At 38.5% G+C, this 576,716-nt stretch overlaps 5 protein-coding genes and 1 pseudogene across 7 annotated transcripts; 3 read left to right on the forward strand and 3 right to left on the reverse strand.

Annotated features, from left to right (window-relative positions):
- Positions 1-31,163: 31,163 nt before the first annotated feature.
- On the reverse strand, positions 31,164-98,804 carry SH3BGRL (SH3 domain binding glutamate rich protein like). The gene is made up of 4 exons (XM_016192907.2): positions 98,612-98,804; positions 69,304-69,489; positions 40,505-40,585; positions 31,164-33,345 (listed from the first exon to the last, which is right to left on the reverse strand). Exons 1-4 carry the CDS (start codon positions 98,654-98,656, stop codon positions 33,313-33,315), a joined length of 345 nt encoding a protein of 114 aa, XP_016048393.1. The 5' UTR covers positions 98,657-98,804; the 3' UTR covers positions 31,164-33,312.
- A 17,289-nt stretch (positions 98,805-116,093) lies between these two features.
- On the forward strand, positions 116,094-125,743 carry HMGN5 (high mobility group nucleosome binding domain 5). The gene is made up of 5 exons (XM_060183320.1): positions 116,094-116,332; positions 118,259-118,288; positions 119,134-119,163; positions 119,541-119,594; positions 124,991-125,743. The coding sequence occupies exons 1-5, from the start codon at positions 116,318-116,320 to the stop codon at positions 125,651-125,653; spliced, it is 792 nt and encodes a 263-aa protein (XP_060039303.1). The 5' UTR covers positions 116,094-116,317; the 3' UTR covers positions 125,654-125,743.
- Positions 125,744-165,803: 40,060 nt separating this feature from the next.
- Positions 165,804-402,281, forward strand: BRWD3 (bromodomain and WD repeat domain containing 3). Of its 3 annotated transcripts, none has more exons than XM_007534008.3 (41): positions 165,804-166,059; positions 166,182-166,240; positions 166,432-166,461; positions 166,862-166,921; positions 190,730-190,880; positions 193,190-193,288; positions 234,439-234,599; positions 237,841-238,062; positions 251,082-251,182; positions 254,273-254,343; positions 255,142-255,242; positions 280,603-280,643; positions 286,246-286,350; positions 288,096-288,249; positions 290,571-290,705; positions 291,608-291,736; positions 304,335-304,560; positions 306,179-306,346; positions 309,687-309,870; positions 338,208-338,301; positions 340,525-340,674; positions 344,948-345,024; positions 346,195-346,363; positions 347,418-347,531; positions 351,371-351,478; positions 356,324-356,448; positions 358,422-358,504; positions 362,295-362,406; positions 363,519-363,580; positions 363,683-363,838; positions 364,868-364,988; positions 367,150-367,275; positions 367,395-367,473; positions 372,106-372,162; positions 373,089-373,229; positions 373,744-373,815; positions 390,799-390,951; positions 392,849-393,012; positions 393,298-393,395; positions 394,378-394,536; positions 396,547-402,281. In XM_007534008.3, exons 1-41 carry the CDS (start codon positions 166,029-166,031, stop codon positions 397,299-397,301), a joined length of 5,403 nt encoding a protein of 1,800 aa, XP_007534070.1. In that variant the 5' UTR covers positions 165,804-166,028; the 3' UTR covers positions 397,302-402,281. The 3 variants fall into 3 exon arrangements, with proteins under 3 accessions (XP_007534070.1, XP_060038506.1, XP_060038507.1); XM_060182523.1 differs by having other exon boundaries at positions 394,384-394,536; XM_060182524.1 differs by lacking the exons at positions 234,439-234,599; positions 237,841-238,062; positions 251,082-251,182; ... (30 more) ...; positions 394,378-394,536; positions 396,547-402,281 and adding an exon at positions 201,474-201,678.
- Positions 402,282-444,308: 42,027 nt separating this feature from the next.
- On the reverse strand, positions 444,309-451,584 carry LOC132535884 (actin-binding protein WASF1-like). Its single transcript, XM_060183412.1, has 2 exons — positions 451,531-451,584; positions 444,309-446,445 (listed from the first exon to the last, which is right to left on the reverse strand). Exons 1-2 carry the CDS (start codon positions 451,582-451,584, stop codon positions 444,331-444,333), a joined length of 2,169 nt encoding a protein of 722 aa, XP_060039395.1. The 3' UTR covers positions 444,309-444,330.
- A 30,797-nt stretch (positions 451,585-482,381) lies between these two features.
- LOC103123351 (protein farnesyltransferase/geranylgeranyltransferase type-1 subunit alpha-like) lies at positions 482,382-483,433 on the forward strand (annotated as a pseudogene).
- Positions 483,434-498,762: 15,329 nt separating this feature from the next.
- On the reverse strand, positions 498,763-500,271 carry TENT5D (terminal nucleotidyltransferase 5D). The gene has a single exon (XM_007534007.2). The coding sequence runs from the start codon at positions 500,258-500,260 to the stop codon at positions 499,091-499,093; it is 1,170 nt and encodes a 389-aa protein (XP_007534069.1). The 5' UTR covers positions 500,261-500,271; the 3' UTR covers positions 498,763-499,090.
- Positions 500,272-576,716: the final 76,445 nt, after the last annotated feature.

Raw genomic sequence — 576,716 nt, forward strand, 5'->3', positions numbered from 1 at the left:
AAACTTCCTCTCAAACCCTGCAAGGCCTGGGTTATGCAAGGACTCCAGACATGAGTGCTAGACAGCTAAAATGGAAAGATAAGGAAGGCCATTGTGGCTTGATGCAGCCGTATGTTTTGGAGCTACCCATCTCGTTATGGGGGAGGGACTTGCTTAAAGAGATGGATTTTAAATTAAGTAATGAATACTCCATGGCAGCTCAAACTCAGATGAAAAGAATGGGTTGTGTCCCTGGCTTTGGCCTGGGGAAGCACCTACAGGGACGCAAGTCCCCTGTTGCGGCTCGACCACACTCAGGAAGATCAGGTCTGGGTTTTTCCTAGGGGCCACTGTGGACACAGGTATTCCCATCTCTTGGAAAACAGAGGATCCAGTGTGGGTTCTTCAGTGGCCTCTTTCCTCTGAAAAATTAGCTGCGACCAGAGAGCTGGTTGCGGGGCAACTTGCCTTGAAACATATCAAACCTTCTGTGTCCCCCTGGAATACTCCTATATTTGTGATTAAGAAAAAGTCAGGAAAATGGAGACTGTTACATGATCTGCGGGCAATCAACCGCCAAATGCAGATCATGGGGCCAGTACAGTGGGGGCTTCCATTGCTAACGGCCCTGCCTGAGAGATGGCCAATAATAGTCATAGATATCAAGGATTGTTTTTTCTCTATCCCATTAAGTGAGAGGGACACGGAAAGATTCGCCTTTACCGTACCATCCTGCAATCATGAAGAACCTGACCAGAGATTCGAATGGGTTGTGCTGCCCCAGGGTATGGTGAATAGTCCAACCATGTGCCAGCTGTTTGTTAGTGAGACGATTGCTCCCCTCAGGAAGAAATATCCTACCTTAAAATGTATTCATTATATGGATGGTATTCTACTTGCTGAAAAAACTGAAACCTTACTTGATCAAGCGTATGAGGAATTAGTTCAGATTTTAAGAGGAAAAGGGCTGTATATTGCCCCTGAAAAGGTTCAGAGAGGTGAGGTGGTAAACTACTTAGGAGCATGCATTAAACCTATGGAGGTAGTGCCCCAGAAGCTGGAATTGAGGAAGGATGGCTTACGTACTCTGAATGACTTTCAAAAATTGTTAGGGAATATTAATTGGGTAAGGAGTTACTTAAAGCTTCCAAATCATGAGCTGAAACCCCTGTATGATGTCTTGATAGGGGATTCCTCCCTGAACTCCCCAAGAGTATTGACGCCAGAGGCTAGGCTGGTCCTAGAGAAGGTAGAAAGATCCCTTCAGGGAGCCTTCTTGAAACGTTGGGATGCCAACAAGCCCCTGACTTTATGCATTTTAGCTACCTTGTCACAGCCCACGGGTCTGCTGTGGCAAGAGGGTCCATTGCTTTGGATTCATTCAAGAATTTCTCCTGCTAAATCCATACAATATTATCCTTCAGCAGTGGCAGATCTGGCCCTGACCGGGATTCAGCAATGCATAGAGTTTTTTGGCATCTTACCAACCACATTAGTGGTCCCTTATTCTAGCTACCAGGTACAGACCCTGTGTGGAGCTTTGGATGAGTGGGCTGTCTTGAGATGCGGCTATCCCGGAGAAATTGATAATCACTATCCCAAACATCCTCTCGTGAGCTTCTTTAAGGAGCACCCCGTGATTTTCCCTAAGATTACTACAGTGAGGCCTCTGTCTTCAGCGCCTAACATTTTCACAGACAGCTCTAAGACAGGATGTGGAGCTTACGTAATAGAACACCAAGAACCAGTTAGGTGTCATTTCCAACCAGGCTCTCCTCAAATAGTGGAGTTGCAAATTGTGATTGAAGTTTTTAAGAGATGCCATTTTCCCTTTAATTTGATATCTGATTCTGCTTATGTGGTTAATGCAGTCAAGGTTCTAGAGGCCGCTGGACCTATAAAAAGATCCAGCACGGTGTGTGTGCTGTTAAAAGAACTACAAGATCTGATTTGGCACCGCACACAGCGCTTTTATATTCAACACATTCGAGCACACACTGGATTGCCTGGCCCCCTGAGCGAGGGTAATAACATTGTAGATAAATTGGCAAGACAGGATGTCCTCTTGATGGCTCCAGCAATGGAACGGGCCAGACGTTTTCATGAACTTTTTCATGTAAATGCTAAAACCCTACAGAAAAAATTTAATTTGCCCCATGCGGACGCTTGTCAGGTGGTTCTGGGTTGCCCTCAGTGTGTGACTTTCCAGCATCCACCAAGCGTTGGAATTAACCCTCGGGGCTTACGCCCTGGCGTCCTATGGCAAATGGATGTCACGCACTTTCCTGAATTTGGCACGCTTAAGTATCTACATGTCTCTGTAGACACCTGCTCTGGTGTTATCATGGCCACCCCATTGAGTGGCAAAAAGGCTCGCGATGTGATCACCCATTGCCTAGAGGCATGGGCTGCATGGGGTATGCCTCAAATTTTGAAAACAGACAATGGCCCTGCCTACACTGCTCGGTCTTTTGTCTCCTTCTGCCAGCAAATGGGAGTCCGCTTAACCCATGGCCTGCCTTATAATCCTCAGGGTCAAGGCATTGTGGAACGTACTCATCGCACCCTCAAGGAATGTCTGTTAAAACAAAAAGGGGGAATAGGCCACGGCCGCACCCCTAAGGAAAGACTATCCCTAGCCTTATTTACACTTAATTTTTTAAATTTGGATATTAATGGCCACTCTGCGGCGGAAAGACATCATATGCCCCATGGCCCACAGAGAGGCATGGTAAAATGGAAGGACATATTAACAGGCACATGGCATGGGCCTGATCCCGTGCTGACATGGGCATGAGGCTCTGTTTGTGTTTTTCCACAGGACAAACCAGATCCGGTGTGGGTACCCGAACGACTGGTGAGAAAGGTCCAAGATGCCCCACCACCAAAGAATACACCAGATGCTCCTGATGACTGCGGTGGTGATGCCGGTGATGCCGGAGCCTCGCTGGGGAATCCTGTCCGTGTTTCCAAGGCCGATGCCGATACGGCATAATGCCGGGCTCTTAGGAAACTGGTCTGGGAGTTTCGATACCCTGATGCGACAACTGCGAAGCGCCATCGTGGCAGTCAACTCAACGCGGGTGGATGCTTCCATGACGGCGGGGTTGACCTCCTGGATCAATCAAACAATGGAGAGTTTGAAAGAGTGGGAGGGCTTGGGATGCTTAACTGTGCTCTTGGTTCTCACCTCCCTGATGGGCCTGTGGTGTATTTGCAAAATTAGGATCACACAGAGGCGTGAAGTCACGCTGATTGCACAGGCCTTCACAGCAATCGAGGATATCCACTCCCCCCAGGCTTGGCTGGCTGCCTTAAGAGCCTGATATGAAATGCTCAGGGTGAGAGGCAAAGCACTGCACTTGAGGGCGTAATGCCATCTCAAGCTATCAGGGGGAAGGGATTGGATAGAGTTCTGGTGGTGGTAATTGTGTGAAGTTGTACCCTTCTTATCCTATGGTTTAGTCAATGTTTCCTTTTTAGAAATAAAAAATTTTAAAAAAGAAAAAAATTTTAAATACATCTTCAATGAAATGAATCCAATTACAAAGAAGGCTAAGGTAAGTATAAATCTATGGGATTATATCAAAGTAAAAAGTTTCTGCACAGCAAAGGAAACCACTACCCAAACCAAGACACCTCTCACAGAATGCTAGAAGATGTTTACATTCCATACATCAAACAAGAGGCTAATAACCAACATATATACAGAGCTTACCAAACTCAACAACAAGAAAGCAAATGACCCCGTGCAAAGATGGAGAGAAGATATGGACAGAATATTTACCACAGAAGAGATCCAAAAGGCCGAGAAAGACAGAAAAAATGTTCCAAGGCTTTGATTGTCAGAGAAATGCAAATAAAGACAACAATGAGATACCACTTTACTCCTTTGAGAATGTCCTACATCAGAAAAGGTAGCAGTAACAAATGCTGGCCAGGTTGTGGGGTCAAAGGAACCCTCCTGCACTGCTGGTGAGAATGTAATTTGGTCCAATGTAAAGAGAGCAGTCTGGAGAACTCTCAGAAAGCTAGGAATGAACCTACCCTATGATCCTGCAATTCCTCTTCTCAGGATATATCCTAAGGAACCCATCCCAAAAGATCTGTGTACACATATGTTCTTAGCAGCACAACTTGCAATAGCCAAAACCTGGAAGCAACCCAGATGTCCAACAACAAATGAGTGGCTGAGCAAGTTGTGATATATATATATATATACAATGACATACTACTCAGCTTTTAAAAATGATGACTTCACCGTTTCCAGCTGATCTTGGATGGAGCTTGAAAAAATCATATTAAGAAACATAAGTCAGAGTGGTCCAGGAGGTGGCGCAGTGAATAAAGCATCGGACTCTCAAGCATGAGGTCCTGAGTTCAATCCCCAGAAGCACATGTACCAGAGTGATGTCTGGCTCTTTCTCCTCCTATGTTTCTCATTAATAAATAAATAAAATATTTTTAAAAGTCAGAAACAGAAGTATGTATATGGGATGATCTCACACTCAGGCAGAAGTTGAAAAATAAGATCAGAAGAGAAAACACAAGTAAAACCTGAACTGTAATTGGCGTAATTGCACCAAAGTGAAAGACTCTGGGGTGGGGGTGGTGGGGGAGTTAATACATGTCCAAAAAAGATGACAGAGGACCTAGTGGGGGTTATATTGTTATACTGAAAACTGGGAAGTGTTATTCATGTACAAACTAATATATTTACTGTCAAATGTAAAACATTAACTCCCCAATAAAGAAATTTAAAAGACAGAGAGAAAGAAAAGAGAAAAAAAAAACAAAGAAAAGTGGGGTTGAGGCTAATCCAGTATAACACAGATGCCTCCCACAGGCAAAATCACAAAATACCTTAAGCCATTATATAACAATGACCTAACAAGCTAAAAATATAAAACAAAAACTAACAGAGACAGCCTGTAAATCAAGTCAGAATAGGGGAAGGAAAATATCATCCTACCCAAATTGTTCCTTAGTTAGCTGGATTGAAACGAGGCAGCTTTAGATGACTCCCCACTGATTTCTGACAAAAGTTTCCCCTTTGATAATTTTAACTCCACAGGTGGGCAGACCTCTTATTCTCTGCCCTATTTCCCCATACCAGACACCTCTGCTCCAATGCTGGGTGTTTGGTGATTCAGTTTTGCTTCCTTTGTCCTGTAAGCGACTTTTGGCTAGCTTATACATGAGTTATAATTTCCACTATGGTTCCCTTTTTCATCCCTCCTTTATAATTTATCTGCAATAGGCCTGAAAATCCTGTTTCCACTTAGAATTCTCAGGGTTTGAATCAGTTTTTTAGGAGAGTCTGTCTATTTGCTGCTTTGAGGTCTCCATCTTGACTCTGCCCCTTTAATGTAACATTTATGACTCAAAAAAGAACTGAGTTTTAAGTGCAGTGGTGATTGTCCTTTCATACGTTTATCAACTTTAATATAGTAATCCATACAACAAGCTCAAAAGTTTTTTTTTTCTTTCTATGTGAAGACAGCATACTTTGTTTTGCTTATCAGTCAGGTTTGCCCTCAGACCCTTCTATCTGGTGGGACAGAGGATTCACTAGCCATAGATCCAGAGGTTTATTACTGGGCATTCAATTCTATACTACTGGTCAGTGTGTCTATTTTTTTTTGTTCCAGTACCAGGCAATTTTGATAATACTGGCGAAAGTGAAGTTGATAACTTTTAGAAGAGAATCCCTTCTATTTTGAGGGGAGTGAGGAAGGATGTCTCCATACTTCCTACTTAGCTTCTTTTTCTTGAGATGTTAACCCTTGCTTGCCTCATGTTCAATTGTGATATTAGTTTATTTGATATCTTTGTTTGTTTAGTGAGCCTGTATTGCTACAAACTTCTATCATAATAACTTTAGCCATATAACTAATATATGTGGTAGGTGTCTCTTCATTGTCATTCAATAAACCCATGGGACTACATCAGATTGAAAACCTTCTACACAGCAAAAGAAACCACCACCCAATCAAAGAGACTCACTACTGAATGGGAGAAAACCTTTATGTGCCTTATATCAGACAAAAGGCTAATAACTAAAATATATACAGAGCTCACCAAACTCAGCAACTTAAAAACAAATGAGCCAATTCAAAGATGGGGAGAGGATATAAACAGAATATTCACCAAAAAACAGATCCAAAAGGCCACAGACATATAAAAAAATGTTCAACTGTAAGAGAGATGCAAACAATGAGATACTACTTCACCCCTATGAGAATTTTATACATAAGAAATGATAGTAACAATAAATACTAGAGAGATTTTGGGGGCAAAGGAACTCTCTTGAGCTGCTGATAAAAATGTAAATTAGTCTAATACCTGTGGACAGCAGTCTGGAGAACTCTCACAAGGCTAGAAGTGGACCTACCCTTTGACCCTGTGATTCCTTTTCCAAGGATATATCCTAAGAAAACAAACACACCCATCCAAAAAGATCTGTATATACAAATGTTCATATAAGCACAATTTGTAACAACCAAAACCTGGAAGCAACTTTGGAGTTCAACAATAGATGAATGGCTGAGTCAGTTGTAGTATATATACATAATGTAATACTACTCAGCTATTAGGAATAATGAACTTACACTCTTCACTTCATCTTGGAAAAAGCTTGAAGGAATCATGTTAAGTGAGATAAACCAGAAAGAGGAGGATGAATATGGGATGATCTCACTCAGACAGAAACTGAATATTAGGAACAGAAAGTAGAAATACAGTATAGAACTTAGATTGGAGTTGGTGAATTGAACCAAAATAAAGGACTCTATGGGATGGTTGGGTGGGGGAGGGGGATTTCAGGCCCTGGTGCATGATGTTGGAGGAGGACCAATCCTGGGTGTGATTGTGTTTTTCAGAAGACTGAAAAGAACTTTTGCACATGTACCAATAATTGAATTTACTATAAATCATTACCCCCAATAAAAAAACAAAAAATGAATAAAATACTTTTTAATGTGTTCCTTTTAGGTGATGTTGTGACTAGAACATTGGACTTAAGTCATGAGACTCTAGGGGATCAGGCAGTGATGCACCAAGTTAAGCTCACATACTATGAATTGCAGAGATCTGCCAAGGATCCCAGTTTGAGCTCCCCAATTCCCCACATGCAGGGGGTGAGTAGCTTCACAGGAGTGACACAGGTCTGCAGGTGTTGATCTTTCTTTCCCCCTCTCTATCTTCCCTCCCCTCCCAATTTCTCTATGTCTTATAAAAAATTACTGAAGGAGCAGTGGATTTGTAATGCCAGCACCGATTTCCAGCAGTAATCCTGGGAGAAAAAAAAAAAAGCAAACATGAGATCCTGTGATTAATACCTAGCTTTGTATAAACCAGAGTGATGAATTCTTTCTCTCTTCTGTTAGCAAGTGTTTAATTTTTTTCTTTGTAGATAATTTATGTTTTTATTTTATGATACATCACTTAGGTCTACACCATAAAAATCTGTACTTTTAACAAAACTCACATACTTTCCCCATATTTAGGAGCTACTCTCTTCCCTGATCCAGCTTTCTAGTCCGTTTTCCAACTCTAACATCATCTCCCCAAAAAATACTTTTGTTCCACCAGCGTGTTAGATGTTTGGGCTCAGGCAAAAATTACTAACATCATGGGCCCCTTGGAATATACCTAAATAGCCCTACTGTCTTTTTACAAAATGGAAACCTCAAATCTCATCCACTATATTCTTACCTTTAGATTCATTATTATTAAATAATTTGTTCAGCTTTATATTTTAATGCTTTTTCAGCCACCAGATTCCAGATGCTACCATGATGCCAGCCTGACTTCCCTAGGCAGAAAACCTCACCAATGTGTCCTAGAACCCCACCTCTCCAGAGCCCTGCCTCTGTAGGGAAAGATAGAAACAGTCTGGTAGTATGGATTGTTCTGCCAATGCCCATGTCCAGCACGGAAGTAATTAAAGAAGCCAGACCTTCCACCTTCTGCACCCCATAATGATCCTGGGTCCATGCTCCCAGAAGAATAAAGAATAAAAAAGCTTGCAAGATAGAGGATGGGATATGGAGCTCTGGTGGTGGGAATGGTATGGAATTTTACCCCTCTTATCCTATGGTCTTGTCAGTATTTCCATTTTATAAATATGTTAAGTAAAATCAGTATTTTTTACTGTTCTAAAATATATAGATTCATATTCAGTATTTTTTTTTTTGGCAGTAGGGATAAACATTGTATCAATTCCCACTACTTTGAATTTAAGCTATTCTTTGTCCTATATATTTCAAATTTCAATGTCTCCATCTTGTGGTGAAAGGTACGATATATTTCATGCGGTTCCACTTTTATTTTGGTTATTATTTTGGTGACATTTTGTTTGTTCTAAATTTTTTTAAATAAAATTCAGTATAGAGAGTCGGGTGGTAATGCAGCAGGTTAAGCGCATGTGGCGCAAAGCACAAAGACCTGAGTAAGGATCCCAGTTAGAGCTCAGGTCTCCCGCCTACAGGAGCGTCACTTCACAAGTGGTGAAGCAGGTCTGCAGGGGTCTTTCTCCCCTGCCTCTCTGTCATTCCCTCCTCTCTCCATTTCTCTCTGTCCTATCCAACAACGACAACAGTAATAACTACAACATTAAAACAAGGGCAACAAAAGGGAATAAATAAATAAATATTTAAAAAGCTCACTATAAAAAATTCAGAAGTATTTTCATATATTACCATTGTCCTCAGGATGTTCGAAGTTCAGGAGAAAAGATTCATGGACATACATGTCAGTATAATATGGTTGTCATTAAGATTATTTAATATAATTGACATTATCACATGGGTCTCTAGAAAAAGAGGTGTTTAATGTCTTTCACCTCCTAGGAAGATCAGGTACAATGCTGATCTAATTATAGATGAATTAAGATTTGCATTAGGGTACTAAACTATGTTTTAATAAGAAGAGAATTCAAAATACCAGAAATATTTTCAAAACTGAGCAATAAGGCCTCAAAACCTGAACCAGAGGCTAATGGCAGGAGTTAAAACCCAGAAGTAAGGAAATATGATGTATTAAGACATTTTCTTGGAAAAAAGTATTTGATACACACATGAAGGAAGTGATATAGAGACTTTCTAAAGATAAGTAGCTGGTGAAATGCCAATTTACAAGCAGATGGAGTGTTTAAACTTCTATTGCATGTGAGGTTTCTTTTTTAAAAAAAAACTTAGGCCCACTACTAAGAACTCTTTTTTAAAAAGTATTTTATTTATTTTATTTTTGAGAGAGATGCAGAGAGAGACACAGAAATGCCAGTGCACTGCACAACTCTAGCTTATGGTGGTGTGGGGCAGTGAACCTGAGACTTCAGAGGCTCAGGCCTGTGAATCTCTTTGCATAACCATTAAGTTATCTACCTCCACCTTGAGGTTTCTTTTTTTAAAAGCACTACAACAAATATAATATAAAGTTCAAACCAAAACATAAATAGTCAAAATTAATGAGACAATCTGATCAAAATAATAAGAAAGTCCTTGAACACTTTTTTTTAGCTTTTCGGATATTTATCTTTTATAATTGATTTAACAATGATCCACAAGACAGTAGGATAAGAGGGGCACAATCCCTACCACCAGAGTTCAGTATCCCATCCCCTCCATTGTAAGTTTTCTAATTCTTTATCTCTCTGGGGCCATGGACCCAAGATCTTTATGGGGTGCAAAAGGTGGAAGGTCTGGCTTCTGTAATTGCTTCTGTGCTGGACATGGGCATTGGCAGGTCAATCCATATTCCCAACTTGTTTGTATCTTTCCCTAGTGGGACAGGGCTCTGGAGAGGTGGGACTCCAAGACACATTGGTGAGGTTGTCTGCCTAGGGAAGTCAGACTGTTGTCATGGTAGCATCTGGAACTTGGTGTCTGAAAAAGCATTAAGATATAAAGCAGAAGATACTGTTTAATAATCAGGAACCTAAAGGTAAGAATACAGCAGATGAGACTTGGGAACTCAATTTTGGAAAAAGCTAGGAGAAATTAAATGAGATAAGTCAGAAAGAGAAAGAAAAGAATGGGATGATCCCACTCATAAACACAAGTTGAGAAAGAAGAACAGAAATTGACTAAGTTTAGGGTATTGCATCATCTTTTTTAACTTATTACTTTTGTGTTTGTTGTAAATAATATGTTGCAAAATTGTAAGATTACAACATATAGCCCACACCACACCCACAATCAAAATTCCATACCCCCAATCTCGTATTATTTGGTAATAACATTGAAATACATGGGCTGAGTCTTTGATATGTTATCTCTCTAAAAAGGTTAGACCAGGGAGAATAGAAGCAACCAGTGGCACAGCTATAGACAAATAATGTCAAAGGACATAAATTATGGTGATGTTGTGTATGATACAGCAAATCCTAACAAAGGGATTTTTCAAAGTTAACCCAATTGCCAAATAATGTGATTATAGCAATAATTATCTATTGTCTTCTTAAACCCTAAGACAGCAGGAACCTCCCGCTTCCTCTATAGAGCCTATATTTCTCCTAGTCCTATAACCTCTGGGGTGGGGCTCACTTTCCTGCATGCTTCTCTCAAGTCAGAACAAATGATATTGCATCTGCCGATCCCAACCTAATCAACGCAATGAGTACCACCTCAGTATGTTTCACTTCTGACTGTGTCCAGAGACATCAGGCATGGAATGCCAACCCATAAATCTCATTACTCCGGTGAGACCTTTCCTTTCATAGTATTCTCAAATTCCATTCCAGGAAGTTCACTTCCTAACAAAATCCCAAAACCTAGATATAGACCAGGTCCTGTGAGATAGAGCGTATGTTCACATGTATCCATAAATTAGGGCAAAATATGTACCTGAAAAAAAAAGTGCACAATAGTCTGTAGTGAGTCAGTATAAAGTGTATAATGAATAATGTCTACTTAGACTTAGATACCCTCCTCACCTACTTCCTATTACAGTTCTCTCACTCACTCCAAAGCTAACCTTAGCAAAGCAAGGACTGCAAAAGCTGAATAAGGGCAAGAGACTGGCATACTTTAATGATGACTCTTTATTCACTATCAGGCCACACCATCAGCTGGGGACCTATTCAGGGAGTCCTGAGATTCCCAAACAGACATGATAGGCCTAGACATCAAATAATTCCCCAAAATTTTAAAGTGGTCTTGAATCTGATTTGCTAAGAACTTGGTAAGAATCTTAACATCTCTCTATCTGGAATACAGGTTTATAGACTTCTTTCTTCCTTTTTATTCATATAGCATCTCTGTCTACTTTTTTGTTATGGAAATATTAACTTCATGAAAAGTGCTAGGGAGTATTCCTGCATCTTATCTCCTTGAAAAGTATAGCTAAAATTTTATACTTGAAGATTTGTGACACTCATTATTAAAAAAAAAAAACATCCATTAGCTTGACTTCTTCCTTTCCAATGTGTGTTGGGTAGTATGCCAGCTCCCCCGGCTTCTGTCTCTAATCCTGCTTAACTAAGCACCGGCATGCCTGCATGGCATTGGTTTGATCCCACTCAAAGCTGTGGTCTATTTACATAAATCACTAACTAAGCACCACCCTCCCTCTAGGGCATTGGTGGTTCTGTGGTAGAATTCTCGCTGGCTCCGCCCCCTCTCCTTGTCACACCCTGATTTTCCACCACTCTCTTTTCACTCCACCCTCTCTATGTCACATGCTGTTTCCACCCTACTTGGAGAGTATAAATACAGCTGCTCTTCTGATTAAACATACTTGGAAATTGCTTTCCGGTTCCGAGAATTCCAGAGTGTATCTCCTGCGAAGTTAGTGTGGCACGAGTTCCTGATCCCTCTCCCATGCAACAGCCTAGATCGGCTCCAGTTGAGTTCTCTCCAACCCAGAGAGCACTTGCTCAGGAAGAAGCACCCTCAGGCTATCCTGGCATTTGGCGCCTGAACAGGGATACGTAATCAGCAGATTTACAAGAAGACATCCTAGATGAGTATAGACCTTTTGGGTATCTGTAACATCATGTTAAGGCACTTTGATTTTTTTCTTTCTTATTATTTTCCTGAGACCTCTCCACCATGGAAAATCTTTTCCAAATTCTGTATTCTTTTTTCTGTATATAATTTTTATATATCTGGTACATTTTTCTTGGGGCCGCACCTTATTGATCATCATAGCAGCTCTTAAGGGATATACAGGGCAACCTCTCAAAAGGCTAAGGGACCTAGAGGCTGAGGTCTAAGAGATAAAGGAAGTGATCATAGTACTTAACCAGCACCTTAAAAACAAGAAGAAGCAAAAGCCTGTCCTGATCCTGACCCACCCTAAGCCCTCTGCATCTTGCCCTGAGGCCCCTATTTTGTCAGGCATGTGTCTGAATTCTCCTTCAGGCCCCACAGCCGCTTCTTCGGCCACTCCGTTTTGGCAGACATGTGTCCGGAACCTCCTGTAGCCTCCAAAACCACTTCTTCAGCCGCTGCTTATCCAGAAGCTTCCACTTCTGTGACTCCTCCCACCACTGCTACACACTTATCAGAGCAAGTCCACACATTTTCGGTCAATGTCGCCCCCAATAGACAAAAGTCTCAGGCCTGGTATCCATATTCTGCCACAGACCTGAAAGAACTACGCCAGGCTATCAAGGATGATGGTTTTAATGCCCCATGGACCAGGTCCATTTTACAAGACCTGCTTCAGAACCTTAATACTCCCCAAGATGGGAGGGATGTAACTCACGCTACACTCCCAGGCCCCCTCTTCCTGCAATGGGAGGCATTTTTTGGTGACAAATGTTTACAGCAATCACAGAAAAATAGTCAAAATCAGCCAGAGGGGAATTTTGATGCATTGTTTGGAACAGGCCAATAAGAAACATGGATTCCACAGGCGGAAGCCAAGTTTCCACCCGGGTATTTTGATCAGGTATGCCTCTGCACATTAAGAGCATGGGAGAGATTAACACCATCCATGGGAGTGGCCGCAGCCCCCATTCTCTCCCTTCAACAAGAACCTGATGAATCCCTGGCTAAATTCATTTCCAGGGTCCATTCGAGTTTGGAAAGGAAGATTTATAATCCTGATGCTTGTTTTCTCCTCCTGCGATCCATCGTCTGGGATGAAATGCTTCCGCATTTTCGACAGGCCTGTATCACTCTTAAAAATAAACACCCAGATACCTGGATTATAGCTACACAGGGTCTCAGATCAAGCTCTTTTCAAGCACCTATGATACAGGCCTATGCAGCTACCTTACATAAGTGAAAAGGGGCTTGCTTTCAGTGCGGTCGCCAAGGGCATTGGTGTAATCAATGTCCAGAAAATAGACCGCGACCCCACCTCCAGCCAGGGCAACCCTGCCTCCAGTCAGGGCAACCCCTCCTCCAGTCAGGGAACCAGAGACCATGAATGCTTGTCCCAGATGCCAGAAAGGGTTTCACTGGAGAGAGATTGTTGGTCAAGGTTCCATAGGAATGGCACACCTCTGTCAAATGTAAACAGGTATTTAAACTAGGTGTGGGGCTTCCCTTAGCCCCGCCCCCAAGAGGGAATGAAGCAGGTCACCCTCTTGGTGCTCCATGCCCTTCTTCCATAAACAGAAGCCCAGCTTGGGACCCAACCCGTCATTATGCCCACCACGTGAAGTAACAATAACAGAGAATAAGCAGAAGGAGGAACCTGTGGTGTGTGGGAACTTCCAGTGTAGAAATAACTGGCTGGAGCAAGAGAACAGCTTGGATTCAGAGCCTGAGATTTTGTGGACCACCCCTGTTTTAGAAAGGGGTCACCCAACTATGGCAGTAAAGATTGGTAATATTCCTTTTAAGTGTTTGATTGACACCGGAGCAGATAAGACAATTTTAAGACAAGCAGAGGTTCCCCAGAGTTGGGAACTCCTCCCAGGACCATGCTTACATGGTGTTGGAGGATTGACTCAGGCATTCCTCACATGAGATTTCCTTGTGTGGGAAGATCCAGAAGGGACTACCAGATGCTTTCGGCCTTTAATAGCTGATATAAGCACCAATTTATTGGGAAGAGACTTGCTGGAATCTTTAGATGTAATGATATCCTCAGACACCTCTGCAGGACACCACACTCACTCCTGTGAGACTGCTAGACCTAACCAGCACCCCCAATACTATCTGCCACTGTTCGTAACAGAACTCCCCGCTTTCTAATGAGCCTGTCTGGGTGGAACAGTGGCCTTTGCCTAGGGAGAAGCTAGAAATTTTAAAAGAACTCATCCAAGAGCAGTTGTCTTTGGGACACATTCGCCATTCTCAGAGTCCATAGAATACTCCGGTCTTTGTGATTAAAAAGCACTCAGGAAAATGGCGCCTCCTCCAAGATCTCCATGCAGTTAATAAAACCATGCAAAAATAAGATTTTCTAATCTTGAAAAACAAGATTAGAAAAGAAAACACAAGTCGAACCTGAAATGGAATTGGAGTATTACACCAAAGTAAAAGACTCTGGGGTGGGTGGGTGGGTTGGGAGAATACAGGTCCATGAAAAATGATGAATGAAATAGTGGGGGTTGTATTGCTAAATGGGAATCTGGGGAATGTTATGCATGTAAAAAAAAAAAAAAGTAGAAACGCAAAGCAGAAATTGACTGAGTTTGGAGTATGGCACCAAAGTAAGAAAGCAGAAGTACACTAGAGTTTGCAGTGAGTACCTCCCTAATACTTCCTCTCCACTTTTCCAAGCTTTGGGTCCATGATTGCTCAACAATTTGTTTGGCTTTGTATGTTAACTCTCTTTTCAGTCACCAGGTTCCAGGTGTCATCAGGATGCCGGCCAGACTTCCCTGGATTGAAGACACCACCAATGTGTCCTGGAGCTCAGCTTCCCCAGAGACCCATCCTACTAGGGAAAGAGAGAGGCAGACTGGGAGTATGGACCGACCAGTCAACGCCCATGTTCAGCGAGGAAGCAATTACAGAAGCCAGACCTTCTACCTTCTGCAACCCTCAATGACCCTGGGTCCATGCTCCCAGAGGGATAGAGAATGGGAAAGCTATCGGGTGAGGGGGTGGGATATGGAGATTGGGAGGTGGGAATTGTGTGGAGTTGTACCCCTCCTACCCTATGGCTTTGTTAATTAATCCTTTCTTAAATAAAAAAATTAAAAAAAAAAAAAGAAATACAGACACCAAAAAAATAAAAAATAAAAAATAAAACCATGCAGGTCTGGGGCTCCCCCCAAAGGGGTTTGCCTCTTGCTTCTGCAATTCCCACGGGAATTCTAATCATAGCTATTGATATACAGGATTGTTTTTTCTCTATTCCCTTACACCCACAAGATTGTAAACATTTTGCTTTCTCGGTTCCTTCTATTAATAATGCCAGCCCTGCCTATAGATTTGAATGGGTAGTACTGCCCCAGGGCATGACCAATAGTCCTACTATTTGTCAAGAGGCTGTTAAATCTGCTCTTTTTCCATATATTCATAAGGGCCTTAAGGTTTTTCATTGTATGGATGACGTCTTAATATGGGGAGAATTAGATACAGATCTCTCCACCCTATGTGCTTTTCTAATCCCTGCCTTAAAAAGAAGTGGACTTAATGTAGCTCCTGAGAAGATACAGCTAATTCTTCCAATATCTTTCTGAGGCTCAGAGATTTCCTTAACGCAGATTTGTCCTTTAAAACCGTGTTACTTTTCCTTCTAATCTCACTCTTGCTTCTTTACAAAGTTTTCTTGGAAATTTAAATTGGCTTAGGCAGTATCTTTATCTGCCTACTAGCTGCCTGCAACCACTGTTCAATCTGTTAAAAGGAAACAAACAGCCCTCCTCAAAGCGTATGGTAACCCCCGAAGCCTCCTTGGCACTGGAAAAAGTTAACCAGGTTCTCCAGAACATGCACCTTGTTCGGTTCTCACCCTCCTCTCCAGTAAACCTTCTAATCTTTAACTCTACTCCCTTAGTAGTAGGGGCATTGTGGCAGAAGCATGGCGTTCTCGAATGGCTTCATAAGCCAGTAGGCGGAGCTCCAAGACTCCTTACTGAGATTGATGCCTTAGTATTTATGGTTTGCCAAGGAAGAAACAGATCAGTTCAGGTCTTAGGAAGGGAACCAGATTCAATCATTCTTCCCTTTTCTCTCACAGCTACAGAATGGCTCATACGCCACCATTCTCATTTTGCCATAAGTTTAATGGGTTTTCCAGGACAAATAGATAATCATTTTCCCTCTAATAATTTGATAGCTTCTTTTCCTCTGTTGCCTCTACTAGTACCTAAACTTTTCTCTCAAGATCCCATCCCCTCTGCTCCTACAGTGTTCACTGATGGTGGAAAAAAGCGAGCTGCTGCCCGTATATATTATCCAGACCAGCAATACCCCAAACCTCTCTTTATTGAGCTTCCTGGTAATTCCCCTCAGTACAAAGAACTTGATGCTGTTTTCCTTGCATTAAAAGCTGTACCAGAATCAACGTTTTTTTCTGACAGTGTGTATACTGTTAATTTACTTCTGACAGTGTGTATACTGTTAATTTACTTCCATGGCTTTCTCGATCTTATGTGAGAATTGATGACAACCCACTTTCTCCTCTTTTATTATAAATTGCCTCTATGCTCTGTTCTCGAACCCAACCACTGTATGTTCAGCACCTACTTTCCCACAGCCTTCTTCCTGGTCCCCTGTCCGAAGGGAATGCTGCAGCGGACCACCTCACCTCCACAGGAATTCTCCTAGCCTCTGCCTCTGATCCTGCTGACTTTCATTCCCTATCCCATGTTAATCTTTTTTTTTAATATTTTATTTTATTTATTTATTCCCTTTTGTTGCCCTTGTTGTTTTTTATTGTTGTGGTTATTATTATTGTTGTTGTCGTCGTTGTTGGATAGGACAGAGAGAAACGGAGAGAGGAGGGGAAGACAGAGAGGGGGAGAGAAAGATAGACACCTGCAGACCTGCTTCACCGCCTGTGAAACGACTCCCCTGCAGGTGGGGAGCCAGGGTTCGAACCAGGATCCTTATGCTGGTCCTTGTGCTTTGTGCCACCTGCGCTTAACCCGCTGTGCTACAGCCTGACTCCCACCCATGTTAATCTTAAAGGACTTCGAGCTCGATTTCCTGATATCCCTCTGGCACAGTTAAAACGTATTCTTGCTACGTGTTCCTCCTGTGCAAGTCTAATCAAAACACCTGCTATTCAAACTCTGGGGGTTAGCCCTCGAGGTTTAAAAGCCAATGCTCTTTGGCAAATTGATGTTACCCACATACCCAACTTTGGCAAACAAAAATATGTGTTCATCTCAATTGATACCTTCTCTAAGTTTATGTGGGCTACAGCTCAGACGGGAGAAAACTCAAAAAAAGCTTATAAGCCATATGCTCTCCTGTTTTGTTGTAATGGGCTTACATCGTCAACTTAGAACTGATAATGGGAATGCTTTTACCAGAAAACAATTTAAAGATTTTTGTTCCCTCTGGAACATTACTCATACTACAGGCATTCCTTATAATCCACAGGGACAAGGCATTGTCGAGAGGTCCCATCAAACTCTTAAGGCTCAATCAAATAAAGAAAAAGGGGAAATTTACCCCCCAATATCCAGCTAGCAAAAGCCTTAACTACGTTAAATCTCTTTAATATTTACAAAAACTCGGACCAACCTCCTATTATTCTTCATTGGCAAACACCACCCACCCCCCCAGCTATTAAAGTCAAATGAAAAGACCCACTTGATAAAATTTGGAAAGGACCTGACACCTGTTGACTATGGGGAGGGGTTTCACATGCATTTTTCCACAAAATTACTCCAAACCTGTTTGGATTCCTGCCCGCCATGTCCGGCAATACCCACATGATGGTGCTGATATCCCTGAAGAACAAGAAACACTGCAAGAGGACTGGCTGCAGGATGCACCCCAGGATCCATAATGCAACATGGCAGAATCTAAAAAATCTGATTCACAGAACTCTTCCTCCCCCCCGAAATGTCTTATGCTATAACTGGCCAGTTGTGTTTTGTGAGTGAGTGAGTTAAAAAAAATTGAGTGAGTTGAGTGACCAAAATTTTTTGTACGACCCATTGTGCTCAGAGTACTCTGAAAGTTAATTGACTTAATATAAAATGGCTGGATGCAGGCATAGTTTCTGGAGATGTCCAGAAACAGTCCAAAAATTGTTTATTCCTCTTTTTGATTTCTTTTTTAAGTCTTGGTATAAATATGAAATGTTTAGTCTTAAACTGTGTGAGTAAAGATGGTTCAACTATGACAGTAGATCTAAATTCGCATTTAAAATGATATATCTTAGTTACAAGTTTTTCTCCTCCTGTGTGTTATAAACTACATGTTTAATATGCGTGTTTCAAGTTTGGTAAACATTAACATAACAGTTAAAGTGTAACTTTGAAGCTACATTCTTACCAGGAGAGGTAAAATTTATTCACTAAAGTAACTGAGTGTTTAAGGTAAAACTCTAAATATTCAATGTGACAATTCATCATCTCCTAAGTTAAAATACAAATTCTCTATACAGGAGGGCCCTCAAAAATGTCCTGTAAGCTATCTTGTGGAAATTAATCCACAACAAATTTGGCATCAATCTGACATTGTAAATGTACACAAAAAAAGTGTCACTAAAATGTGTTAACTCTCTAGTAACCTGAGTTCGCTTAAAAGTCCAATGTAAAACTAGTTAAAAATCAAAATATATAACTTAAATTTGGTTTGAAAATTTTGCTATACAGAGACTGCTACATGAGGTCACATAAGATGACCTTTACACGAAATTATAAAGATACCTAAACCAATTATAGTCATTGAGTTATCAATTATAGTAAACTTCTAATTTGTTACAAATTTTTCATAAGTAATTGACTACAGCTATGTTAAGCCTTCGCATGAAGAAGCATCTGCTGATATAGAATCCCCAGAAATCCATCTTGGACCCCTGACCTCTGACATCACCCACAATTACAGCCATCCCCCCAAAACCCATGATGTGACCTAACACAATCTGGAGAACCTGATTCACAGACTCCAAAGGACAAGACTTTCCTACTGCCTTTCTCTCACCCATCGGTGTCTGCTCTTCCTGCTTCTGCTTCGCCCATCATTTTTTGGCGGTTCCAGGTCACCCTCTACAGAGAAGAAAAGTTCCTGTGGCTGTCCTCCTCCATCAAGATAGATGTGTGGCATTGATTTCCTGGCCATTGACATTGGACTGATGCTTCTATTGGACTTGCTGGACACTCCCTTTATACTGCTGGACTTCTCGAGGAATGACTGTAGCAGTTCATAGAACTTTCCGCCAGCTGACTCGGGACTCTGCAATGCCAGATCACCCCTCTAGCCCCTCGGCTTATCAGGCCCCCACTCCTCCACCCATCAGGCAGCCCTCCTCTCTGCCTACCAGACCTCTCCTCAGTCTCACACTGTCCCTTGCTACTCTTACTTATCCCTCCATGTCTTGTGCTAGTTCTTTTTGAAGACACTTAGACGCTATCATTCTGCTTTCTTCCCAACAGGTTTCTGTTCACCCCTACACTGCTATTCCCCTGACAGAGATGAAGTCTTTTACAGACATTGACCCAGTTATATATAGCCATTAAGTAAGAGGGAGATGTTGAGGAATTGTGAGGTTGTGGTTGAGCTTGGAAGGGCTTGAGCCTGAGGGGTGTGTCAATCCTGTTAGTCTCTCTCTCTACTGAGAGGTTGAGCAAGGAGGAACAGTAGAACCCCAAAAGGTGTGCCTTTTTATCAGTCTCCCTGCCTCACAAAGTGCCCTGCACTCCTGATACTATGGCAAATAGTTAAAAAGAAAGGGGGAGATGTTGTAGTATGTCAGCTCCCTCGGCTTCTGTCTCTAATCCTGCTTAACTAAGCACCGGCATGCCTGCCTGGCATTGGTTTGATCCCATTCAAAGCTGTGGTCTATTTACATAAATCACTAACTAAGCACCACCCTCCCTCCAGGGCATTGGTGGTTCTGTGGTAGAATTCTCACTGGCTCCGCCCCCTCTCCTTGTCACATCCTGATTTTCCACCACTCTCTTTTCACTCTACCCTCTCTATGTCACATGCTGTTTCCACCCTACTTGGTGAGTATAAATACAACTGCTCTTCTGATTAAACACACTTGGAAATTGTTTTCTGGCTCCGAGAATTCCAGAGTGTATCTCCTGCGAAGTTAGTGTGGCACAAGTTCCTGATCCCTCTCCCATGCAGCAGCCTAGATCGGCTCCAGTTGAGTTCTCTCCAACCCAGAGAGCACTTGCTCGGGAAGAAACACCCTCAGGCTATCCCAGCAAATGTGGATTCCTTTGATTTTTTTTCTTGCCTTCTTGTACTGGTGAGAATGTCTAGGAATATGATGAACAACAGTGATGATAATGGACATCCTTGTTTAGCTTCAGATGTTAAGGGGTTGCTTTCAGTTTTTTATCATTAAACATTATGTAGGACATAAGTTTCTTATATGTGGACTTTTCACACACCCCTCATATTATTGGTGGTTAGTAGTTTACAGTGAATCTATTAACACATGCATATAGTTTCTCACATCACTGTGATAGGTATTTGCAAATCACTCCTACCCTTAGCTCTGGCTCTTATATTCCAATATTCACATGTTTACTAATATTATCTTTGTGTCTCAACATACTTAGGGAATATCCCATGTACACTTGAGAAAAAAGTGTATTCATTTATTTAAGAATGATATGTTCTATATAAATTGGCTAAGTTCAAATCTTTTATGACTTCATTTAAAGTCACTATTTTTATATAAAATGGGAATATTAATAAGAACATGGGCTAAGAACGGTACAATTCCACAAAGATCCCACAACCAGCACTCCATATCTCATCCTATCCCCTGAAAGATTTCATATTCTTTATCTCTCTAGGAGCAAGGCTCCAGGTTCATTATGGGGTGCAGAAGGTGGAAGGTCTGGCTTCTGTAATTGCTTTCTGCTGAAGATGGGCATTGGCAGGTTGATCCATACCCCCAGGCTGTCTCTCTCTTTCCCTAGTGGGGCAGGCCTTTGGAGAGGTGGGGTTCCAGGACACATTGGTCATTTGCCCAGAAAAGTCAGATTGGCATCATGGTAGCATCTGGAACTCTGTGGCTGAAAAGGCATTAAGATATAAAGCAGAACAAATTGTTGTATCATCAGGAACCTAAAGGCAAGAATATAGTAGATGAGATTTAGAGTCTCCATTTTGGAAAAAGCTAGTAGGTCTATTTTAGGTATATTCCAAAGGGCCCATGACTTTACTAGTTTTTGCGTGAGCCTGAGAGCTGGCATATCAGAGTTGGAAAAAGGGACTAGAAAGCAGAATCTGGGAAAAGAGTAGCTCCCAAATATGGGGAAAGTATATACATATTGTTAACTGTAAACCACATTGATTTGATCTGGGGCCCATATTTGGCACAGGAGTCTGTATAACCTCTACATCCCCATACATCTGAGCTCACATTCTGTGGTCATGGCTAGAAACATTGTAAGTGGCACTAATTTCAGGACCCATCTACCTAGAGTGGTAGAGTATTTTGGCCCAACCTCCCTTTGAAGAATGGGGCTGCCCTTAGCATTGTTGATCCACATTGAGGACAAGGTCCTAAAGGCTCCCACAAAAGGGTAAATTATGTTATTCCTGATGGCGATGGCCACTGACAGTAGAGTAGGGTCTGTTAGAGGTCTAGGCCCATCATATCTGTGTGGGAATCTCAAGATTCCCTGACTAGGGTCCAGGTCATGGGGTGGCCTGGTAGTAACCAAACGAGCCAACATTAAAGTATACCTGTCTTCTACATTTTGCACCCTATAATGATCCTGGGTCCATATTCAGAGAGCGATAAAGAACCAGAAATCTGGGAGTCAGGCGGTAGCGCAGTGGGTTAAGTGATGCGAAGCTCAAAGACTGGCTTAAGGAACCTGGTTCGAGTCCCCAGCTCCCCACCTGCAGGGGAGTCACTTCAGAGGCAGTGAAGCAGGTCTGCAGGTATCTATCTTTCTCTTCTCCTCTCTGTCTTCCCCTCCTATCTCCATTTCTCTCTTTCCTATCTAACAACAATGACATCAATAACAACAACAATAATAACTACAACAACAATAAAAAAGCAAGGACAACAAAAGGGAAAATAAATAAATAAATAAATATAATATAATATAAAGAACAGGAAAGCTTTCAAGGAAGGGTGTGGGATACAGAGTTCTAATGGTGGGAATTGTGGGGAATTGCACCTTTCTTATTCTATGGTCCTGTCAATATTTCCATTTTATAAATAAAATTTTTTTAAAAAAAATATGCCTGTCTCTTGCTCTTACCCTGCTTTTGTAGTCACATGTTGTCTGACAAGGTGAGCCTTGGAGTGACTGAAAGAAGTGAAATAGGAAGTTATGGAGCAGAGTATCTAGGACTAAGTAGAAGCTATTTGATTAGGTACTTTATGGTGTCTTCTTTAGGTCTTTCTACTTGTTCGCTGCATTTATTGAGCCATTGCAAATTGTGCACTTTCACTTTAAGGTATATATTTTCCCCTAAGTTATAGATTCATGAGGACAGATGCCCTATCTCATGCACCCTGGTATATACCTAGGTTTTGAAACTTTGTTAGGAAGTGTACCACCCAAAATGGAATTAAGGAGTCATTTAAGGTAGGAAAGGTCTCACCTGAGTAATGAAGCTATAGGGTTGGCATTTCAAACCTCGTGTCTCTGGACACAATCCGAAGTGAAACATGCCAAAGTGGTATTAGTTGTGGTACTATTAGGGTGAGATCAGCAGATACAGTATAAATTGGTATGAATGGAGAGAAGCATGCAGGAAATTGAGCTCCACCCTAGGGGTCCCAGGACTGGGAGAAATATGGGTTTTATAAAAAATGGGGAAGGTTCCTTCTGTCTTGGGGTTTAAGAAGGCAATAGTTATTGTTGTAACTAAATTATTTCGAAATTGGGTTAACTTTGAAAATCTCTGTGGGTATTGTGTGGAGTTGTACCCCTCTTATCCTATGGTTTTGTCAATTTTTCCTTTTTATAAATAAATAAATAAATAAATAAAAATCTTATTGTTAGGATTTGATGTATCATACAAGACCTCACCATAATTTATGTCCTTTAATGTTACTTACATATAGCTGTATCTTATAAAGTGACACCACCAGTTGCTTCTGTTCTCCCTGGACTAAGATTATGAGTTATTTAATATTTCAAGGAAATATATAGAGAAATAAATAGATCATTTAAGAAATAATAGTTAAAATTGGTGACCTTGGGAAGACCACTGCAGTTTCCAATGGAGGGAATTTGAACACAGAACTCTGGTGGTAGGAACAATGTGGAATTATGCCCCTGTTATTTCCCTCTCTGTCTCACCCCTCCTCTCTATTTCTGACTGTCTCTATCCAATAAATAAATAAAGATAATAAATTTTTTTAAAAGAACTTTTAAAAAGAATATTATTTTAAAAAAGACTCCTCTACCTACCCATTCCACTGTCTTCACCTCTGATAACAACTAGTTTTCAGCAAACAGGTGATCAACTTTAATTAAAAGAAATTAAAATAGGGGCCAGGCGTTGGGTGCCATATGCCAGTCCCTGTTCAGGGAGCCATTTGCCGGGCTAGCTTCGCAGGCGGGAGACAGACGACCAGGGACTCATGACTGAGCTGGGAACACAGTTCAATCATTATGAGATTAGATTGTTGAACTGCATCCCCTCTAGTCAACAAAGATTGAACTGCGTTCAGCCATGAGTCCCTGGTCATTTGTCTCCCACCCGTGAAGCTAGGCCGGCAAATGGCACCCTGAATAGGGACTGGCAGCCAGGTGGTGGTGTACCTGGTTGAGTGCACATGGTCCCCACCTACAGAGGAAAAGCTTTTCAAGTGGTAAAGTGTGATACAGGTGTCTCTCTGTTTCTTTCCTGCCCTATCTTCCTCTTATCTTTCAATTTCTAGCTGTCTATCCAATAAATAATTGAAGATAATTTAAAAAATAAAATATATTAAAACACAGAAGACTAAAAATTATGTTTTGCCTAGTCATTTCTTACCCACAACATAAGACATATTTCTTCTCTGTGGTGATATAGAAGGTGAAATTCAGACCATAATGGGGCTTTCAATATCTTTTTTGATAAAATGTAAATAAACTCCAAAGTCATTTCTATTTAAATCAAAATGTTTCTTTATTCTATTTTCCCCTCCTATGTACACTTCCACTTTTCTGGAGATTATATAATCTCCTGAAATTACCACAAGATTGATTTAATTGCTCTATACATGAGTCTCTATGAATGCATAGTTAAACCTCCTCTTTTCCATTAATTTCTCTAGTCAGTTTGTTTTCTTTTTTTTTATAAACACCATTCCCACCACCAAAATACTGTGTTTCATCCTATCCCCCCTCTCATTCTCCTCCAACCCCCCACCCCATGAAGCTGAACATCCACCCTCACCCTGAACCCAGGGTTTTTACTTTGGTGCCCTACTCCAAATTCAGTCAAATCCTGCTCTGAGTTTGTTTTCTATCTTTAAATATGTAGAATATAAAGGAAGTTTAACTTCCTCTCCAACAACATATTAGGCATAAAATATTTAATATTGGTTTACCTCATTATTGAGAACCAGCCTATATATGACATAAGATCTGAGTGATTAGCTCATGATAAAAAAGCACTTCTCTATTTGGGCCACTGATATGCAACTCTATAAATAAAGGAAGAAATAACATCCTTGGTCTCATGGTTCCTTTTGGCCTGTCTCCATTCTAGCATATAAATAGCCCCTGTTCATTTTTTTTTCAATATAGATTATTTTTTGCTTTTCTTGAACGTCATATAAATTTACTTATATGGTGTATATTCTTTTGTGTCTGGCTTCTGTCAATAAGTATAATATTTACAGAATTATCCATATTACCATGTGTAATTTGGTGAAGCAGGTTATACTTGACACATTAGAGCACAGAATAAGGTACATTTTTCCATATTATTGGGGAGTTATTGTTTACAGCACCGTTGTCTAACATGGGCACAACTTCCAAGCTCCTCATGATGGATGTCTGCAAAGCACTCTCATCCCTAATTGAGGTCCCCATCCCTTCCATCCCAAGTCCCTCTTTCCCACGCCTTCCCAGAGTTCTTTTCTTTGTTGTAGTACACCACCCCCAGCCCAGGTTTCACTCTGTGTTCCCCCCCTTTATTTGTCCATCTCCTAAGTTCCACCTAAAAACTAAGTCATTCAGTTTTCTTCTACACGCATCCTATTCAACACTGTTCCTTCAGGTTTCATGGAAGGTGAGACAAAGATAGGGAATTTGGAGTTACTGGTCTAATATCCAGGCCTTTGATCCATTTTGATCTTATTATGGTCCATGTTGTCAAATAATGGCTCAATTTCACTTTTCCATGTATGGGTATGTTGCAGCAGACTAGAATTTCCAGGTTACTGAAGACAAAAAGAGAGACCAAGAGACAGTTGGGAGAACAAGGAGTGTGATTATTCACACTAGCATCATCAAACCCAGCAATATATGAACCTGGAACAGGGATAAAAGCAGGCTTTAATCTAGTTATCGAGGAAGGGGCTGCCTGTGGGGTATGGCTGGCAGGGAAGAGCTGGTTGTGGGATAGCTTGAAAGCAGTTTTCACAGAAGTAGAAGTTAGTTGTTAGGGTATAAACTTTTTATTTTTTCCAAGTTCCTTTTGTTTTCCCTGACCTAATTTATTGAGCAGCAGCTAAGCTTGCCCTCTTTAGTCTCCTCTATGCCTGCAGTCTTAAATGTTCAGTTTGCTAGCACCATTTGTTGAGGGAATATTTTCCCCATCAAGTGGTTTTAGCTCTTTTCTCATATGTTAGGTGGTTGTATATACGTGCGCTTCAGTTTCCTTGAGAAATGTCATTGGGGTACCAAGAGAGTTGTCTAACTTACAATAATTGCAACAGTTTTTTTTTTTTAAGTTGACATGGTTCAACAACAATGGCCATGGTGCTCAGTCCATTTTGCTCTCCTCTTTCCCATGTCTTTGTTTTCTTCTGTTGTTTGTTGTTGTTTATGTTCCTGGACCTACCACTGGCTACCTTATTTAGAGCTGGGATTCCCTTCATGTAAGACTCCTTTCAGTAATTCTTGCAGGAAAGGATTCGTGGCAGTCAATTTCTTCAGTTTCTGGATGTTTGAAAAGATCTTTACTTATCTCTCATACTTGAAAGATAATTTGGCAGGCTCAAGTATTTGTGGCTGGCAGCTCTTTTAACACTTTGAATATGTCATTCTTCTCTCTTCTTGCCTTTAGGGTTTGTTTTGAGAAATCTGATGAAAGATTCTACCACTGTTAGTTTTTTCCTTTCCCTAGAAACCTACACTACCTTTTTTCATTGCCCTTGATTTTTGGATAGTTTTACTATGATGTGCCTTGTTGTGGGTCATTTTAAATTTAGATGTTTGTTCAGCTTCCTGGATGTCTATGTTTTAAACATTGCAAAGCTGTGTAAAATTTTCAGTGATTTCTTTGAATATATTCTGTGCTCCTCTCTCCCTATCTTCTTCCTCAGGTATCCCAGTAACACATTAATATTTATGATGTAGTCGTCAATTTTACAGATAATTGCTTCATTTATCATAAACATTTCTTCTCTAACAGCTTTAAACTCCAAAAAACAGTTTAATCTTATAGCCCTGATAATCTCTTTTCAAGCTCTTTTATTCTACTTACTAGACCTTTTATGCAATACTTATCTCCATCCAAAGTGTACTACACATATTTCACTCTTCAGAGTTGTGTTTTGTAATTCTTTGATGAAATGATCTCTGAGTTCTTGAAATTGTATCTATATATTGTAGTTAGACTCTTGACTTGTCTTCATAATGAGTTTTCTGAACTCAAATGCAGATATATTTTTCCAGGTTTGAATAATTGTATTTGTTCCATGTTGTGACTAAGCTGGTCTTTGCTGTTCTATCATCAGCTGGTGCTGTAACAATGTTACTGAGAACGTGTGTGTGTGTGTGTGTGTGTGTGTGTGTGTGTGTGTGTGTGTGTGTGTGTGTGTGTAGAGGTAGTCCCTTATGACCCAGGGTAGACTTGGTACTTTTGTAGACAAAATAGGGTCTTGCTACCTTGTTTTAGTCCATACTTTGACCTTTGAAAGCCTGCTTCCACACAGCCTGGCAGGCTTCACAGATTTAGTTTTAAACCAGGTTTTACCCTTATAGGATTCCTGCTTTCTTGGGGCTGAATCTATGTTCTGAGGTATAACTACCAAGAAGGTACCAGCTACTAAATGCTGGCTGAATATGAGCTCTGCTTTGTAGCTACTATGATGGCACCAGCTTCTGAATGCTGCTTCTTGGTTCAAGCTGTTTTGCCTAGAAAGTTTCTGCTGCACCCCCGTTTGCATAAGAAAATGTAGCCACCTGCGGCTCAGTGAACTTCTTCAGAAATTCCACTTGTAATGTGAGTTTTCAGGTGTCTTTTCAATTCATTTATGTGAATAGAGACACAAAGAAACTGAGAGTGAAAGTGGAAATAAAGAGGTAGAGAGGGAGATTTGCATTATTGCTTCACTGTTCAGGAATCTTTCCCTTTGTATGTTGGGGAACAAGGGTTTGAACCCAGGCCCTTGTTCATGGAGCATGTGCACTAAATCAGATGTGCTACCACCCAGAACCCTCCTTGATTTATCTAGTTTATCATAGGAGCAGTTTTTTACTGGATTCTACTCCCTGGCCCAACCCCAGAGAGGAAAGGGTACTTAATCCAGAAATGGAGACTAAAGAAGACCTTCTAGAAAAAAAGCTTTCAAGGGTGGGGATAGAATATGGAGTTCTGAGGCCAGGTGGTGGCACACCTGGTTGAGCGCACATGTTGCAATGCTCAAGGACCCAGGTTCAAGCCCCCAGTCCACCTGCAGAGGGAAAGCTTTGCAAGTGGTAAAGCAGGGTTGCAGGTGTCTTTCTGTCTCTTTCCCTCTCTCTCTCTCCCTTCCACTCAATTTCTGACAGTCTCTATCCAATAAATAAAGATAATAAAAATTAATAAAAATAGAAAAAGTAAAGATAATAAATTAAAAAAACGGATATGGAGTTCTGGTGGTGAGAAGTGTGTAATTGTACCCCTCTTATCCTATGGTCCTGTTAATATTTCCATTTTACAAATAAAATTGTAAAAAAGTAAAAGTAAAACAAAGAAATAAGTTGGAGATGCTACTATTTTTATGCTGAAGGAAAAGAAGAGCAAGTGGAGCCTTTTCTCAGTTACCAGAATTACTTACCAAAAGCTGGAACATTAGCATGCAAGTTCAGTAAGAGATAGATTTATGGAGATTGTCCCCTCATAAGACCTTGCCCTCAACTTGGATCAACAACGGTAGAGAATGTTCCATCCTCCGAGGGGAGGATAGACAGCATACTCTATGCTACACCTGAGGAAGATGGGTCGATACTGGGGATGCTAGGAATGTTCTTACTCATGACCACAGAATGTGAGCTCAGATCTACAGGGATGCAGAGCTCACATAGGCTCCTAAGCTGAATATGGGCCCCAGACCAAATCAAATCGATGTGGTTTACAGTCAACAATAGTTATACCCCTTTTCCATATTAGGGAGCTACTCTCTTCCCTGATTCAGATTTCTGGTTCTTCTTCCAGTCATGACATCATCTCCATAGAGAATAACTTGGATCCACCTGCATATCAGATTTCAGGCTCAGAGGAAAAAATAAAACTAGTATAGCCACAGGCCCTTTAGAATATAACTAAAATATGTCTACTAGCTATCTACAAAATGGAGGACCCCCTCAACTCTTCATCTGCACTATTCCAGCCTTTAGGTCCATAATTGTTCAACAATTTGGCTATGTATGTTAACTCTCTTTTCAGCCATCAGGTTCCAGATGCTAGCATGATGCCGACCAGACTTCCCTGGACAGACAACCCCACCAGTATGTCCTAGAGCTTGCTTCCCTAGAGCCCTGCCCCACTAGGGAAAGAGAGAGGCAGGCTGGGAGTATGGAGTGACCAGTCTACACCCATGTTCATCGGGGAAGCAATTACAGAAGCCAGACCTTCCACTTTCTGTATTTCACAATGACCTTGGGTCCATACTCCCAGAGGGATAAAGAATAGGAAAGCTATCAGGGAAGGGGATGGGATACAGAGATCTGGTGGTGGGAACTGTGTGGCGTTGTACCCCTCTTATCCAATGTTTTTGTCAATATTTCCTTTTTATAAATAAAAATAAATAAATAAATTAAAAGATTTATGGAAATATATTTTCAGAGATAATACCAAGAAAAAAATAAGAGAAACTTTCTGTATCCTCCTTTTTCTCTCTCTCCAAATGTCCTTCCACACTTAACACTGGATTACATTGTGAAGTCAGCTGACACAGATCCTAAGAAATACAACCTGGAGGAGTTAGTTTCTCTGCAATAATAAAACAACAAACAAAAAAAAAAAACAGGTGACTGTCAAAATATAAATCTGATAGGTAATCTTAACATGTGTATCATATCCGAGTTGCATGTGAAAGAAAGAAAAGGGGAACAAGGTAAGATATAATATTCCAAAAGACCCCAAAGAAAGAGAACAAACAAAAAGAAGTGAGACTGCTGAAACAGCTCACATGAGAAATCTTGTAATTACCAAAGGAGATAACAATATAATAACATTATTTGAAATATAGCTGTTGACACACAGAGATAATCTATCATTTCTCCATAATAGGTGTCTGGGAGACATTTGCTCCTCCAAGCAAGTGCATTGCTGCCAGGCTAGCTTCAAGGGTGGGAGACAGGCACACCACCCCATACATTAGGACTGCAATGTAATTTCATTTCATCCCTTTCCCTCTTTCCCAGAGTCCATCACTTTGGTGAAATGCACCACTTCTAGTCCAAGTTTCACTTTATGTTTTCTCTTACTGTTCTTTTCCCTTAAATTCTACTTATCAGTGAACTATTTGATATTGATCTGTCTCTTTCTGGTATCTCAGTCAACATGATACCTTCAAATTATGATAAAAGTATTGCAAAGGAAAAGACCTCATCATTGTAAACAGCTGCACAGCCCTCCATTGTGTACTGCATCTTTCTTAGCCACTTATTTTCCATTGGGCATCTGAGTTGCTTGCAAGCTGGGAGTATGGATCGGCCTGCAAACACCCATGTTAAGCATGGAAGCAATTACAGAAGCCAGACCTTCCACCTTCTGCACCTCATAATGATCCTGGGTCCATGCTCCCAGATTGATAAAGAATAGGAAAGTTTTCAAGGGAGAGGATGGGATATGGAATTCTAGTGGTGGGAACTGTGTGGAATTGTTGTACTCCTCTTATCCTATGGTCTTGTCAAAATTTCTATTTTATAAATAAAATGTTTAAAGGGCAGGGATAGACAGCATAATGGTTATGCAAACAGACTGTCATGCTTGAGGCATCAAAGCTCCAGGTTCAGTCCCCTGCACCACCATGGGCCAAAGCTGATCAGTGCTCTGGTTAAAAAAAAATTTAAAAAGGAGTCAGATGGTAGCACAGCGGGTTAAGTGCATGGTACGAAGCAAAGGACCGGCATAAGGATCCCAGTTTGAGCCCCCAGCTCCCCACCTGCAGGGGAGTAGTTTCACAGGCAGTGAAGCAGGTCTACAAATATCTATCTTTCTCTCCCCCTCTCTGTCCTCCCCTCCTCTCTCCATTTCTCTCCGTCCTGTTTAACAACGGTGACATCAGTAACAACAACAAGTACAACAACAACAACAAAAAAGGGCAACAAAAGGGAAAATAAATAAATGTAATTTTTTTAATTTTAAAAACTTTAGAAACTTTGGGATATTAAAACAGTGATGCTATGAACATAGTTGATAATAGGTCTCTTTAGATAGGTGTCTTTATTTTCCCTGTGTATATCCCTAGGTCCCCTGACCTGGTCATATGGTAGGTCTGCTTCTAGCATTAGGATGAATCTCCAAATTGTTTTACATGGAAGGTGGACAAATTTATATTCCCTCCAGCAGTGTAGGAGAGTTCCTTACCCCCAGACTCTGCAACAATTGCTGTTCCTATCTTTTCTAATGTATGCTATTTTCATATGTATAAAGTGGCATCTCATTTTTCATTTTTTACTTGCATTTGCCTAATCATCAGTGACTTTGACCATTTTTTCATATTTGTTGGCCCTTTGGATCACTACTTCAGAGAAGATTCTGCCCATGTCCTCCTCCTATTTTTCAATGGTATTGTTATAGTCTTTTTATTGTTGAGTTTAATGAGTTCTTTGTATATTTTGGCTATTAGATTCTGTCTAATGTATAACATATAAATTTTTCTCCCATTCAATGAGGACTCTGTTATAATCATGATTCTTTTTGCCATGCAGATTATTCTAAGTTTGATATAGTTCAATTAGTTTATTTGTTTTGCTTATAACTGAATTTGAACCATCAAAAGCAGATAACAACAAAAATTGCAAATTACAGCCTGATATTCTTGATTAACATAAATGCTAAGATAATGAACAAAATCTTAGCAACTAGGCTACAAACGTAAATTAAAAAGTTGTATACCATGACCAAGTAGAATTTATCCCAGGGATGCCAGGGTGATTCAATATACATAAATGAATAAATGTGATATACTACATTAAAAATGAAAATTCAAAAACCACATGATTATCTCAGTAAATGCAGAGAAATTTTTTCACAAGATCCAACATCTCTTCATGATCAAAACATTAAAAAAATGTACATGGAAAATTCCTCAAACTAGTTGAGTTTATACACATAAAAAAGTTATAGAAAACCTTCAGTCAACATCATACTCAATGGAGAGAAACTGAGAGCTTTACCTTAATAGTCAAATACAAAACAGGGCTGTCCATTGTCTCTATTATTCAACATAGTCTGAGAAGTCCTATCTATGGAAACTGCACAAGAGAAAAAGATAAAAAAGATAAAGAAAGATTGGAAGAGAAGAATTTAAACTGTCACTATTCAGATGATATGATACTATGCATAGAAAATCCAAAAGAATCTGGTAGGAAATTCTTTGGTATTATTAGGCTAAAGAGTAAGGTACAGGCCAGACTTTCCACCTTCTTCATTCCATAATGATCCTGGGTGCATACTCCCAGAGTTATAAAAAATAGAAAAGCTTCTCAAGAAGAATGACAGAGTACCTAGTGGGGGTTGTATTGTTATATGGAAAACTGGGAAATATTATCCATGTACAAACTATTGTATTTACTGTTGAATGTAAAATATTAATTCCCCAATAAAGAAATAAAAAAGAATAGAAAATCTTCTAATGGAGGAGATAAGATATGGAACTTTGGTGGTGGGAATTGTGTGGAATTGTACCCCTCTTATCCTATGGTCTTGTTATTATTTAATCAGTAAATAAATAAAAACGAAAAGAAAAAGGGACAAAGAAATGGAAATATATCTCATGCTCATGAATTCTAAGTATTAACATTATCAAAATGACTATTCTACTCAGAGTCATATACAGATTTAATGCAATCCCCATTAAGGTTCCACCAAATTTCTTTAGTAAAAGGTTTATCTGGAGACAGAAAAATACTGAGGATAGCTGGAACAATCCTGAGTGAAAAGAGCAAGAATGGAGCTATTACACTTCCTGACCTCAAAACATACTACATGGCTACTATAATAATTGCATGGTACTGGAATTAAGATAGACACACAGACTAGTTGAATAGGATTTAGAACACAGAAATTAGTTCACACCTATGAAGCCTATTTTTTGATAAGGGAGCCAAAAATAAAATAGATAAAGAAGAGTCTATTCAACAAATGATGTTGGAAAAAGTGGGTTGAAACACGTAGAAGAGTATAACTGGTCCATCACATTTCATCATGTATAAAAGTAATCTCTAAATGGATCAAAGTTTTAGATGGTAAACCAAAAAACATCATATACATTGGCAGAACTATCTCCAATATGAGTTTTGAAATACTTTCCAATCACAATAATGTCACATATTGGCTAAAATTAATGAGGCAATTCAGAAACAACAGGCATAATCTTTAGCCCTTCATAAGAAATAAAAATGCTTAATTTCCTACAGATATATTTAAGTTGTAATAATAACAAAACAGAGAATATATTTTTTTCATTATGAAAAGTAATTAAAATGCATAAAATGTCTCTGCAGGTAACAATAGTATTCCATGATATCTACTTAATTATTTTTGTTCAACTCCTCATCATAGCATACACAACTCTGTATTCACTTCAATTGCTTGCATGTGAGATTAATCTATTAACTAAACTTTAATCCTATTTACTTTGAACAAAGATGATTTTTCTATTTTATAAAAGCTGTGGATTCTCTTTTTAGGATGCTTAAGGCAGAATATTTGAGCTTCATTCTTTCTGTTTTCCCTGGGCTTCTGCTTCCTGAAATAAAAAACAAACAAAACAGTTGCATAAATATCACAAGTCGACATTTCAGTATAAATTGTTTAAACATTTTTGAAGCAAATTAATAATAGTATTCAAAGGTAGAATGGTGGCCCCAGAAAACACTATATAAAATTATTTTCATGAAATATTTATTGTATTTATTTTATATAGATAGTTTCACATGAGAGAGACACTGAAGAATTACTCTAGTATATGTAGCACCAAGGATATGATCAGGAACCTCAGGCATGTAAGTCTTGTGTTCTACCAACTTGGCTATTTCTCTAGCTGCTAGATTAAAAATTCCTAATAGAATAATTATAAAATAATACATTATTCTATCTAGAAACACATGCTACAGAGCACTGCATAATCTCACTGAATTTGAAGTACAGAGGGGGTGAATGAGCAATCAATTCCCAGGACCAAAAAACAGTGCTCAGAGACAGTAGACACAAAATTAGATTTGTAACTGAGACACACTACTTGTGGGTCTGAATTTCAGTAGGAAAAAAAACTAAAAAAGAAAAAAAAATTACCTAAAAACTCACCAATTTACAACTGTGACTTTCTGAGTCACCACTGCTGTTGAGCCACAAAGGCTGAAACAGCTGCAGGGAGACCATATATTGTCATCAAGGTCACAGAATAGGCCTAGTGACTTAGAATAATCCCCTCCCCAGCAATCAAGACATATCAACAGGGAAATCCACACCTTAGCCACAGCGCCTCCTGCTGGCATAACAAGGAAATTCACACTAAATGAGGAAACTGATAAATACAAGGAAAATAATGACAGAATCTCCAAATGACCAGATAGACACAGATCTAGAAAAAATGATGGAGACAGAGTTCAGAAAACCCATTAAATCAATTCAGTGAACAAAAGTTAAGAATTAAGAACTCAGTGATCAAAGAATTAAAATATATATATAGGGTATATGTTTCCTCTCCTCTCCTGGATCAACTAGGAATACCAAAGGAGACCACCTGGGTCTGAAACAAGACAGGACTAGAACGACCTCAGGAACCCACCAAATCACCGGTGAGCGCAAACACGTGTGGCTGGTGCACAGAGAGGAGCCTAGGGGGAGATTAAGTGGCTGGTAACAGCCCAGCAGTTTATCAGAGACACCACCTCCAGTCTGTTCCACCAACAATGGGACAGCTGAAGGGAGGAGAAGACTCCCCTGAGACTCACCAATTGCAACCCTGAGTCTCCTTTGCTACTGCCCTCAGAATCTGGAGCAGTGGCAGGGAAGGACACCAGGGGAAAGAGATCTAACCGGGAAACTCAGGAGAAGACCTATACCTCAGTGGCATAGCAGTGGGGATGTGAAAGTCTCTTGCATAACCACTGGATTATCTCTGTCACACTCTGCTTTATCTCTTGGTAGGGAGTTAGTGACTAAGCTAAGAAGCCAACTTAAAGTTTAAAAGCCCTCAGGCTCTCATAGTCTACAGGGAAGAAAAAGCACAAAAAAGGGTTTTAAGCCACTGAGCTCCAACTCAGGGATTAAAATACTATTGAAACAACTGTTAACTTCTACAACTGTGAACCCTTTAATTACCTTACTTAGACACAAGTCAATCCAGGCAATAGTGATCAGTAATTTGAAAAGCACTGAGAGACAGAACTCATAACATGATATATAAAATGGTGAAACCAACAATAAGAAATATTGGAGAAATGAACCAGGACAAGAGTCCAGCTAAAAGCCCCCCGAAAGGGTGAAGCAAAAAATAATGAGGTCAACATCCAAACACTAGCTAAGGAAATAATCATAGGAGTGAGTAGAATTTGAAAGAATTGTCATCAGAAATACGGGAACAATAAATGAGACTCTGGAAGAAAACACTAATTATCTCAAGGTTATTAGAGAGCTGAAAGCTGAAATAGCTGAGCTAAGAACACAACTAGCTGAACAAGCTAAAACAGTATCAGAACAGGGTAACAAAACTGATGAACTCCAGAAAACAGTAGAGGGGAGATAGGATAGAATCAATGAGGCTGAAGACAGAATTAGCAAGATCAAGGACAAATTAGAGACAACTAAAAAAGTAGTAAGAGATCTCAAAAAGAGACTAAGAGATACCAAAAACAACAACAGAGACCTACGAGATGACTTCAAAGGAAACAATATACACATTATTAGCTTACCAGAGGAAGAAAGAGAGGGAAAGGAAGAAAGCATTCTTCAGGCCATAATAGCTGAGAATGTCTCTAATCTAGACAACATAAAGACATAAACGTTCAAGAAGCCCAGAGGGTCCCAAACAGAATTAACCCAGACTTAAAGACACCAAGACACATTATATTTAGAATGGAAAGGAATAAGGATAAAGAAAGGATCCTGAAGGCTGTAAGAGAAAAACAAAGAGTCACCTACAGAGGAAAACCCATAAGATTAGCAGCTGACTTCTCCACAGGAACACTACAAGCGAGAAGAGAATGGCAAGATATCTATCGAGTGCTCAATGAGAAAGGCTTTCAACCAAGAACACTGTATCCTGCTAGACTGTCATTCAGACTAGATGGAGGCATAGAAACTTTCTCAGACAAGCAACAGTTGAAAGAATCAACAATCACCAAGCCTGCCCTGAAAGAAGTTCTAAAAGGTCTCCTATAAATAGTCAGACCACCATAAATATGCCATATATCAGAACACTCTAAAAGTCTACAAGAATGGCATTAAAATATCTTCAATCTTTGATATCAATAAATGTCAATGGCCTGAATTCAGCTATTAAAAGACACAGAGTAGGAAGATAGATCAGAAAATACAACCCAACAATATGCCATCTACAGGAAACCCACCTAACTCAACAAGACAAACACAGACTTAAAGTGAAAGGATGGAAAACTATCATAGAAGCCAATGGCCCACAAAAAAGGGCAAGAATAACTATTCTCATATCTGACATGATAGACTTTAAAATAGATAAGATTAAAAAAAGATAGGAATGGACACTACTTAATGCTCAGTGGATCAGTCAATCAAGAGAACTTAACAATTATTAACATCTATGCACTCAATGAGAAGCCATCTAAATACATCAAACATCTACTGAAAGAGCTACAGCAATATATTAATAGCAACACAGTCAATAGAAGGGGACTTCAACACACCACTCTCTCAACTTGACAGACCATCCAGGCAGAAAATCAATAAAGACCTAAGGGAGCTAAATGAAGAGACAGATTAACTAGAATTATTGGACATTTTCAGAGTCATTCATCCCAAGAAACTGGAATATACATTCTACTCAAGTCCACATGGGTCATTCTCAAGGATAGACCATATGTTAGGCCACAAAGATAGCATCAGCAAATTCAAGAGCACTGAAATCATCCCAAGCATCTTCTCAGACCACAGTGGAATTAAACTAACACTGAACAATCAACAAAAGACTAGTAATAGTCCCAAAATGTGGAAGCTCAACAGTACACTTCTTAACAACTTCTGGGTCAAAGAGGAAATAAAGGAAGAAATCAAAATGTTTCAAGAGTTCAATGAAAATGACACAAGCTATCGAAACATTTGGGACACAGCTAAGGCAGTACTGAGAGGGAAGTTCATAGCCATACAAGCACACATTAGAAAATAAGAAAAAGCACAAATAAACAGCCTGATTGCACATCTTAAAGACCTAAAAGAAGAAGAACAAAGGAACCCTAAAGCAACCAGAAGGACAGAAATCCCTAAAGTTAGGGCAGAAATCAATAACATTAACAATAATAAAACCATACAAAAGATCAACGAAAGTAAATGTTGGTTCTTCGAAAGAGTGAACAAAATCAACAAACCTTTAGCCAGACTCACAAAATAAAAAAGGGAAAAAACTCAAATAAATCGGATACTAAATGAAAGAGGAGATAGTGGCTGGGAGAATACAGGTCCAAAAACAATGACAAAGGACCTAGTGGGGGTTGTATTGTTATATGGAAAACTGGGAAATACTATGCATGTACAAATTATTGTATTTACTGTCAAATGTAAAATATTAATTCCCCAATAAAGAAATTTTAAAAAATAGAAAATAAGAAACAAGACAGAAAGGGAAAGCACAAAGTAAAACTTGTACTTGGTGGGGTATTGCACCAAAGGAAAAGAGTCTAGGGAAGTAAAGGAAGGGAGAGGATACAGAGGATCTTTGGGTCCTTGTGAATGATGGCAGACAAATGACCTAAATTGAGGGTGAGAGTGCTCTGAATACACCAATCATGAGAAGATGAGAAATTGTAAGAATATGTGGAAAATTGTACTATAAATGATTAGCCATACAATAAAAATAAAAAACAAAATATCTCATCCCCTACATCTCTTCCTTTTCTATTTTCTCCATAACATCTGCTTAATTTATCAATAATCCCAGTACAAACTCCAGAGAGAGTCTTTCTTTTCCAATTATTTACAAACATCTTCTCATTGTTAGGTCCTTTCACACATTATTCTTCTGTCTCCTAAACTCATTCTTTCCTTCCTACAAATTTAGGCAATATCTGTTGCTATTCTCAACTACTAAATCTCCTTATATTGTGTAAGCCTATCTCTTGTATCTTAGTTATCCAATTTTTCACAGCCCATACAACTGAGATATCTATTTTAAGACATAGATCAAATATATCTTAAAATACACAGATAATTATATTATTGCATTCCCTCAATAACAACCATGGCTTTCCAAATGACAAAGCTAAAAATATCTATCATCACATACATAATTTGACTACAACCTACCAATAAAATCCTAGCTCTTAAGGCAGCTTCTTCTATTTAATATCTATTATTCTGGAATCATTCCTCACTACACCCTACTTTCTAGATCTAAAATAATCCTAGTAAATATGAATAGATGGCCTTAGCATTTGCACATAGACAAGGTTATTATGAAGATGCTAGGATAATGAAGTCTTTAAATTGCTAATCATTCATTTATAAATGGGTCAATGCAAGTTTGTTGTCTTGGGTAGTTTGATAAAGAAGTCATTCTGGACTTCTGCAGATGTAGCCAAGGAATAACAACAACTGAGAAAGATCATGCCCAGGATAAAAAGACAAACATAATTTTAAATAGACAACACCTGGAATCTCACAACACAGCCTACAGTGTGTGAGGATCAGGTGCATACCAACACACAAGAAGAAAGTGGCAGGCAGGACTTTATAGAGCAGAGGCAGCTAGATTCCCAAGCTACAGCCACAGCTGGGGGAACCATCTTTGATTTGTACTCACCAAGTGTGAGTCAGGGCAGCAGCTCTGGGGAGTGCAAAAGACCACAGTGTTCAGAGATCACAATGCAGTCTGACAAAGGCAGGCACAGGAAGACCCTGAGCTTGGAATAACAGGTCAGAATAATAGTGAAAAAAGAAGCCATGGGAAACCATATCAACCCACCCACTGAAAGTTCACCCCAACCAAATGTAAGTTAACAAGGAAGATGCTCTTCCCCTGCCACATCACACAAAAAAGGCAATCACAGCACCACCTGCTGGTTGAACAGCAGAAACCATACCAAATAAAAACATGGAGATAAATACAAATAATTCATCTCCATAAGGGTTATGAAAACATGTCTGAACGTCATTTCAGAAAGCTAATTATGAAGACCATTCAGTACTCCAACCATAACTAATATAAACTCATACTAAATAACCTCAAGACATATTCACCAAGGAATTAAGAATTTCACAGAGAGAGCTTCAAGAAGAAATATAGGAGCTTAAAGATAGCCTTGACAGCACAAAAGCCTACTTGAAGAGGTCTTGTATCCAGAATAAACCAGCTTGATGACAGAATAGCAAAACTAGAAGACAAGCCTCCACACTCTTGGAAAGCAAAGGGGTTAAAGAAGAAAAGTTGACAAAAAAAAAAAAAAAGAATCAATCCTCTGTGAGTTAGACTCCATCAGAAGGGAGAATTTGAAAGTTTCAGGGGTCCCTGAAGATGAAGAAAGAGAAAATCAGAGAGCATGTTCAGCGTAGAAAACTTTCCACATCTAGACTATGGTAAAAAACTAGATATAGTAGAAGCAGAAAGGAAGCCAAAGTTAGGAATCCTTAACAAAAAACCCCGAGAAATACCATAGTAACATTGTCCAAAAGTAAGGACAAGGAAGAAATATTGCACGTTTTAAGGGAATGAAAGAAGCTGACATACAAAGGGAGAACCATGAGGCTATTATTAGATTTCTCAACACAAACCTGAGAAGCAAGAAGGGAATGGAATGATATTTTTACAATATTAAGTGACAATAATTATCAACCATGAATACTATATTCTACAAAATTATCCTTCAGGTATGAAGAAGAAATCAAACGTTTCCCAAACATGGAAACTGAAGGAACTCACCACCAGCCCTGTCCTGCAAGAACTACTGAAATGAGTACTACAGGAAAAGAAGTGAAGAAACTCTAACTCCAAATAAAGTAATACGCAATAGAATATAAACTGAAACTCAATCAAAAGCAACAAAAGGACAAAGTACATAGATAAGGGAAGGACAGAAAGGACAAAAGGAGTGATGTGATCAATGTAAGAAAACCAAGGCCAATCATCAAAGGAATAGCAGCATAGAAACTCTTACATCTCAATCTTTGCCGCACCTTTGCTGGTAACAGAAGAAAAATTGTTGAGTGGGATAGGGCAAGAAAAGAAGGATGAATATGGGATAACTCTGATGTAAGTGGAACTTGGGAGGAATGGGGGAACACAGGATGAAACTTGGACTGGGGGAGGGGTACTGTAACAAAGCAAGGGACTCTGGAGAGGAAAAGGGACAGGAGGTCTGGGAAAATTGGAGGTTTGAAGCTCCTGATTGTGGGGGGAAGTGTGCACCAGACACCTCTTATGGAGAACAGGGAAACCATATGCATGTGTAAACAGATGTACTATAATTCATTAACCCTAACAAATAAAACTAAAAGAAAAAAGTTATTCTACATAATTCCTATTCACACAATGTATCTGATAACGTATAGCCACCTGTCCTACTAAGTATAAACTTCATGATGAGCAGGGGTATTTCTTTTCAGATATGTAGCACTATTTCTGGATTAATCCATATACTTAACAATGGTTGGAATATCAATAACTAAATAAACTCAGCAGTGATGAAATGGTCTGTAAACTAGGAAAAAGGAAATCATACCTTTGAACCAGGAGGGGCTGTTAAGCCTAAAAAGGCATATACTGCATTATTTTCTCTGGCTTCAAAGAAGGCATCATAATCCTTGTTAAAAAAAAAAGAATGAATGAATGAATAAGTAAATGCAGTCAATCAAAGAAATATGTATTTTAATTCAAAATGTTCTGAATAGTCAAACCTTAGGATCAACAGGATAATTAAACTTTATAAAGTTAAAATTCAGGAAAGAATAGTAAAGAGGTCAGGATATAAGATCCCATTTTTTGTGAGTTAAAAGATATGTTGTTCAGGCAGGGATAGATAGCATAATGGTTATGCAAAGAGACTCTCATGCCTGGGGTTCTGAAGTCCCAGGTTTAATCCCCCACACCACCATCAGAGCTGAGCAGTGCTGTTAAAATAAATGCTGTTCTGTGGGGGCAGAAACTGCAAAATCACTTAGTCCATTTTACACAGAGTTTAAATGTGCCTTAGGACAAATTTCTTCACGGTCCAAATCAGCCAACTATTTTCCAGGAAGAAGTTATTTATTTTTTGGTATGAGACTGTTGCTTCAGTTTCACATTATTTCTCATCCATTATTTATTAAGATAAGACATGTCCTCAGAACCCCCAGTAGACCAAATATTAGTTAGATATATGTAAGGTCAAAGGGATATTGAATCTGTTGCTTCATGGAAGGGAATGAGGATTTCATAAGTTATAACAAAAAATATGATACTTCAATCTAGAGAGTGACAAAATCATTAAATGACTGAATATTTTTGGACTTCATATTTTGTCTCTTAAACCAGCAAGCCTTTCTCCAATAACAACAAACAATTGCTCAAATTTGGCTATGACATATAATCATAGAAAGCCTACTGCTGTTTTCTATACCTGGTCTTTTCTTTCCCTTTTCTTTCCTTCCTTGCTCCATCCCTCCATTCTTTTCTTCCTTTCTTCTGCCTCCTCTCTCTCTCTCTCTCTCTCTTTCTCTCTCTCTCTCTCATAGCCTCCAAGGCTACTACTGTGTGTTGGTACCTACATTACCAATCCAATACTCCTGGCAACCAGCAGCCATTTTCCCTTCTTTCTTATCCTCTTTTTATATACAGAAAGAGAGAAATCAAGGGTGGGATGTAAGGAGAGAAAAGGAGACACCTGGGGCTGGGCGGTGGCTCAGCGGGTTAAGGGCACATGGCATGAAGCACAAGGACCCGCATAAGGATCCTGGTTTAAGCCTCTGGCTCCCCACCTGCAGGGAGTCGCTTCACAAGTGGTGAAGCAGGTCTGCAGGTGTCTATCTTTCTCTCCCTCTCTCTGTCTTCCCCTAGTCTTTCAATTTCTCTCTGTCCTATCCAACAACAGTGGCAGCAATAACAACAACAATATTAATAACAGCAACGATAAACAACAAGGGCAACAAAAGGGGAAAATATCTTCAAGGATCAGTGGTTTTGTAGTGAAGGCACTGAGTTCCAGTGATAACACTGGGAGCAAAAAAAAAAGACACCTGCAGCACTGTTTCACTGCTCATGAAGATTTATCCCTTACCCCTTGCAGGTAGAGACCAAGATCTTAAGCCTGAGTCCTTGCAAATGGTAATGTGTCCCAACCCCCTTTTATTTTAAAACACTTAAGATTTTGAAAATTACATAAATTAGGGGGCCGGGTGGTGGCACACCTGAATGAGCACACATGTTATAGTGCACAAGGACCCAGGTTCAAGGCCTGGGTCCCCACCTGCAGGGGGAAAGCTTTGCGAGTGGTGAAGCAGGGCTACAGGTGTCTCTCTGTCTATTTTCCTCTCTATCTCCTCCTACCTTCTAGATTTCTGGCTGTCTCTATCCAATAAATAAAGTTAATAATTTTTAATTTTAAATATTTATTTATTTTCCCTTTTATTGCTCTTGTTTTTTATTGTTGTTGTAGTTATTACTGTTGTTGTTATTGATGTTGCCATTGTTGGATAGGACAGAAAGAAATGGAGAGAGGAGGGGAAGACAGAGAGGGAGAGAGAAAAACACCTGCAGACCTGCTTAACCGCCTGTGAAGCGACCTCCCAGCAGCTGGGGAGCCAGAGTTTCGAACGAGGATCCTTACACCGGTCCTTGCACTTCTGCGCTTAACCCGCTGCGCTACCACCCGACTCCCAATAAAATTATTTTTTAAAAAAGAAAATTACATAAATTACTTGGACTGAATTATTAAATATGTAAAGGACTCTTAATTTGTTAAAAAAAAATAATAATAATAACCCAGTTCTAGCACTAATGATTTCTGGTACTTAGAGGATCTAGAAGTAAAAAGTTTAAACACCAATAGAAAAAACATATAGAACTAAGAATAACAAAGAAGATCACCTGAGCACACAACAAGAAAAGACTAGGAATACTTTGGAAACTCATCAAGTCATGGCTGAGGGCAAGCACGTGTGGCTTGTGGAGAGAGAGGGGCCTAAGGAGAGATTCCTGGGGCTGAAAGCCCATATCTACTCAGGAGTGACTGGTAACAGTGCTGCACTTTGCCAGTTGAGACACCATCTCCGGTCTGAGTTTTATTAACAAACAAACTGCTGACAGGAGAGGATCCCCTAAGGCTCATCAAATGCAACTGTGAGTCTCCATTGCTACAGTCCTTGGAGGCTCGAGCAGCAGCGAGGAGGCCCTGTGATGACATGAGGGCAGAGACCTGACTGGACAATTCAGGAGAAGACATACACTCCCAGTGGTCTGGAAGTGGGGCTGTATAGTGGCAGCCTTTCCACATTTCTTTTTGTTAATTTAATATATTTATAAAATAAAAAATAGAAAATATTGACAAAACTAAAGAATAAGAGGGGTGAAATTCCACTAATTTCCCACCACCAGAGTTCCATATTCCATCCCCTCCACTGGAAGCTTTCCTGTTATTTATCTCTCAGAGAGCATGGACCCAGGGTCATTATGGGGTGCAGAAGGTGGAAGGTCTGGCTTCTGTAATTGCTTCTCTGCTGGACATGGGTGGTGGCAGATTGTTCCATACTCCCAGCCTGTCCCTATATTTCCCTAGTGGGATGGGGTTCTGTAGAGGTAGGGTTCCAGGGTACATTGGTGGGGTCATCTGTCCTGGGGAATCAGGTTGGCATCATGGTAGTATCTGCAACTTGGTACCTGGAACATGTATTCCTTTGATTCCTCTTTTCTTATGGGACTCGGTTCATTAGTTCTTGTAAGGTGGGGTTGACTGTGGCAAATTACTTTAGTTCTTAAATATTTTAGAAAACCTTTATTTCTCCCTCATATTTAAAGGATAATTTTGCAGGATACAATATTCGTGGCTGGAATTCCCTCTCCTTTAGAACTTGGAATATGCTATTCTACTCTCTCCTTGCCTCTAGAGTTTCTGAAGAGAAATCTGATAAAAGTCTTATAGCTCTGCCTTTTTATGTAACTTCTTTCCTTTTCCTAGCAGCCAGCAATTTTTTTCTTTGTCGTTGACTTTTGATAGTTTCACAATAGTGTGCCTTGGCGTTGGTCTTTTTGTATTTATAAATCTGGGTGATCGTTCTGCCTCTTGAATGAGAATGTTTTGAGGATTTCCTAAGTGAGGGAAGTTCTCAACTAAAATTGCTCTGAAAATGGACTCTTGAGCCTTTGGCCTTGTCCTCCTCCTCAGATTATACCTATCACTCTTATATTTGATCTTCTGATGGAGTCTGCAATTTCATATAGTGTTGTTTCAGTCTTTGTGAACCATTCCTCTCCCTTATCTTTGAACTGAAAGAGTGGGCTAGCCATATCTTCCAGATTGGAGATTATTTCTTCTGAATGTCTAAGTCTACTTCCTAAGCCTTCTACCTGGGCATAGATTTTACTCCCTGGAGTTCTGTTTGAAATTTTTCTTTCATGCTTCCTAACTGCTTATTGAATTCTGACTGAAGTTCTTCTTTCAAGATTTGAAAATTTTTAGTTAAATCTGTTATGAGTTCTCTTGTATGTTTTAATTCCATAGTAAAATGATCTTTAATTCTTGCTTAAATTCTTGGAGAGTCCTCATAATGAACTTTCTATAGTATGTCTCTGGGAGTCTCTCTAAATCTGTAATTCCTTGGATTTCCTCTGTTTCATTCTGTCTGGCTGATACAGCATGGTTGGCTGTTTAGTTCTGTTTCTCTGCGCATTTTTGTGCTGGTTATTGATGGCCAGCAGTGGTGCTATCATGATCCTTAGGTTTATCCTGTGTGCATGATCTGTGGTGGGTGGGGTGGGGTGGGTGAGTGGTTGCTTTGGGTTGTCTTGTGGTCACAAATGTCCTGTTTTATGTTGTGCCCTTGCCTTAAATCCAGAAGGCTAACCCCTCCCTGAGTCAAAGGTTAGAGGTTTTAAGCTCCTGTCTCTTTTCTTCTGGCACTTAGAACAATGTTACTTTCTTGCAGAGCTTAAAGTGAAATCACCAAAAGGGCACAGCTCTGCATCTACACTGATCAGAGCTCTGATTTGACTTTGCTATTCTTCAACCCGTGCCCCTTTTCACTCCAACCACATGTGAGCACCCACCTGAGGCTGTAGAACTTTCAGCTATAGATTATGACTTCAGCTGGGTCTCTTGCTGTACTTATTTGTTGTTTTTTCACCTTTCTACTTTGTTCTAAGCAATTCAGAGACATGGTGCCTCAGAACCCACAGAGTACAAACAGGATTTGTTTAGAAACTCACAGGATCAAGGACTTCTTCTTCTTGGCTCTGACTGCTGTCAGAGAAATTAAATTAGGCCTTGGGGCATTGGACCTTTGGAGTGTGGGAGTCTCTTTGCATAACCACTGTGCTATCTCTCCCCCAACCTGTTTTATCTCTAGGTTAGCAGTGAATAATTAAGCTTAAAAAACTACTTATAGTTAAAAAGCCTCACATACCCTACAGGGAAGATAAAGAACAAAGAGGGTTTAACAGCTGCTGTGCTTCAACTCAAGTATTGAGAAAACATTTAAAAAACTGTTAATTTCCATAACTGTGAACTCTTTAACTACTATACTTGTAGATAAAAGACATAAAGGTTCAAGAAGCTCAGAGGGTCCCAAACAGAATTAACCTTGACTTAAAGACACATCACATTTAGAATGGAAAGTAATAAGGACAGAGAAAGGATCTTGAATGCTGTAAGAGAAAAACAAAGAGTCATTTTCAGAGGAAATCCCATAAGATTAGCAGCAGATTTATCCACACAAACACTAAAGGCTAGAACAGAATGGCATGATACATATTAAGCTTTCAATGAGTCTAGCAGGATACAAAGTCTTGGTTTAAAGCCTTTCTCATTGAAATAGATGGAGGCGTAAAAACCTTCTTAGACAAGCAACAGTTGAAGGAATTGACTATCACCAAGCCTGCCCTGAAAGAAGTTCTGAAAGGTCTCCTATAAACAGTCAGACCACCATACTTATGCCATATATCAGAACACTCTAAAATTTTAGAACAAGAGCATTGAAATATCTTCATTCTATAATATAAATAAATGTCAATGACCTGAATTCATCTATTAAAAGGCACATAGTAGGAAGATGGATCAGAAAAAAACAACCAAACAATATGTTGTCTGCAGGAATCCCACCTAACTCAACAAGACAAAAAGACTCAAAGTGAAAGGATGAAGAACTATACAAGCCAATGGACCACATAATAGGCCAGAAACATGTATTCTCATTCTGCACAATAGACCTTAAAACAAATAAAATTTAAAAAGATAGGGATGGATATTACTTAATGCTCAGAGGATCAGTCAATCAAGAGGACTTAACAATTATTAACATCTATACATCCAAGGATAGGCCATCTAAATACATCAAACATCTACTGAAAGGACTACAGCAATATATTAACAGCAACACAGTAACAGTAGGGTATTTCAATAATACCCCTTGGATATTAGACCAGAAACTATCAAATACTTAGAGTAAAATATTGACAGGACTCTTCTGCATCTAAATTTTAAAGACATCTCCAATGAAACAAATCCAATTATGGGGGGGTGGCTGAAAAATAAACACAAAGCAGAACTTGGACTGGGTCTGGTATATAACACCAAAGCAAAGAACTCTGAGATGTGTGGGGAGGTGGTGGGGTTCAGGTACAAGAACATGATGGAAGAGGAAGACCTAGAGGGGGGTTGTATTGTTATGTGGAAAACTGAGAAATGTGAACAGGGACTGATGGCACAAAGGGTGGGGGTGGGTGGATGGGATGGGTCACAATCTTTTGGTGGTGGGAATGGTGTTTATGTACACTCCTATTAAATTGTAGTCATATAAATCACTATTTCATTAATATGAGAGGGGGAAAATTGATTGTATGTCTAACAAAGGGACTTATCAAAGTTAACCCAATTACCAAATAATGTGATGTTAACAATAACTATCCATTGTCTTCTTGAACCCTAAGACAGCAGGAACCTCACATCTCCACTATAGAGCCTAAACTTCCCCCCAGTCCTGGGACCCTAGGGTAAGGCCCACTTTCCCGCATGCTTCCCTCAATTCTTATCAAATAATATTGCATCCGCCGATCACAACCTAATCAACACAACGAGTGCCACATCAACATGCTTCAGCTCAGACTGTGTCCAGAGACTTCAGGTGTGGAATGACAACCCTTCAGCTTCATTACTTGGGTGAGACCTTTCCTTTCATAGTGTTCTCTAATTCCATCCCAGGTGGTTCACTTCCTAACAAAGTCCCAAAACCTAGATATATACCAGGTTCCAGGAGATAGAGCATGTTCACACATATCCATAAACTAGGGCTAAATACATACCTGAAATCAGTAGTACACTAGAGTGAGTACCCCCCCCAACACTTCATATCCACTATTCCAACCTTTGGGTCCATGATTCTTCAACAATTTGTTTGGCTTTGTATGTTAACTCTCTTTTCAGCCACCAGGTTCCAGATGCCATCAGGGTGCTGGCCAGGTTTCCCTAGACTGAAGACCCCACCAATGTGTCCTGGAGCTCCACTTCCCCAGAGACCCACACCACTAGGGAAAGAGAGAGGCAGACTGGGAGTATAGATCAACCAGTCAATGCCCATGTTCAGCGGGGAAGCAATTACAGAAGCCAGACCTTCCACCTTCTGCAACCCACAAGGACCCTGGGTCCATGCTCCCAGAGAGATAGAGAATGGGAAAGCTATTGGGGAGGGGATGGAGATTGGGTGGCGGGAATTGTGTGGAATTGTACCCCCCATCCTATGATTTTGTTAATGTCTTCTTTCTTAAATAAATTTTTTTAAAAAAGGTTATGCAAAGAGACTCTTATTCCTGAGGCTCCAAAGTCTTGGGTTCATGGTGAATTCACCTTCTTTACCCCATCTTGGATGGAACTCATGTTAAGTGAGGTAAGTCAGAAACAAAAGGATGAATATAGGATAATCTTACTCATAGACAGAAGTTGAAAAACAAGATCAGAAGGGAAAACACTAAGCAGAACTTGGACTGGAGTTGGTGTATTGCACCAAAGAAAAAGACTCTGGGGTAGGGGGAGGGTTCAGGTCCTGAAACATAATGGCAGAGGAGGACCTAGTGGGGTATTGTTATGTGAAAATGTTATGCATGTGTAGACTATTGTATTTTGCTGTTGGCCGTAAACCATTAATTCCTCAATAAAGAAATTTAAAAAAAGAAAAACATACAATTTTCTTATTTGAAAATTATTTTTTTCTTTAAGCATGTTATTGGTGATTTAATGATGGCTTACAATGTCATAAAGATTAGTTTTACTTGCACATAGGAATGAGTCACTGAATACATCTTTGATGTTAAATCCTGAAGTGTTGCACTAATATGTTTTTCTATATATCTTATAATTTAAGGTCAGATATCCAGATCTTTGATCCATTTTGAGCTATTTTTGGTATATGGTGTTAACTGGTACTGTAGTTTCAGTTTTCCACATATGACTGTAGCGTTTTCCTAGTTCTATTTATTGAAGAGGTCTTCTTATCACTATTGGAGAGTTTTGGCCCCTTTGTCATATACTAGATGCCTGGATATTGATATATGTGCAATTAATTCTGCCTTTTCTTTCCTTTTTCATTAGTCTTAGTGTCCACTTTTGTTACAATATCACACTGTTGTAATTACTATTGCTTGGGAGTATAAACAAAAGTCAGGGAGTGTGATACCTCCATTTCCCCCATTTAATTCTTAGGAATGTTTTGTCTATTTATGGATTTTTGTGATTCCACACAAATTTTTGGATAATTTCTTCAAATTGCTTGAAGAATGCCATGGAAATTTCGATAGAGATTTTACAGGTTATATTGTACATACATTGCTTTTGAAGGATGGCCATTTTGATAATATTTATTATTCCAACCTATCCAAAAGGAATGATCTTCCATTTCTTTGTGCCATCCTTTATTTCTTTTTTTTCTTAATTTCTTTATTGGGGAATTAATGTTTTATATTCAACAGTAAATACAATAGTTTGTACATGCATAACATACCCGCTTTTCCATATAATAATACAACACCCACTAGGTCCTCTGTCATCCTTTTTGGACCTGTATTCTCCTCCCCCTTTTTTTTTAGGACTAATAGTATAACAATTTATTTTTATATTTTCCATATTAATCATATTTCCCTTTTATTTTATTTGAGGAGATTACAGTATACTCTTTAACATATAGACTCTCATCTCCCCTCAACTAACATCTAGGAGACACAACAGGATCCCAATCTTCCTTTACACTGTCCCTTCCCCTTCTTCCCCACAGTCCTTTGCTTTGGTATAATATGCCACACCCAGTCTAAGTTTCACCTTATATTCTCTCCTACTGTTCTTTATTCTTAAGCTCTATCTATACACGAGATCATTCAATATTAGTCTTTCTTTTTCTACTTTGTCTCACACAACATGATGTGTTCAAGTTCTGAGCACAATATTTACAAAAAAGATGACTGTTTAATAGTTTTCTTCTTCTTTTTTTAGATTTAATAATGATAGAAAAGATTGTAGGATAAGAGGGGTACACTTTCATATAATTCCCACCACCAGAGTTCTGTATCCCATCCCCTCCATTAGAAAGTTCTCTATTCTTTATCCCTCCAGGAGTATGGATCAAAGATCCATATGGGATGTGGAAGGTGGAAGGTCTGGCTTCTATAAATACTTTCCCACTGGACATGGACATTGACAGGTTGATTCATACCCACAGACTATTTATATCTTTCCTTAGTGGACTAGGGGTCTTAGGAGTATGGGTTCAAGGTGATATTGGTGAAGTTATCTGCCCAAGAAAATCAAGATGCCATCATGGTACCATCTGCATGTTGGTGGCTAAAGATCATTGAGATGTAAAGAAGAACAAATTGCTCAATAATCAGAAAGCTAAAGGTAAGAATATAGCAGGTAAAATTGGGGTCTTCATGTTGTAAGAACCTAGGAAGTCTATTTTAGGTATATTCCAAGGGGCTCATGACTTTACTCATTTTTGCCTGAGCCTCACAGCTAACATGCAGGTGGGCAAAAAGTATTGTCTGGGAAAATGGTGTCAGAGTTGGGAATAGGACAAGAAAGCTAGATCAGTATAAAGAGTAGCTCCCAAATATGGGAAAAGTATATAGAAACACTTAAATGTTAACCCCATAAAACTGACTAGGGTCCATGTCTATTTATATTTAGCACAGTAACCTGTGTATACTCTGCATCCCTGACAGTCTAAGCTAGCATTCAATGGTCACAGCTAGGAATATTCTAGGCTGCACTCATTTCAGCACCAGACTTTCCCAAGTGGCAATCTGTTAACTCAGTCTCCCTTCTGAGAGTGGGGCAGTTTCTACCACTGTTGTTCTACACTGAGGGCAAGATCCTGTAGAGGTCCACAACAGTGTCCACTATGTTGTTCCTGATGGAGATGATGAATTTTTGTTTGTTTTATTTTGTTTTTATGTACTGTTATAGTAGATTTGCTTGTATTTTGTAAATTATTTTAGCATTTATGTTCATAAGGGATATTGGTCTGTAGCTTCTATTTTGGTTGGATCTCTGTCTGCTTTTGGTAAGAAGGTGATGTTGGCTTCATAGAAAGTGAAAGAAAGTGTCCCTATGTCTTCAGTATTTTGAAAGAGCTTATAAAGTAGGGCTGTTATATCTTCCTTGAAGGTCCTGTGGAATTAAGTTGTGACATCTGCACTCAACCAGGTGAGCCACCACCCGCAGCAGAATTCATTTGTGAAAATGTCTGGGCCTGGACTTCTGTTGTTGGGAAGGCATTTAATGACTACATCAATTTCTTTGGTTGTAAGTGGTTTATTCATGTTTCTTAGGACACCCTGGTTCAGGTTAGGAGATTGTTTGCCTCAAGGAACTTATCCATTTCTTCTAGGTTCTATAGTTTGGTGACATGTAGTTGTTCATTAAAAAAAAACTTGCATGATTTTCTCTTTCATTTGTTAACTGATTAATTAGAATCCACTCCCCCAAACAATTTTTTTTTGCCAGTCTGGTCAAGGGTTTATCAATGTTAGCCCTTTTAAACAACTAGTTCTTAGATTCATTGACCACGTATAATTTTTTTTTATTCAATATCATTTATTTCTGTTCTAAGTTTTATTGTTTCACTCATTCTATTAGCTTTGGGTTGCCTTTGTTCTTCTTTTTTCTGTTCCTTAAGAAGTTGTTAGATTTTTTTTTTACTTCAGCTTTTCCTTATTTCCTAATATGTGCCTGTATTGCTGTACATTTCCCTCATAGTACTGCTTTAGCAGTGTCCCAAATATTTTGGTAGCTCTTATCTTCATTTTCCTTTTTTTTTCCTTTAATTTCTTCTTTATTTTCCACTTTGACACAGTAGTTGTTAAGCAGTGTGTTCCTTATTTGGGGGATTTTCTCTACTTTTCTGTTTAGAGTTGAGTGTTAGTTTAGCTCTGTTGTGATCAGAGAGGATGCCTGGAATGATTTCAATAGTTTTAAATTAATAGCTGCTGTCATTCTGGCTTAATACATAGTCAATGAGTGAAAATATTCCATGTGGACTTGAGAAGAATGTGTATTCTACTTTCCTGGGGAAGAACTCTAAAGATGTCCAGTGGGTCTAATCTATCAATCTCTTCGTTCAATTTTATTTTTTATTATTAATTTTCTTTCTGATTCATCTGTCCATTTGTGAGAGTGGAGTGCTCAAATGTCTCAGTATTAGTGTATTGCTGTCAATGTACTTTCTCTGTTCTCTCAGTAGCTGTTTTACACATTTTGCTTCCCCTTCATTTAGTTCTTAGTGATTACTGTTATTTCCTTTTGTTAATTGATCCTTTGAGCATTAATATCCATTTGTGTCTTTTATTACCTTTGTTACTTTAAAATCTATAGTATCTAATGATTATGCCTGTTCCTGACCTTTACTGTGGGCCACTGCAGTGTTTGATGATTTTCTACCCTTTCACTTTGAGATTATTTCTATCCTGATGAGTCAGTTGGGTTTCCTGGAGACAAGATATAATTCAGTTGTATTTCCTGATCCATGCTCTTACTCTGTGACTTTTAATAATGGGTAAATTTAGACCACTGACATTAAATGAAATCACTGATCTAAGGTATTTCAGAGCCATTTTATGTGTATCATACTTGTTATGTGTGTGTGTGTTTTATAAGTCAAATTATTGATTTGTTCCTTTTTATTTTGAGTTATGAGTCTCTTTAGAACTGCAAATTTGGTAATGATATTTTCTTTCAGTTTTTCCTTGTCTGGAACGGTCTTTGTTGCTGTATCAACTCTGAATGAGTATCTGGCAGGATAGAAACTTCCAAGTTAAAAAGCTTTCTTATTTAGAATTTTATAAATGCCTTGCTATATATTTTTCTGATCTTTATAGTTTCTGTTGAGAAGTCTGCATGTAGTGTTATGGGGTTTTCCTCTGTATGTGACTGGTTTTTCCCTTGCTGCTTTCAGAAACCTTTCTTTATCTTTGGTCTTTTCCAGTTTAAAAAATGATGTTTCTTGGTGAACATACATCTATTTGGAATTCTCTGTGATTCTTGGGTGGATTCTCTGTGGATTCTTGGGTGCTCCCATATAGGAAGTTGGGGAAAGTGACAGGATATTATGTCATTAGTATTTGTTCTTCTCCTGTCTCTGTCTCTTCTCCTCTGGTATTACTATCAAATTATGTTCCTTTTGAGTTCATCCCATGTGTCTCTAGTACTTATTTCTTTATCTTTTGATCTATTTTCTAGATAATTTACTATTTTCTTCATGTCTCTAGCTTCATCTTCTGTTTTGCTGTTTTCTTCCTCCATAGTTCTGCTTTCTAGCTCCTCCAGTCTGTCTGCTAACTCAGCAATTGTGTTTCTGTTCTCAATAGCTTTCAGTTTAGCTACTGTTACTTGATACTATGTTCTTGCTGTTTTTAGATCAATTATTATATTTTGATACTCAGGTACTCTGATGAATATTCAGCTCTCTTAACTATTGTCTCTTTACTTCCATCCTGGTCTAATTCCTGCTCTTGTGTAGGGTTTCCTCTGTTCTCCCATATCCTTTGAATGCTTCCTCTATGTTTCCTTCAGATACAAGGCAAACCCTTGGAATGCTTCAAAGATTCCCTCAAGAATTTAAGCTTCCTGTGGCCCAGGTGGAAGCACATATAGTTAAGCACACACATTACCAAGTGCAAAAAACCAGCTCTGAGCTCCTGCTCCCCACCTACAGGGGGTCCACTTCATGAGAAGTGAAGCAGGTCTGCAGTTATCTATCTTTCCCTCTATCTCCCCATTCTCTCTCAATTTTTCCTCTGTCTTATCTAATAAAAAGTTAGGGAAAAAAGGAAAAATATGGCTACTAGGAGAACCCTTGGATAGGGCCCACTTTCCCGTATGCCTCTCCCAATCCATACCAAATAATATTGCATCTGCCAATCACAACCTAATCAACTCAACAATTGCCACCTCAACATGCTTCAGCTCAGACTGTGTCCAGAGACTTCATGTGTGGAATGACAACCCTTCAGCTTCATTACTCGGGTGAGACCTTTCCTTTTATAGTACACTCTAATTTCATCTCAAATGGTTCACTTTCTAACAAAGTTCCAAATCCTAGATATACACCAGTTTCTGTGAGAGAGAGCTTATGTTCACACGTATCCATAAACTACTGCAAAATATATACCTGAAAGCAGTAGTACACTAGAGTTTGCAGTGAGTACCTCCCTAACACTTCCTCTCCACTATTCCAAGCTTTGGGTCCATGATTGTTCAACAATTTGTTTGGCTTCGTATGTTAGCTCTCTTTTCAATCACCAGGTTCCAGATGCCATCAGGATGCTGGCCAGGCTTCCCTGGATTGAAGACCCCACCAATGTGTCCTGGAGCTCAGCTTCCCCAGAGACACACCCTACTAGGGAAAGAGAGAGGCAGACTGGGAGTATGGACCGACCAGTCAACGCCCATGTTCAGTGGGGAAGCAATTACAGAAGCCAGACCTTCTACTTTCTGCAACCCTCAGTGACCCTGGGTCCATGCTCCCAGAGGGATAGAGAATGGGAAAGCTATCAGGGGAGGGGGTGGGATATGGAGATTGGGTGGTGGGAATTGTGTGGAGTTGTACCCCTCCTACCCTATGGTTTTTTTAATTAATCCTTTCTTAAATAAAAAAAAATTTAAAAAGGAAAAATATGGCTGCTAGGAGAAGTGGATTCCCAGGCCCAGCACCAAGCCCCATTAATAACCCTGTTGGCAATAAAAAATTAAATAAATAAATAAGAATTTAAGCTTCCTCTGATTTACTTAAGCTGTTTCCTGAGCTTTTTGCCTATGTAGCCAGAGAGGAGGGATGGTAGGAAGGACTTTTTTTTTTTGTCTTCAATTCAGAAAGGCTTCTTCATTCCAGAGTACCTCCAAAAGAGGACTTGCCTGGCTGTGTTCAGAGGTGGGCTATGTAGATCACTGAAGGAGAAAGTCTAACGTTTTTGTCTTAGACTTCTGAGAGCACCAAAGCAGCTATCCCAGAGCCACTGGTGTTTTAGCACAGGGATGAGGTATCCAACACCCCCTTTTTTTGAACTTGCTCAGTTGGACTCTCTGGGGAATGAGGCCTTATCAGCTGGCTGCTTTCTATCCCTAGAGAACTCTTAAGGAAGTGAATTATAGGCAGGTCTGAAGAGAAAATTTCAGTGAACTCTTTCTGGTACACTTAGACCAGAGGATTAAACCTTCAAAGAGAACATCTTTTGATAAACCTAACCCCTGAAACAACCAGGTACCCACCCCATCAACCTAGACCTGTGCCCCCACCCACTAATTACTGCATCAGATACTTAGCAATATAGGTAAATCAGGAAGTTGTAGAAGCTTCATCAGACCAACATTCTCCCCCATGGTAATAATGGAATTGATTTAACACCTACCTACAACAAGAAGACTACACATTAGCACCACTACTACTGTCAAGTGTGGTGTATGCATGTATGTAAACTCCTATTTGGTTTTTTTTTCTCTTTTCTTTCTGCCTCCATCAATTTCTTTCTTTTGTTCTTATGTATGTGTGCTGTTTCTCCATCTTTGTGACTGTGTATATGTTCTGTTAGTTTCTATTTCACACAATAGATTTTAATATAAATACAACAGACCACTGATGGAGAGATTTGCAGGGAAAGGTACTCTGGAAAACTGTAGAGGCCTCATCTAGTAAATTATGCCCCCAATTAGAAATAAGAAAACTAGTGTCCCTTGTCTCTGCCATCACTGAATGAGTGCAAGCATGTGCACACATACTTCTTTTTTCTTTATCATTAATTATGTTGGTTGTTTCCAGTTTGTCTCTCTATCTCCCTTTGAGAGTGAGTGCCTTTTCTGTCAGTCAATATCGTCCTTCTCTGTGCTCCTTTAACTGTGATAGCTGATTTTTTAATTTGTTTTGCTTAATTCTTTCTTTTAAAGGTCTCTCTCTCTCTGTGTGTGTGTTTGTGTGTATTGCAAATTAGTTTCTTTTTGTACTTGTGTAGACTGCCAGTATCTCACTATTATTTGAACATAAGAGTATCACTGACCTCTGTAGCAGATATGAACACCCCACCATTCATCTAGTAGAGATAGGTGTGATAACCCTCCAGAGAAAAATAATCACTCACTCCTGAAACTCATCACAAGGTAGCTGGCATCACAAATCCTGAAATCAACAAATTAGAGGTAGTGTTGTTCCACTCCTGAAGAGCAACATCAGTCTTGAAAGACCACTAACCCTACAGGAACCACACAGTATACATTTCCTGACACTTCTGGAGTCTCAAGCAGTGACTCTAAAGGCTAATAGGGTCTATTACCAGAGATCTCAGCCACAACTAACATCTACACCATAAAGTGATCAAAAGTTACAGGGAAACCATATATATATATTATCATATCATCTGCAAATAGGGACATTTTGACTTCTTCCTATCTGTATCCTGTTAATTCCTTGCTCCTGCCTGATTGCTATGACAGGAATGTCCAACACTGTGCAGAATAGTAATGGTGATAGTGGGAAGCCCTGTCTAGTACCTGATCTAAAGGGAAACACTTCCAGTTTTTCACCACTGAGTACGATGTTGACTGTAGGTTTGCTATATATGGACCCTATTATCTTGAGGAATTTTCCATATATTCCCATTTTTTGTAGCATTTTGATCATAAAGGGATGTTGAATTTTGCCAAAGGCTTTCTCTGCTCTGCAACTATTGATAGAACCATGTAGTTTTTGGTCTCACATTTATTGATGTGGTGGACCATATTGATTGGTTTATGTATATTAAACCAACCTTGCATCCCTGGGCTGGTTCTCAAAGTAGACCTAGTCTCATCTTGTTGTGGGCTCAGGTGATCTTTTTTGCTATTACTAGTTGACCATGGAGAAGAGAAGAGAGCACCACAGCTGCTTCTACTTTGTATCCCCACCTCTGGATGTCAGGAACCACAATGAACTCCTGAAGCTAGACCACAACTTATGCTTCTACACACAGAATCTAAAACCTGACCCAGATATCGGTGGTAAACCCCACCTACCTGATATATTGCCGTCAGAGAAACATGTACATGGGTGTATATTGTTCTGTTATTGGAAAATTTAGACAGACATACCTATGTAAAGGGACCTTAGTGTACCCCGCCTTCATCTCAAAGAAAGAAAAACCCTATGTCTGTGGGATCCCTATAGGAATCTTCCCCAGGACTCATTTGTAGCTGCAAAGGAAGCAGACACCACACATTTGCACAGGGATAAATAAATTGGAGATAACAACTGTGAAAATCTACATAGGTAAACTCCCATAATATAAACTTCAAAACAGACCAAATACAATTGCCAATACAAAAAAAAATTAAAAAACTTCTACATAAAGGCATATTCAGCTAGGCTATTATTTGAAATAATCTAGGAGTACTCGTTAAAGATAATTTGTTTCTAAGATCTGGCCTTCAGATGATATAAAAGAGTTCTCAGCAGGTAAGAGTTACTTGAATAAAATGTCACTGTAGCTAATTTCAAATATTTCCCTGCCCTTAAAACTGTGATTTTGTTTTCTATAGGGCAGAATACTACATACTTGCCAACCACACAGAAAACAAAGAGAAATTTTTTTAAAATCCAGTACTAAAATTGTAGTACCTTGTCCATGCACAACAGATGAGGTGTGGACTTTAAAGAAAAGAATGTGACTGGGTAGTTGGGCTGTAGCACAGAGGGTTAAGTGCATGTGGCACAAAGCACAAGGACCGGCATAAGGATCCTGGTTTGAGGCCCCAGCTCCCCACCTGCAGGGGGATTGCTTCACAGACAGTAAAGAATTTCTGCAGGTGTCTATCTTTCTCTCCCCCTCTCTGTCTTCCCCTTCTCTCTCCATTTCTCTCTGTCATATCTAACAATGACAACATCAATAACAACAACAATAATAATTACAACAAAATAAAAAAGAGCAACAAAAAGTTAAATAAATAAAGAAATAAAAGAAAATTATTTTTTTAAAAAAGAAAAAAACTACAGCAATGAACCAGGACAAAAGCCCAGAAAAAATCCCAACAAGCCAGAAACAAATAAGAATGATGAAAACATCCAAACATTAATTAATTCAACAATCACAGGAGTATGGAAAGACTTTGTTGGAAATATTATCAGAAACAGGTAAACAATAGGTGATACTGTAAAAGAAAACAGTAACTAGGGGGTAATTAGAAATCTAAAAGCTGCAATAGCTGAGATAAGAGCTCAAATAGCAGAACAAATAGTACTGTAAGTGAACATGTTAATAACTGAACTAAGAAATAGAGCTGAGGTAAGGAAAAGCAGAATAACAGAAGCAGAAAACAGAACTAGCAAGATCAAAGATGAATTAGAGAAAACTAAGAAAGAAGAAAGAGAACTAAGAAAAAGAGATTGAGACACTGAAAACAACAGACTTATGGTATGATTTCAAAAGAAGCAATACATGCATTATTGGCTTACCAGAAAAATAGAAAGAGGAAGAGGAGAAAAGCATACTAGAGGAGATAATGAAAAAAAAACTCTAGAGAACAGAAAAGAAATAAATATTCAAGAAGCACAGAGAGGACAAAACAAAAGCAAACCAGACCTAAAGATATCAAGATACATAACAGAGAAAATGGAAATAAGTATTTTAACTAAAGGACTCTGTAGACTGCAAGAGAGAAGTGAAGAGTCATATACAGAGCAAAACCTATAAGATTATCAGCAGACTTCACCACACAGAATCTAAAAGACAGAAGAGAACAGCAAGGTATCTATTGAGCACTCATTGAAAAAGGCTATCAACCGAGAATATTGTAACCTGCTAGACTGTCAATCAGACTAGAAGAAAGTATAAAATATTCTCAGAAAAGCAACATCCAAACAGACTCCTTAAAGAGTGGGAGAAAATCTTCACATAGTAAACATCAGACAAAAGACTAAGACTAGTATAAAAATATATAAAGAACTCACCAAACTTAGCAACAGAAAAAATAAAATATCCCATCCAAGAATGAGAGGATATAAACAGAATATTCACCAAAGAAGAGATACAAAAAAACCAACTGACATATGAGAAAGAATGTTCTGAGTCATTGTCAAAGAAGTGCCAATAACAATGAGATATCACTTCACCCCTGTGAAAATGCCTTACATAAAAAACAACAGCAAAAAAAAAAGTGCTGGAGAGATGGTGGGGATAAAAAAAAAACTCCTACACTGTTGATGAAAATGTAAATTGGTCCAACCCCTGTAGAGAACAGTCTAGAGAACTCTCACAAGGGTAGAAATGGACCTACATTATGACCCAGAAATTTCTCTCCTGGGGATATATCCTAGGGAGTCAAACTCACCCATCCAAAAAGATATGTATACCTATGTTCATAGCAGCACAATTTGTATTATCCAAAACCTAGAGGCAACCTAGGTGTCCAACAACAGATGAGTAGCTGAGAATATATATACATATATATACACTATTCAGCTATTAATAATAATTAATTCACCTTCTTTAAGCCCTATATTGGATGAAACTTGAAGAAATAATATTAAATGAGATAAGCCAGAAAGAGAAGAATGAATAAATGAAATTGACAAAGAACAGAAATGGAAACTTAATGCAGAACTTAGACTGGTTTTGGAGTATTGCACCAAAGTAAAAGATTTGAGGGAATGGTGGATTTCCAGGCTCACAAGGAGTTGGGGGAAGGGACAACAGACTTTGGTGGTGGGAAGAGTATTAAACTATACATCTCTTATAATCATAAAAATCAATATTCAGTATATTGGGGGAGACAGATTGAATGTCTCAAGTTCTTTGCCTTGATTTTACTTCTGAGTATCTATTCATTTAATCTAAGCACTTAATGTCTCAAGTTTGTAAACCCTTTGAATAATGAAACTGGGATTAAATTGTTAAAGCATTTCTAAAATTAACTTTAAAAAAATCGTGAGTTACCTACAACTTTCGACCAGATAGTATAAGAGTCAACTGTTCTGGTCAGTATCTAAGATAGAGTTATATGGAGATAGCATTAAACGATATAAAGTACGGAGAGGTCAAATATGGTATGATAAATCCTAATCTAAAACTTGCAATGTAAATCAAATTCCAAAGTTCTTGTGATGTAATTAGCATACGTCTGATGAATTGGGCGTATTTAGCATAGGGCTGACACAATGATGGTACTTAAGCATGTGCCAGGAGTAAGAGATGCTCTGTTCCTGCATCCCACTCTCCCAGATCCCTGATTTCCTATATGCTTTCCTCGCCATGGCCACTCCTCCAGGACTTGTACACACCTGAAACTGAACTTTGGTAATTAACTGATCTCATGGGCACAGTCTATCCTTACCCCTACAGATAACTGCTTACTTTGCTGTACCTAAAATATACCATTCCGTACTGCTGTATCACCATGTAATGAAACTTTAATCAAAGTTTGTTTCCATTTCTGTTCTATGTCAACTTCATTTATTCTTTCTTCTCTTTCTGGCTTAACTCGCTTAATATTATCCCAATAAAATTCCTGTCAAAAATGCTATTGAGTAATGCTTGGAGGAAGGGTTTAAGCAAAATGATTTCTCTGAACTTCATGTTTTCCCCATGATCCCTATAGGGGAAAGAACTAAGAGGAAATATAAAGCTTGGACAGATTAGATTACTAGAGCTATCTCCACATTCAGTTAATAGCAATCAGGGAAGAGAAAGGAATAAAAGAAACACAGATGGGAAGGGAAGAAGTCAAGCTCTCACTATTTCCAGATGATATGATAGTATACATAGAAAAACCTAAAGAATCCAGCAGAAAACTACCGGAAGTTATTAGGCAGTATAGCAAGGTGTCAGGCTACAAAGTCAATGTACTAAAATTAGTGGCATTTCTTTATGCAAACACCAGTTCTGCAAAAGAGGATTTGCAGAATTAATTACAATTTACTGCTGCAGCAAAATCAATAAAAGACCTAAGAATAAAACTGACCAAGTAATTGAAAAACTTGTATACTGAATATTATGAGTTACTATTGAAGGAAACAGAAAATGATACTAAGAAATGGAAAGACATCCCATGCTCATGGATTGAAAGAATAAATATCATCAAAATGAATTTTCTCCCAAGAGCCATATACAGATTTAACGCGATACCCATCAAAGTTCCACCAAGCTTCTTTAAGAGAATGGAACAAAAATTACAATCATTCATCTAGAACCAGAAAACACCTAGAATTGCCAAAACAATTTTGAAGAAAAGAAACAGTAATGGAGGCATCACACTCCCAGATCTCAAACTGTATTATAAGGCCATCATCATCAAAACAGCCTGATACTAGAACAAAAATAGGCACATAGACCAATGGAACAGAATTGAAAGCCCAGAACTAAACCCCCACATCTATGGACATCTAATCTTTGATAAGGAGGCCCAAAGTATTAAATGGAGGAAGGAGTCTCTCTTTAATAAATGGTGCTGGGAAAACTGGATTGAAACATGCAGAAAAATGAAACTGAACCACCTTATCTCACCAGAAACAAAAATCAACTCCAAATGGATCAAGGACGTGGATGTTAGACCAGAAACTATCAAATACTTAGAGGAAAACATTGGTGTAACACTTTCCCACCTAAGCCTCAACGACATCTTTGATGAAACTAACCCATTAGCAAGGAAGGCTAAAGCAGAAACAAACCAATGGGACTACATCAAGTTGAAAAGCTTCTGCACAGACAAAGAAACTATCACACAAACAAAGAGCCCCCTCACAGAATGGGAGAAGATCTTCATATACCATACATCAGACAAGAGACTAGTCACCAAAATATACAAAGAGCTCAGCAAACTTAGCAACAAAAAAGCAAATGACCCCATCCAAAAATGGGCAGAGGATATGAACAAAACATTCACTACAGAGGAGATCCAAAAGGCTAACACATGAAAAATTGCTCCAGGTTGCTGGTTGTCAGAGAAATGCAAATCAAGACAACATTTAGATGCCACCTCACTCCTGTGAGAATGGCATACATCAAAAAGGACAGCAGCAACAAATGCTGGAGAGGCTGTGGGGACAGAGGAACCCTTCTACACTGAAGGTGGGAATATAAATTGGTCCAGCCTCTGTGGAGAGCAGTCTGGAGAACTCTCACAAGTCTAGATATGGACCTTCCATATGACCCAGTAATCCCTGTCCTGGGGATATAACCCAAGGACTCCATAACACCCAACCAAAAAGATATGTGTACACCTATGTTCATAATAGCACAATTCGTAATAGCTAAAACCTGCAAGCAACCCAGGTGCCCAACAACAGATGAGTGCCTGAGAAAGCTGCGGTGTATATACACAATGGAATACTACACAGCTATTAAGAAAAATGAACCCACCTTCTCTGACCCATCTTGGATGGAGGTAGAAGGAATTATGTTAAGTGAGCTAAGTCAGAAAGATAAAGATAAGTATGGGCTGATTCCACTCATAAACAGAAGTTGAGAAAGAATAACAGAAAAGGAAACTCAAAACAGGATTTGACTGAATTTGGAGTAGGACACTAAGTAAAAACCCTGGGTTGAGGGTGAGGGTGGATGTTCATTTTCATGGGGGGGATGGGATGGGACACAGTCTTTTGGTGGTGGGAATGGTGTTTATGTACACTCCTATTAATTTGTAGTCATATAAATCACTATTTAAGTAATATGAGGGGATAAACTGAACATCTCAAACTTTTTAAAGCACGATTGAGCTTTTTTAATACATAGGCTGAGTCTTGGATATGTAGACTCTCTTAAAAGCTTAGTCCAGGAAGAATAGAAGCAACCAGTGGTATAGCTATATATAAATAATGTCAAAGGACATAAAATATGGTGATGTTGTGTATGATACAGCAAATCCTAACAAAGGGATTTTTCAAAGTTAACCCAATTGCCAAATAATGTGATTATAGCAATAACTATCTATTGTCTTCCTGAACCCTAAGACAGCATGAACCTCCCACTTCCTCTATAAAACCTATATTTCCCCCAGTCCTGGAACCTCTGGGGTGGGGCTCACTTTCCTGCATGCTTCTCTCCAGTCATACCAAATGATATTGCATCTGCAGATCCCAACCTAATCAAAGCAACGAGTACCATCTCAGCATGCTTCACTTCAGACTATACCCATAGAGGTCACACATGGAATGTCCATCCTTCACCCTCATTACTCGGGTGAGACCTTTCCTTTCACGGTATTCTCTAATTCCATAACAGGAGGTTCACTTCCTAACAAAGTCCCATAATCTAGATATAGATCAGTTCGCATGAGATAGAGCGTATGTTCACATGTATCCATAAATTAGGGCAAAATATGTACCTGAAAGCAAAAATACACAATAGTCTGTAGTGAGTCAGTATCAAGTTCATAATGAAACAGAGTCTACTTAGACTTAGATACCCTTCTCACCTACTTCCTATTACAGTTCTCTCACTCAATCCAAAGCTAACCTCATCAAGCAAGGACTGCAAAAGCTGAATAAGGGCAAAAGACTGGCACACTTTAACGATGACTCTTTAGTCACTATCAGGCCATTCCATCAGCTGGGGCCCTAATCGGGGAGTCTTGAGATTCTCAAACAGACTTGATGGGCCTAGACCTTGAATAAATATTTCACTCCATTGTTACCGGTCATTTCTATCAGGAACAACACAATAGACCACTTTGTGGGCCCCCCATAGGACCTTGCCTTCAACTTGGATCCATAATGGTAGCAAACGTTCCATCCTCTGAAGGCAGGATGGACAACATACTCTATGCTACACCTGAGGAAGATGGGTCGATATTGGGGCAACCTGGAATGTTCCTACTCATGACCACAGAATGTGAGCTCAGATCTACAGGGATGCAGAGGTCACATAGGCTCCTAAGCTGATTGTGGGCCCCAAATCACATCAAATCAGCGGGGTTTACAGTCAACAATATTTATACCCCTTTCCTATATTAAGGAACTACTCTCTTCCCTGATTCATCTTTCTGGTCCTTCTGCCAGCAATGGCATCATCTCCCCAGACAATAACTTGGATCCACCAGCATATCAGATTTCAGGCTCAGGGGGGAAAAGGAAAAGGAAAAAAAAAAACTGGTATAGCCACAGGCCCTTTGGAATTTAACGAAAATATGCCTACTAGCTATCTGCAAAATGGATGACCCCCCAACTCTTCATCTGCACTATTCCAGTCCACTGATTTGTCAACAATTGGCTTCGTATATTAACTATCTTGTCAACAACAGGTTCCAGATGCTAGTATGATGCCGACCAGACTTCCCTGGACACACAACCCCACCAATGTGTCCTGGAGCTCTGCTTCCCCAGAGCCCTTCCCCACTAGAGAAAGAGAGACAAGCTGGGAGTATCAATCGACCTGTCAATGCCCATGTTCAGCAGGGAAGCAATTACAGAAGCCAGACCTTCAATCTTCTGCATCCCACAATGACCTTGGGTCCATACTCCCAGAGGGTTAAAGAATAGTACAACTATCAGGGGAGGGGATGGGATACAGAGTTCTGGTGGTGGGAATTGTGCAAAGCTGTATCCCTCTTATCCTATGATTTAGTCAAGGTTTCCTTATTATTTTTTTAATTTATTTTTTATTTAAGAAAGGATAAATTAACAAAACCATAGGGTAAGAGGGGTACAACTCCACACAATTCCCACCACCCAATCTCCATATCCCACCCCCTCCCCTGATAGCTTTCCCATTCTCTATCCCTCTGGAAGCATGGACCCAGGGTCATTGTGGGTTGCAGAAGGTGGAAGGTCTGGCTTCTGTAATTGCTTCCCCGCTGAACATGGACGTTGACTGGTCGGTCCACACTCCCAGTCTGCCTCTCTCTTTCCCTAGTAGGGTAGGTTTCTGGGGAAGCGGAGCTCCAGGGCACATTGGTGGGGTCTTCAGTCCAGGGAAGCCTGGCCGGCATCCTGATGGCATCTGGAACCTGGTGACTGAAAAGAGAGTTAACATACAAACCCAAACAAATTGCTGAGTAATCATGGACCCAAAGGTTGGAATAGTGGAGAGGAAGTGTTAGGGGGGTACTCACTGCAAACTCTAGTGTACTTCTACTTTCAGGTATATATTTTGCAGTAGTTTATGGTTTCCTTTTTTAAAGGTTTTTTTAAAGGTTTCCTTTTTATAAATAAAAAAAAATTTTTAAATAAAGAAATGGACCAACCTTATGACCCTGCAATTCTTCTCCTGGGAATATATCCTATGGAAGCAAACACACCCATCCAAAAAGATTTGTGTATACACATGTTCAAAGCAACACAATTTGTAATAGCCAAAACTTGAAAGCAACCCAGATGTCATTTGGACCCATGCTGAGCAAATAAACTTGTCATCTGCAAACTCCTCACAAGAACACAAGTTGACACCTAGATTGCAACACTCCAACATTGTGATTCACCAAGATCCCCACCCGGAACCATCTGAACTCTGGGCCACCTCTGTTAGTCTCTGACTGCGCTTTCAGATAGTGCTGGGCCATCTCTGGGTTAGACACTGATACCAGACCACAGGTCTTCAGGCTAACTGATACCCAGTTATTGTGACTACATTTTGGGGGGATGAAGTCAGAGCTTGCAGGGGCAACCCTAGAAACACAGAAGAGATGTCTATTTTCCTATACTCCCACACACTCTTAGAATTTTGTCCATGTTTATATTAAGAAGTAATTGTTGTCATGTAGTTAGTATACACCTGACAAATTGGACGTAATTACAATAGGGCTGACATCAGGATGAAACTTAAGCACATGCCAGACAGAAGAGTTCCTGCACTCCACTTTGATTAAAACCTTTGATTGTTTTAAATCAGCAGTGAGCCATGGTCCCACGAAGTCCTTAAATTTTTTAAATTACAATGCCAAGTAACTTGGATATAATAATAATTATTGCCATCGTAGACTCTAATACTGCAAGGAACTCTCCCCATTCTCTTCAAAGTCAGCATTTTTCCCAGTACTGGGACTCTGGTACATTGCTTGTATTTTTGATGCCTCTTCTGTTGATTCCATACCCTCTTATACTGCTTCTTCTGACTTCAACTAAATCAATGCAACCACTGCCACCATGCCACATTATGCTGCCACTGCTTCTTTGCTTCTGTGTATCCAAAGATTCCAAGCCTGCGATAGCAACCTTTCAACCCCAATAATCTTGTGAGACATTTCCTGACACATGGGACTACCCAATTCCATTTGAAATGAAACATTCTCTAACAAAGTTACAGACCCTAGATCTAGCCTAGGTTCTAGGGGACTAGGCACATGCATTTACATATCCATAAATTAAGAGCAATTATATACCTCAAAGTAAAAGTGCTTAATGGTATTCTCTGATTAGACTTAGACCTCATAAGCTAAGCAAACAAGTAGAAAGGCCAATAGAAAACACAGTAAATGCAAATAAACACCCTCCTTTCATACCCCCAACTTCACTTTCCTCACTCTATCTACTCAACTAACTACAGAAAATAAAGTAAGATATGTCTCCTAATCTCTTCTAACAGCATCAGCATTATTTCCCCCCCTTGATAATCATTATAAGAAACACTGTGTACAAATGTCCAGAAGACATACTGACAAAAATGTGTACATCAACTCAAGATAATTATTGTCCATATGACAACTTTTACTAGAATCATCAAACAGTAAATGCAATAAAACTTAAAGTTACATAAACACCACTAGAATCCTAAGCCTATTTTCTCCCTAACTTGAGGCCAGACCTCATAAACCTAATAATACTAAATTGTATACAACAAATGGCACTCAGTGCGTTAGCAACTGAGAGAAAGTCTAAGCTCATGAAATAAGAAAAAACCACAAAAGTCATATAAGGCAAGAGACTGGCTCATTTAATGATGGTCTTTTCAGTCAATACCAGACCACACAATCATCTGGGGCCCTAGTCAAAGAATACTTAGATTCTCCCCATAGACATTAGTGCCCAGACCTCTAAGAGATCCCTCTCTCCACCATCACTGCTCACTTCCATCAGGATGATCATAAGACAACTTGTATGCCTTTCAAGGACCTTAGTAGAAATGGTAAGGACTGCCCCACTATCCAAAGGGAGACTGGGTCATCCTACTCTACCACTCAAGGAAGACTGGTCCTGAAATGAGTGCAGCCTAGAATATACCCAGCTGTGGGCCAGGTGGTGGCACACCTGGTTGACTTCACAAATTACAGTGCAAGGACCCAGGTTCGAGCCCCCATCCCCACATGCAGAAGGACAGCTTCACAAGTGGTGAAGCAAGGCTGCAGAAGTCTCTGTCTCTCTCCCTGTCTCCTCATTCCTCTCAATTTCTGGCTGTCTCTATCCAATAAAAATAAAGATAATAGAAAAATTTTTTTTAAAAAAAGAATATACCCAGCTGTGATAATAGACTGTGAGCACATACTGACAGGGACTCACAAGTTACATAAGCTACTGTGCTAAATGTGATTATTCTAATCAGAGCCATATGCAAATTTAATGCAATCTCCATCAAGGCCTCACTAGTTTTTTAAGAGTATAGAAAAAAAAGCTACAAAAGTTTATCTAGAATTAGAAAATACATAGAATCATGAAAACAATAAAGGAAAAAAACATAGAAGTGGAGGCATCATGGTCTCAGATCTCAAACTATAGTATAGGCACATTGCAATCAAAACTGCTTGCTTCTAGAACCAAAATAGACACACTGACCAGTGCAATAAAGTAGAGAAGCCAAAAATGAGCCCTCATACCTATGGACATCAAATTTTTGACAAGAGGATCCAAACTATTAAATGGAGGGAAAAGAGTCTTTTCAACAAATACTGTTGGGAAAATTGGGTTAACACATGCAGACTGAAACTAAACCACTATATCTCACCACACACAAAAGTAAACTCAGAATGGATCCAGGACTTGGATGTTAGATCAAAAACTATAAAATATTTAGTGAAAAATATGTCAAAAACCCTTTTCCACCTAAATTTTACAGGTATCTTCAATGACTAAAGTCCAATTACAGGGAATACAATAATAAAAGTAAACCAATATGGCTACATCGAATTGAAATGCTTCTGCACAGTAAAGGAAACCACCACCAAAACAGACACCTTACAGAATGGGTGAAAATCTTTACAAGCCATACATCAGACAAAAGAGTAATAACCAAAATATATAAAAATCTCACAAAACTTAGCAACAGAAAGGCAAATGACACCATTCAAGTGTAGGGAGAGGATATGAACAGAATATTCACAGAAGTTATCCAAAAGACTAACAGACATATGAAGCAATACTCTGTCACTGACTGTCAGATAAATGCAAATAAGGACAACAGTGAGTTATAACTTCACTCCAACAAGAATGTTATACATCAGAAACAAAAGTAACAGCAAATGCTGGAGAGATTGTGGGGCCAAAGGAATTCTCCTACACTGCTGGTGGGAATGTAAATTGATCCAACCCCTATAGAGAGCTGTCTGGAGAACAATCACAAGGCTAGTAACGGACCTAACCTGTGACCTGGCAATTCCTCTCCTGGAGATATATTCAGAGAAAACAAATATACCCAATCGACAAGGTCTATGCATACCTATGTTCACAACACCACAATTCATAATATCTAAACTTGGAAGCAACCTGGATGTTAAGAACAAATGAGTGTCTAAGAAAGTTGTGGCATATTTACAAAATGGAATACCACTCAGTTACTGAAAATGATGAAGTCATCTTCCTTGCCTCATCTTGAATAGACTTTGGAGAAATGTTAAATGAGAAAAGCCAAAAAGAGAAGGATGGGTATTGGATGATCTCACCCCTACGTAGGTGAAACTTAAAAAACAAGAATCCCAAAGTAAAACTTGGACTGGCTGTGATCCATTGCAACAAAGAAAAGGACTCTAGAGAAGGAGTACAAGGAGGAAGTTAATCAGAGAGGTCCTGGGTTCCTGGTTCAGTATGGTTAATAGTGTTTTACAGACATTTATCACTGGAAGATGAGTAATTGTACCCATATATCAAAAACTATATGGTAACAATTAACCCCTCCACTATAATAGTAAAAGAAAAAAATACAAATAATGTACTAGTTTTTTTGTTTGTTTGCCTTTGTTTTATTTATATTTTTTACACCAGTGCATTGATAAGCTCTTGCTTATGATAGTGCAGGGGACTGAACCTGGGCCTTAGGATCTGCAGGCAGGAGAGTCTATTTGCATAACCATTATGCTATTTACCCCCGTCATATTATGTTTGTGGTACTTATAATAGCTAGAGGATACAGACTCTATTTAAATAAATACTGAATGAAGAATGATAGAAAACTACACTATGATTTCAATGGAAAACAAAGTTCATTGCACCAGCCACAAAACAAAGACTATTTTTGTTTCCTTCATTTGTTTCATGAGTTCATTTATCTAAGAAAATTTATTAAGTCTGCCAAAGTATTAGTAATTTCAAACAGATGACATCCTTTTCTTTTAAACTACAAAATAAGCCAAACAGAACACCTCTATTCAGAAATGAATGTGTATATATATATGTATATATATATATATATATATATATATATATATATACACACACACACTCTAGCTCTGGGTAGGATTAAGATAAAAATATAAAACCAGCTATTTATGTAAGGTCTACATTTATTCAAAAAAATTGATGGACAACTTATCTATTTGATTCCTAGTAGAAAGAAAAATATTACAGTCTTTCTAGAGTAGAAGCATAGTGTAAACAGAATAAATCAGTGTGGAAACAGAAAAAATCAGTGTGAACAGGAGGAAAAGGAGATCAAATATAATTCATTTCAGAAAAAATAATTAAATTGTTTACTTACCCCACGGTACTGTCTTTCATTGAAAATCTGAGGTGGCAATGGGTGTCCAGTGGCAGGGCGACTGTTCTCAGGTACATTTTCTCTCATCCACTTCCGATTCTCTTCACTAGCTGCAATATCTTTTTCTTCAAATCCTATTTTGTTAGCTTCTAAGAAACCCAGCACATCTTGCTGTTTTTTCTTAATCTAGGATGCAAAGGAAAAGGAACTGTATGCTGAACAGTTTTTGTTACTTTAAATTTTTTTCTTTATTTGTTTATGGATAGAAACAGAAATTGAGAGGTGAGGAGAAACAGAAAGGGAAAGAAAGAGAGGCACCTGCAGTACTGTTTCACTACTCGTAAAGCTCCACCCCTGCAGGTGGGGGCCAACTTGGTCCCCTTCTTCATGAATCACCTTAAAATGACACTAAGAGCAAAGGCATCAAGACATGAAAGCAGAAAAACTAGCCCTCAAAGTGGTAATAAATATGCAAAAACAGACCGCCCAAACCCCCTCTGGATTTACACAGCTCTCCACACCTTTAACACACATGTATGCATAAATAGAGGACAAAGTTTGTAATTTTACTAACTACTGGTTATGAGTTGTCTAATCTCTCATCACAGAACTCTAAGAAGTGTCATTCTCAACTTATCTCAAAAGGAAATAAAATTTCTACATGCTATTTAGATAAAGAATGTCCTTCTTTAGTGATTATTTGTAGGGCTTGAGAAAAAGCTCATCCTATAGGATTAGTGTCTTGCAGGTCCCAGGTTAGGGTGGGGTACCACACAGTGAGTGCTATGGCAAAAGTTTGCTTAAAGCTGTGGTGTCTCCCCACCCACTCCCCGTGAATGAAAAAGTGACCAAGAACAGTGAAATCATACATGTATGAGTCCCTCATTCTTCACAAAAACAAAATTCAGTTAATCCAGCAAATTTTACAATAAAATTTACAAATAGGAATTGTTTTATTTTCCAGTCCCACCTAACAAGGAGAATCTTCACAGCTGGTGAAGTAGTCAGTGTTGCAGGAGTCTGTCTCTCTCCTTTTTCTCTTTTTTATATTTTTATTATCTTTACTTATTTATTGGATAGAGACAGCCCAAAGTCAAAAGGAAGGGGGAGACAGAGAAGGAAAGAGGTAAGAGAGACATCTGCAGCACTGCTTCAACACTTACAAAGCTTTCCCCCGTGCAGGTGGGGACCAGACGCTTGAACCCTGATCCCTGAGCATTGTTACATGTGTGCTCAACCAGGTGCTCCACCACCCAGCCCATCTCTCCTTTTTCTTTATATGTAAATCATATATATGAAACTTTTATTGGTGGTATTAATGGTTTACAATAAATACAGTTATTGGAATACATATATATATATATATAATTTATGTTTTTTTGTGTGTTCTTTTTTTCAGTTAGGAGTATAGTTTCTTCTTGCTCACATCACCAAAGGCCTGTGTCCCCACCTCCACCTCCTTAAATAACCCCTATGGTTCTCACACAGTTTTAGATATGGGCTGACTTTTTTTTTTCACATCCATGTGTTCAATTCACTATGTTCACATATGAGCGAAACCATTCTGTAGTTGTCTATTAACTCCTCATTTACTTTACTAAGGATAGTCTTCTCCAGTTCCATCACTTTTATGCCAAATGACACAATATCGTTCTTTTTTATTACTAAGTAATACTCCATTGAGTATATGTCCCGTAACTTTTTATCCACTTAGGTTGCATATATCAGTCAAATCAGTGTCATTATATCTTTTGACTAGGAGTGGAATTGATGGAAATACATAAAGTATTTTACTGGTTTAGAAATATCTTTAGGGTGGAGGTATAGCATAATGGTTATGCAAAGAGACTTTCATGCCTGAGGCTCTCAAGTCCCAGGTTCAATCCCCCACACCACCATAAGCCAGAGCTGAGCAGTGCTCTAGTAAAAAAAAAAAAAGAAAGAATGAATGAAATATCTTTATATATTGAATACAGAAAGACAGAAATTGAGAGTTATGGGGAAGATAGAGGAACAGAGACAGAGAGACATTAGCAGCATTGCTCTACCACTCACAAAGCTTTCCATCTGCAAGTAGAGACTGTGGATTTGAACCTTGGTCCTTGGGCACTGTAACATATGTGATCAACCAAGTGTATCATCACGAGGCCCACGAAATCTTTCTATTTGTATTTTTTTATGTTTTTTTGGTTTTTATTATTTTATTATCTTTATTTATTGGAAAGAGACAGCCAGAAATCAAGAGGATGATAGAGAAGGAGAGAGACAAAGAGACACCTGCAGTACTACAGATCTGCTTCACCGCCTATGAAGAGACTCCCCTGCAGGTGGAGAGCTGGGGGCTCGAACAGGGATCCTTACACGAGTTCTTCCTCCTCATGCCATGTGCACTTAACCTGCTGTGCTACAGCCCAACTCCCCTAATTTAGATATTCTTTAATGTGCATGAGTGAGTCTACTTCTTAAACCTGTTACTAAGCTTGAGCTGGATTCAGAGTGTCTTTCACATGCTGCAATTCTCTTTGAAGCTATTTTTTGTGTGTGTGTTCTCTAACTGCTTAGAAGTTCTTTTATGTATTCTAATTTCTTGGAGGACTCTACTCAGAGTTCTCCTTTTGTGTTTCCTAACTCCTTAGTGACGTATCCTTTCAACTCTTCCATGTGCATCGCCACACTGTGCTTACACTCTTGGAGAAACTTCATGATTATTGATATTCTTTCTCTAATAGTACCTCTATATCCATAATTTCCTGGAGTCCTTCTATTTCATTTCAATCTTTCTGACTTGTCATATTTTGAAGTTTGCTTTTGCAATTTCTCTGCTGTTTCTGAATTTATTAAGCTGGTTATTGCTGAATCTGCAGGTGGTACAATAATTATGTTTATATATTAGGTGGTGTGGTTATGTTTCTTGTTATTTCCTTAAGTTGTTCTGTGCTCTGTGTAGTGTGGATATATGCTTCTCTATAGAATTTCAGTCTGGTGGGGTTTAAAGTCAACAATATTAATACACTTTTCCCATATTTGGGAACTACTCTTCCCTGATACAGCTTTCTAGCCCTTTTACCAGTCATGACATCATCTTCCCAGACAATAACCTGGATTCACCTGCATATCAGATGTCAGGCTCAGGCAAAAACTAATAAAGTCATGGGCCCTTTGGAGTATACCTAAAATAGACCTACTAGCTATTTCCAAAATGGAGACCCCAAATATTCATCTGCACTATTCCAGCCTTTAGATTCATGTTTAATCAACAATCTGTATGGCTTTATATGTTAGCTCTTTTTCCGACACCAGATTCCAGATGCCATCATGATGCCAACCTGACTTCCCTGGACAGATGACCCCATCAATGTGTCCTGGAGCTCTGCTTCCTCAGAGCCCTGCCCCACTAGGGAAAAAGAGAGACAAGCTAGAACTATAGATAGACCTGTCAACACTCATTTCATCAGGGAAATTATAGAAGCCAGATCTTCTACCTTCTGCACTTTATAATGACCCTGGGTCTATATACCCAGAGGGTTAAAGAATAGGAAAGCTATCGGGGAGGGGAGGGGATACAGAGCTCTGGCAGTGGGAATTATACCCCTCTTATCCTACGGTCGTGTCAGTGTTTCCATTTTATAAATAAATAACTTAAGAAATAAAAAATAATTTCAGTCTGAATTAAAACCTCAATGGTTTGCTATTTGAAGCTGTGTTCAATGAAGCAGGGTTCAATTTACCTTTCTATCTGTCTGTCTTAGTTTGGGGGCAGATCAGACTGATTTTGGTCAGATATTTCCCCTGCCACTGCTGTGTGATCTTGCCACCAGTTTGGTTTACCTATACCCTCAAGGTCATGGAGCAAAGCTCAAAGGTTCCCCTTTCTCATAGTCAGCACTATGTGCTGCTATGACCACCATTTCCCAGAGGCAAAATGGTGCCATTCATTGCTAAAGCTTTCATCTTCTATGCCCGATTTCATTACTGTGCCCCTCTCACCTCAACCACAGGTGTGAAGCTTCATTTCTCTGCAGAAGTCTCATCTCAACTGAGGTTTGCTAAATTCTGTAGTTGGTGTCTGTTTTTTGGGGGGAGAGAGTCATTGCTGTTCACTGTTACTCCATAACCACACATCTGTTAAGTCCAGGAATTCTATTTCTTATGGATTTATCCAAATATACTTTAATTACTAAATTAAAAATAGACTCATTTTTTAAAAATTTTGAGAAAATGAAACTAAAATAGTTATCAGGAGTGAGTATCTAGTGGCTAGTATGCCTTATTGAAGTTTAATTATAGCAATTGTTTTCAATTATCCATGATATAAAAAATATAAAGGCTGTCAAAAATTCATAAATGATTTGTGTATTTGAAAAGTTAAGTATTTTTAAAATATGCCTCATTAATTTTGTACATTCACAAACTTGGAATGTCAACAAATATTTTCTTTTAAAAAGCAAAGCACTAATGTGAAAACTGGCACATTAAGTTTAAAAAGCTAGAAAAAACAAAGACTGGCAAAGATATGAAGAAGAAACCATCATACACTGCTACTGTCAATATAAATTTGTGTGGGTTTAGGATAAATAGTATGGAGATCCCTCAGAAAACTAAAAGTAGAATTATGCAGGCAGGGCCATGGAGTAGAAGCAGCCATCACAAACCTCACCAACTCAAACCAATAAGTCCAACAAAAGACCACATCAAATATCTACAATCATAATTGGGACTCTAAGAAGAAATATACATAACACACTAAGAAAAAAGAAGGAGAAAGCTCAAATAAATATAATTCTAAATGATTGGGAAGATGTCACTACAGACACCAAAAAAATCCAAAATATCATGTGAAGCCCATATGAAGAATTATGTGCCTCCAAGCTACAGAAGCTGGAAAAAAAATGGAAGAATTCCTAGAAACATATACCCTTCCAATATTGAACCAGGAAGAACTACAAAACATAAACAGACCAATCACAGACAAAGAAATAGAAACAGTTATTAAAAGCCTCCCCAAGAAAAACAATCCAGGACTAGATGGCTTTACAAATGAATTCTATAAAACCTTCAGGAAACAGTTAATACCTCTATTTTGAAACTCTTCCAAAAGATAGAAGACATAAGAATACTCATTTCAACTTTCTATGAAGCCAACATTACCCTGATACCAAAAGCAGATAGGGACACAACAGAAAAAAAAAAAGCAATGAAACTACAGAACAATATCTCTGATGAGCATAGATGATAAAGATACTGAACAAAATCCTACCCAATGAAATACAGCAGTATATTAAAAAGATTGATTATCAGGGGTTGGGTGGTAGTGCAGTGGGTTAAATGCATAAGGTGCCAAGCGCAAGGACAGGAGGAAGGATATGGGTTTGAACCCCTAGCTCTGCAACGCAGGGGGTCTCTTCACAAGCAGTGAAGCAGGTCTGCAGGTGTTTGTCTTTCTCTGTCTCCCCTCCTCTCTCAATTTCTCTATGTCCTATACAACAATGACAACAATAATAATAACAATGACAACATTGAGGGTAACAAGGACAACATAAAATGGAAAAAAATTGGGGGTTGGGATATAGCATAATGGTTATGCAAAAGAGGCTTTCATGCCTGAAGCTCTCAAATCCCAGATTCAATCCCCCATACCACCATAAACCAGAGCTGAGCAGTGCTCTGGTAAAAAAAAAAAACATTGGAAAAAATGGCCTCCAGGAGTAGTGGATTCGTAGTGCAAGCACTGTTCCTTAGCAATAACTGTGGAAGCAAAAAAAAAATTATCATCATGACCAAGTGGGATTTATTCCAGTAATTTAAGACTAGTTCAATATATGTAAATCAAACAATATGATTCAATACATCAAAAAAGCAAAACCAAAAACCAAGATGCAAAGGAAGCCTTTGATAAAATACAATAGCCATTCATAATCAAAACACTACAAAAAATGGGAAATGATGGAAAATTCCTTAAGATAGTGGAGTCTTTGTACAGCAAACTTATAGCAAACATCATACTCAATGAGGAGAAGCTGAAAGCATTCCCACTCAAATCAGGTACTAGACAAGGCTGCACATTATCACCATTACTCTACAATATAGTAAAGGAAGTTCTAACCATAGCAATTAAGCAAGAGAAAGTAATCAAATCAAAACAGACTGGGAGGAAAGAAGTTAAACACTCACTATTTACAGATGATATTATACTATACACAGAAAAACAAATAATTCAGCAGAAAGCTTCTGGAAATTATTAGGCAATATATCAAGGCATAGGGCTACAAAATTAACAACAAAAATCAGTTCAATTTTATGCAAACACTAAGTCAGAAAAAGAAGATATCAAGAAATCAGTCCTCTTTATTATAGTAGCAAAATAACAAAAGATATAGGAGCAAATCTAACCAAAGACGTGAAAGACTATGAGTCACTATTCAAGGAAATAGAAAATGATAAAAAGAAGTGGAACGATATTCCATGCTCATGGATTGGAAGAATTAACATCATCAAAATAAATATAATGCACAGATCCATATACAAATTTAATGTGTTGCCCACCAAGGTCTCACCAATGGTCCTTCAGAGAATATAACAAAAATTACAAACATTTATTTGGAATCATAAAACACCTAGAATTGCCAAAGCTATCTTGAGTAAAAGAAACAGAAATGGAGGCATCACACTCCCAGATTTCAAACTATATTATAGTTTTAAAGGCCATTATACTAAAAAATGTGCAGTATTCGAACAAAACTAGATACACAGACCAATGAAACAATACAGAAATCCCAGAAATAAACCCCCATAGCTATAGACATCTAATAAAATTAAGGGGGCCCAAACTATTGAACAGAAAAAGAAGGGTCTCTTCAATAAATGGTGCCAGGAAAATTGTGTTGACATATGCAGAAGAATGAAGCTGTACCTTTATCTTTAACCAGAAACAAAATTGAACTCCAAATGGATCAAGGACCTGGATGTTAAGCCAGAAATTATCCAATATTTAGAAGAAAATATTGGTGGAAAACTTCCCCATCTAAATCTCAAGGACATTTTAAATGATACAGACCTAATTGCAAGGAGGTGTAAAACAAAAATAAACCAATGGGACTACAACAATTTGAAAATCTTCTGTACAGCAAAAGAAACCATCACCCAAATGAAGAGACTCCTCACAAAATGGGAGAACTTTACTTGGTATATATCAGACAAGAGGCTAATAACCAAAATACATAGAGAACTCACCAAACTCAGCATCAGTAAAGCAAATGACCCAATTCAAAAGTGTGGAGAGGAAATCAATGGAATATTCACTACAGAAGAGAAACAAATGGTCGACAAACGTATGAAAAATTGTTCCAGGTCACTGACTGTCAGAGAAATGCAAATAAAGACAACAAAGAGATTCCACCTTACCCCTGTGAGAATGTCATACATAAGAAATGACAACAACAACAAATGTTGAATAGGTTGTGGGGACAGAGGGCCCCTCTTGCACTGCTGGAGGGAAGGTAAATTGATCCAGTCCCTGTGGAGAGCAGTCTGGAAAATCCTCAAAAGGGTAGAAACAGACCTTCCTTATAACCCAATAATTCCTCTCCTACAGATATATCCTAAGGAGTAGAGAACACCCATCCAAAAAGTCTGTCTGTACCTATGTTCATACTAGCACAATTCGCAATAGTCAAAACCTGGAAACAGCCCAGGTGCCCAACAACAGATGAATGACTAAGAAAGTTACGGTATATATACTCAACATATACACTACTCGGCTATGAAGAATAATGAATCCACCTTCTTCAACCCACCGTGGATCTAGAAGGAATTATATTAATTGAAACAAGCCAGAAAAAGAAAGAGTAGGCGATCATCCTACTCATAAACAGAAGTTGAGAAAGAAGAACAAAAAGAGAAATGCAAAGCATTTGACTGTAATTGGAGTATTGCTCCAAATGGAAAAAAAAAACCTCTGGATGGGGAGGATAGATTTTCAGCTCCACCGTAGGGGGGTTGGAATAGGGATACGGACCCCTAGTGGCAAGCATGGTGTTAATATTTTCTCCCGCATAGTTTTATAAATCACTGTTTAATTAATATGATCTGGAAAAGTAGATATGCTTTTTAATGCATAGACTTCAGTTCTGAGTATATATTCCTTTAATTTAAGCACTTAAGGTTTCAAATTAGCAAACTGATTGAATTTTGTTCTATGAACAATGGTATGCCACACCAACTAGAAAATGTGAAAGAGTTGTATGATTTTTTAGAAATATACATTATCCCGCAGGGGTAGAAAGCATAATGGTTATTCAAAGAGACTCTCATGCCTAAGGCTCCAATTTCCCAGGTTCAATCCCCCTGCACCACCATAGAGTTGAGCAATGCTCTGGAAAAAAATACACTCTCCCAAAATTAAACCAAGAAGAAATGCAAAATATGAATAGACCAATTACAGCCAAAGAAATTGAAACACTTAACAAAAGCCTTCCCAACAAATGTCTAGGACCAGATGGTTTTGTAAATAAATTCCACAAAACCTTAAAGAAGAAATATTATTGGAGGTGGGTGATCAACAAGAAAATGGACCCTAAATGTAATCAAAGACAAGTTGAATTTAATAGATTTAGATAGTACATTCTATCCCAAAATAAATTAATACTTATTCCTCTCAAATACATATGGTACATTGGCAAGAACTGACCATGTGCTGGAATACAAAGAGAGTTTTTTGTTTGTTTGTTTTGAGGATAATAAATATTTACTTATTTGTATGGTTTCTCAGTTTTATGTACCAGATGTCTTCTATATATTCTTCTTTTTTAAATGTTTTATTTATAAAAGGAAACATTGACAAAACCATAGGATAAGAGGGGTAGAACTCCAAACAATTCCCACCACCAGATATCCATATCCACACACCCCCCCCTTTGATACCTTTCCTATTCTTTATCCCTCTGGGAGTATAGACCCATTGTGGGATGCAGAAAGTTGAAGGTCTGGCTTCTGTAACTGCTTCTCCACTGAACATGGGTGTTGACTGGTCGATCCATACTCCCAGCCTGCCTCTCTCTTTCCCTAGTAGGGTGGGGCTCTGGGGAAGCCGAGATCCAGGAGACACATTGGTGGGGTTGTCTGTCCAGGGAAGTCTGGCTGGCATCATGCTAGCATCTGGAACCAGGAGGTTGAAAAGAGAGCTAACATACAAAGCCAAAAAAACTGCTGACCAATCATGGACCTAAAGGCTGGAATAGTGCAGTTGAAGAGTTGGGAGGGTCTCCGTTTTGTAGATAGCTAGTAGTCATATTTTAGTTATATTCCAAAGGGCCTGTGGCTATACTGTTGTTTTAGTTTTTGTTTTTTCGCCTGAGCCTGAAATCTGACATGCAGGTGGATCCTAACTATTGTCTGGAGAGATGATGTCATGGCTGACAGAAGGACTAGAAAGAAGGATCAGGGAAGAGAGTAGCTCCAAAATATGGGAAAGGTGTATAAATATTATTGATTTTAAACCCCATCGACTTGATGTGATCTGGGGCCCATATTCTGTTTATGAGTGGAATCAGCCCATACTTATCTTTATCTTTCTGACTTAGCTCACTTAATATAATTCCTTCTACCTCAATCCAAGATGAGTTAGGGAAAGTGGGTCATTGTTCTTAATAACTGCATAGTATTCCATTGTGTATATATACCACAACTTTCTCAGCCACTCATCTGTTGTTGGGCACCAGGATTGCTTCCAGGTTTTAGCTATTATGAATTGTGCTGCTATAAACATAAATGTATACGTTTCTTTTTGGTTGGGTATTATGGAGTCCTTAGGGTATATCCCCAGGACAGGGATTACTGGGTCATATGGAAGGTCCATATCTAGACTTGTGAGAGTTCTCCAGACTGCTCTCCACAGAGGCTGGACCAATTTATATTCCCACCTGCAGTGTATAAGGGTTCCTCTGTCCCCACAGCCTCTCCAACATTTGTTGCTGCTATCCTTTTTGATGTATGCCATTCTCACAGGAGTGAGGTGGTATCTAAATGTTGTCTTTATTTGCATTTCTCTGACAACCAGCAACCTGGAGCAATTTTTCATGTGTTTGTTAGCCTTTTGGATCTCCTCTGAAGTGAATGTTTTGTTCATATCCTCTGCCCATTTTTGGATGGGGTCATTTGCTTTTTTGTTGCTAAATTTGCTGAGCTCTTTGTGTATTTTGGTGATTAGTCTCTTTTTTGATGTATGTCATGTGAAGATCTTCTCCCATTCTGTGAGGGGTCTCTTTGTTTGTGCGATAGTTTCTTTGGCTGTGCAGAAGCTTTTCAACTTGATGTAGTCCCATTGGTTTGTTTTTGCTTTAGTCTTCCTTGCAACTGGGTTTGTTTCATCAAAGATGTCCTTGAGGTGTAGGTGGGAAAGCGTTCCACCAATGTTTTCCTCTAGGTATTTGATAGTTTCTGGTCTAACATCCACGTCCTTGATCCATTTGGAGTTGATTTTTGTTTCTGGTGAGATAAGGTGGTTCAGTTTCATTCTTCTGCATGTTTCAATCCAGTTTTCCCAGCACCATTTATTGAAGAGAGCCTCCTTCCTCCATTTAATACTTTGGACCCCCTTATCAAAGATTAGATGTATAGGTGTGGGGGTTTCTATATATTCTTAACCCCACATAATGGGTTCCAAGCACCTGTCTCCCTATTCCATCCCCACCCCAGAGTCCTTTGCTTTAGTGTACACCCCACCTCAGCCCAAGTTTCATATCCTATTCTCTCTTTCTAACTCAGTCTCCCAGGTCCCACATACATGTAAAGTTATCCAGTCTTCATCCTTCTCTTCCAGAATAATCCCACCAAACACTTTTCCTTCTGTTTCCATAAAGGTGAAGCAAAAATTAAGATTTAAGAGTTCCTAGAGTGGGGGTAGATAGCATAATGGTTATGCAAAGATTTTCTCATGCCTGAGGATCTAAAATCCCAGGTTTATTCCCCTGCACCATTATAAGCCAAAGCTGAGACGTGCTCTGGTTAAAATTCGTAATAAGAATAAGAGTAATAGTTTCTGTTCTGATGTCTAGGTTTTTGGTAGTTGACCTTGGTTCACCAACATTGGTCACATCACTCTGTCCTTTCTGCTTTCTCTTTTCCTAAATGTTTATTCCTTTTGTTGCCATTGTTTGAATTCACATTTCTATTCTACCACAGATTACCTCCCTTGGACTTGAGTTCCTTTACTTCTTTTTCTGTAGGTCTACTTTTAATAGCTCTTGAAAGACAGAGTTGTTGGTGGTGAATTCCTTCAGTTTTTCTATGTTTAGGAAGCTTATGGTTTCTCTTTAACAGTTAAAGGATAGTTTGGTATGATATTGTACATGTAGCTGATCATTCTTATCTCTTGTCACTGTAAAAAATGCCATTGCATTCCCTCATTGCTTTTTCAGTTTGTGTTGAAAGCTCTCGTGAGAGCCTGGTGGTTCTTCCTCTATATATCAGCTTCTTCCTTTCCCTTGCAGCATGTAATATTTCTTTCTTGTCCTTACTTTTGGAAAGCATGACTATTAATATGTCTTAGTGTTAGTTGTTTGGGATTCTGTAATTATGAATTCTCTTCAGCTTCTTCTATATCTATATTTTGACCATTGTCTAGGTGTACAATGTTTTCTGCAATAGTCTATTTGAATATGCTTTCTGCTCCTTTCATCTTCTTTTCATCCTCAGACATCCCAATAACTTTCCCTTTTCTTTTCTTCTGATAGAGTGTGCTATTTCAGAGAATTTTTTCATTTTTTGTAAATTTTTCTACTTCAAGTGCTTTGCAATCTAAGAGTGGTGATTTTATCTTCCAGTCATGCTATTCTGTCCTCAAGTTGGTTTACTCTGGAGATAAATCCTTTTATATACGCTTGTTTGCTTTCAAGGTTTTCTTTCAATTCCAAGATTTCATTTTTGGATTTATATTTGTAAATTTCTTAGCACTTTGTTGAAGAGATAACTGGTTCCCTTAAATTGCATTTGTACAATAGTGTTGGAGTCTTAAATTGCCTTCATAATTAGTTTCTTAAATTCAAATTCATTCATATCTTCTAAATCCTTATGATTAACTTCTATGTTTTATTTTTCCATAGTTCCTATTGTTCAACTGGAAGGTAGGCACTTTGGTTGTATTGTTTATAGGTGATATTGGTGTGGTATAGGCACGAGGGAGATTTCTCTATTACACGGGTCTGGTTATGGCAAGCCCATGGTGGCAGAAGGGGTTTCAATATGTATCTACCTGTTTCCCATGGCTGCTTTCCCAGTTATCTGAGATAGTTGGTGTGGACATCGCTGCTAGTGGCCGAGACAAAGCTGTTTATGCCTTTTTCAGACTATTCTGGCCTCTGGCCACCCTGTTCCACAGTCTTGTGTGTCCCCATGTTACAGTCTACCTGCCATTCAGTGTTTCAAAATGACTCTGGATGCTTTTACGCAGATGTTGGTAGCTCTCAGAATTTGAGTGGCTTCTGTCCCATAATACTCTCCCCCACCACTTCCACAAGGCCATCTGCACTCACTTGATCCTCAAAATTTGCAGGTTGTGCTGTGAGGTTCTGAGTGTTCTTTTTGTAACAGTTTGTCTGTTTCTTTTTAATATTTATTTATTCCCTTTTGTTGTCCTTGCTGTTTTATTGTTGTTGTTGTTGGATAAGACAGAGAGAAATGGAGAGAGGAGAGGAAGACAGAGAGGGGGAGAGAAAGATAAACACCTGCAGACCTGCTTCTCCGCCTATGAAACAACTCCCCTGTAGGTTCGGAGCTGGGGGCTCAAACCAGGATGGTTACGCCAGTCCCTACACTTTGCACCATGTGCACTTAACCCACTGCGCTACTGCTTGACTCCCCAGTTTGCCTGTTTTTAAATAGTTGAGATCTTTCAATCATTGTTACTCCTTGGCCATTCCCCTAGAACTCTGGCAAAGACAGTCTTAACAAATATGTCAAGATTAAAAATCATAACATATGTCTTTTCAGAACATAAAAAAACATGAAAATTATCATGAAAATATGGAGACTGCCCATCATGTTCTGAGTAATGCCAGAATCACTGGAGGGGGAAAAGAAATGTATTTTAAAGCTATCTAGAAAACAAGAAAATAAAAATACAAGCTACCAGGCCCTCTGGGATACAGTGAAAGCACTACTTAGAGGGAAGTTCATAGCAATACAGGCACATATTAACAAAGAAGATCTCAAGTGAACTATCTAACATAACTACAATAGCAAATAAAAAGGAGCAACAAAGAAACTCAAAAAGAAGTTGAAAATAAGAGGATAAGTTAATAAGATAGGTAACCAAAAAACAAAACAAGAGATTAATAATACCAAGAGTTGATTTTTTTTTTTTTGAAACAGTAGAGACCATTGGCAGGACTTCCGGGAGGCATTGTTTATGGAGTACCTGTGATCAGATCTTCGCTCTCCCCGATACAACTATTGTACGCATGAGATCAAATTGGACACATAATCTACAGCTGAAAATAATCCACAGCCTCAGGTCATGCCACCCTCCAGACAACAAGTTACAGATGATACCATAACTCCACCCTGACTTCTCTGGGCAGACAACCTCACCAATGTGTCCTGTACCCTCACATCTCCAGAACTCCAGTCCACTAAGGAAAGAAAGAAACAGGCTAGGGGTATGGATTGACCTGTCAACACCCATGCTCAACAGAGAAACAGCTACAGAAGCCAGAACTCTTACCTTCTGTTCCCCATAAACAACCTTGATCCATAGTCCCAGAGGGGGAGAAATGATAGGACGAAGATAAGAGGACTTTGCACTCCAGCTCCATTAGTACCCAGAAAGAGAGAAGGAAAAGGAGAGGGACATATGGAGGTAGCTACAATGATATGAGTGGCTTAGAGGAGAAGAGAGAATTGAATCAGAAAAAGAAGGGGCAACTATGTATAAATGTGGACAGATAGTTGTAGAGAAGATGGTTGGCCCATGTCTACAACCTTAGGGGAACTGTGGTGGATTGCAGTGAGGAGAGTGAAGATTCAGAACTCTGGAGGTAGAAATAGTGTGGATTCAAACCCCTGTTGACATGTAATTCTGTGATATAAAAATAAAAAAGGACCACTGGCTAGAATCACCAAGAAGAAACAGATATAATGTGATGGGGGAAAAAATTAGTCGAAAGGTTAAATTACAATGGAGGATGCAGAGATTCCAGATGTCATGCAAGAATATTGTAAGCTTCACTTTGAAAACAAGATAGAAAACCTAGATGAAATGGGCAGATTCTTAGTCACCTAAAAAAAAAAAAATGACCCAAAAAGAAGTTAGCCAATCACTAGTGTAGAAACTGAATGTTAATTAAAAGTCTTGCCAAGAATAAAAGTCAGGTCTAAGTGGCTTTACAAATGAGTTCTATAAGACTTTGAAAAACTAACACCCCTCTACTTCAAACTTATCCAGAAAATTAAAGAGGGCCTGCTGGAGAGTTTTTATTTCTTATTGTCTGCTACTTGCTGCTGAATTCTTACATTGTTGTTTTTCTGCTGTTCCACTTCCTCTTTTTAAGAGCCATGTTCTAAAGGCAGCAGTTCAATGTTTTTCCTCTATTATAGTTCCAACTCTCTGATCTAAGGGTGACTGATGGAGGTCATGAGTTAATGAGTAACAAACCTCTAAGCAACAGCTTTAATTTGAATACTCGGACATGGAACTCTGCCCCCCCATCAGAATCTGGCAAGTCCAAAGGGGACATGAGGGTATACACAATAGTTCATATGATGCCAGAATACAATTAGAAAAATGCCTAGATAGTCAGACATTAACTGTCCTGATATATGTACCCAGACATTATCCATTTTGATGAATATATCCTGACATTAACCTTCCTGACATATGTACTCTCAAAAATATACTTCAATGTTCCTCAGTCATCTTTGCTGTACTGTATACTATGGTAAATAAATATTGTGATAGAGTTCTGGCTGTGTCACACCTGACATAGTCCCATCACAAGATGTTTCATGTGTGTCCACTTGACTCAAAAATTTTCTCTCACTGCTGCTGGTGTTTGAAGTAACTTACTCAATCCTGGTTCATGATGGAAACCTGGATCTCAGAAAGAGGGAAACACTTCCAAACACATTCCATGAAACTAATATCATTCTGATCCACAAATCAGGAAAAGACTCTAGCAAAAAAGAAAACTACAAGCCTACATCCCAGATGAGTATCTATGTAAAGCTCCTCAGTGAAATCTTGGCAAACTGAAACCAATAATTCATAAGAGGGATGCAAATTAAAACCACACTGAAATTCCATCTTGTTCCTGTGAAAATGGCTCACATCAAATAATTGGTTAATAGGAAAACATATAGATATGGAGAAAGTTGGGGGAATAATCAGCTTATTAAGCTCAGTATCGTATATGGATGTGGTACATGGCATCCCCCCCCAAAAAAAAAAATTACAGTAGTGACATAAAAGATCAGTGGTCACAGATTTTCATAAAATATATAACTATGAAAATTTGAAGTATTATAAAAATTACCAAAATTTGTCAATGAAACATGTAATGAGTTATGATCCTGGAAAACAGTGTTCACAGATTTTCTGTATTTCCACTAACTTCAATTTATAATTAAATAAGAATAATCTTTTTGATACACTAGTTCATGTTTTCTTCCAATAAAACAAGAAAAACTTCATTGTTTGTCTTTTAGAAAGGAGATAAACTTTCAGTTCTGTTTCTTTACATTTTTATTACTGCCACCCAATACTCATTTATAGTACATGTTATTATTGTAATATCTAGTACAACATCATTTATGTTATGCTGATATATACCACTATTGAGATAACTTATCATTATTCCCCATGCACATTTAGACATGTATAATAAGATAATAAGCATAATAAAGTAGTATGGGCTAAAAGAATTATCATAGTGATTTCCTTTCCTCCTCAGTAAAACATAATTTATGATTTTAGTGCTTTTCTTAGGAATACACAGGTAAAAAGAAAAATGTGACTAGTGAATAGAACACTTTGAAATAAAATTCTAAATTATATAATAGTTTTATATAGTAATGAATTGAAACAAAATATGGTAACTGAGAAGTACAATAAAACAAGGTACACTAATATGAGGTATGCCTGCAAATGTTTTATTTTCTTACAGGCATTTCATGAACATTTCATGAAAAAAATAAGTGTTTTGAAATGATGTTTATTTCCTGCTCCTTAAATTTAACTTCGCATTAAAATTCAATGCAAATGAATGAGTAAAAACGGTGATTATTACTGTAGGTAAAAGGACTTGAAGTAAGGATGAAGCAAGTAAAGAGGATCAGTTGTAAGGTGGTAGATGAAAACAGACATTCTGCTGGTAGCCATGACAATTGCATAGGCTTGTCAAATTGTGTTGTATACTTGAGTTACATAATGTTAATAAAATATCAGTAAGAATATGTTTTTAAAAGGGATAAGGTGAATAGATGTGATGAAAACCACATATTTCCAGAACAATCATGTCATAAGAATTCATTAATAAAATTTAAAATTCTTATGAGAAAAAAATGCCATGGGGCATAAGAAATGAAAAAACAAGTAAATAAATGGGATTATATGTGATTAAAGAGCTTCTCCATTAAAATAAAACTACATAATGATAACCAGGCAACCCAGTAAATGGGAGAAGATATTTGCACATGATACATCCAGTAAGCAACTGACAGAAAACACCTATTCAGAACTGGTACAGATCTACAGAATAAGTAAAAATAATCCAATAAAAAAGTGGGCCAGTCCCAGGACTGGAACTTTTAGGGTAGTGCTCACTTTCCTGCATGCTACTCTCAATTCATATCAAATGATACTACATCTGCTGAACCTAAGCAATGCAACCAGTACCACCTCGGCATGTTTCACTTCAAACTGTGTCCAGAGAGATCAGGCATGGAATGTCAACCCTCCAGATTCATTACTCTGGTGAGACCTTTCCTAGTTCATAGGACTCCTTAATTCCATTTCAGGTGGTACACTTCCTAAAAAAGCCTCAAAACCTAGATATAGACCTAGGTCCATGAGATAGGGCATATGTACACATGTACCCACAAGTTGGGGGAAAATATATACCTTAAAGCAAAAGTGCACAACAGTTTGCAGAGTCAATTAATGTAGCAAGCAAGTAGAAAGACCTAAAAAGACACTATAAAGTACCTAATAAAATAGCGTCTACATTGGAGGCTGGATGGTGGCACACATATCACTATGTGCAAGGACCCTGGTTCTGGCCTCTGCTCCCTACCTGCAGGAGGGACGCTTCACAAGTGGTGAAGCGGGTTTGCAAGTCCCTCTCGGTATCTCCCCACCTCCTCCTCTCAGAAATTTCTTTCTGTCCTATCAAACAAAATGGAAAGGGGAAAGAGAGAGAGAGAGAGAGAGAAATGGCTGCAAAAAATAGCTTCTACATAAACCTAGATACCCTCCTCACCTACTTCCTGTTTCACTTCCTTCAATCACTCCAAAACTAACCTTGTCAGACAAAGTAAGAACTACAAAAGCTGAATAGTGGCAAGAGAATGGCATACTTTAATTATGACTCTTTGGTCACTACCAGTCCACTCCATCACCTAGGGCCCTAGTCAGGGAGTCCTGGGATTCCTATACAGACATGATGGGCCTAGACCTCTAACAGATCTCTCTATCCAGTCACTGCTTACCTCCATCAGGAACAACATAATGTACCCCTTTGTGGGCCACTATAGGACGTTGCCCTCAATGTAAATCAACAACAATAGGGACTGTTCCATTGTATGGAGGGAGTTTGGGCAATATACTCTACGACTAAAAGAAAGTGGATCCTGAAATTAGTGCAGCCTGGAATGTTCCTAGGCATGACCACAGAATGTGAGCACAGACCTACAGGGACGCAAAGGTTTACATAGGCTCCCGTGCCGAATACGGGTCCAGATCAAATTGATGGGGGTTAGAGTTAATGGTATTTATATATTCTTCCACACTACGATCATCATCTCTGGCATTATGCTATTCCACTGCAGAATACTGTGCCCCAGTATGGTTCCATAGCCCCAATGTCCACTTGGTTGATTCCAAATTATATTCCTCCATGAGGATAATTTCTGGAACCATCCGTTCCACCCCGGTTCCATGGCTGCCAGTTCTTAGCAACATCACCCCGCCAGATATTCGTCGGGATGCGGCATCATCTAAGTTCATTTCCCACGTCTACGCTCGACCGGACCTGCCAATATACGCGGATATCTTCGCCAACCCTGTCCAACGCTTGACGTCTCGTCACCCAATCTGGTCCCCTACGCCTACACTGAACTTCTCTGTTCCAGTCTCTTGGAAACAGAGCTGGCAGTCAGCTGAGGTAAAGAACAAACACCTCATCACAGACCCCTGCAAGCGTCAACCCAGCTTTGACCTAGCACGTTATGATTGGGCCCTCCTCAATCGCTATCGAACAGGCCATGGCCGGTGCGCCGCTATGTTCCATCGCTGGGGAGCCAGAGACGACCCGAACTGCCCCTGCGGCTACAGACAGACTATGACCCACATAGTCAACGAAACTTTACATCAGGCTCAACCTGATGCTGTTGACTGACTACGGAAGAAGGGCAAACGCTAGAAGAAGAATATATTCTTCCCATATTTGGGAGCTACTGTCTGCCCTGATCTATCTTGTTAGTCCTATTCCCTATTCCTTCTCTTCCAGTTTATATCCCCAGATGTCCCCTCAGACAGAACCAGGAATAAAAGGGATATAAACTGGAAGAGGTCAAATTATCACTATTTGCAGATGATATGACAGTCTACATGGAAAACCCTAAAGAATACAGCATGAAGTTCCTGGAAATTATTAGGCAATACAGTAAGGTGTCAAGCTACAAAATTAACATACAGAATTCAGTGACATTCCTTTATGCAAACACTAAGTTTGAAAAGTAAGATATCCAGCAATCACTATTCACTATTGCAGCAAAAAGTAAATAAGTGAATGAATAATAAATGAATAAAATATCTAAGGATAAACCTAACAAAAGAAATGAAAGACTTATATACTGAAAGCTATGAGTCACTATCCAATGAAATTGAAAAAGGTACAAAGAAGTGGATATTCCATGTTCATGGATTGGAAGAGTTAACATCATCAACATAAATATTCTAACCAGAGCAATACAAGTTTAATGCAATCCCTATAAAGGTACCACGCAATTTGTTTATAAAATAATGGAACTAAAGTTATAAAATTATCTGAAAATGGAAGACACCTAGATTCACCAAAAACTCTTGAGAAAAAGAACAGAACTGGAGGCATCATGTTTCCAGACCCCAAACTATATTATAGGGCCACTATAATGAAAACTGCCTAGCACTGGAAAAAAAATAGACACACTAACTAGTGGTATAGAAATGAAAGCCCAGAAATAAGCCTTCCCACCTATAGTCATCTACGTTTTGACAAGAGGGCCCAAACAATTAAATGAAGAAAGGAGTTTCTTCAATAAATAGTGTTGGAAATACTGGGTTGAAATATACAGAAGAATGAAACTGAACCACTACATTTCAACACACAAAAAAATAAACTTCAAATGGATCAAGGACTTGGATGTTAGACCAGAAGTTATTCAATACTTGGAGTAGAATATTGGCAGCACTGTTTTCCACCTAAATCTTATACGCATCTTCAGTGATACAAATCCAATTGCAAGGAAGACAAAATAAAAATAAATCAATCGGGGAGTCAGGCAGTAGCACAGCAGGTAAGTGCATGGGCGCAAAGAGCAAGGACTGGCCTAAGGATCCCGGTTCCAGCCCCCAGCTCCCCACCTACAGGGGAGTCACTTCAAAGGTGGTGAAGCAGGTCTGCAGGTGTCTATCTTTCTCTCCTGCCCTCTGTCTCCCCCTCCTCTCTCCATTTCTCTCTGTCCTATCCAACAATGACGGCATCAATAACAGCAACAATAATAACTACAACAATAAAACAACAAGGGCAACAAAAAGGGAATAAATAAATAATAAATAAATAAATGGGACTATATAAAATTGATAAGCTTCTGCAAAAGAAAGTAATACCCAAACAAAAATACTCCTTACAGAATGGGAGAAGATCTTTACATGCCATGCATCAGATAGGAAGTTAATAACCAAAATATATAAAGAGCTCACCAAATTCAACAACAACAAATGGCCCCATCCAAAAATAGGGAAAGGATATGAACAGAATATTCACCAAAGAAGAGATCCAAAAGGCCAACATACATATGAAAATATGCTCCAAGTCATTGATTGTCAGAGAAATGCAAATAAAGACAACAATGAGATACCAGTTCACCCCTATAAGAATGTCATACATCAAAATGTATAACAACAACAAATGCTAGAAAGGTTGTGTTAAAAAGGAACCCTCCTGCTTTGCTCATGGGAATGTATGTTGTTCCTTCCCTTGTGGAAATCATTCTGGAGAATTCTCAGAAGGATATAAATAGACCTAGAATATGACCCAGCAATCCCTCTCCTGGGGATGTATACTAAGGAAGGAAACAAACCCAACCAAAAAATTGTGTATACCTATGTTCAAAGCAGCAAAATTTGTAATAGCCAAAACCTGGAATCAACCCATGTGTCCAACAATAGATGAGTGGCTGAGAAAGTCACAATATATTAAGCTATTAAGAATGATGAAGTTGGGAGTCAGGCAGTAGGCAGCGGGTTAAGTGCACTTGGCGCAAAGTACTAGGATTCGGATATGAGCCTCTGGCTCCTCACCTGAAGGGGAGTCAATTCACAAGTGGTGAAGCAGGTCTGCAGGTTTCTATCTTTCTCTCCCCGTCTCTGTCTTCCCCTCCTCTCTCCATTTCTACCTGTCTTATCCAACAACAACAACATCAATCATAACTACAACAATAAAACAACAAGAGCAACAAAAAGGGATAAATAATAAATAAATATTTTTTTAAAAAAGAATGATGAGGTCAGGGGGCAGAGCCAATATAGTGGCTTAAAGGCAATTTTTGGCATTCTCTCCGCAAAGCAGCTGCTTAAAACCTGGGAATTCTGAGTGAGGGAAAGATTTCCAGGCTAGTGGTGGAGGAGGTATACAGTAGGGGTCAAACTGGAACCGAGGCAGAGAATCACAAGTCACATACAAGCCGGTAATGGGCTGTAAGAAGGACAATACAGAACAGACAATGCAGAATGGAGCTTCTGGAATTTCAGTTTCTTCATCTGCACTGACTTCCCCCCGACCCCCCACCCCCCCTTCCAGAGGGGTAAGGGTAACAGCTACAAACAAGGAGGAGCTCTTGTGGAGTCAATCTCATTATCAATATTCCAATATTATCAGGGAGTCATTAGAAGGAGTTTCCCCCCCTTAACCTACATCCAACATCATACTCAACAGGCAGAAGCTGAAAGCATTCCCTCTCAGATCAGCAACTAGACAGGGCTGTCCATTATCATGATTACTCTTCAACATAGTATAGGAAGTTCTCACCGTAGCCATCAAGTAAGAGAAAGGAATCAAAGGAATAGGGATTGGAAGGGGGGAAAAGTCAAACTCTCACTATTTTCTTAATTATTATTTTTTATTTATTGCACAGAAACAGAAATTGAGAGGAAAGAGTGATAGAGAAGGAGAGAGACACCTGCAGGCCTGCTTCAACACTCAAAAATCTTTCCCCCTGCAGGTGGGGCTAGGGACTCAAACCCAGTGCACTGTAACATGTGAGCTCAATCAGGTGTGACCCATTTGGCTGACAAACTCTCATTATTTTCAGATGATACGATAGTATACATAGAAAAACCTAAAGAATCCAGCAGAAAGTTTCTGGAAATTATTAGGTGTTGGGGTCCTGAAGAGGACCCCGCTTCTCAATCTGACCAAGCTGGCTGACCCACTCTGTTGCACACCAGAGGAGGGGGCCGAAAAGGTCAAATCAAGGGCATCAAGGGTGAGTACGCACTGGGAGTCTTTTCCTGCAGATTGCAGCAAGAGATGAAGCCAAGGATCACCCCAGGACACTATTTGCCTATGAATAGTGCATTTATTGTATGGAAAACAAGGGTTTTTATAGGTTGGGGTAGGGGGAAGAACAGGGCAACTATGGCCTAGCCTTATATTGTCAGGAATGTTAAGGGAGGAGGGAGCCACTGGGGGTCTTCAGAGACAGTTGTATACACCATATATGGTCAGGAGAGCAGGAAACAAGGAAATGGTAGGGGTCTTTCCAGTATCCCTTTGAGTGAGTGGACCAACAGGTTTGAGAACAAGGAAGTGAACTGTTGTGCTAACATAGAGAGGATGTGGAGCCCATGTGGGCTGGGGAGCTAACAGGGGGACTAAACCTGGAAATCCAAGGCCCTACCCTGCTCAACCCTGAGGTGGGGGAGACTAACGAGGTGGCTGTACTTTCAGGCACCCATTTTTCCATAGGTGGTCCAGTAAAAGGCTACAAAATCAATGTACAAAAATCAGTGGCATTTCCTTATGCAAACAATAAGTCTGAAGAAGAAGATACACAAAAATCACTCCCATTGACTATCACAGCAAAATCAATAAAATAACTAGGAATAAACCTACCCAAGAAGTGGAACACTTGTATACTGAAAACTATGAGTTGTTATTCAAGGAAACAGAAAATGTTACAAAGAAATGGAAAGATATCCATGATCATGAATTGGAAGAATTAATATAATCAAAATGAATATATACACAGAGGCATATACAAATTTAATATGATACCCATCAAAGTCCCACCAAGTTTCTTTAAGAGAATAGAACAGAAATTACAATAATTTATCTGGAACCAGAACACACCTAGAATCACCAAAACAATCTTGAGGAAAAGAAACAGAAATGGAGGTATCACACTACCAGATCTCAAACTATATTATGAAGTCTTCATAATCAAAAAGCAAGGTAATGGAACAAAAATAGGTACACAGACCAGTGGGATAGTACTGAAAGCCCAGAACTAAATCCCCACACCGATAGACATCTAATCTTTGATAAAGGGGCCCAAATTATTAAAAGAAGAAAGGAGGGTCTTTTCAATAAATGGTATTGGGAAATCTGGGTTGAAACATGCAGAAGAATGAAATTGAACCACATTATCTCACTAGAAACCAAAAATCAGCTCCAAATGGATCAAGGACCTGTTAGACTAGAAACCATCAAATACTTAGAGGAAAATACTGGTGGAAGACTTTCCCATCTAAACTTCAAGGGCATCTTTCATGACACAAACCCTGTTGCAAGGAAGAGTAAATCAAAAATAAATCAATGGGATGACATCAAAGTGAAAAGCTTCTGCACAGCAAAAGAAACCATCACCCAAACAAATAGACTCCTTACAGAATGGGAGAAGATCTTCACATGCCATACATCAGAGGAGAGGCTAATAACAAAAAATAAAGAGCTCACCAAACTTAGTAACAAAAAAGCAAATAACCCAATCCAAAAATGGGGAGAGGATATGAACAGAATATTTGTCACAGAACAGATCAAACATATGGCAAATTGCAAATAAAGACAACAATGAGACACCACTTCACCCCTGTGATAATGTCATACATCAAAATCAACAACTGCAACAAATTTTAGAGAGGTTGTGGGGACAAAGGAACCCTTCTGCACTGCTGGTAGGAATGTACATTGGTCCAGCCTCTGTGGAGAGCAGTTGGAGAACCTTCACAAGGCTTCACAAGAAATGGACCTTCCTTATATCCAGTAATACCTCCCCCAGGGTTATATCCTAAGAACTCAATCACACACATCCAAAAAGATATGTGTACTCTTATGTTCATAGCAGCACAATTCACAATAGCCAAAACCTAGAAGCAAACCAGGTGTCTAACAACAGATTAATGGCTGAGAAATTTGTGTTACATATACACAATAGAATACTACTCAGCAATTAAGAATTAAGAATAATGAACTCACCTTCTCTGACCTGTCTTGGATGGAACTAGAAGGAATTATGCTAAGTGAGATAAGTCAGAAAGACAAAGACATGTATGGGATGATCCTACTCATAAGCAGAAGTTGAGAAAGAAGAAAAGAAAGGGAAATGCAAAGCAGAATTTGACTGAGTTTGGAGTACTGCACCAAAATAAAAAACCCTGGGGGCAAGGGTAGATTCCCAGCTTCATTAGAAGGAGGTGGGAATAGGGACAGAGACCTTTGCTGGTGGGAATGGTGTTAATACACACTCCTATTTATTTATGGTCTTATAATTCACTATTTAATCAATATGAGAGGAGGGAAATGGATTTAATGTCTCCAACTTTTTGTTGCATAGAACCCAGTCCTAAGTATATATTTCTTTAAGCACTTAAGGCTTCAAATTGTTAATCTGACTGAATGGGCTTAAATTCTTAATACATTTCCAATAATTACTTTTTGTGAAATAGTAAATCAATCATAATTTTAGACCAGAGAGACCAGAAGCAACTAGCTGCGTCACTATATTAGACAGAGCTATATGTAAATAGCATCAAATGACATAAATCATGTTAAGGTCTTGTACGATACAGAAAATCCTAATAATGGGATTTTCAAAGTCAACCAAATTTCCAAATAAATTGGTTATAGTAATATCTACTGCCTTCTAAAATCTTAAGACTGCAGAAACCCTCCCCATTCTTTTTTTTTTTTTTTTCTTTTCTTTATTTTATTTTTGAGAGAGAGTGAGAGAGAGAAACAGAGACAGAGAGAAACACCAGAGCACTGCTCAGCTCTGGCTTATGGTGGTGCGGGGGACTGAACCTGGGACTTAGTAGTCTCAGGCATGAGAGTCTGTTTGCATAACCATTATGCTGTCTCCCCCGCCCCCCTCCCCATTCTTTATAGAACCCATATTTCTCCCAGTCCTGGAACCTCTGGGGCATGGCTTGTTTTTCAACAGGTTTCTCGACCTATACGAATTGATACTGCATCTACTGATTTCAACCTAATCAATACAACCAGTACTACCTCTACATGTTTCACTTCAGACTGTGTCCACAGAAGACAGGCCTGTAATGTCAACCCGTCAGCTCCAGTACTCAGGTGAGACAATTCTTAGCTCACTGGACTCCTTAATTCCATTTGGAATAGTGCACTTCCTAACAAAGCCTCAACGCCTAGATATGAACAGGGCCCAAGAGACCCTATAAGATCTTGCCCTCAATGTGGATCAACAGTGGCAGGAACTGTTCCGTTCTCTGAAGAGAGGATGGACAGCATACTCTACCACTCAAGGAAGATGGGTCCTGAAATTAGTGCAGCCTAGAATGTTCCTAGACATGACCACAGAATTCGAGCTCAGACCTACAAGAATGCAGAGGTTACACAGGCTCCTGTGCTGGATATGGGTTCCTGATCAAATTAATGGGGTTTACAGTTAACAGTATTTATACACTTTCCCCATATTTGGGAGCTACTCTCTTCCCAAATCCAGCTTTCTGGTCCTTTTTCCAACTATGACACCATTTCCCCAGACAATACCTTGGGTCCACCTGCATGTTAGCTGTCAGGCTCAGGCAAAAACTAGTAAAGTCATGGGCCCCTTGGAATATACCTAAAATAGCCCTACTAGCTTTTTCCATAACAGAGACACCAAATTTTCATCTGCAATACTCCAGCCTTTAGGTTCATGATTTGTCAAAAATGTGTTCTGCTTTATACCTTTATCTTATCTTTCAGCTACCAGGTTCCAGACACTATCATGGTACCAACCTGACTTCACTGGGCAGATGACCCCACCAATGTGCCCTGGAGCCCCGCCTCCCCAGAACTGTGCCCCATCTCCTATGGAATTTTCTGTGTGCTTTATGGGTAAGTATGTAAACAGAGCACTCTTGCTTATGTAACCTCCGGCTTGTCAATCAGTCAGGTAACCTTAGACTCCTTCAAACCTTTGCTTTAAAACAAACACACTTAGTCCTATATACCATGACTCAATTCCCTTCTCAAGAGTAAGCCCTCCACCACCTCTGGGTTGGGCTTCAGAGCTTACAGTCTCCCCCTAGTCTAAATAAGGAAAGAAAGAGAGTCTCTGCTGTAGGATTAGCAAGCACTGCAAGGAACTATTAGGTGACCTAAAGAATCCAAGACTACTGGCCACGGGTGGACATAGACAACAATTTATAAAAAGAATTTTTGTACTAAACAATTGTTCTATTCATGTTCCTTTGAAGAGAAGACCTAACCATCTCTCAAAAGTAACTTTAAGAACATTATCTGTTAGTTTTCTGGATCTTTTCCACAGTGAAGTTTCTCTCCATGTTCTTGTCCCATTTTCTAATGGGGTTGTTTTTGTTGTTGCTAAATTTACTGAGTTTTTTCTGTATCTTTGTTATTAGTCCTTGGTCTGAAATATGTTGTATAAAGACTTTCTCCCCTTCTGCAGCATGTTTTGTGTGTGTGTGTGTGTGTGTGTGATAGTATGAAAAGCTCTTCAGTTTGACATAGTCACATTGGCTCCTTTTTTAAAATTTTTTTCTTTGCTACTGAAATTGAATCTTTGAAGATATTTCTTATATTATCTTTTAAATAGAGCTTTCATTTAAATGCATTTGAAAAATTTAAGTCCAGAACTTAAAGAAATTAATACAAAGAATTGTTCAGATATACAATCATCTTTTACTACATCAAAATTGTAATTTTCCTTCATGATGCAGTCAGCAGTGAAATTACAGATTTATAACACTTGACAGTTCTTGGGACAAATTCTTTGGTACACAATGTCACAGTAGCCTAATGTATGTCACCAGAGTACATGCCAATGGAGCCCAGTAGAAATTTCATCGCAGAAATATGAGTTAGCAACAGAGTCCACTCTCTCCACATTAGTACTTTTATCCTTCCAATGATGTTCATGTTACCCAGTCCAGATGCTATGTTCCTAGAAGTCCATTATATCAGTCTCTTGAAGAACTATCAGTGATCCACAAATAATTTTTTAGAGACCCTTTGGATTTTAATTCTTAAATCTATAGGTAGAAGAGATCCAATTACTTCCTGGTCCAAAGTCACTCCAAAAATTTTAAAGCATTTTTCTAGGGCAGTATTGTTGACAGTATGACATTATAATAATACTATTTGCTTCACACTTTGTAACATAACCTTGTAAGTCACAGAGCAGTTATATGATAGTTTATTAACTATGAACCATCACTGTTAAAAGCATGCTTGACAAACGAATGTTGGATTAAAAGTGTCAAAGAATGTGCAGACAAGTTGAAGAAATACAATATGTACCCTCTTTATGTTACCAAATAACTGTATCTAAAGGAAAACATTTTTTTAAAATTACTTTTATTTATTTTTCTTATTTATAAAATGGAAACACTGACAAGACCATACGCTAAGAGTGGTACACTTCCCACCACCAGAACTCTGTATCCCATCCCCTCCCTTGATATCAGTGCTCTGGCAAAAAAAAAAAAAATAACAAAGAAAAAAATAAAAAGAATAAAGAATAAGAAAAGAAGTTCATGAAATGAAGTCCAATGGAAATGCAAAAAAAAAAAGTTCTTTCTTCTTTCTTTAACATTTTATTTACTTATGGGCTAGACAGTAAGAAATTAAGCAAGGAGGAAAGATTGAGAGGGAGAAAGAGAAACACCTGCAGCATTGCTTCAATATTTGTGAAAATTGCCTCTTGCAGGTGAAGGCCTGGGGCTTGAATGTGGATCCTTGCACACCATAACATGTGAACTCAACCAGGCATATCACCACAGCCTGGTCGAGATTTTTTTTTCTTCTTTTCAACCTAAAAGCCTTCAAAAATGTAAGGTTAACAAGCTTGGAGGTGGCTGACTGAATGGAACACAAGTCTTGCTTGCACAAGGCTTAGGCTCAACCCCAGAACCACATATGCTGGAACTGCTACTCTGATATAAATAAATAAATAAATAAATAAATATCTTTTTTAAGTAAGGTTAAATATTCTATTTCAAAATGGTCTAAACACACACATAATTACCAGGTTCAAAGTTTTTATGATTTTACTTAACCTTCAATTCCACTCCAATCTCTCTTATAAGGTAAATTAATATAAAAAGTGTCTGCTCTGAAGTTCAGAAACTGCTCCATATTCCTGCATTCCTGCATGATGAACCCCAACTTCTGTTCTTAGTCTACTTGAGTTCCAAAAAAAGTGGAAACACTTTAATTTATTGTGGATGTACATGCACATTAAAATCCAATTTATTATATTGTTCTAAATTAAAAGTACATTAATCCAGGAGGGGGGAAAGTCCTACTGTTTGAAACAAGCCACTTGTTAGTTCCTTCTCTTGAGCAGTGTCAAAGCAACTAGAAATTGTTGAAAATGAATTCATTTGAAATAAAAAGTAGAAATAAGAGAAACCATGGTTTGAAAATGTGTTTTGACACTTTGTCTTCACAGTGAACCCACTGCTTTCAGACTACTTTTCCAAATAGAAGGAGATGTGGGTTGGGGGCACAGGGACTAGACAGGGAAGATACTACAGAACCAAAACTCCCACTAGTGCTGGGCAGTAGGGGCTGGGCTCAACTCTGGGTCCAAGTCATGGCAAAGCAGTCCCCCCAGGTGAGCTAACTTGCTGGACTCCTTTTGTTACTTGAAGTTAAGGTATACATGTGTGTGCATAAGCGCATGTACGCGCGCGCGCGCACACACACACACACACACACACGCACGCGCACGCACACACGCACACGCGCGCGCACACACACACACACACACACACACACACACACACACACACACACATTCTTATCACAGTTCCCAACTTCTCCCTCCTTCTGTCTAGTCCTAACAAAAGTATTGACAAGTAAAGCACCATCTACCATACACTCTCAAAATAACTATAGGGTTCTCTGTCTGAAAATAATCACAATGCTTCCATAGGTCTCCACTCAGTCATCATCAGAACATGTAGTATCTTTATCCTTTACAAATGTGCATTCTTGGCCCATGCCTCAGTACGCAGAGCATATGTTTCAAATACCCAATTCTGGAAACTTGTATGCGATTTTATTTGACTTATTCATCTAACCCTAAATATCCTATACTACCAACTCCCATCTACCAACACTTAACAGTTTTTCTTTTCCATCCAAAAACAACTGCGTACTCAGTGTCTTACAACAAACAAAGCTAAACTCGATGGGAAAAGAAAATCAATGCAACAAAGGGAAGAAAGGGAAAAGAAGGAAATGAGTGACTTCTGAAAGAGAAGCTGCTAGAGGAATTTCTACAGCTTAATGATTTATAGTCTGCAGGAAACTGGTGCATAAGAAAACAATAAACATGGCCTCCCCACGCTCCTTACCGCGGTAGAACCAGAAGATGAAGCAATATACACATGGATGACCATTTTGGGAACAGCGATTGCACTTGTGTGGGTCCTGCAAATGGCTAGTAAGCAGCTGCAGCAAGGCTGAAACCCAGACAGAAGAGGATGGGGGAGGTGTAACTGCAGACTAACCACAGCCCCGCCTCTCCTTTGGCTGCTTTTACTAGGTTGAGTGTAGCTATCCCAGCCCCCAAAACTCCGGAAGGCACAGCTCCTTCCTAAATCACTTTTTTTTTTTTTAAGAAATCTCGAGTAGCACCGCGAGATCTTTTGAAACATTTATTTTGTATTGTTCCCTTGCCACAAGCTGGAGAGGATAAAGAAGAAAAATGAGAAAGAACACTACAATTAAATCAGAATAAGAGATTATTCACTAGGAAACCAAAACTTATGGAAATAATGTCCTCCTAGGATGTATGCAAATAAGGCAGAGTTTCCTTGACAAAGTTCTATATTGAGTTCAGACAAGAATAAGAAAATTCGTGTTTTAAAAGCATCGTGCACTTTAAGCTTCCTATTATGTAGTGATTATTTTGATGTAAAATGGTGGGTAATAAGATTTAGGCATTGAAGCACTGAACAAAACCAATAAAAGCATAAGAAAATTTTCAGGTTTCCCTATGTCCAAAATGGCAAGATAAATTTTTTTTATTTTTAGTTTTCCTCTTGTTGACATGGGGATCCCAATTTGTTGAGAATTATTAAGAGGTCTAATTGGCAAGCATAAGCATGGAAGAAAAAATGGCAAAACAAAATTTAAAATATGGTGTAAGAAAATGAATGATTTATTATTATAATGTTGCCATGGTTACGGTTGGGTCTTGGCACCCGCATGACAAATCCACTGCTCCAGGGCCTGTTTTGTTGTGTGTGTGTGTGTGTGTGTGTGTGTGTGTGTGTGTGTGTGTGTGTGTGTGCTTCCAGGGTTGTTGCTGGGGCTCAGTTCCTGCACCAGGAGTCCACTGCTCCTGTAGGCTATTTTTTCCCTTTTGTTGCCTTTGTTGTTTTATTGTTGTGGTGGTTATTGTTGTTGTTGTTACTGATGTCCTTGTTGTTGGATAGGAAAGAGAGCAATCGAGAGGAGGGGAAGACAGAGAGGTGAGAAAAAGACACCTGCAGACAGACCTGCTTTACCACCTGTAAAGCGACCCCCTGCAGGTCTTTCTTGCTTGCTTGCTTGCATTCTTGCTTTCTTTCTTTCTTCATTTTTTATTTTTTTTACATTTTTCTCTCTGTATTGATATATCTTCTTTTTTTTTTCCTTTTTTTAATTTAAGAAATGATTAATTAACAAAACCATAGGGTAGGAGGGGTACAACTCTACACAATTCCCACCACCCAATCTCCATATCCCACCCCCTCCCCTGAAAGCTTTCCCATTCTCCATCCCTCTGGGAGCATGGACCCAGGGTCATTGTGGGTTGCAGAAGGTAGAAGGTCTGGCTTCTGTAATTGCTTCCCCGCTGAACATGGGCATTGACTGGTCGGTCCATACTCCCAGTCTGCCTCTCTCTTTCCCTAGTAGGGTGTGTCTCTGGGGAAGCTGAGCTCCAGGACACATTGGTGGGGTCTTCAATCCAGGGAAGCCTGGCCAGCATCCTGATGGCATCTGGAACCTGGTGACTGAAAAGAGAGTTAACATACGAAGCCAAACAAATTGTTGAGCAATCTTTCTTTCTTTAATTGTAGTGTTCTTTGAGCCAGGGGCTCAAACAACAATAATAACTACAACAATAAAACAACAAGGGCAACAAAAGGGAATAAATAAATAAATAAATATTTTTTAAAAGTATAGGAAAGCTATCAGAGGAGGAAATGGGATACGGAGTTGTGTGGAATTGTACCCCTCTTATCCTCTGATCTTGTTAGTGTTTCCATTTTATAGGTAAAAGTAAAAATAAAAAAAAAATAGAACTAGGACCCCAAAACAGGGAAAAACATAGACTAAAAAGGGAAAGCAAACTAGACAGAAAGACACTGTCCAATGTGGATAACCAAGGCCAACTTAAAAAAGATTCTTGTAGCTATTGTAAGCAAGACACAATATTCATAATAACTGCGAAACAAAATATTTCACAAATAGGAACCAAAATACAGTACACAAGATCATTATAGAAAACCATTCACATAAATCAATAAACAGAAACACACAGGGAAAGAGTCAACAAGAACATAAAACAACCTTGAAGCAAAAACCAGAATGGCTATAAGAAAGCCACATCTGGGGGCAGACAGTAGTGTGGTGGGTTAAATGCACATGGCCCAATGTGCAAAGACTGGCATAAGGATCCCAGTTGGAGCCCCCGGCCCCCCACCTACAGGGGGGTCGCTTCATGAGCAGTGAAGCAGGTCTTCAGGTGTCTACCTTTCTCTCCCCCTCTTGTCTTCCCCTCCTCTCTTGACTTCTTTCTGTCCTATTCAACTACAACAACAGCAGTGACAACAATAACAACAACAATAAGGGCAACAACAGGGGCAACAAAATTGGAAAAATGGCCTCCAGGAGCAGTGGGTTCATAGTGCAGGCACAAAGCCCCAGCAATAATGCTGGAGGAAAAGAAAGAAAGAAAGAAAGAAAGAAAGAAAGAAAGAAAGAAAGAAAGAAAGAAAGAAAGAAAGAAAGAAAGAGGGAGGGAGGAAGGAAGGAAGAAAGGAAGTCACATCTGTCAATAATCACCTTAAATGTGAATAACCTAAATTTGCCCATCAAAAAATTCAGAGTGGCAAGACCCATCCATTCTTTGTCTCCAGAAAACACACACCCAAAGAAAGACAAACCAGAAGCTCCTGGTGATAGACTAGAACAAGGCATTCTAAGCCAATAATGCAAACAAAAGGGTAGGAACAGCTATTTTAATATAAAAAATTAGACTGTCAGGCAAAGAAGGTAAAAAGATAGTTATGAATGTCACATATTGGCAGGAATATTAATCCAACAGGAAGACATACCATCATCAATATATATACCCCCAACTATGTGTGCATCCAAATATACTAAAAACTACTTACTGACCTTAAGGGAAACCTTGGCAGCAGCACAGTAGTAACTGGAGACCTCAACATACCACTCACAGAAAGAGAAAGATCATAAGGACAAAAAATATCAACAAGGAAATAGAAGCCTTAAATGAAGTCTTAGATGAGATGAGATGAATTTAAGAGGGTTTCCTTTAATTCCAGGATTTCCTTACAGAACTCTCTCTGTGAGTCTCTTAGCTCTTTGGTGAAAATATCTGTGGTTTCCTTAGTTTATCTACATAGGTTATGTCTAGTGTATTGTATTACCTTCATAATTAGTTTTCTGAATAAAAACTCAGACATATTTGCCAAGGATCTTTTTTTCTTTTAGAAAACAGATAAACTGTTTATTTTCCTTTTTAAAATTATCCTTACATTCTTATCTGTTATAAGTTATTACAGTATCTTGTATAAAAATAAGTCATGCCATCATAGTAGAAAATTTGCATTGGGGAGAAGGATCAGGTCCTGGAAGATGATGGCAGTGGAGGACCTAGAGGGGGTTGAATTGTTTAAGTAGAAAACTGAGAAATATTAGACAAGTAAAATATACTGTATTTTACTGTAGACTGTAAACCATTAATCCCTTCAATAAATAAAGAAAGAAAAAACTTGCAAGGAATAGAATATTATAGTAAAGCAAGAAAATATTTTAGAGATTCTTTAACTCAAACATTTCCCCATATTTTGTTCAAGATAACAAATTAATAAATCATCTATATTGTTTTCTGTTCTCTATAGCAATACTTGCATATCTGTCTTGATTGCTTTTATGACTGTTAAAGTATGAAAAGTCAATCTCATGTGTTTAAAATTCCTTTCAAAAATTATCTTAATGGTAAAAAAGTAAAGGCAAAATACAAGGTGAAGCTTTGACTAAGCACAGTCTGTGACAGCTAAGCCAAGGACACAGGGTAAGAGCGTTGATAGGGCATTGGTAACTGTGGTACTATGTGAAAGCTTGGTAGAGCTTAGTGGAGCTCTCCCATACTTGGATGGAGGTCTGGAAAGACACTCCACTTGTTAGCCTCTCTCCTTATAGAGATGAGCCAAGAGGGAAAAGTCTCCCAGACTCAGTTTCTCCTTGTTAGTATCTCAAGCTCACAGAAATCCTACAAGCCTCTCACACTTAGTTTCCCCTGCTAGCAGGCCAAATGGTTGCCTGATTTAGGGTTACTCAAAGTTCACACATCCACTTCACCTTTTGATCTTATAGGAGAACACACTCTACTATACACCCTGGCAGTGAGACCCCAAATTCTATTTCCTGTTCTCTTTGATATCTGTGAGTTATATCAATTTTTGTTTTTCTTCTTCTCTACCTCACATTACTGGTTTAACCCCTATGCTTCTCTCAAATACCTTTGGATAATTAACTTGCCTGCATCATGGAAACTAATTGTCTTGACCTTTGTGTATCTCATCAATTCTTGTCATACCAGCCTCATACCATAGGGGCAAGCTGACCTTTAAGAAAGCTGTAATTTCTGACATATGTGAAAAATGTTCTGTGTTTAACTCAGTATAAATATCTGTACAATTTTCCCAATAAACAAATGTTCCTACCAGAATATTCCCCAGTGCATCTTTCTGAGTCACGTGGCCTCTAGAGCTGGTAAGGGAAAGTTGGAGGCTTGCCCCCCAGTTGGAGCCACTCTGTGTGAGCCCCAGCAGGTGACCCAGTGCATGATGATAAAAGAAGGCCTTAGTTGGTAGTGGGAGTGGTGTGCAAATATCTCATGGAAAGATCAGAAATTGTACCTATGTAACAACTGATTTGTAAGTCATTAACTTCCTGATGAAATAATTGAAGAAAAACAGAAAGAAAATTCAGAGGAAAGAGAATTTAAGACTCAATCTCATTGAAAATTAAACCCAAAATGATAAAATAGCTTGGGGGTGAATCACACAAAGGATGTGAAGGATATTTACAGCCAGAACTATAGGGCATTCTTAAAATAGAGAATTACACAGAGAAATGGAAGAACATTTCTTATTCCTGGATTGGAATAATAAACATTATTAAATGGCTACAGTTTCATTGCAGTACTTAACAAGATCCCATGACATTTTTCAAGGAAATTGAACAACTTGTCCAATAATTTGTATGGAACTACAAAAAATTCCTACAAATGTCCAAAGTGATTCTGAGAAAATTGCAAAGCAATATTAATTAAAGTAGCATGATACCAGAATAAAAATGGACATGGATTAATGGAACAGTACCAAGAAGTCAGAAATGAACCCACACATGCATAGTCACCTATTATAAGAAAAATGGTCAGGATGTTCAGGAATTTCAAACTTTTCAGCAGGAAATCTGAAAGCCAGTAGGGAGTAAGATGACATATTCAAAGTGTTAACTGACAATAACTGTCAAGCAAACATACTTTACCCTGTAAGATTATACAAATATGAAGAAGCAATTAAATACCATACCAGATATACAACATCTAGGGCAGTATGTCATTACAGACCTGCCATGCATGAGTTACTGAAAGTATTTAAACAGCAAAAGAAACAAGTAACATACATTTAACTATAACAAAGGTGATACATGATTTTTTTAAAAAAAAACAGCAACTGACTTAGGGCACCAAAGTAAAAACCCTGTGGTGAGGGGGAGGGTGGACATTCAGCTTCCCATGGCAGTGGGGGGTGGGGGGGTGGGATGGGACACAGTCTTGGTGGTGGGAATGGTGTTTATGTACACTCCTATTAAAGTGTAGTCATATAAACCACTATTTAATTAATATGAGAGGGGAAAAATTGATCATATGTCTCTAACTTTTTAAAACACAGACTGAATCTTTTTAATACATAGGCTGAGTCGTTGATATGTTGACTTTCTCAAAAGTCTAGACCAGGTAGAACAGAAGGAACCGCTGGCACAGCTATATACAAGATGCTGGGTATTATGCAACAAACCCTAAGAAGGGGACTTTTCAAAATTAACCCAATTACCAAATAATGTGATGATAACAATAACTATCCATTGTCTTCTTGAAACCTAAGACAGCAGGAACCTCACATTTCCACTATAGAGCCTATATTTCTCCCAGTCCTGGAACCTTAGGGTGGGGTCCACTTTCCTGCATGCTACTCTCAATTCATATCAAATAATATTGCATCACTGATCCCAACCTAATCAACGCAACGAGTGCCACCCCAGCATGCTTCACTTCAGACTGTGACCAGAGACTTCAGGTGTGGAATGACAACCTTTCAGTTTCATCACTCTGGTGAGGCCTTTCCTTTCATAGTTTCATCACTCTGGTGAGGCCTTTCCTTTCCTTTCCTCTAATTCCATTCCAGGTGGTCCACTCCCCAATGAAGTTCCCAAACCTAGATATAGACCAGGTCCACTGAGATAGAGCATAGGTTCACACGTGTCCATAAACCAGGGAAAAATATATACCTGAAAGTACACAAGAGTCTGCAGTGAGTAGCCCCCAACACTTCATCTGCACTATTCCAGTCTTTAGGTCCATGATTGTTCCACAATTTGTTTGGCTTCGTATGTTAACTCTCTTTTCAGCCACCAAGTTCCAGATGCCAGCATGATACCGACCACACTTCCCTGGACTGACAACCCCACCAATGTGTCCTGGAGCTCCACTTCCCCAGAGACCCACCCTACTAGGGTAAGAGAGAGGCAGACCGGGAGTATGGATTGACCAGTCAACACCCATGTTCAGCGGGGAAGCAATTACAGAAGCCAGACCTTCCACCTTCTGCAACTCACAATGACCCTGGGTCCATATTCCCAAAGGGATAGAGAATGGGAAAGCTATCAGGGGAGGGCACGTGATATGGAGATTGGATGGTGGGAATTGTGTGGAGTTGTACCCTTCCTATCCTACAGTTTTGTTAATGTCTCCTTTTTTAAATAAAAAAAAAGAAAAAGAAAACAGACTGAGAAACACAGGTAATAATAATATGAGACCCCTTAGAATATACCTAAAATAGACTTCCTAGCTTTTTCCAATGTTAATATCAAGTTATAGTTGGTTTTATTGTTTTATATCTTAACTCCTTTTCAGCCACCAGCTTGCAGACAGTATCATGATGCCAGGCTGACTTTGCTGGGCAGATGACCCCACTAATGTTTCCTGGAGCCCCGCTTCCCCAGTGCCCCACCCCACTAGGGAAACAGAGAGAGAGGCTGGGAGTATGGATAGACCAGTCAGCGCCCAGGTTCAGTGGGGAAGCAATTACATAAGCCAGACCTTTCACCTTCTGCACCCCATAATGATCCTGGGTCCATATTCCCAGAGGGATAAAGAATAGGAAAGCTTTTGGGGGGGATGTGAATACTGAGTTCTGGTGATGGAATTCTGTCACTGGTGAACTTTTATGGAATACTGTTTGAAATTCAATCTTGGACTCAACTTGGTATTTAGAACAAGCTAGCAGGGCTGCATGCTACAGAGGCATCTTGCAGAAGTTCCACTGTCTCATAATTTTTTGCTATTTTATTTTATTAGTGATTTAATAATGATACACAAGAATGTGTGATAAGAGGGGTAGAATTCCATACAATTCCCATCACCAGAGTTCCATATATCCTCCCTGTCACTGGAAGGTCCCCTATTCTTTATCTCTCTGGGAGTATGGACCAAACATTTTTGTGGGGTGCAGAAGGTGAGAGGTCTGGGTCTGTAATTACTTCTCTGCTGGACATGGGCAATGACCAGTTTCTCTCTTCCCCTAGTGGAGCAGGCTCTGGGGAGGTGGGGTTCCAGGACACATTGGTGAGGTCATCTGCCCAGGAAAGTCAGGTTGGCATCATGGTACCATCTACAACTTGGTGGCTGAAAAAAAAAAACATTAAGATATAAAGCAGGACAATCTCCCCACTGAAAGCCACTGCAGTTCTCCTAAGGTTACACATACGGGCCAGTCATCATCTCTACACCTATCTGTCTACATTTATACATAATTGCCTCCTTTTTCTTCCAGGTTCAGTCCATTCTTCCCCTCCAACCAACTCATGACACCATTACTATATCCAAATGCTACCCCTCCCCTTTTCCTCCTGTTTCCCCAGATGCTGATGGAGCTGGAGTTCAGAGCCCTCTTTTCCTCTTCCTCCTGTTGCCGGGCTAGCTTCGCTGGAGAGAGAGACCATGGCAGCATGGTAATACAATTCTTTATTGATGCGGAAGCCCCAGAGTCAGGTGTGAATATAGCGGGTTTAGGCCATGTGGAGCTAGCAAAATGGCCACCTCCTGCTATGCATGCCAGCCCTTCTCCAGGTCTTCTCCAGGTCAGGACAGAAAGAGAAAGAGTGAAACCAGGAACAGCAGTAGGATAAAAACCAGAAGTGTTGGGAGTCGGGCAGTAGTGCAGCAGGTTAAGCACACATGGCACAAAGTGCAAGGACCAGCATAAGGATCCCAGTTCGAGCCCCCGGCTCCCCACCTTCAGGGGAATCACTTCACAAGCGGTGAAGGGGATCTGAAGGTGTCTATCTTTCTCTTCCTCTTCTCTGTCTTCCCCTCCTCTCTCGATTTCTCTCTGTCCTATCCAACAATGATGACAACAACAGCAACAATAACTACAACAATAAAAAAAAAACAAGGGCAACAAAAAGGAAAATAAATATTAAAAAAAAACAGAAGTGGCAAGTTGGAAATTGAAATGGCTAGGAAAGGGGGTGGAGAGAGGCAAAAGGCATGCTTGAAGGTGGAAGCGTCCTTAGCAACTGTTGCGATGGTTTTAACTGAATTAGCAGTACCCTTAGGGGATAACATGGTGGGGATCTTTCAGGCAAAACAATGATTATTTAAAAACACCATAGTGTCAGCAATGGAGCATGGAGCAGAGCAGGTGGGCGCTGGCTTTAAGGCCTGACATCCTATCACATCTTCCCCACTGGGGGTATGTATGGATCAAGATTATTTTGGGGGTGCAGAATGTAGGAGTTCTGGTTTCTTCGTTTTTTATTTTATTGTTTTTATTTATTTATTTTCCCTTTTGTTGCCCTTGTTGCTTTTTATTGTTTGTTGTAGTTATTGTTCTTATTGTTAGGACAGAGAGAAATGGAGAGAGGAGGGGAAGACAGAGATGGGGAGAGAAATATAGACACCTGCATACCTGCTTCACTGCCTGTGAAGTGACTTCCCTCTAGGTGGGGAGCTGGGGGCTTGAACTGGGATCCTTACACCGGTCCTTGAGCTCCACGCCATGTGCACTTAACCAGCTGTGCTACCGCCAGAGTTCTGGATTCTGTAAATGCTTTTCCACTGGGCATGTGTGCTGGCAGGTTAATCCATACCCCCAGCCTGTTTCTATGTTTCCCTATTTGATTAGAGCTCTGTAGAGAGGTCAGGTTCCGGGACACACTGATGAAGTTGTCTGCCCAAAGAAGTCAGGGTGGAATCAAGGTAGCACCTCCAACTTGGTGTCTGGAAGGTGGCAGGACATAAAGTGAGACAAAATCATTAATGAACAGGAACCAAAATGTAGGAACATAGCAGATGAGATTAGGGATGTTAGAGTCGAAGAAAGTTAGGAAGTCCATTTTATTCATATTTCTAGGGACCCACAACTATGATAGTTTTTCTTGAGATTGATAGAATGAAGTTGGATAAAAATATTGTCTGACCTATAATGATCTTGGGTCCATACTCCTAGAGGTATAAAGAATAGGAAAGCTTCCAATGGAGGGGATGGGATGCTGAACTCTGGTGATGGTAGTTATGTGGAATTGTACCCCTCTTATCAATGGACTTGTTTGTTGTAATGTAATTGGCATATGCCTGATGAATTGTATATAATTAGCATAGGGCTGACTTAAACACAGGCCAAGTATAAGTTGGCTTTGTTCTGGCACTCAGCTCTCCTGAATCCCTATATGGTTACCCCACCACAGCTGCTCCTCCTGGGATTTGTACACACATCAATCTGAACTTTGATAATTCACCTTTTTCATGAGTCTGGCCTATTCTTAGCTCTGCTTATAATTTCTTATTTTGTTATACCTGAAATATACCATCTTGTACTGCTGTAATAAACCTTTGATTGTCTTAAACCCACGCCAAGCCAAACCCCTCTAAATTCCTCTTATACTGTCATGTAATAAGCTTGATTGCTCTAAACCCAAGCCTAGCTGCCACGATCCCACCAAAGTCCTTCTATGTTTTAAATACACTTGTCGATCATAATTAAAGCAATAAAAAATAATGTCTGAGAAAATGGTGTCAGAGTAAAGGGCTAGAGAGTTGGATTGGACAGTGAGTAGCTCCCATTCTTGAAAAAATTATGTGGTGGTCCAGGAGGTGGCGCAGTGGATAAAGCATTGGACTCTCAAGCATGAGGTCTTGAGCTCTATCCCCAGGCACACATATACCAGAGTGATGTCTAGTTCTTTTCTCTCTCCTCCTATATTTTCATTAGTAAATAAATAAAATCTTTTAAAAAATTATGTGGATACAATTAACCGTTTACCTACATCCACCTGACCGAGGGCCCATACATATATTTATATTTAGCAATAGAGCCTGTGTAACCTCTAATTTCCTATTGGTCTGAGCTCACAGCTCATGATCACAGCTGGGAACATTGCAGGCTTCACTCACTTCAGGATCAGTCTTCCTTGAGTGGCAGGGCAGGATACTATAGCCTCCCTTCAGAAATTGGGGTAGTACTTATCATCACTGCTTTATCCTGAGGGCAAGGTGCTGGGAAGGCCCACAAGAGGGCTTCTCATGATGTTCCTGATGAAAGTGACCAGTGGTGATGGAGAGAGGGGTCCGTAGAGGTCTAGGCCCATCATATTTGTGTGGGAATCCAAGGATTTCCTAAGTCCCCCAGATGATGAGGCGATATGATATTGACCAAAAGAACCATTATTAAGTGAGTCAGTCTCTTGCCCTTATCCAAGTTTTGTAGTCCTCTTTCTTATCTAATGACCTTGGACTTTTTTCTAGTTGTTTGAGCATTGAATGTCATTTGTTGAACCCAACTAGAATTATTTGGGGTGGGGGATATCTGTCTTCATTAGGCCTTTCCACTAGATTGCCAAGCTAATTTAGTCTAAGTTTAGTCAATTAGAGAATTTATGATGCCTTCTGTACACACTTCAACAAGGATTCCATTTTATTAGGTCTAAGAATAATCACTGAAGTTTATTGAGTACTATTACTTTGGATTATATAATCTTCCCTTGATTATAGATATATGTACACCTGTACACAGTACCTTAAACCCTAGCCTATATCTAGTATCTATAGTTTTGTTAATTGATGTGCTATCTAACGTGGATGTAGGTAGTCCTATATGTTAGGAAAGATGTCACTAGGTTTGAAGAGTTGTGAAGTTGACATCTCAGGCTTGGTACCTCTGGTTACAACCCACAGTAAGAATTTAGTAGAGGCATAATATGGGATGGCAGTGCTAGTAGTGATCTGGTTGCAGTCAACAGAGGTAGTATAGCAGTAAGGAATCAGAGAGAAGATATATCAAGAAGTATGGGCAAAATCCTAGAAATTCCAGAATGAGGAGAAACGAGGATATTAAAGAGAATGCAAAAGGTTTCTTTTAGTCTTAGAAAAAGTTTAGAATGGCAATAATTAATTATTATTATAACTGGGTTAGTCGGGGTTTGTTTTCTATGATAATCCAATGGTTAGCATCTATTGTAATATACTTGACCTAATTATGCTTTGTGCTATTTTAATAGTATCTGGACATCTTCATGTTCTAGATACTGATGAGGCCAAATGGTCTTGATCTGTTTGGCATAAAGTTGTAATTGACTTAGATGTTTAAAAAACTTACATGCAGTTATATTTTAGAGCTATTTGAACAATTTAAATCTATTGTCAGATTTTGATCATATTACAGATCTAAGGTATTAAATACTTAGGTTAAAGAAAATATTTTCACTTAGAGCTAGGGTCTAGATAGTTTGAGAACTTGAAGTATTAAATTTATTTCCCCCGATATGTCACATTAATAGTGATTTATGAGGATATAAATCAATAGGATTATAATTTTTCAACTTTCCTGCCACTATCTAGTCATATCTTCTGCCCACTTTTTTAGTGGGTTGTTATTTTTCTTTTTCTTGAGATGTCTGAGTTATTTATAAATATTTAGTATCAGCTGCTTCTCTAAAGTATGATGTGCGAATATGTTCTTCTAGTTGCTGTGCTTCCTCTTTATCCTTATGGACTTTTCTTTTGAAGTATAGAAACTTTTTAATTTGATATAGTTCTATATGTTCTATCTTTTTTTTTGCTTCCCTTGTCCAGGGGGTGAAGTCTCCAAATACATTTTTATTGTTAATGTCATGAAATGTTTCACTGATTCTTTCTTCTCTATGTATTCTATACTTTCAAGTCTAATATCCAGATCTTTGATCAAGTTTGAATTAATTTTGGTGTATGGTCTAGTTTCATTTTTCTACGTGTGTGGCTATCCAACTCTGCCAATAACACTTGTTAAATATACCTTCTTTTCTCCATTGGGCAGATTGTCCCCTTTGTTATATATGAGGTGCCTATACATGTGTGGATTAAGTTCTGGACTTTCTGTCCTATTCCACTGGTCCATATGACCATTCTTGTTCCAATACCACACTGTTTTAACTACTACTGCTTTGTAATATAAGTGAGGAATGACTTATCAAAATTAGCAAAATAGGTCTTTTTTATTTGTTTGTTTTGCCTCCAGGGTTATTTCTGCAGCTCAGTGCCTGCACTATGAATCCACTGCTCCTGGAGGCCATTTTTTTTCCATTTTGTTGCACTTGTTGTTACCCTTGTTGTTGTTATTAATGTTATTATTGCCATTGCTGCTGTTGTTAGATAGGACAGAGAGAACGAGAGGAGGGAGATAGAAATTGAAGGGGAAGAGAAAGATAAACACCTGCAGACCTGCTTCACTGCCTATGAGGAGACCCCACTGCAGGTGGGGAGCCGCAGGCTCAAACCAGGATCTTTGCGCAGTCCTTGCACTTTGCGCCATGTGCACTTAATCCACTGAGCTACCACCCGGCCCCCAGAAAATAGTTTTTTTTAAGTAACTAAGTTATACAGGAATGTGACATGGTGAAAAATATTTGTACAAAGAGATGTAATTAAATATAACTTTAAATAAATATGAAGTTATGGGATTGTGTGGTTCTGGAGAAAATAGAAAATATCAAAGCTTGCTTGTGTCATTTCAGTGTTGCTATCTAAATCCTATAGTGCAACAGGAAAGTACCGTCTTTTAGGTCTGAAATTATTGGAAAAGGCTTTATCAAAGAGGTGAAATGTGACTTGAATCTGAACCATTTAACTGACAATTGATAGGTAGGGACAGAAGGAAACAAAGGCTACAGTTTGAGGTAACAAAATAGCAAAGGAGAAACATAGCCTTTGTACAAAAAACTACTTTGGTTATTAGTTAAATAAACAGGAGTGAGAATAAGAATATAGAGTATCATTTCACATTCAGAAATTTTTCATATGCATAGAAGACTACTTTTTCAATATAGTAAGACTTAAGTTACAGTTGCAAACAGGTTAGACTACAAGGAGAAAAACTGATACAAAACAAAACAAAAAGAAAAAAATTGATTACAAAGAGTAATCTTGAAATTCTCTGAATCATACCTTTTTACTTGGCCAGAAAATTCTTAACTCCTAAAGCTTCTCCTGATAATTTATTTCAATTTATGTGTACAAGTATTTTAATACCAGAACAAGTACAATTGTTTTCTGCATCTGAACTTGATATACCTCTACAGGACCTTGCCCTCAATGTAGAACAACAATGGTAGGGACTGCCCCACTTTCCGAAGGGAGACTGGGTCAACATATTCTGCCATTCAAGGAAGATGGGTACTGAAGTGAGTACATCCTAGCATATTCCTAGCTGTGACCATGGAATGTGAGCTCAGTCTGAAAGGGATACAGAGGTTAACAGGCTCCTATGCTAAATATTAATAGACATGGATCCCAGATCAGATCATTGGGTCTATAGCTAATAATAATTATATACTTTTACCATATTTGGGAGCTCCTCTCTGCCCAGATCCAGCTTTCTAGTCCTATTTCCAGCTATGATATCATCTCCTCAGACAATGCCTTTAGGTCACCTACATGTTAGCTGTTGGGCTCAGGCCAAAATTAGTAAGTCATGGGCCCCTTGGAGTATACCTAAACTAGACCTACTAGCTTTTACCAAACTAGAAAGCCCAAATCTCATCTGCTATATTCTTAACCTCAGGTTCCTAATTATTAAACAGTTTTTCTGCTTTATATCTTAATGCTTTTTCAGCCAGGAAGTTGCAGATGCTACCATGATTTCAACCTGACTACCCTGGGCCTATAACCTCATCAATGTAACCTATGTAACCCTACCTCTCCAGGGCCCTGCCCCCACTAGGGAAAGATAGAAACTGCTGGGAGTATGGAGTGACCTGCCAATGCCCATGTCCAGCAGAGAAGCAATTACTGAAGCCAAACCTTCTGCACCCCATAATGATCCCAGGTCCATACTTCCAGACTCATAAAGAATAGGGAACCTTCCAGTGGAGGTAACAAGATACAGAACTCTGATGGTAGAAATTGTATGGACTTGTACTCCTCTTATGCTACAATCTTGTCAATCATTATTAAATCAATAAAAATGTATATCCCAATAATTCACAGGTAAGTCAAATATCATCCCTGAAAAATAAGCCTTTTTTTGTTTTTTATTTATGAAAAGGAAACATTGACAAAACCATAGGATAAGAGGGATACAACTTCACACAGTTCCCACCACCAGACCTCCATATCCCATCCCCTACCCTGATAGCTTTCCTATTCTTTAACCCTCTGGGAGTATGGACCCAAGATCACTGTGGGATGCAGAAGGTTGAAGGTCTGAATTCTGTAATTGCTTCCCTGCTGAACATGGGCATTGACAGGTCAGTCCATACTCCCAGCCTGTCTCTCTCTTTCCCTAGTGGGGAAGGGCTCTGGGGAAGTGGAGCTCCAAGGCACATCGGTGGGGTTGTCTGTCCACAGAAGTATGATCTCATCCTGCTAGCATCTGGAATTTCTTGGCTGAAAAGAGAGTTAACATACAAAGCCAAACAAATTGTTGAACAATCATGGACCTAAAGGTTGAAATAGTGCAGATGGAGTGTTAGAGGGTCCTCCATTTTTTAGAGAGCTAGTAGGCATATTTTAGTTATATTTCAAAGGGCCTGTAACTATACTAGTGTTTTGGGTTTTTTTGTTTGTTTGTTTTGTTTTTTGCCTGAGCCTGAAATCTGATATGCAGGTGGATCCAAGTTATTGTCTGGGGAGATGATGTTATGGCTGGGAAAAGGACTAGAAATCTGGATCAGGGAAGAGAGTAGCTCCCTAATATGGGCAAGGGCTATAAATATAGTTGAATGTAAACCCCATCAATTTAATGTGATTTGGGCCCCATAATTAGCTTAGGAGCCTGTGTGACCTCTCCATCCCTGTAGATATGAGCTCACATTCTGTGGTCATGAGTAGGAACATTCCATGCTGCCCCAGTATTGACCCATCTTCCTCAGATGTAGCATAGAGTATGCTGTCCATTCTCCCTTTGGAGGATGGAACATTCTCTACCATTGTTGATCCAAGTTGAAGGCAAGGTCCTCAAGGGGCCCACAAGGGGGTCTATTTTGTTGTTCCTAATAGAAATGACCGGTAACAATGAAGAGAGGGATTTATTCGAGTTCTAGGCCCAGCAAGTCTGGAAATCTCAGGACTCTCTGATTAGAGCCCCAGCTGGTGGAATGGCCTGGTAGTGACTAAAGAGTCATCATGAAAGTACACCAGTCTCTTGCCCTTATTCTTTATGTAAAAAAATAATAATTATAGAGTTATGAAGATATGGTGACAATAACAAAAAGGAAAAATTAAATATATCTAAGTTTATTCAACAAAGATTTTACCATAATGCTAAAAAAAAGTTTTCTAGGGCATTAGAAATGAAACCAATAACTGTATGCAATGAAAACTACAGGTATTTCTGTTTTACTGCTTGAATCAGAATGTAATATGAGACTGGAGGAGGGAAACTAAACTGAAAATAGTTGTATACTACTTGGTCAACTTAATTCTACACTGAAGGTGTTAACAAAGAATGGGCAAAAAGATAAATGAAGGAGTATTAGTTTTAGTGATAGTTCAGTTTGAAAGGGTGGTTTAGTATTATACAGCAACTATTAATATATACTTTTTAAACTGATAAATCTCATTTCAATTCACATGATAGAAATGGAATTATCCCTTTAAGTAACTATTCAAAAGTTTAATATCCCCTTTAGATTTACCTTCACCAATCAGTATGTGGACTTTTACATCTCATTATCTGTTACATTAATTGAAAAACCAAAATCAAGGTAGGTGTGTATGTGTGTGTATCATCAAATACTTTATTTACTACCTAACACCTCCACTTCAACACTTTAGTAGGCATATAGGTGCCTCTTAGAGTAGACAGCCACAAATGTGGCTAGAACTAGGATGAGGCTGGGGAGAAATAATCTCATTAGGCACAAAACATACAAGGACATTTCAAATTTCAGTACTGAAGAGAAATATTCAATGAACTATTTAAAAATTCCCTAATTAGTTTAAAAGGCTCATAATGAACAAAAAACATACTTCTAAATAAAAAAAAAGACCCTTCCCAACATTTGTATGACTTCCTTGAATTGGCTCATCTTAATTACCTGAGTTTTTGCAATGTATTTAAATTTTTTGCCAGAGATGAGTGTCTCTATACTATCACCCTAAATTCAGGTATTAGATCGTAACCAAATACTTCCATATATGGCACCTTCTGAGTTAATTTGTTAATTGACACTTCGGATTTAAAATCCACTGTAACAGCACCTTTACTAGTATAAAAGTCTTTGAATTCTCCGTGGACTCTCACCAGTTGAGATAATGGTGTTTAATAGAAGCCCCACTCCTCCTGTAGCTCGCAGTTTCGTTGTTATTCTCTACCTGTGGCATTCTCCTCTTACCAGGGCCACAACTGTCTTTGGAGGGAATATCCAATCCAAGACAATTCTGTATTCTTTTCTACTTTCTAAATGAAAGCCCCTTAGTTCATATCCATATTCTTGCCAGAAGTGTCTGGATCCTAGACTTAGCCCTGCCTCAAAAGCTCTTTCCTCCCTGGGAAGAAGTACTAAAAATGATTTACAGACTGTGAAGAAAGCAACTACAGTGACTTTATGTCAGCTTAATATAAAAGGAAAAATTAAATAATCAATAAAATTCTGGCTTTTCTGTCAGTCTTATGACGGAGCACTTTACTTCTCATGTAACAGTTGATTACTCCACCCCATCAGTGGTCAGAGCAGGCAGTTTAAGAGTGTTGAGGGCAAACAGTGGGCCACGCCCCCTGGTTCGAAATTCTTTCCTCATTGGCTTGCCATCTTGTCACTCAAATCTGGCTCCCACTCAAACTAACCATTCACGTAGTTTGGTTGAGTCTTGGTGTATTTAATGTTGCCAATAACGAGGTGTTTTGTTTTGTTTTCTTTGGTTTTGTTTTGTTTTTGGAAGGCAGTACAGGTTGTGCTGCAATTAGTTCATTGAAAAATCATAGCCCGTTGTGTGGTCGGGCCGAGACAGTTTTTGTTTTTCTTCTGTCTCTCTCTGCTGTTAACATCTCAGAGCTGCAACAATGCCTAAAAGAAAGGTAAGCGGAATAGGAAGGTATAAGGGGAGATTATCGATTGAAATACATAATCCCTAATCGGCAAATTTATGTTTTCCTTTTCTTTCTTTTCCATTTCTCCTTTCTGTTTTCCTCCCCCCCCCCCTTTTAATCATTTGACTTCTAGTTAGATTTTTGTGATGTACTGAATGCAGTGGGAGGGAAGGGCAAAGAACCTTAGGTGTAAGGTTTTAGGACGGTTTTGAGTGCAACTAGTAGTTCACTTTTGGTTTATTTAAGGGTGCGAATCGCTTGAGAGGTGTCTCCATGCTGAATTACAAACAGCCATAGCTCTATGCTGTCGCTTCCTACCCAACCCCCTTCTCTCGTTTACCCTATTGGAGAAAACTTCTCTCAATCACACTTCTAGACACCAGTTTCTTCCTCAGCCTCCAGCTCTTCTCCGGGAACCACGAATATCTGTGAAACAAAAACTAAGGGTTTCCCTGTATTTATTTGTCTTTGTTCTTCCCATTTCTCTCCCTCTCTCTCTCTCTCTCTCTCTCTCTCTCTCTCTCTCTCTCCCTCCCTCCCTCCCTCCCTCCCTCCCTCTCCCCCTCTGCCTCTCTCTCTCTCTCTCTCTCTCTCTCTCTCTCTCTCTCTCTCTCTCTCTCTCTCTCGTCTCCCTCTCTCCCTCTCCCTCCCTCTCCCCCCTTTTCTCTCTTTCTCCTATTCCCTCCTCCACTTCTTGCCTTGCCAGACGGCTATGTAATGCTAATGGGATGCCATTAGGCGGCGCAGATTTCAAAATCATAGACAAGGGGACGATTCACCACTGTGATTAGCAAATATAAGGCTGAGCTATCTGAGGCTCTTCATGCTTTGTTTATTTTTTTTCCTAAACATGGCAAGATTATAAAAGTCAAATGAAACTGAAGTAGGGATATCACGGAATTGCTCATTTTAGACATACAGAATTGACCTGAGTTATTCAAATACTGCAGGTCTTTTGGAAATCCTTCCCTCAAAAGTCGTGACTCCTCTCTTAGACTGAATCTATATTCACACTTAGTGTCTTGGTGTATTTTTTTTTTCAGTTTGGGTACGGGTAAAGGTAACCCCTTGTGAATGACATTGCATGCTGTTTCATCGCTTGATAAAATGTAAAGTGCTGTGCTAATGTAAGGCCTACGACTGTTTTGATATAATTCTTTTTAACGATCTGTCTAACCTATTTCTAAACAAAAATTCCACTGTGCTCAGGAGCTGTATGAATCCTATAGTGGCTTCATATTTACTACTCTGAAAGGCCACTCATCTAAGGAAAAACAATGATTTCTAATTGCCATTCCCCTTCCTGAGATTCCGCCTCCAGGTTTTTTTATGAGGTTGTACACAGTTTTGCCATTTTACAGAGCTGACAGCAACCTTATAGGAGGTAGTGGCGGGAAGTTTTAAAATCCGCAGCTGAGTCCTCAATTTAAAGCATTGATTTTGTAACAAAGATATTCTTTCAAAGCATTGTGGGAATTGTAGTTTCTGTATGCAGGGCTTGAGAGAGAACCTTTAACAGTCATAAGAGAAAGTTGACTAAGTACTATTACATATCAAACATAAGGCAAAACAAGGAAATTACATGAATTACCTTCATCATCTCACAAGCACACCCCACTTTCCTTTTCTTTCTTTTCTCCTTTTTTTTCCATTTAACATCGATTTTTAAAACTGAAAAAGAGTTGTTTTTAGGAAGTGCAGTTTGCCCACAAGGATGAGGTCTTGTGTAAATGTATGTCTCAGAGAATGCACTTGTATGTTATTAAACAGCAGTATGTACACAGCATATTACAAAGAATTTCGGAAAGAAAAAATCCTTAATGGTTATATTACAACTGTAAGCCATAGGCAGTGTTCTCTGGTCTGTGTTTATATTGATGGAATTTTCCCCATGTGATTTTCTGTTCTATATAGGCTGCAGATCAAGGTGATATGAAGCAGGAGGTGAGTTTTTTTCATCTCAGAACTCCACTTCTTTTATAATCTTGAACCACAACACAAAAACCAAAAAATAGACACTATTTGCCTTATATGGGCAACAACATAGTATGCTAATGACCTCTCAAAAATATAGGAAGTATTAAAATTTCAAACTTGTTGCAATTTGGGAGCATATTTTGCTTAGAATCTGTAGTGAGAGTCTTCCTTTAATGTATTACAATTATTTTGTCAGCGCTAAAAAAACTATATTTTCATTTCTTTTTTTAATTTGTTTTATTTATTTATTTTACCTTTTGTTGCCCTTGTTGTTTTTATTGTTGTTGTAGTTATTATTGTTGTTATTGATATTGTCGTTGTTAGATAGGGCAGAGAGAAATGGATAGAGGTGAAGACAGAGAGGGGGAGAGAAAGATAGACACCTGCAGACCTGCTTCACCATCTGTGAAGCGATTCCCCTGCAGTTGGGGAGCCAGGACCTCGAACCCGGATCCTTAGGCTGGTCCTTGGGCTTCGTGCCACGTGCGCTTAACCTGCTGCTCTACCGTCCTACTCCCCTATATTTTCATTTCTAAATATGTTATTTTTTTCTAGTCATTGCATTAATCTGATTTAGCAATTGAAGTCTGGAATTCAGAAGTTAGAAATTTGAAATGTTCCCTTTAGTTGTATAAAGGATTCAGAGGAGGGGAAGAAAATATAAGATTATATTTCCATTACATATTTTGATCAATTTCACAATTGTTTGTTTTGTAGCAATATTTATATAGTGTAAAGCAAATATTTTAGCACAGTATAATTTTAGTTTTGTGTATGTATTATATTCTCAACTGATTTTTTTTCATTTGTAGCCAAAGAGAAGATCAGCCAGACTATCTGCTGTAAGCAATCTTTTTCTTTATTCTTTATTTAAATAAAGATCACTGCTTATCTCTGCCTTGTGGTGGTGCCTAGGATTGAATCTGTTGGAGCCTCAGGCTTGAGTCATTTTGTATGAACATTAGTTGATCTCCCTGCCCACTATAAGTAATCTTTTAAATAAAATCTGCCCTTTTATTTTAAAATAATTTTAAAATTCAAAGAATCCTGGACCATATCATATGTAATACAAGGCTTGTTTTTGAAATTTTGTTTTTGAAATGTATTTCCTGGTGCTTAGCTTCAACAACACGTTTCTTTAAATTAAGAGGTTAGATTTCTGTTAGTGTTCTTTCATGAGTTGTGATTCCACACCTCCCACTTCTGCTTTTTTATATAGATGCCTGTGCCCATTACACCAGAATCGAAGCCCAAAAGAACATTAACTCCAAAGGTAAAGTATTCTGTATACTGTGTCTCAGTATTTTCATTAAAAACAAAGCAACATTTTAGTTTTTATTTTTATTTATTTATTGGATAAAAACAGCCAGAAATAGAGTGGGAAGGGGGATATAGAAAGGTAGTCAGACAGAGAGACAGCTGCAATACTACTTCACCACTTACAAAATTTACCCCTCCTGGTAGGGACTGATGCTCAAACGCGGGTCCTTGAGCATTGTAACATGTGCACTCAGTCACTGGGCCCTCAATGGTAGAATGTCTATCAGAAATTTTTAAGGAATCTTCACATTGCTTTCCTTAATGACTACATCGATTTGCATTCCCACGAAAGTGTATAAAAATATTATTCTCTCAGGGTAGATAGCATAATGGTTATGCAAAAGGGCTCTCATGCCTGAAGCTCTGAAGTCCCAGGTTCAGTAATATGCACCACCGTAAGTCAGAGCTGAGCAGTGCTCTGGAAAGAAATTTTTTTAAAAAATTTTTTCTTCTCTCTACAACTTCTCCAACACTTGTTCCTTATTTTCTGGATAATAATCATTCTCACAAATATAAAATGATTTATCTTTGTTCTGATTTGCATTTACCTAATAATAGAATTTTTAATGTATACATCAGTTATATGTTTGTCTCCTATGGAAAAAAATCTGTTCCTATCCTTTGCTAATTTTTTATTGACTTAATGATGATCAACAAGACCTTTGAATAATAGGCATACAATTCCACACAATTCCCACCACTAGAGTTCTGTATCCCAACCCTCCATGGGAAGCTTTTCTATTTTTTATCCCTCAGGGAGCATGGACCTAGAATAATTATGGGGTGCAGAAGGTGGAAGGTCTGGCTTCTGTAATTGCTTCTCTGCTGGACATGGGCCTTGGCAGTTCAGTCCATACTCCCAGCCAGTTTCTATCTTTTCCTAGTGAGGCAGTGCTCTGGAGAGGTGGGGTTCCAGGACATATTAGTGAGGTTGTCTGCTCAGGGAAGTCAGGTTGGAATCATGGTAGCATCTGCAACTTGGTGGCTGAAAAAGTATTGAGATATAAAGCTGAACAAATTGTTTAATAATCAAGAACCTAAAGGTAAGAATATAGCTGATATGATTTCGGGCCTCCATTTTGGGAAAAGGTAGTAGGTCTATTTTAGGTATTATCCAAGGGACCATGACCTTACTGATTTTTGCCTGAGCCTAATAGCTAACATAAAGGTAGGCTAAAGGTATTGTCTGGGGAGATGGTATCCTAGCTGGAAACAGGACTAAAAAGCTGGCTCTGGGCAGAGAGGAGCTCCCAAATGTGGGAAAAGTATGTAAATATTGCTAGCTGTAAACCCCATCAATTTAATCTGAGGCTCATATTCAGCATAGCTGTATCTTATATAGTGACACAACCAGTTGCTACTGGACTCCCTGGTCTAATACTATAGGTGATTTAATGTTTCAAAGAAATAGCCATTATTAAAAATGTACTAACATTTTAAGCCCACTGTTAAAATTCAATCAGGTTATTGATTTGAAAACTTGAGTGCTTAGACTGAAAGAATATATACTCAGAACTGGGAGTCTATGTATCAAAAAATTTGAGACATTCAATCTGTTTTTCCCCTCTCATATTGATTAAATAGTTATTTATAATACTATATCTTAATAGGATTGTGTATAAGCATCATTCCCACCACCAAAGGTCTGTGTCCCTATCCTCAAACCCCTATAGTGAAACTATCCTCAAACTTCACTATAGTGAAGCTGAAATTCTCCCTTCACCCTCCACCCAGAGTTTTCTACTTTGGTGCAATACTCCAAACTCAGTCAAATTCTTCTTTGTGTTTCCCTTTCTGTTTGTCTTTCTCACCCTCTGTTTATGAGTGGGATCATCCCATACTAATCTTTTTCTTTCTGACTTACTTCACTTAACATAAGTCCTTCTAGCTTCATCCAGGATGGGTCGGAAAAGATAGGTTCATTATTCCTAATAGCTGAGTAGTATTCATATGTATATGTATATGTATATGTATATGTATATGTATATGTATATGTATATGTATATGTATATGTATATGTATATATATCACAATTTTCTCATTCATCTGTTCTTGGCACATGGGTTGCTTCCAGGTTTTGGATATTACAAATTATGCTGCTATGAGCATAAGTGTACACATCTTTTTGCTTGGGTGTTACGGAGTCCTTAGGATATATCCCTAGGAGAACAATTGCTGGGTCATATGGAAGGTCAATTTCTAGCCTTGTGAGGGTTCTCCAGGCTGCTCTACACAGAGGGTGGACCAATGTACATTCCCACCAGCAGTGCAGGAGGGTTCCATTGTCCTCACAATCTCTCCAGCATTTGTTTCTGCTGTCATTTTTGTTGTATAACATTGTCGAAGGGGTGAGGTGGTATCTCCTTGTTGTCGTTATTTGCCTTTACTTTAAAAGTTGAAAAGAATTAAATATGTAGTAGTTCTCTAGTGTCTTAATCTGATTGGGATGCCTTAACAGAGAAATACAGACTGAGTAGTTTATATGCAACAGAAATTTATTTCTCATAGTTATGGTGTTAGTATTTTTTGGTGTCTGGTAATAGACGACCTGTTTCCTGATTAATAGACAGTAGTACTATAGTTCTCTTTTCTATCTGGATTTTTTAAAAGATACTAAACCTACTTTTTAGTGTTTTACCTTCATGATCTAATCATGTACTAAAGGTCTAAATCCATATACTATCAATAGATTAAGTTTCATCATATAAATTTGCAGGAGATACATACAGCCTCCATTACATAGTGTAATGGTATCTAAGGGGAAAGGAAAGAAAATAAATTCAAAATATGAGAATATACAAACATATGTAGTTAGAGTAGTGAATTGACATTACTATTTATAAAATAATTCAGTAATCATAGAATTGTAGTAATATGTCTTATCCAGTACTGGTTAATTTTTATTCCTTTTGTCAGCTCATATAAAGATGCAAATCTGTTTCTGACATCATTTTTTTATGCAGTTTGCATAACAAATCACTATATAAATATTTCCGTTAGGTCTTTCTTTGCATATTTAATGTGTACCACCTTTTTAGGTTTAAAAAAATTTTTTTTTAATTTTTTAAATTTTATTTATTTTCCCTTCTGTTGCCCTTGTTGTCTTTTTACAGTTGTTGTAGTTATTATTGTTGTTGCTGATGATGTCATCGTTGTTGGATAGGACAGAGAGAAATGGAGAGAGGAGGGGAGACCGAGAGGGGGAGAGAAAGATAGACACCTGCAGACCCGCTTCACCACCTGTGAAGCGACGCCCCTGCAGGTGGCGAGCTGGGGGCTTGAACCGGGATCCTTACTCAGGTCCTAGCGCTTTGCGCCACGTGCGGCTTAACCCACTGCTCTACCACCCGACTCCCCCTTTCTAGGTTTTGTAGAAACACATTAAAATGGGATATAATGCAAAGTTTATAAAGCAAATGTGTACATACATATGAAAATTATTATGTGAATCTATGATATTGGATTAAAAGACTTTTCAAATAACTTCCTAAAACATGTATATCATAAGATTTTACATATTTATGAATTGCACAGTGATTGCCAAAGTTAATTATCTTTCATCTCACAGACATATTTTTTGCAGTTAAAACTTTTAGCATCTTGCTTTTCCTCTTTCAAATAAATAATATAATATTATTAGCTATAGTTATCATATTACACATTAAATCCCAGAAATGTATCTATATTACAATTGACTTTGTACTTTTTGATCACTTTCATCCATCTACCTCCACCTGTGGTATCTATTTATTTGTCCTCTGTTTTTTTAATTTTTTTTATATTCCACAAAATGATAATATACAGCATTTGCCTTTGTCCAACTTATTTCATTTAGTATAATGCCTTTAAGTTTCATTCATATTGCTGAAAATGTCAGAAATCACATATTATTAAATTAAATAGTATCCCATTGTATATGTATTTGTGTGTGTATATCTCACATTTTCTTCATTCATCCATCAATATACACTTAGTATTTTTTTCCTTATCTTGACTATTGTGAATAATACTGCAACGAACATACAGGTATCTCTTTAAGATAATGATGGGAATTCTTTTAAGTAAAAATATTCAGGTAACATACATTTATGACATTATATAAGTTTCAGGTGTATAACTATTTTTTCCTTTGTGCACTAAACTACATTGTGATTACCACCTAAAATCTAGTTTCTATACAATTGTTCCATTTTACACAGTTCTACCTCAGCCCCATTCTCCTCTGGAAACCACCAATCTATTCTTCGTAATTAACTTTAATTCTGGTTTGCCTTTTTTTTTTTTTTGCTTTGTTTGAATTCTATATTAAGAGCTGAGGAAATTGCATAATGGTTATGTAAAAGAGTTTCATGACTGAGGCTCCGAGGTCCCAGGTTCAATCCTTAGCACCAACAAAAGTCAGAGCTAAGCAGTGCTCTGGTTAAAAAAATCTATATATTAGTGAAATGATATGGTAGTTATTATAAAAATGAATGAAATCTTGTTATTCGTGATATCATTGATGAAGCTTGTTATTATAGTGAGACAAGTCAAACAATTTTACAAAGAAATTTTTCAGCATGATGGAAACAAAATATAGTATTTTTTTTACTTATTTTTTGGTAATCCCTAGAGTTTCACTGGTCCAGGTGTACTTTTTTCATATAGAAATAAAGAGAAAGAGAAAAACATCACAGTACCCAAGTTCCCTGAGTGCAGCAGGGTGTGGAGCTGAAATCTGAGTTGTACCCATGACAAAACAGACAATATCCAAGTGGCCTACCTTGCTGGTGCTAACGTCTATTATATCATCAAGTAATGCATTTCGTTTTATAAATGCATGATAGTCATTGACATTTTATGAAGAAAATAAGCTATCATCTTTTCTACATTTTGTTTTCTTATTTTTGGGCAGTCTTTCCCAAATTAATTGTTCCAACTGTGTGTGCTTGTGTGGAGATAGTTTAATTAACCCAATTAATCTGATTCTTAAATTATTTCCTCAAGCAGCTGGGCAGTGGTGCACCTGGTTGAATTCACACATTATAATGCATAAGAACCAAGGTACAAACTCCCAGTGCCCACCTTCAGGTGGCAAGTTTCACTAGCAGTGAAGCAGTACTGCAGGTATCTCTCTTCCTGTTTCCCTATATTCCTTCCCCTTCTCAATTTATTTCTGTTCTGTTAAATGAATAAATAATAGCATTCTTCATTAGATATTATATACTTATAAAACCTTTTACACAAGGAAGTTACTTTGTTCCAAATGAAGTCTTATGCTTTCAATAAAATAAATAAAATTATGTTTAAATATTTATGGGAAACAGTTCTAAACTTACAAATTTAATCTTTTTTTTCCCCTCTGTATAGGCACCAGATCCTGAAAAAGAAATGAAAGAAAAAAAAGAAGAAAAAACCAAAGATGCCAAAGAAGAGGGAAAACAAAATAAAGAACCAGTGGCAGATGAAGGGAAAAAAGATAAGAAAGAAGATGGAAATCAAAGTAAGGGAGAAGAAAAAGGAGAAGCTGGAAAGGAAGACAAAGCTGGAAAAGGGAAAGAAGACATAAATGAATATGATGATAGAACAGAGAAAGAAGATGAAGAAAAGGGAGGGGACAAAAGAGAAAGAGGTGATAGAAATGGCAAAAGAGAATATGACAAAAAGGAAGATAAAAAAGAGAGTAATGAAGACAGAGGATACAAAGACGGAAAAGAGAGAGGAGATGATAAAAAGCAGGGAGAAGCCATGAAAGAGGAAGGAGATGAGAAAAAGAATGAAGATGGAAAAGGCGACGAAGAGAGAAAAGAAGATGAAGGTGTGAATGAGAAAGAAGACAGAGAAAAATTAGGAGATGATGGAAAAGAGGACAAAAGTGAAAAAGAGGGAGAAGATGGAAAGAAACATGGACAAGGAGATCAGAAAGATGGAGGAAATGGAAAGAAATATGAGAGTGAAGCTGGAAAACAAGATGAAAAGGAAGAGTTCAAAAAAGAAGATGAAATAAAAGAAACATCTCAGAGTATTGTTTAAATCTGCCCATATCAGTTAATAATTTGGTAATATGTATCTCCATATTATAATGTTAATAGAGATGAATATTTTTATCAAATATTTTATAAACACAGCATGTCTTTAACATCGATTTAATTTTGGAATAGCATCATACTTATTAGCAACAAAGTTCCTAACATGAATCTTTTATGTGGAAGTTTTGTGATTAGAATTATGGAATATATAGAAAAACTTACTTTCAATTTTGTCAATGAATTCTTTTTTGTGTGATTATATGTTAAACATTTGAATTTTCATTTTAATTCTATATGTGATAATTTCAGAGTGTAGTAGTCCCAAGAATATTCCTCCAGCATTCTATGGTTCTCTATGTTGCTTTTATAAAGAAAGTGAACTATTTTCATGTAATGGTAAAAGTTATAATAATTTTCCCAAAATGGAACTTTATTATTCGCTTGGAAAAAACTGCAATTCCATTTTTAGAAGACATACAAATGTTTAATTCAGGAGGGCATTTTTGATTATATGTGAATCCATGAAATTTTACTGGATTTATCTTAATAAAAAGCTCTTCAAAGATGTCTATAGTGTGTTATATCTCAAGAAAAACCAGCTAGTAATTTATTACATTCAATTTTCTTTCAACTATGATGCCATACTAACATTTAAATTTTTTGCACTGAGATAAATTTAACATAAAATTCACCATCTTAACCATTTCAAATGTACAATTCTGGACTCATATTTATGTTGTAGGGCAACTACCATGACTAATTCTAGAACATTTTTATCATCCAAATAAAAAAGCAATACTAGCTTGATTGATATTTATTTTATTTCATTAGCCATTTAATAATGGCTGACAAGATTCTAGGATAAGAGAGGTACAATTCTATATAATTCCCACCAGCAAAATTCCATATACCCTCCCCTCCACTGGAAGGTTCCCTAATCTTTATCCCTCTGGGAGTATGGACCAAAAACATTTATGGGGTGCAGAAGGTGGAAAGTCTGTCTTCTATAATTACTTCCTCTGGACATGGGCATTGACAGGTTGATACATACTCCTAGCCTATTTCTGTCTTTCCCTAGTCGGGTAGAGCTCAGGAGAGGTGAGGTTCCAGGACACACTGGTGAGGTCATCTGTGAAGTCAAGTTGGCTTCATGGTAGCATCTGCAGCTTGGTGGCAAAGTATTAGAGCTGAAGGGTTGACATCTCAGGCCTGGCATCTCTGGATATCCAAAATAGCCCAAAGAAGGTGGATGCATTATTCCTAATAGTGGAGTAGTAGTCCATTGTGCATATATACCACAATTTGCTCAGCCACTTATCTGATATTGGAAACCAGGGTTGTCTCCAGGTTTTGGCTATTACGAATTATTCTGCGATGAACATAGGTATAAACAGATCTTTTTGGATGGGTGCCTTTGGCTCCTTAAGATATATCCCTAGGAGAATAATTACTTGGCCATATTGAAGGTCCATGTCTAGCCTTTTGAGTGATCTTCAGACTGCTCTCCACAGGGGTTGGACCAATTTACATTCCCACCAAAGTGAAACATATCGAGATGGCACTGGTTGCTTTAACTTAGTTTGAGATCAGCAGAGGCAGTATCAAATGATATGGATAAAGAGAAGCATGATGACAAACAAGCAAAGCGCCAGAGCTTTCAGACTGAGAGAAATATGGGTTTATAGAGAATGAGGAAGGTTCTTTGCTGCCTTAGAGTTTAAGAAGAAAATATATAATTATTGTTATAACCAAGTTATTTGGGAATTTGATTTACTTTGAAAAATCCCATGTTTAGTATTTACTGTACTATATGAGACCATACCATGATTTATGTCATTTAATGCTATTTACAAATCACTATATTTTATATACTGAGAAGACCAGTTGCTTCTGTTCTCCTTGGTCTAAGATTATAGGTGATTTGATATTTCAAAATAAAGTTATTATTAGAAATGCATTAGCAATTTAAGCCCAATGTTAGAATTCAAATTCACTAATTTGAAACCTTATACACTCAGAACTGAACTCTATGCATTAAAAAGTTCAAGACAATCTATTTTACCCTTCTCATAGTAATTAAATAATTATTTATAAGACTATAGGTTAATAGGAGTATATATTAACATCATTCCCAGCACCAAAGTTCTGTGTCCCTACTCCCACACCACTGGAGTGGAGCTGAAAATCTACCCTTCCCCACCCCACCAGAGTTTTTTAATTTGGTGCAATACTCCAGTCTCGGTCAAATTCTGCTTTGTGCTTCCCTTTTTATTCTTCTTTCTCAACTGTTCATGAGTGGTATTATTCCATACTAATCTTTCTTTTTCTGCCTTATTTCACTTAACATAATTCCTTCTAGCTCCATCCAAGATAGCCTGAAGAAGGTGGATGCATTATTCCTAATAGTGGAGTAGTAGTCCATTGTGCATATATACTACAACTTGCTCAACCACTCATCTGATGTTGGAAACCGGATTGTTTCCAGGTTTTGGCTATTACGAATTATTCTGCGATGAACATAGGTATAAACAGATCTTTTTGGATAGGTGCCTTTGACTCCTTAAGATATATCTCTAAGAGAATAATTACTGGGTCATATTGAAGGTCCATTTCTAGCCTTGTGAGGGTTCTCCAGACTGCTCTACACAGGGTTGGACCAATTTACATTCCCACCAGCAGTGCAGGAGGGTTCCTTTGTCTTCACAGTCTCTCCAGCACTTGTTGCTGTTGTCATTTTTGATATATGACATTGTCCCAGGGGTGAGACGGTTATCTCCTTGTTGTGTTTATTTGTATTTCTCTGACAATCAGTAACCTGGAGCAATTTTTCATATGTTTGTGGGCCTTTTGACTCTCTTCTGTAGTGAATATTCTCTTCATAGCCTCTGTCCATTTTTGTATGGGGTCATTTGCTTTTTTTGTTGCTAAGTTTGGTGAGTTCTTTACATATCTTGGTTATTAGCCTCTTGTCTGCCGTATGGTATATAAAGATATCCTCCCATTCTGTGAGGGGTCTCTTTGTTTGGATGATGGTTTCTTTTGCTGTGCAGAAACTTTTCAATTTGATGTAGCCCCATTGATTTTTTTAATTTAGTCTTCCTTTCAGCTGGGTTTGTGTCATCAAAGATGTCCTTGAAGTTTTGATGGGAAAGTGTTCTGCCAATATTTTCCTCTAAATATTTGATAGTTTTTGGTCTAACATCCAGGTTCTTGATCCACTTGGAGTTGACATTTGTTTCTAGTGAGATATAGTGGTTCAGTTTCATTCTTCTGCACATTTCTATCCAATTTTCCGAACACCATTCTTCATTTAATAGTTTAGGTCCCCTTATTAAAAATTAGATGTCCATAGATGTGGTGGTTTACTCCTGGGCTTTCAATTCTGTTCGACTGATGCGTGTATCTATTTTTCTTCTAATACCAGGCAGTTTTAATTAGAGTGGCCTTTTAATATACTCTGATATCTTGGAGTGTGATGCTTCCATTTTTGTTTCCTTTTCTCAAGATTGTTTTGGAGATTCTAGGTGTTTTCTGGTTCCATATAAATGATTGTAATTTTTTTCTATTCTCTTAAAGAAACTTAGTGGAATTTTTAGGGATATTGCATTAAATTTGTGTAGAATATTCATTTTTATTATATTAATTCTTCCAGTCCAAGAGCATGAGATCTCTTTCCATTTCTTTGTACAATTTTTATATCCTTGAATAGAGAATCATAGTTTTCTGTATACACATTTTTTATTTTTATCTCTTTATTGGAGGATTAATGGCTTAAAGTTGACAGTGATGTGGTGAATCACATTGATTGATTTACGTATATTGAACCAGCTTTGCATCACTGGGATAAATCCCACTTCATCATGATGAACAATCTTTTTAATATATTGCTGTATCCAGTAGACGGGGACTTTTTTCAGTATTTTAGCATCTATGTTCCTCAGGGATATTATATTGGTCTGTAGTTTTCCTTTTTTTTTTGTTGTTGTTGTTGTTGTGGCCCTATCTGCTTTTGGTATCAGGGCAACGTTTGTTTCATCAAAGTTGGGAGACTCTCTCTGTCTTGAATATTTTGGAAGAGTTTTTAAAGTAGAGGTATCAGCTGTTTCTGAATGTTTTATAGAGTTTATTTGTAAAGCCATCTGGTCTTGGACTTTTATTGTTGGGAAGGTTCTTAATAACTAGTTTGATTTCTTTGTCTGTGGTTGGCCCATTTAAGTTTTTTAGTTCTTCCTGGTTCAGTTTTGGAAGGTTATATGTTTCTAGGAATTCCTCCATTTCTTACAGGTTCTCTAGCTTAGTGACATATAATTGTTCATAGAAGTTTCACATGGTATTTTGGATTTCTGTGGTGTCTGTTGTGATATATCCCCTATCATTTGTAATTTTATTTATTTAAGTCTTCTCCCCCCCCACCTTTTGTGAGTCTGGCTAAGGGTTTGTTGATTTTATTTACTTTTTCAAAGAGCCAACATTTGGCTTCATTGATCTTTTGTATGGTTCTCTTATTTTCAGTGTTATTTATTTCTTTTCTGTTAAGTGTTAATTAAATTGCACTGTGGTCTGAGAAAATGCTTAGGATGATTACAATGCTCTTGAGTTTGTTGACACTATCTTTGTGGCCTAACATATGATCTATCCTTGAGAATGACCCATGTGGACTTGAATAGAATGTGTATTCCAGTGTTTTGGGGTGAATGACTCTGAAAATGTCCAACACCTCTAGTTTATTTATCTTTTCATTTAGCTCCTTCATTTCTTTTTTTTTTGTATTTGTTTTATTTAAGAAAGGAGACATTAACAAAACCATAAAATAAGAGGGGTACAGTTCTGCATAATTTCCATAACCCAATCTCCATATCCCATCCCCTCCCCTGATAGCTTTCCCATTCTCTATGTCTCTGGGAATATGGATCCAGGGTCATTGTGGGTTTCAGAGGGTGGAAGGTCTGGCTTCTGTAATTGCTTCCCCGCTGAACATGGGCATTGACTGGTCAATCAATACTCCCAGTCTGCATCTGTCTTTCCCTAGTAGGGTGGGTCTCTGGGGAAGCAGAGCTCCAGGACACATTGGTGGGGTCGTCAGTCCAGGGAAGTCTGGTCAGCATCTTGCTGGCATCAGGAACCTGGTGGCTAAAAAGAGAGTTAACATACAAAGCCAAACAAATTGTTGAACAGTCATGGACCTAAAGACTGGAATAGTGCAGATGAAGTGTTGGGGGGAATTCCCTGCATGCTCTTGTGTACTTTTGCTTTCAGGTATATATTTTTCCCTAGTTTATGGGCACGTGTGAACCTATGCTCTATCTCAGGGGACCTGGTCTATATCTAGGTTTGGGGACTTCATTGGGGAGTGGACCACCTGGAATTGAATTAGAGAATACTATGAAAGGAAAGGCCTCACCCGAGTGATGAAGCTTAAGGGTTGTCATTCCACACCTGAAGTCTCTGGTCACAGTCTGAAGTGAAGCATGTTGGGGTGCCACTTGTTGCATTGATTAGGTTGCTATCCACAGATGCAATATTATTTTATATGAATTGAGAGCAGCATGCAGAAAAGAGGGCCTCACCCCAAGGTTCCAGGAATGGGGGAAATATAGGCGCTACAGTGTAAATGTGAGGTTCCTGTTGTCTTAGGGTTCAAGAAGACAATGGATAGTTATTGTTATCATCACATTATTTGGTGATTGGGTTAACTTTAGAAAGTCCCTTTGTTAGGGTTTGGGGTATAATACCTGGCATCTTGTATAGCAGATGAGTGGCTGAGAAAGCTGTAGTACATATACACAATGGAATACTATACAGCTATGATCATAGCAGCACAATTCATAATAGCTAAAACCTGGAAGGAAGCCAGATGTCCAACACAGATGAGTGGCTGAGAAAGCTGTGGTACATATACACAATGGAATACTATGCAGCTATTAAGAACAATGATCCCACCTTATCTGACACATCTTGGACAGAGGTAGAAGGAATTATGTTAAGTAAGCTGAGTCAGAAAGATAAAGATGAGTATGGGATGTCCCCACTCATCAACAGAAGTGGAGAAAGAAGAACAGAAAGGGAAACTAATAGCAGGATCTGATTAAATCAAGAGCAGGGCACCAATGTAAAAACCCTATGGTAAAGGGGACGGTGGCCACTGGGCTTCCCAGCGCGGTGGGGAGGTGAGGGGCATGGGTGGGTGGTGGGGATGGGACACAGTCTTTTGGTGGTGGGAATGGTGTTTATGTACATTCCTATTAAAGTGTAAACATATAAACTACTATTTAATTAATATGAGAGGGGGAAATTGATATGTCAAGAACTTCTTAAAACACGGACTGAGTCTTTTTAATACATAGGCTGTCTTTGATATGTTGACTCTCTCAAAAGCCTAGACCAGGGAGAACAGAAGCAACAGGTAGCACAGCTCCTTCATTTCTTAACTGCTCATCTGCTTAGATGATCTGTCAAGTTGACAGAGTGGGGTGTTAAGATCCCATACTATTTCTCTGTTGCTGTTAGTATATTATTGTAGCTTTTTCAGTAGTTGTTTGATGTATTTAGATAACCTTTCATTGGATGCATAGATATTAATAATTGTTAAGTCCTCTTGATTGGCTGATTATCTGAGCATTAAGTAATATCCATCCTTATCTTTTTTTTAATTTTATGTGTTTTAAGATCTATTGTTTTGGATATGAGAATAGCTGTTTCTGCCCTTGTTTGTGGTCCAGTGGCTTATATGATTGTTTTCCATCCTTTCACTTTGAGTCTGTGTTTGTCTTATTGAGTTAGGAAGGATTCCTGCAGACAAAATATGGTTGGGTTGTATTTTATGATCTATCTTCCTGCTCTTTGCCTTTTAATAGGTGAATTCAGGCCATTGACCTTTATTGATATTATAAAATAAAGCTATTTTAATGCCAATACCCTAAATTTTGGAGTGTTCTGATAAATGGTATGTTTATGGTAATGTGGTCGTTTATAAGAGACCTTTCAGAACTTCTTGCCAGGCAGGCTTGGAGATGGCTAATTCCTTCAACTGTTGCTTGTCAGACAAGGTTTTTATACCTCCATCTATTTTGAATGACAGTCTAATAGGATACAGTGGTCTTAGTTGAAAGTCTTTCTCATTGAGCACTCAATATATATTTTGCCTTTCTCTTCTGGCCTTTAGGGTTTGTGTGGAGAAATCTGCTGCTAATCTTTTTTTTTAAATATTTGTTTATTTTATTCCCTTTTGTTGCCCTTGTTTTATTGTTGTAGTTGTTATTTATGTTATTGTTGTTAGATAGGGCAGAAAGAAATGGAGAGAAGAGGGGAAGACAGAGGGGGGAGAGAAAGAGAGACACTTGCAGACCTGATTCACTACTTGTGAAGTGACCCCCCCTACAGGTGGGGAGTCGGGGGCTCGAACCAGGATCCTTATGCTGATCCTTGCATTTTGTGCCACCTGTGCTTAACCTGCTGCACTACCATCCGACTCCCTACTGCTAATCTTATGGGTTTTCCTCTGTAAGTGACTCTTTGTTTTTCCCTTGCAGCAATCAGGATCTTTTCTTTATCCTTGTTCCTTTCCATTCTAAATATGATGTGTCTTTATGCCTGGGATAATTCTGATTGGAACCCTCTGAGCTTCTTGAACCTTCTTGTCTTTTATGTTGTCTAAAGTAGGGAAGTTTTCAGCTATTATGTTGTCAGCATGCTTTCTTCCCCTCCCTCTGTTTCTTCTTCTGGTAAGCCAATAATGAGTATATTTACTTATTTTGAAGTCATCCCATATGTCTCTGTTGGTCTCAGTATTTCTCAGTCTCTTTTTGAGATATCTTACTTCTTTCTTAGTTTTCTCTAATTCATCCTTGATCTTGCTAATTTTGTTTTCTGCCTCATTCTGTTCTCTCTCTCTCCTTTGTTGGGAACATGTGTGAGCCTGATAGAGCTTAGGGAGAACCACCCCCATCTTTGGATGGAGGTCTGAGAAGATAACCTCTTGGTAAGTCTCTCTCAACCGAGGTGAGCATAACGGGGGAAACTCAGACTTGGTTCTTTCCTTCTTGACTCTCAGGCCCACAGATACCCCAGTACTTCCCTCCATTAACTGCAGGCCACATGGCCACAGATTCACTCATTCAAAGTCACCTTCTGATCACAGAAGAACACACCTTATCACACACTTCATCACACACCTCAGACCCCAGACAAGAGAAATTCCAAACTATATGGGCTTTTGATATCCATCTTCTCTCTGTCTCACCCTATGGGTTTAACCCCTATGCTTCTCTCAAATACCTCTGGATAATTAAGTTGCTTGTGTTATGGAAAATAACTGTCTTGTATCTCATCAATTCCTGTCATACCAACCCCCTACCTTAGGGGCATGCTGACTGTTAAGAAACCTGTAATTTCTGTCATTTTGCAACAATAATTACCTCCATTGCTTTTCTATTTAACTCATGTCAATTTTGCTAATAAATGGACTCTAGGATTCTGTGACTCAAGGACTCAGATTCTAGATTCATGCTAAGAGTCCCCTGGTGTCTTTTACTTCGTGTCACCCCTGTCATGAGCGAGAAAGAACCAGCCCATTACCTTTCCCCTGGAGGACACCCTGCCGGAGAAGGAGAGAGACACCCCAAAACTCATTTGTTGTTTTCTGTAGCTAAGCTATTTTGTTACCTTGTTCTGATAGTGTGTTAGCTTGTTCAGCTAGTTGTGCCCTTAGCTCAGCTATTTCCACTTTCAGCTCTCTAATTACCTCAAGATAGTATTTTCTTTCAGAGTCTCATTTGTTGTTTCCCCATTTCTGATGCTATTACTTTAAAACTCTTTCCTCACTCCTATGACTATTGCCTCAATCAAAGTTTGGATGTTCTCCTATTCATATGTGCTTCTACCTTTGGTGAGCTTTTATCTGGGCTTTTGTACTGCTTCATATCTCCAATGTTTGTTATTGGTTTAACCATTGTATATGGTATGACGTGAGGTCCCTCTCTCAGTACTTCTCAATATACTAATCGCACTTTCTGGATTGACTTGTGTATATGTAAGGAAGTAAGAGGTCACAGTTTTGGGAATTAAAAGTTGTTTCAATGGTATTTCAATTCCTAAAGTGAAGCACAGTGGCTGGTAATCCCTCTTATGTTCTTCCCTGCAGGCTATGGGAGCCTGGGGGCTTTTTAACTCTAAGTAGATTCTTACACTCACTCCTAACCAAGAGATCAAAGAGGGTGGAAGAGAGATAGCAAAATGGTTATGCAAAGAGACTCACACACCTTGAGGATCCAAAGCCCTGGGCCCAATTCCATGCTCTGTCAGTAGTCAGAGCTGATTGGGCAGCAATCCTTGGCCCTATGATTTTCTAAACAAATTCCCTTTGTACTCCGTGAGTTCTGAGGCAGCTATTCACTGTGTCTTACAATTTATCAGGAGAAAAATTTAGAAAGACTCCCACCATAAAGCCTCACCTCCAGACCACCAGGAGTTTAGATATTCTCCTGAGTTTCCCAGTCAGTTCTCTGTCCCCTTATGTCAGTACAGGGCCACGCTGCTGCTGTTCCAACCTCCAAGGGACAGTAGCAATGGTGACTCACAGTTGCAATTGATGAGACTTAGGGCTCCACTGCTCCGTTCAGTGGTCTTTTTGTTGATAAAACTCAGACTGGATGTGGAACCTCATATGGCAAACTGCCAGACTGTTACCAGCCACTTGGGAGTAGATATGGGCTTTTAGCTTTAGGAATCTCACCATAAGCTCCTCTCTGTCCACAAGCTACACGTATTTGCACTCACCCATGACTTAGCGGGTTCCCAAAATAATTCTAGTCTAGTCTTTATGCATTCTCAGATGATCCTCTTTGTTATTCCTAGTTTATCCAGAAAGCAAAACACAGCTGCTGCAACTCTCGTTATTTATTTCTGCCCTAGTTTTAGTGATTTCAGTCCTTCTGGTTGCTTTAGTTACTCTTCCTCTAAGTCTTTGGAGGATTCCTTTGTTCCTCTTCCTCTAAGTCTTTAAGGTCTGATCAGGCCGTTTACTTGAGCCATTTCTTGTTCTCTAATGTGTGCTTGTATGGCTATACATTTCCCTCTGAGAACTGCTTTAGCTGTGTCCCAAATATTTTGATAGCTCTTATCTTTATTTTCATTTGATTCTAGGAACATTTAATATCTTCCTTGAGTTCCTCTTTGACCCAATGGTTATTAAGCAGTTTGTTATTGAGTTTCCATATTTTGGGACTTTTAGTATAAGTTTTCTGTTTGTTGTTAAGTGTCAGTTTAATTCCACTGTGGTTTGAGAAGATGCTTAGGATGATTCTCTTGAATTTGTTGATACTATTTGTGGCCTAACATATGATCTATCCTTGAAAATGTTCCATATGGCTGTGCAAAGAAAGTGTATTACAGTTTCTTGGGGTGTAGAACTCTGAAAATGTCCAGAAGATCTAGTCTATCTAACTCTTCTATCTCGTGTTTCTTTATTGATTCTCTGCCTAGATGATCTGTCTAAGTGTGAGAGTGGGGTGTTAAAAGTCTCCTACTATTACTGTGCTCTGCTATTTATGTGGTTTTTTAGCTCTTTCAGTAAGTGCTTGACATATTTAAATGGGTCCTCATTAGGTGCATGTATATTAATAACTATTAAGTCCTCCTGGTTGACTGGTCCTCTGATCACTATGTAATATCCATACCTATTTTTATTGCTTTATTTATTTTAAATTTTATTTTGTCAAAAATGAGAATAGCTGTTCCAGCCCCTTTTTGTGGTCCATTAACTTATATGATAATTTTCCTTCTTTTCTATTTGAGTCTTTCTTTGTCTTGATGATTTAGGTGGGATTTCTGTAGACAGCATATGATTGGGTTCTTTTTCTTATCCATCTACCTACCCTGTGACTTTGGATAGGTGAATTTAGGCTACTGACATTTATTGATATACTGATATTATGGATTTAATGTATTGCAATGTTCTTTATTATGGACTCTGATATATATATATAGGCTTTTTTATTATTTTTTATTATTATGATGATGATGTTGAAGATTATATGAGTCCTTTTAGAACCTCTTTCAGAGCAGGCTTTGTGATAGGTGCCTACTTTAACGGTTGCTTCTCTGAGGTTTTTATCCCACGGTCTAGTCTGAATAACAGTGTAGCAAGATATACTGTTCTTGGTTGAAAGCCTTTCTCATTGAGTGCTTGATATATATATGTTGCCATTCTCTTCTGGCTTTTAATATTTGTGTGGAGAAATGTGCTAATAGTCATATGGGTTTACCTCTGTATGTAACTTTTTGTTTTTCTCTTGCAATCCATGATATTTTCTTTATCCTTTCATCTTTATCCTTTATCTTTTATTTACCCTTACTTTTTTCCACTGTACCTATGATGTGTCTTGTTGTCTTCAATTCTTGTTGATTCTATTTGGTCCTCTTGAATCTAAGTGTCCTTTCTGTTGTTTAGGTTAGAGAAGTTTTCTTCTGTTACTTCCTCTAGGAAGCTTTCTTCCCCTTCCTCTCATTCTTCTTCTGGCAGGACAATAATGAGTATGTTCCTTCTTCTGAGGTTGTCCCATATGTCTCTGTTGTTGTTTTCAGTGTCTCTCAATCTCTTTTTTAGCTCTTTCACTTTTTTCTAAGTTTTCTCTAATTCATCCCCAGTTTTGCTAATTCTGTTTTCTGCTTCTATTATAATGCTCTCCCTCCCTTATCTTCCTTCTTTAGTTCAGCTATTTTTTTACCTTGTTCAGTTAAAGTATTAGTTTGTTCTGCTAGCTGCCCATTTAGCTCAGCTATTTCAGCTTTCAGTTCTCTAATTACCTTGAGTTAGCTCATGTTATATTTCAGGGTCTCTTTGGTTATTTTTCTATTTCTGACAGACAGTATTTCCTCAAAAGTTTGTATCCTACAAGTAATGCCTCAATTAATATTTGGATACTTTCCTCATTCTTTGTTGGTTTTGTCATGCTTGGTATCTTTTCTGGGCTCCTGTCCTGGTTTATTGCTGTAGTAGATTTTTTGATCTAACACTTTTTTTGGTGTCTTTGTACATTGTGTCCTGGATAATACTGCTCAGTTATTGTGTGGTGTAACCTCTACTCTGTTACTTCCCAGACAACTGAATTGTATCACCTTGTGGTCTGATTCAGGAGTTTAGGGCACTCTTTTTCTAATGTATATAATGATCACTGCCTTAGGAAAATGTGATGAAACATCTCTTGTGTTCAAATTGATCTGGGAGAGATATGATTGAAATGCCAAAAAGGAAAAAAGAAAAGAAAAACATCAAGCCAAACTCCTCTCACAAACAAAATCATAGAGAAATGCCAGAAATTAAAACAACTAAAACAAAAACAAAGATTAGTCAAACTAGAGAGAAGGAAAATGAAAGAGGGGGGGAAGAAAAGGAAAAATTGGAGACAAAAAGAGGGGAAAAACAAGTAAAACCACAGGAAGCACAACTCCTCCCACAAAAGATATCACAAAGAATTTCCAGCCACAGCAAGCTCAAGAGCAAATAGCAAAGATTAATCACACCAGGGAGAAGGGACAAAAACAGAAACAAAAACAAATAAACAGAAAAACAAGACCTAACACTAAGCAGTTTGCAAATCGGGCCAAGCTAAAGAGCCCCACCCCCCAAACTTAAACTGAGGCTTGTGGGTTGTGACTGTCTCTAGTAAGGTGGTTAAAAATCACTGGAATCCAAACTCCTTTCACAGAAGAAACCACAAAGAAATTCCAGCCAATCCAACAATAACAACAAAAGCAATACCAGAGAGAAATAAAAACAAATAAACAAACAGAAAATACAAGACCTAACACCAAGAAGCTTGCTATTCAAACTAAGATGAAGACTCCAACCACCCAAAATCCATACAGAAGCCTGAAACTATCTCCTCCAAGGTGGGTCCAGATGGCTTCCCATTTGAGCTCCACCAAAATGTTCAGTCTTAGAACCTTGCTTGATGAGTTCAGCCCTACAGGGGGGACTCCCAGACTCTGGCTGCTTTTCTACCCTAGCAAGCCACCTCTGGCCTGGGGCGTGGGCCATGGTGGGTGCAGATAGAAAACTTACCACCCATTCCACTTGTCCTTCTCAGCAACTTCTTGCCAATTTATAGTTGAGCTACAGTATTGCACTGTGACTCCTCTTTGTCCCCTCCTTCACATTTTCTCTCCTGGTGGCCTAGAAATTCTGCTTCCACCCAGAATTCCCCTGTCCAAATTGGCTTTTTCATTGAAAGTCAGCCAGGTGCTGATTTCAAGTCACTGTCTTGACTCTGTCCCAACCTTGACTGGTATGTTGTAGCCTCTCCATTCCACTCAGTTTCAAGCCCCACAGTCCCTTGCAGATACTAATCCATTTTCCATCTTTTTGTTCACCTACTTTAGGTATTTCAAATAAATGATATTATACAATATGTGACCTTCTTTGACTTTTTTCATTCATCAAATATTTATTTCCAATTCCTAATTATAAGCACTTTATGTGCTTATACAAAGATAAACGATTAAGGTAATGAATTTTGCATGGAAGATAATGTGCTTTTGACATAGCAATCAGAATTTCCTCTTTCTCATAAGTGTTGAGAATGATATATTGTGTGTTTATTTAATAATTTCTATTCTAACTTCTAAATCTTTAATCTATTTGGTATTACCTTTTGTATAAAATGAAATTTGGTAGTGCAGTTTCATTCTTCTCCATATTTCAACCCAATTTCCTCAACACTACTTTTTTAGTATGTTTTCCTTTTTTCATTTCCAATGTCGTGTGGTAGAGGCAAAGAAGATCACTTGAGACCAGGTTCTGAATTTTGAGAATCTTTATTTACACAGGCAGGGACTGCCTGTCCTGCCTGGTGACTGTCTCCCAGCATGGTGCTGTTCAGAGAGCAGTAATGGCTCATCTCACACAGCCAGTTTTAAAGGCAAAAACCACAACTGTAGCAAGCAAGCTGATTAAAAAGGCTAATACAGGCAGTTAATTTTAGAACTATCATTGGGAAACCATCAAGTACCCTCACCCTTCACACCCTCTTTCTTAAGGGCATTTTGGGAATACATTATTTACTTCAGTTTATTTCTTTTTTAAAAAATATTTATTTTATTTATTTATTCCCTTTTGTTGCCTTTGTTGTTTTATTGTTGTAGTTATTATTGTTGTCTTTGTTGTTGAATAAGACAGAGAAATGGAGAGAGGAGGGGGAAGACAGAGAGGGGGAGAGAAAGATAGACACCTACAGACCTGCTTCACCGCTTGTGAAGCGACTCCCCTGCAGGTGCGGAGCCGGGGGCTCTAACCGGGATCCTTACGCCAGTCCTTGTGCTTTGCGCCACCTGCACTTAACCTGCTGCGCTACAGCCCGACTCCCTTCAGTTTATTTCCTTTAATTTATTTATTATATAGGGACATACAAATTGAGAGTGGAGGGAGAGAGACACCTGCAGCCCTGCTTCACTGCTTGTGAAGCTTTCCTCCTGCAGTTGGGGATCAGGGGTTTGAACGCTGGTCCTTGCGCACTGCAATGTTTGTGCTTATCCAGGTGCACCACCGCCTGGCTCCAGTAGTCTAAGCTTTATCCTTTGTTTTTCCTTTCTTTGTTTCTTAAATTGTATGTATAAATGAAATAATCTAGTATTTGTTATTCTCCTTCTGGCTTGTCTCACTTATACCTTCAAGTCCCATCCAAGATGTAACAAAGAATAGTTTTTATCATTTCTTAATACTGAGTAGGAAAAAAAAAACTGAGTAGGATTCCATTATGCATATATACCATCAATTCTTAACCATTCATGTATGGTTGGACATTTAGATAGTTACCAAAGTTTGAACTGTTACAAATAATGCTGCCATAGTGTACATATGTCTCTTTGGATAGGCATTTTTGTATACTTTGGGCAAATCTCTAGGAGAAGAATTGCTGGATTATATGATAGTTCCATTTCTTTATTTCTTTTATTTCTTTATTTATCGTGAGGGTTATTGCTGGGAATCAGTAACAGTATGGCAAATTCATTGCTCCAGATGTTCACTTTTTCCTCTTTTTATTTTCCTTCTCCTCCTCCTCCTCCTCTTCCTCCTCCTCCTCCTTCTTCTTCTTCTCTTCCTCCTCCTCCTCCTTCTTCTTTTTCTTCTACTTCTTCTTCTCCTTCTCCTTCTCCTTCTTCTTCTTCCTACTCCTCCTCTTCCTCCTCCTCCTCTTCTTCTTCCTCTTCTTCTTCTCCTCCTTCTACTTCTTCTCCTCCTTCTCCTTCTTCTTCTCTTCCCCCCACCTCCCTCTTCTCCTTCTCCTTCTTTTTCTTCTTCTTCTTTGTATAGAGACAAATAAAATGAAAGGAAAGGGGAAGACAGAAAAAATGAGCCACGTGAAGCAGTGCTTCACCACTCATGAAGCATCAGCCTTGCAGGTGCGATCTGAAGGTTTGAACCCGGGTGTCTCCAAATAGTAATGTGTGCACTCTACTGGATGTGCCATGAACCAGCCCTGGTAAGACCATTTATAATGTTCTAAAGAATATCCAGACTGATTTTAAATGGGAGCTGAACAAAAATATGTTACCACCAACAGTGTAGAAAGGTTTCTTTCTCCTTACATCTACCCTAGCCCTTATTTATTTCCTTTTTCATATATGAAATTTTGCTCCCATTCAGTAAGGTGTCTTTTTGTTACAGTGATGGCTCATTTTGTGATGAGAGACCTTTTCAATTTTATATAGTTCCATTTATTAATTTATTTTATTTAGTTCTTATATATTTATCCTACTTGTTTCATGAGAGAAATGATAAACCAAAACACCATTCTGGCACATGTGATGCTGAGGCTAAAACTTAGGACCTCATGCTTTAACTGCATAATTCTGACGTTGTGCCACCTCCCAAGTCACCCACTGTTTTGTTTGTTTGTTTTGTTTTGTTTTGATTTTCTTGCTCTTTGATTTGAGTCTCCAGTCACATCTTCCAAGCAAGCATGGAGTATTCTGCCAATGCTAAGTATTTTGTTGTTTCTGGTCAAACTTAAAAGTCTCTGATCCAAAAAAAAGTCTCTGATCCATTTGGTATTAACTTTTGTGCATGACAACATGTGGTAGTTCTGTTAATTATTCTTCATATTTCAACTCAATTTTCCAAGAACTATTTACTGAAAATGTTATTTATCTATTTATTTATTTTTAATATTTTTAAATTAATTAATTATTTATTTATTTTCCCTTTCGTTGCCCTTGTTGTTTTTTATTGTTGTAGTTATTACTGCTGTTGTTGTCGTCATCGTTGTTGGATAGGACAGAGATAAATGGAGAGAGGAGGGGAAGGCAGAGAGGGGGAGAGAAAGATAGAGCCTGCATACCTGCCTCACCACTTGTGATGCGACTCCCCTGCAGGTGGGGAGCCAGGGGCTTGAACCGGGATTCTTACGCAGGTCCTTGCGCTTTGCGCCATGTGCATTTAACCCACTGTGCTAATGCCAGACTCCTGAAAATGTTATCTTTTTACTTAAGGTTATACATTACCTTGTCATAAATTGTCCATATGTGTGGGATCTTCTCTCTAGAATCTCAATTCTATTTCATATATTTGTCTATCTTTGTTCCTGTACTACACAGGTTTTTTTAAACAGAGGTCTACTCAGTTCTGGTTTATGATGGTGACATGGAGTGTAGCCTCAGGCATAGAAAATCTTTTGCAAAACCACTATGTTATCTCCTTGTGCTTAGGCAACAGTGTGGAAAGTGGGGCAGGAACAGCTACCCAGAAATCAAATTAGATTTTCAGGTGAAAACATGATAAGAGACAAATGGATACTACATAGTGGGCAGATGATCAATTAAATAGGAAGATTTAACCATTGTCAATATATAAGCTTCCAATATGAAAACACTCAAATACACAAGTATTCTATGACCTTAAGGGAGACCATATAGTAATATAATAATAGTAAAAGAACTTAACACACAATTCACAGCAAAAGATAGACAATCAGGACAAAAAAAATCAACAAGGAAATAGAGACCTTAAATGAAGCCATAAATGAGATGAACTTACCAGATGTATTCAGAACCTTTCGTGCCAAAAGAAAAGAACACATTCTTTTCAGGTGTACCTCGAACATTCTTAATGTTTGACTATGTGTGGGGACAAAAAGATGGCCTTAATAAATATGTGAACATTGAGATCATAAAAAGTGTTTTTCTGACCATGAATCTGTGAGCTTAGAAATCAACCACACACAAAAAAAGAAATACCCCCAAACATAAGAGATTGAACAAAATATTTCTGAAAAACACTTGGGTCACTGAAGAAATAAAAATAAAACTTAAAAACTTCCTGGGAATCAATGAGAATGAAGAGACCAGCTAGCAGACCTTATGGATTCAACAAAAGCAGTCCTAAATTAAAATAATAAATAGGACCCACATTAGCAAAAAGTGAAGATTTCAAGCAAGCTAACAACACAACTGAGCCAATTTGAAAAGGAGTAGCAATGAGACACAAAAGCTGGGGCCTGGCAGTGGCACACCTAGTTAAGTGCATATAGTACCATGCACAAGGTTATGTGCAACAACCTGGATTCAAGCCCCACTCCCAGATGCAGCAGGGACGCTTTGTGAAGGTGAAGCAGGTCTGCAGGTGTCTTTCTCTCTCCCTCTCTAATTCTCACTCCTCTCTCAATTTACCTCTGTCCAATAAAATAAAATAAAATGGGAAAAATCCAGGAGCTGTGGATCTGTAGTGTAGGTGTGAGTCCCAGTGATAACCCTGGCTGCAAAAGAAGAAAAAAGAAAGAAAGAAAGAAAGAAAGAAAGAAAGAAAGAAAGAAAGAAAGAAAGAAAGAAAGACAAAACCCAATAGGAGAATTCAAATAGTCAAAATCAGAGCATAAACTTCCAAAGAACAGATATACATGACTCACAGACATATGAGGAAATGCTCCACTTAACTTTTCATTATAGAAATGCAAATTAAGTGGTCTGGGAGGTGGCGCAGTGGATAAAGCATCAGACTCTCAAGCATGAGGTCCTGAGTTCAATCCCCAGCAGCACATGTACTAGAGTGATGTCTGGTTCTTTCTCTCTCTCCTCTTATCTTTCTCATGAATAAATAAATGAAATCTTTAAAAAAAAGAAATGCAAATTAAAACTACATTGGGATCCCATCTCACACCTGTGAGAATGGCCTACATCAACAAAATAGTTAACAACATGTGTTGGCAAGATTCTGGAGATAAAAGGACTCTTCTGCACTACTGGTGGGAATGTAAACTGGTGCAACCCCTTTGGAAGACAACATGGAGTGTCAGTAAACAAATAAAAATGAGATTGCCATATGACCCACCAATATCACACCTGGGCATTTACCCAAAGGATACATAACTACTTATCCAAAGGGACATATGTACCCCCATATTCGTAGCAGCATTACTTATAGTGGCCAAAGAGTGAAAGCTATCGCCCCAAAGTAAAAGACTCTGGGGTGGGTGGGTGGAGAGAATACAGGTCCAAGAAGGGTGACAGAGGACCTGGTGGGGGTTGTATTGTTATATGGGAAACTGGGGAATGTTATGCATGTACAAACTATTGTATTTACTGTTGAATGTAAAACATTAATTCCCCAACAAAGAAATTTTAAAAAATGGAAAAGAATAAAAAAAAAAAAAAGAGTGAAAGCAGCATAGGTGCCTATCTACAGATAATTGGCTAAAGATTCTATGGAGCATATATTCCACTGAATATTACACAGCAATTAAAAAAGATGATACTGTGTCCTTTGGGACTAACTGGATGGAGTTCAAAGTAATTATACCCTCCCACCTCCCAAATATAACCACTACAGTTCTTATATGCCTTAGAAACAGTTTGCTTGTTTCTGTTTTTTTTTTTTCCAAGTTCATGTGTATCAGTTCTCTGGAGTGCACATATAAGTGAACCACCTGGTGGTTGTCTTTTATGTCTTTACTTACTTTGCTAAGCATAATTACTTCTAGTTTCATCTATTTTGTCCCAAAGGACACAATATCATCATTTAATCTGAGGAAATTCCCAAGTAATACTTCCTCAAGTATGAATTATGTTCCTTTCTCTCATTCTTCTCCTTCTTGAACCCCTATGGTGCAAATGTTGTTTCTCTTGTTGCTGTCCCATAACTCTCTTATGTTGTTTTTATTTCTCTTTGCACCTTTTTTTTTCTGGCTACATTTTTTGGGGGGTGAGGGGGAAGGGATTCCTCTTCTTTAGTTTACTGGTCTCCAATTTAACTGTCATAATCTCTCTTCCTGAAGACATTTTCCTCTGCATCATTTTTTTTTTTAGCTTGGCCACTGTTATGGATTTCCTGTAATTTTCCCAATAATTTCTCTGAATTTGTTGCAATCCCCCTTTATAAATCTTTCTAATTCAGTGTGCATGCTAAGGACAATTGCTTTGAAGTCTATCGGAAAGATTATACAGGTATACTAAATGATTCAAGTTGCTGTCTTAGTCCATCAACACAGGTGGTTTCTTCTGGCCTCTAACAACTGCTTGCACTTGCCGCATGCTTTACAGCTTTTGTTTCCCTTTTTATCACAGGCTCACAGCCCTGGGGGGGGGGGGGGGGTCGTCACTGCCAGATGGGCAAGCACAGGTGGCAGGGGCAGAAAGGAGGCTGCTGTCAGAGTAAGGCTGACAGAAATTGACAATGGGGACAAAATGGGCAGCAGTGGCAGGGACCAACAAGTGATCCAGGTGGAAGGTGATGCTGAGAATCCAGTATGCGAGTAGCTGCTGCCTGGAATCTGGCTGGGTGTTATGTAACTGACCTGGGTATTGCTCTTTACCTTTGCTGTGAATTTCTCTGTCCTTGTCACCTGGTTTCTGGGCTTTTTCTTTTGTTTTTAGGTTACGTGAGCTCCAAGCTCATTTCTATTTTAGTTCCTTATGTATTTTGGATTTAAGAGTTTTTATTCTGATGGTGGTGGCAAAAAGCAAGCAAAACCAAACAAACAAAAACAAAATCCTACTAGCCCACCACTATCTTAACCAAAGACCATTATTTCTTCTTTAATTGACAATATATTTTGTCATATATGAGAATAGCAGCTTCTTCCCTTTTCTCTGTATTAGTAGCTTAGAATACCTTGATATAACCTGAGGTTATTCCTAACTTTATATTGCATATGAGTTTCTCATACATATAGTTATATATATATACATATATGTAATTTATCAGACACATTGTGCATTTTGATTATAAGTATTAAAACATTCTTTTTTTATTTGTAAAATTCATTTACTTTGATTTTTTTCTTTTTCTTTGTTGATAGAGACAGGGAGAAATTGAGAGGAAAGTGGAAAATAGAGATGGGAAGAGAAAGAAAGACACTTGCAGCACTGTTTCGCCATTCATGAAGATTCCCCTCTGCAGGAGGGAACCAGAGGCCTGAACTGGAGTTCTTGTGCATACCAATGCATATGCTCAACCAGTTGTGCCAAAACCCAGTCCTTTGAATACTAATTTTAACCCACTTACATTTAGGATCATTATTGATGTGTAATATTAATAATCAAAATTAATGGTAAAATTATAATCAGTAATCAAAGTTATTGATCATACTAAAATTCCTTGGCCCATCTGGCTATGACTGCCCCCACCCCCACAACTCTTCTGTGAACCTGGAAGAGAAAAGGAAACAAAACCATGCAGCAAGTGCAAACAGTTATAAGTGGCCAGAGGAAACCAGCTGTGTTGATGGACTAAGCATAGCAACTTGAAGAAAAACTCAAATTTAATGTATGTAGTCTTCATGACAGACTTTAAAGCATGTATCCTAAGCACACTTACTAGATTGAGAAGATATTTGGAAGTGGTTCCTTACTACCACTTTATTTATTTATTGCCTTTCTTTTCTCTTATTTTTATTTTTTATTGGGGGGTAAATGGTTTACATTCAATAATAAAATACAGCAACAGAAATAAAATATGGCAGTTTGTACATGTGTAACATTTCTCAGTTTTCCACATAAAAACTCAACCCCCTCGAGGCCCTCTGACATCATGTTCCAGGACCTGAACTCTCCTCCATCTACTCTATTTTTTTTTTCCTTTTTAAGTGTTCTTGTTTCTTCTTGTTTCTTTTCTCATGTTTCTATCTACATTTCCATTTGGATGATTTTCCACGGTGGTTCTCCCATTTCTTCATTTAAAAAAAATTTTATGCATATCTGTTTCCCATTCAGTTTTGTAGTTACCATGAGGATTGTATTCAATACACTGTAATCTAGAATCATTATTATATGGCATGTCCATGATGAATAACTTGGTTAGCTTTTGTATGTCTATGAAGGCCCTTATTTCAGTTCTTTTTAAGTAATTATTGTGTATGGTAGCATTTTCCGGAATGGCAATTCTTCTCTTTTAGTGCTTTGAATATGTTACTATAATCTTTCCTAGAGTGGAGTTTCTCTGCTAAACAATTTCATTAGAGCCTTATATGTCATTTTTCCCTTATTTTTTTAACTATCTGTAATTTTCCCTCAGCTTTTGATAATTTTCCTCCTTTTGTTTTATTTATTTATTTATTATTTAAGAAATGAGACATTAACAAAACCATAGAATAAGAGGGATACAATTCCGCAAAATTCCCATAACCCGTGAAGCTTTCCCCCATAGGTGGGGACTGGGGGCTAGAAATCAGGTCACTGCACACTGTAATATATGCACTTAACCAGGTGCACCACTACCCATCCCTATTCAAAGTAAATGAATGATAAATTTTGAATTTATCCTTAGGTAATATCCCAGTTTTGTTGTACATCTATAGATTTTTAGTGTGGACTTGTTCTCTAGTGGTTTTTGTGTTTTTACATGAATTTCTTATTGCTTTTCTGTGTTCTTCATGTCTATGATAGTGTATTTTGTTTACTTTTAGTTGAAGCTGTTGCTATATTGATGCAGTTGTCCTTTGTTTATGATGTGAGGTATGTAGGGGGAGGAAAGTGGATAAATTATTAACACTGATATATCCTGAAATTGTCTAATGAGGTTTGACATGTGCATATCCTAGCAGAAGGACTCTAAGCTACAGCATGTATTTTCCAGTCCTTGATCTGTTAATGCAGTCCAATTTTTTTCTCTGTATGTTCAACAAGACAAAAATCTAAATTTGATGACCTGTATGCAGTTTCACTTCTGACTGACACTATTACCATCTCAAAATTTCTCTTGAGGAGATAGAACTTGGCCAGACTATTTTTACTGGACTTAGATGCCATTTTCTGATTATTTCATTTTCTGTCAATGAGCAGTTCAGCACTGTAGACTTGCAAGGGAATTTTCTTTTATTTTTCTTCTTCTTTAAAAATTTATTTATAAAAAGGAAATGTTGTTTTCTCCGGGCTATGTTGTTTTCGCCGTGCTGGCTTCATGGGCGGGTAACAGATGACCAGGGACTCATGGCTGGGTTGTACGCAGTATCTCTTTATTCATGCAGGACGAAGCACAATTTAAGCGGAGCTAAGCTGAACTCAAGTACTGTAAAACTCACAATGCTGTCTTTATATATACTTGCCAAGTAGGGTGGAAACAGGATGTTACATAGAGAGGGTGGAGAGAAAAGTAACTGGTGAAAATCAGAGTGTGACAAGGAGGGAGCAGAGCAGGCGAGAATCCTATCACTGAACCACCAATGCCCTGGAGGGAGGGTGGTACTTGTTAACAGTGGTTATGTAAATAGAATGAAGTGGTTATGTAAATAGAATAGTGTTAAGCAGGGGGGATTTAAACCAAATGAAACAGAAGGGGTCTCATGCATACCAACAAGGAAACGCTGACAAAACCATAGGATAAGAGGGGTACAACTCCAAACAATTCCCACCATCAGAACCCCATACCTTTGATAGCTTTCCTATTCCTCAACCCTTTGGGAGTATGTACCCAAGTTCACTGTGGGATGCAGAAGGTTGAAGGTCTGGCTTCTGTAATTGCTTCCCTGCTGAACATGAGCGCTCACAGGTCGATCTGTACTTCCAGCCTGCCTCTCTCCTTCCCTAGTGGGGTGGGGCTCTGGGGAAGCGGAGCTCCAGGACATATTGGTGGGGTTGTCTGTCCAGGTAAATATGGTTGGCATCATGGTAGCATCTGGAACCTGGTGGCTGAAAAGAGAGTTAACATACAAAGCCAAACAAATTGTTGATTAATCATGAACCTAAAGGCTGGAAAAGTGCAGATGAAGAGTTGGGGAGGGGGTCTCTGTTTTGTAGATAGCTAGTAGGCATATTTTAGTTATATTCCAAAGGGCCTGTGCCTATACTATTTTTTTCTGATGTTAGGGCTTGAGAATTGTAGGTCTATTCTGACCCCAAGTTATTGGACACTGCTACCAACAAGGGCAGCTAGCAAATACCAACACCACCATGGTTCCACCTATTATCATTCCTTCTCAAACAGGATATTTTTTATTTTATTTTGCTGACTAACTTCCCTAGCTAGAAACTTCATCAAAATAATTAACAGAGGTAATGGATAAGTAATGTTTGTTCATCTTGATATTCAATTTAGTTTATATTAGATCAGTTTTCTATTGTTACACTGTTAGTTGCTTGGGTATTTTATTGACGGTCTTTTGAAGCTAAACATATACCTTTAGGATTTTTTTTATCATGAAACGATGTCAAATTTTGCCAAAATTATTTTTCTGTGACTAATAGAATGATTCTGTATTTTTTGTTTTGTGTAATATTATGTAGTGCATCAATTGGTATGCATATATTAAATATATCTTGCATTCTTGCAATAAATTTCACTTAGTAAAAGTTAAAAATCCTTTTCATGGGAGTCGGTAGTGCAGCAAGTTAATCGCATGTGGTGCAAAGCGCAAAGACCAGCATACGGATCCCTGTTCAAGCCCTGGCTCCCCACCCGCAGGGGAATCTCTTCACAGGTGGTGAAGCACGTCTGCATGTGTCTATCTTTCTCTCCCCCTCTCTGTCTTCCCCTCCTCTCTCCATTTCTCTCTGTCCTATCCAACAACGACGATATCAATAACAACAATAGTAACTACAACCATAAGACAAGGGCAACAAAAGGGAATAAATAAATAAATACTTTTAAATAATTTTCTTATGTTTATATTTAGACTATCAGTATTTGTTGAGATTTTTTGCACCAAAGGTTTATAACCAGGTTTCTCCAAAGAAAATAACCTATGATTAATATATATATATATATCTTTGTTTCCACTCACAGAGTTATATTATTGACAGTGAGAAGAATCAGTACCACATCCCATGATATGAAAGTTGATATCCAAATAAAGCCAGTGTTGTAATTAAGAGTCTAAATGCCAAAAAAAAAAAAAGCACGAGTAGATAGCATAATGGTTATGCAAACAGACTCTCATGCCAGAGACTTCAAAGTCCCACATTCAATCCCCATGCACCACCATAAGCCAGAGCTGAGCAGTGATCTGGTAAAGTAAAAAGAAAAAAAAAAAAAAAGAAAAAAGAAGATGGACCGACCTTACTTAACACTGAGGAAGAAAAAAGGGACTAATTCCTCCTTCCTCTTCTTTTGGTTTTGCCCAGACCTTCTGGGGATTAGATGATGCCCATCCACACTGAGTATGGCATTCTACTTTGCTAAGCTCTCCAGTTTAAGTGTTATACTTATCCAAAAACACTTTAATAGATTCATTCAAAAACACTGTTTAAGCTGGAAACTTCTTGACACATTCTACCAGACATATATAATTAACCATTTTAGGTTCATGCTTTGTCAATTTGGAACCCACAAATTGCATAAAATATATTTAATCACCAAATAAAATCAATAATGAGGTCATAATTCTTCCTAAAATGATGCATTTGACCTTCATACAACTCAAAACAGACAGGGATTTTAAAATCCCTGCTTTAAAAGAGGAGTTAGTCTCTAAACTAAGCTTCTTTTCTTGATATTACCTAACCAAACTCTTATGCTGTAATATTGACAATGTTTAAATACTGTGATATAAAACCACCCTACTTTAAATACATAAACATAAACACATTGCAAATGGAGGAAAGAATAATTGTGACCATTAGTTATTCTCACTTTTTGTCATTACTCGGTGTTCATAGGATTTACTTTTTTCTCTTTGTCGTGCCTCTTTTTTTATTAGTGATTTAATAATGACTGACAAGATTGTGGGATAAGATGGGTACAATTCCATACAATTTCCACCACCAGAGTTCCATATCCCATCCCCTCCATTACAGTTTACTTACTCTTTATCACTCTGGGAGTATCGACCCAGGATCATTATGGGGTGCAGAAGGTGGTAGGTCTGGCTTCTGTAATTGCTTCTCCACTGGGCATGGGTGTTGACAGGTCGATCCATACCCATACTTGTTTCTATCTTTCCTTAGTACGGTAGGGTTCTGGGGAAGTGGGGTTCAAGGACACAATGATGAGGTCGTCTGTCCAGGAAAGTCAGATTGGCATCCTGGTGGCAACTGCAGCTTGGTGGATGAAAAGCATTAAGATATAAAGCAGAAAAAAATTGTTGAACAATCAGGAACCTAAAGGTAAGAATATAGCAGATGAGATTTGGGGTCATGATGTTGGTAGGAACTAGGAAGTCTATTTTAGGTATATTCTAAGGGGCCCATGCCTTTACTAATTTTAGCTTGAGCCCCACAGTTAACAAGCAGAAGGGCTAAATGTATTGTCTGGAAGATCATGTCAGAGTTGAGTATAGGTCTAGGAAGCTAGATCAAGGCAGAGAGTAGCTCCCAAATATGGGGAAAGTATATAAATACTATTAACTTTAAACCCTATTGATCTGACGTGGGGTCCATGTCCATTTATATTTAGTATAGGAACCTGTATTTATTTATTTATTTATTTATTTATTTATTTATTTTTACCAGAACACTGCTCAACTCTGGCATATGGTGGCCCTGGATAACTGAAGCTGGGACCTCAGGTCCTCAGGCATGAAGATCTTTTTGCATAGCTATTATGCTACCTCTCTAGAACCATAGGCAGAACAGAAATGGAGGCATCATACTCCAACATCTAAAACTATATTATAAGGCCACTATAATAAAAACAGCCTGGTAATGGAACAAAAATAGATACACAGAACAGTGGAACATAACTAAAAGCCCAGAAATAACCCCTAACACCTATGAACATCTAATTTTTGATAAGGGGACCAAACTATTAAATGGAGGAAGGTGGTTCTCTTCAGTCAATGGTCATAAAACTGAGTTGAAATATTCATAAGAGTGAAAATGAACCACTTTATCTCACCAGAAAAAAAAGTCAACTCCAAATGGATCAAGGACCTGGATGTTAGACCAGTAACTATCAAGTACTTAGAGGAAAATACTGAAAGGAAGACTAAATAAAAAAATAAATCAACAGGGCTACATCAAATTGGAAAGCTTCTGCACAGCAAAAGAAACCATCACCCAAACAAAGAGGTTCTTCACAGAATGGGAGAAGATCTTTACATTCCATATACCAGACAAGAGGATAATAACTAAAATATATGAAGAACTCACCGAACTCAGCATCAAAAAAGCAAATGACCCCATATAAAAATGGACAGAGGATATGAACAGAATATTCACCACAGAAGAGATATAAAAGGCCAACAGATATACGAAAAATTGCTTTAGGTCACTACAGAATAGGAGCTCAGATCTACAGGGATACAGAAATTACATAGGCTCCTGTGCTGAATATGAGCCCCAGATCAAATTGATAGGTTTACAGTTAACAATATTTATATATTTTTTCCATATTTGGGAGCTACTGTCTTCCCGGAACCAGCTTTCTAGTCTTATTCGCAACACTGACACCATCACCCAGACAATATCTTTAGCCCACCTGTATGAGCTAAGGGCTCAGGTAAAAGTAAAGTCATGGGCTCCTTGGAATATACCTAAAATAGACCTACTAGCCTTTTCCAAAATAGAGACCCCCAAATCACATCTGCTATATTCATACCTTTAGGTTCTGGATTATTAAACAATTTGTTCTGCTTTATATCTTAATGCTTTTTCAGACACCAAGTTGCAGATTCTACCATGATGCCAACCTGACTTCCCTGGACAGATGACCCCACCAATGTACCCTGCAACACCACCTCTCCAGAGTCTTGCCCCACTAGGGAAAAATAGAAATAGGCTGTGGGTATAGATCAATCTGCCAATACCCATGTTCAGCAGAGAAGCAATTACAGAAGCCAGATCTTCCATCTTCTGCACCTCTTAATGATTCTGGGTCCATGCTCCCAGAGGGATAAAGAATAGAAAAGCTTCCAGCGGAGGGGATGGGATATGGAACTTTGGTGGTGGGAACGGTGTGGAATTTCATCCCTCTTATCCAAAGATAAAAATTGTTGATCAGGGGAGTCGGGCAGTAGAGCAGCGGGTTAAGTGCATGTGGCGCAAAGCGCAAGGACCTGCATAAGAATCCCGGTTCAAGCCCCTGGCTCCCCACCTGCAGGGAGTCACTTCACAGGCGGTGAAGCAGGTCTGTAGATGTCTATCTTTCTCTCCCCCTCTCTGTATTCCCCTCCTCTCTCCATTTCTCTCTGCCCTATCCAACAATGATGACATCAATAATTAACTACAACAATAAAAAAAACAAGGGCATCAAAAGGGAATAAATAATTTAAAAAGTTTAATAAAAAAAGAACATTAAAAAACTGTTGATCAGGAGTCGGTTGGTAGCACTGTGGGTTAAGTGGACATGGTGGAAAGCTCAAGGACCAGAGAAAGGATCCCGGTTTAAGCCCCAGGCTCCCCACCTGCAGGGGAGTCGCTTCACAGGCGGTGAAGCAGGTCTGCAGGTGTCTCTCCCCCTCTGTCTTCCCCTCCTCTCTCCATTTCTCTCTGTCCTATCCAACAACGACAACATCAATAACAAGAATAATAACTACAACACTAAAACAACAAGGGGAACAAAAGGGAAAATAAATATTTTTAAAAATTGTTGATCATTATTAAATCAATTTAAAAATAAATAAATAAATAAAGAGGACTTTTCTGGAGTGCAATTAATTGGTCATTTAAAACAATGAAGGTTTATTACAGTGGTACAGCAGTTCGGAATGGTATAGTTTAGGTACAGCAAGATAGGCAACTATTGGCAGAGATATAAGTTACTAATTATGACTATAGAGGAGAGACATAGAAGTTTGTGAGCTACCTCAGTTACAAGAGTTCAGTTCCCAGGAGAAGCAGCTATGCGGGTACCAGGAGCAAACAGGAAAAACAGGAGCTGGGAGAGCAGAGTCCAGGAACAGAATGCCTCTTCCACCTGGCACTCTTAAATTCTGTCCTGATGTCAGCCCTATGCTAATTACATCCACTTCATCAGGCACATGCTAATTACATTACAACAGTTATTATTATTATTTTTTTATTTTATTTTTTCCTCCTCCAGGGTTATTGCTGGGCTCGGTGCCTGCACCATGAATCCACCGCTCCTGGAGGCCATTTTTCCCCCCTTTTGTTGCCCTTGTTGTAGCTTCGTTGTGGTTATTATTATTGTCCTTGTTGACGCAATTCGTTGTTGGATAGGACAGAGAGAAATGGAGAGAGGAGGGGAAAACAGAGAAGGGGAGAGAAAGATAGACACCTGCAGACCTGCTTCACCGCCTGTGAAGCAACTCCCCTGCAGGTGGGGAGCAGGGGGCTCGAATGGGGATCCTTACGTCAGTCCCTGTGCTTTGCGCCACATGCGCTTAACCCACTGCGCCACTGCCCGACCCCCTATTTATTTATTTTTTTAATATCTTTGTTTATTGGATAGAGACATCCAGAATTCAAGTGGGGAGGAGGAGATAGGGAGGGAGCGATAGAGAGGGAGAGATAGGGAGGGAGAGAGACAGTGAGAAACCTGAAGCACTGCTTCACCACTCACTAAACTTTACCCTCTTAGGTGGAGACCAGGGGCTCTAGCCTGGCTCCTTGCACATTGTAAAATGTGCACACTCAACTAATGTGCCACCCGCCCCCCAGCCTCACAAGCGATTATTCTTGCAAGAACCAAATGCTGCTTCTTCCAATGCAAATTAAGCTGAGATCATTCCAGTAAAAGGTCTTACATCCATGGGCTGTGAATTGGTCTTTGTTACTGAAATAATGGGAAACTAGAGGTGATCATAACTAGATTGTCCTTAGTAAGTGAAATATCGATGTTATTAATCCTACATATAATCTCCATTTCTACCAACATAACCATTCTGTTCATGAATCCATTGGGTGTTGACATAAGGAACTGGTAAAAGAGGTTGAATGGTATGCATAGAATGTATCATCGTATCTACTTGATAATACACATCCTGCTCTGCTGAGGTGACTCTTTGTGACCTCATTCACATCAAACACAAATATTTTCACTTTTATGCCAATTCAGAAATGTTTACCCACATACCTGCTTTCCAAATGCTTTTGGTAACTATATTTGCAGTCACATTCTTCCTAAGTGTCAAATTGTTGGCTATAGTACATCCTTTGTTACATAAGAATGCATCTGGCCATTACTTCTCTAAGCAAAGTGAACAAACAGGTACATGGTTTGAACTTCTGTCTGCTGGATGAAATCAATTTTTCTAATATTTATTTATTTATTTTCCCTTTTGTTGCCCTTGTTGTTTTTTTTATTGTTGTTGTTATTGATGTCGTCATTGTTATATAAGGCAGAGAGAAATGGAGAGAGGAGGGGAAGACAGAGGGGGGAGAGAAAGATAGACACCTGCAGACCTGCTTCGCTGCTTGTGAAGCAACTCCCCTTGCAGGTGGGGAACCTGGGGCTCAAACTGGGATCCTTACGCCGGTTCTTGTGCTTCGGGCCATGTGCACTTAATCCACTGTGCTACTGCCTGACTCCCCAGATGAAATAAATTTTACCAACCTTTAGAGACATTTCAGTGAGGGTATGTAGTGTTGAAATTGCTTACCTTTAGTTGATGCTCTATGTTGTGCAGAATAATCTGTAAATCAGGTCTCAATCTTCTATTTTCTCTTTTTTTAATTTATTTTTTATTTAAGAAAGGATAAATTAACAAATCCATAGGGTAGGAGAGGTATAACTCCATACAACTCCCACTAACCAATCTCCATATCCCACCCTCCTCCCTGTTAGCTTTCCCATTCTCTATCCCTCTGGGAGCATGGACCCAGGGTCGTTGTGTGTTGCAGAAGGTGGAAGGTCTGGCTTCTGAAATCTTCTATTTTCTCTTGACAGGGTATTGCTCCAAAACCTTAAAGGCTTGCTTTATTATTCACCTGTAAACATCACCCAAAGACTCCAAATAATAATCCTGTCTGCCACTGACATTTTGAACACCATTGAAAGTGCTGGATCATGTAGTTGAGCAGCAAGATAGTTTGCATAGCATCCTGACCCTGTTGTAGATCCTTCCTTTGTTCTAGGCCTCACTCAAAGCTAGAAGTTTTTTTTTTTTAAATGTCATTGAATAAATGGATAAGAGAAGCATAAACAAATGAAGAATAATATATTGCCTCCAATAGCCAAAGGTATTTCACCATAGGGCCTTTAGTCCCCCAATGTCCCCCGAAAAATTCTCCTTTTCCCTTGTGAGTCCCCAAAACTTTTTTTCTTTTTTAAAAATTGTATTATTTTTATTTATTTATTGGATAAAGATAGCCACAAATCAAGAATGATGAGGGTGATAGAGAGGGAGAAAGACAGAAAGATACTTGCAATACTATTTCACCACTCACAAAATTTGCCCCCTCATGTTGGGCCTAAGGACTCTAACCTGGGTCCTTGAGCATTGTAACATGTGCACTCAAACAGGTGTACCAACATCTGGCCCTGAGTCCCCAAATCTTCTGTAATATACTAGTACACTGAGGATTCCCTCTTATTGCTCTTTGTTTGTTTGTTTGTTTGTTTGTTTTTACCAGAACACTGTTCAGTTCTGGTTTATGATGGTGTGGGGGGACTGAACCTGGGATGTTGGAGCCTCAGGCATGAGAGTCTCTTTGCATAACCATTATGCTATCTACACTCCGCCCTCTTTGTTTTATTTCTTACAGTCCACTGTGAGTGAGATTACTAGTATTAGTAATTCCCTTATTAATCTCATTTCAACATGATTTCCTTTAGTTCCATCTACATAGTAAAGGAGAATATGTCATTGTTTCTTACAACTGTGTAATTTGCTATTGTTTATGCATACCACAACTTCTTTAAACATTCCATCTGTTGTTAGATACTTAAGTCAGTTCCAAATGTTGGTTCTTACAAGTAGAACTGCTATGAACATAGGTGTGCATGGATTTTTAAATATTTATTTATTCCTTTTTGTTGCCTTTCTTGTTTTATTGTTGTAGTTACTGTTGTTATTGATGTCGTTCTTTAATAGGACAGAGAGAAAAGGAGAGAGGAGGGGAAGACAGAGAGGGGGAGAGAAAGATAGAAACTTGCAGACCAGAGAGTCGGGCGGCAGCACAGCGGGTTAAGCACATGTGGCGCGAAGAGCAGGGACCTGCATAAGGATCCGGGTTAGAGCCCCTGGCTCCCCACCTGCAGGGGAGTCGCTTCACGGGCGGTGAAGCAGGTCTACAGGTGTCTGTCTTTCTCTTCCCCTCTCTGTCTTCCCCTCCTCTCTCCATTTCTCTCTGTCCTATCTAACAACGACAACAATAACTACAACAATAAAAACAAGGGAAACAAAAGGGAAAATAAATAAAACCAAAAAAGAAAAAGAAACCTGTAGACCTGTTTCACTGCTTGTGAAGCAACTCCCCTACAGGTGGGGAGCCAGGGACTCGAACCGGGATTCTTACGCCGGTCCTTGAGCTTTGTGCCACCTGCGCTTAATCCACTGCACTACTGCCCTGCATAAATCTTTTTGAAAAGACTTGTGTGTGTGTGTGTGTATGTGTGTGTGTGTGTGTGTGTGTGTGTATAGATTCCTAGGACAGAAGTTACTGGATTATATGGTAGGTTGAGTTTACTTTCACATAAAAAATTACTAATTTCTTTTTAATATTTTATTTATTTAATGTGTAGAAATAGAAAAATTGAGACGGATAGAGTAGATGGAGAGGGAAAGAGAAAGATCTGCACTACTGCTTCACCCTCTTGTGGGACTGAGGAACTGAATCTGGGTCTTCATACATTATAGCATGTGTGTTCTACTGGGTGTACTACTACTGGCCCTAGTATGCTTATTTCTAATGTTTTAGTGAATTTTGAAATTGTTTCCCTAAGTTATTGTACTGAATTTCATTCCAAACAATAGTGTTGAAGATTATTTTCTCTATATATTTTCACCATAACCTATTCTTACTGTTCTTTTCTTTTCTTTTCTTTTCTTTTCTTTTCTTGATAAAGGCCATATCACAGGAGTGAGATAGTATCACAATATTGTCTATATTTGTATCTCTAATCATCACAGATTTAGATTTTTTTCATAGCTTTGTTCGCCATCTGAATATCTTTTTTGTAGAAGTCTCTGTTCAGTTTTTCCCCATTTTTAATGGGGTTGTCGTGTGTGTGTGTGTGTGTGTGTGTGTGTGTGTGTGTGTGTGTTTTATGATTTTATAAAAATAATGTGTCAACACTTTGAGTTAACTTTTGTACATGGTAGCAGGTAAGGGTCCTCTTTCATTCTTCTTCATGTAGTTACCTGATTTCTCAACACTATTAACATTCTTTCTAATAAATTATGGTTTGGGATTCTTTGTAAAAAATTAGCTGTCCTACTAAAGAAAGATAGGAACACACTGGGGGTATGGGTCGACATTCCAATGCCCATGTCCAGCAGAGAAGCAATTGCAGGGGCCAGACTTTCCACCTTCTGTACCCTATATAGAATTTTGGACCATATTCCCAGAGGAGTAAATGTTAGGGGAAAATGACCAGTTCCAGTAGGACCCAAAGAAAGAAGAGGGGGGGGAAAGACACTCAGAAGTATATGTGACTTAGAAAGAGAAGACAGGACCACAGATAAAGTGGGCAAATGTACATAACTATATATAGTTATAGAAATAAAAATCTTCCAAGCTTGGGATCCATGATTGCTCAACAAATTGTTTGGCTTCATATGTTAACTCTCTTTTCAATCACCAGGTTCCAGATGCCACCAGGATGCTGGCTAGGCTTCCCTGGATTGAAGACCCCACCAATGTGTCCTGGAGCTCAGCTTCCCCAGAGTCACACCCTACTAGGGAAAGAGAGAGGCAGACTGGGGGTATGGACCGACCAGTCAACGCCCATGTTCAGCAGGGAAGCAATTACAGAAGCCAGACCTTCTACCTTCTGCAACCCTCAACGACCCTGGGTCCATGCTCCCAGAGGGATAGAGAATGGGAAAGCTACCATGGGAGGGGGTGGGTTATGGGGATTGGGTGTTGGGAATTGTGTGGAGTTGTACCCCTCCTACCTTATGGTTTTGTTCCCTAATCCTTTCTTAAATAAAAAAAAAAAAAAGAAATAAAAATCAACCCATATCTGTTATCTTGGGAGAACTAGTGCAGTTTCTAGTGGAGGTAAAGGGAACACAGAATTCTGGTTATGGGAAAAGTGTGTAATTATACCCCTGTTATCTTACAGTTTTGTAAATCAGTATTACATCTAATTAAAAAATAAAAAATAAAAATAAAATGATGTATAAAAGAAATTCAGATTAATTCACATTTTACTCACTGAACCCTACACCCAGTGGTTCAGTAGTTTAGGGGAGGGGGCAGATGATTATCAGTGGAGAGATCAACAAGGTTATCAGAAGAAGTTTAAGGGCCAGATAAGGGAAATTATGGTAAGGAAATGGAAAAACTTGGAAGGGTAAGGATCCTACATGGAATTTTAGAGAAGTATCTTATTATGGTCTATGTTGCAATTTTTTCTTCTTCTTTTTTTTTACTTCATAAATTTCACGATAGCATTATAAAATTTTGTTTATTTGCCGTTCCACTTTTGTGAATTGTTCAACATTCAGGTCCATGCTTTCTAGTTGCATTTACTTTTGAGAAAACTTCAGCTATGCCCTTTATAGTGAACTTCTGTGTTCGTTTTCCATTTTTCCTTTTCCTCCAAGAGCTTCCAGCTATTAGCTCTCCCTTAACAAATACTACAAATTCTTCAGTATTTTGCACTTCAACATCTAAATTAAGTATGTTAGCAAGTTCCACAAGTTCTTTATTTATGACTTCAATTATTTTTATCTTTTTCAAACCCTTTGAAATTATTTACAACACCCTTCAGGTATATTTTTCCCTATATGCCTTGCATAAAATTGTCATTTCTGCCCAGTCTGATACAATGTTCTTTATACAATGTAAAACAATGTATGATTTTCAAAAAATTGTGTAGGATCACATTGCCATCTTCTATTGCTGCTGCTGCTTTGGAAAACATGAAAATAGTGTGTTTAAATGTAGCAATACCACCCTGCTCCAACAAAGCAGTTTTTTTTTTTTTTTTTTTTTTTTTTTTTTAGGCAGATACACTACCTTTATATCTGGGTGTAAATCACTGAGATGCTAGGGGTGGCCTCGGGCATTATCAAGCAGAAGGATAATTTCATTATTTTTTAATTATTTCATAATAAAGTTTATTACCAAGGCCTGTGTAAAAAATATAAAATAGGTTTCTGAATGGCTGAAAAACAAAAGTCAAAGACCCTCCTTCAACCCTTGGTTTATACAAAGCTTCTGGGTGTATGTAAACAAGTCTGGCCCCAGAATATAGTTAAGCTTTAACAACAAGTGGGTTGTTGTGGAGGGTGTCCCTGGCTGTCCCGCCCCTCCCCCAACCCCTTCCGGGACCACGGGGTGGGGTGGGGAGGGGGTTGGGTTAGGCTGGGAGGGAGGACCTCATCATGATCCCAGGCCTACAGGGTGGGGGGCCTCTTCTGTGCATTTTATGCTTTTTGGTATAACATATGTGTCTTTAATCCATTTTGAGTTCACCTTTGTGTATGGTGACATGTGGTGGTCTCATTGCATTCTTCTGCATGTGGTCACCAGTTTCCCACACACAATGTTTTTTTTTTTTCTTTTTTCATTTGGGCATTTAATGATTAACAGTATAGTTAGTTACACAAGGTTACAATTGCTGATCTTCCTGTAGCAGGTGTCTACTGAGCACTCTCTTTTAATATTGATCTTTTCTACTATGGTGCCCTACTCCAAACTCAGTCAGATCTTGCTTTGAGTTTCCCTTTCTGTTCTTCTTTCTCAACTTCTGTTTATGAGTGGGATGATCATCTCATACTCATCTTTGTCTTTTTAACTTAGCTCACTTAACATAATTCTTTCTAGTTCCATCCAAGATGGGTCAGAAAAGGTGGGTTCTTTGTTTTTAATAGCTTCGTAGTATTCCATTGTGTAAATATACCATGGCTTTCTCAACCATTCATCTGTTGTTGGGCACCTGGTTTGCTTCCAGCTTTTAGCTATTATGAATTGTGCTGCTACGAACATAGGTGTATGCATATCCTTTTGTTCTGGTGTTATAGAGTCCTTGGGGTATATTCCTAGGAGAGGAATTACTGGGTCATATGGAAGGTCCATGTCTAGCCTTGTGAGGGTCCTCCAGACTGATCTCCACAGAGGCTGGGCCAATTTACATTCCTACCAGCAGTGCAGAAGGGTTCCTTTGTCCCCACAACCACTCCAGCATCTGTTGCTGTTGTAATTTTTGATGTATTCCATTCTCACAGAGGTAAGGTGGTATCTCAATGTTGTCTTTATTTGCATTTCTCTGACAATCAGTGACCTGGAGCAATTTTTCATGTGTTTGTGGGCCTTATGGATCTCTTCTGTATTGAATATTCTGTTCATATCGTCTGCCCATTTTGGATGAGGTCATTTGTTTTTTTGTTGCTAAATTTCATAAGCTCTTTATATATTTTGGTTATTAGTCTCTTGTCTGGTTTCCATTCTGTGAGGGGTATCTTTGTGTGATGGCTTCTTTGGCTGTGCGATGGCTTCTTTGGCTGTGCGAAAGCTTTTCAATTTGATGTAGTTCCAATGATTTGTTTTTGTTTTAGTCTTCCTTTCAGTTGGGTTTGTATCATCAAAGATGTCCTTGAGGTTTAGGTGGGAAAGTGTTCCACTAATGTTTTCCTCTAAGTATTTGATAGTTTGGGACTCACTGTTCTTTTGCTACCGTCAATATTTTATCTTTGTCTCGGTATTTTCACTATGTTACAATTTGTGGATCACTGTGTTTCCTGAATATTGAGATGTGCATTTTTCAGTAAATTTGGGGCATTTACAGCCATGTTTTCTCACAACATTTTTCTCCTTTCCTTTCTCAACCTTTCTTCTAACATTCACATTGCACATATATTGGTATTCTTAATATTATTCTACATTTCTCCAAAACTCTCTTCATTTTCTTCATTCCCACTCTATCTTCTACAGAATTCATGCCTATCAATTTAATGTCAAATTTTTTCTGTAGTATCCCTGTTCAGATATATTCTTGTTCTCTATAGTAAGTCTTTAAATTAAAATATTGTTCTCATTAATTTGGTGATTTTTAGTAAATTAGTTTATCTTTTTATATTTGGAGTTTCTCCTTTTGATGCCATTCATTACTTATTTAATGTAGCCTTTTTTTAGTTTTTTGTATATAACTGTAATGATAAATTTGAAGGTTTTCCCATTAAATGATAAAAGTATTTATAATTTTTATTTACACATTCTTATTTTATTTTTAAAATTAATTTATTTATTGTATAGAGACGGAGAGAAATCAAGTGAAAAGGGGGAGATAGAGATAGGTATCTAGGGGGAGAGAGAGAGACCTGCAGCACTGATTCACTGATTGAGAAGCTTTTTTCTGTGCCTAACTTTTTTTTTTTTTTTGCCCCCGTGGGTATTGCTGGAGCTAGGTGCCTACACTGCTAATCCTCTGCTCCTGGAGGCCATTTATCCCATTTTATTGCCCTTGTTGTCATTATTATTGTTGTCATTGCTGTCGCTGTTATTGGATAGGACAGAGAGAAATCGAGAGAGGAGGGGAGACAGAGGTGAAGGGGAGAGAAAGATAGACACCTGTAAACCTGCTTCACCGCTTGTGAAGTGATACCCCTGCAGGTGGGCACTGGGTGCTTGAACCAGTATCCTATGCAGGTCCTTGCGCTTTGTGACATGTGCATTTAGCCTTAACCTGCTGTGCTACCGCCCCGAACCCCTGTGCCTAACTTCTATGGTGCACGATTTGTGTAACATACAGCAGTTTCACCTAATCCCCACTCTCTGTTTTGTAGTAAAATCTCTTCAGTGTGACTTTTTTTTTTTTGGTGAAATCTTTCCCAGCCACCCTAGAGGGCTAACTTCAGAGGGTGGGTTTCTAGAAAACTCCAACAATTTTGAGAGGGTGTAGTTTCAGCAAATTGTGCCTACAAGGCACTACAGTATCTTTCCTGCTATTGAGTAAATCTCTTACTCACTGTGTTCTCTCTAACAAGATCTGAATGTCACCCCTCTGTGGGATGAAGAGGATGAAGGTACTCTAAGATTAGTTGCTATTATGGTACTGTAATAGATTTTATATCTTCTTTAGAGTTCTCTTTACAGTTGATTATCCATTATCATTCTAATCTCCTGTCATCATCAATAATTTTGTGTCTTAAACTTTCCATATTCAAATAACTGTGCAATTATTCTATTCAAAATGCATCAGATTGATACTGATGTATGGAACAATAATGCACTATAAATTGTAAGATATGATCATATATATATATATATATATACATACATATACATGTCAAGTACATCTAACATGATTTTTTCAGCAATTCCTGTGAAGCAGGCATGCCTAATACCATTACTGACATTTTACAGATGAAGAATAAAGTAGACAGTTTTAAAGTAGTTGTCTAAATCTATATAGTAATTTTCATCATCTATAAAATGGGATTTCAATAAAATCTGCCCATGTTAGGGCCAGTGTTTAAAATCCAATGTGGTAAAGTATGTAAAGTGTTTAGTACATAGTAATTAACTGATAAATGTTGTTGTATGTGTTACACTTTAACTGTACAAAAAAGCCAGAAAATCTTGTATTTGGTAAACTACTATCAATGAGTTATCCAGTGCTCATGAGATCTAACCAATCTAGGCTAAGAATATGTCAGCATAATACAGTTCTAGACACTGTGGAAGATGGCTAAGCTCTGAATTGAGGACAAAAGTTTCCTAATAACCAAGTTCTATACTTAAAAGATGAATAAGCATCTGGGGAGATAGCATAATGACTACACAAATGGCTTCTATGCTTGAGGCTCTGAGGTACCAGGTTCCACCAGCAGGCCAGCATAGCCCAAAACTGAGTAGTACTCTGGTCTGTCTCTCTTCTCACCCTCCTCATCAAAGTAAATTAAACTGGTGTGTGTGTGTGTGTGTGTGTGTGTGTGTGTGTGTGTCAGCTCCTGGAATATAATGGCAGAGGAGGACCTAGTGGAGGTTGAATTGTTATGTGGAAAACTGGGAGATGTTACACATGTACAAACTATTGTGTTTTGCTGTCCACTATAAATCATTAATCCCCCAATAAAGAAACTAAACAAACAAAAAGAAATTCCTAATAATTAAGTCCTATACTTAAAAGATAAATAAGGTCCTGTGGAGATAGCATAATGGCTATCCAAAGGGATTTTATGCTTGAGGCTCTGAAGTCCCAGCTTCAACCCCTAGGCCAATATAATCCAAAACTGAGTAGTGCTCTGGTCTGTCTCTCTTTCCACTCCCTCATTAAAATAAAATAAACTGGGGGGAGGTGTTCAGGTCCTGGAACATGATGGCAGAAGAGGATGTGTGTGGGTGGATTGTTATATATAAAACTGAGAAATGTTATACATGTACAAAGTCCTGTATTTTACCATTGAATGTAAACCACTAATCCCTCCAATAATGAAAAAAGTAAAAAATAAAATTAAATAAATTAAAACTAAGAAAGATGAAAAAGTAGATTTCATTATTTCAGTGCCAATAGTCCACAAAGCTTAACCATCTCTGGTCTCATCAGATGTAGCTCCTATTAATTATTTTTGGTGAAGGTTTGAGATTAGTACAAACTTGCAAGGCAAAGCAGTGTAGGAGACAGACTCAGGTAACATACGTTAGTCACTTTATAAATATTTGGAATAGTGAAGGTTTCATTAACCCAACAGTGAAACATGGTGGCACTGTAAATATAGTTATATATTTACATTATATATATATTAAATATATACATTATGTATACATTAAATACATGTTGCCCCAAACCTGTGGAAAACTATCTTGCAGGGCGGGCATTAGATAGTATAATGGTTACAGAAAGAGACTCATGCCTGAGACTCCAAAGTCCCATTCAATCCCCTGCACCACCCACCATAAACCGCCGAGAGGTAAGCAGTGCTCCGGTAAAAAAGCCAAAATAATAAAACAAATATCAAAATAATAAAATATGAGATATGAGATAACACACGAAAATACCTGGATAATGTAGTGCACATCATCAGCATCTAAAGAGAAAACTGAAAATCATTGTGTAGGATTGGGGCAACTATAGCAGGTTTTAAACAAATTTCTCACACACTATGGGATCAGGGGAAATTTTTGAACTGATCTTTTTCTATAATAATCTGAAGCCTAAATTCAGGTCTGATGAGAGCAGAATTTTTTTTTATTAGGATAAGAATCCTTTACCAGAATCACTTGACAAAGAAGTATGTATATGTGAGGTTCCTTTTCCTTTCTCTATCAAGTGACCTTCTAGCGCCTACTCTCTTCCTCTTGTAGGGAGAAGAAAAAAAAAAACAGCTTCCGTGTTGTGAGGAAAGAATAGAAAACAGCTGAGTCAGGCCAGCCCATCACATGTGCCTCACTTTCACGTAGACCAGAGAAAAGGGCACTCGACCAGCAAACGTATGACTGCTCTCACAGGAAGGGTAACCCATTTCTGAGGTTGCGAAAGAGAGAACTCTACCATCAAGTTCTATGGCCGGTGCCAGAGAGTCAGCCATCAATTAGCACCTTCCCCTACTTCCGGGAGTGGTAGCTATGCAACCGCCTTCAGAACAGGACAGAGTAGCTTTGGAAGCTGCCTCAGTGCCTCTGGCGGCGAACTATAAGTGCTGCAGGTCGCTCTCACAATTTTCACCCTTCCCTCTTCTCCACCCCCTTTGTCTCCGCCCATCTTCGGCTCCTCCCCCATCTTCTCTCTCTCCCTCTGCTTCCTCCTCCGCCTCCTCAGCTCTAGGGCTAGAATATCTATGGGTCTAAATGTAATGCGATGAATCCGAGAGAGACCGAAACTGGGAAGAGGAGTGCGGCGGAAGCGGTGGGACTCTTGGGCATGGGGGCTTCACCACAATAGAGGCAGAGTCCCCACCCGCCTCCACAGCCCATCTGGAACGAAAATCCCCAAATCCCTCAGGAAAAGGATGGCGGCGGCACCTACCCAGATCGAAGCTGGTGGGTAGTTGTGTCTGGGAGTAAAGGAGATGGGGAGTTACCGCGACGACTGTCAGTTTCTTTTGAACAACCTTTAATTTCTCTTTTTTGCCTTTCGCTCACCCTTTTTCCTCCTTCCTCAGAGTTGTATTACCTGATCGCTAGATTCTTACAGTCCGGACCCTGCAACAAATCCGCTCAGGTGAGAGGAAGGAGATCTAGGAGTCGGTTGGGAATGGTCCCAGTAGGGAAATCGAGTCAACCGAGTGCGCGGTTCCTCTGAGGGTGAGCAAAAAGGCCGGCCTTGACCGACAGCTGCTGGATTCCAAATGGGGAGGGAAGAATGGGTTACTGGCTCGAGCTGCTCCTTATATTTGTTTCCCTTTTGCTCAGGTGCTAGTGCAGGAGCTCGAGGAGCATCAGGTAAGGTGTTCCTTTGGGAAGAGGTGAGAAGGATTGGGGTGAGACTGGAGGAAGGGGAGGGAAAGTCAGGGGGCCGAGAGCAGTGGCCCAGAAGAAGGCTTGGATCTGGGCACTTATTGCTCTTGTTAGAGGGGTGAACCGGATTCATCCCTCTTGGGTCAAATCGCACTGGGGTCTTGATTTGACTCTTCCTTATGATTGTGGGAGACGGAGATCCCCCCCCCCCACCGGTCTTAGTTCTCTCTCCTTTGGGACTACAGCTATCAGGTCTAGAGAAATAAATAAACAAAAAGGTCCAGGGCCGGGAATCAAACTGAGTCCTGTTGATGGGGAGTGGAGGTTACCCTTTATCCTTTGCTCCCCCCCCACCCTTTCTTTTCCTCTCCCCCTCACCCTCCAGCTGATTCCACGCCGCTTAGACTGGGAGGGGAAAGAGCACCGAAGAAGCTTCGAGGATCTGGTGAGTAAAGTTTTCATTTTAACTTAACCCTACTCTTTCTCCACTGTTTTCCTACCTTGTTTCTCCAACCTGCCCGGGACCCCACAGCCTACAACGCTCTTGATTACCGTGCAGAGCCAAAGAACGGCTGCCCCTTCCCCCCCTTCACACGAGTCAGAGAAAGAGTATCTTGTCTTCCTCTTGGCCTTCCTTGTTTCCACCCGAAAACTTTGAAGAATGTGAGTTGGCTATCAGAGGTACAGAATTGTGGATTATGACTATGTTACAAACATTGGAAAGGCCCATTGTAGGGGGAAAGGGAGAGAAACCAGGGGGTTATCCTGGGGCACGTACCAGGGACTGACGCTGACCAATGACAGCGTTGGTAACAGCTGTGAGTTCCGGATTAGTGAAAGAAAACTGGCTTCTGGTTGGTCCTGGCTTGAAATACGGGAACTGAGGCCAGCTCAACCCTTTTTTTTGTGGGGGCGGGGAGGGGGCTCGGGGTGGTGGTTTAGGAGCTGAGTTGACGGGAATAAGGTCATAAATAAAAATAATGAGGAGCAGTGAGCAAATTACAAATTTTTCAGGTTTTAGATGATTCACTACCGAATAAAAGCATATTTGTATATCTCAGGAGTTTAGGAAATAACTAATCAAATCATGCTTTAACTGCATTTGTGCAAATGCTTTTTCAATAAGCAATTGTGGATTATGCCCTTTGGGGGAACTGATGTAACATCATATTGAGTTTTAAAATGGATAACAATATCCATATTAATATATTTTAGCAAAGGCCCCAAATAAATGAATTGACTGTTTTTCTCTTAATATTAGCTGTGCTCTTAAGTTTACCTTCTACTTAGTATCAACACACAGGGAAAAGGTGAACTTTTTTATAGTTGGAGGAGGAATTCACTTGCATTAGCTACTGGCACAGAAAATTAAAAGAATATGAAAGCCTAACAAAGGTGATGTTCTTTAAATATACATACAGCTATCTTACCTGAAAATAAGATCCAAATGGAGGGAATTGTGGACAAAGTCAAAGAAAGTTGGAAATGTATGATAAACTCTAGATCTAAAAAAGTAACTTTAATTTTGCTTGTAGAAAAGGACTATTTGATTTGGTTTTCATCTGCTACTTCTTTTTGCATCTGTTTATAAAAGTAGGACCTTATTAATTGTTATCAAATTTATTTGTGGGTTTTTAATTTTTTAGTAAACAAGTTTTTATTTGACTTTATTTTATTATTATTATTTTTGCCTCCAGGGCTATATTGCTAGGGCTCCTGGAAGCTATTTTTTCCCTTTTGTTGCTATTGTTGTGATTACTATTATTGTTTTTTTTGGTGTCATTTTTGTTGGATAGGACAGAGAGAAATTGAGAGAGGAGGGGAAGACAGGGGGAGAGAAAGATAGACACCTGCATACCTGCTTCACTGTTCGTGAAGTGACCCCCCTGTATGTGGGGAGGTAGGGGCTCCAACCAGGATCTTTTCTCTGATCCTTGAGCTTCGCGCCATAGTGCTTAACCTGCTGTGCTACCGCCCGACCCCCCCTTTTTTATTTTTTAAAGATTTTTATTAGTGATTTAATAATGATTTACAAGACTGTAAGTCAATAGAGGTATAATTCCATACAGTAATTGCCACCCTAGTTCTGTGTACCATACCACCATTGGAAACTTTTATATTTATCTCCCTGGTAGTATGGACCAAAATTCTTTTTGGCATGCAGAAGGTGGGAGATCTGACATGGAACATAGCTAAAACAGACTTCATGAAGTGTTATCTCTTTATTGTCTTCATTTGTGTTTCTCTGATAGTCAATAACTTGGAGCATTTTTTCACGCCTGTTGGCCTTTTGGATCTCTTCTTTAGTGAATATTCTTTTTTTATTTCTTTATTGGGGAATTAATGTTTTACATTCTACAGTAAATGCAATAGTTTCTACATGCATAACATTTCCCACTAGGTCCTCTGTTATCCTTTTTGGACCTGTATTCTCCCCCCCACCCACCCCAGAGTCTTTTACTTTGGTGCAATATGCCAATTCCAGTTCAGGTTCTACTTGTGTTTTCTCTTCTTTTGGATGTCTTCTTTAGTGAATATTCTGATCATATCTTCTCCCTACTTTTGGATGGGATCATTTGTTTTTGTGTTGCTGAGTTTGATGAGCTCTTTATATTTTGATTATTAGCCTCTTGTCTAATGTATGTCATGTAAAAATCTTTTCCCATTCTGTGAGAAGTCTGTTTGGGTGGTGGTTTCTTTTGCTGTGCAGAAACTTTTCAATTTGATATAGTCCCATTAGCTTATTATTAGTTTTTTGTTGTGAATGGATCTGAGTCATTAAAGATGCCTATAAAATTTTGATAGAAAGGGATTCTGCCAATGTTTTCTTCCATGTATTCGATAGTTTCTGTTTTAACATCCAAGTCCCTGATCCATTTGGAGTTTATTTTTGTTTGTGGGGAAATGCAATGGTTCAGTTTCATTCTACTGCATGTTTCAACCAAATTTCCCAGCAGCATTAGTTGAACAGTCTTCCTTTCTCCATATAATATTTTGCACCTTGTCAAAAATTAGAAACACAAGAGCCTGGCAGGTGGCACACTGATGTTAACACACATAGTGTGAAGCGCAGGGACTGGCACAAGGATTCTGGTTCTAGCCCCCAGCTCCCACTTGCAGGGAGGTCACTTCACTAGCAGTGGAGCAGGCCTGTAGATGTCTATCTTTCTTCCTCTCTGTTCCATATCTCTCTCAGTTTCTCTCTGTCCAACGACAACAAATAGAAAAAATGGCCTCCAGGTACAGTGTATTCGTAGTGCAGGCACTGAGTCCTAGTGTTAACCCTAAAGGGGAAAAAATAGATATCTATAGTTGTCGGCATTCCTTCCCCCCCTTTAAAATTCAGTGCTTTAGCGATTTATTGCTTTGCTTATAATTTGGAAAACAAGTGAAAGCATTTTTTCATTAAGGCAGGCAATTTTTAAAAGTCTAGGTCTGAAAAGCCTTTAAAACCATAAGATGTGTGTGTATCCCTTGATGCTGACCTGTGATATGGTATTTTAAATGATATGTTTAAAAATTTAAGAATTTTAAGTAATGATAGAGAATTTTGAATTCATTACAATTGTTTCTGAAGTTTAATCTACTCAATTTTCTGTTTTGTTTTTCCCCATTGATCTGGGTTATTTTTTCATTTTGCAGATACATTTTATGCATATAAAATTTACACTATGTTTATATTGGTCTGTCTACCTATAAATATTATTAATATCAGGGGCCATCAGGGAGCTGACTCCATAAAGTACACATTTTGCCATGTTAAAAAACCTGCATTTGAATCCCAAATGACCACTAGAGGATCTGTAGGGGAGAAACTTAATCAGCAGTGAAGCAGTGCTATGATCTCGATCTCTATCTCGATCTCTCTCTCCCCCCTCCCTCCCCCTCTCTCTGCCTCTCTCTTCCTGTATCTCTCTTCCTCTAACCGTCTGTCTTAAGAAAATCTTTAATTGGCTGCTGGGAACAGTTAAGTCATGCATGCACTGTGCCCCAGTTATAACTCCTGTGACATAAATATAGATTATATGTGTGTGTGTGTGTGTGTATTTGCCATCTTCTAGTTTTTTTTATTATTGTGAATTTATATGGATTTCACCACTCTTGGACTGCCTTTTCTTTCACATGTAGAGATACAGAGAAGGAGAAACATCATAGCACTAGTTTATTTTCTAGTATCATGAAAATAAATGTGGTATATGATCTACATATACCACATGTATATGTATATGGTATATGATGTGGTATATGATCTACACACATGGCAAGATATGCAACTTATTTGATGAAATCACTTTCTGGTCCCATGGGAAAATATAAGATTTACATATATATAAATTTTCTTCTGACCTCTTAAAATGAACATTTATTTACTTTTTTTAATTATCTTTATTTATTTGATAGACATAAATCAAGAGGGAAGGGAATGATAGGGAGAGAGAAGGACACCTGCAACAATGCTTAACCACTTGTGACGCTTTCCCCCTACAGGTAGGGATGGGGACTCCATTTATTTACTTTTGTCACTGGAGTATTAACATTCCAGATGGACTCTTAGATTAGAGAGACTTGTGTGCTGGTTGGTGGTTCACCTGGCTGAGTGCACACATTACCATGCACAGGGACTTCGGTTCAGGTGCCACCTGCAGGGCAACAAACTTCATGGTTGGTGAAAGTGCTGCAGGTGTCTCTCTTTCCCTCTTTATCACATATATATATATATTATATTTATTTATTTTATTTTTGTTGCCCTTGTTTTTTATTGTCGTAGTTACTGTTATTATTGATGTCATCGTTGTTGTTGGATAGGACAGAGAGAAATGGAGAGAGGAGGGGAAGACAGAGGGAGAGAAAGATAGACACCTGCAGTCCTGCTTCACCGCTTGTGAAGCCATGTCCCTGCAGGTGGGGAGCCTAGGGCTCTAAACGGGATCCTTATGCCTGTCCTTGTTTTTTGCGCCACGTTTGCTTAACCCGCTGTGCTACTGCCCGACTCCCTTCCCTCTAAATTTATCTTACCCTCCCCTCTCAATTTATCACTGTTCTATCAAATACAAGAGATAAAAGAGGAGAAAATAATGGGTACTAGTTGTGGCAAATTTGTTTAGTAGGCACTGAGCATCAGAATTATCAGAATTATGTGGCAGTACACAGAACAGATAAATTAAAAATAAAATAAAACAGGAGAGAGACAGAGTGGAAAGGACAGCACATTGCTGAAATTTCCCTCATTGCTGTAGTATTGTCATGTGGTTTACAAGGGCTTTAGCCTGGGTCACATTCATGGCAATGCAGGCCCTCTCTCAGGTAACCTATCTTGCTGATGCTATGGAAAAATTTTAAAGGCACATATTAAGGTTTTTGGTTTGTTTGTTTTTTTGCTAGAGCACTACTCAGCTCTGGCTTATGGTGGTGCCTGGAATTGAACCTGGGACCTTGGAGCTTCAGACACTTAAGTCACTTGCATAACTACTCTCCTATCTTCCTAGATTAATTTTTGGGTACACAAAAAATTACTAACCGTTTTAAAATTATTATACAAAACAGCCAAAAGTCAAGAGAGAAGGGAGTGATAGAGAGTGACAGAGACCTGCAACACTGCTTCACTACTGGCAAAGCTTTCCCCCTGCAGGTGGGGACCAGGGGCTTGAATCCAGGTCCTTGCACAATGTAACGTGGGCTCAACCAGATGCACTACCTCCCGGCCCCTCAATTTTTGGATATTTAAAAAATATATCTTTATTTTTATTTTTTTAGTTTATTTAATGATCGACAATATTATAAGGCAAGAGAGGACAATTCCACACAATTCCCATCACCAGAGTTCTACGTCCCAACCCCTCCACTGGAAGCTTTCCTATTTTTTATCCCCCTGGGAGTATGGACCCAGGATCATCATGGGGTACAGAAGGTGGAAGGTCTGGCTTCTGTAATTGCTTCTCCATTAGGCATGGGTGTTAGTAGGTTGATCTATACTCCCAGCCTGTTTCTTTTTTTTTTTAATTTTTTATATTTATTTTATTTATTTATTCCCTTTTGTTGCCCTTGTTGTTTTATTGTTGTAGTTATTATTATTGTTGTCGTTGTTGGATAGGACAGAGAGAAATGGAGAGAGGAGGGGAAGACAGAGAGGAGGAGAGAAATTTAGACACCTGCAGACCTGCTTCACCACCTGTGAAGCGACTCCCCTGCAGGTGGGGAGCCGGGGTTCGAACCGGGATCCTTATGCCGGTCCTTGTGCTTTGCGCCACCTGAACTTAACCCGCTGCGCTACAGCCCGACTCCCTCCCAGCCTGTTTCTATCCTCCCTCGTGGGGTAGGACTCTGGAGAGGTCAGGTTCCAGGGCACACTCATGAGGTCATCTGACCAGGGAAGTCAGGTTGGCATCATGGTAGCATCTGCAACTTGGTGTCTGAAAAAGCATTAAGATATAAAGCAGAAAAAAAATCAGGAACCTAAAGGTAAGAATATAGCAGATGAGATTTGGGGTCTCCATTTTGGAAAAGGCTAGTAGGTCTATGACTATACTATACTAAATTTTGCCTGAGCCCAACAGCTAACATGCAGGTGGGCTAAATGCTTTGTCTGGGGAGATGGTGTCAGAGTTCGAAATAGGACTAGAAAGCTGGATTTGGGCATAGAGTAGCTCCCAAATATGACTTTGTGGATAATTTTAAGGGAATATCTATCCTAATACTAAACCAAAGTCTTTAATTTTGATATGCATTTTCATATTTATTCAGCATTTTGTATTTTAACTTTTATTTTTAACTCTTTCATCTTTTAAAATATTACATTTTTAAATTCATTTAATGGATAGAGACAGAGAAATTGAGATGGAAGGGGGGAGATAGAGAGGGAGAAAGAGAGACACCTGCAGCACTGTTTCACCATTTGTGAAGCTCTCCCCCTAACCTGTAGATGGGGATTGAAGGCTTGAGTCCTGCCTCTTGTGTAGTATAATATATGCACTCAACTCATCATGGTTGTATGTTCACTACCAATTTTATTTTATACATTATCATTTGATTTTTATTTATTATTTTTATTAGTGATTTAATATTGACGTAAGTTACAAGATAACATGAGTACAATGCTATACACTTGCCACCACCAGAGTTCTGAATACCCAATCCCCCCATGTAAACTACAGCAGTTCTCCTAAGGTTGCAGATAGGGGGTAACTATTATTTCTACAACTCTCTATCTATAATTGTATATATTTGCCCTTTTTAAAAATTTATTCCCTTTTGTTGCCCTTGTTTTATTATTGTAGTTATTGATGTGTTGTATAGAACAGAGAGAAATGGAGAGAGGAGGGGAAGACAAAGAAAGGGAGAGAAAGATAGACACCTGCAGACCTGCTTCACCGCTTGTGAAACGACTCCCCTGCAGGTGGGGAGCTGGGGGCTTGAACTGGGATCCTTACGCTGGTCCTTGTGCTCTGAGACACCTATGCTTAACCCACTGCACTACTGCCCGACTTCCATATTTGCCCCTTTTTTTAAAGGTCCCATCTTCTCTTCCTTTCCAAGTCACACATATACTTAATACGGCACACAAATGTCCTTCAGTTTTTCCTCTTCTCTCTCTGGGTCCTGGTGGAGTTAGAGTTCAGAGCCCTGTGATCATCTTCTCGCTATCATTTCTCCCCCATTGGAAGTATGGATCAAAATTATTTTTGGGGTATAGAAGGTAGGAGTTCTGGCTTCTGTAATTGCTTCTCTGCTGGACATGGCCATTGGCAAGTAGTTTCATACCCCCAGTCTGTTTCTCTCTTTCCCTAGTGGGGTAATGCTCTAGAAAAGTGAGGTTCTAGGACACATTGGTGAGGTCACTCTACTCAGGGGAAGTCAGAATGGAATATGCAACTTGGTGGCTGAAAGGCGGTAAGACATTAAGCGGGACAAAATGATTAACGAACAGGAAACAAAAAGTAGGAACAGAGCAGATGAGAATAGGAATTTTAGGATGGAAAGAAGCTAGGAAGTGCATTTTTAAGGCAAGTTCCTAGGAGCCCACAACTATAGTAGTTTTTGCTTGAGTTTGATAGCTAACATAAAGTTGACAAAAATATTGTCTGAGAGGATGGTATCAGAGTAGAGAAAAGGGATATAAAGTTGGATTTAGACTGAGAGTAGCTCCCAATCTTGAAAAAACAAAATCTATGAAGAAAATTAACTGTTTACCCCATCCACCTTACCCAAGGTCCATATGCATATGTATAAGTAGCACAGCGCCTGTGTAACCTCTGAATGCCTTTTGGTCTGAGCTCACAGTTCATGGCTCACAGCAGGTAACACTGCAGGCTGTACTCATTTCAGAACCAGTCTTCCTCACGTGGAAGGGCAGGGTGACCCAGCCTCCCTTTGGAGACTGGGGCAGTTCCTACCATTGCTGCTTTATAGAGCGGGCAAGGTCCTGGGAATGCATACAAGAGGGCTTATGCTGACGTTGCTGATGGAAGTGACCAGTAATGGTGGAGAGAGGGATTCATTAAAGGTAGATCTATAGATAGATAGACCTATCATATTTGTGTGGAAATCCAAGGATTGATTCCCTGACTAGGGCCCCTGGTGAAACCATCATATAGTTGTCCTTTACCTCTGTACTTACTTCACTAAGTATACTCTTGAGTTCCATCTATTTTATCCTAAAGCACAGAAACTCATCTTTTTAATTACTAGGTAGTACTCCATTAAGTATATATCCTATAACTTTTTTATCCAGTCATCTATTGAAGGGCATTTTGGTTGATTCTAAATTTTGGCTATTGTGAATAGTGCAGCTGTGAACATGGGGGTACATATATCTGTTCAAATTAGTGTTACTATCTGTTTTGGATAAATGCTTAGGAGTAGAATTGCTGGATCATAAGGTGTTTCCATTTGTATTTGTTTAAGGATTCTCCATATTGTTCTCCATAGTGGTTGTACCAGTTTGCATTCTCATCAGCAGTGTAATAAGAGTTCCTCTTTCTCCACATCCTTTACAACTCTTATCCTCTCCTGTTTTGTTGATAAGGCCATTCTAACAGGTAGGAGGTGGTATCTCAATGTAGGTTTAATTTGCATTTGTTGTTTTCTCCAGGCTGTCTTCACAGGTGGGTAACAGATGACCAGGGACACATGGCTGAGCTGAGAATGCAGTTTAATCTTTATTCACCAGCGGGCTAACAGCCCAACAACCTAATCACCACACAATGTGCTCCTCCATCTTTCTCCTCCTGCAGCAGCGTCAGGAACCCAGGAAGTATGTAGGATAGGGGGTGGGGAGAAGCAAGAAGTGCGAAAAGGCCAGGACTAAACCAAATCTCCCAGAGGTAGGGGGAGTGAGACCAAACCAATGTAACAGAATGATCATGTAAATAGACCACAACGTCAAGCAATGTAACAGAAGAGGTCCCAGAAGCAGAACTAGAAGCATACCAACAATTCCTCCTTTTCTTTTTAACTAATTGACCATAGTATCAGGAGTGTGGTAAACCTATATCGTACAGGCATTTTCAAAAAAGAAACTGGCACAAACATGGAGGAACAAGTAAGCGAGCAACAAGAACCAGTATGATGCCAAGGGAAGGCCTGAGAGGGGTGTTTCTTGCCTCTGTGGGCAAGGCTTTATCAGCTAAAGAACATTTTCTGCCTCTGTGTTGAAATTTAAAAGTGTTTTTCTTTTTTTTTTAAATATTTATTTTATTTATTCCCTTTTGTTGCCCTTGTTGTTTAATTGTTGTTGTCCTTGTTGGATAGGACAGAGAGAAATGGAGAGAGGAGGGGAAGACAGAGAGGAGGAGAGAAAGACACCTGCAGACCTGCTTCACCGCCTGTGAAGCGACTCCCCTGCAGGTGGGGAGCCGGGGTTCGAACCGGGATCCTTATGCCGGTCCTTGTGCTTTGCGCCACCTGCGCTTAACCCGCTGCGCTACAGCCCGACTCCCCTAAAAGTGTTTTTCTTGAGACTGGTAGTGGTGGTGCACCTGGTTAAGTGCACATGTTAGTTTGCAGGGAACCAGGTTCAAAGCCCTATTCTCCACCTGCAGGGGAGAAACTTCATAAAGAATGAATCAGTGTTGCTATTGTTGATTTCTCTTCCTTCCCTCTCAATTTCTGTTTCTATCTAATTAATAAATAAATAAAATAATAAAATGTAAGTGGGGCAAGCTGGGACCAGCAGATCCGCACAGCCCGCCTTGCAAGCTGCCTCCTCTTCGACCCTTGGAGCTGGCAGCAATTCCTAAAATGTAAGTGAGGAAGGCAGCAGAATGGTTGTGCAAAGAGACTCATATCTGAAGTTCCTAAGTCCCTAAGTTCAATACCTCACACCACCATAAGCCAGAGTTGTGCAGTGCTCTGGGAAAAAAAGTGTTATAGTGTAAATTAAAAATATGTCTGCTAGATATTGAGTCCTGGAGACATAATTATTTTTCTGTAAAATGGAAGAAGTTTAGTATGTGTAATTTATGAACTGTGTGTACACATAGTCATAGTTAACTGCACAATGTTTCTTTGGAACCCAGAAAACATGTGCTACCCAACCCCAGTTTGGATACAATGCTGATAGGTATTACACATGGAGCAATCTATACTAGAAAGTAATATTTATCGTTGCAGACTTGCTTGGGCCACATGTACACTCTTTGTTTTCTTTCATATGTTCATATTTTTGGAATTGACTTTTTTTTCTCTCACTGTGGCTCTGTGAATACACATTCAATGATTAAAATGATTTTGGTTATTTATCATTAGTTCTAGAAAAGTATTATCTCAATATAAATGTGATGGTGTTAGAAGAAGAGAGATGCTATTGGTAGATAAGAATTTGAATTGGATGAATGTTTCTTAAAAAATTGTTCTGAAAGCACTTTTGTCAAATGTGAATGCCTCATCTGTATGTTTTAGATGTTAATTACTGATTAACTAATAAACATTTTTGGTAGACAACAAAGTAGTAACTTAGGCAATTTATGTTAATGTTGGCTTTTTTATAGATACTGTTTGAAATTTCTCACATAGGACTGTGCCTAGTAGAAAAGGCACTGAGTCATACTCGAAGATAGTTTTTTATGTATTGTATGACACTGGAAAAGTTATTCAACTTCTTAGATATTTGATTTCTAGTCTTACAAATAAACATGAGTACTTGTTTTAAAAGGTTATTATATAAACAAAATGAGTTAAAATGTACTTTGTTAATTGAAAACACACTAAATGATTTATTAATACATTTTAGAAATAGAACTGAAAGGTTGAATTACCTCCATGGAAATCTGAAGAACTATAATTCTAAAATTAATATTATGTAGATATATAATTAAAGTGTGCTTATTTTAGATATAGAATTATCACTGTCATTATATATATATATATATAGAGAGAGAGAGAGGAAGAGAGAGAGAGGATATAATACAGTGTCATTCAAAAGTATTTACATAATCAAATACTACTCTGGAATAAAAAGTAAAATCTTTCATCTATATCAACAGGAATGTCTTTAACGTATATTGTGTTAAAGTGAGAGAAGTCACATGGAGAAAGATAAATGCAATGAGATTGCATGTGTAGAAGATAAAGAAATAAAACAAATATAACAAAAATTTCAAGACAATAGAAACAAAAGTATACTTTTTTCCAGAACAGAAGAGGGAAAGGGGTTGATAAATCAGATAAAAGGGGTAAGAGATAGAAACTAGGACTTTTGATGGCAAGCATAATATGTACAGGTGTTGATTTATAATGCTATAAACCTATACAGTGTTATAACCCAAAACTACTTTTATAAAGAAATAAAAAATAGTATTTAAAAATGTCAGTTAAATCCAAAATGAGTGACTTGAAGTACATGTATTTATTCAAATAAGAAATGATTATGTCTGCAAGGACCAGCATAAGGATCACGGTTTTAGCCCCTGGCTCCCCACCTGCAGGGAAGTCTCTTCACAAGCGGTGAAGCAGGTCTGCAGGTGTCTATCTTTCTCTCTCCTCCTCTGTCTTCCTCTCCTCTCTCCATTTCTCTCTGTCCTATCCAACAATGATGACAACAGTGACAATAAAACAACAAGGGCAACAAAAGGGAATAACTAAATAAATATTTTTAAAAAGTCTTAAAAAAAGAAATGATTATGTCTAAAGATACTTGAATTATATAAAAATGATTCACTATAATAATGGTGTAATATTTACTTCTTGTTAAGAAGTAGGAAGAATTTTCTCTTTCTGGCATGTTGTAGAAATCCTAAACTCTTCTGATAGGTCTCACCTTATCCTGTACTTATTTTTTTAAAGATTTATTTATTTATATATGAGAAAGATAGGAGAGAGAAAGAACCAGATATACTCAGGCACATGTGTTGCCGGGGATTGAACTCCAGACCTCCTGCATGAGAGTCCACTGCCTTATCCACTGCGCCAACTCTTGGACCACTCCTGTACTTATTTTCTATATATTATTTATAATTTGTTACATTTAAAATCACTCTGTTGAAGGTGTTTTCCCATGCTTTTATTTTTACCAGAGCCTCAGTCATGAGAGTCTCTTTGTATGACCAATATGCTATCTACCCCCTACCCATGCTTTTAGTCTTTTTTTAAAATTTTTATTTTTAATATGGAAACACTGATAAGACCATCGGATAAGAGGGGTACAATTCCACACAATTCCACTACCAGAAATTTGTATCCCCTCCCCTCCCCTGATATCTTTCCTGTTCTTTAGCCCTCTGGGAGCATGGACCCAGGGTCATTATGAGGTGCAGAAGGTGGGAGGTCTGGCTTCTGTAATTGCTTTCCCACTGAACGTGGGCCTTGACAGGTCGATCCATACTCCCAGCTTGTCTCTCTCTTTCCATAGTTGTGCAGAGATCTGAGGAAGCGGGACTCGAGGACACATTGGTGGGGTCGTCTGCCCAGGGAAGTATGGTTGGGATTATGGTAGCATCTGTAACCTGGTGGCTGAAATAAGTGTTAACATATAAAGCTAAACAAATTGTTTACTAATAATGAACCTAAAACCAAAAATATTGCAGATGAAGATTTGGGGTCTCCATTTTGGAAAAAGCTAGTAGGTCTATTTTAGGTATATTCCAAAGGGCCTTAGACTTTACTAGTTTTTGCCTGAGCTTGACATCTGATATGCAGGTGAATCCAAGTTATTATCTGGGAAGATGATGTTATGGCTGGAAAAAGGGCTAGAAAGCTGGATCAGGGAAGAGAGGTTTTCCCCAATATGGGAAAAGTGTATAAATATTGTTGACTGTAACCCTCATCGATTTGATTTGGTGTCCATATTCAGCATAAGAGCCTATGTAACCTCTACATCCATGCAGGTCCAAGCTTGCATTCTGTGATCATGAGTAGGAATGATCCATCTTGCACTAATTTTAGGACCCATCTTCCTCAGGTGGTAGATAGAGTATGTTGTCTAACCTACCTTCAGAGGATGGAACATCCTCTACCATTGTTGATCCAAGTTGAGGCCAAAGTCCTATGGGGGCCCACAAGAATTCCCCGACTAGGTCCCCAGATGATGGGGTGGCCTGATAGTGACTAGAGAGTGATCATTAAAGTATGCCAGTCTCTTGCCCTTATTCAGCTTTTGTAGTCCTTACTTTGATAAGGTTTACTGTGGAGTGACTGAGGGAAGTGTAATAGGAAGTAGGTGAGGAGGGTATCTAGGTCTAAGTAGAAAGTATTTTTTTAGGTACTTTATGGTGTCTTTTTAGGTCTTTCTACTTGCTTCTTTTTTTGTCTCAATGCAAACTATTGTGCACTTTTTCTTTCAGGTATAGATTTTGCCCTAATTTATGGATACATGTGTACATCTGCCCTGTCTCATGGGATCTGGTCTATATCTAGGTTTTAAGGCTATGTTAGTAAGTGTACCACCTGAAATGGAATTAAGGAGTCCTAAGAGAAAGCAAAGGCCTCACCCAAGTAATGATGTTGAAGTGTTGACATTGCACGCCTGACATCTCTTTACAGACTGTCTGAAGTGAACCATGCTGAGGTGGTTCTTGTTGCACTGATTAGGCTGGGATAAGCAGATGCATTGTCATTTGTATGAACTGAGAGAAGAATTCAGGAAAGTGAGTCCTACCCCAGAGGTTCCAGGACTGGGGAGATAATGGGCTTTATAGAGGAAGTGAGAGGTTCCTGCTGTCTTAGGGTTTAAGAAGACAAATTATTTGGCAATTGGGTTAACTTTGAAAATCCCATTGTTAGGATTTGCTGTATCATAAACGACCTCACCATAATTTATAACATTTGATGTTATTTATATATATCTGTATCTTATAAAGTAATGCCACCATTTGCATCTTTTCTCGCTGGTCTAAGCTTTTAGGAGGGTCAACATTTCAAAGAACAAGTCATTGTTAGAAATGTATTAACAGTTTGAGCCAACTTTCAAAATTCTGTCTGATTACCAATTTTAAGTTTTAAGTGATTAGATTGAAGGAACATATACTTAGCCTATGGTCTGTGCATTAAAACGTTTAAGACATTCATTCAGTTTTTACCCTCATATTAATTAAATAGTGATTTATGAGACGACAAGTTAATAGGAGCATACATAAACACCATTCCCACCACCAGAGGACTGTGCCCAACCCCGGGAGTGAAGCTGAACATCTACTTTCACCCTCTACCCAGAGGTTTTTACTTTGGTGCCCTACTCCAAACTCAGTCAGATCCAGTTTTGAGTTTCCCTTTTTATTATTCTTTCTCAACTTCTGTTTATTCATGGGATCATCCCATGCTCATCTTTGTCTTTTTGACTTAAGCTCATGTAACATAATTCTTTCTAGCTCCATCCAAGATGGGTCAGAGAAGGTAGGTTCATTGCTCTTAATAGCTGCGTAGTATTCCATTGTGTATATATACCACAGCTTTCTCAGCCATTCATCTGTTGTTGGGCATCTAGTTTCCTTCCATGTTTTTGCTATTATGAATTATGCTGCTATGAACATAGATGTACACATATCTTTTTGATTCAGCATTATGGTGTCCTTGAGGTATATCCCTAGGACAAGAATTACTGGGTCATATGGAAGGTCCACGTCTAGCCTTGTGAGGGTTTTCCAGACTGCTCTCCACAGAAGTTGGACCAAGTTACAATCCCACCAAGCAGTGCAGAAGGGTTCCTGTGTCCCCACAACCTCTCCAGCATTTGTTGCTGTTGTCATTAAATTTTTTTTATATTATTTATTTTCCCTTTTGTTGCCCTTGTTTTTTTAAAATTTTTGTTGTAGTTGTTTGTTGTTATTGATGTCATACATGTCCATAGGTGTGGGGGTTTAGGTTTGGGCTTTTGATTCTGTTCCACTGGTCTGCATGTCTGTTTTTGTTCCGGTACCAGTCTGTTTTGATGATGATGACCTTATAATATAGTTTGAGATCTGGGAGTGTGATGCCTCCATTTCTGTTTCTTTTCCTCAAGATAGTTTTGGTGATTCTAGGTGTTTTCTGGTTCCAGATAGATGATTGTAATTTTCGTTCTAGTCTCTTAAAGAAGCTTGGTAGAACTTTGATAGGTATTGCATTAAATTTGTATATAGCTCTCGGGAGGATATTCATTTTGATATTAATTCTTCCTATACATGAGCATGTGATGTCTTTCCATTTCTTGATATCATTTTCTATTTCCTTGAATAGTGACTCATAGTTTTCAGTATACAAGTCTTTCACTCCTTTGGTCAGGTTTATTCCTAGATATTTTATTGATTTTGCTGTGTTTGTGAATGGGAGTGGTTTCTGGATATCCTCCTCTTCAGACTTAGTTTTTGTGTAATGAAACGCCACTGATTTTTGTACATTGATTTTGTAGCCTGACACCTTGTTATATTGCCTAATGATTTCCAGTGGATTTCTGCTGGATTCTTTAGGTCTTTCTAAGTATACTATCATATCATTTCCAAATAGTGATAGTTCTCTTCTTCCCTTCCAATCTGTGTTTCTTTGATTTCTTTCTCTTGCCTGATTGCTATGGTGAGAACTTCCACTAGTATTTTGAAAATGAGTGGTGATAATGGACAACCATTTCTGGTCCCCAATCTGAGTGGGGAATGCTTTCAACTTCTGTTCTTTGAGTATGATATAGTCTGTAGATTTGCTATATATGGACTCCACTATCTTGAGGAATTTTCTGTCTGTTCCCATTTTTTTGTAGTGTTTGGGAGCATGAATGGGTGTTGGATTTTGTCAAAGGTTTTCTCTGCATCTATGGAGGTAATCATCTGGTTTTGGTTTTGCTTTTATTGATTGGTGAATGATGTTGAATGACATAGGTATACTGAACCAGCCTTGCATTCCTGGAATAAATCCCACTTGGTTGTGATGAACAATCTTTTTGATATACTGCTGTATTTAGTTGGCTAGACTCTTCTTCAGTATTTTAGCATATATGTTCATCAGAGATATTGGTCTGTGGTTTTCCTTTTTTGTTGTGTCTCTATCTGCTTTTGTTATCAGGGTGATTTGGACTTCATAGAAGGTGGAACGGAGTGTTCCTTTTTCCTTGAATTTTTTTTTTTTGGAAGAGCTTCAAAATTATAGGTATTAACTGTTTAGTGAAGGTTTTGTAAAATTCATTTGTAAAGCCATCTGGTCCAGGATTTTTGTTGTTGGGAATATTCTTAATAACTATTTCAATTTCTTTGTCTGTGATTGGTGCATTTAGGTTTTTTAGTTCTTCCTGGTTCAGTTTCGGAAGGGTATATGTTTCTAGGAATTCTTTCATTTCTTCCAGATTCTCTAGCTTGGTGGAATATAATTGTTTGCAAAAGTTTCCCATGATTTTTTTGGATTTCTTTTTTTTAATATTTATTTTATTTCATTTATCTTTTTCTTTTAATATTTATTTATTTATTCCCTTTGGTAGCCCTTGTTGTTTTATTGTTGTAGTTATTATTGTTGTTGTTGTTGTTGGATAGGACAGAAAGAAATGGAGAGAAGAGGGGAAGACAGAGGGGGAGAGAAAGATAGACACCTGCATACTTGCTTCACTGCCTGTGAAGTGACTCCCCTACAAATGGGGAGCCGGGGGCTCAAACCGGGATCCTTACGTGGGTCCTTGTGCTTTGCGCTTCCTGCACTTAACCCCGCTGCCCTACTGCCTGACTCCCAGATTTTTTGGATTTCTGTGGTGTCTGTTGTGCTGTCTCCTTTATGGATTACAATTCTATTTACTTATTTATTTATTTTTTTTAGTGAGTCTGGCTATAGGTTTGTCAATTTTGTTTAATTTTTCCAAGAACCAACATTTGGCTTCATTGATCTTTTGCATGGTTTTCTTATTTTCAGTGTTGTCTATTTCTGTTCTAATTTAATGATTTCAGTCCTTCTGGATGGTTTAGGGTCCTCTGTTCCTTTCTAAGCCTTTATGGTGTACAGTAAGCTTGTTTACTTGAGCTTTTTCTTGTTCTCTAGTGTGTGCTTGTATGGCTATGAGATTCCATCTCAGCATTACTTTGGGTGCATACATGTAAATAATTGTTAAGCCTTCTTGATTGATTGTTCCTCTGATCATTATGTAATGACTTTCCCTATCTTTTATTACTTTATTTAATTTAAAGTCTATTGTGTCAGAGATGAGAATGGCTGTTCCTGCCTTGTTGTGTGTGTGTGTGGTCCATTGGCCTTAATGATAGTTTTCCATCCTTTTGTTTTTTCTAGATAGAGGGTGAGAGACAGAGAGGAAGAGAATAGGAGATACACCACAGCATTCCCATGTAGTGATTCAGGAGTTGAACTTTGGTCTCCTATAGTAATTTGTGCTCTCTACTAGTATTTGCCCCCTCATATGTAATTTTAACATGGTATTTAAAATCTTTTAAACAATTACTGAGGATAAATAATTCTTTTTGGGGGGTATGTAGAAGTTTATTTCATCAGCCACCTGTCAAATTAATCCACTTAAAAGTTCAAAAATGGGAGTCTGGCAGTAGCACAGCGGCTTAAGTGCACATAGCACAAAGCACAAAGACCAGTGGAAGGATCCCAGTTCCAGCCCCCGGCTCCCCCACCTGCAGAGGACTCGCTTCACAAGCAGTGAAGTAGGTCTGCAGGTGTCTATCTTTCTTTCCTCCTCTGTCTTCCCCTCCTCTCTCCATTTCTTTCTGTCCCATCCAACAATGAAGACAGACAACAATAATAATTACAACAATAAAGCAACAAGGGCAACAAAAGGGAATAAATAAATAAACTAAAAAAAAAACTTTAAAAAAGGATTTTAAAAAAGTTCAAAAATAATTTAAATCTTTATATTGGTGTTTCTTGAGGATAATTAATTCCTTATTACACCTAAAAAGTTAATGTTTCATGAAAACAAATTGATTGTGACTAATATTAACTACCACTTACAAAATTTGAAGTAATTATTCTTTTTTTATCAAAGCCCTGTAAATTGTGGCATATGGTAGTGCTAGGGATTAAGCCTGGGCTCATGTAGCCTCAGACACAGACATGAGTGCCTGTTTGTATAGCTATTAGGTTGTTTTCCCCCTTAAAATTTATAATTTATTTTCCCTTTTGTTGTCCTTGTTCTTTTTCATTGTTGTTGTTACTAATGTTGTCGTTGTTGTATAGGACAGAGAGAAATGTAGAGTGGAGGGGAAGACGGGGAGAGAAAGATAGACACCTGCCAACCTGCTTCATAGCCTGTGAAGGGACACCCCTACAGGTGGGGAGCTGAGGGCTCGAACTGGGATCCTTTTGCCGGTCCTTGTGCTTTGCACCACGTGCTGCGCTACTGCCCAACTCGCTGTTTTCTCCCTTTAAAATTCTATAGGTGATGTTATTTTTTGGGGGGATTATTGGTTTACAGGCGACAGTAAAATACTGTAGTTTGCACATGTGTAAGATTTCTCAGTCTTCCATGTAACACTTCAATCTCCACTAGTACCTCCTCTGCCATCATGAAGTCATTATTCTTATAAGAGTTTCATCAGTACAATTTGAATGTCTGTTAATATCTAAAAGAAAAGCTTGCATTTTCATTCAAACTTGCATGTATTATCACTGTGTTGCTAGAATCTGTGTTTCTCTAGTGTGCTTTATAACCATTTTTCAAATTATTGATTTAATAATGATTGACAAAACCCATCTTCCTTAAGTGGCTGAGTATGTTGACCCAACCTCTCTTTGGAGAATGGGGCAGTCCCACATTGAGTGCCAGGTCCTGCAGAGGTCCACAAGATGGTCTAGTATGCTGTTTCTGATAGATTAAGCCCACTGTTAAAATTCAATCAGGTTATCAATTTGAAACTTTAAGTGCTTAGTTAGATTAAAAGAATATATACTCAAAACTGAGGTCTATGCATCAAAAAGTTAAGACATTCAATCTATTTTTCCACTTTTATATTGATTAAATAGTGATTTATAGGACTATGGGTTAATATGAGTGTATATTAACACCATTCCCACCACCAAAGGTTTGTTTCCCTATCCTTACCTCCCTATAGTGAAGGTGAAAATCTGCTGTAAACCCTCCACCCAGAGGTTTATTTTACTTTATTTTGTTTTTACTTTGTTGTAGTACTCCAAATTTTTGCAATATTTTGGTGCAATAACCACACATTTTATTGATGCTAGAGGAATGGACTTTTTCTTCCGTATTTCTTTAAATTTAACTTTGCTTCATAAAATTTTAAGATGCTATATTATAGATTTACATTTATATATACAGTTCTCTGTACAAGTCTGTCATTCTCTCTGGTAACTACTGTCATTTTTACACAGTCCAGGAAAGTACTGTTACTGTTTCTTTTGCCAGATTATTTTAGTTATCTATATTCCATATAGGAGTGAAGCCATATGGTAGTTATTTTTCATTTGCTTGCTTATTTCACTTATTGTAATCACCTTCAATTCTGTCCATTTTGGGAATGAATTTTTTTAAATTTCTTTACTGGGGAATTAATGTTTTACATTCAACATTCACTATTGCCTGGATTGACTTGTGTCTAAGTAAGGTAATTAAAGGGTTCACAGTGGTGGAAGTTAACAGTTGTTTCAATAGTATTTTAATCCCTGATTTGGAGCTCAGTGGCTTAAAAGCCTCTTTTGTGCTTTTTCTTCCCTGTAAGCTATGGGAGCCTGAGGGCTTTTAAACTATAAATAGGCTTTTTAGCTTAATCACTGACTCCAGACCAAGAGATAAAGCAGGGTGTAGCAGAGATAATCCAGTGGTTATGCAAGAGACTTTCACAGCCCCACTGCTATGCCACTGAGGTAAACTCAGGTCTTCTCCTGAGTTTCCTGGTTAGATCTCTGTCCCCTAGTGTCCCTCCCTACCGATGCTATCCTGAGGGCAGTAGCAATGGAGACTCAGAGTTGCACTTGGTGAGTTTCCAGGAGTCCTCTCCTCCCTTCAGCTGTCCCCTTGTTGGTGGAACAGACTGGAGGTGGTGTCTCTGATAAACTGCTGGACTGTTACCAGCCACTTAGTCTCTCCCTAGGCGCCTCTCTGTCCACTGGCCACTGGAGATTTAGTGGGTTCCTGAAGTGGTTCTAGTCCTGTCTTGTTTCTGTCCCAAGTGGTTTCCTTTGGTATTCCTAGTTGATTTGGGAGAGGAGAGGAGAGAAACAGATCTGCTACTGCTCATGGGAAATGAATTTTTTTTTAGTGGGCTCATTTAGCAATTGAATTTTTTTATTGTTTAGATTGAAAATCAAACTTAAGGAATTTATTTGTTATTTAATTAGACAAACTTATGGAATTTATTTGTTATTTAATTAGACAAATCTTCAAAGCAGAAAATTTGGGATAAGCTTTATTTTGGTTGCTTAAACTGATAATGTATTTTTGACTTTTTCTTTTTTTTTTTTTTTTTGTCTTCAGGGTTATTGCTGGGCCTCGGTGCCTGCGCTATGAATCCACTGCTCCTAGATGCTGTTTTTCTCTTTTGTTGCCCTTGTTGTCTATCGTTGTTGTTTTTAGTATTGTTATTGCTGTTGTTGTTGTTGGATAAGATAGAAAGAAATGGAGAGAGGAAGGGAAGACGGAAGTGATGGAGAGAGAAAGATGCAGACATGCTCTACTGCCTGTGAAGCGACCCCCTGCAGGTGGGAAGCCTGGGGCTGGAACAGGAATCCTTAGGCCAGTTCTTGCACTTTATTCCCTGTGGGCATAACCCACTGCATTATTGCCCGACTCCCCTGTTTTTGAATTTTTCTTGAATATTTTTTTCTCACTTAATTTGTTAAAAATCAAACATAAATGTTTTTGTAAAAGTAGCTAGGGGACTTATGTAATTTTTTTCTTTATTTGGGAGATTAGTGGTTTACAGTCAACAGTAAAACACAGTAGTTTGTATATGTGTAACATTTCTCAGTTTTCTACCTAAAAATTTGCCCCCCTCTAGGTCCTCCTGTCATCATTTTCCAGGACCTGAACCCTACTCCCCACCCCAGAGCCTTTGACTTTGTTGCAATATAACAAAACCATCCAAGTTCTGCTTTGTGTTTTCTTACTTTTCAACTTATTATTTTTAGTGATTTAGTTGTGATGTAAATTTAAAATGAGATTCTGACAGATTTTCTATAAGTGCGATGATGACAATTTGTATTGAAAACTTTTTTTTTTTTTTTTACCAGAGCACTACTCAGCTCTGGCTTATGGTGGTGCAGGGGATTGAACCTGGGACTTAAGTACCTCTGGCATGAGAGTCTCTTTGTATAACCATTATGCAATCTATCCTTGCCTGTACTGAAAACTTAAAAAAAAATTTTTCTTGCCATGTAGGCTTTTTACAAAAAATCTGTATTTATTTACTGGATAGAGACTGCCAGAAATCGAGCAAGAAGGGGATAGTAAAGAGGGAGAGGATGGAGAAACACCTACAGCACTGCTTAACCACTTATGAGGCTTTACCCCTGCAAATGGGGAACGGGGGCTCAAACCCAGGCCTTGTGCGTTGTAACGTGTCCACTCAACCAAGTGCGCCACTGGCCCCAAAAACTTCTTTATTGATTATATAATTCTAGATCTATTGTAATTGCTTTGGTAGCTAGATGTTTTAACAAGTGAATAACTCTTGAGATTGTTAAGGAAAGCACAAAAGAACACTGATAACCAAAATATCAGTAAGGCTATCATTCTTTGTAAAGTTATCATATGGCATTTACTTGATTAAAAAAAAGTAGCATCTAACATCAGAGACTCAGTTTACTCAAGACAGTATGTGGAGGAAAACTACATACTAATGTGCAATATTTTCAGAATTTTCTTTGAAATATTTATTTAGTGGTACTAAATATTGTTGGACAGTGGGGCCCACTGTCCTGGAAAGTCAAGGCTGCTGTTTCCATGAGGACCAAGCGGGTTGACCCCCGATTTTCCCTTTGGGTTGAGACATGGACAGGTCCCCCTGATCTCTGGAATTTATGATGGCTGGAGCCCCAGGCATGGGTGCCTTTCTACACATGCCACCTCCCCATTTCCTTCTTTAACTAAAAGCCATGGATTACTGTGTGCGGTTAAACTTAAAACTGCCAACAAACATCCTGATTACTTAGCTGCCCCCCACCAAGTGCCTGGAATTTACCTCCAGAAAAATGTACATTGTAAAGCTTGTGACCAAACCTTGTATGGTAACCTTTGACTTGTGAGCAATCTGTTGGTCAAAATGTGATTATGCATTGTGTTGCTCTGTATTTGGGTTAATGGTTACCTCAACCTTCCCCCCGAGTTATGGATATGTTTTCCTGTTTTATTTTTAAATTAAACGAATTGTCCCACTGAGGCTTTCCCAGAGCTGACTGCCCTGTCTCTCTGCACACTTTGCCCTCAGCACACATAGCTACCCCAGGACCCCTGGGTGGCCGCTCTGACCTCTGTCTCCCTACCAGCCAGGGGAGACGGGTGGAATCCAGAGTGGTTGGCCCCACAAACTATTATATTTGTATGTGAGCATATTTAGGACAAGTCTTAGTGAGGGAGGGAATGAGTTATGGTAAAATTATGAGTGAACTACAACTTCAGGATGTCAATGCCTGTACAACTAGAAAACTTTTTAGATTGAATCAACAGGTACTTTTACTTTAATCCTCACTGGATATTTTATTGGAAGACAGTCCAATGTGGTAATTTGCTTGGAAAACACAACTAGAAGTATGACAAATAACTGAAAATATCAGCTTTATCCTAGCTCAGTACCTTTTTGATGCAAATGTGGAATGATTAAAATCAAATTACCTGGTGGTAGGAATGGTATGGAATTATACCCTTGTTATTTTGTAATTTAGTAAATCACTAATAAAAAAATCAAATTGCCCTTTTTCATGATTTAGTTACTCAGACCCTTAGATTAATGTTAATTTTTGTAGGGAGTTATAAAAAAATAATTGGCATGAAATAAATGTATATGTATATATTATATATAATATATATATAATATCAAATTATTTACTTCCAGACTTTTGAGTTTTTGTTAGGTTTTGGTTCTTTGACCTATCTTTTCCAAGCAAAATATGAGGCTCTAAGACTTCCTCTATGAACTAACATATTACTTATAAGATCAACTTTACTTTGGCTTTTATTCATTCATTGATTCACAAGATTAGTCATTTGTGTTTTGTTTTTGACTTGGTGGCAGCACATTGATGTGTGTCATAAATGTTAAACACTTTTTTTCATCTCTATTCACATGTTAACCATTTTTAAATTTTCTTATATTTTTAAAAGTTAATGTTGTCTTAGATTTTGACACCATACCTTAGTTGTTTAAGAGTATGAGGTTTATAAAATAATTGATTTGATACTCTTAGAAATCTGTTGCCTTTTTTTGTAAAAAATAATTATTTTATTTTGCAAATGTGTCTTGTAAATCCCAAAGAGACTTGAGTAAGAGTTTGGTGCCAGTTAATATCTTTGGATTGCATTTTTATAGTTTGTCTAAAATTTGGATTCTTTGATTCTTGATCAGTTCATCATCACTACTGAATAAAAATTAGGTGCTAGTAATATTTACCTGTCTTGTTTGTACTTGTTTAATTTTAGTTATACTCACTTTTTTTGATTTCAAAACACTTATATAACTAGCAAGTAGGCAAATGATTTAAATCAGGACATGTAAAAGTTAACATGCCTTATCATTAAATCTACTTAATTTTAACACTTTTTATTGATTTTTTTGCTAAATTTAACATGCTATTTTTCTGATTTTGTATTTTAAGATTATAGTTCCATGATACAACAGTTTGGTTAGACTGAGTTCTTTAAATCACATTTATTTTTACTATTTTTATTTTTCTTTGTTTTTAGGTGGCAGCCAATGCACACATTCCTCCAGACTACCTCCTTAAAATCTGTGAGAGGATTGGTCCCTTACTAGATAAGGAGATCCCTCAGAGTGTTCCTGGGGTGCAGACATTACTAGGTGTTGGCCGGCAGTCTCTGTTACGGGATGCCAAAGGTAAGATTTTCACAACTTTTGGAGGAGAGAATGAAGAGTGTAGTATCTTTATTTTAAGTAAATGTTTCCATGCTTTTCTAAATACTAATATTCTTCTAACTTATCTATTTTTACCAATTTTGTCTCATTTTCTTAGTTTAAAACTGGATTCTACAAACCTGAACAGACCTCTTTCTATAAAAAATATGAATATGATAACAAAATAGGAAGTTCTGTAATTCTGAAGAATAGAGATCTCAAAAGATCAGTGCTCTGATTATTGCAGGGGAATTGCTTAAAATATATTTTTATTACATTAAAATGTTCTTAATCTTTGTAGCTCTTAATATCTTAATCATTACATATTTTATGACAGAGTATGAAAAGTATATGTAAAATTCTCTAGTTAAAAATATTTAGCTGGAGAAGTTCCTTATTAGGGAGGGTAATTGCTTTGCCATATGAATCACAAATATTGGAGCCCATACACCATGTGGGAGGTGCTATGGTAGCAGACTGAAAAAAAAATATAACCTAGTGTCATGAAAACATGCATGCAGGCCCCAGTTGCTTCCCTCCACACATAAAGGAGCTATTTTATCAAAAATATTTATCAGTGAGTGTTCAGAAGTTTCTTTACTTCACTGTCTTTTGTAGGTACCTGTCAACATTTTTCATGTAAACCCTATTTTAAACATATAAAATAGTGCCTTTTATACATGAAAAATGTTAGAGTAGGTGTTAAGAATGACTCTGGGCTGGCCAAGCAGCTCACTTGGATAGTGTTTTGCTTGCCTTGTTTGTGACTCAGGTTTGAACCTGATCTCCACCTCTATGAATGAAGCTTCAGTGCTGTGATTTCTTTTCTTCTTTCTTTCTGGAAAACAAACTAACAAGCCCAATACTTATTAGTATAATTTATAGTAATCAGCAATTAAAACCAGTTATAGTAAGCAAATTACTTCTGTTTTGCTTTATTAGAATAAAGTTTTTTTAGAGTTCTACGTTTATAGATAAATTATTGCATACATTATACCTTTTAGATAATTTAAAATTTAAAGAAACTCTATTATTCAATTGATTTATTTTGGAAGCAATTAAGACTGATACAAGACTGGCAATATGGCACACCTGCCTTGCCATGTTCACAAACCATTTTCAGTCCCAGTCTTACTGCACTGGGGGAAACTTTGATGCTGTGGTGTTCTTTACTCTCTCACTTTATCTCTCTTTCTCTCTCTCTCTCTCTCTTTCTCTCTCTAGCTGAAATAGTTCTTGGAGCAGAGAAGCTCCGGGGGCAAAAAAAGTATAGAAATGTTTGTTTCAAAGTTAATTTTTTAGTGATATTTTACATATGCTCAGACTTTTTGACATAATCATCAGACAAAAATTAAAGACAACAGGGACCAGGTGATGGCATGCCCAGTAGAGTGCACATATTACTGTTTGCAAGGACCTGGGTTCAAGCCCCTTGTCTCAGTCTGCATGGAGGGGAAGCTTCACGAGTGGTAAAGCAGCACTGCAGGCATTGCTGTCTCTTTCACTCTCTGTCTCTTTAGCTTTCATTTTATCTCTACCTTATAAAATAAAAGGAAAAACAAAAAATGGAAAAAATGGCCATCAGGAGCATTGGGTTTGTTGTGCGGCACCAAAACCCAGTGATAACCTGGGGCATTTAAAGTAAGATAAGATAAAACAAAATAAAATAAAATATAGCCACTGCACAGAAATCATAAGTGCTTGTCTGGTGATTAAATAACAATTTTCAAGGAAATATTCTTAAAAATTTAACTTTGAAACAAAAATATTCTAGAATAGTAAAAGTTCTAAATCAGACAGAAATAATATATCTTTATGCTATATTAAAGTATTAGTCTTTAACAGTTATGATTTAGTTTAGAGCATATTTAAACATATATGTTTGCTATTTTTATCTTGTTTATCATAGAAATCTATTTCAACAAGTAAAATGAAAAACATTTACCTCTGTGGTACAGTTCAAAAAAATCTGTTGAAGAAGTATGAATATGGGATGATCTCACTCATAAAAGTTGAAAAGCAAGATCAGAAGGGAAAACATTAAGCAGAACTTGGACTGGAGTTGGTGTATTACACCAAAGTAAAATCTCTGAGGTGGGGGGAGGGTTCAGGTCCTGGAACATGATGGCAGAGGAGGACCTAGTGAGGGTTGAATTGTTATGTAGAAAACAGAAATGTTACACATGTACAAGTTACTGTACTTTACTGTTGACTGTAAACCATTAATCCTTCAATAAAGAAAGAAGAAATCTGTTCAGTTCCACACTAACAACTGAATCTTTTCTGTATAGACTGTAAGAGTACACTATGGAATGGGTCTGCTTTTGCAGCTCTACATAGAGGCAGACCTCCAGAATTACCTGTAAATTATGTGAAACCTCCAAATGTGGGTAAGTAATATATTTGTAAGTAATACACATTCTTGATTTGTTTCCTGAACTCATAATAAAGCTAAAAATAAGTGTCATAATAAAATTTAAAGCATAAACAAACAGCTTAAATTCTTGAGGAGCTTCGTGTTTACTTGATTGTATCTTTTAAACAGTATTTTTGAATGGGCATGCCAGCATAATGATTATACAAGAAGACTCATACTGAGGCTCCAAAGTCCCAGGTTCAATATCCCACACCACTATAAGCCAGTGTTGAACAATTCTCTGGTCTCTCTGTATCTTTCTGTATCTCTTTCTCATTAAAATTAAACAAAATGCATATTAAAAGGTATTTATTTTCTTTTTAAGTTATATTTTATTTATTACATAGATACAGAATTTGAGAGGGAAGGGAAGATAAGAGAGGGATACAGAGAGACAGAAACACCCATAGCGCTGCTTAAGTGCTTGAGAAACTTTTGCTCTGCAGGCGGACAACAGGGGCTTGAACCTGGGCACTTGTGCATTGTAATGTGTACTCAACCAGGTATGCCACTGCTTGGCTCTTATTTTATGTATATCATGAGATAGATGAGATAAGGAATGGGAGAGGGAACAGATCACTGGCATATGTGCTGTTGAGGAGTGAATTTGGGTCCTCATGCTTGAAAGTTCAGAACTTTAATGCTGCACCACCCCACCCAAGACTGCTGACCCAGAATTTATTTATTTATTTATTCCCTTTTGTTGCCCTTGTTGTTTTATTGTTGTAATTATTGTTGTTGTTGTTGGATTGGACAGAGAGAAATGAATAGAGGAGGGAAGACAGAGAGGGGGGAGAGAAAGATAAGACACTGGCAGACCTGCTTCACCACTTGTGAAGCGACTCCCCTGCAGGTGGGGAGTTGGGGCTCAGAACCAGGATCCTTACACGGGTCATTGCGCTTTTACGCCACCTGTGCTTAACCCTCTGCGCTACCACCCGACTCCCGACCCAGAATTTTTTTTAATATTTATTTCCTTTTGTTGCCTTGTTTTATTGTTGTAGTTATTATTGTTGTTGTTATGGATGTTGTTGTTGGATAGGATGGATAGAAATGGAGAGAGGAGGGGAAGACAAAGAGAGGGAGAGAAAGATAGACAACTGCAGACGCACTTCACCGCTTGTGAAGCCACGCCCCTGCAGGTGGGGCAGGCGGCAGGAACCAGGATCCTTATAACTCCAGTCTTTGCACTTTGTGCCAACTGCGCTTAACCCGTTGTGCTACCGCCTGACACCCCAGAATTTTTTTTTTTTTTTTTTCCCCAGAATTTTTTAAAGAACATTTTTTTAGTAAAGCAAATATAATTAACCATGGTTCGTTCGTTCATTCGTTCATTCATTCATTCATTCGTATTCGGGATAGAGACAAAGAGAAATTAAGATGGATGGAGAGAGGTAGAGAGATAGAAAGGGAGAGACCTACAGCACTACTTCAACATTCATGAAGCTTTCCCTCTGCAAGTGGAAACCAGATGCTGAACCTGAGTCCTTGCATATGGTAGCATATGCACTTAGCCAGGTGCACGACAGCCTTCCCTCCCATGGTTTATTTTATTTATTAATTTTTTAATATTTATAAGTTATTTTTCCTTTTTTGCCCTTATTCTTTATTGTTGGTATAGTTACTGTTGCTATTGATGTTGTTATTGTTAGGACAGAGAGAAATGTAGAGAGGAGGGGAAGACAGAGATGGGAAGAGAAAGATAGACACCTGCAGACCTGCTTCACTGCTTGTGAAGTGACTCCTGCTTGTGAAGCGACTCCCCTGCAGGTGGGGAGCCGGGGGCTGGAACCAGGATCCTTTGGCCAGTCCTTGTGCTTCACACCACATGCGCTTAATCCGCTACACTACCACCTGACTCCCCCATGGTTTATTTTATAAAGCTAACTTTTACAAGACATTTTGCTTATATCCATGTGTAGAACATTAATGATAGAATTCATTTTATATGTCTCTATTAAAAGAAAAGTCATCCTTCTGTTTTAGTGAAATTCATAATGTATCATTCAGATTATTTTTGGGATATCTATCACCAAACTAGTATGAATAAATACCAGTAGTGGTTCCCAAGGAATGGGATATAGCTATAAAATTGTATATAATAGTTAACTCTCACAAAGTGTGTTACAAAAACATACAGTAATAATTGCCACTCTAGTTGATTATCTTCCACTCCTCTAAATAATAGTTTTATATAATGTCTGATGTTTAAATATTACATTTCAAATTAAAATTTAGAAATGTGAATAGTGTTTTTGAGGAGTAGTATTTATCCCCAGTTTCTACCACATGTCAACAAGTGCACGGTAAACCGTTAAGATCCTAATAAAATGCATGGAAAATATTTAGATATAATATAAAACACTGTGACAATTAAGCTAAATATGACACTTTGATATATACTTCTGTGGCTTTGAAGTTTTCACTAGGTTTGTATAGCTCTATTGAATTTGGTGAGTTGGTCAAATTGCTAGGCCAGTCTGTTATTGTAGGTGCTTTCTTCTGTCTTCTCATTATGATGGATTCTTCTTGAAGACCAGAGTCAGCAATCTGTCAGCAGTTATGGGCAGTGACCAAGAAGTGTTTGAGTGAGGCTTTTGGTCAAACCAAAAATTTTCAGGTTACCACAGTCTGGTGGTATTTCTCTGGAAGTTTATACCAATCTGTCTTTCTCTATGATTCTGGGTCGTAAAACCCAGTTGTTATGGGGACTGAGTTGTAAAATAGCTGCTTTCACCTGCCTTCATTGCCATATAGTTTATATCTTTTGTTTACCTTTGTTTTTTTCTCCCTCGTGTTGCAAAGCTGTGGACACAAAATTATAATAGAGGTGGGGTAGAAATGTGTGTTACTTTGGGCAATAGTGGAAGAGACAGAACAATAAAGGCACTAGGGGTAGGGCTACAGTGGGCCTAACTATGCTGGCTGGATGTTTGTAACGGAGGCAGTGCAGGTAGCTGGCAATGAGCAGCAGTGTCAGAGGAGCAGCAGCTACTAGAGCAAATTGGTGGTAGAACTGAGAGACCCCAATGTAGTGGATTGCTTCAGAGGAAGGAGTCTGGCCATGTGGTGTGCAGTAATTGGGGAATGGGTATTTATATTTACTGAAAGTCTCTCTGTCCTAGTCTCCTGAATTCTGTGCTTTATTTTCTTGTTAGTTTGTCTGAACTCCAAGATAACTGGGTTCTATGCAGATATTTTCATATATGTTGTACTGGTTGTAGTGACAGAAGTAGGACCTGCTAGCCTTCCACTGTCTTGGCCACTTGAGACAGTTCACTTATGGTAATGTATAGCTGTGTCGGTAGCTACTTTAAAATCTACCATTTTTCCAGTTTCCCAATTTATTGTAGAATTTAATCATTTATTTAATCATTCATGGTTAATCTTGAAGGTTTGATAAAAATACTTGAAGTAGAAAAATTAGCAACACTATCCCTTCCTTCCCTCCCTCCTTCCTTCCTTCCTCCTTCCTTCCTTCCTCCCTCCTTCCCCCTCTTGCTTTCTCCCTCCATTTTCTTCTTTCTTTCTTTCTCTTTCTCTTTCTTTCTTTCTTTCTTTCTTTCTTTCTTTCTTTCTTTCTTTCACTCTTTCTCTCTTTCCTCTACCAGAGTTATTGCAGGGCTTGGTACCAACACAATAGTATTCCTGGTGACTGTATTTTCCTTTTTATTTACTTTAAAGTTTTGATCAATACAGAGAGATATGGGATAGAAAGGTAGAGAGAAAGGGAAACATCTGCATTACTTGAGGGTGATTGGGAAGTATTTAACTTAGAGAGAGGGCTTCTAGCTGCACTTTGACTTTTCCTACCTGCCTGTTATAGTTAATCCTGCACAATTCTATTTCCTTCTGAGATCCAATGAGATTGGGTGTATTCAGAGTGGTATGACCTTAGACCTATTTGCTTGATAGGGCAGAACTTCAGGTTCTTGACCCCTGTACTGGCAACTGTTCACTTTTGAGTGAGTTTGCTCTCACCCAAAAAGTTATTTATTGAGAGAGGAATCTTGGCTAGACTGACTCTACTTGCTTATAATTCCCAGTTTTCAGATGGTTTCATTTTCTGCCAAGATTTGAATCCTTGTAGGCAATTCAGTACCTTGACTCCTGCTTTTTGGACATATGAGTCTGCCTTGTCTTCTCTGTCCCCCATCTGCATGCTGCTGAGAGCATCTACAATGACAGCAGCCAAAGGAATGCTGCTAACATACACCATATGCCCTGCTATTCTCCTCTTCAACCATTATTGTTGTGTTCATTCTTCATCAGAGAATGGTGTGACTTCCAGGTCAACCCAGCTGTACTGTTGTTGTTAAAGTTTCGGAGGCTCCAGCAGGCCGGGCTAGCTTCGCGGTGGTGAACAGAGACTCGGGGACACACGGCTGGGCTGGGAAGCTGTATATCTTTATTCACGAGCAGGCAAACATGTGCTCTCCTGTCTTTCTCCTCTGGCGGCAGAAAGAGACCCTTAAACTAACCACCACACAGAACTCTCCTGCATCCTTCTCCTCACGTGGAGGCGCCAAGAAATCTGGGACTCTGTAGGGGTTCCCTTGGGGCGGGGACAAGCAAGCCCTTGAAACTAGCAGGGGCCAAACCATTTTTTCTGGCAGGGGGGAGAGCTAGACCAAACCAATGTAAAGCATACAACATACTGTGATGAGGATTTTATGTAATTTCTTCTGCTTTATATAGTTGCTTTAAGAGAGCAGGATTGATAGGGAATCTTTTGTCACAGCTCTGTCTTTGTTATTAATCTGGAATAATATGTCTTTGCCAGATATAAGTCAATTTTGTCCCTGGAATAGGGTGTAAGTGGTCACAAATTATCAGAGAAATGCAAATAAAGACAACATAGATGTGAGGGCTTATTTCTGGGCTCTCATTTTTGTTCCTCTGGTCATTGTGTCTATTTTTGTTCTAACACCAGAAAGTTTTGATTATAATAGCCTTATGGGTTGATAACTGAGAGCATGATGCCTCCAGTTTTATTCTTTTTCTCAAGATTGCTTTGGTGATTTTAGTTTTTTTTTTTCTGGTTCCAGATATAATTTTGTAGCTGATGTTCTGTTGTTAAAATTCGGAGGCTACAACAATGTTCTATTCTTAACAAAAAGGGGCTGACTGTTGTCACACCTAATTCATTGCATATGGTACTAAGTGTAAGGAACTGTGCAAGGATCTGAGTTTGAACCCCTGGCCTCCCACCTGTAGGAGAGATACTTCATAAGCAGTGAAGCAGGTCTGCAGATGTATACCTTTCTCTCTCCCTCTTTATCTCCCCTTCCTCTCTGAATTTCTTTGTCGTATTCAATAAAACGGAAAAAATGGCTGTCAGGAGTGGTGGATTCATAGTGACAGGACCAAGCCACAATAATAACCCTGGAGGAAAAACAAATGGTGGGACCTTGATGGGGATTACATTATATTTCTATATGGCCCTGGGTAGAATGGTCATTTTGATATTAATTCTTCTAGTCCATGAATATGGGGTATCTTTTCACTTTTTTATCTTTTTCTATTTCCTTGAATAGTCACTCATAATTTTTCAGTATATGAGTTGTTTACTTTTTTTTTTTTTTGGCCAGGCTTATTCCTAGATATTTAATGGGTTTTGCTGCTATAACAAATGAGACTGAATTTAGGATTTCTTCTGACTGGTTGCATAGAGGAATGCTACCAATCTTGTATATTAATCTTGTAGCCTCAGGCCTTACTGTATTAGTATATTTTTTAAACATTTCTGTTTAGTCCTATAAGTATCACATTAAAACATTGTTGTTGCCCTTTATTCCCCTCACAGGACTGTTCTAGCAAATTTTAGATTATTGTTTAAAATAGCTAGACCTATTTTCCAAAACATTATTGGCAATAGGTACTAGGTACCTTTAAATCCTATGATTTTAGAAACACACACACACACACACACACACAGAGAGAGAGAGAGAGAGAGAGAGAATGAGAATGAAAGGAAAATGCCAGAGAACCACTTAGCTTTCACATATTGCTAAGGATTGAGCCTGGGCATCGTGTATCTTTTAATTCCAAGTCTTATTTTTTTATTTTATTATTTTTAAAAATTTATTAATGACTATAGTGTAAATAATTAACCCTACCAAGTCATATGTTCTAATGCTGAGTTTTTTAAAAAAATATTTATTTATTCCCTTTTGTTGCCCTTGTTGTTTCACTACTGTAGTTATTCTTGTTGTCATCATTGTTGGATAGGACAGAGAGAAATGGAGAGAGGAGGGGAAGACAGAGAAGGGAGAGACAGAGAGAGACACCTGTAGACTTGCTTCACTGCTTGTGACGCAACCTCCCTGCAGTTGGGGAGCTGGGGGCTCGAACCAGTATCTTTACTCTGGTCCTTGCACTTTGCGCCATGTGCCTTTAGCCCGCCGTGCTACCGCCCAGCTCCCTTAATGCTGAGTTTAAACCTCTAGCCTAACCCTGAGATGTTTCTGACAACTATGCCAATATAGTTAGTTTGAACTATGGGTAATAGAATTCAAGTTTATTTTCATTGTCAAAGAATTGCAAATATTGTCTTCATATTATATGTTAATGTTGAATATTAGAAATTAGAAAATTATACAGAAATTTGATGAACCCTATTGGTAACATAGGTGACAGATGAAATTGTTAAGTGACTCATTTGTGTTAAATTTACATAATTTCAGTGATTTGTTTACTTCTGATTTGAATTCGAGCTTGATGCCAAATTTATAGTATATATCCCCCCAACATTCCTGATAGTTACCTAACTTTGATTATATGTTGTATTTTTTACTACAATACTTTTATAAGATATAGAGCAAAACAAATAGTTTAACAACCAGGAACCTAAAGGTAAGAATATAGCAGATGAGATTTGGGGTCTCTATTTTAGAAAAAGCTAGTAAGTCTATTTAAGGTATATTCCAAGGGACCCGTGACTTTACTAATTTTTGCCTGAGCCTGACAACTAACGTGGGTGGGCTAAAGGTATTGTCTGGAGAGATGGTGTCAAGAGTTGGAAATAGGACTAGAAAGCTGGATCTGGGTAGGGAGTAGCTCCCAAATATGGGAAAAGTATATAAATATTGCTATCTGTAAACCTGGTCGATTTGATCTGGGGCCCATATTCAGCACAGGAGCCTGTGTAACCTCTGCATCCTTCTAGGTCTGAGCTTGCAATCTGTGGTCGTAGCTAGGAACATTCTAGGCTGCACTCATTTCAGGACCTGTCTTCCTCAAGTGGCAGAGTATTTTGGCCCATACTCTTCGGAGAGTGAGGCAGTCCCTACCACTACTGTTCCACATTGATGGCAAGGTCTTGTAGAGGCCCACAGGAGTGTCCACAATGCTGTTCCTGATGGAGATGATCAGCAATGGCGGAGAGAGGGATCTGTTAGAGGTCAAGGTTCATCATGTCTATGTGGGAATCTTAGGATTCCTTGACTAGGGCGCCAGATGATGGCGTGACCTGGTAATGACCAAAAGAGCCATCATTAAATCATGCTGGTCTCTTTCCCTTATCCAGTTTTTGTAGTCCTTGCTTTTTCTGACAGAATTAGATTTGGGGTGATTGAGGGAAATGAAATAGGAAGTAGGTGAGGAGGGCATTTAGGTCTAAGTTGAACTAAGTACTTTATGGTGTCTTTTTCAGGTTTTTCTATTTGGTTGCTGCACTTATTGAGTCACTGCAAACTGTAGTGCATTTTTACTTTAAGGTATTTATTTTCCCCTAATTTATGGATACATGTGCTTTATCTCATGGGCCTTGGTCTATATCTAGGTAGAAGGGTTTTCTATCATATGCTCAAGGTAATGAGTATCCCTGCTAGTGTAAAATAGTTTTAGTATAAGTTTACTTTTCTTTATGCTAAATAGGGATTGCACTATATGGTCTGTCATCTCTCATTGGGCCATCTTTGATTACTGTTTGTTTCTTGGTGATTTTTCCAGTAAAACCCAATTTAATGGATGTTAGAGTCCTTTCTGAAGTTCATTATCATCTGTGAACAGAGGAGAGATTGAAGTTTATAGTGTATTTTTTTCTGATAAGGTTATTACCTTAAGATAGTGTATCATCTATCTATCTGTCTATCTACCTATCTATCTGTCATCCATCTATAATCTAATCTCTCTGTTTTTTTCCCCATTTTCCACAGTACTACTCAGCTCTGAGCTATCATGGTACCATGTAGGAGATCGAACCATAGACTTCAGAACTTCAGGCATGAAAGCATTTTACATAATAACCATTATGTTCTCTTATATTTGCTTATTGTAAATAGTGCTTCTATGATTGAATGGGTACATAGGTATTTTTGAATTGGTACTTTGATTTCTTTCAATAAAAGACTAAGAATAATATTGCAGGATTGTAAGTTATTTCCAGTCTAATTTTTTTATTGATTTAATAATGATTGACAAGACCGTAGGATACAAGGGGTACAATTCCATATAATTTCCACTACCAGAGTTCCATTTTCCATCCCCTCCACTGGGAGCTTTCCTATTCTTTATCCCTCTGGGAGTATGGACCCACGATCATATGGGGTGCAGAAGGTAGCAGGACTGGCTTCTGTAGTTGATCTTCTGCTGGACATGGGTGTTGGCAGGTCGATCCATTCTCCCAGCCTGTTTCTATCTTTCCCTAGTTGGGGAGGGCTCTGGAGAGGTGGGGTTCCAGAACACATTGGTGAGGTTATCTTCCCAGGGAAGTCAGGTTGGCATCATGGTAGCATCTGCAACTTAGTGGCTGAAAGGCATTAAGATATAAAGCAGAACAGATTATTTAATAATAAAGAACCTGAAGATAAGAATATTCTGTCTTGGGAGTTGGGTGGTATTGCAGTGGGTTAAGTGCTTGTGATGTAAAGTGCAAGGACCAGTGTAAGGATCCTGGTTCGAGCCCCCAGCTCCCCACTTGCAGGAAAGTCACTTTACAGGCGGTGAAGCAGATCTGCAGGTGTCTGTCTTTCTCTCTCCCCCCTCTGTCTTCCCCATCTCTCTCCATTTCACTCTCTCCTATCCAACAATGATGACATCAGTAACAACAATAATAACTACAATAATAAAAAACAAGGGCAACAAAAGGGAAAATATAAAAAATTAAAAAATATCCTATCTTAATTTTTTTATTTATTTAAGAAAGGAGACATTAACAAAACCGTGGGATAGGAGGGTACAACTCCACACAGTTCCCACCACCCGGTCTCCATATCCCATCCCCTCCCCTGATAGCTTTCCCATTCTCTATCCCTCTAGGAGTATGGACCCAGGGTCATTGTGGGTTGCAGAAAGTGGAAGGTCTGGCTTCTGTAATTGCTTCCCCGCTGAACATGGGTGTTGACTGGTCGATCCATACTCCCAGTCTGCCTCTCTCTTACCCTAGTAGGGTGGGTCTCTGGAGAAGCGGAACTCCAGGACACATTGGTGGGGGCATCAGTCCAGGGAAGTCTGGTTGGCATCATGCTGGCATCTGGAACTTGGTGCCTGAAAAGAGAGTTAACATACAAAGCCAAACAAATTGTTCAACAATCATAGATCTAAAGGTTGGAATAGTGTAGATGAAGTGTTGGGGGGGTACTCTCTGTAGACTTTTGTGTACTTCTGCTTTCAGGTATATATTTTTCCCTGGTTTATGGACACATGTGAACATAGGCTCTATATCAGGGTACCCAGTCTATATCTAGGTTTGGGGACTTAATTGGGGAGTGGAACACCTGGAATGGAATTAGGGAATACTATGAAAGGAAAGGTCTCACCCATGTGATAAAGCTGAAGGGTTGTCATTCCACACCTCAAGTCTCTGGACACAAGTCTGCAGTGAAGCATGCTGGGGTGGCACTTGTTGCGTTGATTAGGTTGGGATCAGTGGATGCAATATTATTTGATATGAATTGAGAGAAGCATGCAGGAAAGTGGGCTCCACCCTAAGGTTCCAGGACTGGGGGAAATATAGGCTCTATAGTGGAAATGTGAGGTTCCTGCTGTCTTAGGGTTCAAGAAGACAATGGATAGTTATTGTTATTATCACATTGTTTGGTAAGTGGGTTAACTTTGAAAAGTCCCTTTGTTAGGGTTTGCTGTATAATGCCCAGCATCTTGTATATAGTGGTGCCACCGGTTCCTTCTGTTCTCCCTGGTCTAGGCTTTTGAGAGAGTCAACATATCAAAGATTCAGCCTTTGTATTAAGAAGACCCAGTCTGTGTTTTAAAAAGTTCTAGACATATGATCAATTTTCCCCTCTCATATTAATTGAATAGTGGTTTATATGACTACACTTTAATAGGAGTGTACATAAACACCATTCCCACCACCAAAAGACTGTGTCCCATCCCACCCCCCCTCACCCTCCCACCCCCCACCCCCACCGCCCAGGAATCTGAATGTCCATCCTCCCCCTCACCACAGGGTTTTTACTTTGTTTCCCTACTCTCAATTTAATCAGATCCTGTTTTAGTTTCCCTTTCTGTTCTTCTTTCTCAACTTCTGTTGCTAAGTGGGATCATCCCATACTCACCTTTGTCTTTTTGACTTAGTTCACTTAACATAATTCCTTCTAGCTCCATCCAAGATGGGTCAGATAAGGTGGGTTCATTGTTCTTAATAGCTGCATAGTATTCCATTGTGTATATATACCACAGCTTTTTCAGCCACTCATCTGTTGTTGGGCATCCTATCTTATTTTTATAAGGACCTTTAACACTATTTTCCATAGGTTCTACAACAATTTACTGCTAGGGTGTATGCAGCACAGTTCTTGTTTCTCCACATCTTTGCTAGCACTTGCTTCCATCATGTTTGATGTAGGCCATTCTCACTAGTGTGAAGTGGTACTTTATTGTGGTTTTAATTTGCATTTTCTAATAAGTGATGCTAACATTTTTATGTTTATTTAGGCAGTTTATAATGCTCTTTGGAGAACTGTCTGTTTATCACTCTTCCCTACATTTTATTAGGTTGTTTATTTCTTTGTTGTTGAGTTTTATGATTTCTCTATACATTTTGTATACCAAATCCTTGTGAGAAGTATGATGCGCAAAAATCTTATCCCAATTGCTAGTTTCATTTTTATTCTTGTAGTATTTTATTCTCTATTAAAATTTTCTTGTAAAATTCTTTTGATTTGTAGTTCTATTTCTTTATTCTTTAGTTTCTCTTGGAACTGGAGGTGAATCCCCAAATACATCTCTAATGTCAAGGTCTTAAAATGTAACGCCCATGTTTTCTTTTATGTATTTTATGAAATTGTGTTTGTATATCCAAGTCTTTAATCTATTTTTTTCTTACTGAGTTACTATATATGTGGCAGTCACAAGTTGTAAGTCATTTCTTACTTTGCTCATAAGCATGGGGGTGGGAGAGCTTTAATTTTGCTAACGTGGGTACAAAATCATTCAGGAATATAGTTAAAGAAGAAAATTTCTACAACATTTTAAAATTTAATTATGTATTACATAAAATGACAGCATTATTTTTTTCTTTGCCCACACTTTCCCCACTTTATTGGAGGGCTAGTGGTTTACAATATAGTTACTCACACATAGGTACAATCTCTCATTTCCCTTGATAGTTGTCTCTAAAATACTCTCTCCCCCAACCTAGGTCATAGTGTCTTTAATCTGTTTTGACTTAACTTGTGTGTCTGTGTGTCAAATGTGGTCTGTTTGTTTCTTTGTCTGTTTGTTAATTTATATTTTATCATAACCAGGATATCACTTCTCTGAGTCAACTTTTTCAGGAGAGTAAGAGAGACAGACAGACAGACACAAACTGACTAGTGGGCAAACTGACACTTCCCCCAGTGTATTGAGAGACAGGATGGAACCTGTGTCACATGCATGGCAGATGCAGGTATACTCGCTATGTAGTCTATTTTGCAGCTCTTAGTTTCTTTGTTTTTTTATGTTGCTGTGTTTTCCAGCATCATTTATTGAAAAGGAATTTTTCCCTCATTGTATTTTGTCCCTTTGTTGTCTATTAGATACCCATATTCCTAGGTTCTTTAGTGTATTCCATTATTCTGTGTACCTCTATTTTATTTTAATTTTATTTATAATATTTATGGGATAGAAACGGAGAAATTAAGAGGAAAGGGAAGAGAGAGATGGAGATTGAGAGCCACCTGGAACAGTGCTTCACTACTTCTCAAGCTTCCACTTTGTAGGTGGGGACTGGGAGCTTGAAATCTGGCCCCATCACATTGTAACATGTGTGTTCCCTTGACTATGCCTCAACCTATCCCTGTGTGCCTGTTTTTGATTTAATACCATATGTTTTTTTTTTAAAAATTAAATTTATTTTATTTTTTTAAATCTTTATTTATTTGTTGGGTAGAGACAGTCAGAAATTGAGAGGGAAGGGGGTTATAGAGAGGGAGAGAGACACCTGCAGCACTGCTTCACCACTTGTGAAGCTTTCCCCCTGCAGGTGGGGACCAGGGGCTCAAACCTGGGTCCTTGTGCACTGTAACATGTGTGTTCAACCAGGTGCGCCACCACTGGCCCCATACTATACTGCTTTAATTAGCGTTGCTCTGTTAGTATAGTTTGAAGTCAGGAAAATTATAATTACTTTTAATTCTTTTATCTCAGAATGACTTTGGATATGAATAATGGCATTGAATCTGTAATGTGGGGTGGCAGCACCAATAGAGATTTGGTTGAAGGCAACAGAGGTGGTATGGCGGTAAGGAATCATAGAGAAGGAATATCAAGAAGTATGGACATATCTTAGAGGTACCAGGACTAGGAGAAATGAGGGTTATTTATTTATTTATTTGTTGATTTATTTATTTATTTTTGCCTCCAGGGTTATTGCTGGGGCTTGGTGCCTGCACCATGAATCCACTGCTCCTGCAGGCTATTTTACCCCTTTTGTTGACCTTGTTGTTTTATCATTGTGGTTATTGTTGTTATTGATGTCACTGTTGTTGGATAGGATAGAGAGAAATGGAGAGAGGAGGGGAGACAGAGAGATGGAGAGAAAGATAGACACCTGCAGACCTGCTTTACAACTTGTGAAGTGACCCCTTGCAAGCAGGGAACCAGGGGTTCAAACTGGGATCCTTAAGCTGATCCTTATGCTTCACACCATGTGCGCTTATCCTGCTGCACTACTGCCCGACCCCTGAAGGTCTTAAAGAGAATGCAAAGGGTTTCTTATAGCCTTAGAAAGATTTAAAATATCAATAATTAATTATTATAACCAGGTTAGTTGGGGGGTTTGTTTTCTATGATAATCCAATGGTTAGTATCAGTTAATATACTTGACTTCAATATGCGTTGAACCCTTTTAGTGCTATCTGAACCTCTATGTATTTTACATACTTACAAGGCCAAAAGGTCCTTTTTAAAAAGTATTTTTATTTATTTATTTTTGAGAGAGATGCAGAGAGAAAGACACAGAAACACCAGAGCACTGCTCAGCTCTGGCTTATGGTGGTGTGGGGGATTAAACCTGGGACTTCAGAGCCTCAGGCATGAGAATCTCTTTGCATAACCATTATGCTATCTACCCCTGCCCAAGGCCAAAAGGTCTTGATCTGTCTGGCTTAAAGCTGTAGGTGATTTACAGAACTATATTTTCTGATACATTTTTAGAGTTCCATGTACAATTGAATCCCATTATCAGAGTTTGATCATCTTGCAAATGTAAGATATTAAATATTTAAGCAAAAAGTTAACAATTTGTGCTTAGGGTTGTGGTCTAGGCAGTTAGGGAACTCAAGATATTAAATGTATCCCCTCCACATGTCCTATTACTAGTGATAGGACTAAAATTTCACATCTTTCCCACCATTAAGTTCCTGCTGTCTTTTGGAATGTTCTCTGTTCTCCTGTATCCTTTGTCATTTATTTTATTTATTTCTTCACATCTGTGGCAAGACCTTGGTACATTTCCAGGATTTCCTCAGGAATTTTATCTTCCTCTGATTTACTTATACTTTATTCTGGTATTTTATCCTGTTTAACTGGTGAGGAGAGAAGGTTTGTTTCTGTCTCCCCACGGGTTAGAGCAGATTATAAAGAGTTTTTAATAGTTGATGAGCTACCACTGCAAATGTAGGTGACATTAGGGTTTAAATGTTGGTTGTGGTTGAAATTTCTGGAGGCAGGCCTTTGTGGACCGGGAGTGGCTGCCTGAACCATAATAAAAGTCAGGAAGGGACACTGGTTTCCTGTAGTTGTAGTAACACTTAAGATTCCAATGTTGCTGTTTAGGTATGGAGTACGGTGACCTCTGGGCTATTGGTTTTAGAACCCTTGGAGTCAGCCACTTAATGGTGAATCTCAGGAGTGAGTGGTGCTACTGCTCTGGAGAGTGGTACCTCTGACTGCAAAGGGTGAGAGATAGATTGGAGGTAGCTGCTACAAAGCCTGGTAGTTCTCTTGTATTAAAATTGTAGAGAGAAACGGACAAATAGAAGTACAAAAACAAACAACAAAATATATATACACAAAAAACATCTACAACAGTAAATGGAGCACATACATAGAAAGAATGAACATACTAACAGAACATGTGTGCATTCTCAGAGATACAGCCTCTGAAGACTTGAATCCCTGTCTTCAATGGCTGGGGGTGAGGAAGATGTAAAAAAAATGCACAGGTCGCCTTTGTTCTGTTTCAGGGTTCTTAGTTGATCTAATTAATTTTCACATATGTTGCAGATTTCTTTGTAATTTATTTTCATTCCCCTTTGTGAATCTCGGTTTCTCTGTAATCTTCTTTCTGGTCAAGATGATCAGAATCTGAAAAGACTTCTTGAGCAGGCATTCCCTAAGTTTGCCTTGCTGAAGCCATCTTTGTATTTTTTCTGTGCTTTGGTTGCTTGTAACCATACATTTTAAGGATGGTTTCTTTTTTTATGTTTTGTTCATTTATTCCTTTATTATTATTTTTTTATTTTTAATTTTTTTATTTATAAAAAGGAAACATTGACTAAACTATAGGATAAGAGGGGTACAACTCTACATAATTCCCACCACCAGAACTCTGTATCCCATCCCCTCCCCTGATAGCTTTCTTATTCTTTTTTTATTAAATTTATTTTTATTTAAGAAAGGAGACATTAACAAAACCGTAGGATAGGAGGGGTACAACTCCACACAGTTCCCACCACCCGGTCTCCATATCCCATCCCCTCTCCTGATAGCTTTCCCATTCTCTATCCCTCTGGGAGCATGGGCCCAGGGTCATTGTGGGTTGCAGAAGGTGGTCTGGCTTATGTAATTGCTTCCCCGCTGAACATGGATGTTGACTGGTCGGTCCATACTCCCAGTCTGCCTCTCTCTTTCTCTAGTAGGGTGGGTCTCTGGGGAAGCAGAGCTCCAGGACACATTGGTGGGGTCTTCAGTCCAGGGAAGCCTGGCCGGCATCATGTTGGCATCTGGAACTTGGTGGCTGAAAAGAGAGTTAACATACAAAGCCAAACAAATTGTTGAGCAATCATGGACCCAAAGGTTGGAAGAGTGGAGAGGAAGTGTTAGGGGGGTACTCACTGCAAACTCTAGTGTACTTCTGCTTTCAGGTATATATTTTGCAGTAGTTTATGGATACGTGTGAACATATGCTCTCTCTCACAGAACCTGGTCTATATCTAGGTTTTGGGACTTTGTTAGAAAGTGATCCGCCTAATATATAGGCTGTGTATTTGATATGCAGACTCTCTCAAAAGCCTAGACCAAGTAGATCAGAAGCAACCAGTGGCACAGCGATATACTGGGTACTATGCAGTACTATACTATAAACCCTAACAAAAGGACTTTTCAAAGTTAACCCAATTACCAAATAATGTGATGATAACATTAAATATCGATTGTCTTTTTGAACCCTAAGACAGCAGGAACCTCACATATCCACTACAGAGCCTATATTTCCCCCAGTCCTGGAACCTTAGGATAGGGCCCACTTTCCCACATGCCTCTACCAATCCATATCAAATAATATTGCATCTGCCGATCGCAACAATGATTGCCACCTCAACATGCTTCAGCTCAGACTGTGTCCAGAGACTTCAGGTGTGGAATGACAACCCTTCAGCTTCATTACTCGGGTGAGACCTTTCCTTTCATAGCTTTCTTATTCTTTAACCCTCTGGGAGTATGGACCCAATGCCATTGTGGGATGCAGAAGGTGGAAGGTCTGGCTTCTGTAATTGCTTTCCTGCTGAACATGGGCGTTGACAGGTTGATCCATACTCCCAGCCTGTCTCTCTCTTTCTCTAGTGGGGAAGGGCTCTGGGGAAGCAGAGGAGCTCTAGGACACATTGGTGGGGTTGTCTGTCCAGGGAAGTCTGGTCGGCATCATGCTAGCATCTAGAACCTGGTGGCTGAAAAGAGAGTCAACATTCAAAGCTAAACAAATTGTTGACCAGTCATGGACCTAAAGGTTGGAATAGTGCAAATAAAGAGTCGGGGGTAGGGAATCCTCCATTTTGTAGATAGCTAGTAGGCATATTTTAGTTATATTCCATAGGGCCTGTGGCTATACTAGCTTCCCCCCCCTTTTTCCCCCTGAGCCTGAAATCTGATATGCAGGTGGATCCAAGTTATTGTCTGGGGAGATGTTGTCATGGCTGGAAAAAGGACCAGAAAGCTGGATCAGGGAAGAGAGTAGTTTCCTAATATGGGAAAGGGGTATAAATATTGTTGACTGTAAACACTATCAATTTGACATGATCTGAGGCCCATATTCACCTTAGGAGCCTATGTGGCCTCTGTATCCCTGTAGCTCTGAGCTCAAATACACAATAGTCTGTAGTGAGTCAGTATAAAGTTCATAAAGAAATAGTGTCTACTTAGACTTAGTTACCTTCCTCACCTACTTCCTATTACTCACCTACTTCCTATTACTCACCTACTTCCTATTACTTCCTCTCACTCCAAAGCAAACCACATCAAAGCAAGGACTGCAAAAGTTGAATAAGGGCAAGAGACTGGCATACTTTAATGATGACTCTTTAGTCACTATCTGGCCACCCCATCAGCTGGGGCCCTAATTGGGGAGTCCTGAGATTCCCAAATAGACGTGATGGTCCTAGACCTCAAATAAGTCCTTCTTTTCGTTGTTACCAGTAATTTCTATCAGGAACAACACAATAGACCCCTTTGGGGGTCCCTATAGGACCTTGCCCTCAACTTGGATAACAATGGTAGAGAATGTTCCATCCTCTGAAGGGAGGCTGTACAATATACTCTATGCTACATCTGAAGAAGACGGATCCTGATATTGGGGCAGCTTAGAATGTTCCTACTCATTACCACAGAATTTAAGTATGATTTCTATTGTTCAGCTAGCTGGTGGCATTGTGGCTTTCTGTATGTTGTAGTTGTGAGGTAGGCAGGTAACACTGCAGTATATCTGAGGGCAGACTTAATGCCTGTGATGACAAAACTTGAGTCTTGTTGCCATGTTTTATTTATGGGTGGGAGTATATAATGTAATGGTTATGCAAACAGACTCTCATGCCTGAGGCTCCAAGTTCTCAGGTTCAATTCCCTGCACCACCATAAAAGCCAGAGCTAAGCAGTATAGCAGTATTCTTGTATAAAAAAAAAGAAAAATTATTTATAGAGTCAGAGAGAAATTGAGAGGGGGGAGATAGGGAGAAAGACAGAGAGGCAGCTGGTGCCTTCCTTCACTAGCTTTCTCCCTGCGGGTGGGGACCAGGGGCTTGAACCTGGGTCCTTGCACACTGTAGTATGTGTGCTTAACCAGTTGTGCCACTGCCTGGCCCCTCTTGTTACCAGGTTCTGTTGTCTGACCTCTGGAAGTCAGCTGCAGAACCCTGGACAGACCACATGGCTTTAGTTTTTGACCAGGTTTCCTGTGATAAATTCCCTGCCTTCATGTGCTTAACAGTATGTTGGCCAACTACCAAGATGGTACTGGCTGCTGGTACAAGCTGTTTCTTTTGTCTTGAGCATTTCTTCCTCACCCCTTTTCACAAGCACCTACACCCCCCTGTAGCTAAATGAGTTTCTTTAGAAGTCCTAGTTATAGTTTGGTGATGCTCCTGGTGATTTTTCCTTGGTTTATCTAGTTGATCTGGGGAGTGTTCTTTTTGCAGCTGCTACTCCATGACCATGTCTCCAGAAATTTTACTTGGTTCCTCCTTTTCCTTTTGTGGATGGTTTTGCATGCTGATTCTTTCAGTGTCTTCTTTTTTTTTTTTTTTTTTTTAATATAGTGTCGTCTCCATACTTTTGCTTTGTGATTAACTTGAGAGTTTTGTCATATTTACTGTATCAAGTGCGTGCGTGTGTTTCAACTCATCATCATTTGATTGTAATGCTTCTGTTCAGTTCTTCCTCCCCCTTTGGTTTATTCCTCTCATTAATGTTTATTGTTTCTGGTTCTTTATTACTGTTGATAGTTTTGCTGCAGGTTTTATTTTGCTGTTTCTCCTTTTCTCATAGACTTCTTTTAGACAGCTGTTGTAGAGTAGCTTTGGCCATGGTAAACTGTACTAGCTTCTGCTTGACTGAGACAGCCTTAATTTTTTTCATCATAATGTCACCAAAATATAGTTTCATATTTGATCTTAAAGAAAAGATAATCAGGTTCTAATTTTCCTTTTATAATTATTAAAATGCTTTCATTAGAAAGCAGCATACTTAAAAAAAACTATTATAGGTGAAAAATTTACACTATAGAAAATATATGCTAGTAACACTCATGACAATTTAAAACTAATGACTATAGGCTTGGCTTACATCTGTTAAAAGGCAGGGGAAGCACATACTTAGTTTTTTTTTAGTGCCATGAGTATCAGAAAAGCTTAAATTTACACTGGAAATATAGTTGAAAATGGTAAGATGTGTGTTTCCATCTCTTTTTATAAGTCTCTTGAATCAGTTAGAAAATAAAGACAAATTTTTCAGTGCCTCATGGATAATAACTGACAGAAAATTTTCAGATGACTACTTTCTGCTCACCAGATTAAAGAGAAAAAATATTGCTGCTTTATTATCTGGAAACCAGGAATAAGCCCAGTAGGAATCTATTCATATGTGCATACATGAGTATATTTGTTGTTATTCAAATAAAAGTGTTGAACAGATATAAAATATTTATGTAACATATACCACCAAATAGTGTCAATTAAGGGACATTTTGTAGTATATCGGTTTGAGCTTCAGGAAAAAAAAATTACCACTATTTATAGTTCACTTAATAAATGCTATATAATAACACATTACTACATTAATTCTTGTGCTTTATAATTACTAAAAATATGACAATAGCATAAGTGGTGCACAATCTCTAGTGTGATAAGGTAGATTTTAGACAAACATGTATGAAAAGACAATACTCTCAGCATCCTGGATTAGATCACTTCAGATGAAACTAATATTTTATTTTTTGAAAGGTTAACCTTGAAAATCATTTATAAAGGTCTATATAGCGAACTATCAGGCTAGCTAACTTTCTTTTTCCTCCACCTAACTCTCCATTATCTATATGCTAATGAATTATTTTTTTAAAAAACTAGTAGATAAAAGTTCTATATTTCGAAGAAATATTTAACCCCTTGTATATGTTTTTCTCACTCCATTTAGGGAGTATTTTGCCTACTGATTCCCTCATGAGCATATTAATTCATTTTACCACAAATATTTACCAAGGCTCTATGATGCATCATCCAGGTGTTATACTGCATGGTAGGAATTCTTACATTAAACTACAGAATATTTTTTATTGTTCATGTTTTCTGTTCTGTATTATCCTTTATTTACCAATATAGAAGGTCAAAAGGGATAGTCTATAATCTTGATTATAATAGCTGTAGTGTTTCCATAGGTACATAGAAGTTAACTTAACATTTAGTGTTTTTTTTTTTAAGTGGTAAAGGGTAATTTTGGGCCTTTGGAAAAGTCATGACATATGTTTCTATGGTTTTCTATGCAAAAAATGCACCATGACATTTATGAAAACACAGTATTGATGAAACCCACTAAACCTGTGTGGCTAACCACATACAGTTGTTTACATTTAAGCTAACTTAACTTATATTAATGAATTTTTAATTCATCAGTCATATTTATAGTGTTGAATAGCCACAAGTGACTGGAAGTTTCCATATCAGATGATGCAGGTATATAACATGTATGTCATAATAGAAAGTTCTATTGGACAGCACTAGTGTAAACCTGGCAAGACTATTTGTATATATGTGGGCATTTTCCACCAACCCTCTTGTTTATTAAGCACTATTATTCATTGTTTATTTTAGCTAAGTTACTTTTATTTACTTTTTTATTTCTTTTGCTTAATTTGTGATTAATAGTTGGTTACAACATTGTAAGATTACAGTACATACTTCCACACCACACCCACCACTGGGGTTTTGTATCCCTACCCTTTCACCTCCTAAAGATAACTACTATGGTTCTTATAAGTTTTAGAAACAGTTTACTAGCTTTTTTTTTTCCCCCCAAGTTCATGTGTATGAGTTCTCTAGATTACCTATATGAGTGAAACTATCTGGTAGTTGTCTTTCATCTCTTTACTTATTTTGCTAAGCATAATCACCTTTAGTTCCATCCATTTTATCCCAAAGGACACACTGTTGTCTTTTTATTTATTTATTTATTTATTTATTTATTTATTTATTATTCCATGGAAAATATACCCCATAACTTCTTTAGCCAGTCATCTGTTTATAGGGATTAGGCTGCTTCTACTCTTTGGTTATTTTGTATAATGCAGCTGTGAACATAGGGGTGGATATGTCCCTTTGAATTAGTGTTTCAGTGTCCTTAGGATAAATGCCTGAGAGTGGTATTGCTGAGTCATTTTTTATTTGTTAAGGACCCACCACAGTCTTCCAAATAGGCTGAACCAGTTTCCATTCCCACCAGCAGTGTAGCAGAGTCCCTTTTTCTCCACAACCTCTTCAATACCTGCCATTTCCTGGTTTGTTGATGTAAGCCATTCTTGAAGGTGTGAGATGGTAACTCAGTGTAATTTTTAAATGAATATTGATTTACAAAAGTACAAGGTAACAGATACAACTCCACACTGTTCCTACCATCAGAGTTCTGGACCCCCAATCCTTCCATTGTAAGCTACAACAGTTCTCCTAAGTTTGCAGATATGGGTTAATTATTATTTCTATAACTATCTGTCTATATTTGTATATATTTCCCCCCCTTTTAAGGTCCCATTTTATCTTTTTATTTTATTTTATTTATTTTTTGCCTCCAGGGTTATCTCTGGGACTCAGTGCAGGCACTACAAATTCACTGCTCCTGGCAGCTATTTTTCATTTTTATTGGATAGGACAGAGAGAAATAGGAATAGAGAGGGAAAGAGACAAAGAGACACCTGCAGACCTGCCTCACCACTTGTGAATTGACCCCCCCTGCAGGTGGGGAGTCAGGGACTCAAACCAGGATCCTTGTGAGGGTCCTACTGCTTTGTGCTATGTGTGTTTAGTCTGGTATGCCACTGCCCAGCCCCTTCTTTTTCTTTCCAAGTCACACCTTCATCTGGGTTGTTTGGTTATCCTTATGTAGTTTGCTTTTTATGTGTAGAAGCTCTTAAGTTTCATGCAATCCCACTTATTTACTCTTGTTTTCATTTCCCATGCCCATAGATTTGAGCCTCCAAACACATCTTTGACGTGAAGATCCTGCAAAGTTTTCTTCTATAAATTTTTGAGTTTATGGTCTAATATACAGATCTATTTTGATTTGAATTTAGTGTATGGCGCTTGGTGATCTTGTTTCACTTTTCTTTTTTTATATTTATTTTATTTATTTATTCCCTTTTGTTGCCCTTGTTGTTTTATTGTTGTAGTTATTATTATTGTTGTTGTTGGATAGGACAGAGAGAAATGGAGAGAGGGAGGGGAAGACAGAGAGGAGGAGAGAAAGATAGACACCTGCAGACCTGCTTCACCGCCTGTGAAGTGACTCCGGGGAGCCGGGGTTCGAACCGGGATCCTTATGCCGGTCCTTGTGCTTTGCCCCGCCTGCGCTTAACCCGCTGCACTATAGCCCGACTCCCCTTGTTTCACTTTTCTACATGTGACTGTCCAATAGTCTCAACAGTATTGATTGAAGTTACCTTCTTTTCCTCATTGAATAGCTTTGGCCCACTTGTCATATATTGGGTGATAGTATATATGTGGGTTTACTTCTGGGCTCTCAGCTCTGTTCTGTTGACTTGAGTCCATTTTTATTCCAGTATCATGCTGTTTTAATTACTATTCCTTTGTAATATAAACTGAATTTGGGGAGTGTGATACATCCATATTTTTCCTTTTTTCTCAGAATTTTTTTTAGTATCTTTATTGGGGATTAATGTTTTATAGTTGACAGTAAAATACAAAAGTTTGTACTCAGTTTTCCAGATAACAACTCAACCCCCACTAGGTCTTCCTCAGTTAGCATGTTACAGTACCTGAGTCCTCCCCCCAACACCAGTCTTTTACTTTGATGCAATACACCAACTCCAGTCCAAGTTCTGCTTTCTTTTCCCTTCTGTTCTTGTTTTTCAACTTACGTCTTTGAGTGAGGTCATCCCATATTTATCTCTCTCTTCCTTACTTATCTCACTTAACATGATTCCTTCAAGCTCCATCCAAGGTGAGGTGAAGGTGAATTCACCATTTTAATAGCTGAGTAGTATTCCGTTGTGTTTATATGCCACAACTTTCTCAGCCACTCATTTGTTTTTAGACACCTGGGTTGCTTCCAGGTTTTGGCTATTACAGATTGCACTGCTATGAACATAGGTATACATAAATTTTTTTGGATGGGTGTGATTGGTTCCTTAGGATATATCCCCAGGAGAGGAAGTGCAGGGTCATAGGGAAGGTCCACTTCTAGCCTTCTCAGAAGTTCTTTGGCTATTTATGTTTTTTAAAATTATCTTTATTTATTGGATAGAGACAGCCAGAAATCAAGAGGGAAGAGGGTGATAGAGAGGAAGAGAGACAGAGAAACACCTGCAGCACTGCTTCACCACTTGTGAAGCTTTCCCCCTGCAGGCGGGGACCTGGGACTCAAACCTGGGTCATTGCACATTGTGACACTTAAACTCAACCAGGTGCACCACTACGCAACCCAGCTATTTATGGTTTTTTGTTTGTTTGCTTGTGTGTGTGTGGTTTTATGCAAATCTTTGGACAAGTTGTTCAATTTATTTCCCTGGTCAGGTGTCAATGTCTGTGTATCCCACACAGTATTAGTTCTTAATCAGTCTTTTGCCATAAACCCTGTTGATCCTGTGAGCAGTTCAATAATTTGATGCCTGAAGTTCACAGTTTGAGTACTCAAAAGTTCCCAGCCTTTCTTCCTCCGACGATGTGCTTTGATTTGTATTCTTTAGAGTTTTTCCCCCTCGTTCCTTAGCATACTTTCCTGTTCCCACTTGTGGATAAGTAATGTAAGAAGTCACAGTTTTAAATTGGTGAGTTTTTAGGTAGAATTTTAAAACAATTATTGTTGCTTTAACTCAACCCCCTCCCACCCACCCCCGCCTTCCCAGAGTGACATGCTTCAGCTTCTAACTACTTACTATGCCACTGGAGGTTGGGTGGGATTTATTTTTCTTTCTTTTTTAAACATTTTGTTTATTTATTATTTTTGGGTAGAGCCAGAGAGAAACTGAGACAAGAACGGGGGGATATAGAGGGAAAGAGAAAGAGAGACCCTCCTTCACCACTCATGAAGCTTCCCCTCTGCTGGTGGGGACAGGGGGCTTGAACTGGGCTGTTTGCACATTGTAATGTATGTACTTAAGCAGGTGCACCACCGCCCAGCCCCTGATTTACTTTTTTAAACTGGCTCTTGGAGCCTGAGCTGACCAGAGGTCTTTAGTTTAAGCCATATTTTACCCTTCAACACATTAGTGTGTCCTTGTAGGAAGTTCAATATCCTATTGTCCCTGAGTTCATAAGTTAAGCTCACCCATCTACTTTTCTGCCACTGGCCTGTGCTCTATTGGTTAACTCCCAATTTGACTCCAGCTGTCATTGAGTAAGGCTTTCTGAGTTCTGAAAAATCTTTCCCTCACCCCCTTTCCATCCACTAACTACATCTATCAGTATTCATCTGTGGCTTAGTGAGTTTCTGAAGAGATCCTGGTTACATTTTGTTGAATTTTAGGTGATTTTCCTTGCTTTATCTAGTTGATAAGGGAGAGTAGATTGCTCTTACTCCATTAGCCATGCATCCGGAAGACCTCTTTTACAATATTTCCTTAAGTATTTTTGCATCTGTCAGGTTGTTGGAAAAGTCATGACACAATGTTACACAGAAAAAAAAACCTTTTGTTACAACCTAATATATTTGTCAAAGATGCTTGCTTATTATTACTAGAATTATTATTGTTTGTTTCATGATTCCCTTCTCTCTTTTTTGAATGATTAATATTGGCTTAATGATTTGAGTACTGGGAAGATTTGCCCCTCTACTATTACTTATATCTACTCTTAGATATAAGAGCTTTTGAAGGATGAGTATTGAATTTTCTCTGATAGAGAAGTTATTCTCTTAATGATTTAATTAAGGATCAACTGTTTTTTTCTATTCCTCAGTGGTGCAAAGCTGCATATTGACTGTTCACCTTGTCCATGTCTATATATGATTTTGTAGTCTCTATGATCTTTAAAAAATTTATCGATTTTGTAGTCTCTATGATCTTTAAAAAATTTATCTTTATTTACTTATTGGACAGAGACAGCCAGAAATTGAGAGGGAAGGGGATGACAGAGAGGGAAAGAGACAGAGAGACACCTGCAGCCCTGCTTCACCCTGCAGGTGGGGACTGGGGCTCAAACCCAGGTCCTTGCTCATTGTAACAAGTGTGCCCAACCAGGTGTGCCACCACCTGGCCCCTCTTATAATCTTTTTATCTCCATGGAATTTTTTTCAAATATCTCTTTAATTTTATTTTACTTTATTGGATTTTATTGCTAGTAGGTCTTACTAAACAATTATCTTTTTTTCTGTATTGAGGGGAGTAATGGTTTATAGTCAACAGTAAAATGCAGTAATTGTACATGTGTAACATTTATCAGTTTTTCACATACCAATGTAATCCCCTCTAGGTCCTCTTCCACCACATTTCAGGTCCTGAACCCTCCCTCCCTCCCCACCCCATACTCTTTTACTTTGGTGCAATATACCAGCTCCAGTCCAATATCTTCTTTGTATTTTCCCTTCTGTTTTTATTTTCCAACTTCTCTCTGTGAGTGGGATCATCCCATATTAATCCTTATCTTTCTAGCTTATATTTCTTAACATGAGTCCTTGAAGAACACTTTTAATTGTAAGGTAGTAGTCCATTAACTTTTTTATTCAATCATCTATTGATGAACATTTAACTACTACTCCTTTGCTATTGTAAACAAAGCAGCTGTGAACATAGGGGTGCAGATATCCATATTCAGAGTAATGGTATTTCTGGTTATTATCCTCCCCCCTCCTTTTTCTTTTCTTCCCTTCCCTTCCCTTCCCTTCCCTTCCCTTCCCTTCCCTTCCCTTCCCTTCCCTTCCCTTCCCTTCCCTTCCCTTCCCTTCCCTTCCCTTCCCTTCCCTTCCCTTCCCTTCCCTTCCCTTCCCTTCCCTTCCCTTCCCTTCCCTTCCCTTCCCTTCCCTTCCCTTCCCTTCCCTTCCCTTCCCTTCCCTTCCCTTCCCTTCCCTTCCCTTCCCTTCCCTTCCCTTCCCTTCCCTTCCCTTCCCTTCCCTTCCCTTCCCTTCCCTTCCCTTCCCTTCCCTTCCCTTCCCTTCCCTTCCCTTCCCTTCCCTTCCCTTCCCTTCCCTTCCCTTCCCTTCCCTTCCCTTCCCTTCCCTTCCCTTCCCTTCCCTTCCCTTCCCTTCCCTTCCCTTCCCTTCCCTTCCCTTCCCTTCCCTTCCCTTCCCTTCCCTTCCCTTCCCTTCCCTTCCCTTCCCTTCCCTTCCCTTCCCTTCCCTTCCCTTCCCTTCCCTTCCCTTCCCTTCCCTTCCCTTCCCTTCCCTTCCCTTCCCTTCCCTTCCCTTCCCTTCCCTTCCCTTCCCTTCCCTTCCCTTCCCTTCCCTTCCCTTCCCTTCCCTTCCCTTCCCTTCCCTTCCCTTCCCTTCCCTTCCCTTCCCTTCCCTTCCCTTCCCTTCCCTTCCCTTCCCTTCCCTTCCCTTCCCTTCCCTTCCCTTCCCTTCCCTTCCCTTCCCTTCCCTTCCCTTCCCTTCCCTTCCCTTCCCTTCCCTTCCCTTCCCTTCCCTTCCCTTCCCTTCCCTTCCCTTCCCTTCCCTTCCTTCCTTCCTTTCTTTCTTTCTTTCTTTCTTTCTTTCTTTCCTTCTTTCTTTCTTTCCTTCTTTCTTTCTTTTTTAGAACTCTCCATACTACCTTCATGAGGATTGAACCAGTTTGCACTCCTCGTATAGTGCACCAAATTAATTTTTTTCTTCACATCTCGCCAACACAACTCTTGTCATTTCTTAATTTGTTGATGTGAACCATTCTTAATAGGTGTTAAGTGGCAATGCATTTGGTTTTAACTTGTATTCCTCTAATATGTGAAGTGGAGCACCCTTCTTTCTTTTTCCCTCCAGAGCTATTGCTGGGGCTGGGTGCCTACATTACAAATCCACTGTTCCTGAAGGACATTTTTTCCCCCTATTTGTTGCTCTTGTTATTGTTATTGGATAGGACTGAGAAAAATCAAGAGAATCAAAAGAAAAAACTAGACACCAGCAGACCTGCTTCACTGCTTTTGAAGCCACCCCCCCTGAAGGTGGGCAGTGTGTGTGTAGGGGGGTGTGTGTGGGGCTCGAATTGGGATCCTTACTGAAATTCTTTTTTTTAAATTTTTATTTATTTATTGAAAAGATAGGAGGTGAGAGAGGAAGAACCAGATATTCTGGTACATGTGCTGCCAGGGATAGAACTCAGACCTCATGCTTGAGAGTCTAATGCCTTATACACTGTGCCACCTCGTGGACCACAAAAGTTTTTTTTTATATATTTATTCATTCCCTTTTTTTGCCCTTGTTTTTTATTGTTATAGTTATTATTGCTATTGCTATTGATGACGTCATTGTTGGATAGGACAGAGAGCAATGGAGAAAGGAGGGGAAGATAGAGGGGGAGAGAAAGACACCTGCAGACCTGCTTCACCACTTGTAAAGCAGTTGGGGAGCCAGGGGCTCGAACTGGGATCATTGCACAGGTCCTTGTGCTTTGCGCCATGTGCGCTTAACCTGCTGTGCTACCGCCCGACTCCCTCTTACTGACATTCTTTGAGTGTTTTATTTTATTTTATTTTTTTACCAGAGCACTAATCAACTCTGGCTTATGGCGGTATAGAGGATTGAACCTGGGACTTGAGAGTCTCAGGCATGAAAATCTCCTTGCATGACCATTATGCTATATACCCCCACCCACTGAGATTCTTATATTGGTCCTTGTGCTTCAAACCACATACGCTAACACACTGTGCTACTTGCCCAGTCCCCTGAAGCACCTTTTTAATGTTTGTACGCCATGCATATCTCTTCTTTAGAAAATTGTCTATGTAGTTCTGACTGTTTTTATTGTTGTTGAGCTATATGAGTTCTTTATATATGTTTAATATCAGTCCATTGTAAGATGTGTGATGTGAAAATATCTTTACCCAGTTTCCGAGCTGTTTATCTGTTTCAATTTTATGTAATCTCATTTATTTTATCTTGTTTTAGTTTTATTTGCCCATGGGGTTGAGTCTGAAAATTTGATCAGTTTTTCTTCTATGTACTTTAGAGCTTCAAGTCAAGTATTAATGGTATTAATGTTCTTTTTTTTTTTTTTTTTTTAAGAATTTGAAGGAAGATAAGCAGTAACTCTTCATTTTTTTTTTTGCCACCAGGATTGCTGCTGGGGCTAGTGCCTGCACTATGAATCCACTGCTCCTGGAGGCCACTTTTTCCCCTTTTGTTGTTGCCCTTGTTGTTTTATCGTTGTTGTGGTTATTTTTATTATTGTCATTGTTGCTGTTGGATAGGACACAGAGAAAGTTCCATTTAAGATGAGATGAAGAAAGTAAATTTAACATTTTTAATATATGAGAAATATATATATATATATATCACAACTTTCTCAGCCACTCATCTGTTGTTGAAGACTTGAGTTGCTTCCAGATTTTGGCTATTACAAACTGTGCTGCTATGAACATAGGTCTACACAAATATTTTGGTTGGGTGTGGTTCCTTAGGATATATCCTCAGGGGAGGAATTGCAGGGTCTTGGGAAAGGTCCACTTTTAACCTTGAGAGTTCTCTAGACTGCTCTCTACAGGGGATGGACCAATTTACATTCCCATAAGCAGTGTAGGAGGGTTCTATTGTTGTTGAATGTTGATTTAATTTGGCTGTGTTTCATGAAGATACTTGGAAAAATTTCAGTACTCTAAAATTTATTGATGCTGTTTTTGTGGCCTAAAATGTTGTCTATCCATGAGAATGTTCCATGTGGACTCGAGAAGTATGTGTATTCCATGTAACCAGTTTGAAGAGTTCTGAATATGCCCAGTAGGTGTAGTTTAACCATTTCTTCATTTTAATTATCTTGTTCCTTTATTAATTATCTGCCAGGCTGATCTGTTTATTAGAGAAACTGGGGTGTTAAAGTCTCCAACTCTCATTGTATAGCTATGGTTGTATTTTCTCAGTTCTTCTTGTAATGACTTCCCAAACTATATTAAACATTAATGGTGAGAATGGAAAGTCTTGTTCAGATCCATGTTTTGGGGTAAAACCTTTCATTTTGTAACATCACTGAGTATAATGTTGACTGTGTTTTTAGCACATTTGTCTTCATTATACATTTGTCTTCAGTATTGCATCCTTGGGATGAATCCTACTTTGTTGATGGATCATTTTTTTTTCATACTGTTAGGTTTAATTTACAATGATTTCATTAAGGAGTTTTATATCAAGTATATTGTTCTTTTTATTATATTAAAACACTTATTCATTTAGTTGGTAAAGACAGAAAAAGTGAGAGGGAAGATAGACAAAGAGGGAAAAATAGGGGCCAGGTAGTGGTGCATCTGGTTGAGTTCACGTTACAATGCACAAGGACTCAGGTTTGAGCTCTCAGTACCCACCTGTAGGGGGAAAACTTCAAGAATGTTGAAACAGTGCTGCAAGTCTTTCTTGCTCTCTATCTCCACCTTGCCTCTCAATTTCTGACTGCCTCTATTCAATAAATAGAAATAATAATTTTTTTAAATGGAAAGGGAGAAAGACATTTACAGCACTGCTTTGCTACTCTCGAAGCTTTCCCCCACAGGTGAACATTGGGGGCTTGAACCTGGGTGCATGTGCTCTGTAATATGTATACTCAACTAGATGTGCCACCACCTAGCCCTAGGAATATTGCTCTATAATTTTCTTTTTTGCTAGATTCGTTTCCTACTGTCAGGATCAGAGCACTATTCCCACTAGGAGTATTCCTTTTCTCCCACATCTCTACCATTTGTTGTTACTGTTCTTTTTAACATATGACATTCTCACAAGTGTAAATTTTTCTCATTGTTATTTTTATTTGCTTTTCTCTTGATAAACACTGACTTTGAGCTCTCTCTCATATAAATACAAATTTCATTTGTGTATTTACTGCCCCCAGGAAAGGTCCTTCACCTCCTTTGTTACATTAATTTCTAGATAATTTATATTTTTGGATTCAGTTGTAAATGAGACTACTTCCTTTAGTCCCCTTTCCTCTGGACTATCTTTTGTATAAAGAAATGCTACAGATTTATGAGTATTGATTTTGTAACTTGCTACTTTACTGAATTTATTGATGATTTCCTGTAGTTTTTGGCAGTTTTGGGGGCCCTCTAGGTATAATAGCATATCATCTGCAAATAATGATAATTTAACTTCATCCTAACCAGTCTGAATTCCTTTAATTGCAATGGTGAGGATATCTAGGATTATGTTGAATAGAAGTGGTAAAAGTGTACATCCTTACCTAGTTCCTGATTTTAGGGGGAACGCTTTCAGTTTTTCCCTGTTGAACACAAGGTTAGTCTGGTTTTGTCATACTTCTTCTGTTGTTATTTCCTGGAATACCATTTTGACTCTCTTCTCTCTTCTGATAGCTCTCACATTTACCTTTTTACTGGATTTTTCATTTTTTTTTTATTGAAGAGTTGCTTCATTTATTCCTATGCCTTTTTTCCCTCATCTACTTTTAAGTCAAAGAGCGTGGTCATTATGTCCTCTAGTACCCATATGCTATGTTCTGTATGGTTAAATCTTTTTCACAGACTTGCTACTGGAACCTGGAATGCATTGAAAGTATTATTTAGTTCCTCAGCTCTGCTATCATGCTTCCCCTATCCTTAGTGAATAGATTTTAAGGTCTTGAATATGTTTCTGTGTAATGCTGGTATTTCTTCAAATTTCCTCACATTCTATTTTGTAAGTCATTGATAATTCTCCCAGTCTGTATCTTTATGTATTTGTACAATGTGTTCTCTTTCTATAGTTATCTTCCTGCTTTTACCCATCTTGTTTGGCTTTTGACCAATAGGTGACTCTTTGGCTATAGTGTTGGGCTTCTACTTTTTATTCAAGTTTTATGGGAGGGATGGGTTTTTTGGTTTCTATTTTCTTTATTTCTCTTCTAATTTTTATTATCTTCCATCTGTTGAACTTTTTCCTGCTTATTACTTCAGATTTAAGGGTAGAATGTTTGAGAATTATCTTCTTTATTTGTGTATATTAGTTTCTGTCATAATTTCCCTTAGTTATATCTTATTTCTTTGATTTTATTGCTTTCATTGTTTTTTAATATTCATTTTGATTTCTCTTCTCACCCAAGAGTGCATTATTTAGTCTTCATGTTTGTTGTTTTCCCTTTTTAATTGTTGATTTCTAGCCTCATACTATTGTTAAGTAAAAAATGCTTAATTTCAGTAATCACATCTTTTTTCCACATTTTAAACAATATTTATTTATTTTCCCTTTTGTTGCCCTTGTTTTATTGTTGTAGTTATTATCGTTGTTATTGATGTCATCATTGTTGGATAGGACAGAGAGAAATGGAGAGAGGAGGGGAAGACAGAGAGGGAGGAGAGAAAGATAGACACCTGCAGACCTGCTTCACTGCCTGTGAAGTGACTCCTCTGTAGTTGGGGAGCCTGGGGCTCGAACCAGGATCCTTACTCTGGTCAGTGCGCTTTGCGCCACATGCGCTTAACCTACTACGCTCCCTCCCGACTCCCAGTAATCACATCTTTCCAGTTCTTTTCTTTTTTTGTCCAAATTTTAGCACAGCTCATGTGGGTTTTTAAGAATGTATATCCATGTCTTTTGCATTGAGCATTTTCTTTATGTATCTATTAGTTCTTATCTTTAATTTTTCTATTCAATACCACTATATATCCTTATTCTGTTTTTTTTTTTTCCTGGATGATTTTACAATGACTATAATGAGATTCTCTACCATGTTTGTTTTCTTGTCAATGTGTTCCTTGTGGTGTATTGGTAGAGTCCAGTGCTTTATCCACTGTGCCACCTCCTGGACCACAAGATGTATTGGTAACTGTTTTATATATTTGGATTCCGATTTATTGAGAGCATCAATAGTATAACTATTTTACTTTCCTAATGGTTTTATTCCTTATCATTAATCGATATCTATTTTTACTGTGACTAATTTTGGGGGTGTGAAAATCTAGTTTATAAGAATATATTTCTTCCCTCCTTCTCTTCTTCCTCCTCCTCTTCCTTCTTCTCTTCCTCCTTCTTCTCTTCCTTCTCCTCCTCTTCCTCCTCCTTCTCTTCCTCCTCCTCCTCCTTCTCTTCCTCCTCCTCTTCCTTCTCCTCCTCCTCTTCCTCCTCCTTCTAAAAAATAAAAAGGAAAAAAAATACATTTCCTGTCCTTTCCTTTGTGTTATTGGCATGGAAATTCTTGCTCCTGCCATGTGAATGTCATAAGTTTAGCCCACATGATAGTGTGGTGGCTCTATGGAAAACTTTATGTGTTTTCTCTTCCTCTCCCTTCCTCTCCCTCTCCCTCTCCCTCTCCCTCTCCTTTTCTGTGTGGAAAAGTCGTAACACTCCTGTGTAGAAAAGTTGTACCAGAGTGTTGAAGCCCCAATAGTGGAAAAAAAAGTTTGTTGTTCTATCTGTGTATAATGAGTCTGTCTGCCTTTTTTTTATTTGGGTAACTTTCCTTGATGATTTGTTGAGTTACTCTATTTTCCTTTTCTTTTTTCCCTTAAATGTCTCTGCTCCAGATGTGTGCTTTTTATTTGCTTTTGGTTACCAAAAGTTTTATCTAACATACTGTATCTGAAATGATATTTTATGCTGATTTTATCAACTTGTCATTTGACCATATAGATTATTTTATTCCTAAACTTTTGTATTTTGACTCACATTACTATTTATCTTTCTCCTTCTTTATTATTGTTTATTGACTTGTTTACTTATGATAAACATCTTTATTTTGCTTATTTGAGATAGACCTTTTAAATCTTTGTCATATTTCAATGATAATATTACAGTGTAAAATATTCTTTGCTGATAGTTTTTATTTTTACAGTAATGCAAATATGTCAATTAATTCTTCTTTTCTTTAGTCTTGCTTCTGAGATGTCTGATCTAGTGTTTACAGTTATGCCTTTGTTTACTAAAATCTTCCCTAGCAGACTTCTATACATTTTTTGGCCTTTGCTGATTTCTGAATTATTTGACTTGGTATAATGTTCTTTACACTCACAAATGTGGGTGTTCTCTCAGCTTCCTGACTGTCTGCAGCTAGTTTTTCTATAATTTGGGAAGTTCTTAGGTGTATTTCTTAGGATGTGATGTCTCCTGACATCTGCCTCTTGACTTTCTGGAATGCCCACTATTTATTCTTCTAATTAGAAAGTGATATTTCCCATAGTGTTCCCTCATTTTCCTAAACCTTATTTCACCATTCCCATTTGAGTTTTTTTTTTTTAATTTTTTATTTAAGAAAGGATTAGTGAACAAAAACATAAGGTAGGAGGGGTACAACTCCACACAATTTCCACCACCCAGTCCCCATAACCCAGCCCTCCCATGGTAGCTTTCCCATTCTCTAGCCCTCTGGGAGCATGGACCCAGGGTCGTTGAGGGTTGCAGAAGGTAGAAGGTCTGGCTTCTGTAATTGCTTCCCCGCTGAACATGGGTGTTGACTGGTCAGTCCATACTCCCAGTCTGCCTCTCTCTTTCCTTAGTAAGGTGTGTCTCTGGGGAAGCTGAGCTCCAGGACACATTGGTGGGGTCTTCAATCCAGGGAAGCCTAGCCAGCATCCTGGTGGCATCTGGAACCTGGTGATTGAAAAGAGAGTTAACATATGAAGCCAAACAATTTGTTGAGCAATCATGGATCCCAAGCTTGGAATAGTGGAGAGGAAGCGTTAGGGAGGTACTCACTGCAAACTCTACTGTACTTCTGCTTTCAGGTATATATTTTGCAGTAGTTTATGGATACGTGTGAACATAAGCTCTCTCTCACAGAAACTGGTGTATATCTAGGTTATGGGACTTTGTTAGAAAGTGAACCACCTGAGATGAAATTAGAGTGTACTATAAAAGGAAAGGTCTCACCCGAGTAATGAAACTGAAGGGTTGTCATTCCACACGTGAAGTCTCTGGATACACTCTGAGGTGAAGCATGTTGAGGTGGCAATCGTTGCTTTGGTTAGGTTGTGATCAGCGGATGCAATATTATTTGGTTTGGATTGGGAGATGCACACGGGAAAGTGGGCCCTATCCAAGGGTTCCAAGACTGGGGGAAGTAGGGGCTCTATAGTGAAGATGTGAGGTTCCTGCTGTCTTAGGGTTCAAAAAGACAATCGATAGTTAATATTATCATCACATTATTTGTTAATTGGGTTAACTTTGTAAAGTCCCTTTGTTATGGTTTGCTGTACAGTACCCAGTATCTTGTATATAGCTGTGCTATTGGATGCTTCTAATCTACTTGGTCTAGGCTTTTGAGAGAGTCCGCATATCAAATACATAGCCTATATATTTAAAAGATTCCGTTTGTCTTTTGAGAAACTTTGAGACATACAATTGATTTCCCCCTCTCATATTAATTAACTAGTGATTTATATGTCTACATTTTGCTAGGAGTGTACATAAACACCATTCCCACCACCACAGGACTGTGACCCATCCCTCCTGCCCACTCCCACCCCCCACTGGCCCAGGAAGCTACATGTCTACCCCTCACCACTGGGTTTTTACTTTGGTGCCCTACTTACAATTTGATCAGGTCCTGCTTTTAGTTTCCCTTTCAGATCTTCTTAGTCAGCTTCTGTTGATGAGTGGGATCATCCCATACTCATCTTTATCTTTCTGACTTAGCTCACTTAACATAATTCCTTCTAGCTCTGTCCAAGATGGGTCAGAGAAGGTGGGTTCATTGTTCTTGATAGCTGCATAGTATTCCATTGTGTATATATACCACAGCTTTCTTAGCCACTCATCTGTTGTTGGGCACCTGGATAGCTTCCAGGTTTTAGCTATTATGAATTGTGCTGCTATGAACATAGGAGTACACACCTCTTTTTGGTTGTTCCATTTCTTTCAGATTCTCTAGCTTGGTGGCATATAGTTCTTTATAGAAGTTTTGCAGGATTCTCTGGATTTCTGTGGTGTCAGTTGTGATATCTCCTGCATCGTTTACAATTCTATTAATTTGAGTCTTCTCTCTTTTTTGTTTGGTGAGTCTGGCTAGGGGTTTGTCAATTTTGTTTAATCTTTCAAAGAACCAACATTTGGCTTCATTGATCTTTTGTATGGTTCTTTTATTTTCGATGTTGTTTATTTCTGCTCTAACTTTAGTGATTTCTGTCCTTCCGGTTGCTTTAGGGTTCCTTTGTTCCTCTTCCTCTAAGTCCTTGAGGTGTGCAGTAAGGTCGTTAATTTGGGCTTCTTCTTGGTGTTTAATATGTGATTGTATGGCTATAAGTTTCCCTCTCAGTACTGCTTTAGCTGTGTCCCAAATATTTTGATAGGTTGTGTCTTCATTTTCATTAGTTTCCAGGAACATTTGAATTTCCTGTTTGAGTGAGTCTCTGACCCAGTGGTTCTTAAGGAGCATGTTGTTTAGTTTCCAAATTCTATGTCTTTTAATAATTTTCCGTTTGTTGTTAAATGTTAGTTTTACTCCACTCTGGCCTGAGAAGATACTTGGGATGATTTCAATGCTCTTGAATTTATTGATGCTGTCTTTGTGGCCTAACATTTGGTCTATCCTTGAGTATGTGTTATGTGGATTTGAAAAGAAGGTGTATTCCAGTTTTTTGGGGTGGAGGAGTCTGAAAATGTCCAAGAGGTCTAGTCTGTCCATCTCTTCATTCAATTCTCTTGTATCTTTATTGGTTCTCTGCTTTGTTGATCTGTCTAAGTGTGAGAGTGGGGTATTGAAGTCTCCCACTATTATTGTATTACTATTGATGTGTTTTTGAAATTCTTTCAGTAGATGCTTAATGTATTTAGATGGTCCCTCGTTGGGTGCATAGATGTTAATAATTGTTAAGTCTTCTTGGCTGATTGATCCTCTAATCATTATGTAATGTCCTTGCCTATCTTTTATTACTTTATTTAATTTAAAATCTATCGTGTCTGAGATGAGAATGGCTGTTCCTGCCCTTTTTTGTGGACTGTTAGCCTGTATGATAGTTTTCCATCCTTTACTTTAAGTCTGTGTTTATCTTGTTGTAACAGATGGGATTCTTGCAAGCAGCATATGGTTGGGTTATGTTTTCTGATCCATCCCCCCACCCTGTGCCTTTTGATGGGTGAGTTTAAGCCATTGACATTTATTGATATTATGGATTTAATGTATTGTAGTGCCATTGTTCTAAAAAACAATTTGTTTACTCTGATATATTGCAAGTATTATAGTGATGTTCTTGTTTATAAGAGGTCTTTTAGTACCTCTTTCAGGGCCGGCTTGGTGATGGTTGCCTCCTTTAACTGTTGTTTGTCTAAGAAGGTTTTGATCCCTCCATCTAGCTTGAATGAAAGTCTAGCAGGATATATTATCCTTGGTTGAAACCCTTTTTCATTCAGGGCTCGATAGATATCTTGCCACTCCCTTCTGGCTTTTAGAGTTTGAGTGGAGAAATCTGCAGATAATCTTATGGGTTTTCCCCTGTATGTGACTTTTTGTTTCTCTCTTGCAGCCTTTAGGATCCTTTCTTTATCCTTCTTCTCATTGTGACTATGATGTGTCTTGGTGTCTTCAGATCTGGGTTGATTCTGTTTGGTACTCTCTGGGCCTCTTGAACCTTGATATCCTTTCTGTTATTCAGGTCTGGGAAGTTTTCTTGTATTATTTCCTCTAGAATGTTTGCTTCCCCTTCCTCTCTTTCTTCCTCTGGCAGGCCAATTATACGAATGTTACTTCTTTTGATATCATCCCATATGTCTCTGTTGTTTTCAGTGTCTCTCAATCTCTTTTTAAGCTCTTTCACCTCTTTCTTCGTTTTCTCTAACTCATCCTCTGTCTGACTAATTCTGTTTTCTGCTTCTGTTAGTCTGTTTTCCCTTGCCTCAGCTTCTTTCTTCATTAGAGCTATTTCAGCTTTCAGTTCTCTAATTGCCTCAAGATAATCAGTATTTTCCTTGGGGGTCTCAACTGTTGTTTCCCTAATACTGCCATTCCTTTCCTCCAATGTTGTTTTCATTTCTGTGATTAATAAGTTTATTATTGCTTGCATACTTTTCTGATCTATGGTTCCTTCTCGCTGATTTGTAGTTTCTTCTGGGCTCCTGTCTTCATTCATTGGAGTAGCAGTTTTATTTGTTTTTGATCTACCCATTTTTTTGATTTATGTGTTTCTTTTTTTTATGTTCTGTTGTTCCTCAGTTATTGTGATTTGAGTATATGTAACACTGTACTAAATACCTTTATGACAATTGCACTCACCAACCTCAGGAATTACAGTAGCAACTGAAGCAAGTATTGAAGTAGTTTAATCGTTACCAGTTAGCCAAACAATTTCTCCAGTCCGTGAATAAATAGTAACCAAATCCCAGTGAGGAAGAAAGAGAAAAGAAAGAAAAGATAGCAAGAATAGACAGTTATGCAAATCTACTATCCACTGTATATTCTAGTGGTAACAAGCAGGGAAAGGGAACTAGAGCAGAGATACACACATAGAGAGTCCACTCTGAGTCAGATTTCTTCTCCAAAGTAATTCACAAATTCAGAAAGGCAAAGAAGAAGGAAGAAGTGTATGACAAGATTAAAAAAAGAGAGAGAGAGAGAGATAAGAGAGAGAAAAGGGAGAAGGTAAGAAGAAGAGTTGTAATTAAAGAGCAGTGCAAGGAACTTCCCAAATGTGTATCAGTGAATTCAAAAAAAAAAAAAAAAACACCCTGTTTGTTGGTATGGGGTATCCTGCTAGGAGCTGGTCCCAGGGACTGCTTATGGGGGGGGTGGCGGGAAGGATGTATGCTTGAAAATTAAAAGGAAGAAAAAAGAATTTTTCCCTACTCTAGTTCTTAACCCAAATTAAGTTATAGTCACTTCCTTGGTGTCTAAGGACACCTTATTGGCTGGCCTGCTAAAGGCAGAAAATCCTATTGTCTCCAGGGGAGTGTGTTCGGAGCTCAGAGGCTAGCAGCTTCTCCATCCGCCATCTTCCGGGAAACCCCCTCCTCCAGACTTTTTTAAAGGATTTCTCGAAAATGAAAACTAGCTCCAAGTCCTTTGATCCAATGAGAGCTATACTCAAGAAGTCTTTGGATCCGCCCTCAGGGTCGCGGTGGACCCTGGAGACTCCCAAGAGAAAGCCCCCGAGCTAAAGTGCTCTCTCCGGGTCCTCTGCCTGCCGCGCTCTGCAACCGTTGGAGGAGCCGCCTTCCTGGGTGGAGGACAATGCCCGGCACACTTGCCTTCCCTGGCGCCGCCTGGGAAGTCTGGAGCCCCGCTAGTCCGTGTCACCTTTACTCTAATTCTTAACCCAAATTAAATTATAATCACCTCTTTGGTGTCACCCCTTATTGACTGGCCTGCTAAAGGCAGAAAATCCTACCGTTGCCGACGATGTGATCAGAGCACTCGCTGTTAGCAGCTTCTCAGTCCGCCATCTTCCCTGCTTAGTCCCCATTTGAGTTATTACTACCATTTTTGTTTCCCATTTTTAATACTCTCTTCTACAAATTGAGTGTACTGTTACAGTTTCCATATTAGGTTGATTTTTATTCAATTCTTTTTTTAAATATTTTATTTTTGAGAGAGATGCAGAGAGAAAGACACAGAGAGAAATACCAGAGCAGGGGATTGAATATGGAACTTCAGATCCTCAGGCACTAGTCTCTTTGCATAACCACTGTGCTATCTATCCTCACTCAATGTATTCTTTATATTAGTCATTTCTGATCTTTCATCTCTTTCTTAAAGAAATTCTTGTGTTATTTTAGCTCCTTTTCTGATATTTGGGACTTCCTTTATGGTTTTGTTTCATTAAGCTTCTTTAACTCCAGAAGTAATGAATGTAGTTAGTTGTTTCAAGGAATGCTGCTATAAGAAGTGTTAGATTGAAGAAGGAAAATTACTTTCAGTTCCAGTATTATGGCACCTTCTCTTTCCATCTTAGAGCTCTAGAAGATGGAATAAAAAATCAACTGCCAGAGAAAAATTTTCTACCCTGTACTGATGTTGTGGATTATCTGTCATTATTTATTCAATGTATCAACATATTGCATAAATACTCAGATACCTATTGTGTTCTTATTCTATTTGTAATTGGAGCTTATTTTTCTTATAGTCCTAATTAAAATAACCACTGTAACTACCTTTGTTTGAAAAAAAAATAAAGTTTGGTGGTGGCTCACCCTGTAGAGCACATATGCTGCTATGTGGAAAGACATGGGCTCAGTTCTGTGGCCCCATCTGTAGGGGGAAAGTTTCATAAGTGGAGAAGGATTGCTGCAGGTATCTCTCTCTTGCTTTCTCCTTCACTACTCATCCCTCTCAATCTCTCTCTCTCTCTCTGTCTGTCTCTATATAAAATAAAGTGAAAGAAAATATTTGCTAGGAGTGGTAAATTCCAAATGCAGGCCAGAATCCTATTCTCAACTCTGATACCATCTTTGCAGATGACATTTTTAGTTTACATGCATGTTAGCTATAAAACTCAAGAAAAAAATCAATAAATTCATGATCCCCTAGGATCATACTTAAAATAGATTTTCTAGCTTCTTTCCTCCCTAAAATCCCTATTCTCATCTGCTTTATTCCTACTTTTTAGTTCCTATTTATTAAACCTTTTGTTTAATAAATGGACACCATGTTGCAGATGCTTCATTGTTTTTAAAAGTTGGACTGATAAATTTCGTATTTTTATTATGGCGTAGTTCTAACTTTACTTATTTAGCTGCAAGTCAATTCTTGCCTTAACCTTGCCTTCCTTAAATATAAAAGTGTTGTCATTTGCCCAGTATGAAAAAAAAATATCTCTTTTCACATGCTGGCTTTTAATTTATAGAAACCTTATGTTTTGAGTAATATGCATTCTGTCTGACTTAAAATATTTTCAGAGTATACAGCAAAATGAAGCATTTTTTAGGGCATGTGGGTGCTTATGTATCTACATGGAGACCACAGTATCCATTTTTGGGAAGTTAGGAGAATGTTGTTAATATTGGGATAATTACACATATTTATTCTTTATTCTTCCTGCTTTTTATGAAAACTATAAGTAAAAAAAAAAATAAAGGGTGATAAGATCTAAGATGACCTGATAGAAAATGAAGCCTCACGAGTTTATTGATAACTAGAAAGAGAACCAGTTCGTAAACCAAAAATGGTAAAAACCTAGAGAGGATTGATGTTACTGGCATGTAACTTGGTAGTTTCCCTTCTCATTTCATTTTATATATTATGTTATGAGTTCCCTCTTTCAGTACTTTTCAAATTACTGATCACTGTTGCCTGGATAGACTTGTGTCTAAGTAAGGTAATTAAAGGGTTCACAGTGGTGGAAGTTAACAGTTGTTTCAATAGTATTTTAATCCCTGATTTGGAGCTCAGTGGCTTGCTTAAAAGCCTCTCTTGTGCTTTTTCTTCCCTATAGGTTATGGGAGCCTGAGGGCTTTTAAACTATAAGTAGGCTTCTTAGTTTAATCACTGACTTCTGACCTAGAGATAAAGCAGGGTGTGGCAGAGATATTCTAGTGGTTATGCAAAGAGACTTTCACAGCCCCACTGCTCCGCCACCAAGGTATAGGTCTTTTGAGTTTCCTGGTCTGTCCCCTGGTGTCCCTCCCTGCTGCTGCTCCAGATTCTGAGGGCAGTAGCAATAGAGACTCAGAGTTGCACTTGGTGAGTCTCCAGGAGTCCTCTCCTCCCTTCAGCCGTCCCCTTGTTGGTGGAACAGACTGGAGGTGGTGTCTCTGATAAACTGCCAGACTGTTACTAGCCACTTAATCTCTCCCTAGGCGCCATCTGTCTGCCATCTACACGTGTTTGCACTCACCAGTGGGTTCTTGAAGTCGTTCTTGTCCTGTCTTGTTTTGGCCCCATGTGGTCTCCTTTGGTATTCCTAGTTCATTTGGGAGAGGAGAAGAGAGGACTCCCTTCTCATTTCATTGTATAAATCTCTTTGCTTTTAGGAACATCTGAATATGAGATGGATGTGCATGAGCAAGTAGGACAGGAGTTCTTAAATTTTCTTCTGTAATTTATAAAATATATTATTGGTGACCTACAAAATCATGAGATTACAATAATGTGTTTTGCATGCCACAAAAAACCACCAAAACTCTCTATGCCCACCATAACCACCATAATTTCATAAAGTCTCTATGCCCCCCATAACCACCAAATTTCATAAAGTAACAGTTTGTTACTTTTTTGCAAGTTCATATGCTTTAACTATCTATATTCCACATCTGAATAAAACTATTTAATTGTTGTTTTTCATCATAAGGCATATTATACTTAGTCAACTGTATTCTTATTACAAAAGTTTTTCCTTAATTCTTGTAGTAGTGAACTTGAACTTGATCATACAATATACAATTTAGTCACTTCATAGGGTAGAATTATGCTGTTTTCACTCTTTTGTATTCATGGTTTAACTTCATGTAGCTGGTTTCATTTTAGGTTTTAAGTAGTAAATATATTTTATTTTGTGTTTCTAGTTAATATCACCTCTGCCAGGCAATTAACTGGATGTAGTCGATTCAGCCATATTTTCCCCTCATCTGCTTACCAGCATATTAAGATGCATAAACGAATTCTGGGACACTTGTCATCTGTCTACTGTGTAGCATTTGACAGAAGTGGGAGAAGAATTTTCACTGTGAGTTTAAAATTTCTTATATTAGATCATATTAGAAATTTATGTTTGATGTTAAATTTTATGGTATTGAAATAATGCTTTGTATTTAGATGGTACTTTTGGATAACTTTAAAAAGAAAAGATATGTAGAAACTGAAAATGTTCTCATTCTCTATAATTATAATGCTCTCAGCCTTTTTAGAGATTGCATAATTCCTCAGAAGACATGGTCTAGAGATAGTTTTGGTGAAATGGCTTTACTCCGTTTCATTCCAATTAGCATATATCAAATACATATTCTCTTTAGCATAGTTTAATTGGTGCCAGTTCTGTTTATTGATAACTTCATTCTTACAGTTTAATAGTTGAACTATGTAGTAATTAAGCTTACAGCTATTGTATATATTTTGTTTTAGTGATGACTATTTTAAATTGTTTTTCTTCAAATACATTATCATATTTTTTTAGTATGAAGTAGTACAGCATTTCAAACAGAAGTCTTGGTTTTATGGATTCAATGCTATTTTTAAATTGAAGTACATGTAATAGCATTTTTTTCCCTCCGCATCCAGGGTTACCGCTGGGGCTCAGTGCCAGCATTAAGGATCCACTGCTCCTGGAAGCTATTTTTCCCATTTTGTTGCTCTTGTTGTGGTTGTTATTGGATAGGACAGATAAAAATCGAGGGGAGGGGGACAGTGAGGAGGAGATAAGGACAGACACTTTTAGACCTTCTTCACCGCTTGTGAAACAATCCCCCTGCAAGTGGGGAGCTAGGGGCTCAAACCAAGATCCTTTTGCCAATCCTTGGGCTTTGCACCATGAGCCCAAGAGCTTAACCCACTGAGCTACCACCCAACCCACCCATAGTTTTATTTATATATTTGTGTTTTAAAACAATGACCCTTCTTCCCAGCTTCTGGCCAGCAGATATTTCAGTTATAATATGAATAGTTAAGACTCTGATAGAGAAACTGAATAAATGAAGGGAGGCAAATGGGGAAAACACAGAGCACTCCAACCTCAGTTTTTGAACCATATGTATTAGAATCAGAATCTTATAATCAGAATGGTTTGATGTTACACTTGTATTATTTTTAAGACATGTTTGTGGCTACCCTTGCATTATTTCTAATGAACTGACCTGTACTATTATTTCTTGCTAATTAAACATTTGTTTTATATAGTTGTTTTTTTTAAAGCCTAATAAGCTTTTAACACTACAATTTTTTTTATCCTAGATAACTTCTATATGTTCTTTTTAATTTTTTTTTTTATAAAATGGAAACACTGACAAGGCCATAGGATAAGAGGAGTACAATTCCCACCAGCAGAACTTTCTATCCCTCCCCCCATTCTTTAACCCTCTGGGAGTATGGACCCAGGGTCATTATTGGGTGCAGAAGGTGGAAGGACTGGCTTTTGTAATCAGTAACTTGGGTCCACCTATATGTTTTTTTAAAAAAATATTTATCAGTTGGATAGAGACAGACATTGAGATGGAAGGGGGAGATAGTGAGGGAGAAATACACACATGCAGACCTGCTTTACCACTTAAGAAGCTTCCCTCTGCAGATGTGGATCAGGGGCCCTGAACCCAGATTCTTATGCATGGGAGCATGTGTGCTCACTGGGTATACCACCACCTGGCCTTACTTCCACATGTTCTTTGCTTTAACTTTTACATGACTTCACTTGTATTTTGAGAAATTATTTCTTGATGATCTATATAAATACTTCCATGTATGTTTTCATGATTCCAAGAATATTATCTAAGAAGTTGGATGTTGATAAGGATGATGTGTGTCATCATTTTATCAACATACTCATTTAATACAATCTACTATATTGAAATAGAACTATTTTTAATATAATTAAACACATTTTACTAAAATTATACAAATTTTGTTTAGATTGTTAATAGAAATTTTAACACAGTATTTTCTTTTTCTTTTTTTTTCCCTCCAGGGTTATTGCTGGGCTCGGTGCCTGCACCATGAATCCACTGCTCCTGGAGGCCATTCCCCCCCTTTTGTTGCTCTTGTTGTTGTAGCCTCGTTGTGGTTATTATTATTGCCATTGTTGATGCTATTCATTGTTGGATAGGACAGAGAGAAATGGAGAGAGGAGGGGAAGACAGAGAGGGGGAGAGAAAGATAGACACCTGCAGACCTGCTTCACCGCCTGTGAAGCGACTCCCCTGCAGGTGGGGAGCCGGGGGCTTGAACCGGGATCCTTACACCAGTCCTTGCGCTTTGTGCCACATGCGCTTAGCCCACCGCGCCACCGCCCGACCCCCTAACACAATATTTTCACCATTAATTACTCAAGTAATGAGGACTAAAAATGATGTCAGGCCTAATGAAAAAAATAATGGAAGAGGTGGGAGTCAGGCGGTAGGGTAGCGAGTTAAGCCAGGTGGCAAAGCGCAAGGACCGGTGTAAGGATCCCGATTCGAGTCCCCGGCTTCCCACCTGCAGGTCCCTTCACAGGCGATGAAGCATGTCTGTAGGTGTCTATCTTTCTCTCTCCTCTCTGTCTTCCTCTCCTCTCTCCATTTCTCTCTGTCCTATTCAACAACGACATCATTAACAACAACAATAATAACTACAACAATAAAATAACAAGGGCAACAAAAGGGAATAAATAAATATTTTTTAAAAAGAAATAGGGAGTCGGGTAGTAGCGTCGCAGTTTAAGCGCACGTGGTGCAAAGCTCAAGGACCAGTGTTAGGATTCTGGTTGCAGCCCCGGGCTTCCCACCTGCAGGGGAGTTGCTTCACAGGTGGTGAAACAGGTCTGCAGGTGTCTATCTTTCTCTCCCCCTCTCTGTCTTCCCCTCCTCTCTCCATTTCTCTCTGTCCTATCCAACAGTGATGACATCAATACTAACAACAATAATAACTACAACAATAAAACAACAAGGGCAACAAAAGGGAATAAATATTTTTTAAAAAGAAATAATGGAAGAGGTACTTAATGTCAGATCACTTTAAAAGTGAACTAAAACCCTTAAAGTTTTCATATTTTTTAGATAGTTTTGAGTACTTCACCAATACCGTAGTCAGTCTGAAAAATGCTTTGCAGTACTGTTATTTGTAGTTGCTATTGGATTCATATTATATGTAGAGAGAACACTAAAAAGAAGAGGCTTAGAAGTAACATTAAAATCTTCATTTTATCCTTTTGGCTTTTGTACAATACAAAATGTGGCAAATCTCTGCTTCATTATACATATTTTGTACCTTTTCTAACATTGTAGGGTTCAGATGACTGTTTGGTGAAAATCTGGGCTACAGATGATGGGCGTCTTCTTGCTACACTTCGAGGACACTCTGCTGAAATTTCTGACATGGCTGTTAACTATGAAAACACTCTTATTGCTGCAGGCAGTTGTGACAAGGTTGTAAGAGTGTGGTGTCTTCGAACTTGTGCACCAATTGCAGTCCTTCAGGGACACTCAGCTTCTATCACTTCCATACAGGTAAAAAAAAAAAAGAAAAGTTATCTATCTCTGATATACATAGTAAGAATTCTAATTTTTGTTGCAGTATATAGATAGTATAAAGAATGACATTCGGAAAATGTTGATTTCTTAAAATCTCTGTTTCTACCCAGCCATTAGGCATTTACAAAATCATTAAAATAATAATACATTTTCACGTTATATAAGTTTCAGTGATCTTTCATTGCTAATTAACATCTATGTTATGTTTATTAATAAAATCCAAATATGACCTTTATCTTTTCATTACTTCTATCTGTCCATACCATTTTCCTTTTTTTTAAAGTTCAAAATTTATTAATATCTTATACATTTGATTTTCTGGTATCCACCTCAGTGGAAGGCCTTTATTATCTTTATTTGATGTATTAAAAATTCTCAAGTCATAGTAGTCATCCTTGTTTGATACTTACATTATTAATGTATTCCATATACATTATTCCACTGTCATTTTTTCTGTGATTATCATGAGAACAGAAAGAGTCTGAGGCTGAGAAACCTACATGATACAGATCACCCATTATCCATTTAGGATAGTAGTTATCCTTGAAATTTACAGCTTAGGGGCGGCTGAAGGGAGGCCCATCCAGTTGAGTGCACTCATTACCATGCACAAGCACTCAGGTTCAATGCCCCAGTCTCTACCTGCATAGGAGAAGCTTCACAACAGTGGAGTAGGGCTGCAGGTCTCTCTTCTCTCCCATTTCTCTCTCTCAAAAAGAAAGAAAGAAAGATTAAGTAAGAAAGAAAGAAAGGAGAGAAAGGAAAAATGTTGGACTAGGGAAACTCTTAGCCCTTCAGCAATTAAGACAAACAAGAAGAAAAATCAAACAAAAACTAGGTGAGACATTCAGCCCACTCCTTGGAATTGCATAAAATAAATATTACCTCGAGCCAAAAACATTAATAAAAATAATAACTTTTGGGAGTCGGGCAGTAGCACAGTGGGTTAAGTGCAGGTGGCGCAAAGCTCAAGGACCGGCGTAAGTATCCCGGTTCGATCCCCTGGCTCCCCACCTGCAGGGGAGTCACTTCACAGGCAGTGAAGCAGGTCTGCAGGTGTCTCTTTCTCTCCCTCTCTCTGTCTTCCCCTCCTCTCTCCATTTCTCTCTGCCCTAATAAAGTCAACATCAATAACAACAACAATAATAACTTCAACAACAATAAAAAACAAGGCCAACAAAAGGGAAAATAAATATAAAAAATGATAACATGAATATATGTATATATATTTATACATTTTATTTATTTGTTGGAGTCAGAGAGAAATCGAGAGAGAAGACTGAGATAGAGAGGGAGAGAGATAGAGCAACCCCTTCAGCTTCACCACTTTTTACACCCACAGTTGGGGACCCAGAGCTTGAGACTGGGGCCTTGTGCATGATAACATGTATGCTCAACCTGGATGAACCACTGCCCATCCCCATTAGTAATATATTTATAACTATTTATATATGAACATACATTTGTCCAAATTTATATTATTCATTAAGAAAAGTCAAAATTATTAAATTTTAAATATGCAATTTATATCATTTTCAAATGAAGTTAGAATTAGAGTTTGGGGTACCTCAGTGTTCTATAAAGGTGTAGAAATGAGACATGACAACTATATATTCAATTTCTTTTTTTGAATTTTAAAATTATCATTATTTATTGGATATAGACAGAAATTGAGAAGGGAAGGAAGGATACGGAGAGAAACGGAAAGACACCTGCAGCCATCCTTCACTATTCGCAAAGCTTTTCCCCTGCAGGTAGAGACTGGGGGCTTGAACCCGGCTCCTTGTGCATTGCTATATGTGTGCTCAACCAGGTGCAACACCACCTGGACCTCATATTCAATTTCAAAAGAGTCATTATATATATATATATATTTTGAGGGAGTTACATTTATTTTACATTAATGGGTTACAGGTCAATTCCTACCGGACTTGCACATGCTTATACTGCAGTACCCAGCTTTTATCAGTTTCAAACTGGGTACAGCACAAGCTGATTGGTTATAACAAAGTCCATCAAGGCGCTAACAATAAAGGTGAGAGTAGGTTGGCTACAACCAGAGCCCGCCACTGAGAGCCTGCCACTGGGATGTTGGTATGTGGAAGGAGCTTATAGATTACTTTTTATTTTATTTCTTTATTGGGGAATTAATGTTTTACAGTCAACAGTAAATACAATAGTTTGTACATGCATAACATTCCTCAGTTTTCCATACAACAATACAATCCCTCACTAGGTCCTATGCCATCCTGTTCCAGGACCTGAACTCTCCCCACCCACCCCGGAGTCTTTTACTTTGGTGCAATACACCAACTCCAGTCCAAGTTCTGCTTAGTATTTTCTCTTCTGATCTTGTTTTTCAACTTCTGCCTATGAATGAGATCATCCCACATTCATCCTTCTGTTTCTGATTTATCTCACTTAACATGATTTCTTCAACCTCCATCCAAGATGGGCTGAGAACGGTGAAATCACTATTTTTACTCTAAAAATGTCCAGTAGTTCTAGTTTATCTATCTCTTCATTTAGCTCTCTCATTTCTTTATTGATTTTCTGCCTGGATGATCTGTCAAGTTGAGAGAGTGGGGTGTTGACGTCCTCCACTATTATTGTGTTGCTGTAGCTCTTTCAGTAGATGTTTGATGTATTTAGATGGCCTCTTCTTGGGTACATAGATGTTGATAATCATTAAGTCCTTTTGATTGATTGATCCTCTGAGCACTAAGTGATGTCCATGCATATCTTTTAAAATTTTATTTATTTTAAGGTCTATCGTGTCAGATATGAGCATAGCTGTTTGTGCCCCCCCCTTTTGTGTGTGCTCCATTGGCTTGTATGGTAGTTTTCCAACCACTTCACTTTGAGTCTGTGTTTGTCTTGTTGAGTTAGGTGGGATTCCTGCAGACAACATATGGTTGGGTTGCATTTTCTGATCCATCTTCCTATTCTGTGCCTTTTGATAGGTGAATTCAGGCCATTGACATTTATTGATATTATAGATAGAAGATATTTTAATGCCATTACTGTAGATTTTTAGAGTGTTCTGATATATAGGAAGTTTATGGTGATCTGATTGTTTTTAAAAAAATATTTATTTGGGGGAGTCGGGCTATAGCGCAGCGGGTTAAGTGCAGGTGGCGCAAAGCATAAGGACCGGCACAAGGATCCCGGTTTGAACCCCGGCTCCCCACCTGCAGGGGAGTCGCTTCACAGGCGGTGAAGCAGGTCTGCAGGTGTCTATCTTTCTCTCCTCCTCTCTGTCTTCCCCTCCTCTCTCCATTTCTCTCTGTCCTATCCAACAATGACAATAACAATAATAACTACAACAATAAAACAACAAGGGCAACAAAAGGGAATAAATAAATAAAATAAATATTAAAAAAAAGAAAAAAATTTTGTTTATTCATTTATTCCCTTTTGTTGCCCTTGTTGTTTTATTGCTGTAGTTATTGATGTCGTCATTGTTGGATAGGACAGAAAGAAATGGAGAGAGGAGGGGAAGATAGGGAAGGGAAGACAGAGAGAGGGAGAGAAAGATAGACACCTGCAGACCTGCTTCACCACTTGTGAAGCAACTCCCCTGAAGGTGGGGATATATAGATATATTTTAACGATAGTAAGAGACAAAAGAAGGTATAGAAATACAGCTTGTTGGACTAGGAAGCAGCAAATACACAAGAAATCAAATACCAAATCAGATTGCTTACAATATACAGTGCTTTAGCTGGGGGATTGTAGTTTGAAAGCACTTGGATGAAGTCTAGATTGAGAGACCTGGGAGGAGTGTCCCTCTCTACAGGTGACACTTCCACCAGCCAAGTCAATTTACAGAAATTTGTAAACAATCTGTTTTTAGTTTATTACTTTGGTATGCTACTTTTCCCTGAAGGACATGTTTTTCCTCTAAGTAAATAACTACTGGATAACATAATCACTTTAAATGGTTTTTCTCTTTCTAACAGTTCCAAGGGCTGAGGGCCAGACTATTCCTGGAACGACCTACTTGAGGAAAGAACACATTAATATTAATGATGCTGGGAATGGGATGGTCAGACCCCCTTTGAAACCCTGTTTAACTGTAGCAATTCACCTGTTTCTATTATACCAAAAAGTTGTAGATATACACATAGATAAGGTGCTTGCTCAGGAAATGGCTAGTTAATAACAAGACATAATTCATCTTACTTAGTTTTCAACTAGTGACTTAATAGTCTTTACAAGATTATAAAATAGTAAGAGTATAGTTCCACACTACTCCTGCCACCAATGTTCTGTGCTTCACCCCTCTCCCCTACGAAACCACTAGAGTTCTCTCATGGCCTTAGATATGATTTGACTAATTTCTTTCAACTTCATGTGTTTCAGTTTTCGATATTCTATAAGACATACTCCATCTTTATCACACATAGTACCACATTGGTAGCACTGCATGTGCCAGAATAGTGCTCTGATTCTCATCCTCTCTCTCTCTCTCAAAGTAAATAAATAAGCAAGCCTTTAGTTAAAACTAGAATATATAGGTGCTGAGTCATTGCTTTGGATTTATTGATGAAATCCAGTTTGCTATAAAAATTCCATGATATGTGCATTAAAGAACTATGTGGAAGTATTTTTTAAATTTCTTTATTGGGGTATTAATGGTTTACAGTCAATAATAAAATACAATAGTTTGTACATATGTAAATTTCTCAGTTTACCACATAGCAATTTGACCCCCACAAGGTCCTCCTCTGCCATCATGTTCCAAGACCTTAAGCCCCCCACCCACAATCTAGAATCTTTTACTTTGGTGCACTACACCAAAGGAACAGTGATTTTTTTTAGTTATTTATCTATGAATTACTTTGTTTTTCTTCACTGAAAGCAGTGAAATAATAATTTTAAAGTACGATACTGAATTATTTTATAATTATTTTTAGGATTAAAATATTTTATAAATTCAGGGACTGACAGTTTTCTAGTTATTATTTTTGAAATGTTTGTACAAAATCCATTAATCTAGGAGATTTAAAAATATTATTATTATTATGTATTGGATAGAGACAGCCAGAAATTGAGAGGGAAGGGGAGGTAGAGAGGGAGAGACATGTGCAACTCTGCTTCACTACTCACAAAGCTCTCCACCTGCAGGTGGGGACTGGGGACTTGAATTCGGGTGCTTGCATACTATAATGTGTGAGCTCAGTTAGGCATGCCAACACTTGGCCCCTCCTAGATTTTTAAAAGTATGTTTAGTATCCATATTTTAAAAATATGTACTTATTAATTTATTTTAATTGCTAACAGTGCTACTATCACTGGGAGTCAGTACCTGCATAAGGAATCCACTGCTTTACCACAACTATTTTCTTCTCTTTTTTTCTTTCTTTTGTTTGATAGGACAGAGAGAAATTGAAAAGGGAGGGTGAAGATAGAGAGATAGATAGAAAGAGATACCTACAACACTGCTTAAGCACTTTTGAAGCTTCCCCCTTGCAGCTTCAAGGACTTTAACTCAGGCCCTTGTGCAAGATAATGTGTTTGCACCACTGTTGACTCCTCTATGAGATTTTTTTTAAAGGAGTTGGGTCCTCATGAATGTGCAATTTCTTCTTGGCTGCTTTTTTTTTTTCAATTTTACTTTTAGTGGATTTTTTACAAAATTACAAGATTTCACATGGTGTAAGTCACTGTATCATCTACCAAACCACTGTAATTCTCACAAGGTCTTAGAAACAGTTTGGTTACTTTTTTGAGTAGTTTGTGTGCTTTTATAATCTATATTCCACAGATAAGTGAAAACATCTACTAATTCCTTAAATTTTTTCTTAGTTAGCATACTCACCTGAGTCTTATTTTATTTTATTTTTTATTTAAGAAAGGAGACATTAACAAAACCGGAGAATAAGAGGGGTACAATTCCGCACAGTTTCCATAACCCGATCTCCACATCCCACCCCCTCCCCTGATAGCCTTCCCATTCTCTATCTCTCTGGGAGTATGGATCCAGGGTCATTGTGGATTGCAGAGGGTGGAAAGTCTGGCTTCTGTAATTGCTTCCCCGCTGAACGGGTGTTGACTCAGTCTTATTTTTTTATTGATTTAATAATGATTGACAAGACCTCAGGATATGAGGGGTACAATTCCCACCAGCAAAGTTCTGTATCCCCTCCCCTCCATTGGAAGCTTACCTATTATTAATCCTTCTGGTAGTGTGGACCCAGGATCATTATAGTGTGCAGAAGGTGGAAGGTCTGGCTTCTGTAATTGCTTCTCCACTGAACATGAGCATTGGCAGGTCAATCCATACTCCCAGCCTGTTTCTATCTTTCCCTAGTGGGTCAGGGCTCTGGAGAGGTGGAGTTCCAGGATACATTGGTGAGGTCATCTGTCCAGGGAAGTCGGCTTGGCATGATGGTAGCATCTGCAATTTGGCTGAAAAAGCATTAAGGTATAAAGCATAAAAAACTGAATCCCAAGATCCCCTGACCTTGTCGTGACCAAATGAACCATCATTAAAGTATGCTGGTCTCTTGCCCTTAGCCAGCTCTTGTGAGGGAAGTGAAATAGGAAGAAGGTGAGGTTGGTATCTAGGTCTAAGTAGAAACTATTTGGTTAAGTACTATGGTACTTTAAAAGAGTGTCTTTTTTAGGCCTTTTTTCTTGCTTGGGGCACTTATTGAGTCATTGCACACTATTGTGCACTTTTACATCAAGGTATATATTTTCCCCTAACACTTATGGATACATGTGCACATGTGCTGTATCTCATGGGCCCTGGTCTACATCTAGGTTCTGTGGCTTTGTTAGGAAGTGCACCACCCAAAATGGAATTGAGGAGTCTTATGAGCTAGGAATTGTCTCACCAGAGTTGAATGGTTGACATTCCACACCTGGCATCTCTGGACACAATCCAAAAGTGAAACATGTACTGGTTACATTGATTTGGTTGTGCTCAGCAGATGCCGTATCAAATGGTATGAATCGAGTGAAGCCTATAGTAAAACAAGCCATACCCCAGAGGTTCCAGGACTGGGAGAAATATGGATTTTACAGAGGATAGGGAAATTTCCTACTTTCTTAGCATTTAAGAGGGCAGTAGTTATTATTCTAACTATTTATTTAGGAATTTGCTTTACTTTGCTGTATCATACAGGAACTTACCATGATTTATGCCATTTAATGCAATTTATGTATAGCTGTATCTTATATAGTGAAACAACCAGTTTCTTCTGGTCTCCCTGGTCTAAGAATATAGGTGATTTGATATTTCAAAAATAGTCATTATTAAAAATGTATTAATTTAAGCCCACTGTTAAAAATCAATCAAGTTGGGTCAGGTGGTGGTGCACCTGGTTGAATGCACGTATTACAATGTGCAAGGACCCGGGTTCGAGCACCCAGTCCTCACCTGCAGGGGGAAAGCTTTACTAGTATTGAAGCAGGGCTGCAGGTGTCTCTCTGTCTCTCTCCCTCTCTATCACTCCCTTCCCTCTTGATTTATGGCTGTCTCTATCCAATAAGTAAAGATAATAAAAATTAATTTAAAATTTTAAAAAATTAAAAAATAATTAAAAAATTAATCAGGTTATCAATTTGAAACCTTAAGTACTTACTCAGATTGAAGGAATATATACTCAGAACTGGGGTCTATGCATCAAAAGGTTTGAGACATTCAATCTATTTTTTCCCTCTCATATTAATTAAATAGAGATTTATAAGACTATCAGTTAATAGGAGTGGATATAGACTATAAGCACCATTCCCACCACCAAGGGTCTGTATCCCTACCTCTACCCCACCTATAGTGAATGAAAATCTGCCCTCACCCTCCACCCAAATTTTTTACTTTGGTGAAATATTCCAAATTCAGTAAAATTCTACTTTGCATTTTTTTTCTGTCTTCTTTCTCTTTCTCAACTTTTTTTTATGAGTAGGATCATCTCATACTTATTTTTCTCTTTCTGACTTAGCTCACTTAACATAATTCCTTCTAGCTCCATCCAAGATGAGTCAGAGAAGGTGAGTTCATTATTGTTAATAACTGAATAGTATTTCATTGTGTATATACACCACAACTTTCTCAGCCATCCATCTACTGTTGGACACATGGGTTGCTTCCAGGTTTGGGCTATTATGTATTGTGCTTCTATGAACATTGGTATATATATATTTGAATGGATATGATTGAGTCCTTAGTATATATCCCTAGGATAGGTATTACTGAGTCATAAGGAAGGTTCATTTCTAGCCTCGTGAGTATTCTCCAGCTGCTCTCCACAGGGTTTGGACCAACTTACATTCCCACCAGCAGGAGGGTTCCTTTGTCCCCACAACCTCTCCAACATTTGTTGCAGCTATTGTTTTTGATGCATGATTTTCTCACAGGGGTGAGGTAGTATGTCTTTGTTGTCTTTATTTTCATATCTGGAACAATTTTTCATATGTCTGTTGGCCTTTTGTATCACTTCTGTGTTGAATATTCTGTTTGTATCCTCTGTATATGGACTCCATTATCTTGAGGAATTTTTCATCTATTCCCATTTTTCGTAGTGTTTTGATCAAGAACAGCTGTTGGGTTTTGTCAAAGGCTTTCTTGCATCTGTTGAGATAATCTTGTGGTTTTTGGTTTTACTTTTAGTGATGCGGTGAATGACATTGATTGACTTATTTATATTTAACTAGCCTTGCATTCCTGGGGTAAATCTCACTTGGTCATGATGAACAATCTTTTTAATATTCTGCTGTATCTGGTTGGCTTGGATTCTGTTCAGTATTTTAATATCTATATTCCTCAGAAATATTGGTCTGTATTTTTCCCTTTTTTGTGTCACTATCAGCTTTTGGTATCAGGTTGATTTTAGCTACATAGAAGGTAGAAAGGAGTGTTCCTATGTCTTCAAGCTTTTGGAAGAGTTTTAAAAGTAGAGGTGTTAATTAACTGTTTCCTGAATGTTTTATAGAACTCATTTGTAAAGCCATCTGGTCCCTTTCTCTTGTTTAAGGTTAGGAAGTTTTCTTCTCTTATTTCCTCTAGGATTCTTTATTCCCCTTCCTCTATTTCTTGATCTGGTAGGCCAATTATGTGTCTATTACTTCTCTTAAGGTCATCACATATATCTCTGTTGTTTCCAGTGTCTCGCAATCTCTTTTAGCTCTTTTACTTCTTCATCAGTTTTCTCTAATTTATCCTTCTTTGGCTAATTCTGTTTTGTTTCTGATATTCAGCTCTCCCTCACATAAACTCCCTTCTTCAGTTCAGCTATTTTGTTACCTTGTTCATTTACTGTATTAGCTTGTTCTGCTAGCTGGCCTTTTAGATCAGCTATTTCACCTTTTGCTTTGTTAATTTCCTTGAGATCAGTTGTGCTTTCTTTCAAAGTCCCATTGGTTATTTCCTGTTTCTGATAGCATTTTCTTCAAAAGCTTTCCCCACTGCTGTGATTAATACATCAATTAATGTTTGGATTTTTTTTCTCATTTTTGGTTGCTTCTGGCTTACTTGGAATTTCTTCTGGGTTCCTGTCCTTATTCATTGTTGTAGTTGATTTTAAATGTTTTAGATTTGATTTGTAATTTTGTGTCCTTGCCATTGTTGTTCCGTTGTTGTGTTGTGTGAGGAAACCAAACCAAAGGTCTCTCAAATGAAATCACAAACCTCTGCAAATATACCAATAGCAAGAAAGCAAAGATTAATGCATTTCTACAGAAACAGGTTAGCCAAGCAAATCCTTCACTCCAAAATTGAAACAAATAAAAATAATACCGGGTAGCTGGGTGGCAGTGCAGAGAGTTAAGCACATGTGGCACAAAATACAAGGACCAGATTAAGGATCCCAGTTCAAGGCCCCAGCTCCCCACATGCAGGGGAGTCGCTTCACAAGTGGTAAAGCAGGTCTGCAGATGTCTATCTTTTTCTCCCCCTCTCTGTCTTCCCCTCCTCTCTCTATTTCTCTCTGTCCTATCCAACAACGACGTCATCAATAACAACAATAACTACAACAATAAAACAACAAGGGCAACAAAAAGGAATAAATAAATACAAAAAGTTGTTAATAATACCAAAAACAACCATCCCCCAAAAAGACAAAGTAAGACTAGTCAATTACAAAAATCAACTATCAAATATAAATTCTAGAGATATTGGCAAAGAAGGGAGATGGAAGGAGGAAGAGAGAAAGAAAATCCACTCCAAGTCAGACTTCTTAACAAAATAAATTACTAACAAGCACAAGTGAATGCAAAAACAGCAGCAAAAGCAAATATTTTTCAAATCATGAAGGAAGAATGTTAGAGAAAGAAAACAAGCTCCTCCTATAATAGAGAGTACAACCAATCACTAGTCAGTGGAACAATAGCAACAGCTAATTTTTGTCAAACCAGAGTGAAGGGAAAACCAACCAACTAACCAATAAACAAAAACCACAACATCTAACAATCAGTCTGCAGATTAAACTATTCCTAATGAGCTCCACACAACCCCCCCTTCCAAAACAAAGCAAAAACAATTATAAGAAGCAACTATCAAGTACACTCAAGAGATAGAGGGAAGAAAAATAGATAAAGGAACCCAAGCAAAACCAAAGGAGACTATTCTCACAGCCCCATCAGAGGCAGCAACTGGTGAAGCAAGTCAGCCTTTCAGAAAGAGCTCCAAACTCCTTCAAAAAAAAAAACCCCTAGATTTAGCAATTTTTTGTAGTTAAATCAGAAAATTTTATCCTCCTCTGGATGACACCCCCCATCTTGGAATCTTGCTTAATGAGATTAACTTCACAGGAGTGTCTCCTTATCTGTAGCTGATTCCCTTACCTGCCCCTCTGGCATGGGTGCTGGTCTTGGGAGGGAATGATGTAAATGGAAAGAATAAAACTCATGTCCAACTCCTTGGCTCCCTTGTCCACATCGGCAGCTCACTGCCAGTCTAAGGATGGGTTCTAAAATTCTGTTATGGGTCCACTTTGACCCCTTCTACATACTTCCTCCACAACAGTCCTGGAAACCCTGCCCTCACAAAATTTCCAGGTTTAAAGCAGCCTCTTTGCAGAGAGTATTCCAGGTGTTGTCTTTAAGCTGCCATCTTGGCTCCACCCCACAAACCTTTCCATTCTTTATCCCTCTGGTAGCATGATACCTGGATTATTATGGGGGTTAGAAGGTGGAAAGTCTGGCTTCTGTAATTGCTTCTCCATTGGACATGGGCATTGGCAGGTCAATCCATACTGCCAGCTTGTTTCTATAATTCCCTAGTGGGGCATGGTTCTGGAGAAGTGTAGGTCCAGGGTATATTGGTGAGGTCATCAGCCCAGGGAATTCAGTTTGGCATGATGTAGCATCTGCAAATTGGTGGCTGAAAAGCATTATGATATAAAGGAGAACAATTATTTAATGTTCAGGGACCTAAAGGTAAGAATATAGCAGATGAGATTTCAGGTCTCCATTTTGGAGAAAACTAGTAGGTCTATTTTAGGTATGTTCCAAGGGGCCCATGACTTTACTAATTTTTGCCTGACCTGGCAGCTAGCATACAGGTGAGTTAATGGTACTGTCCGGAGAGATGGTATCAGAGCTGGAAATATGACTAGAAAGTTGTATCAGGGCAGAGAGTAGCTCCCAAATACGGGAAAAGTATAAGACACTTTTTAACATAGTTAATAAAAGTTTCCACATAGACCTAGATATCATCCTCACCTACTTCCTATTTCACTTCTCTCAATCACTCCAAGGCTAACGTCAGACAAAGTAAGAACTACAAATTCTGGATAAGGACAAGAGACCAGCATACTTTAATGATGGCTCTTTTAATCACTACCAGGAAACCCCATCATCTGGGGACCTAGTCAGGGAATTCTGTGATTCCCACATGGACATTGATGGGCCTAAACCTCTAAAAGATCCCTCTCTGCAATGTCACTGTTTATCTTCATCAGGACCAACATAGTGAACCCTCTTGTGAGCCTCTCCAAGACCTTGCCCTCAATGTGGCCTCACAATGGTAGGGACTGCCCCATTCTTTAAAGGGTCAACACCCTCTGCCACTTGAGGAAGATGAGCCCTGCAGTGAGTGCAGCCTAGAATGTTCCTAGTTATGACCATAGAATGTGAGCTCAGACCTAAAGGGCAGGCTTCTGTGGTGAGTATGGGCCCCAGATCAAATTGATGGGATTTACAGTTAATAATATTTTTCTTCTTCTTCTTTTTTTTTTAACCACCGAACTTCTGTTCATCTGTGTTTTATGGTGCATGGGGAAATTCAACCTAGGACCTTAGAGCCTTAGGCATGAGAATCTGTTTGCATAACCATTATGCTATCTCCTTCCTTGCCATAGATCCATTTATATAGTCCAGAAATATTCAATCTCTTTTTTTTGCAGTAGAATGAGTATGTGTATGTGTATGTATATTTCTCATAACTTGCTCATCCAGTCATCTTCTCTTGGACACTGAGGTTGCTTCCGTACCTTGGCTATTGTGAATACTTCATATGTGAACATAAGAGCACATATGTCCCTTTAAATCAGTGTTTTCACATCATTTTTATATATGCTTAGGAGTCATATTACTGGATGTTAATGCATTTCCATTTGTATTTGTTTAAGAATTCACCATAATTTTTTCTGTATGGGCTGTACCAGTTTGCATTTCCATAAGTAATCTACCATTGTCCCATTTTTCTTTATATCCTTGCCATTAGTGTGGGTTAAAAAAATGTGTGGGCAGTTTTTCCATTCAAATAGATAATAAGAGAAAGGGAGTGATAGGTACCATAGCAGCAGAGCTATAACTCCTTCCATGTGGTTCCAGGATTTGAACTGAGACAACATATATTCAGGGTCTGTACTTCACCCAGTGAGCTATCTCTCTGGCTTAATCTAGAAAATTTAAATCATTTCTTTAATCTGAAATTTTAAGTGAATTTGCTTATAGTGTATTATAAATTTTTTCTCATTTAATAACATAGCTATGTTTAAATTAAGTTTGAAATTTTCTGATTGAAATATAATTTTCTGTTCTAGTTTTGTCCATCAACTAAAGGCACAACAAGATACCTCACTTCCACTGGTGCTGATGGAACAATCTGTTTCTGGCAGTGGCATGTAAAAACAATGAAGTTTAGGTAAGTTTATAACTTGATTAGGGATTTTGTGAAAAATCTAGCATGTTCAGTTTTTCTTTGTTGCTTTTACGGATTCAGGATAGTTCTTGCCCTTAAGTGAGTGTTTGCATGTGCATGTGTTACTTGAATCTGATATTAGAGATTTTAAGAAAAAATATATGTTACTTATGTTCAAGTGATTTTTATTTGTACACAAAATTTTGAGACGAGGTATTTGTTTTATTTCTTATTCTGTTTAGGAGACTTTGAACTACCCTCCCATGATAGTTTAATTGACCCTTGAACAACATAAAAATCTATGGGATCAATCTGTATATAGTTAAAAATATGGCTATGACATCTGATTCTCTCCAAACTTTTACTACTGTTATTGGTTGATAATCTTCCGTATAGTATATAATTCATCAACATGTCTTTTAGATATGCATTACGTGTTACATTTTTTGTTTGTTTTTCATGAACTTTCACAGTGACCTGTGTTTTTTATGTTAAAATGATAGATCTAAGAATCCATTGCTTATATTTTTCAGTGCTCAACTTGAAGAAGCATTATTTTTATTATTTTTATTTATTTATTGATAGAGAAAGACAGAAATCTATAGGGAAGGGGCAGATAGAGACGAAGAGAGCCACCTGCAGTGGTGCTTCACCATTCACAAAGCTTTTCCTCTGCAGGTGGGGACCAGCGAGTCGAACCTGCATCTTTGTGCATTGTTCCATGTGCACTCAACCAGGGGCACGACCACCTGGTTCCCAAAGCGGGTTTTTTTTTTAATCCAACTTTTATATCTCTTTTCTTTTCCCATCCATTTAAAGCCCTATCATAAGATCAGCTCTATTCTCTGCATTATATTTACTTTGTATTTTATTACCGTCAAGTTTGCAGGTTTCTTTTTTAAAATATTTATTCTCTTTTGTTGCCCTTGCTGTTTTATTGTTGCAGTTATTATTGTTGTCATCCTTGTTGGATAGGACAGAGAGAAATGGAGAGAGGATGGGAAGACAGAGAGAAAGACAGATACCTGCAGACCTGCTTCACCACTTGTGAAGCAACTCCCCTGCAGGTGGGGAGCTGGGGCCTCAAACCAGGATCCTTATGCCAGTCCTTGTGCTTTGTGCCACCTGTGCTTAACCCGCTATGCTACTGCCGGACTCCCAGGTTTCCTTATAGGTACAAACATCTTCCCAGCTCCCTCCCACCATTTTATAGGACAGTTAATGGTTTACATTGCATTTGTCTACACAATTCTCAGATCTGCATAAGTGTTTGCTAAACACTCTTACCCCTGATTTAGAACCCCATCCACCCTCGAAGCTCCCCTCTTCTGTTCCTTTCCCAGAGTCCCTTGCTTTGTTGAACTACAGCACCTCAAGTTCAAGTTCCACCCTGTGATTTCCCTATCTGTCCCTGTCTTCCAAATTCCATTTATAAGTGATATCATCTATTATTCATCCCTCTATTCCTAACTAATCCTACCCAACACTATTCATTCAGGTTCCATCCAATATGAGGAAAGAGTGGGATTTTAGAGTGTCCAGTAATTTTCTAGTGTTTGATTCATTTTCTTCTTATATTGGTGTATGGTGTTAAGTGGTGGCCTAAATTTACTTTTCTATGTGTGGATGACCAGTTTTCTCAGCACTATTTCTTGAGGGGATCTTTCCCCCACTGAGTGTTTTTGGCCCCTTTGTTATATGTTTGGTGACTGTACATGTATGGGCTCATATCTGAATTCTTTATTCTGTTCTATCAATCCAAATGTCCATTTTTTATTGCAGTACCAACTAAAGTTGGGGAGCATGATATTTACAGTTATTTCATTTTTTTTCTCCAGGGTGCTTTGCCATTTTGTTGTTCTTTGGTGGTTCCACACAAATTTTTGGACAAGTTGTTCAGTTTCCTACTCTGTCCATTTTACCTTCTCATTTCCTACATCTTTGTTCTTTTCTCTTGTTGTTGTTTGTATTCTTGTATCTACCACAGATCACTCCATTTAGAGTCGTAATTACTTTGCTTCTTTTTGTATAAGACTCCTTTTAGTAAAGCTTGCAAGGTGCTAAATACCTTCAGTTTCTGTATGTTTGGGAAGACTTCTACTTCTCATACTTGAAGGATAATTTGATAGGATATAATATTCATGATTGGCAATTTGTATCTTTTAATACTTTGAATATATCATTCCACTCATTTTTTGTCTCTGGTTTGCTTTAAGAAATCTGATGAGAGCCTGATAGTTCTACCAATCTGTGTCAACATTTTCATTTTCCTAGCATCCTGCAATATTATTTCCTTGTCTTTGCTTTTATCGTTTTACTGTTATGTGTCATGGTATGGGCCATTTTGGATTTCAGAACTTATGTGTTCATTTGGCTCCCTGGATATTTATTTTTCATTAATGTAAACTAGGGGAATAAAAATATTACTGAGAAATTCGCAGGGAAATACATTCACACTACTATACTTTTTCAAAAAAGTTTAAACACTGATGATTTATATATATTACCAATGCTAGACATCAAAAAGGAAAAGATAGTTTACAAAAGATTCCATTTATAGGTGCAATAATTGATGCACATGGCTGTTTTATGGCAAGGGAGTATAATTTGCATACTTCATGATTAGCTTACTCTTTATACTAATGAATCATTTCTCATAAAATTGTATGGCTTATAGTATTATGTTCATATCAGTAATCAGTATTAGTAGAAACTGGAACATTAAAAGGCACTTACTGTGGTGATAAACATAATTTGAAATCTGTAAATAGTTTTACTATATATATATATATATATATATTGAAAAAATCAGCATATTATTAGACCTAGAGAATTTAGGTTTATGTTATTCAAGGGTCAATTTTGGTAAGAATTATGGTAACTTTGTAAGCTGCACTAATTATGATATCAAACTATATTTTAGGGCTTAAATGCCTTTTAACCTGAATGATCGTGTTAGTATTTAGTGACTGTTTCAGTTTTATGGTTTTTATCTTGTTGATACTAAAATTGCCAATACCCAGTAACATGCTGTTATTTTTGTGCATTGGTTAAACTCAGTGAAAGACAAGAGCATCTTAACTTTTCTCTTAGAGACCGCCCAGTGAAATTTACTGAGAGATCTAGACCTGGAGTTCAGATATCTTGTTCATCTTTCAGTTCTGGTATGTGTAAAAACTGAATGTTTTGATTACACAAAATATTGAATGATCTAATTGTATAAGATTTACTTTACAGTTTTGTGGAGTAAAGTGTTTTTATCTTTGGCTGTTAATAGAAATATTCCAATGTTATAAATCATATTAAAAATAAGTAAATCTGTGTATGTTAATTAGATACTTATTTTTTACCTTATTTACAGTTATTATGTTTTTATATCATACAGAATTTTACTGATTAAAAAAAGACATCCTGACTCCAAATATTACTTAACAAAAAGTAATCACCAACTAACTGCCTTCGATTCAGTACTAAAATCCTTCAATGACTTCAGAAAATATGCTATTGTAGTTCCTCACAGAAGATATTTTGACAGTTTGTAAATAGCATTTTCTTAAGGCTAAAACTTTTACTCTTCTTTTACTATTTTGGTAAAATATAGCATTGTATTAGCCATTGTGAGGACATTTGTAAATACAGGTTTTATAAATAATTTTATAGCATTATAATGAAAGGGGCTTCCTCAAGGTATAACCATTAATGCTTATAATCCATTAGCAATGAAAGCCTTTAGTAAGAACTTGGTAGATTTTCGTTTAGCAAATGATATAGTTATTATTTGAATGTTTCATTTCTTTATCTTGAATGTTACTTAATTTTTACATGTTTATCTGTCTTGATTGTTAGAAAATAATCTTGTGTCGTTTGAAGTCTTCTTTGTATATTAAGTATCACATAGCCAAGGAGACAATCAGATGACTATTTAAGCTCCTTGGTACAATGTTTGTTTTTTAATTTTCCAGGTGGAATGTTTATTACAACAGGTAGCACTGACCATGTGATTAGGATATATTACTTGGGCTCTGAGACCCCTGAGAAAATAGCTGAATTAGAGGCACATACGGTAAGAGTCAAATTAAAATCTTAAATATAGGACATCTTTTTAAATTAATTAATTAATTTTTTATTTATAAAAAGGAAACATTGACAAAACCATTGGATAAGAAGGGTACAATTTCGCACAATTCCCACCACCAGAACTCTGTGTCCCATCCCCTCCCCTGATAGTTTTCCTATTCTTGAACCCTCTGGGAGTATGGACCCAAGGTCATTGTGGGATGCAGAAGGGGGAAGGTCTGGCTTCTGTAATTGCTTCCCTGCTGAACGTGGGCGTTGACAGGTCGATCCATACTTCAAGCCTGCCTCTCTCTTTCCCTAGTAGGGTGGGGCTCTGAGGAAGCAGAGCTCCAGAACACATTGGTGGGGTTATCTGTCCAGGGAAGTCTGGTCAGTATCATGCTAGCATCTGGAGCCTGGTAGCTGAAAAGAGAGTTAACATAGAAAGCCAAATTGTTGAACAATCATGAACCTAAAGTCTAGAATAGTGCAGATGAAGAGTGGGGGGGGGTTCCTCCATTTTGTAGATAGCTAGTAGGCATATTTTAGTTATATTCCAAAGGGCCTGTGGCTATACGAGTCTTTTTTTCCCCCCCTGAGCCTGAAATATGATATGCAGATGGATCCAAGTTATTGTCTGGGGAGATGATGTCATGACTGGAAAAAGGACCAGAAAGCTGGATCAGGGAAGAGAGTAGCTCCCTAATATGGGAAAGGAGTATAAATATTGTTGATTGTAATACCCATTGATTTGATTTAGTCTGGGACCCATATTCAGCTTATGAGCCTATGTAACCTCTGCATCCCTGTAGATCAGACCTCACATTCTGTGGTCATGAGTAGGAACATTCTAAGCTGCCCCAATATTGACCCATCTTCCTCACATCTTTGTTTTTAATTCCCCTGGGGAATTGATGTTTTATTTCATCTGTACCTTAATTTATAAAAATTGGTGCCAAATAAAACTTACATTATTATAAGATGTCTCTTCAGTAAGGAGTATCAATATAAAATTCTGAGCTTATTATTATTATGGTTTTCAGGATGAGTTCTATTTTACTATATGGAAAAAGAAAATACATTTATATGTTACAGTAATATTTTATAAAATATCTTTTCATCAGTTGTATTTTAAATTCACTTTAAAATTTGTATTCTAATTTATCTCTATATTGTATATCATTGATATACATTACTATCATCTTTATGTGTGTGGTAATTATGTCTGTTTCATAGTTTTTATTGGTGGGATGTGTTGACACATTTCATTGACACATGGGTACAATCTCTCATCTTTCCATGAAAGTTTACTGCGGAATACTTTCACCTACAACTTAGGTTCTCTTCACTTCTCCCTTCCCCGCCTTCCCTATAGTCCTTGGCTTTGCTGCAATACACCACACCCAATCCAAGTTTTGCTTTATATTTTCCCTACTCTATCCTTATCTCTTAAATTCCACCAGTAGTTGAGGTCATTTGATATTGGACCATTTCTTTTTGGTTTATATTACTAAAAGATATATTAACTATGTCTTTGGAAAAATATTCATCAAACTTAGCTTTTCGATCATAGTATTATTTTTAGAGTGCTTTTAAAACCTCTGGAAATGTACTTCCACTTAGGTAGTAATAACAAACTTACATAGGGAGCAGGTTTATGCCTGGAATGATGCATGTTTTCCTTCTCAAGGTTATTTCTACTCAGTAGATTTTTCCCCCCCAGGAATTTTGACTCTTTACTCTCCCTCTCCTGTCCCCCCTCCTCTTTTTTCTCCTCCTCCTCTTCCTCCTCCTCCTCCTCTTCCTCATTTTCCTCCTCCTCCTCCTCCATAGATTTATTTAATGTGGAATATTGGGATATTTCTTTTTATCTGTTTTATTAATGATTTATTAATGGTTTATAAGCAAATAAGATTACAGGTATACTTTTCTTTTTAAAAATACTATATTTTTAAGAGAGATGGAGAGAGAGAGAGAGAGAGAGAGAGAGAGAGAAGAGAGACCAGAGCACTGCTCAGCTCTGGTTCATGGTGGTGTGGGGGATTGGACCTGGGACTTTGGAGCCTCAGGCATGAGAGTCTCTTTGCATAATCATTATGGTATCAACCCCACCCCACATCACCCATATCACCTCCACCTCAACCCATCCACATAATAACCAACATAGTTTTCACAAAGTCTTAGTGACAGTTTGACTGCTATTTTTTCAAGGTCATGTATTTAAAGTTCTTTATATTGGATATGGAAGTGCAACTACTGGTAGTTGTGTTTCAGAGATACGTGGATCATTTTGTAACAATAAGAATTTTTGACTACAGTGAATTGAAAGATGAAACATCCTAACTTTGCCTTCCTCCTCCACTATTTTTATGCAGAATCAGGGGGTTGCATTTAGCACATTCACTATGCCAAAGATTTTCATGTGTGAGGACCCAGGGCTTCAGATTCAGTCTCAGGAACCATCAACCCAGAACAGAAATTGACTCCGATGAAGAAAAGAAAAGGAAAACAGGAAGAAAAGAATAATAATAAAGAATCAGTGGATGAACTAAAGTTCTCTTGCATACTAATGCTACTGAGCTGTCTCATAGCTCTGTTTTTTCTTTTCTCCATTCTTTCATTTTACTTTTATTAGTGATTTAATATTGATTTACAAAATTATAAGACAATAGGGATGTAATTACTTTAACACCTTTGCCACCACCAGAGTCCTGCTTCCCGATTCCTTCCATTGAAAACTGCAGTAGTTCTCCCAAGATCACAGAAATGAATTGACTCTTATTTAAAAAAAATATTATATTTATTTATTTATTGCATAGAGATAGCCAGAAATCGAAAGGAATGGAGAAGACAGATTGGGAGAGAGATAGAGACACCTGGAGCCCTACTTCATCACTGACAAAGTTTTCCTCCTAGAGGTGGATACTAGGGGGTTATACCTGGGTCCTTGCACATTGTAACGTGAGCTTAACCAAGTACACCACCACCCAGCCCCCCTTGACTACTATTTCTATATCTAACTAACTATATATCTGTATTTTTTTTTTGCCCATTTTTCCCTATGGTTTTGCCTTCTCTTCCTTTCTAAGTCATACCTACACTTATTACTACTTTCGAGTATCTTTCCTTTTTTTCCTCTTCTCATTCAGGGTCCTGCTAGAATTGGCATTCAGAGCCCTCTAGTCATCTTCCCCTAATCTTTCTCCCTCACTGGGAGTATGGACCAAAATTCTTTTGGGGATATAGAAGATGGGGATTCTGGCTTCTGTAATTGCTTCTCCTCTGGAGAAGTCATTCCTTTTCTTTCTGCTTATCTCACTTAATGATTCCTTCAAGCTCCACACAAGATGAAGTGGAGGAGGTGAATTCATAATTCTTAGTAGATAAATAATAGTGCATTCTGTATATATACCACAACTTAGTTAGCCGTTCATCTGTTGCTGGACACCTAGGTTGCTGTTAGGTTTTTGCTATTACAAATTGTGCTGCTATAAATATATATATATATATTTGGGTGGGTTTATTTGAATCTTTAGGATATATCCCTAGGAGAAGAATTGCCAGATCATAGGGTAGGTTCATTTCTAACGTTCTGAGAATTCTCCAGACTGCTCTCCACTGGGGTTGGGCCAATTTACATTCCTGTCAGCAGTCAAGGAGCGGTCCTTTACCCCTGCAGCATCTCCAACATGTGTTTTTACTATCTTTTCTGATGTATTGCATTCTCATAGGAGTGAAGTGACATCCTATTGTCTGACAATTAATTACTTGGAGCATTTCTCATATCTGTTGGCCTTTTGTATCTCTTCTTTGGTTAATATTCTGTTCATACCCTCTCCCCACTTTTGGATGGGTCATTTTAAAAAATATTTTTATTATTGAATAGAGACAGTAAAATTGAGAAAGGATGGGGGAGATAGAGAGGGAGAGAGACAGAAAAACTTGTAGCCCTGTTTCACTCATGAAGCTTTCCCCATGCAGGTGGGGACTAAGAGCTCAAACATTGTAATGTGAGTCCTTAACTGGGTGTACCACTGCCTAGCCTCAGGGTCATTTTCTTTTTATTGCTGAGTTAGGTGAACTCTTTATATATTTTGGTTATTAGCTTTTTGTCTGATATGTGGCATGAAATGATCTCCCATTTTATGAGGAAGAGTCTCTTTGTTTAGGTGTTGGTTTCTTTTCCTATGCAAATGCTTTTTTCAATTTGATGTAGTCCAGTTTTTTTCCCCTTGCAAATTGGAATAGAGGCATTGAATATACCTGAATACAACTTAGGTGGAAGGAGTTCTGCCTGAATTTTCCTCTAAGTATTTGATAGTTTCTGCTCTATCATTCAAGTCCTTAATCAACTTGGAGTTTACTTTTATGTGTGGTTAAATGTAGAAGTTCAGTTTCATTCTTCTGTATGTTTCAACCTAATTTTCCCAGCACCATTTATTGAAGTGACTCTCCTTTCTCCATTTAATTTTTTTTTTAATTTTTTTTTATTTAAGAAAGGATTAATTAACAAAACCATAGGGTAGGAGGAGTACAACTCCACACAATTCCCACCACCCAATCTCCATATCCTATCCTCTCCCCCAATAGCTTTCCCATTCTCTATCCTTCTGGGAGCATGCACCCAGGGTCATTGAGGGTTGCAGAAGGTAGAAGGTCTGGCTTCTGCAATTGCTTCCCCGCTGAACATGGACATTGACTGGAAGGTCCATGCTCCCAGTCTGCACCTCTCTTTCCCTAGTAGGGTGTGTCTCTGGGGAAGCTGAGCTCCAGGACACATTGGTGGGGTCTTCAATCCAGGGAAGCCTGGCCAGCATCCTGATGGCATCTGGAACCTGGTGATTGAAAGGAGAGCTAACATACGAAGCCAAACATTTCTCTGACAATCAGTGACCTAGAGCAGTTTTTCATATGTTTGTTAGCCTTTTGGATCTCCTCTGTAGTGAATGTTTTGTTCATATCCTCCACCCATTTTTGGATGGGGTCATTTGCTTTTTTGGTGCTGAGTTTGCTGAGCTCTTTATATATTTTGGTGATTAGTTTCTTGTCTAATGTATGGCATGTGAAGATCTTCTCCCATTCTGTGAGGGGTCTCTCTGTTTGTTTAATAGTTTCTTTGGATGTGCAGAAGCTTTTCAATTTGATGTAGTCCCATTGGTTTGTTTCTGCTTTAGTCTTCCTTGCAATTGGGTTTGATTCATCAAAGATGTCCTTGAGGTGTAGGTGGGAAACTGTTTTACCAATGTTTTCCTCTAAGTATTTGATTGTTTCTGGTCTGACATCTAGGTCTTTGATCCATTTGGAGTTGATTTTTGTTTCTGCTGAGATAAAGTGGTTCAGTTTCATTTTTCTGCATGTTTCAATCCAGTTTTCCCAGCACCATTTATTGAAGAGAGCCTCCTTCTTCCATTTAGTGCTTTTGGCCCCCTTGTCAAAGATTAGATGTCCATAGGTGTGGGGATTTATTTCTGGGCTTTCAATTCTGTTCCACTGGTCTGTGTGCCTATTTTTGTTCCAGTACCATGCTGTTTTGATGATGATGGCTTTATAATATATTTTAAGGTCTGGGAGTGTGATGCCTCCATTTCTGTTTCTTTTCCTCAAGATGGTTTTGGCAATTCTAGGTGTTTTCAGGTTCCAGATAAATTTTTGTAGTGTTCTATTCTCTTTAAGAAGCTTGGTGAAACTTTGATGGGTATTGCATTAAATTTGTATATGGCTCTGGGGAGAATATTCATTTTGATGATATCCTTCCAATCCATGAGCATGGGATATCTTTCCATTTCTTGGTCTCAGTTTCTATTTCCTTGAGTAGCAACTCATAGTTTTCAGCATACAAGTCTTTCACTTCTTTGGTCAACTTTATTCCTAGGTATTTGATTGATTTTGCTGAAACAGTAAATGGGAGTGATTTCAGGATGTCTTCTTCTTCTTCAGATTTAATGTTTGCATAAAGAAATGCCACTGATTTTTGTACATTGATTTTATAGCCTGATACCTTGCTATATTGCCTAATAATTTCCAGTAATTTTCTGCTGGATTCTTTAGGTCTTTCTATGTATACTATCATATCATCTGCAAAGAGTGAGAGCTTGACTTCTTCCCTTCCAATCTGTGTTCCTTTGATTCCTTTTCTCTTGCCTAATTGCTATGGCAAGTACTTCCAATACTATGTTGAAGAGTAACGGTGACAGTGGACAGCCCTGTCTAGTCCCCGATCTGAGGGTGAATGCTTTCAACTTCTTTCCATTGAGTATGATGTTGGCTGTAGGTTTGCTATATATAGACTCCACTATCTTGAGGAATTTCCCATCTATTCCAATTTTTTGTAGAGTTTTGAGCATGAATGGGTGTTGGATTTTGTCAAAGGCTTTCTCTGCATCTATTGAGTTAATCATGTGGTTTTTGGATGTTGGTCTGTAGTTTTCCTTTTTTGTTCTGTCCCTATCAGCTTTTGGGATCAGGGTGATGTTGGCTTCATAGAAGGTGGAAGGGAGTATTCCTGTTTCTTCAATCTTATGGAAAAGCTTAAGAAGTATGGGTACTAACTGTTTCCTGAAAGTTTTGTAGAATTCGTTTGTGAAGCCATCTGGTCCAGGACTTTTGTTGTTGGGGAGATTCTTAATAACGGTTTCAATTTCTTTGTCTATGATTGCTGCATTTAGATTTTGTAGTTCTTCTTGGTTCAGTTTTGGAAGGGCATATGCTTCTAGGAATTGTTCCATTTCTTCCAGATTCTCTAGCTTGGTAGCGTATAGTTCTTCATAGTAGTTTCGCAGGATTCTCTGGATTTCTGTGGTGTCAGTTGTGATATCTCCTCCATCGTTTACAATTCTATTAATTTGAGTCTTCTCTCTTTTTTGTTTGGTGAGTCTGGCTAGGGGTTTGTCAATTTTGTTTAATCTTTCAAAGAACCAACATTTGGCTTCATTGATCTTTTGTATGGTTCTTGTATTTTCGATGTTGTTTATTTGTGCTCTAACTTTAGTGATTTCTGTCCTTCTGGATGCTTAAGGGTTCCTTTGTTCCTCTTCCTCTAAGTCCTTGAGGTGTGCAGTAAGGTCGTTCATTTGAGCTTCTTCTTGGTGTTTAATATGTGATTGTATGGCTATAAGTTTCCCTCTCAGTACTGCTTTAGCTGTGTCCCAAATATTTTGATAGGTTGTGTCTTCATTTTCATTTGTTTCCAGGAACATTTGAATTTCCTGCTTGAGTGAGTCTCTGACCTAATGGTTCTTAAGGAGTATGTTGTTTAGTTTCCAAATTCTGTGACTTTTAATAATTTTCTGTTTGTTGTTAATTGTTAGTTTTACTCCACTGTTGTCTGAGAAGATACTTGGGATGATTTCAATGCTCTTGAATTTATTGATGCTGTCTTTGTGGCCTAACATGTGGTCTATCCTTGAGTATGTGTTATGTGGAATTGAAAAGAAGGTGTATTCCAGTTTTTTGGGGTGAAGGAGTCTGAAAATGTCCAAGAGGACCAGTCTGTCAATCTCTTCATTCAATTCTTTTGTATCTTTATTGGTTCTCTGCTTTGTTGATCTGTCTAAGTGTGAGAGTGGGGTATTGAAGTTTCCCACTATTATTGTATTACTATTGATGTATTTTGAAATTCTTTCAGTAGGTGCTTGATGTATTTAGATGGTCCCTCATTGGCTGCATAGATGTTAATAATTGTTAAGTCTTCTTGGCTGATTGATCCTCTAATCATTATGTAATGTCCTTGCCTATCTTTTATGACTATTTAATTTAAAATCTGTCATTTCTGAGATGAGAATGGCTGTTCCTGCCCTTTTTTGTGGTCCATTAGCCTGTATGATAGGTTTCCATCCTTTCACGTTAAGTCTGTGTTTTTCTTGTTGTGACAGATGTGATTCTTGCAAGCAGCATATGGTTGGGTTATGTTTTCTGATCCATCCCCCCACCCTGTGCCTTTTGATGGGTGAGTTTAAGCCATTGACATTTATTCATATTATGGATTTAATGTATTGTAGTGCCATTGTTCAAAAAAAATTTTTGTTTGCTCTGATATATTGCAAGTATTATAGTGATGTTCTTGTTTATAAGAGGTCTTTTAGAACCTCTTTCAGCGCCCTTTTGGTGATGGTTGCCTCCTTTAACTGTTGCTTGTTTAAGAAGGTTTTGATCCCTCCATCTAGTTTGAATGAAAGTCTTGCAGGATATATTGTCCTTGGTTGAAACCCTTTTTCATTCAGGGCTCAATAGATATCTTGCTATTCCCTTCTGGCTTTTAGAGTTTGAGTGGAGAAGTCTGCAGATAGTCTTATGGGTTTTCCCTTGTATGTGACTTTTTCTTTCTCTCTTGCAGCCTTTAGGATCCTTTCTTTATCCTTACTTCTTCTCATTGTGACTATGATGTGTCTTGGTGTCTTCAGGTCTGGGTTGATTCTGTTTGGTACTCTCTGGGCCTCTTAAATCTTGATGTCCTTTCTGTTATTCAGTTCTGGGAAGTTTTCTTCTATTATTTCCTCTAGAATGTTTGCTTCCCCTTCCTCTCTTTCTTCCTCTGGCAGGCCAATTATACCAATGTTACTTCTTTTGAGATCATCCCATATGTCTCTGTTGTTGTTTTCCGTGTCTCTCAATCTCTTTTTGAGCTCTTTCACCTCTTTCTTCGTTTTCTCTAACTCATCCTCTGTCTGACTAATTCTGTTTTCTGCTTCTGTTAGTCTGTTTTCCCTTGCCTCAGCTTCTTTCTTCATTACAGCTATTTCAGCTTTCAGTTCTCTAATTGCCTCAAGATAATCAGTATTTTCCTTGGGGGTCTCAACTTTTGTTTCCCTAATACTGCCATTCCTTTCCTCCAATGTTGTTTTCATTTCTGTGATTAATAAGTTTATTATTGCTTGCATACTTTTCTGATCTATGGTTCCTTCTCGCTGATTTGTAGTTTCTTCTGGGCTCCTGTCTTCATTCATTGGAGTAGCAGTTTTATTTGTTTTTGATCTACCCATTTTTTTGATTTATGTGTTTCTTTTTTTATGTTCTGTTGTTCCTCAGTTATTGTGATTTGAGTATATGTAACACTGTACTAAATACCTTTATGACAAGTGCACTCACCAACCTCAGGAATTACAGTAGCAACTGAAGCAAGTATTGAAGTAGTTTAATCGTTACCAGTTAGCCAAACAATTTCTCCAGTCCGTGAATAAATAGTAACCAAATCCCAGTGAGGAAGAAAGAGAAAAGAAAGAAAAGATAGCAAGAATAGACAGTTATGCAAATCTACTATCCACTGTATATTCCGGGGTAACAAGAGGGGAAAGGGAACTAGAGCAGGGATACACACATAGAGAGTCCACTCTGAATCAGATTTCTTCCCCAAAATAATTCACAAATTCAGAAAGGCAAAGAAGAAGGAAGAAGTGTATGACAAGATAAAAAAAAAAAAAGAGGCAAGAGAGAGAAAAGGGAAAAGATAAGAAAAAGAGCTGTAATTAAAGAGCAGTGAAAGGAAATTCCCAAATGTGTATCAGTGAATTCAAAAAAGCACACTGTTTGTTGGTGTGGGGCCTGGGGACTGTGACTTTGGAAGCTGTAGGATTAAGGAAGAAAGGATGACTATAATGAGAAAAAGAAAAAACAAAAAAAATAAAGATAGAGAGAGAAAAAAGAAAAAGATAAGAAAAAGAACAGTCATAAAAGGGCAGTGAAAGGAAAGGGTTTTTTTATGTTTTTATTTTTAATTATTTAATTAGCTATGCGGGGTGAGGTGGGGGGGGTTGGCTACTTAGAAAGAAAAAAGGCCAGAGGTTTCAAAGTGTATAGACTTAGAATTAGTGATACTCCCTGATGGGACAGGAATTTGGTAAAGAAAAGGTGCTTCTAGCAGGGGATCCTGCTAGGAGCTGGTCCCCAGGGACTAGTTATGGGGGGGGAGAGCGGGGAAGGAGGTATGCTTAGAACTTAAAAGGAAGAAAAAAAATTTTCCACTTTTTTCCTACTCTAATTCTTAACCCTAATTAAGTTATAGTCACCTCCTTGGTGTCGCCGCTAGGACCCCTTCTTGGCTTGCCTACTAAAGGCAGAAAATCCTACTGTTTCCAGGAGATGTGGTCAGACCTCAGGCAACTAGCAGCTTCTCAGTCCGCCATCTTACGGGAACCTCCCTCCATTTAATATTTTAGGTCACCTTGTGAAATATTAGATGTTCTTATTTGTGGGGTTTGGTACTGTTTTTATTACTCCATATATAAATGATAGTCTTGAAGGGTGTCTGGTAACTATTATTGTCTTTTACACCTTGATTATGTCATCTCACTCTTTTCTGGCCTTCCTGCTTCCTGCTGCAAAGTCTGATTTTAGTCTTACTTTTCTGCTTTTATAAGTCACCTTCTTCTTTTCCCCAGTAACTTACAAGTTTTTTTCATTGTCCTTGACTTTTGGTAGTTTTACAATGATGTGCCTTGATGTAAAATTTTGAGGTCTAGGACTATAGGAGCTGTCTCTGCTTCTTGAACATCTATATCATTATGACACCCCAGATTTGGCTAATTTTCTACTCTTATTTTTTTAAACCTGGTTTGTATCCCCTCCTTTCTCTTCGTTCTGAGACCTCTATAATTCTGATATTTGTTTCCCTAATAAAACTTTAATCTCTTGAAAAGTTGCTTCATTTTTCTTAGCCTTTCCCTCCCACCCCTACTTTAAACTCATAAAATTTAGTCTGTTTGTCTTCCATTACTTATATTCTCTCTTACATTGGTAAACTTACTTTCTTAACTTGCTTTTTGATACTTGAATGCATTCAAAGTATCCTCCACACATATAATTTTCTTACTGAGTGAATATTTGAAATCATGAATTTAGTTATCTTGTCATACTTGGCTGCAAAACACTCTCTACTCATTCTAAGTTATTTTCCACCATATATACTACATCCTGTCGAAGTTTTAGTTCTTCCTTTCTAATATTATTTAATTTCCACTGATAAGGAAGATTACCTAGTGTGTATACTTCTCTTATTGATCTACATAACTTTACATGATCCCTTCAAGTTCCATCTAACATGAAACTACTTCATTTTTATATATTGTTGTAGTTATTGTTGTTGTTACTGATATCGTCATTGTTAGATAGGACAGATAGAAATGGAGAAAGGAGGGGAAAACGAGTGGGGGAGAGAAAGATCGACACCTGCAGACCTGCTTTACTGCCTGTGAAGTGACTCCCCTGCAGGTTGGGAGCTGGGGGCTCGAACTGGGATCCTTAATCCCATCCTCACACTTTGCACCACGTGCGCTTAACCTACTACCTGACTCCCAAACTACTGCACTTTTTAAAAAATTTCTTTATTGGGGAATTAATGTTTTACATTCAACAGTAAATATAATAATTTGTACATGCTTAACATTTCCCAGTTTTCCATATAACAGTACGACCCCCACAAGGTCCTCTGTCATCCTTCTTGGATTTGTATTCTCCCCATCCATCCACCCCAGAGTCTTTTACTTTGGTGCAATATGCCAACTCCAGTTCAGGTTCTACTTGTGTTTTCTTTACTGATCTTGTTTTTCAACTTCTTCCAGGGAGTGAGATCATCCCATTTTCATCCTTCTGTTTCTGACTTATTTCACTTAACATGAATTTTTCAAGGTCTATCCAAGATCGGCTGAAAACGGTGAAGTCACCATTTTTTATAGCTGAGTAGTATTCCATTGTATATATGTACCACAACTTGGTCAGCCACTTATCTGTTGTTGAACACCTGAGTTGCTTCAAGGTTTTGGCTATTACAGATTGTGCTGCCAAGAACATATGTGTACACAGATTTTTTAGATGGGTGTTTTGGGTTCCTTAGGGTATATCCCCAGGAGAGGAATTACAGGGTCATAGGGTAGGTCCATATCTAGCCTTCTGAGAGTTCTCCAGACTGTTCTCCACAGAGGCTGGACCAATTTACATTCCCACCAGCAGTGTAGGAGGGTTCCTTTCACCCCACACCCTCACCAGCATTTGCTGCTGTTACCTTTTCTGATGTATGACATTCTCACAGGAGTGAAGTGGTCTCTCATTGTTGTCATTATTTGCATTTATCTGACAATCAAAGACTTAGAGCATTTTTCATGAGTTTCTCGGCTTTTTGGATCTTTTCTGTGGTGATTATTCTGTCCATGTACTCCCCCCATTTTTGAATGGGGTTATTTGTTGTCTTGTTGAGATTTGCAAGTTCTTTATATATTCTGGTTATCAAACTACTGCATTTTTAACAGCTGCATAACATTCCATTGTATTTCTCAAAGGCTTTCTGTGCATCTATTGAAATAATCAAGTGCTTATTTTTATTTCCTTTTGTTGTTGTGTGGTGATTTATATTTATCGATCCACATACAGTGAACCAGCCTATTTGGTTATATCCTATTTGGTACATTATTTGGTACATTTTCTTTTTAATGTACTGCTATATCTAGTTTGCTAGGATGTTTGCTGAATATCATAGTACTTAAGGAGTGTCCTTAGTTTTCTGTTTTTGTTGTGTCTGTGTCTGCTTTTGGCATCAGGGTGATTTTGACTTTGGTATGAAGTCACGTTTTTCTTTCCTCAATGCTTTGGAAGAATTTCAGAAGTATATATAATAGCCCCTCCTTAAAGATTTTATGTAATTCATTTGTAGAACTATCTGGACCTGAACTTTTGATCTTGGGATATTTTTCATGACTATTTCAATTTCTTTGGCTGCAAGTGGTCGTTTCATGTTTGCCAGTTCCTCTTGTTTTAGTTACAGGTGATTGCATGCTTTTAAGAAGTAAGCTGTCTTTTGAAGTCCTCAAGTTTAGTGGCATATATTTGTTCTTGGAAGCCTTACATGATATTTTGAATTTCTTCTGTGTCTGTTTGATAGCTCCCCTTTGCAAATTTATAATACAATTTATTTGGGTCTTTGCTTTCATTATTTATTTATTTTTAAATATTATATATATATATATATATATATATATATATATATAGAGAGAGAGAGAGAGAGAGAGAGAAATTGAGAGGAAGGGGGAGATAGAGAGGGGGGGAGATAGAGAGGGAGAGAGACAGTGAGCCTGTAGCACTGCTTCATCACTTGTGAAGCCTTACCCTTGCAGGTGGGAACTAGGGCTTTGAACCTGGGTCCTTGTACACTGTAATGTGTGCTTTTAACCAGGTGCACCACCGCCTGGCCCCTATTTATTTATTTTTTAGTTGAGTCTCGTTAGTGGTTTGGCAATTTTGTTTACATTTTCAAAGAAACAGTTCTTGTGGCTAGGTGGTGGTGCACCTGGTTGAGTGCATGTATTATAATGCTCAAGTACCTGGGTTCGAGCCCCCAGTCCCCACTTGCCACAGAAAAGCTTTGCAAATGGTGAAGAAATGTTGCAGGTATCTTTCTGTCTCTCTCTATCATCCTCTTCCCTCTTGATTCTGGCTGTCTCTATGCAATAAATAAAAAAATATTATTTAAAAACTTTAAAAAGTAATAACTCTTAGCTTCAATGATCTTTTTTGTTTGTTTTTGATGTCATTTATTTCTGCTCTAATTTGTGATATTTCACTCTATTTGATTTTATTTCCCTTTTTATTTATTTATTTTTTGCCTCCAGGGTTATTGTTGGGGCTTGGTGCCTGCACTACCAACTCACTGCTCCTGAAGGCCATTTTCTCTCTTCTAGTTGCCTTTGTTGTTTATCGTTGTTATTACTATTGTTTTTATTGCTGTCGTTGTTGTTGGATAGAACAGAGAGAAATCGAGGGGCAGGAAGAGAAGATAGACACCTGCAGACCCATTCTACCCCTTGTGAAGCAAACCCCCTGCAGGTGGGGAGCCGGGGGCTTGAACTGGGATCCTTACACTGGTCCTTGCACTTCTTGCCATGTGCGCTCTACCCGCTGCGCTACTGCCTGCTCAACCAGGTGTACCACCACCTCGCCCTTTGTTTAACACTCTGTAACCATATTCCCATACCTTTATGGTTTCTAGAGTTTCTGTTGAAAATCAGCATATAATCTTAAGTGTTTATCTCTTTATACTAATTTTTCCTGCTAACTCCATTATCATTTATTTATTTTTGCTCTTTGCCATCCTTGGTATACATATTTTGGATTGGTTCTGTTTAGTATTCTCCCAGTCATTCATTTAGGCAAACACTCTTTGCTACTATATATATTCTTCTTCTATTTCTTCTCCTCATTGCAGGTCAATAATCTGAATTCTGTTCCTTTTTAAGTCATCATGACTCTTTTATTGTTTCTATTGCCTATTAAATTTTGAGGTAGATCATTTACTGTTTTGCTAGTTTCCCCTATTTAATCTTCAGTCTTAATGGTATTCATCAATCATTAAGCCATTTTTCTGTCTCTTTTTTTTTGAACTCCATACCAGCAGGTCTGCAGGACTCTTATTTAAGGGGTTGGTAGAAACTTTCCTGTCTTCAAAAATAGCCTGTCTTCTTTTCATACTATTCTATGACTCCTCAAGGATGTTGACAGTTTTCTAAGCAGATCTTACCAAAATCACACTGTACATATGCTATGTTCATTGAAGGAAGTTAGCAATAGTCCCTCTCATTCTTATTATTTATTTATTTATTTATTTAAGAAAGGATTAATTAACAAAACCATAGGGTAGGAGGGGTACAACTCCACACATTTCCCACCACCCAATCTCCATATCCCACCCCCTCACCCGATAGCTTTCCCATTCTCTATCCCTCTGGGAGCATGGACCCAGGGTCATTGAGGGTTGCAGAAGGTAGAAGGTCTGGCTTCTGTAATTGCTTCCCCGCTGAACATGGGCGTTGACTGGTCGGTCCATACTCCCAGTCTGCCTCTCTGTTTCCCTAGTAGGGTGGGTCTCTGGGGAAGCTGAGCTCCAGGACATATTGGTGGGGTCTTCAATCCAGGGAAGTCTGGCTGGCATCCTGATGACACCTGAAACCTGGTGACTGAAAAGAGAGTTAACATACAAAGCCAAACAAATTGTTGAGCAATCATGGACCCAAAGCTTGGAATAGTGGAGAGGAAGTATTAGGGAGGTACTCACTGCAAACTCTAGTGTACTTCTGCTTTCTTACTTTGGTGCCATACTCCAAACTCAGTCAATTTCTGCTTTGCGTTTCTACTTTTTTTTTTTTTACATGCATAACATTCCCCAGATTCCCATTTAACAATACAACCCCCACTATTTCATTCATCATTTTTCATGGACCTGTATTCTACCCACCCACCCACCCACCCCAGAGTCTTTTACTTTGGTGTAATACTCCAATTCCATTTCAGGTTCCACTTGTGTTTTCTTTTCTAATCTTGTTTTTCAACTTCGGCCTGAGAGTGAGATCATCCCGTATTCATCCTTCTGTTTCTGACTTATTTCACTCAACATGATTTTTTCAAGGTCCATCCAAGATCGGCTGAAAACGGTGAAGTCACCATTTTTTACAGCTGAGTAGTATTCCATTGTGTATATACACCACAACTTGCTCAGCCACTCATCTGTTGTTGGACACCTGGGTTGCTTCCAGGTTTTGGCTATTACAAATTGTGCTGCCAAGAAGTCCCTCTCATTATTGACCATATTGGATTTCCCCAAACATAATCATTTTAATTTTTTTCTGAAATAAGAAAGCTTATATGGGAGATTTATTTTACTTGTGATTTAATAATGATTGACAAGATTATGGGATAAGAGAGTTGCAATTCCATGCAACTCCTACCATCAGAGTTCCATATCCTCTCCCCTCTATTTGAAGTTTCCCTTTTCATTATCCCTCTGGGAGTATGGACCAAAGATCTTTATGGGGTGCATAAGGTGGGAAGTCCGACTTCTGTAATTGCTTCTCCTCTTCCCCTGACCATTGACATGTCAAGACATACCCTGAGCCTTCTTTTCTTTTTTTAAATTTTTAAATATTTAATTTATAAAACGGAAACACTGACAAAACCATAGGATAAGAGACGTACAACCCACACAATTCCCACCATCAGAACTCTGTATCCCATCCCCTTCCCTGATAGCGTTCCTGTTCTTTAACCCTCTTTGAGTATGGACCCAGGGTAATTATGGGATGCCGAAGGTGGAAAATCTGGCTTCTGTAATTGCTTCCCCACTGAACATGGGCGTTGACAGGTTGATCCATACTCACAGCCTGCCTCTCTCTTTCCCTAGTGGGGCAAGGCTCTGGGGAAGCGGGGCACCAGGACACATTGGTGGGGTTGTCTGTCCAGGGAAGTCTGCTTGGCATCATGGTAGCATCTGGAACCTACTGGCTGAAAAGAGATTTAACATATAAAGCCAAACAAGTTGTTGGCTAATCATGAACCTAAAGGCTAGAATCGTGCAGATGAAGAGTTGGGGAGTCTCTGTTTTGTAGTTAGCTAGTAGGCATATTTTAGTTAAATTCCAGAGGGCCTGTGACTATACTAGTTTTTTTCCCCTGATCCTGAGATCTGATATGCAGGTAGATCCAAATTATTGTCTGGGTAGATGGTGTCATTGCTTGAAAAAGGACCAGAAAGCTGGATCAGGGAAGAGAGTAGCTCCCAAATATGGGAAAGCTGTGTAAATATTGTTGACTGTAAACCCCATTGATTTGATCTGATCCCCTAGACTGTTTCTATCTTTCCCCAGTGGGGTAGGGCTCTGGGGCAGTTGGGCTACAGGACACATTGGTGAGATCATCTGTCCAGGAAAGTCAGGTTGGTGTCATGGTAGCATTTGCAACTTGTTGTCTGAACAGCATTAAGATATAAAGCAGAACTAACTGTTTAATAATCATGAACCTAAAGTTAAGAGTATAGTAGAAGAGATTTGGGGCCTTCATGTTGGAAGGATCTAGGAAGTTTATTTTAGCTATATTCCAAGGGGCCCATGGCTTTACTAATTTTTTCTGAGCCCGTCAGCTAACATGGAGGTAGGGTATTCTCTGGGAAGATGGTGTCAGAGTTGGAAATAGGACTAGAAAGCTAGATCTGGGCAGAGAGAAGCTTCCAAATATAGAGAAAGTATATAAATACCTTTAACTGTAGATCCCATCAATCTGACCTAGGGCCCATTTCTATCTGTATTTAGTACAGGAGCCTGTGTAAATTCTGTATCCTTCTTACTCTGATCTTGTATTCCATGGTCATAGCTAGGAACATTCTAGGCTACACTCATTTCAGGACCAGTCTTTCTCGAATGGCAGAGTGTCTTGACCCAGTCTCCCTTTGTATAGTGGGGCAGTTTCTACCATTGTTGTTCTATACTGAGGGCAAGAGGGTTTATGCCAGTCCCTGTTCAGGGCGCCATTTGCCGTCTAACTTCACAGGTGGGAGACAGATGACCAGGGACTCATGGCTGAGTGGGATGCAGTTCAATCTTTATTGCCGGGCTAGCTTCGCAGGAGAGAGACTGGGACTCTTAGAGTCGGAAGGCAGTTCCACATGTGTTAAAACAGAAGAGCAGCTTTATATAATATTTGCCAAGTAGGGTGGAAACAGGATGTGATGTAGAGAGGGTGGAGCAAAAAGAGACTTGTGGAAATCAGGGTGACTACGAGAGGGGGCGGAGCAAAAAGACATCATGAACCAGTGGGGATTAAACCAATGCCCTGTAGGCAGGGTGGTTCCTAGGTAACTGGCTATGTAAATAGACCGCAGGGATAAGCAGGGGGAATCTGGCTTACTGCCCAACAGGTTTATGATGTTTTTCCTAATGGAGATGATCAGTAATGGTGGAGAGAGGCATCTAGTTGAGGTCTAGGACCACCCTGTCGATGTGAGAATCCCAGGCTTCCCTGAGTAGAGCCCCAGATGATGGAGCCAACCTGGTAGTGACCAAAAGTGTTGGCCACTTGCCTTACTCCCCGTTTTGTAGTTCTTACTTTATCTGACAAGATTGGACTTACAATGATTGAGGAAAGTGAAATAGGAGGTAGGTGAGGAGAGTATGTAGGTCTAAGTAGAAAATATTTGATTAACTACTTTATAGTGTCTTTTGTAGGTTTTTCTACTTTACTGTAACTTTGTTAGGAAGTTCACTACCCAAAATGGAAGTAAGGAGTCCTCTGAGTTAGTAAAGGTCTCAGCAGAATATTGGAGCTGAAGTGTTGACATCCCAGGCCTGGTATCTCTGAACACCAGAAGTTAAACATGTCGAAGTGGCACTGCTTGCATTGATTTGGTTAAGATCAACAGATGCAGTATCAAATGGTATGGATCAAGAGAAGCATGAAGGAGAATGAGCAAAGCCGCAGAGGATCCAGTTCTGGGAGGAATACAGGTTTTATAGGGAATTAGAAAGTTTCCTTACTGTCTTAGAGTTCAATAAGGCAATAGATGATTATTATAACTTGGTTTACTTTGAAAATCCCATGGTTAGGATTTACTGTACCCTACAAGACTTTACCATGATATATGTCATTTAATGCTATTTACAAATAACTATGTCTTATATACTGACAAGACTGTTTGCCTCTCGTCTCCTTGGTCTAAGTTTACAGGTGGTTTAATTTTATAGTATTTATTTATTTATTACTGGATATATATATAGAGAGAAATATTGAGTAAGGTGGGGAAGATAAATGTTGTTTTCGACGGGTTATGTTGTTTTCGCCGGGCTGGCTTCACGGGCGGGTAACAGACGACCAGGGACTCATGGTTGAGCTGTAGGCAGTATCTCTTTATTCATGCAGGATGCAGCACAATCTAAGACGAGCTAAGCTAAACTCAAGGTACTGTAAAACTCGCAATGCTGTCTTTATATATACTTGCCAAGTAGGGTGGAAACAGGATGTGACATAGAGAGGGTGGAGAGAAAAGTGACTGGTGAAAATCAGAATGTGACAAGGAGAGGATCAGGGTGTGACAAGGAGAGGGGGTGGAGCAAAAACATATCATGAAACAGTGGGGATTGAACCAATGCCCTGGAGGGAGGTGCTTGTTAACAGTGGTTATGTAAATAGAATGAAGTGGTTATGTAACTGGAATAGTGTTAAGCAGGGGGGATTTAAACCAAATGAAACAGAAGGGGTCTCATGCATACCAACAGATAAAGAGACAGAGAGACACGTGCAGCTGTGCTTTACCACTTATGAAGCTTTCCCCCTGCAGGTGGGGACCAGGGGCTTCAACTTCGGTCCTTGTGCACTGTAATGTGTGTTTTTAACCAGGTGCACCACTGCCTGGCCCCACGGAATTTAATATTTCAAAAAAGTTATTATTAGAAAGGCATTAATAATTTAAGCCTAATGTTAAAATCCAATCAGTTTCCTAATTGGAAACGTAAGTGGTTAGATTAATGGAATATATACTCAGAACTGAAGTCTATGCATTATAAAGCTCAACATTCTATATTTCCACATTCTATTTTTCCACTCAGATTGGTTAGTAATTTATAAAAGTATAAATTAATAGGATTATATATTAATACCACCCCCACCACCCAAAATCTTCCTCTGTACCCCCACCCCCCTAAAGTGGAGCTGAAAATCTACCCCCCATAATAATAATAATAATAATTATTATTATTATTATTATTATTGGTGTGTGTGTGTGTGTGTGTGTGTGTGTGTGTGCCTACTTTGTTATACGGCTAATTGAACAATTTGGTTTTGACCTTGGCCTCCACTACACTTGAGTGAACTTTGGTGTTATGCTCTTTTCCTCCACTCATTCTCTCTCTCTTTCTTTCTCTCTTTCTTTCTTTCTTTCTTTCTTTCTTTCTTTCTTTCTTTCTTTCTTTCTTTCTTCCTTCCTTCCTTCCTTCCTTCCTTCCTTCCTTCCTTCCTTCCTTCCTTCCTTCCTTCCTTCCTGGATTAATGTTTTACAGTCCACAAAAAATACAGTAGTTTGTAGATGCATAACATTTCCCAATTTTCCACATAACAATACAACCCCCACTGGGTCCTCTGTTATCATGTTCTAGGACCTGAACCCTCCCTCCACCCACCCACCCACCCTAGAGTCTTTTGCTTTGGAAAATTCACCAACTGCAATCTAATTTCTGCTTAGTGTTTTCTCTTCTGACATTGTTTTTCAATTTCTGCCTGTGAGTCAGTTCATTCCATATCCATCCTTCTGTTTATGACTTATTTTACTTAACATGATTTCTTCAAGCTCCATCCAAGATGGGCTGAAGAAGGTGAAATCACCATTTTTAATAGCTGAATAGTAGTCTGTTGTGTATATATACTACAACATGCTCAGCCACTCATCTGTTGTTGGATACCTGGATTGCTTCCAGGTTTTGGCTATTACAACTTGTGTTGCTATGAGCATATGTATGCACAAATCTTTTTGGATGGTTGTGTTTGGTTCCTTAGGCTATATCCCCAGGAGAGGAACTGCAGGGTCATAGGGTAGGTCCACTTCTAGCCTTCTGAGAGTTCTCCAGACTGCTCTTTGTAGGAGTTGGACCAACTGATATTCCCACCAGCAGTGCGGAAGGGTTCCTTTGTCCCCACAACCTCTTCAACATTTGTTCCTGCTACTTTTTCTGATGTGTGACATTCTCATAGGAGTGAAGTGTTATCTCATTGTTGTCTTTGCATTTCTCTGACCATCAATGACTTGGAGAATTTTTTTTCATATGTTTCGGGCTTTTAGATCTCCTCTGTGGTGAGTATTTTGTCTCTGTCCTCTCCCCATTTTTGGATGGGGTCATTTGTTTTCTTGTTGTTAAGTTTGGCAAACTCTTTATATATTGTGGTAATTAGCCTCTTGTCTGATACATGCAAAAATCTTCTCCCATTCTGTGAGGGGTCTCTGTTTGGATGGTGGTTTCTTTTGCTGTGCAGAAGCTTTTTATTTTGATGTAGTCCCATTGGTTTATTTTTTATTTAATCCTCTTTGTAATTGGATTTGGTTCATTGAATATGTCTTTAAGATTTAAACAGAAAAGAGTTCTGCCAATATTCTCCTCCACGTATTTGATAGTTTATAGTCTAATATCCAATTCTTTGATCCACTTGGAATTTACTTTTGTGTTTGGTGAAATAGAGTAGTTCAGTTTCATTCTTCTGCACGCTTCAACCCAATTTTCCCCACACCATTTGTTGAAGAGACTCTGCTTTTCCCATGTAATAGTCTGGGCACCTTTGTCAAAGATTAGATGTCCATAGGGGCTTACTTCTGAGCTCTCAATTCTATTCCACTGGTCAGTGTGTCTTTATGTTCCAGTACCAGTCTTGATTATAGATTATATTATTATGATAGTTTGAGATTTGGGAGTGCGATGCCTCCAGTTTTGTTCTCTTTCTTTTCAAGATAATTTTTACAATTTTAGGTCTTTTCTGGTTCCAGATAAAATTTGTGGCTTTTGTTCTAGTTTCTGAAAAAAATTGATTGGGATCTTGATGGGGATAGCATTAAATTTGTATATGGCTCTGAGTAGTTAATTCCTTTTGATGCTGTTAATTCTTCCAACCCATGAACATGTAGTATCTTTCCATTTCTTTGCATTTTTTCTATTTCCTTGAACAGTGCCTCTTAATTTTCAATATACAAGTCTTTCACTTCTTTAGTTAGATGGCCTCTTATTGTATGCAGAGATGTTAATAACTGTTAAGTCCTCTTGATTGACTGATCCTTTGACCATTAAGTAATTTCCATCCCTATCTTTCAAAATTTTATTTAATTTAAGGTCTAACTTGTCAGATATGTGAGAATATCTGTTCCTGTCCTTTTTTGTCCATTGGCTTGTAGGATAGTTTTCCATCTTTTCACTTTGAGTCTGTGTTTGTCTGGTTGAGTTAGGTGGGCTTCCTGCAGCAAATATATGGTTGTGTTGTTCTTCTTATCCATCTTCCTACTCTGTACCTTCTAGTAGATGATTCAGGCCACTGACATTTATTGATATTATAGATTGAAAATATTTTAACACCATTATTCTAGAGTTTTAGAGTGTTCTGATATATGGCATATTTATGGTGCTCTGACTGTCTATAGGAGACGCTTCAGTACTTCTTTCAGGGAAGGGTTGGTGATAGATGATTTCTTCAACTGTTGCTTGTCTACAACTGTTGTTGAGTAGTTTTTATGCCTCCATCTAGTCTGAATGACAGTCTAGTGTGATATAGTAGTCTTGTGAATGCCTTTGTCATTGAACACTCAATAAATATCTTGCCATTTCCTTCTGGTCTTTAGTGTTTGTGTGGAGAAATCTGCTAATATTATGGTTTTTTCCCTGTAAGTAACTCTTTGTTTTTCTCATGCAGCATTCAGGATCTTTATCCTTATTCCTTTTCATTCTAAATATGATTTGTCTTGGTGTCTTTAAGTCTGGGTTAATCCTATTTGGAACCCTTCTTAGCTTCTTCTAGAGTTGTCAGGCCTTAAAGCCACCCCCCATGCTCCATTGCTGACACTATGGTCTATTTACATAATCATTGTTTTGGCTGAAAGATCCCCATCATTACCCCCTCAGGGTATTGTTAATTCCCGCCAGTTAAAACCATTGCAACAGTTGCTAAGTATGCTTCCACCTTCCCAGCATGCCTTTTGCCTCTCTCCACCCCCTTTCCTTAGCCATTTCCATTCCGGCTTGCCACTTCTGGCTTTTATCCCATAAAACCCACTTCTGTTCCTGTTTTCGCTCTCTTTCTCTCCCGCATCCCGACCTGGAGAAGAGCTGGTGTGCAGAGTGAGAGGCGGCCATTTCAGTTTGGCACCACATGGCATAACTCGTTGTGCTCATGCCAGACCCTGGGGCCCATAATCAATAAAGAATTGTATCACCACTCTGCCACGAGTCTCTGGTTCCTCTTTCCTGTCCGCAATGCTAGCCCAGCATAGAGTAGGGAAGTTCTCAACTATTATGTCCTATAGAAGGCTTTCTTTCTCTCCCTGTCTTTCATCCTCTGGCAAGCCAACAATGTATAAATTATTCCTTTTGAAGTCATACCATGCCTCTATTGTTTTTTTCAGTATTTCTCAATCTCTTTTTAAGATCTCTTCCTTTTTTCTTAGTTTTCTCTAATTCATCCTTGATCTTGCTAATTATGTCTTCTGCCTCATTTATTCTAGTCTCTCTCCCCTCTGTTGTTTTCTGTAGCTCAGCTGTTTTTTGACCCTGTATTTTTTGTTACTCAGCTATTTTGTGACCCTGTATGATACTGTATTTGCTTATTCATCTAGTTGTGCTCTTAAGTCAGCTATTTCAGCTTTTAGCTCTCTAATTATCCCAAGATAGTGTTTTCTTTTAGAGTCTCATTTGTTGTTTCCCCATTTTTAATGACTTTACTTTCAAAATCTTTCCTCACTCCTATGACTAATCCCTCAATTAACATCTGGATGTTGACCTCATTCTTATGTGATTCTGCTTTGGGGGGGTTAGCTGGACTTTTGTCCTGGTTCATTTCTCCAATGTTTCTTCTTGGTTTAACTATTGTACATAGTGTGTTATGAGTTCCCTTTCTCTGTACTTTTCAATATATTTATCACTCTTGCCTGGATTGACTTGTGTCTAATTAAGGTACCTAAAAAGTTCACAGTTATAGAAATTAATAGTTGTTTCAATTTTGTCTAAATCCCTGAGTTGAAGCATAGTGTCTGTTAAAGTCACTTTTGTTCTTTCTCTTCCCTGTAGGATATGTGAGCCTGAGGGCTTTTCAATTATAAGCAGGCTTTTTAGCTTAATCATTTACTCCTGACCCAGAGATAAAGCAGGGTGGGCCAAGAGATAATAGCACAATGGTCATGCAAAGAGACTCCCACACTCCAAGGATCCAAAGTTCAATTCACCTGCGCATCCAGCAGGCAAAGCCAAAGTGGGTAGCACTACTTTGCCCTGTGAGTTTCCAAACTCCCATTTATACTCTGTGGGTTGTGCACCAGTCATTCACCATGTCTCCCAATTCATCAGGAGAAAAATGAAAGGCTCCCACTATACAGCCCCACCTCTAGGCCATCAGGGTGTAGATCTTCTCCTGAGTTTCCCTGCCAGTTTTATGCCCCCCCCCCGGTGTCAGCACAGGCCCTCCTGGCTGTTTCACCAGCCTCCAAGGGGCAGTAGCAGTGGAGACTCAAAGTTGCATTTGGTGAGGCTTAGGGGGAGCCCTCTCCTCCTCATAGCAGCCTTTTTATTGTTTAAACCTACTGGAGGTGGCGCAGCCTCAACCTGCAAACTGCCAGACTGTTACCAGCTGCTCTGGAGTAGATAAGGGCGTTAGCCTCAGGAATCTCTCCTTAGGCTCCTCTCTGTCTAGGGGTCACACGGGTTTGCACTTACGGGTGATTTGTTGGATTCCTAAAGTAGTTCTGATCCTGTCTTGTGGTCTCAGGTGATCTCCTTTGATATTCCTAGTTGACTGGGGAAAGGAAAGGAGAGAAATGCTGCTACTACTCCCCCCCCCCCGCCCAGTTTTTTGCTTCGTTCAATACTCCAAAATCAGTCAAATTCTGTCTTGTATTTCCCTTTCTGGTATTCATTCTGAACTTCTGTTTATGAGTGGGATCATTCCATGGTCATCTTTTTCTTTCTTATCTCAATTAACATAATTCATTCTACCTCTATCCACAATGGGTTGAAGAAAGTGAATTCATTATTCTTAATAGCTCAGTAATATTCTATTGTGTATATGTACACAACTTTCTCAACTACTGATCTGTTGGACACCTGAATTGTTTCTAGGTTTTGGCCATTATGAATTGTGCTGCTATGAGCTTATGTACATATATCTTTTTGGATGGGTATTTTTGATTCCTTAGGATATATCCATAGGAGAGAAATCACTGGGCCATAAGAAAGGTCCATTTCTAGCCTTCTGCAGGTTGTCCATACTGCTCTCCACAGGGGTGGACCAATTTACATTTCTACCAGCAGGGCAGGAGGGATTTTTGTTTGTTTGTTTTTGTCCTTTGTAGGAACTTTAACTGCTATTGAATCACTTGTTTATTCATTTATTTTTTGCCACAGAAGCTTCATGCCTGCACTATTCTTCTGCTGTCTGTGGATTGTTTTTATACCTTTCTGTTTGGGTGTAAAAAGAGTGCAAGAGAGAGCGGGGGTGGGGGGGAGCGGAGAACAATGATTTCTGGATGCTCAAATATAGGCCCTTGTACATAGTAACAGCAACATATGTGCTGTGCTGGGTGAGCTATCTCTCAACAACATAAGTCAATTAATTTTATGTTGGGGTTTTATATTTTTATGTTATCTTATGGGGGATACAATACCTATTCAGAATTATCTGTTTTGCTTCAAGTTACTACTCGTAAATATTCCTCCTTTGTTAATCTGTATTTCTATTTTCATTAATTTTTAAAAGATGATATTTTTAGAGAAATTTATGCCATTAAATCTACTTTTATTATGCTTTTGTATGTGAACTTGAAAGGGAGAACACTATTCATTATGCGAATTGATTAAAGTCTAACCAAAAACCTACTGTTTTATTTCTTAGGACAAAGTTGTTGCTGTTCAATTTTGTAACAACGGAGACAGGTAATTATGAAGTAACACTTCTGTAGAAACAGATATTTGAGTGGGTCGGGTGGTAGTGCAGTGGGTTAAGAGCACGTGGCACAAAGCGCAAGGACCAGTGTAAGGATCCCAGTTGGAGCCCCCAGCTCCCCACGTGCAGGGGAGTCGCTTCACAGGTGGTGGAGCAGGTCTGCAGATGTCTATCTTTCTCTCCCCCTCTCTGTCTTCCCCATCTCTCTCCATTTCTCTCTGTCCTATCTAACAACAATGACATCAATAACAAGGATAATAACCACAACAAGTATAAAACAACCAGGGCAACAAAGGGTGAAAATGGCCTCCAGGAGCAGTGGATTTGTGGTATAGGCACCGAGCCCCAGCAATAACCCTGGAGGCAAAAAAAAAAAAAGGAAAGAAACATATATTTGAGATATTTGTCTTTTTAGAGAATATGTCTTTCCCCCCCCACCGAAATAGCTACTTCATCTATAGACACTTTCTGTAAGTCCTGTCATTTAGGCTGAAAGCCTCTGTTTGTGTTTATGTTTATGATGCTTTTATTCATCTATTATTATCTTCAACCCAAATTGTAGCTAGTCTGTCCAACCCTTCTTTATGACTAATTTCTTTTCATTAATTTTTATTATTTTCTGTTAGCAGTTATCTTAATTTAGGGTTGCATTAGTTAACTCACTGCCGGTTTTCCCACCTTTCCTAGTACATCCTGTCCATCTTTGTCAGACCATCATTGCTTTGCTTAGAATTCTTTGTTTCCTTTGTCTAGGATAAAAAATTGAATTGAAATATCTTACTCTGACATTCAAAATTCCCAACAACTTGACTTTTCTCATGTTATTCGTTATATAAATTTTGAGAATCAGCCCAATTGTTTTTAATATGTATTTCATTAGGTGGATTAATGATTTACAGTAAATATAGCTGTTGATACATGTGTAAAATTTTTCAGTTTTCTGTAAAACACACTCACTCCCAGCCTAGGTCCTCTTCAACATCATGCACCAGGACCTAATTTTTAAATGATTTTTCCCAGCTACTCACATGTATATTCTCCTGTTCATTTCTCTGATTGTTCTTTTCCTCACACCTTTCTACCCAGATATATCCTCTGCTTTCCTACATCTTCCTATCCTTGTTTCTCTCCCTTTTCTTCCATTTGTCCTTTTTCTCCCTCTTTCCTTGTTATTTTATTTTATTTTTTTACCACTGCTCAGTTCTGGCTTATGGTGGTACGAGGGATTGAACCCAGTACTTTGGAGCCTCAGGCATGAGAGTCTCTTTGCAAAACCATCATGCTATCTACCCTCCACCTTCCTTGTTATTTTCTAAGTCCTACCTTTTACGGTTCATGCCTTTCTTGAAGCATCTCCCAATTGCTCCACCTTTTAGCTATCATATCTGTCTCTGAACATGTGTATTACTTAATGTCTCTAGTATTCATATGCTACTTATTTTCTATATCTGCATATTCAGAAATTATATATAAGTACTTGTGCACACTCTTAAGATGTCTGGTCCAATGAAGTGTTAATTCTTTTTACCCTAAAAAGTTTTTCTACATCACATATAAAACTGTAGCACCATTTATAAACATATTTATTTATTAAAAAGGATATATATATATATATATATATGCTTTTGTCTGTGTCTATGTTTCAATTTTTATTATTTTTTGGACAGCAGGTGATGACTTTGGTGAATTTCTCTAGTTTTGTTAAATTATGAATACATAATGATTTTCCACCAATAATTGTTTATGTTATATATCTCACCCCTCCCCTGATAGCTTTCCTGTTCTTTCACCCTCTAGGAGTATGGACCCAGGGTCATTATGGGGTGCAGAAGGTAGAAGGTCTGGCTTCTGTAATTGCTTCCCCTTCTGTAATTGATCATGGGCAGGTGGATCCATACTCCCAACTTGTCTCTCTCTTTCCCTAGTGAAGCAGGGATCTAGGGAAGCAGGACTCCAGGACACATTGGTGGGATCGTCTGCCCAGGGATGTCCAGTTGGCATCATGGTTGCATCTGGAACCTGGTGGCTGAAAAAAGAGTTAAGATATAAAGCAGAATAAATTGTTGACTAATCATGAACCTAAAGACAAGGATATTACAGATGAAGGTTTGGGGTTTCTGTTTTGGAAAAAGCTAGTAGGTCTATTATAGGTATATTCCAAAGGGCCCGTGACTTTACTAGATTTTGCCTGAGCCTGACATCTCGTATGCAGCTGGACCCAAGTTATTGTCTAGGGAGATGATGTCATGGCTGGAAAAAGGTCTAGAAAGCTGGATCAGGGGAGAGAGTATCTCCCAAATATGGGAAAAGTGTATAAATATTTTTTACAGTAAACCCCATTGATTTGACCTGGTACCCATATTCAGCATAGAAACCTATGTTACCTCTGCATCCCTGAAGGCTTGAGCTCGAATTCTGTGGTCATAAGTAGGAAGGTTCTAAGTTGCACCAAATTCACCACCTATCTTCTTCAGATGGTAGATAGAGTATGTTATTATCCAACCTCCCTTTGGAGGCTGGAACATTCTCTACCATTGTTAATCCAACTTGACAGCAAGGTCCTATGGGGCCCACAAAGGGGTCCATTGTGTTGTTCCTAATAGAGATGACTAGTCACAATAGAGAGAGGAATCTATTCGAGATGTAGGTCCATCATATCTGTGTGGGAATCTCAGGACTCCCTGAATAGGACCTCAGATAATACTACCATCTTTCTACCTCCCAAAGATAACCACTATAGTTATCACAAGTTTTAAAACAGCTTTCTGTCTTCTGCCTCCCCACCCCCAAGCTCATGTGTATCAAGTATCTAGATTCCACATATGAGTGAAACCACCTGGTCTTTCATCTCTTTACTTAGTGCATTAAGCATAACCACTTCCACATTCATCCATTTTGTCCCAAAGGACATGATACAGTCTTTTTTGATTGCAGAGTCATAGTCCATGAACAATAGATCCCTTAATTTCTTTAGCAAGTCATCTGTTGATAGGCATTTAGGCTGCTTCCACTCTTTAGCTATCGTGAATAATCCAGCTATGAACATAGGGGTGCATATGTCTCTTAAATTAAATTAGTGTTCCAGTGTCCTTCGGATAAATGCCTAAAAATATTGCTGGTTCATAAGGTAACTCCATTTTTACTGGTTTAAGGACTCTCCATACAGTATACAGAGTTTCTTTTTTCTCTGCAGTCTCCAACAGCATTAATTTCCTGCTTTGTTGATATAGGCCATTCTCACAGATGTGAGATGGTATCTATCACAGCATAGTTTTAATATGTATTTCTCTAATGATGAGTGAAGTGAATCATTTCTTCATGTGTCTGTGAGTCATGTGTATCTCTTTAGAAAACTGGTCATTCAGTTCTTTGGCTTACATTTTTATTGGGTTATTTTTGCTTCTTTTGTAGATCTGCACCAATTCTGTATAGATGTTTGATATCAGTCACTTATATGTGTGATGTGCAAATATCTTCTCCCATTTACTGAGCTGTTTGGTTATCCTTATACAGGTTGCTTTATATGTATAGAATGTCTTTAGTCTCATGTAATTCCATTTATTTACTCTTATTTCTATTTCCCATGCCCATGGGGTTGAACTTCCAAATACATCTTTGACATGAAGGTCCTGCAAAGTTTTCTTCTATAACACTTAGAGTTTATGGTCTAATATCCAGATACATTTTGATTTGACTTTGGTGGTGTATGGTGTTTGGTGGTCTAATTTCACTTTTCTACATGAGGCTGTCCAGTTTTTCCAGCAGTATTGGTTGAAGTTACCTTCTTTTCCTCCATTGAATAGTTTTAGCCTTTTTTTTCATATACTAGGTGATTTTATATATGTGGACTCACTTCTGAGCTCCCGAGTCTGCTCCAGTATTCCAAGTGTCATTTTTTATTCCGGTACCATGTTATTTTTACTATTGCTTTTTAGTATAAATGGAATTTGGGGAGTGTTGCCTCATAATTTTCCTTTTTCTTCTGAGAAGTGCTTTGACTTTATCTCTCAGTCTGCAGTCTTTTGTTCTTTTTTCCCCCCCACCACCAGGGCTAATCTCTGGAGTTCAATGCCTGCATATTATTTATTTAATATTTATTTATTTACTTATTTTCCTTTTTGTTGCCCTTGCTTTTTATTGTTGTTGTAGTTATTATTGTTGTTGTTATTGATGTCGCCGTTGTTAGATAAGACAGAGAGAAATGGAGAGAGGAGAGAAAGACAGAGGGGGAGAGAAAGATAGACACTTGCAGACCTGCTTCACCGCCTGTGAAGCGACTCCTCAGTAGGTGGGGAGCCAGGGCTCCAACTGGGATCCTTAAGCCAGTCCTTGTGCTTTGTGCCACGTGCTCTTAACCTGTTGCACTAGCACCCGACTCCCAGTGCCTTCTTCACTGGTTCTATCACCACCCCCCTTTTTTTAATAGAGGGTGACAGAGAGAGAGACAGAGAGACAGAGAGAGACATAGAAAGAGAGAGGCACAGAAAAGAAAAGGTACCCGCAGCACTGCTCCACTACCCATGAAGTTCCTTGATGACCAGAGGCATGAACCCTCATAATACCATGTTCATACTCATAATACCATGTGTACATTCATCTGAAAGAGCGAAATCCCAGCCCCTTTTATATTCTTTTTTTATTACAAGATTTTTTGTTTTGTTTATTTCATAGAAATGGGGTTTTATACAATGATTTGTGTCCTTCCTTAACTTCTTTCACTTAGCATACTTTTAAAAATTTTATTTATTATTTATTTCCTTTTGTTGCCCTTGTTGTTTTATTGTTGTAGTTATTATTGTTGCTGTTATTGATGTCATTGTTGTTGGATAGGACAGAGAGAAATGGAGAGAGGAGGGGAAGACAGAGAGGTGGAGAGAAAGACAGACACCTGCAGACCTGCTTCACCACCTGTGAAGCGACTCCCCTGCAAGTGGGGAGCTAGGGGCTTTAACCAGGATCCTTACGCCAGTCCTTGCGCTTTGCATCACCTGTGCTTAACCCGTTGCACTACCGCCCGACTCCCTTAGCATAATTTTAATATTAATCCACATGGAAGTATGTAACGGTATAGTATTCAGTTGAAGGATTGGAGAGATAGTTGCCCTGATAAAGTACCTATGATTCTATGCATGAGGCCTAGGTTTCAACCCTGGAATACCATGTAGCAGTGTCATGACCCAGGTCTATGCTTTGGTGCTGTGGTATCTCTCCTTCTGTATCTCTTTTTGAAACACTTGGCCTTGATTGGCTAAATCATCCATGCGTGATGTACTGGGAGCCATAAAAAGTGCTTGATTACATGGGTATATCATTATTTACCCATTTATTAGTTGATGAACATTTGAATTGTTGCCACTTTTTAGTTTATTATGAGTGTTATTGTGCATGTATTGTGTGAACTTTTATTCTCCTTAGAGCTCATATTTTATCTGTGTTTACCATTTTGTATAAATGCCAAACTGTTTTGCAAAGTTTTCAGCTTTCATCCTCTCAAGTAGTGTATAAGATGAATGTATAGCTTTCATGAGTTCTTAAAACTTCATGAAGTTTTCATTTTGGAGATAGTAACATGAATATTTTAACTGTTTGCAGTTTAAGATTTGTTAGTGGAAGTAGAGATGGAACAGCAAGAATTTGGCAATATCAGCAACAAGAATGGAAGAGCATAGTACTAGATATGGCTACTAAAATGACTGGGTAAGATTGAATATTAGGTATTTCAATGATGTCATAAGGTAGAATATCATTTGTATTATTGATTTTTATTTAATAATAAATGTGATTTTTTACTCAGAAACTTTAGAATCAATTAGTATATATGAAATTTGCATTTGCATATAGTCTGTATGTAAATTGTCCTTTGGTTTTGGCTGACTTAATTAAATCCAGTGATCAAAACTTTGCTGACTCATTTGAAAGTCCGGTCTCTTATAAACCAAAAATGTATTTTGCTAATGTACACAAACATATTCTCTCTCTAGTTTTCTGTAGATCATTTTTTATATCATGTTAGGGTATAAATCCAAGAGCTTGTGTAGGCATAACACCACTGCACAACCTTCCTGTTATAATTTCTATCCATTTTTTTATTTCTAAGGGAAGGGGTAAGAATGACAAAAGGTGGTGGGAGAGAAAGAATATGTGGAATAAAACTACAGCAGCACTCAACCATCTATGGAACTCCTTTTAGTGTTGTTTATGGTGCTTTTATGTGGTGCCTGAGTTCAAACCTAGGGCTTCACAAATGGCAAGGTATATGCACCACTGGGTGAGCTAACTCCTGGCCACTGTGGGTAATTTTTATGCCACTTGTACTACTTTCTATTTTAAATGTTGCCATTATTATATGTCCTCATGTGTTAACTATATCATGAACTTTCTAAGCATGCCTTTATAATGTTTCATATTGTTAGCACTCCTACTCAGCGTTATAAGTACACTTAATTATCATTCTGTTTCATCATCCTCACTATTCACTAGAAGACTTAATTACTTTATTTAAAATTAAATTAATATTGACTAACAATATTATATAATTCCTTTTTAAAGACACAGTGGTTTCTTTAGGCATCACCCTATAAACTGTTTTCCAGGTTACAAATAACAGTATTGAATTAACTGTAGATATTGATAATATCTTTTAATTAACTTAAAAGTTACTGATTTTCTCACTATTTTATTATTCATTTGTTCATTCATGTATTATTTTTTTATTGCCACCAGATTGATCTCTGGGGCTCAGTGCCTGTATGATTAATTGACTATCCCTGAAAGTCACTTTTATTCTTTTGATAATAGAGAATCTGAGAGAGGAGAGGGAGGTAGAAGAAGAGAGAGGAAGATAGAGACCTACTGAAATGTTTCACCACTCATGAAATTTCCTCCCTGCAATTCAAGAGTGAGGCTTAAATTGGGATTCTTGTGCATGGAAACATGTATGCTTTGTGAGGCTCCCTTTACTTTATACGACTATTATTTTGGTTTGTTTATTTTTTACATTCAGGGGAATGGAATTTCCTATTATAATAATAATAATCATATTCTAAATTATCATTCATCCTGGCCACTTTTTTTCATTTGGGATTTTTTTTCTATCCCTGAAATAATCTACAGAGGGTATTGTCCAATGTAGGTACTTAAAAAAATGCAAAGATTTATTTTCACAAAAGAGAAATAGGCAGTTGAGAGTACTGTTGCTTTCTGACTTGTAACAGAGATTGATTCTGGGACTTCTAAGGCCTCAGACATGATGTTGTGCTTCCATTGTCTTCTCATCCAATATGCAGCTACTTTTATTATTTTATGAGTACCAAAAATTATAGTTAAGAATTTTTCAAATTACAGTGTTGCATGTTTCTGGAATTTCTGTTATAATTTGCTAATTTTAGATACAATGTTGTTAAAATTTGAAATGAATGAATACTACCAATTATTTTATTAAGGATTAACTTGCCATCTGTAGAAGACAAAGTCACTAAACTTAAGGTAACTATGGTGACTTGGGATCGCTATGATACCACAGTTATTACTGCAGTGAACAATTTCCTTTTGAAAGTTTGGAATTCTAACACAGGGCAACTTCTTCATATTTTGTCTGTAAGTATCCTATTTTTTCTTTGAAAATTAAAGTTGTCATATTGGGCATTATTTTATAAGATAAAAGGTTACGTTTACTTCTCTTTAAGTGGTACTAGAGTCTCACACATGCATAGTTACACTGCATTTGTGTCAACTTTTTTTTCTTTGTACTTAAATTATATAGATGTATACCATGAGGGCAAGAGATATAGATAGATGATAGATAGATAGATAGATAGATAGATAGATAGATAGATAGATAGAATAGATATATAGATAGATGATAGATAGACAGACAGATAGGAGGGGTGGTAGACTCCACAGCACTGTTCTACCATTCAAAGTCCCTCTTGGTACTGTTCATGGTGCTGCTATGTGGTGACTGAGCTCTGAACAGGTCTTTGCACACAGAAATTCATGTAGCATGCAAGGTGGACTATCTTCTAGCCCCTTGTTTACTTGCTATGATTTACAGTCTTCCAGAGAAATGTTTATATAGGGAACCTCTGTTGATGTCTAGAAGATTGGGGTTATTTGTGATATCACTCTTACAAACAAGTATGAAAACCTTTAAAGATCATTTCTAAGTCTGGTATTTATTCACTTATTATGTTACTGTACTGAGTTGAGTGTACAAGTATTTTGTTTATATTGTGAATTGGAATTTTCAGTATTACTGTGGTAGGGGTAGATCCAGCTTTTATTTTGACAAAAGAATCCTATCTATCCTACCTGCAGGGATTAGTTTATATAAGAAGTAGTGGTAGAGACCAGTGAGTTAACATGGCCATTAGTGTAGAAATCTTTCATACCTGAAACAATAATAATAATAGAAGCCAAATTTGAGCATTGCTCTGGTTAAAAAATCAAAAGTATGAATAGAAAGCATTAAAAAGGGATTAAAATTCATAAAAGTAATAAATACCACTAATAAATACCATAACTACACATTTTAAAAATACAGAAAATACAATAAGAAACCTATAAGAAAGTAAAAGAAGGTAAATAATGATAATAAGTAGGGAAGAAATAAATTACACTGAAAACAAAAAAAATACAAAGAAAGTAGTAATAAATGAAAGTAAAGATGAGGTATCTACTCAGGAGCTGATAACAGCCCTGCATTTTACCAATTGTGCCACCACCACCAGTCTGAGTTTTATCAACAAAAGGACTGCTGATGGAAGGAGAGGACCCCCTAAGGCTCATTAATTGCAACTTTGAGTCTCCATTGATACTATCCCTTGGAGGCTGAAGCCATTGGAGAAATGAACCAGGACAAAATTCCAGATAAAAGCCCACAAAAGGTAGAAGCACATAAAATGAGGACAGCATCCAGACACTTATTGATACATTAGTCACAGGAGTTAGGAAAACTTTTGAAAGTAATAGCATCAGAAATGGGGAAACATCAAATGAGACTCTGAAAGAAAAACTAATTATCTTGAGGTAAATAGAGAGCTGAAAACTGAAATAGCTGAGCAAAGAGCACATCTAGCTGAACAAGTTAATACAGTATCAGAACAGGGTAACAAAATAGTTGAGCTACAGAAAACAACAGGAGAGAGAGGCAATATGCTAAGGTGTCAGGCTACAAAATTAACATACAGAAGTCAGTGGCATTCTTCTATGCAAACACTTCTTCTTCTTCTAGCGTTTGCCTATGCAAACACTAAGGTAGCAGAAGAAATCCAGAAATCAATCCCTTTTACTATAGCAACAAAAACAATAAAATATCTAGGCATACACCTACCAAAAGAAGTAAAAAACTTGTACACGGAAACATTAATAAACTGTGCTCTGTTGTAGCAAATACAGGGACACTAATGGAATCAGGGAGGCAGGTATACGGGGATGAAGACCAAATAGCCTGTGTAGAAGGCATATGACAATTTAGTGGTGAAGTATGGTCGCATTTATCTTGAGAAGATATGACACTACCCCTGTAAAAGCAATAGGCTTACACTTCAACATCTCAATAAAATTATTTGGTTGATTAAAAAAAGATTCTAGGTGTCACTTTTCCTGTGACATTTTTAACAGCTCAATTCTAGAAATACAACTTCTATTTCAGGGGCCTGCTTAATGAAATGTTGTTGAACTATATTGCAAACATATTTTGTGGTCTCTGGTCTAGTAAATGCTACATGAAATCAGTACTTAAACATAAAAGTAATTCAAGTCAAGATGTATATTGTAGTGTCCTTATAGTAAATGCTGTGAAATGATGTTTATAAACAAATATGAATGAGGTTGATAGTTTATTTTCAAGTCCTTTTGACTAAATAAATCAGAAACTTGGTGTTGCTTTTTGTTTATTACATTGATTTTTATCACAGGGACATGATGATGAAGTATTTGTTTTAGAAGCACATCCATTTGACCAAAGGATTATACTTTCAGCCGGTCATGATGGGAATATTTTTATTTGGGACCTTGACCGTGGTACCAAAATCCGGAATTATTTTAATATGGTAAGGAAGACTTGTACTAAATTAAAACTGACATTTCTTTATGATAACATAAATTTTGTGGTTGAAATATACTTACTGTCAAGAAAACTTTTATTGTCTGTTCTTAAATACATTAAATAACTCAGAAAATGATTCAAGATCTTACAGTAAGAACAATTGAAAATGCTGATATTTGAGGTTAATCTTGGTATTAGTATTTTTCCAAATTCTAACTCACAGCTCTGAACTCTATAAATTAAAATTTAATAAGCTTTTGGAAGTAACACTAGCCAAACTCGCAAAAATGTTCATTTAAGAATCACAGTATTGACTATATCATATTTGCCTCTGGAAAAATTATACATCTTAGTAATCAGAAAGTTTCAGACAAACATAAATTTGGAGGTACAAATCAGACATATTTCATACACAACATTGGAGAACTTTGTAAATTATGTCTTTAAGTATAAAACTTCCTTCGATGATAGGAATGATTGTGTCTTTTATATGCAGTGCCCATCTCTGAAGAACATCTCTAAATTATTGTCCTTTGAGCCTCATTTATAGGCTTTATACATCTACAGTGTTGGTATCATCACCTGCTTACTATAATTGATTTGTATGCTTTAATTTTAAGTTTATTTTTATGATAAACTTTTATGAAAGTTTATAAAACTATAAAAAGTTTTTAGAGTTAAATTTCATTATCGTTCATGATGAAGATAATATCCCAAATTTACTTATTTATTTAGATAACTTTTATCACTTTGGTTATATTCTGACTTTTTTCGTTGAGAATGAAAAAAGTCAGAATATAACCAAAGTGATACCAGAAGAAGCTATTACCTACATTTCATTTGAAAATGATCCCTTAAGACAACTTAAGTCACCCAGAAAATTTCAGTAACCCTTCTAAATTTCAGATTGAAGGTCAAGGACATGGTGCAGTATTTGACTGTAAATTTTCACCAGATGGAAACCATTTTGCCTGCACAGATTCTCATGGGCATTTGCTGCTTTTTGGTTTGGGATGCAGTAAATACTATGAAAAGGTTAGTATATTTAATTTTTGTTGGGGACTAAAATTTTGGATTATATCTTTCATAAATTCTGTTTGGAATATCCTCATGAATAAAGGTTGTTATAGGTCAGTAGATAGAAAAAGAAAAATCACCATTCATAATAAGTTTATCACTGCTAGAACATAAAACTTAGCAATTCAAATTAATATTAAGATATAGGGTAATCTAGATACAAAAATTCTTTAGGAAATATTTAAAAAAATATTTTAGTATCTTTATTGGATAGTGGTAGCCAGAAATCAATAGACGGGGGGAGAGAGAGAGAGAGAGAAACACCTGCATCATGATGCCACAGCTCATAAAGCTTCCCCTCTACAGGTGGGGGCTGGGGACTTGAACCCTGGTTCTTGTATATGGTAACCAGATGTGCCTCCAACCCAGCCCTAGGAAATCCTTTTTACTGGAATAAATTCTTAGTACTGTCGCCTTCCTTCCTTCCTTCCTTCCTTCCTTCCTTCCTTCCTTCCTTCCTTCCTTCCTTCCTTCCTTCATTCCTTCATTCCTCCATCCCTCCCTCCCTCCCTCCCTCCCTGCCTCCCTCCCTCCCTGCCTCCCTTCCTCCCTGCCTCCCTTCCTCTTTCTTTTCTTTTCTTTTCTTTTCCTTTCTTTTCTTTTCTTCTTGTTCTTTTTTTCTTTTCTTCTCTATTCTTTTCCTTTCTTTCCTTCCCTTGTTATCATTTTACTGAGAAGTTATTGTTTTACTGTACCATTGTTGACACATGGGTAGTTTCTCATTTCTTCCTCATAGGTGTCTGCAAAAAAGTTTCAACCCCAACTTGAGTTCTTCCTTTTTTCTTTTAATTTCTTTATTGGTGGATTAATGGTTTATAGTCAAAAGTAAATACAATAGTTTATACATGTATAACATTTCTCAGTTTTCCACATAATAATTCAGCTCCCACTAGGTCCTCTTCTGCCATTGTGTTGCAAGATCTGAACCTTCCCCGACATCCCAGTCTTTTACTTTGGTGTAATACACCAACAACTTTAGTTATTTTTTAAATTTTTTTTCTTTTTTTAACTAGAACACTGTTCAGCTCTGGCTTATGGTGGTGCAGGGAATTGAACCTGGGACTTTGGAGTCTCAGGCATGAGAGTCTGTTTGCATAACCATTATGCTATCTACCTTCCTCCCTAACTTTAGTTCTTTTACATCATGCACTAGCATCTCAACACTCTCTCTACCCCCTACCCTCCCTTCCTTCCCAGAGTCATTTGATGTGGTGCTGTCCAAGTATCACTTTCTGTTTTCCATTTCTGACCTTGTTTCTTAAGTTGATAAGATCATACAGTATTTTTTATTCTTTTTATTTTTTTCTCACTTAACATTATTCCTTCACATTTCATTCAGTATGTGGCATCATTTGTAACAGGTGAATAGTATCGTATTGTGTATATATACCACACCTTTCATAGCCACTTATCTGTCGTTAGGCATTTGAATTATTTCCAGGTTTGGTCTAATACAGATTGTGCTGCTTTGAACATAGGAGTACATAGATTTCTTTAGATAGGTGTTTTTGTTTCCTTTGGATAAATCCCCAGGAAAAGAATCTCTGCATCCTAGGGTAAGTTCATTTCTAGCGTTTTGAGAAGTCCTTAGACTGTTTTTCCCAAGGTTTGGATCAATTTATTTTCTATCATCAGTGGGTAGAAGGGTTCATTTGGCCCCACATCCTCTCCAACATTTGTTGTTTCTGTCTTTTCTTATTATGTATGATACTCTCACAATGGTAAAGTGGTATCTCGATGTCTTTTTTTTTTTTTTGTATTTGTGTGATAATCAGTGACTTTGAGCATTTTTTCTTGTTTCCTCTCTGTTTCTCTTCTTTGGTAAAGATTTTGTCCATATATTCTCTCAAATATTTAGTGGGATTATTATTATTAATTTTAGTGAGTTCTTTATGTAGTTTGGCTACTAGCCCTCTAATGTACACTGGATAAATATCTCTCACTCCACAGAGTGCCTTCTTGTTTTGGTGACAATTCTCTTTGGTTTATTTATTTTTTTATTTTCCTTACTGTTGGACTCAAGTCTTAAAAGGATTTCTAAAATATAGATTGTGAAGTACATGCCAAAGTTTTTTTCTATGTATTTGATAGCTTCTTAAATAGAAAATATACCAGATTATTTTATTTATTTAACATATAATTGGATGTTAATAATTAAAAACTGAATGTTTGATTTTTGATTACTATTTTACACACTGATTTTGTTAAAATATTTTGATTACTACCATAAGATTTAATGAGATTTGAATTTAGAATATATTTTTATTAGTGAGTTAGTGGTGGTTTGACAGACTATAAGATTACAAGGTTGAAATTCCATAGCACACCTCCAACTAAAGTTTCATGTCCCCAGAGATAACCACCATTGTTTCTACATGTTCTTAGAAACTATTGGTTATTTCTTTTTTCTTAAACATTTGTAAGTTCATGTGTTTCATCATCTATATTCTACAGATTAGCAAAACCATTGAAGAGTTGTCTTTCACCTCCTTATTTCACTACTCATAATTATCTTTTTTCTTTTTTAAAAAATATTTATTTATTATTTATTCCCTTTGTTGCCCTTGTTTTTTTAATATTTATTTATGTATTTATTCCTTTTTGTTGCCCTTGTTGTTTTATTGTTGTAGTTATTATTGTTGTTGATGTCATCGTTGTTGGCTAGGACAGAGAGAAATTGAGAGAGGAGGGGAAGACAGAGAGGGAGAGAAAGACAGACACCTGCAGACCTGCTTCACCGCCTGTGAAGCGACTCCCCTGCAGGTGGGAAGCTGGGGGCTCAAACCAGGATCCTTATGCCGGTCCTTGCGCTTTGTGTCACGTGTGCTTAACTCCCTGCACTACCGCCCAACTTCCCCTGCTCTTGTTTTTTATTGTTGTAGTTATGGTTGGGATCGTTGTTGGATAGGACAGAGAAATGGAGAGAGGAAAGGAAGACAGAGAGGGGGAGAGAAAGATAGACACGCGCAGACCTGCTTCACCACTTGTGAAGTGACTCCGCTGCAGTGGGGGTGCCGGGGGCTCGAACTGGGATCCTTATGCCGGTCCTTGCGCTTTGCGCCACCTGCGCTTAACCTGCTGTGCTACCACCCGACTTCCCAATTATCTTTTTTCTTAATTCAATGCTCATACTTATCGCCTTTCTTATTTCACTACTCATAATCGTCTCTAGTTCTATCCATTTTGGAAAAGTATGTTTGAAGTTGGAAGAGAACTGAGAATCAGTGAGTTCAGTCAATACCAGCATCATCTTTGTGCGCTTTGATGTGATTGATAATTACTTGTCTTATCACTTTTATTTTATTTTATTTTATTTTATTTAAATATTTATTTATTCCGTTTTGTTGCCCTTGTTGCTTTATTGTTGTACTTATTATTATTGTTGTTACTGATGTCATCGTTGTTGGATAGGACAGGGATAAATGGAGAGAGAAGGGGAAGACAAAGTGGGGGAGAGAAAGATAGACACCTGCAGACCTGTCTCACCGCTTGTGGAGTGACTCCTCTGCAGGTTGGGAACCTGAGGCTCAAACTGGGATCCTTTTGCCAGTCCTTGCACTTTGCGCCACCTGTGCTTAACCCACTGCACTTAACCCTCTGTGCTTAACCCATTGCACTACCACCTGACTCCCATCACTGTTGTTAAAATTTTCGGAGGCTCTTGCCGGCCGGGCTAGCTTCACGGGCGGGTAACAGAGACGCAGAGACAATGGCTGGGCAGGGAAGCTGTATTTCTTTATTCAGGAACAACGATTCATAAACTAAGACCAACTAATCACCAAACAGAACTCTGCTGTCTCTTTTCGGCGGCACAAGCACTCTCTCTTACTCTCGAACTCAGGAACTCTGGCGGGGTTCCTTCGGGGTGGGGCCAAGCAGGCCCGCGAAATTAACAGGACTGATGCAATTCTCTTGGCGGGGGAGAACTACCCAATGTAAAGCATACAACAAGTCCCCCTTTTCTTTTTAACTAAATGACTATAGTATCAAGGGTGTGGGGTGCACAGAAACCTATATCGTACAGGCATTTTTTAAAAAAGAAACTGGCACAAACTAAACTTTATCAGCTTAAAAAAAACATTTCTTGCCTCTGGGGGAGCTACTTGCCTCGAGGGGCATTTGCATGGGGGAACGGCCTAGAGTCCCAAAGGCAGCTGGCTGCAACTTACTTACTATGAAACAAAACTTGTTATTAGCATATCTACTGCACGATCCAAGTTTCTAATAGAGAAGGAATTTGAGACTTTTACATATCAACAACGTCTTTTAACCTTTTGTTACACCCATTCAAGATGGAGACACACCCTAGGTGTGGGCCAGAGAGGAAACCTAAGGCATGAGAATAATTAGCATAGCCATTGTGCGATCTACCATTTCTAATAGAGAAGGTAATGGAGACTTTTACATATCAACAAGTCTATTTAACCTTTTGTTTAGACCAACTTATTTAAAATATATTGATTGTTAACTAATTTTTACCTCAGACTTTAAATGTAAGTTAATTTTATCTTTATGAGAATTACGTTGAAAACCTTTTTCATTTAACATTGTCTAGTAAGAATTTAGCCTTAAAGTTACTGTTTACCAAACTTTAAACATATACATAAACATGGTCATTAATACACAAGGAGAGAAACCTTTGTTACGAAGACATGTCATTTTAAACACGAATTTAAATCTATACTGTCTTAGTTGTTGGGGGGGGTTCACCATCCAGAGGTGGCTTCCCACGCAGCTTCACTTTTCGGAATTGCAGGTTGCGATCTCTGCACAAATCTCTGCGTACTCCAGCTTGTCTGCTTTCAGACCGGACTGGCGGCTGGAGATCTCGTGTGCCCAGTTTCGGCAGCGAGCCCGGGGGTCCGGGAGGCCCGGGATGGTTCCAGAATTCATAGCAAGAGGGCAGGCAGGCCAGTTTTGTAGAAGGCGTGGGCCTAGGTGCCCAGGGGTGGCGGCCATGATAGGCCGCCACGGCCCTGGCCCATGGCCCTGCCACATCTGCTGCCCTGTTCACAGTGGCCGAGCAGCATGGAGAGATCACGCGTCCAGTGCGCTGCGCCACGCGGTAGAGAGCCGGCTCCTGTGGGCTGGCCTCGGGCTCTTGCGTGTTGGCATCAGGCTCCAGCATGTTGGCATCGGGCTCCAGCATATTGGCGTCAGCCTCCTGCGGGCTGCGGGGCTCTTGGGGCTCTTGTGTGCTGGCGCCGGCCTCCTGCCGGCTGGCGTCAGCCTCCTGCGGGCTGCGGGGCTGCGGGGCTGCGGGAGCGGTGCGCGGGGTTGTCTGGGCACAGCCGGCTGGCTGGCTGTTTAACCAGGTGGAAACAGCAGCTCCGCGCCTCGCCTCCCACCCGCTGGCTATTCCCGCTGACTGTTCTGAGTTTGCCCGAGCGAGTGGAAACCACAGAGTGGTCCAGAGATAAATATTCCAGAAACAGCAAAACAGTCTCGTGAAGAAAGAGCAGAGGCTTTTGGCGATCTCTTCACAAACAGAAGAGAAGGCCATAGTGCATAGGTAGCCAAATTGTCTTTACTTATCTGAGAGATGCGCAGGTCAGGTCCACGTGGGCGCCATTTGTTGTTAAAATTTTTGGAGGCTCTTGCCGACCGGGCTAGCTTCACGGGCGGGTAACAGAGACGCAAAGACAACGGCTGGGCAGGGAAGCTGTATTTCTTTATTCAGGAACAACGATTCATAAACTAAGACCAACTAATCACCAAACAGAACTCTGCTGTCTCTTTTCAGCGGCACAAGCACTCTCTCTTACTCTCGAACTCAGGAACTCTCGCGAGGTTCTTTTGGGGTGGGGCCAAGCAGGCCCGCGAAATTAACAGGACTGATGCAATTCTCTTGGCGGGGGAGAACTACCCAATGTAAAGCATACAACACATCACTTTTATTTAAAAAAAATTATTATCTCATTTTTTTTCCATTTTCTTTTTTAAAAATTTATTTAAGACAGGATAAAGTAACAAAACCATAGGGTAGGAGGGGTACAACTCCACACAATTCCCACCAGCCGATCTCCATATATCCCACCCCCTCCCCTGATAGCTTTCCCATTCTCTATCCCTCTGGGAGCATGGACCCAGGGTCATTGTGGGTTGCAGAAGGTAGAAAGTCTGGCTTCTGTAATTGCTTCCTCACTGAACATGGGCGTTGACTGATCCATACTACAAGTCTGCCTCTCTTTCCCTATTAGGGTGGGTCTCTGGGGATGCGGAGCTCCAGGACACATTGGTGGGGTCTTCAGTCCGGGGAGGCCTGGCCGGCATCCTGATGGCATCTGGAACCTGGTGGCTGAAAAGAGAGTTAACTTACAAAGCCAAACAATTTGTTGAGCAATCATGGACCCAAAGGTTGGAATAGTGGAGAGGAAGTGTTAGGGGGGTACTCGCTGCAAACTCTAGTGTACTTCTTCTTTCATGTATATATTTTGCGGTAGTTTATGGATACGTGTGAACATATGCTCTCTCTCACCGAAACTAGTGTATATCTAGGTTTTGGGACTTTGTTAGAAAGTGAACCACCTGGTATGGAATTAGAGAATACTATGAAAGGAAAGGTCTCACCTGAGTAATGAAGCTGAAGGGTAGTCACTCCACACGTGAAGTATCTGGACACAGTCTGAGGTGAAGCATGTAGAGGTGGCAATTGTTGTGTTGATTAGGTTGCAATCGGCAGACGCAATATTTGATATGGATTGGGAGAGGCATACGGGTAAGTGGGCCCTATACAAAGGTTCCAGGACTGGGGGAAGTGGAGGCTCTATAGTGGAGATATGAGGTTCCTGCTGTCTTAGGGTTCCAAAAGACAATCGATAGTTAATGTCATCATCACATTATTTGGCAATTGGGTTAAATTTGTAAGGTCCTTTTGTTAGGGTTTGCTGTACAGTACCCAGTATCTTGTATATAGCTGTGCTATTGGTTGCTTCTGATTTACTTGGTCTAGGCTTTTGAGAGTCTGCATATCAAATACACAGCCTATATATAAAAAAGACTCAGTCTGTGTTTTAAAAACTTCTAGACATACAATTAATTTTCTGCCTCATATTAATTAACTAGTGATTTATATGACTACATTTTGCTAGGAGTGTACATATATACCATTCCCACCACCAAACGACTGTGACCCATCCCTCCCACCCACTCCCAACCCCCACTGGCCCAGGAAGCTACATGTCTACCCCTCACCACAGGGTTTTTACTTTGGTGCCCTACTTACAATTTGGTTAGGTCCTGCCTTTAGTTTCCCTTTCAGATCTTCTTCCTCAACTTCTGTTGATGAGTGGGATCATCCCATACTCATCTTTATCTTTCTGACTTAGCTCTCTTAACATAATTACTTCTAGCTCTTTCCAAGATGGGTAAGAGAAGATGGATTCATTGTTCTTGATAGCTGCATAGTATTCCTTTGTGTATATATACCACAGCTTTCTCAGCCACTCATCTGTTGTTGGGCACCTGGGTTGCTTCCAGGTTTTAGCTATTATGAATTGTGCTGCTATGAACATAGGAGTACACACCTCTTTTTGGTTGGGTGTTATGGAGTCCTTGGGGTATAATCCCAGGAGAGGAATTACTGGATCATATGGAAGGTCCATGTCTAGCCTTGTGAGAGTTTTCCAGACTGCTCTCCACAGAGACTGGACCAATTTACATTCCCACCAGCAATGCAAAAGGGTTACTCTGTCCCCACGTCCTCTCCAGCATTTGTTGCTGCTGTCGTTTTTGATGTATGCCATTCTTACAGGAGTGAGGTGGTATCTTAGTGTTGTCTTAATTTGCATTTCTCTGACAATCAGTGACCTAGAGCAATTTTTCATATGTTTGTTAGCCTTTTGGATCTCCTCTGAGGTGAATGTTTTGTTCATATCCTCTGCCCATTTTTGGATGGGGTCATTTGCTTTTTTGGTGCTAAGTTTGCTGAGCTCTTTATATATTTTGGTGATTAGTTTCTTGTCTAATGTATGGCATGTGAAGATCTTCTCCCATTCTGTGAGGGGTCTCTTTGTTTGTTTAATAGTTTCTTTGGATGTGCAGAAGCTTTTCAATTTGATGTAGTCCCATTGATTTGTTTCTGCTTTAGTCTTCCTTGCAATCGGGTTTGATTCATCAAAGATGTCCTTGAGGTGTAGGTGGGAAACTGTTTTACCAATGTTTTCCTCTAAGTATTTGATTGTTTCTGGCCTGACATCCAGGTCTTTGATCCATTTGGAGTTGATTTTTGTTTCTGGTGAGATAAAGTGGTTCAATTTCAATCATTTGCATGTTACAACCCAGTTTTCCCAGCACCATTTATTGAAGAGAGCCTCCTTCTTCCATTTAATACTTTGGGCCCCCTCATCAAAGATTAGATGTCCATATGTGTGGGGATTTAGTTCTGGGCTTTCAATTTTGTTCCACTGGTCTGTGTGCCTATTTTTATTCCAGTACCATGCTGTTTTGATGATGATGGCTTTATAATATATTTTAAGGTCTGGGAGTGTGATGCCTCCATTTCTGTTTCTTTTCCTCAAGATCGTTTTGGCAATTCTAGGTGTTTTCAGGTTCCACATAAATGACTGTAGTGTTTGTTCTATTCTCTTAAAGAATCTTGGTGGAACTTTGAGGGGTATTGAATTAAATTTGTATATGGCTCTGGGGAGAATATTCATTTTGATGATATTTATCCTTCCAATCCATGAGCATGGGATATCTTTCCATTTCTTGGTATCAGTTTCTATTTCCTTGAGTAGCGACTCAGAGTTTTCAGTATACAAGTCTTTCACTTCTTTGGTCAATTTTTATTCCTAGTTATTTTATTGATTTTGCTGAAACAGTAAATGGGAGTGATTTTTGGATGTCTTCTTCAGATTTAGTGTTTGCATAAAGAAATGCCACTGATTTTTGTGCATTGATTTTGTAGCCTGATACCTTGCTATATTGCCTAATAATTTCCAGTAGTTTTCTGCTGGATTCTTTAGGTTTTTCTATGTATACTATCATATCATCTGCAAATAGAGAGAGCTTGACTTCTTCCCTGATATATTGCAAGTATTATAGTGATGTCCTTGTTTATAAGAGGTCTTTTAGAACCTCTTTCAGGGACCTTTTGGTGATGGTTGCCTCCTTTAACTGTTGTTTGTCTAAGAAGGTTTTGATCCCTCCATCTAGTTTGAATGAAAGTCTAGCAGGATATATTTTCCTTGGTTGAAGCCCTTTTTCATTCAGGGCTCGATAGATATCTTGACATTCTCTTCTGGCTTTTAGAGTTTGAGTGGAGAAGTCTGCAGATAATCCTATGGGTTTTCCCCTGTGTGTGACTTTTTGTTTCTCTCTTGCAGCCTTTAGGATCCTTTCTTTATCCTTATTCCTTCTCATTGTGACTTTGATGTGTCTTGGTGTCTTCAGGTCTGGGTTGATTCTGTTTGGAACTCTCTGGGCCTATTGAATCCTGATGTCCTTTCTGTTATTCAGGTCTGGGAAGTTTTCTTCTATTATTTCCTCTAGAATGTTTGCTTCTCCTTCCTCTCTTTCTTCCTCTGGCAGGCCAATTATACGAATGTTACTTCTTTTGAGATCACCCCATACGTCTCTGTTGTTGTTTTCTGTGTCTCTCAATCTCTTTTTGAGCTCTTTCACCTCTTTCTTCGTTTTCTCTAACTCATCCTCTGTCTGACTAATTCTGTTTTCTGCTTCTGTTAGTCTGCTTTACCTTGCCTCAGCTTCTTTCTTCATTACAGCTATTTCAGCTTTCAGTTCTCTAATTGCCTCAAGATAATCAGTATTTTCCTTGGGGGTCTCTACTGTTGTTTCCCTAATACTGCCATTCCTTTCCTCCAATGTTGTTTTCATTTCTGTGATTAATAAGTTTATTATTGCTTACATACTTTTCTGATCTATGGTTACTTCTGGCTGGTTTGTAGTTTCTTCTGGGCTCTTGTCTTCATTCATTGGAGTAGCAGTTTTATTTGTTTTTGATCTACCCATTTTTTTATTTATGTGTTTCTTATTTTTATGCTCTCTTGTTCCTCAGTTGTTGTGTCTTGAGTACAAGCAACACTGTACTAAATACCTTTATGACAAATGCACTCACCAACCTCAGGAATTACAATAGCAACTGAAGCAAGTATTGAAGCAGTTTAATCAGTACCAGTTAGCCAAACAATGTCTCCAGTCTGTGAAAAAATAGCAACCAAGTCCAACTGAAGAAGAAAGAGATAAGAAAGAAGAGATAGCAAGAATAGACAGTTATTTAAAACTACTTTCCACTGTATATTCTAGGGATAACAAGAGGAGAAAGCGAAGTAGAGCAGAGGTACACACATAGAGAGTCCACTCTGAGTCAGATTTGTTCCCCAAAATAATTCACAAATTAAAAAAGGCAAAGAAGAAGGAAGAAGTGTATGACAAGATAAAAAAAAAAGAGAGAGAGAGAAATAAGAGAGAGAAAAGAGAAAAGATAAGAAAAAAGCTGTTATTAAGGAGCAGTGAAAGGAACATTTTTTTAATTGATTACTTAATTTTTATTTTATTTATTTATTTATTTTAATTAGCTAGGAGGAGCAAGAAGGGGAGAGTCTGTAGACGAGGTAGGTGTAACGAGACAAGTTCCTCTCACAATAGATAAGATGCCTACTACCCTAGCAATGATAGATACCCTAAGAATTAATTCTGATCAACCTAAAGGGGCGGTGGAAGATATATGCCTTTATATAATATTAATAATAAAATAGAGCAGGGTAAAAAACCCTGCCCCAGATTGCCTCAAGCCTCCTGAGCAGAGGCAGCTGATCGTTAAGAAAGAAAAGAAAAACCCTCAGGACTAGACAAGGATATCAGGAATAGACAGTTATGCAAATGTACTATCTACTGTATATTCTAGGGGTAGCTAGAGGAGGAAAGGAAGTTGAGCAGTAATACACGCGGAGAGAGTCCACTCTGAGTTAGATTTCTTCCCCAAAATAATTCCCAAACGTGTATCAGTGAATTCAGAAAGCTGAAAGATTAAGGAAGAAAGGATGACAAGAATGAGAAAAAGAAAAAAAAGAGAGAGAAAAAAGAAAAAGATAAGAAATAGAACAGTAATAAAAGAGCAGTGAAAGGAAAGAGTTTTTTATTTATTTATTTTTTATTATTTAATTAGGTATGCGGGGAGGGAGGGAGAGTTTTTTATTTATTTATTTTTTATTATTTAATTAGCTATGCGGTGGATGGAGGGGAGCTGCCTGAGCAGAGGCAGCTTGTTGGCTACTTAGAAAGAAAAAAGGCCAAAGGTTTCAGAAGGGAATAGTCTTAGAATGAATGATACTCCCTGTTGGAACAGGAATCTTGTTAAGGAAAGAAGCTCAGCAGGGGAGCCTGCTGGAGCTGGTCCCCGGGACTGGTTATGGGGGGGAAGAGGGAGGGGGTGCGCTTTGGGAATAATAATTTAAAAGAAAATTTTTTCCCTTTCTTTTTGCTCTATTTTTTAACCCAAGTTAAGTTATAGTCACCTTGGTGTCACCACTAGGACCCCTTATTGAGTGGCCTACGAAAGACAGAAAATCCTACCGTTTCCCATCTATGTGGTCAGAGCTCAAGCCACTAGCAGCTTCTCAGTCCTCCATCTTCCAGGAACCACTTATTATCTCTTTTTGCCACTCTCTGGCACTCAGTGACTACATGACAGTTCCACTACTCTCAGTTTCCGTGATATATCCCTTTATTTTTTAGCAGAGACAGAGTGAGGAGATAGAAGGAAATAAATACTGAGATTAGGAGAAACACCTGCAGCACTGTTCCATCACTCATGAAACTTCCTTCCTGTATCTGGGGATGTAGAACTTGAAGCTGCTTCCTCTCAAGTGATAATGTGTGCACTCTGCCTGATGCAACACCACTCAGACCTCACTACTTATATTTTTGTTCATAGTATATAGCAGATATAAATATATATATTGTTTATTATAATATGATATAATTTATATTCTATTATCATTGAAATATATATATATATATAGCATCCTACATACAGTAGAAAAACAAGCAAGGAAAATAGTTATAAAGGTGTGTATTGAGTTTTGCCAGTTACATAAAAACATCTACCTTTATCACAAATGTTGAGTTACATCTCCCTATTATTTTTTAAAATTCCTCATTCATTTATTATTGTATAAAGACAGAAATTGAGCGGGAAGGGAAGATAGAGAGCTGGAAAGAGACAGAAAGACCGCCGCAGCTGTGCTTCACCAGGACTTTCTCACTGCAGATGGGGAACCAAGTGTTTGAACCTGGGTCCTTACGCACTGTAATCTGTGCACTTAACCTGGTGTGCCACCACCTGGCCCCACATTTCCCTATCTTAAATGGAGAAAAATAAATAGATTCAGAAAGTAGCATAGATCATAGGATATTATGGAGACTATCTCCCAGGATATCTACTTATTATTGGAGTGGGGAGGCGTAGAGTTATAGAGGACTATAAAATAATATAAAATTATCTCATGTAAGAAAATAATGTTTTCTAGGAATGAAAATAAGTGTTTATCTATAAATGTCCTATTCCAATTTTATACTAAATTTTGTCATGAAGATTCCAGATCAGATGTTCTTCCACACGGATTATCGACCTCTTATTCGTGATGCCAACAATTATGTATTGGATGAACAAACTCAACAGGCTCCTCACCTCATGCCTCCTCCATTCTTAGTGGATGTTGATGGAAATCCTCATCCCACAAAATTCCAAAGACTAGTACCAGGAAGGGAAAATTGTAAAGATGAACAACTTATACCACAACTGGGATATGTGGCTAATGGTAAGTTGTCTCCAAAATTAAGTGTAAAACATTTTTCAAAATATCATACTTGCTGCTCTACCTTCTTTTTTTTTCTCCTCTTCTCTCTTTCCTTCCTCCTTCTCTCCTTTTTCCCCTTGTTTTCTTCTACTATTTATTTTTAGATAGATGGAGAGAGAGAGAGAGAGTTCACAGCTCTAGAATTTCCTTTAATGCCATGATGGTTGGTCTTGAATCTGGGGTGTGCACATGGCAAAACAGTAAAACTATCAGTGTAAGTTATTTCCCTCCCTCTTTTCTTTCTTCACCCCCTTCCTTCCCCTCTCCTTTCCACTGGAACACTTCTCAGCTCTGGCTTATAGTGGTGCTAAGGACTGAATATGTAACCTCTGATAAATCACTGTCTTATACTACCTATGACATTGTCCATATGCTAAACTGTGTATACGGTATATATGTAGTGTTTGCTATACTTCTATCATTACTATTTTTTAACCTTTCTAAAGTACTTTCACATGGTTTATATTGCCTAGACACAGATAAATGGATTAGGAAAAAAAAAACAAAGCAAACAAATAACAATAGGATATGTTTGCCAGCTTCTTTAGACTCATAAATATATGTATTTTGGTGATGTCCATAGTGTTGATTTCTAATAATGATTAAACTTCAATGTGTCAAGCTTTTATAATTGATGTAATTTCATAGCTCATTGAATTGGTATTTTAATTTGAAAGAGATCACAATTAATGAACTTTAGAATGAGAAATTTTAAAAACCAGAAGTTGTTAAGTAACTACCTATCATAATTGAAATGGAAAAAATATTGAGAGTTAGAAATGGAATATATTTCAGTAATACTCAGTACTGGGGAATATTGAATTGGCAGTGATGATTATGATACGAAGAAAATAAAATAAGACATTGAAATAAACTGTTTATTTTGGATAGAGACAGAGAAATTGAGGGGGAAAGAGGGGAGAAGGGAGAGAGAGAGAATTTGTGAAGGAAGGGGGATATGAGAGAAACCTGCAGCACTGCATGTGAATCTTTCCCTCTGCAGATGGGGACTGGAGGCTTGAACCTACATTTGTATACATTGTAATGTATGTGGTCAATCGGGTGCACCACCACCGGGGGCCCCCAAATAAGCTATTATCTATAAAAATAACTCTTCTGGTTGGTACATTTACTTTTTATGTATCATCAGCCTAGTTCCTGCTAATGAATGTTTTTGATACTTATTATATTTCCTGTAAGTTTTATTTCTGGTATGAAGAAGTGAATTATTGATTTTGAAGTGGTATTTTATATCTCTTAATCCACTGTGCTAAAGCCTGCCCCACTGGGATTTTATTTCGGTAGTAGAAAATTAAAACTGAAACTGACTTAATAAACTGCAGTGTTAGTTATCCTTTTATGTTCTTATGAAGATTTATAAGAGCAATGAAATGATGTTCTCAGATTGTCTCTCTTCTTTCTCCATCTGAAATAGTATCAGTCTGGAGTGGTGAAGTCCTGGAGAGGACCATTTTTTTATATTTGTAATATTTCAACTTTTATTCTGTTTTTTCAACTGTATTTAGACTATGGTAAAATGCAAGTAATATCATGATTTTCTGTCTTTGGTCTTGTTAAGGTGATGGTGAAGTGGTAGAACAAGTAATTGGTCAACAAACCAATGACCAAGATGAGAGTATTCTTGATGGAATAATCAGGGAGCTTCAGAGAGCACAAGATCTAAGACTAATTAATGAAGGAGCTGTTTCACATTTTCCAGCTAATAGGACATATTCTGCTAATGGTGGTAAGTATATATTCATTCATATAAGGTATGATGATTGCTGTAATTATATGTCATACCAATTAGTTGCACGTAAGGAACACTTATGTTTTAAATGGAATGAAATATTGACTTGTCATTGTAATATCAGATTTCTGGCTATAAAATGAATTAAGACATTTAGGTGGCATATTTTAAAAGATTGTTTTCATTTAATTAAGGATTTAGAATGACTTAAGAAATATAGGTGGCATATTTTAATTCAGTTTTCTTTTGATTCAATAGTACATCTGCAGTCTTTACTTTTGTTTAAATAAGTGAGGTGCTAATGTAAATTCAGCCCTTTCTTAAGGGAACCGGCCTGTGGAGTTTTCAAAATTAAAAGCATAGCATGCTAAGTTATTTCAAAACAATTACCTGTTTTTTGGGGGGAAAAAGTGCTATCACCATTCTCTTAAATTTACAAAAATACACTGGAAGACAAGAAACCCTCAACTTAGATAATACAGATAAATATTCTGAGTTTACTTTCTTAACAGTTTAGTTTTAATTATCAGTTTTATTCTATTTATATGTACACTGGATGGAGACAGAGAGAAATCAGGAGAAAAGAGGGAGCTAGAAAGACAACTACAGTACTGCTTCACCACTTAAAAACTTCCCTCCTGTATGTGTGGACTAAGGGTTTGAACCTAGGTCCTTGTGAAGTATAACATGTGCATAAGTGCCTAGCCCTAGATACAGTCTCTCATATTCCCTTAATAGGTGTCTAAGAGACATAGCAGAACCCCAGTGTTCTTTCATCCCATTCCTTTTATTCCTTCCTCAAAGTCATTTGCTTTATTCTGATACACCACACTCTGTCCAAGTTTCACTTTAGGTTTTCCTTTACTGTCCTTAATTATTAAGTTCCACTGCTAAGTGAGATCTTTCAATATTGTTCTTTCTCTTTCTGGTTTGTCACACTCAACATAATACCTTCAACTTCTGACGAAATGATGAATTCATAATTTTTAACAGCTGCATATTATTTCATTATGCATATGTACCACAGTTTGTTAGCCAATCATCTGTTATTAGGAATCTGGGTTGATTCCAAATTTAGTCTATTATAAACTGAAGCACTTGGGAGCTTGCCGGTAATGCAGCAGGATAAGAGCACATGGCACAAAGCGCAAGGACCAGTATAATGATCCCGGTTCAAGCCCTGAGCTCCCTACCTGCAGGGGAGTCACTTTGCAAATAGTGAAGCAGATATGCAGGTGTCTGTCTTTCTCTCCCCTCCTTCTGTCTTCCCCTCCTTTCTCCATTTCTATCTGTCCTAGCCAACAACAATAACAATAACAAGGGCAACACGATGGAAAAATGGTGTCCAGGAGCAGTGGATTCATAGTGCAGGCACCAAGTCCCAAAGATAACTATGGAGGCAATAAATAAATAAATAAATAAATAAATAAATAAATAAATGCAGCACCTGACTTTCATAGCAGCCTTATATTGTATCATTTTGACTTTAATCAAGAGCCCTTAGTTCTGCATTAAAATATAGTACTACTATGAAATTATGGCAAAATAATGCTTTCATAAGTATATAATATAATTTATTTGGGTAACAAAAGCATTTCGAATTATTGAATTTTTGTTTTGTTCATTAAAGGTGAGTGAAGTTTTCATGTAGTTCATTTCTTAGTTTCTCCAGTATTCCTAAAAGTTTAAATAAAATAAGGTATTTTTTTTTTCCGTAACTAGGACCATCTACCTCAGTTGAGCTGCCCTTAACACAAAACAGGATAAGTAACAGGCTTACACCATATATATGAATTTCCTTATTCCTAAAGCAAAACTTGCTTAGAACCTTGGTATAAAAGATTCATTAATGAATTCAGTCTCACAATCTCCTCAATAACAGGTTTTAGTTTTATGCGTGTATCTTTTCGTAGAGACAGAGAGACATAGAAAGAATGAAAGAAAACACAGCACTGAATCTTGCTTCAATGCTGTGGAAGTTGAACCTGCATCATGCATATGACAAAGCAGCACCTGTTCAAGTGAGCTATTTCACTGGCCAATAGTGTTTTGTTGTTTGTTCGTTTGTTTTTGGGCACATATATTTAGAATGTCACTGATCTAAGAGTACCTCATTGGCTTCTATTTAATTATTTTCTAGTGCTTATTTTTTTACTGTTGGATGTTACATTTCTATTTTATTTGCAAATATGCTCATAATAAATTTAAAAGGACGTGTCTGGTATTTAAAAGTAAAATTTAAACATTTTATTTTCCTTTTCATTAGTTGCTTATAACTATTTATTAAAAATAACATTTTGATGGTTAAAATTGTTCATACTTTTACTGCCTTTGAAGCCATTCTTGATAATTTTTCCAAATATTTTAATTAAATATTACTTTATTTTGTATGTATATATTGGATTGTTAGAAAATTCATGGTATATTTTTCTATGCAAAAATGTGTCATGACTTTTCCGGCAACCCAGTATTCGTTAACCTCAGTACTGTTCAGCTCTGACTTTTGGAGTTACCTGGAATTAAACCTGGGAACTCAGAGCTTCAGACATGGAATCTTTTTATAATCATTGTGCTGTCTCCTCACCTTAAATGTAGAATTCTGATTAAAAGAGTTTCTGAAATGGTGTTAATAATCATTTTCACATGCTATATCATTTAATAGCTACTTTCTTTTTTGCCATTGCTAGGACTTCACTGCTCCAATCTGGCTTTCAGAGAGAAAGAGAGACACAGCTTGATAGAGACAGAGGAAGGGCCTATAATTTCCCCTGTACTATTATGGCAAGATTTAAACCTGGGTTTTTAACATGACAAAATAAGATTAGGGTCAACTATCTTGGTGAGCCATCTACTGACCCAGTATATTTATACATTTTTATTTACATATGACAGAACTAAAATGCCTTTAAATATTAGAATCTCTATAAAAACTTTAAGTATTTATTGAATGCCTGTTTTATGCATAACATTGTAAATTCAGTGTTAGAAAACTCAGAACAAAGGAGGATAGACAATTCAGAACAAAAGAATAGAAGTATTGTTAATCAGTAATATTGGGGAGATTATGTGTGTGAGTGTGTGTAGGGCAGTGGGGGAAGGGGTGGAGACTGGGACCTATTGCATGCAAAGTGTTACCTCTACATACTCTTTTTTCATTGTGAGAGAGAGACAGAAAGACATCATAGTACCAGAGCTTCCTCCAGTGCCAGTGGTGCTATATTTTTATTTTTATTTTTTTTACTTATCATTAAATATCCTATTATTACTTTGTTTTGATCTGAAAAAGTTTGGCGTCTTTGCACAGAAAGCAATGATTTTTGTTTTGTTTTTGTTTTAGCTCTACGAAGTCCAAATATGGACATGTCTTCTTCCCCAAATATTGGGCTGAGACTCAATTCTCAAACTGAAGGTGTCAGACAAATGCATAACAATGCTCCTCGCAGCCAAATGGCCACTGAACGAGATCTAATGGCATGGAGTAGAAGAGTGGTTGTCAATGAACTAAATAATGGAGTTTGTAGGTGAGTCAGTAAAGTAACACTCAGAAGACTGATGTTTATTTTTCAGTAAGTAAATTAAAATGTAGTATGTTATCATAATAATTAACATATATATATTAAATTATTTATTAGGGGATTAATGGTTTATAGTCAACAGTAAAATACAATATTTTGTACATGTATCACGTTTCCCAGTTTTCTTTTTTTTAAATTTTTTATTTAAGAAAGGATTAATGAACAAAAACATAAGGTAAGAGGGGTACAACTCCACACAATTCCCACCACCCAATCTCCATAACCCACCCCCTCCAATGATAGCTTTCCCATTCTCTAGCCCTCTGGGAGCATGGACCCAGGGTCGTTGAGGGTTGCAGAAGGTAGAAGGTCTGGCTTCTGTAATTGCTTCCCCGCTGAACATGGGCGTTGACTGGTCGGTCCATACTCCCAGTCTGCCTCTCTCTTTCCCTAGTAAGGTGTGTCTCTGGGGAAGCTGAGCTCCATGACACATTGGTGGGGTCTTCAATCCAGGGAAGCCTGGCCAGCATCCTGGTGGCATCTGGAACCTGGTGACTGAAAAGAGAGTTAACATATGAAGCCAAACAATTTGTTGAGCAATCATGGATCCCAAGCTTGGAATAGTGGAGAGGAATGCAAATTAAGACAACACTAAGATACCACCTCACTCCTGTAAGAATGGCATACATCAAAAAGGACAGCAGCAACAAATGCTGGAGAGGACGTGGGGACAGAGGAACCCTTTTACATTGCTGGTGGGAATGTAAATTGGTACAGCCTCTGTGGAGAGCAGTCTGGAAAACTCTCACAAGGCTAGACATGGACCTTCCATATGATCCAGTAATTCCTCTCCTGGGGTTATACCCCAAGGACTCCATAACACCCAACCAAAAAGAGGTGTGTACTCCTATGTTCATAGCAGCACAATTCATAATAGCTAAAACCTGGAAGCAACCCAGGTGCCCAACAACAGATGAGTGGCTGAGAAAGCTGTGGTATATATACACAATGGAATACTATGCAGCTATCAAGAACAATGAACCCACCTTCTCTGACCCATCTTGGACAGAGCTAGAAGGAATTATGTTAAGTGAGCTAAGTCAGAAAGATAAAGATGAGTATGGGATGATCCCACTCATCAACAGAAGTGGTGGGAGTGGGCGGGAGGGATGGGCCACAGTCCTTTGGTGGTGGGAATGGTGTTTATGTACACTCCTAGCAAAATGTAGACATATAAGTCACTAGTTAATTAATATGAGAGGGGGAAAATCAATTGCATGTCTCAAAGTTTCTCAAAACACAAACTGAATCTTTTTAATATATAGGCTGTGTATTTGATATGCGGACTCTCTCAAAAGCCTAGACCAAGTAGATTAGAAGCATCCAATAGCACAGCTATATACAAGATACTGGATACTGTACAGCAAACCATAACAAAAGGACTTTTCAAAGTTAACCCAATTAACAAATAATGTGATGATAACATTAACTATCGATTGTCTTTTTGAACCCAGTTTTCTACATAACAATTCAACCCCCACTAGGACGTCCTTTGCCGTCATGATCCAGTACCCAAACCCCCACCCCCCAGAGTCTTCTACTTTGGTACAGTACACCAACTTCAGTCAAGTTCTTTGTGTTTTGCTTTGTGTTTTGTGTTTTCTGCTTTATGTTTTCTGTTCTTATATGCTTTTTATATGTTCTTATATGTTTTATATGTTCTTATATGTTTTTAAACTTCTATGAGTGAGATCATCCCATATTCATCCGTCTCTTTCTAAGTTATCTCACTTAACATGATTCCTTTAAGATCTATCCAAGATGGAGTGAAGAAAGTGAATTCACCATTTTTAATAGCTGAATAGTATTCCATTATTCCACAACTTACTCACCTATTCATCTGTTGTTGGAAACCTTAGTGCTTCTAGGTTTAGCTATTACAAATCATGCTGCTCTAAACATAGGTATATACAACTCTTTTTGGATTGGTATAATTGGTTCTTTAGGATATATCCCCAAGAGAGGAATTGCAGCCTCATAGGGCAGGTCTACTTCTATCCTTCAGTAAGTTCTCCAGGGAGTCGGGCTGTAGCACAGCGGGTTAAGCGCAGGTGGCGCAAAGCACAAGGACCGGCATAAAGATCCCGGTTCGAACCCCGGCTCCCCACCTGCAGGGGAGTTGCTTCACAGGCGGTGAAGCAGGTCTGCAGGTGTCTATCTTTCTCTCCTCCTCTCTGTCTTCCCCTCCTCTCTCCATTTCTCTTTGTCCTGTCCAACAACGACGACAACAACAATAATAACTACAACAATAAAACAACAAGGGCAACAAAAGGGAATAAATAAAATAAATATTTTAAAAAATTTTAAAAAAAGAAAGTTCTCCAAATTGCTCTCCATAGTGGTTTGACCAATTGACATTCTCATCAGCAGTGCAGGAGGGTTCCTTTGTCCCCACTACCTCTCCAGCATTTGTTGCTGCTACCTTTTCTGATGTATGACAGAAAATTCTCACAGGAGTGAAGTGATATCTCATTGCTGTCTTTATTTGCATTTCTCTGATCATCAGTGACCTAGAGCAATTTTTCATATATTTATTGGCCTTTTGGATCTCTTCTGTGAAGAATATTTTGTTCATATCCTCTCCCCATTTTTGGGTAGGGTCATCGGTTTTCTTACTGCTGAGTTTGGTGAGCTCTTTATATATTGTGGTTATTAGCCTGTTGTCTGATGTATGGCATGTAAAGATCTTTTCCCATTCTGCAAGATGTCTCTTTGTTTGGGTAATGGTTTCTTTTGCTATGCAGAAGCTTTTTAATTTGATGTAGTCCCATTAGTTTATTTTTTATTTAGGCCTCTTTGTAAATGGATTTGGTTCATTGAAGATGTTTTTAAGATTTATACAGAAAAGACTTATGCCAATATTTTTTTCTAGGCATTTAATAGCTTCTGGCCTAACATCCAAATCCTTGACCCATTTGGAATTTACTTTTGCGTTTGGTGAAATAGAGTGAGTGGTTCAGTTTCATTCTTCTGCATTCTTCAAACTCATTTTTTCCAACACCATTTATTGAAGGGAATCTGCATTCCCCATTTAATAGTCTGGGCACCTTTGTCAAAGATTAGATGTCCATAGGTGTGGGGTCTTACTTCTGAGTTCTCATTTCTATTCCACTGGTTATATTGTCTATTTATGTTCTAGTACCAAGCAATTTTGATCACAGTGGCCCTATAATCCATTTTGAGATCTGGGAGTGTAATGCCTCCAGTGCTGTTCTTTCTTCTCAAAGTAGTTTTGGCAATTTTAGGTCCTTTCTGGTTCCAGATAAAATTTGTGACTTTTGTTCTATTATCTGAAAAAAATGACTGGTATCCTGATAGGTATTGCATTAAATTTGGTTCTGGGTAGTATATTCATTTTGATGATGTTAATTCTTCCAACCCATGAACATGGAATATATTTACACTTCTTTTTGAATTTCCCTGAGTAGTGACTCATAATTTTCAGTATACAAGTCTTTCACTTCTTTTGTTAGGTTTATTCATAGATATTTTATTGCTTTTGTTGTTATAGTTAATGAATTGATTTCTGGTTTTCTTCTTCCAACTTAGTGTTTACATACAGGAATGCCATTGATATTTGTATGTTAATTTTGTTGCCTGACACCTTACTGTATTGCCTGATAATTTCCAAAAGCTTCCTGCTGTATTCTTTAGGTTTTCCTATGTTATACTATCATGTCATCTGCAAATAGTGACAGTCTGATTTCTTCTCTTTCAGTCTATATCACTTTAATTTCTTGCTTCTTCCTAATTGCTATAACAAGAACTGGCAACACTATGATGTATAGTAATGGTGATAGTGGGCATCCCTGTCTGGTACCTTATCTTAGGAGGAATGATTCCAGTTTTCCACCATTGAGTATGATGTTGGCTGCAGGTTTGCTTCATGTGAACTCCACTGTCTTGAGAAATTTTCTATCTATTCTCATTTTTATAGCATTTTGATCATAAAGGGATGTTTGATTTTGCCAAAGGCTTTCTTTGCATCTACTGCGATAACCATGTCATTTTTGGTCTTGCATTTATGGATGTGGTGGACCATATTGATTGATTTACATATATTGAAACAACCTTGCATTCCTGGGATAAATCCCACTTGGTACTGATGAACAATCTTTTTAATATAGTGCTGTATCCATTTGGCTAGAATTTTGTTCAAGATTTTAGCATCTATGATCATCAGAGATATCACTATGTAGTTTTATTTTCTTGTTGTATCCCTGTCTGTTTTGGGTATCAGAGTGATGTTGGCTTCATAGAAGCTGTGCCATCAATATTTTTGGATGAGTTTTTTTTGTTTGTTTCTTTTTTAACCAGAGCACTGTTCAGTTCTGGCTTATAGTAGAATTCATTTGTAAATACATTATGATATAGGACTTTTATTCTTGGGAAAAGTTTTGATAACTGTTTCAATTTCTTTGGCTGTGATTGGCCTGTTCATATTTTCTAGTTGCTCTTTGTTTAATTTTGGAAATTTGTATGTATCTCATACATACTCATTCATTTGTTCCAGGTTCTCTAGCTTGGTGTCATATAGTTGTTTCTGAAAGACTTGCGTGATACATTGAATTTCTGTGGTGTCTGTTGTGATATCTCCTCTTTCATTTACAATCCTATTTATTTGAGTCTTCTCCATGTTTTGTTTTGTGAGTCTGGCTAAGTGTTTGTCAATTTTATATACTCTTCCAACAAACCAGCATTTAGTTTTATTGATCTTTTGTATGATCTTATTTTCAATGTTATTTATTTCTTCCCTAACTTTAGTTCAGTCCTTCTGGTTGCTTTAGTGTGCCTTTGTCTTCTTTTTCTTCTAATTCTTTAAAGTATGCAAATAGGTTGTTTATTTGAACTTTTACTCATTTCCTAATGTGTGTCTGTATGGCTATGAACTTCCCACTCAGTATTGTCTTAGCTGTGTCCCAAATATTTTCGTACCTCGTTTCTTTCTTTTCATTGAATTCTTGAAATATTTTTCCCTTAATTTCCTAGTTGACCAAGTAGTTGTTAAGTAGTGCACTGTTGAGTTTCCATATTTTGGGGCTTTTACTCATTATTTGTTAGTTGTTAAGTGTTAATTTAATTCCACTGTGTTCTGAGAAGATACTTGCAAGAATTTTTAATGCTCTTGAATTTGATGACACTGTTGTTGTGACTTAATAATTTATCCTTGAGAATAATCCATGTGGACATGAGTAGAATGTGTATTCCAGTTTCTTGGGGTGAATCACTCTGTAAATGTCCAGTAGTTATAGTTTGTTTATCTCTTCATTTAGCTCCCTTATTTCTTGATTGATTTTTCTGCCTAGATGATCTGTCAAGCTGACAGTGTAGGGTGTTGAAAACACCTACTATTACTGTGTTGCTGTTAATATATTGCTGTAGCTCTTTCAGTAGATATTAGATGTATTTAGATGGCCTTTCATTGGTGCATAGATGTTAGTAATGGTTAAGTCCTCTTAATTGACTGATCCTCTTGAGCATTAAGTAATGTACATCCCTATCTTTTTTGTTTGTTTGTTTTCTTTATTATCTGTTGTGTCATATCTGAGAATAGCTTTTCCTGCACTTTTTTGTGGTCCATTGGCTAGGATGATGGTTTTCCATCCTTTCACTTTGAGCCTGTGTTTGTCTTGTTGAGTTAGGTGGGATTCCTGCAGACAACATATGGTTGAGTTGTGTTTTATGATCCATCTTCCTACTCTGTGCCTTTTACTAGGTGAATTCAAGCCATTTACATTTACTGATATTATAGATTGAAGATATTTTAATGCCATTATTCTAAAATTTTAGAGTGTTTTGATATATGGCATGTTTATGGTGATATGGTTTTTTATAGGAGACCTTTCAGAACTTCTTGCAGGGCAGGCTTGGTGACTGTTGATTCCTTCAACTGTTGCTTGTCAGAGAAGGTTTTTAAGACTCTATCTAATCTGAATGACAGTCTAGCAGAACATAGTAATCTTGGTTGAAAGTCTTTCATTGTGCACTCAATATGTATTTTGCCATTCTCTTCTGGCCTTTAGTGTTTGTGTGGAGAAATCTGCTGCTAGCCTTATAGGTTTTCCTCTGTAAGTGACCACTGTTTTTCTCTTACAGCCTTCGGTATCCCTTTCTGTGATATGTCTTGGTGTCTTTAGGTCTGGGTTAATTCTGTTTGGGACTCTCTGGGCTTCTTGAACCTTTATGTTCAATATGCTGTTTAGAGTAAAGGAGTTCTCAGCTATTATATCTTGTATTTCTTTTTCTTTTTTTAATTATTTTTTATATTTATTTATTTTCCCTTTTGTTGCCCTTGTTAATTTTATTATTTTTCTTGTTATTGTTGTTACTGATGTCATTGTTGTTAAATAGGACAGATAGAAATGGAGAAAGGAGGAGAGACAGATAGACACCTGCAGACCTGCTTCACCGCTTGTGAAGCGATTTCCCTGCAGGTGAGGAGCCAGGGGCTAGAACCAAGATCCTTATGCCAATCCTTGCACTTTGTACCATGTGCACTTATCCCCCTGCGCTACCACATGACTCTCATGTCTAATATTTTTTCCCCTCTCTTTCTTCCTCTGGTAAGCCAATAATGCGTGTATTACTTCTTTTGAAGTCATTCATATGTCTCCATTGTTGTTTTCAATATCTCTTAATATCTTTTTGCTATCTCTTACGTCTTTCTTAGTTTTCTCTAGTCCATCCTCAATCTTGCTAATTCTGTTTCTGACTCACTTATTCTGTTCTCTCTACCCTCTGTTGTTTTCTCTAATTCAACTGTTTTGTTACTCTGTTCTGACACTGTATTATTAGCTTGTTCAGCTAGTTGTGCTCAGCTATTTCAGCTTTCAGCTCTATAATTACCTTCAGATAGTGTTTAATTTCAGAGTCAAATTTGCTGTTTCCTCATTTCTGATACTACTTTTAAAAGCTTTCCTCACTCCTATGAGGAAATGCATCAACTAGTGTTTAGATGTGGTCCTCCTTTTTTTAAAAGATTTTTAAAAAAAATTTATTTATTATCCTTATTTAATTATTTATCGAACCAGGATCCTGATGCCAGTCCTTACGCTTTGCACCATGTGTGCTTAACCCACTGCACCACCTGCTGGCTCCCTAAGATTTTTTTTTTAATTTTTATTTATTTATTTATTTTTAATATTTATTTTATTTATTCCCTTTTGTTGCCCTTGTTGTTTTATTGTTGTAGTTGTTGTTGGATAGGACAGAGAGAAATGGAGAGAGTAGGGGAAGACAGAGAGGAGGAGAGAAAGACACCTGCAGACCTGCTTCACCGCCTGTGAAGCGACTCCCCTGCAGGTGGGGAGCCGGGGTTCGAACCGGGACCCTTATGCCGGTCCTTGTGCTTTGCGCCACCTGCGCCTCCCTAAGATTTTAAAAAAATATTTATTTATTCCTTTTTGTTGCCCTTATTGTTTTATTGTTGTAGTTATTATTGTTGTTATTGATATCATCATTGTTGGATAGGACAGAGAGAAATGGAGAGAAGAGGGGAAGACAGAGGGAGGAGAGAAAGACAGACACCTTCAGACCTGCTTCACCGCCTGTGAAGCGACTTCCGTGCAGGTGGCAAGCTGGAGGCTCAATCTGGGATCCTTACGTAGGTCCTTGCGCTTTGCGCCACCTGCGCTTAACCAGCTACGCTACCACTGGACTCCTTGTTGTCTTCATTCTTATGTGCTTCTACCTTTTGTGGGCTTTTGTCTGGACTTTTTCCCTGGTTCCTTTCTCAGTGTTTCTTCTTGGTTTAACCATTGTATATGTTGTATTATGAGACATGTCTCTTAGTTCTTTTCAATCTACTAATCACACTTGTCTGGATTGACTTGTGTCTAAGTAATGTACTTAAGAGTTTGATGTTGGGAAAATTAGTAGATGTTTCAATGTTATCACAGTCCCTGAGGATTAACAGCACAGTGGTTGTTAAACCCTTTTATGTTATTTTTCTTCCCTGCAAACTATGGGAGCCTTAGGCCTTTTTAATTATAAGTACATTTTTTGCTTAATTGTTCACCATGAGATTAAACAGGGTGAGGTATAAATAGCACAGTGAGACTTCCATGTCTAGTGTCCAGTACCCAATTGTTGCCCTACCCACAGCTAGAGTTGAGCCTAGCCCTGTGTGGTCCTGGGTTTCTGAATAAATCCTTATTTTTAAGGGCATTATTCGCCTTTTTCCCTAAATTATCACAGGAATGATATGAAAGGGCTCCTACTATTTAGCTATACCTCCTTTTTTAAATATTTATTTATTTTGAATAGAGACAGAGAGAAATTTTGAGGGGAGGGGAAATAGTGCATGAGAGAGACAGAGAGACACCTGCAGACCTGCTTCACCACTCATGAAGCTTTCCCCCTGCAGGTGGGGACCAGGGGCTTGAACCCAGATCCTTGCGCACTGTAATGTATGTGCTTAACCTGGTGTGCCACCGCCTGGCCCCTTAGCTACACCTCTTGACTACCTCTTGTAGGGTTTCTCCTGAGTATCTGGCCAGCACTCTGCCCCTGATATCTGTATAAGGCTCCTTGCTGCTGTTCCGTCCCCTGAAGGACAACAGCAGTAGAGACCTACAATTGTAAATTGGTGAGGCTTAAATTCTCCCTTCAGCAGTCTTTTTGTTGATAAAACTCAACTGGAGGGGCTTGGGTGGTAGTGCAGTTGGTTAAGTGCACATGTTGCAAAGCGCAAGGACTGGCATAAGGATCCCGGTTCCAGCCCCCAGCTCCCCACCTGCAGGGGAGTTGCTTTGCAAGCGAAGAAGCAGGTCTGCAGGTGTCTGTCTCTCCCCCTCTCATTCTTCCCCTCCTCTCTACATTTCTTTCTGTCCTATCCAACAATGATGACATCAGTAACAACAGCAATAATAACCACAACAATGATAAAACAACAAAGGCAACAAAAGGCAAAAAAAAAAAAAGCTTCCAGGAGGAGTGGATTCAAGGTGTGGGCACTGAGCCTCAGCAATAACTCTGGGGGGGGGTGCTCAAACTAGAGGTGGTGCCTCAACTGGCAGACTACCAGACTATTACCAGCCGCTCCCCAGTAGGTATGGACTTTTATGAATCTCTCCTTCAAACCCCTCTCTGTCCATAAAGCACAAGTGTTTGCATTCATCCCATGCTGGGTGGGTTCCTGGAGTGATCTTAGTCTTATCTTGTTGCGTTCTCAGTTGATCCTCTTTGCTGTTCCTTGAAACTAATATATTTTAATGATTTATACATTAAACATTTCTCCATATTATACATTACTAGGTTTATTACTATGGTAATATTGGCTTACAAAATTTTCAGTGCTTTAGTGAATCATTCCACCTTATTTCAGACTATGTTTCAAGGTCCCATTGTCTCTATTCCCTATCCATTCTCATCTTCCCCTCTTGGCAATTTACTTTTCTGATTTAGAGTCTTAGAGCTTAATTTCATCTGACATTGTTTCTTTTTTAATTTATTCATAAAATGGAAATATTGACAAAACCATAGGATAAATCGAGGGGTACATTTCTACATGTTTCCCACCACCAGAGTTCCGTGTCCTATCCCCTCCATTGGAAGCTTTCCTATTCATTATCCCTCTGTAAGCATGGACTCAGGACCATAATAGGATGTAGAAGGTGGAAGATGTAGCTTCTATAACTGCTTCTCTGCTAAACAGGAACATTGGCAGGTTGATCTATACTCCCAGCCTGTCCCTATCTTTCCCTAGTGGGGTAAGGCTCTGGGGAGGAAGGGCTCCAGGACACATTGGGGGAGTCATCTGCCCAGGGAAGTCAGGTTGGCATCATGATAGCATCTGCAACTTAGTCTGAAAAAGTATTAAGATACAAAGCAGAAGAAACTGTTAAATCATCAGGAACATAAAGGCAAGAATATAGCAGATAAGATTTGGGGTCACCATTTTGGAGAAAGCTAGTAGGTCCATTTTAGATATATTCCAAGGGGCCCATGACTTTACTAATTTTTGCCTGAGCCCAACATCTAACCTGTAGGTGGTCCAAAGGTATTGTCTGGGGAGACTGTGTCAGAGTTGGTAAAAGGACTAGAAAGCTGGATCAGGGAAGAGAGTAACTGTCAAATATGGGAAAATATATAAATACTGTTAACTGTAAAACCCAACAATTTCATCTGATACCCATATTCAGCACTAGAGCTTGTGTAACTTCTGCATTCCTGTAGGTCTGAGCTTGCATTCTGTGATCATGGCTAGGAACATTCTAGGCTGCACTCACTATAGGACCTGTCTTCCTTGGGTGGTAAGGTGTTTTACCCAACCTCCCTTTGGAGAATGAGGCTGTCCCTACTATTGTTCATCTATATTGAGGGCAAGGTCCTATAGGGGCCTGATAAAGGGTCCATTATGTTGATCCTGATGGAGATGGCCTGTGACAGTAGAGAGAGGGATCATCATGTCTGTGTGGGAATTCCAGGATGCCCTGATTAGGTCCCTGTGTGATAGGGTAGCCTGGTAGTGAACAGAAAGCCGTCATTAAAGGATGCCAGTTTCTTGCCCTTTTCTAGCTTTTGTGGTCTTTATTTTGTCTGACAACGTTAGCCTTGGAGGGATTGAGAGAGGTAAAATAGGAAGTAGGTGAGGATGGTGTCTAGGTCTAAGTAGAAACTATTTAATTAGGTACTTTATGATATCTTTTTTAGGTCTTATTACTTGCTTTGTTGCATTTATTGACTCACTGCAAACTATTATGCACTTTTCCTTTAAGGTATATATTTTCCCCTAATTTATGGATACATGTGTACATATGCCCTGTCTCATGGGTCCTGGTCTATACCTATGTTTCGAGGCTTTGTTAGGAACTGCACCACCAAAAATGGAACGAAGGAGTCCTACGTGCTAGGAAAGGTTTTACCAAAGTAATGAAGCTGGAGGGTTGACATTCCACGCCTGAATTCTCTGGACACAGTCCAAAAGTGAAATATGCCAAGGTATTGCTGGTTGCATTGATTAGGTTGGGATCAGCAGATGTAGTATCAATTGGTAAGAATTGAGAGAAGCGTGCAGGAAGGTGAGCCCCACCCCAGAGGTTCCAGAACTGGGAGAAAATAGGTTATATAGAGAAATGGCAAGTTTCCTGCTGTCTTAGGGTTTAACAAGGCAATAGATAATTATTGTTATAACCAAATTATTTGGAAATTGGGTTGACTTTGAAAATCCCATTGTTAGGGTTTGCTGTACCATCCAAGACCTCACCATAATTTGTCCTTTAATGCTATTTACATATAGTTGTATCTTATAAAGTGACCCAACCAGTTGTTTCTGTTCTCCCTGGTCTAATATTATAGGTGATTTAATATTTCAAAGAAAACCTCATTATTATAAATGTATTAACAATTTGAGCTCATTGATATAATTCAATCAGGTTACCAATTTGAAGTCTTAAGTGTTTATATTGAAGGAATACATACTCAGAACTATTGTCTAATTATCAAAAAGTTTGAGACATTCAATCCATTTTTCCCCTCTCGACTAAATTGTGATTTCTGAGACTACAAGTTAACAGGAATGTTTATTACAATGGCTTTGTTGGCTTACAAAACTGTCAGTGCTTTAGTGAACCACCCAACCTTACTTCAGACTGTGTTGCAACATCACATTGTCTCTCTTCCCTATCTTTTCTGATCCTCCTCTATTGGTAACTTACTATTCTGATTTAGAATCTTAGGGTTTAATTTTGTCTGACATTATTTCTTTGCCTTTTAAAAAAATATATGACATATAAATAAGCTCATCCCTTATTTGTTTTTAGCCACCTTTTACTTAACTTACTTTGTGAAATACCCTCCAGTTTTATCCATGTTGAGCCAAACACAAGATCTCACCCATTTCCAATGGGTATTTGTACTACATTTTCTTTCCTTATTTTTTCTTTCTCATTTTTATTAAATAGGACAGGGAGAAAATTATTTATTATTATTTATTTTTATTTCCTCCTGGATTATCAATGGGGCTCAGTGTCTGCATCACAGACCCACTGTTCCTGCAACCTTTTTTTTTTTTTTTTGATAGGGCAGAAAGAAATTGATTGGGAAGGAAAGATAGAGAGGGAGAGAGATACCTGCAGACATGCTTCACCACTTGTGAAGAAACACCCCCCCACACACAGGTGGGTGTCTAGGGGCTCAGACCAGGATCCTTGAGCTTTGTACTATTTGCACTTAACCCAATGCACCACTGCCCAGGCCCTAGACAGAGAGAAATTTAGAGAGGAGAGGGAGATAGAGATCAGGATAGAAAAACCTGTTTCACCACTTGGGGAATGGGGACTTTAACTCAGACTGTTGTGCTTGGTAATATGTGCACTTAACTAGGTGCAGAATTGCATGACCTTTTACATTTTCTTTTTCATTTATCATTTTATTAGAGGTTTAATGGTTTACAATATAGTTGTTGACACTAGATAAAATTTATCATCTCCCAGTAGTACATGTCTGCAAAACACTCTGCCCACTTTCCCATCATCCTGCGCAAGAACCCCAACACGCTGATAGCCCTTTTGCTCTCCTCCGCCAGAACCTTTTGCTTTGGTGCAATACACCAATCCAGTTTTATTTTGTTTTTTCTCTTTCTATAATTGTTTCTTAACTTCCGCCTTAGAGTGAGATCATTCAGTATTCTTCCTCTTTTTGACTTACTTTATTGAACATGACTTCTTCAGGCTGCATCTAAGATGAAGTGAAGTAGAACTCATCATTCTTAACAACTGAGTTGTATTCCATTGTGTATGTGTACTCCAGCATTCTTAGCCACTTATCTGTTGTTGGACACCTGAATTGATTCCAAATTTGTGCTATTGCGAATTGTGCTGCTATGAACATAGGTAATCATAGATCTTTTTGAATAAATGTCTTTCCTTAAGATCTATCCCAAGGAGAGGAATTGCTGGGTTATTGAGTAGGTCCATTTATAGCACTTGCAATATTCTCCAGACTGCTTTTCACAGAAGTTGAACAAATTTACATTCCCACCAGCAATGTGGAAGAGTTCCTTTATCGTCCCACAGCCTCTCCAACATTTGTTGTTACTGTCCTTTCTAATGTAGGAGAATCATACCGGAACAAAGTTGTTACTCCTTAATCTAGTGGTCATCTCCTTGTTGTCTTTTTAAAATTTTTTTAAAAAATTTATTGGGGGGTTTGTTTACAGTTAGTAGTAAGTACAACTGTTGGTACACATGTTAAACTCCTCAGTTTTCTGCAAAACATTCCCCAGGTCCTCCTCCATTATCATACCAGGACCTGAAAGACATCCCCCACCCCACCCCAGAGTCCTTTACTTTGATGCAATACACCAAGCCCAGTTCAAGTTCTGCTTGTGTTCCCTCTTTTTATTTCTTTTTTTTTTTATTATGTTCTTTTTTAAAAAAATATTTATTTATTTCCTTTTTGTTGCCCTTGTTGTTGTAGCTATTATTGTTGTTGATGTCGTTGTTGTTGGATAGGACAGAGAGAAATGGAGAGAGGAGGGGAAGACAGAGAGGGGGGAGAGAAAGACAGACACCTGCAGACCTGCTTCACCACTTGTGAAGTGACTCCCCTGCAGGTGGGGAGCCGGGGGCTCGAACCGGGATCCTTGAGCCGGTCCCTGCGCTTTGCGCCACGTGCGCTTAACCTGCTGCACTACCGCCCGACTCCCCCCTTTTTATTTCTAAACTTCTGTTTAAGAGGGAGATCATCCCATATTCATTCTTCTCTTTCTGCCTTATCTCACATAACACGATTCCTTGTTGTCGTACTTGCATTTATCTAATAATCAGTAACTTAATTTTGGTGTGTAGTACTAAGTGATAGTTTAGTTTCATTCTTCTACATATGCCTGTCCAATTTTCCCAGCACCATTTGTTCAAGAGGCATTTTTTTCTCCCATTGAATGAACTTAATCCCTTTGTCATATAATAATTCCATATATATATATGTGTGTGTGTGTGTGTGTGTGTGGATTTATTTCTGAGTCCTTTATTATATATTCCATTGGACTAAGTACCTACTTTTATTTCAGTAAAACACTATTTTAATTGTTATTGCTTTTTACTATAGTCAGTATTTGGGGAGCATGGTATCTCCATTTGTTTTCTTTTCTATCAGAATTAATTTGGCTATTTGTGGTATTTTGTAATGATGCACAAATTTTGGTGTTGCTTTGTTCTGTTTCCTTGAAGGATGCAATTGGAATTTTAATAGAAATTGTATTGACTATATAAATTTCTTTAGTAGAATTTCCAGTTTAACAATATTCTTTGATTCCATGAGCAGGAAATACCCTTCCATTTCTTCGTGTCTTTTGATAGTGTCTTATAATTTTTGTTGTGCATATGTTTAACGTGTTCTGTTAGATTTGCTCTATTGTATTTTATCAATTTTCTTCAACTGTAAATGGAATTTCTTTCTTTATTTCCCTTTCCTTTGACTCATTGTTTTTATACAGAAATACTACATATTTATGTATATTTACTCTACTAGTTTTTTGTTGGAGTCTTTATGGTTTTCTATGTCTAGTTTCATGCCATCTGCAAATAGTGATAGTTTAACTTCTTTCCTATTTGAATTCCTTTAATATCCTTTTCTTGCCTAGTTCCTGTATTACCCCTTGCTTTTGTACATTAGTTCCTAAGAAATCTTTCAAGTTGATCATTTATATGACTGATTTTAGTTTATTATCACCCAGTTTTGTATTTCATTTCTTTTACATATATGATAGATTTTATCTGAAAATAGTGAGAATGATACCTCTATCCTCATTCCTTTTTTGCTCAAAAGTGCTTTTTTCTCAGCCTGGGTCTTACGTGCTTCAAAATTTCTATAGCATTTAATAATCTTGCTTAAGAAAAAAATCATTGAAATTTTAGTGGCAGTTGCAAGGCAGTTGCAAGTAGATTGCTTTGGATAGAATAGTTGTTTTAATGATGTTGATTAATCCAATCCAGGAGCATGTCTTTTTATTTCTTTGTTTCTTCTGTTTTTTTTTAACAGTGACTTAATTTTTTTTCAGTGAAAAACACTCCTTTGTGATAATTCTTTTTGCTTCTAATGTAAATTGGATTGATTTCTTGTTTTTTAATTCATTAATTATATAAAGGAATTTGAACATTTTTGTGTATTAATTCCATAGCCTCCTACTTTACTATATTCACTTACTTTTGCTAAGAGATTCTTTATGGATTCTTTAGGATTTTCTCTGTACTCCTCAGCTATTAAGAATATGGATTCACTTTTCTCACCTCATCCTGGATGGAGCTTGAAGGAATCATGTTAAATGAGATAAGCCAGAAAGAGAAAGATGAATATAGGATGATATCACTTATAGAAGCTGAGAAATAAGAACTGAAAGGGGGAATGCATTGTAATACTTGGATTGGATTTGGTGTATTGCATCCAAGTAACCAAGTACTCTGGGTTCAGGGGGCTTCAGGTTCACCATATGGAGATTGGGGTGGGGAACAGTCCTTGGGTGGTAGGAGCAGTGTGAAAGTGTACTCTTATTAAGTTATGATCTTATAAATAGCTATTAATCAATAAGCCAGGGAAAATACATTGAATATTTCAAGTTCTACAGCTGCCTACATTTTAATCTAAGTATATATATATATATATATATATATATATATATATATATATTAGTGTAAGTGATTAATGTATCAAATTTGTAAACTGATTGAATTCAGACCTTGGACTTAAATTGTTTAAGCAGTTCAAAATATAAATTTTGTTATTTTTGTTTTTAATACAAAGTTACCTACAACAACCTTAGACCATATGGATAAGGATTATTTGGTCCTGTCATTATCTAATATGTTGTTAGTAGATATCATTAAATAACATAAAGCATAGTGAGGTCAACTATCATAAGGTAGATATCAAATAGGGGATTTTTGAAGGAAAAAAAGTTCCCAACTAACTTGATTATAATAATTATTATCTATTGCCTTTTATAAATCTCAAAAGACTACAAGGGACCTTTCTTTTAAATCCATATTTCTTGCAGTGCTAAAACCTCCAGGATTTTGTATTTCTTGATACCTCTCCTCTCTTTTGATCCCTTACCCTGTTACACTGCCTCTGTTGAACTCAACTAAATCAGTGCAACCATGCCGCATTATGCCACCACTGCCTTTTTGATTCTGATTTTACCCAGAGATACCAGGTCTGAGATGTCAACCTATTTTAGAGAGAAAGAGACAGAGGGAATGACACTACAATACCAAAGCTTCTTCCAGTGTGGTAGGAACCAGACTCAAACCTGGCTAGTATGCATGACAAAGCAGGTGAACTATTTTGCCAGCCCTAGTTCTTAGTTTCATTGATACTGTGTAGTTTTCAAAGTCATTTTCCCTGCTTTAATTTGTTTTTGCTTTCCTTCTTCTACTAACTTAGAATTCATTTTTGTTTTCTTCCTAGCTACATTAGATATGAAGTTGGGCTCCTTATTTCTGATTTTTTCTTCAAATATGTGACCTTATTGCTATGAATTTCATTCTTAGTACTGCTTTTGCTATGTTCCATAGATTCTGATATCTGGTGAATTAAGTTTATTTTATTCCAGGATTTCTTGGTTATCTTCAATGTCACTTTAATAAGGAAATGTTTTTTAGCATTTTTGTCCCCAAGATAGTTGCCAATATGCCTTACCCTCCTCCAAACTGTCTTATTCCTACAGAATTGGGTACTAGATCTCTTACATCCCCTTTGCATCTTCCCCTAGACTACTCTTCTCCGAGTCTTAAGATTTGCTGCAACAAATCCACTGATGTTTTACCTTGCTTTGTTTTCTTAGATTCAACCTATAAGTGAGATTATAAGGCATTTCTTCTACATTTTAGAATATTTTAAAATATGTTTATTATTTATTTGATAAGACAGAGAGAGATTGGGAGAGAATGGGAGACATACAATGAGAGAGAAGGAGAGATACCTGCAGTACTACTACACCACTTGTGAAGTTTTATCCATTTAAGTGGGGACCAGGAGCTTGAACACAGGTCTCTATGCTTGGTAATGTGTCCACTCAACCTCATGTGCCATTGCCTGGCCCCTTGTCCTTATAACTTTTTAAAAAAATTTTATATTTATTTATTTTCCCTTTTGTTGCCCTTATTTAACATTGTTGTGGTTATTGATGTCGCTGTTGTTGGATAGGACAGAGAGAAATGGAGAGAGGAGTGGAAGACAGAGAGGGGGAAAGAAAGACACCTGCAGACCTGCTTCACTGCTTGTGAAGCAACTCCTCTGCAGGTGGGAAGCGGGGGGAGGGGGGCTCGAACCAGGATCCTTAATGCAGTCCTTACGCTTGGCGCCACGTGCGCTTAACCCACTGTGCCACCGCCTGACTCCCTCTTATGACTTATTTTACTCTACATAATTCCCTCCAGTTCCATCTATGTTGTAGCTAAAAAGAACATTTCATCAGTTCTTACAGTTGCATAGTATTCCCTTGTTTGTATACATCACAGCTTCCATAGCCATTTGTTATTGGACATCTGGGTTCTATATTTGGTTTATTAAAAATAGAGCTGCTATGAACAAAGGTATACATATATCTTTTTAAATAAGTGTTTTTTATTTTTTATATAAATCTCTAAGAGAGCAAGTTGCAAGATCATACTGTAGGTCCATTTGTAATGTTCTAAAAAAAATCTGCGAACTGTTATTCACAGAAGTTGAGCCAATTTATATTCCCACTAGTAGTGTATTAAGTATTCCTTTTTACCAGTATTGTCACCAAAACGTGATGCTTTTATCCTTTATGACAGAAAATATTCTAACAGGTATAAAGTGTTATCTCATTGTATTCTTGGATTGCATTTCACTTATTACCAATGGCTTTGAGCATTTTTTTCCATATGCTGTTGACCATATTAATATCTTCTTTCAGATCTTTCCTAAAGTTTAATGAATTTTTATTGTTGCTTGGCTTTGTGATTTCTTTATATATTTTGGTTATTAGCCTTCTAGGCACAACAACTAACACACCTACATACACTCACAGGTGGAAACAAGGTAGTCACAAAGCATGCTACCAGAAGTGCATTCTCATCAAAGTTCCAGTGGAATCCTGGGAGGGGCCTCAAGGTACCTCTATAATCCTTCTGCAGTGGTAGATTGCCATGGTAAAATTGTGGTGAACTCCCAGGAGGATCTTGTTAATCCCCTAACAGAGGTGACTAGGGTCCAGAGTTTGCATCCAAGACTGTGTACCTAGCAGAAGATGGCATAAAAGCCAGGAAGAGACCTTGGATTATGTAGAGAGATGGGATGATGAAAGTGAGGGTTAAATTCTTTCTGCTGAACCTGTTATGACTAGGCAACTCTGAAGAGAATGCCTCTGTGGGATCCTGTTGCTCCCCTGAGGTGATAGAGACCATATGGGAATGTGGTATCTAGGTCCTGGGAGCTCTCTGAAGGGACCATGTGCCCAGATATGCTTGTGTAGGATGCCTTTGACAATCTAGTGGTTCTCTCCACAACGACACCTGATCATTATTGCTAGGTTCTTGGGAGTATGGGGCTATAGTAGAAGCAGAGAAATACCTACAGTTCCCCAATTAAAAATGGGAGATCAAGGCTAGAACTCAGGACTTACTACATGTACTTGCACATAAAGGTGAAGCTGTAAGGTGTAGTAAGTCATGATAACTAAATCTTCCTTAAGTACCAAGAAGCTGCAAAAGTAGAACTAAGAAGTTTGGGGCCTTGATTGGCATCCACAAGTATGTATGTGAAGGCAAAAATGGGCCACAAAAATAGCTTACTTGAATAGTAAACTGTTTTGTTATATGTACAACCCAGGTTTGAGTCTAACCCTCACAGAACTGAAAACAAGCTTCATTGTTGTGTTCTTGGTCTCTTGGTATCTCAATCAAAAAAAAAAAAAAGGAAAAGAAAGAGGGTAGGCTGAATATAGTAACTTAGGTTGTTTTTTGTTTGGATATGGATCTGCTATCAATTTGGAGGATGCATACACAATTTCTCCCTATTTGGCTTTTTTCCTTCCTCTACTTCTGTTTGTTCATTCTGTAATAAATATTGAGTTGTCTTAGCTTTGCACTAAACATTTTGAGGAACAACCTATCTTCCATGGACCTATAGTTTATGTTAAGAAATAAGAATGTAAATAGAGATTTGAGAAGCAGCATAGTGGTAGAGTCTACATTTAAGTAGTTTTGGTGGATGAAAATATTTCAATAGGATTAGATTTACATTTAGAGTCCTTATCTTTATTTTTATTTCATTTCCCTTTTTAATATATAGAGACACACAGAGAGAATGAAAGAGTAAGAGAGAGCACATCAACAAAGTTTCCATCAATGCTGTAGAGGCCAGGGTCAAATCAGAGTTGCACACATGACAAAACTGCACATTATCCAAATCCTGTCTTTATTTTTAAACTTCACCATTTGCTGTTAGCAACTCCATGTAATCCACAGCCACTGAAAATACATTTAGCAGATGGATATTGGCAGAAATTACAAAATCCATGTAATCATGTTTTGTTTCATCTGAAGACTTTTCTCAGATTTGTCGGCAAGAAGCACAATTTTGTCTATAATAATAAGGAAAAATTTGATAGATACCTTATGATCTAAATGTTAACTGTAGCAGTATAGTAATTTCAGATACTTATTTTTTAAGATTAATTTTAACTAATGAGAGAAAGAATTGGGGAAAGAGAACCAGAGCAACACTCTGGCATGCAATGATGCTGGGGATCAAACTCATATGTGAGAGCCGTTTTACCTCCCAGGCTGCTCAGATTATAATTTTTGAAGATTTTACTTATTGTTATTATCAATTTATTTTTCACTTTATATTTTTGATTAATAGTAGGTAGCAAAATTGTAAGATTTCAAGGTATAGTTCCACACCATACCCACCAACTAAGTTTTGTGTCTCCCCTATCACTTTCCCAAAAATAACCACCACAGTTCTTACAGAATCTTAGAAACACTTTTTTCTGCAAGTTGAAGAGTACCAGTTCCATAGATTCCACATATGAGTGGCATCCTCCAGTATTTGTCCTTTATCTCCTTACTTACTTATCTAAGTATAATAACATCCAGTTAAATCCATTTTTCCCCAAAGGACACAGTACCATGGGTTTTTTTTTTATTATTTTTTCAGAATAATATTCCATGGTACATATATCCCATAACATCTTTTTCCAGTCATCAGTTTATGAGCACTTAGGCTGCTTCTACTCTCTGGGTATTGTGAATAATGCATCTATAAACATAGGGGTGAGTATTTTCCTTTGCATTACTATTTCAGTATCCTTTGACTATAAACCATTAATCCCCTAATAAAGAAATTTTAAAAAACATGTGAATTATTAAAATTCCTGAAGATGAAGAAAAGTAGCAGAAATTATGAAGGAAAGTAGCAGAGATTATGTTCAAAGAAGTCATAAAGGAAAACTTTCCATACCTGGGAAATGCTGAAAATAGAAGCATAAATAAGCCAAAAGAACACAGTGTTTATAACTCAAAATGACCCCCACCATGACACATCACTGTAAAACTTTCCAAAAACAAAGACAAAAAATGTTTAATAGAGGCCACTAAGGAAGTAATAGTAATTTAACATACAAAGGCCGAACCATCAGACTATATCCAGATTTCTCACCACAAACCCTAGAAGCAAGAAGAGAATGATATGAAATATTCACTTGTCGCTTGCTGCGGTGGCAGCGGTGGCAGGACGCAGAAAAAGGAGGTTTGGAGCAGAAAGGCAACACAATCCTTTATTCCAGCAGGGTCCTCTGGGGTGGGAACGCAGCAGTTAGGGCCACGTGGAGCTAGCCAAAATGGCCGCCTCCTGCTATGCCGCACAATTCCGTCACCGAGGTGAAAAGCAGGCAAGAGAGCGAGGGACAGAAGAAGAAGGGCTTTTATGGGAATAGCTCTCCTGAGAATGAGAAGGGGAAGAGTAACCATAGCACTCCAGGGAAGGATAATAACTTTCATGGGAAGGGGGAGGAGTAACCAAAGCACTCCAACTATCTCCGGGAATTGACAATGCCCTAAGGACACAACATGGCAGAACAGGTGCTTAGAGAATGTCCCAACTCTCGCAGCATGGCAGATGTGACTGCATCTGCACAATTTCCCAGCATTCACTGTACTAAAGGACAAAGATTACCAGCCACAAATTTTCCATTCAGCCAAACTATGTTTCTTGTATGGTGGAGAAATTAAAACCTTCCCAAACATACAGAAATTGAAGGAACTTAGCACCACCACTAATCCTGCCTTGCAGGAATTACAGAAAGTTATCACAAAAAGAAGCAAACTCCAGTTCTGATGAGTTCATCAGTAGTAGAATAGAAGTGGAAACAAAAACAACAACAACACAAGAAAAGACATAATAAAAATGAAGATAAAAGTGGACAGAGCAATATGAGCAAAGTCGGTGAATCAAGGCCAAATGTTAAAAATCTGCATATTAGGCCAGAAACTCTAAAATTCCAATTTAGCAACACCTTGCTTGAAACCTGAAGGAGAAAATGTTGAGTGGGATGAGCCAGCAAGAAAGGGAGGAATGCCAGTTGATTGTACACATAAGGGAAACTAAGGAGCCGAGGGTGGGGGGAACACAGGGTTCTTGGATTGGGGCTGGGGACTGCACCAGAACAAGGAACTCTGAGGAAGGAATGGAAGAGGGTGGCTTTGGGAGGGGTGCTGGAGTCCAAGGTTGGAAATGAGAGTGTGTTGCAGACACTCATGATGTGGAGCTGGGAAATGGAGCCCATGTGTAGAAAATTTTGCTGTAGGAAGTTGGGCGGTAGCACAGCGGGTTAACAGGTGGAGCAAAGCTCAAGGACCTGCGTAAGGATCCCGGCCCCCACCTGCAAGGGGAGTCGCTTCATAAGCGGTGAAGCAGGTCTGCAGGTGTCTTTCTCTCCCCCTCTCTGTCTTCCCCTCCTCTCTCTATTTCTCCCTGTCCTGTCCAACAACGATGACATCAACAACAATAATAACTACAACAATAAAAAACAAGGGCAACAAAAAAGGGGACTACATATTTAAAAAACCTTTAAAAAAAAGAAAATTTTGCTGTAAACCATTAACCTCCAAATAACATGAAAAGGAGAAGAAGAGAAAGAAAAGAAACCTGCAGAACTCCTTCACTACTGGTGAAGTGTTCCCCCAGCAGGTGGGAAGCAGGGTCTTGAACTCAGGACCTTGCAAATGCTAACATATATGCTCAACCAAGTATCACATTCTGGCCCCTTAAATACCCCTCTTAGATCAACTTCTGCCACATCTCTTGGGGTTGTGTATTTGTTGTCTTTATTTTCATTGTTCTCCATGTAATTTTTTAAGTTCTCTTTTAATTTAGTCAACATCCCAGGTGTTGTTCAGAAGTATATTTAGTCTCCATATTTTGGCTGTATTTCTTTTGTTTCTTTTTATGATTTATTTCTAACCTCATGGTCATAAAAGATACTTACTATTTCTATTTTCACATTTTGATTGAGGTTATTTTTGTGTCCCAACACATGTTCAATCCTTGAGAATGTTCCATCTATACTTGGAAAAATGTATATTCTTTTCTTTTGGGTGAATGTTCTGAATATACCTGTTAAGTTAATCTCATCAATGACTACATTTAAGGCCTGTATTATTTTATTTGTTTTTAAAATATTTTATTTATTTATTAATGAGAGAGATAGGAGGAGAGAGAAAAAGAACCAGACAATGGTACATAAGTTGCTGGGTATTGAACTCGGGACCTCATGCTCGTTCAATGCTTTATCCACTTCACCACCTCCCAGACCACACGAAAGCCTCTGTTTCTTTTATTTTGTCCTGATCTCTCTCTTGCTGTGACTGTTGTGTTAAGGTCTCCGATTATTATGGTGTTGCTTGATGATGCTTCCTTTGAGGTCAGTAAGTACTTGTTTTACATATTTGGGTGCAGTAATATTGGGAGCACATATGCTGATGATGGTTATGTCTTCCTGCTGGATTGAACCTGTCACCAATACATAGTATGCATCTCTGTCTTTTACCAATTTTTTATGCCTGTTTTATTTCAAAGCAGAATTACTGTTCCTGCCCTTTTTTTTGTTTGTTTCCTTCCCTTCCTTCCTTCCTTCCTTCCTTCTTTCTTTCTTCTTCCTTTTTTCAATATTATTGGTTTGGAATACTTTGTTCTAACCTTTCACTTGGAGATTCTGTTTGTCTTTTTTTAGAATGTGTATTTCCTGGAGACAGAATAAATGTATCATGGGTTTTAATCCATTCAGTCACTCTGACTCTTCTGATTGGTGAATGTATGCCATTCACATTTAAGGTTATATTATTTATAAATGTGGTTTACTTATATCCATTTGAATTTCGTTTTTGGATGTTGCCTATTTTCTTGTTGAATCTTTTCCTGTTTACTTCTGCCTGTTCCTTTGGGTAGTTTTTCGTGGTGGGCCTTACTGTATGTCTTTCCCTCTTTTGTTTCTGTCCTATATTTTGCTTTTGGTTATCAGGAATGTTGTGTATATTTTACTATAACTACAACAGTCTTTTATCAGTTGGACTTGATTGACCGATATTTGATTGTATTACTCTGTCCATTTTTCCCTGACCCTTCATGTGTCTGTGTTTTCCTGGTTCTACTCTACTATTGATCATCTCATTAAAAGTTGTACTACCATTGCCTCTTCTTTTCATGTATGACTTCTCTCAGTAATTATTGCAAGGCAGAATTGGTATTGGTGTATTCCTTCAGTTTCTGCATGTTTGAAAAGATCTTTACTTCTATCTCAACTTGAAGATAATTTAGCAACAGGGAGTGTTTGTAGTTGGAAATATTTTTCTTAATTATTTGTAAGATTATTCATTATGAAAACAAAACAAAAACTCTTTTTTAACAGTGCACTCAATTGTGAATTAAGGAATTTAAATTCCTTATTTTCGTTAAACTTCCACCCAGACATTTAATTATTCAATTCTAAGGAATGTCTGTTTTCTCTTCCTTTTTTATTTTTATTTTTTATTTTGTTGGATGTTTAATGGTTTGCAGTATAGTATTCAACATGTAAGCACAGTCTTTCATCTCCCATTGATTAGTGTCTAAGAGACACACCAAGACTCCAATGGTTCTTCATTCTGCCCCCTTTCTCCTCTTTCCCAGAGTCATTTACTTTGGTGCAGTACATCACACTCAGTCCATTTTTTTCAGTTTGAGTTTTACCTTATGATTTCCCTTACTGTGGCTTTTTTTTTTTTTTTTTTTTTGCCTCCGGGCTTATGGCTGGTGCTCAAGACCTGTACTATGAATCCACTGCTCCTGGCAGCCATCTTTTCCCACTGTTGTTGTTGCTGCTGCTGTTGCTGCTGTTGTTGGATAGGACAGAGACAATTTGAGAGAGATGGGGAAGATAGGGAGAGAGAAAGATAGACACCTGCAGACTTGCTTCACTGCTTGCAAAGTGACCTCCTTGCAGGTGGGGATCTAACCAGGATTCTTGTGCCAGTCCTTGCACTTAACGAGGTGAGCTACCACCCAGGACCCCTCCCCCCCCCGTTCTTTTTTTTCCCTTTCACAGCTTTATTCATTTCACTAAGCATAATCACCTCTGGTTCCAGCCATCTTATTTCAAAGGACATAATATTTTTATTGCAGAGTTGTATTTCATGAAGTATATACACCATAACAACTTTATCCAGTAATCTGTCAATAAACAATTAGGCTGTGTCCATTCTTTGGCTATTGTGAATAATACAGCTATGAGCATAGGGGTGCGTATGTCTTTTCGAATTAATGTTTGAATGTCCTTTTGATAAATGCCTAAGAGTATTGCTGGATCATAAGGTAATTCCATTTCTATTTATTTAAGGATTCTCCATAGAGTTTTCCAAAAGGGCTGCACTGGTTTGCAGTCCCACCAACAGTACCAAAACACCCTTTTCTCCATAACCTCACCAACACCTGTCATTCCTTTTTTTGTGAATGTAGGCCATTCTCACAGATGTGAGGTGGACTGTCACCTAGTTTTAATTTGCAGTTCTCTAATGATAAGTGAATGGAGCATTTCTTCAAATGTGTCTGGACCAGTTGCCCCTCTTCTTTAGGGAACTATCTATTCCACATAGACCAGTCTTTATTCTTAATGTTTACCTATAAGTGAGATCATTTGGTATAGGTCTTTCTCTTTCTGGCTTGCCTCACTCAATCATGGTACCTTTAAGTTCTGACAAGGCATTACAAAATTGCTGACCTCATCATTTCTGATAGCTACATAGTATTCCATTGTGTATTTGTAGCACAACTATTTTCACCATTAATCTGTCATTGGGTATCTAGGTTGCTACCAAGTCTGGGATATTACAAACTGTGCTATGAACATATGTATTTTTGAATAGGTGTTTCTGTTTTTACTGGGTAAATCCCAAGGACAAGGATTTCTAGGTCATAACATAGTTTCATTTTTAGTGTTCTGATGAATAGCCAGACTATTTTCCATAGGGCTTAGACCAATATAAATTCCCACTATAAAGGTAGGACAGTTCCTTCCCCCCGTACCCTTTCTGAAGAATGGAAGCATCACACACTTTGATTATAATGCCACTATAATTAAAACACCCTGGAATTGGAATCAACATAGACAAACAGACCAGTGGAATATAAACCAGAGTCCAGAAATGAGTGCCCACATCTACAGATTTTTAATTTTTGACAAGGAAGCCCAAAATATCAAACTAAGAAAGAGATCATATTCAACAAATTATATTGGTAAAGTAGGTATGAAACATGCAGAACAGTGAAACTGAATATATATATATATATATATATATATATATATATATACAGTGAAACTATATATTTCAATATATACAAAAGAAACAAGTGGATTAAAGATATAGCTGTTAGGCGAGAAACCATCAGATAGGTTTTATCAAATATGAGGAAAACATAGGAAAAACTCTCTTCCTTATAAGATTCCATAGCCTCTTCATGGATTCAAATCTAATGCAAGGAAAACAAAAGCAAAAATAGAACAAGGGGAATACATCAAAGAGAAAAGGTTCTGCACAACAAAGTGAATCATTACCATAACAAAGAGACCTCCCATGAAATGGGAGAAACTATTTGGCAATTCTTATCTTTTAAAAATTTATTTATTCATGAGAAAGATAGGAAAGAAAGAAAGAACCAGACATCACTTTGCACATGTGCTGTCAGGGATTGAACTTGGGAACTCGTGATTGAGAATCCAATGCATTTTCCACTGTGCCACCTACTAGACCACAATTCTTATCATTTAACACTTTGAACATGTCATTCTACTCCTTCCATATCTCTAGTATTTGTTATGAGAAATCTGACAATAGCCAAATGGTTCTGCTTTTATATGTCAGTTTCTTCATGTCCTTAACATTCTATTTTTTTTCCTTGTCTTTGCTTATGAATAGCGTTACTATGATGTGTACTGTTTTGGATTCAGGAATTTTGGTGTTTGTTCAGCTTCCTGAATCACTATGTTTTGAATGTTGCCCAGATATGGAAAATTTTCTGCTGTGATTTTGAGTATTTGTTCTGCTCATCCTTCCCTCTCTTCTTTGATGGGGAACATGCTAATAACTCTCACATTCCTCTTTCTGATGTAGTCTGCTTTTTCAGAGAAGTACTTCATTTTTTCTTAAACCTTTCCCCTCTAACAGCTTTAAATTCATACAATATGATGGTTGTGTCTCGTAACTCTGATTTTCTCTCCTAAACCTGATTTAGTCTACTTCTTCGGCTGGCTACTGGAACCCAAACTGTATTCAAAGTGTCTTTTATACCCTGAAGCTCTCTTTGAAATTGTTGTTGTTTTGAGAGAGAGAGAGAGAGAGAGAGAGAGAGAGAGTGTGTGTGTGTGTGTGTGTGTGTGTTTTCAGTTGCATAAGTGATGGAATACTCTCTGAATTCTTAAATATGTGTATATATAAAAAGTTTTCTTTCTTTAATTGCCTTCTTAATGAGTTTTTTGAATGCTATCTTTCATTCTTTTCTAGCTCTGTCTTTTTGGTTGTTTATTATTTCAGTTTGTGTGTTTAGTGTGGCTTCTACTGTTTAACCAGCAAATTAAGCTGTGGCTATGGTGTTGGATTTCTCTGTTTATATATCAAGGTCATAGAGTCGGAATGTAAGATTATATCATGTGTCACTAGCCTGTTTAGTGCCTGTGATGTCAGTATAGTGTCTTACTGCTATGTTTCCAGCCTCTGGGTAGTAATAACATCAGAGAATTGCTTTCTCCTTAGTGCTCAAAAAACAAACAGGATTTATTTTCCTATCTGGGTACCATGCCCTGAGCAGCTCCCTCACCCATTTTCCATCTGTTGACCATGTATACCTGCACCCACTCTTGCTAAATGAGTTTAAGAAATCCCAGTAGTAATCTGGCAAATTTCAGGTGAGTTTTTCATTGCTTCAGGTAACTGATGAGGGAAACAAAGTGCAGCAGGTGCTACTCACTTGCCAAGCCACTTGAAGATGGCTAGGATTTATTTTCCTAGCATAGAACTACAATGCTACAGGGCTTTATTCTTGGTCACATTTTAGCTGTAAATACTGGTGAGTCCTTGTAGGCAGTTCGATATCCTATTGCCCCGAGTTCATAAGTTAAGCACCCAAACCCACCTTCCTGGCCTGACTATGCTTTGCTAAATAACTCCCAAATTGGCACCAGCTTCCACTAATTAAGCATAGTTTCTTAATTCCTTAGAATCATTCCCTCACCCGTTTTTCATCCACTGACCAAGAATGCCTTTCATCTGTGGCTAGGTGAGTTTCTGAAGATATCCCATTTATAATTTGGCAAGTTTGTCATTGATTTTTGATGCTTTAACTATTTGATCAAAGGAGGTACAGAAGGCAGATCTTTCTCCATGGCTACACCTCTGGAATTGGGGATCCAGACTCTGGTGGTGGGAATGGTGCAGCTGTACCCTTGTTATTTTGTAAACCAATATTAAATCACTGATGAAAAATAAAATAATAAAAAAGGAAAGTAGACTTAAAAGCAAAAATAAAACAGAATGTAGACCACAGTTTGTCAAGGTCCTAGGGGGAGTAGAAATAGGGAATTATTGCTTAATATTTGTATTTTTATAATGATAAAAATGTTTGGAAATAGTGGTGAGGATTATACAGTGTTTAATTCAGACACTGAGGTATACATCTAAAATGGTAAAATAGAAAAATTTACATTGGAAAGTATTTTATTATCTGACATTTAAATTATTAGTTTGCCTTTTTGATGATTTTTAGCTATGTTGACTTTTGGTTACTAGGGTTCAGGAAGAATGTCGAACTGCAAAAGGTGATGTAGAAATCAGTCTTTATACTGTTGAAAAGAAGAAAAAGCCATCTTATACTACCCAGAGGGTAAGTTTAGTTTTATAATACTTTGGGATACTCAATTTATAACTGTTTACATATATCAAGTTTTCAAAGGGGGCTGTGGGACTCTTTTGATAGGTGTCTGTACATAGGGAATCTTTTTTTTAACCCCACATTCAGATATAGTTATTACTATTAAGGTTAAAACTACATACAGGTTCAGAACTGCCCCCCAAATCTAGGACATGTCATTATAAGTATAGAGTATTTGTATTAACATATTATTTTCACATTGTAAAAGTAGAACCTTAACATTATTGCCTCATCAACTTCAATGTAAAACAAATTCTCAGATACACTAGAATAGAAGCATTTAAACTACCACTACCTAGGAACTAGATCATGTCTGCTACTTCTTCCAGTTTAATAAATTTTTATTGGAATGTAGTTGAGCTTACTCACTTATGTATTGCTTATGGCTGTTTTGTACCCTATCCAGAGTTCAGCTCTTGCAAAAGAGATCATATGATCCACAAAATGAAAAATGTATATAATTGTCATGACTGTCTACAGAAAACATTTGTTATGGCCAGAAAATACATATTTCCTGGGAAGGGCACATGTTGTGTCATACCTGCAACCTAGGTTTGTGCCCTAGCACCACATAGGAGGACCTTGTTATCAAAAAAAGCTTATATTGTGGTATCTTTCTCACTCCCTGTTTGTCTGAAATTTAAAAAAATGTAAAAGTTGGCCTGTGAGCAGAGAAATTGCACCAAGGGCAATAAAAGGGAAAATAAATAATAAAAAATTATATTTGCAAAAGTTGGGATAAAATTGTTAATTTGTTTGATAAAATCAAATTGTTACTTTGACAACTTTATTGAATATTATTTTGTTTATATTTATTTATTAATTTATTAGATAGAGAGAGAGAATCTAAGATGGAAGGAGGCGACAGAGAGGTAGAGAAATAAGAGACACCTACAGCCCTGCTCCACCACTTGTTAAGCTTACCCTTATAGGTGTGGCCACAAGTTTGAACCTGGGTCCTTGCACACCGTTATATGTACTCCCAACCAGGTGTGCCACGACCTAGCCTCTCTGAATATTGTTTTTATGGAATTTAAGATGATATGTACTTTTTTTTTTGTCCCTTACCAGTGTTATCACTAGTGTTCTATAACTTAGAGGGCACCTTTTTTTTTCCCCTCCAGGGTTATTGCTGGGGCTTAGTGCTAACATGACAAATCTAGTGCTCCAGGTGGCTATTTTTTCCATTTTATTGGCTAGGAAAGAGAGAAATTGAAAGGGAGGGGGAGAATGAGAGGGGAAGAGAAAGACATCTGCAGACCTGCAGTGTGGGGCTTGAACCTGGGTCCTTGCACTTTATACTATGTGCACTTAACTGGGTGTGCCACTGCCCCTACATGTTACATTAAGAAGATACACACACACACACACACACACACACACACACACACACACACACACAGTGATATTTTTTGTTGTTATGAAAATAAGTGTCATACTGCCATTTATGATTACTAATTTTTCACATTTTTTAATATGGTGCTCAAAATCAAGCACATGGCCTCAGTATATGAATCATGAGAGCCTGGAAGATGATTCACCCAATTGACACACACACATTTTGTTAAGACACATGATTGAGACCCTGATATCACATGGGAGCACTGTATATAGTACTAGGGGATGTGTCAGGAATGGTAGAGCACCATTGTATCTCTGTTTCTACCTTAATTAAAAAGAAGTGGGAGAGGGAAACTACTCCACAGGGAGTGATAGAACTTTGCAGATACAAAACCCCAATAAGCAATAAAAATAAAAAATAAATTTAAAAAACGAATCCTATGGTCTATGTAAATTCTGATTGGACAGCTCAGACTTTTAGCACTGCCTTGAATTTGATCACAAACTATTCACAATAGTAATCTAATCAATATTTATTGGAAGTGGGATGTGTATGTATAGTATTTACTTTTGGATTTCTTCCCCTTTTGGAGATTAAAAAAGTATTTTTATGGTGGCTTAATGATTTATAGTATAGTCTCTAACACATAGGCACCTTTCATCTCCCCTTAATTGGTGTCTAGGAGACAAACAAGGACCCCATCATATCCCACTCCCTCCTCCCCCAGAGTCCTTACTCACTCCAACCTAGCTAAATTGATTTGCTTTATATAAATTCCTTTATGCATGTTCAATGAGCCTTTAATTTTAAAATGTTACTTTTCTCTTTCCTAGAATGATTATCAGCCTAGCTGTGGTCGATCTTTACGAAGGACACAGCGCAAGCGTCAGCATACTTACCAAACAAGGTCCAATATAGAGCATAATTCACAAGCATTAAGTCAAAATTCAGGTGTACAGGAAGACTTAGACAGTTCTTCAGAGGTTAGATATCTGGTATTATTTACTCTTTGTAATATTGTGTTTTCTAGTTAATATCATTAAGGTTTAATATTAAGGTCATTTATACAATATAACATTGTGATAATTTTCTAGAAGGAATTTATTCATTACTAAGATATTTTATAGGCAAATTTGAGCATTTCCAACACTTCTTTGAATGGGCTGGGTGGTGATACACCTAGCTAAGAGCATGCTACCATACACAAAGTCCCAAGTTCGAGCAGGTACCTCTCTCTCTTTCTCCATCTATATCCCCCCCAATTTCTCTCTGTCTTATCAAATAAAGAAAAATAAATAATTTTTTTTCTTAAAAACAGAAAGCTTCTTTGGTTTGCACATAGCATAACATCTTGGTAGTATCAAATATGCCAGTAAAAATTTGGTTTGGCCAATTATAACTGATTTGAAGTGTCGCCTGTGTTAGTGTGGTAAATACGCAAAATTGGTTTTAGATCACCTGCTTCATTTGTTATTTTTTAAGTTCATCATGTAAACCAGAAAAAAAAATGGCTTGGGAACACTGAGGAACTAGCTTGAGAGGAAATCTGCTTAGAATATGACTAAATGTGGAACTAACACAGTGATTACTACTTACACAGATCCAGAACTGATAGACTATAATCATCATATTATGCACATTTTTGTTATTGTTGACTTTATTAATCTTAGAGATTGATGAGTTTTGATTTTTCTCAAACATATCTTTTAATTAGTAATAGAATATATTATGGCAGTTTTTCATGTCCTCTTCTCCAGGCCTTTCCTTTGTTTTATCTTAACAAATGATGAGGGTGTAACTGTGAATTGATATGTGTGGTTCCCCCATAATTTTCCCACTATTAGTAAGCATATTATTTTTTAAATTTATTTTCCCTTTTGTTGCCCTTTTTTGTTGTTATAGTTATTATTGTTGTTATTGATGTTGTCGTTGGTAGATAGGACAGAGAGAAATGGAGAGAGGAGGGGAAGACAGAGGAGGGAAGAGAAAGACAGACACCTGCAGACCTGCTTCTCTGCCTGTGAAGCAACTCCCCTGCAGGTGGGGAGCCTGGGGCTCAAACTGGGATCCTTCCACTGGTCCTTTCACTCTGCACCACCTGCACTTAACCCACTGCACTACCGCCCGACTCCTGCATATTAACTTTAAAATTTTTTATTATATTCATTTTTTATTTAATAGAGACTGCCAGAAATTGAGAGTGGAGGGGGGATAGAGAGGGAGAGAGACAGAGAAATACCTGCAACCCTGCTTTACTGCTCTTGAAGCTTTCCCCCCTGCAGGTGAGGACCAGGGGCTCAAACTCCAGCCCTTACACATTGTAACATGTGTGCTCAACCAGATGCGCCACCCTCTTACTCTTTATCAGTAATGCCTTCTCTTTTTTTCCCACCCTTAATTTCTTAATCTAAAAAGAATTATCACAGATTCAAGAGACTGATGATACTTTTTTAATGTAGTAGTAGTATTATGGTTGAACTTTTTAGGAGAGGAAGAGAGAAAGATATCTGCAACACTGCTTTACCACTAGTAAAGCTTTTCCCCCTAAAAATGGGAACTGGGGGGCTTGAACTGGGTCCTTGTACATGCTATTGTGTGCCCTCAAGCTAAAAAGCCACCTCTTGGCCCCAGTAATTCTAACTTTAATAAGTGTTCATTAAAATTATTGGGTTTTGTTTGTTTGTTTGTTTGTTTATTTGCCTCCAGTGTTTTCACTGGGGCTCATTGCGAGAACCATGAATCCACTGCTCCTGGTGGCCATTTTTTCCCCATTTTATTGAATAGGACAGAGAAATTGAGCAAGGAGAAGGAGAGAGAAAGATAGACGTCTACAGACTTATATCACTACTTACGAAGCTTCACCCCCTGCAGGTGGGGAACCGGGGCTCGAACCCGGATCCTTATGCAGGTACTTGCACTCAGTACTATGTGTGCTTAACCAGGTGTGCCACCACCCAGCCCCGTAAATGACTTTTTTTCAGAATATGCTTGAAAAAAATGTTGGAGTATGAGGATAAAGATTAAAAAAGACAGCAAGTATTATCTAAACTCAGAGATTATACACACAAGTTCTTTTTGTTCTACATTAGTATGTCTGAATTCTTTTTAAAATATTTTTAAAATATTTCTTTATTTTCCTTTTTGTTGCCCATGTTGTTTTTATTGTTGTTGTAGGTATTACTGTTGTTGTAGTTGTTAGATAGGACAGAGAGAAATGGAGAGAGGAGGGGGAGAGAAAGATAGACACCTGTAGACCTGCTTCACCACCTGTGAAGCGACCCTCCTGCAGGTGTGGAGCTGGGGGCTCAAACCAGGATCCTTATGCCGTTCCTTGAGCTTTACATTATGTGTGCTTAACCCGCTGCACTACTGCCTGGCCCCCCTGAATGCTTATATAATTAAAATATCATTATTTTTTATAAAGTAATTATCTTATCTTGGTAAAGTCATATATATATTTTAAAGAAATTGTTTTAATGTTTAAAAGTTATATTGGAAGTCTCTAAAGTTTATGTAATTGATGAAATGTAAAATAAAAGTGTAGTAATGCCAGAAATCTTTACTTAATTTTTGTTTATTCATTATTTTTGAAGTGAAAAATAATATTTTAAAATAATTTTTCTTGAGAAAATATTTTACAGGATTATATTTGTCTCAGGGATGCGGTTTAATATCACTCCCAAATGTGTTTTGTAACACCTCACCCACCACCACATATGCCATTCCTTCCACTGAAAGGCAATGAGTCTTCTTCCCTCCCTTTATCTTCCTCTCTCCTCCCCTTTAGTCTTTCAGACTTGTGTATATAGAATAATATATATATAATAATAATATATATATATTGTGTATATATAATGCTTCGCCCTATCTTTTCACTGCCATTTTCCCCCTTAAATCTCACATACATAGAAGATATTCCAGTATTTGTCTTTCCTCTTGTGACCTTTTTTTTTTCTCACTTAGTATGATCCCCTACAGATCTGTCCATGTTGCAATGAAAGACAAGATCTCTTATTTTCTTATAGCTCATTCATAATTTGTTATGTATATACAACACAATTTCCTTAGCTGCTTCTCTGTTATTGGGTATTTGTTCTTTTTCCCCCCTTTATTGGGGGAATAATGGTTTGCAATCAATAGTAAAATACAGTAATTTTTACATGCATAACATTTCTCAGTTTTCCACATAACAATACAGCCCCAACTAGGTCCTTCTCTACCATCATGTTCCAGGACCTGAACTCCACCACCGCACCCCAGAGTCTTTTACTTTGGTACAATATACCAATTCCAGTCCAAGTTCTGCTTAGTGTTTTCTCTTCTGATCTTGTTTTTCAACTTCTGTCTATGAGTGAGATCATCCCATATTCATCCTTCTATTTCTGACTTATCTCACTTAACATGATTTCTTCAAGCTCCATCCAAGATAGGGTAAAGAAGGTGAAATCACCATTTTTAATAACTGAGTAGTATTCTGTTATGTATATATACCACAACTTACTCAGCTGGGCATTTGCTTTGTTACCAGATCTTAACTATCATGTAGAGACATGCTAGGCAAAAAGTGTGCAATTATCTCTTCACATAAATTTTCTCTGGATAGATACCTAAGAGAGGAGTTACTGGATGTCATGGTAGCTCTACTTTTAACATTTTGAGAAATCTTCATACTTTTTTCCCCTAGAGATTGAACTAGTTTACATTCTTACAGTGTAAAAGCATTTCTTTTTCTCCATAACCTTGCTGACATTTTTCCTTTTTAAATATTTTATTTATTTATTGGATAGAGACAGAGAAGAAGCAGGAGAGAAACAGGAGATAGAAAAAGAGAGATACCTCCAGTACTGTGTCACTGCTCAAGAAGCTTTCCCCCAGCAGATGGAAATAGAACTTGAACCTGGGTCTTTGTGCATTGTAACATGTTCAACCAGGTGCACCACTGCCAAACTCACATTGTTTCTTTCTATTCTTGTTTATTTAGTTCTTTCTCATAAGTATGAGATAGTACCTCATTGTTGTCTTGATCTGCACTTCTCTGATTATGTGATAATAAGCATATTTTGTGTTTTTCGTATGCCAGAAAATTTAATTATGTGTTAGAATTAGTTGTGAGTTAGATAAATGCATAAAAATTATTAAATACATGTTTACCAGAATGTTTTGAGGTTAGGGGGCACAAAAGTATTCTAAAACATCTACTATATTAGTATACTTATACAAAACCTTATATTTCCATTGTTGACTTTTTTTTCCCAGGAAGATGAAACAGTTGGCACAAGTGATGCTTCTGTAGAGGATCCTGTTGTTGAATGGCAAAGTGAAAGTTCTTCCAGGTAGTTTTATCTGTTTATTTTTAAGGATATATTGAGTTTTCTTTTTTCTACATGACAAGTAGAGGGAGAGTGTGAGTTTTTCCAAGAGCAGAGCACACTCAGCTCTGTATTTCTGGCATGTGATGATGCTGGGAATTGAACCTGAGAATTTTAGGTCCTCAGGTGTGCAAGTCCCTTGTGCTTCAACTGAATTGTCTCCCCAGTTTTGATTCACTTAAAATGGTTTGACAGTTTTAATATAGAATATATTCATGTAATTAGTTAAAGCCAGAGTTAAAATACTTTATAACACAGTGGCTCTTAACTGGATATTCTGTCTCTGCCAATATATATACATATTTTCCCAAATCACTTTATATACAGGTTATTGTCTGCTATTGTTGACACACACATACATATAGTTTCTTTGTTTACTTCCTTTTTCATATTAATTTATTTTATTTGATAAGACAGAGAGAATTTGAGAAAGGGGATATATATGGGTGAGGATACTTGACAACATTGTTTCAAAACTTATGAAGCTCTCCTCCCTGCAGTTGGGGATCAGGGCTTTGAACCTGGGTCATAGTACATGGTAATGTGTGCACTCAACTGGGTGTATCTCTGCCTAGCCCACAGCTATAGTTTCTCATCTCCTTGTGATAATGTTTCGGCAAAACACTCTCACTTCCAATGTAGGTCTATTTCACATCATTATGTATCAGGGTCCCAAGATGCTTTACCACCTTTCTTCCCATCCTTCCCCAGATTCCTTTGCTTGATACAACACTGCACTTTGTCCAAGTTTTACTTTATGTTTGCCCTTTCTGCCCTTTTTTTTTTCTTCCCGCCTACTTTTGTTTCTTAAGCTCTACCTGTGACTGAGATTATCCAGTATTTGACCCTCTTTTTTTCTGCCAATATCTTTCTAGGGCAACTATCTATGGACTTTAGTAGCCTAGTCTATAAAATGAAATACTTTCTAAATCCAAATTCTGCACCTTGTCAGTTATATTTATAGTTGCAGTTTCAAAGCAACCTATTTGACCAAAAGATATTTTTCTTCGTTTAGAAAAAAAAAATCTAACTATCCATTTATAATATATTTGATTATAAAATCATCATCTTTCAATTATTAGACAGAGATTTCTTAAGTACGCTTACATAGTCATAGGTTGTATTTATTTACAGTGATTCATCAAGTGAATATTCTGATTGGACAGCAGATGCTGGGATAAATTTGCAACCTCCAAAAAGACAAACCAGACAAGCAACAAGGAAAATATACAGCAGCTCTGATGAAGAGAATTTGAAGACACTAGATGAAAGGCAAAAGAAACCTAAACAAACTAGAAAGAAGGTTTGTAAGTTCATAGGTTTTTATTGGATTTTTGCCTTTGGTACTTTAATATTTAGTAGTAAGACTTAATTTTGTTCTAAACATACTATTTCATCTAAGTCATCAAATAGAGATATTTAAGGTGACTTTAAAGTATAAAGAACTTTGAAAATATTCTATTATCAAAAGCAAAAAAAAAATGTATAACGCCTGTTTGAACTACCTACATCAATAAAACAGGAAATGATAAATGTTAGAATGCTCAGAAAAGGAGCTTGAATATTCTGTGGGTAGGAATGAAAACTGATATGACCTTTATAGAAAACAGCATGTGGAGGGTCAAATAAAATGGGAAAACCTTGAGATCCAGCAATATCACACCCTGGTATATGTCAAAGAACAAGAAAGCACTAATTTTAAAATATATATGGGCCCATAAACTCATAGTTGCACTACTTATAATAGTCACCAAATGGAAGCAACTTAAATAACAAAGACAAAAGACTGGTTAAAAAAAAGTTACAGGATACATATTCAGTGGAATAGTACTCCGTAATTTTAAAAGATGATCTTGCACCATTTAGGATAAAATGGATTGAGCTAGAGGATTTTGCGAAGTAAAATAAGTTGAGGTGAAAAACAACTACTAGATAATTTTATGCATATGTGGAACATAAATAACTAAAGCAAATAAATTTGCAAAAAGAAAAAGATAACCAAAATGTCTGTTAGGCTTTGTGAATTCTATGGTAGTTAGGAGGTGTAGGGGGCACAGAATTTGGTGATGGGTACAGTGGCTTACATACGCCATGTAGGTATGTGAAACTAAAATCTTACAATTTTGTAAGAACACTATCAAATCTCTAGTAGATAAATCATAAAAAAATAAATTAGATGATAAATAATTCACTTGATTATTTAATTTGTATAAAAGAAGTTCATAATTAATTGAAAATTACATTTTTAATTTATCTATTTGGGCAGTTATTGTAGCATGTTTTGACTTAATATACCTGTTATTTTCCTTACTATTTTTATGCATTTATGACTTTTGTCATTATGGACTGTATTTTAGAAAGGAGGATTGGTTCCGATGGCAGGTGAGCCCAGTGAAGAATGGTTTGCTCCTCAGTGGATCTTGGATACCATACCACGACGTTCCCCATTTGTCCCACAGATGGGAGATGAGGTAATTGTCATCTGTTACCTATTCCTCTTGAACCTTCAAGATCACACTCTATAATGTTTTAGAACGCCTTTGTTTTCAGTTTTATTAAGGTTATATGCTCTGCTCATTATATATTTCTTTTGGATAGTGACTCAATCTTACTGATCATTGTATATGGATAGGACCCAGCATAGTGTTTACATTATCAATAGATCCTTAATATACATAGAAATAAGTTGGAGGAAGGAAAAACAATAATTAAATTAATCAACTAATAATTAAGTTAATCAAGCTAATCAGTTTGTGTTGCTATCAAAACAGTTAGCTTTATTCATATCTCAGTTGCTACTTAGTAAAATTGAGTGATATTTTTGGCCACTGATGTTATAGATTTTTTTGTTTTGTTTTTATTTCATTTACTTGTCATTTATATTCTTTTTTTAAATATTTTATTTTATTTATTTATTCCCTTTTGTTGCCCTTGTTGTTTTATTGTTGTAGTTATTATTGTTGTTGTCGTTGTTGGATAGGACAGAGAGAAACGGAGAGAGGCGGGGAAGACAGAAAGGGGGAGAGAAATATAGACACCTACAGACCTGCTTTACCGCCTGTGAAGCGACTCCCCTGCAGGTGGGGAGCCGGGGTTCGAACCGGGATCCTTATGCCGGTCCTTGTGCTTTGCGCCACCTGCGCTTAACCCGCTGGGCTACAGCCCGACTCCCGTCATTTGTATTCTTTTTTTTTAATTTTAATTTTTTTATTTAATTTTATTTATTTATTTATTCCCTTTTGTTGCCCTTGTTGTTTTATTGTTGTAGTTATTATTGATGTCGTTGTTGTTGGATAGGACAGAGAAATGGAGAGAGGAGGGGAAGACAGAGAGGGGGAGAGAAAGACAGACACCTGCAGACCTGCTTCACCGCCTGTGAAGGGACCTGCCTGCAGGTGGGGAGTCGGGGGCTCGAACCGGGATCCTAACGCTTAGCGCCACCTGCGCTTAACCCGCTGTGCTACAGCCCGACTCCCCATTTATATTCTTATACAATGGTGCAGGAACAGTACACCCTTTGTATCCATCCTATTGATTTTTTTTAATTTATAAAAAGAGAACAATGACAAAACCACAGGATAAGAGAGGTACAATTCCACACAATTCCCACCACCAGTACTCCGTATCCCATCCCCTCCCTTGATAGTTTTCCTATTCTTTAACCCTCTGGTAGTATGGACATTCTAGAATTTATTTAAAGAAAAAAGAAAGTTATGCTCAATCTAAAAGATAACATAGGATAATTTCCCATTTTAATGTCTATAGGAGTATATTTTAACAAATAAATCCTTCTGCTGAGTGGCATAAAGCCATATGATTACATAGAGCCATATTTATGTGTTATCAATAAAACATTGATTATTATGCTAACCTACAAAAAGGGATCATTTTTATTTTGTAGAAAGTATAATAAAAATGTAATATTAGACATCTTTTTGATTTGTGTAGTTTGAAATATTGATTAACCATTCATCTGAGTTATTAGATACTAATACATAGTTTTCAATTTAACATGATTAATATGAGGTAGTAGTATAAATAATAAAAAATGTATCATAATAAAAGGGGAGGACAACCTTCCTTTCAAGTTCTAAAATTCTTGAAACCATAATTTTCCCCAGACTGTTCTGTAACTTGTAAATTTCTTGTAGCTGAATTTTGTCTGTTGTAGATTATTTTTTACCAGAATTAGTTATTAAATAACCTATGAATAGTATAATACTGATGGTAATCATGTGACAGTATTAAAAGCTTCTTTACATTTTGATCATCACTTGTACTTTACCACTCTGGGTCAGATTCTTTAGGGAGAAATAGAGAGAGAGAGAGAGAGAGAGATGTTAAGGACCAAAGTATCCTACAATGCAGTGGAGGCCAGGCTCAAGCCTGTGTCACATACATGACTAATAAACACTATCCAGGTGAACTATTTTGATGACCCAAAATGTTCCCTTTTATTAGTGTTATTTTCATAGTTATTGCATTTTTGTATAATGACTCTATGTAGTTATATTAGCAGAACATGCTTTACTGAACACTGACATTTAAAACTTTAAAGAGCTCCTTCTGGAGAGGGTGGTGTATTCAAAATCACAATTTCTTGTATTTGTTGCTTATTTTTTAATGGTTTTGTAAGAGAAATAATGTTGAATAAATCTAAGTAGACTATGCAAAGTAAATAAAACTCTTTGTAAATACTGATCTGATGGGAATCCTATATTGTATGACCAATTATAACTTAGTGGAATGATTTTCCTCTATTTTGTTAAACTTAATATATGCTTACAGGCTTCAAGACTACTGTGTACTAGATAATTGTAATTAAGTAATGGAGAAGTTGTATAAGTGAATCAAACAGTGAAATATATGAATTAAAGAATAATTTTAAATAAGTTGAAGGAAACTGTAAGAGCAGAAATGTACTGTTTATAAAACTGATCTCTTTATGACAGTTTTGCTTTTTATACTAAGTTCTCTTTCTTTCTTTTTTCTTTGATTGGAATAACCTTGCCAGCATATCATTGCCTCTTTAAAAGCCCCATATTCATATTCTAACTCAGTTGCTTTCTTAGGGGTGTTTATCTGTGTTTTTTATTTGACTATCACCATTTTTCATAAGCCTTCTTACCTAATTTTTTTCTGTTATGACATATATTATATTCAACTTAGTATTAATTATCCTTATATTCATACATATCTACATTTCCATATCTTTGAAGGGCTTTTGTATGTTGAATAAGATAGGTATTTAATAATTTCCTTTTTTTACTGCATTTTAGCCTCAAAATGTTTTTATATTTAAATATTTTTCATCTAGTTTTAGAATATGAGAAATTCTATCTTAATTTTGGGTGGAATTTATTTACTGTATTTTTAAATTTTCATAATATGGTACTTATATAATGGATTTTATTTATCCTACCATGACTTTAAAATTATTGTAGGAAAGAAGCCCTTTTTTAAAATGAATTTCATTATTTTTTAATGGATGAGTATTGATTTGAACTATGAGGCTTTATTAAGCACTTGAATGCATCTTTCTTCCATGCCATGTCAGTTCTGATACTAATACAGAAATTTTCCTATATAAATTATTTATTAAATTATGCTTAGAACTGTACCTACCTATCTGTCTAGGTATATGTACTTGTATAATACATAGGATAATTATTAAAATATGATATTTATAATATCAGTTTCTATTGGAAATATAATTCTGTAAAGTATGACCATTTTTGCATAAAGAAGTTCTTTTATTGCTATAAGTCCATCTTCAACATAATTACAAAGCTGCTTCTTCTTCTAGCGTTTGCCCTTCTTCCGTAGCCAGTCAACGGCGTCAGGTTGAGCCTGATGTAAAGTTTCGAGACCTCCTTTGAATCTGGAGAAGTGGCAGTCGTTGACTATGTGGGTCATAGTCTGTCTGTAGCCGCAGGGGCAGTTCGGGTCATCTCTGGCTCCCCAGCGATGGAACATAGCGGCGCAGCGGCCATGGCCTATTCGATAGCGATTGAGGAGGGCCCAATCATAACGTGCTAGGTCAAAGCCGGGTTGACGCTTGCAGGGGTCTGTGATGCTAATGAAAGAAAGATTATGTGCAGTACTTATATTACACAGTATTTAACATAGAGCTGTGGAGCATGCATACTGGATGAAAATTTTTCATGATATCAAATACTTCCATTGTACAGTATTTTCCACAGACATGTAATAGAGCTTGTAAATAGAATAGGACAATGGTAATAACAGATTGGTATATAAGTAATTGCTATCTTGGATGCTACTGTTTAATACCACATTTTTGTTTTAGCTTATTTATTTTAGGCAAGGGCATGAGGCTTATGTGAGAGCTGTAAGGAAATCAAAAATATATAGTGTTAATTTACAAAAACAGCCATGGAACAAAATGGATCTCAGGGTAAGTTTGTCAAACTCATAACCTATGTAAGTTGATTTTTTTTTTTTTTAGTGCTGGGTGGTAGTACCCCTGATTGAGTGCACATGTTACAAGGCAGAAGGACCCAGGTTTGAGTCCCCAGTCCCCACCTACAGGGGAAAGCTTTGCAAGTGGTAAAGATGTCTCTCTGTCTCTCCCTCTCTATCTCCTCCTACCCTCTTGACTTTTGGCTGTCTCTATACAATAAATAAAGATAATTTTAAAAAAGAGTTTTTCAGGTAGATGAAGGTTTGTTAAGTGATAACATTTAGCAGGATGGATATAATAGAGAAACGTATCTTTATCAAAGTAAAGATTTAGACACATGTAAAAGTTGTATTATATTGTAAGATACTGTAAGTTTCTTATCATACAGTGAACTTTATATAATCCCCTTCTATATAAGCAGGAATTTGGGGTATTTTTTAAATCAAATGAATTAATGAAACATTTGATTTCCAATTTTAAATTCTACCATTTTAGTTCTACTCAATTGTAGGAGACAGCATATTTAAGGCATAAAACCATGGATTTAGAATACTTGAATTTCAATAGCAGTGCTACTATACACTTACGTATACGCTTTAAGCAAGTTACTAGACTAATGACATTGAGGTTTGTCAACATTAACTATGACTAATAATACATGTATAAGATAATATATCTATTCAAAATCGCAACTTTTTTTTTTAATCAGAGCACTGATCACCTCTGGCTTATGGTGGTGTGGGGGACTGAACCTGGGACTTTGGAGCCTCAGGCATGAAAGTCTCTTTGCATTTCCATTATGCTATCGACTGCCACCCCAGAAAACTGCAGCTTTTTCTAGTCATGATTATACTTGTCCACTTGCATATTTTTGTGTTTTATCTAGAAGAATGATTTTTCCATTGTTGATTTTTGATATACTTATAAGGAAGTTAGTGGTATACAGTACAGTTGTTGACACATAGTTACAACTACTCATCTTTCCATGATATGTGAGAGGTGTGTGGAAGACACTTGTCCCCCAACCTAGTTTCCCCACCCTTTATCATATAGCAGGGTCTCCAAAACCCTCCATTCCATCCTGTCCTTCCCCAGAGTCCTTGTGAGATGCAGTATATCACACTCAATCCAAGTTTCAACATATGTTTTACCCTTACTATTATTGTTTTTTAATTTCTACCTATGAGTAAGATCATTCAGTATTTATCCTTCTCTTTCTGGCTTATGTTCAAAATGATACTTTCTAGTTCTTTATTGAAAAGAAGATGACTTCATGATTTTTAGTAGCTGCATGGTATTTTTTAATATATATATATGTATATATATATATATCATAACTTTCTTAGCTACTTACCTGTTATTCAGCATCTGGGTTGTTTCAAAGTTATGGCTATTACAAACTGTACTGCTGTGATCATAGGTATGCATAGGCCTCATTGGATAAGTGTCTTTGTTTACTTAGAGTATATCCCCAGGAAAGGAATTGCCAAGCCATAGGATAAATATATTTCTAGTATTCTGATGTGTCTCCAGACTGTTTTCAACAGGGATTGGATCAATTTGCATTCCCACTAGCAATTTAAGAGAGTTATTTTTCTCTCACAGCCTCTTCAACAGTTGTTCCTGTCTTTTCTAATGTATGACATTCTCACAGCTGTTACTGGTATCTCATTGTTTTTTCTATTCTTTTCTTTAAGGATACAATTGTTTTTTTAACATTCCTTTTTTAAAAAAATCTTTTAATTTATCTATTATTGGGTCATGAGGCTGGGTGGCACACCTGGTTAAGGGCACATGTTAGAGGGGAGTCTGGCAGTAGCGGCAGTAGGTTAAGCACACATGGCCCAAAGCGCAAGGACCGGCATAAGGATCCCGGTTCAAGCCCCAGGCTCCCTACCTGCAGGGAGTTGCTTCACAGGTGGTGAAGCAGGTCTGCAAGTGTCTTATCTTTCTCTCCCCCCTCTGTATTCCCCTCCTCTCTCCATTTCTCTCTGTCCTATACAACAACGACAATATCAACAACAATAATAACTACTACAACAATGGAAACAACAAGGGCAACATAAAGGAAATAAATTTTTTAAAAAAAGAGAACACATGTTAGATTGCTCAAGGACCCAGGTACAAGCCCCCAGTCCCCACCTGCAGGGGGCAAGCTTCACAAGTGGTGAAGCAGATCTGTATGTGTCTTTCTTTATATTTCCCATTGCTATTAATTTTTCTCTCCTATCAAATTGGGAATTAATTAAATTTATTTATTATTGGATAGAGACATAGAAAAATTGAGGGGGAGGGGGAAGTAGAGAGGGAAAGAGAGGGTGCCGGGTGGTGGTGCACCTGGTTGTGCACACATGTTACGGTGTGCAAGGACCTGGTTGGAGTCCCCAGTCCCTACCTGCAGGGGGAAAGCTTTTTTAAAAAATTTTTTTTAATATTTATTTTATTTATTTATTCCCTTTGTTGCCCTTGTTGTTTTATTGTTGTAGTTATTATTGTTGTTGTCATTGTTGGATAGGACAGAGAGAAATGGAGAGAGGAGGGGAAGACAGAGAGGCGGAGAGAAAGATAGACACCTGCAGACCTGCTTCACTGCCTGCGAAGCGACTCCCCTGCCAGGTGGGGAGCCGGGGCTCGAATCGGGATCCTTATGCCAGTCCTTGTGCTTAGGGGGAAAGATTTTAAAGTAGTGAAACAATGCTGCAGGTGTCTCTGTCTCCCTCCTTCTCTATCTCCCCCCATCGCTCTTCATTTATGGCTATCTCTAGCTAGTTACTAAATAAAGATAATAAAATTTTAAAAAGTCTGTATGTCTGTCCATCCTGTCGTTTGTGTTTGTGTGGGGGGGGGTCTACAATGGTGTGATCTAGTTTGTTGTCTTCCACTCTATCTTTTTCTGGTGGATCATTAATGTGTATTTTGCTTCTTTCGATGCTATTATCACATTTCTCTAGTGTTTTCAGTGTCTCTTAATCTCTTTCTTAGTTGACTACTTCTTTTGTTGTTGTTGTTGCTCTCTCCCCATGAGAGTTTGCGTATGTGTGCGTGTGAATGTGTGTGTGTGTGTGTGTGTGTAATATTTTTGGTATTAACCCTTTTGCACATATGTTCTGTGTCTTTTGTCCCAGTAGGATGTTTCATAACATCCTTCCCAGTGTTGTGAATGTGGGATTATAAAATTGAGGTACTGTATTCTGATGCACTACCCTAATCCTCATAGCAAGTTACTCCTCTTTTTTTAGTTTTGAAGTAGTATTTTTAAAATTTTTTGTTACACAATAACCTATACATACTTGTTGGAGGTAACCTATACTCTTAAATTCAGGAATAATAAATACCATGTTGCTATCAACTCAAGTAAATAACTTATCTCCAGTTGTTCACAGACCTGCCCCAAGAGACAGGTTGTCTCCAATATAATAACACTGGCAAAATTTGATAGTTATTAGCAATTTCAGCAAAATTGAATTGTAAGGTAATTGGATTACAGAGCTCTTCACTTTTATCAGAAAACTGTCCCACATAATCACAGTCAAAGTCAGTGGTCTTGTGATACAGATGCCTACAATTCATTAGTTGGTGAATATTATTTCCCATTTAAATTTTACCTTCATGAATACAGGCATCAAATATACTTGCAGAAATCAATTTTAGAACACGGAATTAGGAGATAGTATCATAAAGCATCCTTGACATTTTCAAGATGCCTATTTAAGAACTTATCTTTTGACTGAACATTGGGAGTAAAAGACTACTTGAAATGTATATATGCAGCTCACAGAAATAGAGCTAGTAAATGATATATATTCTTTAGTTACTCCTCCTTTGAAATCTCTCTCAAGTCCCAATTGTAGTTCATTGCTCTATGTTAAGGCTTTTGCCTTTTCTTTCTTTTTTAATTAGGAATTTAATATTAATTTTTACAAAATTATAAAATAACAGGGGTTTAATTCCACACCCTTCCCACCACCAGAAGTTCTGTATCCCCATTCCTCCCATTGGAAACTGCAGTAGTTCTCCCAAGGTCACAGATATGGGTTGAATGTTATTTCTATAACTATCTATAGTTATATATATTTGCCCATTGTTTTTTATGTTCCTGCCTTCTCTTCCTTCCTAAGTCACACCAAACCTGCTACTACTTCCAAATGCCCTTCCTTTTTTTTTTTTCCTCTTATTTCTCTAGGTCTTGACTGAATTGTAGTTCAGAGCCCGCCAGTCACCTTCACCTAACATTTCTTCCCCTCTGGGAGTATGGACTTGTTGATGAGGGTGTCTCTCAGCTTGGTTGATTCCATTTAGTGTCTTACTGTGGAAACTCTTTTCATCTAAATTTCAGTATATTTTTTGTAGTTTAATGTAAATGTATCTATTCTCTGAGTAGTAGGTAGATTCAGAACCCCCCTATTCCATCATCTTGATCTTACCCTTCCAAAACATGAATTTCAAGATGCTCTCAGTGAGTTCTGCTTATCCTTGGTTTAGAATCCAATGCCAAGCTACAACCTGATAATAAGGTCAAGAACCAGGTCTTATTACAATTAACAGTTACTAAATGGACTAACAAAATAGTTCACTTGGATAATGTGCTACACTGTCATGTGTATAGTCTTGGTTTGAGCTCAGTCCCCACCCCACTGAAGGAAACTTCAGGGCTGTGATATCTCTTTCTCTCTCTCTCTCTCTCTGTGTATGTATCTAATATGAAAGAAAAATTAGTTGAATGCCTAGTATTTGGTAAATATTCAGATAATTTTCAATAGTTCAAGTAATGATTTAATATACACAATTAGGTAATTATTTATACTGAATATAATAATTTATTGGTATGCCCACGAATAGGAACAAGAATTTGTTAAGATTGTAGGAATCAAATATGAGATTGGACCACCTACACTATGCTGCTTGAAACTTGCATTTCTGGACCCCATTTCAGGCAAAATGACTGGAGAATCTTTTTCTATTAAGTAAGTAGCTATCTTTTAATGCTTGCATGTGTGTTTGTGTATCTCTGTGGTCAAGTTACTTTAGTGTTTGAATCTATACCTTCATTTGTAAAATTGAAATCTTAAATTCTCGTGAATGTTGGGAGAAATGAGGAAAATCTTTTTAAAGTCCATAATAAGCTTAAAACATGACAATTGCTTTTATTTCTGTTAATAATATGAATAGGAATAAAAGTCATTGACGGATTTCTTAAAGTTTATGTGAAATCTGAGAAGATGAAAAAACATCAATTCATTTTCATTTTTTTTAATTTTTTTATTTAAGAAAGGATTAACGAACAAAACCATAAGGTAGGAGGGGTACAACTCCACACAATTTCCACCACCCAATCTCCTTAACCCACCCCCTCCCATGATAGCTTTCCCATTCTCTAGCCCTCTGGGAGCATGGACCCAGCGTTGTTGAGGGTTGCAGAAGGTAGAAGGTCTGGCTTCTGTAATTGCTTCCCCGCTGAACATGGGTGTTGACTGGTCGGTCCATACTCCCAGTCTGCCTCTCTCTTTCCCTAGTAAGGTGTGTCTCTGGGGAAGCTGAGCTCCAGGACATATTGGTGGGGTCTTCAATCCAGGGAAGCCTGGCCAGCCTCCTGGTGGCATCTGGAACCTGGTGATTGAAAAGAGAGTTAACATACGAAGCTAAACAAATTGTTGAGCAATCATGGATCCCAATCATGGAATAGTGGAGAGGAAGTGTTAGGGAGGTACTCACTGCAAACTCTAGTGTACTTCTGCTTTCGGGTATATATTTTGCAGTAGTTTATGGATACGTGTGAACATAAGCTCTCTCTCACAGAAACTGGTGTATATCTAGGTTATGGGACTTTGTTAGAAGGTGAACCACCTGAGATGAAATTAGAGTGTACTATAAAAGGAAAGGTCTCACCTGAGTAATGAAGCTGAAGGGTTGTCATTCCACACGTGAAGTCTCTGGACACAGTCTGAGGTGAAGCATGTTTTGAGGTGGCAATCGTTGCGTTGGTTAGGTTGTAATCGGTGGATGCAATATTATTTGGTATGGATTGGAATAGGCATATGGGAAAGTGGGCCCTATCCAAGGGTTCCAGGACTGGGGGAAGTAGGGGCTCTATAGAATTCATTACCATTTTTAAAAAGACCTTAATGGAGGGGGGCGGGGTCCAGCGGTTACGCACCAGGTAAAACACAAATGGTACTAAGCACAAGGACCCACAAAAAAGATCCCAATTTGAGATCCCAGTTCCCAGCTGCAAGGTGGGTCTCCTCACAAGCAGTGAAGCAGATCTGCAGGTGTCTGTTCTTTCTCTCCCCATCGCTACCTCCCCTTCCCTCTCAATTTTTCTCTGTCCTGTCCAATAAAAAGGGGGGGGGAAGGCTGCCAGGAGCAGTGGATTTGTAGTGCCTGCTCCGAGCCCCAGCAGTAACCCTGGAGGCAATAAATAAATAAACAATTTTTAAAAGAATGATTTTTTAAGTCCTTAATAGTGGAAGTTTCTCAGTGGGTAGAGCACGTGTTCTGTATCTTTAGCATCCCGGTTCTGATCCCCAGCACCTCTTTTTCTCACCCTTTCTTTGCTTCACTCTCTTAAAAACTACATATAGTCATTTTTAAAGATAGAGGCAAAGAGAGAAAAACCCCAACAGTGAAGTTTTCTTCACTATAGTAGGATGTGAATCACACACATGGAAAAGCAGCACACTGTTCAAATGAGCTCTTTCACTGGCATGTATATATTATTGGACTATTAAGAACAGCAGACAGACAATGCCAATACATCATGGCAGATTGGGTTTAACTTAAATAAAAACATTTCTAGGGACCTTTAGAAGTTTGAGCCATTTGATTCATTTGATTCATTGTTCCATGTTAAACACATATGCCTGGATATTCAGTAATTACACATACTGTTATATCTGTATACTGATTCACGTATGCTTTATTTTTATTTTCTGTACAGGTATCATGACATGCCAGATGTCATTGACTTCCTTGTGTTACATCAGTTTTATAATGAAGCCAAAGAAAGGAACTGGCAGATTGGTAAGTATAATATCACACTTAATAATAACTCGTTTGAAGTAGACAAAATTTAAATTTTGATTTTAACAGACAGAAACCAATTTTATATGTAACTGTATAAAGCTTTCCATCAAATTAGAAAAATTAAATGTTTCTTTTCAGTTCTGTTTAGTTTATTGGGGGACAATTATGCTATATTTTCTTAAGGAGATATTATTTTACAAAGCTTTTTTTGTCACCTGTACAGTTTGATATCTCCCCAAGACAGATGTTAGCACACCTTACCTACCACCAAATTGTTCTCTCCCTCCATCATAGGACACTTTACATCTGCATATACCTGCTCTATTAGAATAGGACACTTTACATCTGCATATACCTACTCTATTAGAATACAAATCTTAATTAAAAGTATAATATTAAAATGTTAATTGTGAGTTGGGGGGTCTCCATTATGTAGATAGCTAGTAGGCATATTTTAGTACTATTCCAAAGGGACTGTGACTATACTAGTTTTTTTTTTCCCTGAGTCTGAAATCTGATATGCACATAGATCCAAGTTATTGTCTGGGTAGATGGTGTCATGGCTGGAAAAAGGACCAGAAAGCTGGATCAGGGAAGAGAGTAGCTCCAAAATATTGGAAAGGTGTATAAATATTGTTGACTGTAAATCCCATTGATTTGATCTGACCTGAGGCCCATATTCAGCTTAAGAGCCTATATGACCTCTGCATCCATGTGGATCTGAGCTCACATTCTGTGGTAATGAGTAGGAACATTCCAAGCTGCCCCGATTTCAGGACCCATCTTCCTTGGGTGTAGCATAGAGTATGTCGTGCATCTTCCCTTCAGAGGGTGGGACATTGTCTACCGTTGTTGATCCAAGTTGAGGGCAAGGTCCTATGGGGGTCCACAAATTGGTCTATTCTATTGTTCCTGATAGAGATGACTGGTAATATTAGGGAGAGGGATTTATTTAAGGTCTAGGCCCATCATTCCTGTTTGGGAATCTCAAGTCCATGCTTTTATACATTCCCTTCTCTGTATCCCCACCTCATGGTGACGTCATTCTTATGCTAATATTCCCAAACTTGTTGGAGTCACAACACTTTGGTGCAATATATCAAACCCAGTCCAAGTTCTACTTTGTGTTTCCCCTTCTGTTCTGCCCATGATTGAGATCATCCCATATTCATCTTTCTCTTTCTGGCTTGTCTCATTTAATATGATTCCTTTAAGCTCCATCCAAGATGAGGTGGAGAAGGTAACTTCATTCTTTTTTTAAAATTTTTTAAAAATTTTAATTTTTAAAAAATTTTTAATTTTTTAAAATTTTTAAAAATATAGTTTTTTAATTTTTAAAAATATAGTTTTTTAATTTTAAAAAATTTTAATTTAAAATTTTTTTATATTTTTTTATTTATTCCCTTTTGTTGCCTTTGTAGTTTTATTGTTGTAGTTGTTGATGTTGTTGTTGTTGCATAGGACAGAGAGAAATCTAGAGAGGAGAAAAAGATAGACACCTGCAGATCTGCTTCACCACTTGTGAAGCAATTCCCCTGCAGGTGGGGAGCCGGGGGCTCGAACCGGGATCCTTACGCCAGTCCTTGCGTTTGCTCCAAGTGTGCTTAACCTGCAGCACTACAGCCGGACTCCTAGTAACTTCATTCTTAATAGTTGAGTAGTATTCCATTGTATATATATACTACAATGTTCTTAGTCACCCATCTGTTGTTGGAAACCTAGGTTGCTTCCAGGTTAGGGCTATTAAAAATTGTGCTGCTCAATGATTATCCAAGAAGCATTCATTCTTGAGGAACCAAAGGTCCCAGGTTCAGTCCCCAATATCACCATAAACCAGAGCTGAGAAATGCTCGGGGGAAAGGGGGGGAGACAAAACGAAACAATAAAAAAAATCAAACACCTAAAAAAAAATGTGCTGTTATGAACTTAGGTATACACAGATCTTTTTGGATGGATGTGTTTGCTTCCTTAAGATACACCTCCAGGAGAGGGATTGCTGGGTCATAAGTAGGTCTATTTCTAGCCTTCTGAGAGTTTTCAGGACTGTTCTCCACAGGGCTTGGATCAATTTACATTCCCACCAGCAGTGCAGGAGCAGGTCCTTTACCCCCCACAACCTCTCCATCATCTATTGTTAACATCCTTTCTGATGTATGACATTATCACAGGAGTGAAGTGGAATCTCTCTGATGTTTTTATTTGCATTTATCTTAAAGTGTTTTTTTTTTTCATATCCCATTTGGCCTTTTGGATCTCTTCTTTGTTAACTATTCTGTTCATATCCTCTTCTCACTTTTGGATGGGGTCACATTTTTTTTTGTTACTGGGTTTCATGATTTCTTTATATATTTTGGTTATTAACCTTTTGGCTGATTACAATATGTAAAAATCTTCTCCCATTCTGTAAGGACTCTCTTTGGGTGGTGGTTTCTTTTACTGTGCAAAAGCTTTTCAATTCAATGTAGTCCCATTGCTTTATTTTTGTTTTAGTCTTCCTTGCAATTGGACTTATGTCATCAAAGATATCTATAAAACTTAGATGGAAGAAAGTTGTGCCACTATTTGATAGTTTCTGTCCTTTTCTAATATATGACATTCTCATAGCTACAAAGTAGTCTCTCATGTTTTTATTTTCATTTACCTTGTCATCAGTGGCTGAGCATTTTCCATATATCTATTAGTCTTTTGGATATCTTAATTTGGAGAAAATTCTGCCAATGTGTACCTCCTATTTTTCATTTTGGGTTGTTTTTTTATTGTTGAGTTTGGTTAAGTTTCTATGTATTTGGTTATTAGCACTTTGATATATGGCATATGAAGATTTTCTCATACTCTACAGATGACTCTGTTTCCAAAGTGATCATGTAGTCCCATTGGTTTATTTTTGTTTTTATTTTCCTTGCAATTGGATTGGAGTCATGGAAGATGTTTTTACACATTGGAAAGAGCTCCACCAATGTTTTCCTCTCAGTATTTGATGGTCTCTGGTCTAATATCAAAATAGTTGATCCTTTTGGAGCTTAATTTTATACGTGTAAAATATAGTGGTTCAGTTTCATTCTTCTGCATATTTCAGCCCCATTTTCCCCGTGCCATTTGTTGTATAGACTTTTCTTTCTCCTTGTGTTATTTTGGACCCCCTTGTCAAAACTCTCTGACTGTCATGTTTCTCATTTCTGTTATCATCAAAATTGGGGATTATGTATAAGTACACACAAGTTTGGTATGACCTATAAATTAGTTAATATATTGATCATCCCTGATGATCTCCAGTATTTGAGAGAAGTTATACTAATATGTGATGTCACTTTTTAAGGAAAAATGAATATATATATAAATTATTTTAAAATGATTACTAGCCCTTAGAAAGCAGAATCTTTAGAGAAGATAATATGTTGGATTCACTTATCTAAAAGTACTCAGATTAAAATTTCTGATGGGAATTGTGTGGAGTTGTACCCCTTCTATCCTACGGTTTTGTTAATGTCTCCTTTCCTAAATAAATAAATAAGTAGATGGTTATAAGGCAAAAAAAAATTCTGATAATGCAATGCTACTTCTGTATTCAACAAAGGTAACATTTTCTTCTTTTTAAAAGATTTTTAAATTTATTTTTGTGAATAAGTGAAAGACACTGCTCAGCTCTAGCATATATAATACAGAAAATTGAACCTGGTTCCTTCAACATGAATTTGCTGTATTTAGCTGCCTCTCCTTGACCCCAAAAGTAGCAATTTAGAGTGAGAATAGAATTAATCTCGAGATTCATTTTCTAAAATTATTACAGGTGACAGATTCCGCAGCATAATAGATGATGCCTGGTGGTTTGGAACTGTGGAGAGTCAACAGCCTTTTCAACCAGAGTATCCTGATAGTTCTTTCCAGTGTTACAGTGTCCAGTAAGTACATTTATGATCTTTTTATGCCTGTTTTAGTACTCTGTTTCATTTATGTAAATCTTACTAGTAATATATTTTATCTGGCTTGTCTAGTCTTATAATATGTATAACTGTAAGGAGGTAATTATAGTACCTATAAAGAAATGTGTCTGATAAACCTTTTGGTCTAATATAAATGCTAAAACAAAGCAGGAACATAAAGGACTCATTGCTATCTCCCTTATGCTTATATTTTCTCTTAATTTCTCTATTTAATTTGTTATTTTTGACTATAGAACAAACTCGATATTAACATGTTCACCTCCCACACACATGGGAGAAACTCTAGGCATGTAAGTTCTTTTATAAGAGAGCTTCACTCCAGCATATGCAGTCAAGGTTTGAACGTATGGCCTTAGACATGAAAGTCTTATACTCCACTCAGTGAGCCACCTCCCCAACTGCAAATATTTCTATAAATGCAATTTCTTGGAAATTACCAAAAAGTAATTCAGTGTTTAAAGTAATTATTATAGCTGAAATATATTAATAGCAACTAGTCTTTTATTTAGTGATATAAATTATAGGCAGTCATGGTTATATCATATACTATTTGTACTTTCTTGAGTTCTTCATAAAGCCCTGAAGTTGTAAGATTCCAAATAAATGAAGCTTTCTTCTCAACAATAATGGAAGAAATATTTACTCTTTGAAGATTCACTTCTAGTCACAGATCAAAAGGAATCAATAGAATCGGGGGGGGGACTATAATACTTACACTGTAAAGATAAAGTATTGATAGATTTTTCTGGCAGGAAGAAATTATTTATTAAAGTTATGTTTAATGTGAAAGAATATTTCCAAAGAAATGTTTTATTCTATACCCTGACTTAACTTTAATATATCCTTGACTGGAATTTTAAAAAATAGAAATAAGAGTAGACTTGTTTCTAAGTTTCATATTGGTGGACCATATTTTCTCAATTAAATGCTCATTATTATCTTCATGTGAGTAAAGTTGCCCCTTAAAGGAAACTGTATTACTCCTTTCCTCAGTTCACCCCAAACTCATATAAATTATGCTGGTATAAAAGTGTCATGCAAATTGATTTAATCTTGTTATTTTTTGATAGCTGGGACAATAACGAAAGAGAAAAGATGAGCCCCTGGGATATGGAGCCAATTCCAGAAGGAAGTAAATATGCTTTTAAAAAGAAATTGCAAATATTCTGAAAGAAAAATATCTATAACATGATACTAGAAACTGATTATTTCTGACTTTCTGCTTTATACATAGCTGCCTTTCCAGATGAAGTTGGTGCTGGTGTTCCTGTATCCCAAGAGGAACTGACTTCTTTGCTATACAAGCCCCAAGAAGGAGAGTGGGGGGCTCACTCTAGAGATGAAGAATGTGAACGGGTTATTCAGGGCATTGATCACCTTCTTTCCCTGGGTATGATTTATGTAAAAGAATATTAGGTAGATGGGAAGAGAGTAGGAAAAGAAAAGTACTATGTTCTACTAAGTGTAATGCATGTTCACACTGTATACTTTTAAATCCAGAGGTACAATATTCTATGTTTAATAAGAACATTTTTATTTACCTGGCTAGAGTAATGACTCATAAACATTCTCAGTTTGTTAACTTATAATATTGAAGACAAGCATATGGTATTTTTCTTTCTTGATACATTATTGGCTCTCTAGTTATTCTTTGAGCCTAACTTTGGATTGGTTCCTGAGTAAAGACTGTGGGTAATGTGTTTTACTCACATGAGTAATTTCAGTGTCTAAAAGATACCAGTTGAGTAGGTTGGCATTTATTCCAAAATGACATACACTGAAGTTGAACAAAATTCATTAAATTTGTTAGATTCTACTTGACATAAACAATGTATCATGCATATTTCCTAAATAATACATCCAAACTGAAAAATAAATAAAGTAGTATCTAGGCAAACAGCAAAATTATATTATCATAATTTTAGACATATTATATATTCCTCTCTCTTCCTCTCTCTGTCTCTCTGTCTCTCTCTCTCTCTCACCAGAGTACTTATCAGTACCAGGTGTTAAAACTGAGACCTCAGGTGCCTCAGTCCTGGAGTCTCTTGTGCTAATAATAACACAGTCATCCTGGCCTAGGGTGTTTTTGTTGTTGTTAGTGTGACACTGAAGAATAAGTCCAGAACCACATTTACGTGCAATACCAATGAACCAAATTTTAGATCCAGTTTTTTAGTCTATATTTTAGAGAGGGGTTGGGGAAAGATAGCACAGCACAATTCTCCTGTCCATGGAATTCTCTTGACACTGTTGATGTGTTTCCCATGTGGTGCCCATGACTAAAGTAAGGACCTCATATATGGTAAGAAGTGCTCTTTAACCAGTGAGCATCTCTCAGGCCTTTACATGAATTTTGCTTGTTAATATTAAACGTTACCATCCTGGATAACAAACTCTTTTGTTTTTGGTAATGTAGATTTTGCCAGCCCTTTTGCTGTTCCAGTGGACCTCAGTGCCTATCCCTTGTATTGTACTGTAGTTGCTTATCCAACAGACCTCAATACCATCAGGCGGAGACTTGAAAATCGCTTTTACAGGTTTGTCTAATAGTATCTGTTTTTCTTGAGTTTATAGTCTTACACCTTTTGTTTCCATTTATTTCATAGCAATAATATGGATACCTATGATTTCATAGTGTAAAATAATTATTCAAAAGACTCAACTTCATAATGTCTTCTAATTTTTTTTTAAGTATTAATTCCCCCCCCCTTTTTTTCCGGACCACCTGAGTTTCACTAGGGCTTCATGAGCCTTCATGATTCCACCACTCCTAGTAAACTTTTTTTTTTTTTTGCTTCCAGGGTTTTTACTGGGGCTCAGTGCCTGCGCTATGAATCCCCCTGCTCCTGGAAGCTATATTTTCCCCTTTTGTTGCCCTTGTTGTTTTATCGTTGTTGTGGTTATTATTATTATTATTATTGCTGTTATGGATGTTGTTGTTGTTAGATAGAACAGAGAGTAATGGAGACAGGTGGGGTAGATAGAGAAGGGGAGAAAAGACAGATACCTGCAGACCTGCTTCACCTCTTAGAAGCAACCCCCCTGCCGGTGGGGAGCCGGAGGCTCGAACTGAGACCCTTATGCCAGTCCCTGTGCTTGGCGCCATGTGCGCTTAACACACTGTACTACCACCTAGCCCCCAACTTTCTCTTTTTACAGATCAAAATTAACTTAGAGGTAGAGAGGAAGAGACCACAGCACTGCTTCACTACTCATGAAGCTTTCAATTTGTATGGTGCTCCCATGCTGTGATTGAAGTCTTGGTCCATATCCTCATGAGTGGAAAATGCGAGCTACCTCCCAGTCCTGAAATACTAAATATCTTTAGTACTCCAGGACAGGAAGTAATATCAGAGTATACAATGGAGGCGGGGGGGGGGGGGGGCGGTGAGTAGTACACTTCAAACATGGAACACAAACTAGTTCATTTTAGTTTATCAAGAGCATATTAAGTGATTTGTCATGATTAACATGCAATACATACTTGGAGCATGCATAGGTTCCTATGTTGTGAAATCAGATAGCAGTTAATTATATCTAAGTACCAGACCCAAAATATGGTTAGCAAAAGAGGCTGATTAATTTTCCTTGATTTTTTTTTTCTTTTTGGTTGGGAGTGGATTTCTCTGTGAAGAACAGTCTTTATTATCTTTCTTGCTCAGAGTCTACTGTGTCCTAACAACAGTAATTCCAGTTAAATGCTTTAATTATAATTATTTGGATGTAATTTAGAATGTTACCTATAGTTTCATTTGCTTTATGTATTATGAAGGTAAATCAACAATAATCTGTCCACACAATTTGGTTTAATTTTCTCTTGCTCTTGTTATCTCTTCCCCTGAAAAGTAAACATATTTATGGTTTTATCAAAACAGAGTTGCATTTGGTAAAATCACCACTAACACAATATAATGTCCTGGGACAGTTCTATTGCAATGTATACACATTTCAGTGGTTCTAAATTATTGCGTGCATTTAATCCTCAGTGGGGATGTTGAACTTTTCTTTTTTTAAATATTTTATTTATTTATCAATGAGAGGGATAGGTAGAGAGGTAGGGAGAGAGGTAGGTAGGTAGGTAGGTAGGGAGGGAGGGAGAGAGAGAGAGAGAGAGAACCAGACATCACTCTGATACATGTGCAGCCAGGGATCAAACTCCGGAATTCATGCTTGAGAGTCCTCCTGGACCATGAGCTTCACTTTTCTTAAAGACTTTAAGGGAAGGGGTCTGTTGCTAGAGCTCAGTGTCTTTCCTTATTAGATTCTTATTAGCAAAACCATCACTGTAAATTAGATTCATACACAAATTGTGTTTATTTTTCTACTGCTGAAGGAAGAATTTAGTTATCATTAACAAAAAGGGAATATATAAATAAATAAATATTTTTAAGAAAATACTTTCATGCCTAAGGCTCTAAAGTCCCAGGTTCAATTCCGTATACCACCACAAGCCAGAGCTGAGCAGTGCTCTGGTAGAAAAAAAAGAAAAATAAGAAAAAAAAGCATATTGGGTTATCAGAAAAATCATGACATATTTGTGCGTAGAAAAATATAAAAATATGTCATGACTTTTCTGACAGCCCAATATATTAGAACAGCTTTGACATATGATAAAGTACCTAGTTGTTCTATGTTGTATATTGCTTGAATAAACTTTTATAACCAAAAATAACTAAAGATATATTTTTTCTTTGTTAGGAGAATATCAGCATTGATGTGGGAGGTACGCTATATTGAGCACAATGCCAGGACTTTCAATGAGCCAGACAGTCCTATAGTTAAAGCAGCCAAAATTGTAACTGATGTCTTACTTAGATTCATTGGGTAAGAAGTTTTTTTGTTGTTGTTCTTTGTTTGGTTGGGTTTTTTTTTTTTTTGGCCCCTTAGAGTCTTCTGATTCCTTTAATTATGGAACTGTATTATTGATTTACTTTGTTTCCTAGGGATCAGAGCTGTACTGATATACTTGACACGTATAGTAAAATTAAGGCAGAAGAACTCAACAGTACTGATGTAGAGGAGGTAAGAATAACAGCATGGTTGTCAGACATGAGTTCCTTTTCTGTTAGTTTAACTACAGTGATTACATGCAGGTGATATGAGGGATGAAACTGATTTCTAAAAGCTATTTAAGTATGCATCTTTTTCTATGAAACTCTTTAAATGTACTTACATGGCATATACAAAAATGTAGTAGTATGGCAATGTTTAGTCAGACAGGTATTTTAAGATTTCAAGTATAAAAGTCTGCAATTTTAGTAGTACTATGGTATTGCTATTTGATTTACTTTATGGATAAACCTCTTGTTGAAATAGATTTGTTAGTGCCTGAGCCCCTTACATATCTGATTTCCTTCCCTGTTTATATCCATGATATATATAAAGCTATTTTTGATTGGTGAACATATTAAGAAGATAGCAGAACTGAAACAATAATTAGGGGCAATCATTCAAAAGTAATTGGTACCTTGTAATTGTATAAATAATTACTAATGACAAGTAAAAGATAACTTGAAAAATAGTCTTGGGTAGAAAATAAGTTAGCCCAGGAATATATGATTCAATTCTAGGTTCTTTTTGCAGTGACTATTATAGAAATATTTTACAGGTTTATATTGTCTGTACTTTTAATCTTCAGAGTGGCAAATCTTACTCTTTCATTAAAATATAAAGTATAAAAGTAAAATGTAGGACCAGAAGGCAGCTCATTGGTAGGATATATTTTTGCCTTGCCATGTCACAGCTTGATTTCATGCCCCTGTAACCTATGGAAGCAACATGTCACTGTGGGAACACTTGTGCTGTGGAGTTTCTCCATCTTTGTCTCAGTCTGTCTCTATCTCTGAAATAAAGAATGAAAAATTGGTTCAAATGTGGTGAAATTATGCATACAAAAGACCCTATCTGCACACACACAGGAATGCATAAATACACAAATGCATAAGTTTATGTAAATGTAATCTGGTAACTTATTTTCTCTTTTTTTGTGAATACATTTTCTTGGTGAAAGCATCTACTCTTCCAGTAAATTCCACTTATACAATGCAGTGTTGACAACTATAGTCACCATGTTATACATTTGATCTTTAGATCCTCTTAACTCATACTGGAAATTTGTACACTATTACCAGCTTCTGCCTATTTCCTCTGCTAACCAGCTTCCATCAGTCACTTTTCTACCAAGGTTTTGATTATTTCTTAGAATTCTATATATAATAGGTATTCCACAGAATTTGCCTTTCTCACTCCAACTTATTTCACCTAGCATAATGCCCTCTAAGTCTACCTATTGCCCCAAATGGCAGGATTCTCTTCATTCCCATGACTGAATTTGTATATCTTTTGAAAAAAATTCTTTTTCTCATTTTTATCATAATTTCTTTTGAGCTATATAACGTTTTTCATTTTGAAGGGTAATAGTTCTTTATCAGATGTATGTATTGAAGATGTTTTTCTCCCATCCTAAAACTTGTGTTTTCATTTTTTGATGATTTGCTTTGCTATAAGGACCCTTTAGTTTTATATAGTTCTGCTTGTTTACTGGTGCTTTTGTTTCCTTTGGATTTAATCAAATCACAAATTGTAATTGTCAATACTTATGTGAAAGAATTTACCTCCCGGGAGTCATGCAGTAGAGCAGCAGGTTAAGGGCAGGTGGCGCAAAGCGCAAGGAGCAGCATGAGGATCCCGGCTCCCCACCTGCAGGGCAGTCACTTCACAAGCAGTGAAGCAGGTCGGCAGACATCTGTCTTTCTCTCCCCCTCTCTGTCTTCCTCTCCTCTCTCCATTTCTCTCTGTCCTATCCAACAACGATGACATCAATTACAACAATAAAAGAACAAGGGTAACAAAAGGAAAGAGAGGAAGGAAGGAAGGAAGGAAGGAAGGGAGGGAGGGAGGGAGGGAGGGAGGGAGGAAGGAAGGAAGGAAGGAAGGGAGGGAGGGAGGGAGAGAATTTACCTCCCATCCCATGTTTTCTTTTAGGTATATGGACTTGGGTCCTGTGCTTAAGAATTTAATGCATTTTAAATTTAGTAATGGATAGGTATCCATTTCATGCTTATATATGTGGAAATTCAGTTTTTCTAGCGTTGTTTATTTAGGAAACTCTAATCATATATATTGAATTAATTACCCACATATATGTTTAGGTTTATTTCTGTACTTTCTATTCTGTTTCACTTATCTCTGTGTCTGATTTTAAGTGAATATCATGCTGTTTTAATTATTATGGCACTAAAATACAGACTTAAATCAGGAATGTGATGTCACCCACTTTGTTCTTCTCAATATTTCTTTGATTATTGGGAATATTTAGTGGTCCCATTCAAGTTTCAGAATTTTTTTTTTCTACAAAATGTCACTGGAATTTTGGTAACCATTTGTCTTTAATCTGTCAGTTGTTTGGGGTAGTATAAACATTTTAAAAGTTTTCATCTAATACATAAGCATAGAATTGTTTCAGCATATTTTATGTAACTGTTCATCTGTCTTATAGTTTTCAGCTTACAAATCTTTAATATCCTTGATTAAATCTAATTAGATAAGTTATGCTATTTAATTCCTTTTGATGAAGTTAAAAATGGAATTGGTTTCTTTATTTTTTTCTATAGTTTGTTATTAATGTACAGAAAAAAAAAAACTGTTGTGGGCTGGGGAGACAACATAATAGTTATGCAAAAGCCCTTCATTCTTGAGGCTCTGAGGTCCCAGGTTCATTTCCCAGCACTGACATATGCTAGAACTGAGGAGTGCTCTGATATCTCCACCCCCAACCACCTACCCCGTCTTTTCTTTTTCATCTCTCTTTCATGAGTAAATAAATAAAATATTTTTAAAAGAACACTCACCAAAATCTTGAGGGGGAAATGAATTTTTGTATATTGATTCATGTTCTGCAGCTGTACTGAATTTAATTCTATCAGTTTTTTACTGGAGTCTTTAAAGTTGTCTATTTACATTATCTTGCCATTTGCAAATAAGGGATCTGTTTACTTATTCCTTTCTATTTGAATGTCTTGTCTGATTGCTCAAGGTGTGACTTTTGAGTATTTATAGTAAAAAAAAACTGGTAAGTACAGGTTTCTTTAATCCTGAAATTAGAGGGAAAAGTGACTATTATGTTAACAGTGGATCTGCTATATATAATTTTGAGGTACATATTCCTTTTGAGAGCTATTTTTGTTTTGCATAATATTCAAAACAACTTTATGGTTCCTGAACCAACCTTTCCATTCAGATAGAAAGAAGAAGAGTCGGGGAGAAATACCTACACCAGATCTTCCACTGGTGCTCTGGTAATGCCATGTGGCCCAGGGCTTAAACCTGGGTCAGTTTTATGGCAGAACATATACTCTACCCAGTGAGATATCTCTCTGGTCCTACGGATACTTTTTTAAATCATGAGAGGATATTTCCTCAGAATAGCATTCATTAGGTTACAATAGAAAATGAGGGAGCCGGGTGGTAGCGCAGAGGAGTCGACTCGCTTCACAGGCGGTAAAGCAGGTCTGCAGTTGTCTATCTTTCTCTCCTCCACTCTGTCTTTCCCTCTTCTCTCCATTTCTCTCTGTCCTATCCTACAATGACAACATCAATAACAGCAATAACTACAACAACAATCAAACAAGGGCAACAAAAAAGGGAATAAATAAATATTAAAAATAATAAAATATTTTTAAAAGACTAGAAAATGAAACTAAAGTAAAATTTAGCAACTTAATTTAATTAAAAAGGGAAGTCAGTAACTCATAAACTACATTTTCTCCCACTTGATGTTAACTAGATGCTTTACCATCACCAGGTAATATAGTACTACCTGAACATTGTCCCTTTGTATTAAGGTATTGTCCTTCAAGGGGCTATTTAATTGAATCTTATGCTTTAATATATGTTCATAACTTCCATATAAGAGATACATTTCTGAGAAATGTTACACATGTACAAACTACTGTATTTTACTGTTGACTGTAAGCCATAAACCCCTCTTAAAAAAAGAAAATTACTGAGAGATATATTTGTGACATAACAATAGATTAATCATGAGTAATTTATGACTCTGATATATTAAATTAGTATGTCATATAAAATACGTTTTTAAAAAACATTTATTTATTTATTTTTGTTGCCCTTGTTGTTTTATTGTTGTCGTTGTTGGATAGGACAGAAATGGAGAGAGGAGGGGAAGACAGAGGGGGAGAGAAAGAAAGACACCTGCAGACCTGCTTCACCATCTGTGAAGCGACTCCCCTGCAGGTGGGGAGCTGGGGGGCTTGAACTGGGATCCTTACTCTGGTCATTATGCTTTGCGCCACCTGCGCTTAATGCACTGTGCTACAGCCTGACTCCCATAAAATAAGTTTTTAAAACTCCTATAACTTAGGCATAATGTTAATATACCAGTAACTGGAACTTTTTCATCATTCCACACTATGATTTAGAGGGTTTCTTATGTGCTCTTCTCTTAGAATTCCCCAAATTGTACACAGCATATAGGAAAAGTTTAGAATGAGTCCACCTTAAACGATTGTTCTGCTGCCTACTCAAATGAGAGTATTAATTGTGGTTACATTTGTCATTTATTTGAAGGAGATTATTTAATGTGAAACTTTGAATATAACTTACTTTTCTCTCATTCTCCTCTTTCAATTTTAGGATACAGATATAGTTTATTTAGATTCAGATGGCCCTGGTACTTCATCTGGAAGAAGGGTGAGTGAATAAATGAACTGTTGAGAAGAAATTTCAGGCTTTCTGTGTGGGAAACCCCTAAGACCTACTCTATCTATTTGTTGCTATGAAAATGTACACAGTTCAGTGTATATGCTTACTACTCACTGATAATGCTTATTATAGTAAAAAAGTTAATATTATACAACTCAGTCACAGGAACAGGGATGTAGTAGCTACTCATCAATAATACTTGTATATGGAATCTGGAGAAATATTTCTACAGATTTCCTTATGCCTTCTCCCTCCACTAACAAGTCATATAGAACACATTCCCACAGCAGTGACTGCTTAGCAACATGTATATCATTACAGCTCAATTCTCAAGGTTTTATTGGCAACTAGTCATATATATACATCACCTGACTAGCTCATGCAAAAATTCTATATACACTCAAGAAGTTGGAAAGTATAGAAAGCTGGCATTCAGCAGTGTTGACACAGTAAAGCACTTTTATTGTCTGTGAAAGAGTGCAAATGCCACATTCCCAGGTGCAAGGTTACCTTAAAAGGATGTTTTGTACAATTCACTTCTTTTAATGGTCTTTGAGACATTAAAAAGACTGTTAAAATATCATATCAAATGTTTGAGAAAATGACAGTGTAATTTTCAAGTATACTCAATTAACCATCATATATCAGTGCTATTAAAATCATTCCTTGTATAGGAAAATAAACTTCCTATGGATTGCATTTGAGATTCATATTTTCCTAAAATGAAAATTCAGAATGCTAGAATTCTTGCTATGAATATTACAGTTAAATTTTATTTATTTTTTGCCAGAAAGAAGGTTATCTAAACTAAGATGTCTCTTACAAAATTAAATTAATGTCAGAAAAATAGGGAAAAAAATTAATGAAGAGTAAAATAAGAGGGGGTTCAGATATAATTCTATTAAAATCTTTAGGTCAAATATAGAGGCAGAAAACAGTCATTGAAGTATAATCCTGACTCTTGGAGAAAACAGTGCAAAGAACTATTGAACCTCATTTATGAACGTGAAGATTCAGAGCCATTTCGACAGCGTGCTGAGCATCTCTCCTATCCAGTAAGCATATAGTTTAAGTAGTGGCCAAAATGTAATTTCACATGTGTTTTAAGACCTAGTTAAGAGTCACCTTTTTCCTTCCTCATTCCTTTTCCCTTTCCTTTCTTCCTTCCTTTCTCCCATGCTTTCTCCCCTACTCCTTGTTTTCTTTGTGTATCTTAGTGAGAGTGGGTGGTATGATTAGTCATGACTTAATAATGCCTGTCACATACTATATGTGTAAATTATACAGTCATAACTAAATTTGATTATAATATTTTGAGGCTCCTTCTTTTCAAATATTAATTTAATATATGCTAATAATCTTTTGTACGTTTCTACAGAAAAATGAGTTTTCTGATTTTCATAGCAGAGCACAATGCTGACTATAGAATTCTTTCACATAAAATAAATCCTATAAGATCATAATCCCTATTTATGGATTTTTTTTGGCCTTAAATCATAATTTCATTATAAGTCATGATATTTTATTGCAGTGGTATGAAGACACAATATGTATTATTTACCCTGATAGGTTCATCAAGGACAAGAGGGTGAATTCTCAGAGTCAGTTATTCCGGAAAGACAAGATCCATCTCTTTCTGAGGTATGCCTAGTAGTCTGTTATTTTTCATTTATTTATTTGTTGTGAAAGAGAGAAATGTAACAGGAGAAAGAGTTGGACAGAGCATTTCTTAGATCTGTCATAATGTGGTATCAGGAATTGAACCTGTGGCCTCTAGGATCTCAGGTATGCAAGTTGGTGTTCTAACAGACTGAACTATCTCCCTGGTCCTAGCCTAGTATTTTAAGAGATACATACTACTTTATGTTGTTTTTCTTGTTAAAAATATCTGTATTATAATGAGCCATTAAAATTTTTTTTCTATACCTTGGCTTACTAGAAAATATTTGTTTTAAGGGGCTAGTTGATGGCACACCTGGTGAAGCATACCCATTACAGTGCACAAGGACCCAAGTGCAAGCCCCTGGTCCTCACCTGCAAGGGGGAAGCTTCACAAGTGGTGAAGCAGGGCTTTGGGTGTCTCTCAGTCTATTTCCCTCCCCTCTCAATTTCTCTCTGTTTCTATCCAATAATAAATAAATAAACTTTAAATATATATGTCTTAGAAGTACAATTTCACCTCTTCAAAATGTATTACCATACCCACAAACAAAATAGCAATATCCCTACACCAAAGTCTATTGGACCCCCCCCCACTTGTGTAACTGAGTTGCAACCAACTCCCTTCTGTAGTCTCAGCCTAACATTTTATTTTCACTTAACTTTGCTAGTTTTCTTCCTTTATTTCTACATATACCCCATATAGTGAGATTATTGGGTATTTTCATTTAATATAAATCCCTTTAGCCTTTTATGTAGGCCTGGTTTAATGGTAGCAAATTCCTTTAATTGTTGTTTGTATGAAAGGGTCTTAGTTACTCTTTTAAATCTAAGTGATGGCCTAATTGGGCACAGTATTCATGTTTAGAGGTCCTTTCCATTAAAATATTTGATGCCAGTCCTTTCTAGCATTTACAATCTAATAGTCTTTAGAGAGTTCCCTTTTATGTGATGTTTTGTATGTTCTTGCTATTTTTAAGATGTTTTCTTTATCTTTGAACTTTTTGCCTTTTGATTATTATGTATCTTGATGTGCTTCAGTTTGGATTTACTTTGTGTGAATCTCTTAGAATTTCCTGGATCTAAATGTCTTATCACCTTCCTCAGATTGGGAAAATTCATAGACAGTATTTCTTCCAATAAGAATTATGTCTTTTTTCCTCTCTTCTGGAACCTCTATGAAATAAACTTTTTTTTGTTTCACTTTATTCCTCATAATTTACTTCCATTGTCTTCATTTGAGTTCTTTTTTTATTCCTTTTTACTGTTTACTTTTTATAATTTCCTCTACCCTTCAATTCTCCTCTTTGACATTAGTCTTTCCATTGGTATTCCCCTTAATCACATTTTTTACTCAACTACATATTATTTCTTTTTTTAACTTTTATTTATAAAATAGAAATATTGACAAGACTATAGGATAAGAGGGGTACAGTTCCACACAGTTCCCAGCCCCAGAACTCTGCATCCAATCCCCTCCCTTGATAGCTTCCCTATTCTTTATCACTCTGGAAGTATGCACCCAGGAACATTATGGGGTACCGAAGGTGGAAGGTCAGGCTTAGATACTGAGAAAAGTACCTTTGCAAAACTACCATTAACATGGGAGTACTGTTTCACATCTACCAAAGGAGGTGTCAGCACAAGGCATCAACCAGCAAATTATCTTTTCCCTCTACCATATGGAACAGAGCTTCAAACCCCACTCCCCTTTAATTCTCTGCAATCATACCCTTTTGCATTCTTGGACATGCTGAAATAGGCCATGATTTATTAGTTATTTACCATGTATTTTCTCTTGATTTCTCTTCTTTCTATGAGTGATATCATCTATTTATGTCCTTCTGTCATACTATACTTCCTCTAGATCCATCCCTCTTTTTGTAATGCTTAATATCATTTGCAAAGATTTTTAGCTATCTATATTAATCAAATATATTAGCTTTTGGTTTTCTTTTTTTTCCTTCTTGTAATGTCTCTCAGCCTGATATTAAGAAAATGTTGACTTCATAAAAATCATTTGCGTTTCTTTTAAATATACCCTCAGGAGAGGAATTTTCAGGTCATAGTTTAATTTACATCCATTTTTAACATTCTGATGAGTCTCCCGACTGTTTTCCAAAGAGGTTAGACCAATTTACATTTCCATCAGCAATGTAGAAGAGATCATTTTCCCCCATAGCCTTTCTGACAGTTGATGTTTCTGTCTTTTCTAATGTATGACAGTCTCTCAGATGTAAAATGGTATGTCATTGTTATTTTTATTTGCATTTCTCTGAACATCAGTGACTAAGAATTTTTCATATGTGTGGTGACCCTTTGGGTCTCTTATTTAGATAAGATTCTGTCCATGTTTCTCCCCCCACCCGCCACCCCACAACCATTTCAATGGGATTGTTTGCTTCTTTATTGTTGATTTTATAAATTATTCACATATTTTTATTATTAAGCCTTTGTTGGATATAAAGATTTTCTCCCACCTATCTGAAAAGAACTATGCATATCTATGTTCAAAGCAGTACAATTTGTTATAGCCCAAATTTTGAAGTAACCCAGATGCCCAACAGCAGATAAGTGGCTAGGAAAGTTGTGGTTTATATGCATAATAAAATGCAATGCAACAATTAATCTCCTTTGCCATATCTTGACCAGAACTTGAAAGTTTTATTTTGAGTGAGATAAACCAGAAAAATAACAAATACTGAATGATTTCACTCATAAGTGGAACTGGAGAAATGAAGAGCAGTAAGAGAAAACATAAGGTGAAGCTTGGACTGGGTATGGTGTATTGCACCAAGGCAAAGAACTTTAGGGAAGGAGGGACTCTAGAGTCCTAGTGTATGGTGATGGAAAAGGACCTAGATTATGGGAGAGTGTCTTTCAGACACCTATCATGGGGAGAGTAGGAGTTGTACTTACATGTCAACAACTGTGTTGTAAATTATTTACTCCCCCATTCAAAGTGGGCTAAAAATTAAATATATATATATATATATATATATATAATTTGAGAGTATTTCTATATATTCAAGTTTTTTCATTTGAATAAAATGGATAATTAGCAGGTTTTTCTTGAAAGACAGCTAAAAACTATTTGTTTCTGGACTTTTGATCTTAGGGAAACTTTAAAAAATTACTAGGGACATATGTGGAATCTAGAAATGTGATTCACATGAAACCCCCCCAAAAAAAAAAGCAGCCATGACAGGAATCTTTGGGAAGTGGGAGGGTGAGGATACAGAAATTTGATGATGGATGTGGTGTGGACCTATATACTATAATCTTACAATCTTGTAACATACTATTATTAACAAATTAAAAAATACTAGTGATTTAATGATTTCTTACAATATTATAATATTATGGTGGTATAGTTACACACTTCACCATGACCAATGTTACATCCCCTTCCACCACCTTTGGGGAGATCTTTGATTACTGTGTCAGTCTCCTTGCTTATAATGAGCTTATTCATATTTATTTACTTTTTATTCAAATGGCGCTTTTTTTTTGATAAAAAGGAAACATTGACAAAACCATAGGATGAGGGGTACAACTCCACACAATTCCCACCACCATAACTCCGTATCCATCCCCTCCCTAGATAGCTTTCCTATTCTTTAACCCTCTGGGAGTATGGACCCAAGGTCATTGTGGGATGCAGAAGGTGGAAGGTCCGGCTTCTGTAATTGCTTCCCGCTGAACATGGACGTTAACAGGTCAATCCATACTCCCAGTCTGTCTCTATTTTTCCTTATTGGGGGTGGGGTTTTGGGGAATCGAAGCTCCAGGACCTTTTGGTGGGGTCATCTGTCCTGGGAAGTCTGGTTGGCATCTGGAACCTGGTGGCTGAAAAGAGAGTTAACATACAAAGCCAAACAAGTTGTTGACTAATTCTGAACCTAAAGGCTGGAGTAATGCAGATGAAGAGTTGGGGGGGAATCTCCATTCTATAGATAGCTAGTAGGCATATTTTAGTTATATTCCAAAAGGCCTGTGGCTATGCTAGTTTTTTTTTCCTGAGCCTGAAATCTGATATGCAGGTGGATCCTAGTTATTATCTGGGGAGATAATGTCATGGCTGGAAAAAGGGCCAGAAAGCTGGATCCTTTTAAGAGAATAACTCCCTAATATGGGAAAGGTGTATAAATATTGTTGATTGTAAACCCCTTTGATTTGATTTGTTCTGGAGACTATATTCAGCTTAGGGGCCTATGTAACCTCTGCATCCCTGTAGATCTGAGCTCACATTCTGTGGTCATGAGTAGGAACATTCCAAGCTGCCCTGATTTCAGGACCCATCTTCTTCAGGTGCAGCATAGAGTATGTTGTCCATCCTCCCTTCAGAGGATGGGGCATTCTCTACCATTGTTGATCCAAGCTGAGGTCAACATCCTATGGGGGTCCACAAAGGGGTCTGTTTTGTTGTTCCTGATATAGATGACCGGTAACTATGGAGAGAGATATTTATTTGAGGTCTAGGCCCATCATGTCTGTTTGGGAATCTCAGGACTCCCCGAATAGGGCCCCAGCTGATGGGGTGGCCTGATATTGACTACAGAGTCATCATTAAAATATGCCAGTCTCTTGCCCTTATTCAGCTTTTGCAGTCCTTGCTTTGATGAGTTTAGGTTTGGAGTGAGTGAGAGAACTGTAGTAGGAAGTAGGTGAGGAGGGTATCTAAGTCTAAGTAGACACTATTTATTAGGAACTTGATACTCACTCACTACAGACTGTTGAGTATTTTTGCTTTCAGGTATGTATTTTGCCCTAGTTTATGGATACATGTGAACATATGCCCTACCTTATGGGACCTGGTCTATATCTAGATTTTGAGACTTTGTTAGGAAGTGAACCACCTGGAATGGAATTAGAAAGTCCTATGAAAGGAAAAGTCTCACCCGAGTAATGAGACTGAAGGGTTGACATTCCATGCCTGACCTCTCTGGACACAGTCTGAAGTGAAGCATACCAAGGTGGTAATAGTTGCATTGATTTGGTTGGGATCAGCAGATGTGATATCATTTGGTATGAATTGAGAGAAACATACAGGAAAGTGAGCCCCACTCTAGAGGTTCCAGGACTGGGGAAATATAGGCTCTATAGAGAAAGCAGGAGGTTCCTGCTGTCTTAGGATTTAAGAAGGCAGTAGATAGTTATTGCTATAATCATATTATTTGGCAGTTGGGTCAACTTTGAAAAATCTCTTTCTTAGGATTTGCTGTATCATACACAACATCATCATAATTTATGTCCTTTGATATTATTTGTATATAGCTGTGCCACCTGTTGCTTCTGTTCTCCCTGGTGTAAGCATTTAAGAGAGTCAACATATCAGAGACTCAGCCTATGGTCTGTGCATTAAAAAGTTTGAGACATTCAATCAATTTTTTCCATGAGGGTGTTTTTTATAGGGGTCATTTTAGAATTTCTTACAGCGCAGGTTTGGTGATAGTTGATTACTTTAACTGTTGCTTGTCTGAGAAAGTTTTCATCCCTTTATCTAATCTGAATAACAGTCTAGCTGGATACACTATTCTTGGCTGAAAGCCTTTTTCATTGAATACTCAAAAGATATCTTAACATTCTCTTCTGGCTTTCATAGTTTATGTAGAGAAATCTGCTAATAATCTTATGGGTTTTCCTCTGTATGCAACTCTGTTTTCCTCTTAGAGCCTTCAGGATATTTTCTTTATACTTACATCTTTTCTTTGAAACTATGATGTATCTTTAGGTCTGTATCATTTTTGTTTGGGACTCTCTGGGCTTCGTGAATCTTTATGTCGTTTCTGTTGCTTAGAGTGGGAACATTTTCTTCTAGTATACTTTCTTCCCTTTCCTACCTTTCTTCTTTATGTTAGACAATAATGTAATGCATATATAACTTCTTATGAGGTCATCCCATATTTCTCTGTTGTTGATTTCAGCATCTCTTAATTTCCTTTTTAGTTTTCTTACTTCTTTCCTAGATTTTTCTAATTCATCCTCAGTCTTGCTAGTTCTGTTTTCTGCTTCTGTAATTCTGCCCTAACTCCATCAGCTTCATTCCCTAGTTCGGCAATTCTGTTGCCTGTTCAGATACAGTATTGGTTTGTTCAGTTAGTTGGTTCTTAACTCAGCTATTTCAGCTTTCCGCTCTCTAATTACCTAGAGATAGTGCCCATTTTCTTTCTCTCTTTTGTTGTTTCTCCCTTCCTTCTAATATTTCCCTCAAAAGTTTTCCTCACTCCTGTGATTAATGCATCAATTAATGTTTATATGTTTTCCTCATTCTTAGCTGCTTCTATCTTGTTGGCATTTTTATGGGCTTCTGTACTGGTTCATTGATGCAGTGTTTATTTTTTTTATTTGACCACTTTATTTTGTGCTTTTTAAATTTGTGTCCTATGTATTACTGTTCAGGTATGGTGTAGGGTGACCTCTGGTCTATTAGTGACCTCTGGTCCTAAAGCTAGTCACCTTGTGGTCTGTCTCAGGAGCAGCTGGAGCTATTATTCTGATGAAGACACCACTGATACTGCCTTTGGAAGATAATAAGGGTCTCTAGTGTTCAAATTGAAGTGATGAATGGATTACTTAAACAGTGCTTGGTTCTTCTTAGTCCTTTTCAACACCTTTTTTTGTGATTTCATAATGATTGACAGGATTGTAGTATAGAGGGGTACAATTCCTTACAATTCCCACCACCAGAGTTCTGTATCCCATCCCATCCACTGGAAGTTTCCCTGTTCTTCATGCCTCTTGGGAGCACGTGCCCAGGATCATTATGGAGTGCAGAAAGTAGAAGGTCTGGCTTCTGTAATTGCTTCTCCACTGAGCATGGACATTGATCCATGTTGATCCATACCCTCAGAAAAACATAGAAAACATAGAAAAGTTCTTGACTTTCCCAAGAACCCAATATTAAGTGAAATAAAGCAAAACAAGGATGGATATGGGATCATCTAACATTTAGATGGGACTTCAGTGAGTGAGGTATGCTGCTGCCTACCATGAAGAAACATGGAACTGTATGCCTGATCACTTACTGGAGAAATGTTCATTTTTAAAACTTTTCCTCAGGTATATAGCTTCATATTTCTTCTTGGGAAAGTCATGGTGTATTTTTCTATACAAAATTGCATCGTATTTATTACAACTGTGTAGTATTCTATTGTGTGTAAGTATACTAAAACTTTTTAATCATTTATTTATCATTGGACATTTGGGTTGTTTCCAAATTTTTATGAATACAAATATCCTCAAATAAGGAAAACATGGAAGGGAGGAACCACCTCCCAAAATGGAATATATTTGCAAAACTGAACTTTGTGGCATGGGTCAGGGAAGCAGGCCCCTCCCTCTTAGTCCATAATCTGCCTATCTCAAAGTATACATGTCATTCAATCTCTGTATTGATAGACTTGCACTCTGGAAGCACACGAAATTGTTTGTATTTGGAAAATAGTAACCTATTTCATGGCAGTTCTGGTGAGCTACATGCCAGTATGCCGGGATAGCCTGAGGGTACTTCTTCCTGAGCTAGTGCTCTCTGGGTTGGAGAGAACTCAACTGGAGCCGATCTAGGCTGCTGCGTGGGAGAGGGATCAGGAACTCGTGCCGCACTGACTTCGCAGGAGATACACTCTGGAACTCTCGGAGCCGGAAAGCAATTTCCAAGTGTCTTTAATCAGAAGAGCAGCTGTTTTTATACTCTCCAAATAGGGTGGAAACAGGATGTGATATAGAGAGGGTGGAGAGAAAAGTGACTGGTGAAAATCAGAGTGTGACAAGGAGGGGGCGGAGCAGGCGAGAATCCTATCACTGAACCACCAATGCCCTGGAGGGAGTGTGGTGCTTTATGTAAATGTAAAAGTGATTTATGTAAATAGACCAAAGCTTTGAATGGGATTAAATCTATCCCTATATAGGCATATGGTTAAGCAGAAGCCAGGGGGAGCTGGCATACTATCCAACATCTCCCCCTTTCTTTTTAACTATTTGCCATAGTATCAGGAGTGTGGGGCACTTTGTGAGGCAGGGAGACTGATAAAAGGCACACTTTTTGGGGTTCTACTGTCCCTCCTTGCTCAACCTCTCCGTAGAGAGAGAGACTAACAGGATTGACACACCCCCTCAGGCTCAAGCCCTTCCAAGCTCAACCATATCTTCACAATTCCCCAGCATCTCCCTCTTACTTAATGGCCATATATAACTGGGTCAATGTCTATAAAAGGCTTCATCTCTGTCAGGGGAATAGCAGTGTAGGGGTGAACAGAAACCTGTTGGGAAGAAAGCAGAATGATAGCGTGTAAGTGTCTTCAAAAAGAACTAGCACAAGACAGGGAGGGATAAGTAAGAGTAGCAAGAGACAGAGTGAGCCTGATGGGTGGAGGAGTGGGGGCCTGATAAGCCAAGGGGCTAGAGGGGTGATCTGGCATTGCAAAATCCCAAGTCATCTGGCGGAAAGTTCTATGAACTGCTACAGTCATTCTTCAAGAAGTCCAGCAGTATAAAGGGAGTGTCCAGCAAGTTCTATAGAAGCATCAATCCAATGTCAACGGCCAGGAAATAAATGCCACACTGATGGAGGAGGACAGCCACTGGAACTTTTCTTTGTAGAGAGTTACCTGGAACCGCCAAAACATGATGGGCGAAACAGAAGCAGGAAGAGCAGACCCCGATGGTTGAGAGAAAGGCAGTAGGAAAGTCTTGTCCTTTGGAGTCTGTGAATCAAGTTCTCCAGGTCATGTCAGGTCACATCATGGGTTTCGGAGGATGGCTGTAATTGTGGGTGATGTCAGAGGTCAGGGGTCCAAGATGGATTTCTGGGGATTCTATATGAGCAGATGCTTCTTTATGCGAAGGCTTGTCATAGCTGTAGTCAATTACTTATGAAAAAACTTTGTAACAAATTAGGAGTTTACTACAATTGATAGCTCAATGATTATAATTGGTTTAGGTATCTTTATAATTTCGTGTAAAGGCCATCTTATGTGACCTCATGTAGCAGTCTCTATATAGCAAAATTTTCATACCGAATTTAAGTCACATATATTGATTCTTAACTATTTTTACATTGGGTTTTTAAGCAAACTCAGGTTACTAGAGTTAACACATTTTAGTGGCAATTTTTTTTGGTACATTTACAATATCAGATTGATGCCAAATTTGTTGTGGATTAATTTCCACAAGATAGCTTACAGGACATTTTTGGGGGCCCTCCAAAATTGTCCTGTATAGAGGATTTGTATTTTAACTTAGGAGATGATGAATTGTCATATTGAATATTTAGAGTTTTACCTTAAACACTCAGTTACTTTAATGAATTGATTTTACCTCTCCTGGTAAGAATGTAGCTTCGAAGTTACAATTTAACCGTTAATGTTTACCAAACTTGAAATACGCATATTAAACATATAGTTTATAACACACAGGAGGAGAAAAACTTGTAAGTAAGACACATCATTTCAAATGCGAATTTAGATCTACTGTCATAGTTGAACCATCTTTACTCACACAGTTTAAGACTAAACATTTCATATTTATATCAAGACTTCAAAAAGAAATCAAAAAGAGGAATGAACAATTTTTGGACTGTTTCTGGACGTCTCCAGAAATCATGGCTGCGTCCTTCCGTTTTATATAAAGTCAGTTAACTTTCAGAGTACTCTGAGCACAATGGGTCATACAAAAATTTTGGTTACTCAACTCACTCAATTTTTTTTTCACTCACTCACTCACAAAACACAACTGGCCAGTCATAGCATAAGGCATTCGGGGAGGGGGGAGTTCTGTGAATCAGATTTTTTTTTTTATTCTGCCATGCTGTATTATGGATCCTGGTGTGCATCCTGCAGCCAGTCCTCTTGAAGCCAGTCTTCTTGCAGTGTTTCTTGTTCTTCAGGGATATCAGCTCCATCATGTGGGTATTGCCGGACATGGCGGGCAGGAACCCAAACAGGCTTGGAGTAATTTTGTGGAAAAATGCATGAGAAACCCCTCCCCATAGTCAACAGGGGGTCAGGTCCTTTCCAAATTTTATCAAGTGGGTCTTTCCATTTGACTTTAATAGCTGGGAGGGTGGGTGGTGTTTGCCAATGAAGAATAATAGGAGGTTGGTCTGAGTTTTTGTAAATATTAAAGAGATTTAATGTAGTTAAGGCTTTTGCCAGCTGGATATTGGGGGGGGTAAATTTCCCCTTTTTCTTTATTTAATTGAGCCTTAAGAGTTTGATGGGCCCTCTCAACAATGCCTTGTCCCTGTGGATTATACGGAATGCCTGTAGTATGAGTAATGTTCCAGAGGGAACAAAAATCTTTAAATTGTTTGCTGGTAAAAGCAGGTCTATTATCCATTTTAAGTTGAAGAGGTAAGCCCATTACAACAAAACAGGAGAGCATATGGCTTATAAGCTTTTTTGAGTTTTCTCCAGTCTGAGCTGTAGCCCACATAAACTTAGAGAAGGTATCAATTGAGATGAACACATATTTTTGTTTGCCAAAGTTGGGTATGTGGGTAACATCAATTTGCCAAAGAGCGTTGGCTTTTAAACCTCGAGGATTAACCCCCAGAGTTTGAATAGCAGGTGTTTTGATTAGACCTGCACAGGAGGAACATGTAGCAAGAATACGTTTTAAGTGTGGCAGAGGAATATCAGGAATTTGAGCTCGAAGACCTGTAAGATTAACATGGGTTAGGGAATTAAAGTCAGCAGGATTAGAGACAGAGGCTAGGAGAATTCCTGTGGAGGCAAGGTGGTCGGCTGCAGCATTCCCTTCGGACAGGGGACCAGGAAAAGGGCTGTGGGAATGTAGGTGCTGAACATACAGTGGTTGGGTTCGAGAACAGAGCATAGAGGCAATTTGAATTAAAAGAGGAGAAAGTGGGTTGTCATCAATTCTTACATAAGATCGAGCAAGCCATGGAAGTAAGTTAACAGTATACACACTGTCAGAAAAAAGGTTGAAGGATTCTGGTACAACTTTTAATGCAAGGAAAACAGCATAAAGTTCTTTGTACTGAGGGGAATTATCAGGAAGTTCAGTAAAGAGAGGTTTGGGGTATTGCTGTTCTGGATAATATATAAGGGCAGCAGCTCGCTTTTTTCCACCATCAGTGAACACTGTAGGAGCAGAGGGGATGGGATCTCGAGAGAAAAGTTTAGGTACTAGTAGAGGCAATAGAGGTAAAGAAGCTATCAAATTATTAGAGGGAAAAAGATTATCTAATTGTCCTGGAAAACCCATTAAACTTATGGCAAAACGAGAATGGAGGCATATGAGCCATTCTGTATCTGTGAGAGAAAAGGGAAGAATGATTGAATCTGGTTCCCTTCCTAAGACCTGAACCGATCTGTTTCTTCCTTGGCGAACCATAAATGCTGAGGCATCAATCTCGGTAAGGAGTCTTGGAGGTCCGCCTACTGGCGTATGAAGCCATTCGAGAACGCCATGTTTCTGCCACAATGCCCCCACTACTGTGGGGGTGGAGTTAAAGATTAGAAGATTTACTGGAGAGGAGGGGGAGAACCGAACGAGGTGCATGTCCTGGAGAGCCTGGTTAACTTTTTCCAGTGCCAAGGAGGCTTCGGGGGTTAACATACGCTTTGAGGAGGGCTGTTTGTTTCCTTTTAACAGATTGAACAGTGGTTGCAGGCAGCTCGTAGGCAGATAAAGATACTGCCTAAGTCAATTCAAATTTCCAAGAAACCTTTGTAAAGAAGCAACAGTGAGATTAGAAGGAAAAGTAACACAAGGTTTTAAAGGACGAATCTGCGTTAGGGAAATCTCTGAGCCTAAGAAAGATATTGGATGAATTAGCTGTATTTTCTCAGGAGCTACATTAAGTCCACTTCTCTTTAAGGCAGGGATTAGAAAATCACGTAGGGCGGAGAGATCTGTATCTAATTCTCCCCATATTAAGACGTCATCCATATAATGAAAAACCTTAAGGCCCTTATGAATATATGGAAAAAGGGCAGATTTAACAGCCTCTTGACAAATAGTAGGACTATTAACCATGCCCTGGGGCAGTACCACCCATTCAAATCTATAGGCAGGGCTGGCATTATTAATAGAAGGAACAGAGAAAGCAAAACTTTTACAATCTTGTGGGTGTAAGGGAATAGAGAAAAAACAATCCTGTATATCACTAGCTATGATTGGAATTCCTGTGGGAATTGCGGAAGCAAGAGGCAAACCCCTTTGGGGGGAGCCCCAAACCTGCATGGTTTTATTAACTGCACGAAGATCTTGGAGGAGGCACCATTTTCCTGAGCGCTTTTTAATCACAAAGACTGGAGTATTCCATGCGCTCCGAGAATGACGAATGTGTCCCAAAGATAACTGCTCTTGGACGAGTTCTTTTAAAATTTCTAACTTCTCCCTAGGCAAAGGCCACTGTTCCACCCAGACAGGCTCATTAGAAAGCCAGTCTAAGTGGGGAGTTCTGTTACGAACAGTGGCAGTTAGTATTGGGGGTGCTGGTTGGGTCTAGCAGTCTCACAGGAGTGTGGTGTCCTGCAGAGGTGTCTGAGGATATCACTACATCTAAAGATTCCAGCAAGTCTCTTCCCAATAAATTGGTCCTTATATCAGCTATTAAAGGCTGAAAGCGTCCGGTAGTCCCTTCTGGATCTTCCCACACAAGACAATCTCGTGTGCGGAATGCCTGAGTCAATCCTCCAACACCATGTAATCATGGTCCTGGGAGGAGTTCCCAACTCTAGGGAACCTCTGCTTTTCTTAATATTGTCTTATCTGCTCCCATGTCAATCAAACACTTAAAAGGAATATTACCAATCTTTACTGTCATAGTTGGGTGACCCCTTTCTAAAACAGGGGTGGTCCATAAAATCTCAGGCTCCGAATTCGAGCTGTTCTCTTGCTCCAGCCAGTTATTTCTATGCTGGAAGTTCCCACATACCGTGGGTTCCTCCTTCTGATCACCCTCTGTTATTGTTACTTGGCATGGTGGGTGTAGCGACGGATTGGTTCCCAAGCTGGGCTTCTGTTTGTGGAAGAAGGGCACAGCACCAAGCGGGCGACCTGCTTCCTTCCCTCTTGGGGGCGGGGCTAAGGGAAGCCCCACACCTAGTTTAAATCCCTGTTTACATTTGACAGAGGCGTGCCGTTCCTATGGAACCTTGACCAACAATCTCTCCTCCAGTGAAATCCTTTCTGGCGTCTGGGACAAGGCATTCATGGTCTCTGATTCCCTGTCTGGAGGCGGGGTTGTCCTGACTGGAGGCGGGGTTGCCCTGACTGGAGGCGGGGTTGCGGTCTATTTTCTGGACATTGGTTACGCCAATGCCCTTGGCGACCGCACTGAAAGCAAGCCCCTTTTTGCTTATGTAAGGTAGCTGCATAGGCCTGTAACAGAGGTCCTTGAAAAGAGCTTGATCTGAGATCCTGTGTAGCTATAATCCAAGTATCTGGATGTTCTTTTTTAAGAGTGATACAGGCCTGTCGAAAATGCGGAAGCATTCCATCCCAGACTATGGATCGCAGGAGGAGAAAACAAGCATCAGGATTATAAATCTTCCTTTAGAAACTCGACTGGACCTTGGCAATGAATTTAGCGAGGGATTCATCAGGTTCTTGTTGATGGGAGAGAATGGGGGCTGAGGACTCTCCCATAGGTGGTGTTAATCGCTCCCATGCTTTTAATCCACACAGGCATACCTGATCAAAATACCCCGGTGGAAACTTGGCTTCCGCCTGTTGAATCCCTGTTTCTAATTGGCCTGTTCCAAACAATGCATCAAAATTCCCCTCTGGCTGATTTTGAATATTTTTCCACGATTGTTGTAAACATTCGTCGCGAAAGAATGCCTCCCATTGCAGGAAGAGGGGGCCTGGGAGCGTAGCGCGAGTTACATCCCTCCAATCTTGTGGGGTATTAAGGTTCTGAAGCAGGCCTTGTAAAATGGACCTGGTCCATGGGGCATGAACACCGTCATCCTTGATAACCTGGCGTAGTTCCTTCAGGTCTGTGGCGGAATATGGATACCAGGCATGAGGTTTTTGTCTACTGGGGGCAACATTGACTGGAAATGTGTGGACTTGCTCTGTGTAGCGGTAGGAGGAGTCACCGAAGTGGAAGCTTCTGGACAAGCGGCCGAAGAAGTGGTTTTGGAGGCTACAGGAGAATTCGGACATGTGTCTGTCAAAACGGGGGTGGCCAAAGAAGTGGCTGTGGAGTCCAAAGGGGAATTCGGACACGTGTCTGCCAAAATAGGGGCCTCAGGGCAAGATGCCAAAATAGGGGCCTCAGGGCAAGATGTAGAGGAATTAGGGTGGGTCAGGATCACAACAGGCCTTTGCTTCTTTTTTTTTAAGGTGCTGGTTAAGTTCTATGATCACTTCCTTTATCTCTTGGACCTCAGCCTCTAGGTCCTTAAGCCTTTTGCGAGGTTGCCCTATGTATCCCTTAAAAGCTGCTATGATGATCAATAGGATATAAGGTGTAGCCCCAAGAAAAATGTCCCAGATATATAAAAATTGTGTACTGGAAAAAGAATGCAGAATTTGGAAAAGATTTTCCATGGTGGAGAGATCTCAGGAAAACAATAAGAAAGAAAAAAATTCACAGCGCCTTAACACAATGTTGCAGATACCCAAAAGGTGTGTACTTATCTAGGATGTCTTCTTGTAAATCTACTGCTTACGTGTCCCTGTTCAGGCGCCAGATGCCGGGATAGCCTGAGGGTACTTCTTCCTGAGCTAGTGCTCTCTGGGTTGGAGAGAACTCAACTGGAGCCAATCTAGGCTGCTGCGTGGGAGAGGGATCAGGAACTCATGCTGCACTAACTTCACAGGAGATACACTCTGGAACTCTCGGAGCCGGAAAGCAATTTCCAAGTGTCTTTAATCAGAAGAGCAGCTGTTTTTATACTCTCCAAGTAGGGTGGAAACAGGATGTGATATAGAGAGGATGGAGAGAAAAGTGACTGGTGAAAATCAGTGTGTGACAAGGAGGGGATGGAGCAGGCGAGAATCCTATCACTGAACCACCAATGCCCTGGAGGGAGTGTGGTGCTTTATGTAAATGTAAAAGTGATTTATGTAAATAGACCAAAGCTTTGAATGGGATTAAATCTATCCCTATATAGGCATATGGTTAAGCAGAAGCCAGGGGGAGCTGGCATACTATCCAACACCAGTACACATTCCTAGGGTGGGAGACTGGTGTTTCAGTTCCTATATCACCATGGTTAAACTTGAATATGGCATTTTCCAGTGAAGTTCCTGTTCCAGTAGATATCACCGACTACTTTTGTAACTGCTGATCATCAAAATTATACCCAGTTATAGTCTAAAATGTCCTGTCAGACATGAATACCAGTTCTCAAAGCTGGGGTGTCCCAAGTGTTCCCTCACATTCTTCTGGTAGGACCTTGACTCATTGTTCCACTTTGGAGTCATGATGCTGAGTTGCATTTCTCTATTTCTTTTTATCTTGAATGAATGGGTTTCTCTTGTCTGGATACTGTAGTTCTACTCTGAGTAGAACTTCTATGGAAGTTTACTTAAGATTCCTCTATGAATCTAAAACAATTGCTGAATGCTAGGCAGTAATTTTTCCTCTGAGTGTTTTTGTTTTTGTTTTTCTCTGTTCTTACAGTACCTTTCTTCTGTCCCTTATTCTAGCTCTTTGGCTTCTCCTTTGACAGAAGTGACAATATTTTACCTTAATATTTCAAAGTATGAATAGTATAAGCATATTATTCTATGGTTTTCACTAGGGAGTGTGTTTAATGATTGAAGAATGTGCTATGTGTAGGTATAAATTTATGATTTAATTATATGATATCCCTAGAAATAGTTTAACTGTACTTGAAGGATTCAGGTTAAAATAGAATCAACCCCCTCTCCCCGCAATCAAAACTAAACTATGAATCTTTGGAACTGAAAATCTTAGATGAAATAAAAGTGTCATAGTGATTAAAAAACAAAAAGTGATTAAAAAAACAAAAAGATTAAAAAAAACAAAAAGATGCAATACCGCAGCGGGTTAAGCACACATGGTGAAGTGCAAGGACCCATGCAAGGATCCCGGTTCGAGCCCCCGGCTCCCCACCTGCAGGGTGAAGCAGGTCTACAGGTGTCTATCTTTCTCTTCTCCTCTCTCTCTCTCCCCGTATCTCTTGATTTCTCTCTGTCCTATCCAACGACGATGACATCAGTGGCAACAATAACAATAATGACAACAAGGGCAACAGAATGGGGTGGGTGGCCTCCAGGAGCAGTGAATTCGTGATTCTGAGCCCCAGCAATAATCCTGGAGGCAAAAAATAATAATATAAGAGAGAAACAAAAAGATAATCATTTTGATTTTTTTAATATTTTATTTTAATGAGAGAGATACAGAAAGAAAGAGGATAAAAGAGATCAGAGCACTGCTCATCTCTGAGTTGTGATCATGTTAAGTATTGAACCTGAGAATGCTGAACCTCAGGCATGAAAATATTTTTTCATAGCTGTTATAGTATCTCCCCAGCCACAATTTGATTTTGATGCTCAAACTGTGACAAAATCAGTATATTGTTTTTATACGTGGGAATACCTTGGAAATATGTAATTAAATTGTGACATGGAACTATTTATTTGCTTATGAATATTATATATTCTGTTTTATTAAACAATTTCTGGGAAATTGAGAAATCTTCTGTTTTATAAGCAAAACATAGACTTCTATATTATGGATTCTAATAGGGACCAAGCCAGTGACTATAGACTTTCTATTCTTTCCCATAAAGTCATCTTTGTGAGTTGCAGAGTGAGGGTTAAAGTCCTCCCACAAAATCCTATTTTCTTGATAAATGAACTCCATTAAAAAATGATTTGAAGATGTTGGAAGGCAGTTGGCAGGATTAATAAGTGATATATTTATTTCATGGAGATTGGTAATGTAAATGTCAGTACCACTGTATTATGTATTGTTACTCAGCCTTTGCATTCAATAACAACTTTTCTTTGTAGGATTATCAAGATGTTATAGATACTCCTATGGATTTCAGTACTGTGAAAGAAACCTTGGAAGCAGGAAACTATGGTAGCCCGCTGGAATTTTATAAGGATGTCCGCCAAATATTCAGCAACTCCAAAACATATACCTCTAATAAAAAATCAAGGGTATGAGAAACCAATATTAGGTGGATTAATTATACATAAAGACATCAAACAAATTTCTTTAATTTTCTTTATTTATTAGATAGAGTTTTCAGAAATCGAGAGGGTGGGGGGATAGAGACAGAGAGACACTTGCAGCCCTGCTTCACCACTCATGAAGCTTTCCCCCTGCAGTTGGGGACCAGGGGCTTGAACCTGGATCCTTGTGCACTGTAACAAGTGTGCTCAACCAGGTGCTTCACACCTAACCCCCCCCAAACAAAGTTCTTTCACCAATGTAAAAACAGCTAGACAGATATATGCTACTTTTACTTACATACTTACTAATATTTTATTCTGTGTATTTACTCTGAAATATTTATTAGACATTCTAAAAATATAGCCATAGTCAGTCTATAATTAAACACCTCTTCTTCTTTTTCTCACTATAGAAAACTTTTATCTGCAGGAGATAGGTAAAGGGAGGAAAACATGCCATTTAAGCACCCTTTAATGTGTTTATTAAGTAATTTGAAAATAAAAGGATAGATAGTAAATGAATTATTTGGAATAGTTCTAAATATTTATCTTTATTTTATTTAACACATGGTATTATAGCTATTTATTCAGTCAATTTTAATACTTTCAATGTTTTTGTTAGAACTTAAATATTTTAAATAAAACAATTGTGTTTGTAGTCACTGATATCTTGCCTTTAATTATTTATATAATAGATCTTTGCCCACTTTACCTCATAAAAATGAATTTCCCCTAATTTCTCAAGCAGAATTTTATAACTTTTGCTTTATTTCTTATAGCTACATAAATATTTGCATATATGTTCATGTTCTCTGAAGTCATAGATTTTATTATTTGAAACCTTTAATTATGTATTTAGTTATTTGTGAACAGTAGTGGTTTACAAGATTATAAGATCACAAGGTATGGGTGGGGGAGATAACATAGTAGTTATGCAAAGAGACTCAATTGTCTGAGGCTTTGAAGTCCCAGGTTCAATCCCCCATCCTACCATAAGCCAGAGCTGAGCAGTGCTCTGGTAAAAATTAATTAATTAATTTAATTAATAGATAAAATATTCACAAGGTATAGTTCCACACTATACCCACTACCAAGGTTCTGTGCCCACACCCTCCCAACATAACATCACCATAGTTCTCACAAAGTCTTGGAGACAGTTGGTTTGCTTCTGTATTTTGATTTTGCAAGCTCTTGTGTCAAACATTTTAAAGTATAACAAATACTTTTTATGTATTTTCACTATCATTTGAAAACTAATACATCTATACTGTGCAGTAGTTTTATGTTATTTAATATCCTGGTGTTGGCAATATAAGCTATTTCTGTTTGTTTTTTCTTTTTCCTAACATGAATAATAATTCAGTAAATATATTTCACTGAAAATGTGTAAAAGTAATTCTCTACCCTTCCCAATACCAGTTGCTATCTTTAAAAATATGTTAAATTTTACCTGATAATGGTATAATAGTATCTTCATTTCTTCAGAAATAGTATTTTTCTCAAAGTATTTAATAATTTTTATATTTTGTCTGAAAATATTATATTGACATTTGGAGCTGGGAGTTAACTCACCCAGTAGAGTGCATACCTTACCGTGCACAAGGGCCTGAGGTTGAGCCCCTGACCACTACATAGGGGCATCATGCAAAGGGGAAGCTTCAACAGCAATAAAGCATGCTGTGCTGTCTCTCCTTGTCTCTATCTAAAGGAAGGAGAGAGAAACCTCTGGGAGTGATGGAATCATGCAGGTATGAATCCCTAGCATAAATCCTGTTGTGGGGTGGGGTGGAGAATTGTACCATTTGTCCAGGAATGCTTCTAAATTTTATTTTATATCATAAAAATATTTGATAAAATCTGACTGTAATTTTTACCTTTTCAGATCTATAGCATGACACTGCGGTTATCTGCTTTATTTGAAAATCATATTAAAAATATCATCTCTGAATATAAATCAGCAGTCCAAAGTCAGAGAAGGAGAAGGCCACGTTATAGAAAACGTCTAAGAAGCAGCAGCAGCTCATTATCTAGTAGCAGAGCATCTAGGTATATTACATTGGTGTACTATATTTTTAAAAAATTTATGACTATTTTGAGTGAACCTCAAGATAACATTTTTTTTAGAATTCTTAGATCTGTGTAAAATTGAGGTGTGTAACTCAAACTTTTATTTATGTGTATTTTGCTGGGTGTTGTTATATTACCAACTTGAAGTATTTCCCTGAGATTATGGGGCATTCTTTATTTGGTCTGCTTAAGCATTTTGTATCACACTCAGTGTCACAATATGTTGCTAACATAAAAATTATTTGTTTTTGAATAATACTGTAGTCCAAAAGGGAAACAGAAACAAATGAAGTTACAGCCTAAAATTGAACAGAATACCTCAGTGTCTTATGCCAGGACCGGTTCTCCTTTCTCATCTCCTGGTAAATATGCCTTTCGTTCTTGGTGTTATGTATTTTGGTTTCATACATATATTAAGACTTTTAAAAGGCACTATGGTTTACAGTACGAAGTACAATGAATTTAGATGTAGAAAACTGTCTTCCCAATTCTACCTTCTGGTTATATGACCCTGGGTGAGAATTTAGGCCATAGGATTCAGTTTCTTTATTTTTTGTTTTAAATTGGGTGTTGGCTGAATGAATTGTAAAGTAGCTTAGCTTTTTAAAATTTTGTGACTCTTAACTTTTATTATCTATAATATATTAGAATACTCATCTGGATTTGCCAGCACAAACACTGAGAATTCACTATATGTGGAGATGGTTTATTTACACAAGTCTTTCTGACATTCTGTATTTAGAAATTTAGTGGGGAGTCAGGCAGTAGCTCAGCGAGTTAAGCGCAGGTGGCACAAAGCACAAGGACTGGCAGAGGATCCCGATTTGAGCTCTGGCTCCCCACCTGCAGGGAAGTCACTTCACAGGTGGTGAAGCAGTTCTGCAGGTGTCTATATTTCTCTCCCTCTCTCTGTCTTCCCCTCCTCTCTCCATTTCTCTCTGTCCTATCTAACAACAACGACATCAATAACAACAACAATAATAACTACAACAATAATAAATTTTTTTAAAAAAATATAACAGAAGTTGGGCGGTAGCGCAGTGAGTTAAGTGCAGGTGGCGCAAAGCGCAAGGACCGGTGTAAGGATCCCGGTTCGAGCCCCCAGCTCCCCACCTGCAGAGGAGTCGCTTCACAGGCAGTGAAGCAGGTCTGTAGGTGTCTATAAAGAAAAAAGAAAAAAAAGTAGTGATAACATAAATCATTTGTTCCCACAATAATCAGATTTTCTTCAACAAGTTTGCTGTTAAAGTAAAATAACTAAATGAGATATAGTTTTAAAAGCAGTCTGTTTAACTTTCCTGAAAACATGGCAATCATGTTAGCATTACAATCCATAAATGTAAGTTTCAGATGCTGCTGAAGGGCTTTCACTTTATCTACTTGATGATGAGCAAGATGGACCATTTTCTTCATCAAGCTTCAGTGGACAAAGTCGAAGTGGAAATAGCCATGACCCAGGGAAAAACAAATCATTTCGGAACAGAGTTTTACCAGTTAAACAAGGTAGGAAATAAATGTAGGAAGGACATTCATTCTTCATTCTTCATGATGGCAAATGAATCATTTAAAAACTGATGGTGGAGTGGCTGAGACATTGGACTCTCAAAAATGGGGTACAAAGTTCAGTACCCTGTATCACTTGTGCCAGAGTGATGCTCTTGTTCTCTATCTCCCCCTCTTCCTCTCTATTTAATAAATATATATTTTTCCAAAAACTGTTATATCTAGTTTGTAAAATTGCCATGCCTCTATAGGTAATGAGAATCTTTATACTGATCACTATTCAAATTCACATATACAACCTCTATATCTCTTTTTTTTTTAATTTTTTTTAATATTTATTTTATTTATTTATTCCCTTTTGTTGCCCTTGTTGTTTTATTATTGTAGTTATTGTTGTTGTTGTCGTTGTTGGATAGGACAGAGAGAAATGGAGAGAGGAGGGGAAGACAGAGAGGAGGAGAGAAAGATAGACACCTGCAGACCTGCTTCACCGCCTGTGAAGCGACTCCCCTGCAGGTGGGGAGCCGGGGTTCGAACCGGGATCCTCATGCCGGTCCTTGTGCTTTGCGCCACCTGCGCTTAACCCGCTGCGCTACAGCCCGACTCCCACAACCTCTATATCTCTTTATCATACTGGTCTCATTCCCAAGTGCTTCCTAAAACTTTTCCTTTAAGTGCTTATTATCTATTTTTTCGTCTCAAGCTGGGGACTTGAATCCAGATCTTTGTGCATTGTTACATGTGCTCTCTACCAGGTGTTCCACTGCCCCCTAGCAACCTTTTTATACTTAAAACCAACATTTATTCTCACAATTCTGGAGGCTCAATATTCAGAATTGGGTAACAACTCAACCGCTGTCTGGTGAGGGCTCTATTTGTGACTTGTAGATTCTCTTTATCTTGCTGATTCATGTGAATTTTTCTCCATACAATTAGACGTGGGAAGAGGCAGAGAGAGCTCATTCTTTGGAACCTCTCACTCATTTTTGAGAGAGTAATTTTAAGAAATCTAGTGGCTTATAACTATCATCTGTCAATAAGAAAGAGAGCCAGTGCACCATTCTGGCACATGCAATATCAGGATTCAAACTTGTGACCTTGTGCTTTAGAGTCTAATGCCTCGTCCACTGCACCACCTCCCAGGGTGCTCTTTTCACTCATTTTATAAGAATATCACTCTTACTGCATCCATCTTGATGTCTTCTTTTAACTTTAGTGCCTTGAAGAACATACCTCCAAATACAGTCACATCACATTGATGGTTAGGCCTTCAACATAGGCATTTGGAGTAAGTAGAGTAGACACAATTTAACCCAAGAACACCTTGTCGACTAGGCCAGTCTTGTAATTGTACTCATCTTACATCCCTAAACTTTACTTTCGTCTTTTCAGTGTACAATCCTATTTCTTCCTGTCCCAAAGGTTTTTGTTCTCAATTATCTGCTAATTTTTCATTGTCTTCGAATGTTATGATACCCAAGGTCTCAGTTATTACCTACCTTCTCTCTCTATTCTTTCTCAATCCCCCGACACTAAATGTTACATCTTTAGTGATAATTATCAAAATTATATTTCCAGGTCTAAATGACTCTCCGTTGAGCTGTAGACTAGTATATCAATCTGCTTTTTTTCTCTTTGAATATCTACTTGTATCTTTAGAAGTATTTTAAAGGGAAAATAATATGGTCAGGAATGGTGGAGGTGTGCTATAGGCTCAAGCAGCCTCAGTGATAGACCTTGTAGCAAAAAAATATGTATATATGGTTATCTCATCATGCATCACCTACTTCTACTCTCCTCACTGCCCACATGCCTCAAAAATTTAGACATTTTCAGTTTTATTATCTTACATTTCCAACAAATTTAAATTGTAATGCTAACAACCTCTATTGTTTTACCCCATCAATCTTTGAATTCCAAATGTTTTAGTAGACTTTATTTTACTTTTAAAACTAAATAGACATTATCTATGTCTAAACTTAACCTGAAAAATCATTCATCTTGATTTAGATCACTCCCTTGATGGACCTCTTACAAATGGTGATGGCAGAGAGCCCCGGACTGGAATCAAGAGAAAACTACTTAGTGCATCAGAAGAAGATGAAAGCATGGGAAGAGAAGAAAAAGAGCAAAAAGAAACAACAGAGAAATCACACTTATCCTCCTCAGAGAGTGGAGAGTTAGCATCTAGTTTAAGTTCTGAAAGTACTTGTGATTCTGATTCTGACTCTGAATCAACTTCCAGAACAGATCAAGATTATGTAGATGGAGACCATGACTATAGCAAATTTGTACAAACTAGGCCTAAAAGAAAACTCAGAAAACAACATACCAATGGAAAAAGAAACTGGAAGATGAGAGGCACAGGAGGAAGGGGTAGATGGGGCAGATGGGGTAGATGGAGTAGAGGAGGAAGGGGAAGAGGTGGTAGGGGCCGAGGGGGTCGAGGAAGAGGTGGAGGTGGCACTAGGGGAAGAGGGCGAGGAAGAGGAGGAAGAGGTACCTCTAGAGGAGCCACTAGAACCAAACGTGCACGTATTGCAGATGATGAATTTGATACCATGTTTTCGGGACGTTTCAGTAGACTGCCTCGAATTAAAACAAGAAACCAAGGCAGGAGAACTGTTTTATATAATGATGATTCTGATAATGACAATTTTGTGTCCACTGAAGATCCTCTGAATCTTGGTACATCAAGATCAGGCAGAGTGCGTAAGATGACAGAAAAAGCCAGGGTTAGCCATCTCATGGGATGGAATTATTAACAGTCAGTAAACATAAAATAATTTAAAAATATATCAATGGCCTTCTACTGCAGGGAATTTACCAGGAAATCTACAAAGCAAGTTGTGTGGGGACTTCTATTTCCTTTCACATTTGGTGCTTTTCCATTATGCCAGTATACATTTATTTCAAGACTTTTTAGACCTCCACACTTCATTTGTTCAAACAAGCCTTACTCATTAGGCCTTAAATTTTTCAAAATTTTGCCCACACAGACACACTACAGATTTACTACATTAAAGGAGCTTCTTAAGAGTAGCATGACATTTTTAGCTCAATGGAATATCCCTCTTTTGCTTTTGTATCATAGAAGTATAGCACCTTCTTAATAGAGTTTTATGCATTGGTCTGTCGGAAAAGTTATGATGCATTATTGCATAGACAAAAATAGAAAAATATGACATGACTTTTCCAACAACCCAATAATTTGTTTTTGCCATTTTGATTCTTGTACCCAGTAATAATAACTTTTGCACAATACACCAATCCTAAAGGCAGCTATTAAATGTTTACAGTTTCTATATTGTAAGAACGATCTGGATTATTTTACTCTTCCCAGGCCAAACATTCATGAATCGTACTGAAGTATATATTTATACTACAGTTTTGTTTTGTTTTGTTTTGAGGGGTGGGGGGTTATTGATAAGCTTTTCATTGATTTGCTAAATTCATGTTAAAAGTGAGAAAGGGTTGGTGCCTTGTAAATATGTAGCAAATATTTGTGGTGTGTCCTGATGTGTGCATTTACTTTATTAAAAATAATACTTGAGGTATCAGTCTAGACAAGGTGCCAAATGCGAAAGTTTCTTGCGTCCATTTTTTCTTATTATATTTTATTGCATTTAACTGAACTTGTGTAGCTTAGAAGATAATAAATATTTGAAAAATCCTCATTCACAAGAAATAACTTCTAAATAGTAGCTCAGCTACCTCTGTTAACTATAACTACTGGAAATATTAAGGAAAATAGATAAAGTTATTCATTACTAAGGAGAAAAAATTTAAAATCTCGGTAAAAATGAATACCCATAAATTATAAGCTCAGAGGTTGTTAATAAATATATTGACTCTCAAATTAATAGTTGTACTTAACATACCTTCATAAGTACATATACTCTACCTGTGACTTTTATTATAAGATATTTGTGTTTAAGTACATTTGTACTACTGCTTATATCTCTGCCACCACTTACTATTTAACATACCGATTAGTTTTTATTTGAATCTTAAAACGTAACAAAGCATCTACTTTCTTTGAGTTGAAATGTCTTGGCTAGCTTTTTTTTTTTTTATAGCTCATACCATTCCAAAAGTTTCATCTGTTATAATTTTTGTAAAGGACTGATTGTTCTGCACTCTGATATTTTTAAAATATTAATTTAATGAAAAAAATAATCTTTAAAACCCTTATGGTCTTGTTTACACCAGAAGGGTGTACATGATTCCAAATGAGATTTTGGTTCCCAGATTAGTTTTACTCCTCAAATCTTGAAAGACTGCAAATTCTAATTTCCCTGTCACTTAGATTTTTTTTTTTTTTAGAGTAGAGGGATAATACTAATATCCCTGTCTCCCTCTCCTCTCTCTTTCCCCCTCACTTCCCCCCATACTCTCTCACATATCTGTTGCACTTACATAGGACTTGTGGGATAACAGACTTAAACTATGTTTACCATCTCTATATTTTTCTTTAGCTAATGTTTTCAGTCTTATGCATCTGAAAACCCATAAGTGCATAGAACAAAGAATACAAGTAAGTTGCTTCTTATAATTGGGTCAAGTAGGAGTTATTCTAGAACTAACATCTTTAAAGTGTTTATATGTAGTAAAAATGATGTTCATGCTTTGAAAAAGTATTGTGAATAGTTAATGGCACTAACTTCTATTACTAGGCAGTAGACAAGTTTATTTTTGTTTGTTTGTTTTTGTTTCCCATGAAACCTAAACTACTTCTGGTTATTTCTCAATTATCATTTTCAACCATGGCATAGATTTTGGAACATCTATATTTGAATTTATTTTTTTTCTCAAATGTTCTATATCATTTCTCATCTTTTGGATATTTAGACTAAATGTGCCTATGTTCCCCTAAAATCAATAACACTTTGACCTACCCTTATCAAAGTGACATAGTTAACATAAGTTCATGAATACACACAGCAAAAGTGTATCACCTATATCTTATTAGTGTGAATTTTTTGTTGACATTCTTCTGTGAAGAGCTGACTCCCCCCCCCCCCCCGCCCTTTTTTTTAAAATCAGAGCACTGATCAGCTCTGGCTTAAGGTAGTGGGAGGGGTTGAATCTGCAACTTTGAAGTCTCAGACATGAGAGTCTCTTTCAATAACCTTTATGCTATCTACTCCCCAGAGCTGACCTTTTAAAAATGTAGAAAAATGTGTTTTTTTTTTGTTTTAGTTGTCTTGAGCTTTATAATTTATTTTGAAAAATAAAAATGCCACATGTATTGCCCAAATGTCAAGACTTTCTGAGTTTGGATAATTATATTAATAAGGCTGCAGACATTTTAAATGTAGTTAAATGCTGTGAAAATACCAGTAAATATCATTTTAATCTAATGTCTATTTCAGTCATTAGAATTAGAAGAGTTAGTCACCAAGATATGTTAGATGAACATAATTATGATAAATTACAAAACAGTTCATTTACTAGTTGAGTAAAAATGAATTTAATTTCTTTAAAAAGTAAAAATGTGAACAATATAACTTTTTACTTTTATATCTAAACTCCTCCCCACAAATTAGTCATTGCTTTTTTTTTTTTTTTTTTTGTGACGCTGTCTGTTGCAAGTGTGTTAACATTTGTACCACATGGAATAAAAGGGCACTTGCATTTCTTAGAGGTGCTTTAAACCAAAATGACATGAGTTCAGCCATAGCAAAGCAAGTTGTAAGTGAGCTAAGATTTTTGAAGAAAAGTCTAAATTATTAATTGATAAAAAAATAAAACACTGTTATGTCTATGAGAGTGCACATGTAAAAGAGACTAATTTTATGGTAGATATCAAGTCATTGAGTGTAATATTTCTCATGAATGCTAACAATGATTTAATTCCCAACTAAAGATATTAATATGTATATGTTTATGAAAAATAATTGTGTGTTTCTTTTATGACTTATTTGTGTTTATCTCTTCAAAGCAATAGGATGCTCTGCAAAATAGTCACTAGCCTAGTGACTAAATTTGTGTGTGCGCATACAGGTGTGTATGTGTATATTTTTCCCAAGTTGACACACTTTATCTCAAACATTTAACAAATGAAGTTTTGTATGGAAGACAGCTGTGTTTCACTAACAGTTCTTTGCTTCTACTGTAAAGTACTAAGCATGTATCATCTATTTAATTTTGTCTTACACCTATATCCCTTATTTTTATAATTCAACCTAACAGTTTTTCTGTTTATTGTCCCAGTGATCAGTTTTGTGCTAGAATTCTTCCAGCAACACATTCTCTCTCCCAAAAGCTAAGAAACTGAGTAAAATCCATAAATCTTATCCTGTACAACCATGTGTTTAGGTATTTAACTCAGCGTTAGAATGATCTGAAATAAATTTAAGTGGTTTATCTTTTTGGTGTATTCCTATAGATTGTCATTTTACAGTAACAATGATTTAAAAAGAAAGATATGAATGCCTCATAATTTTTGATAAAAATTTTTGAATAGTTCAAATTTTGTATGTTGATGGACTGATAGCTTATTACATAATTTGGGAATGATTTTATGCACATTTACCAACTGGTACTTATTTTTAAAGTTAGAATTTTCATATCCACAAAACACATCCTATATAATTTCTGTGATACTTCTATGTCCAGCCATTTAAATAATTACCAACATTTTGAATTCCAGAATAAATAATTTACCTATGGGGAAAGGGATAGAACTTGTGACATTAAAATTCATTTTCTTAAAATGGTAGCCACCCCCCCATTTCCATAATTTTTTGTGTTACACAAAACTAAGATATTTTTATTAAAAATAAAGCAATCTAAGATAATTTTAAGGCTTGTTTCTAAGATGTGAAAATATTTCCATGCTTTTTTATTTTTACTTCTTAGTAAAGTTTAATTATCAGCTTTGATTAAATGCTAATATAAAGTTGTTTTATAGTGCTATATTTCATAGACCATGAATTGCCTTCAAGATTCTTGTTGTTCAAATCTTATGTTGCTGTATCCTTGACTATGTTCCTTTCTACTACTCCTCTCCTGTCTACATTTATCCCCACTTCATTTTCTGAATGAATACTATACCTAATTTAACATACTTCAACAAGACTGGCAATTCATGATTCAATGATGATAGAAGTACAATAGAAAGGCCCTGCAGTTTAGAATTAAGATGTATTTGTTTATTTATACATATACCCATTTTATACTTAATTAAATCTAAAATATGAGACTTTGACATTTAAAAGCATGATAAGTATTTTCTAAAACATAAAAACTATTGATACATATTAAAATTGCCATTGGACTTTTAAAATCACCTAAAAAATAATTAGAAACCCAGTTGGGAAATGTGTTTTTACATATGTCACCAGCTACATCTTAGGCAGTACTATAAATGTTAATTTTTTAAAACGATACTGTGGTGATGGCAATCAGTAATTTATTTCTTTGTCCTGTAAGTTATCATTGTCTTTTGTAACCCTTTACACAGTATTAACAAAATTGTACTTTATGTTTATTATTAGTATCCATAACTTTTAAGATGGAAAATCATTCAGTTAAAATTTGATGTAATACTGTATGTGGGCAAAATGTCCATTAAATTAAGATTCAGTAAAGAAAGGTAAGCAAACTGACTTGATTTATAAAATTTTTTTGTTTAGCAGTTGTCAGTCATTATAGGCAATTATCTTCAAAGACAAATAAATGAACTAATTTGTTACCATTCTTTATGGGATGTTTACAATAAAATTCCAGGTTGTATGGAATCAGTTGCACTCTTGCTACTTTATGCTTCCTGTCAAACATTAGAGATAAACTAACAATAAGAAAAACATCTAGTTTTGCCTCTCCATTATCCAGTTTCAGAGGTTGTAACATGTAACTCTTGGCTCTTTTTTGTCTCTTTGTCAGACATTTTATCTATTTATTTAATAATGGTTTACATTATTATTAAATTATAAGGGTAGAGTTTCAGACCATAACAGTCACTAAAGTTTGGTGGCTCTTCTGATAGCTAGCATAGTTGTCCCAGTCTAAGAGACAATTCAGTTATATATTTTTGCAAGTTCATGTATTTTGATTATCTATATCCCACATGAGTATAACCACCTATTAATAATAGTAATATTTCACCGAATAATCACCTCTAGGTTTATCCATTTCTGTCCCAAAGGATGTGATATGTTTTATAATTGCAAACTAATTGCATTGAATATGTATCTCATAACTTTATCCAGTCACAACAATTTTCACTTCTGTTGCTTCCATACATTGGGTTTTATGAACATGGATTTTTTAAAAAAAAAATTTTATCATCTTTATTTATTGGATAGAGACAGCCAGAAATCGAGAAGGGGAAAGACAGAGAGACACCTGCAGCACTGCTTCATCACTTGCAAAGCTTTCCCCCTGCAGGTGGGGACCGGGGACTCGAACCTGGGTCCTTATGCATTGTAATATGTGTGCTCAGCCAGGTGCACCACCACCCGGCCCCATGGATTTTATCTTTTTTCATTCACTTGTAAATGTGATGCTGCCTTCATTACTGGTAATGAATTAAATTACTCACCATTTGTGTATAGAAAAGGTAGAGATTGATGTATATATATTTTTTATCCTGCTCCTTTACTGAATTTATTGGTACATCCTAGTTGTATTTTGTATTTTAGTGGAGTTTTTAGGGATTTCATATCATATTCAAATGAATATGGTTCAACTTCTTTCTTTCCAAGCTGAATTCCTTTAATAGCTCTTCTTACTCAATTTCTCTAGCAAGAACTTCCAGAACTTCATTGAATAGTAGTGGCTAGAGCAGAGAAAAAGGTTCCAGTGTTTCCCTGTGGTTTTGTCATATATAGCCTTGTTATATTGAGGAATGTTTCTTCTATTCCCAGTTTAAGGGTCTTCATCATAAATGGGTAATGAAGTATGTCAAATGATTTTTTAGGATCTCTTAGTATAATCAAGTAATTTTTATCTTTCTTTTTGTTGGTGTGGTATACTGTTTGGTGTGGTATATGTTGAACTATCCCTACAACCCTGAGATATGTCCCAGTTGGACTTGGAAGATCATGCTCTAGATGTTTTTGAAAGTTTCTGTGTCAGTGTTTATCAGGAATTATAAGTCTATTCTCTTTTATGTGAAGTGTTCTCCTATTTGGGGGAGCGTAATACCAGCCTCATAGAATGTGATTGGGATTGTTCGCCACACTTTAGTTTTTTGGAGGACACTGAGTAAGATTTATGTTAGTTGAGATTTTCCTGCTTTGTTAAGTTTGACCTCTATTACTAAGAGTTTACCTCTTGGTATTGCTTTTATAGCACCCCAAAGATTACCCAAAGGATCTCACAGCTCACATTTTTATTTTTCTCTGTCCTACTGTTAGAACTAAGAAACTAAACTACCTTTTATTATTATTATTATTGTGAGGTGAACAGCTTATAATATAGTCTTTAACATACAGGCAAAGCTTCTCATCTCCCGTTGATTGGTGTCTAAAAGACACACCAAGACCCCTGTGTCCTTTCATTCTTTCCCTTTCCCTTCCACAGAGTCCACTGTTTGGTGAAATAGTTCACATCCAGTCCATGTTTCACGTTTTCTCCTCTCACTGTCCTTTATCATGAAGTCCCACCTGTAAGAAAAAATCACCCCATATTGCTCTTTCTCTTTCTGGTTTGTCTCTCAATATGATTCCTTCAAGATCTGACCAAAATATTGAAAAAGAGGTGACCTGACCTCATCATTTTTCACTGCTGCTTAGTACTCCATTGTGTGTATGTAGCACAACTTTCTTGGCCATTCATCTGTCATTGGACATCTGGGATGCTTCCAAGTTTTGGCTATTGCAAACTGTGCTGCTATGAACATCGATGGACATAAGTATTTTTAGATAGGTGGTTTTGTTTTTCCTGGGTAAAGGCCTAGAAAAGGGATTGCTGGGACACAGTGTAGGTCTACTTCTAGAGTTCTGATGAATCTGCAAACTGTTTTCCATAGGGGTTGGGCCAATTTATATTCCCACCAGCAATGTAGGAGAGTCTCTTTCCTCCCCCACCCCTCTGCCTGTCCAGCAGTTAGTGTTTCTGTTTTTTCTCACAAGTTAAAATAGTATCTCATTGTTATTTTCATTAGCGTTTCCCTCATCATAAACACATTTTTTTTCATATGTCAGTTAATCCTTTGGATTTCTTCTTTGGAAAAGACTCTGCCCATATCTTCCAGTTTGTTTGTCTTTTAATTGTTGACTTTGGTGAGTACTTTCTATATGTTGGTTTTCAGTACTGTGTCACTTGTATGGCACATAAATATTTTCTTTCACTCTGTGGGGGAGTCATTTTTTTTTTATGATCCTGCTTTGCTTTGTAGAAGTTTATCAGTTTGATGTAGTACCATTAGTCTATTTTTCCTTTTGTTTTCCTTACAATTGCATATGAATTAATGAAAACATTGATAAAAACTTACATAGAAGAGTGTTCTTCCTATGTTGTCTCTAAGTCCTTGATGATTTCTAGCCTAACATCTAAATAGTTCACCCATTTGGACTTAACTTTTATATTTAATGAACGGTAGTGTCCAGTTTCATTTATCTGCATGCTTCAAACTAAATTTCCCAACACCACTTGTTGAAAGGGCTTTTTTCCCCATTTGATGATTTGGGTGCCCTTATCAAAATTAGTTAACTGTAGATATTGGATCTGATTTATGGAATCTCAGTCTCATTGTACTGGTCTATCTGTCAAATTTGGTTCCAGTCCCAGGCCATTTTGATTATAGTGGTTCTTTAGTGTTTTGAGGTGAGGAAGCATAATGCATCTTTTATTCTGTTCTCTTGAAGAAATTCTGTGGGACCTTGATAGGAATTGTGTTAAATCTGTATATGGCTCTGGGCAGACTAGTCATTTTTGATGATGTTAATTCTTCCAATCGTGAGCATAGAATGGCTTTCCATTTCTCCGTATTATTTCTATTTCTTTTAGAAGTGTCTCATAGTTTTTACTATAAAGGTTTTTCACTGCCTTTGTTATGTCTTCCCAGCAAGTAAAGTCCAGGCCCAGATGACTTCAAAAATAAACTGCATAAAACCTTCAAGGAAAACCTGACACCTCTACTTTACTTTATAAGCTCTTCCAAATATTAAAGGCAAAAGAACACTTCTTTTGCCTTCAATGAAATCAAGATTACCCTGATACCAAAAGCAGACAGATCCAACCAAAAAATCCTAAAACAAAATCCTCACAACCTGACTAGAGCAGTACATCAAAAAAGTGGCAAAATATATATCAACTGAAGAACAATTATTGTTCCTATGACAACTTTTACTAGAGTCATCAAACAAGTAAATGCAGGGAAACTTAAAGTTATCTTAAACCCCACTAAAACACTAGGCCTATTTCCTCCCTAACTTGAGATCAGACTCCATAAACCAAAATACCAAATTGGATACAACAAATAACACTCAGCACTTTAACAACTAACAGAAAGTCCACGCTCATCAGATAAAGCACTACAAAAGATGGGTAAAAATAATAGACTGGCTCACATAATGATGGCTTTTTTTTTTTGGTCAATACCAGGTCACCTCATTTTCTGGGGCCCTAGTCAGGGAATCTTTGAGAGCTTGTTTGGAGGTTCTAGCAGGGGAGCGCAGCTACTCATATACCCTCGACCGAAGACTGGTACGTCTCTATTCGGAGAAGGCCGTCCTCGACCAAGCGCGCAGCTTCGGGAGGGACACACATGGAGCGGTGAGGGAGGAAGGGGACACCCGCCTAGCCAGCCAGATCAGCCGAATCAACCCTGGTGATCAATGGGGTGACAGATGTCGCAGCCAGATCGCCCTCACATCCAGTCAGGGAATCTTTGGATTACACTATAGAAAATATGGTAGAAGACCTATAATAGATCCCTTTCTCCACCATCACTGATCACTTCCATCATGAATGTCAGTGTAAGACCTCCTGTGGTCCTCTCAAGGACCTTATCCTCACTATAAAGTATCAATGCTATGGACAGCCCCGCTCTACAAAGGGAGTCATACTACTCTACCTATAGAGATAGGCAGGTCCTGAAAGACTGCAACCTAGAATATCTCTAGCTATGACTATGACCAGCAATCTCAAACTGATAGGGACTCAAGAGGTTACACAAGCTCCTATGCTAAATGTGATGGGCTCTGGATGGGCTAAACATATGGGCCCTGGATTAGATCAATGTGGTATACAGTTAATTCTATTTATATACTTTATTCAAGTTTGGGAGCTACTCTCTGCCCTAATCCAGCTGTCTAGTTCTGTCCTCAATTCTGACACCATATTCCCAGACAATACTCTTAGTCCACCTGCATGTTAGTTAGCAAGCTTAGGCAAAAATTACTAAAGCCCCTGGGTACATACCTAAAATAGACTTTTAGCTTCTTTTCACCCCGCCTGACACCTAGTCTCATCTTCTCTTCCTACTTTGTGGTTCTTGTTTATTATTATTATCTTTATATCTTACCACCTATCAGCCAACAAGTTGCAAATGCTACTATGATTCCACCCTGACCTCTCTGGGCAGATGACCTCACCAATGTATTCTAGAAGCTCATCTCTCCAGAGTCCTACCCCACTAGGGAAAGATAAAAAGAGGCTGGGGCTGTGGATTGACTTGCCAATACTTGTGTCCAACAGAGAAGCAATTACTGAAGCCAGAAATTCTACCTTCTTTATCTCATAAGGAATTTTGGTCCATACTCTTAGAGGGGAAGAAATGTTAGGGGGACATGACCAGAGAGCTCTGAACTCCAATTCCATCAGTACCAAGAGAGAGAAGCAGAAATAAAGACATTTGAAATTATCAATATGTGTAGGTATGACTTAGAAAGGAAGAGAATGCAGGACCATAGGGAAAAATAGGCAAATATATATAAATATAGACAGATAATTACAGAAATAATAGCCAACTCACATCTCCCACTCCCAAGGTATGGCCTTGCGAAAACTACAGTTTCCAAGGAAGGGAATGGGGATACAGAACTCTAGTGGTGGAAACATGTATAATTATTACTCCTGTTATATCATAATTTTGTACATCAATATTAAATCACTAATAAAATGTTACACACGATGACCTCGTGGAATTTATCCCAGGGATGCAAGGCTGATTCAATACATACAAATCAATCGATGCAGACAGAGCCTTCAACAAGATCCAACATCTCTCAATGATTAAAATGTTTAAAAATATCAGAATAGGTGGGAAATTCCTCAAATTAGTAGAATCTATATACAGCAGTTCAGTAGCCAACATACTCAATGAAGAGACTCTTATTGGTAGTCTTCTCCATAGCAGTCAGACAAAAGAAAGATAAAAATGGATACACATCATAAGGGTGATAAGCTATCACTATTCACAGTTGATAAAATATAATAGGAATCACCTGGAAATTATCAAGCAATATAGTAAGGTGGCAGGCTACAAAATCAATACACTAAAATCAGTGACATTCCTCTATACAAACACCAAACCAGGAGAAGAAATCCAGAAATTCCATTCACCATAGATGCGAAAACAATCAAATATCTAGGGGAAATGTCTATTATGTTAAGGAATTGTCCTTTATAACCAACTTCTTGAGAATCTTTTTTTTATTTCTTTATCGGAAGATTAATGGTTTACAGTTGACAATGAAATACAATAGTTTGTACATGGATAACAATTTCCAGTTTTCTACATAACAAATCCACCCCCACTAGGTTCTCCTCTGCCATCATGTTCCCGGACCTGAACCCCCCCACCCCAAAGTCTTTTACTTTGGTGCAGTACACCAACTTCTTGAGAATCTTTATCATAAATAGACTGAATTTTTTCTCTAAGGATTCAATCTAGGCACAAAACTGGGACTAGGGTAGGCTGGGCTGGTGACTGCACACTCTGGAATATTTAATCCCCTGGTTTTGAGTAAACATAAACAGTTCATTGGAATTCACTCCTAGGCCCTACCCATATATTCTCCAGGGACCAAAAGTCGCTATCTAGTCAGATCTCACTCTAGACAACCAGCTTGAACATGTTCACAAGGGTGGTTTTAACTACACCTAATCTTTTGTATCCTATGTCACTGCTGGATCTAGGATAGCTGTGACACCTTTTCTGATTCTGACAATCCAGTACACAGTAAACCATTTTCTGCCAGATCTGTGGTTCAGTTTACTTCTGGAATGTGGTCAGGCAGGTTCTCAGGGGTGCTATGCAGTTTACTTCTGGAATGCGGTCTCTGTATTCTTGAATACCTAAATTTAAGGCTTGGGAGTGGAGGAGAAGCAAAACTCAAAGGTCACCTTGTTCTGTTCAGTGTTCTTATTTGTTCTGCTGTTCACATATTACTGATTTCCTTTCTGATTTTTTTTTGCATCCCTTTCTCTTCATGAAGCTCCTTGTATTCTCTGTAATCTCTTTTCTGTTCCAAGAGATCAGCATCTGATGAGATTTCTTGAGCAGAAGTTCCCCAGGCTTGCCTTCATGCAGCCATCTTCTCAATCTTAGTTTATATTAAAAAATTAAAAATGGGGCCATTGATATGGCTTATTTGAACACTGTATTGTTTTACCATGTGTGCAATCCAGGTTTGAGTCCAGCTCCCAATGCATTAAAGAAAGCTTCAGTGTCAAGGTCTCTTTTCACTATCTGCCTCTGCATCTCTCATTCTGTATCTGAAAGGCTCTTGTTGATTTTCAGAGTAATTTCAAAGGACTTAAAAGGGCTTATTAAAGTCCATGGTACAGCACAGAAACTATCTCAGAAAAGCAACTAATCTTAAAATAATCTGTCTTTCTTAATTCTTTGTTGATCCAGGCAGTATTCAGATGAAGGTTCCTTAGTCTTCACACTTTTGAGGTTTTCCTTGATATTTTAATGGTTAACTTCTTTTTTAAAAAAATATTATTTATAAAAAGGAAACACTGACAAAAACCATATAAGAGGGGTACAACTCCACACAGTTCCCACCACCAGAACTCCATGTCCCAGCCCCTCTCCTGATAGCTTTCCTAGACTTTATCCCTCTGGGAGTATGGACCCAGGGTCATTATGGGGTACAGATTGTGAGAGGTCTGGCTTCTGTAATTGCTTCCCTGCTGAACATGGGAGATGATAGGTCAATACATACTCCCAGCCTGTCTCTCTCTTTCTCTAGTGGGGCAGGGCTCTGGTGAAGCATGGCTCCAGGACACATGGTGGGGTCGTCTGCCCAGGGAAGTCCAGTTGGCATCATGCTAGCATCTGGAACCTGGTGGCTGAAAAGAGTTAACATATAAAGCCAAACAAATTGTTGAATAATCATGAACCTAAAGACTGGAATAGTTTAGATAACGAGTTGGGGAGTCTCCATTTGGTAGATAATTAGTAGTCCTATTTTAGTTATATTTCGAAGGGCCCATGATTATACTAGTTTTTTTTTTTTTTTTTTCACCTGAGCCTGACATCTGGTATGCTGGTGGATCCAAGTTATTGTCTGGGAAGATGATGTCATGGTTGGAAAAAGGACCAGAAAGCTGGGTCAGGAAAAAGAGTAGCTCCCTAATATGAGAAAGGTGTATAAGTATTGTTGACTGTAAACCCCATCAATTTGATCTGATCTGGGGCCCATATTCAGCTTAAGAACCTATGTGACGTCTGCATCCCTGTAGATCTAAGCTCACATTCTGTGATCATGAGTAGGAATGTTCCAAGCTGCCCCAATTTCAGGACCCATCTTCCTCAGGTGGAAGATAGAGTATGTTGTCCAGCCTCCCTTCAGAGGATGGAGCATTCTCTACCGTTGTTGATCCAAGTTGAGAGCAAGGTCCTTGGGTGCCCACAAAGGGGTCTATTTTGTTGTTCCTGATAAAGATAACTGCTAACGATGAAAAGAAGGATTTATTTGAGGTCTAGGCCCATCATTTCTGTTTGGGAACCTCATGAGTCCCCGAATAGGGCCCCAGCTGATGGGGTGGCCTGATAGTGACTAAAGAGTCATCAATAAAGTATGCCAGTCTCTTGCCCTTATTCAGCTTTTGCAGTCCACAGTTTGTAATGGTTGACTTCTAACCTCATTCCATCATGATCTGAAAAGGCACTTTTGTGATTCAGTCTTCATATATTAATAAAAACTTGGGGCTGGGCAGTGACACATCTGGCTAAGCACACATTATCAATCACAAGACCAAGATTTGAGCCCGCTCTTCACCTGCAAGGGTTCCCCTACTATGAGTAATGAAGCAGGTCTGCAGGTGTCTTTCTTTCCCACTCACTGTCTCCCAGTTCTCTCTTAATTTCTGTCTGGCCTATCTAATAAAAAAAAAAGGAAAAAATGACTGCTGGGATCGGTAGAATTGTAGTGCCAACACCAAGGCCCAGCAATAAAAAAATTTTAAAATAATTAATTAATTAATTAGATAGAAACTGTTTTTCTGTCCTGATATGTCACAAATCTTTGAGTATGTTCCATGTGCACTTAAGCAGACAGTGTATTCATTTCTTTAGGAATGGAACATACTATATTTATATGGTAAGTCTGTCTCTTCAGTGGTTTCATTTAGGGCCATTGTTTTTGATTTTTTTTTTTTGTCATGATCTATTTTGCTGTGAGGGTTATGTTAATATCTCTTACTATTAGTGTGCTGTTGTTAATGTCTCTCTTAATATGGTTTACTTCTTGTTTTATATATTTCGGTGCACCATGTTGGGAACATATTTACTGATGATAGTTATATCTTCTTCTTGATGAACTGTGGGCTCTCTCTGGGTCCCACTCCCCCATGGCCAGCTGAGGAGAGGGTCAGAGTGGCCCCCTGGAAGTCCCAGGGTAACTCTGCGTGTCAAGGGCAAAGTACATAGAGAGACAGGGCAGTCAGCTCTGGGAAAGCCTTAGTGGGACAATTCATTTATTGAAAGGAAAATCAGGTAAATATAGGCCATAACTCGGGGGGAAGGTTGGGGTATCCATTAACCCAAACACAGAGCAACACAATGCATAGTTACATTTTGACCAACAGACTGTTTGATCATAAGCTTTACACTGTACATTTTTCTGGAGGTAAACTGCAGGCACTTCAGAGCAATAGGGGAGAGGAAAAAGGGGGAAGCTGAGCAATTAGGACGTTTGCTGGTAGTTTTAAGGTTAACACAGTATTCCATGGATTTTAATTAAAGAAGGAAGTGGGGGGAGGTGGCATGTGTAGAAAGGCACCCATGTCCTGGGGTCCAGCCATCATAAATTCCAGAGACTGAGGGAACCTGTTCTTGTCTCTACCTGAAGGGAGAGTTGGGGGTCAACCCACTTGGACCTCATGGAAACAATGGCCGAACTTTCTGGGACAGTAGCCGCTACTCTCCAGCATAATACCTCCTTTTTATTACCTTCTCTGTCTGAAAGTCTATTTTATTCAATAACAGAATAAATGTTCCTGCCCTTTATTATTTATTATTGCTTTGGAGCTCCTTGTTCAAACCTTTCACTTTAACACTCAATTTGGCTTTGTTTCAGATGTGTGTTTCCTGTAGATTAATGGTAGTAAGCAATAAACAAATAATGGTTCTTGGTTTTTAACCAACTCAGTCACTCTGTGCATTTTGATTGGTGAATTAGACCATTCACAATTAGGATGATTATTTATTTGTGTGATTTCCTTACAGTCATTCTATTTTTTATCTTCTGATTGTTGTATAATTTTGTTTATCCATTTATCCCTGTCATTTTGTGTAAATGGTTTTACATAATTGTCTGTCTTCATTTCTACTCTCTCTCTGGGCCTCTATGTTTTCTTTTGTAGATACCATGAGTGTTGTGCCTATATCATAACCAGTCTTTTTAAGCTGATCTTGTCTCATCATGATTTGACTATATCGCTCTGCTTATTTCTTATTCCCTGTTCGTAATTCATTGTCCTTCCCCGTTATTGTTGTTAAAGTTACTGATTCTATATACTGTTCACCACTTGCTCAAAGTTCATGATTTTTTTGGGGGGAGGAGGACTCTTTTCAGTAATGCTTGCAATGCAGGGCTACTGGTAATGACAAAATCCTTTAACTTTTGTGTGTCTAAGAAAGCCATTGTTTCACCTTCATAGTTGAATGATAATTTTGTGGGGTAGATACTCATAGATGATATTTCTTTTAACACTTTGAATATGTCATTCTACACTTTACTTTCCTCTAGAAGTTCTAATATCTAATAAGAGCCTAAACCCTATCTTTATGTCTCTGTCTTTCTTTCTTTAAAAGCATCCATTTTTTTACTTGTCCTTTGCCTTTTTATAAACTTATGATTGGTACAGTTCATTCTGGATTAGAATTTGTGTGTTCTTTCTGCTTCCTAAATGTTTATTTTTCTTTTATTTTTATTAGTGATTTAATATTGATTTACAAAATTATAAGATAACATGGATATAATTCTATAATGTTCCCACCAACAGAGTTCTGTGTCACCATTCCTTCCATCAGGAACTACAGTGGTTCTGCCAAAGTTACAGATATGGGTTTATTATATATATTTTTTTTCAGTGATCCTGCCTTCTCTTCCTTTCAAAGTCACACCTACACCTGTTATTATTTCCATGTGTCCTCTTTTTGTTTTTCTTTTCTCTTTCTGAATCCTGAAGAAATTGGGGTTAAGAGCCCTCTAGTCATTGCCCCCTAACATTTCTCCCCCTATTAGAGTATGGACTAAAATTTTTGATCAGGTGCAGATAGTAGGCATTCTGGCTTCTGTAATTGCTTCTCTGCTGGACATGGATGTTGACAGGCCTTTTTAAAATTTTTATTTATAAAATGGAAACATTGACAAAATGATAGGCTAAAAGGGGTACAACTCCACACAATTCTCACCACCAGAATTCCATATCCAATACCTTCCCTTGATAGCTTTCCTATTCTTAATCCCTCTGGGAGTATGGACCCAGGATCATTATGGGGTACAGAAGGTGGGAGGGCTGGCTTCTGTAACTGCTTCCCCACTGAACATGGGTGTTGACAGGTTGATCCATACTCCCAGCCATTGACAGGTCTTTCTAAAACCCCAGCCTGTTTCTATCTTTCCCTAGTGGGTAAGGGCTCTGGAAAGTTGAGGTTCCAGGAAGCACTGGTGAGATCATCAGGCTGCTCAGGGAGTTCATGATGGAATCAGGCTGCTCAGGGAGTTCATGATGGAATCTTCAACTTGGTGGATGAAAGGCAGTAAAATATAAAGACAAAATGTTTAATAAGCAGAACCAGAAAGTAGCAATAGATCAGGTGAAAATAAGGATCTTAGGGTAGAAAGAATCTAGAAAGCATTTATGCATGTTCCCAGGGGCTTATGACTGGTAATTTTTACTGGAGCTTGATAGTTAACATGGAGGTGGACTAAGAATATTGTATGGGAAGATGGTGTCACAGTTGAGAATACAACTAGAAAGCTGTATTAGGGCAGAGAATAGCTCCCAAACATGGTCTAAGTTTTGTCTTATTTCTTTTATTAGCTCTTTTGAATCAATTTTGTCACTTTGACTTGCCTTTTTGATTTTTCTTTAATTCCTTGTATTTTTATTAACTCTGCTAACTTCTGATGATACTCAAAATTGCATTTGTAATTACTGTGTCTACTGTGTATGGAAGGGTTCTGTAGTGATCTTGCTGCTGTTATGAATTTACTAGGACGTAAAGAATTTCATGTTTATAGCATGAATGATAAATCTTTTCTCTAGGCTCATGGTCACAGCTGGGAATATTCTAGTCTGTATTCATTTTGGGACCTGTTTTCCATGAGTGGCAGAGTACAGTGACCCAGTCTCTCTTCAGAAAGTGGGGCAATTCCAACCACTGCTACTTTATAGTGAGGGCAAGGTACTGGAGAAGCCCTCAAAAGGGCTTTCAATGGTGTTCCCTATGGAAGTGATCAATGATAGTAGAGAGAGTGGTCTATTAGAGGTCTAGGCCCATTGTTTCTATGGGGGAATCCTAGGATTCCCTGAATAAGACTCCAAGTGGATGGCTTGCTATTGATCAAAAAGGCTATCATTAAGTGAGCTCATCTCTTGCCCTTTTCCAGATTTTTTAGTCCCCTTTTTATCTGGCAAGCTTAAACTTTCTCCTAGTTATTAAGATGTTGAGTGTCATTTATTATATCCAAACTATGGGGTCTGGCCTTAAGTTGTTCCCTCTAATTTTTATGCGATTTCCCTGAATATAGTCTCTATTTTATGGCCATACCACCCTGAGCATATCCAATATCATCTGAATATAGTCTCTGCTCCTTCGTTTTCTCTAGAATTCCATAACTAGATGTTTGCCTTTCTGGTAGAATCTTCTATTTCTTGTAGTGTTGCTTCTTTTTTTCCCCAAGCCTTTTTCTCACTTATATCTTCTTTCATTTCATATCAAAGAATACAATCATTTTTGTCCAAACTATAATCATTTTGTCCTCTAGTCCTGATATTGACTCCTATATGATTGTTTCTACTTCCCAGACTTACCATGTGAGGCTTAAATGCACTCAAGTTTCCTAATACCACTAGAAATATTTTTAAATGTCTCTTCATGCTTTTCATAACCTTTGTGAGGGATTTGTTAAATACTGAATCTCTTTGTAACATGTTTCTCTGTGTTATTTATTTTCTTTTTAGTTACCTTCAAAATGAGTTTTCTAAATTCTTTTTGAGTTTTCTTTAAGTCCTTGAATTTTTATTACTTCCGCTTTTTTATTATTACCTCAAATTTTGTTGATACTCAGGATTATATTTGTAATTACTGTGACTATGTGGGAGGGCTCCATAGAGACCTTGCTGCTGTTATGAATGCACTGGAAGTGAAGAATTTCATGTTTGTAGCACTAATGATAAGTTTTTTCTCTAAGGTCTCAGCTCTGATTTTTTACAGTCTGTCTACTATTAGTTTATTCCAGAAGGTTAATATCTTTCCTGAGGAATGAAAGACAAGGTTATCTAGTCAAGAGTGTTTTCTCCTTCTGTCTTCCTTGCTGATCATCCTGGGTGAACAATTCCACTTCTCCATCTGGACCACAGGAGGATCAAAAGTATATAGCTCCACACCATCTTTTCCATTCTATTCATTTTTCTTTTCTTTTTCTATCTCCAGGGTTATCACTGGAGCTCAGTGACTACACTATGAATCCACAGCTCCTATGGCCATTAAAAAATTTTTTTGATAGGACAGAGAGAAATTGAAAGGAGAGAGGAAGATAGAGAAAGATAGATACCTGCACACCTAGTTCACCACTGCTGAACCCCCTGTAGGTGGGGAGCTTGAACCAGGATTCTTATGCTTCACTTCATACTATGTGCATTTAACCCACATACCATTTTTTCTTACCCCTCCCCAAGACCCCAGACTGAGCTGCTATCTCTGCTTTCTTTGTCCTCCAGTCTGATATCTGGTATTTCTATAAATTTTATTTTTCAATAAACAGTGAATTTCCTCTATGTCAATATTTAATGTACTCTTTAACATAGCAAATGCTATATATGACAAGCACACAACTAACATCATGCTCAATGGGGAAAAGCTGAAAGATTTCCCCCTAAAATCAGGAACTAGCAAGGATGTCCACTCTCACCACTCCTATTCAACATAGTCCTATGAGTCCTTCCTAGTGCAGTCAGACAGACAGATATCAAAGGAATTCGTATTTGAAAAGAATAAGTTAATCTATCATTATCTGCAGATGACACGTTAACACACCTACCTAAAACACCAAAAAAGTACCAAAATTACTGTAAGATATCAGTAAATTCAATAAAGTAGCAGAATACAATATCAATTCATAAAAATCTATGGTATTTATGTACACAAAAGATGAATCAAAAAATGGAAACCGAAGAAATCAATTCCATTTATAATTGAGTCCTAAAAGATAAAGTACTTTGGAGTAAATCTAAGAAAGGAGGTGAAGGATGAATACTATAGGATGTTGTTAAAAGAAATAGAGGATGACATAAAGAAATGGAAGATCGGGGAGGAGGGAAGATGGCGGACTGAGAAGCTGCTAACAGTGAGTGCTCTGATCGCATCGTCGGCAACGGTAGGATTTTCTGCCTTTAGCAGGCCAGTCAATAAAGGGTGACACCAAAGAGGTGATTATAATTTAATTTGGGTTAAGATTTAGAGTAAAGGTGACACGGACTAGCGGGGTTCCAGACTTCCCAGGCGGCGCCAGGCAAGGAGAGTGCGCCGGGCATTGTCCTCCGCCCGGGAAGGCAGCTCCTCCGCCGGTTGCAGAGCGCGGCGGGCAGAGGACCCGGAGAGAGCACTTTAGCTCGGGGGCTTTCTCTCAGGAGTCTCCAGGGTCCACCGTGACCCTGAGGGCAGATCCAAAGACTTCTTGAGTATAGCTCTCATTGGATCAAAGGACTTGGAGCTAGTTTTCATTTTTCGAGAAATCCTTTAAAAAACTCTGGAGGGGGGGGTTTCCTGGAAGATGGCGGACGGAGAAGCAGCTAGCCATTGAGCTCCGGACACATCTCATGTAAACAATAGGATTTTCTGCCTTTAGCAGGCCAGCCAATAAGGGGCCATAGCGGTGACACCAAGGAGGTGACGATAACTTAATTTGGGTTAAGAATTAGAGTAGGGGAAAAAAAAATCTTTTTTCTTCCTTTTAATTTTCAAGCATACATCCTTCCCGCCGCCCCCCCCCCCATAAGCAGTCCCTGGGACCAGCTCCTAGTAGGATACCCCATACCACCAAACAGGGTGTTTTTTTTTTTAATTCACTGATACACATTTGGGAAGTTCCTTGCACTGCTCTTTAATTACAACTCTTCTTATCTTCTCCCTTTTCTCTCTCTTATCTGTCTCTCTCTCTCTCTTTTTTTAATCTTGTCATACAATTCTTTCTTCTTTGCCTTTCTGAATTTGTGAATTACTTTGGGGAAGAAATCTGACTCAGAGTGGACTCTCTATGTGTGTATCTCTGCTCTAGTTCCCTTTCCCCTCTTGTTACCCCTAGAATATACACTGAATAGTAGATTTGCATAACTGTCTATTCTTGCTATCCTCTCTTTCTTTTCTCTTTCTTCACTGGGATTTGGTTACTATTTTTTCACGGACTGGAGAAATTGTTTGGCTAACTGGTAACAATTAAACTACTTCAATACTTACTTCAGTTGCTACTGTAATTCCGGAGGTTGGTGAGTGCAGTTGTCATAAAGGTATTTAGTACAGTGTTACTTGTACTCAAGACACAACAACTGAGGAACAACAGAGCATAAAAAAAGAGAGAAACACATAAATTAAAAAATGGGTAGATTAAAAACAAATAAAACTGCTACCCCAAGGAATGAAGACAAGAGCCCAGAAGAAACCACAAATCAGTCAGAAGTAACCATAGATCAGAAAAGTATGCAAGCAATAATAAACTTATTAATCACAGAAATGAAAACAACATTGGAGGAAAGGAATGGCAGTATTAGGGAAACAACAGTTGAGACCCCCAAGGAAAATACTGATTATCTTGAGGCAATTAGAGAAATGAAAGCTGAAATAGCTGTAATGAAGAAACAAGCTGAGGCAAGGGAAAGCAGACTAACAGAAGCAGAAAACAGAATTAGTCAGACAGAGGATGAGTTAGAGAAAACTAAGAAAAAGGTGAAAGAGCTTAAAAAGAGATTGAGAGACACTGAAAACAACAACAGAGACATATGGGATGATATCAAAAGAAGTAACATTGGTATAATTGGCCTGCCAGAGGAAGAAAGAGAGGAAGGGGAAGCAAACATTCTAGAGGAAATAATACAAGAAAATTTCCCAGACCTGAATAACAGAAAGGATATCAAGGTTCAAGAGGCCCAGAGAGTACCAAACAGAATCAACCCAGACCTGAAGACACCAAGACACATCATAGTCACAATGAGAAGAAGTAAGGATAAAGAAAGGATCCTAAAGGCTGCAAGAGAGAAACAAAAAGTCACATACAGGGGGAAAACCATAAGATTATCTCCAGATTTCTCCACTCAAACTCTAAAAGCCAGAAGGGAGTGGCAAGATATCTATCGAGCTCTGAATGAAAAAGGGTTTCAACCAAGGATAATATATCCTGCTAGACTTTCATTCAAGCTAGATGGAGGGATCAAAACCTTCTTAGACAAACAACAGTTAAAGGAGGCAACCATCACCAAGCCAGCCCTGAAAGAGGTACTAAAAGACCTCTTATAAACAAGAACATCACTATAATACTTGCAATATATCAGAGTAAACAAATTGTTTTTTAGAACAATGGCACTACAATACATTAAATCCATAATATCAATAAATGTCAATGGCTTAAAATCACCCATCAAAAGGCACAGGGTGGGGGGATGGATCAGAAAACATAACCCAACCATATGATGCTTACAAGAATCCCATCTGTCACAACAAGATAAACACAGACTTAAAGTGAAAGGATGGAAAACTATCATACAGGCTAACGGTCCACAAAAAAGGGCAGGAACAGCCATTCTCATCTCAGAAACGATAGATTTTAAATTAAATAAAGTACTAAAAGATAGGCAAGGACATTAAATAATGATTAGAGGATCAATCAGCCAAGAAGAATTAACAATTATTAACATCTATGCACCCAACGAGGGACCATCTAAATACATTAAGCATCTACTGAAAGAATTTCAAAAATACATCAATAGTAATACAATAATAGTGGGAGACTTCAATACCCCACTCTCACACTTAGACAGATCAAAAAAGCAGAGAACCAATAAAGATACAAGAGAATTGAATGAAGAGATTGACAGACTAGACCTCTTGGACATTTTCAGACTCCTTCACCCCCCAAAACTGTAATACACCTTCTTTTCAAATCCACATAACACATACTCAAGGATAGACCACATGTTAGGCCACAAAGACAGCATCAATAAATTCAAGAGCATTGAAATCATCCCAAGTATCTTCTCAGACCACAGTGGAGTAAAATTAACATTTAACAACGAATGGAAAATTATTAAAAGACATAGAATTTGGAAACTAAACAACATGCTCCTTAAGAACCACTGGGTCAGAGACTCACTCAAACAGGAAATTCAAATGTTCCTGGAAACTAATGAAAATGAAGACACAACCTATCAAAATATTTGGGACACAGCTAAAGCAGTACTGAGACGGAAACTTATAGCCATACAATCACATATTAAACACCAAGAAGAAGCTCAAATGAACGACCTTACTACACACCTCAAGGACTTAGAGGAAGAGGAACAAAGGAACCCTAAAGCAACCAGAAGGACAGAAATCACTAAAGTTCGAGCAGAAATAAACAACATCGAAAATAAAAGAACCATACAAAAGATCAATGAAGCCAAATGTTGGTTCTTTGAAAGATTAAACAAAATTGACAAACCCCTAGCCAGACTCACCAAACAAAAAAGAGAGAAGACTCAAATTAATAGAATTGTAAATGATGCAGGAGATATCACAACTGACACCACAGAAATCCAGAGAATCCTGCAAAACTTCTATAAAGAACTATATGCCACCAAGCTAGAGAATCTGGAAGAAATGGAACAATTCCTAGAAACCTATGCACTTCCAAAACTGAACCAAGAAGAACTACAAAATCTAAATGCACCAATCACAGACAAAGAAATTGAAACCGTTATTAAGAATCTCCCCAACAACAAAAGTCCTGAACCAGATGGCTTCACAAACGAATTCTACAAAACTTTCAGGAAACAGTTAATACCCATACTTCTTAAGCTATTCCATAAGATTGAAGAAACAGGAATACTCCCTTCCACCTTTTATGAAGCCAACATCACCCTGATACCAAAAGCTGATAGGGACAGAACAAAAAAGGAAAACTACAGACCAATATCTCTGATGAACATAGATGCCAAAATATTAAACAAGATCTTGGCCAACCGGATACAGCAACACATCAAAAAGATTGTTCATCATGACCAAGTGGGATTCATCCCAGGAATGCAAGGCTGGTTCAACATCCGTAAGTCAATCAATGTCATTCACCACATCAATAAAAGCAAAGCCAAAAACCACATGATTATCTCAATAGATGCAGAGAAAGCCTTTGACAAAATCCAACACCCATTCATGCTCAAAACTCTACAAAAAAAATGGGAATAGATGGGAAATTCCTCAAGATAGTGGAGTCTATATATATAGCAAACCTACAGCCAACATCATACTCAATGGACAGAAGCTGAAAGCATTCCCCCTCAGATCGGGGACTAGACAGGGCTGTCCACTGTCACAGTTACTCTTCAACATAGTATTGGAAGTTCTTGCCATAGCAATCAGGCAAGAGAAAGAAATCAAAGAGTTACAGATTGGAAGGAAGAAGTCAAGCTCTCACTATTTGCAGATGATATGATAGTATACATAGAAAGACCTAAAGAATCCAGTAGAAAATTACTGGAAGTTATTAGGCAATATAGCAAGGTATCAGGCTACAAAAATCAATGTACAAAAATCAGTGGCATTTCTTTATGCAAACACTAAATCTGAAGAAGAAGACATCCAGAAATCACTCCCATTTACTGTTTCAGCAAAATCAATCAAATACCTAGGAATAAAGTTGACCAAAGAAGTGAAAGACTTGTATACTGAAAACTATGAGTCGCTACTCAAGGAGATAGAAACTAATACCAAGAAATGGAAAGATATCCCATGCTCATGGATTGGAAGAATAAATATCATCAAAATGAATATTCTCCCCAGAGCCATATACAAATTTAATGTAATACCCATCAAAGTTCCACCAAGCTTCTTTAAGAGAATAGAACAAACACTACCATCATTTATCTGGAACCTGAAAACACCTAGAATTGCCAAAACCATCTTAAGGAAAAGAAACAGAAATGGAGGCATCACACTCCCAGACCTTAAACAATATTATAAAGCCATCATCATCAAAACAGCATGGTACTGGAACAAAAATAGGCACACAGACCAGTGGAACAGAATTGAAAGCCCAGAAGTAAATCCCAACACCTATGGGCATCTAATCTTTGATAAGGGGACCAAAGGATTAAATGGAAGAAGGAGGCTCTCTTCAATAAATGGTGCTGGGAAAACTGGGTTGAAACATGCAGAAGAATGAAATTGAACCACTTTATCTCGCCAGAAACAAAAATCAACTCCAAATGGATCAAAGACCTAGATGTCAGACCAGAAACAATCAAATACTTAGAGGAAAACATTGGTAAAACACTTTCCCACATACACCTCAAGGACATCTTTGATGAATCAAACCCATTTGCAAGGAAGACTAAAGCAGAAACAAACCAATGGGACTACATCAAATTGAAAAGCTTCTGCACATCCAAAGAAACTATTAAACAGAGAGACCCCTCACAGAATGGGAGAAGATCTTCACATGCCAGACATCAGACAAGAAACTAATCACCAAAATATATAAAGAGCTCAGCAAACTTAGCACCAAAAAAGCAAATGACCCCATCCAAAAATGGGCAGAGGATATGAACAAAACATTCACCACAGAGGAGATCCAAAAGGCTAACAGACATATGAAAAACTGCTCTAGGTCACTGATTGTTAGAGAAATGCAAATTAAGACAACACTGAGATACCACCTCACTCCTGTAAGAATGGCATACATCAAAAAGGACAGCAGCAACAAATGCTGGAGAGGATGTGGGGACAGAGGAACCCTTTTACATTGCTGGTGGGAATTTAAATTGGTACAGCCTCTGTGGAGAGCAGTCTGGAAAACTCTCACAAGGCTAGACATGGACCTTCCATATGACCCAGTAATTCCTCTCCTGGGGTTATTCCCCAAGGACTCCATAACACCCAACCAAAAAGAGGTGTGTACTCCTATGTTCATAGCAGCACAATTCATAATAGCTAAAACCTGGAAGCAACCCAGGTGCCCAACAACAGATGAGTGGCTGAGAAAGCTGTGGTATATATACACAATGGAATACTATGCAGCTATCAAGAACAATGAACCCACCTTCTCTGACCCATCTTGGACAGAGCTAGAAGGAATTATGTTAAGTGAACTAAGTCAGAAAGATAAAGATGAGTATGGGATGATCCCACTCATCAACAGAAGCTGACTAAGAAGATCTGAAAGGGAAACTAAAAGCAGGACCTGATCAAATTGTAAGTAGGGCACCAAAGTAAAAACCCAGTGGTGAGGGGTAGACATGTAGCTTCCTGGGCCAGTGGGGGGTGGGAGTGGGTGGGAGGGATGGGTCACAGTCCTTTGGTGGTGGGAATGGTGTTTATGTACACTCCTTTGCAAAATGTAGACATATCAATCAGTAGTTAATTAATATGAGAGGGGGAAATCAATTGTATGTCTCAAAGTTTCTCAAAAGACAAACTGAATCTTTTTAATATATAGGCTATGTATTTGATATGCGGACTCTCTCAAAAGCCTAGACCAAGTAGATTAGAAGCATCCAATAGCACAGCTATATACAAGATACTGGGTACTGTACAGCAAACCATAACAAAGGGACTTTTCAAAGTTAACCCAGTTAACAAATAATGTGATGATAATATTAACTATCGATTGTCTTTTTGAACCCTAAGACAGCAGGAACCTCACATCTTCACTATAGAGCCCCTACTTCCCCCAGTCCTGGAACCCTTGGATAGGGCCCACTTTCCCGTATGCATCTCCCAATCCAAACCAAATAATATTGCATCCGCTGATCACAACCTAACCAAAGCAATGATTGCCACCTCAACATGCTTCACCTCAGACTGTATCCAGAGACTTCACGTGTGGAATGACAACCCTTCAGCTTCATTATTCGGGTGAGACCTTTCCTTTTATAGTACACTCTAATTTCATCTCAGGTAGTTCACTTTCTAACAAAGTCCCATAACCTAGATATACACCAGTTTCTGTGAGAGAGAGCTTATGTTCACACGTATCCATAAACTACTGCAAAATATATACCTGAAAGCAGAAGTACACTAGAGTTTTCAGTGAGTACCTCCCTAACACTTCCTCTCCACTATTCCAAGCTTGGGATCCATGATTGCTCAACAAATTGTTTGGCTTCATATGTTAGCTATCTTTTCAATCACCAGGTTCCAGATGCCACCAGCATGCTGGCTAAGCTTCCCTGGATTGAAGACCCCACCAATGTGTCCTGGAGTGCAGCTTCCCCAGAGACACAACTTACTAGGGAAAGAGAGAGGCAGACTGGGGGTATGGACCGACCAGTCAATGCCCATGTTCAGCGGGGAAGCAATTACAGAAGCCAGACCTTCTACCTTCTGCAACCCTCAACGACCCTGGGTGGATGCTCACAGAGGGCTAGAGAATGGGAAAACTACCATGGGAGGGGGTGGGTTATGGGGATTGGGTGGTGGGAATTGTGTGGAGTTGTACCCCTCCTACCTTATGTTTTTGTTCACTAATCCTTTCTTAAATAATAAATTTAAAAAAAAAGAAATGGAAGATCATCATTTGTTCATCAATTGGAAGTATATTAAAATGGCTACCCTATGGAAAGCAACCAGTACAATCAATGCAATCTCTTTCGAAGTCCCAGGGACATATTTCAAAAAATTTAACAACTTATTCAAAAATTCCCGTGGAAACATAAAAAGAAAAACATGAATAGTCAAAGCACTCCTGAGGAAAAGAAGACAAAAGGAAGCATTACACTCCCCAATTTCAGTTTCTACTGCAACACTAATTAAAAGTGTAGTACTGGAGCAAAAATGGACACTCTGATCAATGGAACAGGATTGAGAGCCCAAAAAGTCACACCTGCGTGTAATATAGAACAAAGTGGCCAAAACTGTCCAATGGTGAAAAGAAGACCTCTTCAGTAAATGATGCTGTGAGAATTGGACAGGCACATGTAGAAAAAGGAAACCAGACCACCACTTAACATCATGCACTAAAATCAGATCCAAATGGATCTAAGTCCTGGATATCAGGCCTGAAGATAGAAAATACATAGAAAAATATATCAATGATACACCTCAGGACCTTCACCTCAAATATGTTTGGAGGCTTTACCAATGGGTAAGTAAAACTAAAATGAGATCACATAAGTTAGACTACATCAAATGAGAAAGCTTCTGCTTACTTAAAGCAAACTACAGAAGGATAAACAGGCATCTTTGAGAAGATATTTGTATATCACACAGCTGGTAAATTGTTGACATCAAATACCTGTAAAGAAGTAATTCAAATCAACTGTGTGTACCCAGTTAAATGCACACATTACCATGTGCAAGGACCCAAGTGCAAGCCCTTGATCCTCAGCTCCTTCACTAATGATAAATTAGGTCTGCAGGCCTCTCTCTCTCTCTCTCTCTCTCTCTCTCTCTCTCTCTCTTCCCTCCCTTCTATCTCAATTCCTCTCTGTCCTATCTAATTAAGACAAAAAACAGCAATAAACCTGGTGGCAGAAAAAAAAATATATGGGTCAGGCGTGGGGTAGATAGCATAGTGGTTATGCAAAGAGATTCACTTTCCTCAGGCTCCATAGTCCCAGATTCAATCCCCTGCACCAACATAAACCAGAGCTGAGCAGTGCTCTGGTTAATATATATATATATATATATATATATATATATATATATATATATATATATATGAATCTATACTCCATGGAGTACTGTGAAATCAAAAAAAGATGATATTGTGTTCTTTGGGATTAAATGGATGGAACTGTAGGTGACTGTAAAGAAGAAAGTGAATGAAAACTGCCAAATCATCTCACTCATACGTAGACTATAAATAATTGAAACATACAAACTTACAAATAATAATAACAAAGAACCAAACAACAACAACAGCAACATAGCCAACCTGTCTCGAATACCTTGGGAAAACTATAGTGGTTACCCTTGGGGGAGGGCGCAGAACTTTGGCGAAGGAAGTTATGTGGGACTTTATCCCTGTTATCTGATAATCTTGTAAATCACTAATATATATATTTTTAAAAATTGAATTCAGCCTGTATTAATCTCAGAGGTGAAAGTTTTGCCTCAGTCTTATCCCAAAACTGTAGTACAATATCACTGTCCTGTGATTCTGGTTAACTGTTCGTTGTTTCACTTGAGAGTAAAAGAAAATCTTACCTATTACTATTTTGGTGACATCTCCTAAGAGTTATTTTCTTTCGTTAGTTTTTTTTTTTACTTTTGTTATTTATATTACAAATAGCACATAAATCATCTACTATTTCCTTTCACTTTATTGTCTAACTCAGCATAATCAGCTCAATTTCTGTTACAAAAAGGCAAGAACTTGTAACTGAGTATATCCAATTCTTTATTCATCACGTTTCACTGAGTATATCCAATTCTTTATTCATCCACTGGCGGACATTTATGCTGAATCCATCCCTTAACTATTAACAGTAAAACTCAGATAAACATAGGAATTCATACAAATTTTTTCACATCACTCTTTTCAAATTTTTGGATAAATAACTAGGAGTGGCATTGCTAGATCACATTATACTTTCATTCTTAGTTTTTTTTTAGGAATATCTATGTAATTTTTCTTGATGTTTCACTGATGTACATTTCCACCAATTGTACAAGATTTTCTTTTTTTCTACACCTTTGCCACACATATTGTTTCCACTATTTTTATGTAGGTGTGTGAGGTGATAATTTATTTTAATTTTGATTTGTGTTTCCCTAGTAGTAAGTGATGTTTAGTATTTTTTTCTGTGCCTGCTAAAGATCTTTATATCTTCTTTAGTGATATGTCCATTCAGATGTTCTACCTATTTTTTTATTTATTTAAAAAAGGAGACATTAACAAAACCGTAGGATAGGAGGGGTACAACTCCACACAATTCCCACCACCAGATCTCTATATCCCCTCCCCTGACAGCTTTCCCATTCTCTATCCCTCTGGGAGTATGGACACAAGGTCATTGTAGGTTGCAGAAGGTAGGAGGTCTGGCTTCTGTAATTGCTTCCCCGCTGAATATGGGTGTTGACTGGTCGGTCCATACCCCCAGTCTGCCTCTCTCTTTCCCTAGTAGGGTGGGTCTCTGGGGAAACGGAGCTCCAGGACACATTGGTGGGGTCATCTGTCCAGGGAAGTCTGGTTGGCATCATGCTGGCATCTGGAACCTGGTGGCTGAAAAGAGAGTTAACATACAAAGCCAAACAAATTATTGAACTATTATGGACCTGGAGGCTGGAATAGTGCAGATGAAGTGTTGGGGGGTACTCACTGCAGACTATTGTGTACTTCTGCTTTCAGGTATATATTTTGCCCTAGTTTATGGATACGTGTGTACATATGCTCTATCTCAGGGGACCTGGTCTATATCTAGGTTTGGGGACTTTGTTAGGAAGTGAACCATCTGGAATGGAATTAGAGAATACTATGAAAAGAAAGGTCTCACCTGAGTGATGAAGCTGAAGGGTTGTCATTCCAAACCTGAAGTCTCTGGACACAGTTTGAAGTGAAGCATGCTGGGGTGGCACTCGTTCATTATTCCTCACTGGGAATGCAGACCAAAATTCCTTATGGGGTGCAGAAAGTGAAGTTCTGGTTTATGTAATTGCTTCTTGCCTAAACATGGACATTGCCAGGTTGATCTATACCCCTATCCTGTTTCTATCTTTCCCGTGTGGTGTAGGGCCCTGTAGAGGTATGTTTCTGGGACACACTGGTGAGGTTGTCTCTCCAGGGATATCAGGATGGAATCATGGTAGCATATGCAACTTGGTGGTTGAAAGGTGGTATGATACAAAGAAAATTGTTCAATAAACAAGCACCAAAATATGGGAATAGGGCAAATGAAGCTAGGGGTCTTCATGTCCCACAACTCCTTTAGCCAATCATCTGATGATGGGCACCTAGGCTGCTTCTACTTTTTGGCTATTATGAATAATGAAGCTATGAACATAAGGGTTCACATGCCCCTTCTAATTAGTGCTTAAGTGCCCACTGGATAAATGCACAATAGTGGAATTGTTGGATCATAAGATATTTCCTCAAGGGCATCTTTGATGACACAAAACCAATTGTAAGGAAGGCTAAATAAAAAAAAATCAATGGGATTATATCAAATTGAAAAGCTTCTGCAAAGCAAAAGAAACTGTCTCCCAACTGAGTCCTCTCTCAGAATGGGAGAAGATCTTTACATGCCATATATCAGACAATAGGCTAATAACAAAAATATATAAAGAACTCACCACCCAAGTAAAAAACTCTGGGGTGAGGGTGAAGGTAGATGTTCAGCTTCACTAGTGGGAGGTAGGGGTAGGAACACAGTCCTTTGGTAGCAGAATTGTGTTAATACACACTACAATTAATTTATAGTTTTATAATTCACTAATAAATATTAGAGGGGAAAATAGATTGAATGTCTCAAATTTCTTGATGCATAGACCCCAGTTATGAGTTTATTTAAGATTCCTTAAATCTAAGCACTCAAGGCTTCAAATTGATAACCTGATTGAATTTTAACAGTGGACTAAAATTTTTCATTCATTTCTAATAATGATTTTTTTGAATATTAAATCAACTATAACCTAAGACCAGAGATCCCAGAAGCAACTAGCTGTGTCAATATATTATATAGAGCTATAGGTAAATAGCATTAAATGACATAAATCATGGTGAGGTCTTGTATGATACAGAAAATACTAACAATGGGACTTTCAAAGTCAACCAAATTTCCAAATAACTTAGCTATAATAATAATAACTATCAACTTCCTTCTTATACCCTAAGACAGCAAGAACCCTTCCCATTTTCTATAAAACCCATATTTCTCCCAGTCCTGGAACCTCTAGAGTGTGATGCACTTTTTAGCAGGCTTATCTCAACCCTTACCATTTGATACTGCATCTGCTGATCTCAACCTAATCAATGCAACCAGTACCAAGTTGGCATGTTCCACTTCTCATGGTGTCCACAGACAACAGGCCTGCAATGCCAACCCTTCAGCTCCAGTACTCTGGTGAGACTGTCCCTAGCTCCTAAGACTCCTTAATTCCATTTTGGGAAATGCACTTCCTAACAAAGCCCCAACAAGTAGATATGAACCAGGGCCCAAGAGATAAATAAAGCACATGCACACATGTATCCATAAGTTAGGGGAAAATATATACCGTAAAGCAAAAATACACAATAGTTTTCAGTAACACAGTAAGTGCAGCAAGCAAGTTGAAAGACCTAAAAAAAGACAATTTAAAGTACTTAATCAAATAGTTTCAACTTAGACCTAGATAATCTCACCTACTTCCTATTTCACTTGCCTCTATCACTCCAAGGCCAGCCTCATCAGACAAAGTAAGGACTACATAAGCTACATAAGGGAAAGAGACTAGCATACTTTAATGATGGCTCTGCTGCTTACTACCAGGCCAGGCCACTTCATCTCCTTGGGCCCTAGTCAGGGAATCCTGGGATTCCCACACAGACATAATGGGCCTAGATCTCTAATAGAACCCTCTCTCCAAGGTGGAGCCAAGATGACAACTGGGAAGCAGCTACTGGCTTGAGCACCAAGAAAATCTGCTGGAAACGGTAGGATTTTTTTTGCCTTTAGCAGGACAGTGAATAAGGGTTCCTAGCTGTGACACCAAGAAGGTGACTATAGCTCAATTTGGGTTAGGAAATAGAGAAAAAAGAAAGGAAAAAAATTATTATTATTATTCCCTAAGCGCAACCTGCCCCCCCAACCAGACTCTGGGGGCCAGAGAGCTGCTCCTAGCAGGCTCCCCCGCTGAGCTTCTTTCTTTACCAAGATTCCTGGCTCATCAGGGGTGTCATTCCAATCCTGTTCCTTTCTAAAACCCTTGGCCCTTTTTCTTTCTAAGTGGCCAATTGGAGCTACAAATATCTGACCAAGCAGAGCCTTACTCCAACAGGGAAAGACTGCCCAGAGGTGTTATTTTTTGTCTTTTTATTTTTATTTGTTTGTTTTATTTTCTTAACAATCAGCTGCCTCTGTGCAGGGGGCCTGAGGCAATCTGGAGCCATCCAAGCTGAAGACAGGACAGATTTTTTACTTTGTTATATTTTATTATTAATATTATATATACATGTATCCCTTTTCCCCCTCCTTCAGATTGACCAGAATTAACTCCTAGTGTATTTACCATTGCTAGGGGACTGGGTGTCTTATCCATTGTGAGAGGAACTTTTTTCACACTTCCTACCTCCTCTACCCACTATCCCCTTTCTTCCTCCTCCTAGCTAATTAAAAGTAATAAATAAATAAATAAATAAAAATTTCCTTTCATTGCTCTTTTATTACTGTTCTTTTTCTTATCTTTTTTCTTTTCTCTTTCTTTTTTTTCTTTTTCTCATTTTTGTCTTCCTTTCTTCCTCCTTCTTCAGCTTTCTGAATTCACTGATAGTCGTTTATGAATTATTTTGGGGAAGAAATCTGACTCAGAGTGGATTCTCTGTGTGTATCTTTGCTCTACTCCCCTTTCTCCTCTTTCTACCCCTAGAATACACAGTGGATAGTAGATTTGCATAATTGTCTATTCTTGCTATCCCTTTTTTCCTTTCTCTTCTTCACTTGGATTTGTTTGCTAGTTTTTCTTGGCCTGGAAACATTGTTTGGCTAACTGGTATTGGTTTAACTGCTTCAATCCTTGCTTCAGTTACTTTTGTAATTTCTGAGGATGGTGATTGCATTTGTCATAAAGGTATTTAGTATAATGTGGCTTGTACACAAAGCACAACAACTGAGGAACAACAGAACATAAAAATAACAAACACATTAATAAAAAAGGGTAGATCAAGAGCAAATAAAACTGCTGCTACAATGAATGAAGACAAGAGCCTAGAAGAAACTACAAATCAGCCAGAAGTAACCATAGATCAGAAAAGTATGCAAGCAATAATAAACTTATTAATCACAGAAATGAAAACAACTTTGGAGGAAAGGGCTAGTGATATTAAGGAAACGACAGATGAGACCCTCAAGGAAAACACTAATTACCTTGAGGCAATTAGAGAACTGAAAGCTGGAATAGCTGTAATGAAGAAAGAAGCTGAGAGAAGGGAAAGCAGACTAACAGAAGCAGAAAACAGAATTAGACAGAGGATGAGCTAGAGAAAACAAAGAAAGAGATGAAAGAGCTCAAAAAGAGATTGAGAGACACTGAAAACAACAACAGAGACATACGGGATGATCTCAAAAGAAGTAACATTCATATAATTGGCCTGCCAGAGGAAGAAAGAGAGGAAGGGGAAGCAAACATTCTAGAGGAAATTATAGAAGAAATCTTCCCAGACCTGAATAACAGAAAGGACATTAAGATTCAAGAGGCCCAGAGAGTCCCAAACAGAATCAACCCAGATCTTAAGACACCAAGACACATCATAGTCACAATGAAAAGAAGTAAGGATAAAGAAAGGATCCTAAAGGCTGCAAGAGAAAATCAAAAAGTCATATACAGGGGAAAACCCAGAAGACTATCAGCAGACTTCTCCACTCAAACTCTAAAAGCCAGAAGAGAATGGCAAGATATCTATTGAGCCCTGAATGAAAAAGGGTTTCAACCAAGGATAATATATCCTGCTAGACTTTCATTCAAACTAGATGGAGGGATCAAAACCTTCTTAAGACAAACAACAGTTAAAGAAGGCAACCATCACCAAGCTGGCCCTGAAAGAGGTTCTAAAAGACCTCTTATAAACAAGAACATCACTATTATACTTGCAACATATCAGAGAAAATTAAAAAAATGTTGAACAATGGCACTATAATACATTAAATCCATAATATCAATAAATGTCAATGGCTTAAACTCACCCATCAAAAGGCATAGAGTGGGAGGATGGATCAGAAAAGATAACCCAACCATATGCTGCTTGCAAGAATCCCATCTAACACAACAAGATAAACACAGACTTAAAGGATGGAAAACTATCATACAGGCTGATGGACCACAAAAAAGTCAGGGGCAGCCATTCTCATCTCTGACACAATAGATTTTAAATTAAATAAAGTAATAAAAGATAGGCAAGGACATTACATAATGATTGTAGGATCAATAAGTCAAGAAGATTTAACAATTATTAATATCTATACACCCAATGAGGAACCATCTAAACATATAAAGCACCTACTGAAAGAATTTCAAAAATACATTAATAGTAATACAATAATAGTGGGAGACTTTAACACCCCACTCTCACACTTAGACAGATAAACAAAGCAGAGAGTCAACAAAGAAACGAGAGAATTAAATGAAGAATAGTCAGACTAGACCTCCTGGACATTTTCAGAGCCCTTCAACCCAAAAATCTGGAAAACACATTCTTTTCAAACCCACACAACATATACTCAAGGATAGACCACATGTTAGGCCACAAAGACAGCATCAATAAATTCAAGAGCATTGAAATCATCCCAAGTACCTTCTCAGACCACTGTGTAGTAAAACTAACATTTAACAACAAACAAAATTATTAAAAGACACAGAATTTGGAAACTAAACAACATACTGCTTAAGAACCACTGGGTCAGAGAATCAAGCAAGAAATTCAAATTCAAATGTTCCTGGAAACAAATGAAAATTAAAACACAACCTATAAACATCTTTGGGACACAGCTAAAGCAGTGTTGGGAGGGAAACTCATAGCCATACAATCACATATTAAACAACAAGAAAAAGCTCAAATAAACGACCTTACTGCACACCTCAAGGACATAGCAGAAGAGGAACTAAGGAACCCTATAGCATCCAGAAGGATAGGAATAACTAAAATTAGAGCAGAAATAAACAACACTGAGAATAAGAGAACCATACAAAATATCAATGAAGCCAAATGTTGGTTCCTTGAAAAATTAAACAAAATTGACATACCCCTAGCCAGACTCACTAAAAAAAAAAAGAGAGAGAGAGAAAACTCAAATTAATAGAATTGTAAATGATAGAGGAGATATCACAACTGACACCACAGAAATCCAGAAAATCATGTGAAACTTCTATGAAGAACTATACACCACCAAGCTAGAGAATCTGGAAGAAATAGAAGAATTCCTAGAAACATATTCCCTTCCAAAACTGAACCAAGAAGAACTACAAAACCTAAATCCAACAATCACAGACAAAGAAATTGAAACCATTGTTAAGAATCATCCCAACAACAAAACTCCTAGACCAGATGGCTTCACAAACGAATTCTGCAAAACCTGCAGGAAACAGTTAGTACCCATACTTCTAAAGCTTTTCTATAAGATCAAAGAAACAGGAACACTCCCTTACACCTTTTATGAAGCCAACATAACCCTGATACCAAAAGCATATAGGGACACAACAAAAAAGGAAAACTACAGACCAATATCTCTGATGTTCATAGATGCCAAAATATTAAACACATTCTTGGCCAACCGGATACAGCAGCATATCAAAAAATATGTTCATCATGACCAAGTGGGATTTATCCCAGGAAATGCAAGGCTGGTTCAACATCCGCAAGTCAATCAATGTCATTCACCACATCAATAAAAGCAAATCCAAAAACCACATGATTATCTCAATAGATGCAGAGAAAGCCTTTGACAAAATCCAACACCCATTCATGCTCAAAACTTTACAAAAAATGGGATTAGATGGGAAATTTCTCAGGATAGTGGAATCCATATATAGCAAACCTACAGCCAACATCATACTCAATGGACGGAAGCTGAAAGCATTCCCCCTCAGATCAGGGACTAGACAGGGCTGTCCACTGTCACCATTACTCTTCAACATAGTATTGGAAGTTCTTGCCATAGCAATCAGGCAAGAGAAAGAAATCAAAGGAATACAGATAGGAAGGGAAAAGTCAAGCTAACACGATTTGCAGATGATATGATAGTATACATAGAAAAACCTAAAGAATCCAGCAGAAAACTACTGGAAGTTATTAGGCAATATAGCAAGGTGTCTACAAAATCAATGTACAAAAAGCAGTGTCATTTCTTTATGCAAACACTAAATCTGAGGAAAAAGACATCCAGAAATCACTCCCATTCACTGTTACAGCAAAATCAATAAAATACCTAAGAATAAATCTGACCAAAGAAGTGAAAGACTTTCCCACCAGCAGTGCAGGAGGGTTCCTTTGACCCCACACCGTCGCCAGCATTTACTGCTGTTACCTTTTCTGATGTATGACATTCTCACAGGAGTGAAGTGATATCTCATTGTTGTCTTGATTTGCATTTCTCTGACAATCAGAGACTTGGAGCATTTTTCATGTGTTTCTCGGCCTTTTGGATCTCTTCTGTGGTGAATATTCTGTCCAAGTCCTCCCCCCATTTTTGGATGGGGTTATTTGTTGTCTTGTTGTTGAGTCTGGCAAGCTCTTTATATATGTTGGTTATTAAACTCTTGTCTGATGTATGGCATGTAAAGATCTTCTCCCATTCTGTGAGGGGTCTTTTGGTTTGGGTAGTGGTTTCTTTTGCTGTGAAGAAGCTTTTTAATTTGATGTAGTCCCATAGGTTTATACTTGCCTTAGTCTTCTTTGTAATTGGATCCGTTTCGTTGAAAATGTCTTTAAAATTTATGTGGAAAAGACTTCTGCCAATATTTTCCTCTAAGTATTTGATAGTTTGTGGTCTAACATCCAAGTCCTTGATCCACTTGGAATTTACTTTTGTATTTGGTGAAATACAGTGATTCAGTTTCATTCTTCTGTATGTTTCAACCCATTGTTTCCAACACCATTTGTTGAAGAGACTCTGCTTTCCCCATGTAATAGTCTGGGCCCCTTTGTCAAAGATTAGATGTCCATAGGTGTGGGGCCTCATTTCTGGGCTCTCAATTCTATTCCACTGGTCAGTGTGTCTGTTCATGTTCCAGTACCAAGCAGTTTTGATGACAATGGCCCTAGAATACAGTTTGAGATCTGGGAGTGTGATGCCTCCAGTTCTGTTCTTTTTTCTCAAGATTGTTTTGGCAATTCTAGGTCTTTTCTGGTTCCAGATAAACATTTGTAGCATTTTTTCTATTCTCCTAAAAAATGTGCTTGGGATCTTGATGGGGATAGCATTAAATTTGTAGATGGCTCTGGGTAATATATTCATTTTGATTATGTTAATTCTTCCAACCCATGAACATGGAATATCTTTCCACTTCTTTGTGTCTTTTTCAATTTCTTTGAGTAGTGACTCATAATTTTCGGTATACAAGTCTTTCACTTCTTTGGTTAGGTTTACTCCTAGATATTTTATTGTTCTTGTTACTATAGTAAAAGGAATTGATTTCTGGATTTCAATTTCTTCTAACTTAGTGTTTGCATAGAGGAATGCCACTGACTTTTGAATGTTAATTTTATAGCTTGACACCTTACTGTATTGCCTGATGACTTCCAAAATCTTCTTGCTGGAGTCCTTAGGTTTTTCCATGTATACTATCATGTCATCTGCAAATAAGGAGAGTTTGACTTCTTCTCTTCCAATCTGTATCCCTTTAATTCCTTGCTCCTACCTGATTGCTATGACAAGAACTTCCAACACTATGTTGAATAGTAATGGTGATAGTGGGCAGCCCTGTCTAGACCAGGGAGAACAGAAGTAACCGGTGGCACCACTATATACAAGATGCTGGGTATTATACAGCAAACCCTAACAAAGGGACTTTTCAAAGTTAACCCAATTACCAAGTAATGCAATGATAACAATAACTATCCATTGTCTTTTTGAACCCTAAGATGGCAGGAACCTCACATTTTCATTATAGAGCCTATATTCCCCCCAGTCCTGGAACCTTAGGGTAGGGCCCACTTCCTGCATGCTTCTCTCAATTCATATCAAATAATATTGCATCTGCCGATCGCAAACTAATCAACGCAACGAGTGCCACCTCAACATGCTTTAGTTCAGACTGTGTCCAGAGATTTCAGGTGTGGAATGACAACCCTTCAGCTTCATTACTCAGGTGAGACCATTCTTTTCATAGTATTCTCTAATTCTGTCCCAGGTGGTTCACTTCCTAACAAAGTCCCAAAGCCTAGATATAGACCAGGTTCCATGAGATAGAGCATATGTTCACACGTGTCCATAAACTAGGGCAAAATATATACCTGAAAGCAGAAGTACATTAGAATTTTCAGTGAGTACCCCCACAACACTTCCTCTCCACTATTTCAACCTTTAGGTCCATGATTGCTCTACAATTTGTTTGACTTTGTTAACTCTCTTTTCAGCCACCAGCTTCCAGATGCCATCAGGATGCCGGCCAGGCTTCCCTGGACTGAAGACCCCACCAATGTGTCCTGGAGCTCCACTTCCCCAGAGACCCACACTACTAGGGAAAGAGAGAGGCAGACTGGGAGTATGGATCGACCAGTCAACACCCATGTTCAGCAGGGAAGCAATTACAGAAGCCAGACCTTCCTCCTTCTGCAACCCACAACGACCCTGGGTCCATGCTCCCAGAGGGATAGAGAATGGGAATGTTATTGGGGAGGAGATGGGATATGGAGATTGGGTGGCGGGAATTGTGTGGAGTTGTACCCCTCCTATCCTATGGTTTTGTTAATGTCTCCTTTCTTAAAAAAAAATAATAATAATCCTCTCTCCAGTGTCACTGGTCCATCTCTATCAGCAACAACATAATGGACCCCTTTGTGGGCCCCTATAGGACCTTGCCCTCAATGTGGATCAACAGTGGTAGGGACTGCCCTATTCTTGAAATGGACGTTGGATCAAAATCCTCTCCCATTGGAGGAAGATGGGTCTGGCAATGGGTGCAGCCCAGAAAGTTCCTAGCTATCACCACTGAATATGAGATCAAAATGACAGGGATGCAAAGGTTAAAAAGGCTCCTGCACTGAATATAGGCCTCAGATCAAATCAACGAGGTTTACAGTTAAAGGTATTCATAAATTTTTCCCAGACTTGGGAGCTACTCTCTTCCCTGATTCAGCCTTCTAGTCCTACTTCCAAACCTTGCACCATCTCCCAAGATAATGCCTTCGGCTGGCTTTTTCACATGTTGGCTGTCATGCTCACGCAAACATTAGTAAAGTCATGGGCCCCTGGGAATACAACTAAAATATACCTACTTTTTCCAAAACGGGGACTCTAAATCTCATCTACTGTATTCTTGCCTTTAGGTGCCATATTATTAAAAAAATATTCTTCTTTATATCTTAATGCTTTTTCGGCCACCAAGTTGTAGATGCTACCAAAACGCCAACCTGACTTCCCCAGGCAGAAGACCTCACCAATGTGTCCTGGAACCCCATCTCTCCAGAGCCCTGCCCCACTAGGGAAAGATAGAAACAAGCTGGGAGTATGTATCAACCTGCCAATGCCATGTTCACCAGAAAAGCAATTACAGAAGCCGACCTTTCACCTTATGCACACCCCATAATATTCCTGAGTCCATGCTCCCAGAGAAATAAAGAATAGGATAGCTTCCAGTGGAGGGGATGGGATGCAAAACTTTGGTGGTGGGAAATGTGTGGAATTTTACCCTCCTTACCCTATGGTTTTGTTGATATTTCCTTTTTTATTTTATAAATAAATTAAAAATTTTAAAGGAAGAAATAATAATGGATACCATTTATTTATCTATTTATTTATTTATAGTATAGATACAGGGAGAAATTGAGAGGGAAGAGGGCATAGAGAATTAGAGAGAAATAGAAATGCCTGAGGGGAGCTGGCGGTGGCACACCAGGTTTAAGCACACATAATACAAAGCACAAGGACTTGTGCAAGGATCTGAGTTTGAGCCTCCTGCTTCCCATCTGCAGAGGTGTCACTTCACAAGCAGTGAAGCAGGTCTGCAGGGGTCTATTTCCATATCTCCCTGCCCCTCTCAATTTCTCTTTGTTCTATCCAAAAAAAAAATGGGCACATGTGCAGTGGACTTGTGGTGCAGGCACTGAGCTCCACAAATAACCCTGGCAGATATATGTATGTGTATATATATATATATATGGAGAGAGAGAGAGAGAGAGGAACCTGAAGCTCTTCACCACTTGTGAAGCTTTCTCCCTGTAGATGGGCTTAAACTTGAGTCCTTGCATATGGTATTAGTGCATGTTCAACTGGGCACACTACTCTCTGGCCACTCATATGAGGCTTCTATGAATAATTATATGACACCAATTTAGAAAAGATATTCAATAGATGCTTTTAGAAGCATATAACTTTCCAAGACTGAATGAAGACAAACTAGAAAATACTAGTAGGCTAATCAATGAAAGAACTGGAAACAATAATGGAAAATATTCCAAACAGCAAAAGTTCAATATTAGTTTTACCAATTAACTTTACAAAAACCTTCATGAAGGAACTGATATATTTACTTTTTAAGATCTTAAAAAAAATTTAGGACACAGGAGTACTTTCTAACATTTTCTATGGAGTCCACATCATCCTGTTATCAGAAGTGGGAAGAGATGAATCAAAAAAAAAAAAAACTAGAGACATATTTCTGGTGAATACAGATGCTAAGATATTGAACAATATATTAGCAAGCCAAATACAGCAGTCAATTTATAACATTGTATATCATAACCTAGTGGAATTTACCCCAGGAATAAAAGGATCTTTAATCTGTGAAAATCAATAAGCATAATCTATTACATTAGTAAAGGTTAAATAAGACCACATGGTTATATTAATAAATGTGGAGAGATCTTCTGGCAAGATCTAACATCAATATATGATCAAGACATTAAAAGGGGGGCTGATGAAATATTCTACAATCTACTGGTCTATATTCAGCAAACACACAGTCAATATCATACTCAAAGGCAAAAAGCTGAAAGCCTTCCACATTAGGTCAGATGAAAGATGGGGTTGTTTATTATCAAAGTACTATTCAATGTTGTTTTGAAAGTCTTAGTCATGGAAATTTTACCAAAAAAAATTAATCATTGGGATACAGATTGGGAGACAAGTAAAACTTTCACTATTTGTATGTGATATGGTAATATACAAAGAAAATTCAACTACAAATGGGCCAAAGACATGAACATTAGAACCCAAACCATCAGATATACAGAAGACATTGGTAGAATACTTCTTGATGTTTGCTTCAGAAATGTCTCTGAAGAATCAAGTCCGACATCAAGGGAAACAAAATTAAACTAATTTGACCACATCAAATAGAAAATCTTCAGAGCAAAAGGAACCATAACCAAGATAAAAAGATACTTAATTGAGTAACATCTTTACCTACCATACATCAGAAAAATGACTAATGGCTAAAACATATACAGAGTTTTAAAACTCAGCAACATTAGCAGCAGAAACAGCAATAACAACAGAACACATTAAAAATAATGCTAGGATGTATACAGAACCATCACTAAAGAAGCTATCTAAATTGCTAGCAGATGTATGAAAAAATGTCTAAAGTCACTTATTATCAGAAAAATGTAAATAATGACAGTAATGAGATACCATTTCACACCTGTGAGAATGTCATACATTAGAAAGGACAGAAACAAGTTCTGGCAAGAATGTGTGTGTGTGTGTGTGTGTGTGTGTGTGTGTGTGTGTGTGTGTGTGTAGGGGGAAGTTAAGAATACTCCTACACTACTGGTGGCGAGAGTGTAAATTGATTCAGTTGGTGTGGAAAGTCATCTGTAGACATTTCATCTCATTATAAATGGATCTTTCTTATGACCCAGTAATCCCTCTCTTAGCCATCCATCCAAAGAAAAACACATCTGTCTAAATAAATATATGCACAACTACATTCATAGCAGCACTAGTTGTAATAGCCCACAAATGGAAGCAATCTTTGATGTTCAACAATAGATGAGTAGTTAAGAAAGTTTATGCAAGGGAGTCTGGGTCAGCCTACTCTACCACTTGAAGAAGACTGGTTCTGAAATGAGTGCAGCCTGGAATGCTCTCACTGGTGATCCTGGACTGGGAGTTTAGACTCATAAGGTCTCAGAGGTTACACAGGCTCCTGTGCTAAATATAAACAGATATAGGCCCTAGGTCAGATCAATGGGGTAAACAGTTAATGGTATTTATATACTTTCCTCATGTTTGGGAGTTACTTCCTGTCCTACTCCAGCTTTCTAGTCTTATTCTCATCTCGGACACCATCTTCTCAGACAATATTAGTCCACTTGCATGTTAGCTATCAGGCTCAGGCAAAAATTACTAAAGTTCACAGACCCCATGGAACATACCTAAAATAGCTTTGCCCCACCTAAAAAAACCCTAATTTCACTTGCTCTATTCCTACCTTTGGGTTTCTTATTAAACAATTTGTCCTGCTTTATATTGTACTGCCTTTCAGCCACCAAGTTTCAGATGTTAGTAGGATACCATCTTTACTCCTCTGGGCAGACAACCTCACCAATGTGTCCTGAAATCTTACCTCTGCAGAGCCCTACCCCACTAGGGAAAGATAAAAACAGACTGGGGGTATGGCTCGACATGCCAATCCATGTCCAGTGGAGAGGCAATTACAGAAACCAGATCTTTAAACAAAATTTTTATTTATAAAAAAGGAAACACTGACAAAAACCGTGGGATGGGACACAGTGTTTTGGTGGTGGGAATGGTGTTTATGTATACTCCTATTAAAGTGTAGTCATATAAACCACTATTCAATTAATATTCAATTAATATGTGAAAAATTGATCATATGTCTAGAACTTTTTAAAACACAGACTGAGTCTTTTTAATACATAGGCTGAGTCTTTGATATGTTGACTATCTCAAAAGCCTAGACTAGGGAGAACAGAAGCAACCAGTGGCACCACTATATACAAGATGCTGGGTATTATACAGCAAACCCTAACAAAGGGACTTTTCAAAGTTAACCCAAATAATGTGATGATAACAATAACTATCCATTGTCTTCTTGAACCCTAAGACAGCAGGAACCTCACATTTCCACTATAGAGCCTGTATTTCCCCCAGTCCTGGAACCTTAGGATGGGGCCCACTTTCCTGCATGCTTCTCTCAATTCATATCAAATAATATTGCATCCTCCAATTGCAACCTAATCAACGCAATGAGTGACACCCCAGCTTCAGACTGTGTCCAGAGACTTCAGGTGTGGAATGACAACCTTTCAGCTTCATCACTCGGGTGAGAACTTTCCTTTCATAGTATTCTCTAATTCCATTCCAGGTGTTCCACTCCCCAATAAAGTCCCCAAACCTAGATATAGACCAGGTCCCCTGAGATAGAGCACATGTTCACACGTGTCCATAAACCAGGGAAAAATATATACCTGAAAGCAGAATTACACAATAGTCTGCAGAGAGTACCCCCCCAACACTTCATCTGCACTATTCTAGCCTTTAGGTCCATGATTGTTCAACAATTTGTTTGGCTTTGTATATTAACTCTCTTTTCAGCCACCAGGTTCCAGATGCCAGCATGATGCCAACCAGACTTCCCTGGACAGATGACCCCACCAATGTGTCCTGGAGCTCCGTTTCCTCAGAGACCCACCCTACTAGGGAAAGAGAGAAGCAGACTAAGAGTATGGATCTACCAGTCAACGCCCATGTTCAGCGGGGAAGCAATTACAGAAGCCAGACCTTCCACCTTCTGCAACCCACAATGACCCTGGGGGATAGAGAATGGGAAAGCTATCAGGGGAGGGGATGGGATATGGAGACCCGGTGGTGGGAATTGTGTGGAGCTGTACCCCTCCTATCCTATGGTTTTGTTAATGTCTCCTTTCTTAAATAAATAAATAAATAAATAAATAATTATCTCAAACTTTGTGACATTAAAACAAACAAGCAAACAAGAAAAGGTACAACTCCACACAATTCCCACCACCATAACTCCATATCCTATCCCATCCCCTGATAGCTTTCCTATTCTTTATCCCTTTGGGAGTATGTACCCAAGGACATTATGGGGTGCAGAAGGTGGAAGGTCTTGCTTCTGTAATTGCTTCCCTGCTGAATATGGGCGTTTACAGATCGATCCATACTCCTAGCCTGTCTCTCTTTTTCCCTACTGAGGCAGGGCTCTGGGGAAGCGGGGCTCTAGGACACATTGGTGGGGTCATCTGCCCAGGCAAGTCCAGTTGGTATCATGGTAGCATCTGGAAACTGGTGGCTGAAAAGAGTTAACATATAAAGCCAAACAAATTGTTGACTAACAGGAACCTAAGGTTTATTGTAGATTAAGATTTGGGGGTCTCCATTTTGTAGATAGTTAGTAGGCCTATTTTAATTATATTCCAAAGGGCCAATGACAATACTAGTTTTTTAAATTTTTCTGAGCTTGACCTCTGATATGCAGATGGACCCAAGATATTTTCTGGGGAGATGATGTCATGGCTGAAAAAAGGACCAGAAAGCTGGATCAGGGAAGAGAGTATCTCCCAAATATGGGAAAGGTGTATCAATATTGTTGACTGTAAACCCAATCGATTTGACCTGATCTGGGGCCCATATTCAGCTTAAGAGCCTATGTAACCTCTGGATTCCTGTAAATATGAGCTCGCATTCTGTGGTCCTGTGTAGGAATGTTCCAAGATGCCCACTTTCAGGACCCATCTTCCTCAGGTGGAATAGAGTATGTTGTTCAGCCTCCCTTTGGAGGATGGAAAATTCTCTACGATTGATCCACATTGAGGGCAAAGTCGTATGGGAGCCCATAAAGGGGTCTATTGTGTTGTTTGTTCCTGATGGAGGTGACTAGAAACCAGATCTTCTACTTTCTGCACCTCATAGGGAATTTTGTTCCAGAAGCTGAATGGTGGCACACGTTATTGAGTGTACATGTTATAATGTGCAAGGACCCAAGTTCAAGCCCCCAGTCCCTACCTGCAGGGGAAAATCTTTGCAAGTGGTGAAACATTGTTTCAGTTCTCTCTGTCTTTCTCCATCTCTCTATCTCCCCTTCCCTCTTGATTTCTGACTGTCTCTATGCAATGAATAAATAAAGATTAAGAACGTTTAAAAATAATTTTGATCCATATCCCAGAAGGATAAAGAATAGAGAAGTTTCCATTGGAGGTGATGGGACATGAAACTGGTAGTGGGAACTGTGTGGAATTATATCTGTTACCTTAATGTCTTGCTAATAATTATTAAATCGCTAATGGTCTGTTACAGCAAGGCCAATGACATGGGGGTTTGAGTGGGGCCACAATGCATGATTGTGGAAAAAGACCCGGTTGGATGTGGGAGTGTTGTTCTGACACCTATTAAAAAGAAAAATGAAAAGTTGAACCCATGTGACAACTGAATTATAAATCCTTGCCAAATACAAGAACAGAAACAAGAAATTCAAAATTTTTAAGTAATTCCATTTAAGAAAAACCTTAAACTCAGATAGTTCAATTGTGCTATGCAGTAAGGCCACCTAAAAGAAAATGAAAGGTTGTTCTTGATTCTTGAGATATATTAATAACTACAAATGGTGTATGTATTTACAAGTTACTCCTATGTAATTCATACACGGATTTTAGGAGCCCAAATTAATATTACTTGAAATCTAACAAAGATTTTTGGTAACTACAGAACTTCGATGTTTTCAAATAGACTTTTAAAAATTATAAGGAATATATGTTTATATGTATATATTCATTGCCATCAGGGTTATCATTGGGGCTCAGTGACAGCACAATGAATACATCATTCTTGGAGGCCACTTTTTCTTTCTTTTGGAATGGAAAAATAGATGAACACAGAATGCATACTCTCCTGATTCACCCTAAGTAGGTATTTTAATCTATGTGCCTGGTAGAGATCTATATTTTCTCTGTGATAGAGAGACATACAGCCTAAGTCTATAGTACTAAGTACTATAGTGATGGGCCACACAGCAATCAGTGACTGCAGCTACCATACCTCCTCCCTCCACATTCCTAAGCAGGACAGCTAGGGAGGAATCCATTATAGCCAGGAGAGATAAGACCCCTGTGTCCAACTAGCACCAGGGATAAAGATCATGTGCCTACAGTGTGGCAATGTCTTCATTCTCTTTGTAACCAACATGTAAAACTCTATATAAGGAGTGTTGTCCCTTTATCCAGTGCAGAGAACTTCCTGGAGAGATCTGGATCTCTTGCCCATTGGTGTATTAAACGCCTCTCTATTCACCACACACAGCTCTGGTCTAGTGTCTGTGGATAAATTCTGCAACACTTTCCCCCCCTTTTTCTATTTGACAAAAAGATAGAAATTGAGAGGGGCTATCCAGAGGGGAATAAATGATAGGAGGAAGATGGTTCTGGACTCCAACTCCATCAGGACTCAGAGAAAAAAAAAGGAAAAAAGGAGGAGCATTTGGATGTATTAACATGTGACTTAGACAGGAAGAGAAGATAGGACCATAGAAAAATGGGAAAGTATACACAGATAGTTATAGAAATAGTAGCTAATCCATATCTACAACCTTAGGAGAACTGCTATAGGTTACAATGGAGGGAGCGGGGATACAGAAGCCCAGTAGTGAAATGGTAGGAAGTTGTACCCGTTATCTTGTAATTTTGTAAGTCAATATTAAAGTACTAATAAAATTAAAAGAAATAAAAAATAAAGGTCTTATAATTGGATAGCAAGATATTCTCAAAAAAAAGAAATTGAGAGGGGAGTGGGAGAGAGAGAGAGAGAGAGAGAGAGAGGGAGAGAGAGGGAGTCCTGCAGACATCCTTTACCACTAATGAAGCTTTGCCTCTGTGGTGGAGTGCAGGGGCTCAAGCTGGGGTCCTTATGCATGGTAGTGTGTGCACCATCTGGGTGCACTGACACCCTCCCCCCACATTTTTATTTTTGCTTTATATTAACAAGCTATGTCTTTTAAGAAAACTAAAATATTTGGGATATAGTGTGCTCACAGGATGCTTAGAAAGATAGGAAGACTGTGGTTAATTACAAAGAAGAAACATTAGAATTATATATCAGAGAACCAGGCATTACATACTTTTTTTACTTTGATTTATTTGCTTACTTTTCTTCCATCCAATCAACCTCACTGTCTGATTTGCCAGAATTATATCCCATAGCTTTACGACGGGTCAAGATACTATTTGCTTCATTTTTAGAATTCTCCATTTTTACATTAGATGCACATTGATCTTTAGTTTTGCGCAACAGGACACCTTTTCTTATTGATTCCATCAAGGCACTTCTGGCATTGGCATTAGTGACAACTGGTAGAGTTGATGGAGAAAATTGCTTTAAACCGGAGCAAAATTGAGCTGAAGGCTGGGACACTGAAAACGCCCGACTTGAAGAAAACAACGGCTGTTGAGTGGAACATTTTGTTGGATTCAAACTTGGTGCTATTAGTTGTGGTTTAATTAAATGTCCTGTCTGTGTAACTGAAGATCTTGATAATTGTGCAACTGAAGATCTTGATGATTGTATATCTAAACATCTTGATACTTGAGCAGTTGAAATGTTTGATGACTTGGCATCTGAACATCTTGATGATGACATTGAAGATACCGTTATTTGTGGTACTGAACTGTGTAGTGTCTGTGGGGATGAAGTTGTTGGTAATAGGGCAATTGAAGATTTTGATGTCAGTGGAGCCAAATGACTTGGTAGCGATGCAAGTTCTGGTCTTAGTTTTGATAGAACTGGAGATCTTGGTAAATTTTTAGCAAAAGGTCTAGGTGATTTACCAAATGAAGAAATTACAGATTGACAAACTGCAGAACTTGGTGACTGTACAACTAAAGTGTTACCAGTTCCATCTATGGCTGAAATCCTTGATTGAATTCTAGGTGAAGATACTGGAAAAGGAGATGAAAATGGAGGCATCCCCTGATCTTCACTTTGTGAGAGTCGGTCATCTGCTAATAGTTCATGATGTTGAAAGAGTTTGGATAGTTTAGAGGAGAATTCTACTTGTGGTGGTTTAACTGGGAGACCTGAATCAAGAGTAGTCTTCCAGCAATCAGGAGTTACTGCTGATGAATTTTTCAAAACAGTTGAGGTAAGCTCAGTTGCAGAATGTGTTGTTGAGGAGTTATTTGTTCTCTCTGACATTCTTACCAGAGTAACCCAGTTAGGTGGTAATGGAGGTGGTGAATTTGGTGCAGTGGGGCTCACAAACACCTCTGTTTTAAGACGAGTACGAGGCTGAGGTTTCAACTCCTCTCCCATTCCAGTTCCATAATTGACATAGGTACGTGGAATTTTCACATTACCAACTGCATACATTCGCTGTTGTACATGATTTGGTAATTCTTTACCAACAGATGTTAGAAATTTACTCATCTTACTTAATGAGACAGTGGAAACTGGACTTTCAACTGATTTATCCACGTATATGTTAGATGTTTTACCATAAACAACTGGGATATGACCCAATGAAACATTTTCAATCAATTGACTTTGAGGCACATTTTCCAAGTCACTGTGACAATCTAGGTGATTCTTCTTTTGCTTGGACTTCCTTCCCTTTTGCTCCCCACTATTAGGTGTAATTTTATTTTTAGAAACGTCAAAAGAGTGTAATACATCAGATGAAATCTTTAATCTTTCCACATTATCTTGGTAGTAAGGAGAAGACATAATGAAAGTTGATGTCTGTGCATAAGCATCATGTGTCTCACATATTTTAGCAGGCAATTGCTTGGGAAAGTACATACGTTGCGTTTGAATAGTTGTATTTTGAAAAAGCTTTGATTCTCTAGCTTGCAAGTACACTCCTTTATTTAGTTTATAATTAATACAATCAGTTAACTTTATTATACTGTCTTGTAAAGTCTTAAGTCTTAAAGATGCCCTATCAATCTCTTTGATTACTCCCCCACATAAGTCTTCAGCATATTTGTTTAGATCATTTACTTGTTTAATTACATTGTTTAAAAATGACTGGATCATATAAACAAACTCATCTTGTAATTTTCTGGGCATTACTGGCAGATCCAGATGCCCTTCATTTTTTCCTCCATTTGATGACATTTTAGTTTCAAGTTCACTTAGAAGCAAAGTGGAGGTATATTCCCGTCTTACCCACTTTGAAGCATCTGCAACTCTTCTCAAATCTTCTCCAGGTTTCGCTGATTTTTGAGCTTGGCCAGAAACATCTGTCAATGCCAGAGGATGCTTGCATGTGAGGATCAGACCTTATACCTCTAGATTTTGAGCTGTAACCTAGTAACCAACCTCTATGTCAGAATGTTATAGTATAAACAATCAGTGAGAGAACAATGCCTTCAGGTCATAAGCCCACCACTGACCCACCCTGTCTGGGTCAAACTTTAAAGGGGAGATAGATCAGACGATGAGGATAAAACTGAATACTTACCTAACCTCCATTTTAATGTTTCACAAAACGTGACCCTAGATTTGAAGACACACTATCCTGCATGACCACTGACTTCTAGTAAGAACTACCTCTTATGTGATTCTAAAATCACCGTCTAGTTGAGACAACTTTTCTGTGGTATTATTAGTTGTCACATAGTAATCTTGTTCTTATATTTTTGTTATTTTATTCAGATATGCTTCTCCTAGCTGCATTTCTGACCTCTGAGTGTGGTAATTTCATTCATTAAATTACTCAAGCCAAAAACCTGGTAATTAACTTTATCCTTGAAACTTCTTTTTTTCCACACTCAATTTACAAATATGTAAACTATACCTAAAGATATACCTTAACCACATACCCATTTCTTTCCATCTACCATATCACCACTAGTTAAACCACTATTTTTTCACAAGAATTACTTAAACAGCCTCTTAGTTAATCATCCTGGTCCTTTCTGATATTTTCCAAATAAACTGTATTTTTCCAGTATGTGTTCACAAATCTAACCATTTACCCATCCATCCAGACTAGATGACTTGAATAACCTCTGAGTAAGGTAATAGGGTGAAGCCTTATGGTGTCTCATCCTCAAAAATAATATTATCTACTGAAATCAATGACCTCTGTGAAACAACTCATAGATTTATTAGTGATACTATACAAAGAAAACTAAAGATTCAACCCTAGAAAGAATATAAAATTTCTCTGAATTCTGGTTTCGCCTCTCTGAATGTTTGGCTGCAGTCATATACAGTTTATGTAGACAGACTTTGTGCACACAGAGATATACACAAACATTCTAGCAGAGATGGAAGGATGTCATATATAATACCAAAAAGTGATCTTTTTATTCTGCAGAGATGCATAGTATCTGTTTGTAGGAGTAACATCTGTAAATCTGGAGGCCAGGCAGTGTTATTTATCTTGGTTCAGGTCATTTTCACTGCGACTGTTTATTCTGTAGTTTCATGTCTCTTTTGATACTGTGCTAGTGGTTTTCTAGAACAGAAGCATCTCAGATGAACAGTAGAGCTTTTCTGTAGTCTACAATATAATAGAAAAAAATCAGATTTGGAGACAGCCAATGTTGCTGCATGAAGGTAGGCCTAGGGTACTGCATTCTTGAATAGAAAAGAGATTGCAGCCAACATAAGGAGAAGCAGAGAAGGGGATGCAAAGAAATCACACAGGAAAGTTACAAGTATATGTATAACAGAGGAACAACTAAGAAATTTAAACAAGACAAAGGTGAGATATGAGTTTTTTCTAAGTAATTTTTATTGGTGATTTAACAATGATTAACAAGACTGTAAGATAACGGGTACAATTCCACACAGTTCCCACTGCTGAGGGACAAGATATACCTGGAAGGTACAGTAGTACTGCCAAGAAAATGGGAGTGGTTGTAGAACTGTCTTGGAAAGGTGGAGGCAAGGCCCCGGGAGTGCTTTCTCTCTCTCCTCTCTCCCCTCTCGCCTCTCCCCTCTCCCCTCTCCTCTCCCTCTCTCTCTCTCTCTCTCTCTCTCTCTCTCTTTATCTCTCTCTCTCTCTCTCTCTCTCTCTCTCTATATATATATATATATATATATATATATATATATATATCTTTCTCCCTCTCTCATCAGGTAAGTGGAAACCTAGCTTTTCTCTCTGTGTCTCTCTTACTTTCTCTCTGTCTCTCTCTGATGCCCTAACATGTGAATGTTCTCAATTTTCCTGAATAAAGTTTAAAGTATCTGAAAAGTCATGATCTCTCCTCAATTCTTTGTTGAGATAATGTATGATGAAGCTTTTAATGTTGACAGAACGATAGCCAGGCTCCCCTTTCTTTCATAACATTTGGGGAGCCAAAAGCCAGGAGAGGAGATTCAGGTACTTTGTTTTATTTTATTTTATTTTATTTTTTTATTTATAAAAGGAAACATTGACTAAACCATAGGATAAGAGGGGTACAACTTTGCACAATTCCTGCCAACAGACCTCCGTATCCCATACCTTCCCCTGATAGCTTTCTTATTCTTTACCCCTCTGGGAGTATGGACCCAAGATCATTGTGGGATGCAGAAGGTTAAAGGTCTGGCTTCTGTAGTTGTTTCCTCACTGAACATGGGCCTTGACAGGTTGATCCATACTCCCAACCTGTCTCTCTATTTCCCTAGTGGGGAAGGGATCTAGGGAAGTAGAGCTCCAAGGCACATTGGTGGGGTTGTCCGTCCAGGGAAGTCTGGTCACATCACGCTAGCATCTGGAATGTGTTGGCTGAAAAGAGAGTTAACATACAAAGCCAAACAAATTGTTGAACAATCATGGACCTAAAGGCTGGAATAGTGCAGATGAAGAGTTGGGGGGTGGTCCTCCATTTTGTCGATAGCTAGTAAGCATATTTTAGTTGTATTTCAAAGGGCCTGTAGCTATACTAGTGTTTTTTTGTTGTTGTTGTTGTTGTTGTTGTTGTTTTGTGCCTGATCCTGAAGTCTGATATGCATGTGGATCCAAGTTGTTGTCTGGGGAGATGATGTCATGGCTGGAAAAAGGACCAGAAAGCTGGATCAGGGAAGAGAGTAGCTCACTAATTTGGGAAAGGGGTATAAGTATTGTTGACTGTAAACCCCATTGATTTGATGTGATCTGGGGCCCATAATTAGATTAGGAGCCTGTGTGGCCTCTGCATCCCTGTAGATCTGAGCTCACATTCTGTGGTCATGAGTAGGAACATTCCATGCCGCCCCAATATCAACCCATCTTCCTCATGTGTACCACAGAGTATATTGTCCATCCTCCCTTCGCAGGATGGAACATTCTCTACCATTGTTGATCAAAGTTGAGGGCAAGGTCCTATGGGGGCCCACAAAGGGGTCTATTGTGTTGTTCCTGATAGAGATGACCAGTAACAATGGAGAGAGGGATTTGAGTTCTAGGCCCATCAAGTCTGTTTGGGAGTCTCAGGACTCCCCGATTAGGGCCCCAGCTGGTGGAATGGCCTGATAGTGACTAAAGAGTCATTGTTAAAGTATGCCAGTCTCTTGCCCTTATTCACCTTTTGCAGTCATTGCTTTGATAAGGTTAGCTTTGGAGTGAGTTAGAGAACTGTAATAGGAAGTAGGTGAGGAGGGTATCTAAGTCTGAGTGGACGCTATTTCATTATGAACTTGATACTGACTCACTACAGACTATTGTGTATTTTTGCTTTCAGGTATACATTTTGCCCTAATTTTATGGATACATGTGAACATATGTTCTAACGGGACCTGGCCTATACCTAGGTTTTGGGACTTTGTTAGAAAGTGAAACTCCTGGAATGGAATTAGAGAATACCATGAAAGGAAAGGCCTCACGCAAGTGATGAGGGTAAAGGGTTGGCATTCCATGCCTGAAGTCTCTGGACACAGTCTGAGCTGAGATGTTACTGGTTGCATTGATTAAGTTGGAATCGGCGGATGCAATATCATTTGGCCTGACTTGAGAGAAGCATGCAGGGAAGTGAGCCCAGAGATTCCAGGATTGGGAGAAACACAGGCTCTATAGAGGAAGTGGGAGATTCCTGTTGTCTTAGGGATATCTAGATAACCTTAGATAATTATTTCAATAATCATATTGTTTGGCAGTTGGGTTAACTTTGAAAAGTTCCTTTGTCCAACAACAATGACATTAATAACCACAATGTTAAACAACAAGGGCAACAAAAGGGAAAATAAATAAGTATATCTATCTATCTATATCTATATCTATATATATATATATATACATATATATAAAGAAAAATCCCTTTGTTAGGGTTTGCTGTATCATACACACCATCACCATATTTTATGTCCTTTGACATTATTTGCATATAGCTATGCCACCAGTTGCTTTTGTTCTCCCTGCACTAAGCTTTTAAGAGAGTCAGTATATCAAAGACTCAGTCTATGTATTAAAAAGACTCAGTCTGTGCTTTAAAAAGTTTGAGACATTCAATAAGTTTTTCCCCTCTCATATTACTTTAATAGTGATTTATATGACTACAAATTAATGAGTGTACATAAACACCATTCCCACCACCAAAAGACTGTGTCCCACCCTATCCCCTTTATCCCCCCCATTCAGGTATTTTAAACTCTTACTTCTTTTTATGAAGTCAGCTTCACTAACTTTTTCTTTTAAATCAATCTCCACTGTAACCATGTGTTTACTCTTATTTCATTGCCAGGAATAAGCGTGGCTTCTCTGTCCTTGATCTCCCTCCACCTATAAAATTCTGCTCTGTTTCTTTCTTTTTTAAACTCATTTTCTCTTTTGTTGCCCTTTTTTATTGTTGTTATAGTTATTATTGTTGCTATTACTGATGTTTTCATTGTTAGATAGGACAGAGAGAAATGGAGAGAGGAAGACAGAGATGGGGAGAGAAAGATAGACACCTGCAGACCTGCTACACCGCTTCTGAAGGGACTCCCCTGCAGGTGGGGAGCCAGGGGATTGAACCAGGATCCTTACACCAGTTCTCATGCTTCAAAGAGTGGCCAAGTTGTGTAGCTGGTCCTGGTGCCCTGGGACCCAGCTACAATGGGGGAGCAGGGGTGGCAGCTTCAGGAGGCAACTGTTCAGAGGCTTTTTATTTTTCACCATGCCCTTTTATTTCTTGGCTGGGCCTTCTCTTTCTACCTGAAATTTGCAGACTTCTCCTGAGTATTCTAACCTCTAAGATAACAGTCTTTAACTCCAACTTTTTCCTCTGGCCAAAAGCTTTATTTTCTTTTGCTTTATGCTAAGACTAGCTGATCATTATTGGTAAATGTCCTGGAATATTAATCCTTTAAAGATAGATTACACATTGTAACCTAGTTTTAAGATTGAATGCAAATTTGGTAGCAATCTTTATCTCTCTGTTGACTTGTCTGTACCTTTGCTGGTAGGACTGTGTCATGTGCAATTGGAGAGCCAGCCACGTAGTTCATAGATGTGTGAATAGCACTATGCTACAGAGCCAGAGAAGGAGATGTCCAAAATCTGAGCTTTGAGCTCAGAGTAACATTATTAAGGACACTTAGTAAAGGCTCCTGCTGTCAGAGGGCCTAATAATGGCCCATGGCCTAACTTCCTACCAAAAAGTGTATCTATGCCCCCAAGAATCCTGTCTCAGACCCTTACTGAGTGGTCATTCAAAAATGTCTAGTCTAGATACTAGCTAGCTACAAAAGATAGACGCCTGCAGACCTGCTTCACTGCCTGTTAAGCGACTACCCTGTCTGGATAATTCTTTTTTTTTTTCTGTCTGACTAATTCTGTTTTCTGCTTCTGTTAATCTGACATGGGTCTGATATGTCCCTTTAACTATTCTTAAGGTTACAGTGTAATTATTCAATTAGATTTAATTTGCCAGGGAAGTAGACTTAAATAGTGGTTGACACATGCTACATATTCTGCCATTAAAAACACCTCTGCCCCAAGAGAAGTTTCTATTTAACTGCTAACTTGTTACTAAGTTTCTTATCTCTACAGGGCACTAGATACAAGACTCTTGCAGATACAATAAAAGTTAAAAAGTTTCAACGTTCTTCTTTTTAATATTTATTTATATATTTCCCTTTTGTTGCCCTTGTTTTTCATTGTTTTTGTAGTTATTATTATTATATTTGTTGTTATTGATGTCATCATTGTTAGGACAGAGAGAAATAGAGGAGAGGAATACAGAGAAAAAGACAACTGCAGACCCGCTTCACTGCCTGTTAAGCGACTCTCCTGTCTGAATAATTCTTTTTTTTTTCTTCTGTCTGGCTAATTCTGTTTTCTGCTTCTGTTAATCTGCTTTTCCTTCCCTCAACTTCTTTCTTCAGTTCAGTTATAGTACTAGCTTGTTCTGCTAATTGGCCTTTTAGCTCAGCTATTTCAGCCTCCAGTTCTCCAGTTACCTTGAGGTAACTAGTATTTTCCTTGAGTTTCTCATCTGTTGTTTCCCTAATTGTGATAGCCCTTTCCTCCATAATTGTCTTCATTTCTGTGATTATTAGGCTACTATAGCTTGCATACTTTTCTTATGTATGGTTACTTCTGACTGATTTGGAGTTTCTTCTGTGCTCCTGTCCTGATTCATTGTGGTAGCAGTTTTATTTGCTCTTGATTTATCCATTTTCTATTAAAGTGTTTTTTTATTTTTTGTTCTGTTTTCTTCAGTTGTTGTGTTTTGAGTACTAGCCACGCTATACTAAATACATTTCAGAAATGCAGTCACAAACCTCAGAAATTACAATAGCAATTAAAGCAAGGATTGATGCAGTTCAACCAGTATCAGTTAGCCAAACAACACCTCCAGTCCAAGAAAAAATAGCAAGCAAAACCAAAAGAAAAAGAAAGAGAAAGGAAAAAAGGTAAAGCAAGAGTAGACAATTATGCAAATAGACTGCCCACTATAAGTTATACGGACAGCAAGAGGAGAAAGGAAAGTAGAAAAGACACACACACACACACACACACACACACACACACACACACACTCCGAGTGAGATTTCTTCCACAAAGTAAATCACAAACAAGTGTCAGTGAATTCAGAAGGCAGAAGAAGGAAGAAAAGAAGAAGAAAGGAGGAAAAAAAGAAAGCAGTTAATGGAAGGAGTTTTTTTTTTTTTTAATTAGCTAGTAGGAGGCTAAAGGAGGGTGGAGGAAAGAGGCAGAGAGAGAAAAGTTCCTCTCACAATGGATAAAACACCCATTCACCTATCAGTGTAAAAGGCAATAGCAGTTAACTTTGGTCAACCTGAAAAGGAGGTAAAAGGGACACGTGTATATAATAATAGTAATAATAAAATAAGATAGAGTAGCAACCCTAACAGTCAGTCTCCAGCTTGGACCACTCCAGTTTGGCTGCATGCAGCCTGAGCAAAGACAACCAATTATAAGAAGTATCAAAAAAAAAAAAAAATCCCTCCAGGCAGTCTTTCCCAGGAAGTGCTGAGGCTCTAATTGGTCAGGTATTTTGTCACTCAATGAGAGCTCCAGCTACCTTAAAAAAAAAAGAGAAGGAAAAGAAAAAGGTTTGGAATGAAACCTGCTGTGCCAGGAATCTTGGTAAGGAAAATTGCTCCACAGGAAGCCTGCTAGGAGCAGCTCTCCAACCCTTCTGGAGTGGGGGGTAATGGTGAGTTCAGAAATAAAGAAGCTGGGAGTTGGGCTGTAGTGCAGCGGGTTAAGCGCAGATGGCACAAAGCACAAGGACCGGCATAAGGATCCCGGGTTGAACCCTGGCTCCCCACCTGCAGGGGAGTCGCTTCACAGGTGGTGAAGCAGGTCTGCAGGTGTCTATCGTTCTCTCCTCCTCTCTGTCTTCCCCTACTCTCTCCATTTCTCTCTGTCCTATCCAACAACAACAACAATAAAACAACAAGGGCAACAAAAGGGAATAAATAAATAAAATAAATATTAAAAAATTTTAAATGTAAAAAAGAAATAGAGAAGCCAAGGATTTTCCTTTCTTTGTCCATTTGGCTTCTGTTTGACAGCCCAAGAGTGGGTTATAGGACTCTTTTTTTGGTGTCATCCTGAACACGCCCTATTCACCCTTTCATGGATGTGCCAGTTATGCTACCCACTCTAGAGAATCCCAGGTTGTAAGCTGCTTTTTTTTTTTTTTGAGCTCACCCAGGTGTTTTTTCCAAGTAGCCCTCTTGGCTTTGTCCCCAGGACCCATCTTCTTTGAGTGGCAGAGTAGTATGACTGAGTCTCCCTTTGGAGAGTAGGACAGTCCTTACCATTGTTGTTCCACATTGAAGGCAATGTCCTATAGAGGCCCACAGGAGAGTTTATAATGTTGTTCTTGATGGAGATGACCAGTGACGGTGGAGAGAGGGATCTGTTAGAGGTCTAGGCCCATCATATCTATGCGGTAATCCCAGGATTCCTTGACTAGGTGTTGTTTTCGACGGGTTAGGTTGTTTTCGCCGGGCTGGCTTCACGGGCAGGTAACAGACGACCAGGGACTCATAGTTGAGCTGTAGGCAGTATCTCTTTATTCATGCAGGACGCAGCACAATCTAAGACGAGCTAAGCTAAACTCAAGGTAAAGTACTCTAAAACTCACAATGCTGTCTTTATATATACTTGCCAACTAGGGTGGAAACAGGGTGTGACATAGAGAGGGTGGAGAGAAAAGTGACTGGTGACAATCAGAGTGTGACAAGGAGAGGATCAGGGTGTGACAAGGAGGGGGGGTGGAGCAAAAACATATCATGAAACAATGGGGATTGAACCAATGCCCTGGAGGGAGGTGCTTGTTAACAGCGGTTATATAAATAGAATGAAGTGGTTATGTAAATAGAATAGTGTTAAGCAGGGGGGATTTAAACCAAATGAAACAGAAGGGGTCTCATGCATACCAACAATTCCCCCTTTCTTTTTAACTAATGGCCATTGTGGGGTGAACAGAAATGTATATTGTACAGGCATTTTCAAAAGAACTGGCATATGACATGGAAAACAAAATAGGCGAGCAGCAATAACCAGTGTGATGCCAAGCGGAGCTTTTCTTGCCTCAAAGGGCAAGGCCTAGCAGGCGAAAGGGCATTTCTTGCCTCTGGGAACGCTTCATGCCTCTGTGGGCATCTCTTGCCTCTTGGGGCGCTTCATGCCTCTGTGGGCATAACCTAATAAGGAGGGGGAGTTTTCTGCCTCTGGGACAGAGCCTGCAGGCGAGGGGACATGGTCTATAAAGTCTCAAGGCAATTGGCTGAAGTTAGTCTTTGAGAAACACAGCAGTGTGCACCAGTAAGTCCAATGGAGGTGTCAGTCCAAAGTAGCTGACCACAGAAGAAAATGCCAGAGGATAAAACGCTGCACGTCTGTCTCAATGGGGAATGTCGGCCATCAGAATTCTGCTTTTCTGTAGAGAGTGATCTTTGGAGTCTGTGAATTTGTTTTTTCAGGTCGTGCCAGGTCTCATCATTGGTTTCTGGGGGCGATGTCAGAGAACAGGGGTCCAAATGGATTTCCAGAAATTTTCATTTGAGTAGAAGCTTTTTCATGTGAAGACTTGACAGCTGAAATTCACTTACTTGTCAAACAAAACTTGTAGCAGATTAAAAGTTTACTATAATTGATAACTCCATTATAATTGGAAGTCCTTTCTAGTATGATTTTAAGGTTGTTGAAACAGTTTAAACTCAATAAAATGTGGAAAGGTAAACAGAAGAACCACAGTTAAAAGCCTCAGGCATGAGAATAATTAACATTATCATTGCACTATCTGCCCCACCCATAACTCATACAGTTTTCAGGATTAAACGTTTCAGATTCATGTCAAGACGTAAAAGAGAAATCAAAGGACGGAAAAAACAACTTTTTGGATTGTTTCTGGATGTCTCTAGAAATCATGGCTGCGTCCAGCATTTTTTTTTTAAGTCAATGTCAAACAAAAATTCAGTCATTCAAATCATTCTCTTATGAAACGCAATTTGAACCAGATTATCAAGATCTCACCATATAGGATTAAGAATCCCCGGAGGGCGACCTAGTCCAAAAAGGTCCTCGAAATTCCATTTAGGGTGTTTCTGACTGTTCCTGCTGGATTGCTTCAGGCACCCAATTTTAAAAGCGTCTTCCCATTGAAGAAAGAATCCAATCAGGAGAGTAGAACTAACCACATGTCTCCATACTTGGGAACTGCCAGGGTACTCGAGAATGTTCTTCAAATTAGAGTAGTCCTTCTCCATGGGAAACATTCGAGAAGAAGTCCAGAAAGTTCCAGGGGAAATCCCCATGCATATCCCAAGGTCTACGATCACGGTCATAAAGAACCAAACTGTGGCCTGGAGCAAAATGTAGTCCTTTTCCTCAGGAAACATGGGAGAGGGAATCCAGAAAGTCCAAGGAGAAATCTCCGTGCATCTCCCAAGCTCTATGATCCCGGTCATAAGAAACCAAAGTTCCCAGTCAGGGAAACAAAGTTTGGCCCAGAGCAAAATGTTCCAGAGACAGAGTAACTGTCTCATGATGAAACAGTAGAGGCTTTGGCAAACCTCTTCGTAAGTAGAAAGGCAACCCATGATGGATGGGTAGCCAAGTTTACTTATCTGGACGATGGGTGGGTAGGGTCCCACGTTGATGCCGGTCCATGTTTCAGGGCTTATTTCAGTCCCTGTTCAGGCGCCATATGTTGTTTTTGACGGGTTAGGTTGTTTTCGCCGGGCTGGCTTCACGGGCAGGTAACAGACGACCAGGGACTCATAGTTGAGCTGTAGGCAGTATCTCTTTATTCATGCAGGACGCAGCACAATCTAAGACGAGCTAAGCTAAACTCAAGGTAAAGTACTCTAAAACTCACAATGCTGTCTTTATATATACTTGCCAACTAGGGTGGAAACAGGGTGTGACATAGAGAGGGTGGAGAGAAAAGTGACTGGTGACAATCAGAGTGTGACAAGGAGAGGATCAGGGTGTGACAAGGAGGGGGGGTGGAGCAAAAACATATCATGAAACAATGGGGATTGAACCAATGCCCTGGAGGGAGGTGCTTGTTAACAGCGGTTATATAAATAGAATGAAGTGGTTATGTAAATAGAATAGTGTTAAGCAGGGGGGATTTAAACCAAATGAAACAGAAGGGGTCTCATGCATACCAACAACTAGGGTCCTGGATTATGGGGTGGCCTGGTAGTGACCAAAAGTGCCATCATCAAAGTGTGCTGTTCCCTTGCCCTTATCCAGCTTTTGTGGTCCTTATTTTATCTGACAGGGTTAGAGTTAGAGTGATTGAGGGAAGTGAAATAGGATGTAGGTGAGAAGGGTAACTAGGTATAAATAGAAACTATTTGGTTAAGTACTTTATGGTGTCTTTTTTAGAACTTTTTACTTGTTAGCTGCACTTACTGAGTCACTGTAAACTCTTGTGCACTTTTACGTTAAGATATATATAGTCCCCTAACATATGGATACGTATGCATATAGACATGGGATATATCTAAGTTCTGTAGCTTTGTTATTTAATTTTTGTTATCTCACTTATATCTACAAGTGTTGTAGATTAGGTACATGGTACCAAGAAAGGCAAAGATTACCAAATAACAGTCTGAAACAAAGGTGAATCTTTTGCTTATTTTCAGTCCCCTGGGCCTTCTTGAATAGAAATTAAAAGGCCTAGGGACTGGGTAGGTAATGTAGTGGTAGAGTGTATGCTTGAGGACCTTGATTTCATCTTCTGTAGTGAATGGAATGATAGTAGTTCTCTGTCTGTTAGATATATAAACTTTTAAATTTTCTTTACCATATTTATTTAATATATAGTATTTATGACTATTACTATTTCATATGTACTCAATATAAAATTACTTACAAGATATTTCACCTTGTTTGTACTGTCTTCATATTCTAATACCTATTTTATACTTTACTACCTCATGTGAACTAGCCAATTTCAAAAGTGGAAAGACATATATGATTAATGTCCACTACACTGAACTGTGCAGACAAGGATAAATAACAAGGTCAGAAGTGTAGCTCTTGCTCTATCATAAAACTTAGATGGGTCCTTGATAGGGATTACATTAAATTTTTATATGGCTTTGGGTAGTATATTCATTTTAGTGTTAATTCTTCTAGCCCATGAATATGGTATATCTTTCTACTTCTTTGTATATTTTCTATTTCCTTGAATAACGATGTAATTTTCATTATACAAGTCTTTCACATATTTTGTTAGATTTATTCCTAGACATTTTATTGTTTTACCCTTACGTAAAAGGGATTGATTTCTAAATTTCTTCTTCTTGTCATTGTTTGCATAAAATGCCACTGTCTTTTATGTGTTAATTTTGTAGCCTGACACCTTACTATATTGCCTGATAATTTCCAAGAGCTTCCACTAGATTCTTTAGGTTTTCTATGTATACTATCATGTCATCTACAAATAGTAAAAGTTGGATTTACTCTCTGCCAGTCTTTACCCCTTTAATTCCTTGCTCCTGCTTAATTACTATGGCAAGAACTTCCAACACTGTGTTGAATAGTAACAGTGATAGTGAACATTCTTGTCTAGCACCCGATCTGAGGAAGAAGTTTTTCACCAGTGAGTATAAAGTTGGCTTTAGATGGGTTTTCTATATATAGACTCCTTTAAAACTTAAGTATTTCTTAACTCAAGGCTGGACTCTATACATACACTAGCTTAGACTTAAGTCTAGCAAAACATGATGGTTTTTCAATTACTGTACAACAAATTTCCTTCGAGGCCTTAGCAACTGGGAGAAAGTAAAAGCTTATTACATAGAGGGTGGGCTACAGAAATTGGGTGGTGACAAGATACAAGCTTACCTAGTTTGGCTGTTTTTGCCACTGACTGGCCACTTAACCATCTGGGGTCCTAGTATGAGCCCAGACCTTCACAACATCTCTTTGTTATCACTGGTCACTTCCACTTTCTGCCCTATCAAGGACCTCTCAGAATTTTGTCCTCAGTAAAAAGTAACATTGTTAAAACTGCCTCACTCTCTGGAGGGAGGCTGTGTCACTCAACTCTATCACTTAAGAAAAGATGGCCATGCAACCTATACACACGGCTGCAGCTCTGACCACAGAGTGAACTAATGACGACCTGGAGGTCATACAGATTCCTTGTTAAACATGAGCCCCATAGTCAGATTAATGTGGTACAGTTAGTTATATGTATATAAATATATCTTTCATTTCAATATTGCCTTAATCCAGTTCTCAAGTCCTACATTCTTCTCTAATGCCATCCTCCCAGATATTTCTCAATACTGCCTTTATATCTCAAAGACTGTTAGAGTCTTAGTATCCTAACAATGTTTATATCTAAATAGATATCTTATCCACCTCTCATCCTGAGTTTCTTTCTAATTGGCCCTACTCTTATACTCTGGCCCTCTATTTATTAAAAATTTGTATGCCATGCTACCTTTCAGCCATCAGTCCCAGATGATGCCATGACCCCACCCTGACCTCCCTGTACAGATGAATACATGGTGAAATATCCAGAAAACCTCATCCCTCCAGAGCCCTACCCTACTTGGAACAGAATAGGTCTGTCTAGGAGTATGGACCGACCAGGCAACTGCCCACATGTCAGCAGCAAAAAGTTACAGAAGCATGAAACTCCATCCTTCAACATCCCAAAAAGAATTCTGGACCCATACTCCTAGAAGGGGAAATTTTGAGAGACAAGGAGTACCTGGAGGGTACAGTAGTACCATCCAGAAAATAGGAGTGGCAACAGGTGTGACTTGGAAAGGTGGAGGAGAGACATGGGTTTTAAAAACAAGAGCCCAGACATCCCCCCCTCTCATTCTCCCTAACATGTGAATGTTTTCAATTTTCCCAAATTAAGTTTAAAGTACCTGAAAAATCATGCTCTCTCTTCAATTCTTTGTTGAGATAATATGTGATGAACTTTTAATTTTTTTATTTATAAAAAGGAAACATCAACAAAACCATTGGATAAGAGGGGTATAACTCTACACAATTACCACCAGCAGATATCCATATCCCCTCCCCTCCCTGATAGCCTTCCTAGTCTTTAGCCCTCTGGGAGTATGGACCCAAGGTCATTGTGGAATGCAGAAGGTGGAAGGTCTGGCTTCTGTAATTGCTTCCCGCTGAACATGGGCATTGACAGGTTGATACATACTCCCAGCCTGCCTCTCTCTTCCCCTAGTAGGGTGGGGGTCTGGAGAAGCAGAGCTCCAGGACACATTGGTGGGGTTGTCTGTCCAGGGAAATCTGGTCAGCATCATACAAGCATCTGGAATCTGGTGGCTAAAAAAGGAGTTAACATATAAAGGCAAACAAATTGTTGACCAATCATTGACCTAAAGGCTGAAATAGTGCAGATGAAGAGTTGGGGGGGGTCCTCCATTTTGTAGATAGCTAGTAGGCATATTTTAGTTATATTTCAAAGGGCCCATGACTATACTAGCTTTTTTTCCTTCTGAGCCTGAAATCTGATATGCAGGTGTATCCAAGTTATCGTCTGGGGAGATGATTTCATGACTGGAAAAAGGACCAGAAAGCTGGATCAGGGAAAAGAGTAGCTACCTAATATGGGAAAGGTGTATAAATACTGTTGTCTCTAAACTCTATCAATTTGATTTGGTCTGGGCCCATATTCAGCTTAGGAGCCTATGTGACCTCTGCATTCCTGTAGATCTGAGCTCCATTTTGTGTTCATAAGTGGAAACATTCCAAGCTGCCCCGATATCGACCCATCTTCCTCAGGTGTAGCATAGAGTATGTTGTCCATCCTCCCTTTGGAGGATAGAGCATTCTCTACTGTTGTAGATCCAAGTTGAAGACAACTTCCTGTGGGGGGCTCACAAAGGGATTTATTTTGTTGTTCCTGATAGAGAGGACCACTAACAATGGAGAGAGGGATTTATATGAGTTCTAGGCCCATTATGAACTTTTTAATGTGGGAATGAACTTCAGACCCCCTTTCTACCATAATACCATCATCAGAGTTGCCAGTTCTATTCCCTTCATTGAAAGCTTCCGTATTTTTAAAAATTTTTTTTATTTAAGAAAGGATTAATTAACAAAACCATAGGGTAGGAGGGGTACAACTCCACACAATTCCCACCACCCAATCTCCATATCCCACCCCCTCCCCTGATAGCTTTCCCATTCTCTATCCCTCTGAAAGCATGGACCCGGGTCATTGAGGGTTACAGAAGGTAAGAAGGTCTGGCTTCTGTAATTGCTTCCCCGCTGAACATGGGCGTTGACTGGTCGGTCCATGCTCCCAGTCTACCTCTCTTTTTCCCTTGTAGGGTGTGTCTCTGGGGAAGCTGAGCTCCAGGACACATTGGTGGGGTCTTCAATCCAGGGATGCCTGGGTAGCATCCTGATGGCATCTGGAACCTGGTGATTGAAAAGAGAGTTAACATACAAAGCCAAACAATTTGTTGAGCAATCATGGACCCAAATCTTGGAATAGTGGAGAGGAAGTGTTAGGGAGGTATTCACTGCAAACTCTAATGTACTTCTGCTTTCAGGTATATATTTTGCAGTAGTTTACGGATACGTGTGAACATATGCTCTCTCTCACAGAAACTGGTGTATATCTAGGTTTTGGGACTTTGTTAGAAAGTGAGCCACCTGAGATGAAATTAGAGTGTACTATAAAAGGAAAGGTCTCACCTGAGTAATGAAGCTGAAGGGTTGTCATTCCACACGTGTAGTCTCTGGACACAGTCTGAGGTGAAGCATGTTGAGGAGGCAATCGTTGCGTTGGTTAGGTTGTGGTCGGTGGATGCAATATTATTTGATATGGATTGGGAGAGGCAACGGGAAAGTGGGCCCTATCCAAGGGTTCCAGGACTGGGAGAAGTAGGGGTTCTATAATGGAGATGTGAGGTTCCTGCTGTCTTAGGGTTCAAAAAGACAATCGATAGTTAATGTTATCATCAGATTATTTGTTAATTGGGTTAACTTTGAAAAGTCCTTTTGTTATGGTTTGCTGTACAGTACCCAGTATCTTGTATACAGCTGTGCTATTGGATGCTTCTAATCTACTTGGTCTAGGCTTTTGAGAGAGTCCGCATATCAAATACATAGCCTATATATTAAAAAGATTCAGTTTGTGTTTTGAAAAACTTTGAGACATACAATTGATTTTCCCCCTCTCATATTAATTAACTAGTGATTTATATGTCTACATTTTGCTAGGAGTGTACATAAACAGCATTCCCACCACCAAAAGACTGTGACCCATCCCTCCCACCCACTCCCACCCCCCACTGGCCCAGGAAGCTGCATGTCTACCCCTCACCACAGGGCTTTTACTTTGGTGCCCTACTTACAATTCGATCAGGTCCTGCTTTTAGTTTCCCTTTCAGATCTTCTAAGTCAGCTTCTGTTGATGAGTGGGATCATCCCATACTCATCTTTATCTTTCTGACTTAGCTCACTTAACATAATTCCTTCTAGCTCTGTCCAAGATGGGTCAGAGAAGGTGGGTTCATTGTTCTTGATAGCTGCATAATTTTCCATTGTGTATATATACCACAGCTTTCTCAGCCACTCATCTGTTGTTGGGCACCTGGGTTGCTTCCAGGTTTTAGCTATTATGAATTGTGCTGCTATGAACATAGGAGTACACACCTCTTTTTGGTTGGGTCTTATGGAGTCCTTGGAGTATAACCCCAGGAGAGGAATTACTGGATTATATGGAAGGTGCATGTCTAGCCTTCTGAGAGTTTTCCAGACTGCTCTCCACAGAGGCTGTACCAACATACATTCCCACCAGCGATGTAAAAGGGTTCCTCTGTCCCCACATCCTCTCCAGCATTTGTTGCTGCTGTCCTTTTTGATGTATGCCATTCTTACAGGAGTGAGGTGGTATCTTAGTGTTGTCTTAATTTGCATTTCTCTGACAATCAGTGACCTAGAGCAGTTTTTCATATGTTTGTTAGCCTTTTGGATCTCCTCTGTGGTGAATGTTTTGTTCATATCCTCTGCCCATTTTTGGATGGGGTCATTTGCTTTTATGGTGCTTCTCCTTCTTCTAGCGTTTGCCCTTCTTCCATAGCCAGTCAACAGCATCAGGTTGAAAGCTGTCAGGAACTGCTTGTTGCTGGCTTTGAAAGTGACTGGGATCCATGTGGATTCAGTTGGCTAATAAGGATCGTCAGTTTCCCCAATGAATGGGTACTCATGGGATGCTAAGTTTGCTGAGCTCTTTATATATTTTGGTGATTAGTTTCTTGTCTGATGTATGGCATGTGAAGATCTTCGCCCATTCTGTGAGGGGTCTCTCTGTTTGTTTAATAGTTTCTTTGGATGTGCAGAAGCTTTTCAATTTGATGTAGTCCCATTGGTTTGTTTCTGCTTTAGTCTTCCTTGCAATTGGGTTTGATTCATCAAAGGTATCCTTGAGGTGTAGGTGGGAAAGTGTTTTACCAATGTTTTCCTCTAAGTATTTGATTGTTTCTGGTCTGACATCTAGGTCTTTGATCGATTTGGAGTTGATTTTTGTTTCTGGTGAGATAAAGTGGTTCAATTTCATTCTTCTGCATGTTACAACCCAGATTTCCCAGCACCATTCATTGAAGAGAGCCTCCTTCTTCCATTTAATGCTTTGGGCCCCCTTATCAAAGATTAGATGTCCATAGGTGTGGGGATTTACTTCTGGGCTTTCAATTCTGTTCCACTGGTCTGTGTGCCTATTTTTGTTCCAGTACCATGCTGTTTTGATGATGATGGCTTTATAATATAGTTTAAGGTCTGGGAGTGTGATGCCTCCATTTCTGTTTCTTTTCCTCAAGATGGTTTTGGCAATTCTAGGTGTTTTCAGGTTCCAGATAAATGTTTGTAGTGTTTGTTCTATTCTCTTAAAGAATCTTGGTGAAACTTTGATGGGTATTAAATTAAATTTGTATATGGCTCTGGGGAGAATATTCATTTTGATGATATTTATCCTTCCAATCCATGAGTATGGGATATCTTTCCATTTCTTGGTATTAGTTTCTATCTCCTTGAGTAGCGACTCATAGTTTTCAGCATACAAGTCTTTCACTTCTTTGGTCAACTTTATTCCTATGTATTTGATTGATTTTGCTGAAACAGTGAATGGGAGAGATTTCTGGATGTCTTCTTCTTCAGTTTTAGGGTTTGCTTAAAGAAATGCCACTGATTTTTGTACATTGATTTTGTAGCCTGTTACCTTGCTATATTGCCTAATAACTTCCAGTAATTTTCTGCTGGATTCTTTAGGTCTTTCTATGTATACTATCATATCATCTGCAAAGAATGAGAGCTTGACTTCTTCCCTTCCAATCTGTATTCCTTTGATTCCTTTCTCTTGCCTGATTGCTATGGCAAGAACTTCCAATACTATGTTGAAGAGTAACGGTGACAGTGGACAGCCCTGTCTAGTCCCCGATCTGAGGGGGAATGCTTTCAGCTTCTGTCCATTGAGTATGATGTTGGCTGTAGGTTTGCTATATATAGACTCCACTATCTTGAGGAATTTCCCATATATTCCCATTTTTTGTAGAGTTTTGAGCATGAATGGGTGTTGGATTTTGTCAAAGGCTTTCTTTGCATCTATTGAGATAATCATGTGGTTTTTGGCTTTGCTTTTATTGATGTGGTGAATGACATTGATTGACTTACGGATGTTGAACCAACCTTGCGTTCCTGGGATGAATCCCACTTGGTCATGATGAATGATCTTTTTGCTATGTTGCTGTATCCGGTTGGCCAAGATCTTGTTTAATATTTTGGCATCTATGTTCATCAGAGATATTGGTCTGTAGTTTTCCTTTTTTGTTCTGTCCCTATCAGCTTTTGGTATCAGGGTGATGTTGGCTTCATAGAAGGTGGAAGGGAGTATTCCTGTTTCTTCAATCTTATGGAAAAGCTTAAGAAGTATGGGTACTAACTGTTTCCTGAAAGTTTTGTAGAATTCGTTTGTGAAGCCATCTGGTTCAGGACTTTTGTTGTTGGGGAGAATCTTAATAACGGTTTCAATTTCTTTGTCTGTGATTGGTGCATTTAGATTTTGTAGTTCTTCTTGATTCAGTTTTGGAAGGGCATATGCTTCTAGGAATTGTTCCATTTCTTCCAGATTCTCTAGCTTGGTGGCGTATAGTTCTTCATAGAAGTTTCGCAGGATTCTCTGGATTTCTGTGGTGTCAGTTGTGATATCTCCTCCATCGTTTACAATTCTATTAATTTGAGTCATCTCTCTTTTTTGTTTGGTGAGTCTGTCTACGGGTTTGTCAATTTTGTTTAATCTTTCAAAGAACCAACATTTGGCTTCATTGATCTTTTGTACGGTTCTTGTATTTTCGATGTTGTTTATTTCTGCTCGAACGTTAGTGATTTCTGTCCTTCTGGTTGCTTTAGGGTTCCTTTGTTCCTCTTCTTCTAAGTCCTTGAAGTGTGCAGTAAGGTCGTTCATGAGCTTCTTCTTGGTGTTTAATATGTGATTGCATGGCTATAAGTTTCCCTCTCAGTACTGCTTTAGCTGTGTCCCAAATATTTTGATAGGTTGTGTCTTCATTTTCATTTGTTTCCAGGAACATTTGAATTTCCTGCTTGAGTGACTCTCTGACCTAGTGGTTCTTAAAGAGTTTGTTGTTTAGTTTCCAAATTCTGTGACTTTTAATAATTTTCTGTTTGTTGTTAATTGTTAGTTTTACTCCACTGTGGTCTGAGAAGATACTTGGGATGATTTCAATGCTCTTGAATTTATTGCTGCTGTCTTTGTGGCCTAACATGTGGTCTATCCTTGAGTATGTGTTATGTGGATTTGAAAAGAAGGTGTATTACAGTTTTGGGGGGTGAAGGAGTATGAAAATGTCCAAGAGGTCCAGTCTGTCAATCTCTTCATTCAATTCTCTTGTATCTTTATTGGTTCTCTGCTTTGTTTATCTGTCTTAGTGTGAGAGTGGGGTATTGAAGTCTCCCACTATTATTGTATTACTATTGATGTATTTTTGAAATTCTTTCAGTAGATGCTTGATGTATTTAGATGGTCCCTCATTGTGTGCATAGATGTTAATAATTGTTAAGTCTTCTTGGCTGATTGATCCTCTAATCATTATGTAATGTCCTTGCCTATCTTTTATTACTTTATTTAATTTAAAATCTATCGTGGCTGAGATGATAATGGCTGTTACTGCCCTTTTTTTGTGGTCCATTAGCCTGTATGATAGTTTTCCATCCTTTCACTTTAAGTCTGTGTTTATCTTGTTGTGACAGATGGGATTCTTGCAAGCAGCATATGGTTGGGTTATGTTTCCTGATCCATCCCCCCACCCTGTGCCTTTTGATGGGTGAGTTTAAGCCATTGACATTTATTGATATTATGGATTTAATGTGTTGTAGTGCCACTGTTCAAAAAAAACTGTTTGCTCTGATATATTTCAAGTATTATAGTGATGTTCTTGTTTATAAGAGGTCTTTTAGTACCTCTTTCAGGGCCGGCTTGGTGATGATTGTCTCCTTTAACTGTTGTTTGTCTAAGAAGTTTTTGATCCCTCCATCTAGTTTGAATGAAAGTCTAGCAGGATATATTATTCTTGGTTGAAACTCTTTTTCATTCATGGCTCCATAGATATCTTGCCATTCCCTTCTGGATTTTAGAGTTTGAGTGGAGAAGTTGCAGATAATCTTATGGGTTTTCCCTTGTATGTGACTTTTTGTTTCTCTTTTGCAGCCTTTAGGATCCTTTCTTTATCTTTACTTCTTCTCATTGTGACTATGATGTGTGTTGGTGTCTTTAGGTCTGGGTTGATTCTGTTTGGTACTCTCTGGGCCTCTTGAATCTTGATGTCCTTTCTGTTATTCAGGTCTGGGAAGTTTTCTTCTATTATTTCCTCTAGAATGTTTGCTTCCCCTTCCTCTCTTCCTCTGGCAGGCCAATTATATGAATGTTTCTTCTTTTGTGATCATCCCATATGTCTCTGTTGTTGTTTTCAGTGTCTCTAAATCTCTTTTTGAGCTCTTTCACCTCTTTCTTCGTTTTCTCTAACTCATCCTCTGTCTGACTAATTCTGTTTTCTGCTTCTGTTAGTCTGTTTTCCCTTGCCTCAACTTCTTTCTTCATTACAGCTATTTAAGCTTTCAGTTCTCTAATTGCCTCAAGATAATCAGTATTTTCCTTGGGAGTCTCAACTGTTGTTTCCCTAATACTGCCATTCCTTTCCTCCAATGTTGTTTTCATTTCTGTGATTAATAAGTTTATTATTGCGTGCATACTTTTCTGATCTATGGTTACTTCTGGCTGATTTGTAGTTTCTTCTGGGCTCCTGTCTTCATTCATTGGAGTAGCAGTTTTATTTGTTTTTGATCTATGTCCATCATTTTTTGATTTATGCGTTTCTTTTTTATGCTCTGTTGTTCCTCAGTTGTTGTGTCTTGAGTACAAGTAACACTGTACTAAATACCTTTATGACAATTGCACTCACCAACGTCAGGAATTACAGTAGCAACTGAAGCAAGTATTGAAGCAGTTTAATCATTACCAGTTAGCCAAACAATTTCTCCAGTCCGTGAATAAATAGTAACCAAATCCCAGTGAAGAAGAAAGAGAAAAGAAAGAAAGGATAGCAAGTATAGACAGTTATGCAAATCTACTATCCACTGTATATTCTAGGGGTAACAAGAGGGGAAAGGGAACTAGGGCAGAGATACACACATATAGAATCCACTCTGAGTCAGATTTCTTCCCCAAAATAATTCACAAATTCAGAAAGGCAAAGAAGAAGGAAGAAGTGTATGCCAAGATAAAAAAAAAGTGTCAAGAGAGAGAAAAGGGAAAAAATAAGAAAAAGAGCTGTAATTAAAGAGCAGTGAAAGGAAATTCCCAAATGTGTATCAGTGAATTCAAAAAAGCACACTGTTTGTTGGTGTGGGGGCTGAGGGCTGTGACTTTGGAAGCTGTAGGATTAAGGAAGAAAGGATGACAATAATGAGAAAAAGAAAAAAAATAAAGAAAGAGAGAGAGAAAAGAAAAAGATAAGAAAAAGAACAGTCATAAAAGGGCAGTGAAAGGAAATGGTTTTTTATGTATTTATTTTTAATTATTTAATTAGCTATGCAGGGTGAGGTGGGGGGGTTGGCTACTTAGAAAGAAAAAAGGCCAGAGGTGTCAGAAGGGTATAGACTTAGAATTAATGATACTCCCTGGTGGGACAGGAATTTGGTAAAGAAAAGGAGCTCCTAGCAGGGGATATCCTGCTAGGAGCTGGTTCCCAGGGACTGGTTATGGGGGGGGGGGGCGGGGAAGGAATTATGCTTAGAAATTAAAAGGAAGAAAAAAAATTTTTTCCCCTTTTTTCCTACTCTAATTCTTAACCCAAATTAAGTTATAGTCACCTCCTTGGTGTTACCACTAGGACCCCTTATTGGCTGGCCTACAAAAGGCAGAAAATCCTATCGTTTCCAGGAGATGTGGTCAGAGCTCAGCCACTAGAAGCTTCTCAGTCCGCCATCTTCCGGGAACCTCATTCGCTTCCGTATTTTTTAAAGATTTTTAAAAATATTTATTTATTTCCTTGTTTTGGTTGCCCTTGTTCATTTATTGTTGTAGTTATTGTTGTTGTTATTGATGCTGTCATTGTTGGATAGAACAGAGTGTAATGGAGAGGGGAGGGGAAGACAGAGGAGGGAAAGACACCTGCAGGCCTGCTTTACCACTTGTGAAGCAACTCCCCAGCAGGTGGGGAGCCGGGCGCTCTAATCGGATCCTTATGCTAGTCCTTGTGCTTCTTGCCACCTGTGCTTAACCTGCTGCATTCCTGCCCGACTCCTTTTTTTTTTTTTTTTTAACCAGAGCAGTGCTCAGTTCTGGCTTATAGTGGTGCAGGTCATTGAACCCGGGACATTGGAGCCTCAGGCATGAAAGTCCCTTTGCATAAGCTTTATGGTATATATACCCCCTTACTTCCACATTCTTTATCCCTGTCTGGGAATATGGACCAAAATTCTTTATGGGGTGCAGAAGGTGGAAGGTCTGGTTTCTGTAATTGTTTCTCAGCTGAACATGAATATATGAATTTTTGTTTCACTTCAACCCCTGAGCTCCAAAAGCCAGTCAATTTAAGCAGGTGGGGAGTCTTCAGGAGGCTGAATTCCAGAGGCAAACTACTTGCACCCCTGACTGAGCAGCTGCCTGATCACTTTTTCTCTAGAGTCCTTTGCTTTGGTGAAATATACTACACGTAGTCCATGTTTCACTTGGTGTTTTACCCTTTCTCTTCTTGCTTATTAAGCTTCATCAATTAACGACATCATCCAATACTTGTTCTTCTCTTCTTAGCTTAGCTCACTTAATGTGGTTTCTTCAAGCTCCAATCAAGATGAGGCAAAAAGATGATTCCATCATTTTAAACAGCTCAATATTATTACATTATGTGTGTGTATACCACAACTTTCTTATCCATAAATATGTTGATGGGCATCTGGGTTGCCTCCAAATTTATATTGTTATAAATAGTGCTGCTATGAACATAGGTGTGCATAAATCTTTTTGAACAGATGTTTTTATTTCCTTTGGATAAATCCCTAAGAATGACACTACTAGGTCAAAGAGTGGGACTATTTTTTGGTCTTCTGAGTTGTCTAGGTTTCCACAGGGGTTAGAGCAATTTGCATTACCACTAGCAGTGTAGAAGTGTTTTTACCCCCCCTCCCCGACATCCTAGCCAGCAACTTGTTGCTTTTGTCTTTATAATGTATGTTACTTGTTTGTCACAAGTGTAAAGTTGTTTACCTCATTTTTGTCTTTATTTGCATTTCTTTGATATTCAGTGATTTTGAGCATCTATATGTCTGTCTTTAAGATCTTTTTGGTGAAGATTCTGTCCATGGTCTTGCTAATTTTTAAAAAGGGTTTATTGAAGCTTGTCTGATTTCTTTTTAACCTACCAACCTGAAAAATTGTTTGAGACTGTCTATATTTCAGATCAAAATTAAAGTGGGGAATAGATGACTGAAGAAGCTATGGAAAAAACAAACAAACAAAAAATCTGCCTCCAAAGCAATAGCACACAAGAAAAAATAGCAAGAACAATGAAAGAAAAAATTAAACTGAATAGAAACAAAAAAGGAGAAGAAGGAGGAGGAGGAGGAGAGGGAGAAAAAGGGAAGCCAAACAGCCTGCAGAGGTGGTATACAAAAAGCCAGGGAAGAGATTGGTAGATTAATACAGCATGCATACATACATACATACATACATACATACATACATACATACATATATGTCAGATTGTTTCATAGGGCAGACCTATCAGCTTGTCAGTTTGCTTGACTGTTGGGAAATTGTGGGGAGGTGGTGGAGCCAGGCAGAGCTTAACCTATGAGGTGAGTTCACCTGATAAGTCTCTCTCTCTATGGGGGGGTTGAGCGAAAAAGGGGGACACATGAACCTCAGAAGGATGGTGGCCATGTAAGTCTTCCCTTCCCCCCAAAAATGCATTGTCCCACTGGGCCAACAGCTTTTTTAAGCCTGCTCCACCCTATTTCCATGCTAGTATGGCCTGTCCACTTATTATCTACATATCAATCTTTTGCTTTGTCTTACAAATGACTAAAGCCTCGTTCCTAATTACCCTCAGGGTATTGCTGTCCTAGCAGTTGAACCCCTAGCAACCATTGCTGGGTAGGTGCCTTTCTCCAGCCCTCTCCTAACTATGTATGGATTGTCAAGCCACTCCCATTGGGTGTGGTTGCCCATGTTAGAACCTGGAGGAGGGCAAGGGTGCAGACGGAGAGGCAGACTCTGGCCATTTTGCAGTTGGCACCACATGGCCTAATGAGGTGTGCTCTTGCCTGACTCTGGAGCATTTGCATTAATAAAGATTTGTATTGCCTTGCCACCTCAATCTTGGTTCCTGGGTCATCTCTCCCACGACGCTAACCTTACATCGAGATTGGTATATTAATACAGCATGCATATATACACACACACACATATATTCATATACTCATATATATGTCAGATTGTTTCAAAGGGCAGACCTATAAGCTTGTCAGCTTGTTTGACAAGCTTAATCAGTCAGGCAAGTTCACATGAGTACACCCTGCATTCTGACAAAAGGTTCAGCCTTGAAATCTTGCTTGAGAAGTTTGACTCCACAGGTGTGTGTGTGTGTGTGTGTGTGTGTGTGTGGTCTCTTTGTCTGTGGCTGCTCATATTTTTCAAATAAGCCACCTCTGACCTGGGGGATGGGTTTGGGGTGCAATGGGAAACTCACTGCTCAGCTCTCCTTTGTCCTTTTCAGTACCCTTTTGCTAATTTGTGGATGGTTTATAATTTTCCACTGTGGTTTCACTTTGTCCCCTACTCTGTAGTTTCTCTCCTACTGGCCTAGAAATTCTGCTTCCATTTATAATTGCCAGGATTTGAAGCAGTTTTTGTGGAAAGGCTGCCTAGGTGAGGTCTTCATGCAGTCATCTTGAGAGGAAATAATCTACATAAGACATTTTGGTTGTTTGTGGTTTATTAGATATTTCTTAATCTGATCTTGTCTTGATTTGGGGGGTGCATTAGATTTCCTCTTGCCATTCTGGTCTGTGCTAGCTCTTACTTGGGTAAACCTGGAAAGATGCCTCTGTTGTGTGTTTATCTCTGTGGAATATGTGGAGTCTAACTTGTTTGTGACCACTGCTAGGTCTCAGGAAATAGTCTCACTAGTTAGTTGCAGAAAAAATATGGCTGGTGTAATACTGAACTGGGTTCTTAGGAAGGTTAAACGGGGATCCCCTCAGTAAAGGTATGTCAGGCCAAGAGTACAATTCTCAAACTGTGTGAGAAGGAAGTTTGGCTTATAAGTTTCATCTACTTTGATTTTATTAACCAAGAAGAATCTTCCCCTGAAACCAGGTAGGATCCCAGAAACTCATAGGGGAGAGAGATAATCATGGTGAAAATTCACAACATATAATAGAGATTACCCTTTTAGATATGGTCTAATCTAGACTTAGAATTTTAGGGTGCAGCTGGAATTTCTGGTTGCAGGATTGCATCAAGCAGAGGATGACTGTCAGGAGCTCCAGACTGATTGGGAGAGTGCATACTTTCTTCACAGAGTCAGTGTTCGTTATCAATATATCCTAGGTTGGCAAATGTCGATATGGTAGAAATCACAAGGTGTCTTTCCCAGGGCTACTACTGCTGTCCAGAGTGGATTTTGGATGGCTGGATTCTGGTAGCAATCCTGGATGGCAGAGTAGGTCGCAGGTCTGGATTTTCTGAGTAGCTGGACCATGTGGGGTCTAGTGCAGCAGTTGCCAGGATAGTTACACAGGATATAATAGAATTGCAATGGGTCCTATAAGATGTGTGGCAGACTGCACAGAGATCCTAGAGGTGAATGGCTGGGTGGGAAAAACTCAGGCAGGACACAGAGACATGTTGCATCTTGCAGTGCATGGATGCCTTCATCAGGCTGAATATGGGTTCTGGAATGGATAGTGGACTAAAAGGTCTCAGCATGGATGAGAGGAGAGATTCTGAGCCTAGAAGTGGGAGCTAAACGAGGTCCTTGGAATGGCTGGTGGATACTGAGAAACTTTCCAGGATATACAGAGAAACTTTGGACCTGGGATAGACCGCAAACAGATCTCTGTGTTAGGGGCAGGCTAGAGTCAGGAGATGACCCTGAAGGAAGGGTTTCCTGAACAGTATGTCTATATCCTCTCCTGTTCTTCTTCTTCTAGCATTTGCCCTTCTTCCGTAGCCAGTCAACAGCATCAGGTTGAGCCTGATGTAAAGTTTCGAGACCTCCTTTGAATCTGGAGAGGTGGCAGTCGTTGACTATGTGGGTCATAGTCTGTCTGTAGCCGCAGGGGCAGATTCGGGTCGTCTCTGGCTCCCCAGCGATGGAACATAGCGGCACACCGGCCATGGCCTGTTCAATAGCGATTGAGGAGGGCCCAATCATAACGTGCTAGGTCAAAGCCGGGTTGATGCTTGCAGGGATCTGTGATGAGGTCTTTGTTCTTTACCTCAGCTGACTGCCAACTCTGTTAACAAGAGACTGGAACAGAGAAGTTCAGTGTAGGCATAGGGGACCAGATTGGGTGACAAGACGTCAAGCGTTGGACAGCGTGGGCGAAGATATCCTCTCCTGTGATGGACTATGATAGATCCTTATGCAAATGAACATCCTGGAATAATCAATCGCTGTTGCATGCCACAGAAACCTACAATAGAAGGTGCTGCTCTGATTCCATTTTGGTCCACCAATGGCTTATGTAAGTGTTTGGAATTGGGAAAATAAGAGAAAGAGCTGGAGGTTACTGTAGTTTCTTGCACGTGCCACCTTGTTCATGGGGTTTTACTGATTCTTCTGTGGTGACTACCATGAAGGAACCTATACTGGGAAGCTGACCAGGAACTCCTTAAGAGCTGCAACACTTCACTGGATTTAGGTGATTAGTAGCCCATCAGGGATGGGATGCATTGGATCAACCTTCCCATGGTGCATCTCGTGAGTACTCATTAATTGGGGAAACTGACGATCCTTCCTAGCCGACTGAATCCACATGGATCCCAGTCACTTTCAAAGCCAGCAACAAGCAGCTCCTGACAGCTTTCAAGCTGTTGGTCCGGCTCTTCCAGTCCTCCAACTTAATGTTGAGGTGCTGTCCTTTGCCAAACATGTTCTTATTGGTCAATTGGCGATTCAACATCAGGTTATCTGCCTGCAAGAAACACATATAGCAGTCGATGAAGCTGCTCGATTCACCATCAGTGGATTCAATTTAATATGCTATAATCTCCATCCTAAACATGGCCGAGCCATCTAAGCCAAATCGTGTCTTGTGGACGTTTACCATACGGCCTCTTCGACCTTCTACGACTCCATTACTATTGGAACTATTCAGCTCGTCAACGTATATAAGCCTCCCAGTGCCTCATGGGATAATGAGGTCCTGCCTAGCCCGAATCACCCAGCCATTTACATTGGAGACTTTAATAGTCATCACCAAGACTGGGGATATTCCTCCACTTGTGCTGACGGCTCTATCCTAGCCGACTGGGCTTCAGCGAATGACCTCTCCCTATTATATGATCCCAAACAGCCAGGTTCTTTTCACAGTGCTAGATGGAATAAAGACTTGTCACCCGACCTGTGCTGGATTAGCACAGTCAACGGCCAAGCCTTTCCTGCCACGAGACAAGTTCTCAAGATCTTCCCACATAGTCATCACCGCCCAGCTATCATCCACATTGGTCTCCAGCTCCCACTGATTCTGTGCTCGGAGAAACTAAGATGGAACTTTCGGAAAGCAAACTGGCGTCTGTTCAGTGATCTTACCAACAAATCTATTCCTGCAATTCCAATTAACTCTATCCCCTCTGAAGATTCCTACAGGTGCTTCCACCAAGCCATCTTCAAAGCAGCTTCCCAAGCCATTCCTCGTGGGAGACGTGCTAACTATACACCTTGTCTTGATGCTGAATGCGAGCAACTACTAAAGCAGTGTGATGAGTCAGGCGACCCAGATGTGGCCGACCATCTCATTGCCTCCCTGGATGCAGCACGCCAAGTCCGCTGGTAACAACTCATGGAAAGTCTGAACTTCACCCACTCAAGTAGGAAGGCCTGGAAGCTTCTTCACAGACTGAGTGCCGGTAGCCAACCCCCTCCCATCTCCCATCCTCCCGTATCTCCAAACTCAGTGGCCAGTCACCTAACTCAAGTTGGACGTGCTAAGATCGACCCAGTCTGGAAAAGAGAAATTTCCCATGAGTGGTCATCCCACTTCCGGTTATCTTGTCCATCTCCAAAACTCTCTCCCTTTACACTGTCTGAACTGGAAGACGCTTTGAAGAGGGTTAAACCAGGAACAGCTGCTGGCTATGATAACATCACCCCAGAACTCATTCTTAACCTGGGTCCCGCGGCAAAGAAGTGGCTCACTTCATTCCTGTCCCACATCTTGGAATCTGAGTCTATGCCCAAAGTTTGGCGTCGTGCAAAGATTATAGCGGTTTTGAAACCAAAGAAAGACCCAACACTGGCCGCCAGCTATAGACCAATTTATCTCCTCTCCGTGTGTTACAAACTCCTTGAGAGGCTGCTTCTGTCACGTATTTCTCATCTTACAGAGAAATTCCTATCACCCGCCCAGGCTGGTTTCTGCCCAGGAAGATCTACCTGCGAACAAGCCCTGGCCCTCTCAATTTACATTGAAAATGGATTCCAGAAGAATTTAAAGATGGGTGCTGTCTTTGTTGATCTCACAGCAGCCTATGACATGGTCTGGCACCGTGGTCTCCTAGTCAAGATCTCAAGATGCCTGCCTCCATGGGTGGCCAACACTATATCGTTTCTTCTCCAAAACAGAAGATTCCGGGTACATCTGGGTGACAAATCTAGCAGATGGAGACCTGTCTCAAGTGGCCTCCCCCAGGGCTCTGTTCTGGCTCCTATGCTATTTAATATTTACATCAATGACCTCCCAGAAACTTCTTCAAGGAAGTTCATCTATGCCGATGACATCTGCTGTGCAACTCAGGCATCAAAGTTCGACATCCTTGAGGAAACACTCACGAAAGACATGTCTCTGATATCTGATTACTGTAAAAAATGGCGACTAATCCCTAGCACTGCAAAAACGGTATCATCTGTTTTCCATCTACACCATGCCTCGGCCTCGCGTGAGCTTAATGTGCAGCTTGGCGATACAAGAATCTGGCATGAAGCCCAGCCAGTCTATCTTGGTGTTACTCTCGATCACACTCGGTCATTTCACAAACATCTCATAAAAACTGCAGCAAAGGTGGGCGCGAGGAATAACATCATTACAAGACTGGCCAGCTCTTCATGGGGCGCGAGTGCTTCCACACTACGATCATCATCTCTGGCATTATGCTATTCCACTGCAGAATACTGTGCCCCAGTATGGTTCCGTAGCCCCCATGTCCACTTGGTCAATTCCAAATTATATTCCTCCATGAGGATAATTTCTGGAACCATCCGTTCCCCCCCGGTTCCATGGCTGCCAGTTCTTAGCAACATCACCCCGCCAGATATTCGTCGGGATGCGGCATCATCTAAGTTCATTTCCCACGTCTACGCTCAACCGGACCTTCCAATATACGCGGATATCTTCGCCCACCCTGTCCAACGCTTGACGTCTCGTCACCCAATCTGGTTTCCTACGCCTACACTGAACTTCTCTGTTCCAGTCTCTTGGAAACAGAGTTGGCAGTCAGCTGAGGTAAAGAACAAACACCTCATCACAGACCCCTGCAAGCGTCAACCCGGCTTTGACCTAGCACGTTATGATTGGGCTCTCCTCAATCGCTATCGAACAGGCCATGGCCGGTGCGCCGCTATGTTCCATCGCTGGGGAGCCAGAGACGACCCAAACTGCCCCTGCGGCTACAGACAGACTATGACCCACATAGTCAATGACTGCCACCTCTCCAGATTCAAAGGAGGTCTTCAAACTTTACATCAAGCTCAACCTGATGCTGTTGACTGGCTACGGAAGAAGGGCAAATGCTAGAAGAAGAAGAAGGGGCTCTTTAAGAAAGTGAGAAGCTGATTCCCCCATAGCAGAAGTCTAACTTGGAGAGGTTTGGACAGGATTTGCAAAGAGGCACAGGGTATGGAATAGTATGACTGGCTTTGGTGGGTCTGAAAGGGGTCCTTGGGATGAATATTGGTCTGGAATTATAGGGGCCAAGGATAACAGGCAGAGCTGTGTGACACAGCAGCAAATATGTCTGCTGAAGTATCCACTGTTGCTGGGACCCTCAGAGGGCCTTAATCAAAATGATCTATATGAGGATCTATGTGATGCTGAGGGCCAGAAGGAAACAGGAAATGGAGTGATGCATGGTAGGAACCAGGAATGCTGTGTCTTGAGGTGGCTATGGAAGCCAGAGTAGTGAGCCTGCAATACTGCAAGAACCAAGCGGGGCTGGTGCTCAAGGGCCTATAATCATTCTTATATTTACTAAAACAGTATTAACAATAGCCAATTCATAGAATCAATATGAATGCCTATCAGAAGATAATTAGATAAAGAAGTTATAGGTTGCCTATTTAATGAGACATTAACACTAGAAAAAATCAAACCGTATCTTTTGTGGTAAATGAGTACAAATCATGGTAAATTTCCAAGTCTAGTAAATAAGAAAATTAAAAAAAAACAGATGTAGGGAGATTGCACAATAGTTTTACAGCAGACTTTCATAACTGAGGTCTGAAAATACCAGGTTTAATACCCAGCACCACCATAAGCCAGAGCTGAGCAGTATTCTGTCCCCCAATAAAATAAAATAAATGAATCTCTAAAAAGCAATGATTATTTATATTCATTCATATGTGAACTATAATTAAAGAACATTAATTTGCAAGAAACAAAACTCATAGCTTGATGATAACTATAATGACTATCAGGAGAAGGGAGAAGCATAGTTAGGGGAATAGTACTGGAATTTTGGTAGTGAGTTTGGTATTTTTAATGCACATATAGAAGTGTAAAACTATATCTCCTAAAATTTTGTAATACAGAATAACAAGGCTAAATTGATACAACTAGAGATAGATATTCTTCTTTTTTAAATTTTAATTTATTTATAAAAAAGAAAACACTGACCAAACCATAGGATAAGAGGGGTACAACTCCACACAATTCCCACTATCAGAACTCTGTATCCCATCCTCTCCCTTGATAGCTTTCCTATTCTTTATCCCTCTGGGACTATAGACCCAAGGTCATTGTGGGATGCAGAATGTGGAAGGTTTGGCTTCTGTAATTGCTTCCTTGCTGAACATGGGTGTTGACAGGCTGATCCATACTCCCAGCCTGCCTCTCTCTTTCCCTAGTGAGGCAGGTTTCTGGGGAATCAGAGCTCCAGAACACATTGGTAGGGCTGTCTGTCCAAGGAAGTCTGGTTGGCATCATGTGAGCATCTGGAACCTGGTGGCTGAAAAGAGAGTTAACATACAAAGCCTAACAAGTTTGACTAATTATGAACCTAAAAGCTGGAGTAGTGCAGATGAAGAGTTTTGGGGTGGGGGTCTCCGTTCTGTAGTTAGCTAGTAGGCATATTTTAGTTATATTCCAAAGGGCCTGTGGGTATACTAGTTTTTTTTTCCCCTGAGCCTGACATCTGATATGCAGGGGAATCCAAGTTATTGTCTGGGGAGATGATGTCATGCCTGGAAAAAGGACCAGAAAGATGGATCAGGGAAAAGAGTAGCTCCCAAATATGGGAAAGGGTATAAATACTATTGACTGTAAACCCCGTCGATGTGATGTAATCTGGGGCCTATATTCAGCTTAGGAGCCTATGTGACCTCTGCATCTCTCTAGATCTGAGCTCACATTCTGTGGTCATAAGTAGGAATGCTCCAAGCTGCCCCAATATCAGGACCCAGCTTCCTCAGGTGTAGCATAGAGTATGTTGTCCATCTTCCCTTCGGATTCTCTACTGTTGTTGATCCAAGTTGAGGGCAAGTTCCTATGGGGGCCCACAAAAGGGTCTATTGTGTTGTTCCTTTTCAGTATCTCTCTACAGACAGACTATGACCCACATAATCAACGACTACCACCTTTCCAGATTCAAAGGAGGTCTCGAAACTTTACATCAGGCTCAACCTGATGTTGTTGACTGGCTACGGAAGAAGGGCAAACGCTAGAAGAAGAAGAATCTCTCTCTCTCTCTCTGGTTCTGGGGTGGAATCCAGGGGAAAGGTGACGGACTGGTTCTTTCTCGCTCACGACGGGTGACACGAAGTAAAAGACACCAGGGGACTCTTAGCGTGCCTAGAATCCTAGAATCCCAGAATCCGTTTATTTGCAGAGTGGACATGAGTTAAATAGAAAAGCAAACGAAGGGAATATTACTGAAATATGTCAGAAATTACAGGTTTCTTAACGGTCGGCATGCCCCTAAGGTAGGGGGCTGGTATGACAGGAATTGATGAGATACAAGACAGTTATTCTCCATGACACAAGCAACTTAATTATCCAAAGGTATTTGAGAGAAGCATAGGGTTTAAACCCGTAGGGTGGGACAGAGAGAAGATGGATATCAAAGAGCCATATAGTTTGGAATTTCTCTTGTCTGGGGTCTGAGGTGTGTGATGAAGTGTGTGATAAGGTGTGTTCTTCTGTGATAAGAAGGTGACTTTGAATAAGTGAATCTGCGGCCATGTGGCCTGCAGTTAATGGAGGGAAGTACTGGGGTTTCTGTGGGCCTGAGAGTCAAGAAGGAAAGAACCAAGTCTGAGTTTCCCCCCTTATGCTCACCTCGGTTGAGAGAGACTTACCAAGAGGTTATCTTTTCAGACCTCCATCCAAGGATGGGGGTGGTTCTCCCTAAGCTCTATCAGGCTTACACATGGTCCCAACAGCTCCTGATAGAGATGATGGGTAACAATGGAAAGAGGGGTTCATTGTTCTTGATAGCTGCATAGTATTCCATTGTGTATATATACCACAGCTTTCTCAGCCACTCATCTGTTGTTGGGCACCTGGGTTGCTTCCAGGTTTTAGCTATTATGAATTGTGCTGCTATGAACATAGGAATACACACCTCTTTTTGGTTGGGTCTTATGGAGTCCTTGGGGTATAACCCCAGGAGAGGAATTACTGGATCATATGGAAGGTCCATGTCTAGCCTTCTGAGAGTTTTCCAGACTGCTCTCCACTATGGAATACTATGCAGCTATCAAGAACAATGAACTCACCTTCTCTGACCCATCTTGGACAGAGCTAGAAGGAATTATGTTAAGTGAACTAAGTCAGAAAGATAAAGATGAGTATGGGATGATCCCACTCATCAACAGAAGTTGACTAAGAAGATCTGAAAGGGAAACTAAAATCAGGACCTGATCAAATTGTAAGTAGGGCACCAAAGTAAAAACCCAGTGGTGAGGGGTAGACATGCAGCTTCCTGGGCCAGTGGGGGGTGGGAGTGGATGGGAGGGATGGGTCACAGTCGTATGGTGGTGGGAATGGTGTTTATGTACACTCCTAGCAAAATGTAGACATATAAATCACTAGTTAATTAATATGAGAGGGGGAAAATCAATTGCATGTCTCAAAGTTTCTCAAAACACAAACTGAATCTTTTTAATATATAGGCTGTTTATTTGATATGCGGACTCTCTCAAAAGCCTAGACCAAGTAGATTAGAAGCATCCAATAGCACAGCTATATACAAGATACTGGATACTGTACAGCAAACCATAACAAAAGGACTTTTCAAAGTTAACCCAATTAACAAATAATGTGATGATAACATTAACTATCGATTGTCTTTTTGAACCCTAAGACAGCAGGAACCTCACTTCTCCACTATAGAGTCCCTACTTCCCCCAGTCCTGGAACCCTTGGATAGGATACATGCCCACTTTCCCGTATGCATCTCCCAATCCAAACCAAATAATATTGCATCCGCCGATCACAACCTAACCAACGCAATGATTGCCACCTCAACATGCTTCACCTCAGACTGTGTCCAGAGACTTCACGTGTGGAATGACAACCCTTCAGCTTCATTACTCAGGTGAAACCTTTCCTTTTATAGTACACTCTAATTTCATCTCAGGTAGTTCACTTTCTAACAAAGTCCCATAACCTAGATATACGCCAGTTTCTGTGAGAGAGAGCTTATTTTCACACGTATCCATAAACTACTGCAAAATATATACCTGAAAGCAGAAGTACACTAGAGTTTGCAGTGAGTACCTCCCTAACACTTCCTCTCCACTATTCCAAGCTTGGGATCCATGATTGCTCAACAAATTGTTTGGCTTCATATGTTAACTCTCTTTTCAATCACCAGGTTCCAGATGCCACCAGGATGCTGGCCAGGCTTCCCTGGATTGAAGACCCCACCAATGTGTCCTGGAGCTCAGCTTCCCCAGAGGCACACCTTACTAGGGAAAGAGAGAGGCAGACTTGGAGTATGGACCGACCAGTCAACGCCCATGTTCAGCGGGGAAGCAATTACAGAAGCCAGACCTTCTACCTTCTGCAACCCTCAACGACCCTGGGTCCATGCTCCCAGAGGGCTAGAGAATGGGAAAGCTATCATGGGAGGGGGTGGGTTATGGAGATTGGGTGGTGGGAATTGTGTGGAGTTGTACCCCTCCTACCTTATGTTTTTGTTCATTAATCCTTTCTTAAATAAAAAATTAAAGAAAAAAAACAATGGAGAGAGGGATTTATTTGAAGTCTAGGCCCACCATGTCTGTTTGGAAATCTCAGGACAACCCAACTAGGGCCCAGCTGATGGGGTAGCCTGATAGTGACTAAAGAGCCATCATTAAAGTATGCCAGTCTCTTCTTGCCCTTATTCAGCTTTTGCAGTCCTTGGTTTGATAAGGATAGCTTGGGAGTGAGTGAGGGAAGTGTAATAGGAAATAAATGAGGAGGGTATCTAAGTCTAAGTAGACTCTATTTCATTATGAACTTGATACTGACTCACTGCAGACTATTGTGTACTTTTGCTTTCAGGCATATATTTTGCCCTAATTTATGGCTACATGTGAACATATGCCCTACCTCACGGGACCTAGTCTATATCTAGATTTTGGGACTTTGTTAGGAAGTGAACCACCTGGAATGGAATTAGAGAATCCTATGAAAGGAAAGGTCTCACCCAAGTAATGAGGGTGAAGGGTTGACATTCCATGGCTGATGTCTCTGAACACCGTCTGAAGTGAAGCATACTAAGGTGGTACTCATTGCATTGAGAAATGGAGTTTCCTCCCCCCTCTTTTTTTATTGATTTAGTAATGATCCACAAGACCATTGGATAAGAGAGGTACAATTCCACACAATTCCTACCACCAGAGTTCCATATCCTATTCCCTCCATTGGAGGCTTCCCTGTTCTTTAACCCTCTAGGAACATAGGCCCAGAATAATTATGGGTGCAGAAGGTGGAAGTTTATGGCTTCTGTAACTGCTTCTCTGTTAAACATAGGCATTGGCAGGTCAATCCATATTCCCAGACTATTTCTATGCTATTTCTTTTACTAATTTTTGCCTGAGCCCAAAAGCTAACATGGAGGTGGAATAAAGGTATAGTCTGGGAGATGGTGTCAGAGTTGGAAATAGGCTCTGGAGAGGTGAAGTTCCAGAGTACACTGGTGAAGTAGTCTGCCCAGGGAATTCAGGTTGGTATCATGGTAGTAATTTTGTGGCTAAAAAAGCATTAAGCTATAAAGTAGAACAAATTGTTTAATAATCAGGAATCTAAAGGTAAGACTATAGCAGATGGGGGTCACCTGGAGCCACTACCTCCCCCACTCATTGCTCAGCCATACATCCCATCCCCTGTGCAGCAGCAGGAAGAGGAGATGGCTGAGGCTGGACATTGGTGGCATCCCTATGATTGGTGGGTTTCTGATCCTGGACTCCCCCACTTATGTCCTGTACAGGGACAGGGCAGAATAGGCTGAAATAGACCCAGTGTTGCAGAATGATGGCCTCAACCCAGTGGTCCAGATCATTTATAGTGGAAACTTTAGAGATGCTTATGATTATTTCTGGGCAGTTCTACAGTGTGATGAAAGAAGTGAACAAGCTTTTAAACTAACCAGAGATGGTAGTCAGTTAAATGTGGCCAATTATACAGTGTGGCATTTTTGGAGAGTTCTTCTAAAGTCACTTCAAAAGGATCTATATGAGGAAATGAACTATATCATTGCAATAATTGAGGAACAGCCAAAAAACTATCAAGTTTGGTATCATAGGTGAGTATTAGTTGAGTGGCTGGAAGATCCATCTCAGGAGCCTGAGTTTATCGCTGATATTCTTAATCAGGATGCAAAGAACTACCATGCCTGGGAGCATTGGCAGTGGGTTATTCAGGAATTTAAGTTTAGGATAACGAGCTGCAGTATGTAGACCAACTTCTCAGAGAGGTTGTGAGAAATAACTCTTTTTGGAAGCAAAGATACTTTGTGATTTCTAGCACCACTAGCTACAATGATACTGCTATACTGGAAAGAGAAGTCCAGTGTGCTCTGGAAAGAATCGGACTAGTACCACATAATGAAAGTGCATGGAACTATCTGAAAGAGATTTTATAAGACCTTGTTCTTTCCAAATATCCTAATTTGTTAAGTCAGTTACTTGACTTACCACCAAGTCACAGTTCCCCCTAATTGCTTTTCTTGTGGATATCTATGAAGACATGCTAGAAAACCAAAGTGCAGACAAGGAGGACATTCTGAATAAAGCACTAGAGTTATGTGAAATCCTAGCTAAAGAAAAGGACACTATAAGAAAGGAATATTGGAGATACATTGGGACATCTCTTCAGAGCAAACACAGCATAGAAAATGACCCACCAATAAATGGACAGCAATAATTCCACCTAGAAGAACTTGATGGAATGCTTCTATTTTGCTTCTAAAGATTCTGATGCAGGAGTTTTAAAACTAGAGTGAACTTTCCCTTTGCCTGTGGTGTAAGACCTGCATTACACAGGTACTGCTTTTTAACAAAAATTATGTGTGATGCTCCTTGGATGCTGCTGCTATTTGGACTAATTCTAAGTAATTTGGTTCTTTTAAAGTAATTCTCGGGGGTTAGGGAGGAGGGGAAGAAACAACGTCACACAAAAGAACTTTTTTTTTTAATCTTATCAACATTTACTCTAATCACTTAGCATCTCTTCCATAAACAATATGTTTATCAGAATTTGCAGCAATAATGATTGCAGGTAACTTTTGTGCAATAGATGTGAGGTCACTTAAATTTGGTTAAGGAGGGAATGCAGTTGTTACATTAGAGCTGCTATGCCACACTCATAATATCTTGTTATTAGTATAACCAACTAATGCCAAAAGGATGATTTTATAATAAAATTATAGACCCCAAAATAAACAAACAAAAAACTATAGCAGATGAGATTTGGGGTCTCCATTTGAAAAAAGCTAGTAGGTCTATTTTAGGTATATTCCAAGGGGCCCATGACTTTACTAGTTTTTGCCTGAGCCCGACAGCTAACTTGGAGGTGGGCTAAAGGTATAGTCTGGGGAGATAGTGTCAGAGTTGAAAATAGGACTACAAAACTCTATCAGGGAAGATGGTAGCTCCCAAGTATGGGAAAAGTATATAAATACCATTAACTTTAAACCCCATTGATTTGATCTGGGGCCCATATTCAGCACAGGAGCTTGTGTAACCTCTGCATCCCTGTCAGTCTGAGCTCGAATATCATGTTCATAGCTAGGAACATTCTAGACTGCTCTCACTGCACGGACCATTTTTCTTAAGTGGAAGAGTGTGCTGACCCAACTTCCCTTCTGAGAAAAGGCAGTCCATACATACCATTGTTGATCCACATTGAAAAAAGAGTTCTGTAGAGACCCACAAGAGGCCCCACAATGTTGTTCCTGATGGAAATGACTAGTGACAGTGGAGAGAGGGATCTATTAGAGGCCCAGGCCCACTATGTCCATATGGGAATCCCAGGATTCCCTGACTAGGGTCCTGGATAATGGGGTGGCTTAGTAGTGACCAAAAGAGCCATCATTAAAGTATGCTGGTTTCTTGCCTTTATCCAGCTTTTATAGTCCATACTTTATCTGACAGGGATGGGCTTAGTGTGACTGAGAGAAGTGAAATAGGACATAGGTGAATAGGGTATTTAGGTCTAAGTAGAAATAATTTGATTAAGTACTTTACTGTATCTTTTTTAGGTCTTTTTACTTGCTTGCTGCACTTATTGAGTCACTGCAAACTCTTGTGCACTTTTACTTTATATATTTCCTCCTAACTTATGTACATGTGTACATATGCCCTGTCTCACTGGCTCTGGTCTATATCTAGGTTCTGTGGCTTTGTTAGGAAGTGTGCTACCAAAGTGGAATTAGGGAGTCCTATGAGCTAGGAAAATTCTCACCAGAGTAATGGAGCTAAAGGGTTGAAATTCCAGGCCTGGCATTTCTGGACACTGTCTGAAGTGAAATATGTTGCGGTGGTACTGGTTGCATTGATTTCTTTGAGATCAGTAGAAGTAGTATGGAATGGTATGGATAGAGAGAAGCATGAAGAAAATCGAGCCATGCCACAGAGTTTCCCGGACTGGGAGAAACATGGGTTTTATAGAGAATGGGGAAGGTTCCTGCTATCTTAAATTTTAAAAAGGCAATAAATAGTTATCGTTATAACCCAGTTACTTGGAAATTTGGTTTACTTTGAAAATCCTATGGTTAGGATTTACTGTACTATACAAGACCTTACCATGATTTATGACATTTAATGCTATTTACAAATAAATATATCTTACATACTGACAAGACCAGCTGCTTCTGATCTAAGATTATAGGTGATTTAATAAGATACGGAGAGTCTATAACAGCATAATGCATGAGCAATGAATATGGTAGAACAAAATATTTATGAAATACTACTTAATTTAAACATGATGAAAATACTAGTAATTCACAAGACCAAGTGGGAGGCAGAGACAGTTTAGCATTCACAAGTTAATCTATGCAATTCACCGTATTCATAAAAAGAAAGATAAAATCATATAGTTGTATCAAATGATGTTTAAAAGGCATTTGGCAAGATTCACCATCTATTCATGACAAAGACACTCCATTAATTGGGAATAGGACACTTCCTTAGCACAGCAAAGAGAATATATTATAAACCCACAGCTAACATTATCCTCAATGGGAAAAACTGAAAACTTTTTGCTTAAAAACTGGAGCTAGATAGGATGTCCTCTATGACTATTATTATTCAACATAGCCCTGAAGGTTTTCAATTCTGCAATCAGACAGTAAAGATGGATCAAATACATACATATTAGAAAGGAAGAAATAAGGCTATCACTGTTTATGACATGATAATGTACTCATAGAGTTCCAAAGATCCCAGTTTAAAAAATACTGTAAATAATAAATTCAGTAAAGTAGCAGTATATATAATTAACATGCATAAACTTGTGGCATTTCTTTTTTATAGTTTATTTTATTTTTTTTTATAGCATGGAAACACTGAAAAGACCATAGGATAAGAGGGGTACAGTTTCCACCACCAGAACTTCGTATCCCATCCCCTCCCCTGATAGCTTTCCTATTGTTTAACCCTCTGGGAGTATGGACTCAAAGTCATTGTGGGATGCAGAAGGTGGAAAGTCTGGCTTCTGTAATTGCTTCCCCGCTGAACATGGGCGTTGGAAGGTCGATCCATACTCCCAGAATTTGTGGCATTTCTATATGCAAATAATGAGTTAAAGGAAAGGGAACTGAAGAACTTAGTCCCATTTACGATCATCCTTATCTTTATTTTTCTTTTATTTATAAAAAGGAAACATTGACAAAACCATAGGATAAGAGGGGTACAACACACAATTCCCACCACCAGAACTCTGTATCCCATTCCCTCCCCTGATAGCTTTCCTATTCTTTATCCCTCTGGGAGTATGGACCCAAGGTCATTGTGGGATGCAGAAGGTGGAAGGTCTGTCTTCTGTAATTGCTTCCCCACTTAACATGGGCATTGGCAGGTGTATCCATACTCCCAGCCTGCCTCTTTCTTTCCCTAGTACAGTGGGGCTCTGGGGAAACTGAGCTCCAGGACACATTGGTGGGGTGGTCTGCCCTGGGAAGTCTTGTTGGCATCATGATAGCATCTGGAACTTGGTGGCTGAATAATGAACCTGAAGGATTGAAATTCTACTCCTGACATCTCTGAACACAGTCGGAAGTTAAGCATGCTGAGGTGGTACTTATTAAATTGATTAGATTGGCATCAGAAGATGTAGTATCAGTTGGTATGAATTTAATGAAGCATGCATGAAAGTGAGCCCCATCCTAGAGGCTCCAGGACTGGGAGAAATATGGGTTTCATTATAGAGGAAGTTGGAGTTTCCTGCTGTCTTAGGGTTTAAGAAGACAATAGATAGCTATTGCTATAATCAAATTATTTGGTGATTAGGTTAACTTTGAAAATCTCATTGTCAGGATTTGTTGTATCATACAGGACCTCATCATAATTTATGTCCTTTGATGTTATTTATATATAGCTGTATCTAATAAGGTAACGTCCCTGGTTGCTTCTGTTCTCCCTGGTCTAAACTAAAAGCTTTATTTTTATTTTTTGCATTAATTTCATGTATTACAGAGAAAGGAAGAGAAAGAGAGACTCTATGGAAGCAATCTGGTTTATACAGTGCTAAGGCTGGAAGACTTTCATGCATGAAAGTGCAAAGCTTTGGGGCCATGAAGTGGTATGCCAGGTTAAACACAGGCTCAAGACGGGATCCTTAAGCCAGTGCTTGTGCTTTGCGCCACGTGCACTTAACCCACTGTGTTACCGCCCAACTCCCTAGAAGATGCTTTTAACTTCAATGATGTCTTTAGGTGCCATCAACATAAGTAGATTTTGTTTATATTGTACTTTACTGGGAGAGGGAGGTTAATGGTTTACAGTAAAGTTGTTGACATACAGGTACAACCTCTCACCTTTTAGATGTCTGGGACACTCTCGCTTCCAAAGTCTAGATTACTCTCCACCATCAAAAACAATAATATCATCATCCATCATAAACCTCATCCACAACCAAAATGTCATATCAAAACTGTACCCATCAGAAAACTGTCTAATTTATCCCCCAGAGAACTGCTCAGCTCTGATTTATATGGTGGTGCCAGGAATTAAACCCAGAGCATCTGAACTGCAGGTAAGAAAGTCTGTTGATATCAAAGACTCAGCCTATGTATTAAAAAGACTAGTCTGTTCTTTAAAAAGTTTGAGACATTCAATCAATTTTCCCCTCATATTAATTAAGCTTAGATCAGGGAGAACAGAAGCAACCAGTGGCACAACTATATACAAATAATGTCAAAGAGCATAAATTATGGTGATGTTGTGTATGATACAATAAATCCTAACAAAGGGTTATTTCAAAGTTAACCCAACTGCCAAATAATGTAATTATAGCAAAAACTATCTATATCTTCTTAAAACCTCAAACAGCAGGAACCTTCAGCTTCCTCTATAGAGCCGATATTTTCCCCAGTCCTGGAACCTCTAGGGTGGGGCCCACTTTCCTGGATGCTTCTATCAATTTATACCAAATGATATTGCATCCACCGATCCCAACCTAATCAACGCAATGAGTACCACTTCAGCATGCTTCACTTCAGACTGTGTCCAGAGACTTCAGGCATGGAATGTCAACCCATCACTCTCATTACCTGGGTGAGACCTTTCCTTTCATAGTATTCTCTAATTCCGTTCCAGGAGGTTCACTTCCTAACAAAATCCCAAAACGTAGATATAGACCAGGTCCCATAAGACAGAGCATATGTTCACATGTATCCACAAATTAGGGCAAAATATATACCTGAAAACAAAAATACACAATAGTTTGTAGTGAGTCAGTATCAAGTTCATAATGAAATATTGTCTACTTAGACTAGATACCCTCCTTACCTACTTCCTATTACAGTTCTCTAACTCACTCCAAAGCTAACCTTATCAAAGCAGGGACTGCAAAAGCTAAATAAAGGCAAGAGACTGGCATACCTTAATGCTGACTCTTTAGTCACTATCAGGCCACCCCATCCATCAGCTGGGGCCCTATTCGGGAAGTCCTGAGATTCCCAAACAAACATGATGGGTCTAGACCTCAAATAAATCCCACTCTCTATTGTTACTGGTCATTCCTATCAGGAACAACACAATAGACCCCTTTGTGGGCCCCCATAGGACCTTGCCCTCAACTTGGATCAACAATGGTAGAGAATGTTCCATCCTCTGAAGGGAGGATGGACAACATACCCTATGCTACACCTGAGGAAGATGGGTCGATATTGGGGCAGATTGGAATGTTCCTGCTCATGGCCACAGAATGTGAGCTCAGATCTAGAGGGATGCAGAGGTCACATAGGCTACTAAGCTGAACATGAGTCCTATATCACATCAAATTGATGGGGTTTATAGTCAACAATATTTATATACCTTTCCCATATTAGGGAACTACTCTCTTCCATGATCCAGCTTTTTGGTCCTTTTTCTAACCATGAAATCATCTCCCCAGACAATAACTTGGATACACATGCATATCAGATTTCAGGCTCAGGGGAAAAAAGAAAAAAAATGTATAGCCACAAGCCCTTTGGAATATAACTAAAATATGCCTACTAGCTATCTACAAAATGAAGGACCCCCTAAGTCTTCATCTGCACTATTCCAGCCCTTAGGTCCACGATTGATCAACAATTTCTTTGGCTTTGTATGTTAACTCTCTTGTCAACCACCAGGTTCCAGATGCTAGCATGATGCCAACCAGACTTCCCTGGACAGACAACCCCACAAATGTGTCCTGGAGCTCAGCTTCCCCAGAACCCTACCCTACTAGGGAAAGAGAGAGACAGGCTGGGAGTATAGATCGACCTGTCAATGCTCATGTTCAGCGGGGAAGCAATTACAGAAGCCAGACCTTCCACCTTCTGCATCCCACAATGACCTTGGGTCCATACTCCCAGAGTTAAATAATAGGAAAGCTATCATGAGAGGGGATGGTATATGGAGTTCTGGTAGTGGGAATTGTGTGGAGTTGCACTCTTCTTATCCTATGGTTTAGCCAATGTTTCCTTTTTATAAATAAAAATTTTTTTAAAAGTCAGTTGATACAGCTGCTGTTATCTACCCAACCCAGAGACAGTTGACTTGTAAAACATTTACCCAATAAAAATTTTAAAAACACTACAAGTAATCAAATTTTAAATGTAATTTATATTTTTGCCTGTTATGAAACTATGTGAAAGCATTTTACCTGATAAATCTGGAGGAACTGCAATAAGACAAGAATTACTTGGAGTTTCAAGAATTACTTAAGAATTTACCACCTAGGCACTTCTTTTTGAAGATAATAATTCTAACTTCAATGTAGCAAAGATAGCCTATTAAATCCAAGTCATAAAGAAGATGAATAACCTAGAAATTCTTTGGTCTAAGACGTCATAGGCTTAAAAAAAGTTTTTAGTACTATTTATAAGGTTGCAAAACTTTTTAAAAACAAAGTTTAAGGATCATAGTTAATATCAGCTTTTATTTTAAGGAAACATTTTTGAAGTGACTGGTACAAATATAGGAATTTATTTTTAAATTCTTAATTACAGAGTTGAAGATATTGCAATGTATCTTTACTACTTTTCGATAGACCAGGTCCCATGTGATAGGGCATATGTACACATGTATCCATAAATTAAGGCAAAATATATATCTGAAAGCAAAAGTGCATAATAGTCAATAAATGAACAAAGCAAGTAGAAAGACCTAAAAAGACACCATAACGTACCTAATGAAATAGTTTTTTAGACCTAGACACCCTCCTCACCTACTTCCTATTACATTCTCTCAATCATTCCAAAGCTAACCTTGTCAAAGTAAGGACTACAAAAGCTGAATGAGGGCAAGAGACTGGCATATTTTAATGACGACTCTTTAGTCACTACCAGGCAACCCCATCATCTGGGGCCCTAGTTAGGGAGTCCTGGGATTCCCATACAAGCATATGGGCCTAGACCTCTATCAGATCCCTCTCACCACTGTCATTGGTCATCTCTATCAGAAGCAACATAATGGGCCCCTTTGTGGGCCCCCATAGGACCTTACCCTCAATGTAGACCAACAATGGCAGAGACTGTTCCATCCTCCGAAGTGAGGTTGGATAACACACTCTGCCTACCACCTGAGGAAGTTGGGACCTGAAATTGGAGCAGTCTGGAATATTCCCATTTGTGACTACAGAATGGGAGCTCAGACCTACAGGGATGCAGAGGTCACATAGGCTCCTAAGCTGAATATGGGCCCTAGATCAAACCAATGGGGTTTACAGTTAACAATATTTATATAATTTCCCCATATTTGGGAGCTACTCTCTTCCCTGATACAGCTTTCAGCCCTTTTCCAGCCATGATGTCATCTCCCCAGACATTAACTTGGGTCCACCTATATATCAGATGTCAGGCTCAGGCAAAAACTAGTTGGGTCATGTCTTCCTTGGGATGTACCTAAAATAGGCCTACTAGCTATTTCCAAAACGGAGACCCTAAATCTTCATCTGCAATGTTCCAGCCTTTAGGTTCACGATTAGTCAACTATTTGTTTGGCTTTATATGTTAACTCTTTTTTTCAGCCACCAGTTCCAGATGCTACCATGATGCCAACCGGACTTCCCAGGGCAGATGACCTCACCAATGTGTGCCCACTTACCCAGAGCTCTGTCTCACTAGGGTAAGAGAGAGACAGACTGGGAATATGAATTGACCTGTCAACACTGATGTTCAGCGGGGATGCAATTACAGAAGCCGGACCTTCCACCTTCTGCACCCCGTAATGACACTGGGTCCATACTCCTAGAAGGTTAAAGAATAGAAAAACTATCAGGGGAGGGGATGGGATATGGAGATCTGGTATTGAGAATTGTCTGGAATTGTACCCCTCTTATCCTATGGTCTTGTCAATATTTCCATTTTATAAATAAAAATTATAAAAAATAAAAGTTTTAGGGCAAAAATAATAATATCAATTTATATGGTTCATAAAATAAAAACAAAATTGTTGAATAAGGTAGTTTGAGCATTTATATTATTCTTTTTTTAAAGTTTTTTTATAGTTTTTTTAATATTTATTTATTCCCTTTTCTTGCCCTTATTGTTTTATTGTTGTAGTTATTATTGTTGTTGTCGTTGTTGGATAGGACAGAGAGAAATGGAGAGAGGAGGGGAAGACAGAGAGGAGGAGAGAAAGATAGACACCTGCAGACCTGCTTCACCACCTGTGAAGTGACTCCCCTGCAGGTGGGGAGCCGGGGTTCGAACCAGGATCCTTATGCCGGTCCTTGTGCTTTGCGCCACCTGCGCTTAACCCGCTGCGCTACAGCCCGACTCCCTATATTATTCTTTATCCTAAATTTCAGAGATCAATCTCTTCTAATGCTATCTTCAGAGCTTTCCTAATGCTAAACCAAATAATACATTTTGAGTTTCTGAGTTTTCTAATATATTAAAAGAAACAAATATGACTTGACCACATTTTATACTGTAAAGTGTAGTACTTATTAAAATTTTAAATGTTTAGTATTCTACCACCTAGCATGTATAACAAGTGAATTATCATAAATTATCACAAATACTGGATTTCATACAATAATTTAACCCATCATTTTAAAGTTGTATTCATAGAGAAAATTTGCAGAGGATCCTCTAAAATTACTTCTTTCTTAGAAAGGCTCTAGATATTACAAGAGGTTAATTTCCTGACTCTAATGTCCTAAAAGTTAAATCTTTATCATACTTTCCTAGGATGTGGATCTTTCTCTAAATGTCACAGAAAGAGGCTGTACAAAATATTCATCTAGGGGGCTGAGTGGTTACCGTGCACAAGGATCCAGGTTTGAACCCTTGTTCCTCACCTACAGGGGGGACTTTCATGATGGTAAAGCAAGTACTGCAGGTGTCTCTCCAGCTCTATCTACCCAATCCTTTCTAGTTTCTCTTTGCCATTTTAAACACACACACACACACACACACACGCACACACACACACACACACGGATAGATGAGAAAGAGAGAGAGAGAGAAGGAAACATTGGCCTTTAAGCCCTAGTGATAACTCTGGTGGCAATAAAATATATTAATCTATGCATTATTTTTATTAGTCTTTTGAGAACTACATATAAATATTGCTCTTATTGTTGTTTCAAATACTAATAGAATTTATATAAACATAATTTACTAAGTTTAAAGATCAAGGGTTACATGATAAACAGAATTCTAGATAGAATTTACTCTAAAAATTATGTTTTCACTGAAATTCACACAATTCAGTGGTAACTATTTCCTTAAAAATGTAATTAAGGAGCTGGGCAGTGGCACACCTGGTTGAGTACACACATTACAATGTGCAAGGACCCGGGTTCAAGCCACCAGTCCCCACCTGCAGGGGGGAAGCTTCACAAGTGGTGAAGCAAGGCTGCAGGTGTCTCTCTCTGTCGCTCCCTCTCTGTCTCCCCCCCCTCTCAATTTCTGTCTGTCTCTATCCAATAAATTAAGATAATAAGATGTTTTAAAAATGCAATTAAAGGGGGATTCGGGAGGTAGAGCAGCAGGTTAAGCGCACGTGGCACAAAGCACAAGGACCAGCATAAGGATCCCGGTTCGAGCCCCCGGCTCCCCACTTGCAGGGGAGTCACTTCACAGGTGGTGAAGCAGGTCTGTAGGTGTCTATCTTTCTCTGCCCTCTCTGTCTTCCCCTCTTCTAGTTCTCTCTGCCCTATCCAACAATGATGACAACAATAATAACTACATCAATAAAGCAACAAAAGGGAATAAACACAATTTTTAAAAACGTAAATTAAAATAAATATACTGAAATTTATACAAATTAGTTGCGTCCAATTATACATACTGCAAATTTTGCAGGCCCTATCATGGAGAGATGAGAAATTTTTCAAAAACAATTTTATTATCATTAACCCCCCAAAAATGATAAAGAAAATAAATAATAAATCATGGAACAGAGGGTTTTAAGTACAATGTTTAATAACTATTAGATAAGTTGTTATACCATATAGAATATCATCACAGAAATGATAAAACTGACAACTATCAAATGCATTTTATTTTATAAAGATAAAGCAAATAAATCTGAAAACAGATTAAAATGCTGTATTTGACTAAGCAGAACATGGACTGGAGTTGGTGTAATGAAACAAATTAAAAGATTCCGGAATGGAGTGGGAGAGGTTTCAAGCTCTGGAACATGATGGCAGAGGAAGACCTAGTGGGGGTTAAATTGTTATGTGGAAAACTGGGAAATGTTCTGCATGTACAAACTATTGTATTTTACTTTCGACTGTAAACCATTAATCCCCCAACAAAGAAAAAAATGTTAAGTTTGATGAGTCAGGATGGCCTTAATAAAAATGCTTACAAAATCATAATCTTACCATATATCTCCTGTAACATAGTTATGGAGTCATTTAAAAATTCTCAGTAGAGAAAGAAGAACAGAAAGGGAAATGCAAAGCAGAATCTGACTGAGTTTGGAGTATTGCAACAAAGTAAAAAACTCTGGGGGGAGGGGAAGGGTAGATCTTCAGCTTCACTATGGGGGTGAGGGTAGAAACACAAACCTTTGGTAGTAGGAATGATGTTAATATACACTCCTATTAATTAATAGTCTTATAAATCACGATTTAATCAATATGAAAGGGGAAAATAGAATGTTTCAAACTTTTTTATGTATAGACCCCAGTTATGAGTATATATTCCTTTAATCTAAGCACTTTAGGTTTCAGATTGGTAACTTGATTGAATTTTAATTGTGGGTTTAAATTGTTAATACATTTCTAATAATGACTTTTTGAAATATTAAATCACCTATAATATTACCCAGAGAGACCAGAAGTAACTAGCTGTGTCAATATATTATATAGAGCTATAGGTAAATAGCATTAAATGACATAAATCATGATGAGGTCTTGTATGATACAGAAAATACTAACAATGGGACTTTCAAAGTCAACCAAATTTCCAAATAACTTGGCTACAATAATAATAATCATCAATTTCCTTCTTATACCCTAAGACAGCAAGAACCATCCCCATTTTCTATAAAACCAATATTTCTCCCAGTCCTGGTACCTCTAGGGTATGACGTACTTTTTAGCAGGCTTATCTCAATCCTTACCATTTGATACTGCATCTGCTGATCTTAACCTAATCAATGCAACCAGTACCAAGTTGGCATGTTCCACTTCTCATGGTGTCCACAGACAACAGGCCTGCAATGCCAACCCTTCAGCTCCAGTACTCTGGTGAGACTGTCCCTAGCTCCTAAGACTCCTTAATTCCATTTTGGGCAATGCACTTCCTAACAAAGCCCCAACAAGTAGATATGAACCAGGGCCCAAGAGATAAATAAAGCACATGCACACATGTATCCATAAGTTAGGGGAAAATATATACCTTAAAGCAAAAGTACACAATAGTTTTCAGTAACACAGTAAGTGCAGCAAGCAAGTTGAAAGACCTAAAAAAAGACCATTTAAAGTACTTAATCAAATAGTTTCAACTTAGACCTAGATAATCTCCTCACCTACTTCCTATTTCACTTCCCTCTATCACTCCAAGGCTGATCTCATCAGACAAAGTAAGGACTATAAAAGCTACATAAGGGAAAGAGACCAGCATACTTTAATGATGGCTCTTTTGCTTACTACCAGGCCACTTCATCTCCTTGGGCCCTAGTCAGGGAATCCTGGGATTCCCACACAGACATAATGGGCCTAGATCTCTAATAGACCCCTCTCTCCAGTGTCACTGGTCCATCTCTATCAGCAACACCATAATGGACCCCTTTGTGGGCCCCTATAGGTCCTTGCCCTCAATGTGGATCAACAATGGTAGGGACTGCCCTATTTTCTGAAGGGAGGTTGGACCAAAATCCTCTCCCATTGGAGGAAGATGGGTCTGGCAATGGGTGCAGCCTAGAAAGTTCTTAGCTATGACCACAAAATGCAAAATCAAACTGACAGGGATGCAAAGGTTACAAAGGCTCCTGCACTTAATATAGGCCTCAGACCAAATCAATGGGGTTTAGAGTTAAAGGTTTTTTTTTTTTTTTTTTTTTGGTAGCAAAGTTTTATTGAATTCTTACATAACTCAGCTTTCCTAGACTTGGGAGCTACTCTCTTTGCTGACCCAGCTTTCTAGTCAGATTCCCAAGCCTGACACCATTTCCCCAGATAATACCTTTGGCCCACCTGCATGTTAACTATTGAGCTCAGGCAAAAATTATTAAAGTCATAGGCCCCTTGGAATATACCTAAAATAGACCTAACTTTTTCCAAAATGGAGACCTAAAATCTCACCTGCTATATTCATGCCTTTAGGTTCCTGACTATTAAGCAATTTTTTCTGCTTTATATCTTAATGCTTTTTCAGACACCATGTTACAGATGTTATCATGATGCCAATCTGACTTCCCTGAGCAGAATACCTCACCAATGCACCCTGGAATGCCATCTCTCCGGAGCTCTGCCCTACCAGGGAAGGATAGAAACAGGTTGGGAGTATGGATTGACCTGCCAGTACCCACGTTCAGCAGAGAAACAATTACAGAAGCTAGACTTTCTACCTTTTGCATCTCATAATAATCCTGAGTCCATACTCCCAGAGAGATAAAGAATAGGAAAGCTTCCAATGGAGGGATATGGAACCCTGGTGGTAGGAAATGTGTAGAATTGTACCCCTCTTATCCTATGGTTTTGTTGATTTTTTATTTTATAAATAAATTTAATACAAAAATTCTCAATGAATGAAACTGCTACTGATATATTTATAGATGAATTTTATTTTGAAAAGCATTACAGACTATTTTTCTCAATTACATACTTATCTTACTTTTTAAAAGTTAATGAAGATGAGTACTTTCAAATAGTACATCCACTGAACACAAAAATTTTCAATATTAGTCACTTTTATATTGATTATCAGTGCCTAAAATGAAGAAAAAATGTGGTTTAAGACAAAAATGTAAAAACTATTGAATTTTAATAGTTAATGTAATAGAGCCTTTCTGAGAGAATACAAACAGAAATTTAGGTACAGGGTGCTTATTCAATATCAGGCAACTAGATTTTGTGAAGTACAAGAAAAACTCTAGTCTAAAAAATGTACCTGCAATTGATACCCAATGTTTGTTAATGATATGAGTGTTAAAACAAGACTTAGTTTTAAATTTGTATAAAACAAAATAGGAAAAGACAACACCACTTATAGCGGGAGGAAACAGACTCTATAGTGATTTTTCAAAACTACCTTGCATTAAATCATGAGACCAGAATTCATGAGACACTTTTCCATTTACCACCTTACTGGGTGAAATTAAATAATACTGTTTCTGAAGGCAATTAGCCTAAACCTGGAGATATAGTCATACACCACAGAGAGTAGTTTTCTGCCTTGTAGGAGGCAAAGGACAGCCTAGCTAAATCATCATATTTACAAAAAGAAAGACACAGAAGATAAGGCTGCAGTTTTCCCTTCAGTGATACTCCCATTCAATAGGCTTAGATTACCTATAGAAAATCTGACATACCAATTCTGAATTTATATGTACTACAATGACAACATGTGTTAAAAATGCTAGGAGGATAAAAAAAAAAAAAAGAAAGATTAGGAGGAAGCATGTTACTTCAGTTCATTCTTAAAGCAGAATTTAAACCATTTGGAGAAGATAATAGGAATTTGGCTTTTTATGAATGCTTAAATTCTCAATAGGACTGGAAAAGCTAGATAAGTACATGTCAGGTGGCTTTAAATGAAATACAACTTTTCTATTTAAACTAATGTGCTCCTCTGAGAAATACTATGACTAACCACTATCGTAGTTCTTTTATTTTTGAATATGTTCCCTATGTCTTTAAAATCGATTTTGGTACTTATAATGTAGCTATACTCCTTCAGGTTTACGTAAAAGCACTAGCTAACTAAAAAACAAGTAAATTTTGGGCACAAAAATTAACCTTTTTTAGATGCTAAATTATGTGGATAGATTTTTGAGTTTTTTGATACATTATCTATAAATTATTTGTCCAAAAAAGGAGTTGAACTCATTTAATATTTTAAAGTTTCAGGCATAGGTGTGTGTGTGAGCACACACACAAAAACACATATTAATATAATTAATATTATCTAAAATGCCAATACCTAGTGATTTTGTGGTATATATCATAAATAGTGGTTATTTGAATATACCATACTTGTGTCTTTCATGTGACCAATGCTATAATACAGAGAAGACAAATTATTAAGTAAAATATGAGTAAGAGACACTCAGAATATGTCTTTGGATTTTGTTGTGATGAAAAGATTAATGATGACCAGTGATAACTGAAATGGAAAGTGAAAAGCAGAAATAAAGATAAGGAAGCTTACATATTGTTTCATCTACATTAATTCGACAGGTTTCTCTCTATCATCCCTGATAATATCACTCACAAATTACTTTTTCCACTATAGGAAAAAATATATTTTAAATTACAATGGTAAATTTCCTAGAGCTCATATGAAGAAGCAACTGAAGGACATAGTGGGAGCTGATCTTTGGTAAAAGCAAAATGAAAAGCAAATGCTTTCTTTAGTAATAAAGAAAATATTTTCTCTTACAAACACTGAATGGATCCAGATAGAATAAAGAGGCTCTCAGATAGGTTATAATAATAGCAAGTGCCATTATTTGCCATTTTGTTTTTAACAACTTAATATAGAAAAAATTTCACATTTAGAGTTGGTAATTTTCATTTGTTTCAACTTATCTTGGGGAGGGAGGAAAGTCCTATTTAACTGGTCTCCACATTAATTGTAGAGGTTTTATTCTTCAGAGCCACAAAGTAACTGATTTACTTGATAACTGACAAAACATTAAAGTCTATTATTTCGCTGCTTCTTTAAACGATTGTGGGATTCTCTATCTAAACCAATTCAATTGAAAAACAAAACAAATTATTGCAAAGTCCAAGATTTTAATGTCTTCTGAATCTATTTCTTTTAAAATTAGGTATTTCTGTTAAGAATTGAAAATTCATCAATCATAACATTTACTAGAAAATGAAATAAATATAAAAAGGCATATATTGAATATAAAAATGTTGGCACCTGTCTTTACTGTACCTATATTAAAAAATGAGCCTGCTATATCTTAAAGATGCAGTCTTCTCTAGTGTATTTGTCACAGTAAACTTAAAATTGTAAGTATTCTAAAATTTTTGAAATTCATTATAAGTGATCTGCAACATATGAAATATTGTAGATAACACCAAATAAGCTTGTCAGTTCATAGACAATATTGTACTTATTATGATGGCTTAAGCCTAACTGATGGAAAAAAGTTAGTAACTGCATAAAGTTAATCTCAATCTTAAATTATGTGGAATTTGGAAACTTGCTATTAAGTAATTAAAGCAAAGTTTCTGTTGCATGTGTGTGTTTTATACCATCCCATTTGGCACATTAAAGTGTAGTGGATGGTATGGCTGAAAAAAAATAGGTGGTGGTCCAGATGCTATATAATAAGTAGGGTACCCTCCTTCCGCTGCAAAATATGGAGCAGGCTGATAAAAACAGGTTACATGGTCTGTATTGGGTAGAATATTCTGTTCTCCGAGTACTTTTAAAGCCATAAGCGTGATCATATTGAGTGTCTGTGTTCTTTCATGACCCATAAGGCAAACGGTGCTTTCATTTACAACTCCACGCAAGGTCATTAGGTAGTCATACTTGCTCTTTTCTTCACCTATGAAATGGTTGTGAAGGTATGATTCAATCTTCTTTTGCTGTTCTACAACATCAGGAAAATCAATGAAGAATCTAGAACACATATAACGCTCCAGAGTCTTAATTTCTGCTTCACAAGCTGGCTTAAAGTCACGAACCAGTAAATTGCTGTACTTCAGAAGGCCACCACCTCTAATCTCTTCAGGATTTCTGGTAGATATAAGCTTGTATTTTAAATGCATCATTGATTCTTGGAAGTTTCCATACATGCTTTCAGCTACCACAACAGGATAAGATTCTTCAGTTAGCTTAGCATTGTCACTGTAGAAGATTAACATGGGATCCAAAACAATTTGAAAAGAATCAACACTAAATTCAAATTGCCGCCTGAGTGAATTCACAAATTTTAATTCTACATTCTTCCCAGAGTTATTTGAAAGAGAAATGAGACTCCAACGATCATGCTTATTGCAAACTTTGACCATCTTCTGCACATATGCCTCTTTCATGGTCTTGAGAGTTATCTTTTCCTTTTTCACACCCTTTGGTAAAAAGTCAAGTAGACAAACCAGAACTGTATCTTTAACAACTTGAAAGTCTTGATCATTTGGTAACTCAACTCCAAAAATAACATCCAGATCCTTATAGCTGATTCCATTGTGACTTGCAAGTATGTAACTCGCTGTGGACCCATTCAACCGGGTATCTTTAACAATAATCCCTTGCTCTATCAGTTGATCTTTCACAACATGAATGATATCTTTGGGTTTTACCTCCAATGTTGGGAAATTCCCCCTTCCATGAATTGGAATTACCTCATCTAGCACTTGGTTCAATATTATAACTTGATCCCATGTAAGATTGCTGAATCTTATTTCAGACATTATGATGTCAGTAAATCAACTAGAAAGCAAGCAAAATATTGAAAGCAAATGTTATTGTTGTTATATGAAATTGATATATGGAATTGTTATTACACCCAAATAATAAGTAAAAGTACATTTATCCTCGATATAAAATCAAATATCAGAAGTGCATAATTGATATATCTAATGATGTTTAAATCTAAAAATAAAATGAACATTACTATAATTATGACCAAATGGTTAGGTTCATCAGCACATACAGACATATATACTAAGGAATCTGGTATAGTTGTAATTACTGTTGATATAAGCCGGATGTTGTGGGCCAGAAAAATAGCTCACTTGGATAGTACACTACTTTGCCGTATGAGTGACCCAGCTCAGCTTCCACCACATTGAATAGACTTAGATGCTGTCACTCTCTGTCTCTAAATTTTTTTCTCAATACTCGTGTCTATACAATGGTGTGTGTCTTTGAGAGTATACATTTTGTTAGAGATAGTCATAATAAATATAGAGAAATCATGAATTTCAAGTGAAATCAGATAATATGTCTATGTTAGGTACAGTAGAATGAATAACAATTTTTCAAGCAACATATAGGATCTAATTCAGAAGCATCTGAGCACATATATATTCAATTTCAAACTTATTACTTCTTTCATTTTAAAAAAATGCTACTGAAAGTCACTAATGCAGTATGAAGTCCTTGAATTATTTGAGGATAAGGATAGTATTTTATTCATCGCTTCTCCCAGTAACCCCTTAAGGGATATTGGTTGAATTGAATAATGTTTCTTTGAAATGGAAAAGCTTAAGATTCATGATTTTAACATTTATTTTCTGCAGAAATACAATATATGTTCAGAAAAAAAATTTAGTTGGGGTGACAGTGCTAGAAAATTAAAATTACAGGGAGTTGGGCAGTAGCACAGCAGGTTAAGCACAGGTGGTGTAAAGCACAAGGATCCACTTAAGGATCCTGGTTCAAGCCCTCTGCTCCCAACCTTCAGGGGAGTCACTCTACAAGCAGTGAAGCAGGTCTGCAGGTGTGTATCTTTCTCCCCCCCATCTTTCCCTTCTCTCTCCATATCTCTCTGTCCTATCCAACAACAATGACATCAATAACAACAGCAATTACTTCAACAATAAAACAACAAGGGCAACAAAAGGGAATAAGTAAATATTTAAAAAATATTAAAAAAGAAAATTAAAATTATAAGCACTATGAAAGCAATTAAAATATAATATGTAATTAGGCACATTAGAAATATTATGTGCATTTTCAAATACTTTATTAAGCTTCTAAACACATAAAGTTAGGAAAGAAATAAAGTTCACATAGATATAGTTTTGAATGTAAAAATAAAAACTATGGGAAGTCAGATAAATATATAGAGTTGTTTTAACTTGGGAGGATTAATGGACTACAGTATAGTTATTGACACATATGTACAATTTCTTATCTCCCTGTGATAGGTATTTGTCAAACCCTCTCAATACCAACTTTTTTCCCCCCACCATTATGTACCAGGACTCCTGAGTGCTCTTCTTTGCCCCCATTTCCCTCCTTCCCCAGAGTTCCCTTCTTTGGTGCAAAACAGTATACCCAGTCCAAGTTTTCTGTTTCTGTTCTTGTTTCTCAAGTTTCACCTATGAATGAGATCACTCGGTTTTCATTTATCTTTTTGACTTATCTTACTTAGCATCATTCCTTCAAGTTCCATTCAAGATGGAACACAGGAGATGAGCTTATCACCTTTAAAGTTAGAGTATAATTCCATTGTGTATATATACCATAACTTTCCTAGCCACTTATCTGTCATTGGGCATCTGAGCTGCTTCTAAGTTTAGGCTATTATAAAGTATGCTGCTATGAACATAGGTGTACATAGATCTCTTCGAATAGTTGTATTTGCTTCCTTTGGATATATCTCAAAGAGATAAATTGCTGGGTCATTAGTTAAGTCCATGTCTAGTGTTCTGAGAAGTCTCCAGACTATTTTTCACAGGGGTTATGCCAATTTTAATTCCCCCATCAGTGTAGTTTTATCTTTTTCAAGCTTTATCTCCCCCTTTTTTTTCTTAAGTTCCATCTATGAGTGAGAACAATTGGTACTAGTTTTTCTCTTTCTTGAGTATTATGCTCAGCATGATACCTTCAAGTCATGACGAAGATATTGCAAAGGAGATTATCTCATAATTTTTAACAGATACATGGCATTCCAATATGCATATGTACCACAACTTTCTTAGTTACTTATCTGTTGTTTGGCATCTGGGTTGCTTCTAAGTTTGGGCTATTACAAACTGTGCTGCTATGTACTATGAAGGGGAAATAAGGGATCATGCATATGTGCCAAATACTGTACTGTAAACTATTAACACCCCTTACAAAAAAATCACTTTTTCCCACATTCTCACCAATACTTAGTTTTTCTGTCATTATTAAGATACGTTATTGTCACATGTGTAAAATGGTATCTTATTGCTATCTTTATTTGCATTATTTCTGATAATCAGTGTCTTTTGACACCTTTACATATGTCTATTGACCCTTTGGATCTCTTCTTTGGTGAAGATAATGTAAATATCCTCTCCCCAACTTTTAAAAAAAAATTTTAATATTTATTTATTCGCTTGTTGCTCTTGTTGTTTTATTGTTGTAGTTATTAATGTCGTCGTTGTTGGATAGGACAGGCAGAAATGGAGAGAGGAGGGGAAGACAGAGAGGGGGAGAGAAAAATAGACACCTGCAGACCTGCTTCACCGCTCGTGAAGCGACTTCCCTACAGGTGGGGAGCTGGTCCTTGCGCTTTGTGCCACCTGTGCTTAACGTGCTGTGCTACCACCCGACTCCCCTCTCCCCAACTTTCTAATGGGTTGTCTTTTTGTTGTTGCTGAATCTGGTGAGTTATTTATATATATTGGTTATTAGCCCTTTATTACCATGGGGGAGAGAGAGAAAAAAGAGAGAGACAGAGACAGAGAGAGGAGAGAGAGGAGAGAGAGGACGCAAGAGTATATCAGAACACCTCTCAGTTATAAAGTGGCTTCAGTGATTGAACATAAGACCTTTGGGAGGGAGTCTGGCAGTAGCCGCAGCTGCTTAAGTGCACATGGCGCAATGCCCAAGGACCAGCGGAAGGATCCCTGTTTGTGACCCTGGCTCCCCACCTGTAGCAGAGTCACTTCACAAGCGGTGAAGTAGGTCTGCAGGTGTCTATCTTTCTCCCCCTCTCTGTCTTCCCCTCCTCTCTCCATTTCTTTCTGTCCTATCCAACAACGACAGCATTAATAACAACAATAATAATTACAACAAAAGCACCAAAAGGGAATGAATAAATAAAAAGACCTTTGGGGCTGGGGTGGTGGCACACTGGGTTTGAGCCACCACTCCTGACCTGCAGGGGGGAATCTTCATGAGTGGAAGAGAAGTGCTGCATGTGTTCTATCTCCCACTCTCTCTCCCCTCCATTCTCAATTTCTCACTGTTCCTATGAATTTCATTCTTTCAAATGAAATAGAAAGAAAAAAACCAGAAAAATTGGCCATTGGAAACAGTAGATTTATAGTGTTGCCACTGAACCCCAGCAATAACACTGCTAGCAACAAGAAAGAAAGAAACGAAGGAAGGAAGGAAAGAAGGAAGGAAGGAAGGAAGGAAGGAAGGAAGGAAGGAAAGAAGGAAGGAAGGAAAGAAGGAAGGGAGGGAGGAAGAAAGGAAGAAAGAGACCCTCTGGAGCCTCAGACTTGCAAACTCATGCTCTAACAGGGTGAAATATTACCCCACCCATTAGGGAGTATTAATGTTTTATCTCTTTAGTCAGCTGTTAGAACATAATCTGAGTATCTAGAATTTAGTGTTGAATAATTCTCCAGTAAAAGCAGGGCTATTTGATTTGATAGGACAAAGAGAAATTCAGAGGGGAGTGGGAGATAGAGAGGGAGAGAGAAAGACAGACACATGTAGACCTGCCTCACTGGTCATGCAATGTTCCCTCCTGAGCCCCCTACAGACATGGAACAGGGACTTGAACCCGGGTCCTTGTGCATGGTAATCTGTATCCTCAACTGGGTATACCTGACCTCCCCAAATCATGTTTTGTAGCACCCATAGATCTGAATTTGATAGCCCAGGTATTTTACAGAAATTTAGTTAAGCAATAACAGAACCATGTGATTGAGAAGAATATGAGAGGAGTGGCCATGGTATAACAGCAACCAGATCAGACTCTTCCCCCAAACAACCTTAGAACTTAACAAAATTCACCAACTACAGCTGAGACAGTCACTGAAACACCACAGCCTCAGGAATACTACCCTGCAATCAAAAAAGATGATATTGTGTTCTTTGGAACATAAAGGATAGAAATGGATGTGATTATGCTTAGTGAAAGAAGTAAAGAGGTGGAAGAGATCTACCCTATGGTCACACTGATAAGTGAAATCTAGAAATATGATTTACATATACTTGCCAAAGAAAATTCCAAATAGAACAGAAGCACACTGTTGTAAGACTTATGAGAATTATGATGTGTATCTTTGGAAGTTGGGAGGGTAGTGATACAGAATGTTGGTGTTGAGTGTGTTGTGGTTAACTACATTAACTATCAGCTGGAACAAAGGATACCTTGATCTAAAAGATGCTCTTCAAATCAAAATAGGTACTTCCACTTTATATTTTGGATCTGATCATAGAAAATAGAGCATGAAGGGAAGGAGAAAACTTGTTTTCAGCTAGGATGATAGTAAGATCATGCAAAGACAAGAAAAAATGTCGTTTTTTTCTTTCCACTGGAAAAATAAAATGGGAAAATTGTTCATCACTGTGTAACTACAATTGATGTTCAATTATTTATTGCCGATAACCTAATATTCTTATATTTAAGATTATCTAAAGAGCTATAAGAACACACAGAGAGAATGCACCTAGTATTTCTTTGTTCTAATAGTGGCAGTGAGTGAGTCAGGAGATAGCTCACCTTATTAAGCTCCAAGCCCTGGTTTTGAGCCCTGACACCATAAAGAGAGTACCAGGGATAGCACCAGTGAATAATGAAGTGATTCTGAGGTGTTCTTCCTCTGTCTACCTCTCTCGCTCTCTCTAAAATAAAGAATAATTCAACTGATATAAGCCAGAAATAGAAGTATAAATACTATATGATCTGACTCACAGGTGGAAATTAAAAATCAAAGAAAGGGATTCGACTTCCGGAGGCAGAGCTAAGAGCAGCAGATCACTTTCTCTCCTCTCCTCTTCTCTCCCAGATCAACTAGGAATACCAAGAGGAGACCACCCGGGTCCGAAATATGACAGGACTAGAATGACCACAGGAACCCAGTAAATCACCCGTGAGTACAAATATGTGTGGCTGTTGACAGAGAGGAGAAAGGAGCCTAAGGAGAGATTAAGTGACTGTTAACAGTTCAGCAGTTTATCAGTTGAAACACCACCTCCAGTCTGCTCCACCAACAAGGAGACAGCTGAAGGGAGGAGAGGACTCCCCAGAGACTCACTAAGTGCAACTCTGAGTCTCCATTGCTACTACCCTCAGAATCTGGAGCAGCAACAAGGAGGGACACCAGGGGACAAAGATCTAACCGGGAAACTCAGGAGAAGACCTATACCTCGGTGGCATAGCTGAGGGGCTGTGAAAGTCTCTTTGCATAACCACTGGATTATCTCTGCCACATCCTGCTTTATCTCTTGGTCAGGAGTCAGTGATTAAGCTAAGAAGCCTATTGATAGTTTAAAAGCCCTCAGGCTCCAATAGCCTACAGGGAATAAAAAAAAAAAAGAGGCTTTTAAACCACAGAGCTCCAACTCAGGGATTGAAACAACTATTAATTTCCACCACTGTAAACCCTTTAATTAACTTACTTAGACACAAGTCAATCCAGGCAATAGTGATCAATAATTTGAAAAGTACTGATAAAGGGAACTCATAACATAATATACAAAATGGTTAAAACAACAAGAAAAAATATTGGAGAATCAAACCAGGACAAGAGTCCAGCTAAAAGTCCTCCAGAGGGTGAAGCACAAAATAATGAGTTCAACATCCAAACATTAGCTAAGGAAATAATAACAGGAGTGAGTAAAGAATTTGAAAAAATTGTAATCAGAAATACAGGAACAAGAAATGAGAATATGGAAGAAAATTCTAATTATCTCATGGTCATTAGAGAGCTGAAAGCTGAAATCGCTGAGCTAAGAATGCAACTAGCTGAACAAGCTAAAACAGTATCAGAACAGAGCAACAAAATAGATGAACTCCAGAAAACAGTAGAGGGCAGAAAGACTAGAATAAATGAGGCTGAAGAAAGAATTGGCAAGATTGAGGATGAATTAGAGACAACTAAAAAAGAAGTAAGATATCTCAAAAAGAGATTAAGAGATGCTGAAAACAACAACAGAGTCCTATGGGATGACTTCAAAAGAAACAATATACGCATTATTGGCATACCAGAGGAAGAAAGAGAGGGAGAGGAAGAAAGCATTTTCCAGGATATAATAGCTGAAAACTTCCCTAGTCTAGACAACATCAAAGACATAAAGATTCAAGAAGCCCAGAGGGTCCCAAACAGAATTAACCCAGACCTAAAGACACTAAGACATATCATACTTAGAATGGAAAGGAATAAGGATAAAGAAAGGATCCTGAAGGCTGCAAGAGAAAAACAAAGAGTCACCTACAGAGGAAAACCCATAAGATTAGCAGCAGACTTCTCCATACAAACACTACCAGAAGAGAATGACAAGATATCTATCGAGTGATCAATGAGAAAGGCTTTCAGCCAAGAATACTATATCCTGCTAGACTGTCATTCAGACTAGATGGAGGCATCAAAACCTTCTCAGACAAGCAACAGTTGAAGGAAGCAACCATCACCAAGCTTGCCCTGAAAGAAGTTCTGAAAGGTCTCCTATAAAAAAATCAGACCACCACAAATAGGCCATATATCAGAACACTCTAAAACTTTACAAGAATGGCGTTAAAATATCTTCAAACTTTGATATCAATAAATTTCAATGGCCTGAATTCACCTATTAAAAGACACAGAGTAGGAAGATGGATCAGAAAACAAAATCCAACAGTATGCTGTCTACAAGAAACCCACCTAACTCAACAAGACAAACACAGACTTAAAGTGAAAGGATGGAAAACTATCATACAAGCCAATGGCCCACAAAAAAGGGCAGGAACAGCTATTCTCATATCTGACATGATAGACTTTAAAATAGGTAATATTAAAAAAGATAGGAATGGACATTACTTAATGCTCAGAGGATCAGTCAATCAAGAGGACTTAACAATTATTAACATCTATGCACCCAATGAGAAGCCATCTAAATACATCAAACTTCTACTGAAAGAGCTACAGCAATATAATAACAGCAACACAATCATAGTAGGGGACTTCAACACCCCACTCTCTCAACTTGACAGATCATCCAGGAAGAAAATCAATAAAGACATAAGGGAGCTAAATGAAGAGACAGATAAACTAGAACTATTGGACATTTTCAGAGTCATTCATGCCAAGAAACTGGAATACACATTTTACTCAAATCCACATGGATCATTCTCAAGGATAGACCATATGTTAGGCCACAAAGACAGCATCAGCCAATTCAAGAGCACTGAAATCATCCCAAGCATCTTCTCAGACCACAGTGGAATTAAACTAACACTTAACAATCAACAAAAGATTAGTAACAGTCCCAAAATGTGGAAGCTCAACAGTACACTTCTTAACAACTTCTGGGTCAAAGAGGAAATCAAGGAAGAAATCAAAATGTTTCGAGACTTCAATAAAATTGAAGACACAAGCTATCAAAATATTTGGGACACAGCTAATGCAGTCCTAAGAGGGAAGTTCATAGCTATACAAGCACACATTAGGAAACAAGAAAAAGTACAAGTAAACAGCCTGATTTCACATCTTAAAGACCTAGAAGAAGAACAACAAACGAACCCTAAAGCAACGAGAAGGTCAGAAATCACTAAAGTTAGAGCAGAAATAAATAACATTGAGTATAGGAAAACCATACAAAAGATCAACGAAAGTAAATGTTGATTCTTCGAAAGAGTAAGCAAAATCGACAAACCTTTAGCCAGACTCACAAAACAAAAAAGGGAGAAGACCCAAATAAATTGGATAGTAAATGAAAGAGGAGATATCACAACAGACACCACAGAAATTCAAAATATCATGCGAGGCTTCTATGAACAACTATATGCCACCAAGCTAGAGAACCGGGAAGAAATGGACGATTTCCTAGATACCTACCACCTTCCAAAACTAAGTAAAGAGGAAGTGGATAACATGAACAGGCCCATCACAGCTAATGAAATTGAAACAGTTATCAAAAATCTCCCCAAAAATAAAAGTCCTGGACCAGATGGTTTTACAAATGAATTCTACAAAACCTTCAAAGAAGAACTAATACCTCTACTTTTAAAAGTCTTCCAGAAGATTGAAGACACTGGAATACTCCCTGCCAGCTTCTATGAAGTCAACATCACCCTGATACCAAAAGCAGACAGGGACACAACCAAAAAAGAAAACTACAGACCAATATCTCTGATGAACATAGATGCAAAAATATTGAACAAAATTCTAGCCAACCGGATACAGCAGTATATCAAAAAGATTGTTCATCATGACCATGTGGGGTTTATCTCAGGCATGCAAGGTTGGGTTAATATACATAAATCAATCAATGTGATCCACCACATCAACAAAAGCAAGACCAAAACCACATGGTCATATAAATAGATGCAGAGAAAGCCTTTGACAAAATACAACATCCCTTTATGATCAAAACACTACAAAAAGTGGAAATAGATGGAAAATTCCTGAAGATAGTGGAGTCTATATATAGCAAACCTACAGCCAAAATCATACTCAATGTTGAAAAACTGGAAGCATTTCCCCTCAGATCAGGTACTAGACAAGGCTGCCCACTATCATCATTACTATTCAACATAGTTTTGGAAGTTCTTGCCATAGCAATCAGGCAGGAGCAAGGAATTAAAGGGATACAAATTGGAAGAGAAGAAGTCAAACTCTCCTTATTTGCAGATGACATGATAGTATACATGGAAAAACCTAAGGACTCCAGCAAGAATCTTTTGGAAATCATCAGGCAATACAGTAAGGTGTCAGGCTACAAAATCAACATTCAAAAGTCATTGGCATTCCTCTATGCAAACACTAAGAAGAAATTGAAATCCAGAAATCAATTCCTTTTACTATAGCAACAAAAAACAATTAAATATCTAGGAGTAAATCTAACCAAGGAAGTGAAAGACTTGTATACGTAAAATTATGAGTCACTACTCAAAGAAATTGAAAAAGACACAAAGAAATGGAAAGATATTCCATGTTCATGGTTTGGAAGAATTAACATCATCAAAATGAATATATTACCCAGAGCCATCTACAAATTTAATGCTATCCCCATCAAGATCCCAAGCACATTTTTAGGAGAATAGAACAAATGCTACAAATGTTTATCTGGAACCAGAAAAGACCTAGAATTGCCAAAACAATCTTGAGAAAAAAGAAAAGAACCGGAGGCATCACACTCCCAGATCTCAAACTGTATTCTAGGGCCATTGTCATCAAAACTGCTTGGTACTGGAACATGAATAGACACACTGACCAGTGGAATAGAATTGAGAGCCCAAAAGTGAGGCCCGACACCTATGGACATCTAATCTTTGACAAAGATGCCCATACTATTAAATGGGGAAAGCAGAGTCTCTTCAACAAATGGTGGTGGAAACAATGGGTTGAAACATGCAGAAGAATGAAGCTGAATCACTGTATTTCACCAAATACAAAAGTAAATTCCAAGTGGATCAAGGACTTGGATGTTAGACCAGAAACTATCAGATACTTAGAGGAAAATATTGGCAGAAGTCTTTTCCGCATACATTTTAAAGACATTTTCAATGAAACGAATCCAATAACAAAGAAGAGTAAAGCAAGTATAAACCTATGGGACTACATCAAATTAAAAAGCTTCTTCACAGCGAAAGAATCCAGTGCCCAAACCAAAAGACCCCTCACAGAATGGGAGAAGATCTTTACATGCCATACATGAGACAAGAGTTTAATAACCGACATATATAAAGAACTTACTAGACTCAACAACAAGACAACAAATAACCCCATCCAAAAATGGGGGGAGGACTTGGACAGAATATTCACCACAGAAGAGATCCAAAAAGCCGAGAAACACATGAAAAAGTGCTCCAAGTCTCTGATTATCAGAGAAATGCAAATCAAGACAACAATGAGATATCACTTCACTTCTGTGAGAATGTCATACATAAGAAAAGGTAACAGCAGCAAATGCTGGAGAGGGTGTGGGGTCAAAGGAACCCTCCTGCACTGCTGGTGTGAATGTAAACTGGTCCAACCTCTGTGGAGAACAGTCTGGAGAACTCTCAGAAGGCTAGAAATGGACCTACCCTACGACCCTGCAATTCCTCTCCTGGGGATATATCCTAAGGAACCCAACACATCCATCCAAAAAGTTCTGTGTACACATATGTTCTTGGCAGCACAATTTGTAATAGCCAAAACCTGGAAGCAACCCAGGAGTCCACCAACAGATGAGTGGCTGAGCAAGTTGTGGTATATATACACAATGGAATACTACTCAACTGTAATAAATGGTGATTTCACCATTTTCAGCCGATCTTGGATGGACCTTGAAAAATTCATGTTGAGTGAAATAAGTCAGAAACAGAAGGATGAATATGGGATGATCTCACTGTCAGGCAGAAGTTGAAAAACAAGATCAGAAAAGAAAACACAAGTAGAACCTGAAATGGAATGGGCATATTGCACCCAAGTAAAAGACTCTGGGGTGGGTGGGTGGGGAGAATACAGGTCCATTCTTCTTCTTCTAGCGTTTCCCCTTCTTCTGTAGCCAGTCAACAGCGTCAGGTTGAGCCTGATGTAAAGTTTCAAGACCTCCTTTGAATCTGGAGAGGTGGCAGTCATTGACTATGTGGGTCATAGTCTGTCTGTAGCCGCAGGGGCAGATTCGGGTCGTCTCTGGCTCCCCAGCGATGGAACATAGCGGCGCACCGGCCATGGCCTGTTCAATAGCGATTGAGGAGGGCCCAATCATAACGTGCTAGGTCAAAGCCGGGTTGATGCTTGCAGGGGTCTGTGATGAGGTGTTTGTTCTTTACCTCAGCTGACTGCCAACTCTGTTTCCAAGAGACTGGAACAGAGAAGTTCAGTGTAGGCATAGGGGACCAGATTGGGTGACGAGACGTCAAGCGTTGGACAGGGTAGGCGAAGATATCCACGTATATTGGCAGGTCCAGTCGAGCGTAGACATGGGAAATGAACTTAGATGATGCCGCATCCCAATGAATATCTGGCGGGGCGATGTTGCTAAGAACTGGCAGCCATGGAACCGGGGTGGAATGGATGGTTCCAGAAATTATCTTCATGGAGGAATATAATTTGGAATTGACCAAGTGGACATGGGGGCTATGGAACCATACTGGGGCACAGTATTCTGCAGTGGAATAGCATAATGCCAGAGATGATGATCATAGTGTGGAAGTGCTCGCGCCCCATGAGGAGCTGGCCAATCTTGCAATGATGTTATTCCTCGCGCCCACCTTTGCTGCAGTTTTTATGAGATGTTTGTGAAATGACAGAGTGCGATCGCGAGTAACACCAAGATAGACTGGCTGGGCTTCATGCCGGATTCTCGTATCGCCAAGCTGCACATTAAGCTCACGCGAGGCCAAGGTATGGTGTAGATGGAAAACAGATGATACAGTTTTTGCAGTGCTAGGGATTAGTCGCCATTTTTTACAGTAATCAGATATCAGAGACATGTCTTTCGTGAGTGTTTCCTCGAGGATGTCGAACTTTGATGCCTGAGTTGCACAGCAGATGTTATCGGCGTAGATGAACTTCCTTGAAGAAGTTTCTGGGAGGTCATTGATGTAAATATTAAGTAGCGTAGGAGCCAGAACAGAGCCCTGGGGGAGGCCACTTGAGACAGGTCTCCATCTGCTAGACTTATCACCCAGATGTACCCGGAATCTTCTGTTTTGGAGAAGAAACGATATAGTGTTGGCCACCCATGGAGGCAGGCATCTTGAGATCTTGACTAGGAGACCACGGTGCCAGACCATGTCATAGGCTGCTGTGAGATCAACAAAGACAGCACCCGTCTTTAAATTCTTCTGGAATCCATTTTCAATGTAAATTGAGAGGGCCAGGGCTTGTTCGCAGGTAGATCTTCCTGGGCAGAAACCAGCCTGGGCGGGTGATAGGAATTTCTCTGTAAGATGAGAAATACGTGACAGAAGCAGCCTCTCAAGGAGTTTGTAACACACGGAGAGGAGATAAATTGGTCTATAGCTGGCGGCCAGTGTTGGGTCTTTCTTTGGTTTCAAAACCGCTATAATCTTTGCACGACGCCAAACTTTGGGCATAGACTCAGATTCCAAGATGTGGGACAGGAATGAAGTGAGCCACTTCTTTGCCGCGGGACCCAGGTTAAGAATGAGTTCTGGGGTGATGTTATCATAGCCAGCAGCTGTTCCTGGTTTAACCCTCTTCAAAGCGTCTTCCAGTTCAGACAGTGTAAAGGGAGAGAGTTTTGGAGATGGACAAGATAACCGGAAGTGGGATGACCACTCATGGGAAATTTCTCTTTTCCAGACTGGGTCGATCTTACTTAGCACGTCCAACTTGAGTTAGGTGACTGGCCACTGAGTTTGGAGATAGGGGAGGATGGGAGATGGGAGGGGGTTGGCTACCGGCACCCAGTCTGTGAAGAAGCTTCCAGGCCTTCCTACTTGAGTGGGTGAAGTTCAGACTTTCTGTGAGTTGTTGCCAGCGGGCTTGGCATGCCGCATCCAGGGAGGCAATGAGATGGTCAGCCACATCTGGGTCGCCCGACTCATCATACTGCTTTAGTAGTTGCTCGCATTCAGCATCAAGACAAGGTGTATAGTTAGCACGTCTCCCATGAGGAATGGCTTGGGAAGCTGCTTTGAAGATGGCTTGGCGGAAGCACCTGTAGGAATCTTCAGAGGGGATAGAGTTAATTGGAATTGCAGGAATAGATTTGTTGGTAAGATCACTGAACAGACGCCAGTTTGCTTTCCGAAAGTTCCATCTTAGTTTCTCTGAGCATAGAATCAGTGGGAGCTGGAGACCAATGTGGATGATAGCTGGGCAGTGATGACTGTGCGGGAAGATCTTGAGAACTTGTCTCGTGGCGGGAAAGGCTTGGCCGTTGACTGTGCTAATCTAGCACAGGTCGGGTGACGAGTCTTTATTCCATCTAGCACTGTGAAAAGAACCTGGCTGCTTGGGATCGTATAATAGGGAGAGGTCATTCGCTGTAGCCCAGTCAGCTAAGATAGAGCCGTCAGCACGAGTGGAGGAATATCCCCAGTCTTGGTGATGACTATTAAAGTCTCCAATGTAAATGGCTGGGTGATTCGGGCTAGGCAGGACCTCATTATCCCATGAGGCACTGGGAGGCTTATATACGTTGACGAGCTGAATAGTTCCAATAGTAATGGAGTCGTAGAAGGTCGAAGAGGCCGTGTCGTAAACGTCCACAAGACACGATTTGGCGTAGATGGCTCGGCCGTGTTTAGGATGGAGATTATAGCATATTAAATTGAATCCACTGATGGTGAATCGAGCAGCTTCATCGACTGCTATATGTGTTTCTTGTAGGCAGATAACATCTGCCTGATGCTGTATCGCCAGTTGACCAATAAGCACGCGTTTGGCAAAGGACAACCCCTCAACATTAAGTTGGAGGACTTAATACAGGTCCATGAAGGATGATAAATGACATAGTGGGGGTTGTATTGTTAAATGGGAAAATGGGGAATGTTATGCATGTACAAACTATTGTATTTACTGTTGAATGTAAAAAATTAATTCCCCAATAAAGAAATAAATTTAAAAAAATTAAAGAAAGGCACAGCTGGGTTGTGGCACAGCGGGTTAAGTGTATATGACGCGAAGTGGAAGGTCCGGCTTAAGGATCCTGGTTCAAGTCCCCAGCTCCCCACCTGCAAGGGGTTCGCTTCACAGGTGGTGAAGCAGGTGAGCAGGTGTCTATCTTTCTCTCCTCCTCTCTGTCTTCCCCTCCTCTCTCCATTTCTCTCTGTCCTATCCAACAACATCGACAGCAGCAACAACAATAGTAATAACAACAATGATGATAAACAACATGGGCAACAAGAGGAAAAAATTAAAAAAATAAAATAACATAAAATAAATCAAAGAAAGGAAAAATCATAGCTTTAAACTTACACAAGTTGTGGTCTATAGCAACAGGTCCAAGGACTCTACAGGGATTGGAGGGTGATGGGGACCCAGTGTAGCATGGTGGAAGAAGACTTCAGGTAGTGGTGGGAGTAATGCACAGATGCCTATCATGGAGATATGAGAAATGGTACTCATGTGACAACAACTATCTTATAAATTATTATTTCTCCCAATAAAGTAATTAGACTATTCAAAATAAATAAATAAATAAATCACCACAGGAAGTCTTTCCAGTGGTGCTATAGTGCCTGTAAGAGACTCAGTTCATATGCTGGACCTGCAGAAGAAAGAAAAAAAAAAGAAAAAGAAAAAGAAAAAATAACAAAGAATAATGAAACTAGCAGTTAGGAGCTAAGATGCATGGAAGCTGTCTTTCATTGAGCAATACATTACTTAATTATCCAAATTAGTATTTTAATAACCTGTTAGGATTTTTAAAAATTGTTTTCACCTGCCTCTATCTACAGTTTATAAATTTATGTTTTAATTGAACATATTGCTATATTAAATCAATAAATAATTATCAGCTGAGACATTATATGATACCATTTCATTGACTACTTTTTTTTCCATTGACTACTTCTACTCTTATATTCGTGGGAAATGGAAAATAAAAAGTAGGGGAGTTCGGAGGTAGCACAGCAGGTTTATCGTGGTGCAAAGAGCAAGGACCAGCATAAGGACCCTGGTTCAAGCCCTTGGCTCCCCACCTACAGAAGAGTTGCTTCACAGGTGGTGAAGCAGGTCTGCAGGTGTCTATCTTTCTCTCCCCCTCTCTGTCTTCCCCTCCTCTCTCCATTTCTCTCTGTTCTATCCAGCAACAACGACAGCAATAACAACAACAATAATAACTACAACAAAAAGACAACAAGGGCTACAAAAAGGGAAAATAAATAAGTAAATATATACAAAAAGTAAAAGTATCCTTAGAAAACAGCATAATTGTAGTAATTGATCTATGATATACAAAGTGTCACTTTTTATTATACACATATGATATACACATGACAAAACACATACACATATATCAGCATAGAAAGGTAATTAGATGGAGCCAGATGGTGGCATACCCAGTAAATGCACATAGTACTAAGCACAAGGATATGTGATATATATATTAGAGCCACCACTCCCCACTAGCAGTGGGGACCCATCACAAGCAGTGAAGCAGGTCTGCAAGTATCTATTCTTCCTCTCCCTCTACTTCCCTCTCCCCTCTGAATTTCTCTGTCCTATGTAGTGACAAGGACTAAAAAACAAGGCTGCCAGAAGTGTTGGATTTGTAGTGCTGACATTGAGTCCCAGTGATAACCCTGGAGGTAAAAAAAAAAAACAAAACAGTGAAAACATCTGTAAATAATATATGCATAGTGTAGGTATGTTTGTTTATGGTATTTTTTATTTACTTAGTTTTAATATTCAGATAACTTTATTGACAAGATAGTTATTGCCACATCAGTACAACTTTTATATCCCTGTAATAGGTCTACGCGTACCACTCCCATCACCAACTTAAGTCTTCCTCCACCATCACCCACTGAATGGATGTAAATCCTTATATGCTACACATCAAACAAAGAGATAATAACAAAAATTAGATTAAAAAACTCACAAAACTCAACAATGACAGATGAGTGGCAAAGGAGATTTCATCATTTCTTATGGATTAACACTGAATAATACTCCACTGTATAAATATATCACAATTTTCTTAACCATCTGTTGTTGGACATTTTGGATGTTGCTAAATTTGGACTATTAGAAATAGTGAAATTCTGAACATAAGCTTACATAGGTCTTTTTTCATAACTGTTTTTGATAAATTCCTAGGAGCAAAATAGCTAAGTTATACGGTAGGTCCATTTTCAATGTTCTAAGGAATCTCCAGAGAGATTTCTTTATTATTATTTTTTAAATTTTGTTATCTTTATTTATTTGATAGCCAGAAATTGAGAGACAGAGAGGTAGAGAGACACCTGCAGCCTTGCTTCATCACTTCCAAGGCTTTCCACGTGCAGGTGGGGACCGAGGGCTTGAATATAGATCCTTGTAACATGTGCGCTCAATCAGGTGCACCACCACCTGGCTCCCCAGACTGATTTCTATAGAAGCTAAGTCAGTTTACATCCTCAACAGTATTTGTTGCTTCTTTCCTTTTTACTTATTTTTTTATAGTTGACACACAAAAAGTTAATTTTTATGTAATTGTTAATGCATGGGAGGATTAATACCGAATGATCTCATGGATATGTGGAACTTAAGAAGGAAAAAAAATGATAATTTTAGGGCACCAAAGTAAAAACCCAGTGGTGAGGGGTAGACATGCAACTTCCTGGGCCAGTGGGGGGTGGGAGTGGGCGGGAGGGATGGGTCACAGTCCTTTGGTGGTGGGAATGGTGTTTATGTACACTCCTAGCAAAATGTAGACATATAAATCAGTAGTTAATTAATATGAGAGGGGGAAATCAATTGTATGTCTCAAAGTTTCTCAAAAGACAAACTGAATCTTTTTAATATATAGGCTATGTATTTGATATGCGGACTCTCTCAAAAGCCTAGACCAAGTAGATTAGAAGCATCCAATAGCACAGCTATATACAAGATACTGGATACTGTACAGCAAACCATAACAAAGGGACTTTTCAAAGTTAACCCAATTAACAAATAATGTGATGATAACATTAACTATCGATTGTCTTTTTGAACCCTAAGACAGCAGGAACCTCACATCTCCACTATAGAGCCCCTACTTCCCCCAGTCCTGGAACCCTTGGATAGGGCCCACTTTCCCATATGTATCTCCCAATCCAAACCAAATAATATTGCATCCGCAATAATATCACAACCTAACCAACGCAACGATTGCCACCTCAACATGCTTCACCTCAGACTGTATCCAGAGACTTCACGTGTGGAATGACAACCCTTCAGCTTCATTACTTGGGTGAGACCTTTCCTTTTATAGTACACTCTAATTTCATCTCAGGTAGTTCACTTTCTAACAAAGTCCCATAACCTAGATATACACCAGTTTCTGTGAGAGAGAGCTTATGTGCACACGTATCCATAAACTACTGCAAAATATATACCTGAAAGCAGAAGTACACTAGAGTTTGCAGTGAGTACCTCCCTAACACTTCCTCTCCACTATTCCAAGCTTGGGATCCATGATTGCTCAACAAATTGTTTGGCTTCATATGTTAACTCTCTTTTCAATCACCAGGTTCCAGATGCCACCAGGATGCTGGCCAGGCTTCCCTGGATTGAAGACCCCACCAATGTGTCCTGGAGCGCAGCTTCCCCAGAGGCACACCTTACTAGGGAAAGAGAGAGGCAGACTGGGAGTATGGACCGACCAGTCAACGCCCATGTTCAGCGGGGAAGCAATTACAGAAGCCAGACCTTCTACCTTCTGCAACCCTCAACGACCCTGGGTCCATGCTCCCAGAGGGCTAGAGAATGGGAAAGCTATCATTGGAGGGGGTGGGTTATGGGGATTGGGTGGTGGGAATTGTGTGGAGCTGTACCCCTCCTACCTTATGTTTTTGTTCATTAATCCTTTCTTAATAAAAAATTTTAAAAAATGATAATTTGCCAACAACTCTATTTACTGTAAATCATTAATTCCCCCAACAAAATAATAATAATAAAAGAGAGAGAAAACAAAGGATAAAATCGGTCTACTGCAGAAAACCAAAGATTCTAAAGGGGAGGTACAAAGGGGCTGAGAGGGCACTGAGAATCCAGTGCATAACAGTGGAGGAAGATTACTTCTCTCTTACATGGCTCATTTTCACATTACTATTTTCAAACTCTCTTATTCATTCTTGTACATTTTTTCTCAACCATAAGAACTCACTTTCCTATTTTTAAGTTCATCCTGGAAAGCATAAACTGGAGGGTAATGGCAGCAATATGGCACTAGAGTGAAGCTCAAGAGGGTGACTGGTGGGAATCATACAGGAGAAATGGGGAAGTCAAACAGAAAAATTGAAAGACACAGAAATTAAAAAGGAAAGAATAAGTGCAGAAAGAAGAAAGGAAAGAGCACAGAGACTAAGGATTTGCAACAATGCCCAGAGTTTCTATGTTGGTCTTGTTCAATGGCAACTGGGTACTGAAAATAGTTTTCCCCAAAAATATGTCTCACCTTCATTTACCCACTTTGGATGTGATCTTTCATCTCAGGCTCAACTCCTTTGTAGCATAAAACTATGTATTTATTTATTTATTTATTTTCCCTTTTGTTGCCCTTGTTGTTTTTCATTGTTATTGTTGTTGTCGTTGTTAGGACAGAGAGAAATGGAGAGAGGAGGAGAAGACAGAGAGGGGGAGAGAAAGATAGACACCTGCAAACCTGCTTCACTACCTGTGAAGTGACCCCCTGCAGGTGGGGATCTGGGGGCTCAAACTGAGATCCTTAAGCCAGTCCTTGTGCTTTGCACCACGTGCGCTTAACCCACTGCACTACCGCCTGACTCCTGCATAAAACTATTTTTTAAAACTATTTATTTATTTATTCCCTTTTGTTGCCCTTGTTTTATTGATGTCATTGTTGTTGGATAGGACAGAGAGAAATTGAGAGATGAGGGGAAGACAGAGACAAGGATAGAGAGATAGACACCTGCAGACCTGCTTCACCACCTGTGAAGCGACTCCACTGCAGGTGGGGAGCCGGGGGCTGGAACCAGGATCCTTATGCTGGTCCTTGTGCTTTGAGTCACCTGCGCTTAACCCGCTGCGCTACCGCCTGACTCCCATAAAGCTATTTTTATGGTAACTTGTAGCCACAGCAATTTAAGGTGGAGGTGACACAAATACTGAGTCATATGATTTCTTCTTACTCTAGGCAGGGTGGTCTTTCCATTACTTTTCTTTTTTTTTTAATTTATTTATTTTATTTTCATTTTTTATTTTTTAACCAGAGCACCATTCAGCTCCGGTTTATGGTGGTGCGGGGGATTGAACCTGGGACTTTGGAACCTCAGGCATGAGAGTCTGTTTGCATAACCATTATGCTATCTACCCTCAGCCCCTCCATTACTTTTCTTTCTCCTACAGTGATGGTATTTCTTCAGTGGAACAATATTACTTTGTCTCTTTTTTCCAGAAAACTGGTTTCCTCTCACTTCATAAACATTGTCTGAACTGTATTTTTCCTATATTATGTCCACAGTCACAGAAGAATTACTACTCTTCCCAACATCTTTCCAAAGATTATCTACAGAAACAAAAATTTATCTATGTGTCCTGGATGCAGTTTCTCTGAAACACATGGTTTTCCCCAACATGTAAATTCCAGTATCTTTTTTTTTTCACTAACTCTCTTTATCTCCCTACTTCTCTACCTTCTGTTCTTGATTTGGCTGCACATATTTAGGTACTTAAATTTATTCCCATATCTATGCTCACAACTATCATAAAAGAAAACTAAAGGTTATCAGAAAGATGTTATTTAAATAAATAGCAAGATATAGTTTTTGATAGCTTGAAATAGAACTGCCTTTAGAAATTAACTAAGATAATGGTTAATAATACTAAATGTAATAAATATGTTTCTAACCTTCACTTGCCTTAAGCTATTCTAGTAGTGAAAAAATTGTGCTAATTTTCAAGGAACTAAAGATTATATAAAAAAGTACTTTCCAGAAAAAAAAAAAACCTGGATGTTAGGTAGTAGAGTAAGCAGTTGAGGGCACATATTGTCATGCTTAAGGATCTGGGTTCAAGCCCTCAGACCCCACCTGCAGGGGGAAAGCTTCATGAATGGTGAAGCAATGCTGTAGGTGTCTCTTTTTAAGTCTTTTCTCCCCTTCTATTTCCCTGTCTATATCCAATAAATGAGCAAATAAAAAGTATTAAGAAATAAACCCCGGAAGTTCAAAAGCACACTTATATAATCTGAACATTTTTATATGTGTGCTTCTGAAGATAAATATATTCATGAAGGATATATATATATTTATATTTATGAAGGACATGGCTATAACTTTCACTGATATGTAATAAAATATGCTTGGTGTATAAAAAGAGTAGCTGTAGAGTTTCACAATAATATTTCAGAAATATCTGACATTTATGAAAATTATTCACTACCAGGTTGCTTATCAATATACTAATGAGTTATTCAGTTAATCTGGGCACTAGTTACCTTACCCTGGAGTTTTAAATAAACACAGTTCTTTTTTTAAAATATTTTTCTTTTCTTTTTAAATTTTTTTTTCATATTTATTTATTCCCTTTTGTTGTCCTTTTTTATTGCTGTAGTTATTATTGATGTCGTTGTTGGATAGGACAGAGAGAAATGGAGAGAGGAGGGGAAGACAGAGAGGGGGAGAGAAAGATAGACACCTGCAGACCTGCTTCACCTCCTGTGAAGCGACTCCTCTGCAGGTGGGGAACCAGGGGCTCCAACCGGGTTCCTTATGCTGGTCCTTGCGCTTTGCCCCACATGCGCTTAACTTGCTACACTACCACCTGACTCCCTAAACACAGTTCTTGACAATACATGAGCCTACTTATTATGCCTCTTATATATTGGTATTGTGTGTCACAGAAAGTAAAATATTGAAATTTGAATGCACTGATGATATATTATGTGTATTAAAATTTACCACAAGCATAATTTTAGATGCATTGGCTAATGAGAAGTAAATTTTCTGAGAAATTCAGCAAATAGATTAGTGATTGTTGAGTGGAATAAGTTTCAAGGTAAAATGAAATTTAAATATCAATGACAGTTGAAACTAAAAGAATAATTAATGAAACATCTTTTCTATGAAATGTCTCACCGTATTTTTTGTAGCACACTTTGTTGAATTTAACAACTCTCCTACTCTGAAGATCAACTTCTCTCTTCAGAGTTTCTCATCAAATGATCTCCCCACATTCTATTTACTTCGTTACCACAACAACATGAACACTGTTGCCAGGACACCAGGAATACTACTGTTGCATCATTAATACAGTTATGATTAAGAATATTTTCATATTTCAACTTCAATATGGTGAATTGCACCAAAGAAAATGACTCTAGTTTTCTGATAGATGAGAATAAATAGAGGGAGTCGGGCAGTAGTGTAGTGGGTTAAGCACACGTGGTGCAAAGCACAAGGACCAGCATAAGGATCCTGGTTCAAGCCCCAGGCTCCCCACATGCAGGGGAGCCACTTCACAGGTGGTGAAGCAGGTTTGGAAGTGTCTATCTTTCTCTCCCTGTCTCTGTCTTCCCCTCCTCTCTCCATTTCTCTCTGTCCTGTCTAACAAGGACGACATCAATAACAACAACAATAACTACAACAATAAAAAAACAAGGACAACAAAAGGGAAAATAAATAAGTATAACAAACTTCAAAAAAGAAAAACTTTGACTAATTCTAAAAGTTATCTGGTGAAAACAACTTTGGAAAGTTTTTCGAAGTGTGACAAAAGGCAGGAAGAGCAGTTCCATTCTCTCTTTCTGGAAAGTATGACTCAAGAGTGAGCAGTCCTCCTGGCTGGCAACTGGCATATGAACAGGCTTTCAACACAGTATCTGTCCCAGGCAGGGCCCAAGCCATCCAGACACCAACCACTCGGCCTTCTCCCTGTGTCCCTCTATCCAAACCGGCGCCTTAGCCCCTTTCTAACCAGTAGTGGGCTGCCACTCTTAGCATCTCTGTTTGCAGTTGTGTAAAAGGAGGTAAGAATTTATACTAATTCTGAAGTTTATTTTTATTTTTTACATGACTGTAGACAGGGCACAATTAGGGGTGAAAGTATTCTGTAGACACCTATAATGGGAAGATGAGAAATCATACCCATGGGGGAAGTTGCGCAGTGGGTTAAGCAAGCATGTTGCAAAGCACAAGGACTGTCGTAAGGATCCTGGCTCCCTACCTGTAAGGGGGTCGCTTCACATGCGGTGAAGCAGGTCTGCAGGTGTCTATCTTTCTTTCCCCCTCTCTGTGTTCCGATCCTCCCTCCATTATTTTCTGTCCTATCCAACAACAAATACATCCAATACCAACAACAATAATAACCTTAACAACGATAAAACAGGACAACAAAAGAGAAAAATAAAAAGGCCTCCAGGAGAAGTAGATTCGTCACCGAGCCCTAGCAATAATCCTGGAGGCCCAAAAATAAAATAAATAAATAAATAAATCATACCCATATAACAACAATCATACTGCAAATCATTAACCCTTCAATAATAAATTTTACATTAGAAATTTGCATGGTTTGTTCAGCGGGGAAGCAATTACAGAAGCTAGACTTTCCACCTTCTGCACCCCATAATGACCCTGGTTCCATACTCCCAGAGGGATAAAGAATAGGAAGGCTATCAGGGGAGGGGATGGGATATAGAGTTCTGGTGGTGGGAACTGTGTGGAGTTGTACCCCTCTTATCCTATGGTTTCTGTCAGTGTTTCCTTTTTATAAATAAAATTAAAAAAAAAATTTGCATGGGTAAATGATGAATCATAGAAGATGAGGAGGGGGCCGGATAGTGATACATATCACAACTTTAAGTCCACATAGTATGAAGAACAAGCACGGGCAAGGATCCTGGTTTGATCTTCTGGGTCCCCACCTATGGGAGGGGGGTCACTTCACAAGAAGTGGAGCAGATTTACAGGTATCTGTCTCTCTCTCTTTCTCCCTATCTTTCCCTCCCCCCTCAGTTTCTCTCAGTCCTATCAAAAAAAAAATGGCCGCAGGAGCAGTGGATTTGTAGTGCTAGCACCTAGCCCCAGGGATAACTCTGGAGGAAAAAAAAAAGATGAGGAAAACTACCATACACTAGACATAACAAAAATTAAAACTGGTAATCAGCAAAATAGTTCAGGTAGTAGAGTGCAGAACATTCATACCCAAATCTCCAGATTCAGTCTGCACTGCCATATGTATTGGAGTGGTTCCTCCTCTCATGTAAAATAAAATAAATGACAAAATATAAAATAAAAAGATATCTGAAAGTTACTTTGATCTAAATAAAGTTGGGTACAAATAAACAATCATTACAGATAATAGAAGCTAGAGCTGAACGAGCTGTCTCTGGTCTTCATATCTTTCTTTCTGTATCACAATTTAATTAAATAATAAATCAAAATATTCTTCAAAAGAAATTATGGATTGTACCAAAGAAATAATTCAGAAGTGTCATCATATTTTAAAAAATCAGACAAAAAAGAGAAATGTAAGAACTCAAGGGACTTTTTACATAGGAGACTAAAGATTTGAAGTAAAACACAGAGACAGAGATTGTGACTAATTCATTGAATGGAATTAATAGTACCCTGGAATAATTAAATAAATTTATTAATTACATGATTTAATCTACTTAAGAAGCAGAATATGTTGTGAAGAGGAAAGAATATGGAATTAGAGAATAGTACTATCAAAATCACTTAAATATAAAAATAGGGAAAATAGCTTAGGAAAAATGAAGCAACATTTATGAAAAATATTAAATGAGAAATATTAGAATTTATTAGAAGATCAAGCTTAAGGGTAATATAGATTCCAGAATGGGAAGTGGGAGAGATATATAAGAATAGAAATACTTTCAAGGAAATAACAGCTGAAAATTTTATAATTCTAGAGAATGATCAAAACACAAGTACCCAAAAAGCAGACTGAGTACCTAAATTCTTAAATCCATAACACCCTGCATCAAAATAGACTACTGTGAAATTGTCAAAGTTGGGTGGAGGATAGATATCATAATGGTTATGCAAACAGACTCTCATGCCTGAGGCTCCAAAGTCCCAGGTTCAATCCCCCACACCACCATAAGCCAGAGCTGAACAGTGCTCTGGTAAAAAAAAATATAGATAAATAAATAAATAAATTATCAAGGTCAAAGAAATATATTTCAGCTTTCTAAATAAAGACTGATATATAAAGACAACAATATCAGACTATCATAAAACTAAAAAAAAAAAAAACCAAAAAAAAACTAGAGATCATCTCCAGAGCCCTATTCCACAAGGGAAAGTGAGAAACAGACTGGGGGTATGGATTAACCTACCAATGCCCACGTCTAGAGGAGAAGAAATTACAGAAGCCAGAACTCCCACTTTCTGCACCTCAAAAATAATTTTGATCCATATTCCTAGATGGGAAGAAATATTAGGGAAGATGACCAGAGGGCTCTGAATCCCAATACCATCAAAATCATGAGAGAAAAGAGGAAAAAAAGGATGGACACTAGGAACAAGGTCTGACTTAAAAAGGAAGAAAAGGCAGGACCATAGGAAAAGTAGGAAAATATATATCATTTCTATAAGTATAGTTTATATTTTTCTATAACTATAGTTATAGAAATAATAGTCAACCCACATCTGTGACCTTGGGAGAGCTATTGCAGTTTCCAATGGGGGGAATGGGGACACAGAACTCTGGTGGTGGGAATGGTGTAGAAATATACATCTATGGAACCAAGTGGTGGCACACCTAGTTCAGTGCACATATTACAATGTACAAGGACTCAGGTTCAAGTCCCCAGTCCCCACCTGCAAGGAGAAACCAAGTGGTTTAGCAGTGTTGCTGATATCTCTGTCTTTCTATCTTCCCCTTCCCTCTGTCTCTCTATCTCTTTCTATCTTCCCCTTCACTCTCAATTTCTGACTATCTCTATCAAATAAATAAATAAAGATAATAGAAAAAAATAAAAAAGAAGTATAAATTTATTATTTTATGGTTTTTGTAAATCAATATTAAATCACTAATTAAAACTTCAAGAAAAAATCCAGTATTCTAAAAGGAAGAATTTCTATCTATGAATACTTTACCCTGGAAAATTATAATTCAAAGTTGATGTAGAAATAAAGACCCTTTCAGACATACAAAGGTTAATGGAGTTTTTCACTACCAGATATTAATATAAGAACTGTTAAATGAATCCCCCCCACAGAGTACAGTGAAGTGCAAAAACTGAGCATAAATTACAAAGTATAAGTGAAAAACAAAACTGTATAAAGAAGAGGAAGAAATGGACAGAACTGGTACAATCAAATGACATGAGCCTATAACAGCATAGCAAAGATTATTTTTTAATTATTTTTTATATTTATTTATTTTCCCTTTTTTGTTGCCCTTGTTGTTTTTCATTGTTTTTTTGGTTATTATTGTTGATGATGTCATCATTGTTAGATAGGACAGAGAGAAATGGAGAGAGGAGGGGAAGACAGAGAGGGGGAGAGAAAGATAGACACTTGTAGACCTGCTTCACTGTGAAGCTACTCCCCTGCAGGTGGGGAGCTGTGGGCTCAAACTGGGATGAAGGGAGGGGATATGGAACTCTGGTGGTGGGAATTGTATGGAACCCTTCTTATACCACAATCTTGTCAATCATTATTAAATCACTAATAAAAATTAAAAAAAGAAAAGAAAAAGCAACACAGTTGTTGGGAGAAGATATTTTCATATCATATATGTAATAAACAACATATATAATACATATGAAGAAATAATACAACTATTTTATGCCAAGAAAATAGAATACATATTCTTTTTTTTTTTTTTTGCCTCCAGGGTCATCGTTGGGGCTTGGTGCCTGCACTAAAAATCCACTGCTCCTGAAGGCCATTTTTCCCTTTTTGTTGCTACCTTTGTTGTTGTAGTTATTATTATTGCTATTATTGCTGCTGTTGTTGTTGTTGTTGGATAAGATAGAGAGAGATGGGGAGACAGAGAGGGGGAGAGAAAGACGGAAGCCTACAAATCTGCTTAACCACCCGTGAAGTGACACTCCTGCAGGTGGGGAGCCAGGGCTTAGAACCTGGATACTTGCACCAGCCCTTGAGCTTCGCGCCATGTGCGCTTAACTCACTGCGCTACTCTCTGACCCCCCTGAATACACATTCTTTTTAAAAAATATATTTTATTAGTTACTTACAAGACAAAATATTGGGGGTATAATCCTACACTACTCCCATCACCAATGTTCTGTGCCCCTACACCCTTCCTGTGGTTACCATAGTTTCCCCAATGTCTTCCCAAGTTCATATGAAGCATTTTCAAGGATAGATCAATCATGTACAAGGCCATAAAGATAGTCTCAATAAATCTGGAAGCATCAATATTATTCCAAGTTTACTTTCAGACCACAGTGGAATTAAACTAGGTAGTGCAGCGCGCTAAACGCACATGGCACGATCCCAGTTCAAGCCCCAGCTCCCCACCTGCAGGGGAGCCGCTTCACAGACAGTGAAGCAGGTCTGCAGGTGTCTTTCTCTCCCCTCTCTGTCTTCCCCTCCTCTCTCCATTTCTCTCTGTTTTATCTAACAACGACGTCATTAACAACTACAACAAGCAACAAGGGCAATAAAAGGGAAAATAAATAAATAAATAAACTTACATAATATCAATGAAAAGAAAAGCTGGTTCTTTGAAAGGGTAAACAAAATTGAGAAACCATTAACCATACTCATTAAAAAAGTGGAAGATCCAAAAAAAAAAGTATAGTAAACAAAAGAGGAGAAGTCACAACAGACATAGTAGAAACCAAAAGTATCATGTGAAGCTTCTATTTACAGATATATATATATATATATACATATGCCATGGATAATGATAATAAAGATGGAAAAATTCTAAGAAACATACAACCTCCTAAGCCTCAACTAGGAGGAATGGGAAAACTTGAACAGATCAATTAAAACAAAAGAAACTAAGAAACTCATCAAAAGCTTTCCCAAAATAAAAATGCATAGCCAGAGGATTTCACAAATTAACAGTACAATAACTTTAAGGAAGTTTTTGTACTATACTTTTCAAGTTCTTACAAAAATAATAAGCATATAGGACTAATCTATATCACATTTTATGAAGTCAACACCACCCCAATGCAAAAAGTGAATAAAAAAAAAAGGACCTAGCGGGGGTTGGATTGTTATGTGGAAAACCGAGAAATGTTATGCATGTACAAACTATTGTATTTTACTGTAGACTGTAAACCATTAATCCCCCAATAAGGAAATTAAAAAAAAAGAAACACAACACTACAGAGTGATATCTTGGTAAACATAGACACTAAGATATTGGAAAAAAATCTAGCAAACCACATATAGCAATACATTAAGAAGATTGTATACCAAGACTGAAAAGGCTTATTCTGTGGATGCAAGGATGGTACAGTATACTGAAACAAATAAATATGGTACAACACATCAACAAAAATAAAACCAAAATAACACTAATGTTATAATTGATGTAGAGAAAGCCTTTTATAAAATCCAACAGACTTTCAGGATCAAAACATTAAAAAGGATAGGAACAACCGTATGCCACCAAGCTAATAAACCCAAAAGAAAGGAAACAGTTACTAGAAACATATAATATACCATAATTAAACCAAGAAGAACTAGAATACATAAACAGGCCAATCACAGCCAAAGAAATTTAACTTCCCCAACAATAAAAGTCTAGGACCAGATAGTTTTACAAATAAATTCTATAAATCCTTCAAGGAAGAGTTAATAGTTATACTTTTAAAACTCTTCCAAAATATTGAAGACACAGTAATATTCCCTTCCATCTTTTATGAAGCCAACATCACTCTGATACCAAAAGCAGACAGGGACACAACAAAAGAAGAAAACTACAGACCAACGTATCTAAAATATTGGAAAAAATTCTAGCCAATCATATATAGTAACTATTATAAGATTGTATACCATGACCAAATGGAATTTATCTTATGTATGCAAGGCTGGTTCAATATATGTAAATCAACAAATGTAGGCTGCTAGAACAATGGAAAAAACACAGGATAGGGGCTAGGTGGAGGTGCACTTGGTTAAATGCACACTCTACAGTGTGCAAGGACCCAGGTCCAAGCCCGATTCCCATCTGCAGGGGGAAAACTTCATGAGTGGTGAAGTAGATCTGCAGGTATCTCTCTATATAACTCTCTCTCTCTCCCCTACCCCTCTCAGTTTCTCTGGCTCTATACAGTAATAAATAAAATTTTAAAAAGAAAAAAATTAAAAAACAGGATTATCTCAATAGATGCAGAGAAAGCCTTCAACAAAATCCAATATTCCTTCATGATCAAAATACTACAAAAATAGAAAAAGCTGGACAATTTCTTAATCTAGTTGAGTCCCTATATAGCAAACCTTCAACCAACATCATACTCAATGATGAGAAACTGGAAGCATTCCCATTCAGATCAGATAAAATACATAGCTGCCCACTATCACCATTAGTATTCAACATAGTGTCGGAAGTTCTTGCCATAGTAATCAGGCAAGAGAAAGGAACTAAAGGGATAAAGATTGAAAGAGATGAAGTCATGCAGATGATATGACAGTACACATTGGGGGCTGGGTGATAGTGCATCACATTAAGTACACATAGTAGTATGATAGTACACATAGGAAAACCTAAATAATTTGGCAGAAAACTCCTGGGAATTATTAGCCAATATAGTAAAGTGTCAGGCTACAAAATTAACATTTAAAAGTTGGTGGCATTATTTTTGCACAAACACTGAGTCAGAAGAAGAAACAAAAATCCAGAAATAATTCTCATACACCATAGCAGTAATGACAATATGTAGAAATAAACCTAACAAAAGTAGTAAAAGATTCGCATTCTGAAAACTATGGGTCACAATTCAAGGAAATAGAAAAAGATACAAAGCAGTAAAAATTTATTCCATGTTTGTGGACCAGAAGAGTAAACCTCATCAAAATGAATATTCTGTCCAGAGCCATACACAAATTTAATGCAATCCCCACCAAGGTCCCATTAATTTTTAAAAAAGAGAATAATCCAAAAGCTGCAAAAGTTTATCTGTAACTAGAAAACACCTAGAATTTCCAAAACAACCTTGAGGGAAAAAGAACAGAGCTGGAGGCATCACATTCCCAGATCTCAACCTACATTACATGGTTATTGCAATCAAAACTCCCTGGTACTGAAACAAAAATAGACACAGTGACCAGTGGAACAGGCTTAAGAGTCCAGAAATAAGCACTCATATCCATGAACAAATACTTATTTTTTTCAAGAGGATCCAAACTATTAAATAGAGAAAGGATAGTTTCTTCAACAAATGGTATTGGGAAAATCTGGGTGAAATATGCAAAAGAATGAAACTGAACCACAAAATCTCACCAGAAACAAAAGTAAACTCCAACTGGATCAAGGAATTTGATGTTAGACTAGAAATATTATTTACTTAGAGGAAAATATTGAAATATTTGCAACATTCTTTTCCATATAAATTTTATAGTCATCTCATCTTCAATCATGCAAATCTAATTGCAAAGAAGACTAATACAAAAATAAACCTATGGAAATACATCAAGTTAAAAATCTGCACAGCAAAAGAAACCACCATCCAAACAAAGAGACGTCTTACAGAATGGGAAAAGATCTTTACATGCCATAAACTAGATAAAAAAACTAGTAACCAAAATATACATAGAGCTCAACAAACTCACCAACAAAAAGACAAATGACCCCATCCAAAAATGAGTATATATTCACCTAAAATATATTCATAGACTATTAACCAAAGAAGAGAAGTACAAGGCCAACAGACATATGAAAAAATGCTCCAAGTCACTGTCAGAGAAATGCAAGTAAAGACGATGATGATATACCACTTCACTCCTGTGAGAATGTCATGCATCATTATTGATGGCAACAACAAATTCCAGAGAGGTTGTGGGTATAAAGGAACTCTCCTGCACCACTGGTAGGAATGAAATTTAGTTCAACCACTGTGGAGAAGTCTGGGGAACTCTCAGAAGGCTATGTACAGACCCTATGAACCTGCAGTTCTTCTCCTGGACATACATCCTAAGGAGCCATCACACTCATCCAAAAAGATTCGTGTATATTTATGTTCATAGCAGCACAACCTGGATGAAACCCATGTGCCCAGCAACAAATTAGAGTGGTTGAGTAATTTGTAGTATATATACACAAAGGAATACTACTCAGCTATGTAAAATGGTAAATTCGCTTCATCTTGGATGGAGCTTGAAGGGATTATGTTAAGTAAGAGCCAGAAAGAGAAGGATGAATATGGGATGATGTCCCGTCCCATGGGACATGCAACATAGGCAAACCTAGGAGAGGGAGTGAGGACAAGGAAAGAAAGGAGAGGAAAGAGGACAAGAATTATGAGAGAAATGAGACAAGTCAAGATTCTGATCAAGTCTGTTTATTAGCACCAAAGGTGCTGTTTTTTTTAAGGCTGGGGCAAGGGGGGGAGTTAGCAGTTGGGGACTGTTGATTGAAGTGGTGTGTTCTCATGGTAATCAGCCTATCTGGAAGGTCCTGGGTGATTCATGGGGAAATGGAGTTGGGAGACAGGAACTTATCTTTTAGGCAAGGCCGTCTGTGAACAAAGACTCTAAGGAGTAGAGAAGCAGGAACTTATCTTTTAAGCAAGGCCTAATGTGAACAAAGACTCTGTGGTCATGCCAATAGCAACCTTGAGGGCACATGTGGCTCCCCACATGTCCCCCTTCCTTATATATATATAAGGGTGCATGTTTTGCTGTTTGGCAGAATTTATTTTGTAGCAGGGTGGACTGTGCCTGTCTTAGGTTGGGGATCAGCCTTCCGTCTTACTCGTCATTGGAACACCTGGTCACTTTTTTTTTGCCCAGTAGTACCAGGTGGCCTGTCTTAGGTTGACTGGATAGCGCTAGTTTCCCCTTTACCTGTCATTGGCTAGCCATCCCTCTACATGGTGGACGTTCTGACGGAGGGGGGCAAATCCTCAGCAGCAACTCTATTTTCTGCCATGTCCAACCTATGATAGTGAACTTGTATAGGTTGTATTTTTATGGCATCGATCTGTTGCTGCAAAAAGGCCATGAGCTTGTTAAGAATTATAGGACCTACTGTGAGCAGAAGTAAAACAAGCAAGGGTCCCACAACTGAGGGTAGCCAGGTACGGAAGGGGGAATTTATCCATTGGTATGAAGAGGCGGGATCATATCTATTTCATAGTTCTCAAGTGAGTGTTTGTAGGTTTTTAACATTTTTTTCTTTGATCCCTAATTCATTAATGTAAAAGCAACATTCTTCTTATAGGGCTAAGCAGGTTCCTCTTCTTCCACAGTAAGGAGGTCAAGGGTTTGTCTGTTTTGTAAGGTAACTTTTGCTAGGGATGTAATCTGTCTCTGCAGTGACTCAAGACTATTTGTGGTGGAGTTTATAACCTGTTGTAATTTGTCAGAAAATTCATGGGATGAATATATAGAATGTCCTAGCGCACCACCAGCTATGCCGGTAGAGGTGGCTAACCCTATGCCAACTATTAATGGGAGGAAAACAGCTCTTTTATGAGTGGAGTGTAGGAGCCATGCGAACTCATCAGGTTCGTACAGTGTAAGTTGGGGTCCTATGGCCATCATGAGGCAGGGTCTGGAGGTGGTGATATTTATAGTAGTCAGGAGTGTCCTGCAGCACCAATAGTAAGTCAGTGGGGGTGATGTATGGACAGAGCTTATTGAGACATTATGGGTGCAAGTGAAATTAACTGGGCTGGAGTTGTTGGTATAGAGGCATACCAGGGTGAATGAGTTACTTATGTGTTCTAAAAACAGTGGAACTGAGGGGACAGGGGGATATGGCCCCACAGGGGGGCTTTTTGTGGTAGCATTTGGGAGGGTTGGTGGTATGTTATTTAAAGGTGCTGCGGCAAGGATGGGTCGAGAAAGGGATGCGCACAGCAAGCAGTGGGTAGTGCTGATCCGGGAGTAATTTAAAAGATTGATTGCATATTGAAGGTATAGGGGCCAGGTAGCCCACTTATTATTATTATTAGTTTCCATGGCTGAGTTAATTTGAAGAGCCGAATAGAGATTATTTTCTATTTTTATAATGACTTGGTTTATCTGTTCTCTGCGCTCAGCTAATGTCAGCTGCCGGGAGATATATATAGTCCCTGCAGGGCATGAGGAGTACCCATTATTATATAATTTGCCGGTAACTCCCTCTTGCCAATGAGCATCCCAGGTGGATCAGAGATATTAAAAGTGAATTGGGGCCCCTGCAACCTGAGGATACTAAGTTTTCCGGCTTTAGTCTTTGGAGAGAGGGCATTATGGAGAATGCAGGACCAGTAACGGCAGCCTCCATAATTGGGGACGTCAGTGAGGCATCCTTATTATCGAAGGGAAAACAGGCATAAGGCCGATATGTGCTAGAGATAGTCTTGGGGGAGATGTTAATAATGACAGTTTCCTGGCAACCTTTAGGAGGACAGTGTGCAGTGCCAATGTTTTGGACTGTAATGTGTGTATCCTTAGTTTGTGTCTCTCTAACCTGGAATTCCCATTGATAGATGAGAGCAGTGTGGGTAGGAATGGCCAATAGTAGGGGTGTGTAGAGAAGAAGAGGAAGCATCTTACGGCTGAGCTTCTCCAGAGCCATCTTCAGAGTTTTGTATTGTTTTCTGAAAGAGAGAAAAAGGAAAAGGGGGCCTCAGGAACTTGTGTTCTTGGGCATGGAATACATTAGTGACTCTCAGGGCCTTAGGGAGGCTCATCAACTTGTTTGACCAATCTTTTGGGGAGCCAACGAGCAGAATTGGCGGTTTGTGAATATATGCACACTGCTCCTCATCCCCAGATCAGTACTGGGTCTGGTCCATTCCATTTGTTGTCTAAGGGGTCTTTCCAGATAACAGAAGCAAAATTTTTATCTGTGTGGGGGCGCCAAAATGATCAACTGCTGAATGACCATCCTTGTCTAAAGTTAAAAAATTAAGGACAAAAAGTGAGTGTGCAAGAACGTTCCTTGGGGTACCCTTTGTAGGGTACCAGTCACCCCTCTTAGTTTTTTCAATCATATTTTTTAAGGAGAGGTGGGCCCTCTCTATGATTCCTTGACCCTGGGGGTTGTATGGAATGCTGGTAGTGTGGGTGATAGCAAGTTGTTTGCAGAAAGTTGAAAAAAACATTGCCTGTATAGCCGTGCCTGTTATCTGTCTTAATGTGTTTAGGCAAGCCTAGGGTAGAGAAGGCAAGAAGCATATGGGCAACTACATGCTTACCGGCTTCTCCTAATTGTGCAGAAGCAAAGATGAACCCACTGAAAGTATCGATAGAAACATGAACATATTTTAAGTTTCCAAAATCAGTGATATGGGTGACATCCACTTCCAAAGAGCATTGGGGACAAGCCCTCTGGGGTTTACTCCAAGATGTGGGACGGGTGAAAAGGTGACACAAGATTGACACTGTCTAACTATCTGTCTCGCCTGTTCACGAGTGATCTTAAACATAAGCCTAAGTGTGGTTGCATTGAGATGATGCAGAGCATGTGCCTTTGTGACAGATGTGACCCAGTCTTCAATGGGTTCTAAGGTGGAGAGAAAAGCAGTTTGAGTGGCTATATCTGCCTGTGCATTGCCTTTGGAGAGAGGTCCTGGCAAGCCAGTATGTGCCCGCAAATGCCCAATAAAAAATGGGTGTGCATGAGCCCAGATGAGTTGTTGGATCTGGATAAACAAACAGGCTGTGGCAGAGGATGGTCTAATATGGGCGACAGTTTCTAAAAGGGGGATAGAATTAGCAATGTATGAACTGTCAGTATAGACATTTAGAGGGGTATTTGCAAAAGTGCTAAAAGTTGTGAGGACTGCATGGAGCTCTACCAGCTGGGCAGATTTAGTAGGGGTGGGAAAACTGACCTTATTGCCTTCATGAACATAGGCTGCGGTGCCATTTGAGGATCCATCAGTAAAGACCATAAGGGCCCCCTTTATAGGGCACCGCAATGTTCTTTTAGGGAATACCATTGGATGAGTTTTGAGGAAGTGGATAAGCTTATTGGGGGGATAGTGATTATCTAATGTGCCAGTATAGGCAGCGCAGGCTATGGGCCGACAGTCAGTAGTCTGAAATATCCAGAGAAGTTGGCTTTGAGAATATAGTTGGATAATAATTTCAGGTTCTTTTCCAAAGTATCTCCTCCCCTGATCTCTTCCCATTGTCACGAGGTCGGCCACAGTTTGACAGTAAGGATATAGAACCTTTGGTGGTGAAGAAGGGAGATGAACCCATAGTATTGGGGCAGTTTGATAAAAGACAGCTGTTGAAGTTAGGGGTGTGTTACAAATGATGAAGGACAAAGGGCAGGTATAATCAACAGTGGTAATGAATTGATTTTGTATAGCTGTTTCTACTAACCGTAGCGCCTGATGGGCTTCAGGGGTGAGATGCCTAGGGGACCTGGGATCTGTGTCTCCTTGTAAGATATTAAATAAGGGGATTAAATAAGGGTTTAAGGTTCCCAGTAGTGAGTTTTAAGTAGGGGCGGAGCCAATTAATATCTCCAAGGAGTTTTTGGAAATCATTTAAGGTTTTTAGGGGGTATGTGTTGATCTTAATTTTAGGCGTAGAGATTGATTTCCCTATTAGTTGAAAACCAAGATAAGTATATGGGTCTTTGAGTTGTATTTTTTCAGGGGCAATTTTTAAGTCTTTATTTTTGAGGGCAGTGTTCAAATGATAAAAACATTTAAGGACTTCTCCTTTTTGGCCAACTACAAGTATGTCATCCATATAATGTACAATATACATTTAGGTCCATTTCTGTCTCATAGGCTCAATAGCTGAAGCAACAAATTTTTGACATAAAGTCAGACTGTTTGCCATACCCTGAGGAAGAACTTGCCATTGATATCTCTTCATAGGACCCCTGAAGTTAACTGATAGGACCCTAAAAGCGAATCTTTTTTGGTCTGTGGGGTGAAGAGGAATAGTAAAGAAACAATCTTTAAGGTCAATGACTACCTTAAAATATCCCAGGGGGATGGCAGTGGGGGTGGGGAGGCCTGGCTGGAGGGCCCCCATCATTACCATAGTTTTATTAACCTCTCTAAGGTCTTGTAGAAGGCACCATTTTCCAGATTTCTTTTTAATGACAAATATAGGTGTGTTCCACAGGGATGAACTTTCTAATAATATGTCTGGCTTCCAACTGCTCCTGTACTAGAAGTTGGGCGGCTTGTAATTTTTGTGTAGTTAATGGCCATTGGTCGACCCACACTGGGTCATCTGACTTCTAGGTTATAGGGTCAGCGTGGGGTACAGGCGGATCAATGGCCACTATGGAAAATTTCCTAAACCTTGTCTATAGGGTTGTGGGGTAGGTTGTACAGGTTGAGTGATGCCTGTTCCATTCCTCCCCAATCCTCAGCCAGGAAGAAAGCCCTGAGACAACATCTGAGCTGTTACAGTATCATTTGGACTGCACATAATAAGTCCCATTTGAGAGAGTAAATCTCTACCCCATAAATTGACTGGGAGTCCAGTTATCACATAGGGCTGAATAGTGCTTTGATTACCATCTTTATCTTTCCAGTTTAGAAGTCTGGAGCTTTTTTTCTGGATTTTGACCCTGTCCTATTCCTTTAAGGTGAGTAAGTGTGGCCAAGAGAGGCCAGGTCAAGGGCCAGGAATCTTTTTTGATAATGGTTACATCAGCGCCCGTGTCTATGAGTCCTTCAAATTCTTTTCCATCTAGCCAAAGTTTTAGCATGGGTTTATTGTTAGAGACAGTTTGTACCCAATATGTATCAGAGGAGCCAAGGCCTTTATCTCCCTGGGTTGTCTTGCAGCTGGGGTTGTCTGTGGATGTCAGGGTAAGAGGAGTAGCTGAGCCACCGTTGACCTTTAGTAATGGCAGCGACCCCATATGGGGAGGAGATCATGAGCTTAATTTCTCCTGTATAATCATTATCAACAACACCTGGGGTGATGAATAGGCCTTTAAGGGTTGTGCTGCTCCTTCCTAATAATAATCCAAACGTGTGAGGGGGCAGCGGGCTGTAAACGCCGGTGGGTAAGGGCTGAATACCCATGTCTGGAGTTAAAACTGTGTCAGTGGTGGTGCAGAGGTCCAGTCCTGCACTCCCTGGGGTTGCTCTAAAGAGATCCGAGATGAATTGTCAGCAGAAGGGACAAACCTCACTGCCCCAAAGGCTTGTCTCGGGTGGGGGGCCTGGGGCTGGCCCCATTCCCGTTTCCCTGGTGGGGAGGTAGGGGATTTCCCTGAATGTCTGTTTTAGATCTGCATTCATTGACCCAATGGCGACCCCTACTGCATCTGGGGCAGATGCTGTGTGGCGGTGGTCTGCCGCAGGCTTCATAGAGAGGGGCAGTGTTTTCTTTACAATCTTTAGCATAGTGTCTGGATCTACCACATTTAAAGCAATTATTATTTTTCTTTTTGGAGAGAATATCAGAGACAGTGCACCCCTGAAGGGCGACCGCCATAGCCAAGCCTTGTTGGTATCCAGTACTGATGTCAGAGCAAAGACGGATATACCCAGAGAGGTCAGTTTTCTTTCTCTGAGAGTGGATAGCGGCCTGGCAGGCTGTATTTGCATTTTCAAAGGCCAATTGTTTAACAAATTCTGACCCCGTGTCTATGTTGCCAAAGATCCGTCCGGCAGTAAGAAGCCAGTCAATAAATTCGGAAAAAGGCTCATCTGGTCCTTGTCTAATATTAGTAATAGAGGAACCAGGATCACCCTTTGAAGGGATCTTTTTCCAAGCACTTATAGCAGCATTTTGAATTTGTGCATACAATCCAGGGTTATATTGGGTTTGTGTATTATGGTCAGCATAATGTCCTTCTCCAGTAAGCATGTCTAAATTCCAACCATTATTAGCCTGGATGTTTCGCCTAGCAGTCTCCTTGCAGTTTTCTACAAACTCAGACTTCCACAAGAGATAGTCACCTCCTATTAGGGACTCTCTGGTTAATGTTTGCCAGTCTCCAGGGGTTAACCAACTCTCTCCTATGGATTCAGCAATGGCAACAGTGTAAGGTGCAGCAGTGCCATAAAGGGCTACAGCCTTTTTAAATTCCTTAATGGTTTTAAAATAAAAAATGTTGTGTTGTCTATGTGCTTGCCTTTGGGTATCAGTGATTTCTAAAAACTGGAAAGGTCTCCTGTTCTGTTAAATCAATGAGAGGGCCTGGGGGAACATAGAGTCTAGTATTGGGTTTGACGAGGGGAAGGGTTGGTCTTTTTGGCTGACTAATTTTAAGATTATTAAGCTGAGTGACTAACTCCTGGTGTTCAGTCTCTAATTTTATTTGTTCTTTTAATAAATTTATCTTTGCCAATAAATCTTTGTTGTTATCAGTGGGTTGAGAAATAGGGGAGGGAGCTGAAGGAGGGGGTGGAACATAGGGGGTGGTCGGGTTTTTGTTTCTAGAAGAGGTGGCCAGTCAGGATTACGGTAGCGGTAGCGTACTGCCTGATCATCTAGTGTTGTCCAGTCCTCATCAGAGAGTTCACTATCTGATTTAACATGGTAGATTTTATGTGTCCTGGGCCGGGTAGTTTTTGTTTTTGTGGGTGTTGCAGGGGGAATGGCTTTTGTGGGTTTTTTATATTTAGGATTAGCTTTTATGTCAGAATCAAGGTAGGAATTAATCCAGGCCTCCTCAGTAATAGGGGATTTTTAAATATTTTTTTAATTTTTTTTTTATTTAAGAAAGGATTAATTAACCAAACCATAGGGTAGGAGGCGTACAACTCCACACAATTCCCACCACCCAATCTCCATATCCCACCCCCTCCCCTGATAGCTTTCCCATTCTCTATCCCTCTGGGAGCATGGACCCAGGGTCATTGAGGGTTGCAGAAGGTAGAAGGTCTGGCTTCTGTAATTGCTTCCCCACTGAACATGGGAGTTGACTGGTTGGTCCATACTCCCAGTCTGCCTCTCTCTTTCCCTAGTAGGGTATGTTTCTGGGGAAGCTGAGCTCCAGGACACATTGGTGGGGTCTTCAATCCAGGGAAGCCTGGCCAGCATCCTGATGGCATCTGGAACCAGGTGATTGAAAAGAGAGTTAACATACGAAGCCAAACAAATTGTTGAGCAATCATGGACCCAAATCTTGGAATAGTGGAGAGGAAGTGTTAGGGAGGTACTCACTGCAAACTCTAGTGTACTTCTGCTTTCAGGTATATATTTTGCAGTAGTTTATTGATACGTGTGCACATAAGCTCTCTCTCACAGAAACTGGTGTATATCTAGGTTTTGGGACTTTGTTAGAAAGTGAACCACCTGAGATGAAATTAGAGTGTACTATAAAAGGAAAGGTCTCACCTGAGTAATGAAGCTGAAGGGTTGTCATTCCACACGTGAAGTCTCTGGACACAGTCTGAGCTGAAGCATGTTGAGGTGGCAATCGTTGCATTGGTTAGGTTGTGATCGGCGGATGCAATATTATTTGGTATGGATTGGGAGAGGCATACAGGAAAGTGGGCCCTATCCAAGGGGGAAGTAGGGGCTCTACAGTGGAGATGTGAAGTTCCTGCTGTCTTAGGGTTCAAAAAGACAATCGATAGTTAATGTTATCATCAGATTATTTAATTGGGTTAACTTTGAAAAGTCCTTTTGTTATGGTTTGCTGTACAGTATCCAGTATCTTGTATATAGCTGTGTTATTGGATGCTTCTAATCTACTTAGTCTAGGCTTTTGAGAGAGTCCGCATATCAAATACACAGCCTATATATTAAAAAGACTCAGCTTGTGTTTTGAAAAACTTTGAGACATACAATTGATTTTCCTGCTCTCATATTAATTAACTACTGATTTATATGTCTACATTTTGCTAGGAGTGTACATAAACACCATTCCCACCACCAAAAGACCGTGACCCATCCCTCCCACCCACTCCCACCCCCCACTGGCCCAGGAAGCTGCATGTCTACCCCTCACCATAGGGTTTTTACTTTGGTGCCCTACTTACAATTTGATCAGGTCCTGCTTTTAGTTTCCCTTTCAGATCTTCTTAGTCAACTTCTGTTGATGAGTGGGATCATCCCATACTCATCTTTATCTTTCTGACTTAGCTCACTTAACATAATTCCTTCTAGCTCTGTCCAAGATGGGTCAGAGAAGGTGGGTTCATTGTTCTTGATAGCTGCATAATATTCCATATAATCTGCCAATATACGCGGATATCCTGGATATGAGTTCCTGGAGCACCTTGAATTCATGCCCGTATCCTTGAGTTCGCTAGCTAGCAATTTCCGTGGTGGTTTTCTAATGAAGTCCTTCACGGGGGCCCCATGTTCCTTGGGGCACATTGCAGTGCCATCTGTCCCATCCTGCGGGACGTTCAACATGGGCAAACCTAGGAGAGGGAGTGAGGACAAGGAAAGAAGGGAGAGGGAAGAGGACAAGAATCATGAGAGAAATGAGACAAGTAAAGTTTCTGATCAAGTCTGTTTATTAGCACCAAAGGTGCTGTTTTTTTTAAGGCTGGGGCAAGGGGGGGAGTTAGCAGTTGGGGACTGTTGATTGAAGTGGTGTGTTCTCATGGTAATCAGCCTATCTGGAAGGTCCTGGGTGATTCATGGGGAAATGGAGTTGGGAGACAGGAACTTATCTTTTAGGCAAGGCCGTCTGTGAACAAAGACTCTAAGGAGTAGAGAAGCAGGAACTTATCTTTTAAGCAAGGCCTTCTGTGAACAAAGACTCTGTGGTCATGCCAATAGCAACCTTGAGGGCACATGTGGCTCCCCACAGGATGATCTTGCTCATAGACAGCAGTTGAGTAAGAACAGAAGGGAAAATGCAAAGCAGAACTTGAACTGGGTTTAATGTATTATACCAAAGCAAAGGACTCTGGAGGTGGGGGTTCAGGTCCTGGAGCATGATGGTGTAGGAAGACCTAGGTGGGGAGTTACAGTGTTATGCAGAAAATTGAGAAATTTTACACATGTACCAACTACTGTACTGTCAACTGTAAACCATTAGTTACCCCCAGTAAAAAAGAAAAGAAAAAAAATTCCACATAAAACTCTTGGAAATTATTACACAGTATAGTAAGTTGCCAGATTATAAAATTTAATATACAAATGTCAGTGGCATTCCTTTATGCAAATACTAAGCTAGAAGAAGAAATTCTGAAATCAATTCTTCCAACACTAGGAGCAAAAACTAATCAAATATCAGGTAATTAACAAAAGATATGAAAGATTAATACACTGGAATTATGAATTACTATTCAAGTTAATAGAATGAGATAGTAAGAAATGGAAAGCTATACTGTGACCACAGATTAGAAGAATTCATATAGTTAAAAATGATATTTCCCAGAGCCATACACAGATTTAAGGTGATCCCTATTAAGGTCTCACCAATATTTTCAAGAGAAAAGAGCAGAAGTTATACAAGTTTATCCAGTGCCAGAAAATACTTAAGACCATGAAAAATATATTTAAGAACAAAATCGGAGCTATTAAACTTCCTGAACTCAAATTGTATTTATAGGACTATTTTAAAATAAAAAATGTCTAGTACTGTAACAAATACAGACAGACCAGTGGAATGAAATCAAAAGTGCAGAAAAAAGGCTCATATCTTTGGGCAATCAGTTTTTGACAAGGGAACCCAGAACATTGCATGGAGAAAGAGATTCTCTTCAGTAAATAGTGTGGGAATGATTGCATTGAGATATGCAAATGAATAAAACTAGAGCATCACATATCATCATATACAAAGTCAACTCCAGAGAGATGGAACACATCTGCATTAGGCCAGAAACAATAAAATATACAGAAGAAATAAGGGTAGAACATATCACAATCTTTGATTTGGGAATGTCTTCCAAGATTCTAGTCTAACAACAAAAGCAAAAATAAACCAGTGGGACTAAATTATAATAAAAAGCTTCTGCACAAAAGGGACCCACCACCAAAAAAGAAAGACAACCTACAGAATGTGAGATTTTTGAACCTCATGCATCAGATAATGAATTCATGACCAAAAAAATAAATAACTGACTATATTCAGCAGCAGCAGCAACAACAACAACAACAACAACAATCTTATTGGAAATGGATAGAGGAAATGGACATAGTATTCACCAAAGAAGCTTGGGCAAAAAAATCACTAAAATTCATATTCCCCTAGAAATATACATAAAATACACTAGCTTCTTTCCACCCCAGGATCCCTTATCTCATCTGCTCTATTCCTACTTTTTGGTTACTGTTTATTGAATGCTTTGCACAAAGTATCATGTGAGGCTTCTATGAACCACCAAGGCTTCTATGTGCCACCAAGCTAGAGAGCTCAGAGAAATGGAAGTATTTCTAGAAATATATAACCTTCACAATTGAGTAGGCCAATCACAACCAAAAAATTTAAAACAGTTATCAAGAATCTTCTCATCAATAAAAGTCTAGCACCAGGTGGTTTCACAAATGAATTTTATAAAACTTTCAGAAAAATCCGTCTGAAGATAAAGTCCTCTGATCAGCTCAGATTTCCACAGAAGTCTAGAAAAAATTAAATGCCAGCAAATTTCTGGTGGCATGGCAAAGAGTTAGCAACTGTAGCACATCATTCTGGGGGATTGAATTAAAGCAACAATAACTTTTAAAGAATCACCTAAAAACTCGTTAATTTACAACTGTAATATCTTAAGTATCCAGTTAGCCACAAGTGGATCTAGGCAAGCATGATCAGTGGATGTAAAAGGAGTGAGGGAGGGACTCTCAAGAAGGGTGAAGCTGTGCTCAGTAGCAGATGGAGCCATTTGGTACTTATAAAACAGAGTACATGGTCAGAGGAAGCAGATGCAGCTTGTTTCCCATGTTACCCACCCAGAAAGTAGAACTACAGCAGGGAGACCCTATATTGACACCATAAACTCTAAACCACCCTGGTGACAATGATAAAATCTTCCCTCCCCTACCAAGATATATAAACATAAAAATCCATTACACATTACAGTGTGCAAGGGCCAGGTTCAAGTCCATAGTCCCCAGGTAATAGAACTTGACCTCTTCTAAAACTCTACCCCCTTCCATCTGACATTTGAATAGACTAAAATTGTTGAAAATCAGATAGCCAGCTAAATGATGAAACCAATAAGGTGGTCATTGCCTACCTATAGAAGATTTTCCATTATAAATAGGAAAGACACTCAGTTTACCTCTCTAGAATTTAGTTTGGAAATCTAAATATTTTTTATAGAAACCACAAATAATGCAGACCAACTGGAATAAAACTTCATTTTATTTGTGCACTACATTGACACTGGAGTTATGAAAAGAAAGCAGCAGAAATAGCCTTACCAATGAATTTCCCTTGCCAATTTGCTATATACATTATAAGCATAAGTTTAAGAATCAAGGGGTAGGTCTAGACACATAGTTCATTTGGACAGTGAATAACACAGGTTCAAGCTGGGCTCACGCTTCACTGAAGGAAGCTTCAGTGCTATGGTCTCATTATCTCTCTCTGCTTCTCTGTCTCTATCTAATAATAAAGAGCTAAGTAGGCAAATGCATCTTTTTTGAAAAAAAAGAGGCAAGGAGTCAAATTGAATACAGACTCCATTTGCTCAAAACTTGAGCAAAACAAACTGCCTCATTTATTTATTTATTTATTTATTTATTTATAAAATGGAGTATTGACAAGACCATAGGATAAGAGGGGTAAAATTCCATATAATTCCCACCAGCAGAACTCCGTATCCAATCCCCTCCCTTAAAAGCTTGCCTATTCTTTGTCCCTCTGGGAGTATGGATTCAGGATCATTATGGGGTGCAGAAGGTGGAAGGTCTGGCTTCTGTAATTGCTTCTCCGCTGAACATGGGCGTTGACAGGTTGATCCATACTCCCAGCCTGTCTCTCTCTTTCCCTGGTGGGGTAGGGATCTGGGGCTACTGCCTCTTTTTAACTTCTTTTTTTAAATTTGTAAAAAGATGATAACACTAGTCAAGGAGGCCTTAGAAAATCTACTATCAAATTAATGATGCATATGAAGCATTTAACAAGCCACAAAGATCCATCCAAATGAAGCTATTTCATGTAATGAATAATTTATAGCACTCAGCATTAGAATCTTCATTCCCATCATGTGAATATTAGCAAAATTTGGGTTCTGCTATAAGTTTACTCTTAAAATATATGAAAGTGGGAATCGTGTGGAATTATAACCCTATTATCGCATAATTTTGTAGATCAATATTAGATAATTAATAAGAAGACTTAAAAATATCAAAGTTATCCATAGTCATTTATGTTGTTTTTTTTTCCCCCTCCAGGGTTATTGCTGGGCTCAGTGCCTGCACCATGAATCCATTGCTCCTGGAGGCCATTTTTTCTCCCTTTTGTTGCCCTTGTTGTTGTAGCCTCATTGTGGTTACTATTATTGCCATAGCTCATGTTGTTTGTTGTTGGATAGGACAGAGAGAAATGGAGAGAGGAGGGGAAGACAGAGAGGGGGAGAGAAAGATAGACACTGGCAGACCTGCTTCACTGCTTGTGAAGCGACTCCCCTGCAGGTGGGGAGCCTGGGGCAAGAACCAGGATCCTTACGCTAGTCCTTGCGCTTTGCGCCACATGTGCTTAACCCACTACGCCACCGCCCAACCCCCCATTTGTTATTTTTAAAAACAAAAATACCAATGTTTGAGAATTACTACACAATTTCACACCATTATCATTTCAGTTGCATTTATATGTCAATATAGGTTCAGCTATTACATATCATTTAATTTTCTAATCATCTTGAAATAATTTGCTAAAAATTACAAAAATGTTGTGTTATCACAAAAACAAAACTGAATTCTAAAAGTAAATAATTTGAATTTCTACTACAATAATTTTTTTCTTGATAGAGATAGGCAGAAAGAATGAAAAAGAGCACAGTACCAAAGATTCATTTACTGTGGTAACATACTAAATTGCAACATATTTAGAGAAGTAATAATGATTACCCATAAAAAAATCTCATGGGGTTGTTATAATAACTCACCACACTACTCATTTCCAAGTTTAATATCCTTAACAACTGCTGTGTTATCTTAAAATATTGCACTGGTTCTTCACACCTCAGTTAAACCACATCCTTTTAATTATCCATAGGTGAAATTTACCATATTTGAGTTTATCAATCTATGAACTTCATTTAAATGTTCATATTTAAAGTAAATTAGTTTCAAAAAATAATTTGGCAGGTCTTGCCATAGCTGTCATCTTTATCACTACAGCTCTTCATGAGGGTGAGAAAGAAATGAGATGAGACAAGGTGGGAGATATCATATATGATAGGTGGAAGAAACAAATACAAATAAGAGATACCCTAATATACAAATATGAATAAGCATAGTAAACAATATATTAATTGCACCTAGGGTAAGAGAGAAAAACTAAATATTTAAAACATAGCACCTGTTTTTTTTAAGCTTAACCTTAGGGAATGCTACAATAAAATAAACATATCCAGTATCCTAGAAAGTGACCTTTCCCTCAACGTGGATCAACAATGGTAGGGACTGCCCCACTCTCTGAAGGGAGGCTGGACAAAAATATTCTACCACTCAAAGAAGATGGTTCTGGCAATGGATGCAGCCTAGAATGTTCCTAGCTATGACTGCAGAATGTGATCTCAGACCTACAGGGATGCAGAGGTTACACAGGCTCTTACACATAATGTAAGCCCAAGATCAAATTGATGGAGTTTGCAGTTAACAATATTTATATACTTTTCCCATATCTGGGAGCTACTCTTCCCTGATCCAGCTTTCTCCTCCTATTTCCAACTCTGACACCATCTCCTCTGACAATACCTTTGGCCCACCTGCATTCTAGCTGTCAGGCTCAGGCAAAAATTAGTAGTCATGGGCCTCTTGGAATATACCTAAAACACACCTACTAGCTTTTCCCAGAATGAAGACCCCAAATCTCATCTGTTATTTTGTTGCCTTTAGGTTCCTGACTATTAAACAATTTGTTCTTCTTTATATCTTAATAGTTTTTCAACACCAAGTTGCAGATGCTACCATAACACCAACCTGACTTTCCCAGGCAGACAACCCCACCAATGTACCCTTAAATCTCACCTCTCCGGAGCCCTGCCACACTAGTGAAAGATATAAACAGGCTGGGAGTATGGATCAACCTGCCAATGCCCATGTTCCTAATTAGGAATGAAAAGAATGTGATTAGGAAAGGGGTACACAGGGATACTTCTTCTTCTAGCGTTTGCCTTTCTTCCGTAGCCAGTCAACAGCGTCAGGTTGAGCCTGATGTAAAGTTTTGAGACCTCCGTTGAATCTGGAGAGGTGGCAGTCGTTGACTATGTGGGTCATAGTCTGTCTGTAGCCGCAGGGGCAGTTCGGGTCGTCTCTGGCTCCCCAGCGATGGAACATAGCGGCGCACCGGCCATGGCCTGTTCGATAGCGATTGAGGAGGGCCCAATCATAATGTGCTAGGTCAAAGCCGGGTTGACTCTTGCAGGGGTCTGAGATGAGGTGTTTGTTCTTTACTTCAGCTGACTGCCAACTCTGTTTCCAAGAGTCTGGAACAGAGAAGTTCAGTGTAGGTGTAGGAGACCAGATTGGATGACAAGACGTCAAGCGTTGAACAGGGTGGGCAAAGATATCCGCGTATATTGTCAGGTCCGGTCGAGCGTAGACGTGGAAAATAAACTTAGATGATGCCGCATCCCGATGAATATCTGGCGGGGTGATGTTGCTAAGAACTGGCAGCCATGGAAACAGGGTGGAATGGATGGTTCCAGAAATTATCCTCATGGAGGAATATAATTTGGAATCGACCAAGTGGACATGGGGGCTACAGAACCATACTGGGGCACAGTATTCTGCAGTGGAATAGCATAATGCCAGAGATGATGATCATAGTGTGGAAGCGCTTGTGCCCCATGAGGAGCTGGCCAGGGACACTAAAAGCTAACAGCAATTTTCTTAAATTGGGTTTATAGGTCATAGGCATTTGCTGCATTGCTTTCATGTACCATGTATCAACATTTTACTGACATATACTAAAACAGTTTTTGATGTCTTTCCCCTCTGTAGTATCTCAAATTTGATATAAAAAATTCAGTTTATAGCTTTTAACAACAGTAACCAACAAGACTGAATTCTCTCTCTCTCTCTCTCTCTCTCTCTCTCTCTCTCTCACACACACACACACACACACACACATAATGGCCATTTAAGACAACATTATTCCAAATTTTCTTTGAAAAAAATAAGATAGTCCAGAATAATAAGTCAACTTTTTGAGTCAGAATTAGTTAAGAACTCAGAAAATAAAACAACTTCTTAATCATTTAGGTGGTTAGTAAATGAAAGGCATAGGGTACCCCCCCTTGATTCTTAAAAAGCAGTCAGAGTTTAATTTTACTAAACCCTTTATTTTATTTTTAGAAATGTTCATTGTTTCAGTAATGTATATGCATAACTGAAAATGTGTATAAAATATGGAGATACTAGGCATCAGTATATTGTCCCAGTCTTAATCATCTAGTAAAAGATCTTTTTATTTTAATGAGAAAGATATAGAGAAAGAGATCGGAGAACTGCTCAGCTTTGGCTGATGATGGTGGTGTGTATGGGGGAAGGTCTGAACCTGGGACTTTGGAGACTCAAGCATGAAAGTTTTTCTGCATAAACAGTATGCTATCTACATGACCTTAGTAAAAATAAAAATATATATTTTATATTTACAGCAAAGACACTTCTCAAATAACAGAATATACTTATCTAGCATTCTGCTAAGTTTGGTAGTCTATTAAATAAAAGTTCAGAACATTCATGAAAACATACATTGAATTTATGATGATGATTATGGTGAGCATTGTAATCACCATTATATAATTTCAATTATGGAAGTGGTTTTTAAATTATATTTTCCCCAAAATGTATTTCAAAAAGGTTTTATCCTGCCATCAGTAAGGTTTTGTAATTAGGTAACAATCTGAAGTATCAGAAAACAGTAAACAGTAGCTTCTGGAACTGCTTAAGTTCATCAGCAAAGAACCAACCATAAAGATTAAATTATCAGTAATCAAATACTTTCCCACATTATTAAAACAACAACTGTGAGGAAAAAGTAAGCATAGGTAATACAATTTAATACTATAAAATAAATTATATTCCAAATACAATATAATAAAATAGGCTATTTTTTTTCAAACATAACTTAGTTTTCTCCCTGAGATTTCAAGAGTTATAAATATAAATTTATTGTCAACTAATGTTGACCCAATAAAACCAGAGATAGTGGCTAATAAGTCACTTTTGGCTATTAAAGTAAGCTATACACAAAATGTGAATAATATTTTCACTAACATCTTCATCACAGATTTCAGTTATTTTTGAAATCCACATAATTCATGGTAAAAAAAATGGTGAACTAATCCAAATAATTATTTTTCCAGCAACATCACCTCAAGTATAAGTGTTTTTACTTTCCTCACATTCTAGTAAAAAAGAAACAACAGATTATGATATAAAAAAAAGACCTTACAACTCAAAATATAAATTCTGCTAACTCATTAGATTCTGTTTCTCTGTGTACACACACACACACACACACACACACACACACACACACACTCATACCCATGCGTGCACTCAGACATATACAAACACATATATGCATATTATGTATACATTTAAAAATACTTTTAAAGTCCTATACCTTTTTTCTTCATTCTTAATCTTAAAATCAGAACACAGTGAAGGACCAAGGGTAGTGTGAACTCTGAGCAAAGAAGAGGGGCAAAAAGTTAACAGGGTTTCAATATACAACAAAGACAAAAATGGATGACAAAATCTGTTAGACTGAGTACCCATAAAGAAATTGAGAGGGAGAGGCATAACCTTTAGTTTTGGAATCCCCTAGGGTCCCCAATTGACTGCAAACCACCATAACTGCTGCTTTGCCTCCTGGCAGCCATTTTAGTATTGCTCCAACCCCGCCCATCAGAAAGAGAGTTCCTGGGTCATGTTGGCAATGCGCAGAAACAGGAAGTAGGATTGCAAATTTAGGAGCCTTAGGAGACTCACTTTAGTACTGGAATGGTAAACTCTTGCCAGGATTGTAGCCTCCAGGAGAAAAAGTCATGGGATCATATTATATGTGGAGTGCATCGTTTCTCATCTAAGGATCTGCCACTAGTGCTTCGAAAGAGGGGAGGAGGTAGGAAATGAGGCCCTGAGATGAACCTAATGATGACCTATATCTGGTCGTAGAGGAGTGAGGGCATTGACATTTGATTAGGAGATGCTTGCAGTGTATTCATTTCTGTTGTTGTGTTCCTGGCAGTTGTCATCATCACTGACTGGTAAAAATCAGAGTTAGTGCTTTGAAAAGGTTCTTGAGCAGGTACTCTCCTTCAAGGGCTACTGTCAACTTTAAATTACTTGTATCCATTTATTTGAAATCCAAGGTGAGTAGTAGGGAGATCAAGGAGGCATGAGTTTGCTACAAGTTTGGAGTTGAGGTACACATTTTAGAATATAATGCTGGGGCACATTATTTTTCTCATAGTGTACTTTCTTTTTCTGGATGCAGGTGACAGTGATGTGAAGTGCTTAATATAAGCTTTCCAAACTTCATGGGGTGCTTGTTTGATAATGATCTGATACAGTATTTGTGAAAAGTCTAAACATTCATCACTTATGCCTATCTGCATGCTTCAACAATGAATTCAGACGTGGGAAACAAACTGTGTGAAGCCCTGAAGTGAAGATGGAGGGAACTTTCTCACAACTCAAATACTTTTGCAGGATTTCCATGTTGCTTTGCTTTCTTCTTCCAGGATTTGGCATTTTAGAAAATAAAATGTTCAGAATCCTGGTGCATGATAGTGAAAAGACCCTAAATTGAGATTAAAAAAAAATTATATTTATTCCCTTTTGTTGCCCTTGTTGTTTTATTGTTGTAGTTATTATTGTTGTTATTGATGTCATTGTTGGATAGGACAGAGAGAAATTGAGAGAGGAGGGGAAGACAGAGGGGGGAGAAAAAGACAGACACCTCCAGACCTGCTTCACCGCTTGTGAAGCACTCCCCTGCAGGTGGGGAGCCCAGGGGCTCAAACCGGGATGCTTATGCCTGTCCTTGCACTTTGCGCCACGTGGCGCTTAACCCGCTGTGCTACTGCCAGACTCCCCTAAATTGAGATTTGAGAGTGTTCTGCAGAAACCTACCATGAGGAGATGAGAAAATGTGCCCATGTGTCAACAACTGTTCTGTCAATCATTAACTCCTCAAGACATTTATTAAAGAAATGAAGAATGGGGCCAGGTGGTGGTGCACCTGGTTGAGCACATGTGTTTCAATGTGCAAGGACCAGGTTGAGCACACGTGTTACAATGCACAAGGTCCTGGGTCCCCCCTGCAGGAGGGAAAGCTTGTAAGTGGTGAAACAATGTTACAGGTGTCTCTCTCCTGCTCTATCACACCCTTCCCTCTCTATTTCTGGCTGTCTTTATCCAATACATAAATAAAGATAATTAAAATTTTTTAAAAACTTAAAAAAGAATAAATGAAGAAAATAAAGTACCTTAGATTCTTCCCATTCGATGTAACTCAGGAAAGTGACAAAATGTCGGTAACAGAAATCATTTGATAGCGCATGTTTAAAGTTATTTTATTTTCCCTGGCTTGTAAATCTGAGAAACGATGCTGAGAGGACTAAGTTTTATAAGCAATACCAATAATATTGATGGCATCTCTTGACATCTTATATGGAAGTGGTCATGATAAACCAAGAATAAAATGTAAATGCTGTGGACATACAGATACCAATTATTTCATGAACAGAATAAGTGCCTAAAAGAATATTACTTATGGCAGTGTAACTGTGTTATTGGAGTTTTCAAAATAATCAGAAAATCAGTTTCTAATCCCAGTTCTCTTAAGAAAAAGATAACTTAGGTCAAGTACTATAACTTTTGTCATGCAGCATTACATTATCTATAAACTGACCCAGAAACTGTATGAAGTTCTTTTCTGATAATAAAGCAGCATTACATTATCTGTAAACTGACCTGGAAACTGTATAAAGTTCTTGATAATAAAATAAAATGGGGTTAGAAGCCTCATTGTGAACCTTTTAACATACTGTGAATATTACATAGAGCAAAAATTGCTATATCTTTTGCCAAAGTGATATGAAAAATTTGAGATTCTACTCAGTTTAAATTTTTTTATTATTATCTTTATCTATTGGATAGAGACAGCCAGAAATTGAGAGGGAAGGGGGAGATAGAGATGGAGAAAGATGCCTACTAGCTATATATAAAATGGAGGAGCCCCTCCAGCTCTTCATCTGCATTATTCCAGCCCTTAGGTCCTTGATTGGTCAACAATTTGTTTGGCTTTGTATGTTAACTCTCTTGTCAACCACCAGGTTCCAGATGCCAGCAAGATGCTGACCAGACTTCCCTGGACAGACAACCCACCAATGTGTACTGGAGCTCCACTTCCCCAGAGCCCTTCCCCACTAGGGAAGGAGAAAGACAGGCTGGGAGTATGGATCGACCTCTCAGTGCCCATGTTCAGCGGGGAATCAATCACAGAAGCCAGACCTTCCACCTTCTGCAACCCACAATGACCTTGGGTCCATACTCCCAGAGGGATAAAGAATGGGAAAGCTATTAGGAAAAGGTATGGGATATGGAGATCTGGTGATTGGAACTGTGTGGAGTTGTACCCCTCCTATCCTATGGTTTTGTTAATATCTCCTTTTTGAAATAAATAAATAAATTTTAAAAAAAGAATAGGAAAGCTATCGGGGAGGGGATGGGATACAGAGTTCTGGTGGTGGGAATTGTGTGAAGTTGTAACCCTCTAATCCTATGGTTTAGTCAATGTTTCCTTTTATAAATAAAAAAACTAAAAAAAGGTAAGTCCATTTCTTAAATTCTGGTTAATCTCTAGACAGTTTTCCATAGGGGATGGACCAATTTACATTCCCACCAGCAGTGTAGGAGAATCCCTTTTCTTCCACCGTCTCTCCAATAGTTGGTGCTTCTGTTTTTCCTAATGGATGGCATTCTAACAGGTGTAAAGTGATACCTCATTGTTTTTATTTGTATTTCCCTAATCATCAGTGACTTTGGGCATTTTTTCATGTCTATTGGCCCTTTTAATCTCTACTTAGGAGAAGATTCTTCCCGTATCTTCCCCCACTTTTCAGTGGGGTTGTTTGTGTTTTATTGTTGAGTTTGGTGATTTATTGGTATATTTTGGTTATCATGTCCCCTGATGTACAACACATAAAGATTTTTCTCTCACTCCAGAGGGGGTTTTGTTACTATGGTATTGATATACTTTGGTGTGCAGAAGTTTTTCAGTGTGATGTTGTTCCATAGGTCTATTTTTGCTATTGCTTTCCTTGCAATTGATTTGGATAGGTTAAGATGTTGCAAAAACTTATTTGGAAAATAACTGGGTTTCTTGCAAACAACACATGGTTGGGTTATATTTTAATGACCTATTCTCCTATTCTATTAATGAGAAAGATAGAAGGAGAGAGAGAGAAAGAACCAGGCATCACTCTAGTACATGTGCTGCCGGGGATTGAACACAGAAACTCATGTTTGAGTATCCAATGCTTTATCCACTGTGCCACCTCCTGGACCACCTCTATTTATTTTAATGGATGAATTTAAACCATTGAAATTAAGTGATCAATTCAAGATATTACAAAATTATTTTATGTAAATATTATTTATTTTGTATGTATATGTATACATGTTTCATAAGTCTAAGTATTATTTTTTTGTAAAAAGAGTTCCTTTAGAACTTGTAGTGCAGGGTTGGCAATGATAGTTTCTCTCAACTGTCCCTTGTCTGAAAAGGTCTTATGACTCCATTCATTTTGAATAAGAGTTTGGCAGGATAGAAAATTCTATGCTCCCCCACACCGATGGACATCTAATCTTTGATAAGGGGGTCCAAAGTATTAAATGGGAGGAGTCTCTCTTCAATAAATGGTGCTGGGAAAACTGGGTTGAAACATGCAGAAGAATGAAACTGAACCATTTTATCTCACCAGAAACAAAAATCAACTCCAAATGGATTAAAGACCTGGATGTTAGACCAAAAACAATCAAATGCTTAGAGGAAAACACTGGTAAAACACTTTCCCCCCTAAATCTCAAGAACATCTTTGATGAAACAAACCCAATTGCAAGGAAGACTAAAGCAGAAACAAATAAATGGGACTATATCAAATTGAAAAGCTTCTGCACAGCCAAAGAAACTATCACACAAAGAGACCTCTCACAGAATGGGAGAAGATCTTCACATGCCATACATCAGACAAGAGACTAATCACCAAAATCTACAAAGAGCTCAGCAAACTTAGCACAAAAAAGGAAATGACCCTATCCATAAATGGGAAGAGGTTATGAACTGAACATTCACTCCAGAGGAGATCCAAAAGGCTAACAAACATGAAAAACTGCTCCAGGTCACTGATTGTCAGAGAAATGCAAATTAAGACAACATTGAGATACCACCTCACTCCTGTGGGAATGTCATACATCAAAAAGGACAGCAGCAACAAATGCCAGAGAGGCTGTGGGGACAGAGGAACCCTTTTGCACTGCTGGTGAGAATGCAAATTAGTCCAGCCTCTGTGGAGAGCTGTCTGGAGAACTCTCACAAGGCTAGACATGGACTTTCCATATGAACCAAAGAAGATCTGAAAGGGAAACTAAAAGCAGGATCTGACTAAATTGAAAGTAGGGCACCAAAGTAAAAACCCTGTGGTGAGGGGGAGGATGGGCATGCGGCTTCCTGGGCCGGCGGGGGGGGGGGGGGGAGGGTTTGGGGGTGGGGATGGGTGGATGGCATGGGACACAATCTTTTGGTGATGGGAATGGTGTTTATGTACACACCTATTAAACTGTAGTCATATAAATCACTATTTAATTAATATGAGAGGAGGAAAAATTGACTGTAAGTCTAACAAAGGGACTTTTCAAAGTTAACCCAATTACCAAATAATGTGATGATAACAGTAACTATCTATTGTCTTCTTGAAGCCTAAGACAGCAGGTAACTCACATTTCCACTATAGAGCCTACACTTTCCCCAGTCCTGGGATCCTAGGGTAGGGCCCACTTTCCCATATGCTTCTCCCAATTCTTATCAAATAATATTGCATCCTCTGATTGCAACCTAATCAACACAACTAGTGCCACCCCAGCATGCTTCACTTCAGACTGTGTCCAGACACTTCAGGTGTGGAATAACACCTTTCAGCTTCATCACTCAGGTGAGACCTTTCCTTTCATAGTATTCTCTAATTCCATCCCAGGTGCTTCACTTCCTAACAAAGTCCCAAAATCTAGATATAGACCAGGTTCCAGGATATAAAGCATATGTTCACAGGCATCCATATACTATGGCAAATATAAACCTGAAAGCAGTAGTACACTAGAGTTTGCAGTGTACAACACTTTGGGCCCCCCAACACTTTGGGCCCATGATTTTTCAACAATTTGTCTGGCTTTGTATGTTAACTCTCTTTTCAGCCCCCAGGTTCCAGATGCCATCAGGATGCTGGCCAGGCTTCCCTGGACTGAAGACCCCACCAATGCGTCCTGGAGCTCCACTTCCCCAGAGACTCACCCTACTAGGGAAAGAGAGAGGCAGACTAGGAATAAGGATGGACCAGTCAACGCCCATGTCCAACCTTTGGGTCCATGATTCCTCAACAATTTGTTTGGATTTGTATGTTAACTCTCTTTTCAGCCCCCAGGTTCCTGATGTCATCAGGATGCTGGCCAGGCTTCCCTGGACTGAAGACCCCACCAATGCGTCCTGGCGCTCCACTTCCCAAGAGACTCACCCTACTAGGGAAAGAGAGAGGCAGACTGGGAGTATGGATGAACCAGTCAACGCCCATGTTCAACCTTTGGGTCCATGATTCTTCAACAATTTGTTTGGCTTTGTATGTTAACTCTTTTTTCAGCCACCAGGTTCCAGATGCCATCAGGATGCTGGCCAGGCTTCCCTGGACTGTAGACCCCACCAATGCGTCCTGGCGCTCCACTTCCCAAGAGACTCACCCTACTAGGGAAAGAGAGAGGCAGACTGGGAGTATGGATCGACCAATCAACTCCCATGTTCAGCGGGGAAGCAATTACAGAAGCCAGACCTCCCACCTTCTGCAACCCACAACAACCCTGGGTCCATGCTCCCAGAGGGATAGAGAATGGGAAAGCTATTGGGGAGGGGGTGGGATATGGAGATTGGGTGGCGGGAATTGTGTGGAGTTGTACCCCCCCCATCCTATGATTTTGTTAATGTCTCCTTTCTTAAATAAAAAAAGAAAATTCTATGCTGAAAGACTTTTTCATTTTGAAATTTATAAATATCTTGCCACTTACTTCTGACATTTGTAGTTTCTAGTGATAAGTCTTCAGATATCCTTATGTTTAATCCTGACTGTGGTTGCAATTTCTGGTAATAGGTCCTTGCAGACTGAAGGGTGGTTACTTGAAATACCAGAAGAGTCAGGAAAGGGAAACTGTAGTTCCCTGTAGGGGCAATAGGCTTTAGAGACTGATGTTGCTATTCAGGTATGGAGCAAGGTGGCCTCTGGTCTGTTGGTTTGAGAACCTGTGAAGCCAGCCACCATGTGATATGTTTCAGGAGTGAGTGGTGCTGCTGTTCTAGAGGGTAGGAACCCCTGCCTCTGTAGCTGAAAGTTAGTGTAAGGGTAATTTCTTCAAAAGCCAGTGGGACTTCTGAGTTCAGATTGTAGAGAGAAACTGACAAACTGTACAGGTACAAGAACACTGTTGGTACATATGTAAATTTTCTGTTTTCTGCAAAAAAAAAAATTTTTACACACGTACTAACAACTAAATTTACTGTAAACCATTAATTCCCCAATAAAATATTGAAGATAAAGAAGAACCTAACACACCCACACTTAATAGAAGAAAAGAACAGCCAAACACTACTACCACTATAAAAGGATCACCACAGGGAAAGAAATAATAGACTAATAGAACATGAGCACAATCTCAAATGGAGACAAAGAAAAAAGGGAAAAACACAAAACACTGAAAGGGAAAAAGCAAAAGCAAAAAATAGAAGAAGAAGAAGGAGGAGGAGGAGGAGGAGGAGAAGGAGAAGGAGAAGGAGAAGGAGAAGGAGAAGGAGAAGGAGAAGGAGAAGGAGAAGGAGAAGGAGAAGAAGAAGAAGAAGAAGAAGAAGAAGAAGAAGAAGAAGAAGAGCAAATATGAGCATATGCAGATGCACACATTATGGTGATAGAGGGACTCAAAATTGTTTTCTTAAAAATTTTTTTAAATTGTTTTCTTATTATTAATTGGGCACAGTGTGGGTTACTCTTGAATGTGGTCAGACAAGTTCTCAATTGGGGTAAAGTCCACCTCTGGAATGCCACCTCTAAAGATTTGAATTCCTAGCTTCAAGGCTTGTGGATGGGGAAGAGGAAAGAGGGGAAAAAAAAACCCTCACAGATCTCCTTTGTTTTCCTTCAGTGTTCTTAGTTTTATTTCTGTTCACAAATGTTATAGGTTTCTTTTTTCTTTCTTTTTTGCACCCCCTTCTCTGAGGCTCCTTGTGTTCTGTATGATCTCCTTTTTAGACAGATAAGAATCTGAAGAAATTTCTTAAGCATAAGTTCCCCATGCTTACCTTATTTAAAAAAAAACTTTATTCATGTATTTGATAGAGATAGAAATTTAGAGGAGAGGGGGAGATAAAGAAGGGAAGACAGGGAGACACCTGCAACCCTGCTTCACCATTCATGAAGCTTACTTCCTGCAGGTGGGAACCAGGGGCTTGAACCTGGGTCCTTGTTCACTATCATGTGTACCCTTAACCAGGTGTGTCACAGCCTGGCCCTGCCATGCTTACCTTCTTGCAGCCATCTCTTGGAATAATTTCAACATTTTAAACTTATTGATGCTGTCTTTGTAGCCTAATATGTGGTCAATGTGTGAGAATGTTCTATGTGGACTTGATAAGAATGTTTATTCTACCCCTGCAACCTCCCCAGCATTTGTTGTTACTGATCTCTCTGATGTATGATACTCTCACAGTAGTGAGTTTGTATCTCATTGTTGTTTTTACAAAGTAAAGGACTTTGGGGATGCGGCAGGGGACTTTCAAGTTCTGGTACTTGATGGTGGAGGTGGACCTAGGCTGTGGGGTGAAAGTGATTTACAGAAAACTGAGAATTATTTTTTTTATTTATTTATTGGGGGATTAATGGTTTGCAGTTGACAGCAAAATACAATAGTTTGTACATGTGGAACATTTCTCAGTTTTCCATATAACAACTCAACCTTCACTAGGTCTTCCTCTGTCATCATGTTTCAGGACCTGAACACCCCCCCCCCGCACCAAAGTCTTTTACTTTGGTGCAATATACCAACTCCAGCCCAAGTTCTGCTTAGAGTTTTCCCTTCTGATCTTGTTTTTCAACTTCTGTCTATGAGTGAGATCATCCTATATTCATCCTTCTGTTTCTGACTTACCTCACTTAACATTCTTTCAAGCTCCATCTAAAATGTGTTGAAAAAGATGAAATCAACATTTTTAATAGCTGAGTAGTATTCCACTGTGTATATAGACAACTTACTCAGCCACTCATCTGTTGTTGGACACAGGTTGCTTCCAGATTTTGATTATTACAAATTGTGCTGCTATTAACATAGGTATACACAAGTCTTTTTGGAAGGGTATATTTGGTTCTTTAGGATATATCCCCAGGAGAGGAATTCCAGGGTCATAGGATAGTTCCACTTCTGGCCTTCTGAGAGTTCTCCAGACTGCTCTCCACAGGGGTTGGACCAATTGACACTCCCACCAGCAGTACAGGAAGGTTTCTTTTTCCCTGGAGCCTCTCCAGCATTTGTTGCTGCTACCTCTTTTAAAAAAATATTTTATTGATTTATTATTGGATAGAGACAGCCAGAAATTGAGAGGGGAAGAGGAGATAGAGAGAGAAAGAGACATAGAGACACCTGCAGCCTTGCTTTACTACTCGTGAAGCTTCCCCCCTACAGGTGGGGACCAAGGGTTTGAACCCGGGTCCTTGCACACTGTAATGTGTGTGCTTAACCAGGTGTACCACCGCCTGGCCACCACTGCTACCTTTTCTGATGTATGACATTCTCACAGGAGTAAAGTGGTATCTCATTGTTGACTTTATTTGCATTTCTCTGACAATCAGTCACTTGGAGTATTTTTTCATATGTTTGTTTGCCTTTTGAATCTCTTCTATGGAGAAAATACTGTTCATAACCTCTCCCCATTTTTGGATTGGGTCATTTGTTTTCTTTTTGCTGAGTTTGGTGAGCTCTTTATATATTTTGGTTATTAGCCTCTTGTCTGATATATGACATGTAAATATCTTCTCTCATTCTTTGCTTGAGTAGTGGTTTCTTTTGCCGTGCAGAAGCTTTTGAATTTGATGTCAACTCAGTGATTTATTTTTTATTTAGTCTTATTTGTAATTGGATTCATATCATTAAGATGCTGCTAATATTTAGAAGGAAAAGAGTTCTACGAATATTTTCCTCTAAGTATTTGGTAGTTTCTGGTCTAACATCCAAGTCAATCCATTTGGAATTTACTTTTGTGTTGGAAATATAGTGGTTCAGTTACATCCTTCTCCATTTATCAACCCAGTTTTTTCAATACCAATATGTTCCATGACCTGACCCCACCCACCTACCCACCCCAGAGTCTTTTACTTTGGTGCAGTACACTAACTACAGTTCAAGTTCTGCTTTGTGTTTCCCCTTCTGTTCTTTTTTTTTTTTTCAACTTCTGCCTGAGTGAGATCATCCCATATTCATCCTTCTATTTCTGACTTATCTCACGTAACATGATTCCTTCAAGCTCCATTCAAGATGAAGTGAAGAAGGTGAACACATCATTTATAATAGCTGAGTAGTATTCCATTGTGTATATGTGCCACAACTTGCTCAGCCACTAATCTGTTGTTGCTTCCAGGTTTGGGAACATTGGTATACACAAATCTTTGTGGATGGGTGTGACCCTATCCACTTTTATGAAGGCCACTTGAACTGATTGTGATGTCTAAGAAGATATTAAAATATCCGATGAATTTTCTCTAATTGCATACTTTGGAAAAGAAGGGGCAACTATATATAAATATGGACAGATAGAAGTGGAGAAGATGGTTGGCTCATGTCTAAAACTTTTTCAACATTTGTTGAAGAGACTCTGCTTTCCCCACCTAATGGTCTGGGCATCTTTGTCAAAAATTAGATGTCCATAGGTGTGGGGACTTACTTCTGGACTCTCAATTCTATTCCACTGGTCAGAATGTCTGTTTCTGGTCCAGTACTAAACAGTTTTGATTACAAAGGACCTATAATACAATTTGAGATCCGGAAGTATGATGCCTACAGCTCTATCATCTCAAGATTGTTTTGGCAATTCTAGGTCTTTTCTTCTTCCAGATAAACATTTGTAGCTTTTGTTATATTCTAAAAAATTGGATGAACCTGTGGAGAGAAGTCTGGAGAACTGGCTATTTCAGCTTTCAGTTCCTAAGTACCTCAAGGTCGCTCATATTTTCTTTCAGGGTCTCATAGGTTATTTCCCTACTTTTGATAATATTGCTATCTATGGATGCAATATTATTTGATATGAATTGAGAGAAGCATTCAGGAAAGTGGGCCCCACCCTAAGGTTCCAGGACTGGGGGGAATATAGGCTTTATTGTGGAAATGTGAGTTTCCTTCTGTCTTAGGATTCAAGAAGTCAACGGATAGTTATTGTTATCATCACATTATTTGGTAATTGGGTCAACTTTGATAGCTTTCCTATTCTTTATCTCTCTGGGAGTATGGACCCAGGGTCATTATGGGATGCAGAAGATGGAAGGTCTGGCTTTTGTAATTGCTTCCCCGCTGAAAATAGATATTTTATCTAGATATTTGTGTTTGTAGATTGGCCACCAGATGGCAGGGAAAGATCAGAAAAGATACAGATAGACTTGGTAACTGAATGAGAAACTGAAAGCAACATCTTAACATACTACTTTAACTATGAGGTAGGGCCCTGGACTGACCTGAACACAGACCAAAGGAAGATAACAACTTAGCATCATAATAAAATTGAAAACACTTCAAAAGATTTAAAATACTTGAAACACAGACTGTATTTCATAGTTTAAAGAAGCAAATAGCAGTGAGACCTAAAAATCCAAATTTCAGCTCACAACAGTTTTTAAATCGTGTTATCAAGGATATAACCAAAACTGTACTGAAACCCAAGTACGTATTAGGGAAGAATGGAATCAAGACAAAAAGCAAGGAAGTAAATAGATCACTGGGTCATTCAGTGTTCTTTGAACACATTGTGAAAAAAAAAATCACCTTATTTAGCAGCAGTACCTAAGAGATTTAGTTAGATGTAGCTTTAAAAATGTAGCACATAAACTTGGCTATTTAACAGTCTTCTCTCCTCAGGTCTATGCCTAGACAACTGTGATTTTTCTTTGAGGGGGTGAGCTTAAACAAATGGGGGGCAAAACACTCTGACACCATTCTCTCAGACAATATTCTCATCCAACCTCACACTAGCTTCCAAACTCAAGCAAAACTACTATAGTTGTATGCCCCCAGGAACATGCCTAAAATGTTTTTCCTAGCTTTCTTCTACTCTAAAATTCCTAATCTCATCTGCTCTGATTCTACTTTCTGGTTCCTGTTCATTAACCATCTTGTCTCAACTTAGGTCATGCCACCTTCCAGACACCAGGCTGAAGATGCTACCATGACTCCACCCCAACTTTTCTGGGCACATGACCTCACCAATGTGTCCTGGACCCTCTAATCTCCAGAGCTCTCATCCACTAAGTAAAGACAGAAAAAGGCTGGGGGTATGAATCAACCTGTCAATGACCACGCTCAGCGGAGAAGCAGCTACAGAAGCCAGAACTCTTACCTTCTGCTCCCTATAACAACCTTGATCCACACTCCCAGTGGAGAAGAAGTGATGGGATGAAGATAAGAGGACTCTGCACTCCAGCTCCATCAGCACCCAGAGAGAGAGAGAGAGAAAGAAAAGAGAGGGACATATGGTGGTAGTTATGACATCATGAGTGACTTAGAGGGAAAGAGAGGATTGAATCAGGAAAAGAAGGGGCAACTATATATAAATATGGACAGATAGTAGTGGAGAAGATGGTTGGCTCATGTCTAAAACTTTAGGGAAATTTTAGTGGATTGCAGTGGAGAGAGTGAAGATTCAGAACTCTGGTGGTGGGAATGGTATGGATTCAAGCCCCTGTCAACATATAATTGTGTAATATAAAAATATAAGAAAATTTAAAAAACAAATGGCAAATAGATAATTGAGAAATTTTAGTTGTTGTATTTTATGAAGAGAAAAAGACACACACACACACACACACAGAGAGAGAGAGAGAGAGAGAGAGAGAATGAATCTGTGCTGATGATAGTATTAACCTAAGGTTTTCACAGAAATGCAAGGGATATTTAAGGTTATCCCTTTCCAATAAACAGTGTGCTTGATTAACAGTACCAGTAAACTACCAGACTAATTTATGTCAGCAAAGTTTATGAACATTGCAGGGGTGAATGCCAGGCAGTGTGAATAGAACCTATAATTGGTATGAAGAGGATTATTGTAGACATTGAATAGACTATGGTGTTTTGACTGCCCAAAGAACATAATTCCTAGTATCACAAAGAGTCATCATTAACGTATGCCAGTCTCTTGCCCTTATTCAACTTTTATAGTGCTTACTTTGATAAGGTTAGCTTTGGAGTGACTGAGGGAAGTTTAATAGAAAGTAAGTGAGGAGGGTATCTAGATCTAAGTAGAAACTATTTCAGTAGGAACTTTATGGTGTCTTTTTAGGTCTTTCTGCTTGCTTCTTTATTTATTGACTCACTGTAGACTATTGTGTACTTTTGCTTTCAGATTTAAATTTTGTCCTAATTTGTGGATACATGTGCCTTTATGATTTTTTAAACTTTATTTATTATTGGATAGAAGCAGAGAGAAATTGAGGGGAAGGGAATATAGAGATGGAGAGAGACAGAGGGACACCTGTAGCCCTATTTCACCACTCATGAAGCTTTTCCCCTGCAGGTGGGGACTAGGGGCTTGAACTCGGATCTTTGAGCACTGTAGTGTGTGTGCTTAACCAGGTGCATCACCATCTGGCCCTGCTTTTATTAATTTTTATAAGACTATTTACTTGGAATATATTCATTTGGTTTTTACAGTACAGTAGTACCAACATTAACTGCATTAACTGGAATCCTCCTTTGGAGTGTCCCCCAGTATGACATTGCTGACTCTTTTACAATCAGATGTCATGTTGCTAATCATTCAAACATATCTCTAGGGGGAAGGGACTGTACTTTTTAAAATTGACTTAACAATGATCAACAAGACCATAGGATAAGAGGGGATACAATTACAAACAATTCCCACCACCAATGTTTCATATCCCATCACCTCCATGGGAAGCTTTCCTAATCTTTATCCCTCTGGGAGTATACACCCAGGATCATTATGGGGTGCAGAAGGTGGCAGGTCTGGCTTCTGTAATTGCTTCATTGCTGAGCATGGATGTTGGCAGGTCTATCCAAAGTATATAAATATTTTAACTTTAAACCCCATCGATCTGATCTGTGGCCCATATTCACCACAGGAGCCTGTGTAACCTCTGCATCCCTATAAATCTGAGCTCACATTCCACAGTCATAAATAGGAACATTCTAGACTGCACTCATTTCAGGACCCTTCTTTCTCGAGTGGCAGAGTAGTATGTTGACCCAGCCTCCCTTCAGAGAGTGGAGCAGTCCCTACCATTGTTGTTCCACATTGAGGCCAAAGTCCCATAGAGGACCATAAGAGAATCCATGATGCTGTTCCTGATGGAGATGACCAGAGCTGGTGGAGAGTGGGGTCTGTTAGAGGTCTAGGCTCATCATATCTATGTGGGAATCCCTGCTGCACTGCTGGTGGGAATGTAAGCTGATCAAACCTCTGTGGAAACCAGTCTGGAAAACTATCACAAGGCTAGAAATGTACCTTCCCTATGACCCAATAATTACTCTCCTAGAGATATATCCTAAGGACTCAATCACACTCATCCAAAATATATATGTACACCTATGTTTATAGTGGCACAATTCATAATAGCCGAAGAAAAAAACCCAGGTGCCCAAGAACAGATGAATGGCTGAGAAAGTTGTGGTATATATATACAATGAAATACTACTTTGCTATTAAGAATAATGAACCCACCTTCTCTGACCCATCTTGAGTGGAGCTAGAAGGAATTATATTGTGAGATAAGTCAGAAAGAGACTGATGAGTATGGGATGACCCCACTCAAACAGAAGTTAAAAAGAAGAACATGAAGGGAAATGCAAAGCAGAATTTGACTGAGTTTGTAGTATTACACCAAAGTAAAATTTGGGTGTAGAGTGAGGATAGATTTTCAGCTCCACTATAGCGGGGGTAGAGGTAGGGACACAGTCCTTTGGTGGTGGGAATTGTGTTAATATGCACTCCTCTTAACTTATAATCTTATAAATCACTAGTTAATCAATATGAAAGGGTAAATATATTGAATGTTTCAAACATTTTGATGTATAGACCTCAGTTCTGAGTATATATTCTTTCAATCTAATCATATAATCATATTGATAACCTGACTGAATTTTAACAGTGGGCTTAAGTTGTCAATACATTTCTAATAATGATTTTTTTGAAATATTATATCACCTGTAATATTAGATCAAGGAGACCAGAAGCAACTGGTTTTGTAAGTATATAAGCTACAGTCATTTGTAAATAACGTTAAATGACATAAACTATGGTAACGTGTTGTATGGTGCAATAAATCCTAACCATAGGATTTTCAAAGTAAGCCAAATTTCCAAATAACTTGGTTATAACAGTAACTATCTATTGCCTTCTTAAACTCTAAGACAGCAGGAACATTCCCCACACTTTACAAAACCTATATTTCTCCCAGTCCTGGAAACTTTGGGGTGAGGTTCGCTTTCCTGCATGCTTCTCTTGATCTATACCATTTGATGCTGTATCTGCTGATCTCAACAAAATCAATGCAACCAATACCATTTCAATGTGCTTCACTTTGGACAGTGTCGAGAGACACCAGGCCTGGAATGTTAACCCTTCAGGTCCATCACTCTGGTAAGACCTTTCCTAGCTCATCGGACATTTAATCCCATTTCAGGTGGTGCACTTCCTAACAAAGCCACGGAACCTAGACATAGACCAAGGCCCATGAGATAGGGCACACGTGCACATGTATCCGTAAGTCAGAGGAAAATATATACCTTAAAGTAAGAGTGCACAATAATTTTCAGTGAGTCAATTAGCGCAACAAGCAAGTAGAAAGATAGGATGACTTTTTATCCTTATAGAATTTTCTTTCAGTGTGAAAATCTTTCTTTCATTTTTTATTTTCATAGCCACCAGAAACCCTTTAACCACCCACAGATTCCTTTGCTTTGCTGTAAAACACCCCACTCTATATAAGCTGCATCCTGTATTTTCCTTTCCTTGCTTTGCATCTTACAACTCTTAAATAGTCTATGTTAAGCATTATGCTGTTTCACCTCTTTCATTAAATTATTTCTTAGCTAATTGTTTTTTCTTTTTTTTTAAATAACTTTTATTTATAAAAATGAAACACTGGCAAAAACCATAGGATAAAATGGGTACAACTCCACACAGTTCCCACCACCAGAACTCCATATCCCTTTCCCTCCCATGATAGCTTTCATACTCTTTATCCCTCAGGGAGCATAGACCAAGGGACATTATGGGGTGCAGAAGGAATGTTTTTTTTTAATAATTTATTTCTTTATTGGGGAATTAATGTTTTACATTCAACAGTAAATACAATAGTTTGTACATGCATAACATTCCCCAGATTCCCATTTAACAAGACAACCCCGACTATGTCATTCATCATCTTTCATGGACCTGTATTATCCCCACCCACCCACCCACCCACCCCAGAGTCTTTTACTTTGGTGCAATACTCCAATTCCATTTCAGGTTCGACTTGTGTTTTCTTTTCTAATCTTGTTTTTCAACTTCGGCCTGAGAGTGAGATCATCCCATATTCATCCTTCTGTTTCTGACTTATTTCACTCACCATGATTTTTTCAAGGTCCATCCAAGATCGGCTGAAAACGGTGAAGTCACCATTTTTTACAGCTGAGTAGTATTCCATTGTGTATATACACCACAACTTGCTCAGCCACTCATCTGTTGTTGGACACCTGGGTTGTTTCCAGGTTTTGGCTATTACAAATTGTCCTGCCAAGAACATATGTGTACACAGATCTTTTTGGATGGATGTATTGGGTTCCTTAGGATATATCCCCAGGAGGGCAATTGCAGGGTCATAGGGAAGGACAATTTCTAGCCTTCTAAGAGTTTTCCAGACTGTTCTACACAGAGGTTGGACCAATTGACATTCCCACCAGCAGTGCAGGAGGGTTCCTTTGAACCCACACCCTCGCCAGCATTTGCTGCTGTTACCTTTTCTGATGTATGACATTCTCACAGTGAATGAAGTGATATCTCATTGTTGCCTTGATTTGCATTTCTCTGAAAATCAGAGACTTGGAGCATTTTTTCATGTGTTTCTCTGCCTTTTGGATCTCTTCTGTGGTGAATATTCTGTCCAAGTCCTCCCCCCATTTTTGGATGGGGTTATTTGTTGTCTTGTTGTTGAGTCTGGCAAGCTCTTTATATATGTTGGTTATTAAACTCTTATCTGATGTATGGCATGTAAAGATCTTCTCCCATTCTGTGAGGGGTCTCTTGGTTTGGGTAGTGGTTTCTTTTGCTGTGAAGAAGCTTTTTAATTTGATGTAGTCCCATAGGTTTATACTTGACTTAGTCTTCCTTGTAATTGGATTTGTTTCGTTGAAAATGTCTTTAAAATTTATGCAGAAAAAAGTTCTGCCAATATTTTCCTCTAAGTATCTGATAGTTTCTGGTCTAACATCCAAGTCCTTGATCCACTTGGAATTTACTTTTGTATTTGGTGAAATACAGTGGTTCAGTTTCATTCTTCTGCATGTTTCAACCCATTGTTTCCAACACCATTTGTTGAAGAGAATCTGCTTTCCCCATGTAATAGTCTGGGCACCTTTGTCAAAGATTAGATGTCCATAAGTGTAGGGCCTCATTTCTGGGCTCTCAATTCTATTCCACTGGTCAGTGTGTCTGTTCATGTTCCAGTACCAAGCAGTTTTGATGACAATGGCCCTAGAATACAGTTTGAGATCTGGGAGTGTGATTCCTCCGGTTCTGTTCTTTTTTCTCAAGATTGTTTTGGCAATTCTAGGTCTTTTCTGGTTCCAGATAAACATTTGTAGCATTTGTTCTATTCTCTTAAAAAATGTGCCTGGGATCTTGATGGGGATAGCATTAAATTTGTAGATGGCTCTGGGTAATATATTCATTTTGATGATGTTAATTCTTCCAACCCATGAACATGGAATATCTTTCCACTTCCTTGTGTCTTTTTCAATTTCTTTGAGTAGTAACTCATAATTTTCAGTATACAAATCTTTTACTTCTTTGGATAGGTTTACTCCTAGATATTTTATTGTTTTTCTTGCTATAGAAAAAGGAACTGATTTCTGGATTTCAATTTCTTCTAACTTAGTGTTTGCATAGAGGAATGCCACTGACTTTTGAATGTTAATTTTATAGCCTGACACAATACTGTATTGCCTGATGATTTCCAAAAGCTTCTTGCTGGATTCCTTAGGTTCTCCAAGTATACTATCATGTCATCTGCAAATAAGGAGAGTTTGACTTCTTCTCTTCCAATCTGTATGCCTTTAATTCCTTGCTCCTGCCTGATTGCTATGGCAAGAACTTCCAACACTATGTTGAATAGTAATGGTGATAGTGGGCAGCCCTGTCTAGTACCTGATCTGAGGGGAAATGCTTCCAGTTTTTCACCATTGAGTATGATGTTGGCTGTAGGTTTGCTATATATAGACTCCACTATCTTCAGGAATTTTCCATCTATTCCCATTTTTTGTAGTGTTTTGTAAAATATTTATTTTATTTATTTATTCCCTTTTGTTGCCCTTGTTGTTTTATTTTTGTAGTTATTATTGTTGTTGTCGTTGTTGGATAGGACAGAGAGAAATGGAGAGAGGAGGGGAAGACAGAGAGGAGGAGAGAAAGATAGACACCTGCAGACCTGCTTCACCGCCTGTGAAGCGACTCCCCTTGCAGGTGGGGAGCCGGGGGTTCGAACCGGGATCCTTATGCTGGTCCTTGTGCTTTGCGCCACCTGTGCTTAACCTGCTGCTCTACAGCCCGACTCCCTTTTGTAGTGTTTTGATCATAAAGGGATATTGTATTTTGTCAAAGGCTTTCTCTGCATCTATTCATATGACCATGTGGTTTTTGGTCTTGCTTTTGCTGATGTGGTGGATCACATTGATTGATTTACGTATATTAAACCAACCTTGCATGCCAGGGATAAACCCCACTTGGTCGTGATGAACAATCTTTTTGATATACTGCTGTATCCGGTTGGCTAGAATTTTGTTCAATATTTTTGCATCTATGTTCATCAGAGATATTGGTCTGTAGTTTTCTTTTTTGGTTGTGTCCCTGTCTGCTTTTGGTATCAGGGTGATGTTGACTTCATAGAAGCTGGCAGGGAGTATTCCAGTGTCTTCAATCTTCTGGAAGACTTTTAAAAGTAAAGGTATTAGTTCTTCTTTGAAAGTTTTGTAGAATTCATTTGTAAAACCATCTGGTCCAGGACTTTTATTTTTGGGAAGATTTTTGATAACTGTTTCAATTTCATTAGCTGTGATGGGCCTGTTCATGTTATCCACTTCCTCTTTACTTAGTTTTGGAAGTTGGTAGGTATCTAGGAAATCATTCATTTCTTCCAGGTTCTCTAGCTTGGTGGCATATATTGTTCATAGAAGCCTCGCATGATATGTTGAATTTCTGCAGTGTCTGTTGTGATATCTCCTCTTTCATTTACTATCCGATTTATTTGGGTCTTCTCCCTTTTTTGTTTTGTGAATCTGGCTAACGGTTTGTCGATTTTGTTTACTCTTTCGAAGAACCAACATTTACTTTCATTGATCTTTTGTATGGTTTTCCTATTCTCAATGTTATTTATTTCTGCCCTAGCTTTAGTGATTTCTGTCCTTCTGGTTGCTTTAGGATTCCTTTGTTATTCTTCTTCTAGGTCTTTAAGATGTGCAATCAGGCTGTTTATTTGTGCTTCTTCTTGTTTCCTAATGTGTGTTTGTATAGCTAGGAACTTCCCTCTTAGGACTGCCTTAGCTGTGTCCCAAATATTTTGATAGCTTGTGTCTTCATTTTCATTGAACTCTCGAAACATTTTGATTTCTTCCTTGATTTCCTCTTTGACCCAGAAGTTGTTAAGAAGTATACTGTTGAGCTTCCACATTTTGGGACTGTTACTAATCTTTTGTTGATTGTTAAGTGTTAGTTTAATTCCACTGTGGTCTGAGAAGATGCTTGGGATGATTTCAATGCTCTTGAATTGGCTGATGCTGTCTTTGTGGCCTAACATATGGTCTATCCTTGAGAATGATCCATGTGGATTTGAGTAAAATGTGTATTCCAGTTTCTTGGGATGAATGACTCTGAAAATGTCCAATAGTTCTAGTTTATCTATCTCTTCATTTAGCTCCCTTATGTCTTTATTGATTTTCTTCCTGGATGATCTGTCAAGTTGAGAGAGTGGGGTGTTGAAGTCCCCTACTATGATTGTGTTACTGTTAATATATTGCTGTAGCTCTTTCAATAGAAGTTTGATGTATTTAGATGGCTTCTCATTGGGTGCATAGATATTAATAATTGTTAAGTCCTCTTGATTGACTGATCCTCTGAGCATTAAGTAGTGTCCATGCCTATCTTTTTTAATCTTATCTATTTTAAAGTCTATCATGTCAGATATGAGAATAGCTGTTCCTGCCTTTTTTTGTGGGCCATTGGCTTATATGATAGTTTTCCATCCTTTCACTTTAAATCTGTGTTTGTCTTGTTGAGTTAGGTGAGTTTCCTGTAGACAACATATTGTTGGGTTGTGTTTTCTGATCCATCTTCCTACTCTGTGTCTTTTAATAGGTGAATTCAGGCCATTGACATTTATTGATATCAAAGATTGAAGATATTTTAACGCCATTCTTGTAGAGTTTTAGAGTGTTTTGATATATGTCCTATTTGTGGTGGTCTGGTTGTTTAAAGGAGACCTTTCAGAACTTCTTTCAGGGCAGGCTTGGTGATGGTTGCTTCCTTCAACTGTTGCTTGTCTGAGAAGGTTTTGATGCTTCCAACTAGTCTGAATGACAGTCTAGCAGGATATAGTATTCTTGGCTGAAAGCCTTTCTCATTGAGCACTCGATAGATATCTTGCCATTCTCTTCTGGCCTGTAGTGTTTGTATGGAGAAGTCTGCTGCTAATCTTATGGGTTTTCCTTTGTAGGTGACTCTTTGTTTTTCTCTTGCAGCCTTGAGGATCCTTTCTTTATCCTTATTCCTTTCCATTCTAAGTATGACATGTCTAGGTGTCTTTAGGTCTGGGTTAATTCTGTTTGGGACCCTCTGAGCTTCTTGAATATGTCTTTGGTGTTGTCTAGACTGTTGTATGCTTTACATTGGGTTGTTCTAGATCTCCCCCTCCAAGAAAATTGGATCAGTCCTGCTAATTTCATTGGTCCACTTGGCCCCGCCCCAAGGAACCCCACCAGAGTTCCAGAGTTAGAGGGTTCCTAAGTTCGAGAGTAAGAGAGAGTGCCTGCGCCGCTGCAAAGAGACAGCAGAGTTCTGTTTGGTGAAGAGTAAAGAAATACAGCTTCCCTGCCCAGCCGTATGTCTCTGGTCATCTCTGTTACCCACCCATGAAGCTAGCCCGGCCGACTGCAGCCTCCGAATTTTAACAACAAATGCCGCCCACGTGGTCCTGACCTGTGCATCTCTCAGATAAGTAAAGACAATTTGGCTACCTATGCACTATGGCCTTCTCTTCTGCTTGTGAAGAGATCTCCAAAGGCCTCTGCTCTTTCTTCACGAGACTGTTTTGCTGTTTCTGGAACATTTATCTCTGGACCACTCTGTGGTTTCCACTCGCTCGGGCGAATTCAGAACAGCCAGCGGGAATAGCCAGCGGGCGGGAGGCGAGGCGCGGAGCTGCTGTTTCCACCTGGTTAAACAGCCAGCCAGCTGGCTGCGCCCAGACAACCCCGCCCACCGTGCCCGCAGCCCCGCAGCCCCCAAGAGGCTGATGCCAGCATGCAGGAGCCCGATGCCACCACGCAGGAGCCTGATGCCACCACACAAGAGCCTGATGCCAGCACGCAGGAGCCCGATGCCACCACACAAGAGCCCGATGCCACCACGCAGGAGCCCAATGCCAGCACACAGGCCAGCCCACAGGAGCCGGTTCTCCACCGCGTGGCGCAGAGCACTGGACGTGTGATCCCTCCACGCTGCTTGGTCACTGCGAGCAGGGCAGCAGACATGGCAGGGCCATGGGGCAGGGCCACGGCGGCCTATCATGGCTGCCTCCCCTGGGCACCTTGGCCCACGCCTTCTACAAAACTGGCCCGCCTGTCCTCTTGCTATGAATTCTGGAACGATCCCGGACCTCCCGGACCTCCGGGCTCCCTGCCAAAACTGGGCACACGAGATCTCCAGCTGCCGGTCCGGTCTGAAGGCAGACAAGCTGGAGTACGCAGAGATTTGTACAGAGATTGCAACCTGCAATTCCTAGAAGTGAAGCTGCGCGGAAAGCCACCTCCGGATGGTGAACCCCCCCCCCAACAACTAAGACAGTACATATCTAAATTTGTGTTTAAATGACATGTCTTCGTAACAAAGGTTTCTCTCCTTGTGTATTAATGACCATGTTTATGTGTATGTTTAAAGTTTGGTAAACAATAACTTTAAGGCTAAATTCTTACTAGACAAAGTTAAATGAAAAAGGTTTTCAACGTAATTCTCATAAAGATAAAATTAACTTACATTTAAAGTCTAAGGTAAAAATTAGTTAACAATCAATATATTTTAACTAAGTTGGTCTAAACAAAAGGTTAAATGGACTTGTTGATATGTAAAACTCTCCATTACCTTCTCTATTAGAAATGGTAGATCACACAATGGCTATGCTAATTATTCTCATGCCTGAGGTTTCCTTTCCTGAGTACAACGTGACTCCATCTTGAATGGGTGTAACAAAAGGTTAAAAGACGTTGTTGATATGTAAAAGTCTCAAATTCCTTCTCTATTAGAAATATGCTAATAACAAGTTTTGTTTCATAGTAAGTAAATTGCAGCCAGCTGCCTTTGGGACTCTAGGCTGTTCCCCGCTCCCATGCAAATGCCCGTTGAGGCAAGTATGCCCCCCAGAGGCAAGAAAGTACGCCCCTCAGAGGCAAGAAATGTTTTTTTAAGCTGATAAAGTTTTGCCCACAGAGGCAAAAATGGCCCCCTCAGGCCTTCCCTTGGCAGCACACTGGTTCTTGTTACTTGCTTGCATGTTTCTCCATGTTTGTGCCAGTTTCTTTTTAAAAAATGCCTGTATGATATAGGTTTCTGTTCACCCCACACCCTTGATACTGAGTCATTTAGTTAAAAAGAAAAGGGGGAATTGTTGTATGCTTTACATTGGTTTGTTCTAGCCCTCCCCCGCCAAGAAAATTGGATCAGTCCAGTTAGTTTCGTGGGCCCGCTTGGCCCCGCCCCTAGGAACCCTGCCAGAGTTCCAGAGTTCCAAAGTTGGAGAGTTGCAGAGTAAGAGAGAGTGCTTGCGCCGCCGCAAAGAGACAGCAGAGTTCTGTTTGGTGATTAGTTTGGTTTAGTTTATGAATCGTTGTTCCTGAATAAAGAAATACAGCTTCCCTGCCCAGCCGTATGTCTCTGGTCATCTCTGTTACCCGCCCGTGAAGCTAGCCCGGCCCACAGGAGCCATCCGAATTTTAACAACACTCGACTAGAGAAATTTTCAGCTATTATGGCCTGGAGAATGCTTTCTTCCTCTCCTTCTCTTTCTTCCTCTGGTAAGCCAATAATGCGTATATTGTTTCTTTTGAAGTCATCCCATAGGACTCTGTTGTTGTTTTCAGCATCTCTTAATCTCTTTTTGAGATCTCTTACTTCTTTTTTAGTTGTCTCTAATTCATCCTCAGTCTTGCTAATTCTGTTTTCAGCCTCATAGATTCTATTCTCTCTGTCCTCTACTGCTTTCTGGAGTTCATCTATTTTGTTGCCCTGCTCTGATACTGTTTTAGCTTGTTCAGCTAGTTGCCTTCTTAGCTCAGCGATTTCAACTTTCAGCTCTCTAATAACCATGAGATAATTAGAATTTTCTTCCATATTCTCATTTGTTGTTCCTGCATTTCTGATTACAATTTTTTCAAATTCTTTACTCACTCCTGTTATTATTTCCTTAGCTAATGTTTGGATGTTGAACTCGTTGTTTTGTGCTTCACCCTCTGGAGGACTTTTAGCTGGACTCTTGTCCTGGTTCGAGTCTCCAATATTTCTTCTTGTTGTTTTAACCATTTTATATATTATGTTATGAGTTCCTTTTATCAGTACTTTTCAAATTGTTGATCACTATTGCCTGGATTGACTTGTGTCTAAGTAATTTAATTAAAGGGTTTACCATGGTGGAAGTTAACAGTTTTTTCAATCCCTGAGTTGGAGCTCAGTAGTGTAAAAGCCTCTTTTTTTCCTTCTCTGTAGGCTATGGGAGCCTGAGGGCTTTTAAACTATCAATAGGCTTCTTAGCTTAATCACTGACTCCTGACTAAGAGATAAAGCAGGGTGTGGCAGAGATAATCCAGTGGTTATGCAAAGAGATTTTCACAGCCCCTCAGCTATGCCACCAAGGTATAGGTCTTCTCCTGAGTTTCCTGGTTAGATCTCTGTTCCCTGGTGTCCCTCCCTGTTGCTGCTCCTGATTCTGAGGGTAGTAACAATGGAGACTCAGAGTTGCACTTGGTGAGTCTCTGGGGAGTCCTTTCCTCCCTTCAGCTGTCCCCCTGTTGTGGAGCAGACTGGAGGTGGTGTCTCCACTGATAAACTGTTGAACTGTTAGCAGTCACTTAATCTCTCCTTAGGCCCCTCTCTCCTCTCTGTCACCAGCCACGCGTGTTTGTACTCACGGGTGATTTACTGAGTTCCTGTGGTCATTCTAGTCCTGTCTTGTTTCAGTCTGCGTGGTCTTCTTTGGTATTCCTAGTTGATCCGGGAGAGGAGAGGAGAGGAGAGGAGAGGAGAGGAGAGGAGAGGAGAGGAGAGGAGAGAAAGCAATCTGCTGCTCGTAGCTCCGCCTCCGGAAGTCAAATCTAAGTAATGGTTTTTGTTGCTATTCTGAAGGGATGGATTTCTGCTTTTCTTCTTCTGATTTTCCATTTGTATGGAAGAATGTCACTGATTTTTAGACTGATTTTATACACATATTACCTCTAATTTCCGGTAGTTTTCTGCTAGATTATTTTGAATTTTCTGTATATTTTTTCATAACATTTTCAAATAATGACAACTTTATTTCTTCTTTTCCATTCTGTACTCCTTTTATTCCTTTATCTTGTCTAATTGCTATAGCTAGAACTTCCAAGTCTATGTTTGATAGCTATGGTGATAGTGCACAGTCTGCAAGGAAAGTTACCAGCTTCTTGCCCTTAAGTATAATGTAGATTGTTGGTTTGCTATATATAGACTCATATAGACTGAGGGATTTTCCATTTTAATTTTATCATGTATGGGAACTGGATACTGTCAAAAACTTTCTTTGCATCTATTGAAGTAATCATTTAGCTTAAATTTTGTTTGTTAATAATAATTTGTAACAAGATTGTAAGGTTACATGTATAGTTCCACACCACACCCACCACCAAAGTTCTGTATCGATGCTCTCCCAAAGATAACCACCATAGTCCTTGTAAGTCTTACAGTTTTCTTTGATGTTTTCAGTGTCTCAATCTTTTTCTTTTAGTTCTCTTGCTTCTTTCTTAGTTTTCTTTAATTCATCCTCAATCTTGCTAATTCTGTTTTCTGCCTCAGTTGATCTACTCTCACTTCCTTCATCTCCATTATTTGATTTGCCTATTTTGATACTATGTTCAGCTACTTTATTAACTTGATTTGCTAACAGACCTCTTAGCTATTTGAGGTTTTCAACTGTCTAATTACATCAACAAAGTTTGTGTTTACTTTTATAGTCTCATCTGTCTTTTCCCCATTTATAATAATATTCCGTCAAAGACTTTCTTCACATCTGTAATTATCACACCAATTAATGATTGGATGTTTTCATCATTCGTATTTGCTTCTGGATTGTTGGTATTTTTTTCTGAATTTCTATGCTGGTTTATTTTTGCACAAGGTCTTCTTTTGTATGGCCAGTATATTTGATGTTTTTTTAATTTTGTGACTTCTGTGTTTACCTATGTAGATGTGTACACATTCTCGTTAATGTATTTATCTGTGTTCAGGGTGTGTGGAGCCCATTTTCTCTTCAGAAACAAATGAGTCCCAGTAAAGAGTCCTATATAAAACCATAAAGATCAGGCTTTGCTTTACTTTAGATGAAGGTGAGGTATAGCAGGGTTTCTCTACAGATGTAGTTTTGTCTATACAAGCAGCTCCCAAGTAACAGGAAAATATACCCCAGTCCACAAGGTTCTCTGACAGCAATGTACCAGTCAGTTGGGGTTTGCCACTGAAATCTAGTTCAGGTTTTAGATTCTGTATATAGGAACAGTAGTTGTGGTGTTGCTTCAGTTGTTGATGAGGTTTCATTGTGACTATTGATCACTTTTAGGTGAAGATGCTGGTTGTGGCTGCAATCTCTCATAATTGGCCCTAATATGTTGGGTGGCGGCTGCTTGAAACTCCAAAAGAATCAGGAAAGGATCACTATGATTCCCTGTAGGGGCAGTGGCCTTTCATGATTGATGCTGCTTTTCAGGTATGGAATAAGGCAATGTCTAGGTTGTTTCAGGAGTGAGTGATGCTACTGCTCTGGATAGTTGCATCCCTTCCTCTGGTAGCTGGAAGGTAAGGCATGAAACCTTCTACTGACAGGCTAGCGTGGGGGTGCCACTTCCTGGGTACATACTCTCTGGGTTGGAGAGAACTCGACTGGAGCCAGCCTGGGCTGCTACTCACTCAGCAACGCGATGGAGATGACTCAGGAACCAAACACATGGTGGTGAGGCAATGCAATTTCTTTATTGATCAGAGAGCCAAGGCTTTTAAAGGGCAGACCTGGAAGTGGCAAGTTGGAAACAGAAATGGCTAGGAAAGGGGCAGAGAAAGGCAAAATGGAGCTGGAAAGGTATGTACTTCTTTAGCAACTGTTGTGAGGGTTTTAACTGGTAGGATTAATAATACCCTGCAGGCAGGGAGGGTCTTGAGGGTAGAAAGAAGATAGATCAATGGAATTGAATGGGTGAGGATCTTTCAGGTAAAACAGTGATTATGTAGATAGGCCATAGTATCAGAAATGCAGGGTGCTTTGTGAGCCCTGCCGAGCTCAACCACATCCTCACAATTTACTGACATTCTACAAAAGCCAGCAAAACTCCTGTGTTCAAACAATATAGAGACACAGACAAACTGCACAAGTACAAAAACAAGCATCCAACACACACACACACACACACACACACACACACACACACACACACACACTTAAAAGAAGAAAATAACTAAATGTAACAAATAAAAAGCTATCACAGTAAAAAGAGAGCAGACAGAGAAAAATAAATAGACTGACATAACAGGTACACACTCCTAAAGAGAGACAAAGAGATAAACCAGAAACACACAAAACAGTCAAGGAAAAAGAGATGAGGAGAGGAAAAAAAGCAGGTATGCATGCACACATTGGAGCTCACTGGATAGTGGCAGAGTCAAACAAAAGACCAGCTTTCATATACCTGACTGGGAACACTGTTGGTTAGATGAGGTTTTCCAGTTTGCCAAAGTACCTTCCTTTTCAAGTCCCTTCTTCAGTGGTGATTGGGTGGGGCTATGGACCTGGGTTGAATGTATGGCTAGCTGGTTGTTTCAGGAAGCATATCAAAATACCCAAAATACAGACTTGTTGCCTCTGGCCTATATATAGTTCAGAACCAATGATGGGAACACCATATACACTTGCACTGTTTTGAGACTCCAGTGAGATTAGCCTGAAAATAGGCTATTCCTTTGGAAAATTCCTGCTCAGGTTTGTAGCCCACTTCTCTCGCTCTGTCACTAGAGCTCTTCAGTGTTACCAGTAGATCTGGTTGATCTGGTTTTCTCTAAAGTCTCAGTCTAAGCAGTACACTGGGACTAGGGTGATCTGGAGGGAAATTACATTATCTGGGTGGTTTATCCTCCAGGGTTTCAGTAGCCACCAGCAGTTCACAGGGCTTCACCTTAGCCAAAACCACTTTTGACTCCCCCAAATGTTCTCTAGGAACCAAAAACTGCTGCATAGTAAGTCCTCACTATCAGCTAGCTTCAGCAGGTTGATAAAAGGGGTGTCAGGGGCCCTTATGTATGTATCCTGGGGCACTGATGATTGTAGTACAGATCTCTTTTCTGGCTCCAGAAGTCTAAGCTTTTAGAGTAAACTTCTTTTCTGCTGCTATCTGGGGTCCAGTTTACTTTTGGAATGTGGTTTTACAAGATCTCTCAATAGGGGCTTACTTTAGGAATGCAACCTCCCTGATTCCATTTTCAAGGGTTCCAGGTAGGGGAGAGGCAGGGGGGAAAACCCTCACAGATATCTTGTGTTTTCTTTTAGTTTTCTTAGTCCTGATGTACACATATATTATAGATTTCTTTTGTGGCATTTATGCATACTGATCTCTGAGGCTCCTTGTGCTCTTTGTGAACTTCTTTCTGGACAGATAGATGAGGATTCAAAGATATTTCCTAAGGAAATGTTCCTTAGGCTTGGCTTCTGGCCACTATTTTGGCTCTAACTCCTCCTCCCCTACAAAATTTTATTTTGATGTGTAAGAGCTTTTTAATTAGCTGTAGTCCCATTTGTTCAATCTTATTTTCTTTCCCTTGATCATGGGGTAGAGTCTTCAAATAGATATTTTTTTCTTTATTAAGGGATTAATGTTTTATAGTCAACCATAAATATAATAGTTTATACATGCATAACATTTCCCTGTTTCCCACATAACAATACAACCCTCAATATGTCCTCTGCCATCATGTTCTAGGACCTGAACCCTCCCCCATCCACTAATACACTAAT

Source organism: Erinaceus europaeus, chromosome X, assembly GCF_950295315.1.
Source record: "Erinaceus europaeus chromosome X, mEriEur2.1, whole genome shotgun sequence".
Taxonomy (NCBI): domain Eukaryota; kingdom Metazoa; phylum Chordata; class Mammalia; order Eulipotyphla; family Erinaceidae; genus Erinaceus; species Erinaceus europaeus.

Coding starts and splice junctions, on each gene's coding strand:
- SH3BGRL (XM_016192907.2), bottom strand. CDS start 98,656: ATGGTCATCCATGTGTATATTGCTTCATCTTCTGGTTCTACCGCG. Junction 69,490..98,611: donor CATCTTCTGGTTCTACCGCG/GTAAGGAGCGTG, acceptor TTTGCATCCTAG/ATTAAGAAAAAACAGCAAGA. Junction 40,586..69,303: donor ATGAAAGACAGTACCGTGGG/GTAAGTAAACAA, acceptor TTTTTTAACAAG/GATTATGATGCCTTCTTTGA.
- HMGN5 (XM_060183320.1), top strand. Junction 118,289..119,133: donor AAGGTGATATGAAGCAGGAG/GTGAGTTTTTTT, acceptor TTTCATTTGTAG/CCAAAGAGAAGATCAGCCAG. Junction 119,164..119,540: donor GATCAGCCAGACTATCTGCT/GTAAGCAATCTT, acceptor TTTTTTATATAG/ATGCCTGTGCCCATTACACC.
- BRWD3 (XM_007534008.3), top strand. CDS start 166,029: ATGGCGGCGGCACCTACCCAGATCGAAGCTG. Junction 193,289..234,438: donor TGTGAAACCTCCAAATGTGG/GTAAGTAATATA, acceptor TTGTGTTTCTAG/TTAATATCACCTCTGCCAGG. Junction 390,952..392,848: donor CCTCTAATAAAAAATCAAGG/GTATGAGAAACC, acceptor TTACCTTTTCAG/ATCTATAGCATGACACTGCG.
- LOC132535884 (XM_060183412.1), bottom strand. CDS start 451,584: ATGAACTACGTGGCTGGCTCTCCAATTGCACATGACACAGTCCTACCA. Junction 446,446..451,530: donor ACACAGTCCTACCAGCAAAG/GTACAGACAAGT, acceptor CTCACATGCAAG/CATCCTCTGGCATTGACAGA.
- TENT5D (XM_007534007.2), bottom strand. CDS start 500,260: ATGTCTGAAATAAGATTCAGCAATCTTACATGGGATCAAGTTATAATA.